This window comes from Corvus moneduloides, chromosome 26 (genome assembly GCF_009650955.1).
Source record: "Corvus moneduloides isolate bCorMon1 chromosome 26, bCorMon1.pri, whole genome shotgun sequence".
Classification (NCBI taxonomy): Eukaryota; Metazoa; Chordata; class Aves; order Passeriformes; family Corvidae; genus Corvus; species Corvus moneduloides.
In genome coordinates this window covers 5,304,669-5,861,559 of record NC_045501.1, presented here as the reverse complement: position 1 = coordinate 5,861,559, position 556,891 = coordinate 5,304,669, and the positions used below count along the sequence as shown (strand labels likewise).

At 53.6% G+C, this 556,891-nt stretch overlaps 2 protein-coding genes and 2 long non-coding RNA genes across 7 annotated transcripts; 2 read left to right on the top strand and 2 right to left on the bottom strand.

Annotated features, from left to right (window-relative positions):
* Positions 1 to 13,051: 13,051 nt before the first annotated feature.
* LOC116435378 lies at positions 13,052 to 17,760 on the top strand. The gene is made up of 2 exons (XR_004236767.1): positions 13,052 to 13,796; positions 16,795 to 17,760. It is a non-coding gene; the product is annotated as an uncharacterized LOC116435378 (long non-coding RNA).
* A 47,648-nt stretch (positions 17,761 to 65,408) lies between these two features.
* CRHR1 (corticotropin releasing hormone receptor 1) lies at positions 65,409 to 95,925 on the bottom strand. Of its 2 annotated transcripts, none has more exons than XM_032091659.1 (13): positions 95,603 to 95,925; positions 87,365 to 87,449; positions 78,280 to 78,399; positions 77,036 to 77,121; positions 75,947 to 76,053; positions 75,481 to 75,601; positions 74,853 to 75,006; positions 74,555 to 74,615; positions 73,116 to 73,188; positions 71,963 to 72,048; positions 70,059 to 70,194; positions 69,825 to 69,866; positions 65,409 to 69,170 (listed from the first exon to the last, which is right to left on the bottom strand). In XM_032091659.1, exons 1-13 carry the CDS (start codon positions 95,642 to 95,644, stop codon positions 69,030 to 69,032), a joined length of 1,254 nt encoding a protein of 417 aa, XP_031947550.1. In that variant the 5' UTR covers positions 95,645 to 95,925; the 3' UTR covers positions 65,409 to 69,029. The 2 variants fall into 2 exon arrangements, with proteins under 2 accessions (XP_031947550.1, XP_031947551.1); XM_032091660.1 differs by having other exon boundaries at positions 69,825 to 69,950; positions 95,603 to 95,920.
* A 52,439-nt stretch (positions 95,926 to 148,364) lies between these two features.
* Positions 148,365 to 545,336, top strand: LOC116455997 (acid-sensing ion channel 2). 3 transcript variants are annotated; one of them, XR_004244520.1, is made up of 11 exons: positions 148,365 to 149,137; positions 507,698 to 507,848; positions 526,609 to 526,736; positions 535,044 to 535,194; positions 536,116 to 536,172; positions 536,785 to 536,938; positions 537,797 to 537,888; positions 539,319 to 539,398; positions 542,111 to 542,179; positions 544,513 to 544,682; positions 545,245 to 545,336. XR_004244520.1 is itself a non-coding variant. In XM_032134430.1 (10 exons), the coding sequence occupies exons 1-10, from the start codon at positions 148,574 to 148,576 to the stop codon at positions 544,612 to 544,614; spliced, it is 1,548 nt and encodes a 515-aa protein (XP_031990321.1). In that variant the 5' UTR covers positions 148,366 to 148,573; the 3' UTR covers positions 544,615 to 544,753. The 3 variants fall into 3 exon arrangements, 2 of the variants coding, with proteins under 2 accessions (XP_031990321.1, XP_031990322.1); XM_032134430.1 differs by lacking the exon at positions 545,245 to 545,336 and having other exon boundaries at positions 148,366 to 149,137; positions 544,513 to 544,753; XM_032134431.1 differs by lacking the exons at positions 148,365 to 149,137; positions 545,245 to 545,336 and adding an exon at positions 473,042 to 473,642 and having other exon boundaries at positions 544,513 to 544,753.
* On the bottom strand, positions 325,396 to 332,329 carry LOC116455998. The gene is made up of 2 exons (XR_004244521.1): positions 330,626 to 332,329; positions 325,396 to 325,559 (listed from the first exon to the last, which is right to left on the bottom strand). It is a non-coding gene; the product is annotated as an uncharacterized LOC116455998 (long non-coding RNA).
* Positions 545,337 to 556,891: the final 11,555 nt, after the last annotated feature.

The window sequence follows — 556,891 nt, the reverse complement described above, 5'->3', positions numbered from 1 at the left end:
ATGGAAATTTCCTGTGTCTCCCTCCTGCCCTCCCAGCCATGGGCAAAAAGGCACTTCCACCTCCTCTCCCAAGCCATCCCCTCCAGCAAGTGTGTGAGGTCTGTTCAGCTGATACTCATATATAATTTTAATTCAATGCTGGCTAAAGCAGCAGCTTTGTGAGCCTGTTTTCTCCGGACGAAGCTGAGGCAGTGCGTGTTGGGTTCACTTAGCAGAGACATGGCTTGAAATCTGCAGTGCCATTACTCAGGGACATTGCTCCATAAATCCACCACTCTCAGCGTGGGTGTCTTGTATCGGCTGTGCAGGAGCCATTAGCCTCCAGATAAAGCCTCTGTTGTCCATTAGCTCTGCCAGAGAGGGACAAGTTGATGCCATCAGTCAGGGACTCAAGGGAGACCAAAGCCAAACAATGACAGAGTTCAGAGCCAGCTTTGCCGCGTTGGAGACTTTGCCTGCCAGTTTCTCTGTTTGAAAGGGAAATGTTTCCCTGTTTCTGGGTCTTCCAGCTGCTTTGCTGCTGAGGCTGCTAGTGGCATTTTGGTGTGTAGCTCCTCAGACTCCCTGCCCTGCCCTGTCCCCGTCCCTGAGCCTGACTGGAGATGCCAGCCTGGCACTGGGCTTGCTCTCAACTCAGGTGTGCAGAGCACCTGGTACCCACCAAAATGGGTACCTGTGTAACAAATGGGTACCAAAAACCTGGGGCAAAGAAAGCTGGTCACTTCCAAAAAAAGTGATTTGTCCCTTTTTGCCAAACCAGAGCTGTTTTGGGATTGTGTGAGTATTTAAAGCCATCCTTGGAATAAAACGGATCTTACAGCCCCATCTGTGCCAAGGAGATGGAGAACACCAGGAACATTTGTGGGCACAGAAACTTAACCGATGATACTGTTAATGTGGGGGAATGGTTCAAACCTGTGCTGACAACCTGACCTGAACAGTCCCTGGGCAGTGGCAAAATGACAGAGGTGAAAGACCACAGAGGACTCGGGAACGTTGCTCTGGGCTTTGCTGTCTGTGCACAGGGAGTGTCTCATTAGATTTTGCAAGTGTAGGTGCCTTTAAAGCAGTTGCTTGGCTTCCTGAATCTAACTTAGTGTTTTTAAGTATGAATGAGGGATTGGAAACCTCATTTAATTTTAGTCCGGAGAATATGTCTTTGTAAAACAGTGAGCACAGGGAAGAACAAAACCTCAACAGCCTTGACAAGGCCTGATCTGGGGTGTTGGATACAGCTTTGGCTTCACACTAGCTCTCCCATTAAGATGACTTAGCCAAGCATTTCCCCATCAGTCTGGCCAAATTTGTGCTCCTCTGATTTTAGAGACAGACAGTTTCTTGGACTTGTTTGTTCCATGAGCACGTGGTTATGGAAACTTGAGTTAAGAGAAAATCAGAACATTGCCAGCAATGAGTATGGTTTGGCACATCCCTGAAACTGTCACTGTCAACGTGCTGGGAAGTGGTGGAAGCACTGGCAACACTCAGAAACATAAACATGTATCTAAAGTGACTGTCTCCAATCTGAAAGATGCTGCTCATCTACATGTATTTCAGGTTGTAAGTGAAACACAAGTCTTGCTTCAGAGAGGCCTTTGCAGCTCTCTTCCCTGCCAGAAGCTCATTGGTGGGGATGACATTTTCATACCATTAATTTAAGGCAAGTTAATCAACAACAGAGCAAAAATGTCTTTCTGACAGATGGGTCTGCGTGGCAATCTTGGCTGTAGGTCACAGGTGCCTTCAAGGTGAAGGCAGCAGTTTTGTCACTCTTTGTCAGCCCACGGCATTCAGCTGGGACTGAGCATGGCAAAGTGTTCTCTGCTGGGGTGCAGTCAGGGACCAGATATTAAATCAAATTAATATCCTGGTTTTGAATTAATAAGACCTGCCTGAACATGTCTTCTCAGAGGAATGGGGCTCTCCTGCCCCAGTGACAGCCTTTGAAGACACCACCTCTGCAGCTGGATTTTCTCCTAGCAGGGAGCTATGAGACCAGAGGACTCAGAACCAGAATCCCTGGTTGGATCTGCCTTTTCCTTCTATGTGGACTCACTGCTGCTTATGAATTTCAGCAGTACCAGGCGTGCCAGCTGACATGTGCTTTCAGTGAATACCACTACTTCTGGTTTCTGGAGTGACTCTAGAGGGAAAGGAGACAAGATCCAGCCTTCCTGTGATGCCCCACTTCTTCTGACAGGATCCAATACTGCGAGGACATGAGTTACCACCTCCATCTAACTGTGGGTGTGACACTGGCAATTATGGGCAAGACAATAATCAAGAAAAGCAGAAGAAAAATAAACAAGGAGAAACATCTACCCCTGTGGCATGAGTGGCCTTTCTGGAAAAGGGGTTGGAATTGCAGAATCAAAACCCTCTTGTTCTCCATGAAAGAGGCAGTTTTGTTGCCTTGGTGTGTGTTGGTTTTGGAGGCTAGTACATGTGGGTGTGAGCGTGGATGCAGGTGCTTGTGCATCTTCCAGGAAAACAAGGTGTGCATGAAGCAAGCCCAGGGCATTGTTCCCTTTCCATGGCAGCTGCCTGGCTGGTGCTGGATGCTGGCTCTCTGCCCTGGCATGGCTGGAGCTGTCACACATGTAGGGTTAAATCCAGAGTCATCCTTTCTGGCACGCTCCACAAGTGTTCCCATCTTACAGGTTTCCAGGCAGCTGTGAGTGCTCCCCTCTTGCCTGCATCCCCAAATGCAGGTTTAATAGGACAAGACAGATGAAGAAGCAGTCAAAATGCAATTAGACTTTAATTAACTAAGTTCTTTCTCTCAGATAATTGAAAATCGGACTAATTGGTTGCAATGAATTCCCAGACCAGTCATCCATCCAGCTTGGTGTACGCTCTGCCAGCTGCCACGAGGACCAGCCTCGAAGTGGAGCGCTGCTCCCCACTGCCCTGCTGTGCTCTGCAGGGCCCAGCTCCTCAGCTCCAGAGAGGTGTTAAAGCCCCTAAACCTCACAGGCTGCAGCCAGGGAGGTTACTGACCCATGGACACAGCAAGGCTCATCCTGCCTCATCCCAGATTTCACAAACCAGGGAGCCAATGGGCCACTAAATCTCACACCCCCTGGCAGGACATGCCAACAGTCCTGCCTGACAGGACATATCCTTGGACATCTGCAGCAAGCCTGAGGATCACAGCTGGAAAGGAGAAGGGGTTTAATCTCCCCTTGCCCCTATCATGATCACAGTGTGCTGCAGCTGGCTGAGCTCAAAGTCTGGCTGTGTACAGTCAGTGCTGAACCAGCTGCTCATCCCTTCTGCTTCCTGTGCTGCTCACTCTGCTCAGCTGGGGGATGTTCCAGAAGCTCTGGTTCAAGGTCAGAGCTGCCCTGGACTGATGGAAACCTCTAGGCAAGCTGGAGTTGGCAGTGACACTTCTAGATCAGCCTTGGCAATGATTTCTGGTAGAAACCCACAGAATTGTTCAGACTGGAAAGAGCTCCAAGATCACCATGTTCAACCATCTACCAGTACCACCATCATGTTCACCACTAAACCATGTCCTCAAGTACCTCATCCACATGTTTTTTGAACACTTGCAGGCATAGTGACTCCACTGCGTTGGGCAGCCTGTTCCAATGCTTGGCAACCCTTTCCATGGAGAAATTTTCCCTAATCTCCAATATTTTCCCTAATTTTCCCCAATCTCCCTGCCACAACCTGGCTCTGATGGACCTCCCTTTTACATGAATGAAACTAAAGGTCTCCACCATAAATGTTGATTAGACAAAGTGAAGCAGTTTCTGGCTGAGGAGCTTCAGGAAATAGGTTGCTTTGCCCAGGTGCACACAATTTTTCTAGCAAGTCCCTTTGAGACTTCCACGTCCCTGTTTTGTGGAGCAAAGACTTGGTCTCTGGTACAGATGGCAATTCCCAGTGGCTGGGAATGGTTCAGGGAGGTTGCACAGGTAGGAAAAAACATCGTGATGTTCTTTTCATCGCAGCGCTTGCAAGATCATGCCTAGAAAAATGCTGGACTTGCTCTGCATCCTTGGCTCAAGTTTCCCTTCTCCCTTCCCTCTCAGCAGTGTGCTGTGTGCCAGGTGGCTGCATTTCATTACAGAGTTTATAAAGTTCCTGGGGAAACAAGGAATGGGGAGATGAAAAATCTGTACAGAAATGTGATGATCCCTGGGCTGGGCAAAGGTGCAGAAGGGAGGCACTGATCACATTTGCATTCCTGTAGCTCATGGCTTTTTTTTGCACACTTCCTTCTGTCTGGGCTGCATCACTAGGGATATTTCTTGTGATTTGGGGTTAAAACAGTTTCTAGTTTTATGTGCTTCCCAGACGACTGGGAAGGAAAAAGAAAGAAGGCAGCTCTGCCATGTCAGGGAGCTCTGGATATTTCTATTTTCAAGTCAAGACATGACACCTGATTTTTTCCTTGGGTTGCAAAGCAAGTTCAAAGCATTCCCCTGCACTGACCACATTTCACAGAGGTAGAGGTGGCTCTGCCCACTCCATCCTCATGTGTTTGAGGTGCTGATTTCAAAGCACTTTGCTCTGGAGCTGAAGTCTCCAGCATGGCTGGATGAGCCACAACAAAAAGTGTTTGTATCAAAGATAGTGTGGCAACAGGACCAGGGCACTGATTGTTCCCCTGTTCTGGGCACTGCTGAGGTCACACCTCAAGTTCTGTGTCCAGTTCTGGGCCCCTCACGGTGACAGAGACATTGAGGGGCTGTAGTGTGTTCAGGGAAGGGAACGGAGCTGGGAAGGGACTGAAGCAGCTGAGGGAGCTGGAAAGGGGCTCAGCCTGGAGCAGAGGAGGCTCAGGGGGGACCTTGTGGCTCTGCACAACTCCCTGACAGGAGGGGGCAGCCGGGGGGGTTGGGCTCTGCTCCCAGGGAACAACAGAACAAGAGGAAATGGCTTCCAAGGGGGGTTTAGGTTGGACATCTGCTGCGGTCTGGCTTGGCGGTGCTGGATGCTGAGGTGCCGTTACCTTCTGAAAACGTCTCCAAGACGAAGCCGCTCAGCAGAACCACCACACACTCACACATGTGTACACACACACACCACGGATAGCTCCTTAAAACGGGTTGACAACAAAGAGCCGAGAAGGGTCTTCGTATGGGGTTCCACGGGAGAGGTTTATTGCGGCCACTCATGTGAAGGGGTCCAGGGACGAAGACAAATAATATAGGAGGGTCCAGGGTTACATATGGGAGCTGAGGGACCGTCAGAGACCAATGATCAGAGGGCATGATGGTGGTACACAGGCAGGGCTAGGGTATGGGAGCCAGCAGGGAAACTCTGAGGGAGTGGCGATGGGGCAAGGGCCAACAGGGAAACAGGGAGTGGAGAACTTTCTAGGACACGGGACATACAAGCTACAAAGGGGAAGGGAGGCCAATGGGCCAACCGGGGAAGCAGAACTGGGGTATATTAACATAGTAGAACAGTACATCCTGGGGGGAAAGCCTTTTTGTCTCCATAACTTGAGGAGGATCTTTGGTACTAGGGGCTGTCCCACCAGTGGACTCTCTTTGTCCCTTGTACCACAGGCCCACCGGCCTCCACAGACATCAGGAAGAATTTTTTCATGGAAAGGGTGGCCAAGCTGTGGCAGGGGCTGCCCACGGAGGTTTGGAGCCCCCATCCCTAGAGGTGTCCCAGGAAGGTCTGGACGTGGCACTCAGTGCTCTGGTCCAGGTAACAAGGTGGGGATTGGGCACAGGTTGGACTCAATGAGTCTGGAGGTCTCTTCCAACCTGCATGTTTCTGCGATTCTCTGAAAGCCAGCTCCTTCTCCTCAGCTCAGCAAAGGCTCATGGGAGAGAGAAGTTAGTAAGAACCTCATCCGCATAGGAATTTCCACAGGCACACTTGCTTTAAGTGGCTCAGGCTCTGCCTGCAGGTGCCTTATTTCAGGGCTTTGGGATGACTAACAGCTCCAATTATTTCCTGCCAGGTATTTACTGGGTTACTCTTTAACAGACAGGAGGGAACAATGCCTGGCACCAAGACACAAAGAAACCCAGCCGGCCACTGCATGCAGTGGGCCAAAGGCCCTTTTATAGCTCCCTCCTCATGTGAGGAGGTTTGTGAGATGAAGAAATAGAAGAGCAGCGATACCAAAGCTCAGCCTCAGCACTGCCCTCCATGTTGTGATGGGAATGCCCAGCACTTACGGACATTTCTAGAAGAGGGGATAGTTTAGGACTGGGCTTTCACCTGCTAAAGCTCACGGCATGAACAGCTTAGAGCATCCCCAGCTTCCTGCATCCTTGCTGCCATCCTGGCAATCCCACACAAAGGGGAGCAATGCTGTGATTCAGATTAGGGAACCTGGAAAAAACCCAACATAGTAAACTAACACTAAACATCATTTCCATGTTGGTCAGGTCATTCCCTGGTTCACCAAGCAGCCCACAGGCATCACTACTGGCACAAGGAACAGGAACCTCTGGCCGCTTAGGGATTTGCCACACACACAGTTAATTTAAATGTCTCAGGCCTTCTGCCTGCTGTAGGGAAGAGGAAGGAAAGACTACAACCTTGTGAAAAGTATTTCTCAAGCTCCCCAAAAGACAGCTTTAGAAGAATTCTCCTTGAGGTTGGATCCACTAAAACCCCAGGACCATACCTGTGCCTAGCTCGCTGTTCCCCACCCACACTTCATGGAGCTGATGACCACGGCAGGTTTGCACAGCTCTGCCTTTGCTCCCAGAGAACGCCATTCCAGGGCTAATTCAGGGCCATTTCTGGGCTATTTCCCTGTTTTTCTGGTCTCCTTTCAAACTTTCATCCTGTCTCTCGTCTTGTCTTGCATTTCTCACACCTCTCCTCCCAGTGTGGGGGGTGTGCAAACATATTACACATCCTGGAGCAGATGAACCCCCTGTGGTCTCTCCCAACCTTACACAGTCTGTGATTTTGTGATTCTGCTCTCCTTTTCCCAAACCATCAAACTGTCCTTGTACAGAAGCCCCTTGAATTCTGGCAGCTTCTCCCTTGCTTTTCTTTTCTGGGTGCGATGAGGTGCTATTGGGAAGCACAGGCAGCATGGCACAAATCTGCCACCTTCAAGTCAAAAATGCCTTGCCCAAAGTACCTTCCATGGGACCTGTTGCTCCCTTACTCAAAGCCCAGTCTTCAGTGTAGCTCACCTCACTGCACTGGATCTGGGAAGTCTCACTCCCACTTTGAATTTGGATGACAATGCAGAGATGGTGGAAGGATGTGGCATTGGTTTCCTGCTGATGGGTTATTTTGGAGCTTGGGAAATAAACAGAAAGAGACAAAACATTAAATTCTCATGATAAAACTTGCCTTCCTTTGCCTTAGTCCAGCTGCCTACATGGTGTTGCCATTTCTCAGGCTTTTTCTTCTTTCTTTTAGTCCCCATTTGTTGCAATGTGACAAGAAAATAACTTTCTATTACAGAATTGGCCCTTGTCACTTTGTCCATGTCAAAATGCTCTTTTTCCCCTGACCTCATGTTTTTTCCCCATTTTCCTTCAAATTTACTCCTTTTGTCCCTGGGACAGTCTTCCTGTGAATCCAGACAACTTCAAGGGAATGATTCCACTTAAAAATATCCTAGAGGAACGAATTCTAAGCCTTTTTTGTCATAGATTGTTTTGTGTGGGTCTTCTGCAAGTTATTCCAAACTCAACAGAAAAGAATTACCTGTCTCATTCCCTGAGGAATAATTTCAGGCAGGTAATGAATTGCTTGGGAAATGACTCTGGAAGGTGCCGAAGGCCTCCAACAGAACAGCCTCCAGCTCTGTGCTATTAATGCTCCTCCTGAAATGTGTCAAAACTCTGCCAGCCCTCACTGTGTCTGCTCCGGGGACACTGCCTTGTGACCAGGAAAATGTGAAGGCATTGTGGAAAGACTGCCCAGATCAGGGCTCAAGGAAAACATCTCCCAAAGGCCAGGGAGCTCTGGCAGAGCTGCTGGGCTCACACAGGGAGCCCTCTGTGCTGTGCTGGGGTGACAGTGGCCCTCAGCACTTCAGGCTGTGTCTGTGGAACCCACCAGGCTGTGTGCCATAGTCCGTGGGGCAAAGACCCACTCAGCTGCATCAGCCCCTGTAGTGACTGTGGGCTCAGCCAGCTGGAATCCCAGAGTCATCCCCTGGAGTGATCCCTCTGAACTGGGCACTGCTGAGGCAACCCAAATCCTGTGGTCAGTTCTGGGCACCTTGTGACATTACAGACATTGAGGGGCTGGAGTGTGTCTGGGGAAGGGAACTGAGACGGAGAAGGGACTGGAGCCCCAGGAGCGGCTGAGGGAGCTGGAAAGGGGCTCAGCCTGGAGCAAAGGAGGCTCAGGGGGAACCTTGTGGCTCTGCACAACTCCCTGACAGGAGGGGGCAGCCGGGGGTGGGAATCAGGCTCTGCTCCCAGGGAACAGGGACAGGAGAAGTGGAAACAGCTTCAAGTTGCACCAGGGAGGTTTAGGTTGGATATTAGGGAAAATTTCTTCACCCAAAGGGTTGTCCTGGCACAGGCTGCCCAGGGCAGTGGTGGAATCACTGTCCCTGAAGTGTTCACAAAATATGTGGATGTGGCACTTGGGAGTATGGTTCAGGGGTGGATCTGGCAGTGCTGGCTTAATAGTGGGACTCATTAGTCTTAGAGGACCTTTCCAACCTGAACAATTCTGTGATTCATGATCCCACACTGGTGCAGGCAGTGGGTTTCCTTCTCCCATCCTCTCTCCTTTGTCCATCAATGAGGCAGATCTGGCTGAATAGTGAGGGTTTTTTTCTCCTTAGCTCTCTGGATCCGCTCCCTCCCTGACTCACAGAGAGGATCCACTTGCTGCCAGATCCATCACAGGGGAGACAAGTGGGAACATGGGATCCTCCTCTGGCAGTGCCCAGCATCTCCCTGCCCACAGCACCAAGATTATAGTCAAACCTTGAAAAACAAACCAGCTTTCCACCATGAGGGTCAGTGAGGCAGAAGAGGAGCCCTACAGCTGCAGGTGCTGAACATGGAGCAGCAGAATCCCAGAACCACAGAATTAGCTGAGTTGGAAGGGACCCACAAGGATCGTGTAGTCCAACTCCTGCTGGTGGGCACTGCAGCAGTGACTGAACCCCAGGGTGGCTTGAGGTGCATGGGGCACCTGCATCCTGTGTCCTGTCCCACTGATGAAGCTGGTGGTCCCAGTGCACTGAACAGCACCGTACTCTGTGGGATCTGCTCCTGCTGGATGCTGCTGAACCAAAATAACTCCCTGTTTTTCCCAGCCAGTGCTGAGCTGGGATGTATTTGGGAAGGCAGCAGAGACACTGTGACAGATGGCCAAGAAAGCAAATGCTGTTTTTTATGTCACCTCCATGTTTCCTCCTCTGCTGTCTCCTGTGCTGGAGGCGGTGTTTGGGGATGGGATGTGCTGCCAGCACACGCAGAAGGTGGAGCAAGGTGCTGGCCACCTCACACACATTTCTCCCCTAGGTTTCTGATGCTTTGTGACCTTCATCAAAGCCTTCACCTACAGAAATTCGTGCCAAAGAAGGGGCTCGGAAGTGGGCTGATGCTTGAGCGGAGTGTTTGCTCTTGCAGAGCTCCCTGGTTGTGAGCCCTGCTCAGAACCTCCTGCAGTGGCACTGGCCCAGGTTGTTTGCTCTGCTCCAAAGTGCTAGATAGGCCAGGAGAACTTGGCCCGGGGATCCTCCTGCCAGCTGGTGACCAGTCCTGGCTCTTCTCCTATGGGCTCAATGCCAGCTGCATGTAGAGGACCCTGAGCAAGCCAGAGCTTTGATAAAAGTCTGTTTCTGAAACAAGGCTGTGTTGGACAGGGCCTAGAGCAACCTGGTCTAGCGGAAGGTGACCCTACCGATGGCAGGGGCTGGAACTGGATGGCCTTTCAGGTGCCTTCCCACTCAAATCATCCCATGATTCCATGAAACTCTTCAATGTGCTGCAGCCTCTCCTCCCCCTTTGCACATGTCACTCAGGATCTTTGGGCAAGAGACCTCTCTCCTCCCCTCCTGGGGCACAAACATCATGGCAGTGTTATGGAGGGCTGGACTAGTGAGAGATGAAGCCCCGGATCCCTGACATCCAGTGAGAATTCAGCAGGAAGGGCACACTCAGCAAGAGAAGAGGAGCACAGGGAAGCTGGTGACTGTGAACTGCTGTCCCTTGGGTTGTACCTTGGAGGAAGCAGGAGCAGCCTTGCACAGGGACACAGGCATGAACCCACCAGACTGTGTGGGTGGCTGCTGCCCCACCCTTGGGCTCTGTTGCCCGGCAGGAGGAGACGCTTCTGCCGCCATCTCAGCTGTCAGGATCCAGCTCCTTTCTCAACCTGCCTGGTGCAGAAGGAGTGACTGACACTGCTGTTGGCACGGCCTCTATCTGCCTCCTGTTCTGCCATGTTGCATTTGGCAATTCTCCCCCTTCTCCCTCTGTTTTTCCACGAGGAGAGCTCACAGTCCTCTGCCTTGGCAGCAGGTAGACAGACAAGAAGGGCTGGACAGATACATGGTCTCAGAGGCTCTCCTGTCTCTCCCTGCCTGTGATGGACAGAGCCTCCCTGAGTTCAGGGATCCCTGAATTCAGATCCCTGAATTCAAGGTCATGGCATTGAGCAGCGGGGATCACTGGTGTTTGAGGCACTTTTCCTAAGATAAGAGAAACCAAATTCTGAGAGGCTGGTGAAAAATCAACAAAAAAAAAAAAAAAAATCAAAAGGTGACAGTTATGAACTGGTCTCATTTCCATTGTGTGCTGGGAGCCCTCGTAGACTTAGGGAGCCCCAAAGGGCTCAGCATAGCAGCTTCCATGTTCCCAGCCCTGAGGAGCAGGAGACCACAAGTGAAGGGTGAGCAGCTCTGCTTTGGACTGGTGTGCTGGGCTCTGCTCCCTGCCTCCTCAAAGCCCTCCAGGAGTAACTCAAGCCCCATTTAGAGATAGTTCAGGAGAGTAAAGCAATAGAGACAGCTGTGGGCGGATAGGGAGGTGACACAGGACAGAAGTAATGACAGGAAAATTCTGTGGAGAAGCCGCCCAAAGTAGGGAGAGGCAGAGAGGAGCTGGTCTGCACCCACACACCCAGGCCCAGTCTGGAGCAGGAGCATTGAAATGGAAATTACTTTCTATTTACAGTTCCAACATCCTCCCTGCTCCCCCCAGGAGCAAGACTGGGGCCTTCCCTGCCTGTCTTGGGTGACTCTGTGGAGGGAGCAGAAGGATGCTGGCACTCTGTGCCACAGACAGGTGTGTGGGGGGAACAGGGATGCTCTGAGGCTTTCGGGAGCACGCTCAGCTTTCTCATCCTCTCCAGACAGCACAGACCTGTAACAGTGAGCAGCCTGCTCATAGTTAAACACACACTCTGCCGTTGCCACCTCCCTGGGCCACTCCACAGTCATCCAGGGGCTCAGGAACAAGGACACATAGGGGTGGGCAGATCCACAGCTTCCTCCAAGTGGCACAAGAGGCCAGGAAGGTATTTCAGACCTCCCTAGAAAAGCCTGGTCATTATTCTGCAGCATTATTCTGCTGTGCAGGGAGACATATGTGGGAGTGCATAAAAGCAATGCCAACCCATGTCCAGGCTTCTTTTACCCACAGAGGCAGCACTGGCAGCAGAAAAGAAACTCATTCCTGTGTTGTACCTGCCTGGCCCCAGGGGAATAACTCAGTGCTATAAGAGCCAGGCCCCAGCATCTGCAGCAGGTGCCAGGGAGCAGGAGCTGAGGCTCTGTGCCAGGAGCCAAAACCCTCCCTTGAGCTGCTCAGTGGGCCCTGGAGCTCAGCCTCCTGGACACAGAGCATGGAGCAGTATCAGGGATCACAGGGATGTGCCCCCGGGTGATGGGTCCTTTGAGAGCAGGGCTGCGAGGACACAGAGCTTGGGGACAGCACCCAGATCTTCATCTTTCTCCATGCTGGCACACACAAAGGACAACAGCCCCAGTCCTGGAAGAGGTACATACCACTTGTGCTTCACTCTTCAAGGATGTCATGGTTTCGCATAGTTTGGGTTTTTAGTTAAAGAGGGCTCCATCAGCCATGGAAGTGATTCTCTTGCAAAGAGGTGCTTACAGATTCCTCTAGACCCAACAGAACCAATCAAGTGGCTGGTTTGAATATTGGCAACTTTGTTAAGCCACTTAAGAAGCTTGACACGCCTCTGTGATCCACATTCAAGAACGAACAAAACCCGGGAAAGCTCTCTTGTTTCTGGCTTTCAGATAGATAACTGGGGGCCCGCAGCGCGGCCCACAGGGCTGGGCTGGGCCCTGCTTGGCATGGCTTGGCTGAGATCTCAGCCGCTTCTGCTCGCTGGTGAATCGTGCCACAACCGGGCCAGGAGACACTTGAGAGACAGAGAAGTGGGTATTTGCTTTATTCGGTGCGCCGGCTGTGTGGGGATCGCTCCTCCAAACACACACACCTGGTGCTCTCTACAACACAGTATGATGGGCTAAATTATGAATATTCATCACATTCCTTGGGACAGGTGTGGTTATACAAATTATTTATCGGAAGTCATTAGCATATGGGCCACACATGCGCTGTGTGTCCTGGTGGTCGCGCTGAGGAAGACCTCTCCTCTTCCTCGGGGGTCTTCTCTGATGAAGGCCAGTAGTCATCCTCTCATGAACTTTTCACCTTTCTCCCTGGGCATGCGTAGTCCTTTGAGGAATGATTCAGCGGTCTCGGAGATGATCCTTGTCCCCTCTATCTTGACAAGATTAGGGTGAATTTGGCTTCTCAGGCGTTGTAATTAACATCTTCTGTCTGAAGTAACATTTTCTGTCTCCTAATAGTTAACTTGTGCTTCCATGAGTTAGTTACTGACTGCCCCTTCTTCAATCCCCCCTTTTCTTTGGTTATTTGTAATTCTTTACAAATCTTGCATGTCTTTAAAGTAAGAACCCATCTCTATTTTATTTCTAAGTTTATGCTTTTGTCATTGAGCATAAGCATCGCGATTCTAAGTACATAAGATCATACAACAGTAACTGCTAATACAAACAGTAAGTAAGAATGCAATAACACAAACAGCTATTACAAACAATTGTTTAAGCCAGGATAAGTTGGGTAACCATGATGTAAGTTTGTTTCATACCTCTTTAAGGCTTCAAGAAGTCTCATCTAAGGTGATTTGATGCAATGTTCACTTTGGATAAATAATTTTAACAGTTTTCTGGGTATGACTATGAGACCTTTTTATCTTAGCCCACCCATCTGTGCTCATTTTTTTTAAATTTTGTATCTAATTTAAATCATAATTAGAGTTAGGGCTTAGATCTGAACTCTACTGGCCACTGCCTTTGCTGTTTTGTCTGCCATAGCATTTCCCAGTTCAGGGATAGTGTTACCCTGGGAGTGTCCCTTACAATGCATTATAGCCACTTTGGAAGGTTTTACCACTGCTTCCAGTAACTGCATGATTGCAGTAGCATGCTTGATTTCTTTCTTCTGTGAGGTTCATAAATCTCTTTCTTTCCAGATAGCCCCATGAGCGTGTACCACCCCAAAAGCATACCTTGAATCAGTCCAAATGTTGATAGGTTTTCCTTTGGCTAATGCCAAGGCTCAAGTTAGGGCTGTTATTTCAGCCTTTTGAGCTGATGTCCCCACAGGTAACGGTTTTGCCTCAATGACAGCGTCTGAGGTTGTAACTGCATACCCAGCGAGCCGCTTACCATCCTTGACATAACTGCTTTCATCAGTGAACCAGTTGTCTACATTTTCTAGCCGAGAGTCCTTTAGGTCCAGGCGGCTGGAGTCAGCTGCCTCCATGGTTTCAATGCAGTCATGCTGTACAGGCTCCTCAGCAGCCTTGCCCTGGAGGTAGGCTGCTGGGTTTAAAACGTTGGCTACTTGGCTACTCACATCCTCAGATTCTGCTAGGACAGCTTGGTGTTTGAGGAAGCGAGATGGGCTTAACCAGTGATTTCCTTTCTGTGTGAGCACTGCTGACACTGTGTGAGAGACAAAAACAGTTCTCTGCTGGCCCAGTGTGAACTTGAGGGCTTCCTCTATGTTCAGGGTCCCAGCTGCCACTGCACGCAGGCAGGTGGGCTCTCCTTGGCTGACCACGTCCAGCTGCTTGGAGAAATAAGCCACTGGCCTTTTGTATGGTCCCAGCTTCTGTGCCAAAAGTTCCAGCACCAGTCCTTGTCTCTCATGTGAAAACAACAGAAAAGGTTTAGTGACATCTGGTATGCCCAATGCTGGAGCTTGCATTAACTCACGTTTCAGAGTTACAAATGCATTATTAGTCCCTGGTGTCCAGCATAGGTGAGTTCCCCCAGTCTCTTTTAGGAGTTGGTATAAAGGTTTCACAATTAGTCCATAGTTGTAAATCTAGAATCTACACCATCCTGTCATTCCCAGAAAGGTTCTAAGTTCTTTGGTTGTGGTTGGCCTGGGCATTTGACAAATTGCCTCTTTCCTGTTGTCTCCCGAGGCTCTCTCCCCTCTTGCTAGTTTATACCTTCGATATGTAACATTCTGGAGGACTAGCTGAGCCTTTTCAGGGGAGACTCTAGATCTACTTAGTCCCAGAAAATTTAAAAGACTTACAGTCTAGTTCTTGTAGTCTTCACGGGTCCTTGTTGCTATCAGCAGATCATCGACGTACTGCAGAAATGTACCTTCTCTAAGTGGCGGTGTCCAGGCTTCCAGTTCCTTGGCTAATTGATTTCCAAATATCATGGCTCTTGAATCCTTGTGGCAATACAGTCCATGTGAGCTGACTTTTTCTCCCTGTTCTGGGGTTTTTCCATTCAAAGGCAAAAAATTCCTGACTGCTTTCAGCTAATGGCAGACAAAAGAGAGCATCTTTTAAATCTAAAACTGAAAATCACACTCAGTCACTTTGTAATTTTGTGAGTAAAGTGTCCTCAGGTCCTGAACTAATCAATAACTTTCATTTGGCTTTTGTACTGGTAGAATTGGGGTATTGCAGGAAGATCTACACTTTCTCAACAACCTCTGATTAATAAATTTCGTAATTATTGGTTCTATTCTTACTCATGGTCCATGCCTTAGTGTATATTGTTTAATTGACACTGGTTGTGCCCCTTCCAGTAGTTCAATAATCACTGGGGGAGCCCGTTTTGATCTCTCTGGAATTTCAACATCTTCTACTAATGGGATCACTTGATTTGTTATTTTACTATCTATGGGTATTTCTCTTTCCTTTATCTAATCTTAGTGGTTTAACTTACACTTTTAAAGTCCTAGTCAGGTATCTTCAGGAGGCTTCTTTGGTTGTAGCTTCTTTCTACAGTTTTTGTTATAATAATATTCTTACTCTGCTGTATAATTCTATACAGTATGAAGGATTAGTTTTTATGATACAAAACTAACACACAAAACATTTTCATACAAAGTGTTCTCATGCAAACATATCTTTACATTAGGGCTATGCTCTGTTTTCCAGGAGACGGATTATAGCACTCTTGTCATTTAATCTTGACACAAATTACAAACTGTGGCTTTATTTTTCGGTGGGATTAAAAATGAAATGAATTCTCTTTCAAATGTAGGGGTTTTTTTTTTTGGTTTTTTTTTTTTTTTGGTGAATAAATTGCTTTCATTCCATTCTGCACCTACAACTGAGATTGCAGAATGTGCTATAAATAGGAGGGGTGAGGAAAAGTTAAAACATCTTCTTAAGACATATGGCATGAGATTGAACAGCACTTTAGTTTGAGAGCTGGTAGAAGGCTTTTCTATATCCCTCTTGGTTTAGGAAGGGAGATTCAATCATTTCTCATGTAGCATTTGCTTGTGATTTGTCAAGATTTTTTAATTCACTAATTAGAAAATCCAAAAAATTTAGCCAGATTATAATAATTTTGAAGCCTTCTGAGGCAGAACTGGGAAGGTTAGTCCATATTTGTAGGATTTCAAATATGTGTAAATTCTTATACCAACTCTGAGGATAATATTGGTTGAGACAAATTATACATCTATAAGACCTTAACCACACCATTTTTCAGTAAAAAAACAAAACAAGTTAGACAAAAATTAAACTCAAGAATATGTAGAATGCTTTAACTACTATTTGATCTTTCACTAAGTCACTTGCAATGAAAACACAAACAAATTACAAACATTAACCAACTGACAATGCGAGCAATTATGGTGACACTTTAAATTTCATTGGTTTTCACACAGCTCCATCTCATGTGTTGGTAGATGCCTAGAAAAGAAAAGTGAAAATTTGGCCCACTAGACTGATTATTAAGAAGTAAAACTTTTTGGGGCTAACACAAAGTGACAGTGAAGCAATGATCATCACACATTTAGGTGTGATTTTGCTGCTTGCAGTTTCCTTGCTCTCAAACTGCTTTCTTTATCTTTGATGTCGGGACATTTGACATTCCTAGAAAAAAGAAACAAACTTCCCCCCCCCCCCCCCCCCAAAAAAAAAGAAAAATATGTTTGAGTGAAACAAGAGTTTAATTGCATTAACTTATTCAAGTGGAGTTTTAGTTTTTATTCTATGAAGTGCTTGTGTCACCACTTTGATTGTCTCCCACAGGTTTTCAGTGGGGTTTCTTCCAATTGATTCTTCAGTGGAGGGAGTGAGACTGCTTTGAAAAGTTTTGCAAGAGTTGCAGTCGTGAATCAGGCATTTGGATTGCCTTTTTTTTTTTTTTTTTCTTTCTCCTCAGGGTTTTAGTAGGCTTCTGCTTTTCACCCTGGAGCAGTTGGCCTTATCAGTCTGCTCTTTTTGTTCTAGTGATTTTCCTTTTGGACAAGATCAAGTTCGGCAGCAAGCAATGCTACTGCCTAAAACCCCCTTCTCTCTCTCTTTTTTTTTTTCTTTCTTCAGGGTTTCTCTACAGCCCCTGCAGATGAGGCTGCATGACAAATACCTGGGCCTGCACAGGGACAACACTATCCCCACAAGGCTGCAGGATTAGAATCTGCCAATTCTAGTTCTCCACAATAATCCACAGACTGGTGGCGAGGCTCCCTACAAGCTAGGAGCTCGTCTCAGAACTGAAACCTGCCAATTTTGGCTTTTCACAACAAAACCTGCCAATGGCACAGGGGCACGGGTCCCCTCCAAACAGCAGCCTTTCAGCTCTGCACAAGCACCACATAACAGGAGCCTTACAGCTCCGCACAAAGTACCAAGCAGAAAAGGGAACTAAACACCCAAACCTATTCATCACAATGTCCACAATTCTTACAACTTCTGCCATCACCTTTGCCATTGCTTTCGCCTTTTCCTCATCTCTTCTTACATACACTTGCTGTACTTTTCTAACCAGTTCCTCTCAAATTTCTCACTATTCTCTGCCATTCTCCCCTTACTCTAACATTATCTGCACTTTCATTGCTCTTTCTAGTCTGATACCAAGCTCTCTCCTCTGGCAGCTTGGACACCACCCACTCCATCTAGTAGAAGTACAATACCACTTTCTAATACATGTACACAAATACAAGCTTCACAACTGTTTTCATACACTAAACACGGGATTTCAAAAGGGAAATCAGATGGAGCTACATTAGAAAGGTGTTGGGGGTCTGGATGTTTTCAATTCAATAGCTAACATTTTTTCTCCTCTAAAATCCACCCCACTTCGGACAGGAAGGTTGAATTCCAAAGCAACGCTTGATATGATTTATCCTCGTTCACTCTTTGCCAAACGCTTCGCTTTTCTCTGGCCAAGCCCGTGGCCGGGGTACGGAACCGCAGATAGAGCCCCTCACTCGCTCCGCACTTTGACAGCACGTCTCATCCACTCTCACTCACACAGCAGCAGAATAGCAACAGACAAAACACAAAGAGCCGTACAATAGCGCCTAACAGCAGGGTCCAACCCCTTAAAGGGGTCCAACCCCTTTAAAAGTCGGGGTCCAACCCCTTAAAAGTACTTTTCCTCTTGCCCAGGACTAATTTTGGGAGACCCAGTCTTCCTCGGGACTTTCAACCCACCCTCAGGGACTCGAACCCTGGACCTGCAGGTATTTTGTGTTTCAAAGGAACAGCAAATCCCTTAATTTGGTGCAGATGGTCCTTGTCTGCCCCCGCCGTGAGCCAAAGGACAGCTGAGCTCCCCCTGAAAATTCAGGGTCGCGACTGGGAGGTCCGCTTACCCCTGGATCCGGCAGCCGGGCAGAGAGGGTCCCATCTCAGGGTGCCAGATGAATCACACTGCAACCGGGCCAGGAGACACTAGAGAGACAGAGTCAGAGAAGTGGGTATTTGCTTTATTCGGCGCGCCGGCTGTGTGGGGATCGCTCCTCCAAACACACACACCTGGTGCTCTCTACAACACAGTATTATGGGCTAAATTATGAATATTCATCACATTCCTTGGGACAGGTGTGGTTATACAAATTATTTATCGGAAGTCATTAACATATGGGTCACGCATGTGCTATGTGTCTTGGTGGTCGCACAGGAGGAAGGCCTCTCCTCTTCCTCGGGGGTCTTCTCTGATGAAGGCCAGTAGTCATCCTCTCATGAACTTTTCACCTTTCTCCCTGGGCATGCGTAGTCCTTTGGGGAATGATTCAGCAGTCTCTGAGATGATCCTTCTCCCCTCTATCTTGACAAGATTAGGGTGAATTCGGCTTCTCAGGCTTTGTAATTAACATCTTCTGTCTGAACTAACATTTGCTGTCTCCTAATAGTTAACTTGTGCTTATATGAGTTAGTACTGACTGCCCCTTCTTCACTGGACACCCGGCGCAGCCCCCTCAGTGCGGGCTGGGCTGGCCGGGAGACAGCCACCCTGGAGCCGTGCAACCCTGTTCCATCTGCGGCCCTGCTCCATGCAGGTGGCCCCTGCAGCCCTGCTCTGTGCAGGCAGCTCTGCGGCGCGGCTTGGCCCAGCTGGCCCTTGCCTAGTGCGGCTGAAATTCATCTGAGGCCGCTGCCCAGCAAAGATTATGTGACCAACAGCGATAAGCGAATTCCAGCTGCAAGGCCCGGGTGAGATGTACCCTTTTAGTGCTGTAAGATTCCTCCAGAGCAGATGAAGCCTGCAGACATCAATCTTCTCCCAAGTCAGAGGAGAAGGAAAAGTGAGGACACGTAAAGAAAACACCATAGGGACACCGAAGTCAGTGAAGAAGGAAAAGCCAAAGCCCAGAGAGAGGAGAAAGAGGAGATGCTTTGAACCTAGAAGCTGAAACTCTTTTGTAAGGCTATGGTGATGGACTATGATACATCAGAGTACCTGTTGTAATTTCATGAAGCATAGCGGGGTGGAGCGTTCAAATTGCAATTGTGAGCAAAAGTACCTGTGCTGAAATGAGCAAATGTTGAAGTAGCTGTAATTTGATGAGAAGCTTGAACAGAGAGATATGAAAGTGATGAGGACCCTTGCTCCCAGGGAAGGAGAAAACCTCTGTTCCTAGAGATGAAGATGCTCCCAGAGATGGGTGAAGAGAACCTTTGCTTCTGAACAGCTCATCCTTAAAATGGTACCCCAGTAGCTCAAGACTGAACCCTCAAAAGCAGTTGTGGGGAAAGCTCTAAGTCAAGGGAAGTCGAAGTGCGAGCAGAGAACCAACCCGGGCGGCTGTCTTGCTGTAACATTGAAGCCATGAGAGAACTTTTTCTTGTGGAGATGTCTCCATAGCATGAGCAAGAGAGACTCCTCTCCCTAAGTGAGCTGAAGAAAGACTAGTATAGAGGTGGTAAACTGACTGGAAAAATCCCAAGTTTTGTCTCTTTACATTGTCAGTGGGAGAAGAGAAGAGAGGTGGGGGGAAGAGAAGTGTTCTGAAGGTTTAGTCTGATTTTTTTCTTTTAGTTCTGCTAATAAACTTCTTTATATTCTTTAAAGTTTTGTGCCTGCTTTGCTTTCTTTTAATTCTTACAGAAGGAAAGTAAGTAAGTAATGGATTTTGAACCAAACCACTACAAAGGACTAGAAAGGTGGAACTGAAAAGAGATGATGAATCAGCAGGTGTGACAGGGTCAGTACTTTTGCACTCTTCAGTATCTATGCCTCTTTGTGGAACCAAAGCCATTGACAGGCTCCATGTAGGGTGAGAAGCCCTCACTAAGATCTCCTCATCAGCATTTTTCAGCTGCAGAACAATCCCTGATCTGCTTTTCCTGCTGAAGGAACTTGTACAAGCAGAGCTGGGCCATCCATCTCTGCCCTGTTACTCACGTGCTTCAAGAAGCAGCAGTGCCACAGGCAGTGCCAAGCCCCAAACCCTTCAGTTGGACCCAGTGTGCCTGTTCTCACCCCTAGGTGCTCAGCCTTGTGGTGAGGAAGAAGAGGCAAATTCCACACCTGTCTGCCCACTTTGGTTGGTGCAGGGCAGGCTCTGTTGTATTTCAGGGCAAGATTTCCCTGAATAATTCTCCTTGTCTGCCAAAATAGAATTAAAATTTGCTGCCAACCATCATGAGTCCTCTCCCCCTTCTTCCTCCCTCTCCTCTGGTTTTTTTTGACAATTTTCTGTATTAAGATAAATGAGTGATAATATCAAATTGTGCATTAAACACTGGTCCTTGCAGTCTGTGAAACAAGGAGCATGAGGGGATAGAGATTCCAGCTGTTGCTAGTTCATTCACATTTGGGTAGGTCAGCTTTTAAAGAATCTTCTCAGAACAATTCTTTCAGATTTCCTAAGGAGCCTATAACATGGAATTTTGTCAGAAAGCACTATCACAGAATCACACTATCATAGGACGGTTTGGGTTGGAAGGGATCTTACAGATCATCCCATTTTACCCCCTGCCATGGTCAGGGACACCTTCCACTATCCCAGGCTGCTCCAAGCCCCATCCAACTTGGCCTTGGACACTTCCAGGGATCCAGGGGCAGCCACAGCTGCTCTTGGCAACTCTGCCAGGGCCTCACCACTCTTATGGTAAAAATTTCTTCCACATATCAGTCTAAACCTACCCTCCTTCAGCTTAAGGCCATTTCCCTGTGTCCTGTGTTCCAGGCCCTTGTCCAAAGTCCCTCTCCAGCTCTCCTGGGGGCCCTGTGCTGTGGAAGGGGCTGTAAGGCCTCTCCAGAGCAGGCTGAATTACCTGTGCCAGTGAGGTCAAATTTAGAAATATATCCTCTGAGAGAAGGCAGGTCACAATCACCCCTCCCCCACCAGGTTCAGGAAAAAATAAATTTTCCTCAAAGGAAAGTGAAAGAGATAAAAACTATTTATTTACCAAACACATGGGAAAAGGATAATAATGCTAAATAATAAAACCCCTCGCCCTGCTGAGAGAAACCTGGGAAAATTTCAGAGTCCTTCCGTAGATCTCTCTCCCCTTCCTCGGAGCTGGGTCGTGGTGAGCCCACCTCCAGGGCCAAGGCCTCAGTGGAAAGTCCTCCCTATGTATTCTGACGTTGAAACTGTCCAGCAGAGAGAAAAGGGGAAAAAAACGAAGTCCCAGGAAAACAAAAGTTCAACTCTCTGAAGGAAAAAGAGCTGAGGAAAAAAACTGCCGAAAGCTGTCTGGAAAGAAAAGCAAGCTGGGTGCTTCCCTTCCCTCCCGCTCTCCTGCTGCAGCTGAAAAAAAGTCTCTATATCTATGTGACCTTGTGTCTTGATTTGAAAGACAGGTGTCTGCTAAGGAAGGCAGGAGCCTCCCTTGGAATGGCAGATGCAACCCCCCTCCCTTCCGAGTTATTATAATTTTGAGATCAAGGGGCTTTCAGGCAAAGATGTGGGAAATAGGAATAACAGTTCTTTACTATATATATATATCTATATGTATATAACCAGTCCAACAAAACAGCAATAACTCTGGCAGTAACAGCAAACAATCACAAACCCAGTGCCAGCCTTCTCGGCTGTCAGGCCCTTTCCCCTCGGGTGCAGTTCCGCTCACAGCCGGCAGGGGCGCTGGCGGCTCCCGGTGAGCAGGGCAGGTGCGATGGTTCCCCCGCGGCTGCAGGGGGCGCTCCGGAGCGAGCTCGGGGAGCACGCGGCACTGGGGGCCTGGGATCCCGGGAAGGGATGGAACAAAGGCTTCACAAACCCCTGGGCAGCCGATCCCGGTGTCCGGCCGGACCCTCGGGAACAGCAGGCTGGAACGGCAGGGACGAGCACAAATCCCAGCTGGCAGACGAGATGTATCCAAACTCAGGAGCTGCGGTGGGAACCCCCAGGAGGTTTGGGCAGGCAGGGCATGAGGGGCTACAACGTAGCGAAGGCTCAAAGCAAGGGCAGGGGCAGGGCAGCCACAGCCTGGCTCTCAGTGGGGCAGGGAAGGCTGGCTTGGGATCCCGGGGTTTCTCTGGTAGGAGGAAAGCAGCTGAAGAAGCAGCCTCCCTCTCTGTCCAAACGCCGGGGACTGACTGTCCACACACCCAGGTGAAACAAAAGAGTAGCCAGATGCACCCCACCCTCAATGGCCAGGTCTTTTGTTTTTCTGAAGTACTCAGCAATTTTTCCCCCTAGCAACATGTATGGGGAAAATTCCTTTAACAGAAAAAAAACCCAGGAGAACTCCTAAAACCCCAACACCTTGAACAAGCTGCAAACTGCTTAAAAAAAGTTTTGCTCAGTTTTTCCTTCCTCCTCTCAGGCTCAGTTTAAAGGCATAGAAAGGTACAAAAATTAATTTCTGGGCATAGGGCAGCGATATGGGATACACATCATAAAGTCACCCCAAGACATTCCACCCCTTATCCCATATTGTTGGCTCAATGCCCAAACTAAGATATTCTAATTCTACATACACATTAATACATATACATATATATATACACAGCTATATACGGACAGTGACAATCAGCAAGCAGTGGTACCCAGGCATTCCACATTACAGTGGTTTTCACTCAACAATCAGATCTCCCTGCAGTACACAACGTGTTGTTCCATCTTTCTGCATTACCCACCATGTGCAACCAGGTCCCTGAGCAAAGACAACCCCACGGATGGGTTTGTCTGTACTCGAGGCAGAATTTATCCACACAGTCTTTCCTAACAGACCGCTGGCATGCACTACTGGGACCTTATCTCCATCTACTGTATGCAGGGATTCAGATTGGGCTGGACCAGCTCTTTTGGTGGAACTTCGGGTGTTAACTAACCAGGTGGCCTTTGCTAGATTCTGTTCCCAATTTTTGAAAGTTCCCCCACCCAGTGCCTTCAAAGTGGTTTTCAACAATCCACTGCCCCGTTCCACTTTGCCTGCAGCTGGTGCATGGTAAGGGATGTGGTACACCCACTCAGTGCCATGTTCCCTAGCCCAGGTGTTTACAAGGCTGTTTTTGAAATGAGTCCCATTGTCAGACTCGATTCTCTCAGGGGTGCCATGCCTCCAAAGGACTTGCTTTTCCAGGCCCAGGATGGTGTTCCGGGCAGTAGCGTGAGGCACAGGGTAGGTCTCCAGCCATCCTGTGGTGGCTTCTACCATTGTGAGCACATAGCGCTTGCCTTGGCGGGTTTGAGGCAGTGTGATGTAATCAATCTGCCAGGCCTCCCCATACTTGTATTTGGACCATCGCCCACCATACCACAGAGGCTTCACCCGCTTGGCCTGCTTGATCGCAGCGCATGTCTCACAATCATGGATAACCTGGGAGATACTGTCCATGGTTAGATCCACCCCTCGGTCTCGTGTCCACTTATAGGTGGCATCTCTGCCCTGATGGCCTGAGGCATCATGGGCCCATCGAGCTAGGAACAACTCTCCCTTGTGTTTCCAGTCCAAGTCTACCTGTGACACTTCTATCTTTGCAGCCTGATCTACCTGCTTGTTGGTGTTCCTCATCAGCCCTACTCTTGGGGACATGGGCATCTACGTGGCGGACTTTCACAACCAGCTTTCTTACTCGGGCAGTGATGTCTTTCCACTCTTCAGCAGCCGAGATTGGTTTTCCCCTACACTGCCAATTAGTTTTTTCCCACTTTTCCAGCCATCCCCATAGAGCACTGGCTACCATCTATGAATTAGTGCAGAGGTAGAGCTTTGGCCACTTCTCTCTTTCAGCAATGTCTAGGGCTAGTTGAACAGCTTTGAGTTCAACGAGTTGGCTTGATCCACCTTCTCCTTCAGTAGCTTCTGCAACCCGTCGTGTGGGGCTCCATACGGCTGCTTTCCACTTTCATTTCATCCCTACGATTTGACAAGAACCATCGGTGAAAAGAGCACAGCGTATGTCTTCTGATGGCAGCTGGTTGTATGGTGGAGCTTCTTCAGCACGTATCACTTGTTCTTGTTCTGCTCATCAGTGAGGCAAAAGTTTTCACCTTCAGGCCAATTTGTGATTATTTCTAAAATCCCAGGGTGATTCAGGTTTCCGATACGGGCGCACTGTGTGATGAGAGCAATCCATTTGCTCCATGTGGCATTGGTGGCATGGTGGGTAGAGGGAACCTTTCCTTTGAACATCTACCCCAGCACCGGTAGTCGGGGTGCCAGGAGGAGTTGTGCTTCAGTGCCGATTACCTCAGAGGCAGCTCGGATTCCTTCATAGGCTGCCAAGATTTCCTTCTCTGTTGGAGTGTAGTTGGCTTCAGACCCTCTGTAGCTTTGACTCCAAAATGACAGTGGTCGACCTCGAGTCTCACCAGGCACCTTCTGCCAAAGGCTCCAGGACAGACCATTGTTCCCGGCTGCAGAGTAGAGCACGTTCTTCACTTCGGGTCCTGTCCTGACTGGGCCAAGGGCTACGGCGTGAGCAATTTCCTGCTTGATCTGGGCAAAAGCTTGTTGCTGTTCAGGACCCCAATGGAAATCGTTTTTCTTGCGGGTAACCAGGTAGAGAGGGCTCACAATCTGGCTGTACACAGGAATATGCATCCTCCAAAAGCCTATGGCACCTAGGAAAGCTTGTGTCTCCTTCTTGTTGCTTGGTGGAGACATTACTGTGATCTTATTGATGACCTCAGTGGGAATCTGATGTCGTCCATCTTGCCACTTTACTCCCAGCAACTGGATCTCTTGGGCAGGTCCCTTGACTTTGCTCTTCTTGATGGTGAAACCAGCGTCCAGGAGAATCTGGATGATTTTCTCTCCTTTCTCAAACACTTCTGTTGCGGTGTTCCCCCACACAATGATGTCATCAATGTCCTGCAGATGTTCTGGAGCCTCACCCTTTTCTAGTGCAGCCTGGATCAGTCCATGACAGATGGTGGGACTGTGCTTCCACCCCTGGGGCAGTCGGTTCCAGGTGTACTGCACACCCCTCCAGGTGAAGGCAAACTGGGGCCTGCACTCTGCTGCCAAAGGAATGGAGAAAAATGCATTGGCAATGTCAATAGTGGCGTACCACTTTGCTGCTTTGGACTCCAACTCGTACTGGAGCTCCAACATGTCTGGCACGGCAGCGCTCAACGGTGGAGTCACTTCATTCAGGGCACGATAGTCCACAGTCAATCTCCATTCCCCGTCAGACTTGCGCACAGGCCAGATGGGGCTGTTGAAGGGTGAGTGGGTCTTGCTGACCACCCCTTGGCTCTCCAGCTCACGAATCATCTTGTGGATGGGAATCACAGCCTCGCGAGTTGTCCGGTACGGTCGGCGATGCACTGTCGAGGTAGCAATTGGTACTCTTTGTTCTTCCACCTTCAGAAGGCCGACTGCAGACGGGTTCTCTGATAGTCCAGGCAAAGTGTTCAATTGCTTAATGCCCTCTGTCTCCACAGCAGCTATTCCAAAAGCCCACTTGAGTCCCTTTGGGTCTCTGAAATACCCGCTTCAGAGGAAGTCTATGCCCAAAATGCACGGGGCCTCTGGACCAGTCACAATGAGATGTCTCTTCCACTCATTTCCAGTCAGGCTCACCTCAGCTTCCACCAAGGTCAAATTTTGTGATCCACCTGTTACACCAGCAATAGAAACAGATTCTACCCCCACGTGCTGCGATGGGATTATTGTACACTGCGCACCAGTGTCAACCAAGGCATCATATTTTTGTGGTTCTGATGTACCAGGCCAACGAATCCACACAGTCCAAAAAACACGGTTTTCCCTGACCTCTACCTGGCTAGAGGCAGGGCCCCTCTATGCCTGGTTATCCTTCTTTCCCTGGGCCTGTATCTTAGAGGTTCCTTCATGGGAATTGGACATGCCATCGTCTTTTCCATCATTTCCGGCAATTTGGCTACAGGCAACTGGAACTACTTCCTTTTTGGTAGAACTTCCTTTCTGAGACTTGCGCTCCTTCAATTCACGCACTCGTGCTGCCAGAGCATTCCCACCTCCACATGTTTTCCCCACTGTCACACAGGAAATCCCACAGCTCACTTCGTGGGATGTACTTTCTCTCTTGGGAATGTCCACGTTTGGTATCAGAATCTCTGATCTGTACTGCTGAGATTTGGAGAAGGCCCTCTTTGATCTCCTTCTTAATCTCCTGGAGATTCTTTTCTATCTTATCTTCCATTTTCTGCATACGTGTTTCCACAGCTGCGATTCTTGCATGTGTTGGGCCACGCACAGAACCTGCATATGCTCAGAGTTTCACTGCTATATCCTGCACAGTCTCATTAACACCGTAGTCTGGTTTCATTATTGCTAAAGCAGAAGCGTATTCTTGTGGCCCAAGCTGTATGAGTTTTCGCCACATATATAGAGTAACTCTGACCTGGTCTGGACTCCTCAATCCTGGGTCATCTGTGAAGACAACCTCTACCACCCCTAGTTCTCTCAGGCGCTGGATCCCTTGTTCTATGGTTTTCCTCTGGGTTTGCTGCGCACAGATATCTATCCCTTGCGCCATCCAAGACCCGCCTCCAAAGACTGGTAGAGTCAGCCTCCCTTATCATCGCTTGGTCGATAGCTGGATCACGTGACAGGGATCCCAAATGCCTCACTTCAGCACCGTCCAGCATCACATCATCACCTGCAGCATCCCAAATACGGACCATCCAACTTATTATGGATTCATCAGACTGTCGGGTATAGTCTTTTCTTAGGCTGTGAAGGTCCTTTATGGACAATGACTCAGTAATGGTTTCTGTGCCTGAGTCAGTTGGTGGTTTTGAGGTTCCTTCCCCTGCATCTTTTGAGGTTCCCTCCCCTGCATTATCCTCATCTTTCACTGGGTGATTGGTTTTGGTTGTGTGCTTTTTCCTCGTGACAGGAGCCACTGTCAGTGGCTTAGACTCTCCATTTGGTTTGGGCTTGCTGTCTGGTTTGGCTGCAGCCTGAGTGACTGGGGTGGCTGCAGGCTTTGCTGATTTATCTTCCTGCCCCTCTACCTTTACCTGCTGCAGTGTGCGATAGGCATATGCCAAAGCCCAACATATTACAAGGACCTTGTTCTCATTAAAATTGTCATTGTATTTCTCTTTCAGATCTTTCCCACCTCAGCTGGTTTCTGAATTTGTTTAGACAGGAAATCCCAAACTATCGGGTCAGAGAATTTCTTCAGGATTTGGCCCATATCCTCCCATTCCCCACCCCACTCAGGATTTTCCACCTCTGGGTCAGGTGTCTTGGCAGTCACCCTGGAAATCTGAGCTCTCATTCTACACAAGCTGTGAATCACATGGAGGAAGATTACCAGATTAAATACCAGGAGGATGGTATCTTTAACATCCAGGGGAAACTGAACATTCTCAAAAGATAACTTATCAAATTTAAAGGGAAGGGAAACCCCGTCTCCTCCTCCTCTAACAATCCGGTGGCAATTACTAATAAATTCCCAAAACAGGCTACTGAAGCTAGGACTGGGGTTAGGATGGAGGAACCATTTATCATACACACGTCGAACAGCTGCCTGTACCTCTGTCAACTTCTTATAAATCATTATCACCGAGCACAGCAAGATAGAAATCCTGATTCGTCTCCCTCCTCTGTAAAATTTACATATCAGGGACAAGATTGGAGCAAGTTGTGGATAGGCAAACACCCCTAGGGACCAAAGAAGCACCAGTACCTCAGTGAAGCCTAAGGACCAGAAAGACATGAGTACATTGAGCCAGAGAGACATTATGAACTCAAACAACATGGTGACTATCTTACCCCAACACAGAATAAGTAAATTCAAACCAAAATGTAATTAGCACAGGATTTTTCACTTTCCTTTGAGCCATGCAGTTGGGCGCCACTAAATTTGTGCCGGTGTGGTCAAATTTAGAAATATATCCTCTGAGAGAAAGCACAACCACCCCTCCCCCACCAGGTTCGGGAAAAATAAATTTTCCTCAAAGGAAAGTGAAGGAGATAAAAACTATTTACCAAACACATGGGAAAAGGATAATAATGCTAAATAATAAAACCCCTCGCCCTGCTGAGAGAAACCTGGGAAAATTTCAGAGTCCTTCCGTAGATCTCTCTCCCCTTCCTCGGAGCTGGGTCGTGGTGGGCCCACCTCCAGGGCCAAGGCCTCAGTGGAAAGTCCTCCCTATGTATTCTGACGTTGAAACTGTCCAGCAGAGAGAAAAGGGGAAAAAAACGAAGTCCCAGGAAAACAAAAGTTCAACTCTCTGAAGGAAAAAGAGCTGAAGAAAAAAAACTGCCAAAAGCTGTCTGGAAAAAAAAAGCAAGCCGGGTGCTTCCCTTCCCTCCCACTCTCCTGCTGCAGCTGAAAAAAAGTCTCTATATCTATGTGACCTTGAACAAGCTGCAAGCTGCTTTGAAAAAGTTTTGCTCAGTTTTTCCTTCTCCCTCTCAGGCTCAGTTTAAAGGCATAAAAAGGTACAAAAATTAATTTCTGGGCATAGGGCAGCGATATGGGATACACATCATAAAGTCACCCCAAGACATTACCCCAACTCTCTCAGCCTGCAAACTGTGAGCCCCAGACCCAGAGAAGTCCTGGAGGGCTTGGTGTTGATGCCTTTCGTGTGCAGGGGAGCAGGCTGGTTCTGGACTGGAAAAAGCTATGTGGGTGAGAGACCCCGAGCTCTACATGATGCTGTTAGGTTCCTGCAGTGGGATCACCAGTTTTAACCACCTTTAAGATGATCCCAGTCTGCTTTCCAAGGTAAAAGGTCCTACTTTTCTGTACCCATACCTGGCACTTCCTTCAGTGTGCTGGGTTGCCCAGGCAGAAAATTCCTGCAAAAAAAGTCTGGCATTTTATCTGACAGATTTTCCTGTTGCCTGGAAATCTACAGGAGTCCTGGGTGCAGTGACACAAATCTATTTCTTCTGCAACTAAGGTGTTCTACAGTCTTGGAAAAGTGAAAGGAATGGCTCAATGGGTGGCTGCCACTGAGGAATTAGTGTGGGCTTTCATCCAGCAGCCATATGCTCACAAAGCCAACAGTTCCCTCTTTCTCTCATGGAAGCAGCCACAGAGCAGATCAGCAGTGTGAAACTTGCCAGCAGCCGGGTTTGCTGAAGCTCAGACAACCCTTTGGTTCCCAGAGGCTCTGGGAGTAGCTGTGTGGATGAGTATCTGCAGAGCACAGGAGTGGTGGGAAGGGCCTCGATGAGGCACCAAGCGGGGGAAGAGACCCTGCTAAATGGCCCAGCCCCAGCACTCGTGTGCATCATGCACACCCAGCCCCAGTAGCCCTGCTGGGAGTGGCAGGCAGACCCATATCCATGGCTTTCATTTCCCATCACCTCCAGCTGGTCTATTCTAAGAAAGTCTGCCCAGGATTCATCCACCCAAAGCGTCACACTTCACAGCTCCCTTCCCACGCAGAGCTCGGTTCCTTGCTCTGAATAAACATCACTTCCCTGCCCGCCTCCCCACAGCCAGGCTGCTGTCTGCCTCCCCCTGTCCCCTAGGGAGGTGTGGCATGTCTAATCCACACCTTGGGAGCTGTGTCCTGCTTCCCTCAGTGCAGGAAAAAGGGATAGGGATAAAAGCTACACCAGTCTTCCCTCCTCGGTTTCCAACTCCAGCCAGGGCAGGCAGAGGCAGGTACTCCCAGATGGCAACACCAAAAGGTTCAGTGCTCAGAGATCTGACCCCAGGCAGGTTCCAATCCACTTCCCAGTGAGCAAATGCCAGTTTTGAGGACAGCAGAAGGTTTGTGGTTCCTGAAGAGTCCCCTCTCTTGGCACAGAAAGAGCTGGCAGTGCTCAAAAGCCCCTGAGTGATGTCCAGAGGATGGTTCCAGACTCTTTTTGGTGGTGCCCAGGGAGAGGAAAAGGAGCAATAGCCATGAACTAAAACACAAGTTCCTCCTCAACATGAGGAAGAACTTCTTTCCATGGGGGGTAGCAGAGCCCTGGAACAGCTGCCCAGGGAGGGTGTGGAGTCTCCCTCTCTGGAGACCTTCCAAACCCACCTGGACAAGCACCTGCTCCAGGTGACCCTGCCTGGGCAAGGGGTTGGACTGGGTGATCTTCAGAGGTCCCTTCCAGTCCTAATGATTCTGTGTTCTGTGATGTGGCTTTTGTCCCAATGATGTGCATTTTGTCCCAGTCCTTCCTACAACAGAAACAACTAATTTGTGTGAAAGCTCCCTGCCAGCTCCATCGCAGCACCGGTGTAAGAGACTCAGAGAACCTCCTGAGGCATCTAAGAGGTTACCACAGCCAGAAGCTAAGGGCAGGTTCAGAATCCTGCTTTTAGGGCTCAGGGTAATGCTCAGTAATGAAGAAACTGTACTGATCCCAAACATGGAACACCATCCGACTCTGGAAGGACACTTGAGTAAGCAAAGACTGTGACCATGGTTAATCTGTGACATATCTACAACAAGTTTCCCAGGAAAGAGATCAAGAACTCTTTCTGTGGGGACTGATGGGATGTGAAAATCCAAGGAAAAACAAAGAGAGATTTGGCCACCTGGGGAATGTACTCATGGAGAGCCCAGCAAGCCCAGATACAGGAGATGACAGACTGAGATGGATGAGAGGACTTAGTATTAAGCTACGCCAGGGAAAGTTCAGGCTGGACATCAGCAGGAATTTCTCCATGGAAAGGGTGGTCAGGCATTGGAAGGGGCTGCCCAGGGAGGTGGTGAAGTCCCCATCCCTGGAGGTGTCCGAGGAAGGACTGGACATGGCACTCAGTGCTCTGCTCCGGGTGACAAGGTAGGGATTGGGCACAGGTTGGACTCAGTGGGCTTGGAGGTCTTTTCCAACCTGGATGATTCTGTGGTATCACCACAACCAAAACCATTAAATAGTGAGACTGACAATTTCTACCCTATTCCAATCTCTCAAAGGGATAGTTGGCAATACATGAAAGCTCCAACAAGCCCCACGTTGCAGCCTCACAACTGCAATCATCCAACACACTGCATTCTCCCAGGACTTCAGTGATGAAAAATTCAGAGATAACTAAATTCACCATTTTACCACTTGCGGCGATCAGCTCAACGTCAGGCCAACACAGGGCAGGCAGTGGCTCATATCTCTATAAATCTGTGATTTTTATGTCATTTAAGCCCTGAAATTTTACCCCACTTTGGTCTGAGCAGACTTCAGTGTCCTCAGGCTGATACCTGAATAATCAACGGCAACTCTTTCTTCCTCTTGTCCATCAGCTTTGTCTACAAAGGACACTCTGCATTAAAAAAAAGCCCCAAAAAACAACCACCGTAGTCTGGTAGATGGTCTGGCCCAGAGCTTTTGGCAGGTGCTCCTTGAGGCAGCCATAATTGCTCATTTAAATCTCATTGATTTTTATTTTAGAAAGCTTCCTAACAACACAAAAGATTTCTTTCCTGCATCTCATTGGAATTGTGTGCACATTGCCATGGCAACCATGCCAGAGATTTTTTTTGTGGTCCAGGACCCATTTTATTGGTTATTAAATATCTGTGCAATAAAAAATAAATAAAAAAAAATATATATAGCTTTGTTCTCCCATCTGTTTGTTCCATCTGCTTATTTCCCAGTGAAATACAACCATTTGGCTCAGCCACAGCTTTCTCCCTTTCCTCATGGGACTGGCTGAAGGAAAGAGAGAAGCATCTACTGGTGGTCATGGAAGTGGTGGAGGGGAGGAAGAGGAATGGAAGACATTGATATGGACACCAACCTGACCATCACACACACAGAAAGGCTTTTAGCTGATGACGACACATTGCAGTCTGAATTCCTGCCCATTTGCAGTTATCTCCCAGGTGGGAAGGGGAGGAGAAGCTCAAGAAGATACTCTGGCCAACACATTCCCCATCTGTTGCTGGTGGAGCAGCAGTGTCCTGGCTGCAGCTCAACCACAGCAGGTTTGTTTCCTGCCACAGGGTCACTGGGGAAGTGGAGTCAAATGTTGTGTCACTGGTCAGCAACAGGAAACTCGTCACAACTCAGCTGCTTCCACTGAGAGTCCTTCTTACCTTCCCAAAAGGGAAGGACAAAAGTATCACTCCATCCCAGTACACACTGTTCTGTGGAACAGAAAAACACCAGTAACAAGATCTCTGTGTTGAACTGGTTGTGTTCCTCCCAGAAGTCCCTCTGTGCCAAACTGACCCCATTCTGTCTGACAGTCCCGTCTGCCACACTGACCGTGTTCCTCCTGACATTCCCCTCTGTGCCACACCGACCGTGCTCCTCCTGACAGCCCCCTCTGTGCTGAACTGACCCTGTTCCTCCAGCAGCCCCCTGTGTGCCAAAGTGACGGTGTTGCTCCCGAATTTCCTGCCCGGATCAGAACCTGTGCCAACAGCTGTTTGACATCCCCCCTCCCAGGCATGAATTCCTCCTGGCAGTGTTTGCCTTGCCTGCCCACCCCCACAGCTCTGCTGGGAGAGAGGATGTGTTCCCAGCCTCCCAGCTCCCTCTCATTATTTAAGCTGTCAGCTGTTAATTATAGTGCTGCATTTCAACTTGATGCTTCCCAGGGGGCCAAACCACGCTATCAGACCCAAATCGGTTCCCAATGGAATATTTTTGGAGACTCTGCTAGAAGCGAGCCTTTGCCTCTATTAGCCATGGTGAGACATTCCTGACTGCTCTCAGGAGACTGGAACTGCACTTGCTGCTTTAAGACCCACACCTGCACTTCTTGCCCTTCAGAGCCAACATTCCCACTCTCTAGATGGGAGGCATGGCTTTCTTAAGGATATGAATATAAGGATATATTGCTTTTAATGATATAAAGCTATTAGAAAGTGTCCAAAGGAGGACTATGAATATGGGGAAGGCTCTGGAGAGGCCACACGAGGAGCAGCTGAGGTCATTTGGCTTGTTCAGCTGGAGAAGAGGAGACTGAGGGGAGACTCACAGGGGTCTGCAGCTCCTCCCCAGGGGCAGCTCCGATCTCTGCTCCCTGTGACCAGGGATGGGACCCAGGGAATGGCTGGAGCTGGGCCAGGGAGGTTTAGGTTGGATATCAGGGAAAGATTCTTCCCCCAGAGAGTGCTGGGCACTGCCCAGGCTCCCCAGGGAATGGTCCCGGCCCCGAGGCTGCCAGAGCTGCAGGAGCGCTGGGACAGCGCTGCCAGGGATGCCCAGGGTGGGATTGTTGGGGTGTCTGGGCAGGGCCAGGAGCTGGACCTGATGATCCTGTGGGTCACTTCCAGCTCAGGATGTTCTGGGATTCTCTGAATCACACAACCATGACCACCAGGCTTCGAGGACCCACACATTCCTCTCGGTGAGGAGGGTGTTCCCATGCAGTTCCCCAGCGAGTGGTCAGGTCAAGTGAGAGCAAACATCTGAGAAATGGACATGATGCTGATACTCTCTAGCTTGTAGCAACATTACCCAGCCAAGTTGTCCCTTTGCCTCGTCTGACCACAGAAACATCTGCTTCAAATGCAGAAAAAAGTGAACAAGTGCAGTGATCAAACCATCAACCTGCTCAGGGCAAGAGCATGGGGGAAATAACGGAGTAGACTGTATCATGGGGAAAGGCTTGAGAATCTTGACAGAAAAGCACCCATCTCCCTTGACTGTGTTAAGTGAAACATTGCTTTGTGGGGATTTTTTTCCAGGAGAATCAGATGTGGTGGGTCAGATGTGCCAGAGGAAACTTAAGGGCTGGATGAAGAGTGCTGCAGAAAGGACCTGCTGCTGGCACCACTTGCCCATTGTGGTCACTCAAGGCCAGCTGAGCACCACAAAATACAGTCCAGCCCAGGGACAACAGCCAGGAGAGTTCAGCTGTGTCTCTGCCTCTCTCAGCTGGCTGGAAGCATTTTACTCAACATCTACAGAGAAATCACTGTAAGAGAGTTCACAGCATTCTTAGCAGGATGTAACTCATCCTAAAAACAACAAAAAGCAGAAAAGAGGCAATAAATGAAAAAGAACTAAAATAGAAATGTGAAAATTGTATTGCATTGAGCCATAATTATAGTTGAGAACAGCCTTTGCACCAGGAGATTCAGGGTGGCTGTTCAGCTTTGCCAAATTTGCATAAAAACACCTCAGCAATTATAATTTCATCTTGAATAGGTATTGTTTTAATTGTGACTGCTTTGCCTGCTCTGCACTAACTGCAGAAATCACAAAAGTGCAGCAGGAGGGCTGTGGATGACTTTGGCTTCTCCTTCCTCCAGCCACCTCAGTGCCCCATCAGATCCTCTGCCTGACCCCCCAAAGTCTGTGCAATGCAAAACAAACCCTGCAGTGCTGAAACAATCACAGCCTCTAATTACATCCCAGAGGGAGTGTGCAAAGAAACCCAGTACCTTCCTGCCCAGGACAATAAATCTCCAGCAAAGCTGCCTCAGAACGTGATGCCTAGCACAGACCCACTGGGGCACCTGGTGGTGAGGTCAGCAACTTGAGCTCCAAGTGGTTTCACTTAAAATCAACTCTTCCGACAAACCACTGGTTCTCTGAGAACTTAAACCCTCAGCAAACCCTCAGAGAAACCCTTTTCAGGTAGCACCCACCATCATCTAATTACGTTCAGTAACTTAATTCTCATTGCATGGTAGTCTAACATCCAGCCGAAAACCTTGGAGCAGCCTGGTCTAGTGGAAGGTGTGCTTGCCCATGCAGGGGGTTGGAACTAGACGGTTTTTAAGTTCCAACCCAACCCATTAATCTATGATTCTATAAATTATGCTGATGTGCTCACTTGTCTTTCAGTGTATGTGAACAGTCATTTATCAAACACTTTTTCTGGGACCGGTAACCCCTGCCCCCTTAACCTTTTCTGACCTGACCCAAACACACTTGACCCGCAGTTCTGTGGAGGGAGTGGTTCAGGCAGGGACCTCTCTAATTTGTCATCTTTTAAGGCATGATACTCAAAAAAAGACACTGTCCAGCTGAGAACTCCTCAGCAGTGAGCAAAGTGCATTAATTATCTCCTGCATCTTGCATATGACAGCAAGTGCTGTATCCTTGGAGCAGGAAGAGCAGACCAAGTGTTCATGGTCTTTTTGAGCTTGAAAGAAAAGATATGCAAAATTTACCAGGAACACTTTTAATTAATTGCTGCCTACTGACAGCAGCTGGCAAGACAGCCCTTTGCCCATCAGCATTCAGACAATTAGCTCTGTCCTCCACTCAAGATGGTGGAGCAGCTCTGTATTTATTCATATTTTGGGTGAGTTCAAAGTGAATAGCTTCTGTGATTTATTGTCTGCACAGAAAAATCTCTACATCTCATTTCTTCGAGAAGTGCTCTCTCCAGCTCAGGGACCAAAGCACTGCCAAAGAGACATTCTCCTCCGAGAAGGGTCAGGACTGAGTTTTCCACTTTGTTGGTACCTTTTGGCAGGAGCTGTCTGTGACACAGAACCTGTCCTTAGAGTCATAAAATGGTTTGGGTTGGAAAGGACCTTGAAGAGCATCTCATTTCACCTCCTGCCACCTTCTACTAGACCAAATTGCTTCAATGCCTCACCCTCTGGAATGTCTGTCCATTGCCATTGATGCCAGAGTGCTGAAGGCACTAAGTAGATTTTCCTTTGGAGCACCCCACCTGTGTGCCACCCCCAACTCATCCCACATGTCTTCAGGACAGGAATGCAGCCCTTTGGCTCCCTTAGACCCCCAGCAAGGGGGGCAGTCCCAGCAAGGGGGGCTCTGGTGCAGGAGGAGAGTTTGAGCCGTTCCAGAGAGCACAGAAAGGAGCGGTTGTCATGGATACCAACAAGCAACAGAGGGTCCGACTCTGCTCTGCTCTGCCTGTCCTCCCTTGGCCCATCGTGTGGATCTGTGGAGTACCCACTCCACAGCATGGAGGTAAAGAATATTGAAAACTAAAATCTGCATGGGAGCAAAAGTGCAGTATTTAAGGGCAGAGTCCCCAGCCTCTTCAAGCAGGACAGCTAATCCCAAATGCACAAAGCCAGGACACACTTCAGGTATACAGCTGCTGATGGTGGAAAAGGGCTTGGCAGCTTGGGGAGAAGATCTCAGTCCTGAACTTACTGAGGAGATAAACCTTTTCTGGGCTGGATTCAGGCCCCTGCAGAGCACTGGGAATCAGCTGTACTCGGCACTTTGCCCCTGGCTGTGTAGGACTGACTCTGTGACCTCCAGAACTTTTAGGAATTTCACCATGTTTTCATTTTCAAAGGAAAACCTCTCCCCAGCTATAAAGCTGACAGGTCTGATTATTTCATGCTGAAATGTTTTGTGTTTTCCATTTGAAACTAGTATTTCTATTTATCCAATACATTTTTGTTTGTTTTTCCTTCTGGCCAATCAAATTTTCCCATTGCCTTTTCCCCATAGAGTTCATCACAGTGTTCTGGTTGGATTTCAGGCATAAAATAAATTCTGGACCAAACTACTTTTTTTTTTTTAATGGCATTTATTGTGGGACCTAGGAAAGATGAAACTTTGGTTCCTGAATTACTTCTGAAAAGGTTCTATTATATGCACACACATGCACGGAATTACTCTAACAGAAGACCTTTTTGGATCCAGCAGGACTGAAATCTAACATAAATTAGAATATTTTCAAGATGATTGCTTGCAAACATAAGCATCAATTAGTTATCTCAGTCTGGTTAAGCAGCAGTGTGGGCAGATGACTACAAATAGTTGTGTTGCTGCCACTTACTGCCTTATCACTCCACACCAAAAATCCCTTTGGTTTTCCTAATGATCTTGGTCTTTTTCTTAGATCCCAGTGCAGGGAAGCATCTAAACCTACACTGACACAAACAACCCCAGATGCTGAAAATAACGTGGGTGCTTAAAATTAAATGTGGGCTTTTGAATTAAACCCAAGCAGGAGCAGCCTTTGTTCATCACGTTCATTAGGAACGGCAGCCCCGGGTAGGCAGGGGGGTTTAAACTCTCACACGGTGTAGGGAAGAACCAGGAACTCACAAAACATGATGAACTGAAAGAGGTTTTTAATGAACCCTGGGACAGAGCGTTCACAGATGTGTGTGCCAGACCCGGGCTTGTTTCAGCCCTGCTGGACAGCTGCCCATCTCCAGGCCACCACTCCTGCTCTGCTCAAACCTCTTCCATGGCCCAGTTCTTTGAACCCTCCAGGAGGAGACTGACTTGGGGACTGGGAATTTTACTGCCAGGCTTTTACTCAGCCCTGGATTGCAGGGATGAACCAGCTTGTATTGAGAGCCACCCACTCCTTCCCCATCAACTTTGACTCAGTGATCCTTGTGGGTCCCTTCCAACTTGGAATATTGTATGATCTGTGAACTCCCAGTCCAGCCCACCCAGCCAGGGACAGGCGACAGCCACAGTCCTTGCCCCCAGCCTCCAGGCCCTGCCACAGTCCTGCTAATTACACTTGTCTCAAGATTAGTCAGAAGGAATCTGTTCCCTGCAAGCTGAGCTGAGTTGGGCAGCAGCTGCCACTGCCTCCTCATGCCAGGGTGTGCCAAGCCAGCCTTGTCACACTCTGCTGGGTGCCTGGCACTGGCTCAGCCTCCTCAAGGCAGCAGAGAGGCATTAGCTGTGCCTCATTAGTGTGGTGGTGGTGGTTTGGTCATTCCAAAGGGGGTTTCATAGAATCCCAGAATACCCTGAGTATGAAAGGACCCAGAGGATCATCGAGTCCAACTCCTGGCCCTGCACAGACATCCCAACAATCCCACCCTGTGACTGAGAGCATTGTCCAAATGCTCCTGGAGCTCTGGCAGCTTCAGGGCCGTGCCCATTCCCTGGGGAGCCTGGGCAGTGCCCGACACCCTCTGTATTTGCAGCCCCCTTTAGGATTTTGCTGAGGGGAGAAGCTGGGAGTGGGTGACGAGGTTGAGCACATCCAGACACCACAGCAGAGAGGGAGCCTTAGTGCTTCTTGGTCCCTGTGTCTCAGGAAATGCACAAATTTCCTCTAGGGGCTTCAGCTCCAGCCCAGCAGAGAAACTTTAAGGGGATAGACCCAGAACTGACTCACCTGTTCCCCCATCTCCTTTCCTCAAGGTCTCCACTCTTCCTGCTTCAGAGATCCTGGAAGCTGGCACTCCCTTTTTCTACACCTTCAGCTTGCTGATGCCAAAGTTGTTTTTAATCCCCTGCTGCAGCCCCACAGACTGGAGAAGAGCTGTGAAGAGCAGTAGAACTGTGGAGCTTCATAGGAAACCACTGGCCCTCCTGCAACCTCCTTCCTGCAGCTCCCACCTGAAGGCTCACAGTCCCTGCTCTCACACACCACGCACTCGTGCGTTACTCCACCTCCACTCCACAGAATTGTTCAGGTTCAAAAGCCCTCCAAGATCACCGAGTCCAACTGTTCCCCAGCACTACCAAGCCCACCAAAACCCATGTCCACAAGTGCCACATCTGCAGGCTTTTTGAACAGTTCCAGGGATGTTGATTTCACCACTTCCCTGGGCAGCCTGTGGCAGGGCCTGCCCGCCCTCTCAGTGCAGGAAGGCTGGTCAAGCCTTGAAACACTTTGCTCCTCTCCCTCCTCTCAGCCCCAGGCAGTTCCTAGCATTCCTGCCCAGGATGCTGTGGATGAATAGCACTGGTTCTTTCTTGAATCTCAGCAAACAGCTGCCAGCCCAGACTTCCCGTGAAATTTCTTGGGACAGCTTCGTGCCCTGAAACTACTGAGCACAAGCCTGGAGCTAGGCCAGTGCCCCTGCCCTGAGTTTCGTTCTATGCTAAAAAGCAGAACAAGCCCCTCCTCCTCTTGCATTTTAAATCCAGAATGTGCTAGCTTCCTGCACAGTATTGCTGCCCTCTTCTGGGCTCTCCGGCAGCCACCGAGCTCAGCAAAATCCCAGCAACAGATGCCAATCCTCGAGGTCAAGAAAGTGGGAATCCTTCCCAAAGCCCTGCGTCCTCACATGGCAAGGCCCGGCTCTGAAAATGAATATATTTTAGGTTGTGCTTTCTCTTGCCCTGTCCTATGAACCCTGACCCCACTAAGTGCTCTGGCTTTAGCTCTTCCCTGGGGCTGCTTTTTCAGTCGTGTGTAAAAGGTCATATGGGAAGGAAACTGAGTGCAAGACTGACTGGGAATGTTGCTTTCTCTCACTTGGTTTAACCCGTATGATGGGTCTCCCTGTAACTCCCAAATCCCACTGTGTCTGGAGCAGCCAGTGTTGCAGAGATCAATTAGAAGCCAATCTTTAGTAGCAAAAAAAGTTGTTGTCAGAGCTATTTGGGAAGAATAATTCAGAGAGAAGGGTGTCCCTCTTTTCCCCTGCTGGATATTTCAGCCGGTGTGAGGTGGTTGGGGGCACAAACAAAATGGAGAGTGGTGGCTGGAGGGATGCTGGGTCTCATGAGATCCAAGTCTTTATGTGCCCTTCACCTGCTCCTTCCTTGGGGGGCTCTTTCCCCTCCTGCCCCTCTCTTCCCTCACGAGAGCAGAGCCCATCACAGCTGAGAGGAGCCAGGACCCCCTTGCCTTGCCCTGCCATGCCCAGCAGCAGGCAGGATCAGCCACCTCCATCCCAACAGGGCTTTGGCAGTGAGTCCGGGCTGCTCTCCCTGTGGATGAAGACATGGCCCAGGCCAGAGAGAGAGACAAATGCTGAGGACACATTTGAGGAATTTCAAGGCATTGCAAAGAGCAGGCCTGGAGCTGAGGGGAGAGGAGGGTTGGGAATTCACTGGGGAAAGCTGGGAACCTGTGTGGCATGTGGATGGACAAAGCCCCACCTGGAACCATCCTACAGGGAGACTTCAGGTTGTTTATGCACTTAGAGGAGAGAAAATGCCAGGAGCTGTTGAAGTAAGTGGCAGGAAGTGAGGCTGTGATGAGCAGAGCTGGGGAGACCAGAGTCAGACTGGGACTCCTCCACTCATGTTGGCTGTTGAAGGGTTTTGCAGCTTAGGGAAAGCTGAAGGGGGTTTTCCCCTCGCGTGCTGACAAAGGAAGCCCGGAGGTCAAAGCTACAACCCCTCTGGAAGGCGGCAATCCCCGCTGAGACACACAAAAGGAAGGGGCAGAGCTCCTCACCCAAGGGAGCTTTCCTCCTGTTGCTGGAATGAAGGCACGAAGGCAAAGAAGAAAGAGAAGGGACTCTCCGTATGTGTTCCACACAGGTTTATTCCTGCGAAGAGACAGGGACACAGAGCCGAATTTTTGACAGAGTCCAGGGATTTTATAGTGAGTATGGACTAGTTGGGGAAAGGGATCTCAGCCAATGGGGTAAAGGCAAGCAGGTGGGGTTGATAGCAAGGAAACCAATGGGGACAACACATAGGAGGGACTTAGGGAAAGATCCAATGGGGCGTCAAGGAACAAAGAACTTTCTAGAACTGATACATATTAAAGAAGGGATATGAATATACATAACTTCATGCATGAAAGAGGGAGGGGAAAACATTAACCAATCAGGGAAAAACGTGCAAACAGCAGAAGAAAGGAATTTATGGGTTCTCACCCTGACTGCAAAGTTACATGCTAAACTTGGGTTGCTGACCACCACAGCTGTTTGTCTGAGTTCTCCTCAGGAGACAGAGTGGTGGGAACCACCTACACCGCTGCAGGCTGTGACTGGGAAGCCACATCCTCTGCCCAGGTCACTGGCAGAATGGACGGAGAGGGGAGGTGTCACCAGCAGCTGGACACAGGCTGTACGTGGACAGCTCCAGGAAGGAGGGGCTGTGGGTAAGGGAGATCCAGCAGGAGAGCTCTGCAGGTCTCACCTCTTGGTGTTCCCAGCTGGGGATGGGAAGGTGCTGGCTGGCACAGTGGCTGGGAGGTCCCGATGCAAGCACAGTGGATCTCCAAGGGGGAAAGCAGAGGGCGGGTGCTCAGGCCCAGCTCAGGGGGTGCTCAGCTCACTCCAGTTCCTCTCCAAGGCACCAGTCAGTCTTCCAAGGAGTCAGAGTAGATTATATCCACCCCCACACTGATCTTTTACCTGAGCAATCCCAAAGCACCGGAGTCAGCATCCCCAGGGTCCCTAACACCTCGGGTCCCCTGGGGGCTGGGTAGACATGTAGAGCACAGGGCATCCTGCCCTGCTGGGCAGTGTGGAGCATGCTGTTACCATGGCAACAAGGAATCTGCTGCTTCTCCCTGTCACCGGAGTGATGCCTCACAGGCTGGGCAGCCTCATCTTCCTGCCCACCTTGCTAGTACTCACCAGGTCTGGCCTTTGTGGGAAACACGGCCCTGGGAGGAATCTGGGAAGAGGAAATACAGCTGGGGACCTCCTAGAAGGAGAGGATATTAGGAGAGATGATCAGAGGGATAGAGGTGTATGAGAGTACTATTCAAGGCTTTTTTTTGGTGGCAATCGTAGCAGAGCAAGAGGCAGGGGAAACCCAGCAATCCAGATTGAAGGTGAATTTGCTTTGCACTTCAAGAGGGAAACTCCGGGGTCTCCACCTGTGGAGGGTACCTAGAATTGGCTCTGGGAACAGCTGAAAAAATAAGAATATGTTGAAGAAAATAGGGAATTGTGGTTTTGATGGGAAATTATACTCACAAAAGTCTCAGGGTAAGAAAAGACAGAAGTTGCTAAGCAAAGATCAAGGTGTGGCCACACGCTAGGGAGGACTTCCTGCCAGCTTGGGTCATCCTGAAAAGCACAGCACCAGCTTCCAACAGGAAGTTTGGATTCAAGCCTGGGGTACTTTAGTCAATCTCTTGTTTGGAGTGGAATGTCTTTTAAGAAGGGTGTGTTTTCTTAATGTTGCTGTTTGTCCTGGCAATGAACTTTAGATTCCTATGATTGTCCATTCCTATGATTGAGAACTACAAGTGAGCAGTTTGAGTATATGGACAGCGAGAAGCTTGGGAAGAGGAAAGCTAAAAACCCTTTCTCACTTGTACAGGGTTTCTGGAGGTGGAATGTAGGGGGAAGGACAAGTGCTTTTAGGGTAAATATGTTCAGATCATACTGCTGGCTTGTGAAAAAAATGTGTCTGTAAGAAAACAGCACAAAGTAAAGAAAAAAAGAAGAGAAATATGAAAACACCCACCACTTCATTTAAGATCCAACAAAGTATGTACAACAGCTCAGAGACAGCAGAAGGCACCAGCAATTATTCTTGGGGAAAATCTTGCCAAGCTAAGGCAGCTCTCCCTCCCTTCTTCCCTCCCTCTCTCTCTCTGGCCTCCCAGAATGATGAAATAATGAGAAAATCCATGAAAAGCTTACACTTGCAAGGCCCATGGCTGGGAGGGGTGGGGAGCAGACACAGCAAGGGCAGCCTCACCCCTCATCCTGGCTGGAGCCAAAGGAAGGGGCAGGGCTGGGTTTGTTTCCAGGCTGTGCCTATGGAGAAAACTTCACCCTGGTGAACAATGGGATGAGCAAATCCTTAATGTTTCTTTAAAGAGAAAAAAAAAAATCACACTACACCCCAGATCTCAGTTTTTTTCTGACATTTTTAGCATAAATAAACCAAGTCTGGTCTGGAATCACTTGGGATAAAACCAAGCAGCAGAAGGAATGAAGATTTCTTGTGGTTTGTGGTGTGGGGCTGTGCATCCCTCCTGCCTGGTGTGGGCTGAACCATGGGGATCTCCCTGATCACCTTTTTTACTGAACATGCTGGAACTTGATAGTACCTTTGAGATCTCCATCAAATCTGAGTGAAACTCATGTTAACAAGTTATTACAAAGAAGGCAGGCAGCCAGGCCAGACTCTGAATGACTCTGTGGATCTCATTTCCTGAGGGAAGCAGGCTAAAAATAGAAACGATCTGAGGCAGGTGCAACATTTCTGAATTTCCCCGGTTTTGCATTTTAACTCATCAGCTCATTAAGGGCTTTGTTTGTGAGTTCTCAGATGAGTTTAGCAGTCACTGAACATGTGCTGTGGTGGCAGGAGGAGGGATACCCTTCCTACATAGCAAAGAGATTCCTGCTTGAAATGCAGAATTCGGGCTCACACGAAGCTGAACTTGGCTTATCCATAGGAAAATGCCCAGAACACAGATTCACTTTACCATCTTAGAGTGCTTCTTAGTCCTGTGCTTGTCTTGGAAAGAGCACAACCAGTGCCTCAGTAAGTACATGGAAAAACCATCCTGTGTTGTCCTGAGTAGGAATTAACCTCCCTTTCCCCGGAGGAGCAAAGTGAGTTACCCCTACATGGTAACTCCATTTATAAATAAGAATTGACACAGGTGTAGTTTCTGCACCCTCCATGGTTGGAAACGAGGGATCTGGGGTTGGTGGGCATTCTGCATCACCCCTGGGCTTGTTTTACCTTGTGAACGGCTAAGGGTTGTTAATAAAGGCAGGAGCTGCCCTGATACCACTTAGGGTTAACCCTGGTGGGGCCAGGCCCTTCTCTGAGACATGAGAAGGGCTTTCAGCGCTCAGCAGAGTCCAGCTCTCCCGTGGGCTGTTCCATATCTGTGAGCAATGCAGAGGGAGAAGCAGCATACAAACAGTGGCAGGAACAGGGGCATCAGCTGGGGAGCAGAAAGAACAGTGTGAAAGAGCAGGTTGGGGGTGGAGAGAAGCACAGCTCCTCTGTATTTTGGGTATTATCATATCTGGGAGATGGGTCTGGGTGGTCTGGGGGAGCAGAGGGTTGAGGGGGCAGCAGGTTCAGCCTGAAGGCACCTGGAGAGGCTCAGGGCAGGATTTGCAGGATGATGATGCCCGTGTGACAGGTGACACAGGGACTTAAAGGAGGAAGGAAAATCGCGGTGGCCTCTGCCAGAGGGAGGTGAGATAGCGGGAAAAGGACAGCAGAGGGTAGCAAATGCCTGGATTCCTCTCCTGGGCTCTTGTGAGCCGCAGGCTTGGCAGCGTGTGCAGCCTGGTGCAGATGCACAGTGCACATCTGGGCAGGTTTTGTTAAAAGATAAAAGGGGGAACAAGGCGTTTTGATGAGATAGATATGGTCTCACCACAAAGGCTTGTTCTGAAAGACATTTACTTTAGAAATTCCCTGCCAAGATATCCCCAGTGACCCCACTACCGCCAGGGAGAAGGCGAGGCAGAATGTGAGGCTTTGATTAGAATCAGAGGAGAAGATTTTGACCAAATGAAAAGAAACTTCTCTGTGTGGGGATTTCATTTCCCAGGAACAGCAGCAACGCTGGTTGCTATTTGGGCAGCTTCTTCCTAACTTTTAGGGTCTGGACTTTGTCTACCTGTGCTGGGGTGTTGTGCCTGTGGATTGCAAACATGGAGATTCTCACCCCTGGGTCCCCTCCACAGGCCACCCTGCTCCCACTTGTTCAGAGGGGGAGCAGGTTTCCTTACAGACATGCCCAGGTACAAACTGAGAGCCCAGTAAGGCTTTGCACTCGTATCTTAGGACCTGAAGCCATCCGTGGGCCTAAATCCCTCTCATAACCCTGGGCCTGCACAGCAGCCCAGCTGGTCCTGCTGAGGTTTCACCCCTGGCATGTCCAAGTTTCCTGCTGCTCTTTGCGTGCTGCATGTTCTCTTTATAATGCAGGGGATGGAGCAGGGGGATGGTTAAAAATGCTCTAAGTGTCATTAGCAGCCCAGGGTTGATCATTAGGCAGCCTCCTTCTCTCTCTCCCTGCAGATGTAGATTATCCATGTCAGGCCCAGTGCTTGTCTTTGACCCTAAAGCAGCTGGGAGATGTCCTCAGCTACTGGCTCATGTCATCACATCAAATAGGATCATTCATCTTCATGAGAGAGCTGGCTGAGCAGGCCCGTGTGTGCCAGGCCATTCCCTGCCTCTGGCTGGGGGGGACTAGGATTTTTAGGTGGTGGAGAAGGGCGCAGAGCCCTGGCAGGGAACAATTGCAGTGGTCAGTCCAGGGCAGAGTTAAGGCTGGTCCCTGCTCTTCACTAAAAATCTTTTCAATCCTCACTGAGTTATTTTTATGACTGTAGGTGCCTCTGCAAAGCATGAAGGAATGGAGCTTTTTCATTGAGGCATATTAAGTTTGATAAAATCAGTTTTCAGGATCATGCCATCTGCCAGAGAAGCTCTTGCAGAGACACAAGAGCAGCATCTTCTCTGCTGATAGGTGGCACTTCAGGTGATCCCCACTGCTCGTTTCTGTGATGAGTCTTCAGTTCAGTAAGTGGGTTACGTATGGGACAGGAGCAATTGGGAGGAAGTCTCTTACATGACTCTGCTTAAATTCACAGAGCCTGGCACATCAGGCACATAGAGCAGGAGAGAAATCACAAACTAGAGACCAAATGGGAGATGCATTTTTGGGCTTGTAGGGTCAATATTCCCTGTTTAGGCTTGAGTCTTACCATCCTGTCCTCCTGGCATGGAAATCTACAGCCAAACACAATCCCCTGGCCATGGGATATGGAAAAGTGGCAACTTAAAACATCACTTGATGCAGGAAGATACCAGTGTGCAGGTGATTTCAGAGCTGGTTTATCTGACTGTTTACTGATCAACACACCCCATTTTACACCCCTCTGTTGTGAACAACAGGACCAAGTATTAGCACTTAGAGACAATGATAGGGCTGAGACCAGGTACTCAGGAATATTTTCTCTGCAGTTTTTGCTCTGAATTCAACCTAATATTGCAGAGCTTTCAGTTCTGCTTTAAAGACAGATACATCTCTTTTTCCCTTTGAACAAAGGAAGAGATTTTCCCCTTGGTTTTGTATTTCTGAGTCATTCCACGTTATAGCAAATCTCTGGCAAAATTGCAGTTAAGGCTAAATGGTCACTTCAAATTTAAGTCTGCTTTCCAGCAGATTTATACCTTTTAAACACAACAATTGCTCTTCTGGGATGAAAATTTCTCCTCATTTGGTCTCACTCTGATGTCAAAATACTCTGGAATATGGGAAGAAAAATCAGCCTGAATCCCTGACATGGCTGAGAGCACCTCTTCCTTTCCAGCTGGTTTCCCCTGTGCTGATGGCTGAAGAAGCCATAGTTCCTCTAATTTTAGCTGTAATTAGGGGTAATTTAGCCTCTCTCTGAAAGTGAGAGCAAACAAAAATGCAGTGCTTGGCAAACAGGGTGGGATGTTGGGTCTGTGGAATGGGTTATTAGCTCAGGGCTGATAAGTAGGAATTTCCATGTCTGCTCTGCTTGAGATGATCTGGATGAATACATACGAGTCACTTTGCTGCATCTCACTGCCTCCTTCTATGGGAGAAAAAGATTCTGTCTTCTGCCAAAGCCAGGTACCAGATCCTAGCCCCGGTGCTGGTACTCCATGCAGCAGTCCCTAAGGAGCGTGGAGAGAGGAAAGCCTTTGCCCCAGAAGACCAGACAGGTGCAGGTGTCTGTGGCATCGAAGCCATCAGCTCTTAGATCTTCCTCTGTCCAAAAGAGGGCCATGAAGATGGGGAGGGGTCTGCAGGGGCCACACGAGGAGCAGCTGAGGGCACTCGGCCTGTCCAGCTGGAGCAGAGGAGGCTGAGGGCAGAGCTCAGTGGGGGCTGCAGCTCCTCCCCGGGGGCAGCTCCGATCTCTGCTCCCTGGGACAGGGACGGGACAAGGGAGCAGCTGGAGCTGTTCCAGGGGGTTTGGGATGGAGATCAGGGAAAGGTTCCTCCCCCAGACAGTGCTGGGCACTGCCCAGGCTCCCCAGGGAATGGTCCCGGCCCCGAGGCTGCCAGAGCTGCAGGAGCGCTGGGACAGCACTGCCAGGGATGCCCAGGGTGGGGTTGTTGGGGTGTCTGTGCAGGGCCAGGGTGGGATTGGGAGATTCTTTGGATTGATTCTTCCAACTCAGGATCTTCCCACACTGTACCCAGAAAGCAGCTCCCAAAATCCTGTCTCCAGCCACAGCAGCGAGGTGACACAGCTGTCCCAGATACAAGAGAACAGCTGGAAGGTGCAGAGAACAGGGTGCACAAGTTAGAGGTAGGAGGGAGTCACACCAAGGAGGCAGCAGGATGATACAGCACAGAAAGGGCCAACAACCTCTGCTTTTCACAGGAGAGTGGATCTGGGAGCAGTCCGACCTCTGCCAAACTCAGCAGTGGCAGTGAAGCTTTCTTCTCTCTGTTGCTTTTTCAGGAAAGAATCTGGGAGCCCAGCAAAGGGCACCTTCTCCTCTGCTGCTCACTGCAGACCCATCAGTCAGGAGCTAAGGCTCTCCTTTCCATCCCTTTGGAGACCTTTCCTCTACAAAGATTTTCCACATCTGGCAATGTCCAACCTTCGCCAGCCTCTCTGCTGCCCACCCCAGAATATGTTTCAGTCCTTGAGCTACTCAGGAAAAACCTTTGGGATTATTTTCTGCCTCCTGACAGGCATCTCGCAAGCTCCTCTGGGAACCTCTGGCTCTCCCTTTCCTTTCTGGCTCTTTTTTATCCATTCCCCAATAACCCAGTGGTGCCAGGGCAAGGGTGGTGACAGACAGCTTCTCCTGTCCTCAGGCAGTCAGTGTTGGAGCTGGCTGCGGCAGTGGCAGTGCTGGGAGGGCTGTGCCCCAGGAACACGAGAGGAGAGAAGCAGAGGCTGTGCCTCCAGTTCCTCTCTGTGCAGAGGTCACACATCCCCTGGGAATCAGTGCCCGCCTGCCTGGCAGGGCCTCTTGGCAGGGGGGTGTAGAAATTGCAGTTCTGATTGAGGGGAGACATTGGGGGACTGCTGGGGACAGGGATCTAATAATTTCCTTACTGACACCTGCATTTATGTGAGAAAATGCCGTGAAAAGCAGAGTGGGGGAGGCTGGAGAGCTCTGGATCCGCTGGTGCATGATTGCTCCCTGAGGGGAACTCACCCAGATGTTCTTTGGTGTAATTCTGAGCATCCCGAATGATGGAGTTTCTAACTCTTCCACTTGTACAGGCTGACGCTTCTTCTGACCGTTCAGCCTGCATCATCCTACCTCTGCTTTCACACAGGCAGCTCAGCCATACTCCCTTTGAACTCTCTTCCACCAGAAAATATTTCCATTCCTTCTTTGGCAGCAGCATCCCTTGATGCTTGGAGATTGAAATTATCTCCCTGAAGCTGAGTCATCACAACTCCAGCTGGATCTACTCCCTGTGCCTCGACGTGGCTCCAGCACAGAGATTTTCCCTCCTCTCATTTTTAAGCTCCATCCACCGTGTCAGTACCTGACACTTAAACTCTCGCAGTCCTGCAGCAGCACTGCTGGTTGTCCATCCATCGCCCTTAGGATGCAGGAATTTCATCACCTACAGTCATTCCTCCTCCATGTAACAATTGAGTAAGACACTGTAGGCGTAGTGGAAACTATTGTGCACTACAGCAATGGGATCATTCCAAGGCTGGATGGAAAATAGTCAGCCAGTTTGGATGTTTAAAATGTTTTAATGTTTCAAATGGGAAGGGAAAAATTTCTCAAATGGGAAAAACAAAACAATCAGGCCAAACTGTTCAGGGATTGATGATGTCGCATTTGCCTTGGACCATTTGCATCTAAATATTTATTTTACCAACATAAGTAATTAGACCCAAAGTATGTTTGAACCAGAAAACTGGCTTTTCACCTCAAAGTAGCCAAAATCAAAATCTAGGATGATTTTAAAGCTTTGCCAAACCTTTCCTTGAGGTGAGGAATACATGGAGGAGCCATCAGCTGCTGTGCAAAGCTTCAGTTTATAGGGAGAAACATCACTCTTGGGAAGAACAGAAAAGAACAGACACTGGAGGCAGTGGCTGACATGGTTCACATCCCTCCTGGCAGGAAGGGCTGGGGCCACAAACTGCTGCTGCCAGGCCACTTGGGAAGGATTTTGCTGCAGCTCTGAGATTACACCAGAGACATCCTTCAGCATCTCAGGAAGAAGAATACTCCAGGTAAAAAGAAGATGGAGAAGGGAGACATGGGGATCCATCCCAGTAGGTTCTGAACCCTGTGTGGGTGCCATGGCATTTCTCTGGGATGTACTGGCTCTGAGCTCCTGGCAGAAGTGCTGCTAATTTTCCTTGCTCTTTCATTGTTGACCAAAGATATACTTATTACAGACCCCCAGAAGGCATAAAGGGTGTGGTGAGCAAAGCTGCTGTTTGGAAAAGCCAGATGCTATTGTTCAGTGAGTCAAAGCCGAAAAGAGAAGAAAAACAAACCCAGACGCACCTTCCCGGGAAGTGGAAGTGTCCCTGCTTGTGGCAGGGCAGTGGGACAAGATGAGCTTACCAGATGTCCATCCACACATGCAGGGTTGCCCCGTGCCAGGTGCAGAATGGGCACTTTCCCTTATTGAACTTCACCTGATTGGTGATTGCCCATTTCTCTGGTTTGTCAAGGTCTCTCTGCAGGCCCTCTCTGGCCTCGACAGAGTCGACAGCTCCTCCCAATGCTGTTTCATCTGTGGACTTGTTTAGTATCCCTTCCAGTCCTGCATCCCAGTCATTTATGAAGACGTTGAAGAGCACAGGGCTGAGGATGGAGCCCTGCTGGGCCCCCCTAGTGACTGGTGCCAGTCTGATGTGGCCCCAGCCCCCTTTGGGCCTGACCTGTGAGCCCATTGCTCACCCACCACATGATGTGTTTTAGAGCCCAGCACCACACACACTCTGGGTGACAATTTTTCACTTGGCATCACCTTCACAGGTGCTTTAAAGCCCTTTCCTGCCACTGTGCAGCAGTTCCACAGCACAGCACAGCGAGACACCAGAAATCTCCCTCAGTTTTGTTTGTGGAGCCTTTATTTCAACCACTGCAGCTCGTGAGCACCTGTCAACCCCATCGCCAGGGGGTTAATTGTACACAGGGTATTTTTAGCTTGTACACACCCAAAGAATAGCAAAACTGGCAGCTGAGATGCTTCCAGTGGGATGGAGAGGCAAACTCCCTCAGGGATGTTTTCTCTGTGGAGAACAGTGGCAGAAAAAAAAAAAAAAATCCCCTCCTTGGAGGATTTGCTTGCTAAAAAAAAGTTTAAATAGCATTCAGCTCAGAGTTTGCACTGAAAATCATCCCCAAGCTGCAGTTGCTGGTGGTGGAGCAGCAGGACACCTGAGCTCTCTGCTGGGCTCCAATAACCAACTGGTCTCCAATGCCAGTAGTCAGTGAGGAAAAGAACACCTCTAATATCCTGCTTCTCATGTCTGTTGTTGGTGGGGTGAGGTGGAGGAGCAACTCCACCCCTCCATAAAGGCTGCTCCAAGTCACTGTCCTGGTTTAGCCCAGCAGAGCAGTTGTTGCTTGCCAAGGATCCTCAGAGTAACACCTCCTGCATCCCTGGCTGTGCTTGAGAAGCTCCTGGAAAGACAAAGAGATGCTGTGTGGCTCCGTGGGACATCATTACTCAGCTTTGCCAGCCCCACACTCACAGCCATCAGCCCTCTTTGCTTCTCAAGCTGTGGCTCACATCCAGCCAGGAGCTGAAGTTTTTAGAAGCTTGAGGGAAAAAACAGCTGAAAGCTTTCAGTAAAGTTTGTACTTATGTTTTTCCTGCGGAATCAATAAAGGCAGAGAAAGAGAGTCCTGTTATTGAAGAAAGCCTCACCTAATCTCAGGTCATTTTCAGTACATTTTTGTAACCTTTTTCAGTAAAGAATTGAATCGTCTTCAGTTTGAGAGGTAAGGAAAGGTTATCCTCAGGCAACCTCCTTGTGCTGCTGAACATCTGGATACATCCAGGTGATCCTGACAGCGGTATGAAGGGGAGAGGAGCATTCACACCACTCTGTTGCAAAAGGCACCAAATCCAGAACACAAATTTTGTAACACTACAACAGGAGCAGAGTCTGCCTTAAAATCCCTTTTGGGGGTGGGTGAAAGACAAGGACCCAGGCAATGACAAAGGATGGATGGCTGAAATCAGCACCAGCTCATTGCCAGCTTCTGAGCCACCTCCAATAGGGACACGTGGTCTTTGGCTGCTTTACTGGGGGCAGTTTCTGTCTCTCAGGCCAAGCTAAGCCATGAGGAAGAGGGTGTGAGACCAGATTCAGCCCCATCTAGGCCAACAGTGACAGGAAGTTATTGCCACCGGCCAGTGCCTTCTAACTTGCTCAAAATGGGTTTGTTGGAGCTCAGTGCCCTTTTAAATGAGTTCCTGGCCAGCACACAAAGAGCCACTGCAGCATTTGGCCTTGGACAGCATGGGGTGACAGCTAGTGGGGGTGATCTGGGGGTACGATCTGGGGGTACCAAGGTGTTCCCCATATATTGGGTACTCTGTGCTCAAACTTGCTCCACAACAGCTGGAAATCCATAGGCAACATCCCAGTCCCATTCCTGGCTCCATGGCTGAGCAGGGACCAGGTCTCAGCTGCCGCTCTCAGCCTTGCATCAGCTGCCCCCTCTCATGTTTGGTCTGTGATTCACGAACACCTCCTGCTCTCCTCCTCCCTGCTGCTTTGTCACCACCACCAAAATATTTCCATGCATATTTGATTGATGTCAAAGGCAGGCTCAGGATCTTTCTGTTCTGCTTCTCACCATTTCCAGCAAGAGACGAAAGATTGATCCTGTCTGTCTGAGTTATTACCTTGATGACTGAAGGCCTATTTACACCAGGACAAGGATGCTGCCCTCATCCCTGCGTCTCTACATCGCTGTCAGAGATGCTCCTGCACCACCTCCCTCCAGCAAACACAGGCTGGGGACTCCTGCAGCAACACAGCTCCAGCTTGGCCCGGGGATGGAGCTGAGCCACAAGCTCAGGTCCCCATGTTGCAGTCGTGGTCCTGCCCAGCATAGGAGCATCTTCATGGGTTACAGTGGAGCTTCCTCTCACACAGCACATCATCAGTGGCTGGAAAACAAGTGCTGGGGTAAGAGCAGAAGCACCCTGAGATGTATTCCTCGCCTCCAGCTATTTGTGGGAATTGGTGAGGCTGAGGTGGTTTCTCTGTGCAGGGACTCTGAATTTCTCTCCCACGTGGTTATCTGGTCCCCCTCATACTCCTGCAGATGCAGCTGGGTCTCCTTGAACAACCTCCTGGGGACACCAAGCACCTTCCTGACCTCCCCCACACCAACAGACTGCACGACACAGATTTTATTAGATAAGGCTGAGCTTAACTTCTGTGTGAGCCTTGGCTTTGGCCTCAGGGGCACCAGTTTCCTATTTGGGAATACTTGGATTTTCCATCAGAGGCAACGAGCAAAACCCTGGTCCCTCCTGGCCTCTCTGCTCCTGCCCCTTGGCAGCAGCCAAGCTGGATCGCTTTGCTGAACAGACAGCAGCAGGCTCAGGTCAATTAGCTGTAAGGCAATAACAGCAGGCAGGATCTGGGTTAGGTAAGGATTTAGCCAAGATTAGCTGTGTTAACAAAGTCTTTAATTCAGCCCTGCAGCAGATTCCCTGTGGCTTTGATGGCCAGAGGCAGCCAGCCCAACGTGGAGTGGGAGAGCGGCCGGCTGAGCCCCACACTGTTTTTTGGCCCTGCCTGGAACTTTGAGAGGCTTTTGAGCAAAGGTACCTCTCCCTTCAGTGCTGCTTCCTGCTGCTAATGCTGCTTTGGGAAGAGGAGAGCCGACCCACGGATCAGGCCTTAAGCAGGGTGACTCCGAGTTCCCATGCAGGGGAACAGGGGACTGGAAAGACCCGGGGGCACAGATAAGAGGGTGACTGCCAGGGCTGGGAGGTGATCCAACCTCCAAAGAGCACGTTCTTACTGCAGAGGGAAAGGCAGGTTTTCGGAAGCATTTGGTTGATTTTGGAGTTGAGCTCCGGGAACTGGATCCCTTCTCAGAGGCAAGTCCCAAAGCTTTGAAATAATTCCCACTGAAATTCACAGAATATTGGGAAATGAGCCAGGGAAGCTGTTTGGAGTCAAACACCTGCACATGTGACTCTTCTGCAGTAAGATATTTTGGTGCAATTATTTAAAAACAGCCCCTGCAAGCTCAGCCCTCTGTTCAGGTGTTGGGGGCCGATGCCTCATCCCATGGACCAGGGGAAGGCTCTGTGCCAGCACCCAAGGGTACAAACGCTGCCCTGTGGCAAAGACATCCCTGTGTCCTTTCCACCACTGCTTCTGTATGGATTTCAAATTAATTTCTTCTGAAGTTACACTGGTCCCACTTAAGGGCACAGGTAGCATGATTGGAGCTCTGTCTTCAAGCAGCAGCTTCCTCTGGAAACTCAACATGGAAAAATGGTGATTAAAGTGGGACAGCCCTGGACAACTTAATCTTGGAAGCATTACACCTCTTACGGAGCATCAGCATGGATGTGTACCCACGTGCTGTGAACTACTGGGCATTTACTGCTGCAGGATTCCATGACAGAGGAATTCCTTGAGGAAAAGGGAAAAAGGGGAGTAAAAAAATGGAACAGGAACAAAAGAGGAGGAAGACAGGGAGAAGTTGTTGGATTTGACAATCTTACGGTTCTTTTCCAACCTAAATAATTCTAAGATTCTGTGATTACACTTGTGGAATCAATTCCCGTTTAATCCAGTTTGTGAGCAGCTGGTGGACTCTTAGTGAAAAATAGGTAATAGGGCAAAAAATTAGGTAGGAGAAGTTATTGTAATTAAACACATAAAGTACAGCCAGGGAAGCACTCTCCTGACAGAGAAGAGGATAAAGGTAAATTAAATCTCTGCAACCTGCTGCTACTGCTCACCTGTTGAAAAAGGCACTGCATTAAACACATTTGGTGGTTGTAGCCGATAAAGATTTTTTCTGGGTTTATAACTGTGAACAAAGAATCAAAGGATAAAAAACTCTCATGGGAGCATGTGAGTCAAAAAATTTTCATGCTTGGGTCTAAATCCCATCCCTGGAAGTGTCCAAGGCCAGGCTGGATGGGGCTTGGAGCAACCTGGGATAGTGGAAGGTGTCCCTGCCCATGGCAGGGGTGGCACTGGAGGGGCTTTAAGGTCCCTCCCAACCTAAAGCATTCTGTGAATCGATAATGGTAAATCATTTCCATCCCAGGCAGGACAGGGGCAGCAGCCTTGGGAAGAGCATTACCCTGGTCATGCTGGGATGGCCCAGTGCTCCTGCTTCTTCTCCTTCCTGCATTAACATCTGCCTGAACAGTCTGGTTCAGCATGTTTTAGAGATAAACTTCATCTGTAAGGAATGAAGAATGGGGAATTGGAAATGACAGGGGTAGGAAGTTAATAAATTCAGTAATTACTAGAGGAAGCTAAAGGTAGCAGTAAAATGTCCTTAGGATCATGCTATGCATGCTGAGTCTGGCTTTCTGCTCCAGCTCCTATTTATCACCCGACTAAGAGGTGTTTAAATGCTCTGTCACATTCACCCATATCTCTCTGCAGGCCAAGAAATCTTCCACCCGTAAAACATAAATTCCCAAATGGCTTTAACAGGTTCTGCTTTCGAGCAATGGCATGGCTTGATTTGCAGATTCCTGCAATTTGTTGTGTTTAACCTGCTGTTAAAGACCCTGCAGCATCACTGGCCTTCTCCTGCCCCAAGGAAGGGAAAAGCCAACACAAACCACACTGACAGTAAACAATGTGCTGTCCCTGTGCAGACAAAGCCTCTGGCTGCAGCAGCAATTCCTCTCAGCTGTCAGCAAATTTGTCTCATATGAGGGAGGGGGTTGTCCTGCTTTGCCCTGGGTTGGGGCAGCCTTACCTCAAATCTGGAGGCAGTTTATGGCACCACAATATAAGAGATAAAAAGTTATTAGAGAATATCCAAAAGAGGGACATGAAGGGGTGAAGGGTCTGCAGGGGCCACACGAGGAGCAGCTGAGGGCACTCGGCCTGTCCAGCTGGAGCAGAGCAGGCTGAGGGCAGAGCTCAGCGGGGGCTGCAGCTCCTCCCCAGGGGCAGCTCCGATCTCTGCTCCCTGGGACAGGGACGGGACAAGGGAGCGGCTGGAGCTGTTCCAGGGGGTTTGGGATGGAGATCAGGAAAGGTTCCTCCCCCAGAGGGTGCTGGGCACTGCCCAGGCTCCCCAGGGAATGGTCCCGGCCCCGAGGCTGCCAGAGCTGCAGGAGCACTGGGACAGCGCTGCCAGGGATGCCCAGGGTGGGGTTGTTGGGGTGTCTGGGCAGGGCCAGGCTGGGACTGGCTGATCCCGGGGGTCCCTTCCAGCCCAGGATATTCTGTGATTCTATTCTGTGGTTGCCTTGTTGAAGCTCTTCTGGCAGAGCAACAAGGTAATGTCTCTCTACCTCTCCCTGCTGACAGCCTGCAGCCCAAGGCATCCCCAGCATCCTGGGAATGCAGGCTGGGGGATAAGGAAGGCTCCGTGTTTGGCACAGCCATGTTCACCAACAGCCTGGTTTGGACAGAGGGTTGAACACAGCACCTGTGGCTGCTCTGAGATGGGGGCATCACAGGGCTCTTCCCACAGCTTGCAGGGTTGTTGAGACAGCTTCAGCCTGGAAGTACCAAACCTGGAAGTACCAAACCACCTCTCCAAGCCCTGCTTTTTCTGTAGGTGGAGATGCTCTCAAATAACCTTGGCTTTTCCAGCTGACACCATGCCATGTGGCTGGTGTGGTAATGCTCCAGTTGCACTCCCCAGCCCAGCTCAAGGGAGCAGGCTGGGCTTCCTCAGGGCCACCATCTTCAGGGAGCCACCAGTGAGAGCAAAACAAGCGGCCTGAAGTGATGTGGAGCTCTTGCACTGAGCAGGGCTGGACGTGGGTGTGAGCATCTGATCCCCTCCCCAGCAGCCAGGATGCTGAATTAATGTGATGCCTTTAATTTCACAGGTGTGCAGGCAGGGCTCTCCCAGGAGCTTCCTGCCAAGCAGGTGACTTCATGGAGATTGTCTTTGCATCTTAACGAAGATAGAAAACCTGATTATTCCACACAGAGTTAATGGGTTACCCAAGATGCAGCAGGAGCTGCGTGAAAGTGCAGCTGGTCGTAATCCTAGGGGGAATTCCCATCTGATCCCACTCCAGCTCTCCTCCTTTCTGACTCCTTCTCAGCCCCTATGAAATTTCTGTCATCTCCAAGGTCCCACTGGCTTTGCTGCTGCCCCTCCTAAGTTTCCATCCCATGCCAGGCCTCTCTCCTTTGCTCCATGAGTCACCCAGGCATTCCCAAACATGGCATTATGAGGAAGGATGCTCCACACAGAGCACAGCTGGCTCAGACAGCAATAAATACCCCAGACATTCACTTCCATCAATGCATGCTCATCCTGCCTGCATGATGGAATTACAATGCAGGGAAAGCCTCCAGGACTGGTATTCTCCTTTATCTGTGCCCTTCTCTGCCCAAAACAGTGAGAGGAGCTGTCTGAGCTGCCTAAGCTCACCGAGACCTGTCAATGTATGAAGTGCTTTGAAAAACGAGCAGGTCCCCGGCTCCTCTGGCAGGAGCCCAGCTGTTGGTGTTTGGCCGCTGCGGGTCAGCAGCCAGCCTGGCCTCTTGTTTCTCATTTTGAGCCAGACACCAGTTTTGTGTCTCTCAGAGGCAGCCCTGGGGATAAAGGTGTCACAGTGCTGTGGTTTTGCTGTGTATCCATCTCCCTGAAGCTGTCACAGCCAGGAGAGCCTGGCAACACAGGCACTTCCACCCAGGATGAGCAGCTTTGGACTGGGAAGGTGTTTTCTCCTATTTATTCCTTTATCCTCGAGCAGTTGCCTTTACTGGTGCACATCGTCCCTGTGTTTTCCTGGCTGCTGCTCTTTCAGTGGGAGCTTTGTCTTGGAGCTGGGCCAGGGCAGGGTCAGGCTGGAGATCAGGAAAAGTTCCTCCCCCAGAGGGTGCTGGGCACTTCCCAGGCTCCCCAGGGAATGGTCCCGGCCCCGAGGCTGCCAGAGCTGCAGGAGCGCTGGGACAGCGCTGCCAGGGATGCCCAGGGTGGGGTTGTTGGGGTGTCTGGGCAGGGCCAGGGGTGGGATTGGGTGATCCTTGTGGGTTCCTTCCAACTCAGGATATTTCACGATTCTGTGACTTCTAGTGATGCTTCAGAATCATCCAGAAGCTCCAGGCTCCCGCCACTGCAGAGTGGAGCTGCTGCAGAGTGACACAGGACACAGCAGAGCTGCCAGTCTCTCGGGAAGCCCTCTTTTCAACAAGAGGTGCACTGGTGTGGCATGAAAATGCCCCAGAGAAGAGCATGGCATGCCTTGGGTCTCCCTCCAGCTTTTCCTCCATGGATAAGAGGCTTTGCCAGCAATTTTCCTTCAAGTGAGAGGAGCAGAAGGTAGTTTGCCACATGAATTAAACCCCCTAATTTTGTAAGAATTTTAGTGGGAAGTGAAAGCAATTAAATAGAGAAAAAGGGAGTGGGGTCACTCCTCCATGACTTTCCCAGCATTCAATATTTGCTGAGAAATTCCTTTCATGGAAAGCAACACAGTGAGAAGCCCCTTGCACACCCGTTTCCTCAAGGATCCATGTGAGCAAAGCTCACCTTGCCTCTCCTTTTTAGCTTTGAGTAAATGAGGAGAAAATCTCTCCAGCTCCAAAACACTGAGGTTCAGTCATTAATTTTCTGTTTGAAGGCAGTCAAGGTTCCCGGAGCTGCTGTGGCCCATTCTTCCATGCCATGCTGTCCGTGCTGTGCATGCCAAGCTTGGTGCCAACAGTGGTTTCTATCCTTTGCTTTCTTTTTGCAGGAGAAGGATTGGAGGGATGGGGAGGAGCAAGAGATGAGGGTGCTTAAATCAAGTAATTCTTCACAGGGAAATCAGCAACTCCACAGGTTAAATCCACTCTTGGGCAGTGAAAAGCGAAGAAAGAGAGAAAGAGGATCCAGATGTGGCCAGGAGCATCCAGGACTTCAAAACATCCTCAGGAGCCATGGGGGGTCCAGCTCTGCTGCAGGCAGAAGGCACTCGAGTCTCTGGATTTCTCTCTCCCCATTCAATTTTTATTTTTTTTTATTATTTTTCACTGCTGCTGTGGAGAGATGCCAAGTTAGGAAGCTGCCGCCACTTGTACATTGCTACTACCCAAAACAGATGCTTTGCCAATATGTCCCATCTTGGGATCCCTGCTTGGGCTTAGGGAATGTGAAAGCAGCTCAGAGCTCCAAATTAGCCCCTAAGTCACTGTGCAGGAGGAACTGGGACGTGGAGGAACATGCCAGGGATCCTCAGCTCTCACCCTGCCACAGCCATGAGAACACATGACCTGTAGACAGAGGTGATGAATGCACAGCTCCCTCCCAGACTACATCTGCTGCAGGGCTTCTAAAAAATAAATCTTAACTGAAAACCTAAAATACTGAGAAGAGTTTTGAGGTTTTAAAATGCTCCTTGGAAATACTTTCATGATTTTGGTTCCAGGCCAAAACATCTTAGATTTTCAACAACTGAAAGCTGAATGCTTTGCCAATAAAATATTGCTTGGGCTTTTGATCTTCCAGTGGGAAAAAAAACCAAGAAAGAAATACTTACTTTATTAAGGTAGAAAACAGTAGCCAGTCGCAAAACGCAAAGAAATATATATTTGACTGGGAGTTTTTGATGAGCCCTGACTAATTTTTTCCCTTTATTGTAGGAAAAAGATGATGGAGAAAAGAGAAGCACCATCAAGTTGGCCATGGCATCAAAGGATATGATTGTATACTGTTATATTGTACATGAATATTATTGAACTGCTGAAAAAAGCCACTCCCTTGGGTAAAGGAAGCAGTGGAGGTACTTTCAAAGTGCACCTCTGTGGAAACAGGATTGGCTATTGAGTGGAGCAGGGAGATCCCGCGGAGCAGGGGGTATTAGGGACAGACACAGAGAACATCAGCTCAACTCCAAAGTCCACATTAATAGAAGCTCATACATAAATACAGATGACAGGTATTGATTTTCCTTCGCAAGCTGAGTGCTTTCTCCTGGCTAATGAAATGCAGCCCCTTCCTTAGAGAGAGGTCACAGTGTGGTGTAGCCACGAAGGTTGAATGGGGTGGGAAAATAATGCTTCTCTGAGGGAAACTGCAGCTGATCTGCCCAGGTTGTACCTGCTGGAAAGTATCTGTCCCAGCCTGGAAAGATGAATTCAGACAAAAGCATTTTGTGTTAAGAGCAGTGCTGGCACACACTGAAGTATGTAGGGTTTCTGCTGGAATTTCTCAGTCTTCCTTAAAATCCAGAATGACTTTTTTTTTGTCTTTCAAGCTTGAAATATTTTGCTGTGATATTTCAAAATTGCATGATGTGGATCCCTCCCAGAAGACTGATTTGGGTGGAAATTTACTTTCAAAGCCTTTTTTTAGGTTATGTTTGTTTAGGGCTTTTTTGGACTCTCATCTACTCTCATCCACTGAGGAATTCCTAATCCAAGAACGGAGTCAATGGTGGGGAAGGGGGTGAAGAAACACTTTTGCTTGACTGAGAAATTTGGCCTTATGCAAGGTGTCCCTTCCCATGGCAGGGGTATGGAACTGGGTGGTCTTTGATGTCCCTTCCAACCCTGTACCATTCTGGTATTCTATGACTTCCTCTGCCACCATCTGAATCCCAGGTATGTTTTTGACTTTTGTGGCTGGGCGACTCTAGACTGTGGCTTCTGTGGCCAAATTTGCCAGATCAACGTGACACTGCACCATCCTCTTGCAGCAAAAACTGGGAAAGCGGTGTCGTCTCTCTCGTTTTTGGGAGCCCATGACACCGAGCATCACAATGAGGAAAGAGCCGCTGACTCTGCACCCTCCGTGCCCCGAGAGCGCTGCCCGCGCCCCCTCCTGCAGTGCCAGCCCTGTGCTGCCTGCGAGGGACTGCTGAGCTGCCTCCTGTGCCATTAAGATTCCTCTCACGCCGAGCCATCGCTCTCTCCGAGCGCGGGAGAGCCCAGCCGGGCTTTCCTCCGCCGCTGCTCTGCAGCTCTGCCCGCAGTGGTGCAGAGCTGCTGGCTCAGGCTCTGCTGGGGGAAGGCTGCAAAGAACAATGTGTGCCTCATTTCCAACGGCACGGAGGATTATCCACCTCTTGCTCATGGTTTGTTATGATACATCCCAACCTTTATTGTGCCACATGCCCTGGGGAGAGTTTTGTCCAGTCCCTCCGTCAATGCACCTTTGCGTCCAGAAGATTTTAGCCTACCTGCTAAACAGCTCTCCAATTATCTGAAAAATGTTACCTCTAAATCCAGTTTTTCCCTCCTTCCCGGACACATTTTACTTTCTCAAACACTTTGGTCCTGAACTGCGTCAGGGTCAGCGTTAAGGGTATTTCGAGAACTGCTCTGCTTTGATGGGCTGTAACAAGAGACAGACAGCCCTGAGTTACCTGTCCCTCGTTAGTGCAGTGCCGTGGCTGGGGAAACGGGTTTAAACTCATTCCAAACCCTGCGAGGGTGACTCAGCCGCCTGAGGCTGGATTTTGAAGCCGGGACACCTGGCTGCATCCGGCTCCTGCTCCGCTGCCCTCGCTGTGCCACTGCCGCTGTAGTTTGTCACACGAACAAGTCAAGAGGCATTAATTACCTTCCAGCAAGGGGCAGAAGGCCACAGAGCCTGCGGGGAAGGCGCCTGCATGTCCTCCCTGCTTAGCACCGAGCTGTGATACTCCTTGGGAAGAGGAGCTGCGGCTGAGGGGGTGTTGAGGCTCAGTTTCCATGTGCCAGAGGCAGCGAGCTGGGGGAGCCTGAGGGAGGGGTGTTAGCGAGTGGTTGTGAAGCGCAGGGAGCGTGGGGCCGGCCATCAGAAATAGGAACGCGGTGCAAAAACAGCCCCTGAGCAGGGTCAGTGCCTTCTCCAGCTCCTGCTTGCTCCTTCCAGGCAGGAATATCCCATTTCTTGCCAGGCATACTGGGTGTCCCTAGGGTGGACCCACAGCCTCTGGTCATACCCAGGGTGGCTCAGGAGAAGGGCAAGACCTCCCTGACGGACACTGGCAGACCCCTTCCCAATGGACGATCGGGATACACAGTCAGACCGCCCCTGCCACCTGAACACACCTCCCCGCCATACCAGAGGTTTAATTTGCCTCGGAAAGAGTCAGATGAATCTTGAAGGGGCTATTCCTGCTGAGGGTTAGGAGCAGACATGGCCCAGTGCCACTCTGTCCGACACCGCTCACGCGGGGCTGCGGCTCAGGCGCCCGGAGAGCCCCGGGGCTGCCAAGGGGACGCTCCCGGGAGCAGCTGGATGCTCCCAGGAGCAGCTGCTCTTCGCAGGGATGGACAGCTCTGCACGGAGCACGGTGTCACTGTAGAGCAATTAGCTCCCATTTATATCCGTTAGGTGTGTGATTAGTGTCCCATTAATGCAATTAGCGCGGTGGCATTAGCGAAAGTATGCAATTGGCACCGAGGCAGCTGCAGCTCAGCTGTTGAGCACCACACGGCACCAATCTGAGGGTGTTGGGGTTTATCTGAGCTCGGTGAAGGGGGGTGGCTGGTGGTCCCCTCCCCAGGCACTGGACAGACTGGTTTCTATGGGCAGCCCTGGCTGTGCACCCCTACTCGCTTCCTGCTTTCTTCAGCTGCAATAAAAAGCAATTTCCCACCCTCCGTCCTTGCTTCAAACTCCCAGAGCTGTTTCAGGGAGCTGTTTCAGCTGTGTCCCAGCTGCTTCCCAGAGCTGCAGGATAGGGAGCTGGGGAATGGAGCTTCTAGGATGTCAGAGGACCAAATCTGACCTTGGCTGGACACAGGTCCTTTTCTAAGCCTTTTATTCTCCTTGTGATGGTCCATGTGGTCACTGCCAGGGGGGTGAGGGTGGACAGGGGGAGGAATCACACGTCTGCCCACCCCCAGCCATACCCTGGCCCCATCCCACCTTGGCAGGATATCAGCCCATGTCACAGCTTGGCTTTTGGAGTCTGACAAACTCTATTTGCCTCCTTCCTCCCCACAGCACCAACACTGCTGGCCTTTCAGGATGTCAGGGAAGGAGAAGGGCTGTGTGGGATGGGGACAGGCTGCGGAGGGTCCATTTCCATCCAGCTCCACCAGAGATGTCACCTTCTCAACCACCAGTGTGAAATCCCTAGCCGTTTTCTGGAAAGACCAAGAAGCCGCTGGCCTCCTCTGACCAGCGCATTCGTGGGTAAGTATTGTCTTTAGAGTCCGGTGGTGGATGACCCGGTGTGGTGCGACCTTCCCAGAGAAAGCGTCCCACCAGGGACAGGTAAGGGCTGAGCAGAGGAAGCTGTGGAACAGCAAAGTTCCCTGCCAGCCCTCGCTCCAGTGAGGATGTCTGACTTTGGGAGAGCTTCTGACAATCTTGATTAACAACAGCCTCTTCATCTATTCACCCTGGTGATAAGCCATGGGAGCTCTGGGCCGTTGCACCCCTATAATAAAGATGGTTTGAAAGAAGCAATTTTCTCCTCCTGCAGCCCGGTTAATTCTCGTTTAATTGCTTCCCATTTTGCACAGATTTCCCTCGTTTGCCATGGCACTGGCTCCACACTTCCCCCTCTCCAGCGGTGCTTGACTTGCACCTTGTTTTGCCAGGTTGGGATTTGTGATGGTTTGGGCTATACCAGGGCCTTCAAAGCTCCCCATGCAGTTTAGGTGTAACATGCCTGAGTTGCAACTTTTAGACGAAAAAATCTCCAGGGTCTGGGCTGGGCTTTGTTCCTTGCTATCACATTCTGTGTGGGGGTGTGGTGGCCGGTGAACATACATTACAAGGGGGAGAGAGCTCTCAGTAGGACGGGTCCCTAGTGCCACAGGAGCCGCTTTGTATTGGGGTGGCCAAGGGGGCTTCTCCCGAGATGCTCGTTCTGTTCTGTTAACCTGTCCCAGTTTGGCTTCTCCGGTCGCTGTTGGCCTCTACCCCTCGTCCCTCCCCCAGAGCTCCCCACTGGTCCCCATTCCCTGGTCCCGCCTTTTCCCCGCCCCCGGACAAAACTGTGAACCTCAGGATCGTGATCGCCTTTGCCTCTGCACGCTTCGGCAGTGTGGGAGCAATAAATGCCCCTGCGGGAACGCACGCAAATGCCCCTCTCGCCTCTTTGCTACCGAGTGTGACACTGAGCCCGCCCGCGGGACCCACGGAGCCGGGCAGAGACAGAATTATGGGGGCATTGCTTTTGGGAAAAGAAATGGAAAAGCTTGGGAATTACACACAGGTAGGAGATTTAGTGGCAGGAAACTTACCTTCTGTGGAAAAAATAAACTCTACCAAGCAGAATTAATTGTTTAAGACAAAACTTTTACTCTGGGGGTCAAAAGAGATGGATGAAGCCTTTGTAAGCTGATCTGAATTAAAATATGTGGGGTTTATCCATTTTAGGGTTGGGTTTATATTCAAGGGCTAACAACAAGGAGAAAAGGAGCTAAAACTCTCCTGACCACAGAAATAGGGAAGCTGATGAAAAGTTTGATAAGGAGCTGGGGACCAGCATCCAGGTGGACTCAGCTGTTTCTGGAGCACCTGATCCTGGCTGGAAGCAGTGGGGCTGCTCCAGAAGGGGTGAGATGCACTTAGATCCAGTTTGTGATTTATGTGTCAAACCCCAATTCTGGCAGTGGGAAGCCATTCCCTCTTTTCCTGGTGCTCCAGGCCCTTGTCCAAAGTCCCTCTCCAGCTCTCTTGGACCCCCTTTAGGCACCTGAAGGGGCTCTAAGGTCTCCCTGGAGCCTTCTCCAGGCTGAACACCTCCAGGCTTCCTCTGAAATCACTGGAGAAGGTCCATGTCCTTTCTTTTTTGGGGTCTCCAGAGCTGGACACAGCACTTCTTGCATGGAAAGCTCTGTGGGACAGGACATTCCCCAGAGAAAAAAAAAGTTTACTTTATGTGCTTATTCAATGTGCAGCCTCTAAACACACCTTACCCACATTAATGCATTAAAATACAGCTCCCTTTAGTCACCCAAATAATTTTCATCAGAAACATGAGCATTTCTATTACTCTGGCTTTGGTTAGTGATGGAGTGTCAGTCAAACTCCAGTCAGGATGCAATCATTCTTGCCTATAATCCAAGGCTTTTCCTGAATATCTCATCCTATTGTCCTTTTGAGCTAGCTGGCACAACCACACTGCTTTTTCCTGACTTGTGCTAAGATCCTGCTTCTGTGCTTGCGTGTTTCATTTTCAGGCTGCAGTTTCCCCTGTTTGTGTTTCTCCAGGTCTCTGGCTCCTGCTGTGCCAACAATTGTTCCTCTGCTATTTGGATTGCTGGGAGTGCTTAACTCAGGGCTTCCCCTTTTGCCCCGTATTTCACATCCCCACAGGCTTCTTCAGAGCCACCAGCTCCTTGGGACTCTCCACCACTGCAGGAGGAGCCTCATCCAGCCTCCAGGACCTCACCTGGCAGCCCCAGAGCTGCAAGCACAGGTCAGGAGACCCTACTGGTTGCAACATCACTGGATCATCTGCTCTTCCAAAGGCTGGCTTCATCCCAAACAAAGCTTCCTTCTGGAAGCAGGGAGATGTTAATAGTCCCTGGCAGTCAGAGAAGATCCTTTGGGACCGAGCCAGAGGCTCTGACACCTTGTGTTTGGAGGTCAGCCACACTCAACACACAAACCCCGAAGACTTTGTGCTGGCTGGGCTTTGACAGCTGTGTCACCATCACCATGTGCTGGGAAGGGCAGGCGGGGACAGGTCCTTGGTGGTTTGCCTCCATGAAAAATGGGGAGGCAGAAAATGAAGCAGCCAAGGACCAGCAGAGGACATGGGCTTCTGGACCTCAAGCATCTGCATTGGACCCACTGGGTACTGGCCCTGTGGGCACAGTGCTGAGTGAGGGAAGTTGTGACCCTTCTCCTGCTGCACCCAAAATTAGGGTCTGGCAGGGCAGCTGGATACATCAGCCAGCTGGCTGGAAGTGGAAGCTGCTCAGAACAGACAGCAGTCGTGTTTGGTGGGGTTGGCTGGGTCAGGCTGGGGTGTGGGGGACATTTCTTTGGGGCAGAAGGAGGCTCTGGGCTGTTGAGGAGGGTCCCAAGCCCCCTTCACACTGATGTCTCCTGAAACAGGTCTCAGACCTGGATGGAGGATGCTCTGCAGCAGAGGTGTCTGTCAGGATGGTGCTCAGCTGGCAGAGCCCAATATTTCCCAAAATCCATAGCAAATCTCTGCCTCAGTTTCCACACCAGCAGGAGGCTCAGCAACAGATTTCAGCAGCCTAAAAGCAAGTTTCCCATGGAAAATTTTGCCTGACAGGGAGGAGGGCAGGGCCAGGGAGCTCGGCCATGGTGCTTGCAGGGGCTCTCCTGGTGTTGTGATGGGAGCAGTTGGTTGGAGACTGCAGCTGTTTCTAAACAAACCTGGAAAACCTGGACAGTCCTTGGTGCACATCCCCATGGATGAGGGCGCCAGCTGGGAGGGTGGACTCGGTTGTGGGTGAGCACATGAATTCCTGGTTGTGGGATTAACCCATCCCTGCTCTGTACAAGTGCCAATTCCAGCAGGCTGTGTGATCACACACCTCTGCTGCCTTCAGCCCAGCCCGGGGGCTCCTTGAGGATCCTTTTCTCCATGGCTGAGCACACAAGCTCTCCCATGGAGTCACTTTGTCTCTGATCTTTAGTTTTCCTCCAAACTGGAAAAATACGTCCCTTTGAAATTTTAGTGAGAGTGGCAGAGCTGCCTGTCTCCCAGCCCCACGTGTGTCTGAGAGCCATTTAACTGTGACTATGGTGACAAATGTCAGTGCAAGCCTTGCGCTGGAGAGAGCAGTGAAGGAAGGGGCATTGGAATTAAAGGATGAAATATTTATTTGGGAGTTTGACAGTGCTGGAAGGACAACACATCACAAACGAGAGGACTCTTGGGGTGGACAGTGCTGAAAGCCACAACTGAATCCATTGGGCTGTAAAACTGCCACAAGATTTCCTCTCCCTCCCCACCTCCCACTCTTTCCAGAGTCCTTCCCTGCCTGGGAAGGTACAGCAGGGCTCAACATCCAGGAATGGCCCAAAGCTGTGGACCACCAGACAGATAATTGTTTTCTGAGGAAGGGGAATGACAGTCCCGCTTTGCTTTAAATACCAGCCATAAACCCTCCGATTGATGTGCCATGGAACTGGGAGGTCCTGGCTCTGGCACTGGGGATGCTTGCACATGGCAGCCTCGTTGGAAGGTGGAATGAAGGCACAGATGCTCCACAGGGAATCAGGATCACGAGCTCCCCTCTGCCTCCATTCAGGCTCTGGCTGGCAGGTTTTCTCCATTGCTGGCCCTTGGTTTGCTGGGGATGTATCTCAGGGCACCCATACTTTGATCCTAGGTGGTGGGGCTGAGGGTGGGGAGTGACTCTGAGGCTGGAGACAACCTCCATGGTGGGTTTAATGTGTCAGCCAAATAAAGAAGCTAAATCAAAATCCATCTCTGTGTGGTGGAGAAGCTCCTGTGCCTCATTGCACTGGGATGTCCCATAGCACCACAAGATCCCATCCTTGGGGTCCCGCTTTGCTTTTCCCAACCCCAGAAGGTACCAGGATAAGATAAAGGGTTTACACAGGATGATCTCAAGAAGCTTCAGCCTTGTCAAGAGGACTGGATTGGCAGGACATTAATCTCACAATTACCTGATAACTTTAAATACAATCATGTAATCAGCAGGAACCTGTAATTATTATTTATGTGCATGGTGCTTACTAAATTGCAGTGCTCTCCAAGGCTCTGTGTGATGAACAAATTAATTCTGTATCAAAAGAGCTTGACCAGAACTCTGTTTGTGTCTGAATTTCACTTGTAAACATTGATGTATGAAATGAAATTCAAGTTTAATTGGCCCTCCCTCCTGCTATGAAACACATTACATTTTTATTCTGTGTTAGCTCAGCTGGCAAGGGGGAAAACGTGGAGGACTTTCTCCAGCTCTGATGGCTTGTCTGGAAAACCCATGTGGGATTCTCTTGGATGAAATGGTGTAGATACCTTCATGGAGAGCCACCTCCATGCTCTGGGCACGTGGATTTGAGGTAGAAAGGAGAGCAAAAAGCCGTTGGACCAGTGGGATGCTGAGCCCAGTGCAGTGTGAGGATGCGCCCATGGAAACTGGGGAGGGGCCATGCCAGTGTTGTCTTTTCCAAAAGATAAACAGGCCCTGCAAGTCCTTGTGAGAAGGATTGAAGTAATTTTAATCAAACAGGACGGAGAATACACACACTTCTCCAGCTACGGAACACAGAGTCACGCCAGGTGGGGCAGACCACCAAGAGGAGAAGAGAAAAACAGTGATGTGAACAGAGATGCTTGTTTGGGTTTCTTTCTTTGGTTTTCAATTTCCAGCTTCTTTCCACCAAAAGACCCTGCTTTAGAAAAATCCAAATTGAACACATAGCAAATAATTTTTTGGCAATGTCACGAGCAGGGATGACAAAAAAAGCTCTTTGGGGCATTTCCCCTTCTCCATTGCCAACAGATCTTTATTAACTCCTGCCAAAGTACCCAACAGAGAAACCAAGACACAGGAGAAGACACAAGTCTACTCCTTGTAGGGCAGCAGCAGAAGGTATCCATAGAGCTGGAAGCTGCCACTTTTCCCATTGCATAACTCCAGGGCTCTTTTTCACTCCCGTATTTTGGAGAAGGGGCAGTTTCTGGGACTGTTGGCAGTGGCTGAACTTGAACAAAGACTGAAACAGTCAGTGCAGGGTATGGTCTGTGTTGTGGTCACTGCATCATACCGGGAGCTGTTGCTATTCCCAGCAGGTTATTGGAGTCAATGGGATATTTTCAATGTGGCTGCACTGTAGCCATGCAGGTAGAAAACCAAAATGGGAAGGAAGTGGGGGGAATTTGCTCCAAACTACTGAATTTCACAAATGTTTGAAGAAAGAACTGAGAGGTTTTTCCCTATGCTTCCTTTTAAATTAAAAAAATGCAAGATTTTATTCTTTCTGTGGTATATCTGAAGAAATCACAGAGTACTGCAATGTCAAAGATGCTTAAATCTCCCCAGGGCAGGAAACACTTATGCCTATTCTTTATGGTGGGGAAACTGAGGCACAGAAGTGTGAGGGGGCTCACACTAGACCCTGTACGGCCCCAGTGGCAAAATCCCTGGGATGCAGAGGGCAGACAGCCCATAAACCTGCTGTGATCCAATCCCTGCCTGGGCATCCCCAGACCTTGAATGCGGCAAGGTAAAGGTGGCTCCAAAGAGGTCAAGGCAAACCCCTCTGCTTGCATGGACCTCTCTGCTCAGCTGCTTTCCGTGGCCCCATGGAAGAGGGCAGTGGGAGAGGGAGAACTGGGGACAATCTGGTGTCCCCAGCTTGGGTACAGAGATGGGAAGGGAGGGAAGGGAGGGAAGGAGGCTGCTGCTCCTCCAAGGCACTTAACCCCAGTGTGGGGATGGTTTGGTCCCATCCCCTGCACAAGAGTAAGGAGCAGCTTTGGGCTGGGCCCACCTGCCCAGGTAAAAGCAGGGCAGGGAGGAGGGGGCAGAGCCAGGGCCTGTCCCTATGGTAGCTGCCTTTGGGGACCTCAGCCACCGCTCCACTGCAAGGCTCCCTCACCTTTCCAGCCTCTGAGCAGGGACATGGAGTCAGCCTGACGTCCAGGGCTTTGCAGAGACCTGTGGATCCATCTGGGCTGGACCAGAGGATTGGACTAATTCCTGTGCTTCCCTCCAGATCAAGCCCATTCTCTGTGGCTGCTCAGAGCCCCTAGGACCCATCCCCATGGGAGGGGGGTTCCCTCCCCTCTCCCACCCCATTGCTTTACCCCATCCTTGGTGTCAAGATGAGAAATGACCTGGTCAGACCAAGCAGCAGTTACAGGACATCTGAAGACCCAGCAAGAGACACAGGAAGGACTCAGCCCCAGTGGTACAAAAACACAGTCACATGAAGCAACGTTTACAATCACCCCAGGGCTCTCCATCCATCCTATTCCAACACAGAGGTCTTTGGCTTCTCTAGAGGGTTCCCCCCTGCCAGCAGCATTCCAGCATGTGCTCACTGGAAGGCTGACCCAGCTTCCCAGGGAATTAGCCCCATAAGCTGCCCCAGCAATGTCCTGTCACCTCAAAGCAGACAAACTTGAAAACAGCAGTGACATGGGACATCATGCCCAGGATGGAGCCGGCGGAAGGCTGCTGCAACCTCTCCAGGCTCCTCTGGCTCCTTCTGCCACGCCAGAAGGTCATACAGCTGCCAGGGAGATGACAAAGCAGCGTCGCAGCTGTCCTGTCCTCCAGGCCTGCCCAGCACGTGCGGCAGGAGCTGTGCAGGTGTCCCATGACCGAGTGAGTTTGTGCTCTCCTTGCGGGCGGGGGCCACAGGCAGGACCTGGCTCTGTGCCGTGCCCCCTTCCCAGGGGTTCCCCACAGCGGGGATGTCGGCTCCCGGTGCGGCCGCTCGCTCCCGGCTCAGACAGCTGTGGATTGCTTGATGCTGTGGAAGCTGACGCGGGTCGGGGAGGTGGGGATGGACATGGCCCTCGCCACGCGGGCGCGGATGGAGTGCTTGTCCTGCCAGCGGTGCCACCGCTTCCGTACGGCCGATCGCACCTGCGCGGGATGAACGAGGGACCCCGAGTCATCACGCACAGGCTGTTCAGAGGCACCAGCCATCCTTCTCCTCGGTCCTCCAGCCAAAAAAGCACTAATAATGTCATTTGGTAACAAAACAGGTTAATGTGGGGTAAACTTTCCTGAGCCAGCAAAGGTGTGGGAGCATTTGGAGGAGGCAGAGGAAAAAGCTGCCCAAATATTTGGCCCCAGGATTCGCTTCTACTCTCAGCTCCTTTACTTTCTGTTGTTTGTGTTATGGGTAAGAGCCTGGGAGATGTTCTCAACCATGTGCAATCCACATGTGCACGGGGCTCACCCTGGGGAAGGATTTCCCCAGGATGGGGAGGACCCTGGTCTCTGCTGCACCAAATCACACAGGCGCACCTTGAGAGCATCTGTTTTCCGGGGTGGATCTTCCCCCTCCAGAGGAGGGGATGGACAGCAGCCATTCCTGTCTGGGCAAAATCTGGGGCTGCAGATGTACCTGGGGCTGGAGGTGAAGCAGCAACTCTGATCATCAAAGACCTTCAGATGGGGAATTAGGGACAAGCACCCTCCAAGCCCTGTGCAGCACTAGAGCCTCAGGCTGAACTTGTCTGCTTGCAAGGAAAGGTGTAGACCCCCACAAAAAACCCCAGCCCCTGTGCTCACCTCGCTGTTCAGGAAGCAGTAGAAGACAGAGACAAAGAAGCCCTGGAAGGAGACAAGCAGCAGAGTCATGGCCAACAGGTACCCCCAGGCCAGGAGCTTTGGAACAGCCCTGGGGTTTGGGGATGTCTGGTTTTGGGAGGACACAGAAGGGGATGAGGCATCAGCTAGGATGGGCTCCTCCACATGCCTTGGTGAGAGAGGACTGGGATAGAAGCCAGTGTGGAGGACCATTACCTGGAAGGACTCCAGAAAGGAGTTGAAGTAGATGAAGACTATCCTGGAGATCTCATCCTCCCCTGGATTGACAAAGAACAGCATGTAGGTGATTCCCAGCAAGGGCAGCAGCACCAGTGTGGCCTTGACTGCTTTCCTAGGGAGAAAACAGGGACCTGAGCTGCCACAGTGCAGCCCTGGGCACAAGGACTCTGCCCATCCCAGCACCAGCATGGCTTGGACTGGTCTGCTGCGACTTGAAAGCCAGCGACTGGGGGAGGACAGAGCCAAGTTGGGCTGTTTTCCAGTGCAATTCCCCCAGGGACTGGGCTGGTTTGAGCACTGGGCCCCTGCTCTGCTTCTCCACCCAGAAAAGGGAAGTGATGAGCAGAGGCCTGACCTTGAGTGGGCATGGAATGATTGCTTGGCTGATCTACAGCTCAATTAAAAAGGAATTAAAGAGGGTATAATAATTCACACCCTTCAACATGGGTTTATGAAAACCTTTTCTCAGGTAATTAATTTGATATCTTGATGAGATTACAAGTGCAGTTTGGGAAAAATCATAGTGCTGAAAAAGAGAGTGTGGGAAGGATTGGGGCCTGGCACCTCATTCCTTTGGATCAGGGGACAAGAACAATGCCAAGTCATCGTTTTTTGCTTAAAGATCCTGTTAATAGACAGATTCCAACAGTAGATGAACACAGGGAAGGTCATCCCTGGAGGGTCTGAGCTGGGCAGGGAGGGGGTCTGGAACCTGTTTTGCATCTCTGACCTGGAGGAGAGAACAGTCCCTGACACAAATGGGCTGATGACATGAAGGAGCTGGAGGGAACTGAGGACAGGAGCTGGAAAGCTACAGTACAGCACATTCCCTGGTGTGGCTTCTGCAGGGGAGAGTCATGGCAGCAGGGGACACATCAGCCTTTTACCATCTAAGGTGAGCAGGAGCCCTCCAGGGCTCTCTCTTGCCTGGTTTAAGCAGGAATGCACAGTCTGTAAGTACCAAGTTCTTCATGTCTTCCTGTCCCACAGAATACTTCTGGGAAATGAAAATGTTCTCCTGGCCAAAGGGGAAAAACCCCCCCCAAAATGAGGCAAATGCTGGAACCAAAGGTCTCTCAAAATTGCTGACTGGGGCCAACCAGCCTTTTCCCAGAACCTTTATCTTTGCTTACCTCAAGCTGAACCCCTCATCCCCGTTCAATACTCTGTGATGAGGAAAGCTGGCATTTCCCAATCATAGAACCAGAATTTTTCCATTTTCAGCTGAAAAAGCCACCCTCCACCTCAAAACAGCTTCACTTGACCCAGCACACAGAGAGATTCCCCAGTTCCTGCCCACAAAATGATCCAGACAGAGGCAATGATGATGAAGCCCAAAGTGTCTTCTGTTCCAGGTACTTCAGGGAGCTGCTCTGACCGTGCACCTCTACGTTGTCTGCAAAATATTCCCCAGCAGGCAAGGAAGGGTTAAATCTTCCTGCCTTGTGCTGTGGGAGTACTGTCTTCCTCTTTACAAGGAGCTGTTGAGTTGGCATCGATTCATCACTCCTTCCTCAGCCTTTGCTTTTCTGTCAAGCAGTGATTTAATTCTCACCTCCATGCCAGGATTTGCAGCTCCCAGCCCAGAGAGCTCATCAGGTCCCACCACAACAGGCTTTTGCAAAGAGACTCAAATCCCAAGGGTTCACTTCAAAGGCAGAAACAGCCATCCACACTCTACATCACAAGGCTCTCCCTGGCCAGGAGAACAATCCCAGATTTAACGACCGTGTGCCTCCAAAGAGCATTTGAGGTGCTCTTAGGTCTCTCCATGCTCCCATCCCCTTGCTGCCTGGCTAATGGGGCTGTTCCCATCCCCACTAATCATGGGGGAACCCAGTTCCTAGGCTGGCTTCCTGCAGGGTCGCTCATGCTCTTACCTGTACTGGATTGTCTCTGACGTGGTTGAAGCTCGAAGCTTTGTCATGAGGATTCGGACAATGTTGAATAGAAAAATGAAGTTGATCTGGGAGGAACAGGGTCCCTGGTTAGTGTCTGCTCCCCCAGCATTTCCTCCCATTTCCTCAGCAACGGGGGGGGGGAAATGGGGAAATGGGAATGTTTCCTCTTGAACCTGTTTTACTGCCCTCCATGCACTGTGAGAGCACGTCTGCCTTGGTTGTTTTTAGAACACTTGAACAATAAGGTTTAGGAGTTTAGTCAAGGGATCAGGGCAGCAGGGCATGCCAGGAGATTGCCAAGGAAGGACAAGCACTAGAGAAAGGGCTGAAGGTGAAAAAGTTGGAGGGAGAGGAAGAATGTAAGGTGCAGAGTGGCTGTCATCACAGCCAGGATCTGCCTGGCTGCTCTCCCGGCTGCCTAATTGCTAGTGAGGGAATGGAAAGGCATCCCTGGAGCTGAGCACAATTGAGAGGAATTATCAGTGGCCAGGCTGCCTGACGGGCTGGGAAATGGGAAGCAGGATCAATTATTCTGTCATGCTGGTGATTTTTACTCCCTTGAGTTTTCTCAGGAGGGAGGGAGGAGGAAGGAACAGTTCTGGGGCTTTGTGCATGGCTTTCACCTGCAAACAGGGGCTGGAGCCCCAGCTTGTGACCCGCCACCTCTGCTCTTCTTTGTCCCTCCCCAAAGGACAAAGCCCCATCAAACTGTGCTCCATGTGACCCTTGGTTCAAGCATTGCTGCTCAGCTGGGGGCCAGGAACAGAGAGGTGGAATCGGGATCGGGGAATGGAGTCAAGGATCCCAGGCTTCTGCAAATGCTTGGCAAAGCATCCACCCACACCCAAACAGTGCCAGGGCAGGGATGGAGTGACCTACTGATGCATGTGGGAGTCTGCTGATGGGACATCCCTGTCAGAGTGAGGTCTCCGGGCTCCTTCTGCAGCCCATCCCAAGCCCAAAATTGCTCAAGGGGCAGTCTGGGTGAGGGGCAGTGTTGCTGTGGGGCAGCAGAACCAGCCCCAGCAGAGTGAAGGTAAAGGAGGGGGCAAGACCCTGTACAGGAGCAGCTGTGTCCCACCTGCATACAGAAGGACTCTGTACTCAGCACATAAGGTCACTTTGCTCTTACCAGAAGCACCAGGATCATGGGGCCTTGGTAAATGTAGTCAGTGTAAACTCCTGCTCGCTTCCCAAACCAGCACCTGCAAGGCAAGGACAAGGGAGGTCAGGGACAAGGGGGGGGTCAGGGACAAGCCTGCCATGGGAGTGACCTGGATTGATTCCCGTCCTTGCACAGTCTCTGTAAAGTCCCTGTCTGTGAGGTGAAAGCACTAAAACTCAAACTGCTGCAGCCATTGTGGAATATCTTCCCTGGGAACTCAGGAAAAGGGGGTGCACGTGAGAGTGGTTTTGGGCCCCATATGGATGTGGGAAGCAGTTATTGCAGGACAAGCAGGGACACCCTCCTTGCAAAGGAGGTGACTGTCCTGCTCTGCTCTGCATGGGGGCAGCCTCACCTCACATCCTGGGGGCAGTTCTGGGCACAAGAATATAAGAAAGATCTAAAGCCATTAGAGACTATCCAAAGGAGGGACATGAAGATGGGGAAGGGTCTGGAGGGGCCATACAAGGAGCAGCTGAAGTCATTTGGCTTGTTCAGCTGGAGCAGAGGACACTGAGGTCAGACCTCACCAGGGTCTGCAGCTCCTCCCCAGGGGCAGCTCCGATCTCTGCTCCCTGGGACAGGGACAGGACCCAAGGAAATGGCCTGAAGTTGTGCCAAGGAGGTTTAGATTGGCTATCAGGAAAAGGCTCTTCCCCCAGAGGGTGCTGGGCACTGCCCAGGCTCCCCAGGGAATGGTCCCGGCCCCGAGGCTGCCAGAGCTGCAGGAGCGCTGGGACAGCGCTGCCAGGGATGCCCAGGGTGGGGTTGTTGGGGTGTCTGTGCAGGGCCAGGAGTCAGACTCGATGATCCTTGTGGGTTCCTTCGAGCTCAGGATGTTCTGGAATCCTCCAATCTCACACACGCCGGCCCAGGTCAGCTCTGTCCCCAGCAAACCCTGCAGGAGCTCACTCAGGTACATCCCTGTCCTGGGAGCACCGTGTCAGGGCTGTTCCATCAGTGCTTCTGAAGTCAGCAGGGAAAACTATCTCTGGCAAACAGAACGAGCTGCCCTTCATCTCAATGGGCTCCTTTCAGCTTCCCACTCTGGGATGAACTCTCAGGTACGTGTTAAGACCTTCATTAGCAGATGTCTGTGAAAATGGCTCAGGTGGGGGTAATTTAGACCTCTGCTGGTTAAATCCCAGCTCCCTTTAGCAAACATATTGTAGGAGATCTGGTTTAATCTCTTTTTCCCCTTAAAAATCGCATTTGCCTTTTGAGAAGAAGCAAGCAGGGGCAGGGCTGTAGGCAGGGCTCATGCTGCAGAGAGCTGAAAGGTGGGATAAAAGAGAGAATGGAAGAATATTATGCTTTTCTTCCTCCCTGACAGAGTCCCTGACACAGCTGATCCCTGAGGATTTGGGATAGAAAAAGGAATGGGGGATAAGAGCAATCAGGCTCACTTCTCGTTGTCATAGTAGAGCTTCCCGATGGCCCAGGCGATGATGATGGGAAAGGGGATACCTGCAGGGGAACACACAGGTGAGTCTCAGAGGTGCAAGGTTGCCACAAAACCACACCACAACGGGGTTTTCTCACACATAACCCCCCCAGTGAGATGATGTGTCCATGCATATCCCATCCTCCTGCTCCTGGCACCCTTTTTGCAGCTCTTTGTGTGCAAGAAGAACTGGAGCAGGGGATGGAGGGGGCATCACTAAACCTCGGGTACTGCAGGGTGAGGGGAAGCCTGGCACTCACACCAGCCAATGCAGATGAACATCCACTTGCGGAGCTTGTCTGTGGAGTAGGTGAGCACGATGGCCGTGTGCAGGTAGCAGCCCTCGCCAAACATCCAGAAAAAGTTGGTGACGTGGAAGTAATTGTAGGCAGCAGTAACCAAGCGGCACCAAACCTGCCAGGAGATGTGGAGCCTGTCAAGCTTTGTATCGCAGAGCAGTGATGCACAGAGCAGCACAGACCCTGGCAGAGCGACCAAACCCGTGTTTCTCATACACCTGGGTTGCCCACCAGCCAGCCTTATTTGCCCCCTGAAGTTGCTTTTGTAGCCACATCTTAGTGACTTCAAACTGAAAGAGAGTAGGTTTAGGGAAGAAATTTTCCCCTGTGAGGGTGGGGAGGCCCTGGCACAGGGTGCCCAGAGAAGCTGTGGCTGCCCCTGGATCCCTGGCAGTGTCCAAGGCCAGGCTGGATAGGGCTGGGAGCCACCTGGGATAGTGAAAGTGTCCCTGCCCATGGCAGGGGGGTTGGAACTAAATAATCCTTAAGGTCCTTTCAGACCCAAACCACTTTGTGGTTCTGTGATCTCCAGGGTACTCACACGCCCACCTGCTCAGGTGTGGACTCAGCCTGGCAGAGCTGCACCTACCACGTTGCTCTCGTGCACCTCTGGGTTCATGGTGAGCTGCACCACGAACCACGTGGCATTGCGTAGGATGAAGGCTGTGATCAGGTTCCAGTGGATGATGTTTCTCAGGCACCGGATGCTCCTGGAGAGGGGTGGAACAAGGCACCATCAGAGCAGGGGGACTGGGGACAGTGCTGTTTGTGGAGCTGAGTGTCTCTGTTGAGACCCCAAGGGTGACCTGCTGGGACTATGCCTTGGGTGAGGTGGACAGGAAGAAGACCAGGAGGTGGAAGGCACCAAGGAGGGCCTTCTGCCTCCATAACCAGGTGCTTTAAAAAGCAGCAAAAGAAAAACAACCCTGAGATAGGCAGGATCCCTCCAGCCTGGAGAGCAGTGGCTGTAGGGGAGGAGATGGCAAAGCACAGGGGCTGGGTCCACCCCGCCTGAGGTGACCTCAAAGGAACAGGGCAGCAGGTTTGTCACTCACCGCAGGCGCATGAAGAGGACAAAGGCCACGAGGAGGGCCCCCAGCGAAACACAGTGGCCCAGGTAGTTGATGATGATGGCGATGTGGTAGTGCAGCTTGCTCCTCCTCTGGCAGGGGGGACATAGGCAGAGGGTCAGCAGCGGCCCCAGTACCAGCACAAACCCACCTCTTCTACCACTTCACCTCCGGCAGCCGCACCTCAAATTTTGGGCCCTTTTTCAGGAAATTGGAGCCTGCCCGGGGACAGGCCAGTGGGAATGGAAGGAGATGGGACTAACGTGGGAAGGAGAAGCACTGGCCTGGTTTCACATCCCACTCATACCAGGGCAGCTCAGTGCTGGGACATCCCAACCCATCCTCTGGGGAAACCCTGCTACAGTTCAGCTGAGCTCACTGGAGTCTTACAGCTCAGTTCATCCCCCATTGCCCGCGGGTCGGCTGAGAGGCTGGGATGAATTTGGGCGGAGGGAAGGTGTGAGTGATAATTGAATTAATTGATCACTCCTGCTGTTAGGCACTCATCCAACCTGTGAATTAGCAATTAGGCGAGCGAGAAAACCATTCCTGGCAAGATATATCAGCATCTTAAATACCAGAGTTGATATTAACTGCAAATGAACAACTCATATGTCTTCTCCTCTGTTCAAGGGGTGGCTTGACCTACTCAGGGGCTTGTAATTCTTGTAAAAATCCCCATTTTTTTATCTCTTTCAGCTTCCTAAACATCTCCATTATTTCATTGCTGGCAGGGAAGGAAGGGGTTTTAACTGAGTGCTGTGTGAGGAGGGAGCTGCACAAGAGTGACAGGGCTGATCTGTACCCAGAGGCCCTGGGGAGCTCCCACTGACAACCCTCTTGGATTTTTAATGGAAACGGAAACAGGTGTGGCTTTATTTCTGATGAGGAATAAAAATGCAAATCCAGAAGGGGGTCATAATTGACACATGCAGCTTTATCACTGGCATGCTGCTGCATGCTCAGCTCTCAGCTCCCATGGGCCATTCCTGGCCTGGATGCTGTTGCCTTTCCAAACTCCATCATCTGTCCCTCACCCTCCTGCCAAGAGCCCAGGGACTCCCCAGCTCCTACCTCTTCACTGAGGATCTCCTGGCACTGGGAGTAGTTGACACGTGCTGCCCAGCTCCCATTAGCGAGGCATTCTCTGTAGCCATTATCTGAAAGAGAGGATGCCCATCCAAGGGTTAACACAGCATGGGGATGGGCACAGGCATGTGACCTGACTGTCACTAATGCAGGGCACTGGCATTAGGCCAGTGGCATTTTCTGCTTTGAAGACAGCTCAGCTACTGCCTTGGCCACAATCGAAGAACCAAAATCCTTGGAATATTTCAGACCCGCTCAAGAGCTTTGGGTCTGCACCAGCTCTGCCCTGGGCACTGGGGGACCCCAACACCTCCTCACCATGCACAGGGATGCAGCAGCAGCACCGCTAGTTAGACTCTTCTTCCCTTTCTCTCCGATGTTTGCTTGGGTGATCATGTGCCATCCCAGGATCTCTGCTGAGATGGCAGCATGAAGTTTCACTTCTCTCCCCGAATTAGGAGCTTTCTTGCCTCCCAGCGAGGACAGGCAAGGCTAATTGGGAAGGAATGGCCACGGCACCCCAGACACTCCGTGATTGGTGTCGGCAGCGGGATGATGCCAGCACTGGGGTGAGACTGGGCTTCCATTAACAGGAGACCGTGAACCTCGTCAGAGTGATGGGGTGGGAAGGGCTCACAGACAGGCTCAAGTCGCAATTAATGCAGAGAGGCTCCTACAGCCACACAGGAGGCACCACAAAGCAAGAGCTGTGTCCGTGCCATCCTCCACGGCTTCAAGAATGTGCAGGATGAAAACATTTATGTTTTTTGTGGGAAGCAAGGTGTTTCTTTCACCAAAACCAGCACTTGGGTGGTCAGAAACTCAACCTAATGCTATGAATGGCTGTGGGCACTTTTCATATGCTGTTGCTTCATCCTCTGCTCCCAGCATGTCACTGGCAGTGACAGTGCAGCCACCTGTGCTAGGAGGGGATGAGGTTCAAAGCCCCCCAGTCCTTGCTCAGCTGGGGGCTTCAGACCCCTGTGCCACCTCCAAGGGCAGGGCAAGATCACTCCTTTGCCTTTGTCCCCAAGATGGGGACATCAGCCCCCTCCTCCTCCCAGGAGGACCTGCTTATAAAGCTGCTTCTCTGAACCGATCCTCCCTGAAATCTGGAGTCTGAGGCGCTGTTTTCTCTTCGGTTGATGAGCTTTGTTCCCAGAGGTGTATTGTCACTTGTGTCCCAGAACCCTCGCCCGCCGTGTCCCCAGCAGTGCTGCCCCTCTTACTGGTGGTGTTGTACCGGACACCATAGAAGTACTCGGGGCAGGGCCGAGCCACCAGCTGTCCCACCGCGCTCCGGGGCCAGCACGTGCCGATCAGGTCCACTGAGGCATTGCACTGGGGACCTGCAGGGGTGAAGGGGACAGGGTTAGCAGAGGTCTGTAGATACAAAAATGCTGCTAGTGAGGATTTTCTTGCTATTTTCTAAGTCTGTGAGAGACTTTTCTCTCTCACAGAAGAGGTAGCAGAGTATGTAAACAACCAAACACCTGCAGCCTTGAGAAGTCTTGTTTATGGTATAGTAGAAAAATATTTTGACAATGGATGTTTTAGGATTTTAGCCAATAACCCCAAGGGGGGGCTGATCCTTGTCCAATTAGACTATGAAGAAAAAAGTCTATAAAAGAGTTTGTAAAATAATTAAATAAATCAATCTTTCTGCACAGTTCCTGCCTGCTGGATCTTCTCCTCCTCCTCCTCCCTACGGCTGCAGGACACGGTGAAATACCCTAGGGCCTAGGCCTGCAGTAATAGAGGTCTGTGGGCCACCATGGGCCACTTCCAGGCTGTTGAAAGGTCAGGATTTGCCTGGAGAGCTGGGGCTGCTGGATGAGCTGAGGGGTCACCACAAGCTCAGCCCCCAGAAAACCCTCATGGCAGACACCACATGGGGGCTGTGCAAGACTCGCAAGGGCTGGTTGAGCCATCCTGCTGGTCCTGTCTAAACTACAGGGCTAAGCCCAGTTCTGGCACAAACCTGGTTTTAGACCTGGCTTCCAAGTCCACTTGGGGTTCCCTGGATCTGGTCTCCCAGCCCTGCTCCTTCCTTCAGCCATCACTTTGGCGTCCAGCCCAAGAGCAGGCAATAAGCCAGACTTGCTCTTCCTCAGTGGTGTGTCCAGTCTGGTTCTAAGCCTCTCCGAACATCTCACACCTCCTGGCTGCAAAATCTCCTTCCCAGCCATTCCCGTTGGTCTCTTCCAGTCTTTCCCGGGTAGAAAACTCCAAAGCTGCTGCTTCTATTTCAGATTTCAAGGATTTGTGTGCTTTTCCCAGCTATACAAGTGTGCTAATGTAGGCATTAGGTAGGCCAGATTGCAGGCTTTTTTATGTATAATTTGTGTATATTTAGAACAACATGTACCGTAGCTAAATATGTCCCTGCTCCATCTCACAGTGAGGTCGGAAGCACAATGGCTGCAACATCCATATCCTACAATCCAAGACAAGCAGCAGATGGGTGAGCAGGAGATGCTGGAAGGGGCAGAGCTCAGTCCAAACCACTCCTGGGTACCAGAGATGTTTGTGCTGCTGGCACAGAGACAGAAATTGCCATTTCCTAAGACAAAACACCCCAATTCACAGCTCCTGGGTGTGAGAACACAGCGTTTCCCCTGCCCCTGGATTCGTGGTTGATATTTGAATGCCTTTCCCAAAAATTCCTGTGGATGGAGCTGACTAAAGAGTGGCCAAAGAAAAAAAGCAAAATACTATTGATGATGATGATGAATGTTCTTATGGAGGAATATTTTTTCACTGATTATCTGAAAATTTGGCTCCTTGTTATTTTGCAATGTTCTCAGAGAAAATTTTCAGGGCTTTCTGTGTCTTCTTCAAATATCTTAGCAAGGGAAAACAACTTCCAAGCATGTGAGCTGGGAAAGCATCAGAGCATGGTGAGTGTTACCTTCTGCCTCCCGTAGCTTGTAGGGAGAAATTAATTTTAACAGTGACCTTTGCTTTTAGCTTTGCTAATGTGTAGGGTTGCTGTGGCAACCTTCCCTTTAAGTTAACCGTTTTAAGCCTGTACTTTGTAGGAAACGAGGTGCCTTTAATCACGTGTGTCTGTGTCTTTCTGCATCCATTTGAATTTATAGAGCTCCTTCGTTGTTTTGACCCAAGTTTGACAGAGAAATAGAGGGTCACAGTTAAAAATTTTATGATAACATTCATCCATGTAAAGAAAAAACAACCAGTAATTACTTGAACTAAGGACAAAGTTAAATTGCAAGTGCTCTCTCTGTTAGCCAGCCAGGTGAGAAGCTGCGTGAATGTCTGGAACAGGAAAGGCTTCACTTGGCACAATGCAGCACAGGAAAATGGGCTTGCACAGTGCCAATGCCCACGGCAGCTCCTGCCACCCCTCCTGGGCACCCGTGGGGCTGAGCACAAACTCCATTTTCTCCACATCCTCTTGTGCTTCAGTTTCCCTGCTGCATTCCAGGGGCTGTTCTGGGGGACAGACAGAGATTGCTCAGGGAGGACAAACATGAAGAGTGAGGATGATGACTCTCCACCAGTAAAGCAAACCCACAGCAATGCCATTAATAACCAAACCCAAAAGAGACTTGTGGAAATAACGTGGCCAGACAGAGGTGCATCATTCTGTGATACGTCTATTCAAGGCTGGATTTAATATCTCCACCTTTCTCCAAGGCACTTGGTGTGATGCTGCTTGGCACTCCCAACAGAGTACGACAGGATCCCACCAGACACCAAACCCAGTAGGTCCCACCAGTCCCACCACAGGGAAGGTGCAGCAGCATCAGCAGGAGCTCAGCCCTCCTCGTCCCATGGGTCAGGGTGGTGCTGTGGAGTGACATTTGGGTCTGGGGCTGCAGTCAGATGAGGAAAGGCTCAGCCAGGCTGTCGGATGCTCCTGGACCTCTGCCTGTGCTTCACCCCTGTGCTGCCACTGGCAGCATTTGGAGCTCTCTCCCACCAGGTTTTAATCTAGTGGGGGGCTGTAATATTTTTCCTAGGCTCACACTGAGAAAGGCTTGATGAAGAAAAGCTGCAGAAAGCAGATGCTGCTCTTTCTACTCTCTCCAGCACACAGAAAACAGAAAAAAACCCCTCCTGATGGGGAAGGGATAAGTAAAGCAGTAAAGACAAAGAGTGTCATGAGGGCTGCAACATCCCCTTTGCCCAGCACAACCCTCTGCTGCAGCTCCTCCCCAGTGGCAGCTGGCATTTAGAGCAGTGTTTGGCATGGAAATGATATGTATCAGTATTAAATGCTTCCCTGCTCGGCGGCCCATCCGTGTTTGCAGGGGGATTATTCTCCAGGTTCTGCACACGTGTGCTCCAGCTTCTCAGCTCCACTGCTGCACAGGTTTGGTCTTTACAGACTTATAGCAAGAAAGGTCAATGAACTTCCTACCTGCACTCAATCCCCCTAGTGTGGCTTCTTCCCACACAGAAACATGGTGTTTGGAGGAGGAAGGAGCAGGCCCTGCTTTGAGACAGCGAATGTGGCACAGGGGAAGTCAGTCCAATCCCTTCTCACCCTATTGCCTTTGGGTTGTGCTGCTCTGAAGCAATATAAAGCATTTACTTTCCTCTGAAGAAAAAACTGTCTGTCCAGGGACTTACACTGAGACAACTCTATCACAATAACTGTCTCAGGGTAACTGTAGCAATCTCCCATCTGCTTCTATAAAACATCCTTCTCCAGCCTGCTTTCACCACTCGCAGAGGCCTCCCAGATGGCTCTGTGCTAAAGCCACAGAACTGTGCGAAACCCAGCAGGGTAGAGCTCTCCACTCCCAGCTAATCTGCCAAAAGATTTTGAGCAAATTTAAAGAGGATGGAGCATGTTTCTTCTGGTCCAGCAGTACCAGATGCGTGGCCACAGTGCTCTTGAGCTGGTGCCAGGAGGTCTGAAGTATTATCATACCATCAAGCCATTGCTGGGATGCTCTGAAGAGGAGTAAAGCAAAGGCTGTGCTGATTAACTGTGCTGGTAAGCACATCCTGCAGTACACTGAGCAGAACTGTGCACCAGCACAATGTCCCAGTTTGCTGCTGTGCACAGACACAACTCTGACCGGGGGAAGGGTGAAGCCTGTCTCCCCTTCTGCAATGCAAAGGGGCCAGGAAAGATGATGGAAATCTGAATTACAGGCTCATTCCTGTGGCTGGGAGTGATGGGGTTATTTATCTAAGGTGTCTCAAGAGGCTAACAGCAGAAAGTTGTTAACTCATATCTAACTCATTAACTCATAACATAACTACCTGTCCTGAGCTCTCATTCAACCACAGTTATCTCTATCCAGCCCTGATGTCCTCTGTGACCGCATTACTGCTGCTGCCTCGAGCCTCTGGCTCCCTGAGAGCGTCCCCTGTGTCTCTGCTGCAACATTTGCATTTGGCAATCAGAGCTTCATCTCCACATCTAATCAAAATACAACTCACTGTGATGCCTGATGCATCAACTGCAGCCAAAGCACAAAAAGCTCTTTGTCCCTCCCAGGCAGCTCCACCACAGTGGTGAAGCACAAGCAGCCATTTCACACCTTACTGCCCCAAAACAAGGGCCTTTGGGGGATGCTTGTACTTCCAGGTGCTGATGTGCCAGGGAGGGGTGGCTGGGTCCAGCTGTGGAGTCACTCGGATGTTAAATGCTTGAGTAGCACCTTGAAGCATTGAGGGAAATGGCACTGGGGGACAATTTATATTAAAGTGGGGTAGAAATTGGGGTGGTGGAGCTGTTTGCCTTCCCTCTGGGCAGGGGTGGGTGCTCAGGATGGCTGGGAGCAGATGCGGCTACCTCAAAGTAGATCCTTGCTCACACCCTACCTCCAGCACTGCTTTTGGCGGCATTGGGGGCTTCTATTTACCTTCGTAAGACTCCAGTCCTTAAAAAATCCCTAGAAATCTTCCCAAGCATTCAAGCTCCACGATCCTTGGTGTAAAATAATTACCCAGGCTATTTAAGCATTATGATAGCTATGAGTCTTTGTAATGAATTTTTGGCTTGTTGCTGTAAATAAAAGGCACCAAACCTGGCTTGTGCTGTTCATATCTGATGCATCTGCTCAATGTTGTCACTTAAGATGGTCCAGGTGCAGCTTTACAGCTTATATGTATATATGTATATATGTATATATGTACATGTATATATAATGTAGAGGGTTGTGTTTGGGACTTACCTTGTTCTCCTGACATGAACCACGGAGTGTTTGGAGTTGTGTTATAACCAAGGGTGGCAGGAAGTGGTTTATTCCCTGGGGTTGGCTGGGATTTGGTGGTGGGTGAGTGAAGCATCACAACCCCTCCCTGGCAGAGTTTTCCCAGCAGAGCCTTCTAGTTTGGCTACAGTTGAACAGAGCCTCTGGCAGCGACTTCACTGCTTCCAGTCCAAAGTACAGTTTAACTGCTGTAGCTGCTGCTCACACTGGGATGTGCCAGGACGTAGTTTCCTACTGGAAACCCTCATCATCTTCCCTCCTCCACTACAATAAAATCTATGAATATCAGTGAGGTGCTACTGACATCCCTGTTTCCCAGATGATGGAGCAGAATGGCTTTATCGACACCAGTATATATTTTAACCATTAGGATTTTCCATATAGATGAGAGTTTTGTTTCCCAAACCTTCCCAACACTGTGTATCTCCCTCAAGTCCCTGCCAAGACTCATTGCTGCATCTCTAACCCCTGCTCAGCTCCTTTATTAATATTTCTGCCTCGGTGGGAGAGATGCCAATGAGACTGAAAAGAGTGGCTGATGTTAATTTGACCTTTATGAATTTAAATTCCAGGCTCACCCCAGGGGAGTCAGTGAGTGAATGAAAGAGCAGTGGCACGGGGGCTGCTGGAGCAGCGTCAGCGCTTTGGGAGCTGAGCTGGAGTGGGTGGAAAGGCTCTTGGTCAAATTGTCACCCGCTGTGAAAGGTGTTACCAAACTTGTCTGATAGTGCCTGTGAAGGATATATTCTCATCACTCACTGCTCCTCAGCCACAGGATTTTGCTGTACCTGGAACAATTAGATTTGCCTTATTTGATGCAAAGCTAAGCCCCCTTTCCCCCTTGAAAAAACCTTCAGTTAAAAACCCCCAGACATTTCTTTTTTTCTGCTTTGCTTTGGTGCCACTTTTCTTTGCTTTAGGTGAACTGGCATTGGCATGAAACATTTCTTTCCTGACAAGGAATTTTCTGTGCTCTCCTCTCTCCTGAGCACACACATGAGATTGAGAATAAGAATTCATTGTGATAACAAGCTTAAAGGAGTGGATCGTGCAGCCAGGACCAGAGGGGGATGTGAGCAATTGGTTGGCAACTCCTTGGGCTGATCCAGGCTTGAGAGCTACAAATGGCAGAACAACCCCTTGAGAGTGCTCCAAGCTTGCTCCGTTAGAGTACTTTCTGCTGAGCTGCTTTGGAAAAGCCTCGTTATTAATTAGGAAGAGCCTTTCCCATCTGCTCAGATTTCCCCTTCCTTCCCCAGGGAAGTAGTCCTGCAGCTGCAGGGAATGCTTTGCCCTGGTGGATGAAACGACCTTGTCCCTCCCTGATGGACTTTGTGGCAGGGCGAGAAGCAGCTGCACACAGATCCTGGGGACTTGAAATCATCAGCCAGAGGAATCCATGGTCTGAGTCAATCCATGGGCTGGGAGCCCTTGGGACAGCACCTATCCACCCCAGACAAGGGATGCTGATCCTCATTGCATTCAATTTCAAGCCTGATCTGAGACTTGCTTGGTTGCAGATGCTTGGGGGTGCAGCTGACCCGGCTTCCTGAAGGCACCATGTTGACCTCAAGTCCAGCCTGATATTCCCTCTTCACTGCTACTGTGGGAGGAGCTTTCCGATGGAGCATCCAGCTGTGCCCCTGTGTCCCAGTCCCGCCCAAAATCAGGGGCTCACTGAGAGGAAGTTTTGATGGATACCTAAACTATGAAGTTGGAGCATCACACCTGTGCAAAGAGCCTGAATTCCTGGGGATATCACCCTGCACTGCGGACTTGAAGGAAGATGGGTAAATCCACGGTGATAAGATGGGTAAATCCACGGTGATAAGAGGGCAAGACAGGAGAGCTCTGTGAGGCTCAGCTGCTCCATGTCCTGGGATGAGAGTTTGCACCACCTGCACCCCTGAGCCTGGAAAGCATCACCCCAGTGTGCCTCCACCCCACTGCCACGGCAGAGACCTTTCCAGCTCAGTGCACATGCCCAGAGAGCGCTGGCACGCTGGTGACATCACTGTCGAGCCACACATCCTCCTTAAAACGGAGAGATTAAGGGACTGCTGACCAGGGAGAGCAGGAGAGCCCATGCTGGGCTGTGCTTCGGAGGAGGGAGGCTGCACACAGGCACAAGGCAGTGCCTGTCCATGCATCCAGCAGATCCCCTGCCGAGCCACGCGCTGGGGGACTGCTGGGCTCGTGTTATCAGCATGTGTTATCAGCATGTGTCATTTCCCAAGGGTTGAGAAGGCATTAACAAATTAAGTCTCAGGGCCCTGCTGCAATTCTAATTAGCATCATCCTAACAGCTCTTCATGTTAAATAGCCTCAAATCAAAGTTTCCAGTTTAGTAAATATCCCTCCGCAGGAATCACTGACTCCATCAGGCAGGGCCTAAATGGACTCCAAGGACCAGGGCTGGCGCTGAGTTCTGCTTCCCAAGCAGACATAAGACAATTAGTTTCACCTCTACCTTTTGTTCTAAGCCCCCTCCTCCAGCTGGAAGTGGCTCTCACGTGTGCCAGCCCCACCCAAATTAATGAGTTGCTCAGGAATTGCAGGTTGGATGTCTAGAGACAATGGACAATTTGCAAATCTGAAGCCTCATGTTCTCTCCTCTGCCGGGGAGATCGACAGTGAGGTGCACTAAATCCTGCTTGGATTCAGGCTGATAAATCCCCACCGAGCAGAGCCCAATCCTTGCAGAAAGCAGTGCTCGGTGCTTGAGGATGGTGGTGATTCCAGGGCAATCCATCAGCAAACCACAGCACAAATTCTCCCCCCTTTCTGACCTCTCCCGGGGGCTTGGGAGGGTCCAGCAGTGGGTGGAAAAGGCCATGAGCTGGGCAGGAGGATTGTCTGGGACCTGCATGCTGCCCTGGGTCAGAATTTATCACAGCTTAACACGGCCAAGGACAGGCCCTCACTGAGCAGAGTGATGAAACCTTCAGCGAGCAAAGCACATGAGTGAGGACCAAGTTTCTTGTCCGACCAGACATCGAGGCATTGCCATTCCACAGGCAGCTTTGCTGTCCCCCGGCTTTCTGCCTCCACCTCTTGGGCTTGGGATGCTTCTTGCAGGGCAATGGTAGCCTGGGTTTGGCCAGACACTGGATCAGCTGGTGCCAAGACGGGATTTGTTAAGAAAGAGCTGTTAATGCTGCTGTTAATGGGTGGTGGGCAGCCATCCCTCAGCTCTGGGTGCTCATGGCCATCCCTTAGTGCCCGGTCCCGCGGCCATTCCTCAGTGTCCAGTCCTATGGCCATCCATCACCCTGACAGTGAGTTCCTTGGTGCCCTCTCTGATTCTCATTCAGTCATGGAAAATCAACACTGCAGCATCCCAGAGCTGGGGAGGACTTTTCTCCTTGTCCCTGTGAGCTCCACTCCCTCTCACACTTCTCCTCCTCCAAAACTTGTCACTGAACCAGACCTGTCACTGCTGAGGTGACATCCAAATCACATTCTGAATATAGGCTAAAAGCCATTTTTGGCACAAGCCCTGACCTGATTGGATCGAACCCATGTACAATGCTGAGTAGGCATGGGCTGTCCGTGACCCTGCTGCTCCCACCCAGCAGGGCTGAGCCAGCCCTGGCCACAGCCATGTCCCCAGAAGCTCTTTGTGACTGGTGGCCTCCCAAAGTGCTCAATGGCACCTGTGTAGGAGTGCTGGGGGACAGAGGCTGGCTGAGCCCTGAGCCATGGTGGCCACACTGCACTGGTGATGTGGTCTCCACAAAAAGTCAAAACCCCCAGTCATCATCCCTGGGCAGGGGGATGGTAGAGGGGTGGACATAGGGGCCAAGGTCCTGGTGTCCCTGGGCATGGCAGAGAATAGGCAGCCAGCCCTGATGTCTCTTTGTCCATCTCCCTTCTACCCAACAGACATTTATTTTCTTTGTTTTCATCTCTTCTGAGATCTGCACTTTCTACCTGCCTCCACTGTCACCCTGCAAAGAGGCTGCAGCAGCACCAGCAGAGGCCTGTGATGCAGCCTCTGCACATCCCACCTCCCCAAAAATGATCCATGCAGCAGCAGATGAGCCCAGAGACACCCCTGACACCCTCTTCCACCCCAGGGGGTGGCTCGAGTGGGCTGGGGATGGGGGACACTCACCAGTGTGGTTGGTGACGGGCGGCAGGCTCTCACAGTACTGCTCCTGGATGGAGGCTGCCACCGGGCTATCCCAGAGGAGAAACGCCTGGATGGGGAGAGAGCAGGCAGGGGCAGGGTTATATGTGCAATATGCTGCTTCCCCCTCCCCAGATGCCTCCTTGGGTCAGAGCTGAGCTTGCCCATGTCTTGGTGGGTACTACCCCCAAAGCTGCACAATGGACACGTACCCATTTTCAGGATGGTTTCCCAGGGAAACTGTGCTGAGGAACTGCTCACCCGCTGATCCTCTCCTGCCTCAAACACCCCCCTCAGCAAACCCTCCTGCAGCCCTTGCTGAATCGTGGAACCTCTGCTATTTAGCATTTTAATCAACACTTTTGGGTTTTGCATCTTTGAATCCTGAGAGCAGACAGGGGAAATGATGAGCCTGACACCATGCTCTGATTTTCAATCCCTTATTGAAATCACAGCCTTGTAAGCTGTCAGTGGGAAGATGTTCATACACGTCCTTAAGGAGATCTGATCCACAGACAACCAGATCTGGCTCAAGCCTTTTTTTCAGGAGAATTGTCAGCAAACAGCAACATTCCCACTGAGTCAGAAAGCACTGATCAGGATCTACCCAGCTCTGCTAAAACTCTGCACGAGGAGCTATTTTGGAAAAATGATTATTGAATTATTGTGCCTTTGCAGGAGTTTGGGGAAACTAAAAGTGAGAAAGGCAATTGCCGGGATGAAGGCATTGCAAGGATGGCAGAGGGATAGTGCTGTTGGTCCCAGGGCACACCAGGGTGCCAGGTGAGGGAAGGAGGGGACCTGATATTTTGCAGAACACAGATTTCTGCACAAGCAGCTGCCCACTCTCTCCTCCAGCTCAGAGAAGGGTGACACAGGCTTATCCCCTCTGCTCCAGGCACCAGCACTAATGGTGTATAAGGCTCAACTCCACTTCTTTCACCTTCAACGACTGAGCAAACTCCCTGGAGACAAGTCACTGATTAAATGGCAGAGCTGCGCCCCAAAATACATCACATACAGATACATCACATACAGACCCCTTGGGAAGAGGCCCTGAGCCTGAAGGCAGGAATGGCTGCACCCTCCCCTGCTTGCAGGCAAGCTCCCAGCTCCTTGGGGAAACAAACTCTGCCTTCCCCATCAGCCAGGCTGATTCCTAGTGCCTGAACCCCCTTCCTGAGTGCCATTTACCTCCCAAACTGCTCTGAGCAGGCAGAAGATGTTCCTCCTCTTGCCCTTGAGCCGTAGAAACACTGTCTGCTTTGCTGGCACACCCAGCCATCCCCATGCCTTACCAAGGCATGAGCAGAATTTATTCACACACAGAGACAAGCTCAGCACCCACTTGCTCTTTTCCAAACAACTGTTTACTGCCTTGAGAAGCTGGTTTTGACAGCAAGAGAGATGTCAGGCAGACATATAAATGGAGCTGAGAATAGCTCCCTTGTTGTGACTGCTCCAGATGGCACAGGGGATCCGGCAGCTCAACCCTGCCCCAGCGCGGGCGCTGCTCGGAGCTCCTGGGTGCTGGTCCTGCAGGAGCCCAGCACCTCCTGAGTCTCCTTTCAGAAAGCTGAGATCCCCCAGCCTCCAGACAGGGAGGAATCAAGGTGTAGGGGGTCTGCTCCCCTCCGTGTTTATGCCTGCAGCTGGTGCCCACCGGACCTGGTGGCTCTTGGCATGGGCAGCTGGGACAGAAGGGTTCTGCCCAAAAGGGGCTGGGATGGTTCATCCACCTGAACAGGCTTTCAAGTGTTAATTGGATGTGTTTCTCCTAATCCCAGCCTGCTCCAGCCTGGCAGTGCCCATTCTCCTTCCAGACACAGGGAGAGGTCTTGGCGCTGAGCAGCACATGGACCAAGCCACGGCCAGAGAGGGGTGTGGATGGAGCAGTCACTGGCTCTTTGCAGGCTTTGTAAATGAGCTGAAACAGCTACAGGAGGAAGAAAGAAAGGAAAAAAAGGATCCCCAGAACAGAACTAATACTAAGAGCTTCTTTACCAGGCTCTGAGTCTTGTCTCACACTGCAGTGTGGCCAAAGCTCTTGACAGAGGCAGAGGTTTTGTCCCGCTCCTGTCAGCCTTTTGAGGGGAATAAACAGGGGGAGGGGGCAGCTGCAGGGGGATTTGTCCCAGTCAAAAACATTCTGATCTGGCACTTGCTGGTCACTCTCTCATCTGCTTTGCTCTTTGTGGGTTACTGCAACCCCTCCCCATGCTTTGCAGAGAGAACAGGTCAAAGCTCTGTCCTTGAAGAGCTTTGTGTGCCAGAGCATCGCTGCCGTAAGATGCCACATGGTGCCCAGCAGGGCCTGGCCTGGCCGGGCTGGAGCCAAGCTCACCTCAAGAGCCCTGACACGGCAGTGGGTCGTGCTCGGGCCAGAGAGGGGCCGTGTCCCTCTGCCCTCCCGGCCCTGCCTTCACACAGGCCATGGCAGATCCTGCTCTGCAGGCAAGAACACCTCTATGACCTCCCTCAGCCTGCCAAAATCCTGGGGAGCCTCAGCTGAGCACGCAGCTGCCCGGGAAGGAAGGCAATCTGCTCCTCTGGAAGCAGCCACTTCACACAGTGCTCCCAGTCAGCCCGGGGAGCTGCTCCCACAGGGATAGAGGATGGTTCTGCTGGGAGCTGCACAGGCCTCATGAGGGCCTGCACTCGCAGCAGCTTCTTCTCCATCAGGAGCCACCAGTGTCTCCCCTGCTGCTGCCTCAGCATCTGCCCAGCTCCCTTCCAGGCCCTGTTTTATACACAGGGATGGTTCTGGTTTAACCTTGGACCTCACAGAGCACTGGCTCCTTTCTTTCATCCCCACATTTTCTGTAGCAGGACCAGCCCCCCACCCCAGCCCCAGTCCTCACTGCACAGCTCAGACACCAAAACCTGACACTGCTCCCATGTTTCCTGCATCCCACACACAGCAAACATCTGCTGTGGTCAGTGTCCCACCACCCACCATGCCAGGGCTGTCCCAGAAGGGAAACTGAGGCATTGAGGACCACCTGCCTCAGGTCACTCAGGTTGTGGGGCACCGTGTGGGGCAGATCTCTGTGATCTGGACACACCAACCACATCCTGGTGCCACCAGGGCTCCAAGAAAAACACGGAGGTTTTTTGGAGCTGTACCTGTGCCTGTGAGGGGACAGGGTGGTAGGTGCTCTCAGCCAGGAGATGCAGCACAGTGACTGCGCCAGCGCCAGCTCATCAGCACTGGGGTCTGGCTGCTGCTGTGGGGGTGAGCAGCGCAGTCACACACACATGGCATCAGTCTTTGTGACCCGCCACTGACCTGGCAGAAAAATTCAATTAATAACAATTAGGAATTAATGTCCCCTTGCGGTGCTTTCGCTCTACAAAGTGATCCACGGATACTAATTAATACATTCACATCCAGCTGCAACATCACCCCCTGCACTGTGCTACCCAGAGACAGGCCTGTCCCCCCTGCCCTGCTATCGTATTGCCTCAAACAAGAGGGGATCTGCACGGCAGGAAGGGCTGACAGCTCTGAGCACGAGATAGATGGCTCATAGCCTAATTAGCAATCTCGGAGGTCCAGTGCCAAGGGGCTGTAATTGGAGAGCGGAGTGATTAGTGGGATTGAAGCCTGGGACAAAGCCGTGGGAGACAGGGGCTTTGCACAGAGCTGGGGAGGGCAGTGGGAGCAGTGGACAGTGATGGCCATGGTGACCTTCCTGGGAGGGGGGACAACACCGGCCGCCCTGGAGTTGTCCTTGCTGTAGGGACCTCTCTGACCCACCAGTGCTGCTCCCTGGCTTGGCTGGGCTTGCTGCCCACTACAACACTTGGCGTGGAAGAGGAAAGACCTCCTGGAACACACGGGCAGGGAAGGGCTGAGCAGCTGCTGCCCTGGACCTTTGCTGAGGTTCCCCGGGGCATTAGGCTGGGATGGAGCCTGTTCTTGGCTCTGAGCCTGCAGCAAAAGGTGCCAGACTTTGGGTGTTAAATACAATGAGTGTTAAAAGAGCTGGATGCCAACCTCGGATGGCAGAGCAGCAACAGTGGAGCGGGAAGGGAGCAGCACATCCTGCCAGGACCGCAGCTGGTGGCTGGAGGCGGCCTGCAACAGCCTGACTGAAAGGGCTGCCCCTCAAATGTGCTCGGAGGTGCCTCCAACCCACCGTGTCCCCTGCCTTCCCTGCAGGGCATCTCTTTGCCTTTGTCTCCTCTGACTTCCAGGCAGTTTTCTGCAGCTGGGCAGCTTCTTACGTGCTTCACCTTGAGGGCTTTCACTTGGAACAGTTTCATCCTCAGTTCAACCCACAAATGAAATCTCCAGGCAGTATCTGGTCCATGAAGGACCCTCTTTATGCCCCTGTCTCAGACGTGGCAGGAACCTGCTTTGCTGCCCATGATCTCAGGGTTCCTCCAAGCCCCTCTGCTGCCCTACCAAGCCCCCGTTGCTCCTTCATTGCTTTTCCGAAGCCCCATCCCAAGCCCTGTCAGCATCAAGGCATCAAGGCAAAGCTCAGGCAACGGAACAAGGCTCAAAGCAAGAGCCACGGGGGCATTTTCTGTGGCTGATGTTACTCAGGGGGAGAGCAGGCAGTGAGAACATCTCCATCTGGCATTAAAATCTGCAAGTTTATTAATTTATCCATATTAGAGGGCCAGTCCCTGTGGTGTGTAGACAGGAGCTTTGGTGAGAGTGTTTATTCTGTTTGGAGTATCTCTCTGAGTGTGCTGGATGCAGATCCTAACAAAAGAATATCAATCAGGGCTAAATGAATGCCCTGTAAAACCTGATTTATGAGAAGTTAAAGGTTTTCCTGGATTAAGCTCTGGTCTCCCTCCCTTGCCATAAATAATTCTGACTTCATTTATCTGTGAAGAGAGACATGGATTTTTGGGGGCTAGTGAATTACTAGTGGCATTTGGGTATTGGAAGCTAAAGGCACAAACAAGCTGGGGAAGGGGACACAATACAGGCAGCTCCTATGGGATCTGTGACAGGCAAAGGCTGCTGAGGAAGATTGGAGTGATGGATGCAAGCCTGGGGGAGGGCTGTTTTTCTAAGGCAATTGTATTAAACTCTCCTGCAGATTGTACATGTGGAACTCCTGTGCATTGACAGGTATTTTCATTTTGGGATTGGACATTTTTCCCTCCAGCTCTGTCCCAAAACCCACATCTTGACTGCTCCAAACCCCCTCCTTCACCCATCACCTTTTTAGGGTTGCGCCCTGGGATGAACATGCACAGTTTAGCTCCCCCATCATTTTTTTCCAGTTTATTTGCATTCACAACTCAGGAAAGCTTGGCCACACCAAAGCCGCATCTGCCACCGCCTTTCCAGGGTGGATAGTGCAGATTTCAGGGTGGATAGTGCAGATTTCAGGGTGGAAGAGGGACTGTGACATGCAAAATGCCAACCCCCTTTGCCCTTGGCCATCGGAATGGAGGCGACTGCTCCTGGGTGGGTGGCTGTGGACAAAGCAGGACACCCTGCAGAGAAGGAGGGTCTTTTTGACCAGCTCCGAACACAGTTAGGGAAAAAAGGAAAAACAACAGATTGGCCCCGGGTGCGTTATTCCATCTTCAGAAAGAGCCACCCTCGCCTGAGTGACAGCTCTGGGGTGTCGGACAGTGGCTCCTGGGCTCTGCTTGGTGAGGGAATCCCATGATTTGGGGGTTGATTTGTGCTTTCTTTGGGTTCAAAAATTGTTCTCACAGACAAAGCCATGGATGCCTCTCCAAACTGCAGACTCAATCGCAGCTTGAGCTTGTCACTTGCAACGAACTTCTGGGCCAGCCTTGTGCAGGATTTTGGGTGAGCAGAGATGGATTTCAGGGCAGGGTAGTGCAGGATACTCTCATTGTATTCCTACATATTCATCCTATGGTGATGGAGCAGCTATTCCGGGAACAGGCTGTGCCTTTTCCATTCACTTCTTTGCTGAAGATGCAAAACCACAGGGATGATTTCACACCCACTGAATCAACTCCAGCTTTTAAGGAAAGTGAGGACTGGAAGAGATCCCCAGGGTCAGCATGTCCTGCGACTGCAGCTCTGCATCTTATGCAAGGATTGGAGCATGGAAGGGGCAAGGGCTGGGTTTTGGGCTTATTGCTGCTGGAGGTGGTCAAGTGAGAGGGGAAATTATCCCACACCTGGCATCAATCTCTGATTTTTCATAAAACGCTTTTGCAGTTTTATCAGCCCCAGAAATATCACTGGTTCCTGACACAGCTGCAGGTAAGCTGGTTTATTTTAATCAGTTTTTTAGTTTGTTTAAATGACTTGCAGCATGCCAGGGAGCACTTGGCAGCAAGTCTGGCTGCCTGTCTCCTAGTCTGTCTATCTGACCCCCTGAGGGATGTCTATCCAGTAAAGCAACACGGGCAAACCGATGCTAAAGTGGAGATGCTGGCCAGGTGCATGGGGAACACCTAAACTGTGCCAGCCCAGTATCTGAGCTCTGTGCTAGAGCTGGGCTGCTGCAGGTCTCTGCACTCACAGGCTGGATGCTGCTGCAGGTCCACCTGGATGCAGGGATGCACTTACTTACAGCTGGGTTTCATGGCCCTTTAGCCCATGCTGTCCCCAGGAGAGGGTTGGGATTGTTCTGGAAAAGGGTCTGAGTTTTGAATATATGTATTTATATGGAAAAATAGACAGCTTGACTGCAAAGGGGGGGAGTGTTGTAGATTGGCTGTTTCCTTTTGGAGCCATCTGGGAGAGGCTTCTCTTTGCCTGGACTGGTTTTTGTGAGCCCCTCCCAGTCCCAGCCCCAGCACAGGGGTGGTTTTGTCTCAAACTCTGGAAGATTTTTGAGGACTTGTTGCTCCAGCTTCACGAGGAGAACATCCTTGGGGAGCATCTGGGGATGGCGAGGGAAACCCTGAGCCTAAGGAGCTTTGACAGACGATGGGAGCTGTGTCTCAGCCAGCACCTTTGGGCTTCTTTTGGACCACTTTTTGCTCACAGTGCTCAGGAGCTGTCACACTCACATGGCTGTCCCCACCAGAACCTGACCTTACTGCACTGGGTCTGTGCTGTCCCCACACACTGGCCAAGAAGGACCTGGGCTGGGGGAAAAGATCCTGCCCTGTCTCACCTTTGTTTCTTACATCAGAGCCAAACAAAATCTGAACCAGGGAATATAACAACAAAAGAGCTCCTATAAATCCTATCAATCAGGCTTCGTGGGCTGCAGCCATAGGAGAGAGCAGCTGCTCAAAAGAGGAGCTTTTAGAGGCAACATCAACTTGGCAGGGAGATCTCCTGCTGCACATCAGCTCTTCTCATCACTTAGGTGAGAACTTTCCTGGCACAGAGGTGCAGCTGATGGGCACCGTGAGGTGCACAGTGGGGTGAACAGTGGGGAGCACAGCCCGCGGGGTACGAGCCACAGTGGTGCCAGTGGGGAGGGCTGTTATAACTCTGCTGTCCCAGCTGGGCCACTGAGACACCATTCTGCAGCCAGCCAGGCAGATTTGCTCTTTTACCACTCCTGACACAGAGGTTTTATCAAAAACCTGATCATTTTGTTTAGCTGCCATTATAGACTTGTTCAAATAAAATTCAAGATTTCACTGGAAACCTCTTCGTCTCGTTTGTCCAGGGTTTGGGATTTAAACGCGCTTTGGGCTGTGAACTGTTCCCCCCTTGATGAGCCCTCAAGGAGGAGGAATATTGCTTCTGACAAAGCATTTGCATGTTTTGCAGAGCTGCAAAATTAGCAGTGGCTACAGTTCCACAGCGAGCAAATTAGAGAGGAAAAGTCTTGTGCTTTGCAGGTGCAGAGGGGAAAAGGAGAAGATCCCTTAGAAAATTAATTATGGGGGTACAGTTGGGCTCTGCATTCGTGTTGTCCACATCCATCACACCCCCGGAGTGGCCACCCTCTCCCAGCAGCCTGGGAAACTGGTGGCAGCTGGTTTCACTGGGAGGTACAAGGCTGGGAATCCTGGGCTGAGCTCAGGAGGACCTGGCTGCAATTCTCCCCCACTTTAATGATCCTTTCACTCACTTCAGCCCCCCTCCCCGACAGTTTTTGAGCATGACGAGCTCTTGCCAAGCCCAGTGCCTTGACTGTAGGAATTCTCCCGAGGGCCCTTTGTATTGCGGTTTCTCTTTTTACTTTTCCCTTCAAAGAAATTGAAAAGTCACTGCGGAGAAGGCGGGCGGCGCAGGGCGCAGGGGTGATGGGGAGGAGGCAGAAGGGCCCTTGTGGGAGAAGAGGACTTAAAGCATCTTACCTGCAGGAGGAGGAGGAGGGCAGGACGTAGGCTGGGCACCATCCTCAGCTGCCCCTGCGCCCAGCTCCCCGGGGCATGGCTGGCAGCGTCCCCGCTCCTGCTGGGCTGCTTCTGCCGTCGGGGAGAAAATCCTCGGCTTCCAGCGGAGGAGCGTGGCGGGTCCCCGCGGGGCTGCGCGGAGAATGCGCGTCCTTCTGCGTCCCGGTCCTGCCTTTTATAACCTCCCTGGAGCCGGTCCTCCGGCTGCCCACCTTCCAGCTGGCCTGGCGACGGGCTACATCCTTCCTCACCAGCCTCCCACTCCCCCTTCTCTCCCTCCTCCTCTTCCTCCTCCCCTTTTCCTTCCTCCACCTCCCTGGAGCCTTCCAACTCTATCTGATTTTTTTCCCCCTTTCTCCTTCCCTCCCTCAGCATCACCAGCAGAAACTTCCCACCGGCCCAGGGACCGCCCTCCCGGCTCTCCTTGGAGTGGGGTTTCTCCTCTCCACCCCTCGCACTCCCATGGTGCAGCCGCTGCGGGGTCTCTCCCGCGGAGCCTGGGGGTTTGCCTTGTGTCTGCAAAGGGTTTGGGGCTGCAGTTTGCCGGGGATGAGGGGGTGAGTGGGTGTTACGCATTTGGGCATTTCACTTCAGGGCTCTGGCAGAGGAACTGGGACAAGGCGAGGCTTCCCCCACCAGCCTTTGCAGCCACTGTGCAAAATGGATAGTGAACACGAAGGGAGGGCAGAGCCCCTTTTCTCGTCTACAGGGATGGGGGGAAGGCGTTTCAGCCCTGCCTTGTGAGGGAGATGCTCCTGAGAGAAGGAGGGGGATGTGGGGCAGGTGGATGCAGGTCTCCCACGCAGCGGGGCTGTGCAGCGCGGCTTCGATCAAAAGGGCGGTCCCGGAGGCGGTGGAGGAGCTGCTGGGACCGTGCTTGATGGGTGGTGGGAGGGGCAGAGGTGATGGGGCAGGAGCAGGGGGGTGCTTGAGCTGATAGAGAAGGGGGAGGACAAGTGTCCTGGAGAGGGTGGGGGACAGTGGTGTGGAAGAGCCGGGACGATGCTCCTGAGGTCTTGGATAACGACATTTCCCTTCTCCCCCAGCATAATCCTCAGGCTGTAAAGGGTCTCCTGTCATACCTCTGTGTCTCAGCTCCTGCCGTCCCCTGGTCTCCTGGGGAGGGATCCCCACACCCCTGCCTCTTGGGGATGCCATGGTCAGGACTGGGTCCATCCCTGAGCTGGATGAATTTCTGGCTGGGTTAAACCTGCTCCCCCAAGCCAGGGCAGTTTCAAGGCATGCCTTCTGTACCCACTGAGCTGTGGGTGCTGCGCCTATCCTGGGAGTGAGCCAGGCTCCATCAGCCCGAGGTGAGCTGGAGCAGACAGCCGGGCAGCACGCTGTGCTTCCTCCTTTCCTCGAGGAGATAAGGATCAATGAGGTGTGCTGCTGGGAGGGGGATGCTGGAAAACATTGCCATGGGGCCACTACCCAGGGGTGTGATATTTCCCTTGTCTGATGCTCGTGTGTCTGTGTGTCTCACGGGGCGCTGGATCACGCTCCCTACTGCAGCCTCTGCCTCTGGGAATGGCTCAGACCACAGTGGGTTGCAGACAGATCAATAGGAGGGCAGTGTCCCTTGATGAATTCCTGGCCACAGCCTCCATCCATCTTCACTGAGCTGCTCTTTGTCTCTGGAGTACCGGACAGGGCAGGAGAGAATCAAGGTCCTCCCTGATCTGTGGGACCAAGGCACAAGGACTGGCCAGAGCCGTGTCCCAGCATGTGGGGGTACCCAGTGACCCATCCCAGCCCCCAAAGGGTAAATGCTGCTGGCCCAGTAATTAAGGGGAATAAACACAGACATAAATCTTGTGGAATTACCTGGGTTTAATCAATTGTGTCATTGCTTTGACAAAGAAGTCTGAAAATATATAAAGCTCTTGTAAATTCAGGAAACCTTTTGTTTCTTAGGTCTCCTAACATTCCACCCTTGACAAGGATGGGATGAGACAGACTCCTGAGCCACCCCTGTGTTACCTTGCACTTCAATAAGCCCATGGAAAATGCAAAATTTTTTAAGAATGGCTTGAGGAAGCTCCCAATCACTTTGAGCAGCCTGGATTCAGCTGAGTGCATCGTAGGATCATGGAATGGTTTGAGTTGGAAGATCGTGTAGTTCCAACCCCCTGCCATGGGCAGGGACACCTTCCACCATTGCAGGTCTAGGGCATAGCTCCTGGTCACAAAACACACTCCGGTTTTGGGGGCTGCTCAGGGCTTTGTGCACCCCGGGGACAGAAGGGACCTTGCAACGGGAAGTGCCGGAGATCCCATTCCCACACCAAGACCAAGGATTGTCTTTCACCATCACAGCCTGCTCATGGCCACCAAGTGGGACATGTGGGATGGCCATGCTCTGCTCAGGTGCCCAAAGTGTGAGGTGATGCAGGGAAGGCAGAAGCGAACACTATTTTTAGTTAAGGAATTGGTTGCCAGGGACATGAAGATAATTTCTTCCCCATATATCAGGGAAAAGGCTGCAGTGCTGTTTGAAAGACCTAATTGAGGGGATTTATAGTAAAATGCAACTTGTCAGATGTGGCAAAGGAAAAATAAAACAGTCCCTGAGACAGGGAAATCAGTCCATTCGTCATGGTTAATCTCAAACTCCTCGGTGCGGCGCAGACACAAATGTGGGAGATGGGTATTAGGGATGGGGAGAATGAAGAGAAATATCGGATCTCCAGGAAGGAGGGAGAGGAGAGGTTTAGTCTGACTTATCTGCCTTTGGTATATTATAATTATTTTATGTAACTGCACGTGGTTTGACACTCCTGTGTCTGAGCAGCTCCACGACAGCTGCACTATGGGGCTGTTTGTGGGACCTACACCACTGCCCTGCTCCTCCCCTGTCCCTGCAGCCAACCCTCCCCTGGTCTGGGAAAACTCCATGTGTCCCTCCTGCACTGTAGGGATGAGACTGGGACTGGTCTGTGCACTGAAAGGGTGCAGGGGAATGTGTCCCTGCTTCCCACATGGCACACCAGTAGCAGGGCTCTGCTTCCAGCTGGGTCATCTGTAGGAAAAAATAATCCTTGGTGTCCTGGACATATAGGTCAGGTTGGTGGAAGGGTGGAGTTTGGCTTCTCAGCTGAAATCCCAGCTGAGATCAGCAGTGTGCCTCGGTTTCCCCACCTGTGTGTTGGGACTGTTTCTTTCCCAGGAGGTCAAGTGGAGCTGGGAATGCTCGGGGCACTGCTCAGGGGAGGACAGGCTGTCAGCACCTGGGGCTGTGTTAGCAACTGCAGACTGAAAAAAAATCCAACCCAACACATTAAGTTTCTCCCAGGAGACTTGTTTTTTGCCCTGCTTTTAAAATTAGTTCCCAGGTTTTCTGTCCTGTGTCCTTTTCCCTCCTCCTAGACCTGCAGTGAAGGGAACACGCTCTCAAACTCTGCCTGAAGAAAGGGGCTGCTGGCACCAGGTTTCCCTCGTTCCCGGTCACCACACAATATAACCATGCCTCAAATGTGGGTATCCCTGTTGTATTTGACCACTTTGTATCACCTGCTTCACCTCTGCAAGTCTCACAGCTGCTCTGAGAGGAAGAGCAGGAAAGCTGAAGCCACAGCCCTGCTGGAAACATTGCAGGGAAGGAAAACAAAGATTGTTACCAACCTCCTTTAGTGAGTATTACCTTAGAACTGGGCTGGCAGAAGATTTTCTTGGTCTTGAAGGCCTTGAGAAATGCTTGGGTGGCCTCTGGACACTTCAGACCCCTGTTCATCCCATCAAACTCTGCTGGAGATGCAGAAATTGTCCATGCAGGAAGACAAACCAGCAAGAAGGACAAACCAGAGAGAAGGAAAACTCACACATGGGGCTGGGTTTACCCTGACTCATTGCTCCATGCAGCAAGTGATTGATTCCTTCTTTTACATGAATAATCACTGTGTGCATGGATAGGAGATCCCACATTAACAAAAACATGGCAACTGCAAACTAAAACAAGCAAACTCAAGGAAACCCACGAAGATCTGGGATCTAACTGAATTTCTCATTTGCTTCCCAAGTTTCTCAAAAGTGCTTGCCATGTTTTTCAAATTGCTTTTGGGAGGATGTGTCAATTTTGAATAGAACAGAAACACAAAAGCTTTTGTTTTACAGCTAATTAAACCTCAAGGCAGAATGCTAAACTGATCATAATAAAAGTCATAATTATTATTTTTCTCATTCAAAGCTAAGTCGACTGAAATTTCCCAATCAGCAGTTGGCATTTCCCATCAAGATCACAGTGGTTTGTGGCCGGGAAAAACTCCACGGTTTTATTCTGGAAACTGAGCCCATCAATCCATCAGCCGAAAGTGGCTCTGTCTTCACACACTCTGTGACAGGGAGATGCACAACCCTGTCAGCTTTGAGCCTCTCTGTGGCTGTTTGGCAGCACAGGGACCCATCACGACTCTGCTGCATTGGACGTGGTGTTGTTGCACGGATGTGCATGAGTTCCATGGATGTACGTGGATGTACAGAGGCTCTTGCATGGATCATGGAATCATGAGATTGGAAAAGACTTCCCAGACCATCGAGTCCCACCTGTGCCCAATCCCCACCTTCTCACCAAGCCCAGAGCACTGAGTGGCATGTCCTGGTGTTCCTTGGGCACCTCCAGGGATGGGGACTCCAAACCTCCCTGGGCAGCCCCTTGCAGTGCTTAATAGCTCTTTCCATGAAGAAATTCCTCCTGATGCCCACCCTGAGCCTCCCCTGGCCCAGCCTGAGGCCGTTCCCTCTCCTCCTGTCCCTGTTCCCTGCCAGCAGAGCCCGACCCCCCCGGCTGCCCCCTCCTGTCAGGGACTTGTGCAGAGCCACAAGGTCCCCCCTGAGCCTCCTTTGCTCCAGGCTGGGCCCTCCTTCTGTCCCTGGGGATCTGCCAGAGGAATGGGCATATCCAGAGTGTTGCACTCACACCTTTGGGTATGACCACACAGCATCATGGACATGGAAATATCATGGGCGGTGGAAATGTCCTACAAAGATTGTGGCAGGGATTGTGATGTCATCAGAAATGGCTTGTGGTAAAAATACCTCCCCACTCTTCAGGTCTGCAAATGCCCATCAAGGCAGGAAAGGTTCTGGATGCCTTTCAAACCTGGTTATTTATTCCCTGTACATTTGATGAAATATTAATCTCCTCATCTCCAAAAGGCAATCAAATAAAACTGACAAGAGATGACGCACAGGGCCTCGACATAGACAACAAAAAGCAGAAAAATAAAATTGAAATAAAATTCCAAAGGTAATATAGAATTCTATAAAAGACATCTCTGTGCTGGCACAAAGGGCAGAGACGAAGTGACCTGGTGTCCTCAGGGTTTGGGAGGCCAAGCAGGACCATGCAGGGAAGGGGATGAAGAGGACTTGGATCAGGCAGTTGCTCGGGTGGGTCTGAAGCTTTTCTGTGAGAGCTGTTGGTGGGGTTTCTTTGAAGGTTTCCCCTTCCTTCTCTTCTTCTTCCTTGCCTTAATTAGAGGGTGGGCTGGTGCCAAGGCAGCAGCCAGCTTGAGCCGTTGTGCTGGGAATGGAGGGAGGGCAGACGGTGGGTGTGTTGGAGGTGGTGGCGGCTGGCACCGGGAGCTCGGCATGACGGAGACTGGCAGCCTGGTGGGGACAGAAGTCCAGAGGGGAAGTCTCCCCGCAGAGCTCCTGCAAGGCCCTGGCTCTGTCTGCTTTCAGGGTGATGCAGCCTCAAACTGCACTCAGCCACTGTCTGAGGAGAGACACTGCTCTGCCTTCCTGAGATGGCCCTTGGAAAACACTGACTGCTGCTCTGGATGGTGCTGGTACAAAAGGGTTTGCACACGCAGCCAAAAAGAGTCTGGCAAAGTCTTGTTCAGTTTGTGACCTCTCAGCCCATTTTCTTCATGTGTTTGGGTCACAGTGTTTCTGTACAATAATCTCACAGATAATCTCCTGATATTTGATGAGGCCAAAAACTTTCCAGCATCTGTTTCTCTGGCTGTTACCAGTGTGCAGGTGACGTGGGAAGTGGTGTGAGTATCTTGTTTACTAGTTGCAGTCATAAAATAATTTGACCACATAGGTAAAAATCCTCTTTCCAATATTTTTCTTCAGGCACATGTTTACTACGATCCTGTAGGTCCTCAGTGCTTCAGCTGGGGACAAAGGCCAGTCATTTATTTGGGATGTCTTTGGGTTTGCCCTCTTGTTCTATAAAGTCCCTCAGTCTATCAGAAACCCAGAGTTTATTTATATATATATAATGCTTCATCCCGGAGAGTTTAATGTCTTGGCAGTGTGCTAACTGTATTCCTCATGCATATTTTACTCCATCATTGCTCAGTCAGGATTCTTCCTTCTTTAGGAATAATTAACTCCTGAGTAAGGGTCAGCCAAAGGGATGCAGTTTATTACAGGAGAAAGAGGAAATTACAAAGCTGCTCTGCCAAAAGGGATCCGGTTTGCACAGGGGTCTATTTTCCCTTTCCTCATGTGTCCTTGGATGTGTTGTGGTAGCACCGTGTGTGAATGGGAAAGTTGTGTGTGGCAGCCCGTGGTCCCTGCAGGCACAGGGAGCATTGCTGTGGCAGTGCACAGGTGGCTGCTGTGGAGCAGCCAAGAACAGGGCACAGCTGCCCTCAGAGCAGGGCAGGTGCCTTTTGGGATGAAGAAGAAAAAATGAGAAAATAAGAGGAAGAAGGGAGAGGGGAGGGGAGGGGAGGGGAGGGGAGGGGAGGGGAGGGGAGGGGAGGGGAGGAGAGGAGAGGAGAGGAGAGGAGAGGAGAGGAGAGGAGAGGAGAGGAGAGGAGAGGAGAGGAGAGGAGAGGAGAGGAGAGGAGAGGAGAGGAGAGGAGAGGAGAGGAGAGGAGAGGAGAGGAGAGGAGAGGAGAGGAGAGGAGAAAAAATCCTGCTTTTCTTCCTTTCCCATCTCCCTGAACAGCAGCACCTCCCTCTTGCCAATCTCTCCTCCTTGCTGCCTGACTCCTCCAATTCCCCTGTGCAGGTCCCAAGTTCTCTGGGATGGGAAGCCAGAGGCATCTTCCTAATCCAGGCTTCTGTTTGACCTCAGGCTACCAGGGAATTCCTGCTGGCAGGAATGATTTTCACCAGGGAAAATGCAGCCTGGTCAGACTCCATGCATGCTGATGCAGGGCTGCAGGAAGGTCTGATTTCTCAGTTATCCAGGGCCAGCTCCAGACTGTGTGAGGTCACCAGTCCCTGCCATGCTTGGGATATGCACTGGGCAAGGACAGTCCTCACCATATCCCACTTGGCATCTGCTGTGCTGAACTGGAGATGGAGCACCATCCCTGAACCTCCCAGCACTGCAATTCCATGTGACAGCAGAGCCCTCACGGCTGCACTGACAGATGTCTGCTGCAGCTCATTCTTCCCTCCCATCCTTCTCCCCTGATTTTTCCTGCCTGCTGCACAGCTGACAGGCTCCAGGGTTTTGAACCCCTGGTGCAGGGCTGGGATATGCAGCTTCAGCCTCAGCATCTAATTCAGTCCCACAAGCAATCTTGCTGCTTGTGTTTTGCCAGTTATGCAGAGAAACAGCTCCGAGAGCAGCCACATGGACGATGGCAGGGGTACATCTTCTGTACAGGAAGGGAATGGGAAGCAGCTGGAGTCACCTCTGTTCCTGTGCCAGAGGAAGGGGCATTGGCAGCACTTTTACCTGAGAGCAGATGAAAGCCACACTCAGCTCTTCCAGGCTCAGTCTGTCAGCCCAGCTCAGGAGCTTTACAGACACAACTACATCCACATCTACAAGACTCCATGGCCTCATGGGTCTTTTCCTACTTGGATTTCGTTGCTGCACAGGATGACTCAACACAGCTAAAATCTCCACATTCCCATTAACTCGAGAATAAGCATCTAAATTAACTAATTTGACAAGGTTTGGCTCCAGCTTGGCACATCAGTGCTCTGGTCTGCCCAGAGCTGCCTCTGGCTGGAGGGTGTGCTCAGCAAAGGCACCGAGCAGAATTTGTCCATCTAAGGCTGAGTGAGCTGCTGCCTTTGGAAGCTTTGCTGCTGCTACGAGAGGTGTCACTGTGTCCGTGAATTCCCCTCACATGGGAAGGAACTGGCTTTATTTGCTTTCTAGGCATGGAGGTGTTTGTGCTGCTCGGGTTTACCCTGACTCCCAAAAGACTGGTCTGTGTTCACACTCCAGCTCCTGACCCTGCAGGAATGGCCACTGTCCATTCTCACAGGAAAGGCAGGAAATAAAAGCCCAAAGTGACCCAAAGACACCCAATTTAGGAGTGTAAAGACCCCAAAGTGGATTTTAAAAAATTATTATTATTTTTTAATAAACCACATGGAAATTTAGGCTTTTTAAAAACTGGGGCCTTCTAGCCAGTGGGGGTGACACATTCAGCATCAGGTGAGAGGCTCCCCTGAAGCTGAAGGTGCCAAAACAGGTTGAGTGAGGCACAGAAATGCCCTTTGAGAAGTTCTGGTCCAGGAGATATTTTCCTTGGCATTTCCCAGGGCAGACTGCAGGAGCTGTGGCTGCTTTGCGGGAAGCTGTCACTTCTGCCGTTCTCAAAAACTCCCAAATATTTCCCTCCAGGAAACCACTGGGAGCAACTCAGTTCTTACAGAGTGCCTGGAGCATTCCAGAGGCTTGTCAGCCGATAACAGGCCTTTAACCTAAAATTAGCTGTGTGGCCCAGGCAGGGGAGTGGCTGGGGAGGCAGCTCAGACTGGGAGTGCAGCGGCTCTCGGGACACTCGCTGTGGTCTCCAGGAACACCTTCTATGTTTCTCCTCTGTTCCTGGGGTTACTAGTGCTGGTTTATCTTTCTGGCAGCTAATCCAAGCCCAGATAGTGCCAGCTCTGATAGCACCACCTGCTCATTACCTTGTGCAGGTTCAGGTTTGAGTGAATTGTGGCTTTGCCCAGAGGTCTCTTTTCCTCCCATGGACAAGGTCAGGTCAGGGTGTCCTCCACAAGTGCATTTTGCTCCTCCGGACCCGGAGGATGCAAGGATGAGCATAAAAGCCACTCTGGGCAGCTGGGGTTTAAATGGGAGCTTGGTCCAGCTTTAGAGCAATGCTCTAAGGTCCTGGTGTCCTTAGGTGCTGGGTAAAGGATCTGAAATATGCCTTAGCAAAGTAAAATTTCTTGAAAGAGGAGGGCTGTGTCCTTGTCCTTGGATGAATTATGTCAGAATGGCTTCCACCAGGGCTGAATCCTCAGCTCCTCCACGTGCAAGGAGGTCAGGACAAAATGAGTCTCCAATCTGTCACTGCCTCCAGGTACGGACCGGACATTTATTATCTGGTGGGACAAGCTCAGGGAATGTGTGTCCCGCACTCCCTGCACGCGGAGCAGCACGGCAGGAGAAGCGATGATTTATGTCATGCCACCAACATGCTGAGCCAGCGCTGGGTCCTGCTGCCTCCTGCCCTTCGCAGGGCACTGAACTGCCTCCCCAGCCAAGCCCCCTGTGTGCTCCAGGCGCTGCAGGTCCAGAGAACATGCTGCTCTCCAGTGAAGGGATGTAGGTCAGGGAGCTGCTTCTCTGAAGCACCTCCATCCCTCCTTGCATGGGGGAGAGGACAAATTCCAGAGTTATTTCCAGGGCTCTGCAATCTAATCACACAATCACAGAATGGTTTTGGGTTGGAAGAGACCTTCAAAGGTCGTCTTGTCCAGCCCCCATGCTCAGAGGTTAAACCGTGACACTCTGTTAGCCAGGGACCAGGAGCACTTGGCTTCAGTGGTGGGAGAAGGGGTCCTGAGCACCTTGGTTATGATCAGCCCTTCTTCCCTGTGGTCCCATCAGATCTGGGTGCTGCTCTGGTCCCTTCAAGTTGCTTTTATTTCATGGCACTCTCCTTAAGCGACCGTGCCTTAGTTTTACTCTGCCATGAGCTTTCTAGGGCTGCAGCTCCCATCAGGGATTGGGAAGGGAAACTCTTCTGATGCAGACCAGGGTTTGCTTGTGGGATTCTGAGCAGTGGCTCAACCAGTTTCCATCCCTAAATCCATGTCTGAAAGCTGAAATCATCCCGTTTCCCAACAGCAGGACAAGTCCAGAGCCTGGCTCTCCCCCAGGGGAGATCTCTGGCCCAGGGGAGTCTCTGCTGTGCTTGTGCTGCTGTGATGAAGGTGAGGGGGGAGCCTAAGCCACCAAAGTAATCGTGGGGAAAGGAGTTTGTGTGATTAACCTCGTTATTCCAGCCAAAGGACCTGGAGCAGCCCCAGCCAGCCTAATGGCTGCTCTGTGGGTATTACCCAGCCCATCCATCTTCCATGTAATCACCAGGCTGTAGGGGTGAGACAGACTGATTTATGGATATCTGCTGCTGTTTAACCAGCCTGGAACTGGGAATATTTAACACAAAATGATTTGGAGGCTGGAAAACACCATTTGGTGGGAAATGGAATGGGTTCATGGTGGAAAAGGCCTAAAGGCATCTTGATACTGAGCGTGGGAGAGGTTTCTAAAGGCACTGATATATTTTGTAAAGTGAAACTACGTATTTCACCTTTTCCTTTCAGTTGATTTTGTTTTAACTTTTATATTGCTTGGTGGGAAAAGGTTGTAATTTTTCACTATGGAGGTCTCGTCACTAGGACTGGTCACCTTAAGCTTCTTCTTCCCACCCCAAACAAGACATGTGTGTTAGATCAGATAAATCAAACCCTCAGTGAGTTGAAGATAGAGGAGGGAAGAAAGTTATCAGATACAGGGAAAAAAATCAGCTCAAGGAATGGACCAAAACCAGAGAGTGAAGGACTGGCTGGGCTGTGAAAAAACTCTGCAGTGAAAGTCAGAGTTATTTGCTGGATAACACATATAAAAATTTCCTAAAACCTTCCTGGAAAACGAGATCTAGTTGAGCTGACGGAAGAGAATTATCCAGAGATACTCTGCTAATATGTTGTGACAAGGTTCCTGCTGCAATGTGTTAAGTCCCCACTTAAAAGCAGCGGCACAGAGAGAGCGTGAATGAGTGAAAGCTGGAGGGAGGTTCCTGTGCTCAGCTGTGAACCAGGACACCTCAGAGAGGGGGCAAAAAGCCAGCCAGTGGCACTGGCACTGGTCCGTAGCAGGAGATAGCCTGGCTGTGTCAACAAATACTTTGGATTATCATTGGCTCTGAATTTGGGGGTGGGTGGAAGTGTTGGGTTTCCAGCTTTGATGCTTCATGAGCATTGGAGATGAAGAAAACCAGTCAGGGATCAAACCCTGGTGTGGGGGATGCTGGGGAGCTACAGCACATCACTGGACTCTCCAGTATTACCTGGAGGCCAATAAATCTCAGTCAGATCCTACCAGCAAAAAAGGTGGTCCTAAAGAAGTAATTCTCTCTCTGTGCATCTCAGTGTGTAGGAACTTATTTCCCCATTTCTGCTGTGTCAATAGCAACTTTTCCCTGGGGGATTCTGGAGTAGGTACCAGCAGGAGAAAAGAGGCTCTCCCATGTGAACTGGGAACCAGCAGCTTTTGTTCCACGGTGATTTGTGGAGGTTTTCTGATTGTGGGGGTCTGCACAACCAAAGGGTGTTCACAGGGAAGATGCAACCAGCAGGTCATTTGGACGAACAGACCAAGGAGGGGGCATCCTTCACCCACCCATACTGGCTGGATTTGGATGAAATGAAGACATGGGCAACGCACCAGGGGGCCCAAGGAATAATAGAATCCCAGAATGGATCAGGTTGGAAGAGACCACAGTGCGTCATCTGGTCCAGCTCAAGCAAATTCATCCCAGAGCATGTGGTACAGGATTGGCACAGAGGGTTCTAGAATGTCTCTGGTGAGGGAGACTCCACACCCTCCCTGGGTGACTTGTTCCAGCCTCTGGTCACCCGCACAGCAAAGTTCTTCCTCAAGTTCAGGGTCAATGACTTTAGTTCAGTGGCTCAAGGCAGTTCTGCTCAGGACAGGGAGTATCTGAAATGCAGAGTCTGAGCCACCTCCTCAAAGCAGAGCTGGACACAGCTGAGTGTGTCCCCTCCTGCACCCCTGCATTGCAGAGCAGGTGAGGATGGGACAGGTGCCTAATGCTCCACCAAAATCCACAGCTGACTTTTCCAGGGACTGCACACAGCAGCTTTGGGTGTCTCACTGCAAACCAGCCACACCACTGGATGCCAAACACTGCCCTGATGGTGATGGGGCTGAGCTCCCACTCACAGGGCTGTTCCCCAGGGTGGGCTGGGATGGAGGGACTTCTCCCTGGCAGAGAGTGGAGACCCGTTTGCCTCAGCCGGGCTGCCGGCACAGCCCCACTGTAGAGGGAATTGCCAGAGGCAAAGAGCGAATCCAAAGGATCAGATGAGAATCTGAGCGGTGCTGGAGGAACAGGCAGAGCGGAGCGCCAGGTCCACCACAGAGCAGAGCCCTGAAGCTGGGACCAGCTGTGACAACCGCTCTGCTCCACGGGAGCTGCCTGCGGGACCTTTGCTGCATTAGAAAGGGCATTTCTGGCCCCAACTGAGTGGCCAAGAGCACTCGCTGCCGGAGGGCAGGAGGCGGTCCCAGGAGGAGGCTCACAAGTGCCATCGCTCTTGCCCTGCCCGCTGACAGCAATTTTCAGCCAAGCAACTCCTGATGCCCAAACCTGCGTGTCCAGGCAGCTCCCACATGCTTCCTTTCCAATGCTGTCCCTCTGAAAGGATGCGAGGGTCGTTTGGGAGACAGAGATAAACAAATTGTTGTCCCCCTCAGTTCTCCCCTCTACCTGCCCTTGTTCATGCTGTACCCTCCTCCTGCTCTCAGCTCCCTGGTCATCTGCCATGGGTGTGGGCAGATGCCAACACTTCTTTCTTTCCTTGACTCTCTCAGATGACGTTGGACATCCAAAGCCTTGCAGATGCCTCTCGTAGAGTGGGTAAATACCTATTTTATGTGTTCTAGACAGAGACTTGGCAACGATTCTACAGCCTCAGTAGAATCAGCACAATTTTATGCATGTTTCCAAGCTGAAACCAGTCAAATAAAGGAATGTTCTGCCTTCTGATTCCTCCAAAGTGTCACAACAAAGTCAGAACTGTGACTCCTTCCCATAGTAAGCTATTAAGTCCTAATATTATGAGCAATGTTCATTTAAAAATGTTCCTACTCAATATGCCACAAGTACATGGAGGGGGATGATCCAGCACAATTCCTAGGTTAGTGCCCCAGAAATATAGAACTATATTGGATTTTTTGTTTTCTGTGCCCTGTGCTGTGTGTGTGAGAGTAGCACTGCATGAGGGTGTTCCAAGGGGGTGGGGGAAGAAGCCATAAGCTTTATCAGAGAGATTGTAATTGAAATTAAATTGCATTTGTTGTACCATGCTTAGCAATTCCAGAGTGAATGTGAGACAGGCAAAGTGATAGTGCTCATGTGAAATGCCTTGTTCAATCACTTCTCCACATTATTAAAGCCATTTGGAAGCATCATTCCTTGCCATTGGCACTGATTTGCCTAATCCAGGAAATGTGAACTCTAGGTATGTCATTCATGGCCCAAAAAGCTGAAAGGGTGGGAAGTTCTTTGCTTTCTGAAGTGTGTGGTACATCCAGGGTTGCCCTGTCCAGCCTGGGGAAAGACAGGCTGGAGAGCAGCTGTGGGAAAGGGACCTGGCCCTCCTGGTCAACGGCAAGGTCATTGAGCCAGCAGTGCCCTGGAGCCAGAAGGGAAATCCGTGTCCTGGGAGGCATCAGGCCAGGCCAGGCCGGGCAATTGTCCTGCTCTGCTCTGGGCTGCGCTGGCCCCACCTTGAGCGCTGGGGGCAGTTCTAGGCACCACAATACAAAAAAGATAAAAAGTTATTAGAGAATATCGAAAAGAGGGACATGAAGGGGTGAAGAGTCTGGAGGGGACACACAAGGAGCAGCTGAGGGCACTCGGCCTGTCCAGCTGGAGCAGAGGAGGCTGAGGGCAGAGCTCAGGGGCAGCTCCGATCTCTGCTCCCTGGGACAGGGACAGGACCCAGGGAACAGCTGGAGCTGTTCCAGGGGGTTTGGGATGGAGATCAGGAAAGGTTCCTCCCCCAGAGGGTGCTGGGCACTGCCCAGGCTCCCCAGGGAATGGTCCCGGCCCCGAGGCTGCCAGAGCTGCAGGAGCGCTGGGACAGCGCTGCCAGGGATGCCCAGGGTGGGGTTGTTGGGGTGTCTGGGCAGGGCCAGGCTGGGACTGGCTGATCCTTGGGGAGCCCTTTCCACCCAGGATAGTCTATGATTCTAAGTTTAAGCCCATTTCTTGCTGTGGGTGTGGATCTTTTCCTGAACTGAAAGCTTCGCTCTGTGTGCTGGTGGGCCAATCCCTACCAAAATCATCACAAAAAAGAAAAGGGGAGGAATTTGAAACAGATTTTGAAAGACTGGGCTAGCAAGAAGTTTACCTATAAGTACAGATGCAGCTGAAGCCATAACTACAGAAGTTTCTTTCCCCATGGGTGAATCTGCTGCAGCTGAAGAGCCCTCAGGGGGACATCCCCCGCATCACTTGCATGGCACCAATGACACCATCACACAGCAGCAGCTGTGGCTGGACTCCAGACATCCAAACTCATCTTTCTGGGGGCTTCAGCCAGCCCTGACTGCTGTCAATATCCTACTGTGTCCAACTGCCACCTTCTAATTGCTGAAGGATAGCTGAAGAAGCAGAGGAGACCAACTTGGAGACCAACCTGATGGAGCAGTTTAGCAGAGGGTTTCCATGTTCAGTTGTGCAGATCCACCCTGCAAGTGCTCAAATCTGTCTCTGGTGGCCCAGAGACTTGTGATGCCACAGTTATCTTGCATGGTGGCAATGCCTAATTAAGCATCTTCTGCCTCCTCCTCACCCTGTTCATCACCCTCAGTCCCTTATGAGGCTCTTGGGTGTGCTGTATGATTTCTGGGTCTGCTTAGTCAAGCTGGCCAGGCTGGATGGGGTTCTGAGCACCCTGGGCTAGTGGAAGGTGTCCTTGCCCTTGGAAGGGGGCTGGAACTGGATGATCTTTAAGGTACCTTCCAAATCAAACCATTCTAGGATCCAACTGAACCTTTGAGTTTCTCCGTTCTCTCATTTTATTTCATGCACTTCTACCAGCACAAACACAGGAAAGGTGTCCCTAAAGGCTCTGCCTCACTGTTTTCCAGGACCAGGTGCAGGTTCCACTGAAGGAAGTTGTCTGAATGCAGAGCAACAACATTTCTGTGTTTGTTTATCATTCAAAGGAGGTTCCTCAGAGGCCAAAGGGTTTTCACCACACTGAACTTGCAGTAACGCAACAACAAAACAATAATTTTGAATTCTGAGAGAATGACTCTTAAATAATTCAGTCAGTGAGAAAAGTGATTCCAGGATGTTTATGAGATGGATGAAGGGTTTTTAATTAGTCAGCAAGACTTCATTTAAATGCACGGAACTCCGGAAGGGAGGTATCAGCTCCTTTGTGGAGTTTTATGCTGTTTTCAGCATGTATCTGACAAACTGGCTTTCATCAGAAGCAGAATGCAGCTTTTTTTAACCGTGATAAGAGCCCTCAGGATGGGGAGACACTGCTGGGAGGTCCCGGGTGTGCAGCAGGCAGTGCTGGGGAAGGGATGCTGGAGGAGAGTGAGGTTTTCCTCGGAACAGCAGGAAGCTGCTGCTGTCTGGCAGCCTGCCTGGGCAGAGACTGCAGGAATTTCTCCCTCATTGGAGATGCTACTTCAGAAAGGTGATGGGAAACACCCTGGGGAGCAGCCAAACCCACAGCTGCAGTCGCTGGAATGAGCTAGATCAGCATTTCAGAATGCTCTGTCCAGGGAGGGCTTCAACGTCCAGGCACTTCAGACCCGGCTGCTTTTACTTTTCATTAAGGATGGAAAAGGTAAAGTTTTGCCTGAGTTACATCACCCAGTGCTAGGGAAGGTGAATTCCTTTGCTGCCTTCGGCCCTGCAGACACTCCCCCTGTGAGTCATCCCCAGTGCCACTTGCTCCGTGCCTTCTCCCACTCAGGCTGAGTCACTCCCGGCTGCTGGGGTCCCCCCGGGATGGCACCAGCAGCAGGAGTTAACCTGGAGTCTGTGTTACGGGAGTGTAAATCCGGGAATCACCCCATGTTTCTGGGAGGAGGGAGCTAAAGGCAGGAGCTGGGCTTTGGTTCGAGTTTTTGGAGTAGGTGCAACATCTAGATCTAGTTCCCCGTTCCTGGACTGTTGCGCGCAGGTTCACGTGAGTGCTGCTCACCTGGAGGATGCAGTCCCACTGGAACCCGTAGGTAGGACTGCAGAGTCACTACTCAGTTTCCACACCACTGAGTTCTTGAGCCTGATCACTGCTGCTGGACACAGGCTGTTTGCTGGAACAGCCCTCAGCTTTGCTCTGGAAACAGCAGAAGGATGGCTAGTCCGTGTTGCATGGATTAGTCATGCTCATTGCAGAAAAACCTTGTGGCTCATTTCTAAAGCAAAGCTGCCCTGGTTCAGATCTTCACCACTGCTTCTGTCTCTGTGTTCAAGAGCACTCGAGTACCTTGTATTTTCTCTGCAGGGACACACTTATTGCCTGTGATCAAATCACCTCTCAAGCTACCTTCTTTATATTTTTAATTTTTTTCCCTTTTTGAGCAGCAAACCAGATTGAGCTCTGTAAGTCTCCCACAGTGTGGCATTTTCTGTAGCTCTCCAATCACACCTGGTCTCTGCTTTCAGTCCCCTCTGAATTTTCAGCTTCTTTTCAAGACCACGAATGTGGACAGCACCTGAGATGTCCATGTGGGCAGGGCCGGGGCAGCACATATTCATTAGTTGGGCATTTCTGGTTCTGTTGCCTCCAGCCCTTTCGGCAAGGCTGGTGTTTGGTGCTCATGTAGGTTCATTTTCTGAGCTGTCAAATTCCCCCCACAGGCAAGCCTGGCTTGTCCTTAACTGGTTTAGGAGAGATGACGGCAAGAAGGAGGCATAAAGAGATAGATCAGAACAGGCCTGTTGTATGGGAGACTTGTAATCACTGGCCTGTCTTCTCTTCTGTGCTATTCCCTAAATTACTGAGCTTTGCACATGACTTGGTTGCATGTGATTTTCCATCTGCTTCAACAGTGGTGATGAATCAGCAGAGAGGCATTTTCTAGTGGAAGGTGTCCACGGCAGGGGGTTGGAATAAGATGGTCTTTTAGGCCCCTCCCAGCCCATTCTGGGATTCCATGATTCCATGATCTGGTTGTGGTTCTGCAGCTCTCCACCAGAAACATCCTTCCCAAAGATGGCTCCTCTGGCAGTACTTACTAATCTGCTTCATCAGCACTGGCAAGCCTGGCTTTGCCAGGACAGGTGATATCTTTTCTCAGTCCAGCTGGGCAGATGAGGCCATTTTTGGCTCAGTGCTGATCTTTAAACTGGTGCTAAGCCAAAGGTCTTTCAGAAATCAAAATCTACCAACTATAAATTGAGTCTGAAAATCATCTTGACCAGAGACAGCCTCAGTCAAGGAATGGCACAACATTCCCAGCCTTCAGTTCCCAGTTTGCTAAATCCCAAGATCAACTTTCCCATTGTGTTGCCCTTGACTGGCAAGTGTTTAGTGAATGTGGTCTGGGACATGCTGCTTGTCTTCTCTGCACAAAGCTCCGTCAACTTCTGCAGTTCCCCAAAGGAAGGACTTCCCACCCATCAGTATTTAATCTCAGTGTGCTGGACAACTCTCTGACCATCTTTTTGAAGACTCAGGAATAAAAATTATGTAAAGTTATCAATTTGAAATGATATACACACAGTTTTGTTCCCATCTGGAGTTGCCTAACAACCTCCTTAGTTACTAATGGAGCAAAAAGTAGTTTAATTCTCTCATGCTGTACAAGCCTATTTTTCTGCTCCTTCACTAATATAAAATATAAATATTATTGGAGATCTTTTCAAGACTGCCAGCATCTGTTTCTCGGAGATGTACAGCAGAATGAAACCTTATGAAAGGACGAGTCTGGAAATAACCCAGTTAGTGTTCTCAGGGAAGAAAAATGACCGGTGTTTTGTGAGACAGGAAGCTATTTCTTAAAATACTTTGAAAGAAAAAGCAAAGGCAACCTCTGACTCTTGTTCTGGAAATGATACAGTTACACAAAGCACATTAAAGCCCCAAACAATCATTTATAGCACACAGTGCGAGAAACTGAAGCCTCCAGGAAAAGCTAAATGAAAAGGAAGAAGGAAAACAGAAGTAATGGACTAACTATCCCACTATTCCCTCATTTCTGTTGGGGGACATTGCACATTTCAGACACCCACTAGCCGCTCTCTGTCCCTCCCCAGCAAGGAAAGGAGTGTTGGAAGGACTGAGCCTTCCTCATACCTAAGGTTGCCAAAGAAATTCCTGTGCCCTGGGTAGTGAGACGCCTCATCCCTGAAACACATTTAATCAGAAAAGGTCTTTGAAATCAGAGTCTGAGTTTCTGCAGATATGTCAGAGGTTTCCTGGTGCCCCCACTGCTGACTGCAGGCACATTCAAGGGTTGAGGTTGTGAGTACAGCCACACTTCTGATGCTCCTGGACGTCTCAGTGTCCCCCAGTGGAAGTGCTTTGGTGAGGCCCAGCAGAGCTGTGCCAGTGGGAGCTGGGGCTCCTCTGCTGTAGTGGATATTCAGCTGATTTACTTGGAAAAAACCATTCTCTTTTCCTTCTATGGAGAGGGTCTTCATGGTCATCAAAACAGAATCTTCTAGGAGACAGTATAAACACAGGTCTTGCACTGTGGTCTCTCCCCTCCTCCCCCTTCTAATGTCTCTTCCCTGTGTTCTCCCCTCCTCACTCTCCCCACCGCTCCATCTGAGCCAACTCTTCTGTTGCAAGCCTTTACACAGAATCCCAGTGCACAGAAGGAGGGATGAAGGATTTGTGGAGTGGGACGGGAGCTGGGGGAGCACTTGCCCTGAGCATGGGTTAAGGTCCATGGAGCGGGCGCTGAGCATTCCCCGGGCTCTGAGGAGAGGAGCAGGGCAGGTACCTTGTCCTTTCCCAACAAACACACACACAGACCCAGCAATAAACCAGCTCCAAAATAAAATGGAATTTTGCCCCAGAAAAACCTGCACTGTGAAGTTTAGGAGCAGGATGACACAGCTGTCCCAATCCACCTCTGCAAGTTTAGACTGATTTCCAGCTTTGATGGAAAATGCCTTTCTCCATCCTTTCAGCTCCCTGCAGCCAGTGCCATGGGAAGCAAAATGCTCCTTAGAAACCCTGGTGTGGTGATGCGGTGTTTTTATTGTGTTTTTATATGGTCTTTGTATATTCTTCGTACCCCAGTGGTTCATCCCTACCTTCCCTACTTCCATTGCCAGTTGGTTTGTCCCGGATCCAAGCCGCTCCCCCGGTGTTCCCTACACGGTTGTTCTCCTCCCCTTGTTCCAGTCGGTTCTCCATCAATCACCCAAACCCCTCCCGTTATTCCCGAAAGTTCAGTGTCTATCACCTAAGCCCTCCCTGTTTATCCTAATATGGTCCCCGTCAATCCCCTGAGATCCTGCCCCTTCTGATACTGCCCCTCTGGAAATCCCCTAAACCTCGATGCCCCATTGGGGCATGTGACCCTTTCCCTCCACCCCTCGAGGCTATTGGTTTATGTGAGTGTCTATCCCTGTCCATATCCCTCCCCTAAAGATCCCTATTGGTCCCCTGTTAAGCCATCTCCATTGTAATGCCTCCCCTTATAAGGTGCTGCCCAAAGCTGCTCGGGGCTTGTTCTCTGTGGATAGCCTCCAATGAAGTTGGATTACCTCTCGTGGCAAGCCTCCTCGCTACTTTTTATCCTCTCCCTTATCCGGACTGCTGACAGCTACTGTGTCTGGGGCTTCTGTTCCCCTGGGCAGAGCTGAACTCCAGAGGAGCAGCTTTAAAGTCGAGAGCCTCCGGCTGCTCCCCACTGCTGCCGCACACCGCAGGGGCTAGCCGAGCAGAGGAGCGGGCGGTCAGTGCGACACCCTGGGAGCCCTGAGCCTCCAAGGCCTCCGTGCCATCGCTGTGTTCGTGCTGCTGCTCGGAGGGATCACATGGCAGCACTGGGAACAGGCACTAAACCCAAATCCGTGTGGCTTCTTTCCATGGCTCTCCATGGTCCCATCTAAACCCAACTGGGGATGGTGCTGGAAATCCAGTATGGATTGAAGCTGGGTGGGTGGGCGGGCTATAATTTGCACTTGAAATTTAGTTTGAAATCTTTACTAATCCCATCTTAGAAAATCAAGAAGCAGCTTGAAAAGACACCTGGAGCCGATTAGAATTTCTAAAATATTGTGACTTGAATCAGTCACCTCAATTTGATGGAGAGGGTGGAGAGGGGGAAGGATGAATCCTGATTTCCCAGTGTGGTGGGGGAAGGGGTTTAAGAAAACCAAAATAAGACGAGGAGGAGGTTGCATCTTCGTGAGGTGCCAAACTCAGCCAATCTCCGGGTGAGCTGCACACATACATAATCCTCATTACATATTCCACAAACAGCTTCCACTCTGCTTCCAGACAGCCACCCACCAGCCACTGATGTTCCTCGCATGACAACCACACAGTTTGGCAGCTCTGGAGTCATGGAGCACAAACCAAAAAGGGAACAGTGCCATCACCTCCTTCCCATGGCTTCACCTGGGGCCAGGGGATCACTGGAAAGTGAGGGCACAAGTCTGGAGCCAGGGCAGCAGGGTGATTCCCCACACCGTGTTCTGGGACTGAATCATAAACTCACACAATGGTTTGGGTTGGAAGGGGCCCTAAAGATCATCCAATGCCACAGCCTGCCATGGGCAGGGACACCTTCCACTGGACCAGGCTGCTCCAAGCCCCATCCAGCCTGGCCTTGGGAGGGTGCTGATGGAGAATTCACTGGCAGAAAATGGAAGTATTTCAGCAAACCCTCTGATAGTTTTGGGTCAGGAATTCTTCCTTGGTACCTCATGGATTCATCGACGCTGTCTAAAATTGACACATTGAGTTCAGTTGCCTGAACACACGTGGCTGTTGCTGTCGGAGGTGCTACAAGCTGTCCACGAGATCCCTGGGGCTGCAAAACAGGATGTACGACCAGTGGGAATACCACACCCTTCTAAAGAGACAGCCAAAGGCTGAGGAGCTCCTGTTGCATCCAATATGGAGAGAGACACCTCCAACTAGGCAACCACGAGAAGCCCCATGGCTGGTGAGCTGTCCCACTCCTCCTGTTCCATTCACTGCCTTCCTGCAGCTGAGGCTCAGACACCAGCCCCATGGCAGGGGTTGGAACAGGATAGTCTCTAGGGCCCCATCCAGCCCAAACCATCAGATGATTCCATGAACTGACACACCTCGTGCCATCCACGGATGCTGAACCTGCCATGATCACACCCTCTCAAGTGGGATTCCAGAGGAAAAAAAAACCCAGGAGTTCATAGGAGAAACGAGGGGACAAAGTCCCCCGGCTATCTGTGGCAGCCGAGACGAGGATGACTCAGCCCTCCCGGCTCCCAGGTGCCTGAATTTGTGACATGAGCAAATGCAGCAAAACACACTGGGATGCAGGTCCTACTCCTGAGAGCACTTACTGGTTTTATTGCAGTACATTGATGGGTCTGCTGTTGGGTCTGGCTGTGAATCCCATGGGAGCAGCTGGGCAGTGGTGGGTTATGAACAGAGGGATCTCCATGGTCTTCCAGTGTGAGACCAACTCAACTTACCCCCTCCAAGGGTCACATGAACAAAACAGAGATCTCCCTTTCCTTCCAGCTCCTGTGGGGCTCCAGTTTCACACTCTTCCTGTGGACTCAAATGCACATAAAGTCCAATTTGGCCACTGAATTTTGCATTATTCCACTGTAAGGGAAGAATTAATTTTGGGTTGTCAGAACAGCAAGCTCAGGTCAGACCAGGCTGGCCCAGCTCCCCTCCATGTCTTGGTTTGGAGCAGAGTCTCAGGCTGGACATTTAGTTCAGGATGGACCAGCACCTGGATTTTTGGCATTCAATATCCCAGGCTGGGAATCTCAGCAAGCTTTGTGACAAAGCCCAATCACGACTACCTTTTCCCTTCAGTTCTAAAACTGGTATTTTCCATTAAGTTCCCCCAAATTAACAACAACAAGAACAACTAATTATTTTTATGCTCATTGTAGCTTCCAGCACTGATCTAAACCCGGGTGAAAGATCACAGAGTTCATGTGAGCTCTAGTTCACTGAGATCTGAGCAAGAGAGCCCTTTGTGTCTTGGAGTGGGCAGAAGAAATAAAGCAAGGGCAACAAGTATTTGTTCTTTGCCTGCAAAGGAATTTCCCTGTAAGCTTCACCACTCTCCAAAAATACCTTGACATGTTATTTTCTCTTTTCTCCTGTTGATTCTTGCAGCTGTCACTATGACAGACAGTGGAAACTGCTCTGCAAACCCCCCCCTCAACAGGGAAAGCTTTCAGCTGCCTTTTAACTTTTTGTTTAATTTATATTCTCATACCTTCACTGTATTTTCTCTACCAATTCTTCAGTTCAGGAGGGGGGTCATTTGTTTCCAGCCTGACTAACAGACTATCTGATTTTCTCATTATTGTGTGTTTCATAATTCCTCCCTCATATAACTCTGGAAGCAAGTTTTCGATCTGAGAATTAGGTGCTGTAAGCTAATAATGGGGTGGTTAAAAATTAATTGTTTTGCTTTGTAAGGAAAATAAATAAATGAATAAAGATTAACAGCTGTGCTACTAAAGCAAAAAATACCAGTGTCTGTCTGAAAGCTGCTTGGTGAGAGATGTTTCTGTGAGCCACTGAAGTGCTCTGTGGAGGTAATTCCTCAGATGGATCTGCTCCAGAGGTCATTCTCACAACGAGCAGAGTGTATTTCCTGTACTTTAATTAACCATCTGAAATGGGTTGAATATCTTTATAAACCTATTTCAGATGCCTGAGTTTCAGTTCAGGCTTCATTCACAGACTGATTGTTTTTTTCTAATCTTTGGGCACAGAAAAGCTGCTTGATGCCTCTAAGTCTGGTTGACAGATACTACAAAGAGTTTTGGAGATGGTTCAGATCTTGGATGCTTCTCTTCATCCCAGGAGAGATCTCCACCAGAATGACAGGGCTGGGATGTGACACAAGGAGCAAGGCAAGGAGGAGGGATGAGCAGGGTGCTGGGGCTTGGCAGCACAACATGAGACAGATTTCTTGTCAAGGGATTTCTCCTTGGGCAGGACCTGGATAAATTCATGAGCAGGATGAATGAATATCAGAGGTGTTTTGCATGCCCTGGTTAAGAGCTTGTGTGTGGGCTTGATCCAATGTCTGCTACAAAAGAAAGTGATAGTGTGGGGAGAAGACGGAGCCTGAAATTTAATTTTTTACTACCCCAAAATATTGCAGTGTTGGCTGCTGTGTTGTGGGGACTGAAGGTGTGTCAAGGTGGATGTGGCAGGACCAGGAGATCATCTCTTAGTGGGGTCTTTCCTGTCCATAAGGTGCTCATGGACATTCCTGTGGGATCCAAACCTCTAACTGAGGATTTACTTTAGCATTTCTCTTTCCTTCACAGCAAGCTCAATATGCCTTATTTCTACAAGCACAATAAGGGGAAATTCTGAGGGACTGAAAAAAATAGTAACTTTGGAAATGTCAGAGTATTTTAACAGGTTTTGATTGACTCAGAGTTCTCTGCGTTGTCAAAAGGGAAATTATTCTTTTGTGTTCATTGCAAAACCATGAAATACCATTTCACCTCTGCTCAAGTGAGTAAAAAGTACAAGATGGCAGGTACAGAAGGGAACTGAGAGAAAGAAATGGCTTACTCCATGTGATTTGGAATCCCATGGAATGTGTGGGGAAACGCAGTGTGGGGTTGAATGTGTGGTGTAACTGTATAGGAGCCCTTCTGGGTCCTGCATCTCCACTGCATCCCTGCTCTGCTGAGACCCCCCTGCTCTGCTGCCTCCAGCTTGGAGATCCCAGCTCAGGACCTGGAGCTGCTGGAGAGAGCCCAGAGGAGGCTCCAGGATGATCCAAGGGATGGAGCAGCTCTGCTGGGAGGAGAGGCTGGGAGAGCTAGGATTGTTCAGCCTGGGGAGGAGACCAGGGGTGAGCTCACTGTGGCCTTGCAGGGCCTGAGGGAGCTGCAGGAAACATGGAGAGAGACTGGGGACAGGGGATGGAGGGACAGGACGGAGGGAAAAGGCTTCGACTGCCAGAAGAGAGGTTTAAATGGGGTATTGGGAAGGAATTGTTCCCTGGGACGGTGGGGAGGCCCTGGCACAGGTTCCCAGAGAAGCTGTGGCTGCCCCTGGATTCCTGGCAGTGTCCAGGCTGGACAGGGTTTGGAGCACCCTGGGGTAGTGAAGGTGTCCCTGCCCATGGCAGGGAGTGGGACTGGGTGGTCTTTAAGGTCCCTTCCAAAACAGCTCATTCTATAATTCAGTGATTTAGTGATTCAAAGGAACAAACCAAGCTCCCCTGGCAGCCAGAAGGAGGTTGGTTAATACAACATCCCCATTAGAAATGGCTCAGTCCTTTTCCAGGTGGGAGAGAAAGAGCTGATCTCCCTCTACCACCAAGGGTTGTGGGAAGTAAAAGACAAAACTTTCCAGTATCAGGCAAAGAAGCTCATTTCCAGGGCTCTCTCCCAAGAACTCAATTCACAGGTGCCAAACCACTTCCTCTGCAACCTTGGCTGGAGATAATTAGAGAGCATTTAAAGCAGAGCTTCCGACTTCCTCGATCTCACGTGGTGCTCCCACCCAGGATGGCAATTCTGCAATTTCCATAGGTAGATTTTTGCTGGGAGATTTAACGAAGTCACAGCAGAGAAACCGCAGGGCATTGAGTTACAGGGCTAAGGAAACAAATCTCACAGCATAATCCTGAGGTGCCTTTAATGCTCTAATTAAACCTATATATAGAAGCTGCAGGCAGGAAAAATTGTGTGAAAAGTTTCTCATCTGCTGAGTATTTTTCCATCCCTTCCCCCCCCAACCCCACCTCCCTTAACCCGGAGAGGGGCTGAAAAAGATCCTTCACATTGATTTTGATGGAGAAAGAGAAAGAAATGCCAGGCAGATAGAGATCAGCAACATTCCACTCCCTGTGCTCTTTGGAAAGACATGGCCCTGCCAACATCTGCGGATAAGGCTGACTTCTGGCCTAGTAAGGCCAGGCCAGCCCAAGTCACACAAGGGGTCGAGCAGCAGAAACCTCAGATTTTTCTCCTCTAATTGCAAGGCAGGGCTGGAGATGGGACAATAGATGTGAGGAGCTGGGAAATCAGAGAGACTGTCTGAGAGAATTAGTGTTCAGCAAAGGATGGCAGTGGGACAGGAGAACCTCACTGCCTTTCCGTTTAGGAAGAGCCACAGGAGACAGATGAGGAATGAGGGCGCATTGGCCAGGGAACTAAAAGAAGCCCGGAGGTCTGGCTGCACCCTCTGGTGTCTGGTGGCTTCCACCCAAAAGGGTTAGAGTGAGCTCCTCGCCCAAGTGAGCTGCTCCGGGGCTCTCTGTCAGGGGCGCAGGCAGAGGCGAAGAAGGAGAGAGGGGACTCCTCGTATGGAGTCCATGTGAACGTTTATTGATGTGAAGGGACAAGGGACGAAGAGCCGAAAATATCTGAGAGTCCAGGGATTTTATACTGAGGGTAAGAGAGGTGGGGATGAGGGTCACAGCCAACAGGATGGGGCAAAGGAGGAGGGGCTGAAGCTGAGGGAACCAATGGGAACAATACATCAGAGGGAACAAGGGAAGTGCCCAATGAGATGTTGAGGAGTACAGAACTTTCTAGAACTAATGCATAGTTAACTAAGGGAAATGAATATTTACAACTTCATACATAAAACAGGAAGGAGAAAACATTAACCAATCATCTTGAAATACACAAATCACTAAATGGGGGGATGATGGGGTCTCACCCCAACCGCGCAGTGTGTTGTTAAACCTTGGTGCCTGACCACCACATGGTGGTTTCTGTTGTACCTTCGGGGGTCAGGGTGGCTGCAGCCACATGCACCGCCACAGAGAAAAAAGGACAAAATCCTGCAGTGTCTTTTGCCACTTAGCAAAAACATCAAGGTGATGGATGATGAATCAAAGACTGAGAGAACTGTTTAGGTTGGAAAAAACCTCTAAGATCATTGAGTCCAACCACTTCCCCAAGCATTGCCAAGGCCACCACTGACCCATGTCCCCAAGTACCACATCCATATGGCTTTTAAATCCCTCCAGGGAGGGTGAGACAGTGACTCCACCACTGCCTTGGGCAGCCCGTTCCAGGGCTTGACAACCCTTTCAGTGAAGACATTTTTCCTAATGCTGAATCTAAACTTGCCCTCTTGTGGCTCGAGGCCATTTCATGTTTGTCCTAGTCAGGTCATGAGTTTGGGAGACAAAAGACCCCTTGAAGCAGATGAGGGTGTGGGGTGAGAGCTGCTGAGACAGCAAGGCCATCCCAGGATCCCAGTGGCTGCAAGGACATGGTGTTACAATTTTAAGTCTTGCACAAATGGTCCTTTACCCTACAATTTACCATCTGTGTTTTGAACTTTCCTCCCGCATGCAGTGGACACAGAAGTCTCATGGAAAAAGCACGGGAACATGCAGGGAGGTGGCACTTCCAGGCTCATGCAACACAGGGAGGCTGGATTACGTTAAAATGCAAATCCTGAAGAAAGGAATCCCAGTGTTAACAGAAACCTCTTCCAGCCATATCAGACATTACTCCAAACCAGGTTTTTGTCACTTGGAAGAAATGCACCTGCTTTGGCAGAGCTCTCACTATTTTTTAGTCACAACCCAGTTTGGGGTCCAGCTTCCCGCGGGAGCTCCCTGGGTTATCCATGCGGTGACAGACGCTGATCCTATTCAGTCACAGCAGGGCTGTCTGAGACCTCCTGCTCCTTTCTTTCATTTCCCTTCACAAGGTCCACTTGGAGCTGGCAGCCAGGGGTATCTTTATCCCTCTTTATCCCTCAAGCAGCAGAGGGAAGGGCTGAGCCTGCTGATGCGGAGGCGAACTGAGATGTTCATTACCACCCTCTCCGTGCCAAAGGAGCCCCTCCCACAGCAGGAATTAGTCTATAATTAGCTTACAGAGTAAAGCACTTTTAATTAAGGATTGAAATTCAGCAGGCCATCTGCCTGGTTTTATTTGCAAGGAATAGTCATCTTCTGCTGGCAGCACCATTTTTCCTGGTTCCTCTCTCTAAACCTCTCACTTGGGCTAGACCAGGACTGAGCGTGGGGGTGAAGCCAGGACATCACATCCACACTGTCCAAGACAATGCATTGCAATTTGTTGGTTGTTCCAGTGCAAAGCCTCTCTCAGAGACAGCCATGGAAGCTGGGATGGCATCTTGCTTTCCTTCCAGCATTCCCAGTACTGTGACAGCTGCAAGGATCCCACCCAGGAAATCTCAGCACGTGGTCGCCCTTAGGTCCTTTATGAGCCCTTTGCTTTGCTCTGCAAACACTCAGGGGGCTCAGAAAAGCCAGAAGCACAATTCCTGACACTTTCCTGCCTTGCACAGTTGTGGGAAACAGATGAGATATTGGGAAGGAATTGTTCCCTGGGAGGGTGGGCAGGCCCTGGCACAGGGTGCCCAGAGCAGCTGGGGCTGCCCCTGGATCCCTGGAAGTGTCCAAGGCCAGGCTCGAGAGCGCTTGGAATTTAAGGTCCCTTCCCACCCAAACCATTCTGGGACTCTATAATTCTAAAATTAGGAGAGAGCTTATGAACCACAGCCATGGCATTGTTTGGGAAGCCTGGGGAAAACAAACACAATTCTCAGTGTCCAAGAAACTTTCAGAGAACTTTGGTGTTTGAAGTTAAAACTAAATTATATCTTTTTTTACTCTTTTTTTGTTTTCAAGCTGCAAATGGATGAAGCCCCCCAGCCTTTCTGCAGTGCCCTGCTGTGAGACACGGGCTGGTGCTGCGCATATTGCCAAGGAACCTGAGGGTCTCCAGGGTTCCTTTTTACCTGGAGCTTTCCCGATTGCTGTCATCAAACCAGAGACCAGCAGGAGACACATGTGGGGCTGCTCCCTCCATCCTGGAGATGCTCTTAGAAAAGCTTTTTGTGGAGCAGCTGACTGCCACCCTCATGTCTTTTAGTCCCAACCATTTCCCATATACTCATATTAGCTGACAAAACTGCTGCTGCAGTTCTTTCTCCTCTGCCCCAGGATCATTGTTTTCTTTATTGTCATTATTACTAAGTGTGACACTGCAAGTGGCTGCAGCCACCCTGACCCCTGAGGATAAGACCGAGACCAACTTACGGTGGTCAGGCACCAAAGTTTAATAACTCACTCGGCAGTTAGGGTGAGAGCCCATAAGCCCCCAGTTCTGTGATCTACATGTTCTTTCATCATTGGTTAATGTTTTCCTCTCCCTATTTTATGGATAAAGCTGTAAATATTCATTTCCCTTAGTTAGTATGTATAAGTTCTAGAACCGTCTATGTTACTCGACACCCCATTGGTCCCTTCCCTAAGTCCCTCCTCTGTGTTAATCCCATTGGCTCCTTCAGTTCCAACCCCGCCTCCTTTGTCCTAGCCCATTGGCTGTACCCCTTATCCCCGCCTTTCCTATCCCCCCTATAAAATCCCTGGACACCCTCACATTTTTGACTGTTCATTCCTATCCCTTCATGTGACTAAAGCTCTGTGTGGACCTATAAGAGGAGTCCCCACCCTTCTTCTTTGCCTCTGCCTGTGTGCCTTTACATCCAGCTCAGGGACAGCTCCCTCTGGTGAGAAGCTCACCCCCTCTGTGTTCCTTTTTGTGTGTGAGCCACCTTGGACCAGAGGGTGCGGCCAGACCTCCGGGCTCCTCTTCAGCTAGCGCACAACCCCTCAACTGAGAGCACAATGTGATTTGTTTTCTGTAAAACAAGCTATGTTATAGTCAAGGCAGATCGAGAGGGCTGGGTTAGGAAGGGACATTAGAATACATTTTGTATGACAACGAAAGATCATAAGCAGTTTCTTGGCAGACTTAATGTCTTTCAGGGCTGTTCTTTGGGAATAGCAATTCCAGACAGGGACTCTGGAAAAAGTAGAGTGTGTTGATATAATGAGAAGCAGTATCAGAATGGATATGCATGAGCTGGGCAGATTAATATTTAATGAACAGTGAAGCCTGCTATCCCTAATCATGGAGGGCCTGGGATTTGCAAAGTGTCTAATTTTGAAGTATTTTGTATGGAATTATTCATGCGTTAAAAAGTACATGACTCCCTGGCAGTGAAACGGAATTAAACTCAATGAAATTTAGTCATCAAAATGTCCAGGTGTCGGGTCCAGCTAAGACAGCGGGACGAGGGCATCACTCTTACTGAAGGACATGGTGGAGCTGGAAATGTCAGGATTAGGGCACACAGCTTCCTGCAGGGAGGGATGGCCTCATCCCAGTGGGTTTTCTTGGGAACCCAGAGCAGACAGATCTTTTTTCAAAGCAAGGAAGAGCCAGGGGTGGAAACAGGACCAGCAAGAGCTCCAGAGCAGGAAAATCACGTGGATGGATGAAAACGCAGCACAAGGATTCAGGTGCTGGGGCAGGAGCAGGGCTGGGGCAGAACCAGTGACATCACTTGAGTGACATCTATGACATCGCTGTTGTAATCTTTATTTTTGTTTGTATTTTGCCTCAAATGATGTCTTCAAACTTCCCTGTTGATCCAGAGTTTAATGAGACTTTACTTTGGCTTGAACAAGTGTTTTTTGGACCTCAGCTCAGACAATTCTCCTGGCACTTCTTCATCTTTTCCTCAATGGTTTCTGATAAAAGGAGACTGTTCCAAAGAAAATGTCATTTTCACTTGGAAAATGGGGGTTTTTGTTGGGGGTGGGGAAGAAAGATTTTTTTCCCCGGCATCTTTTAAAGGTTTCCACTTTTTTCCTGACAGAAAACAGTTTGCTGAAGTTATTGTGTCTTCTTGAAAGCCATTGTTTGACCCAAACATGGGTTTTGTGAAAAAGTAGGAGGCAGAGGAGGCTGAGCCTTCCTTGCCACACAATCTGTGAACATAACAAGTTCATTGGAATACTGAGAGGAGATAAAAGAAACCAAGTAAAAGGCATTTACAGCTATTTGAGTGCTACTAACTTCACCAAAGAGTGTTCAGGAGGAGAGAGAAAAATGCGGCAATAAAGGTATGGGAAAGGCAGGGAGGGCGGGATGGGTGGGAGATGCGTTTCCTCCTTCTGTGCCTGCTCGGAGCTCGCACAAAGGCCGGTGTCAGCCACAGGCAGTGACGTCCGGCTCGCCGGGAAGGTGCTGTTGGCAAACACGGCCCCCAGGAACGAGAAAATTCACCTGCAGTCGAAGCTGTGGCCCTGGAAGTGAAATGAGTTTTGCTGACCAGGAGGCAGGAAAAGGAGGTGGGAGTGCACAGGATCGGCAGCCTCTCCCTGGGCTTGCGTGGAAGCAGTTGGAGCAGTTGTATTTTGTTATTTTTGGAACGGAATATTGACTCAGAAATCAGTTTATCCTTTCTCTGCCTAAATTAAAACAAAAGGTGAGCCTGAAAATGAGGAGAAAACGTTTCATATCAGCTTGAGAAAAACTCTTTAATCAACCCAAAGTAAACAGGTTGGAGTTTTTTTTTTTTTTGTTTTTATTTTTTCTTAGTTTAGTTTTGTTGTGGACTGTGCAAGGATTTAGCACTGGGCCTGTCCAAAGGTTGTTTGTTCTTCCCTCATCATTTTTTATTAGATCCCTGAAAAAGAAAGATCCATTATTTTCACAGCAGTTATTCTAAGTACAGCTAGAAAAAGCTATGTTAAGTCCTAATTTGAATATTAAACCTAATTAAAAGACTTTTCTACATTGTGAATTGTTCTCTTATCTGCCTGCCCATAAATGTCAGTGTATTAATGGTCACGATTTGTCTCAGAGGTAGGAAATAGCTTTTTCCTCCCACTGCCTTTTTTGAGCAATGGGGAATCAAGCCCAGCAGGTCATGCCCATACAACCAGGCAAAAAAGTTCCTGCTACAGTTTTGCTTCAGCTTCAATTAAAAATCCAATCCCTTCTGTCTAGCTGATTATTTCTGCTCTTGAATACACTCTTTAAACCAAGAAATGTTATCTAGAAGCAGAAACAGGCAGAGATATATTTAAAAAGTCTTTAATTTACTTAACTACAAGCCAGAAGAAAATTGGAGAAATTAATCACACTCCGAGTGTCATTAATATGAAGCTTTTTTTTTTAATGGCTGAAGAGACAAGGAATTGGAAACTTGATGCTTCCTAATGATGAAGAGAAAAGGTTCATCTGAGTTTGGGCACTGCCAGATTCTCACATTCTCGTGCTTGACCAAGGCTTTTGAAAACACCCACATCCCTGCCCATCAAGGCTCTCCAGCTCGGAGAACTCCTGCTTGCTGTGATAAATTTCCACGGACTCTGTGCATCTTTACCAGGCTAATGCCTTTAGTTATTTATTTCTTTGATTTGATAAAGTCCATTTCTTGGCAACTGCGTCTTTTAGAGATGCACAAAAGGATGGATCCACCACACGCTCCATGAAGTGTTGCACCTTAGGGAATTCCTTGGGAAAGTTGTCTCTAGAAGCTCAACACATGCATTGAGTACTGGAAATAAAGGTATTAAAGACCAAAAAAAAAAAAAGGTAAAGAGAAATAAAAACAAAAAGAAAGAATATGCAATTTTTCACTCCCTTGGCCAGTCCAAAATCTGGGTTAGGGACAATTGAAAATCATTGTCCTTGTGAAAAAAATGAGGCAAAATACATAAATGTTAGATGTGAGCATTGCTGTGAAGCAGGCAGGAAGCTGTGAAACCTGGCCATTTTTGTGGTGTGTGACATTTCTGAACTTGCCAGGTACACAGAGGGCAGCTTCCCCCTGCTTTCCAAGGGTGTTTCTTCTAATTTTCACCACTGGCTAGAAGTGCCTCACAGGTTCAGCTTTTCAGCTCCAAATAAGGATTTAAAGAAACAGAATGTGCCCCTGAAGGGACTGATTTTGTCAAGAGGAAGATTGAAGTGGAAATCGAAGCTTTTTCCTTCTGCTTTTATTGAATTCAGGTGGAGAACTGAACAGCTGTAGCTGGAAGGGGCCCTGCAGGCCACACCAGGCTGAAGCATTTCAAGGTTTGTCAGCACTTGTCACACTCTCCCAAGGCTTTATTCAGTGAGTGATTTCAACTTGTCCCCCGTGCCAGAGGACCCCAAGGTGTGTTCCGGGATGTGTGAGCCAGGAGCAGCAGGAAATGCAGCAGTTTGGGTGAGCAGAGCTTTGGCTGCTGCTGGGGGCCACGGGGACCCTCATGCCCACATCTGAATGTCCCTCCCAAGAAGGTGCTGCCAGCTCTTTCCTTGTCCCTGCTTTCTTCTGCATCCATAGTGCTTTCTCTGCTATCCCTTTCTGTATCCAGAAAAGGATGAAAACCCCATCCATGGATCTGTTGGGAACTTGCTGAGCACAACTCTGTGAAACCATCCCGAGTGTGAATGGGCCCAAGGTCTGTATTGTTGTTTTGAGGCCTTTGCTCCTCTTCCTCCTCCATCCCGTTGATCCTTCTGCTGCTCTGGAGAAAGGTGGGAGGGAGGTGTAACTTGTCCATGGCTGTGGAGGTCCAGCACAGGACACCTGGAACTCCCGGAACAGCCATGGGAGGCTGGAATTGTGAGGGGAAGAGGCCAGGGCAGAAATTCCTCTGCTAGCAGCTCAGTGTGGCTGGCACAGCCCAGACCCCCTCTTTCCTACCTGCCAGGGCTTTTCCCCAGGAAAACTCTTGGTTCTGCAGAGTCATTGTGCTGCAATTGGCCTGGCAGAGAGACAAAAGCACCAGGTTAATTAAAGACCCAAGAACATAATTGTGATTAAACCCAAACAAACTGCTGAATCAGAATAGAAAATTGCCCGGAGATGGAGGAAAGGCTGCTTTGCTTTGGCTTGTTTTTCTCAGAAAGGCTGAGGAGGTACAGACGGCCAAACAAATGGTGCAACAAGGACATGCCACTGGCAAAAGTGTTTAACTGCTGAATGAAAGATAAGGATAAGGATAAGGATAAGGATAAGGATAAGGATAAAGCCAGGACTGGGAGCAGCATGGTTGCTCAAGCCAATTTATGCTGGTTTCACTCTAGGAAAATCCCAGGAGACTCTATATGTCACGTGTCTTTCCAACTTGGCTGGAAGCCTTCCCCAACTGGGGCAGCCCCACTGATCCATCCCACTCCTAATTCCCTATCCCAGTGCTGCAGACCCATTCTGGAGTGGTCTGATGGCCAAAGCACCTCCTTGGGCTCCTTGGCCCTTACCAGAATCCATGCTAAGGATGTGTTCCCAAGGGATCTGCAGGAAGGATGTGGGATTTGCTCTGCAGTCTGCCTGATCTTCAAGGAAAATCTCATGGACAAATCAGGGACCACCAGTAAATGAACCTGTGGGGCATCTCTGTCCTGTGCCTGGCCAGCAGTGCCCCAAAGGGTGCACGGAGGCAGTTTTGGCACCCTCCCACCTCCACTACATGAATTCTGCAATCCTTGTCTGCAGCAGACCTGTCTATTCACTCATTCTAGGGCTGCTTTCTGTGGGGCTGCTCCAGTGCATCCCACTGAAGGCACAAAGGTGAGAGAAGCCAGTGAATTATAAGGTCCCTGGCAGCAGGACTCGGCTGCTGTTAATCTTCCCTTTGCTACTCAGTTTTTGTTCTGCCTGTAATAAATCCCTGTGCCCTTCGCCGTTCAAACTGCAGCCTCGCTACTGGAAAAAGAGGGGGGGAAATGCTGGAGATTGCTATGTGCAGAAATAAAATAAGGGATTCGTGTCTTGGGCTGGCCAATTCTTCTCCTTATTGAGGTCTGAGCCCTGGTGTGATCAACTGGTGTTAAAGGTAATGCCAGGGGAACTCAGGCTGAACCACAGCAGATTGGAAAAGCTGCTGGATTAATGCAGGAAATGGGGCAGACAGGGCTCTGTGTTTTCTTTGAGCAGGGTGGAATGGGCAGTTGAAGACATGATGTGATGTTGCTTCCAAATCTGGAGTAACAGCGAGCTGGAAATTTGTTAATGAAAGTCTTTTCCCTAAATGCCACCTCTGTGGATTTACAGCTACTTGTGGTAAAGATAATGTTCATAATAAAACTTAGAAAAAAGAAAATCTGAGAATATCTACTATTTGCTTTGATGTGAGCAAAATAATAATTACCATTTTGGTTCACAATTGCTTCCAATCTGGGGATTTGTATAAAGCAGAAGTTAAAACCATTGAAAAGTAGTGAGAGAACCCAGCACTCGGCAGCACTTGAATTTCTGCACTTCTATGCAGGTTCTTCATTTTGAAAAATTCTGGACTTTTGACCTGCACCTGAAACGGCGGAAAAAAAGGAAATTCGGAGAAAAATGGCTTGAGGGCTTTGCTGCAGAGAAGAAAAGCAGCAGATCTTCTGATGGTGAGAAAAGCTGTGTCTTGGTGACAATTCGGACTTCCCCATCATCCCTCCCAGTTCCCTGGTTCCTCTGCTCACACAGTGCTGGGATTCATTTCCTGTGGCTCAACAAATCCCTAATCCCAGAGCTGATTTCCTGGCCAGGGGGTTCTTTAATGGGCAGCCCTGATTGCTGTTGACAACAAGCTAACTTTATACTTTGCCAGGCTCGGGAGCACTGAAGAGGGGCAGAGCTCCGTGTGCTGCCTCGCAGGAGCTTGGTGAGATTGGCTTGGTATCACTGGGGGTCACATCCCTGTGGAGCTGTCATTGGAGCAGAGCTCGTGCCTGATGCCACAGAAGATGCAGCTGGGCATGGAGAGACCATAAACGTTGTGGCACAGGTGAAGTGCAGTCAGAGGGATAATGCACCAACAGAGCTGGAAAATGACACAGCCCCCACACCCTTCCCTCCTTCTTCAGGGCTATAAATGTTACTGGCTCTTTACAGCTGCACAAACAAACAGCTCTGGCTGTGCGGCCATAAAGGATCCTCCCTACAGGAATTAAAGGAGAAAAACGAATGCCAAGCCACCCCATCCACCAGAGCAGGGAATGAGGCTTTGATCGCCTGGGAAGGAACTGCAGTGGACTCCCCACATTTTAAAGACTCAAGACCTCACCAGCACGGCTCCCACCTGGGACACAGCCTTTCACTCCTCCCAGCATGGCGCCAGCAGTGGGACACAAGTATAGAATAGAATGGAATTGTTAAGGTTGGAAAAGACCTTCAGGATCATCAGCTCCAATCTCTGATTGAATAAACGACATCTCAACATGCCCTGTCTGCTTGCTTTTTGAGCACTCCAGGAGTGGGGACTCCACTCCTTTTCCAGGACTTGAACCCTCCCCATGAAGAAGTTTTCCATAATACCCCATCTGAACCTCCCTGGCACAGCTTGAGGCTTTTTCCTCTTGTTCTCTTGTTCCCTGGGAGCAGAGCCTGACCCACCCCACTGCCCCCTCCTGTCAGGGACTTGTGCAGAACCACAAGGTCCCCCCTGAGCCTCCTTTGCTCCAGGCTGAATCCCTTTCCCAGCTCCCTCAGCCGCTCCTGGGGCTCCAGCCCCTTCCCAGCTCCGTTCCCTGCCCCTGGACATGCTCCATCTCCCAAGGTCTTTCTTGATGTGAGGAGCCCAAAACTGGACCCAGGATCTGAGGTGCAGCCCCACCAGTACCGAGTTCACGCTGCCTGAGACTGATGGAATTGAAGGGTTGGACCTGTTGCGAGCCCCGTGGAAATGAGACCAAGCAGGATTAATCCTAGACTCTGGAACTCCTGGGCCTTGGTTTCTTCAAGCAGCACATGAATGGTTCCCACCTGGATCTTGAAAATTTCCATCGAAATTGGTAGGAAAGGAGGTTTTTAACACCACACTTCCTTTGACTATGGTGGGAAACACCAAGACCAACAGGCTTCTTCCCCCCATGTTCCCAGGATGGAACACCAAAGCATTTCCTTTGAGGACAGTTCTATTTTTTCCATAGCTCCAGTCTGAAAATGCTGTGGATTGGTTTAGAAATCCTCACGATGGGAAGAAACTTGAGCAGGTTCATTTTGACACAGCAGAACTTTTTTTGGCATGAAAAATAATTCCTTTTTTGAGCAATTCTCTTGTTTAATTTCCAGCAGATGAGGAGTCACAACGACGTAGCCTTGAGTAGGAGTTGAATATGAAAAACAGACTCTTGCAGAGGGAGGAAAGATGGGAACTTAATGAACTTACAGTCTCAATCATATAAAACTGAACAGGAAAGCAATGTCTTTTCTCAAGTGACAGTTGTGTTGCTGTTCCCAAATGTTATTTTTTATTCCAACTATGCTAGCTGGAGTAATAAAAGATATGACTTTGCTCCCTATACTTTTCCCACTTGATTTTTTGCAAATACCAAATCCTGTTTCATGTCCTCAGTAGATGCAAAATTACCCGGAGTTGCCCCCAATTGCAAGTGCAAATCTGTTAGAAATGGTTTATAGTAACAGACAGGCTTGGCTACCACAGCACGGGGAAAATGTTTAAAAAAATGGTGTAGACTCACTCCCACAGAATGAAAATCCTTGGTGTCCTTGTTCCATTTACATCTTACACTGTTACATTGATGCTGGTATTTTTGATACAATTTGTAGGATGTACTGAAAGGATTTTTAATATACTCAGATGTTGAAGAGCACTGAACGTATCACTTTTTTTTTTTTATTATTTACCCAAATCTTTAGACATTATTAAAGAAACCAGTGTGATATTTCTGAGGCAAATGCCAGGAATTTCAAAATTCCATAAATGTATTTTCAATTGATGGTGAAAAGCTGGAGCAGGGATTTGAGACTTCCACACCATCAGACCCTTCTGCTCTGATGTGACAATGGAAATTGCCCGTGGTTTCCTGTAAGGGCATTCCCGGTAGATCCGTTTGCTGCTCTGCCCAAAAGCAAACATGAGCCCTTTCCTCCATTTCTTCCAAATTGCTGCATCCCAGCAATTGGTTGTGGGTCCTTTGTGTAAAGAGGAGAGAAACCAGCTGGTTAAATCCCAGCATCACAGAATGGTCTGAGTTGGACGGGACATCAAATGGCATCAGTCCCACCCCTTGCCATGGGCAGGGACACCTGCCACTATCCCAGCTTGTCCAGCCTGGCCTCGAGGGTGAGGATGTGCATCCAAATCCTGATGGGGTGTGAACCCCACTCCCATCTCTGCCCTATCCCTGTGGGGAAGCACAGCTGGGCAAATGAAACAGAGTTAAATGAGCAGCTTGCAAAGAAAATCTCTATGTTTGCCTGTTTTTCCTTAATTTCTGCCCTCACCAGAGGTTCCAGGTCTACAGCTGATGACACAGAGTTAAGAAGTAGAAACTTCTTAACTGGGTTTTGGCCTTTATGAGGAAAAAAGATGGTAACTTTGGGGAGTGGTGGGGTTGGGGTGACATCCCTTTGTAGGGAAACACGTGGCAGAGCTGACATACTGTTTTCCAGGTGAATTATTGATGTTGACATAGGAAGGGATATTCCTTGGGAATTGGTTATTACTGAAATAACTCCTGTTTCTTCCCCCTCCCCACAGCTCTCAGACAGGGGTTTAGGCCAAGGGCAGCAATCTTTGGGACTCCAGGGCAAACAAGCTCAGAGGTTACAAGAGAATTTCTCCTTTCATTAACTCCCAACTCCAAAAGCTCTGGCTTTGCTGCTGCAGTCCAGCCACGCTGTGCCTTTGTGAGTCATGAGGAGTTCAGAGGGGTCACGCTGGGCTGTGGCAGCACTGACACCCCACGGCTGCAGCAGGGGATGGATGGATGGATGTGCCCAAGCCTCTGTAATTGGCTTTGGAGAAAACCAGCACTGCCCAGAGAGTGCCACCAACTAAAGCCAAATGAGTATTTCTGCCTGCAGCTTTGTCATCGTCTACAACTCATGGGACATGGGAGTTGCTCATTTCATTGCCAGGGAGGCAATCTGGGGAAAAAGTCCCTCTTAACCCCCACTGCATCTTCCTTGTTTACACAATGGAGCTCGGGCTGCTGGGATGTTCCCTGGAGCCCTGAGGATTTTACTTCTGGAAGGTGCACACTTTCACTCAGGGATGATTCTTTTTTGGTTGTTCATTGCTTTGGGTGAGGATTATTTTCTTACAAGGTCCCTTTTGCCTTCTCCTTACATACAGAGTTGGTTTCTGAATGCTGCTGATAGATTTGTCTGGAGTGATACAGGACTAGAACGGGGCAAATCCTGTCCCAGTGGGAGAACTTGCCTCTCTTCCAAATCTCCCCCTAGCTTTGGGGTGCCCCGTGCCCAGGATCCTGGAGAGAACCACTCCGGGCTTTTTCCTTTGCAGGCACCACCACCTAGTGCAGTGCACTGGAACTTCATGTTTTCCCCTTAGACTTTATCCCGCAATTGCAATCGATTGGTGAAGCTGGTGGAATAATGGTGCTTAATAAATTAGCCACTGCTCTGAGGTGTTTGTTTTTCTTAACCACTGCAAACAGTTCTCAAAGTGGGCACGATTTCCACAGCCAGGCAATGGGTTCATTGTCTCCAAAAGGGAATTTGCAAAGCGACTGCTCTGGCTGCTCTTAAAGGAGAGACTTTTCTTGGAATTTTGAAGTTGATTCAATCCCTGTCTAGGCAGGCAGGATAAAATCACAGAATCCCGGGCTGGTTTGAGTGTGAAGGGACCTTAAAGCCCACCCAGTGCCACCCCTGCCATGGGCAGGGACACCTCCCACTGTCCCAGGTTGCTCCTCATCCAACCTGGCTTTGGACACTTCCAGGGATCGGACAGGCACAATTTCTCTGAGAAACGTGTTCCAGTGTCTCACCACCCTCACTGGGAAGAATTTCTTCCTTTTATCTACTCTAAACCATGGGTTGCCATAAGCAAGAGCAAGGGAAAGGGAAAACCCTCCCCTCCTGGGAGGTTTGTATGTGAACCTCACACCAAGTGAGTCAAGGCTGGGGACGTTTCCCAGGGGAGCTGGAGAGAGGTGCACTGAGCAGAGCCTTCACACCGACATCCTTTTCCTCTGATGCTTCCCTGCCTGTTTACCTTCAAACTCTCCATGCTTCTCAGTCTGGCTCATTTGTCTCTTCATTTTTCACATCCTCCAAAGGGATGCGGCACTGGCCTGGTGAGCAGGAGCCCTCTGCTCCTGAGGCAGCACTGACTCCTGCTCCCAGAGCCCCAGTGCTGGATCAGTATAGAAAGTGGAAGGTGCAAACAGAGAGGTTCCTTGGCTTTTCCATAGCTGAGAAGTGTCTCAGAGTTTTTCTGGATCATGCCATGATTTTTACAACCTGCTTTTCCTTCCAAGGTGCTGGCATTTCCCCCAAAATTACAGAAAGAGGGAGCAATGTGACTGTTACCTCCAGGGTAGGCAGCTTTGCATTTTGGTTTGCCTTGAGGTACTCCTCCAGCACTGGTTTCGAACAAGGGCTGATTTTCCCAAATATGAGGACAGAGAGTCCCCCAGTTCCAGACTTTGTGAAGAATCGCCTGGTAAGGCACAATGTAAAGCCATGGCATGTGCCCTGTTTGTCCCCAAGCCAGGGCATCCTGTTTATGGTCACAGCCTGAGCATAGAATCACAGATCCATGCAATCATTTCAGTTGGAAATGGCCTTTAGGATCATCAGGCCCGATGGCCTGCCACGTTTTGTGGGAGTGAGCCATGGGCTGAGAGCTCCGGGTGGTGGTAGTGTGGCTCCTCAGCCACTCTCCATCCCCACCACTCGCTCAGTCAAGCAGAAGTTTTGAAGCAGTGGAAATAAAACAACGTTATTCCAGGCAGAGCTGATTTCATGAAAAATACATTGTCTTTCCACAGCTTCAGTGAAAATATATTGGTTTCTGCCAGATTAAATTAGAAGTCATCTATTCTCAGAACCTGCGAGGAGCTGGCATGAGAGGGGAGTGGATAGGAGAGACTTCAAGTCTCTTGCAGGGACTGATCTAGAAGGCTGCAACCCTTTGCCTGCAAAGGAAATGAAGTAATGCTTCCTCCTGCTAAACATGCACTGCAAAATAATCATATGAAAACACTAAAATATTCATTTATTTACAGTCTGAGCTCAGGAATTACCGGTTTGCTTTGCTTTTGTTTGACAGACATAGTTTTGTATTAAAAGGTGAACCAAATGAATATGAGGAAAACTATTACCCACCTTAAAGCCAGGAGTGATTGTAGGTGAAACAGGAAGTTGTATTCACCACCAACAACAAAATATTTCTGTTTAATTTAAAAGGCCTTAAAATTCTGGGTTTGTCTGGTTTTCCCAATATTGTACCGTGGCAGTTTCTGAGCTGAAAGCCTTGCAAAGAGAAATCAAGACACTTCACTTTGCAAGCGTCAAGACAAAGAATCTTTACTTTTCCAGTCTTTCTACCCATTTTCTTTTGAGCTGAACTCATCAAATCCTCAGGAATCTTTGGGGCTGTTGAAAAGGACTCAGTCTCTTTTTAAACATTTTCAAACTTTTAAAAGATGAATGAACCCCATTTGCTAAAAGGTGGTTGTTTTGATCAAAGACTCATTCTCTTGGCATTGTTTGCTACCAAACAGCCCCAAATACATCTTTCTGCAAAATAAATGGGCTCAGATTAACTCAGTTTGGATGCTCTTGAACTGCAGCAAAGTCTCCTTGTGGTTTACCCTCTGACGCTTAATTAACCTTCCCTTGAGCAAGGCATTTATATTCTGGAGTAAATGCACTCTCACACAGAGTTTTTCTGCACTTACATGAACTTACATTTGGTCTCAGTATAACAACAGCAAGTGTGGAGAGCACAGGGTGGGCAGAGGCTGAACAGCTCGAGCATCCCCTGCTGCCTGAAGGGCCAGGCTCCCTGTGATCACCTGCACTGCTTTCTGAGCTTGGTATTTGTGCAGTGAAAAGCAATCCTGGAATGCTGGAGTGGAAGCTCCTCTGGACCCAGGCCCAGAGGGAAGCCAAAGCACAGGGGTTGAATTAAAACCTTTGGACAAGCTGGGATACATGAGGTCACACCAAAGTGAAATAGAAATATAGATTTTTAACTTTTAGTAGAAATATATGCTAAGTGCCTTAAACATTGAAAAGCTGCAGCAGAGACCTTAAACACAGTTCTTGCTGCACCAGTGTTACCTTTTCACAGAATTCTTTACTTTAGACAAAATCTAGATAGAATTACACTGTTCACATTTTTTAGATAGAGCGTTCACATAAACAATAAGAGCTGATAGAAACGGCATCCACAAATCTGTGTAATAGCTGTGTAACACTGGTATAAGTCTTAACACCTGTTAGAATTAGACCAGGATAGGTTAAGGAAAGGAAAACTAGAATCGTATGTTAATCTTATTGGTCAATTAACAAATCTAATCCACACTTCTGTAAGAAAGAATTAGGAATTAGAATTAGAAGAAGCAGCTGTTTGCTACTTGCTGTTTGCCTGCTGCTGCTGTTGCTGCTTGCCTTTATCATGTAACCCCCTTCAAACTCTGCCTTCAAGACAGCTGTGAGACTGTGAAATAAAGAACTCAGCAGAACAGCAGCCTCCTCTGCTCTTTCACCCTTGTCCAAAAATGAAGGGTATCCCATCAAAAGCTCAACATGGGAATGAACAGCAACAAAAATGAGACCGCCCGAAGGATTTGCACCTCGGGAATCCCAGTGAAATCCTCATCAGGGATTTTACACCTGGTCTCTGCTGGAGGACAGTGCTTTAATGGAGGGGATGTGAGTCATCATCAAAAAGGTTTGCACATTCTCTGACTTTGCTTTCAAGTGGTTTCATGTCCATTCCTCTTAAACTGGTTGGAAACTGGGGAGAGGATGAAACCAGAGGATGTTTTCACAGCCTGAAAACATTCAAGGCTGGATTCAACTGGGCTTGGAACAACCTGGTCCAGTGGAAACTGTCCCTGCCCGTGGCAGGGAGTGGGACTGGATGAGCTTTAAGGTCTCTTCCAACCCAAACTATTTCATGATTCAGTGAAAGAGGATAAACAGAAATGTGCCATCGGACAGCTCATCCTGACAGCAGCTCCCAGTGCTTGAACCAGCCTGGTTTGGTAATACTTGGGCAGAGAATGGAACGTAGAAATGCTTCACCTTCCTAAATGCCTGAATTCCACCACCACGGAGCAGCTTCCTGTGGAAAGTCAACCAAAAAGCCAATGGCATGCTGACAGTGACTCCGCCAGGGCCTGGGGCCGTCCCATATCCCATCACTGAGTGCTGTGAATGAGGAGTAAATGTCAGTGACTGAGCCCTGGCACAGGCTGGGCTGCATTGCCTGCTTTTGATTTACAAGAGTCAGCCCTGCATCCATCCTGCAGCTCTCAGCAATTTCCCCAAGAGGAGGAAACAAAGCAGATTTTGGCAAGGTTTGCTAAAGCAAGCCACAATTTTCTCTTTAAGGGCTTTTACCACTTGCAAATTTGCTTCTCTTGTATTTACAGCTCCTCCCTGGCAGGACTCCGGGGTATGGGGGTGACCCACAGCTGAAATGATAATTGCAAGGGCACGATGCTGAAGGGTTGGAGTGATGCCACCACGGGAAAGACTTTCAGGAAGATGCTTTCAGAAAGATGCTTTTGGGACGTGCCTTCAGAAGGTGCTTTTGGAAGAGGTTTTCAGGAGGTGCTTTCAGGAAAATGCCTTTGGGAGATGGTTTCAGTAAGAGGTTTTTGGTAGATGCATTCAGGAAGATTCTTTCAGAAGATGTTTCAGCTCCACCATCTCTGCTGCTCTCTCCAGCTCAGCTGCAGTGACTGCACTGGGGATCCTTGCCCACTGCTGGGCTTTGCTCTGCTCATAGAATCCAGAATGCTTTGGGTGGGAAGGGACATAAAAGCCCCTCCAGTGCCAGCCCTGCCCTGGCAGGGACACCTCCCACTGTCCCAGGCTGCTCCCAGCCCCAATGTCCAGCCTGGCCTGGGACACTGCCAGGGATGCAGGGGCAGCCCCAGCTGCTCTGGGCACCCTGTGCCAGGGCCTGCCCACCCTCCCAGGGAACAATTCCTTCCTAATTGTCCTCTCAGCACCGACTCAGTGAAACCTTTCCTGGCCACTTTGTAAAAGTCAGAATCCTTGAAATGCTCTTCCATTCTTAGCAGCAGGAGCAGCAGCTCTGGCAATAATTGCTGTCATATCTGGCTTCCAAGTTCAGCTGAGTGATGGCCAATTTTTTGCTGGTTGAGAATTTGCTTCTGAAGTTCCCCAGCTGCCCTGGAGAGCTGCTCCCTCACTGCCCTGAGTAGCACCTGGGATTTGAGTCCCAGCTCATTTTCGGCTACCAGCAAACCTCCATCACATCCTGCCTGGCCAGAAACATGACCAGACACAGAGCTACAGCAGGGAAACAGGCAGTGCTTGCTTTGTTCTTTCATTAGAACTTGATTTGGTGCTGTATTTAAACATGAATAGATGAGAAGGCAAAGACAGGGCTCTGCTCCTCGCTGGCTGTTATTAAAACTCTCAATCAGGCTGCCTGCGGAGCCATCCCTGCTCCCTTTGCAAAATGAAAACAGGGAATTGGCCTCTTCTGTCTCCAAGAGAGGGTGCAGGCACTCTCAGCGATCCTAATACAGCACCTGGATTTTCCTGAACCTGCCAGTTTGCAGTTTGCAATGTTGTAAATCACCACAACAGGGCTGTAGAGGAAAAAGACTTGAAAATGCTCCTCCTAAAGGGCAGCTCTGCTGAAACTCAGACCAGCAGCTGCCCAGATCTTGTTCAGCTGTAAATTCAGTGATGGATTTCTTAGGGGTGGAGAGTCATACCCCAAAATCCCACATCTAGCCTAAAACTCCAACCCAGAAACATCCCCCTTGCTGGGGCATGGCTGGAAGGACTGCAGGGAACATGGTGGGAATCGTGGTTTAACCCCAGTGGCAACTCAACCCCACACATCCCGGGCTGAAGTGAGAAAACTTGTGGTTGAGGTAAACATTTTAATAGGTAAAGCAAAAACTGTGTGCAAGCAAGGCAAATCAAAGAATCCATTCACCACTTCCCATCACAGGCAGCCTTCCCAGGCAAGCGGGGCCTCATCACTGCCAGGGTGACTTGAGAAGACAAAACCCATCACTCGGAATATTCTCTCTCTCCCTTCTTTTTTCCCCAGCTAAGTTTGACTTCATATGGTCTGGGATGTCCCTGGGATCAGCTGGGATCAGCTGGGATTCTGGCTGTGCCTCCCCCAGCTTCTTGGGCACCCCCAGCCTCCCCTCTGGTGGGGTGAAGAGAAGCAAAGGCCCTGACTCTGTGTCAGCCCTGCCCAGCAAAAGCAAAACGTCCCTGGATTTCCTCCAGCACAAATCCCAACCACAGCCCCAGACAAGTTACTGTGAAGGAAATGAACTCTCTCCCACCCACGCCCAGTACGTGGTGGGATGGGGACACTAACCTATTATGTTTAGGCTGATATTACTGATTCTCTGTTTCAGAACACTCAAAAAAAATTCCAAAGTTTCGGTTTTGTTTGGATTTTTTGCTGTTATTACACAAGGTTTAGGTTCTTTTAAATTCATCTTCCAGGCAGCCTTTTCCTGCCCAGATATCACTGACCAGCTTCACCACAGAAAGCTCTGACTGACCTGAAAATGCACTTCCACTGCTCAGATAATTCATCTTCACTGCTGTCTGCCAAGTGAGAACCCTGAGTCACTCCCATCCCCACCAGCCTGGTCGCAGCCTCCCCCAGCCAGGCCAGCAAAGCTCTCACCCACAGAGAAGACTCAGCAGAGGGTTTTTTCCTGTCTGATGGGAAAACAGAACCTTCCTTCATCTTCTGGAATGAACTTTCTGCCCCTCTAGAGAGAGAGACCAGCAAAGACGCTGGGGTAGAGGACTGGAGATGCATTTCATACCATCCAAGAGTCCCAGACTGGGCTGGGTGGGAAGGGACCCTAAAGCCCCTCCAGTGCCACCCCTGCCCTGGCAGGGACACCTCCCACTGCCCCAGGCTGCTCCCAGCCCCAATGTCCAGCCTGGCCTGGGCACTGCCAGGGATCCAGGGGCAGCCCCAGCTGCTCTGGGCACCCTGTGCCAGGGCCAGCCCACCCTCCCAGGGAAGGATTTATTCATAGACAGAAATGAACTTGGATAAAAGATCTATTGAGCATAATTTGCAAATTTTTTCTCTCTGAAAGCAGGAAAAATTATTCTCTAACTTTTCTGGGCCTTTTCTCTCACCCACCAGCTCAGTTACCCTCTCAGAGAAGATGTGATGAGCCAAGGGCTCAGGGTAGGACCCTCTTCTTACACAAGTTGAAGGGACCTGTTAAGTTGGGGCAGGTCCATGGAGCAAAATGCCTGAGCTGCTCAGCTCTGCCAAGAGCAGCTGTGGGCAGTTATTATTGCACTGACTTCAATCACATCCAAAAGGAGCGCAGGCATTTCATGTGTTCTCCCCGCTCCGAAAGGGCAAGGATTTAAGATGAGTTTTGTTCTCTCAGTGCAGGAACAGCTCCTCTGGAATGGATGGAATCCTGCTGAGAGTAAATACCATAATCTGGTTGAGTTTCTGTCCCTGCTGCTTCTCAGCCCATTGAATAACCGTGGACTAACTCATCCAGCATTCCCGAGGGGGGAAAGGATCCGGCACATCCAGCACACTGGGGAGCACAAATTCAATTACATGTTCCAGCCAAAAGCCTCTTGTGTGGCCTCGAGCAAACTTCACTCCTTATCCAAGACTCTGATCTCCATGAAGTTCTGCTGGTGCCCCAGGATGCATCTCCAGTGTATCAGTCTGTCCCCACAGTGCCCTGTCCTTTCCATCGGCTCCCTTCATGTGTCTGCCTTTGGGAGGTCCCTTGGCACAGCTGCCCCCAGCTCAGGGCCCAGCACAGGAAGGACCTGGAGCTCTTGGAGCAGGTCCAGAGGAGGCCATAGAAATGCTCCAAGGGCTGGAGCCCCTCTGGAGCTGGGCTGGGAGAGCTGGGGGTGCTCACCTGGAGAGGAGAAGCTCCACGGAGAGCTCCGAGCCCCTTGCAGGGCCTAAAGGGGCTCCAGGAGAGCTGGAGAGGGACTGGGGCAAGGCCTGGAGGGACAGGACACAGGGAATGGATCCCAGTGCCAGAGGGCAGGGATGGATGGGATATTGGGCAGGAATTGTTCCCTGGGAGGGTGGGCAGGCCCTGGCACAGGGTGCCCAGAGCAGCTGGGGCTGCCCCTGCATCCCTGGCAGTGTCCAGGCCAGGTTGGATGCGGGTTGGAGCAGCCTGGGACAGTGGAAGCTGGGATTTGCTCTCAACACAAATGCAAACAAAAGTTTTTTACCCATTGGTCCTGCCCAGACACCCCAACAACCCCACCCTGGGCATCCCTGGCAGCGCTGTCCCAGCGCTCCTGCAGCTCTGGCAGCCTCGGGGCCGGGACCATTCCCTGGGGAGCCTGGGCAGTGCCCAGCACCCTCTGGGGGAGGAACCTTTCCTGATCTCCATCCCAAATCCCCTGGAACAGCTCCAGCTGCTCCCTTGTCCTGTCCCTGTCCCAGGGAGCAGAGATCAGAGCTGCCCCTGAGCTCTGCCCTCAGCCTGCTCTGCTCCAGCTGGACAGGCCGAGTGCCCTCAGCTGCTCCTCGTGTGGCCCCTGCAGACCCCTCCCCATCCTCGTGTCCCTCCTTCGGACACTTCCAACACCTCTGGATCTTTGGCACAGAGAGATCCCCCCTGGGGACCCCCAAGGACTGTCTGTCCTGTGTCACCTCCCAGCTCTGCTCCTTTGGCACCAAGATTGCAATTAGCATTGAGATTGTTTTTTCTTGTTTTCCCAGTTCAGCCACTTGAAGAAGGACAATCAGGGTTGCCATGGCAACGGAAGGATGACTTCTTAATTTGTGGGATTCTTTCTCTAATTATTCTGAGAATTGTAATCCCATGAAAACTGCCTCCTTTGGAGAAACTCAGTTAAGAGCTGCACTGGCACTGAAGGAGGAGTTAAAAAGAAAGGAAAGCTAATGAGGATGTTTTTTGGGCAAAAAAATGAAAAAAAAATTGGTGAATTTTCCTGGCTTGTTTCATGTGCCGACAAGAACAAATGTCTGGTTTTATCCTGAAACAAGGGCCTGGAATGGGTCCTAAAACTGAATTATTCATTAGTAATTCAAGGTGTTTTTACAGACTTTCTGGGGAACAAGAGTATCAGGCAGAACTAACACATATAACTGAAAATAAAACCATGTAAAACTTAATGGAGAACAAGTAGGATTTCAAGGGCTATTTAAATGGAGATGCACCAAAGGAAAATAGAATTTTTTAGTACATTTTTTCATCCCCAAATCTTAAAACTCAAGACCCAGGACAGAAGCAGCACTGCTTTCATTTTGTATAGGATGAAGAGACACCGTGGCTTGCTCAGGGTGGGCAGTGAAGGACAGGCACAGGAGAATGGAGCCAGAGTCCCTGGGATGTCCCAGCTGGCTTTGGAGCTGAGCAGGCGGCACACGAGTCACCTCTGACATGAACACCCTGGAACCCCGATGAACAGAGCCCTGGAGAGAGGCCTGGTGAACCTGTTACTGAAGAGAAGCTGGGAATGGCAGAGGGAGCAGAGCAGCCTCTGGGTGCTGAGAAACACCTCTGAAAATCCACTGGCTCCTCGCTGGGGCCCAGAACCTCCAGGGGACTATTGGTGTGCATTAATATTTCTGCAGGAAATGGAGGAGGAGGAGGGGGAGGAGGAGGGGGAGGAGGAGGAGGAGGAGGAGGAGGAAGGCACCTGCAGCATCCTCTCTGCTGCTGGGGAAGAAATCTTCCCCCCCCAAATCATTCTTCCACTGGAAAACGCTGGTTCAGCTCTCTGCCAATATGATGTTTTCATCATCACCTTTCTTTGGGGGGAAATGGGCATGGAAGTGGAGCATTTAATTGTCTTGCTTTCCAACAGCTTTGTTGCCCAGAGCAGGTGTGGCTGCCCTGGAAATCCTGGCAGTGTCCAAGGCCAGGCTGGATGGGGCTTGGAGCAGCCTGGGACAGTGAAAGGTGTCCCTGCCCATGGCAGGGAGTGTGACTGGATGATTTTAAGGTCCCTTCCATCCCAAACCAGTCTGAGATTCTATGACCTTCCTTTAGAAGGCATTTCCCAAAATGCAGCCATTTGAATATTTTTGTTTTCTTTCAAGGAGACTTCTTTTTCTTTTCAATTGCTTTCATTGCTTTCATTTTATACTCCATTATAAATCCAAGCACAATATTAAATGCTCTGAAATCTAATAGAAATTTCAATTTTCTTTATATATTAAAAAGCTGTTTAACTGAGCCAAAGCTACTTTGGAAGTTATCAGATTTAATTTCAGAGGAAACATCAACATTCAGCGTTATGTTCTTGTTTAGAAAGGTGGACTCCTTTAAGTAGCTAAGGCCTCTCTGCTCAGGGGAGCTCTGTGTCCCCACTTTGAAGGCACTCCCAGTACGCATTTAAGTGACAAGAGAGGCCAAATGATTGGGGAAAGCCGGAGAAATGGAGGGAGAGTTACAGATCACGATTAACTTGACCAAAGTCCTTCCAGGAGTCGTTGTAGTCGGCCCAATGCTCCCTGACTTCCCTTCCAAATGCTGTTGTCTTTTTTTTCTTCAAAGCCCATGGCAAAAGCAGCATCCTGTGAAACTGAAATCCCAGTGGGACATTGATGGGACATTGCCCTCGTGCTCAATGCAACCACAGAATGATCTGCAGCTGGGCCAGGGAAGGATCTGGAGCGGCTGAGGGAGCTGGAAAGGGGCTCAGGCTGGAGCAAAGGAGGCTCAGGGGGGACCTTGTGGCTCTGCACAAGTCCCTGACAGGAGGGGGCAGCCGGGGGGGTCGGGCTCTGCTGGCAGGGAACAGGGACAGGAGGAGAGGGAACGGCCTCAGGCTGGGCCAGGGGAGGGGCAGGGTGGGATATTGGGGAAAACTTCTTCATGGAAAAGGTTGTCCAGCCCTGGCACAGCTGCCTGGGACAAGAGTGGAGCCCCCATCCCTGGAGGGGCTTAAAAGCCACATGGATGTGGCACCTGGGGACATGGTCAGTGGTGGCGCTGACAGTGCTGGGTTAACTCAGTTGGACTCGGTGGGCCCAGAGGAGTTTTCCAGTGTAAAGGATTCTGTGATTTCAGACAAACCTCTTCCCTGGACTGCAGCCATCACTGCTTTTTCTTCTTCTTTTTTTTTTTTTAATCCTTTTTCTCTTCAAGCCCAGAGGGAAACATCAAAACAATGAACTGGCAGAAAACACAGCAATTTACAGGGCTAAGGAGAGGACTCTGGCCCAGGGCAGTGGGGGCCATGTGCTGAGCCACATGGGAGACCAAAGCACCCCCTTTTATCTGTAAAACATTGCACTGCTGAGTCTGTGAGGTCAGTCCTGCCTTTCTCATTGCAAACCCTTTACCTGGCCTGCGCTTCCGGGGGGGCTCAGGCGGGGCAGTGGAAGCAGAGGGGCTCACACAGGTCGAGACCCTTCTCCATGCCTTTTCTCCCTCGAGTAGAGCCGTTCCCGGTGTTGTGGGGTGGGATCACAAGCACTGCAGCAAGTGCTGGAGACACGAGAGGGCAGGCACAGGCTGTGCAAAGGAGGGAGGGCTCTGCTCCTGTGTCCCTCAGCCAGCCTGGCCCTTTCCACTTCCCTCCATCTCTGCAAAGGGGGGAAAAGGGGATTTTCCTCAGGGATCTGTCTTCTGGCCCTGCCTGGCTCATCGGCTGAAGCACATTTGAAGCAGCACGTTCTGCGAGGAACACCCGGGGGCTGAGGCTGGGCTATGAGCTCCCATAGCAGCTCCTCCACCTGCCAGGGATGCTCCGCATTCCCTGGGCATTCCCTAGTGCAGTGTCCTTAGCTGGGCTCTGCCACCTCAGGGGGTTTATGGGGCCAGCCAGGCTGCCTTGTTCTCCCTCTGTGTGTCCCCTTAGAGGGGTCGTTCACAGGGGTGGCCAGAGAGGCCATCAGCCCTTACCAGACCTTGTCCTGCACCCTTGCTGGTGTCACCCCACAGCCCATCCCCAGGCACTGCTGTCCTTGGCTCCCAAGACATCGTGGCTGATGGCAGCTCCTGGGCACAGCCTGAGCCAACCAGCCCTCACCAGAGTGAGGTGACAGTGCCCAGAGCAGCTGTGGCTGCCCCTGGATCCCTGGAAGTGCCCAAGGCCAGGCTGGACAGGGCTTGAAGCAGCCTGGGAGAGTGGAAGGTGTCCCTGTCCATGGCAGGGGGTGAGATGAGATGAGATGATCCCTTCCAACCCAAACCATTCCATGATTCCGTGATTTGTCTCCCTGGTTTGTGCCCATGCCCACAAGCAGCGGAGCACAGCCAGAGCCGGAGCCGGAGCCAGAGCCAGAGCCAGAGCCAGAGCCAGAGCCGGAGCCGGAGCTGGAGCCGGTGCCAGGCAGCTCTGCTGGGCACGGGGCTGTTTCCTCCAGGCTGCAGCCAAAGCTCCCTGCACAGCTCAACAGTAAAAGGCAGCAGATGGTTTATGGTGTGAATTACAGCAAACGGGATTGCAAAGGCAGCACGAACGGGGAGCAAATGAAAGCATTAACACACCGGGCCGGCCAGTGCAGGCGTGGGGAAGGGAGGGGGATTTGCAGATGGGCTGGGAATGGGTAGGAAAGGCAGCCCATTCTGGCCAGGAAATTTTTAGAGGGGAAGGGTCTTGTCCCTGACCATGCAGGGGTGATGAGCACAAGGGGAGACAGGCAGTGAGGTCTGAAAGCAGGGGCAAGGGTGCTGTGGCCATTCTGTCCTCAGCTGCTTTAATTCTGGGCCACAGCTTGTTTGGGTGTGCTCGGCTCTGTCTTTCCTGCCCTCCTGGAAAGGGCACCACAAGGTGCAGGAGGTTTGTGCATCTCTCCTTGGCTGAATTTCTGTGTAGAGCAGAAGGAACAAATCTCTGTTTAGCCACCAACGGACTGTATTGAGAGCCTGGCTTCACTCACAGGCACAGATGCAGGAGGAGGGACCATATTTTGCATTTCAGGGCTGATGTGGATTTGTACAGGAGGAAACCAGACTCTGGAGGCAGCTCCTGCTCCGTCTGCACCCAGCCATCCGTGAGAACACAGTGCTGGAGCCTTCTGGCTATGGAAGGAGAGTTCGGTTCCAGGGCAGCAACCTGCTGTGCTGAAAAGTCCTCCTGGGAAATCCAGCTCAGAGCTCCCTTTGTCTTCTCTTTGCCTCAGATTCCCTGGTGTAAAATGGAGAGAGTAGGGTTGTAGCAGGGTGGGATAAGTAGCTCAGACTGAGAGATATTCCCAAAGGAACATCCATGCTGGGGGGTGCCACAGCTGGGCTTGCCTTTGGCTGCCAAGGCCAAATGTGGAGACAGCGAAACTGAAATGATCTTATCTCTGGGTGAAAATCATCCGGGGTAGGACAGGGCGGCTCATGGCCTGGGGACAAGAGTCTTGGGGTTCATCAGTGAAGTCAAGCACCTGAAAGGTGAAGAGGCCAAATGGTGCAAAGGGTCTGCTGTCGTGGTAACAGCACTCAGGGTTATAAATCCAGAAACTGGGCTCATTTTATCCCATATAATCTTCTAAGGTGGCTGAGAGTCATGAGGCACTGCCCTGCAGACCGCGACAGGCTCTGCCTGTGCTTTAACCCTCTGCTCCCACCTCATCCCGGCTGGGAACGTCACCTCCTGGGTGCTTCATGCTCTGGGACCCTCCCCTGCTGTAGGGCTGGGTGCTGTACAGAGACAGAAATCCCAGGGTTTAATTCTGGATCTGAAAATAAGCAAGCAAACCCCTGCTGTTCATGGAGCCGATATGGAGGGGAGTTCCTCTGGCCCTGCTCAGACGCAGCACCTCACACCCCTGGTGCGGATCCGCCTCGTTCCCACTCGTGCAGCGGCACCACGGATGCTCTCCTGTACCGCGGCATCGTCACAGGATCTGCAGCATCTCTTGGGTAGGAAACCGTGCCCAGTTTTCCTCCCCTCCACCCCCTCCTCCGTCCCAGCCTCCCGGCTGAACGCACATCTGGGAGCGCCTTCCCCAAACACATCCGTCACAGCTGCCTTCCAGCGGCGAACAGAACATCTGGAGATCCGCCTTCGGAGCCTCCCGAGCCCCGGGGGGCTCAGGAGCTGCTGGGCACAGCCCCCCCGGGCCCGCCGAGGCACAGCCACGTCCAGACTCAGCCCAGGCTGGAGCTGGGGCTTTCGGCTCGCAGCCCCCTCTCGCTGCCCTGCCGCGGGGCTCCGGATCCGTGTGTGGCTCACGGCTCCCAGCGCTTCTCCCTGCAAGTCCTGCAGGGAAGGGAAGCTCTGAGACCGACAGAGGAGAGATGAGAGATGCTGCAGCCCCTCCGCTGCCGCTCCCCGGGTCTTGCCCTGCCTGGGTTTTGCTCGGAGCTGCCGTGTGAAAGAGAAGCGGGTTCATGCTGCTGCTTTCTGATCTGCGTGTGTGCGTGCACGGAACTGAGCAGAAATCCCCGCCTTTTCTTGTATTTTTCAGCCTTTCCTTTTATTTTTTAGCATTTCCTTTTCCTTCCCCCCTTTCCTCTCCTATTTCTCCCGCTGAATTAGCTGCCCACCTTTCCCTTGCAAATCGCACCGGCAGCACAGGCTGGGTTTTCGGGGTGGTGTTTTCTGCCCAAAATGGAGAGGTGGGGAGGAGGAGAGATGCCTAAATCCTGCAGTTGCGTCCCCGGAGCTCGGGGAACATCTCCCGGTCGGGCTGAAGACATCCGGGAAGCAGCATCCTCAGCTTTCCGCACTAGTTAACAGCCTGCGAGCTGCCTCCACTCGTTTTAGGCTCGCTCGCTTAATCTCAGCTCCTCTCGGCGCGTGTGTGCCTGTGTGTGTGTGCAGGGGGAGGACTTTATTGCCATTGGCTCAGCTTTCGCTGCCCACCCACATCTCTTCCACATCACCTTGGTGTCTCCCTAAATAAAACCAGCCCTCCTTATCGCACCGAGGAAATCAAGAGCGAGAGTTTGAATGGATTTTATATAAATATTTACCCCGACGAAGCTACTGCTGAGCTCGTGGGATAAATTCGCAGCAGCTGGTCTCACTCTGCTTCCCTCACCCTCCCCTAAAAGGGTTTAATTACTTTAGGGAGGAGAGGGGAGAGATCCAGATCCCAGTTCTGGCTCCACACTGACCCCAAAAACAGGACCAGGATTTAACTGCACCATGGATCTGAAGGACAGCACCAGCGAGGGCAGCATGGGCAGCCTGCAGCCTTCCAGCATCCAGATTTTTGCCAACACCACCACACTCCACGGGATCCGTCATGTCTTCGTCTACGGGCCGGTGACCATCCGGCGCCTGCTCTGGACCTTGGCCTTTGTGGGCTCACTGGGTCTCCTCCTGGTGGAGAGCTCGGACAGGGTGGCTTTTTACTTCTCCTACCAGCACGTGACCAAAGTGGACGAGGTGGTGGCGAACAGCCTGGTGTTTCCCGCTGTCACCATCTGTAACCTCAACGAGTTCCGCTTCTCCCGGCTCACCACCAACGACCTGTACCACGCTGGGGAGCTCCTGGCTCTGCTGGACGTCAACCTGCAGATCCCCAACCCTCACCTGGCTGACCCCACTGTCTTAGCCATCCTCCAAGAAAAGGCCAACTTTAAGCAGTATAAACCCAAAGTTTTCAGCATGCAGGAGTTCCTGGCACGCGTTGGCCACGACCTGAAGGATATGATGCTGTACTGCAAGTTCAGAGGCCAGGAATGCAACCACAAGGACTTCAAAACTGTGAGTATGAGCAGATGCTCTGCTTTTCTCTTCTCTGGGCATGTGGACTGTGGTGCTGCAGGACCAGGACAGCCCTGGTGGTCACTGGCCAAGCTGTGTGGGCCCGGTGTGAAAAGGCAGTGGCTGCCGGGCTCTGGCATGGCAGAGGAGGAGCAGGAGGAAGCCTGTTGAGCTGAAGTTTGTTTGTTGGAGTCCTAACGGGTTTTGTGCGGCCAGACCGGCAAGGGGCTTGTAGCAGGTCCAGCCTCCATCCTGCATAAGGCCCACGGCTCCCAGGTGGCTGCTCAGGGTCAGATGGGTCCTGCTGAGCATCACAGGGGGCCTGGGGGTCTCGTGCCATGGCCAGTGGATGTCAGCCAGCTGAGGGACGCAGAGAGGGCTGGACAGAGCCAGCAGGAAGGGCAGGTGCTCGGGGCTGGTCTGAGCAGGGTCCAGCTGTATTTCTCCAGGTATTTGCAGCTTTGCTGGAATTGCGGAAGGGAAATTTTTTCTGCTTGTTCCTGGCGTTCGTGGCTCATAAATCCTGGTTTGCTGTGGAGTGTGGGCAGCAGCTGGGTACCTGCCTGGTGCTGTGTTGGAGGAAAGGGGGGAAAAGAAAAGGAGAGGAAAAGCAACGAGGCTGAGCTCTGATCACGGTCTGCTCTGAGATGGAGTGAGCTGGGTACTTGAGCATCCTGAGGGAAGCAGCTGCTGCTCAGTTTCCAGCTTCTGGCTGGCACCCTGATGGCAGTGCAGGCTGGCCTGGATGCTGTGGTGCTAAATGTGTCAGCATAAAATAAAAATAATGAGGACGTTGTCTGGATGAAGTGATGCTCCTGTGTGCTGCTGGGGCAGGGGAGGGGGCTGGGCAAGGGGCTGCAGAGGTGGCTGAGCCCCATCCTGGCCGAGCTGGGGGGTGCTGGGGTCTGGGCTAAGTCCCACTGTGCTCTCAGGCCATGCTGGGCAGTGCCTTGGCTCTGTGATCCTGGAGTCAGGAATGGTACAGGTTTCAGGCGGTTGTTTCTTGGGAGTGCTGCTGCTTGTTCTGCTCAGGTGTGTCCTGTGGAGAGCAGGTCCTGGGCAGGGTTTGCGATCACCTGGTTCATCAGCAGGATCGTTGTCTGCCTTTGGGAGAAGGGAATATTTTCTGTCTCTGCTGCTTTAGATCTCCCAGCAAATGCGTCCAACTGTCTCCAGCTCCAAAGTCATTGCCATCCCCTGGACTGTGCTCTCTTTAAACCTCGGAGCAGGAACATAGAATTTTATGCCTCATTTATTGCCTGTGCATAACTCTGATGCTGAGCCTATTTCAAACTGGATATCCAGGCAAACCATTCCCTTGTTTCCACTCCCTGGGCAGGTCTGAGCAGGGGTTGGGTCATCCAAGTTGTAGGAAGGCATCAACCAAGTCCCACGGAGAGGAGCTTGCTAAAGAAAAGCTGTGTGTGAGCAAGTCTGGAGAATGGGGTAAAAAAGGAGAAACAGATGGAAAAGTCCAGGGGACAGAAGAGTTGGGGAGTGAGGTCAGATCCCAGGAGGATGGACAGACCTCCCTTGACTGTAGCAAAGTGTGGGGAGCAGGAGGTATTCTGCCTGTGGACTTGCCAAGAATGAATTAAGAACCAGCCAAAAGCAAAAACCTCAAAGCCAGGGAGCAACCAGCACTTTCAAAGCACCTGCAGGGCTTAAAAAAGGACTTTAAAAAGTAGGTGTTCTTAGGGAAGACAGGAGCTCTTGGCATCCCCCCTGGGACCCAGCAGGGTGTCACCCTGGCTATTGAGTTTTTGAGGTAATTGCTTCTGAAACAATGATTTTAATTTTTTTTTTCCCATGGGGGATACTGTAGTTTCCAGAAAGACAAACATTCCCTGTCTGCCAAATAAATGCTCTGCTAAAACAGATCAGGGCCAGCTAGAAAGAGACAGGATATTATGGACTGACAGCGCTTGTCCTTGTCCAAGTGAGAGATTGAGTGCAATACTTCAGCCCATTCTGCAAAGCAGCTCCTACCTGAGCCAGAAGACAACATTGTCTCTCTCAGAGGCAGGGCTTCAGTCTCACTGACTCCAGGTAATCCCCCAGGTTATGGAAATCCAGGAAGCAGCACTCAACAGGGACACAACAACCCTGTTTTCCTTCCAGATTTTACCTCTTGGAGATAAAGGCAGCAAAAAGTGTCTTTTTGAAGGATGAGTAGGTGTTTCCACAGGGAGAATGCTGTAAAGGTCTGTGAGCTGCCTCCAGGCTGAATCAGAACCTCATGTCCTGGATGAATTTTGCATTTAATCACCACCAACCTGTTGCAGCTGCACACGGGCTCAGTGACAGCACATCCATCCTGCTGCAGCGCCCGCTGGAGAAGAGCCATCACTGAAGCCTGATTTGCTTCTGAAGGGAAACAGGGTGTAAATCCCAGGGCAGTTCTGAAATACATCAGCAGGGTGAAGAACTACGAGGTTTTTATATACGCTCCCCAAATCCTGGCAGCTGGGAGCAGAGGCAGCGGGAGCTTTGCAGCAGGGGGCTGCGCCAAGCAGAACTCGGCACTAAGGTGCTGCTGGAGGAGTCAGGGCTGTGCTGCCTCCGGTCAGCTCTGCCTCCTGCTGCAGGGGGGTGTTGTGTGCAGCGTGTCCCTCAGTAAAGCCCACAGTGCTGCTGCTGCTGCACGGAGAGCAGGAGCTGCAATGGCAGCGTCTTGGCACTTTGAAAATGTGACTTTACCGTCTTCCTTCTGCACTGCCCTGTTTAAATCCTCTGCCACTGCTTTATTAACAGGATTTGAGCTGTGCTTTCCCTACACTTCCTGTTCCTTCTCCCCCCACTGCCTCTCAGGTAACATCTCCCGTATGAAGGGCTGCCACAGGAGTGAGTCCCCACAGCTTTTCTGCAGAGATACCCCAGAGGGAACAGCCAGGTCTCAGCAGGATGTGCTGATCCTGCGCTGGATTGCCACGCACAGAACAGCAGAGAAGATAATGCAGAGCTCTGCTGTAGGCAAAGCAGTGAAGAAGAGAAAATTGGCAGAACATCCTTTAGCAAAGCCATTCCCTTGGAGAACTTGGAGGAGGAAAGCCTGATAAGAGCAGCAGCCAAGGAAATCCCCTCCTTGTTTTCTGCATTGCTCCCCCCAGGCGGTCCTGGTTGAAAATGACCTCACAGATGGCATTTTCCTGGAGGAGCTGTGCTCCTGCTGCTCGATGTGACATCAAGGTCCTCCCATCCCACTGCTGCTGAGCCTGGCAAAGCTTGGGCTCATCAGCCCTCGCCACACCACTGTGATGTTCTGGGAGTCCCTGTGTGTGTGTGGAGCCTCTTTCCTGGGGCTGCTGGTGTGGCTCGTGGTCCTTCAGTGTTCCAGCCTGGGATGAGCTGGGCAGTGGCAGGGGAGCCTTGCAGGAGGATTTCATGTGTGGCCCAGAAAATGGGGGGGCGACAGGGAGAAAACCTCTGAAAACCCTTTCAGCCCATGGGGCAAACAGAGTGAGGGATGGGATGGGATGGCCTGGGAGTGGATACTGGGAATGCGAACAGCAGGGGAATGGGATCCCGCAGTCCCCCCTTGCTGAGAAATGCTCTCCAGCAGCACAGCCCGGCCCGGCACAGCCCGGCCACGGCTCTGGGGGTCGGTCCGGGTGTCTGTTCTGCGGGGCTGGGCTGGGAACGCGCTCCTCAGTCGGGTCGTTTGCCAAGTGCAGTGTTGGGCTGTGCTTCCTCACACATCCAATCATTCCAGCTAACACAAACTTTTCCCTTGTGCCTGCTGTGCCTCATCAGGTGTCTATTTATTGCCAGTGGCCGTGACAATTGAAGGATAGAACTCATTTATTTTCAATACACATTCTTCTGACAGACAGGGTCCACATAATGGAGCATATCTCATGTGAATATTGCTATTTTAAGACAGGAGTTTCTGTCAATCTATCTGGCTTTCTCTGTGCATATTTTCCCTGCCATTCTTTCTAGTGTATCTATCAGGCCAATGTCTAGTGAATAGTTTTGGCTTTTTAGACTAACTAATCCATTCTCATCTCCTGTTATACAACTTCCACTTTCTTCAAGAAAAAAAGTCAGGATACTGCATACTTGATTCAGAAAAAACATTACTTTTCTATTTAACAATTTTTTTGGAGAATCATGATTTTTTCCAAAGTTTGCTCCAGAATCTGAGATGCCATAATGAGATGTGCAATAATGAGGTGTGCAATTCAGTGATAACTTTTACACAAGCAGGCTGTTCTTCCAGTAGGAAATCAGGTCTCTGTGCAGCCTTCCCAGTCTGCACTGGAAAATCTCAATTTTTCAGGTGCTGTTGAGGGTCTGGGTGTGGGCACAGGCACAGAGGGAGTGCAGGGTTATCATTTTGCTGCTGGTGGCATCTTGTTGGGTGCCTAAAAGGAGGTGGACTGCTCCCGGCTCAGGTATCTGGCAAATCCTGCCCTTGGGAAATGCAGACCCTCATTCCACCCAGTGCTCTTCTGGATTAAATTTCTCTGTTCCGTAAGGATTTATGGGTGTGGCAGTTCCCTGTGACACTGATGGGGTTTGTGTTTCCTTTATTTATTAAAAACTTGTAGGATAATGCTTTAAATTTTGCAGGAAGTTCCATGGGTGGATTCCAGTTGGGATCAATGCTCATGAAAAACCATTCCTGGGTTGGAATGGTTAATAGAGTTAAAATCTAATGAAGGCTGTTGAACTTCAGTGAGGCCTTTCCATGGCAAACCCGGTTTTAAATGCTTTAATACTGATAATATTGTATGAACACTGGGTGAAACAACTCCAAAGGAGAGAAACTGCAGAAATGGGTTGTAGGTTGTTAACTTGGGACATTGGCGCTCCGCATTTGGGACACTGACCTGATTGCAGACCTGACCAGAACAGTGACAAAGTCCCCCTTAATGATCTTTGAAAAGGGTTGTGTTTGGATGTGATTTGAGCTGTTTCTTAGCCAGGCATGCTGCCCTCCTTCACTCGGGCTTTGGGATGGGGAGTAACTTAAACGAGTGGGAAATGTCAGGAACAGGCACAGCCAAAGTGTCAGAGCCAGCTGGAGAGCAGAGGGGATGAGTGAGGAGGGACACGAGGCACAGGGAGGGCCCTGGGAGAGGAGGAAGAACAAAGAATTTGTGTGGGTAAGAGCCAGCTGTGGGCTCAGCCTTCCCTCACTGGAGCAGCTGGCACTTGGTTTGGAGGAGAGCAAGAACCACTCCTCACTCCTGACTGATTCCCATTCATCAGAGTTATTCATCAGGAGGCCAAGTGAGAGCTCCTCTGTCCTCCACAGCCCACCTGGCCAGGGATTTGCACTCCAAACAGCAGCTGGAGCTGGAGCAAATCTGCCCTTGGGATGGGGAAGAACTGCTGAGCAAGGGTGGTGTCATTGGAGTTCCAAGGATAGAGGAGATGTTTGAGGGCTGCCAGGCTTTATCAGAATTGTCTTGGGAATTGCGTGAGGCTTTTCATAGTGTTGGAAATACCTCTGAGTGCAGCTTCTTGTGCCTCAGCTCCTCTTTCCCAGACAGGCACTGAGAACTGAAGTGCCCAAAGCTGTGGAGAGCCAAGGTTGTCACCAACAGAGAACAAATGTGATCAATGTCTGCCAGCCGCCATGTACGGTGCCTCCTTCACCCCTGGCTCTCTGTGACTAACACGGCTCCTGTCACAGGGGCTCCCTCACAACTGGCCCTGGATGAGTTCTCCTGGGGCAGTTTTCTGTCTGCAGTGGGTGGAGGGTGAAACCACAGGGATCTTTCAGATGTACTTGTGCCCTCTCTACAGCAATCAGACTTCATCTAGTCATGCCCAAAGCTAGAAGTAAAGGCCAGGAAAGACAAGGAATATATAAAAAACCCAGCCTGGTTTCCAGCTGGAGAGGTAAAGTAGAACAACACAGCTTGTCCTGACCTTCTTCCATACCCCCCGTGCAAGTGTCCCTTGGAATCTTCTTGGCAGGTAATAAACAACCTCCCAGATGTCCCCTCTTGAGGAATCTTTGTGCTTGTCTGACCGAGTGCAGTGATGCCCTGTGAAAAATCATGGTGTGGCTGTTGTGGGTTTAATCTAAACCCTCCCTGAGAGGTTCTGACTACCATGTCCATGATCCCCCCAGACAGAAATGGGTAAAAATCTAAACCAGTGGTCATGAAGTGAAACAGGAGAAATTTCCACCTGATTAAAGAAGAAAACAGGTCTGATTTCAGTGAGGGTCTCTGGCCTCTTGTGGTCCCTTCCAAGATGAATTATGATTCTATAACAAAAAGCAGGTGCAGACCTGCTGAGTCTTAAATCCTTTTGCTATTTTTGGAGCACCTAATTTTTTATAGAAACATAGAACCCTGGAATGGTTTGGGTGGGAAGGGACCCGAAAGCCCATCCAGTCCCACCCCCTGCCCTGGCAGGGACACCTCCCACTGTCCCAGGCTGCTCAAGCCCCATCCAGCCTGGCCTGGGCACTGCCAGGGATGCAGGGGCAGCCCCAGCTGCTCTGGGCACCCTGTGCCAGGGCCTGCCCACCCTCTGAGGGAAGCATGTTCTCCTAATACCTCATCCAAACCTATTCTCTTTCAGTTTAAAGCCATTCTCCCTCATCCTGTCCCTACAGGTCCTTGTCCAAAGTCTCTCTCCATCTCTCTTGGACCCCTCTGGGCACTGGAAGGGGCTCTAAAGGAGCTCAGTCTCCCTGGAGCTTCTCTTCTCCAGGCTGAACAGCCTTGCAGGACCTTGCACTTGGCCTTGATGGACTTCGTAAGGGTCACGCATTCCCACCTCTCCAACCTGTCCAGGTCCCTCTGGATCCCATCCCTTCCCTCCAGAGTGTCACACAGTTTGGTGTCATCAAGCTTGCTGAGGGTGCCCTCGATCCCATTGTTCATGTCACCAGCAGAGGTGGAAGCCACCGCTCTACCCTGAGGAGCTCTGCCTGTCTCTGAGCCGCTCTCGTGCTCAGCTCACCCTCAGCCTTCCAGAGAAATGAAAGCCACTTTGGGAAGATGATCCCCTTCCTCTCTGTGAACTCTGTGCATGAGTTCAAGTTTGCATTATTGACCTAAGGACAACAATTGCCCTAAAATGCAGAGTTGCTGACAGCTCCGTCTGCACTGAGCATCGAGCCATTCACAACTCTGATTCCATAATGAGTCCGCCACAGTTTCTCTGAGCAAACCCCTGTCTTTTCCCATTTCCTGAAACTATCCCTGTTTGCTTTAGAAGCAGACAGTGGAGATTCCCTGAAAAAACCCCCTCAAATCCATCACTCAGCTCCTGCTGACAGAAAATGTGCCTGGCAGCTCCCGAGGAGCGGCAGGACGGGGAGGTCACACGAAGCATCTCCATCTCCTCTGGCAGGGTCTGGAATCCCTTCTGTGCCTTCCCAAAGGCATTTGTCACAGGGATTTCTGCCCGGAGTGCCAGCCAGGCTCAGGTCGGCCATGCAGCAGAGTTCTGCATCCATTGGCGTGGTCAGGGTGAGGGCAATCAAGGTGATAAGGTATTGTGGTAAGGTGGGCATGAGCAGGGTGTCAGGTGATTGTGCTGCTGCCACAGCTACACCAGCTCTATATGGGACTCAAAAATACAAAAAGCCTTCTTCCTGCTGGGCTGATGAGACCCTGCAGTGTTCCACAGGAACAGCTCTTTGGGAAAACAGACCCATGGAAAACTTCCCTGCTTACAAAGTGATCACAGCTGTCAGAGCTGGGAGTTGGGAGGACTCAGATCTTCCTGAGGGAGGAAATCATGGTCTGTGGCTAAATTAGAAGGTTGTGAAACTCTATTTTGTCACCAGCATCTGCTGAGAGGTCGTGACGAAAAGCCTTAGATAGATAGACTTTATTGAGGGATGAGTGCAATTGAATGGTCCTCTAGAAGCTTGTTGGGACTTCCCGACCTGTGGAAATCCACGAGGAAACCTCTCAGGCACCAGAAGCTCAACAAGCTAAGAGGGAAAATGAGGTAGATGAGGTGGTCATGTCTGACTCCGTCTGCCATGGATTAATGTACTCAACCTGCACCAGGAAAACAAAATTGCCCGTGGAGGTAAAAGAGACTGCGAGTCATTCCAGCCGATTGACACCAGGGCGCTCTGGGCCACCAAGAACCAATTTCCACCCAGCCATGAATATTTACAACCAAGCACATGCCATTACTTGAAGAAAAGCGGAATTGTATTGATCATTTGTTGCTGTTGTGCCATGGAAGGAAGGATTTAGCCTGTGTGTTAGGGCAAGGAGCGTGAAGTGAAGGAGTGAAGAGTAATGGAAAATGCCCATGTATTTGCTCAGGGAGAGGCGGATGGAAGGAGGTTTAATCTGCGCTTGGATTCCACAGAGGAACCCATCCAAGGCAACGGGGCCATCAGGGATTTTCATGTGCAAGAGGAGCTGCTCAGTTGTCTGCTCCTGTCAGAAGAGCCAGTTCTGTTCTGTGATTTCCTCAGGGACTGAAATATGAAAAGAAAATCAGAAGTGAAAAAGTCTGAGTCAAATTCCATCTCCTCCTCAGGTGCTCCCCACATCGCTCTGACCTTGCGCAAGAAGGGGATTCCAGGTTCTTGGCTCATGCCAGGTCTGTAGGCTTCCCTTTCAGTCAGTCCAAAGGTTGTCCAGATCTCACTTCCAGTGTGAGTTTCTTGGGAATTGGAGTTTTTCCTGAGGGAAACCAATAGTTCTGAGTCTGTCCTCCCTGCCTATATGAAAAAAAATCCCAAACCAAAACCCTAAACCCCCAAACCAAACCACTGGAGGTCCAAAAATTTTAGAAATTTTAGTGGGACCAAGTTTTAGCTTCTCTATAAAATGGAGTTTTCATGATGCTGTTTCAATGGTGATGAAGACTGACATATAAAAGTAATATGAAGATGGGCATGAAATTAAAATAAATTAAAATTAGAAGTTATTAAAAGTTATTTTGCTTTTTTAAAGGTTTTGTCATTATTGGAAGAAAATCAAAGCAACCCATTTAAACATTTTTTGGTTTCTTGTTCCATCCGTATTTTCCAGGCTCTCTGAAATCCCATGCTCATGCAGCAGAGGAGTTGAGCAAGGACTTCCCTTTATGAAAGGGGCTGAATCCTGTAACAGTGGTTCAAACTGTTGGTTCACCTGAAGGTTTGAGGGACATTAATCTTAGGTCATCTTTTATTTATTCTTAGAAGAGAATAAATAAAGCCCAGCAAATGCTCTCTGGGGATTCAGCTGTGTTACTGTGAGAGGGGCAATTGAAGGGCTCCGTGACAGATTTCTCCCAGGTCAGGAACAAATGATGAGCTGGAGCTCTGGAACAGCAGCAGGAGAGGACAGGCCAGGATAGGACAGGCCAGGATTCACGGGGGCTTCCTCAATGACAGCCCAGCAAACATCGCTGCAGTTGCCATAGGCAGGACTAAATTAATTGCAGAGGAGAGTTAGTGAGCAGTGGGAGGAATTAACAGAAGCTTAACCCCTCATTATCTAAGCTTGCACCACCACACTCCACTGCTCCCTGGCACTGAAATGGACGGTGAATGCTGAGACATCCAGGAAAGTCTCTCCATCCCTTCCAGTGCCTCCTGCAAGCCTTTGGAAGAGCAGCTCGTGGCTCTGTCACGTGCGAAGTGGTGTCAGCAGAGCTGTGAACTCCTCAGCAGTTCTCCAGTGATGGAGGAACCTGTAAAAGCTGAACCAGGATGTCAGAGAGGCACCAGTTTGACCTTGAATGGGGGATGGAATTACAGTTTGGGAGATGGGAGGGACTCAGCCATCTGGAATGGGATGGTTTAGCTGAAGGGGACCTTGGATGGGAGCTGACACTCACCACCAAATTTCTTGGTGTTTCTGTGAACGTGTGAACCAGAATTCTGCTCAGAACTGCAGTTTCTGTTCATCATACTGGTATTTTTCTCTGGATATACTGGTAGGATTAGGGTTAGGGTTGGGGATCAGGATCTCACTAAACATAACATGTTGTGTCCTCTTCTGCTCAGGAGCTGCTGGTGGGGTACAGCAGTCACACAATCCTGATATATCCATTTTTATTTTGAAGCATTTACTGTTTGAGGATTCTTCCTTTTTTTTTTTGCTTTATTTGTTTTAATGAAAAGAGACAAGTTTTCCTAAAAGGCTTTGTGAAAACTGCTGCTGTGGTCATTTCTCAAACAACGTTCCCATCTAAACCAATCTTTATGTAAAAGATGGGAACAGTTTCCATGGATAGCATGATGAAGGTTGTGGAGATCATGCTGGGGAGAAGGAGCTGCTGTGCTGGATGTTAAGATTGATCTTTGTTGATTGAGCTGCATTTTTCATCCTCCACCCCGGCCTTGGATCCTGCAGCCACCACCCCTCCTACAGATGCTGCAGGATCACTCTAAATGGCCATTAACTAATGCCAAATGATGATGGAGCATCTCCTGAAACACGTGTGACACCCACGAGTAAGGAATGGATTTGTTTCTGTCAGGAATGACAGGGGTTTGCAGCTGAACTAACGCTGCTGCTCCACCTGGAATTCCAAGGACAGGCACGGAGAGAGGAGGTGCCGGGGTGTAGGTGGCAGTCAGGATGGGCTGTGGGAGGAGACAAGTTCCAGGCTGCCAAAGCAGTCCCGTGTCTATGGAACCCCAGTGGAGTTTGCCTCCTAAAGACATTAATGAGGGTGAGATCCCTCTGTCAGCCCCTACAGCTGCATCCATCCCTGCAACAATCATTCTCTCCTCATTATCTCTTGGTAGAACAAAAACACCCTCAGAGGTCAGTCTTATGATGTCTCTGTACCTCTGCATCTGTCCAGGGAAAAGAGGGAAAGGATTTTTCTATGGTATTTGTGCACGATACCAGAAAAATGTGCAAGTGTCTCCTGGGATGAGATTTCCCATGTGAAAAATGAAAGCTTTTTGTCTTAAAGCATTTCTCTTTTCCATGAAATTAATTAAAATAAAAATCTCACTGCAAAATAAAACATTGAAACCCTGGGATGCCTCATTAAATGGATGATCTGGTTCAGAATTAAGTGATGCAGAGCTGTGGAACTTTCCACCAGGTGCAGCCTCTACACCTTGCACTTGTAGGTCAGGTGCACCCAGACTCTATTTTATAGGGGTTTTGAGGCAAACCCTGGTGTCATCTGAGGTCAGTGAGGGGGAACCCTGAGTTGTATATTCATGTCTGGCTTTCCATGAATAGGGGGATTTAATTTACTGCTATCAAACGAGTCCCCTCTTTCAATGGGCAGTCAGGGCAAGATGCTTCTGACAGCCCAACCTCTGAGCTTTCTGGAGATGGTTTTGGGCTTATTTCCTGATAAGAGAAGGTTTCAGCAATTTTCCTCCATTTGAAAGAACAGGAGAAGTCTCAAAACCACTTGATTTCTACAAGTTTCACAAAAGCTGGCAGCTGGGAAAGACCCAAACTGGAGCCCAGGGACGAAAAGCAGGGTCAGCGCTTGTGTTTGCCATTGTGTCTGACAGGGAGCAGCTGGCCAACAAACACATGTGCCCCACTTTCTCCAGGAGCAGCCTGGCAGTAATGAGACAGCTCACACTGCCCTGGCAGCACAGACAGCACAAGTGAGACCAAACCAGGGTGCAGAGAGCTGTGCTCCCCGTGGGACACGGGGAACCATCCCAGGGGAGGTGGGTGTGTGAAGGCGGCTCCTGGGTGTGCGGGTCAGCTCCTCCTGGTTTGTTCTGATGGTGCTCTGGAGGTCCTAAGGAACCTGGGACAGAGCAGGGAGAGGTTAGAAGACAAACCCCTCAGGAACACAAGCTTCATTCGTTCTTCTGTTTCAAATTCTGAGTAATTCCCAGCACTGGGAGCAGGCCCACGGTGCTGCAGGACTCGGAATGCATGGAGTGACCTCAACTTTGCCTCCTACTCCTCAGGTCCCGGGTGGCAAATCCTGCCCAGCTCAGAGCCTCTACAACCCACAATCCAAGGCTCTCACTCCATGCTTTGGATTGGCAGTAAAACTGTCGGCTCCTCGGGGCAAGGGCTGTTTTCTTGGTTTATGTTTGCTATTAAACATTTATTATTAAAATTGATTAAACTTTAACTAAGGAAGGGGAATTGCTTTAACCTGCTGCAGAGAATGACATGGGCTGTGATTTTGTGCAGACATGAGAAAATCCATCATTGCTGTTTGGAAGGATTTGAAACCAAACAGATTTTTCTACAAATGTCTTCACTCAAAAAGCATTTTGAAAGCCTTTCTTCCTGCATTTGCAAATCAGGTACAGAGAGTACCTGAGCACCCCCAGCTGCTCCCAGCTCTGCAAACCCCAGATAGCTTCCGCAAGTGCCTGCAGGCTGAACAGCATCCTGAGGGAAAGCGTCCACCTCCCTTCCACTTTGGAATGTTGTGAAATGTTGACGCGTATTTCTGAGCCTTAATCACTCCTCCACTGGGTGTGCCCGTGGCTGTTTGTTGGAACAATTAACTGCAGCATATTTTCCTCCCGTGTTTCAAACCCCTCCAACACCGGGAGTTAAAGCACAGCTAGCACAGGTAAATTCATGTGACAAACTGTTTCTGGAGATCAAGCAAGGACAGCTCAGTCACCAGGAGCAGGGAAATATGTGCATTTATTTTGTTGTAAATCAGACAGTCCCCATTTGCAAAGTAACATTGAAACCTGGGGAGAGCTGTCAGTTGTTAACACAGTTATTGTGAGCCCTTTGTGTATTCTGGTCTTCCCATGTTTTTCTTTTTTTTTTTTGTCAGGAGGAGAAATAAGAGTCTGAGTCAAGTATGTTCTTGTAATCACACTTGTCTTTCAAAAAAGACACACTTTCATAAACCCAACAGAACCAGAAACCAGCATTGTGGTTTAAGTGCTGAGAAACCCTTTGGTTCACCCCTGCTCTGAGCTGAGCCCAAGCAGCTCCATCTCCCTGCAGTGCTTCTCACTTGGAATAATTCCTCTTCTCTTTCAGTCCGGGCACATCCAGGTGTGAGATATTCCAGCTTTCTGGTGTGCACCAGGGTTCTCCCATGGTCTCATCCCTGTGGTGTTTGTCAGTCAAGGTGTGGGCACCTGACTGTTAAAGGTGGTGATGATTCAAAGGTGCAAATGATGAGTTTGTGTCACTTACTGCACAGTGGTGCAGTAAAACCCAGTTTTAGGCATATGATCCTTGCTACTCACAGGGAATCTCACATTCCTGAAATACTGAGGGGAAGACATAAAACAGGATCAAGTAGCTCCAGGGGAGGTTTAGATTGGATATTAAGGAAAATTGGGGAAAATTTCTTCACAGAAAATGTTGTCAAGCATTGGATCTGAGGCAGGGCAGGGCACTCACCAACCATCCCTGAAGTGTTCAAAAAGTTATGGATGTGGCACTTGAGGACAGGGTTAACAGTGACCATGACGGTGGTGCTTTGGGTTGGACTTGGTGATCTCAGAGGTGTTTTCTAACCTTAACAGTTCCCTGGTTCTGAGATCCAGCTGGGCATCCCCAGAGCAGAGGTTTGGTGTCCTGCTCCTGAGCTGAGTGTCCAGAAACTGGGGGTTGGTTTCCGCTCTCCCAGTGTGGGCTTGGAGAGGGAGGAAGGGCCGGGGGAAGGGGAATGGTTGGGAGCAGTGCCTGGGCTGGTGGGACTGGGGAGGAGATGCAGGGAGGCAAAGGGGAGCAGCAGAGGATATTCCTAAGGGGCTACACTGGCACGTCCAGCCCATTCCTTGCAGGCACCAGGAGCGGCTGAGGGAGCTGGAAAGGGGCTCAGGCTGGAGCAAAGGAGGCTCAGGGGGGACCTTGTGGCTCTGCACAACTCCCTGACAGGAGGGGGCAGCCGGGGGGGGTCGGGCTGTGCTGGCAGGGAACAGGGACAGGAGGAGAGGGAACGGCCTCAGGCTGGGCCAGGGGAGGCTCAGGGTGGACAGCAGCAGGAATTTCCCCATGGAAAGGGTGCTCAGGCCTTGGCAGGGGCTGCCCAGGGAGGTTTGGAGTCCCTGGAGGTGTCCAGGGAAGGGCTGGAGGTGGCTCTGAGTGCTCTGGGCTGGGGAAAAGGTGGGCATCGGGCACAGGGTGGGCTCGATGATCCTGGAGGGATTTTCCAACCTCAGTGATTCTGGGACTCTATGATTGCAGGAAATAATGCTTCTCTCTATTCTTTCTCCACATTTTTCATGCCAAGCTGACATAAAAAAATACTTTAATGCTGAATTTCATACCTTTCCTCTCTCCCTTACTAGTAACACGGAATTATTTCCCCATTCCTTTAAAATTCTGAGGTTTAGCAAGCACATAAACGACACTTAAATCCCAGCCCCAACTGTAAAGCAAATATTCCTTTTCCTCTCAGGGAACCATTCCTTTGACTTGTTATTTTGAGCTCTGTCGTGGTTGTTGCTGTGCAAAGGCAACTTTGTGGAAAAGAAGGTTAAGTGCTAAGGTTAAAACAGGTTCAAGTATAATCCAGAGTGCCCTTGGCAAAGACAGAAGGGTTTTAGTGGGTCTCATTTATCATTGCCTGACTGCTTAAAGTGCTTGAGTGACTCATTATTGGTTTTATATGCCTTTAGAAGAGCTGCAAAAGAGCCAGTGAGAAAAGTATCACTGTTTTCCTCTTTTAACCCCCACTCAACAGGGAACAATAATATTTAAGACTTCAGAGTGTAAAAGATTTCCTCTTCAGAAACCAAATTCCCCAGCATGAGCCACGTGGAGCAGCTTGGGCTCAGCTCCAGAGGGGAGGTTTCTGTTGGTGTGGAGTTACATCCGTGGCAGAAGTTTAGAGCTGAGAGCTGGGAGCTGCTCCTGCCAGCTGGGCTTCCCAGGCCTTCCTGAAACCACTGCCTGACCTTCAGCCTTTTCTCCTCATCCATTCTGCCAAAGCTTTGTCCCCCTCCCGCAGGGGCCGTGGGCTCTGCAATGGAGGGAACGGTTGCACCATCCCTGGAAAGCAGGGAGGTACTGGAACAGTTTTCCCAGAGCAGCTGTGGCTGCCCCTGGATCCCTGGAAGTGCCCAAGGCCGGATTGGATGGGACTTGGAGCAACCTGGGATAGTGGAAGGTGTCCCTGCCCATGGCAGGGGGGGGATGGGATGAGCTTTAAAGTCCCTTCCAGCTCAAACCATGCCGTGATTCTGCGATCATGGAACACTAGAAAGAATATTTTGAAGAGCAGAGATCTGAAACATCAGTGAGCGAAGACCTGCTCCGTGCTGCATCCCTGCCTGTTTGTTCTGCACACGGATCCCGGGGGATCCAGGCAGTGCTCCCAGTGCTCCGCACCCGGGCATTTGTGTGCAGCTGTGTCAATCACCAGCATGACGTGGCAGAGGTCCTGACTAGTGGGGCTTTTAATGAAGTGGCTGCTTTAACTCGCAGTGCCTTGCCAAGGCTCTTTACAAAGCTCTTCTGGGGCTCAGGAGGTGTTAGTGCCACTGGAAAAGGCATCGGTTTCATCCCAAAGCAGCTAAATCCAGCCCGGAACAGGTACAGAGCGAGACTGGGAGGAGGATTAAGGAAAAGAGGCACCTGTTCTAGGAGGGGAGATCAGGAGAATTGAGCTTGTTTAAGTGAGCCAGGCAAAGGCTGTGTGAAGGACTGGGATAACTCTGGAGCAATCCATCAAGCGGATGAGGACTGAGGGGGAAATGGAGCTATTTCAGCCAAACCATGGTGCTGGCTTTGGAGCAAATGGTACAAATTGGCCATGGAAAACTCGATGCTGGAAGTTAGAAAGGTTTTTTTATTGTTATTATTTCTTGAAGAGATGAAATCCTGAAGTAATAGGGATAAAGACCCCAGCAGGGTTTTAAGCAGGATCATCCCTTGGAGGTGGGATTGTGTGAGGTGGCTGCCAGGAACAGAAGGCTGCATTCAAGGACCTCTCCAAGTCCATGGACTGAACCTTGTCCTGGACTGAAGGAATGGGTTGGCTGTACACCTGTGTCGTGGGAGTCAGGCACCTCTCACCCGCGTTCAGCAGCGTGGTGGGGTGCCTGGGAAACCTGGAAAATCACAGCCATGTCCTGGAAAGCTCTTTCCCCTCAGTTCCTGGGGTCATACAGTGTCAATTCTGTGTTTCTTGATCCTGGGAAGACTTTAATACCCAGCTTGTCAGTTCTGGGAATTTGATTAACTCAACCCCTATGTCTGCATGGAGACAGGAATATTGAGTCCAGCGGGGTATAAATCCTGTGGGTGCTTAACCCTGTCCAGGGCTGCATGAAGATCCCACATGGAGGCTGCAGCAGCTTCCCTTGAGGGTGTTCACATTGTCTGCAGTGAGAATCTGCCCGAAACATGCGTGCAAGACACCCCAGCTGCAGACACTCCCTGCTCTGAACCCCCCAAAATTACAGGTTAACGTTATTGTTGAGAACACCCATGAGTGTTACTGAATTTCTCCCCTGCAAGGGAGGGTAAGAACACCCTGGGATCCTGTTAATGGCCAATTTGACTGAAGCCAAGGCATTAGGAGTGGTTGGATTTTTGTTTGTCTATATTCATATCCCATCTGGGAGCCCCTGGGATGCTGTTGTATTAGACATCACACAAAAATGGAGCAGAAATGTGATATCTCCTCTCTGCTGTTTAAAAATAATATAATTTTCTCTCTGATTTATGGCATCTCTGAGCAGCAAGGGAGAAAGAGAAGGGACAGCATTGGCTCGGTTGATTCTGACCAGTACTCACAACACAGAGAGAAAGGGAAACCTTTCTTTAAAATATATTCATAAATTCCCTCTGCAGAAATGAGTTAGTTGGGCTCGATTTTACCCACCCAGGAACTCTGATTATTGTCAGAGTACCTGCTCTGCTATCCCATAAATAAGGGAGAGAAATGCATTGTGCGTTCATTCCAAAGCCTGGATCCCCCACAGGGCTGGGATGTGCTGCGGCAGAGGGAAGAGATTTGGAGGTTTGCCCTCTGGTTTCCTGGAGAGACTCGGCTGTGGGAGCAGCTAGAGGAACGTTCACTCTGCCCGCCGGGATTCCCCCCCATGGCTCAAAAGGGCTTGTTGCTGCTGGTAATGAGAGCTGTGTGGAAACATCCCCGGCAAAGCTGGAGCTGCAGCAAATGTGCCTGGCGGGGTTGTGGTCCAGGCTTCAACTGCAAATCAGCTCTCCTGGAAGATTTGGGATCTCTGAAGGGGGGGAGCGGGAGAGCCGGAGCTCTGGCACCAGTGCTGTGGGAATGCACAAACCAAGGTCCAGATGTGGACTAATTAAGACCCACTTTGTGTTGCCTTAGGAGGTATGCAGGTAACAAAGATGGGACTGGCAGCCCAGCTTTGTGCTGAATGTGTAGTTCAACCTCCTGTCTCTTGGATTTAGTGGCAGCACTGGGAGCTTGCTCTGAGTCCATCCTGTCCCTTTTGAATCCTAAATTGTGAGCTCAAAATCTCCACGGAACACAGGGCAGTGATGACCCTGCTAAGACTCATTTGTGCTGCAGGCAGAGCTGGTACTGCTGGCATCCCTGGGTGCTTTGCAAGGTTCACCTGTGCCCCATCCAGAGGGTTTATCCTGAAGTAAAGGATGGATCAGGCTGCTAGAGCTGGGCTGCTCCTGCTGCAGAAGGAGGAATGCTCTGCTTAGCCAATGCAGAGAGGCCAGGAGTAAATCCACGCTGGTTGTTTGGGATGAGGGGCAATAAAGCTGTTAGAGAGGGTGGGGGTGGCTTTGCTGGAGCTCCCTCAGACACTGAAATCCCTTCTGGTCAGCAGTACCAGGTTCATACTGTGAACACAGCCATGAGTGTGCAGGATGTGCATCACCCTGAGATCCGCATCAGACTGGGAAGTGAGAGCTTTCCATCTCCTGCTGCTGTGTTCTGGATCGTTTGCTGTGACTCTGGGCATATGTTGTCAATTCACCAGCACCTTTATGCAGTCAGTTATAATTCACATTTGCTGGTTTTTAATGAATGTTTGTTCACTGGAGCATTTGCCAGGGAGTGTGCGTGGTGCTCAGAGCCAGCCCACATCCCAGCAGCCTCCAACACGAGCTGAGGAATCAAGCTCAGGAACAAATCAGGGATATATTTTGTGACACGCACCGCCTGTGGTGTGAGACGGAGGGGACTCTGTGAATGGGAGTCTTGCAAGAGAGTCCCAGCAGCCACATGGATGGAATGCTTCCTGCCAATGCAATGGAAAATCCCAGAGATAATCAGGGCCCTGCTGAAATTCCCTTAAAATCCAAATATAGGCTCAGTCACAACCACCCTGTAGCACCTCACTGTCTGCTGCTCCCACTGCAAGGTTTGTTGTCCCAGTTGGTATTCCCATCATCCAGATGGGGAACGGAAACAAACCAGGATATATGGAATGCGTGGTGATGAGGGGCCTTTGAGAAACATCCCAGGAGCCCCAGATCCTCAGGAAGGCATTGAGAGACAGAAGGAGCACAGAGCTAAGGCTGAATGTGATTGTTCTAAAGATGCAGGACTCACCCAAAAAGGGAATGCAGGGACTGTGGAAACACTTGAGAGGGTGTTGGGAGCCCAGTGCACTTTGCTGGTAGAGAGAGCAATGCCAATTAATAATTACTGTAGCTGAACATGTGGAGTTAATTACTTCTGCCATTTGGTGGCTGTGTAAAAGATGTGGTGACAAACAGGGACTGCTTCCCTGTCCTTTGCTGGGAGAGCCAAGGCTGCAGCCTGTGCCGGGGAAAGACGTGTCAGGAAAACCAAGGAGCTGACAAAAGAGTGGCCTACAAAGTCGAGCAGCTCTGAGTCTTGCTGGGCAAAAACCTCTGACCGGGAAACGGGATTTCAGCAGCTTTTCCTTCCATCTCTTTGCCTTCAAATGCAGCTGCTGCTCGGACAAAATCAGCCTGGCTTCAAAGTAGGTCAGAGCTGAAGTCATCTCAGGATGCTCCTAGAAGAAGAAATACATGTCAGTGTGACACCAGTGTGGCTTTTAATAGAGTTGTTCTCCGCTGGCTGCTCTGTGGGACTGAGGCCCAGAAGAAAAGCTGCAGCCAGGTGGGACAAGCCATGGACCACAAATCCTACCCGAAGGGATGCTCTCCAGCAGAGACGAGGACAGCGCAAGGGGAATGTGGGAGTGGAGGTCTCAATTCTCAAGCTGCTTCCAAAAAAATGGACTTGGAGAAGCATCAGGGTCCTGAGCACCTTCTTAGCAGCTTTGGGGTCCCAAAACCCTAATTATCCACTCAGACTCTGGTGTCTTACTGAGTAATCCAAGGGGTTTTTTTGGACAGTCTGACAGCAATTCAGTCTGGGCTATTTTAATAGCATGAAGACATCCTGAGTACTCCTTTTAGGTCTCAGACACATAATTAGCAGTTCCAGGTCTGAGCAGCTCATTAGTGTTTGGGCAATCAGGAAGGGGATACCAATGAATTATGATTTCAAGCACCTGCTCAGCAGCTGTGAGTTTTGGATCCCTCCTCTTAGCAATTCCAGTGAGTTCCAAAACTGCTTTCAGGGAACCATTTTCATCAGGCTGGAGAGAAATTCGCGCTTTTTTCCCCGCTGCTGTCCAGCAGCCAAATTATTGTGCCTCGTTTTCCTGGGAGGAGCGGTCCCAGGCTGAGCTGCAGTTTGCCCTGTTTGCCTGGGCTCTAAAACCTGCGTTTAGCTGAACACATTAAGCCCATTTGCTTCCCAAATCCAGCTGCAATTCCAGCCCTCCGAGGCAGTTTGCAAGTGCTGCTGGTCTGACACGGCTCGGGCAGGAGACTTTTTGGGAGGGAGGAGGAGGAGCAAGATGTAAAAGCAGATCAGCACAGCACCTCGGAGCAGCTTTCCCTTCTCCCCGAGCCGCCCACCACTCCACAGACACACAAAAGAGAAGAGAAAAATAATATCTGCTGACTCTCTGAGGGATGCGAGGCTGGAGCGAGCTCCATGTGAGGGATCCATGCATTATTTATGGCTCTGGGCTGTGCTATCCCCTGCTGGATGAGCCCAGTGTTCTCGTTCGGAGAGCGGCTCCTACCAGGCAGTTTAACCCCCATCCCTCTCGTCTCCGCTGAGCTGAGACTGGAGGACACAAAGGCAAAGCTCAGCTCCTTGGTGTGCCCAGGTGAGCGCAGCCAGGAGGGTCTGAGCCGTGCCCGGGATGGGATCTGCGGAATGGGAATGCTGCCAGTGCCCCCAGCTCCAGCTGAGCCAGCAGCGATCAGCCCCTGCTCGCCATGGCCAGACTGGCCTGGAACGGCCGCAGCTCCTGAGCTGGCATCCTCCAGCTGCCGGGTTTGTTGCTCCCTGGGAAATGCTGCTGCGCTGGGGTGGCTTCCTGTCCTGCTGGAGCAGCGCCCAGGAAAAGCAGCTTTTTGGGACCAACCCACGTTTTCTTGCTCCGTGGTGCATGTAAAATCCATCAGAATAAAAATCGGAGCAACACGAAGGTGACACTGGCGTGGGCTTGTTTGCATTTTACTCCTTTATTACCATAAAATATGGAACTGCGTTATAACATGATTGGGTTTTATACTGTGTTACATTGGGCTTCATAGATTATAAAGAATTTGTAATAAATATGATGTTAAGTAGGTTTGCAAGCATATATATTAAGGGGATATTTAGTATATAATAGGTGGTTTTGTTATTATAAAATGCCATCAATATTTCAGTACAGCAACCTGTTAAAAATAAAATGGATTAAAGAGACAAGTTGGAACTGTCTGTTTGACCCAAGTAAAATACTTCAGCATTTTTGAAACTAAACAAGAAAACCCAAGTGATTCATTTGGACTTTTGATCTGAAGTGGATTTCACTAAATCAAATTGACATCTTGCTGTGAAATGTTAGAAACGAGATGAGACCACATTTTCCTCTCGACGGTTTTCTGATCTTCATGGAAAGGGTGGTCAGGGATTGGAAAGGGCTGCCCAGGGCAGGGGTGGAGTCCCCATCCCTGGAGGGGTTTAAAAGCCCCGTGGATGTGGCACCTGGGGACATGGTCAGTGGTGGCCTCGGCAGTGCTGGGGGATGGTTGGAATCAGTGATCTCAGAGGGCTTTTCCAACCTGAGCAAAGCTGTGATTCTGTGGTCATTTCCCACCACAGCCCCTGCCCATCCCAGCCTCGGGAATGAGCAGCCTCCAAGCCAGGGCTGGGGGGCTTTGCCAGGCTGGTGGCACAGCGGGAGCCACCAGAGCAAAGAGTCTGAGTGTGTGCAGAGGAAAGTGTTCAGTACCTTGGGAGAAATGGCCACATGTGGGATCATTCCTCTGTATCCTCTGCATCCTTGTCTCCTGGGCTTTCCATACTGTTGGCATTCCCCAGGCAGCAGCAGGAGAGCAGCAGGGCTGTGGGAGCTCTCATGGTGCACTGTGCATCCACAGGGAGTAGGGGAGGGTTCTCCAGGAGAGCAGAAATCCCAAAAGACCCTCCATGAGCTGGGAGCCGGCTGAACCCCCTGATACACAACATCCTGTGGACACACAGAGGGAAAACGTGCCAGAAACGCACAGACATTGATCCAAGCTCTGGGGTTTTGGTGACTAATGCCTTCCTTACTGGTATAAACCCATCTGAGTGACAGCCTGGGATGGGAGGATTTGTTTTGCTTTATTTTGTCTCTGGATGTTGGATTTCAGAAGAGCCTCAGGAAGTAGAGCAGAGAGAAACTCAGTGAGGCAAGAAGCTGGTTTGCCTCCCTGGAAAAGCCTCCAGAAGGCTCATCCAGCCCCATTCAGCCATAGGAAAACCCTCTGAGGCAGCTTTGGGCTGAGTTGGGGCTGCAGACACCAACTGGTGAGAGGTATCTGTGCCAGGGGAAGGCTGGAGCTGTAAGGAAAGCCCTGGCTCTGGGATCTGCAGGGATTTGCTGATGTCTCTGTTTATTGGACAACACAATTCCCAGCTTTGAGAGCACTGAACTTCAGCAGGGTAACTTTCCTTAGGGGAAGCTTAACGAAAAGTTAACAAGGAACAAGGAATGTGAGTGATGGGAGGCAGCAGGGACATCTCTGTGCCACAGCAGCTTCCAGCACGAGGAAGAGAAGGGAAGTTTGAGGGGCCACGAGGAATTTCCGAGGCAGATCCTGACAGGTTTGGGCTCAGACAGCTCAGCAGATCTTCTAAATATGTCCTTCAAGGGAGGCAGTGAAAAGGCCTTACAACTGGGCCAGCAGGTCTGAGTGCTTCAACGAAATGCTCAATTTTGAAGCTCCTCACCCTAAACTGGACCTTCCCCAAACAGAAGGGGAAGCTCTGAATCTTTATTGTCATTATTAAAACAGAAATAATATGAATGTGATTTCTTAATCAGTGGACCATAAACAGCCCTTCTTCCCAAGGGATGATTTCTCTTCTTTTTTTATCCTTGGGGGAAGTAGGAGAGAAGAGATTTCTTTTGGCTCTGCAACCCATCTGTGATAGAAAAAACTGTCCCCTGAGTCCCACCCTGATGGTTCAACCCCTGCAAAAGGCCCTGGTTATGGGCTGCCATGGGGGTGTGCAACCAAGGAGACCACCTTGGCTTCCAGCATGGGATGAACTCCTGGCAGAAGAGGAAATACAGGATATGAGGGGGTAGGAAGGTGTCAGAGCTTGGTCCAAGCACCCAGAAGGTTCCTCTCCTGACTGCTGGAGGATTTTCCCACCAGCCCTGTGGCTTTGGAGCCAGGAGGAATTGGTTTTCCCAGATGCATTTGTCAAGGGCTCCATGGCACCGTAATAAGAAGTGCTGCAGATCTGCCAGCATGGCCCCGGGAAGACATCTCTGAGGAAAACACTGTTGTTCCTCTCTCTTCAAGGGTCTTTCACTTTCATTCCTCCCGTACCCACACAAGGCAAAGGTCAGACTTGTGCTGAAGAAGAAACCCCTCATCCCTTCCAGAAGGCTCTCAGCCAAAGGGATGGGCTGTAAATCACCCTTGTTCCCACACGCAACTGTGGGTTTTATGTTCTGGGCTGAGGAGATAAACTCACTCCCTACTCACAACAGAGAGCATTTGTAGCATTTATTTCCAATCCTGTCCCCCCACACACCCACCCTGGCATGACAAATGAGAGGCTGTAATTCTCTGGGAGGCAAGTTTTATGGGAAGCAATGCATTTTTCTGTCCCAGCTGCTAAACTGTCTGTGCCTCTGCAGCTGATACCAGGTTTGGGCAATTTATTCTCTGGCAGACTTGCCTTGATTTTCCAAGTCACTGATATAACATGGGATGATTAAGAGAAGTCTTCCCTCCTTGCTACTGTAATTCTTCCCCTCCACCATGTAGTTGTTTCCCAATTTACTTTTGAACAAAGGGGGCTCTTCTGTCTCTATACAGGTCTGAGTTTTATGTTTTCATTCTGTCTTATGTGACCGTGTCCCACGGAGAAAGTTCATGGAGCAGCTTTGTGTGGGTGTCCCAGTCCTGTGGAAGTTCAGTGTTCTCAAAGCTGGGAATTGGGTGATATTTAAGGTCCCTTCCAACCCAGGCCATTTTAGGGTTTTATGAAACCTGGAGAGCTTCTGCTGTGACCTGTAACTCTTTAAAGCCATTAAAAGCACAAGCTCCCCAGGAGAGGGGGATATGCAGCAGATGACCCCCTCTCTGAGGCACAACTCTTGGCTGTGTTGAAGATGTTTGGCCTTGGATTGAGGTAAATCAGCTCCTGAGAGTGACCTGTGCTGTCACAAAGCGCTGTTTTATTTAAAACAGCCCCAGGTCCCACCGGCCCCAGGGCTCTGTCATTGTCAGCACTGTTTCAGTGGGATTTCTCAAAGTGTTTGGCTCTTTCTGGATCCTCATGCAATCTCTGCTGCTGATCCTGGCATTTAACTGGCCATCATCATTGTCTTGACACAACTGGAATGCAGTTCTGTGGTTAACAGGTGCAGCTCTTTGCAGGGCAAATACAGCCCTGTCCTTCCCCCTGGGAAGGTACAAAGGATCTATTAAAAAACATCTGCTGTAGTGAGGTGGAGTTGGGCTCTTCTCCCAGCTAACAAGTGACAGCGTGAGAGGAAATGGCCTAGAGCTTCACCAGGGTGAGTTTAGGTTGGATATTAGGAAAAAGTTCTTCATGGAAAGAGTTATCAAGCACTGGTACAGGTTGTCCAGGGCAGTGGTGGAGTCACCATCCCTGGAGGTGTTCCAAAAACGTGTGGATGTGGCACCTGGGGACACGGTCAATGGTGAACGTGGTGCTGGTGCTGGGCTGATGGCTGCACTTGAGGTTGTCCAACCTCAATGATTCTGTGATTCTATGAAAAGGGTTTGGGTTTTCTTCCTGATGGTAGAGAAAGAATTACAAATAAGGACATTTCACTTGTTAAAGGCAACTTTCTGCTTTTGTTTTGAAGCACAGCATAGATGCATCATTTAGGGGAATCTGGTACCTTGACTCTCCTGCATTGGCTGGAGGATGCAGAGTGCAGGGATCTGGAGGGCAGGCTGTGTACACACTGTGAATTGATGTGGTAGCACAGAGCCAGGGATAAACTCCCTCCTGTACTCCAGGAGGAGTGTGATAATCTTCAACACCAGAGGTAACAGCAGCTGCACAACAGCTGAGATACACCAGCACGTTCCCAGCCCAGCCTTGGTGGCTCCTGCTGCATCAGAAATAGCATCATCCTCTTTCGTATTTGCTGCCCGTGTTCGTGTTCATGTTGTTTCTGCTGTGGGATGAGAACACAGCAGGAAAAGAGAGTAGGGAGGGGCAGGGGTTATCACTGGCCTGGGGAAAAGTGGAGGACACCAGTTGGGACTGAGAGGGAAAAGGCAAAGGCAGATCAAGGCGAAGCATCTCAAATAGGGACACGAGAATATTAATGCCCTTGTACATGGAGAAATTCCAGTCACACAGACAAGGAACGGATTTCCCTCGACCTTCCGCAGGCTGCCCGTCCCTCTGGCAACACCCAGTCCTGGCAGCAGCCATAAATCTTCAGCAGTGACAACTCCAGAGCAGTGACCACAATGACCATGCCCTGGCAGGGGCTGTTTGTCCATGGATGGATCATGACTGACCCAGCAGCTCCTTCACACACAGCTGGGGGCTGTTGGGACAAACTGGCTGAAGCCAAAGGCTGTGGGAGGGAAATATTATCTTAAATGGGAAAGTGAGGAGAGCCCTTCAGCCTGTGGACCACCTGCAACCAGGCAGCTGTGTCCCTACAAAGTGGGTGGGATGAAAGCTGGACCTTGAGCAGGGCCTGGCAGTTGTCCATGCAGTGAATATCCATGACATCCTATTATCCAGTGATTTCTCTTCAAGGCTTAGCTAATACCAGAACAATTTATCTGTGCTACATTCTGTCCTTGCAAATGTAGGGTCATCTGCCCCTGTTAAAAGCATGAGAGTGGAGATGAAGTCTCTTAAGGCCTTAAATCTAGAGAGAAGCCAAAGTGTACCCCAGGTTCTCCCTCGAGAGCCCGGCCTTCCAGCAGTCATTAATTCAGTTTGGGCTCTTCCATGTGCTTGGCTCCAGGGATGCCAGTTGTACCTGTTTGCTGGATTTGGAGCTCTCCCTCCCTGCTGGCCCAGGCAGGATAATCACTTCCCATTATTTATTAGTGCACAGCATCCTTCTTCTCTCCAAAGGCATTTCCCCAGACTGCGGCTCCCTAATCAACGGGGTTTGTGATGGGAGATGATGGTTGGGCTGGAGTGCAGCACCACGGAGAAAGGCTCAATGTGTTTGTGCCACATTTACAGGCAGTTTTCCCACAGCTCAACCCCATGGGTCTTTGATTCCCAAATACAATCAAGTGTTTGGGTTTGCATCCCACAAAAGGGGTGGGGAGGTGCTTCTGCCCCATTTTGGGGTCATAACTTGAAAGATGACATATGTGGCACGAAGTGAACCAGTGTAGAGGAATCTGTTAGACTGGAAAGAAGGGATGGGTGTTTCTGATATCAGAGAATGTCCAACTTCCTCTGGAACAGGGATTGCTGCATTTTCCCCAATACCCTGACTGCAGAGCTGAGCAGCTCATTTCTGTGAACCAGAACCATGACAAAACAGAGCGCAGAGGACAAAAAGAAACAACAAACCACTAGTGTATGGTAAAGAAAAAAAAAGACTGGGAAAAGCGTCTTCTGCCCTTGGTGTGCCACGATGGCTGCACCATCCAACAGGATCCAGGAAGGGATGAGATAAAGACAGCACAAGAGATGAATGCCAGGCAAGACAGGCTCTGATTATTACGGGAATTTTAACCCAGCCTGAAGCTATGCACTGCAAAAATCTGAAAGCATAACCTCTCCCTGACCTTGGAAAAGATTTTCCCCTGTTTGAAAATAATATTCAGAAGTGAAGAAAGGAGGAAATTGGTAGAATAAGCACTGCAGCCTTTAAACAGAGACATTATTGAACACAGCCTGGGTAAAGCTTTCTCAATCCCTCAAGCACGTCCTTGTGAAAACCCTTCCCTGTTCCTCCGTCTCACCTGTATTTGGGAGTGGCTGACAGGGCAGCAGGGCACGAGACTGAGCACCAAGGTCTGCAGTCCTTGGAACAGGCAGAATGGAACGAAGGCCCGGGATGAGGGGCTGCGCTATTACCTGCCTGATTGGAATGCAGATCCATCCTCTGCATTTCTTGCCAACACCTCCAAGCTAAAAATAGAAACATTTCCTTCACAGTTGGCACGCAGGAAGAATCCGAGTCTGGGGAGTGGGGCAATTACAAAGTTTTATGGGAAAATCTCTCCTTTGCTGGGTTGGAGCAGCAATGGCAGAGCAGCAGCAGCGATGTCAGAGCATCACCAAGAAGAGTTGGCCCAGAGCCTACAGATCCTGCAAGATCTGAGAGCACAAACTGAACATCAGAGATGCTCCTGTGGGAGCAGAATATCAGGCAGGAAGCCCTTGGTCTCTGCATCCCACGGGAATGAAGCGGTTTAGCTCCCACCTCCATCCCTCCCTGAGTGACACGAGGTGCCCAGAGGAGCTGTGCCCCAGGGGTTTCTTTGCAGTTCAAACCTGGGGCAGGTCCCTGCAGCCTCCCAGCCTGGGGAGCTTCATGGTGGCTGTGGATGGTGCAGCTGGAGTGGCCAGAGCCCTCCTGTGTCAGTTCTGGGGACCAATCCCAGACACTGCTGAGTGCAGAATGAGCTTGAGAAGGTGTAAAAGTCCCACCCCTGGCATCGGTCATAACCAGATTTTGGGTCAGGGTGAGCTCCCGACAGGCTTGTCCAGAGAGAGCTTGGCTGGGGAGGGCAAAGGGATTCCTACCATGGTTACTAAAGGGAAGGGAAGGTGCAAACACACCACACTTAAACCAACTTCTGTACTTTATTCCATCACTGGTCCATTCTCTGGGAACAATTTGCCCACATCCAACTCATTAGCCCAGGATCCATCTGACTTGCCACCAATGCCATCCTTCCAGGTGAGCTGACGGATGGGCCATGATGTTCCTGAGACCACACTCAGCAAAGACAGCTCCTGATACTCTGCCAGCATTCCCTCCTCCTCCAGCCCACTGCCCACGGCCTTTTCAACACCTGGATTGCCGATTCCCAGCAGAGAAGGATGCCTGGGGGCTCTGGGCCTATTTGGGAATCTTTTACCCTCCTTGGGACCTCTGCCACAGAAGGACCAGTTGGATGATGTCGGCAGCCTGCCAGGAAGAACAGGGAGGCAGTTTCCATCCTCTGGAGCTGATGAGCTATAGGAAAACCTCAACACCTTTTCAGCCCTGCTTCAATTGCCCTCAAACCCTGATGATCCAAGAGGGTTCTCCCTTGCTCTCCCACTCCCTGGCACTGCAGTGGCCACAGTGCAGGCCCTGGGAACCCTGCAAGGGCTGTCACACTTGGGCTTTCCCAGCCTTTTGACAGGAACTGCACCTGTTGTGGTTGTTCAGAGAGGACAAGGGGACTCTGAGCTGGCAGGACCTTCTCATTTGAAGGAACCCAGTTTGGATTGTCCTCATTGTAGTACACACTGTTAGAGTGTCGCTACCTTGTCGTGTTCGTTTGGGGCAAAGAATTGATTGGGAGTAAGTTTTATCCCTTCGGGGTTTACGGCAGGTTTTTCCCTTCTTTCTGCGTGTGTTGGTGAGGAGTCCCCTCTGCTCAGTTCCATTCGTGAGCAGGGTGACCGTGCTGTGAAATGCCCATTTACAGCCACACTTGCTTTTTTTTTAACAGGTCCTTTTGCTCCTGGCAGGAACACCCAAACACCCCCTCAGCAAATGTTAGAGGCAGGAGGCAGCCAAGCTCTGCTCTCCCTTCGGGAGGCTCAGCCCTCCCATCAGTGTGGTCCTGCCGCCCACTGAGGAGCTGAGGGGTGTGTGTGGTAACGTGTGTCCCAGGAGGAGTAAGGTCCTGCTGTGTTTGCCACTCTCCCAGTGACATCTTGGGGATGTGGCACAGTCTGTCCCCCATTTGTTAGACCAGAACCCTGGCATGGTGTCAAAGCACCAACAGGATCAACCTGAACCTTTCGAATGTGGTTTGCTGTGGAGGGAAAGGGGAGGTGAGGTAGAGGAGATGGAAGGGAAGAGTGCAAAGCTCTTTATGCCAAAGGGAGAGGAGATCATGACCCTTTAACTTGCATACCCCTCCCCCAAACCAGGCAGATCGGGATGTTGGCATGGGAGGAGCAAGGATTCTATCAGTGTCATGTGTTTCCTTTCTCCACAGCTGCCACTGGATGGGAGTAACATGAAGCCCCAAACACCACAGGTGTATGGTGTGGCCATGCAGGGAGGAGGAGAAGCCTTGAACCTGATACTTGGCACCACCCCAAGCTCGGACCAGCCATCCCAGAGAGGGATGTCACTGTGGGTGTCTCCAGCATAGGCATTGCCCAGGAGGTGCCACCTGCTCAGGCACTGCTGTGAGAAGAGGACAGTGGTTCAGGAGTGACTGCAGGAGGAGCAGAGCACCCACTGCACTGAATCCCTCAGGCTCTTGTGAAGAACCAGTTCACAGTCTGTGCTTTGAGGAGAGATCATTAGACCCAAGTTTGGATTTCAGACAGCCTTTGGATGTCATCTTTCCCTGTTCCCTGAAAGGGCTGTCATCTCTAGGTTAAGAAATAACCAAAAAAATACAATGTCAAGAGCAAGGCCTCCTCCACCAGCTCCCAGAAGATCCAGCTGCTGCAGGACAGACTCACATCATCACTTGAAAACTTTTCCCCAACACAGCTCCTCTGCATCATTTTTTTCTGGCCCAGGTGGGCACCAAAGTGCAGACACTGAAATGCTCCTAATGCATCCCTTGGTTCCTTATTCCCGTGCTTGTGGTGGGATCTCTGATTTTATGTCAGGCTGATGGGAAGGCGCAGTGTGAGGTGCACTCAGGTGCAGCGTGAGGAGGAGGAACTGGTCTCCCGTGAGACATCTCCCTTGTGGCTCTAGGTGGAGATGTCTGGCTGATGGCTGCAAGATTTGAGTGATGGTTGCAGGCGGTTCTTGTTCAGGACAGCTCAGGCTGTCCCCCCCCTCTGTAGCACCACATTCCTGTCTGGGCTGAGCAGGATTAGGGAACTGACGGACAGGTGAAGGTGGCTGAGCCTCCTCTGGAGGGGGTCAGAGTGGCATCTGCTCCCAGTCCTGCTCTGACACTGGTGGAATGCGCTGAAAGGGAGAGATTTTCGTTCCCCCACTTCGGTACACAATGGGCTGGAAACAGAGTATTTATCCAGGTGTTTCACTAATGATACTGGCAGTGAATGAACACTGATGACAACTGCAAGGACTTCACTAAGAACTCTCCTGGGAGCACGGTGCCTCTGCAGGTCCAGGAGTCTGCCCTTCCTGAGTCTTTGGGAGTGTCTCTCCAACTGCCAGATGCAGAACGCGAGGAGGACAGGCACCAGAATGGGGGGGGGGGAGTGGGGAATGAGGATATTTGTTATTACCAGGTAATATTTTAGGAAGCTGTGGAAATCAGGAGTATGGTTCAGTTGCCCCATGATCATGGAATCATGGAATGGCCTGGGTTGGAAGGGATGTTAAAAACCACTCAGTGCCACCCCTGCCATGGGCAGGGACACCTCCCACTGTCCCAGGCTGCTCCCAGCCCCAATGTCCAGCCTGGCCTGGGACACTGCCAGGGATCCAGGGGCAGCCCCAGCTGCTCTGGGCACCCTGTGCCAGGGCCTGCCCACCCTCCCAGCCAGGAATTCCCAATTCCCAATATTTAATAATTCTGCTGCAGAAAACAGACATTTCCCAGCCCGCATCAGTGCAGGATTGGAGGAGTTGATGCAGCCCTTGAAGCCCATCGCAACCACCCCAGAAGATGCCGATCTCGGGGGACTGTTCTCCTTCTGGAGTTACTTCTTATGGATCCAGCCAGCCAGGCCAACCATCACATGGACCCAGGCTGAGGACTACACTTGCTGGAAGGTGCTGCAGAGATTTCATATTCCCAGAGAAAGGGAGGCGTCATCCAAGTGTTCTGTGCCTGGGTTTAGAAGAGAAAGATTGAAATGAATCTGCACAGAAAATGAATCTGCTTTACATCCTGATTATTTTAGAACTACATCAAGCTCCTGACAGAAAAGATGTCCTGCCATGGCTAATCCTGTCTTTGGATAAGCTGGACCAGAGCTGGGAATTGAGCCAAAAAGAGCCAGCAACTCCTGCTGCCACGTGCTGGCTCACAGTTTGGGAACACCACACACAGCTGTGCTTGGTGGGATGCTGGGCTGTCACTCAGCCCTTGGAATGCATTGCCCTGATCCCGGTTCCTTGGCAGACTTCCCAGGGAACGAGGTCAGTGGGATAACAGGGCCCATTAAGTGGGTTTGGAGGCTGCCCTGCTAAACCACGTTTGGCTGGGGCTTGAGGCAGTAAAGCTCCCAGGAGGGAGCAGATGGGAACATCCCACAGCACCACCAAACCCTGCCCATGCCCTCCTGCCAGGGACAGCATGGGACGGGCAAAGCTCGGGAATTAATTCCGTAGGGAAAACCAGCAGGCCTGGGACCTGGAGCTTCTTGTGTGCCAGCAGAGAAATCCACGAGCTGGCTGGGAGCTGGCTGGGCTCGGGGGCTGCCATCCTGCACAGCTCTCCTTGGCAAAGGCCCTCGGCTCCACCAGCACAGCTGGCTCAGGGGTTTCCAGCTCAGTTCGCTTTTGTCTGGTTCATTGGCATTTGGGGCTAAAGTGCAGAGTCTTGTTACTTTAGAAAGTAAATTTAGGGTTTATTGAGAAGAATATTCTGTTTGCCATTAGTACAGCAAAACCTGCATGGTTTTGGTTTGCTCTGATGTCAAATAAGCTTTTTTCTTTTTTTTTATAACCTCCTTTTTTATTTTATGCAAATCCCTACTCAGAATAAGTCATCTCAAACCAAAATATTCCATCTCAGAGAATTCCCTCTCCCTCTCCACATCCCCATTTTTGTTTCTCCCCACATCCCCATTTTTTTGCTGTTTTTGTCTTATTTTAATTTCCGTTTGGTTTTACTTTGTTCTACAAAGAGCGACTGGCAGAAAGCTGGGGTTTTCGGAGAGGGTTGTAAGGATTTTTTTAAGCCCATGCCTGGCAGTTCTCTGCAGGCTCAGGGAACTCAACCCCAGTTCATCTATTCCTCCTTTCCCAGGGGCTGAAATTCCCTCTCACTCCACACTTGCACTAAGCTGAGCAAAGGAGCAATTGGATGGTTGGCTGGTGACTTAAGGAAATGAGGGAAAAACATGATCCTCATATCATTAATGAATTGCAAAAATAATTTAAAAAACCCCTTAGAGATGAACTGGATAAATCTCTTACAATTCTGGCATTTCTTGAGCAATTTTCAGCTAATAAGTCCAATTGAAGGAGGTTTTGAAACGAAACATCACTTCAAATGAAAAATAATCAGAGCTTGTTTGTTCTCAAAGTGCCAGATTGACACAAACACTAAAAACCCCTAAAATGTTTATGTTCTTATTTTTTCCAATTAACAGCTTGAATTTGCAGCATGTATTAGTACCAAAGTCATTTAGTTTTTTTACACTGGAAAAATTGATTCCATCTCCCTTTCTCCAGACTGACAGAGCTTTACCTTCTCCCTGTTACAGTCTTGTTCTGCTGCCAGATTTCAAGCAAATCACAGACTTAGTGCTAAAAAGTAATCAAAAGGAAGGAGCACCCAATAAAGCTGTTTGCTCTGATGAAGTGAGGCAGTTGCTTTGCACATGAAAGTCAGCATTTTGAGTAAACTTGAAAATAGCCTTTTTTCCTGGGTCTTGCCTCTAAATCAATATTTCAGCTGAGGATGTGTCTCAGATGCTGAGCAGCACATGGGGCACTGACTGCCCCAAGCTCTCCAATGGCCCCTTCTCCACCCTCCCTTGGGTGCATGGGGCCTACAGAAATTCAGAGGTGTTTGGAAAGCAGCGCCCTGCACTTCCCTAATCCTGTCCTTCATTGAAAATTCCTGTGGTGGGGAAGTTCAAGATGACAGCACTGAAGGGATGGGATTGAGGGGTACCACAGGGAGGCCCTTTCAGGCCATTCCCATCTGGGAAACTCTGTGCCAGATACCACAGAGAGTGTCACGGGACCAGTTTAGACTCTGAACTTCTGGATATCTAAAACTAAGCAAGAAACCCCACCCTCAGCTCCTCTGCTCCCATCCTTTTTCTGGAGATAATGGCAATGCTCTGTTTTCCAGAGAGGTTGTAAAGATTAATGCAGTCTTCAAGTGCGGGAGAGAGAACAGAAAGGCAGAATGAGTTTTCCTGGTGCACGGGGGACAAGAGGAGGAATAACAGGCTTAAGCTGTAAGAAGAAATATTTAGGTTTGATGTGGAAAACCACCTAGCAAAGTTTGACAGACAATTTGATCCAGAGGAAGCAACACACAGACCATGGGATCCTCCTCTGGCACAGGCCTCTGCTCGCTCCACACACATTACATGGGGCACATGTGTAGGATACCACAGCTCCCTGGGAGCAGAACTGGCACCTCCCTGGGAGCAGCACAACACACCTTCCCAGGAGGAGGAGAACACACAGCTCCCTGGCAGTGAGGGTTTCTGGAGCACTCAGAGCTGTGCCAGACTCCAGCATCTGGCTGAATGTTCTCCTCTGGCAAATGACAGAGATGTTTCCAGCTCTCGAGGCGAACAGGAGCTGCTGTGCCTGAAAGGGACCTGTGTGGTCACCCAGGTGACACTTGTGACCAGGAGGTGCTGAGTGTAAGCAAGTGATGGCTCTGACAGGTGTGGAGCAATCCAGCCCTGAACGAGTTAAATGTTTCCTGCTGAAATCCTGGGCTGCTATATTTTATTTCTGTTTCCCTCCAGTGGAAAACCTGCTTCTGAAATAATTTATTGGACATGAACAGAACGTTTCTTTTCCTCCTTAACATGAAAAAATTTGGGAGGTAAGAATTAATCTCGCATGTAAGTCACAAGTTTGGCATGGAAGCCATCCAGCTAAGTTTGGGCTCAAAGTGCCTTTCTCAGCTTTAGTCCTTGAGCTGGAAAGCAGATTGCGGGCAGCAGTGCCAGTCTGGAGCACACACACAGGAAATCTCTCCAGGTCTGATCCCTCTTCCTCACTGCAGCAGGAACAGGCAGAGACAGCCTGGGCTGGTGCCTTTGGAAAGCTTGAAAGAGGAAGGACTGTTCAAGGAACTGACAAACGTGCTACCTCAGAGCTCTGCGCTTGTGGCCTTTGATGAACTTGCTCAGTCATCTCGCTGTGAAGGCGCTCAGAGAACACAGGCTTTGAAAAACCACCAAGCCCCAGCACAGGCAGGAGCTCCAGGGGTGCCTCTGCCCCATCCCACAGAGTCACCTCCTCAGCCGTGGGAGCCCCAGCCCACAGCAGGGCTGGAGCCTTTTGCAGCCTTTAATGGATTGAAGCTCATTAAAGCAGCCGCTCCCCAGGGCAGCAGAGCACGGACACCCCTTCAGGGCTGGGGCCACCAGGCCAGGAGAGGCCGTTCCCGAGCCGTGCTCACCTCAGTCAATGTCCCAGCAGCAGCCAGGCCCCTCGGCTGTGCTGAGCTACCGGCACAGCATCTCCCATCCCCAGGGAGCTGTGCCTCGCTGGGGCCCGAGGGCAGCTGGCGACTTCTTAACCCTGCGGTTTCTGAGCTGGGGATGTACCCTGAGGGCTCAGGGGCTTCTGGGCTCGGTGCGGCACCAGCGTGTCTGGGTGCAGGTGGACGTGTTTGGCTCTGCAGGGAAGGAGGACCCTCCCTCCCTGTGTTCCGCCAGCCCTCCCTGCATTGTCTGGGGTTTAGAGGGCACAGGGAATGCTCCCACACTGGGAATGCTCCCACACCCTGAGGGCACAGGGAATGCTCCCACACCGGGAATCCTCCCACACCCTGAGGGCACGGGGAATGCTCCCACACTGGGAATGCTCCCACACCCTGAGGACACACTGGGAATGCTCCCACACAGGGAATGCTCCCACACCCTGAGGGCACGGGGAATGCTCCCGCACAGGGAATGCTCCCACACCCTGAGGGCACGGGGAATGCTCCCACACAGGGAATGCTCCCACACAGGGAATGCTCCCACACGGGGAATGCTCCCACACCCCGCTCCGGGCCTGCCCTGCGGGGTGGGGGCCCAATCACACTCCCAGGGTGTCCAACCCCAGCTGGGATTTTGGCAGCTCTGTGCTGGCAGGGGGGTTTATACAGGGGGTTTTGCCTAAATAACCATTGGGTTTGCCTGAGCCAGGGAAGAGACAGAAAGAAAGGAGAGAGTTCCATCCCTTTTGAGAGACGGGAGGAAGAACAGGGGGTGTTTTCCCCTTCCTGAAGAGCTTCCTCAGCAGGACTCCGACAGCAGCCCTTTGGTGGCAGGATGGGAGTGCCTGGTTTGTCTGGTCGGGACCTTGATCCTGCCTCTTCCCAGTGTCCATGAGCCACAGGATGTCACCACAGAGCATCCAGAGGCAGGACAGAGACCCCAAAGCCCCTGAAAGCATGAGCTGGGGCAGATTCTCCTCCCAAACTCTCCACTCTAATCCAGGCTCAGCTTCCAGAAGCATTGCCTGGGTCAGGTCCCAGCTTTGGCTCCTCCACAGAAACACAATTTGCTCCTCACAGATACATCCTGCCAGCCAAGCCTGTTGCCTCGAGGATTATCCATGGCAGAGACAGAAAGACCTTCTCATTCCCAAGGGAAGCAAAAGGAAATACTTTCATTATCAGGCAAGCCCAACAAAGCAAATACATCCAGGTTAACGAGCATCCCAGTGGCACACACCTTATCTAAGCAGGTAGATATTTCCTCCCTAATTGAAAAGAAAAGCTGTTCACTAGGCAGAAGTTCTTTTAGGGACTTTTTTAATGCGATTAAACTGCTAATGAGGCTGCTTAGTCCTCCCTACTTTTCTTGCAGTACCTTCCCAATGAGGCACCCCCATGTTCCCAGGTACCAGTAGACAAGCAGGGGCAAGTTTCATTCCTTGGAGGCAGCTGATGGAGTTTGGAGGGCTCAAGGCTGGCAAGGAAGGGATGGCAGGACTCTTTCCCTCTGGGGATTGGGGCTCCAGCTGCAGGTTTGGATTTCTCTGCTCTCTCTTGTATCCATAATCCAGCTAGAGCTACTTGTGTCTGAACTCTTCCTTGGGGTGAACATCATTTTCTCCAGTGCCAGCTGTGTCTGTTTAACACACGGGTATTGTAGGTACCTGTACCCACTCCTTGGGAGCCTCCTTCCCACCTGAACTGCTGGGCAGTGCCTGCTTCTCTTTACTGCAGTGCTAAAGGAGATGGATACTGGGGCAGGGCCCTCTGCTCTCTAATCCCTTAAATGCTGCGAGCCACAGAGCATTCCTCCCTTTCCAGAGTGAAAACAAACCAATTTCCTTTAGCCTAAAACTCAGAACCAGGATTTCACGCCCACTCGCCCTGCAATGAGGCTCCTGCCTTTTCCAGAGGAGGGTCCTGGTCGGGTTTGGGGTTCAGCAGGAACCTTGCAGTGTAATTTTCTTATTCTGCCAAGCACCGAGGCTCCTGTGGATGTGACTGGGCTTGCAAGTGCTCCAACTCTTCAGGGAAATTGCTTGTCATCCTTGGCTGCTTTACAGCTGTAAACATCACAAAGACAAAGGCGTTGGAGTGCTGTACTCAGATTGTACCTGCTCCTGCTCATAGTTAACAGGAGATGGACTGCAGAAAAATAACAGCAGAATTCATTGTTTTCCTCTTCTTTTCCCCCCTGACTGGCAGTGAAATCTTTGCTATCTCCCACACCCACTGCTTTTATTATTTTACCAATGCTCAGCACTGCCACGAAAGTGATGGAAACACAGGATGGGCTTTATGAGCCACCACCAGGCATGGCTACAGATCTAATTATAGATTCCTGAAATTTGCATTGAAGTGTTTGGAAGCCCTGTGGAAGGGTTAGTGTTATTTAGTACATGGCTGTACTAAATAGGAACCACAGCAGCCTCTTGCCCAACGTTTTGCAGCTTAAGTAGAGAAGGCAAGAAAAAGATGGGGATTAATTAACTGGTACCAATTATGTGGTGCAGGAGGAGAACGGAGACAAGGGGAGTTCACGCTGAGTCTGTCCCATGGATCTGTGGTGCAGCCAAGAGGAGAGCCTGGCTGGAAGGCAAATGGGTTCATCTGTCTGGTCACTTGATGCCATGTTCTTCCCACTGTCCAGAATGCCAAGAGAAGGAATTTATTAAATATGGAATCTCAGAATGGTTTGGGTTGGAGGGACCTCAAAGCTCCTCCAGTGCCACCCCTGCCCTGGCAGGGACACCTCCCACTGTCCCAGGCTGCTCCCAGCCCCAATGTCCAGCCTGGCCTTGGACACTGCCAGGGATGCAGGGGCAGCCCCAGCTGCTCTGGGCACCCTGTGCCAGGGCCTCACCACCTTCACCATGTTCCCAATATCCCATTTAACCCTGCCCTCTGGCAGTGGGAAGCCACCACTCCTCCGTGCTTCCTGGCTTTCTCCAGAATCCAAAGAAAACCTGTGCACAGGTTCCAGAGCTCAGGGATATGTGGAAACAGGGAAACACACCTGAGAAAAGTGACGGCGGAGGCAGAGAAGGACAGAGAAGGGACAGAGGAGCCAGAGGCAGCTGCTGAGGGAGTCCCTCTGCTAAAAATCAGCAGATAATCAGCACATCTAATCGTGTGATGGGCTCCATCTCCTCGGCTCTTCAGAGCCAGCAAATCTCTGCACTGCTATTGATTTTCTGTCTGGCCCCTCAGGGATGGTGCTCACTGAAGATAAGGGCTTCCCCCTCGGGCTGCAGCTGAAGGAGGCAGGGAAGGCTCTCACTGCTGGAGCAGAAGCTCCTCCTGCTCAGAGCTTACTGCAGAAAGAGGAATCGTGTGCAAAAACCTGCTTGTCTGGGGAGTTTGTGTCTGCCCAGCAATGCAGCAGGAAAGACTGATCCTGCCCTGAGCATCTTGTCACAGGGACTGATGGCCCGGGGACTGGGGAGTCAGCTGGCTTGGGGTTGCAGATGCTGTCACTACATGCTGGATGTCACAGTTCCCTCGGGCTAAATAAAAAGTTACTCTGATTCAAAAGCAGGAAAGGGTCTGTTTCTTATTTATAGAGAAAAACATTGTTTGTTTCAATTTAATGGAAATCCTCCATGTCCTTATGATGTAAAAAAAGTTGACATTTTTCTAATGGGAAAAAACTTGTTGTCAAAAGAATTGCACTCATTTTACTCCACCTCAACGAGCCCTTGTCACTCCTTGTGAGTTTGTTTGACACTTGACAGGAGCAGGAGACCGAGGCACCAGCAGTGCTGGGCCACTGCCCTTCCCTGTCCCCTTCCCTGTCTCGGCTCTGCCCTGCTGGGGCAGGAATCCAGCTGTCCGGAGTCAGGGGACAAACCCCAGCCAGATCCCCGGGTTCATCCCCAGCGCTGCTCACACCACAGGCTTTGGGGTCCCTCTCCTCAGGTATCACTTCATGTAGTCCATGAACCAGCTTTTAACAGGCTAAGAGCCAAAACTGGGTTTGCTGCCTTTATTCCTGCCAAGAGGCCTGGAGTCACCTCACCAAAGCTGGGAGCTGGGAGGGAAGGCTCAGTGGGTGTTAACAGCTGCAGGGGGATTTTCCACTCCAAATGCTGCCTGGGGGGCTCTGGAGTGGGAAGATTTAGGAAAGGTGGCAGGAACAGCACACACCTGCCATCCCAGAGGCGAAGGGTGGAGAGAGTAAATCCCATGAGGAGCAGCTGAGGGAGCTGGAAAGGGGCTCAGCCTGGAGCAAAGGAGGCTCAGGGGGGACCTTGTGGCTCTGCACAAGTCCCTGACAGGAGGGGGCAGCCGGGGGGGTCGGGCTCTGCTGCCAGGGAACAGGGACAGGAGGAGAGGGAATGGCCTCAGGCTGGGCCAGGGGAGGTTTGGGTGGACATCAGCAGGAATTTCCCCATGGAAAGGGTGCTCAGGCCTTGGCAGGGGCTGCCCAGGGAGGTTTGGAGTCCCTGGAGGTGTCCAGGGAAGGGCTGGAGGTGGCACTGAGTGCTCTGGGCTGAGGACAATGTGGGGATTGGGGACAGCTTGGACTCCACAGGCTTGGAGATCTTTTCCAACATAATGATCCTGGGATTCTGGGATTCCCTGATCCAAATCACTCCCTTGTGCACCACAGGAATGCCCTGCTGTGGGATGTTGGCTCTGGGATACAAACCACATCCCTGGGATATTTGGAGAGGGAAGAGGCAGTTCCCTCTGTCTCCTCCAGCAAAATGTGAGAGAGCATCTGGAACAAGTGTGGGATTGGTAGAAATCACCTTCTCTTTAATCTTTTATGAGGGATGCCTCGGGGAGGCGCATATTAATGACATGTTAAAGCAATATAAAAAGGGCCATGCAACAGGTACTGCACTCCTGGGCTCCCTGGGATTCACTTTACCAGAAGTTATTTACAGCAGTGTCTTGTCCTGTTATGCAAACAGCCTTTTTGTCCCCATTTTGGAATGTGCAATGTTCCCGTGCTTGGCAGGAAGGCTGCCCTATGCTGAAAGAATCCGATAAAACATTGGGTGATATTTCTGGGCTATTTAAGTGGAAGGACTCCTCAGTGGAGTTGCTTTTCTCACAGCCCAAATGCATTTGCTCTTGCATGGTTGAAAGCACAAATTGTGTTTAATCCTACCCCCACAATTCCTCATATCTCTATGCCCTGAGCATGCCAGGAATAGCAAACTTGCACTCATCCCTTTGAATTCAGCTCCTTTTGGATTAGTGACTTGTTTGTGGATTCTCTCCTGAAGTACTTGAGTGTATTTGCTAAATAATCTGGACAAACTTCAGCTCTGGCAGGGAGTTATCGGCTCCCCAGCTGCCTTTGCCAGGAAGGGGGCTGGGAATGTACACTCCGGATTACACGGCCGCCAGCTCCACTGATTTCATTATGAATCTTGCAAAACTTCATGTTTTCCTAAAAGCCTCAGCTCCTCAGCTGAAATGTGAACCTGCCCACTGATGTCATTACAAAGCTCTGTGCTCCAAGCTGCAGAGGAGGGGCTGCAAGGGGGACTGAAAAGGCTGAAAATCCAGCCAGAAAATGAAAGTGACTCGTGGTCATTGAAATCTCCTTGCTTTAAAGGCAAATCTCATTATTTTGTGGATAACTGGCTGGCTTGGTTGGACTCGTGGAGGGTCAGGGAGCTGAGCCCCTCCCCAGGCAGGCACAGACACACACAGAGGTACAGACCAGCAAAGCCTGAGTGTGTTGAGCTGTCGCCAGGAGAGAGGGGTAGGGCTCATGTGCTGCTTTTCCACAAATCCCTTGGAGCTGCCGAATCCTCTGTTGCTCCTCCAGCCCCTGCTTGGGCTCTGACCACCCATCTGTTCCCTCCCTGAGCTCTGCAGTGCTCAGATCCATTCTCTGAGCAAGGTCTTCCTTGCAGGGTCTGGTTCCAGGTGTATGAACCTTTAAATGAGACAAAACTCCATGTTCATCCCTGCTGTCTTGGGGTTCTCTTTCCCTCTGTCCCCAACACGTGGAGAACCAGACAGAGCAAGTATTTGACAAAATACAGTGCGAACACCTACAAAGCCAGTGCCCAGCCTGTGCCAGGCACTGCAGCCCTGGCTAAACCAGCTCGGTGTGTTTAGAGAAAATCTGAGGGTGTGTGAGAAGATGGGTGGAGAAGTAACAACTGGTGCTTTAATGGCAGCTTGGTAATCACAGGATGTCTTCTGGATGTGCCTTGGATGGCAGCAGAGCAAGAATTCCTGCCCTGCACTTCCCAACTCCCTTCCCAACCTCTCAGTGGGAGCTCAGCAAGAGATGAAGTGTCCAAGCAGGGTGGTTGTGATGTGTCACATCCATCACCGCTCAGTCAGGAGGGACTGTGGAGATGCCCACAAGGGGTTTTGTCTGTGGAACTGTTTGGATTGATATAAAGCACTGGGATTTGTGCTTCCAGGATGCAGGGGTGCCTGGAAATGGTTGTTTTGGCAAACAGGGCAGGCAGCGGTGCCTGGCAGAGGGAGAGAATGTTGGGAAGAAAGTGGTTCCCTTCCTGATGCTGAATTCAGTGGAGTCAGGGGCTGGGAGAAGCCGGAGTGCTGCCTGTCCAGACTGCATCCCAAACTGGATACAGGTATTTTCTGGCAGGTTTTCACCCCAAAGAGGAGCAAAGATCCACCTGGGCCAGACCCCAAAGTCCTTCAGGCTTTGCCAAGTGACTCTGTGGTGAAGGAACCTGAGCTGCCCCATGGATGCAGGACTGGCCAGGATGAAGGATCTCCAGGCTGTGGCCTCAACAAGCACTGGAGGACTCTGGAAATAGCTCCTGGTTTTTGTCTTCTGAGAGCTGGGCCTCTTCATGGTCTGCGTTGTGTCCCAGCTTTTTCACCTGAGCTGCTGCTTTAACCTGGAACAAAACCTCTGCCAAGCCAGAGCGAGGGAGAGCCTGGGTGTGGAGGGACAACGAGCAAACAGCCATCCAAAGGGAGAACTGGTCAGGAGATCACTGAGTCTCTTCCACTGGAGGAAGGAGCAGATATTTTTAAAAGCAGTTGTGTTTCCATAGAAACCCCAGGAAAGGGTCCTGCAGTCCTGTGGGGGAAGGGTGGTTTTCATCCAGTCCAAACAGCTGCCAAGAAGTTCAGTGCTGGAGGAGATGCAAAACCCCTGTTCCACAGCTGAGCTGGAAGGGGGAGTTTCCTTTCCCTTTCCCTTTCCCTTTCCCTTTCCCTTTCCCTTTCCCTTTTTCCCTTTCCCTTTCCCTTTCCCTTTCCTTTTCCCTTTCCCTTTCCCTTTCCCTTTCCCTTTTTCCCTTTCCCTTTCCCTTTCCCTTTCCCTTTCTCTTTCTCTTTCCCTTTCCCTTTCCCTTTCCCTTTCCCTTTCCCTTTCTCTTTCCCTTTCCCTTTCCCTTTCTCTTTCCCTTTCCCTTTCCCTTTCCCTTTCCCTTTTTCTCAAAGCTTTTCCAGCTGCATTTCAGTAGCTGCCTTTTCCCTCCATGTTCCAGGTGATGCTGTGCCTTGCATGGTGTCCATGGCCTGGTTTTTGGGCAGAAATGAGCTCGATGTCTGTGGGGAAGCAATTCCAGCCTCCCCTGCTCCTCCTCTGACCGGGGTGTGGGTTAGGACTGGGATACATCCTACAGCTGCTGGGTTTTTTATTGTGGGTCTGCAAACATGTGCAGCAGCCTGGGGAAACTTCTGCTCTGCCGTGGTCTGGCCACAAACCAAGGGGAATTTTCTGAAAATTAAAAAGACGCAGTTTAACCCCGCCCTGTTCCTACCGTGTGTTCAGTGCCAGGATCAGGGGTGAGGGATTGGACTCAGAGCACTCATCAGGGTGAGATAATTCCCAACTTCCTGGAAATGCTTCAGCTGAAGCTCAGAGATAGTGAATGACGTGCCTGTAGAGAAACAGTGGGGGATGGGGAGCAGTGGGCAAAAATCTTATTTCTTCTCAAATCAGATGATGTCAGTTCTCTGCTCTTCGTGGGCAAGCAAGCAGTGCTGCTCTCCAGTCAGGCTGGATAATCCTTCCAGGCTTAAGTGGAAAATGTCAGCTCGCCGTATCAGCAACACCATCATCGCTTGAAATTGGTCACGAGGCCAATCCAATTTTGCTCTCACTGTTCAGCACCCCATAGCAGGGCAGGGATGATAATGAACTGCACTGCACTTGACCCTAATAATTCAATTTGCTGCCTTAGTGAAGCATAAGAGCCATATTTTGAAAAACTCATCATAGTCAGGGTTACCTTTGGCCCGGGAGTCCAGGATTAGAGACATGAAGTGAAACTGCCCTAGAGTGCTAAAACCATTGGCTCTCCATGACTGGTTATAGGACAGGAATGTTTTGCACATGAGATCCTTGCTGGATGTAAAAGCAGTTTTTGCTGGAGACATTAAATATTTTTCCCATTCAGGGCAGATGAGAACACATGAAAATTGACATTCTTGACAAAATTAAATTTCTCTTCATACACACTGAGACTTTCTGCTTACATCCCTGTGAAGCTTTCACTTCCAACTTGAAATGAAGAGAGAGGGGAGGATTTGATTCACACACCTTGACACCAAGAGCACCTTGATTTGGGTCTGAAATTATATTTCATTTTCCAAATGTTTCACAGAAAAGTCCTTTCAAGTCTAAAAAGAAACATTTTGACTTAAAAGGAGAATTGTAAATATTCCATCTTGGCAGTTTCCACTTCCCCGCTCTGTTTTCCGTATAAGTTCATGTATGAAAGGGATTTGGAGTTCTGCACTGGACCCTTTCTGACCAAGTGTTTCCCTGAACTCCCAGCCAGGCCTCCGGACCTGCTTTCCAAGGCAGGTGCATTTGCAGTACAGCAAATTGCACCGATTTGACACTGGCAATGGTGAACAAAATGCTTTATACACTTGTTAACTCTGGGAGAAGAAATGAGTTAAGCTCATTTGTTTCCTTCCCGAGATGAATTTTTCATTTTCTCCTCCAAGCCCATTGACGTTTGCGAAATGATTTTCTGGCGTTTGTTCAGTCAATAAAAGCTGCGGCTGGATTTGGAGCCAGCACAAAGACTTGCCTGGCACCAGCCCTGCACAGGGGGGTGTGCACTGGGTTATCACAAAATCCCTGATTCTTATCTCATTTGGATACACCTCGGGTATTGGCTTTTTGTGTCTGTGTCAGAGCTGTCATCGAGGCTGGGAGTGGCTGATGAATTCTCCCTGTCTCCACCTCTGGAAAACACAACAGACAACAGCTTTGGAGCTGTAAGGGAATCATCAGCAGCCTGACAAAAACCATCAAACTCCTCAGTTTAAACTCACAGCCACTAATTCACACCAAACTTACATTTCACACAGTCTGACACCCCAGCCTAAGGCTTCATGGCCTGGGAAGTCTTTGGGCTGAGTAAATCATTGAATCCTGGAATATCCTGAGCTGGAAGGGACCCCCGGGATCAGCCAGTCCCAGCCTGGCCCTGCCCAGACACCCCAACAACCCCACCCTGGGCATCCCTGGCAGCGCTGTCCCAGCGCTCCTGCAGCTCTGGCAGCCTCGGGGCCGGGACCATTCCCTGGGGAGCCTGGGCAGTGCCCAGCACCCTCTGGGGGATGAACCTTCCCCTGATCTCCAGCCTCACCCTCCCTGGCCCAGCTCCAGCCATTCCCTGGGTCCTGTCCTGCTCAAAGGGAGCGGAGATGTGGATCCAGAGAACTGGATCCAAAACTATTTTTCAAATTTCAAAGTTTAGTTGCCACTTTGTAAAAAGGGCCAAAAAAGTCTCCTGTGACATCTCAAGCACCCTGGGGAACAGAGAAGTAATTTCCATCTTCCCTGGCACATCTCCGAACCTGAGATGATAACTCTACTTTCCAGCAAACCTTGGACAGGACAGCCTGGTCTCACGGAAGGTGTTCCTGCCCTTGGCAGGGGGTTGGAATGAGAGGATCTTTAAGGTCTCTTTTGACCCAAACCATCCCATGAATCTGTGAGTCTTCGACTTTTCCTGCAAATTGAGTAAAGCAGTGATTTAACAAATAAATAAATAAAGCTTTCTCTTGGCTCACTCTGTCAAACGGGGATGAATTAAAAGGAAAACTGTTCCTTTAAACTTCACAGTGCTTACAAATTGTGGGATCTGCCTGCCTCTGTGCCCTTTGAACTGGAAAGTGGAGGAGGCAAGGGGGGAAATCGCCTAATGAGCTGCCAAAGACTGAAAGAATTAGTAAGTATGGATCATTCTTATTGGCCTGCCCCAGGGTGCCACAGGATTCATTGGGAGTCTCAGCACTGATTTCCAAGGATGCCAGGCTGAGGAGAAGAGGAATAGAAGAGGAATAGATTGGCTTTAGAAAGTCAGTGGGGATCTATCGACTTGTGCTGCTAAAAACCTGCCTGTCCTCACTGCGCCAGAGCACGGGGCTGGGAAGGGAGCAGCCTTTAATTAGGAGTGAGGCAGGCTCGAACTCCATACTCCTATCTCCCCCTAATTAATCCCGGGATTAATTTTAAAGCTTATTTTGTTCTTTCTGGAAGTTTTTATTCCAGAGGTGCGCTTTGCTGCAGCCAAGGAGAGCTGTACAACACTGCCTGCAAAGGACTGCTTGGGAAGGGGGGCAGGCAGCAAAGAGAGCTGAAATGCTCATTTTTTAAACCGCTAAATAGCTAAATAAGCTTTACTGCCACTTGCCAGCCTGTCAAGTGGTGTTTCAGTGTGTTTGTGGAGGTGTTCAGGTGTTTGGGGACAGATCTGTAATTAGAAGAAGTAAAATTTGCCATCTGGAGAGAAAATCTGCTTCCTCCTCGCTGTGGCTGAGGTCGCAGCAGCTCCACATGTGCTGCCAGCAGAGTTTGCTTCCTCAGACACCACCTGCTTGGTGATCTGTGTTTATCAGTGAGGGAGGGCTTCTTTTGGTCAACCTGATCTGGTTTGGGCGAGGGGTTGGCTTTACCTGCAGGGAAGGTCAGGCTGATTGAAAATAGTCTGAGCTATGGGTTCCAGGAGATACCCCAGGACAGCCCTTCCCTTGCTGGCTCTCCTGGTGTCACTGCCCTGAGATAATTAGTGACTCTTTGAGTTCTTTTGTGAATTGGTCAGAAATGCAGCCTTTTGCTCCAGCAGGGTTTTCCACTGACCTGGTTGCCAGGGCAAGCTCGAAACTGAGACCCAGGAACGATGGGAAAGTTGAAGTACCAGAAAACCAGTAAGAGAAGCCAAGATTTATTCACCAGTCTGGTGTCCTGGGAACACTCCTGTTGCTTGTTCCATTCCATGACCATCTCTTTGCCCCATGGCCCCGAGTTTTGGGAAGAAGGAGCTCTGCTGATCCCTCTTGGAGCACACGGCAGGGGAGGTCGTGTTTGCTGTGACTTGCATCAGGAGATTGCACATATGCAGCTCATCCCTCACTAGGGAACAAGGAATACAGGAGCTGAGGATGTTATTTTGGCCAGAAAAAGGTTTCACTGGGGAAAATAAACCCCTTTTTTAATGCTGTAGTAAGGAGGTTTCACACTCTGGTCTTGCAAGTGTAACAGAAGCTCTAATGGGATCTCCAGCTTCCTGCCAAGCCTCGGGATTTGGCATCACCCCCTGTCATCAATATGCAACCAATGACTCCAGCCATTAAATCATCACAGGGGCCTTTTCCTGCTGAGTACAAGGAAAAGACCTGTAATGGCTATTTTGGGGGTGTGAGTATGTTTGTCTGGAACGACTTGGCGCTTAGAGGGATTCATGTTCCCAAAGAAATTACACTGGAAATATTTTAGGTGAGTGGTTTCCTTCCCTGCAATTGTGTCCTTGTGGCATTGCTGAGGTGGCTCCCTGGTTGTCCTTCCCTGTCCGTCTCCTGCCCTTGTTGTCCTGCCCTGCCCTGCTGGAGCACAGCAGGACTTTGCTCTTGATGTCTTCAGGAACTACTGAAGATGTGAGAGATCCCCTGTATCTGCAATATGGGCGTGGGCAGCTCTCCTGACATCCCAGGATTTCTTGACAGAGACCCAAACACACCCAGGAATTGTCAAGGCTCTCCGGTGCCCTTTAACAAAGCAATGTGTTGACAGTGCAACAACAATTCCCGTATTTTTGTCAGCTGAGTCATCCAAGTGCTTTCCTTGACTCAGGGCTGGATTTCTTCTTCCCACCCTTGGGAAGCAGATGACACTCAGCATCTTTTCTTTCCCTGTTTTGATTCCAATGAATCACCTTTCAAATGAGCAGATTTGTCCTGGAGAGGTCCTGGCTGTGCTGAAGGTCTGATTTAAGGAGGATACCTGAGCACGAGGCTCCGTGCCTGTGCTGCTCGTTCCTTCCAGCTCTGCCCTCTGCCTTGAGGGGTTTATTCCCACAGTTTTCCCAGGGCTCTGGCCTTGGGAATGTGTTTTGTCTCCTCAGGGACACAGAGCTGGAATCAAGTGTCATTCAGGGTCTGCACGGGTTTAATACTGTTTTTTCACTCAGTGCAAGAGGCCAGAATTCAGAACTGATCCATGCATTTCCCAATTCATAACCTGAATTAACTCCTTTAGATGCTTCTGCTGCTGCTGGAAGAAAAGAACTTGTCCCATCTGCTTAAGGGATTATTTTGGTACAGAATTATACAAAAGATAAAGAAATGCTGCTTTAAAGGGCTTTTTTACAGAAAGCTTTAGGGTTTCAAAATCACTTTGGGAGTATCTACCCTGATCTGAAGGTAATCTTATCGTTTCATCTCTACCTCTAAATATCACTCTACACATGGTCAAAAATGTTTGTTATTTCTGTGTTTTCATTTGAAATGAAATGAGGTTCATTGAAATCTGCAGTGAACCTCAAAGTGTGTGGTCTCCAGTTCTGATCAATAGATGTTCAGAGAACAAGGAAAATATTATAAAGAATAAAATTCTTCAACTGCTTCCCTTGCGTCTCCAGCAATGGAGTTTGTGTTAATGCTGGGATTCTTGTCAAAGCCTCACCGGGAGACTCGTTTTCTCCCTGAGAATGCCTCTAATGGCTTTTTTAAGAAGCACCCAAATAGCTAAGGAATCATCCAGATCCTGCTGAAGCATTCCAAATGGGCTCTTTTGGAAACGGAGACAAGGATTTATGGCTGGGGAGTACTTGTTGCACTGAGCGTGGAGAACTGTGGCTCCAATAACAATGAGATTTATGGCTTCCAATCCATCAGAGCCTGAGCTGCACGAGAGCTTTTTATGACTGGAACTCTGTCAAGACAATGCAGGCACCTGGAGGTGAAGGCTCTATTTTCATGAGTAAAAGTTACAATTGAAAAGCTTCGTTGTCAGAAAAGATTCCTCAATCAGCTGTAGATTAAAGAGAAAACCAGCTCTCCCAGAGGGTTTATTGGGAGGGAAGTACAGGGAGGGCAGCAATGCTGGGGGATGTAATGGAATCAAAGGACGGTCTCAATTTGTGTTTGCAAAAGGTTCTCCTTTGGGTTTGACACCTCTTTTGGTGGCTGCCAAGCAGGTGCTGTGCTGGGTCATGGAATGATGGAATATCCTGAGCTGGAAGGGACCCCCAGGATCAGCCAGTCCCAGCCTGGCCCTGCCCAGACACCCCAACAGCCCCACCCTGGGCATCCCTGGCAGCGCTGTCCCAGCGCTCCTGCAGCTCTGGCAGCCTCGGGGCCGGCACCATTCCCTGGGGAGCCTGGGCAGTGCCCAGCACCCTCTGGGGGAGGAACTTTTCCTGATCTCCAGCCTGACCCTCCCTGGCCCAGCTCCAGGTCGTGCTTATTGGGGCCCAAGGCTCACTATGAGCACAGAAAAGCATCAAGGTGAGCCCATGTCAGGGGGTGGAACTGGAGGGTGTTTAAGGTCCCTTCCAGCCCAAACCATCCTGGGATTCTGTGATATATTGTCTATTAGTAAGAAAAAACAGCTGCCCTCAAATCCCTTTCCCACTGGAATCCTCGTGGCTGCTGTTGCATGTCGGGTGCCCTGTGCCCTCTGCCCCTCCCGAGCTCTGGTTATTCCTGCTGGAGCTCTTGGCTGCTCTGGATTTCCAGGTCACTGTTCCTGCCTACAGGAGCTTCCAAGCTGGTTGTGTTCAGGTCTTGTCTCTTCCCTGCTCACACTCTGCTGAGGGAGAGCATCACCTTCATCCCAACCCAAAAACACTTCCAAGAAGCGAGGTCAGCCTGCACTGCCCCAAATCCCACAGCTTCCCCTGTCCCAGGGTTTCCCAAGGCCCAGCTCAGTGTAGCTGGAAGCAGATTGTGCCCTGAGCCACTGCCTTCCTGCCGTGATCCTGCCTTGCCTTGCCTCCCATGACTTTTTTCCCTTGACTCCAGGGTTCCTCTCATCTTGATGCGGATATCCAGGTCTGAAGGACTCATTCTGGGTTTGCTTTGTAGTTCTTGAGGAGTGAGACGCTCCTAGAGGGAAATTCATCTTCCCTACCCTCCACCCACTTCCCAAGAGAGACATCTCTCACCCTTCAGGGCTGCTGCTTCTCTCTGATAATTACTGAGGTGCCACTCAGACCTGGATGGACTTTGTTTGGCTCAGCCAGAGCAGACAAATGTCCCCATCTGTAGAATTAACCAAAAAACCCCACCCCGGTTCTACCCAGGACATTGAGTAAAAGGACGGAAAATGTACAAATGAATTCCCAGAGGTGCAGTTTAAAAGTACACTCCGCTCCCCTTAAGTCTGAAGCTACCCTAAATAATTCCTCCTGGCAGTTTAATGGTGGGGATTTTGCTGTAATGCTTCCTCCCTGACATTTGCAATGACCCAGTTTACTGTTTTTACAAATAATAATTTGTCTTAATTTTCTCTTTGAAGTAGCGAGGAAAAGAATAAATGGGTGAAATCCAAACCTGGTAACCTTGCTGGATATTGTAGGTCAATAAATTATCTTCGTGCACAGCTTAGTGTTCCAGGTTTCCACTTGAGTGGATGAGGGCCCTTTAATGCTTGTTAAAATAGCCGAGATAAGTGATTGCAGTCTGAGGATGGAAAACATTGAATAATGCAAAGATCTGTGGATTTTGTGATTTTACTTGGCTGGGGGAGCAAAATCCTTTGATTCTTTCAGAGCTGGATAATAAAAGCTTTCTTTTAAATTCAGACTCTCCATGTTTTTGAGCCAAACATGGCTCTGAAAAAGTAATATTACATTCCTGATGAAATGTTCCAGTGCGGCTATGCCAGAGCTGGGCATTTCTGGCCTGGTTTTCAGTGTTAAAATCCAGCACAGGCTGAGGATTATTCCGTTCTGAAGCCAGGAAACCTTGTCAGAAGCACCATTTAGGGCTGCTAGTGCAGCTGAAGTTCTGGATGCAGGTTCTGGATGCTCTGGTGATCAAAGCTGGTGGCCAAAGGTGATTTACTCAATGGAGACCTGATTCTAAGAAGTCCTTCAAACCAACATCACTCAAAGCAGGATGAGGCTTCTCAAGGGAAACCCAGGAGTTTTAACGAGGCAGAAATGTTAATGGAATGAGCCTGACTTCCATAATTGTATTATTTTATCCAGACAAATAAAAATCTTCAAGGCCACAGACAACTTTTTCAAGATGTCAAAAAAATTTGGCAAGATACTAAAAATTTTTAATGAAAACCAAGTTTGCTGCTTTTTAAACTTCCATTTTTCTCTGCAGACTTTCTGATGAACTGGAAATCAGGTTCTCCAGGGCCCATTTCAGCCTCTCCAAACATCAGTTTCATTTCTCCTTCTGTACAGGAGGAATGAGACTCATTTACCCAGTTTCTGGGGCTCAGCTCTCACCACAGATGGCCCTCCCTGCACTCGTGCTGCCTCAGCTGCCACCTGGAAGCAATATCTGAAATGAGGTCCATCCTTTGGAATCCCAGTGCCCTCAGTCCTGGTCATGGACTCACATTTTCAGCACTTAAGACGTGCACAATTTTTTCCTTTCTGATAAACAAGCATCATATTCAACTTTTCTAATATTTTATTGCCTTGTCAACATGTGAGAAAATAATAATTACACCCTGCTCTGCAGGACTGGGAATTCTAATCAACACCAAAGCAGGATCTGTACATAATTAGAAGCTTGTTTTAGTTGCTTTTTTAGAATTTCTCTCTCAAGCAATTGTCAGTGTCAGCTACATGGCTTAAAGCAGCAAATCTAAAAGTGACACTTCATTGTTAGAGCTGCTCTTGCAGATAAAATCACCGATAGCTCCTAGACAATGAAGACCAAAAACTGCTGAAAAAAGTTCCCCAGATCAGTCAGAGGCACTGTCGGGTTGTGTGAAAGGTTTTGGGCTTTGAACCCAGAACCAGGGTTGCTGCTGTGAGATTTAGGGCTCTTGCTGTCCCCCCAGGTGTCAGGGAAAGGGCACTGCCGCTGCTTGAGGTTTGGAGCAGGAACAGACTGTGAAATCACATCCGCAGGAGCTGATCTGGGAGCCTCGGTCACAAAAGGGACATTTAGAAATGGAGTTGAAGAGTCCAAAGAACTTTCATTTCCCTTGAGCTAGTCCAGGGTTGGAACCCAAACTCACGAGGCCCTTTCAGCAGCTCCTCAGCCGTGGCTGCAGTTTGTTCTGTGAACCTGTGCGTGGTTCAGGCAGTGCTGGGCCCCATCACTTCCCACCTCTCTGCCTCAGTTCTCCCCTGGCTTCCAACTGTGCCACGCTCAGGTGTCCCTGTGGCATCAGGACAGACATGGACCTGTTGGAGCAGGTCCAGAGGAGGAGCAGCTCCGAGGGCTGGGGCCCCTCTGCTCTGCAGCCAGGCTGGGAGAGCTGGGGGTGCTCACCTGGAGAGGACGAGGCTCCAAGGAGACCTGAGAGCCCCTTGCAGGGCCTAAAGGGGCTCCAGGAGAGCTGGGACCAAACATTTTAGCAGGGCCTGTTGCAATAGGACAAAGAGTGATGGTTTTCAACTGAAAGAGGGCTGATTTAGACTGGATATAAGGAAAAAAATTAAATGAGGGTGGGGAGACCCTGGCACAGCAGCTGTGGCTGCCCCTGGATCCCTGGCAGTGTCCCAGGCCAGATTGGATGGGGCTGGGAGCAGCCTGGGACAGTGGGAGGTGTCCCTACCAGGGCAGGGCTGGCACTGGAGGGGCTTTAAGGTCCCTTTCCCACCCAAACCAGTCTGGGATTCTCTGATATGGCCATGTCTGAAGCTGGAACACTCCTGCTCTCCTCCAGCCTTAGGACAGGTACTCTTCCCAGAGCAGAGCTGGGCAAGCTGCCACAGCAGAACAATATTTCAGGCTGCAGGAGCTGTCTGTGCTAAAAGCAAGGGGAGCTCAAGCCTTGGTGTGCTCCTGTGTCTGTCTGCACTGCCAGAAGGCAGCTGGTGAGCTGAAATATCATCAGAGATCAAATGTTTGGGAGCTCACAGTGGGTGGAGGTGGAAAAGTGCCTGGGACAAACAATCTTGAGCAGTTTTATTCCCAGGCTGCGCAGAGGGTGCTGCCTGCAGCGTTCTGTCTGCTCTTCTCTGCCCAGGCCTCTCATTTATTCCCTCATTGACTTTCAGTCTTTAAGCTGCTGTTAATTTAAGAAGCTGCCTTGTTCACCTCCCTTACAGATTCAAGAGCTCTTCTGGCTGAGATGGATTTGGATTCCTGGAAGGGCAGTAAAATGCTGTGTATGGCAGTGTTTTACCCAGCTCCTCCAATCCCTTTCTCCTGCATCTTGCTCTGCAGTCGGATCCATGGATCCAGGCCCTGCAGTGCTGCTCCTGGGACTGCACTGCCTTCATTAAGTGCACACACGTACCAAATTCTCTTGATTTTTGCCTTTTTTTTTCCCAAGCACCTGAAAAGTCTGGGCAAATGTGGGAAGGCAGTGAAAGATCTTTTAAATGCCTTAGAAGTCCTATTTTAACTCAACTAATTATAGCTACAGTGTAATTAAAATATTGTGAAGGAAAAGAAAATAATCCTGCTGAACTGAAAGTGCATTAACACCTTGCATCTGCAGAGTTCTGAATCACTGCACCTTTGTGCCTGACAGCAAAATGCTCAACAGCCCCTTCTTCCAGAAACCCCAGACCTGCTGAGAATGGCCTTTCTGCCCCCTGGGACAGGGACAGCACCCCGGGAATCGCCTGAGGTGGTGTCACAGGGGGTTTTGGGATGGAGATCAGGGAAAGGCTCTTCCCCCAGAGGGTGCTGGGCACTGCCCAGGCTCCCCAGGGAATGGTCCCGGCCCCGAGGCTGCCAGAGCTGCAGGAGCGCTGGGACAGCGCTGCCAGGGATGCCCAGGGTGGGGTTGTTGGGGGGTCTGGGCAGGGCCAGGCTGGGACTGGCTGATCCCGGGGGTCCCTTCCAGCTCAGGATATTCCCTGATTCCATGATCTGTTGGCTCAGTGGTCCTGGTCAGAGGGGGAAACATCTCCTGCTGCTCCTGTAAACTCCCTCCTATTCCCTTTCCTAAAGGTGAGAATAAACACATTGAAATGTTGGCAGCTACAAATCAAAATCTCACACCAGAAGAAAAATCCTTGTTACATAAAATTTCTTCTTTTCTATTGATTAGAAAGTTCCAGCAGGGAAAATGAAAAATGTTGAACTTGATTTCATAAGCAGGGATTTTTTTTTCGGTTACAAGCAGCAGAACAAGGCATTGTGCCTGCAAAACAAACACAACTATTTCCTGACCAGCTCTACCTTAGTGATTTCAAGACCAATAAATTTGCTGGTGGAAAAATATTATTATACTGAATATTCATCAGTCACAGCAAAGTACCAGACATGTCAAAGATTGGGGGTAATACATCTGAGATAAATATCCTTATACAGGTCAATCAAATCCCTTCAATCCCAACGTGGGTGAATGACTTCGCTCGGTGCCGTGGCATATTCCTACGGGCAAGGATGGATGTTTCTCCATGGCTTTGAGTGAAGCAGCCCTTACGAGGTGCGGCACAGAGGGGATTTCCATGTCCCCTGTCCTGCTGGAGGTCAGGCAGGATGGGGATGACAGTATTTCCTTCTGGCCTCAGAGAAATGCATCTGTGAAAATACAATCAGAGCTTACGGGCCATTGGATCCCTGTGCTCAGGGATGATTTTTTTAGCACTAAAAATGACATTATCTGCAAGAACAAATAGGCTGCGTCTGCTGGAGTCAGCAGTCGAGCTTGGAGATGGGAAAAGTATGAGGAGAAAATCCCAACCTGCTTAATTGCCTCACAAATCAAAGCTATGGGCAATAACTCCTGTTTAGGGGAATTCAGATGAGAAATATGATTACTGCTCTCTGCAGGGGAAAGGCAGCACTTGGACAAAATGAGGGCTGGTTTTTTCCAAGTGATCCCAGTGCCAGGGCCTCACTTGCCAGAGCTCCTTGGGAAGGTCAAAGCTTTCCCCTGTTTCAGCAGTTTTCTGCAGGTCAGGGCGGATCAAGCTGATGCAGCTTCTCCATGGGGTGGGTTGATGCCCTTCCATGTGCACCAGGCAAAGCTCAGGGCACTCTGTGGGCCACTCCATGGACATTCAAATGTCTGTGGGAAAAACAAAGATATAAATCTTCATTTTCTTTCCAGGAAAACAGCTTGAGATTTTATTAATGGGGCAGCTGGTGAAGTGTTTGGATATAAATAACACCTAAGTGAGCACAGTGTTGGTGTTCACAAGCATTAAACTTCCAGAATGTTCTGTGCAGAGAACCACCTACCTTTTCAGTATGAGAAAAAGTTTGTTGTACTTGATCCGAGTTGTGCATAAATCCAGTGCCAATGACTCTGGCAGGTTCAGCCTGTGCTGGAGTGACACGAGGGCCAAGCTGGGATCTGGTGGTTGGGGCTTTCTAGAGAGGATCTTGAGGGGTGCAGGGGGGGTTGTGTTTCTTTGCACGAGCTCTGGGGTTTGGGTTTGGCCGTTCTCTGCCTGTTCCCGTGTCCGTTCGCATCCTTGTCTGTCAGATCACTCCATGCTGGAATTCCCAACTCTGCAACCTTTGTGGTTGTAGTTCTGTGCAGTCAGGGCAAGTGCCAGCCCTCAGCTCCCTCTGTTCCAGCTCAGGTCTCCTCTTTCCTCCCCATTCTGAGCCCCAGAGTGATTTCCCTTTCTCTGGAGCGGGAAAGCTGCTCCATGGGTGGCAGAAGGACTTGCCCAGGGGCAGGGGGGCTCAGTCCGAGCCATGGCCATGGCAGGGGATCCTCCAGCACCTCCATTCCTTACCCAGGGGATCTGCTCCAGGCAGAGGAGGAGCTGGCTTGGTGCAGCAGCTGGGAGGAGCTCAGGGAGAGGTTGGTGTGAAGGATGGAGTGAAATCCCCTCAGTATGGGGAGACTTGCAAGGGTGAAGCCACTTTCCTTTTTTTCTTGGCATTATTAGAGGGTTCAAGTGGAATTTAATTGGTGCTTTAGCCTTGAGCTGCCCTCAGCGTGGGAGCTGCAGAGCAGCCAGTGAGTGCAGAGCCAGGGAGCTCCAGCTCTCACCTTCCCTGTCCTCTCCAAACAAACAAACAAACAAACAAACACTCCAGTAATTAACTGCACACCCAGACTGCGAGGAGCAGTGCTGGGAAACATCGCCCAGGACAGGGCAGGAGAAAAACAAGGAGCCTGCAAAAAAATCCAGGAAAAGAATGAACTTCTCCTGTGGAGGAGGATGCAAAAGGAATCTGGGCACTAAATTCCTTCTTCTTTGAACTGTAGAATCAGAGATGTTTTTAGGTTGGAAAAGCCCTCAGAGATCCATCAAGTCCAGCTGTTCCCCCAGCACTGCCAAGGCTGCCACTGACCCATGTCCCCAGGTGCCACATCCACATGGATTTTAAATCTCTGCAGGGCTGGGGACTCCATGACTGACTCAACCATCCCTCTCCATCATCTGCCTGGAGCAGGTGGGAAGGTGGAGCTGCAGGAGGGAATCTTGCTCTGATTATCCATGTCAGGGCTTTCCTGCCCTGCTCTGGGCCCTCCCAACACCTGAACTGCTGAGTCACAATGGCAAGGAACAATCCTGGGCATAAGGACTCGAGGGCACCCTGTGGGAGATTTAGACCTGATCTGAAAACCAGCTTGGGTTTGGACCAGTCCCAAAGGGTTTTTCTTATAGGAATTCCTGCTGCAGTTCAAGGAGCAATTCCCATCCCACTATAGAGAGAAAGAGTTAAATTGGAGTGACCTGAGCAGCTCCCCATGACTGCCAGCAGTGCCCAAGGACAGTCTGGGACACAGCTTTGCCCATGTCAGGCACAGGGCACTGCAGAGTGACAGAGGAGCAGCATCGTGCTCCAGGCTGAGCCAAAGCAGGTCTGGGTCACGCTGCCGGAGCTGCACAGAAAGTTCCTTTTCCCTGTGCTTCCCTTCAGCTGAGTCATTGCTTTGGGAGAGGTCAGCAGCAGCTGCTCCGCAGGGAGAAAACGAGCGGGCACCAGGGCAACCCCTGTGTGTGCCACGTGCTGGATCCGGTGCCCCGTTTGCTCCGTCTGTGGAATGGAGATCAGTTCCTGTGTAGCTTCCTGGGACGTGCAGCCATGGCTGCGTTAGGTGGGATGGCTGTTCCAGGTCAGGCACAGATTGGGCTGGGGGGCTGTCCCAGCTCCCTGCTCCCAGGATTCCAACCCTCCGAGAGCAAACCAGGAAAGCTCTTCCAGCAGATGTCCACAAACTCCTTTGTTGGCTGATCTGTGCCCTGCAGGGCTGGTCCTGGCAGAGCACTCCAGGTCCTCCCAGCACAGGCACTTTCCACTATCCCAGGGTATTCCAAGGACAGTCCAGCCTGGCCTTGGGCACTGCCAGGGATCCAGGGGCAGCCACAGCTGCTCTGGGTACCCTGTGCCAGGGCCTGCCCACCCTGATAAAGAATTCCTGAGCTCATGGAGGGTCTCCTGAGTAAAGTCCTGGGTGTGGATCTGTGTGTGACGGCTGCTGCAATTGGAGAAAGCAGCAGAACACCTTTTCCAAATGTGTATTCCTTTCAGACAGTCCTTGAGCTTCTTCAAGTATTCCCTGTAAAAATGTGCCATGTCCAAAACACTCTGAGTCCAGTCTAGATCCACTCTGTTGATATGAGCTGTAAATGTGCCCCAACAGAAAATGTCCAAACAAGAACCATCACAACAGGAGGTAAAGCTGTCAAACCTGAAGGTTGGGAGGTTCACAAGGTTCTGTTTCACATCCCACTGAGTGATTCTGCAGAGGACTCATCCCCAAGGCAAACCTGGAAATCACTGATAGTTCCCCTGGGAGCAATGGAGAAATGGAATTGACCTGGGAGCAGCCAAGAAAGTGGCATGGCTGAAACCTGGTCCTGGTCCTGAAGGGCAGAAAACCCCAAGATTCCCTCTCGTCTGGCTGCATCTGTGCTGTGTCCAGCAGTTCATCTTTAGGGGACAGACAGAGGCTCCAAATTCATCTCCTTGTCCTCCCCAGAGTGTGGGAAAGCCTGAGGAGTTCCCAGGATGGTGTTTAGATGGCCCACATGGGAGGTGATGCCTCCAGCACAGGGAAACCTCATCCAGGGTTGATCAAGAGAAGTCCATTGTGCTGTGGAGTTCATAAAGAGCCCTGGATACAGTGCAGTAGTTGTGCCAAGGCAGCAATAAACTCCTGCAAAATGCATTTTATTGGGCTCTTGTGAGTGCTCATGGGGAATTGTGCTGCAGGAGCTCGGGGGGAATTGTTTCCATCTGGCTCAAATGGGCTCTGGGAGCTGTTGGTGCTTCGAGTGTGGCGTTATCCTGGAGTTCATCCACTGCACCCCGGCCAGGTACCACTGCACGAACCTCCCTGACATTTCCATCGTCATCTCCAGCAGCCTTTGCTGGCAGCAGCCCCTCGGATTCCCTCCCACTTCACTTTTAAAAACTTTGGCAGAAAACCTTATTCAAAAAAATCTTTGTGCAAACTAATTTGATCTTTTGCTGCCCAAGAAAACACAATCTGGCAGAAGCATCACTGAAATAATGGATACAACCAAATCCCAAGGACTTGGGCTGTTCCAGCCATGGCAGGAAGTTGGAACGACATGATCTGTAAATTCCCTTCCAACCCAAACCATTCTGGGATTACAGGATTATTTGTTTTTCTCAACTGGAAGCTCCTGCAGATGGAAGACAACCAAAGAAGGGATGGAAAGTGGGTTGGAAGAGGCCTTTACTATTTCTGTGTCTCCCCTTCAATGGTTGCTCACCAGAGTTGTGGGAAGGGTCCGGGAACCTCCGTGGAAGCTGCTGGAACAGAGAGAAATGGGTCTGTTGAGCAACAGCTTCCACACCCTGGTTTGTACCACTGCTAACTGGGATTTCCTGGAAATTCAGCCCTATTTCTCCAATCCTGCCTCCAACTTACTGAATTTCCCCTCCGTACAAAGGAAGAGCACAAGGGCAGCTGGCTTTGGCTCCTGTCTGATCTCCTGCACAGCACAGGGCATTTCCAGCCTGCTGTGTCTGAGCCCCACATCCCCCTTGCAGTGCAGGGAACTGTGGCCTCTGGGGCCTGTTTTTCTCCATTAACTGTCAAGAGAATCCAGATAACTCACTCAGATGGAGATGTCAACACTGAGGACGTTCACGTTTGGACAAAGAGCACCAGCCCAGAGTGTCTGAGCACAGAGATACATCTCATCACGCTTTAGGTGTCCAGAGAGGGGATGGCAACAGCACAGCCAAAGCAGCCTTTTCCTTCCCCAGCACAGATAATTCAGTCTCAGATACTGGAAAGAAGGATGACAAACCTCCCCTTTGGCTAGGAAAGGAGTCAGTGTGGCTAGCTGGATGTCAATACAGATTTTGTGGATGACTCCGAGTGGGATTGAGCCCAAGTGCCTCACACAGTCACGGAGCAAAGGCTGAGTCTGTGGTCACACATCATCATTTGTCAGAGCTCACCCTGATGGTTTAGGGAAAAATATCCCTGGGCCCAGTCCTGCTGAATGTGCTGACTGAAATTCCCCAGACTCCAGCAGCAGTAAAGCCAAAGCCGTGACTCTGCTGTCCTGTCACAACAGCTTAGCAGCAGACAGATCCCTCGCAGTGGGCAGCTGCAGCTGAGCACACAGAAAGCTCACCCAGAGAGAAGCGGCCTCGGTGGCTGCTGGGGAGGGCTGAGGATGCAGAGGTGATGCTGCCTGTTACCTTGGCAACCATCCCCATCTGGGAGGAATCTGAGGCAGGCGCTCTGACCCCTGGCAAAAAATGTTTGAACATTTAATGACTTAAATAAGGGAATAGTTCTTGGCTGTTGGGAAAGGGGGAAGTGTTGTAGCCCCAGCTGAACACCCCTTGGAACCACAATGGGGAAACTCAACACGGGCTGGTTCCAGGGGTTTGGACTTCAGCAAAGGAGGTACCACCAACACCCGTTCAAGAGACTGTTGGAAAGGAATAGGGCCTGATTTTCCACTTATTTCCATTCTGTTATTCCAAAGCCATGGAGAATTTCCTTCTAAAAGGAGACAAGGTGGTTGAGGTTACTGGGAGTAACCAGGACATGGGTCAGTGGTGGCCTTGGCAGTGCTGGGGAACTATTGGACTCCATAATCTCTGAGGGCTTTTCCAACCTAAAAACATCTCTGATTCTACAGTTCAAAGAAGAAGGAATTTAGTGCCCAGATTCCTTTTGCATCCTCCTCCACAGGAGAAGTTCATTCTTTTCCTGGATTTTTTTGCAGGCTCCTTGTTTTTCTCCTGCCCTGTCCTGGGCGATGTTTCCCAGCACTGCTCCTCGCAGTCTGGGTGTGCAGTTAATTACTGGAGTGTTTGTTTGTTTGTTTGTTTGTTTGGAGAGGACAGGGAAGGTGAGAGCTGGAGCTCCCTGGCTCTGCACTCAGTGCCTGGGGAATTGCACCTGCACAGCTCTGGCCTGAAGTGTAGAACCTCACAATGGAATCCTGGCATGGGTTGGGTTGGAAGGGACCTCAAAGCCCCTCCAGTGCCACCTCTGCCATGGGCAGGGACACCTCCCACTGTCCCAGGCTGCTCCCAGCCCCAATGTCCAGCCTGGCCTGGGACACTGCCAGGGATCCAGGGGCAGCCCCAGCTGCTCTGGGCACCCTGAACTGCTCAGTTCTGAATTACTCCTCTCATGTTATTCACAGAATTTTCAGTTTTTGACCCCAGAGCAGTAGGAAAACACCCACACAAGTCTCATTCTCTCATGTAATTCAGATTTTGAGCTTCAGTTTAAGGTTATCTCTGAATTGTCTGTTAGTATTTATATAACAGAGAACAATCAGATAAAAAACTAGATACCTGGAAGATCCTGAGACATGAAAAACCTTTGTAAAAAACGTGGAGCTCCAGTTTTGTTTTTTCAAGCAGGAACTCAGGCTGCATTCAGTACAGTCTTCATATTTATCCAAAGATCATAAAATTGAGATTTCTGTGCAGCAAGCAAACAGAGGAGTGTGTGGGGATGGATACAAAGGCAAATGTGAGCTGAAGAGAGAGAAGTCAACTAAAAGCCTGGATCCTGCGTGTCTACAGAGAAAGCTCTGTTAATTGAAATGAAAACCTTCCCTGGATCATTTCTCTTCACTAAATTTGTTCTTGGAAACAGTTTGTGGTCAACTCTTCCTGTGCCTGAATCATCAGTGTTGTAGCACAGAATCACGGAATCGCTGAGTTTGGAAAAGACCTCTGAGATCAAGCCCAGCCTCTGACCAAACATCACATGGGGCATGAGGCCAGGAGGGGACAGCACCGTGTCCAGAGCACTCAGAGTTCCAAGGACTCTGTTTTCTCTCTGCATCCAGAGAAGGACGAAAAGCGGAGTCTCCCACATCCCACGGCGCACTCCAGAGCTCAGGCTGTTCATCATTCCAGGATGGATTGGTCTTTTCCTGCCGTAGTGGTTTGGTCCAAAATACTCATTACTGTTTATCTGCTGTGAGATAAGAATTAGGAGAAATGCAAAGCAGGCACCAAACTTGAAAGAATATAAAGAAGTTTATTAACAGACCTAAAAGAGGAAAGAAAAAAAATTATACCACCTTCAGAACTCTCCTCCTCCCCCCACCTTCCTCCCTTCTCCCACTGACAATGTGAAAAGACAACCCTTAAGATGTTCAGTCTGTTTACCACTTCCATAATAACCTTGTTCAGTCCATTTAGAAAGAGAAGTCTCTTCTTGCTTGTGCTATGAAAACATTATCACAACGAGACAGCCGCCCACTTCCAAATATTGTTCAGTCTATTTAGGAAGAGGAGTCTCTCTGCTCGCATGTGAGTCCCTTCCCCCAACTTGCAGCTTGTTCAAGGTCCCACACAGATTGGTTTTCCCGCGTTTGAGGGTCCACTCTTGAAGTTTTTTGGGGTACAATTTTAAGGTTGAGCCATTCAGAAACAAAAACAGAGGCCCTTCTCCTTCCCTGGGAGCAAAGGGTCTTCATCATCTTCATTGTTAGGACTATCTCTGGGAGCATCTCTAGGGACTGAGGTTTTCTCCTTTCCCATTTGGAGCAAAAGTCCTCATCTGGTTCATCTCTAGGGACTGAGGTTTTCTCCTTTCCCATTTGGAGCAAAAGTCCTCATCTGGTTCATCTCTCCCTGTCCAAACTTCTCATGAAATTACAGCTGCGTCAGCATCTGCCTATCTCGGCACAGGTGCTTTTGCTCACGAGTTGAACACTCCACCCCCCAGATCTTCATGAAATTACCACAGGATACTCTGATATATCATAGCTTCACAACAGAATTTCAGCTTTAAGCATCTCCTCTCTCTCTTCCCTAGGGTTTTCAGCTCTTCACAGCAGTAAAAGGGTTAATCTCACCTCAGCCTTGCAGCTTTGCAGCTGGAATGTTGAATTTTTCTTATCACAGTGGAGAGGGGGGAGAGCCGAGCCGCTCCGGCTGCCCACGGCAAGGCAGTGGGGGGGGGGGGGTTCCATGGCTGGAACAGGTCCATCGACCCAGGATGGCCGTGGCCCAGCCTGGCCTGGCCCAAGCAGGGCCTGGCCGGGCCCGCTGGCCCCCACTCGGGGCCCGCAGCCACCTGTCCCAGCGCCGGAAACGAGAGAGAGCTGGGAGGGGGAGTGTGCCTATTCTTAAATGTGGATAACAGAGGTGATCACAACTTTAAGTGGCTTAGAGAATTGTCCATATTCAAACGGGCCAGCTGATAGGTTCTATCAGTTCCCAGAGGAAACTGTAAGCACCCCTTAGCAAGGACATCCCTTCCGGGACTATGCTTGCTAACCTGTGGCACCTGCTTTTAATGAAACTTTTCAAAAGCTTCTGATTGTTCTGATGCAAAATGAAAACAAATGTGCAAACGTCCAAGAGTTTCACAGTTCATTTTCTCCAGCCATGCCAGATTCCTGGAGCATGCCATGAATCTTCCCAGTGGGATTGCTGGGTTTCTCACTAGGGGTCTGCTCCTTGCTCACTTTGGATCCGTGTGTGCCTTCCCCCCACTCTCTACAGACAGATGAGAGTGCACAGCCTGTGCCTGTGACCCAGCCCCTGCTCCTGCTGCTGCTGTTCCAGTCCTGCCCTGCTCCTGCTGGATCAGCCTTTGTCCTGTGATGTTTAAGGATGGCAGCTGTGACATCCCTCCCTGAATTTCACCACTCACATGTTTTTGCAGCCCTGATCCTTCAGGATCTCTGGATGTGCCTTTCTGACTAAGGAAGGGTCTCCATTCTCCGTGGGACGCTGTTCCCTGCTGGTCCATCCTGCCTTAGGAAAGGCTCACATGCTCCAGTGAGCAGAGTGCTCCAGGAGCAGAGACATCCCTCCACATCTGCTGTTGCTACAAGAGCAGACAAAACTCCAGGTGGAAATGAAAAGCAGCGTGAGTTGGAGCCCCTGGCAGAGCTGTGCTCTTTGTCCAAGGGGAGTAGGAAGATGTGGCCAGAACAGAAATTCAATGCATCAGTCTGGCTCTGTGGTTACTAAGAAACAGAGGGATGCTGCTACACTGGAGTTATTTCATTCCCAAATGAGACACGGATGCTCAAGCTGAAATAGAAATTTATTTCTTTGAAATGACTCTGTTTCTCTAAGACAGGAGCCAGCACCCCAATTTAATCTGCACTGCCAGTGGATGCTCCTGGTTGCTCTGCTCTCTGTCCTTCAGCAGAAGGGGATGGGCACCTTTGTGTGCTTAATTAGTTTTTCTCTTTTTTTGCATTAATCCACGTTGCCTTCAGCAGGTCAGGTTTTATCCTCAGTAGGTAAAAATAATGGAATTGCTCCAGATGAAGGAAAAGTTCCCACCCATTTTTCAACTGAGTTTCAGGAAATCAGCAGGACAAGGCAGAGACAGCAACAAAGGTGAGGGTCAGGTTTGGCAAAAACAGGTTTATGCTTAAAAGGGGTGAGGATTTTTCCACAGAATCCCAAAATCATTGAGGTTGGAAAAGAGCTCCAAGACCATCTGGTCCAAGCTGTGCCCCATCCCCACCTTGTCCCCAGCCCAGAGCACTCAGAGCCACCTCCAGCCCTTCCCTGGACACCTCCAGGGACTCCAAACCTCCCTGGGCAGCCCCTGCCAAGGCCTGAGCACCCTTTCCATGGGGAAATTCCTGCTGCTGTCCACCCTGAGCCTCCCCTGGCCCAGCCTGAGGCCGTTCCCTCTCCTCCTGTCCCTGTTCCCTGCCAGCAGAGCCCGACCCCCCCGGCTGCCCCCTCCTGTCAGGGACTTGTGCAGAGCCACAAGGTCCCCCCTGAGCCTCCTTTGCTCCAGCCTGAGCCCCTTCCAGCTGCTCTGTGCTCAGTCACCTCTCCCTGCAGGGAACTCCAGACTCACAAGGCAGCCGAGAAACACCAATGCCTCCCCCTCCTCCTCCTCCTTCTGTCCCTTGATTTCCCTCATCAGCTCCTTGGGGAACATCCCCACTCCCTCAAAGCAGCCCAGGGAAGGATGGCACCAGGATAAGCAGCCAAAAGCTTCCCTGGGGTAAGGCTTTCCCATCACAAACCCAATCCCATCCCTGCGGGCTCCTCCTGCCTCTGTGACTCATCCCTGCCCACCCTGGTTGTCATCCCATCCTTCCTCACAGAGGCACTGCTTCCCCTGAGCTCTGGCAGGGAATTCCATCCCACTCAGCTGATTTATTCCTCCTCTGGTGGAGTGAGCACTGCTTAAGTTCATTCCAGCAACAATCGAAACACTGAAGGGCTGCGTTGGTCCCAACAGTCCGATGCCATGGGTGGGCACCAGAGCTCATCCACTGCTTGCTGCTGCTGCTGGCGAGGTCAGAGCGTGGCTTTGGGGGGAATTTTAGGTGCTGCATTTCAAACTTGGCTTAAAAATCTTAAATAGTGACTGCCCTGGAGGAGAACAGAGGTTTGCAAGGCCTGGCAGGAGTGTGGGGACTGCCAGTCCTGAAATATATCAGCTATGGAAAATCACGGCTAGAGATGGGAGTTGGGATTTCACTGGGCTCCTTTCATCCCTCGAGAGCGCTGACAGCTCCCTGCTGCTTTGTGCTCTGCTTCAGATCGGCACCAGAAAGTTTGGGATCATTTCAGCTCACTGGGAGTCTTGTGTTTCTCATGGAAAACTGTGGTCTTTTACTTTGCTTTTCCCTTTTAAACCTATCCAATTTATTTCCATTAAAATTATCAATAAATTCACAGCTTGTGGGATGTTTGTATTTTTACTGCAATGTGAACTCTAACCTTTCATTCCCCTCTTGCTGCTGGTTCCCTATGACAATCTAAAAGGTTTTACTTTCACCTTTTCTAAAGCAACTTCCATTCTGTTAAAACCTGGATGTTGCTCTTGGTGCTGGATGCTGCAAAGCCCCTGTCAGCATTTATGACATAAAGCAACACCAAGAGCTGTAAATGCTGCCATGAAACTTTCCCAATTTAAACAAAGTTTAAACTGAAACAAAAATATTTACATAGTTCGCACCTGTTTCACAGAAAATGAGAAATATTGACTTCCTGAAGGTTGCTTTCATCCCAAGTTGCAGCACAGATCAATTACTCCTGAAAATGTTATTGTTTCTGATCATCCTGGTTATCTTCCCTTAAATCAGGAAGCTTGGAGAAGAGAAGGCTCCAAAGTGACCCAACTGCAGCCTTCCAGGGCCTGAAGGGAGCCCACGGGAGAGCTGGAGAGGGACTGGGGACAAGGCATGGAGGGACAGGACACAGGGAATGGATCCCAGTGCCAGAGGGCAGGGCTGGATGGGATATTGGGAAGGAATTCCTCCCTGGGAGGGTGGGGAGGGGCTGGGATGAAATTCCCAGAGCAGCTGGGGCTGCCCCTGGATCCCTGGCAGTGCCCAGGCCAGGCTGGACATTGGGGCTGGGAGCAGCCTGGGACAGTGAGAGGTGTCCCTACCAGGGCAGGGCTGGCACTGGAGGGGCTTTGAGGTCCCTTCCAACCCAAACCATTCCATGACAATAAACTTCCACATTTTCTCACTCTGCGTTCCCCTGGTTTCCCATTTGTTCACTTTGTGGGATTACCTGGAACAGCCCAAACAGGGGCAGCTTGCAGGGCTCAGATTTCCAGCAGCACCTTTCCCATCCTGCCCGGGGTGGGGTTCTCTGCAGAACAGAGATCACCGCTTGTCTCCTCTGCTCCTTGAACAGTGAAACAACTCCACAAGCCCCTGGTTTGGTAACGGGTGAGGGTTTGGAACCCAATAAAGGGCTTTGCTTGTGTTGGATATGACATAGACATATTAGAACTGTTGTTTTATTCCCTGTAAGTGCAATTACCCCGTCAGGAGAGCAGCTGCAGTGCTCACAGGAGTTGCTCTGGAATTAAAACCCTTGCAGGGCTCTGAAGTACCTTACATGGTCTGGGAAATAAAATCTACTTGAAAACTGCATTGTGTTACAAAGTCAAGAGCAAAACCAGGAGGCAGGGACACTTATTCATAAAAGATTTCAGTGGGATTTGCCTTCTGATTCTTTCATGGGCCTGGTCTCTGCTGTTCCTTCCCCTCCCTGGGATCTGGGCCTTTCTCGTTGCTCCCAGGTCAGCATCACTTCGCCCAGGACTGGGAGATGCATCAGGTGATGAAGGGAAGTGAGAGCAGCACGGACCCTCCCGCCACAGAAACACCTCTGGTGACCCCAGCAAGGCGCAGCTCTGCAGCTCAGCACAACCTCCCAGTCAGAGCCACGGAATCCTGGGCTGGTTTGGGTGGGAAGGACCTTAAAAGCCCCTCCAGTGCCAGCCCTGCCCTGCCAGGGACACCTCCCACTGCCCCAGGCTGCTCCCAGCCCCAATGTCCAGCCTGGCCTGGGCACTGCCAGGGATCCAGGGGCAGCCCCAGCTGCTCTGGGCACCCTGTGCCAGGGCCTGCCCACCCTCCCAGGGAACAATTCCTGCCCAAAATCCCATCCATCCCTCTGGCAGCTTAAGGCCATTCCCCCTTGTCCTTTCACTCCACGTCCTTGTCCAAAGTCCTTCTCCTTCCTACGAGCCCCTTTTACCTCCTGGAAGGCTGCAATTCCTCTGTGCATTCCCACACTGCCTCCACCCCAGTCCTGACCCCAGAGATGGGAGTCACTCCTTGTACCCACCTCTGCCTTGGAGTTTTGTCCTGGTCTAAATTCATTCCTCAAATCCAAAATTCATTAGAACAGAATATTAGAGAGAAGAAAAGGAAAAGTTGAGTCCCTTTGTTCTTGCAAATGTCTTTTGATATTTCCATTCTCCTTGAACGCTTGGCAGAAATTCCTTTCAGGCGTTCTGAACGTGCCCAGCAGTTCCCGAAGCAGGGCAGGGGTCGTTGCCTCCCGAATGGATCTGCCTGCTCTCCTTCTCCTTCCTGGGGAATCCAGGGAGTGCAGGGCTGGCAGGGACTCAGGAATGGCTGATGAGCCTCTCGTAGGGGGTGCTTGGACATCCCAGTGGGTGTTGTTGAAACACTCCCACCCTTGCTGGAGTCCTGTCTGCAGCTCCAGGGCACAGAGCAGCTGCTCATCCTCACTGCTTTGAGCCCTTTACGTCAGTTGGCGATGGCTGCTCTCGACACCTCAGCAATCCTCTAAGAATGCCCGGCGAGACAAGAAAACTCTCATGGAACAGCACAGCACCGGGAATCTCACCCTCAGGGTCCTGGTTTTCGCTTAATAATTAATAATTAATAATTGGTATCCATTTCTTGGTGCCTGAGCTCACCCACGTGAGCATGGATGTGTTCCTGACAAGACGAGGCGATAGCTCAGTTACGGAGCCTTGCACAGCCGGAACTGTGGCCGATGTTTTCCTTTGGGATTTCCCGGCTGGCTGAGAACCGGCAGAGCCGATGGGATCAATCCTATCAACACTTCTTAATTTTTATCTCATTGCAGGAGGTGTGGTGCCTTCAAATTGTGGGTTTGGGATTTTTTCTGAGCACTTAACATCTGAGGGGCACTGAAATAACCAACTAAAATCCAGAAGGCACAGCTGCGATGTTACAGCAGCTCATCCCCGGTCGTTAATGAAGTCCAGCTGAAGTTCTGCCAGCCCAGTTAAGAGCCCCGGGCACTCCCAGTGCTCACCCTGCATTTCCTCTCCTCCTCTCCCTTCCCATCCAGTGCCTGCCAGCACCCACAGGCACGAGGGAGAGCCGCTGCTCGTCCCCGGCGCTCATCCCCAGTTCCCTGAGTAGCCCCAGCGAGCAGAGGGGCTCCCCGTGTGCCCCTGGCTGCCGGGGGTCCCAGTGCTGAGCAGGGACATCACCCTGGTGGGCAGTGGGAGCTGAGGCGGGGGTCTCAGCAGCCCTCGCACGCTGCCAGCGATTCTGGCTGCCCAAGGAAAGCCGCGGTCGCCATGGACACCAAAGCGGGGAGGATCCATCGGGAAACAGCGGCAGGGTGAAATGGCAGAGACTGGCGGGGAAATGCGGTGGGGGTCTTTAGCGGGGGGATCAGCCCTTAGAGAGGGACCTGAGCTCTGACTGAGGGGAAGCTCTGGCTCCAGGGAAACCCGGGGGGAATTTGCGTTTTCATTCCCGTGAACAGCAGCGTCCCAGCGTCCCGGGTGTTTGGGTGCTGCGGGAAGAATCCCGGTGTCAGGTCCCAGGAGTTTGCTGTGTGTGACACCAGGCACAGCCAGAGCTGCGGCTCAGGAAGGGCCACGTCCCCAGAGATGTCCTGCTGGGGACCTGCAGTGACAGGGCAGGGGTGAAGTTATTACTGCAGTGCAGAGCCCTGACGTTCCCTGGAGAGTTCAGACACAGAATTGCAGGGCCACAGAGGGTTGGAAAAGCCCTCTAAGATCAAGTCCAACCATTACCCCAGGACTGGCGAGTCCATCACTGACCATGTCCCCAAGTGCCACATGGCTTTTATTCCCTCCTGGGACAGGGACTCCGCTCCTGCCCTGGAGAGAGTGACAGGAGGAAGGGCAGACCCCATCCTATGCCCATGGAGGGGAGACCTCATCGGGAATTAGGAAACAACGACTTCCTTAAAAATTAAAAAAACCCCTTTTTTATTCTTTCCTTATATTTCTCCAGTCTCCGAGTCCAAGAAGTTCTATTCTCATCCTGGGACCTTCTGAAAAGGGACTTCCTGATTACCTCCCAAGTGCTTGTTTGCTTTCTCCTTGTTAAGAAATCCTGTCACTGTGGTGTTCTCAGGATTTTACATTTCCTGGAGTACCAATCTAAAAACCTCTACCTCAGAAATAGGTTTTTCCTTGTTTCTCACGCCTGACATGTGGAGACAGCATCAGGCTGTACCTGCAGCTTTAATCACCATGATGAAGACACCTCTCGAAGTTCCCCCATCTCTCATGACAAGTTAAGCCCCTTTAATCTCTCGGATCCTGGCTCAGCTCAGTCAGGTCCCCTGGCACAGGAAAGCCCATTCCAGGGCACTTTTCCTGAACATTACAGAGACAGATCTCAGTGTGACACAGACAATGTAGGATTTTTAAAAACTGAGACCATTTAAATGTTCTGAGAGCAGCAGAAACAAAATAAAGTCTCTTTGCAAAGTACCTGTTCAGGTCTGGCAGAAATACAACCAAAAATTGCATTAGTGGTGAATTATTTGCATTCCTTTTCCCTGCTCCAGTTCCTCCAAGCACTAAACTTGGCTCTGTTGAAGTTGTCCTTTCCATTTGAGAGCTCCTTTAGTCCCCTGACTCTGTAATCAGATCCATTCAGAGAACTCCAGAACACAAAGGAACTGCAATTCCAGCCCAGCCTCTGGATGCAGCCTTGGAAATTATAGAGCAAAACTCAGGAGAAAATCAGTGGCTGATTAGCTCTGGGATTTGAGGAGGTTCTGATTTGAAAACTGATGAGAAAATTCCCCTCTGGAATGACAAATGGGCTGACTCGTAAGGGCTTTGTTAGTTTTGGGGAGAGCAGACTGCACGAAGCACCTTCCCAAATCCCAGCTACCCCACAGCAGTGGTTAAGGGCTGGAACACCTTGTCCACAGCAGGGAACGGAGCTGGGAAGGGGCTGGAGCCCCAGGAGTGGCTGAGGGAGCTGGAAAGGGGCTCAGGCTGGAGCAAAGGAGGCTCAGGGGGGACCTTGTGGTTCTGCACAACTCCCTGACAGGAGGGGGCAGCCGGGGGGGTCGGGCTCTGCTGCCAGGGAACAGGGACAGGAGGAGAGGGAACGGCCTCAGGCTGGGCCAGGGGAGGCTCAGGGTGGACAGCAGCAGGAATTTCCCCATGGAAAGGGTGCTCAGGCCTTGGCAGGGGCTGCCCAGGGAGGTTTGGAGTCCCTGGAGGTGTCCAGGGAAGGGCTGGAGGTGGCTCTGAGTGCTCTGGGCTGGGGACAAGGCGGGCATCGGGCACAGCTTGGACCAGATGGTCTTGGAGCTCTTTTCCAACCTCAATGATTCCATGATTCCATGTGGAATTCTATGTACAATCACAGAATCACAGGGGAGGGAAAAGACCTCTGAGATCCCAGAGTCCAACCTTTGACTCCCTGCATGCCCAATAAAGCCCATCACGAAGCGCCACGTCTGCCCCAGGGGACGCAGGGGACGCAGGGGACGCAGGCAGCCTGGCAGGCACACAGGGCAGAACAAAGGCAGTTGTTTTCCTCGGAACACGGCTTTAGTAACTCCCCAGTGCTCATGGGGGAGCAGAGTGGTGGCAGAAGTGCTGTTCAGGCAGCTCTGAGCTGGGATTTCCAGTTCGTGTTAACGCTGTTAATGCTCCAATCCTGACCTTTTGGTTGTGCAATCTTACTGAAAAAGGCTTTTTCCCCTTTAGTTTCAGGGGATTTTCAGATTGGTGTTTCAGGTATTTAATGCATGTATGAAACCAGCCCTGGTCATTCTGCCCCCAGGCAGCCTCTGAGGGATCCCGAACCTCTGGATGGTTTTGTGCTGTTACTGCTGGGTGTTCTGGTGATTATTCTTAAAAATAAACAAAGCAGGGAGAAGGAAGTCGGTTTGCACTGTGTTATAATTAATGCAGAACAAATCTGAGTGCAATCAGGATGTTTTGATTGCGGCCTAGTGGGGTTTCTGGGTGTCCTTTTTAGCCATGACATCATGTAAATTGGATTTTGGCACCATTAGAAGGGAGGAATTGAGGAGAAACTGAGGATGCTGGAAGTACTCAGGTACAGCTCAGCCTAGGGGAGACCAAACCCACTTACTCCATTCCTGCTCACAGGCAGAGGAGAAAATTCAGGGGACAGATTTCCAGTCTCTAATCCCCACTTAAGGAATTTACATCTAGAGCCATGATGAATTTGCCCTATCAGCGTTTCCAACACAAAATTCTAGGAGGTTCAGTGTCAGAAAATTTGAAAGGTTGTGTAGAATGAGCCAAACCATCCTTTGCAGCCTTAAAACCTCCTCTTGGAAACCTGGAGAGATTGCTTTGGGATACTGCTCATGGTCCTCATTATCAGTTTTAACTGTTGCAAAGGAATGAAAGGTCCAAATTATCAGCAAAACTGGCTTGGAAGTGATTCAGGTTTGACATAAAAAGGCAGGTTAATTAATCAGTGCAGTGACAAGAAAGATATGGTTTGGTTTTCATGGAAAAATATAGCTGAATATAAATCCAGGCAGTTTCTTCAGGCCTTGTCTTCAATAATCTCTCCTTTTTCATCCTAAAAATGTCTGTGGCTTCTCCAAGCCCTTGTTGCCGGAGGCTCCCAAAGGACTTTTCCCCTGACAGCCACAAACAGCCCATGGAACATGGACTCCTGCTCCTCTAAACAAGAGCTCCTGGCAGCTTTAGTGCACCAGCCCAGCTTTTCCCAGTGCATCAAAGAGCAGGATGGGGATGGAGGAGAAATCCGTGGTGGAGGCACAGATTTGTTCCTGAGGGATGGAGCACAACAGCATTGGGATCATTTTCAATGCAAAAGATTTTCTAGCAGTCAAACACAATTGTTCCATCAGCAGTGGTGGCAGGAGCCCAGCTCCTCAAACCCAGCCGAGCTGGAAGCAGCTGAGCATTTTCCTTGTTTCCTATTCCTTTTTTTAACTGAATTCTGTCTGGGGCTGGATGGAAGTGGGCAGAAGCTGAGCAGGACTTTCTGCTGAAGTGTTTGGAGACAAGGACACCACAACTTGCCTTGGTGGTAAGAGGAGAATAATTATATCATCCTTAGCGAATCCTGGAATGAATTGGCTTAGAAGGGACCCTAAGGATCATCCAGTGCACCTCTGCCATGGGTAGGGACACCTTCCCCCAGCCCAGGGTGCTCCAAGCCCCGTCCAGCCTGGCCTTGGACACCTCCTCTGTGGTGCTGGGGAGGGAAGTGGCAGCTGGGCCTTGGGGAATGGCCCCGTCCTTCTCAGGGTGAGGATTCCTTCTCAAAGTGTTGCTGAGCTCCCTTAGTCCCCACTCCCTCCTTGGATCACAGATCTCATTCTCTGAGCTGGAAGTGGAGGTGCAGGAGTCCGTCCCTGTGTGTCACTGCTGCTCCAGCAATGCCTGAGTGTGGTGCTGGGGTTCCATGGGCCGTGCAAACATTGTGAGCCTGTTTTGTTACCATTGGTGAGCCAGCACCCCCAGCCTGCTCCCTGCAAGCAAAGCGGGAACCTGGCAAATTCCCACGGCACAGAGTCCCCGATATCTGCACCAAAACCTGCTGGGCCCTGTTGGTCCTTCTCTGCTGTCTGAGCAAGACATTTTCCACAGGGTTAGAAAATCAGGATCACATCTCGCCTTCTTCATCAGTGCTTCCAATTCCTTGGTGGTTTTTGTTTAGCCTTTGAAAGAGAAGGACTGCTGTGCTGACAGGGAATTCTTCCTTTTTCCTGTGGCATTGGAGCATAAATGAGATATGACAGAACATCTTCAGGTTGCCTTTGGCACAGTTGTGTGTTAAATGCTGCTTTAAATTGAAGGGTTTCTGCATGGCAGTGTCAGGACATACCAGGTTTAGTCTCCTTTTCTGTGTAGAGAATTTTCCCTTTTTTCCAATTTGGGTTGGATTTGTTTCTAGGACTCTCTTGTCCTATTTTCTGCTGAAGTACAAAGGTAAATAAATGGTATTTAGGTGATTGGAATCCCTCAGTGCCCATTTCAGGCATCTCACAAAGCCATTAAGGGTGGAAAAGAGCTGATTTGGGTTCTGGGGAGGTCCTTGTGCTCCAGCCTCAGGCTTTGATGGCTTTGTTTGGTGTCAATGCTCAGATGAGTTTGCTCATGTTCCTTGCCCAAAGGCCATGGGATGGATCCACCTCCACTGTCCTGGGCCAAGATTGCTTATCAGGGAAAATTCCTGGTACCCTATGGCTCCAGGAGAAAAGGGAATTTGGCCTCCAACCCCGCCATCAGACCCAGCACAGACAATTCTCAGTGACAGCATTTTCTTTCATGCCTGAGAACTTTGACATCAGGATTTTTAGGGTGTAGTCACTGAGAGCATTAAAAATGCTGCACAAACCTCCCATCATTTACAAAAGCTCTTGCTTGGAGTACAAAGCCTCTATTGCAACTCAAAGAAAAGCATTGAGGCCAGAGCTAAGAGAGAGATCTGCAACTTCATAGCAATTACCAAAGACAATTACATTCCTATAATGAAGAGATTAAAAACCCCACCAAAACTCTGTGATTCTAATTATAATCAGGCAGTGAGAGATACTCTCGAAGGACTCTGGAGTGAATTTAACACTTGCAGTAACATTTCTTGAATGCTTATGAACAAAAGTGTGCGAATTTCTGTCCCCAGATAATGACATAATTAAATTTCTTTGACTGATTCAGTCACTTCTTTGTTGTAAAACGACCTAGAAGTTCAGGTGGAAATCAGACCCTTTAAGATTTAAAAAGAGTTTCTGATTCAACCCCATGCTGGAGAATATGTTTGCATTTGATACGTGGGAGGTGGCTTTTGATGAATCTTAAACTCAGCTTGCAGCACAGCTGACGGGTTTAACCCTGGGGGTGACACGAAGCTGCCTGTGCCCAGCAACTGCTTTGCTCTGAACCCTGAACTGGGCACTTGGCCTCAGAAAAGCCCTGCAAGGCAAAAACTCTTTCCTGGTGGATCAGGGAGTGGCAGGAGTCAGAGTCAGGGGTTTATTCCTTCTGTTTGCCTTCACTTGCTGTAATAAAGTGCAGCAATATCGGGGCTTTCAGCAATACCAGAAACTGATGAAAGGGGCCCTTTATTAAACCTGTCCTCACATTTGGGTTTTGCCATAGAAAATGAAGAGAAGCAGCTCCTGAGCCACCTTCTGCAATCTCCCAGCCCTCCAAGCAGTTCAGCTCTTTGTCTCCAACAAAAGACTGATTTCCCTCTGCCAGGCTGCTCTGGGCCAAGGCCAAGTGACCCTGGCTGAGGGCAGGAGAAATGAGGAAAGCCTGAAAGGCTGAAATCCTGAGCTTCAGAGGAAAACAAAGCCAGGGTGTGCATGAAACTGCAGGGTGAAGGTGTTGGATTGACCTTTCCTATCTCTCCTTTGTGCTGGCAGATGGAGTAGGAAGCCACTTCACCCAAAGGATCACCAGGAGATTCAGAAATGTGTTAGGCAAGCGCTTTCCAGCTCCCCTTTGTTCTGGGGGTGGAGGTGTTTGAGGGAAAACAGGGAAAAATAGAGAAAGAACCAAGAAAAAAAAGGGTGAATCTCTACCTGATGCTTGAGATCATCCACACGGGCACAGACAGACCTCAGGATTTCACAGGAATTTCCTTTCTTGTGTTCCCAAATAAATCCCACTGTGCCTGGAGATACGAACCCTGATGCCCACCAGATGTTGATACCCACCAGATGTTGATACCCACCAGATGTTGATAGCCCCCGGATGTTTTTCAGCCCAGCACATTCAAACACTCATACCCAGCCCCGTTTTTTGTCCCCAGCCTTACTCCATGGTACCAAAGCTGTGGCCTCGCCCTGATCCTCCCCTCCCTGAAACCTTCGGAAAGCTTTGCCCTGAATGATTCCTGAGCCATGGGAAAGAACAGCTGATAAAGTGCACTTTTCCTGAGGCCAGCATTCAGACTGTCCTGATGGTGCTGAACTTTCCTGCTGCTTTGTCAACTGTCTCTGGGGTGGAATCTTGCTCTGGTCATGACTTCGTGGTTGCAGTGTGCCAGGAGTGAGGCAGGCTCTAAGCTGGACAGTCTGTCTGGCTTCCTGCTCTCCCTGCTACCACAGTACCTGGCCCCCACAGCCAACGCTTTGCTCTTTTCCCACACTGTGACCAGGGAACAGGTCCCAGGCCGTGGGAGGCTCCATGAGGAGGACTCACAGAAAGCTGCTGACTGTCCTTGTCCCTCTGGTAACCCAGACCTTTCCCTGTTTTTTTCTATATTTCTTAATTTAAGACTCATGGCCACACGGATTTCTGGGCTTGTTTTCAGTGTCACCAAAAGTGGTTGGTGCTCAGCAGATTGAGTGCCCAAAGAACAGCAACAGGTGAGAACCCCAACTTCCCTGCTCCAGGCCCTTCAGCTTCTGCTGTTCTCGTATGTGATTTAATTTAATTTAATTTAATTTAATTTAAATTCTGTACAACTCTCCCCAGAAGCTCTCAGTACCATCATGACCGTGAACCAGCTGTGTGCAGGGATGGCCACCCCAAACCTGCAGCTCAGAACTCTGCATCAAGAGGAAGCCTGCACTGTAGGGTGTAATTTGGGGTGTTACTGGAATTCCTCCCTGTTCCCACGTGCTCGGCAGCAGGACCCCTCCATGTCTCTGGGGAGCGAGTGGTCAAAGGCACCCTCGTGGCACTTGGGTGGGGCCCCGGGGTCTGAGGGGTGAATGTGAATGAGGAAACGCTGAACTCTGTGAGCCAACATTGAACCCCGTGTGCCACCACTGAATCCCATGTGCCACCACTGTGTGCCACCACTGAACTCTGTGTGCCACCACTGAATCCCATGTGCCACCACTGTGTGCCACCACTGAACTCTGTGTGCCAACACTGAACCCCCTGTGCCACCACTGAACCCTGTGTGCCACCACTGAACTCTGTGTGCCAACACTGAACCCCCTGTGCCACCACTGAACTCTGTGTGCCACCACTGAACCCCGTGTGCCACCACTGAACTCTGTGTGCCAACATTGAACCCCGTGTGCCACCACTGAACTGTGTGTCACCACTGAACTCTGTGTGCCACCACTGAACCCTGTGTGCCACCACTGAACCCTGTGTGCCAACATTGAACCCTGTGTGCCAACACTGAACTCTGTGTGCCACCACTGAACCCCGTGTGCCAACACTGAACCCCCTGTGCCACCACTGAACCCCGTGTGCCACCACTGAACTGTGTGTGCCAACACTGAACTCTGTGTGCCAACACTGAACCCCCTGTGCCACCACTGAACCCCGTGTGCCAACACTGAACCCTGTGTGCCAACACTGCTGCTCTTCAGGGCCTTTCTCACCCCACACTCAGAACCTCTCATTTGGCAGCTCTTAAGACGCCGTCATCTCTTTTGTTGCACTTTTATAGTAAAGCTTTATTAGAAACCATCTCCAGCTGATTTTTCTGATGGAAATGCAGGGTCTATCCCAGATAAAAATCCTGCTGCAATGCAATCAGTTGGGAATTGCACATGTAATAGGTGTGGAATTGAATTTTTATTAACACACTTTGCTTGCACTCTTAATTGCTTTGTACAAAATGTGGGGCTGTATTTTTCTCTCCAAGAACTCCAGGCCTTGTTTCCCAGGCAGTTATTGTCACCCTTCCACTAGGAAAAGTTAAAATGTAAAATTTCACAACTCTCTAATTAACTTTCCTGCGCTCTGTAGTTAAAAGGTAGTTAAACCCGTAAGCATTCATTCAACTTTAATGAGGATGGGGAAGTAATTGCATATGTATTTCTTTATAATTATGACTTAATTGCATTACCAGTAGATTTATCTCTTGCTTATTTAGCCAAGCTCAGTAAAGAATGTATTAAGGCTGAGTTGATGGTTGTTTGGGCTGTTCCAAGAACAACGCAATCAGGAGCAGAGAGCTTTGCACACCAGTTCATACAGCAGGCAGCAGGGAAAGATTTTTTCAAAGGTTTAGCAAAGACTTCTCCTTAAGACCTGCTTTAAATGCTCCCTCAGCTGTGGGGGTGGTGAAGCTCTTCAAAGACCAGCAGGAAGCCAAGATATCCATCTTTCCACTGTCCATTTTCTGGCTGCGTTTGAAGAGCTCAGCTCTGAAAAAGGATCTTGATGCCTAATTGTCTCTTCTGACATGATTCAGGCATCAAGGAAATCAGTTTTGCTGGTCCAAGGAAAGCCCTTTGTGCTGAAGGAGCTGTGACGTGTTGGAAGCTTCATCCTCTCCCTTTGGGCTCCAGCGTCGCCGTGGTCTCGTCCTGCTGTGGAACACAGGGATGTTCCCTAAGGGCTGGGAAGACAATTTTCCTGGCAATTAACATGCAAATCTGGAATTCAGGGAAATGGGAAAGGCTGTGCTTTCCAAATGAATTTCCATAGCACAGTTATTAGTAGGTGAAGAGAAGAAGTGGTTTCAGGGTGACGTTTCAAGGGGCAGTAAAAGCTACAGTCCAAGAGCATCAGGCTGTGTCTGTCCTGGTGAGCTCCAGGTGCTCCTAGGTTGTTGTTAACCTCATGTAACAGGCTCTGGAGTAAATTTGTTCCATAGTAACTGGAGCTCTCTATCTCTTGTGTGCCTTTCTGGTAATGATATTGATATTTCCTAATGCTGCTCATTACAGTTCCCAGCTTTGGCTGGCTGGGAATGTGTCTGAGTCTGTGTTTCAGGGAGGAATTCTCATGCTGTGTGTCTACCTCACTTTTTTTTCTCTTCTTCCAGCAAGATCTGTGCAGGATTTTTTTCACCAAGAAACAGAACAGAGGCAATGTTAGCAAATCCTTCATAATGGCAAACACAAAATGAAATTCCACTGGATCGCATTTATCTTGTGAGATACTCAGACCCCTATGGATTAAAGTCCAGTACAGACCAAGTGCCCTGGACTATTGTTCAAAACAATAGAAATCAAAAATCATTCAGAATGAGAAGTTGATCTAAAATATACAGAATGTATGCTAACAAACACATGTGATGTGTATATTCAATATTCTTTCCAATCCCTTTTTTGATACTGGTTTCATTCCAGGCAGAAAGGACACAATCACTTCCCAGAGATTCCCATTCCTCTGTGAATGGCTCTTCCATTCTCCACACAGCTGAAATATTTGTAACGTTTTCTGGAAAAGGCTCTCCTTACTCAGAACTTTGTTTCTGTTTCTGCCCTCAGAGAAATAATAATGAAAAGTTCAGCTCAATCCATCTCCCCATTGCCACGGTTACGGAAAATTCAGGTTTTCATTAAAACCCAAATATTTCTCAATAGCTGTCACCTCAAAAGACCAACTCTGCAAAGCACTGAAATGCTTAATTGTCATTGATTTTTAGCATTACTTAGATATTTCTTCTTTTGGATCTAGGCCGGAGTGTTTGGGCCTTGAGAAAGGGTCACCTCTGAGTTCATGGCAGCAGAATCCTGCCTGGTGTTCCTTGGGAGAAGCCAGAAGTTAAAAAGCCAGGACCATGTGGGAAGGTCAGCCCTGCTCACGGCCCATCCCTGGGAGGGCAGCTGCAGAAAGGAGGGACGGGGAGTCCAGGAGAGCAGGAGGATGGAATCGGTGTCTGCCGGAATTCTCTGAGGGAGCTGGAAAAGGAGCCGGGCTGAGGGGGAACGGTGCCTTGTGCCACACGGAGAGAGAGCAGTCATGGCCTGGTACCTGCAGGGCTGCTACAGAAACCACCCCCAGCACTCCAGCTGCTCTGGAAGGAGCAGGAATGTGGTGGGAATTGGTTGAGATGGTCAGAGTCGGGTCCCTGCAAGGGTTTGGGTCTGGCCACGGGCTCTGATGGCCAGGGATGGAATCAGAGTTCTGGATCCTGCTTCCTCACCTGCTGCCCTGGGACATCTGAGCCAGGAAAAGGAGGGGGCTCTGGCTTTCAGAAGGACAGATACATTTTCTATTTCCTTCTCCCCCAATAACTATAAATAAAGGAGAAAAAATTGGGGGGAGGAGGAAAGTTGTGCAGATTTTCTTTGGAAAAGTTCTTTTATTTTCTCTCCAGTTGTCAGCCCTTCTCGGCACATTTGGGTGATATTTTCCTACTTCCTTTGCAATACAAAGCCACAAATACACTTCCAAGTGCAAACTGAGATTCTCACGAAGTTTCCTGATTCCAGGAGCTGAGGCTGAAAAAACTCCCAACACTCCAAACAAGGCAATTCTTATTTGAAAAGTGAGGAGTGCTAAAGACACCAAAAGAGCTGAAATGTGAATCAGCTCTGCAAAGTATTTATAGAGGGAAAAAGTATTGAGAAAACAAAGCTGAATTCCAAATGCTTTCAAAGAAAGGTGCAGTTAGCACTTGGATTACTCCCAAGGAAAATAATAAAGAAATAACTTGTATTTGAGATTAAAAAGAAAAGATGTAAAAATCTCTGTAATGAATGTTGTACCTGGGCTCTGAGAGAGCCAACACCGGGCCTGTGCAGCCCAGAATCCTCACATTGGGGGTGGTGGAGATCTCACAGCTCTGGAGACACATCCCGGGGAGATGGATTTCAATCTCGTGGAGCAGATGACTCCTGGCATCCTTTTCTTGTGAAATCTAACAATTTTCCCGATTGTGGTGATCAGCCACCTCTTTTTGCTGAAAATGGCCCTGCAGTGTGGCAGGATGGACCAGCCCAGCTGAATCATTGCTCACTCCCAGCTCTCTCTAAATACAGAATAATTTCCAGCACACATTGGTTAAGAATTCAAGGACAGATGAATAATGAATATCAATGGACACTGCTGCATTAAAATTCAATGGTAGCAGCGGAAAATGGAAGCAGGACATTTTCCAGGATCCAGCAGGACAATTACAAGCACTGTTACTCCTCCCTAGAACAGACTCACACCCCTGAGTCACAGGGATTTCCCTGAGCACTCCTCAAACATGAGGGGAAGGCAGCCCCTGAGCAGGGAAAGGTGCAGAGTGCTGGGGCAAAGCTGCCTTTTCCTCAGGAGCTTCCTGAGCGGAAGGGGGAAGGAGGCACTTTTGGGGAATTACCCATTTACAGGCTAGAAGTGACAAGTCAGGAGTAACACAGGCAGCCAATGCCACCCCCTGCTCTCCTAGGCCACAGAGCCTTGAGAAATTAATTTAATCCTGATTTCAAGAATTCCCACAGGAACAGGCTGTGAGGCCAGGAGGGATCAGCTGGTACTGGCTCTGAAAATCAGGGCTCAGTTTAAACAGGAATTAATTAAAGGAATGCCTTTTCCCTGGGAAAATGCCCACGGGTCCACCCAGCAGTGTGACTTCCCAGATAACTTGACACAATCTTTGCTGTCCTCAATAGCTTGCCGAGGCTCTCCCTGGGGTAGCTGGAGGTTCACAGGAGTCTCCTGGAAACACAGACATCTCTAGATGCAAATATAGCAATACAAGCAGTAGGAAGCTTTCCAAGCAGATGCAGCACTAGGGGGGTCTCATCCCCAGCAGTGAGAGGGAAGGAGTCAAATTTTGGGATTAAACATCGTAAAATGTTGAGCCGGAGTCATGGTAACTCCAGGCTGTTCTGCAAAAGCTCGAGTCAGGAGTGTGACAGGAGACAGTTTAATTCCCGTTCCAGCTCCTCTCTGCTGCCTGGCAGAGCGGCGGGGAGCCAGCTGTTCCAGCAGCACGGAACGCTTGGAGAATCACATTTTCCCATTTACACCCCTCTCCTCCTCCTCCTACTCCTCCTCCTCCCACTCCTCCTCCTCCTCCTCGGTGCCTAAGCCCGATTCCGGCTGCCACTCCAGGCGTTCCCACATTCCGCTGCGGATCCGGAGGAGCCGGGATGCGCCGTAACTCCAGCGGCTGTTGAGTAGGGAGCGGATCAAGGCAAAGCAGCAGCTGATTGAGGCTGGTTTGAACGACAATGCCGAAAGCTCCTGTGTACAGCAGCTCCTTGCGTCCCCTTTTGTTTTGGCCGCTGTTGGCTGTAGTCACTCACGGGGGAGGTGTGAGCCGTGACCTGTGCGCAGGGTCAGAGGGACACAGGGGATGATTTGTGTTTGGACACACTCTGGATTCAGGATATTCGACTTTATCCTTGGCTTCTCCCTTCCCTGCCTCTTCCTGACACTGTGCCAGCAGTGCCTGTGGCTCACAGGTGAGGGGTACATTTCCTGCACATGGAGAAGACAAAATTCTTCATGGGAATTTATTTTTGATGAAAAAAGTTGTAAGCATTGGCACAGGCTGCCAGGGCAGGGGTGGGGTCACCCTGCTTGGAAGTGTCCAACAAAACGTGTGGATGTGGCACCTGGGGACATGGTTTCGGGTGAATATGATGGTGGTGCTGGGTGATGGCTGAACTCGATGGCCTTAAAGGTGTTCTCCAACCTTAAGGAGTCAGATTCTAAGGTCAGGTCCCAAGAACCTCATCAAGTGTTGGAAAGGTCCCAGTCTGGGTTTTGATGAATGAATTCAGAGGAATATGATCCTGCTGTCAGTTTATCCCTTGGAGATTTCCACCCCTACTGCAAGGGAAGCTGATCTTGGGAGACAGACACTGAACCCACAAGTTCAGCTCAGTGTTAAGGGTTTTTTTCTTCAATGTTCTGGATTAGGCAGCTCAGCTGTGAAGTGGGAGCCAGAACTAGGAATGGATTTAGTCCAGCAGGAGGTGGAAGTGGGTGCCTGGGGAGGTGGTGTTTGCAAAGGTTCAGCTGGAGATGGGCTCTACAGCCTTCTGGGGAGAGCTCGTTCTGCTCAGGAGTCACTGGGTGAAGTCAGTGAGATTCTGTATTCTTTCCCTTTTTTCCTTTTAGTTTCTCCAGTGTGGCAAAAGGAAAAGGCACCACACTGAAGGTTTGGTTTGGCTGAAGTCCTTGGGTGCTTGTGAGCTCTGGCAGCACTCTCTTGGTTTGTCCCCACCTGTGTCAGCTTCCCGGGCTGCCCAATTCCCAGACTGCTGTGTCCGTGGGGCAGCCGGAGCCAGGGGTGCAAAGATGAAGCTCTGCAGAGGCAGGGCAGCCTGGCAGCGTTTACCAGAGGCTGCAGCAGCACAGGAGCCCTCTCACCTCCAAGGAGGGATGCAGAGCTGAGCTGTGCCAGGAGTGAGGGATGTGAGACACCAATGGGCTCCGTGGCAATGTACAGAAAATCAGGATTCTGAGCCCCACTGTGACTCCTGCAGCATCCCCTCCACATCCACAGGCTGATACAGAAACCTGAGGGGGAAAAGCCCTGCTTGAACTCAGCAGGGACTTGTTTTGCCAGCAAAATCTTTTCAAGTGACTGTGGCTGCCAATGAAAAGTTGGATTGGGAGGGGGAGAAGGGGGAAAACGAAGTGATTCAGCAATTCCACACATGGAACCTGGGAGTGACTGGATGTGCTGCAGCCCCATCCAGCTGCCTCCCTGAGCTGGGTTCAGCTCCAGCCTGGCTGGGATGCAGGAGGCGTTTCTGCAGCCAGGTTGAATGAGCAGCTGGTGATGACAGCAGACGTCATGGAAATGTCAGAATTAGCATGTGCTGAACGAGGGCTGGGTGGCCCCAGCTCGGTCCAGAGGCTCGGGAGCAGCAAGGAAAGGGAAGGCTGAGGAAGGGAGAAGGGCTCCCACCTGGCCCCTGCAGAGCTGTCGCGGCACCACGTGGACAGTTCCTGCCAGGGCCCTGCTTTTCCAGGGGTTGGAACATCAGGAAGACCAAAGGCCGGCTCATCGAGGCGGTGTCCCCTTCCCCAGGAAGTGGTGGGGAGCAACGTCTCCTCAGCCAAGGGGAGGTTTGACCTTAAGGAAAGAGCTCCCCACACTCATTTCCAGAGCTCCTGGGTCCCCCAAGGCAGGGAAAGCTCCTTTGTGTTCGGTCTCACTGTTTCCCACAAGCTGATGACTTCCCATTTCCATTTTCCCCATCCCCTGTTGTGTTTAGAATAAAATGAACAAAACAACCCCAGCTGGAACAGAGGAGGTGTTTGTAAACTCCAGACCTGCTCGGGGAGTCCTTACAAACCTCGGGGGGGAGGGGGTTACTGTTTGTGCCAAATCCTGTTCTGTAGAGACCTTGTGGAATTGTTCCAGCCCAGCTCGGTGGCTGAGGAAATGAGGGATGAACTCAGATGGATACACAGCCTTCCTGGCAGGATCACAGCTTTGGGTCTCCTGGGGTCTGAGTGTCCTCAGCATGGTGGGAATGTTTGGAAGCTGTCCCTTGTTTGACTGAGACAAGGAAGAAGAGAAGTGCAGCCTGTGCTTCCTTTCTTGAGTTCTCCCTCACTCAGAAACGCTTCTGGAAAAGGAATCAGAGAGTCACAGACTCTCTGAGGTTGGAAAAGATCTCCAAGATCCAACCTTTGACTGAATCCCACTAAAGCACATCACCAAGTGCCACTTCTACTCATTTTCTGAACACTTCCAGGCACGGTGACTCCACCACTTCCCTGGGCAGCCCCTTCCAAAGCCTGACCACTCTTCCAGTGAAGAATTTTCTCCTGTTATCCAATCTGAACCTCCCCTGGTACAACCAGAGCTCCCCTGGAGCTGTTTCTCTGCTGTCTGGACAAGGGCACCAGCCCAGGGTGGTTCAAACCAGCTCAGGGAGCTGTGGAGCACCAGCGTGGAGCCAAAGCCATCCTGCAGAGCCTGGTTCCTCTCTGCGCAGAGGGGCAGCTCCCGCCTGTGATCCCTGCATCGCTCCGAGATCGTTTCCTGGCCACTGGAAACGCAGAGGGAGACAAAGCCCTTTTCCTCAGGCAGTGACAAGCGTGGCTCACAGGAGCTGCAGTGATCAGCTGCAAGCGAAGCAGGGGCCACCGCGTGCAGATGCATTTATTGCTGTCTGCATTTATTGCTGTCTGCATTTATTGCTTTCATTGCAGGCTGGACCTGCTGCTGTGGGCTCAGCTCAGCACAGGGCACCGGATTGTCCCTGCAGGAGAGGGACCAGCAGGCTCGGAGCTGACTCTGGCTCGTGTCCCAAACACAACTGCCTTGGTGTTTCTGGGCTCTCCCACCTCTTGTTAAGGTATTGGGCCACAGGAACTGCAGAAGGAACATTTGTGCCATTTATCAGGAGGAAATGCTCGGCTCAGCCAATGTGAATCCAAGGCTGAAGCAGAAGAGGGATAAGCAGGAGACGAAGTTAATTTGCTGGTGGAACTAAAGGGATGAAAGGGCCCTTTTTTCCCTGTTCCTTTCCCCCCTCTCCTGGAATCTGGATTAACATCATTAATTTCTTCCCACAGCTCCATTTGCCGCATGCAGCTAAAACAGGAGTGGAGTTCTCCTCCTCCATGGCTCGCTAAGGAGGGGCTGGGAAATTAATTCCTGCATGGTACAGATTTGGAGCCTTGCTGGAGGCAGGGAAGGAAAAAGGACAAAGAGAGATTACTCTTCTTGGGAGCCCAGCATGAGGATCTGCTCCTTGATGTTATTAGGGAAGTCACCAAGCATTTCTTAATAAGATTTTTTAACAAACTAATCAGCAATATTGGATTTTCAAGGATTTCAGAGGGAATTCTTGCTAATTGAGGTGTTTTTTTCCATTAGCAGCTCCCAGCAGGAGCCTTGCACACAGGTGGAAGAGCAGAACATATCTTGTAAAATCTTGTAAAATAGTGCAGCCAATTGAAAAAAAAGCGCAATTAGTGTGGCTGATCCAAATTAGAATTGCAAATTCCTAATGGATCCAGATGTCAGGGCTAGGCAAGGCTGGAGGAGTCTGGTGTGCTTAAATTCAGGGAAAAGATTGGCACAGCCTCTGCAGTGATGTGAATTCCCACTCCCTTCCCCACAGCAAAGCAGCTCCATGTTCCCTGGGATTGTCACTCATGCTCCCGGATTCCAGGAGGGTTTAACGACAGCCCACTGCCCATCAAACACCTCTCTCTCCCACCGAGGAAGGGAATGGTCAAGCGTGGGTTTGTGTCCTTCCTGGAGCCCAATAAAATGATAATTTCCAGCTGAGAATCCAGTCCCGTGGTGTTTGTACCCCACTCTGAGCTCCAGGGGCGCTGCCCTGCCCCACCTTGGTGTGATGAGATCAGACTTGATCCCTCTGGAGGACGGGGTCTGTGGGCTGGGATTTCTGCAGGGAAGAAGGGTGAGAACGGGGCAGAATCGAGTCTGCTGAGTCTGTGAGAACCCTTTGGCTACAAGTTCTTTCACGCCTGGTCAGGCAACACAGGTGCATTTGGAGCACAAATTCAGGAAATTCAGAAAATAAATTCAGAAATGTTTCACTGTGGAAAGAATCCCCGGGCACAGGGAGGAGCAGTGAGAGGAGTCTGAGTAGTGCGGAGGAGCACAGGAGGCAGGAAGAGTCGTGCAGGGAGTGTGTTCATTCTCCAAGTCTCTTGTTGGCCTGAGAATCCTCCTTGCAGAGAATCAGGGAATCCTGGAATGTTTGGGGTTGGAGGGACGTTAAAGCCCCTCCAGTGCCAGCCCTGCCCTGGCAGGGACACCTCCCACTGTCCCAGGCTGCTCCCAGCCCCAATGTCCAGCCTGGCCTGGGACACTGCCAGGGATCCAGGGGCAGCCCCAGCTGCTCTGGGCACCCTGTGCCAGGGCCTGCCCACCCTCCCAGGGAACAATTCCTTCCCGAAATCCCATCCATCCCTGCCCTGCTTCAGGCTAAGGCCATTCACACTTGTCCTATCACAACATGTCAGAGACATCCTTGTAATCTGATTTCCTGTTCCTCTCATAAATTCCTGTTTACAAAATATATCCTAAACAATCATTTTTGACCGGCCAATCTGAGACATTGCCTGAACCAGACAAGAGAATCCTCTCTATTGTGCAGCTGCCTCAGAAAAGCTTTCAACACAAAGCTGCACATCAGGAAATTCTCGCAGTAACCATTGCTAAGAATGTGCCGGTGATCCCGGGGCTGTGCCCTCGAGCAGCAAAAGAAATGATCCAGGATTGCAGCAAATATCTGCTCCTGCGTGTGAGCTCGCACTGCTTGCTCCGGGAGCTTCTGATGTCCCTGAGAGGGGCAGTGCAGGGGCAACCCTTTGGTGAGGGGGGAGGGGGTCAGTCCCGCACAGAGTGACCGCAGGCCACGCTCCCCTGGCTCTGCAGCTGTGCTCTTGTGCATGACAAAGATTCCATTGCTCTGCATTCCGAGGCTTTGGGGCATTCCTCTTTGAAAGCTTCTTTTGCATCACGTATTTACTGGAGACTTCTGGCACTCGGGGCTCCAGATTGCTGCAGACAGATCTACTCCTCCGTGCCTTGGGCTTTATGCAAATGCTGCAAATGAAGAAGGAAATTTTCCATAAATACAGACCCACACTCACTGTTTCCCATTCTTTTCACACATGCTGATTTTCAGCTTTTTGCTGCTGGATTTAATTGCATTCCCAAGCTGCCTCCCCTCTTCCCTTCTCACTAAAGTAAAACACAACACCTGGGCCCTTGCTCTGGTGTTATCCCTCACTGTCTTCTTTTGTTAGCCCTGCACACAGAAAGGAAACGTCAAAAAGTGCATTGTAGAATCTTTATTTCCAGCTTGCCATGGAACACAAACCAGCTGATGGAGCCGGCTCAGGTTACAAGAGTTTTTCTGCCTCTCTTTGTTTAAAGAGGAATGGCTGAGGTTCTACAAAATCTACTTAAAGAAACTGTTCTTGGGGTTTTAAAGGAACTGAAAACATCCTTTTATTTCCTTTTTTTTTTTTTTTCTGGGGTTGTTGGGGTGTCTGTGCAGGGCCAGGCTGGGACTGGGTGATCCTGGGGGACCTTCCCAGCTCAGGGTATTCCAGGATTCCAGAGCTGCGTGTGCAGGGAGGAGAGGATTGGATACCTCAGTGGGATTCTGGGTTTGGCTGGTGTAACTCCATTAGCTAAGGAATGTTAAAACAATTAAAACCCCAACCTGCTGATGCCAGCAGAACTCCCAGCGAGGATGGGGCTCTTCTGCCAACACCCCACTGCTGCCAGCTCAGCTCGTGGCACCTGGGGACACTTTATATTGAAGTTGGCAAGTGCCACACAGTGAACCTGGCGGGGTGGTTGTGCCAGAGAGGATCTCTGCCATTCCAGCCCGGTCCCCAGCCACTCCCTGCTTCCCAAGGCTCTTCTGGTCTCACAGCCTCTGATCAGGATCAGCTGATCCCCAGGAGTGGATTATCCCCCTTGAGCCCAGCGTGCTTCAGGCCATGGAGAATTTGGCCTCTGGTTTCCTCTGCAGCTGCGGGAGCAGCACAAGGCAGAAGAGTTTGGATCTCACCCTCTGCAAATCCACCCCAGGAGTGGTGTCAGCCCAAAGCAGCACGTTCGTGCCAGAGGGCACCTGTGTGCCCCAAGATGTGGCTTTTCCAGGCTGTGGAGACACTCCTTGGAGCTGCACCCAGGTCAGACTGAATGGAAAGGGCCAAGGCTCTGTTTGGCTTCTGGCTGACCTCAGTGCTGGCAAATACCTGGAGGGAGCATTCCCAGGAGTGGCCAGCACTGTGTGCAGGCTCTTGGAAAAGTCTCCTCTGTGCTCCCTGGGAATTCAGAACTCCTGCCACCAGCATCAGTTCTTCCCATCCCAGCTGCAGGAGGCAGTGACAAACTCCAGTCTGTTCTCTCTGAGGAGCCCGAGAAGAGACTTTCTCACACTGCAGCTCCCCCTGTCCTGTCCCTCCACCCCTTGTCCAAAGAAGTCTCTTCAGCTCTCTTGGAGCCCATTTACACACTGGAAGGGGCTCTAAGCTCTCCCGGAGCTCTCCAAGCTGACCAGCCCTGGGTGCTGGTGTTTCTCCTCCTGGGCACCCTCCTCCTTTGTGACCCCTCTTGTTGCTGAGTGAAAGTGCAGCTCCAGGCTGAGTCTGGTCTTGGAGTTGTAAAACACCTCTCAAAGGCTAAAAATGCTTTTTCAGCCACTGTAAAACCACTGTGGGCAGAAAGGGACCCTGGGCCTTGCCTGGCTCCTGGGAGGTGTTCCTATCATCCTTACATGAGGATTTTTCAGCTAATTGGCATCACCATGTGGACATTTGCTGTTGCTCAGCAGCACTTCCCTGCCACCAAATAATGTCTCCTAGAAAATGTGGTTCTCATTTTCCTCCAGCTTCACAAGAGACAATTCCCAGTACCCACTGCAAGGGCTTGGTCTGTTTAAATGCTGGGATCCTCCAGGGAGTACCCGAGGCCTCCGAGCAGGAGCAAACCTGCAGCTCTGCGGAGGAGCTGCCGGCTCGGAGCAGATGGAGGGCCCGGCTGGGAATGAGGTGTCGGTGTTTGAAGCCCACTTTGGCTTTGTGTCTTTCCCTACAGCTGTCCCACAGAGCTAATGAGAATTGTAATGAACTTTGGCCAGGCCTACTTTCTAATATCCTTAATTTATTGGCCTGGTGTAGTGGCCAGGACACCGCAGAGCTCCTGAGGTGTTCAGAGGTGTTTGAGTGTTTCAGTGTGCTGGTTTCTCTGTTCCCAGTGAGCTGGGCAGTCCTGCTGGACACTTGGTGTTGTAGAATGTGGGACAGCTTTAAGGTGAAACCTTTCAGGATTGGGAGCAGGCTGCAGGAGCAAGGAGGAGCTCTGTGGATGTGCAGCTTCCAGACTGAACGTGACCACCTGGAAAACCCCAGAAAAAAACATTACACACCATAACTGGTACAAAATTACAGCAAACAAATGGAAAGGAGCCTGAGTATCCCACTGCAGTCTGCCCTGGAGCTGTGCCCTGGATACACAGGGCTCTGCAGGAAAACAGGCTCCCTCCCAGCCGGAGCTGTTTGCACCTCACCGCTGGAGAAACCCCGAGAAGCTCTGGGGCCATGTTCTCCCTCTGTCTCTCCCAGGATTTGGGGTCCTTGGATTCTCTTGCTGGAGGAACCGTGGCTGTTTAACAGGCAAATTTTCTCATGGACATTTTCCACCCCGTTTTCTCAAACACGCTCAAAGGCTGAGCTGATCCCCTGCATATTTAAAGTGCTCAGCGGTGATTCAAGAGGGCAGCAATTACACCACACGTCCTTCTGAAGGCTAAATGGCTCAAGAGGCTGGGCTTAAGGCTAATCCAGACTGCATCATTCCACAGCAAGAGCAGTAGAGGCAGCTTTGACGGCCAGCAGCTGCAGGAGGTGCCTCAGGAGCAGCTGGAGCTCAGGCTGTGTCACAGCTCAGGCTGGGTCTGGCCCCTGGCTGTTCTGAGGGCTTGGAGCTGGCAGGGATGGCTGGATTATTGGGAAGTATTCAGCGTGTGGAGGGGGAGTGAGGGACCAGTCCTGCTGTGGAGCTTTCCTGGGGCACTCCTGTCCCCAGGTATCGTTTGCACCGTCAGGGGATCGTGGTTCCCCAGCTCCTGCCCACACCTGGGCAGTCCCACGGGAGAGCTGCTGTGGGGCTCGGGGGATTGGCATTGCGAGAGGCAATTATGTTAAAGCTTCAGGAGAGGCCTCCAAACAGCACAGCTGCTCTGGCAAATCCACTCAGGCGATGAAAGAACACTTGAAGTCTGACAACTCCATTTTCCTCTACAAACACAAGTACCAGAGGAAAATACCAGCTGGGCAAGCTGGATAACCGAGGAGTGGGAAGGGTTTCTGAAAGGAGAGCGGTGTCTGGAGACTGAAGCACCGGTAGTTCTGGTGATTTATTTGTACTGGGTGTCTGTGCAAAGTCTCTGCGTGAGCTTTGATAAATGATTTGGGATCCCAAGTGCCTGACGCCTCTGGGAAATGAGTTACAAAGTGCTGAAATCCTGATCTCCCTCTACTCCTGTGGCCAATGCAGAGATCAGCTGTTTCCAACACGGAAGCCAAACTGTCCATGTTCAGAGAAGGGCTCTAAGCTCTCCTGGGTGGCAACAGCAATAAATTATGGTCATGAACTCCACATTCCTCTCGCTACTGGCAGAGCAAGAGCCACACAGATCTCTAAAATGCATCCAAGGGTGCCTTTTTTCTTTAAATTTGCAGATGAGGAAAAAAAACCCCTTAAATTTAGTGGTATGGCTTTAATCAGCTGAGTGAATAATGCACTCAGGGTGAAAGCTTTATCTGGGAAGGGAATAACCTGATGTTCAGCTGGGAATCTTTAGGAGTTCTTGCATATGGATTTGGTGCCCACTTTGGAAATAACTCCATTATAACCATGATCCTCCACTTTAGGAAATCTCCTGCTGTGGTTATAGAGAAATTCCTCATGCACAGGCCTTTAACTCACACTCTGCAGGTGAGCACAAGCCCTGCCAGTTGACCAAATGACCAGCAGTTCCTGCTTCCCACTGAACCCTCCCAGCAGCTCACATGTCAGAGCTGTTACATTTTCCAGGCTTTATCTGACCTTTGGATAAACCCCAGCTCCTCACGTGGCATCTCTTCGCTGCTCCTGCACATCACGCAAGGTTGGGGGTTCTGGAATCTCCCTGTGGAGTGCTGAAACCCAGGGCAGCTTAATCCCCCTCTCACACTCATTTCAGAACCACCGAGCTCTGAACAATAAGCCTGTGGTGGAACTAATCCTTCCAAAGTCTTTCTTCTTGGAAAAGGGGAAAGCACAGAGTGGAAAACCAGTGTCTCAGACAGATCGCTCCCCAGCGAGCCTTGCAGTGGGCCTAGAGTGAAAATGGAGGCACGAGGGAGCTCTTCACTAATAGGAGCAGAAATGCTTTTAGGTGAAGGTTAGATCTCTCTCACCTCTCCCAAAACAGCACCTGAGGAGGCTGGAGATGGCCCAAAGCAGCACCCAGAGCCCCAGCTCTGCTCTGGCGGTGTTGGGAATATTCCCATCTCCTGCTGCTTTGCACATGGATCACTCTGCTTTCCCTTCCCTTTTACCCTGGCTGTGCTGTGGGATCCTCACGCTTCAGGGTCAGATGGAGCAGAGCCAGCACGTTCTTTCCTCACTCTGCCTGCTCTAATTACTCTGCTAATTACTAGTTGCTCATCGTCAGCCCATTGCTCCTCTGTAATTCCTTTGAAGACCTGTCTCCATGTGCCAGGTACATCACCTGGGGAGCAGCAGCAAAAGCTCTGGGGGTGGAATTTCTCTTCCTGGGGCTGGGAATACCTGGGTCAGTTCTCGAGGGTATCTTCCAGAGCTATTTTGGACATCTGGGGTTTCTATTTTGGACATCTCAGTTGCCATTGAAATCTTTTTTGTCAAACTGGGCTCCCCTGCCAAAACCCAGAGTCCAGCAATTGTTTAGACAACACTCTCAGGCACAGAATGGAATTGTTGGGGGAAGCCTGTACAGGGCCAGGAGCTGGACTTGGTGATTCTTCTGAGCCCATTCCAGCTCAGGATATTCCATGATTCTATGCCCACGATCCCAGGGAAATCAGTGCTGTTCTGGGTATAACCAGGATAACAAAAGCAATTCCCCTTCATGGGTCTGCAATAGGTGCTAAGCCTGGATTCTGCCTGGTCCTTCCAGTCAACTCCAGGCTCCAGAGGGGATTCTGGATGTTTGAATGTGATCCACGACAATTCCAGCTGAAACCCTAATTCCAAATTCTCGGTGACCAGGCCTGGAATCCTCCCATCTGAGGATGGGGAGAGGCTGGCACAGGGTGCCCAGAGCAGCTGGGGCTGCCCCTGGATCCCTGGCAGTGTCCCAGGCCAGGCTGGACATTGGGGCTGGGAGCAGCCTGGGACAGTGGGAGGTGTCCCTGTCAGGGCAGGAGTGACACTGGAGGGGCTTTAAGGTTCCTCCCAACCCAAGCCATCCTCCAATTCCATGATTCTAAGTTTGGAGATGTCCATGAACATCCCAGAACCACAAGGGGAGGACAGAGCCCGACTGATCCGATCAGCAGGCAATCACCAGGGTTCCAGAGGAGAGGAAAAGCGGAGTTGTCACCCCATTGTGCTCCCTCCAAAGCCATCTGTGTTTGCAGCCCTTCCCAGGACTGCTTGGGAGGGAACCATCTGTGTTTTCCTTGGGAGAGACAGCTTGTGGGGAAATAGACGGGTTGTTAACGAGACAGGCAGATGGCAAATCCAGCCGACGTCGATGACTGCACTTCACAGGGATAATCAATAATCAGGCAATTAGGCTCAGCTTGGCTCAGGAGGAGACTGGAGACATTCAGGAAGATGAGTTTTCCAAGCGTCCTTTGGCGATTCAGGGCTGGAGCTTCTGCAGCAGCAGAGTTCCACAGGAACCTCCTGCAGATCACTGAGCACAGACCCTTAATCACGGCTGATTGTTCACCAAGCAGCTGATCGGCAATATGGGAATATTCTATGGACTATAACTTTATTTTGTTTCAAACTGAATGTCTCATCTTCCTCCATGATTTCTCTCCTCTTATTTTCTTCTTTTTTTTTCCTTAATTTTCAGAGTTCTTTTGGGGAATTTATTTAAACTTTATTTACTTATATTAAAATTTCTGTCTTCACGATATAATTTGAAGATAAGAGTCAAAAGCTTGTATGAAAAGAAAAAATCTTGTCCTTAACATAAAACACTTCTCTGGTAGATTTTTTTTAATGTGGATTTCAAAGAGTTTAAAATGACTGAAAATGTTTTGGTGTGCTGACTTTCACTTTAATGAAGGAGTTCGTTGAAACAAATATGGGTTCACTCTAACCAAATAGTTCATTAGTCTAGGAGTCTAATTAACTTCCTGCACAACACAGAAAAAAAGATGCCGAGGGGAGGTTGAAATTGTTAAAATGTGGATGTTTTTTACTGGCCAGGCCTGATTTTTCCTTTTTGAAGTCAGTGTTCAAATTTAATTTTTTTTTCTACATGAAATACAGTTGAATATGAAAGTCCTAAATTATTAACATTAAATATTTACACTGAACCAGACCAGTAAGAGAAGGAAAAGTTGGACTGTGGGTATGGATGGATTGGGAGCATCTTCTCTCCCCCCAGAAAAACCCAAACAAAGCCCAAAACAAAACACCTCTTGCAAAACGAGTTGTTAAAAGCCTTGGGAATTGGAGCCATCCGTGCAAACCGAGGAGGAAGAGCAGCCAGGGCTGGAAGGCTCGGAGAGTCCAAATGTTTCATTTGCCGGAGTCCTCAGCCTGCCTCAGCCTGAGTGAGGAGACCGAGCGGGGACCTCAAACCAGACAAATTCAGCTTGCAAGTAAAGCATAAATGTTTAACAGAGGTTAACCCAGCTCCGGAACAATTCACAACAGGCACTGTTGGATTCTCAAGCTCCAGCAATATTTAAGTAAAACAATCCCTTTTTTCTTTCCCGCAGAAAGCTCTTTTCCAGCTGAGATAGAGTAACTCAGACACAACCAGTGACTGGGATTATGCAGAAAAGCAGATCTCGTGTTTAATCCTTTTTGCCCTGAAGTCTGACTTGTTTTGGCAGACCTTGGACCGTGTTTCCCTGCCAGCTGTTACCTACGAGAGCTGGAATTGTTATTTCTCTCCTGCTGAGATCGGCTGCTTCTGCACTAAAAGCGTGTTTTCCACGAGCTGTTTCTGGAAATCCCTTTAGGAGTTCATCGTGCACTCAGTGCATGTTGGGACTTCAGGCCAGAGGAGAAAATGTCCAATTTGTGAAATTTGGGGCACCTGGTTTTTGAAGAGTCTCCCAGAAGCAATCATTTCAGGCAGAGAAGACAAATCATTGCTGGACTCATCCAGAATGTGACACTTAAATCAGACAAACCTGAGATGCCCCTTTTATGCAGATAAACATGTCCACACAAACACTGTTGTTATACCCAGATGCTGGGACTAAACCTAATTGTCAGAGTCTGAGCTTTTGACAGAGCAGATGCTTTTTATTTTATATTTTCTAGCTCTAAACTAATTCATCTCTCACCTACATCAGCATTTTTGGCCATGGTCTCTCTGCACCTTTGCCTCTAGGCTGATGTGTTGAATGACGTTAGTCTGGGCATTGATGAATTCATGGAATCATGGAGTGGTTTGGGCTGGAAGGGACCTTAAGGATCATCCAGTGCCACCCCTGCCACGGGAAGGGACACTTCCCACCATCCCAGGGTGCTCCCATCCCCGTCCAGCCTGGCCTTGGACTCTGCCAGGAATTCAACCAAATATTCCCACAAATTCAGCAGAGAAGATCCATAACTGCTCGCCTTGTTCTGGGATCAGGCTCCTCTGATCCCTCCCCACCGATGGGGGTTTTGCTCCATAGCCACACATTCCACAAGAAGCACGTTTTGGTTGAACACCCTGGGCCACCTTGAACCGAGTTCAGCTCCCACTCACTTTATGAAGAGCCTCCTAAAATCCATCCTCCTCCTGCCCCAGCTCCGGACACAGCGGGTGCACCGTCGGCAGAGCAAACGATGGAGAGTTTGCCTCTGCTTTGGGGACGCAACTTCGCTCCAGGCTGGTCCATATTCCTCGTGGATAATGAGCTCCCCACCGGGAGAGGCGCTGGAACAAGCCCAGCCCAGCTCCACAGGCAGAGCAGGTGTTGGTCTTCAGCCTCCTCAGCGATTCAAAGAGGGCTTCACCCCAGGCTGGGAGCTCTGAGCTCAGCAAAGCTGCACCCCCGGCTGCACAGAGCGCTGAGGAACCTCAGCAGGGAGAGGCGGCTCAGGGCCCCGCAGCACCGCAGGCAGAGCTGCTGCTCTGGCTCCCAGGGATAAAGCACAATCTCTTCTCACCAGAGCCAACTCACTCTTTTATGGGACAGCTTCTGCCTTTTACTGGAAATGTGTTTGGAGGGGAGGAGTGACTGTGCTTGGAAATTGAGATCCTGAACACCAAAATCCTTATTCCAGATGTTTCAGTTTTTAACTTGCATTTTTATTTCAAAACTTCTGAATTTCATCTTTCCAAGTCCTTAAGGATGTGCTGAAATGCGGGAAAAATGTGCAAGTCTGTAAAAGAACACGCCATGAAATATATCTAAACTTTCCATTTAATCTAGTTTTAAAATGTTATTTATTTTTGGAGTACTGAAAAGTTCTGTTCTTGATTCAGTGATTTTCTTTTGCAAAAATTGCCAGTGATTTTTCTCCTCTATTTGCTGCATTAGGTTGGTATCTTTGGAAGCAGGGAAAGATAAAGCTGCCTTTTTTAGACAGGATATGCAGGGCTGTGTTTTGTGGAGTCCCAACTGGTTTTGGTTGGCAGGGACCTTAAAGCCCCTCCAGTGCCACCCCTGCCCTGGCAGGGACACCTCCCACTGCCCCAGGCTGCTCCCAGCCCCAATGTCCAGCCTGGCCTGGGACACTGCCAGGGATCCAGGGGCAGCCCCAGCTGCTCTGGGCACCCTGTGCCAGGGCCTGCCCACCCTCCCAGGGAACAATTCCCAGTTCCCAAAATCCCATCTCATCCTGCCCTCCTTCAGCTTATGGCCATTCCCCCCAGTCCTAACACCACATTGTGACGTTGTCCTAACACTTCCTCAAGCAAAGTCCCTCTCCAGATCTACAAGGAAATATTTATATTCCTATAAACTCGTTCTGACATTGTTTAACTTTCTAGCATTTATATTGTGCATTTTTCCCGTTTGTATTGGACATCAGCAGGAATTTCTCCACATGGAAAGGGTGGCCAGGCATTGGAACTGCCCGGGGAGTGGGGGAGTCCTCACCCCTGGAGGTGTCCAGGGAAGGCCTGGATGTGGCACTGAGCGCTCTGGGCTGGGGACAAGGTGGGGATTGGGCACAGCTTGGACTCGATGGGCTGGGAGGGCTTTTCTTTAATGTTCCTACAATTCTCTATTATTTTGTATTTCATTGTTTGTCATAATTGACCTCAACAGATACTGCTATCAATGAATAATCAACAAAACTCTTTTAAAAGTGTCTAAGGCTTCAGAGAAATGCAGCATTTCCTTAGCACTGATTGAAAATCCAATCTTTTCCACATCCAAATATCCTGTTTATATTGGAAAGTGTTTGATTACAGCAAACTGCAGACATTTTCCTCTAGAAAGAGATGAGACATTTCAATCAGTGCTGAACAGCAGTGGAACTTAATGATGTGAAAAAAACCCCTAAAAGCCAGACTACATTAACTCTTATATGATAACACATTATCTGTGCTAGAGGGAGCAGCGTGTTCATGGAATAATGGGGAAATAATAAAACAAATATACACTGGACCAGAATTCCTTTTCTGAAACCAGGGAATATTTTTAGAAAGCTAGTATCTCTCAGAATTCCTGTTTAATGAAGTATTATATCACAGAAATGAATTGTCAGAAGTTATTTTCTGCTGAAAGAGGAATTCTGAACTTGGGAAGGCTCTTTTCAGGTTCTCCAGCCCAGTTTTCTAAGGAAATGAGGCTGCTGGGCTGGGGCTGCCTGTGCACAGGTTTCTATCTGTGTTCGAACCTGGGGACCAAGTTCAAGGGAATTTGGGGAGGAATTAGAGGTGTCAAAGGTCAGACAGGTCCTGTGAACTCTGGGAAAATCAGAAGCCGTATAAATGCAAGAGATCCCATAAATTGGGAATGGATCAGACACCGTGAAGCCCCAGATCTCCGGGGTGTGAAGGTCACTGCAGGAGCACTGGGTCAGCCCAGGAACAGCAGCAATTCCTGGACCCACGGGAATGCCCTGAATTCCTGAGTGCAGTCCCTGGAGGCTGGAGACATCAGTGTGGGATGTACCAACCCCTCAGGGAAGGATCTGCATCCCTGCAGTGGGACAGGGGGACAGGTGGCCCTTGGCGAGCTGCAGTCCCTGTCCTGGGGAGGGACACGGGAGGTGTTGGCACAGACCCACACATGGAGCTCCTCGGTGCCTCGTCCTTCCCAAAAGTAATTTTTGCATTCGGCCACCGGAGAAGCTCCGTGCCCCAGCAGGGCTTCGAGGGTCATTTCCTGAGAATATCTCCGGCATCTGTGAGCGGGGCTGATGCTAATTCCGAGTGACAGCAGCGTCTTCTAGCCCAGGGCCTCGTCAGCAGGGCCGTGTGCTCAGAGATGACAGCCCGGCTCCCTCAGCACTCTCGGAGCCGTCACTGTCACTCTGCTGAGCCCGTCAGGACTCTGCTGAACCCATTTCAGGGAGAGCACAACAACGGCAGCAGTGCCCAGGGAAGGCAGGGTGGGCTTGGAAACACTCCGAGGTGTGGAGGGGACGAGGCAGGGAGGGATGAGGGGATTCGGGAGGGGATTCAGGAGGCTTGTCAGCCCGAAGAGGCTGGAATGCTGGCTCAGGACATGGAGCTAACTCAGCTGGAGCCAGGGATGATGGTTACAGGATTGGGATGCTGCCTGGAAGTCCTGTTGGAGAAAGAGTCCTGTCCTGCTCCGGCTGGGATAGGGCTCATTTATTGCTGGCAGCTGCTGCAGGGCTGAGCTTTGGGATCATTGTGGGAACAGCGCTGGCAGCGCACGGAGCCTGAGCTGTGGCTGAGCAGGGCTCACTCTGAGTCAAGGAGGTTTCAGTGTCCTTGCTCTGCCAGAGAGGAGCTGCACAAGGAGCCAGGAGGGAGCAGGTCCAGGACAGCTGAACTGGACCTGGCCAGAGGGACATTCCAGACTGGGAAACATCGTGCTCAGAATATGAACTGTACCAAGTTGTATAAAAGGGGCCATCTCGTGTCTCTGGGAAAGGAAATAGGGAAGATCCATCCCTGTGATGGGAGGTGTGGACTTTACATCTTGGCTAGAGAAGGGGCCCATGTTCTTTGATCCCAGACTGGGTTGGGAAGGGAGGACCTCAAAGCCCCTCCAGTGCCAGCCCTGCCCTGGCAGGGACACCTCCCACTGTCCCAGGCTGCTCCCAGCCCCAATGTCCAGCCTGGCCTTGGGCACTGCCAGGGATGCAGGGGCAGCCCCAGCTGCTCTGGGCACCCTGTGCCAGGGCCTGCCCACCCTCTGAGGAAAAAATTCCTTCCTAATCAGGGGCCACTTTCCTTCTGGAGAACATTTCCACAAGAAAAGGGCTGGGTATGAAACTGAGCTCGTTCCCCCAAGCTTAGATCATCCCCGGGAAAGCACAGAAGGATGTGAACTTCTCCCAGAGCTGGGATGGTGCCTACAGGGTTATACAAATGTCCAAGGAGCCATGAACAGGATATGGGGAGGGAGAGAAATCTCTTGGATGTGCCCTTTTAATGCACAGGGAGCAGCTGTTCCCTGTTTGTTTCAGCGCCCCTCCTTCCCAACACTCGAAACAACGCTGTTTGTATTGAGATATTGAATAATAAATACCTTTAATCTCCAGTGGTCAGAGGGGGACTTGGGGTGACAATCTGGGGTCAGTGCTGTGCAGTCAGTGCAGCTCGGGGCAGAGCTGAGCTCTCACAGGGTGGGGGTCTGGCACAGGGGCCCCACTGCAGACAGCCCTGGCTGCTGGATCCCTCCTCACTGGGATTCCCACGGCAGCAGCCTCTGAGGGGAGCACGCTGACCTCTCTTCCCTTGGTGTTCGAGTTCCTACACCCAGCGTTTTGGGAGGTAAAATATCCAGGGTAGTGCAAAGCCCCAGGAACAGAACAGGAGAGCGTGCGAAGCTCTGGGCTGGAAGCTCTGCAGAGGTCCAGGGAAATCTGCTGGGATCAGTTTTCACATCTTTCAGATAGCTGGGAATTCTTCATTTGGCTTGAGAGAACCACCTCTTTTGTGCTCCTGCTAAGAGGGAGTGTTGGGCTCCTCGGGAATTGCTCAGTTCCTGGTTTAATGCAGGATTTCCAATCAAGTCTCAGAAAGCTGCCAAGACCTGAGTGAGACAGGTGCCTTCACTCCACCTCCCACCTTGACCCAAAGAGCAGGAAAGCTCCAGTGGGTCCAACAGTGGCCCGAGGTGTCAGGGGAATTCATCTGTACTGGGAATATTGACACTTTCACTCCTCAAATTTACCTGTCCCACTGAGAGCTGGGCTGGAGCTGATTAATTAGTCCTTGGCCAACCACTTTGAGATTCTCAGATGAAAGGCAGCCTGGAAGTCCAAAGGATGTAGAGCATTTATTACCAGCTGAGAGAGACATGAAGAGCTGCAGAGTGTTGAAAGGAGTCCTGCCAATTAATTTACACTTAAACAGAAGTGTTGGGGTTGTTTTGCTGAAAGTTTTGTTTTTCTGAAAATTGAAAAATAAGAAGTCAAACCAAAATCAAAAAGTAAACGTGGAAAGGGTCGAGACTCGTTGGATAATGTGATGCCTTCCATGTTCAGCTTTGCTGATGAAAGCTTTAACACCTGAAAATTCAGTGATTCTCTGATTCTCAACAATAACACACAGGAAATATGTAAAGGCTTGTTTATTGCTGTGAAAGCAGGTAAAATAAAGCTGCTGAGAAAGTGAGGGTGCTGTGGCGAACCAGCCTGTCCCCAGGGAAGGAAAAATGGTTTGGCTGCTTTCTCCTTCGAGCTGAAATACAAGATGCAGCCAGAGCACTTAACCCAGGAATAAATCACTGGAGTTTCGAAGATGTGTTAATGAGGTGAAAATTAAAGGTGGGGAAGGAGGAGGGAGGGGTAGAGCAGAGACAGGAGGAAGGATCTGTTCTGCAGAGCTGCCCCAGCCCTGGGGCCCAGCACAGGAGGGACCTGGAGCTGCTGGAGAGAGCCCAGAGGAGGCTCCAGGATGATCCAAGGGATGGAGCAGCTCTGCTGGGAGGAGAGGCTGGGAGAGCTGGGATTGTTCAGCCTGGGGAGGAGACCAGGGGTGAGCTCACTGTGGCCTCGCAGGGCCTGAGGGAGCTGCAGGAAACATGGAGAGAGACTGGGGACAGGGGATGGAGGAACAGGACACAGGGAATGGATCCCAGTGCCAGAGGGCAGGGATGGATGGGATATTGGGAATTGGGAATTGTTCCCTGGGAGGGTGGGCAGGCCCTGGCACAGGGTGCCCAGAGCAGCTGGGGCTGCCCCTGGATCCCTGGCAGTGTCCCAGGCCAGGCTGGACATTGGGGCTTGGAGCAGCCTGGGACAGTGGAAGGTGTCCCTGCCAGGGCAGGGGTGGCACTGGGTGGGCTTTGAGGTCCTCCCAACCCAAGCCACTGTGGGATTCTATGATTGAAGTTTTGTTTTAAAATCAGTGGAACTCCTGAATGAGGGGTGATTTTATTACCTCCTCCTGAATTTTGAACAAAGTTAAAGTTACACCCCTTGGCTCCAGAGAGCTGCTGGTGGCAGACCCGGGGAGGGACATGGCTCTGCTGTGGAAGTTCCATCAGCAGCTCCTTATTTTAGGATCACGTCTGTAGTGTTCTGTAACACTGTGGTACCCTACAGAGGGGCTGGAGGGGGCTCTTCCCCTCTTCCAGCAGCTCCTGGGCACCAGTTCTGGGAGCAGCAGAAGTGCCTTGCCTCCTCCAGAGCCCCAGGAGAAACAACCATGGGGTGCCTCCAGTGCAGGGCAGGGAGGGCAGAGCTGTGGGTGCCCACAGGGGCAACAAACAAGAGATGAGGCAGACCCTGAGCAGCCCAGTGGAGATCGAGGGGTCCATGAGCACTTGAACACCATCATTTGGACTCTGCAACTAAAAATACAGACGAAGCTTGGGGCAATTACCCAGAGCACTGCTGTCAGTCCTCACCAAGGCCCAGTGAGACAAGGACCCAATCTGTGCTCAGATCAAAGCCCCTCTTTTGGAAATACAGGACCCAAGTCATCCCTCGCTCTCCACAGAGATCACAGAGCTCTCGATTGCCGTTCTTGCAGTGCAAAGTCCGCAAAATCTACAAGTATAATAAAATTATGTGTTTGGGGAGAGGAGGGGAAGAAATGTAAATCTCTGTTTTGATGATTTATCTTGGAAAACGACACAAAAAAAATCTCATCTGAAGCCTCTGGATAATGAGACCTGTTGATTCCACCCAGATTGTGCCTTTGCTTGGATGCTTTTAAGAAAGTGGATTGTATTTGTCAGTAAATATCCACTCCAGCAATATGGGGGATATGGCTTCTTCATGGAATCCCAGAATGGTTTGGGTTGGGAGAGACCTTAAAGCTCATCCAGTTCCACCCCCTGCTCTGCAGGGACACCTTCCACCAGCCCAGGGTGCTCAGAGCCCCTTCCCAAGGTTTTGTATCCTCTGTTCGACCCACGTTCTAAAGCTGAACGACTCATGGATGCTCTCAAATGGCCTTTGGTGTATTTTGGGACAGATAAAGGAGATGGTCCCAAGGCGGTCACTTCTCATGGATTTTTATTTTGCTGGTTGACCCTGGCCTCAGTAAATCTTTTATTTCTACGAAAACCACAGGATAGAAACAAAGGGTTTGTCGTTTCTTTATGCATTAACTTGACCTTGGTGGGTTTTCAGGACAGGTTTAACCTTTGCCTGCTGCTGGTACCAACTGGGACATGTGAAGAGCTCAAAGGATGGGCTGGGAGTGTGGGGAAGGCTGGGAAATAGGCAGGGAGACCTTAAGATAAAGCAGCAAACAGATGGGGGGAACAGTTTTAAAACGAGCAATGCACAGCTGTGTCAGTTTGGCTCAGCTTGGGTTTTGGGAGCTGGGGGGCCACAGAGGCAGCTCCTGTGAGAAGCTGCTGGAAGCTCCCACCGTGTCCGGCAGAGCCAGTCCCTGGTGGCTCTGAAGATGGACACGGCACTGGCCAAGGCCGGGCATGTGGAGAGGCTGGGAACGCCTCTGTGGTGACAGATTTCAGAAGAAAATCAAAACAAAGTGGGACATGTGAGTTTTTTTCTATCCAGAGAAGAGGAGGAAGGGAGGACAGGTGAGGGAAACAACAGGGAGACACCCAGGGCAGTGGAGAAGGAGGGGGAGGAGGTGCTCCAGGAGCCAGAGCCGAGATTCCTCTGCAGGCCATGGTGAGACCATGGGGGAGCAGCTGTGCCCCTGCAGCCCCTGGGGATCCATGGGGGATGCAGAGATCCACCCGCAGCCCCTGGGGATCCCCGGGGATGCAGAGATCCACCCGCAGCCCCCGGGGATCCCCGGGGATGCAGAGATCCACCCGCAGCCCCCGGGGATCCACCCGCAGCCCCTGGGGATCCATGGGGGATGCAGAGATCCACCCGCGGCCCCTGGGCATCCACGGGGGATGCAGAGATCCACCCGCAGCCCCTGGGGATCCACGGGGGATGCAGAGATCCACCCACAGCCCCTGGGGATCCACCCACAGCCCCTGGGGATCCCCGGGGATGCAGAGATCCACCCGCAGCCCCTGGGGATCCATGGGGATGCAGAGATCCACCCGCAGCCCCTGGGGATCCCCGGGGATGCAGAGATCCACCCGCAGCCCCTGGGGATCCACCCGCAGCCCCTGGGGATCCCCGGGGGATGCAGAGATCCACCCGCAGCCCGTGGAGGAGCCCCACAGCGGAGCAGGGGATGCCCGGAGGAGGCTGTGATCCTGCGGGAAACCCGTGGAGAGGGCCCTGCTCCCGGCCGGAGCAGCCTGGCCCCGCAGCACTGACCCGGGGCAGGGTGACCCCGGCGCAGCGGCTTTGGGGGCTCTGTGCCCGCGGAGGGGCTCCCGCTGCAGCGGGGCCCTGTGGCTGCTGCCCGCCGGAGGGGCCCACGCCGGGGAAGCTCACGGAGAACTCTCCCGTGGGACGGAGCCCACGGGGCAGCCGGGGAAGGACTCCTCTCCCGGAGCAGCGGAAGGAAATCCCGGTGACCAAGTGACCGAACCCCCGTGCCCCGTCCCGGCACTGTCGGGGGGAAGGAGGGAGGGGCTGGGGGAAGAAAAGGTGTTTCAGAGGCTTCTTCTCATTATCTTCCTCTGACTCTGTTAGTAATAAATGCACTTTGTACTTCTAAGCAGAGCCTGTTTTGCCCTTGGAGTGTTTCTCCCAGTCCTCAGCTCAGGAACCCTTCATTAATGTCTCTCTGCTCTGCCCGGCTGTGGCAGGGGAGGGTGAGGGAGCGGCTCTTGTGGGTGTTGGGCCAGTGTCAAGCCATGACAGCAGCGCATCCCATTGCCCAGATCAGCCAAGGGAAGTGTCCTGTGTCCTCTGGGACTCAGAGTGGCAGAAAACCCCGTCTGGAAACTCTCTAAGTCCTTTTACCCTGAATTCAGATGTTCAGACTTTCACATCAGTTGATAATCCCAGCACAGGGCTCTCATGTGATGATGGAATTCTGCTCTGAGGGAGCCCTGCCCCAGCTCCCTTGTGCCCAGGGGAAGATCTGAGTTACAATTCTGCTCCTAGAAACCTCTCCCTGAACCACCTGTCTCCTCTGTAGGGCAGCTCCTGGAGCTGGGGTGCAGCTGATGTGATGGGCAGTGACATTTTCCACCTGGTTTCCCAGGAATGTCTACGAAGTATCCATACATCAGCTCTGACCCGAAGTCTGATAGCGATCAGTCCTTGAAAAAATGAAAACAAAATGTCCTTGCTCTGAAGCTTTCTTGTAAACCAGGAAGGGAGGGAAGGAAAAGCACCTCTGCCTCTCCAGGAGCAAAGTGCTGCTCCCAAAAGAGATTTGAGTGACCTGACAGGAGGGATGCAGGCGATGGCTGCTTTGGTGGCACTGCAGGAGGGCAGAAATCATTCCCCAAAGTAAGGCCTAATTCTGCTCTGTATTTCAGACAGTCTCTGATGCTCTTGGTGCAACTCCCGTGTCAGGTGTGGTTTTCAAAGCAGAAGGGCTCCCACTGGAGCAGTATTTTGGCTTTGGACAGCTCAGCACAGTTCTCTGGGCTGGCCTTAGTCAGATACAAAATCGAAACAGATAATGCCCAATATCTGCTCTGTTTCCCCACGGCTGCCTGGCACAGGAGGGGCCAGCTGCAGGAACAGCTCATTTGCCAACAGCACCACAAGCCCCAGTGACCCTCCAGTGCTTCCATGGTTCTGTGGATCACCTCCAGCACTTCAACAACCCTCCTGGTTTGCACCAAGGGAAACAAAGATGGGGTAGGACTTGCTAAATATGGCAGGAATTGTGATGTCCTTCAACGAATGAGAAGAGTTTAGACTGAATCATGGAATCCCAGCAGGGTTTGGGTTGGAAGGGACCTTAAAGACCATCTCATTCCATCCCCCTGCCATGGGCAGGGACACCTTCCACTCTCCCAGGTTGCTCCAAGCCCTGCCCAGCCTGGTCTTGGACACTTCTGGGGAAGCCACAACCCCATCCCAACCTTTAATTTCAAACGCCTCTCCTACACTCCACCACTCTCTTACTTTTTTTGAGCAGTGCACTCCCACACACAAAGGATGCAAGGCTGCTCCACCTGTGTCCTTCCTTGAACCTTACCAGTCTATTTTAGACCCAAATTAACTTGTGGATCCTCTGAGGCAGAAATAAAGCACCTGCCATGGCTGCAGAGCTCCCATCAGCTGTGGCAATAATTGTTAATCATGAGTAGCTGTGTGATTTGCCAACCCTTCTGCAGACAGACTCCTGCTGTGGGGTGTGTGTGCACCAAGGTCCCAGAGGCCACCTGAGGCCCTCAGACAGTTGTATGTACTCAGTCAATTTTATACACTCAGCCAACTTTACACACTCTGCAATTTCCCATCCTCCACCTTAGTGCTGGGAAAAGCCTGCTCAGGCAGGCAATGCCTTCCCCTCTCCAAGGCACGCAAGCCTTGGCTCTGGAAGGATTTTCTCCATCCTGACACCCTTTCTACAGGGAATTCTCCTCTGGACTGGCTCTTGCCTCTGTTGCCTCAGAGGTACAGGCAGAGCACCTGTGGAGCTCCTCTAAGCTCTTCCTGCTGGCCCTGTGAGAGGTTTTATCCTCAGCCACCTGCAGATCGCCTGTGCTGGAGGAGCAGCTCCTGTCCTTTGCACCCAGCGCTGGGGAACTTGTGAGCTCAGGTCCTGTGCTGCTGGACCATCTCCAGACAGCTCCATCCTGACCTTCCTGGGCATTCCTGACAGCCTCACACATGAGGTGACCCCAGCAGATGCTGTGGGACAATGAACTCAGCCTGGAGAAGATTTGGGATGACTTTATTGGGACCTTCCAGGACCCAAAGGGGCTACAAGAAACATGGAGAGGGACTTTGGACAAGGGTCTGGGGTGACAGGGAATGGATCCCAGTGCCAGAGGGCAGGGATGGATGGGATACTGGGCAGGAATTGTTCCCTGGGAGGGTGGGCAGGCCCTGGCACAGGGTGCCCAGAGCAGCTGGGGCTGCCCCTGGGTCCCTGGCAGTGTCCCAGGCCAGGCTGGACATTGGGGCTGGGAGCAGCCTGGGGCAGTGGGAGGTGTCCCTGCCAGGGCAGGGGTGGGGCTGGGTGGGCTTTGAGGTCCTTCCCAACCCAAACCACTGTGGGATTCTGTTCTGAAGCAGAAGGGACAGCGAGTGTCACACATGGCACGTGCAGGGAAATGTGGAGCTGGTTCTTAACCCATTTAGCAAACTCCTCACAAACTCTGGTGAAGGAATCATGGATATGGAGCAAGTAAAGGAAATCTCTGGAGAACATTAATATTTTGAATGTTCTGCCATATCTTACAGACAACACTGTGTGGTCCAGCTGCTGCTCCCCCCATGGCCCCGGGGCAGGGCCAGGAGTTTTCTCCATGTGCCCAGAACTGCTGCACCCTGAGAGTGGCACTGAAAGGCTCTTGGAGCTCATGGGCTGAAGCAGGATTTGCCAACACAAGTTTGATTGACTTTAAGGCTGGGAAAAGTGCTTTAGAGAGTATTAATTGTTTTCTAATTTGTTTTTTTGGTGGGCCCCGTTTTCTTCTCTCCAACTTCACTTAAGCAAATCCACGGATTTGTTTCCCCAAGGCTTTATTTAAAACATTCTCGTTCCAAAATCTTTTCTCTGTAGATACCTTTTGTATTTGTGCTTTTTAATGGAACAACTTTATGATTCACTCTGTTCAGTTGTGAATCTGAACTGTCCACCTGGGATTTGTGTTAAAAAGAGGTGAGTTGGTTATGGGCTGGCAGTTCCTTCTTAGGCACTTCCACTTAATCAGTATTTTCAATTAAAATGGTGGCTATTTTAATATCTTCTTTTCCATCTGGTGTGGGTGAGGATTCAGGACTTTATGGCAGCGATACTCAGCTAGAAAGCCTAGGACAGCTGGAATCATGGAATTATGGAATCATGGAATGGTTTGGGTTGGAGGGACATTAAAGCCCACCCAGTGCCACCCCTGCCCTGGCAGGGACACCTCCCACTGTCCCAGGCTGCTCCCAGCCCCAATGTCCAGCCTGGCCTTGGGCACTTCCAGGGATGATTTTCAGTCCAGCAGCTCCTGTAACCTCCTCCCTTTGAATTTATTATTCTGCCTCCTGCCTTTCCCCTGCTTTACAAACATCCTGTGCTGAGCTGTGACAGAGCCTGGGCAGGTTTAACCCCAGAGCTCAGGCAGGTGCTGCCACAGGCCGAACCAGAGGGGAACAAAGCAGATCCTGCTTTTCCATTCTGTCTGGGCTACAGAATCTGGAATAGCAGAGCACCTCCGTGCTCCACCTCATAGCACTGATCCATCCCCGAGGCAGATGAAGAACACCTATTTAATGCAGTAATAATGAATGTATCTGTTATAACATAGCATGGAGAAGGGAGGCTTGGGGACAGCTCATTGTGGCCTTTCAGTACCTAGGGGAGGCTGCTGCAAAAGTGGTAGTGACAGGACAAGGGACAATGGGTTCCCACTGCCAGAGGGCAGGGATGGATGGGAGATTGGGAAGGAATTCCTGGCTGGGAGGGTGGGCAGGCCCTGGCACAGGGTGCCCAGAGCAGCTGGGGCTGCCCCTGGAGCCCTGAGCACCTTCCTGCAAATCTCTGCAAAACCCAACTCTGCCTTTAAAGCAAAGCTCTCCCTGTGTGTGTTCCACGGCCCTCCAGGCCTGCTCAGAACCCCGTGCTGGGCTGCAGAGTCCCCGAATTTTCACCTCCCTCTGTCCGGTCTGAAATCTCCCCAAGCTGTAAAATTGCAAAGGAAAATTCTGATGCTTTGAAGAGCGATGACATCAGACTGTTCTGCTTTTGCTTTCTGTGCATGCAGAGTCTGTTGTCCAGATGGTGGATCCACCCTCCGTATTCAGTAGTGAGAGCCTGTTCTTCTTACAGAGAATTTGTGCTAATTAAAAAATAGCATTTTACTGAAAATAGAATAAAAATATTTGGAAGTTCTGGAGCATTTTGGAAGCAAATAAAAATACAGGAAAGAAGGACAGCAGTTCTGCCTCCCAGAAAAAGCAAGGGGTTTTTTGCCTTAATTTCTTAGGAAAGTTGGGATAAAATGTTTGAAGGAGATGCAGGATGAGGTTTTCCTTTTTAAGCTGCAGAATCTGCCTGGTACTGAGTGGTGAGAATGGGAGAAATTGCACTCACAGTGCCTGGGGACTGCTCCAGCTCAGGGCAGAGGCAAAGTCCGTGTGAGTAAGGAGGGGAGGGAGAAACAAATCCCTGTCCCTTCCTGCACAGAAAGGGAAGCTCCTGCCCTCACTTCTCCCGTCGAGGTGGGGAGACACTGGCAAAGGTTGTGGCTGCCCCTGGATCCCTGGCAGTGTCCCAGGCCAGGCTGGACATTGGGGCTGGGAGCAGCCTGGGACAGTGGGAGGTGTCCCTGCCAGGGCAGGGGGGGATCCTTAAAGTCCATCCCAGCCCAAACAACTCTGGGATTCTGTAATTCCATGATTTCTTGTTGTTTATGCCATGAGCTGATCTGGTTCATGGTCCTGGAAATGGTGCCAGTTCTGTGGCAAGACTGGAGCCAGGAAAAAGAGGGAATGGGGAGAAAAAGGGCCCTGAGCCCGGCTGAGTCCACGTCTCTGTGAAGGCTGAAAAGCATCCAAGTCTGGCAGATGTGAATTCCTCTCTCTCGCTGATGTTTCTCCAGGTTTTCCCAGTGGAAAACCAGTCAGAAAGGGTGGTCTGAAATCAAGTCAGGGACTCACTTGTCACCACTCAGTGCTGTGCTCCAGAGGACCAAAAAACTGCAAAGAAGGCCAGAAAAATATGGGGGAGAGCAAATTCTTCTGCTGTGGAACTGAATTCATTCTGCCAAGCAGGATTTGTGTTTTTGGGAGAGGTTTTCTTTTTCTCAGCATCTGATTGGGATCTTTTATTTTTCTCTCTTTTTTCCCACTGAATTCCTTCAAACACTTCCTTGATTTTCACCAGAGTGTCATGGGGAGCCCATCCCCTGGCTCAGAGAAAACATTAAATAGGGATTTGCAGATAAAATCAGCAAATTGCACAAGTTAACAGCAAAAGCCCTCGACATGGACACGTCCTCTTAATAACGAATCATTGCCAAGCATCAGATGCTGAAGGAGAGATCTCCTCAATGAACCAGCTCCTAAATCTTTCCTTTCACATTGAAGGAAGAGGCCAATGCAATTTTCCAGTGAATATTCCTGGTCACAGGAAAACAGGCTGTTAGCAGGCAACATCCAATGGAATAAAAGCAGGTAAATGAAAGGATTTAAGTTTCAAGGCTAAGCCTGCATTCCGAGGAAGAACTGAAGCTTACATGCATAAATAGAAATAAATACCAATAGAAATGTAATAAAATGGTTTAAGTGTTGAGAAAGGTCAGGGTGGTGCCACAGCGAAGCAGCCAAGTGAGGGCCCTGGAACCTCAGCGTTACTGCCCTGGAAAAGCCATGGGTTTGGGAGGGATAGCATGCAGGGAAATGTGAGCCTGTTTCCTTACAGAAGTTTGGTCCTATTCACACTCAAAACTTCCCTTGGAGCACCCAGGCCCTGGTGGGTTGGCCCTGCCTGGATTCCAGGTGCTCCCAAAGCTGCTCTGTCCCTGCCCTTCCCAAGTGGACAGGTGTCTTGGGGTGACTTTATGATGTGTATCCCATGTCCCTGCCTATGCCCAGAAATTAACTTTGTGCCTTTCTATGCCTCTAAACTGAGCCTGAGAGGGGGAAGGAAAAAAACTGAGCAAAACTTTTTCAAAGCAGTTTGCAGCTTTTTCAAGGTCACACACAGATAGCAATTTTTTCCAGCTGCAGCAGGGGAGGGAGGAAGCACCCGGCTTGCTGTTTTCCAGTCAGCTTTTGGCCAATTTCAGCTTCTTTTTCTCCAGAGAGAGACTGAGAGTTGAATTTTTTTTTCCCTTCCCTGGAATTTCGGATTTTCTCCCTTTTCCACTGGACTGTTTCAATATCCGAGCACATCGGGAGGACTTCCCACTGAGCGCAGAGGGCCTGGCCCTGCGCCAAGCCCCAGCTCCGAGGAGACCAAAGGGAGGACTCTAACACTTTCCCAGGTTTTTCCTCCACAGCGAGAGATTTTATTATCTAGCATCATTTTCCTTTCCCGTGTGTTTGTTAAATAAATAGTTTTATCTCCTTCACTTTCCTTCGAGGAAAATTTATTTTTCCCAAACATGGTGGGGGAGGGGTGGTTGTGCCTTCCCTCAGAGGATATACTTCTAAATTTGGCCAAACCGGAACAACAGGGCAGAGGAAATGGGATGAAAGGCTCTCGGTCAGGTGAAGGACAAGGAGAGATCACTCAACAGTCACTGCCTTGGGCAAAACAGACCCAGCTCGGGGAACTGAGTTTAATCTACTGCCAATAAATCAGAGTAACATCATGAGACATAAACTGAATCTTAGAACCCCTCGTGTGGTGCTCCCAGGACCCGGGTGGACCTTCCAAAGGAAGAGCCTCTTTTCCCGTGTGTTTGTTCCCACTGAAAGACATTTTCCAGCAGAGGGGGAGTGGTGGTTTTGTTCTCAGTTCTTGGCACGTCCCTGATGAACTTCTGCCCTGCAAGTGAATGAAATCAGTATTTTATTCCCTGCTGACAAGATGCTGCTGCTTTGGAGGCTGGACTGTAACGAACTTGCTGTTTATTACAATTAACAAATAAATCCCCGCACCTGTAAATTAGACCATAAATCTCTCTGTGCAATTCAATACTGCAGTAATGATGTTCTCCTTCCCCGAAGAAATTCTCCAATGATAGGAGCCAGGCAACTTCTCTTCCAAATAATGCGACCCCGAGGACATTCCCTGTGACACATTTGGCCTTTCTGTGAGTGGTTTCCTTCCCTTAGAATCATCTGAGATGTGGTTTGACCACAGCTCTGCCAGCTGGTGAATGATCCCAGCTCATGCTGCAGAGAAGAATAGTTTCTGGAGGTTTTCCACGGGAGTCTGGGTGTGGCACTTGGGAATGCAGTGGTTTATTGGGATTATGGTGCTGCTGGGCTGATGGGACCAGATGAACTTGAAGGTCTCTTCCAAGGGTGATGATTCTGTGATCTAAAGGATTGAACTTGACCTCCACACCTGGAGCTCGTGGATCCTCCCCCTCTCCTTTCAGACACAGCTCAGATGCTGCTGCTCGGGAGGATTTTCCTGCCCTTCCCCATCTCTGGTTCATCCTCCTACTTTCCCCAACACCAGTGTTGCCTCTGCCTCCTCCTGTGATGTTTGGCAAAATATTCACTCAAGGCTCTTCTTGCTGAGGGTTGGTGCCACTTGAAGCTCCCAGTAATCAAAACTGCTAATTAGGTGCAATGCAATTAAATCACTGCCTTTCAGCAAATCAAAGACACAATCCCAATTAACAATAATAATTCAAAACAATTAAGCAGCTATTGCTGGACTTATTTTCATCCAGCTTGCAGTAAATGAGCCTTCTCTCCAGCAGGCCTTTAGCTTCCAGGTAAACAAAGTAAATAACAACAACTCTATAAAGGGAAAAATCAATAAAAGATCATTTGCAACTTGTAAAAGGTTTGCAAATCTGAGCAGGAAGAGAAAATTGCATTTAATAAAGCATCAATAAATTGTGTTTACAAGGTGCAATTTGAAACAACAAAGATTGAGATTTCCAGAGCAGTCTACAGGGATGGAGATTAGAACGAGCTGAACGTGTAAAGCACAGGGTTCTCTCTCTCCCTCTCCCTCTCTCTCTCTCTCACATTGGCAGAAATTCCCAATGGATTCATTTCAGCAGAAGTTACAGTTTTGCTTTTGAATTTACAGACACTTTTACAGGTGCACAAGTTTTTGTGGTTTCATTGTAAGATCAGAGTTTTTCTGGTGAAAAAACAGAGACAGACTTGGCCCAGGAGGGTGCAGGCCCTATTTCCACTGTCTGGAATTCTGCTTTACCCCCAGCGCTCCCAGCTAAGGAAGATCCTTTAGGATGTGCCAGGTTTGCTCTGAACCAAGGCAATTCTTCCTCTTTACTCACCCCAGAAGCAGCTGAGCAAGGCTTGGTAGGAGGGACCAATCTGCACTTCCTTGTGTTTATGTTTTTCCTGGATTTAGATTTGAGATACGAGTGCTGGAGAAGCTGGAGGCACCAGCCTTGTCCCTGGGGTTGGTCATTCTGGTTGAACAGGTTTATTAAAGCACCTTTTCTGGAAATTGGTTCAAGATGGTGGATTTTGGTCACTGCAAACAGGTGCCTTTGCTATTTGCAAGAATAAGCCCAGAGGAAAACCTGCCCTGGGACCTACTCCAAGGGCTAAGGAGACCTGGAGAGTTCCTAGGACTGCGGGGGTACTGACGTTTTCCTTTGGCTGGGGAATTTGTTTGGCTGTGAAATGTCACAGCTGTTAAACTTTAAGTCCTCGCCCTTCTGTTTTATGCAGAAGCCCTTTAAGATTTAATGGAGGAGTCACCAGAGTGCGGCAGGTGAAGGTGTGAGGGCCGTGGCAGAGCACTGTGTCCTGCACCGTCCTTCCCACACAATTCCTGCAAACTGGAAACTGCAGAGATCCCTCTGGCTCCGCAGGGAAGGGCACTGAAATGTCTCAGCTGGGAAAGCTGTTTGTCCCTAGCTGGAGCCATCACAAAACCTGGCATGCACCACTTCCCTTGGTCCCTACTGAGAATCATGGACTGGTTTGGGTGGGAAGGGACCTCAAAGCCCATCCAGTGCCACCCCTGCCCTGGCAGGGACACCTCCCACTGTCCCAGGCTGCTCCCAGCCCCAATGTCCAGCCTGGCCTTGGGCACTGCCAGGGATGTGGAGTCCCCAACCTCTCTTGGCAAGAGCCACCTCTCCAGGTTTTTATTATTATATTTTATTAATATCTTGGTCTTCTTTCACCCTACAAATTTTCTGGCTTTCATCTCAATTCAGTGGGTCTTCCCTTTCCAGCCATTTTATGGCCCCAGCACTGTGTGAGCCATCCCACATCAGTTCTGTTGGATCTCTTTTTCATGGCTGAAGCAGCCTGACAGAGGCAGCACTTGGCTGGAGGAATCTTCTGCCCAGCTCCCTGCCTGCTTTGCTTTGGTTTTTGGCACCTGCCTGTCCTCCTTTAATGCTGTTGATGCAGAGCTGTTCCAGGGCTGCTCAGGGGCCTCCAGGCTGTGACCTGGCAGTTGGACAATCCCATCCCAGCAGCTGAAGCTGGGCCTGGAGTGTGTGTGATCCTTGAGAAGCCTTGATATTGTAACATGGGCTATGGACCTACCCTGAGGTTCCGTGATCCTGAGGGGGTCATTGCAACCAACCCTGGCATGTGCCAAGCCCTCAGCACCCCCTGGCACCGGTGTGCCCCTGGCTGGGTTATCGGGGTGCGTCGCAGTGGGGGCCGGGTCGCTCTGGCACTGCCACAGGAGCTGAGCCTGGTGCTGTGCTCCCAGTCCAGGTGAAACTGCACCTGCTCCCCAAGAAGTTCCTGCAGTGAAATTGCTCCATAATGAATATCCTGATTAATCCGAGAGCCTGTGCTAATGAGAGCACTGCAAAGTCATCTGGAATCCCAGAGGCTCTGCCATTCCCCTCCAATATGTACCACTTGATATTAGGGAAGGGAAGATCTTGCTAAGAGAGGGAAGCATGAATAATGTATTGCTGGATAATGGTAAACAGTGATTATTATTCCTCCTTTCCCTTGGATGTACCAGCATTGTGTTAAAGACAGGCTTTGTTCAGTGGAAAAGGATAATTGGAAACAGGGAGGTGATGCAGTGTCTGGCAAATTACAGTCATGTGAGCGTGGCAGATGGTGCCACCGTGTCTGACAATTGCTGCGACACCAAATTACTTCCTCGAGCCAAGAAGGCCAACTTTTGCTGGATTTGTCTGTGTTTGCAAGGGATAAACAAACCTGTTTGCATGGAAATGTGGGAGGGAGCCTGGAGAGAGCCCCGCTTCGGACCCCCTCTGTCTGAAGTGCTGAGGGAGCTTTTAAGGTACAGAGCTCTGGGCACACCTCTGTTATCCCCAGGCAGCCGCAGAGATCTGTTGCTCATCCACGCAAAAGCTTGACTCCCACTGGGACCAACACTGGGCTAAACTGGGGCTGGTGGAGGGGCTGCAGGAGCTGCTGCAGGAGCACAGAAATTCCTGTCTGTGAGGCAGAGTCTGCACTGGCACAGCCATGCTCAAGGCAGAGCCAAAATGAATTTATCCAAGCCCAGCAATGCCACGGCAAGGTCACTGCTGTGACCACACCTGGTGGACCAGAGGTGTCCAACAGCTGGCCAGAGTGGAGGGTGTTGTTAGTGAGAAGTCCCTGGAGGATTTGTGGATAGTCCTGCGCTGCTTTAACTTTCCACTGACTGGAAATGTGTCCACAGCTGAGGTGAGATTGGCACCTACATAAAAAATTTGTCCCCACTTTTGATTAATGCACAGCCAGAAATCTGCTCCTTAAAGCCTCTGTGCTCCAGGGCCCCACCTACACACAGGGAATTATGTCCTCACCCATTTGCTCCTGCGTAGGCTCAGGATATCCTTAACTGGGTTATTCCTCTCATTACAGCTGAGCTCTCTATCATCACAGTGGTGGGAACAGCTGGGCTGCTCCAGGAGCACCACATCAGGCTGGTGGTTGGGCTCGATGATCTTAAAGGTCTTTTCCAGTCTTAACAATTCTCTGATTCCGTGGTTCTGTGAACACCCAGATGCAGGTCCCTGGGCAGGGCTGGGCTGGGGCTGCGGCAGCGTTTGCTGCTCTGCCTGAACTCTTGTGTGGTATCACTGAAACATTGAATTATCCAGCCCCATGAGCCAGGGTGAATCATCACCAGAATGCTGCTGTCACCCTGATAATGCTCGAGCGGTGTTTGTGGCACAGTTCAGTGCCCTGTCACTGCCCCTGCTCCTGGGCCCCATCCTGGTCCCCGGGGGCTCACGCGGGCACAGCTTGGGGAACACAGTGAGGTGTGACCTGGAGTGATTCCCTCAGACCCCTCTGGCCTGCTCTGCACTCAGTCCAGGCCCTGTGGTGGAACAGCTTTGCGGCCACCTGGGCACCCAGGGCTGGCCCAGTCCTGCCGGGCCCCCCCAGCTCCCCAGGGAAAAGGTGCAGCTCTGTGTCCTGCTCCACCTGCCCACGGCCCTGTCCCTGCCAGGGGCCAGCCCTGCTCCTGCTGTGACAGCTGGAATTGCTCCCTAGCCCAGTTCTATCAAAATGATCTGGATTAGCTTAAAACATTGCTAATAGTAGGGTTTTGTTTGTTGAATTTTTTAAAGCTGTTCTGACAGAACCAGGTTAGACGGCAAGGATCTGATCAGTGGTGCCAGCTGATGGCAGAGCTGGGAAGCTCCTTCCCCACCTCAGCTGAACCCAGAGCAGCTTCTGCCATGACAGCCCAGAGCCTTTTGTCTCTCTGCAGCTCTGGTGGCAACTGGGACCTGTTTGAAGCCAGTGTGGCACGGAGGCGGCAGATGTGGTAGCCCTGGGTGACATCCTGCAGGATCCTGCTGGGGAGCTGCCTTTGCAGGAGGAGCAGGTTCATGGAGAAAGAGCAATCTGGAGAATTCAGGCCGGATTTGGGCTGGGGTTGCAGCTCTGGCATTGTCACAGCCTGTTTTGCTTTGTTCATGCAGGATTTGGCTCCTCTGTTTGCCCTCTTGGGCCAGGCAGGATGTCCCTGTCCCTGTCCCTGTCCCTGTCCCTGTCCTGCCCACACAGAATAATGGGAGAAGGGAAAGGGACACGAGCCAGCGCTGTGAACTCCCAGCCCAGGAGCCAAAATCCCTGGGCTACATCCAAAGGGAGTGGGAACAGATTGAGGGAGGGGATTGTCCCCCTGTGCCCTCGTGAGACCCCAGCAGCAGAGCTGGCTCCCGGTCTGGGACCCTCAGCACAGGCAGGACATGGAGCTGTTGGAACAGGTCCAGAGGAGGCCACGGAGCTGATCCCAGGGCTGGGAGAGCTGGGGGTGCTCACCTGGAGAAGGGAAGGATCCAGGGAGAGCTCAGAGCCCCTTGCAGGGCCTAAAGGGGCTCCAGGAGAGCTGGAGAGGGACTGGGGACAAGGCATGGAGGGACAGGACACAGGGAATGGATCCCAGTGCCAGAGGGCAGGGCTGGATGGGAGATTGGGAATTGGGAATTGTTCCCTGGGAGGGTGGGCAGGCCCTGGCACAGGGTGCCCAGAGCAGCTGGGGCTGCCCCTGGATCCCTGGCAGTGTCCCAGGCCAGGCTGGACATTGGGGCTGGGAGCAGCCTGGGACAGTGGGAGGTGTCCCTGCCAGGGCAGGGCTGGCACTGGAGGGGCTTTAAGGTCCCTTCCCACTCAAACCAGTCAGATTCCATTTTCTGATTCCATCCTCGGTGCCATGGAGATGTGCAGGGCCTTTAAGGCTGGCAGGAGCCTCTGCATTCTGCCGGAGGACATTCCAAAGGCTGGGCTGAGGTGCCTTTTTCAGCTGTGTTTTTCTGCTCAGGAAATCAGCCTGGTAGAAGAGGGGCCCTCACAAGGGAGGGGCTGGGTGTGGGACAAAACATCCCTTGGAAGAGCTGAATTCCTCCTAAAAGGTCATGGAATGAGTGTTTGGTGAAATCCTGCTGCAATGGAGTGGGAACAGGAGGAAATCTGGGTATTTGTGGAGGGGAATTTGATCCATGAAATACTTGAGGAAACTTCAGAAAAAGAAATCCCCACCCTCCAGGATGTCTCTTATCGAACAATTTGGTCTTCAAGGCACCCAACCTTCAGAGTCATGATCCAAAGCAGATTTTAGTTATTAAATTCCTACTTTTAGGCATGTTGTGAGTTCCTTCAGTTATTGGATTCCCAGCCTCAGGCACTCAGGGGTTGGATTCTCACCAATAAAGTTTAGAGCTCTGAAGGACTTGGTTCAAGAATTTTAAAGATGAGAACCAAGGGACAGATTTTGTTGCTGAACAACTTTTCCTCCCTGATTTTTAAGTTGTAGGGAGCTCTGGCAGTGGATGTAGAGCTCAGCATGGGCTTGCACTGAGGCTGGAGCTCAGGAATCCTCCAGGATTTCTGCCCCCAGGGCTGAAAAGCTGCACCTTCCAACACTTCAGCTTTGGACACACCAAGTCACGGACAAAGGCCTGGTTTCCCAGTCTTCAGCCCATTCCTGGAGGTTTACACTCAAAGTTTCCAGCTCCAGTGAATCTCTGAAGTTTCTTCCCCTTTGTTTTGTTGCAACATTTCTTAGGGAATTTTCTCCCCTCTGCCCCTTTGCTCTGGGGCCTGGATTTGGTGTTGTGGGGAACATTACAGGGCTGGGAAGGTGGGACAATAAATAAATAACGGCACCAAGCTGTTTCCCCTGACCTGGGGAGCACTTTGTAACCCTTGCTAAGGAAGCTGAGCCAAGTCCAAGACCAAGCACAGAGAAACCAACTCCTCTGGCTCGTTTAATCACATTCACCATCCAACTGCAGCTCCCAAATCTCTGATGCAGAGTTTCCAGAGCACGAGGAACACAGCCAGTATCAAACAGCTCAAAAGGGAGAGAAAAAAGGGGCATGGTGCAAAATGCAGAGCAACAAAGTCGAATCTCCTCTCCGGAGCTGTTCAGCTGCATTTTGGAGATTACTTTGAAGCTGGCGGATCTGAAATTCCTCATTAGGAGCCAATGGCAGATACAGGACCTGCGCTTCTAATCTGGGTATGAGGAGATCATTCCAGCCCTGACCTCCCTCTCTCCACTTGATACAACATTTGCTTCAATCAAAGAGGTAATTAAACTCCTGAGATGAGAAATCCCCACAGTTCATGTCCTGAATACGGTGCAGCAAAAGTTCTTCAGTAATGAAACAGCACAACCTGCAGTTACTGCTGGAGCCAGACAATGCCTGGGGCACAAAGCACCGAATAACTTCTGTCAAGGATGCTCTGCTTGCCCTGAAGTGCCCCACGGGAGCCCAGGCAGGTTCCGCTGCAGCACTCCAATCAGGGCTCTGTGAAACGGAGCTGATTAATGGTAGGGAAACCATGGACATGGGTGATCCAACATCCTAGGGCTGCACAGAGGGGAAACCGGAGCAGCTCCTTCCCCTCAAACCAGTTCAAATGCCTACCCAAACCCAGTGCTGGCCCTGCTCCAGGTGAGGATGGAGGAGACAGGAGGAAAACTGCCAATAGTGGAGTTTATCTTTAGAAGCTCCATTTTGTTGAAATAAAAGCTGTTCAGGAGAACTCGGCAATAGAGATGTGGCTCAGTAATCGTGTGTTTTGTCTGATCCCAAGGAAATGGTTGGGATGGGATCAGTGCACCGAGCTGAAAATGGAGCTGTGGCATGAGCAGGGGAGTGGCAGCATCACTCAGAGCACCGGAAGAAAACAAAATGCTGAGTTTGAGATCAAAGCAGAGCTTACAGGACTGGCATTTCCTGCCAAATGGAAGCCTGGGTTCTGATGAGTTTAAGGAGTGTCTTGAGAGGGGAAAGCCTGTGTCTGCCTGGGGAACCCAGGAACTTAAACAGAAGTCAAGGCAAACTGAGGCTGCTCATCACTGCTGGGCCATAAAATCCTTCCCTGGCTTTTTAGAAAGGTTTTTGTCTGTCCCTGACCTGGAAGGAAGGAGGCAGTGAAATATCCACCATAAAGCACCTCTGGAATGGCTGTGGCAGTCTGCAGAGAGTGCTGCTGGAATAGGCAGCAATTCCAGGGGTAAACACAGGCTGCTCCCAGCCCCAATGTCCAGCCTGGCCTGGGACACTGCCAGGGATCCAGGGGCAGCCCCAGCTGCTCTGGGCACCCTGTGCCAGGGCCTGCCCACCCTCCCAGCCAGGAATTCCAAATTCCTTCTTTCTCCCTGCTCTTGCTCCCACCAGTAAACCCCAGGATTTTTGTGAGATTCCCAGTACGTCTCTCCCTGGAGCTCTCACCTCATGAACTTCCGTCTTGCCACAGGTAAAGCAAATTGCTTTTAAGTGGGTCTGTCCAACACATTTCTCATTTGATGTTTTTTTCTGGAGCACCCAGGCAGGAATGAACAGCTGGGTCCCCAGCCCGGTGCTGCTCCACATTCCAGAGCAGTTTTCTCAGGTTTGCCACGTCAGGAAACGTCACCGGCTGTGTCTGGGGCTGCTGGGACTGTGAGACTCCTGTCACAGCTCCCGTTTCCCTGCCTAATGACGCCATGTGAGCCACCAGGAGCAATGGGAGCTCTTTGCAAACCATCTGCTGATCAGCTCCTGCCTGGAGCAGAGAAATTGGGTGCCCTGGTAATTACACTCTGCCTGAGAGCTGGAAATGCCTCATCCTTTCTGAGGCTGCACAGATCTGTTCTTTGTTTCCTTCTCCTTCACCCCAAGGCAAAGAATGTGACAGTGCTCTGGAGGTTGCCCAGGATCTCCTGGATGTTGAATCAGGGTCATGGTTCAGATCACAGGGTTGCAGTTTCTGCTGTTCATGGTTAACTGGACATTTGTCTTTCCCCAGGCAAACATGGTCTGAAAGGGACGGGCTGGGAAGGCTCCTGAGCTCCTTCAGTAAATTCAGTTGCTCTGTATGAAAATCTGCAGAGCTGCACGTTCCCTCTTTCCACTCTTCCTCCTCCCCCAGGCAGTGCCAGGTGTGGGAAAGACATGGAGGTGGTGCCATGTTCAGTCTTGTTCCTTTCACCTGGATCAGGAGGGGATTTGTGCACAAAGCACCCCATGGTTCCCATCAGCATAGGGGGATCTTAAAGCATCCTAAGAGTAGTGACAGGGACAGGGAATGGCTTCCCAGTGCCAGAGGGCAGGGATGGATTATTGGGAAGGAATTCCTCCCTGGGAGGGTGGGCAGGCCCTGGCACAGGGTGCCCAGAGCAGCTGGGGCTGCCCCTGGATCCCTGGCAGTGCCCAGGCCAGGCTGGACATTGGGGCTGGGAGCAGCCTGGGACAGTGGGAGGTGTCCCTGCCAGGGCAGGGCTGGCACTGGAGGGGCTTTGAGGTCCTTTCCACCCAAACCATTCCAGGATTCTGTGATCCTATGTCCCTATGATTCTATGGACACCTTGCCCAGGCCATGGGCAGGGACACCTCCCACTGTCCCAGGCTGCTCCCAGCCCCGCCCAGCCTGGCCTTGGACACTGCCAGGGATCCAGGGGCAGCCCCAGCTGCTCACCTCAGTCTCCCAAGACCAAACTTCCCTGTTTTGGGACAAAGCAGGACAGCCCTGGCCCCTGAGGTGCTGAATTCACTCACCTGCCTGCAGCAGAGCCTGTGCTCTCCTTGCTGCCCTGGGTACTTGGCCAAGCTCCTCAGGCATTTCTGGTGGGTTTGGAGGCTGCTCCTGACAGGGCTTTTGAAGTGGATGGGGACTCCAGGGTCATTTCAAAGATGCATTCTGCCTCCACAAGCCACAAACCAGCAACGCTGTTCAAAGCATTTGTATAAAACCCAAGAATTATTCCTAAGACAGAGAAACTGAAGGCCGCAATAGGAATCTGCATGTCTGATGAGCTGGAGTCTCCAAGGATGGCCTTGGTTATCTTTGATATGTGCAGTGCTTGGCCTATGCACAGGACCACATTATCACAGGAAAGTTCAGGAAAGGATTTGCTTTGGGAAGTAAAATCCTTGGTTTCATCAATTTTCATGCACTTTTCTTTCTAATTCCAAGCTGAAACAAGTTCTGATCCTCACAAAGGTAACACAAGGAAGGCCTGTTCTTACAAGTGCAGGCCCCACCACAGCAAGTGAAAAATTAAATGGGATTAATTTAACCAGATTATATCCTTGTAACAAATACTGCCGGCCCAGAACCAGAATCACATTACCTCTGCCTCAAATTAATTGCCTGTCAGCTGAGCCGGGTGGCTGTGGGCAGCACTCACCTGTGGGCAGCAGAGATGAGGTCGTACAATGCAATTTAATCCCTTTTCATTGCAAATGAAGCTAAATTGCTCCATCTCGACTTCCTTGTGCTGTTGAGAAGGCTCAGGACTGCTAAAGGAGCAGATTAACATCTCAGGCTTCCCTGAAGGGCTGAAGTGGCCTTGATTTGCTTTATCTTAATTTGCTTTAGATAAACTCAGTCACTTCAAGAAGTTCATTGCAAGGAATTGTCGGGAGGGTTTTGGTGAACACAAGCCCATGGTGGATTCAATTTCCTTTTCTCTCTACGAACACTTTTTTCTGCTTGGGACCAACAGAGAGCTGCCTCTGCAGAAGGTGGGAGCAGAACCAACACAAGCTCAGTTCAAAGCCTCTCCTAATTCATTTCCCCAGCTTTGCTCCTGACATCAGCCGGGCTCCAGGAGCTGTTTACATTTAGCTCCAATAACTTCAGATAATGTACTATTAGCTGCTGAACTAATGATCCCAGACTTAGCATTTCCATCAGGACCTTGCCCCATTGAGCTGACACTCCAGATCATTTTCTCTCTCATTAAAGTAATTAAAGTAAACGTCGTTGGAAAGACCTTCAGGCAATCAGAGACAGAGCTGATAATAAGCAAAGCACATCCAGGATTGTGGTTCTTTTGATCTGGAGTTTAATTGCTGGAAGTTGGGCACGGATCTGTATTTTCTGTGTGTGAGGGTGCCCGGCTCCAAGGGACCCTGAGGGGCACCTGGGCCTGTCCCCTCCCGGTGGCATTTCTGACTGACAGGGCAATGAACATTCCCAGCTATCCCATTTCCCTGGGCCCCCTGGGCCCTGCGCTGCACTGGCCAAGAGCTTCTGGGTGGTTTTCCTCCAGTGTAGGAGTTCGTGGAGAAGAGGCAGAAACATAAGAGGGGATGGAGATCCTTTCGTGTGTTTGTGCTGCAGAGGAATTCAGTGAACACATCTCCCCTGGGATCCAGGGCTGTGCAGTGATGAGGGGAAGAGCTTTGGGAAACTTCAGCCCAACCTAAATTTGACCTTGCCCACACGTCCCCATTTGTGAAGAGCATTTCAGAGGAGTTTTGCCGTTCCATTCCCCACAGACAATAACCCCATGTTATTGTCAAACATGGTCTGGATCTGCTTCATTTCTTCTCAGGAGGAATTTCCCCATGGAAAGGGTGCTCAGGCCTTGGCAGGAGCTGCCCAGGGAGGTTTGGAGTGCCCATCCCTGGAGGTGTCGAAGGAACAGCTGGGGTGGCATTCAGAGCTCTGGGCTGGGGACAAGGTGGGGCTCAGGCACAGGGGGGGCTCGATGGCCTTGGAGGGCTTTTCCATCCTCAATTATTCTTGGATTCTATGATTAAGTCTCCCATGCTCCATAAAAATAAAAATAATTTTTGAGGACTACAGTTGCAGCTGTTGAGCAGTGGCCTCATGGCTTCCATGGGGGATCTGGCTCCTGGTGTCCTTTCAGGGCCTTGTCCCACCTGTCCCTGCAGCCTCTGGCCCAGGAGGAGCCATTTCAGGAGCACCTGGGCTGAGATCAGGGCTCATTCCTGTGGAATGGGATGTTCGTCCTTCCCTGGGGCCAGTTCTGGGGGTGCCCAGTAAGGGTCCCATGGGTCAGTTCAGCCAGGCCAGGACTGTGGGTGACCTGGTGGGGTGCATGTGCTCAGGTTTGGGGCTGGTTTGGGGCAAGGGAGGGAGGAACAGTCTGGGAGCAAGGGGAGAAGGGGAAGCAGAGGCTGCTGTTGGGAGCTGTTGGATCAGCTCATCCCAGCTGCTGGAAGCAGAGTTCTCAGAGCCTTTCAGCGCTGCAATGCTCCAACTTCCCCCTGGTCTGAGAAACTGGGCTGGTTCTGCTGCTTGTGGAGCTCTTCTCTCTGCTCTCTCCTGTGCTGCCTTCCCTGTGGAATCATCAGCACAGCCTCACCTTTCACTTCCAACACCTCGGCCCTGACTCAGGGAAATGGTGCAGGGTGTGCTGGGGGAATTTAAAACCAGCTGATGTCTCTGTGCAGGTCTGAGCGACTTCACCATGAGCTAGAGACAGGGGGAAGGGGCTGGAGCCCCAGGAGCAGCTGAGGGAGCTGGAAAGGGGCTCAGCCTGGAGCAAAGGAGGCTCAGGGGGGACCTTGTGGCTCTGCACAAGTCCCTGACAGGAGGGGGCAGCCGGGGGGGTCGGGCTCTGCTGCCAGGGAACAGGGACAGGAGGAGAGGGAACGGCCTCAGGCTGGGCCAGGGGAGGTTTGGTTGGATCAGGAAAATTTCTTCATGGAAAGGGTTGCAAAGCGTTGGAATGCCCAGGGCAGGGGTGGAGTCCCCACCGCTGGAAGTGCTCAGCAAACCTGGGGGTGGCACTTGGGGATATGGGTCAGTGGTGAGGGTGATGGTTGGACTCGAGGACCTTAAAGGTCTTTTCCAAACTGAACGATCCCGTGATTCTGTGGTTCTGAGTAAGAGCCAGGACAAAGCCAGAGGAAGCAGCAGCATGAAGGATACTTGGAAATCGCTTATAAGCCTTGCAAGGGTTTTTGTGTGGGTTCTTAACTGGCACGGACAGGGATTATGAAAGTCGGTGTTATTTCCTTGGCTCAGAGCTTGGGAAGTGTCCAGGCTTTGAGAGGAGCTGTGTCCTTTGGTCTGTCTTCAGTTGATCACCTTTCTACTGATCCCAAAGCCCAGGAGAAGCTCAGGTAATTATTTTCAATTGTTTTTTGGGGAAAGCTGATGAAAAGTGACTGAGGCCCTAATGAAAGCTGACCAGCTTTCCAAACTCAAGATGAAAACCCTTTGGCTTCATTCCCCTGGGATAGAGAGGGAATATTGAAATTAAAGGTACGGGAAGAGAGGGAAACAATTAGCAAAATTCCTCCAGAGGGGCAATTATGAAAATAAAGCAGCCTTACAGTAGAAATTCGGTTTTGTGGAGCAGTTCCCTCAGCAGAGCCTGGTGCGGTTCATTCTCTTGTCCTGTAAATTAGTATCGTTTTAGGATTTTGAAGAACAGATCATCTCCTTTTGCTGTTGCTCTAAAAGCAGCTACTGCAGTCAAAGCACTGTTCCAGGGCTGTTCTCAGTGGATGCTGCCAATTTATCCTGGGAGAATACAAGTGACAGCTCTGCAGCTTCGTGACAAAGGTTTAATTCAGCTTTACACAGCCCTGATTTCAATTTACACGGAGAAATCCTGCTCCAGTCACTCGGTGGTTCTTATCAGGGCAGATTCCACCGTGGCTGAATAACTTGTTCTGATCTCCTGCAGCTGCCTCAGCCGTGGCTCAGTCTGCTGCCTCCCATCAAACCACAACCAACTTGGTGATGTTTCTGATAAACATCTCCCCACCTTCTGAGCACTCAGCTCCTTACCACTCATGTGCAGCTGGCTTCTTCTGCAGCGATGTGGAGGAGAAACAGCCCCAGATCCTGCATGGAAGGGGAATCAGAGAAAATGGGTTGTGGCCCACCTGGCTTCAGGAATTTGAGGAAAAAGAAAAGAACAACACTTTGGGCTTGAATGTTTGGTCTGGGAATCCTGGAATGGTTTGGGTTGGGAGGGACCTCAAAGCCCACCCAGTGCCACCCCTGCCATGGCAGGGACACCTCCCACTGCCCCAGGCTGCTCCCAGCCCCAATGTCCAGCCTGGCCTGGGCACTGCCAGGGATCCAGGGGCAGCCCCAGCTGCTCTGGGCACCCTGGGCCAGGAACTCCCTTGTGAACCCTTCCTTTGCTGCTGTTGCTGTGTTGGGTTCTTTGACCTGCCCCAAAAGCAGCACTTGGGTGATGGGACCTGAGGGCACAGCAGCACCCCCAGGGCAGCTCCTGCTCTCCCTGGGAAGTGGAGCCCATTGCTGGTGAATTCCCACAACAGGCGTTCCTTCCCTTTCTTGTTCTGGTTGCCCCACAGAATCCCTTCCCAGCCCCACAGAGCTCCTTCCCAGCTCCCCAGAGCTCCTTCCCAGCCCCACAGAGCTCCTTCCCAGCCCCACAGAATCCCTTCCCAGCCCCACAGAATCCCTTCCCAGCCAGGCTGGATGGGGCTGGGAGCAGCCTGGGGCAGTGGGAGCTGTCCCTGCCCATGGCAGGGGTGGCACTGGGTGGGCTTTGAGGTCTCTCCAAACCCAAACCGTTCCATGATTCTGTGGCTCAGAATTGGGATCCCTGTGCTCCCCCTGTGCCCGAATGGGACGATTGCTGACACGTTCAGTGCTCCAGTTCACACCAGTGGATTGGTGACCCCCGTGGGAGTTCCCTGCTGCAGGAGGAGTTGGGGGATATTTGAGACACTTTGTGCCCCACCGTGACACTCGATTTGCACTCACTGGAGTTTCAGTTATCGCTCTCCAGACCCTCCTGGGCTGAAATTGTGTTTGTGCCTGTTCCCATCCCAGCTCTTCTGAGCAGTTCCTGTCAGCTGTGAGAAGGAGACCTGGAACAAATACATCATTAAATAGCTGGAGAGGAAAGGGCGGCCACAGTGACCTCAGCGCTGGCATTTATCAACTTCCAACCTTCTCCTTTGGAATATTAATGGTTCCTTAATGTACAGTTTAGAGGGGAATTGCCTCTGTATGCTGAATGCTTTGCAGAACACACCATAAACACTCCACAGAACAGAATGGATTCATGGAGTGCAGTATTTGACTCTGAAGGGGCAAACCTTACCCAAGTATCACTAAGTGGTCACTCCACGGCTTTTCACAGCCTCTCACTCTTATCCTTTATGTGATGGTTTTATTTTGGGAGGAAGGGTATTTTACACTTTCTGTAAAGAAAATGATGAACAGCTCGGCCCCTGTGGGACCGAAGGGGGGATGTAAGTGCTCGATTACAGGTTGTAAGGGAGCTGTGGGTGACTGCAAACAGTTTTTCACTGAGCAAAGTCAGGCTCTCCTTAAGGGAAGAATAAATCTTGTTCATTGGAACAGAACACGATTGTTCCATCGAACGGGTGCTGCAGTGCTTTAAACAGCGAAGGGGGAAGGAGAGGTTTCTATCCAGCCACACATTCCCACCAGGATGTGGCAGGGGAGGGGAAAAACCAGCAGAGAGGGAGATCTGTGAGGGAGGAGAGCTGCTGAGCTTCTGCATCTTGTGGTACAAGCAAAAAAAAAGGCTTTTAAAAGGTTTGTGGTGCCCAGGGTGTTCTGTTTTGATGAGCAGCCAGGAAAAACAAGGAGAGGCGGTCCCAGCCCTGCCTGAGGAAGGTGTGTTGCTTCTTGGGGAAAGCTTGGCCAGTGCTGGGTGCAGAGTTATGATGTGCAGAGACTGCAGAGGTGCCATTTGTCACCTCAGGGGCTCTCTGGGGTAGGGATTTGTCTGTTCAGGGCTTGCTGTACTTCCTTCAGTCCCTCATAAACCAGCCGCTCTCCTGTGATGATGTTACCAGTGCTGAGCTCTCAACATGGATGCTAAGCTCAATTAATTTGTTAAGTGCTTTGCTCTTTGGATGAAAGCTGAATTTTAAGTATTGCTCTGTTAAATTCCATCTTCTCAGTCCTGCAGCTGAGGGTATCCAGATGAATTTCAGGCTGATGGATTTTCAGCCTGTCCCTCTGTTCTGTTCTGCTCTGTGCGGAGTAGTTTTACAGCCTCTTAATTCCAGCACTCCATGTGCTCCTTATGCAGAATAACTGCAAAGCTGTGCAGACTGAGAGGGGATTCCTTGGGTAAATGCTGGCCTTAATTAAAGTGCCAGAGTTTCCTTTGGTTTATGCAGGAATTTGGAAGTCGAGGAGGATCGGAGTGGGAGGGGAAGAGCTCAAGGGGATGTGGTGTGAGGGGCTGGCTCAGGTCCTCCCTGTGGCACTGCTCAGTCCCAACAAGTCACACCCTGGGCCCGAAGTGCTCCTCACACCGAGGGAACGTCCCAGGGCTTGTTCAGGTGATGAAAAGCTGTCAATAAACACCCAGTGTTTGCTATTAACATGGAATTACTTCTGTCTGGCATTACTTTACGAAGAGGAATAACTCTGCTGGCTTTGTTGAGGACCTGGGGGCTGGGATTGCTCCAAGGCTCACAGGTAGGGAGCTGCACAGGGATCACCCATGCCAGGGCCTCCTGTGCCAGCTCCTGGTGCTTCACCTGGTTCTGGTGATCATGCTGTGGGATGTCTGAGACTGAGGCCTCTTCTAATGGCAATGGAGAGAAACAGAACCATGGAATCACGGAACAGTTGAGGTTGGAAGGGACCTCAAAGCCCCTCCAGTGCCACCCCTGCCCTGGCAGGGACACCTCCCACTGCCCCAGGCTGCTCCCAGCCCCAATGTCCAGCCTGGCCTGGGCACTGCCAGGGATCCAGGGGCAGCCCCAGCTGCTCTGGGCACCCTGTGCCAGGGCCTGCCCAACCTCCCAGGGAACAATTCCTTCCCAATATCCCATCCAGCCCTGTCCTCCTGCAGCTGCAGCCATCAGGACGCTGAGCATTGTCACAGTTCTCAAAAGACAAATCTAGTCAGACTCTTTCCTCATGGGGACCTTCCTCCCCCTCTGGCTGGAAGAAACATCCAGGGAAGTCTGCCCGGAGACGGAGCCATTCCAAGGGAGCCCCGGTGGGGAACGCAGAACAGTCCGTGGTCTCTAATGGGTCTGTCAGCCTGGGGACAGCTCCCACCAGCCACAGCCCCTGTCCCTGTGGGTACCGGCTCTGTCCCACAAACACCGCACAATCCAGGCACGGCTCCCACTGGGATCTGCACGCAGCCTTGGGATGTTGGGATTGCCATGGAAAGGAACGGGAATCACTCTGCAGCTCCCCTGAGCTAAGCTGCTCCCCGGGCAGTTTCCCTTCCCTCACTCAGGATCTCTGTGGATGCAGAAAAACGGGATCAGCCCTGCCCTGAGGGCAGCAAGGAACCATTCCCTGACATCTTCCATATCCTCTCCTGTCCCCAGCAGCAATTTATAACCACGGCTCTAATTTGCTCACTGCTAAACGTCTGCACTGATACCAGAAACTGTGTGTGAAAAATCTCCTCCTTTGGGACTCTGCTGCTTCGTGCATTTGAAGAGATGCAAACAATGGAAATCAGGAGTAGAGATGGAGATATCAGAATGACAGTGCAGTTATTAAAGACCTGAATCCTGCCAGGGGTCTGTTCTCTGGCTGGAAATTAAGATGATCACAGAACACTGAGTTAAATAGAACAGTCATGAATGAAACCTCACAAAAGGCAGACATTCGTTCCTGCACCTCCACAGAGAGGAAAGAATTCTGAGAGTGGATAATCAGCCATCCTTATTTCTGTATTGTTTCCATCACACCATTCCCCTGCTTCAGCTGAGTGTCCCCAGGGAACACGGGATAAATAGTGTCTTTGGGACAGCAGATGCTGCCAGGGCAGTGCTGAGGTCTGGAACAGGTGCCCTGGGTGACCCAGGGAGATGAGGTGTGAAAGGTGCAAAGGGAGGCAGCAAATGAAGCATTTCTGGGCACAGCAAGGCTGCTCAGTTGTCTGCAGCAGTGAGAAAACCATCTGGAAACCTCTCCCAGGAAAGTGTCTCTCCCATTCCCACTGGAAGGAGGTGTGGCACAGCTCCAGCAGCTCAGGATCCAGGCTCCGTGTCATTCATCCGACATCTCCTTTGGCCTAACAAGCTGTACATGCAGGGCTTTGTGTTCGCTGTACCCCCAGGGCCTGGGTCAGCAGCTTCCTGCTGGAGGGACACCCTGGTACTGGATTCACTGCTCTGTGTGTGCTGTGAAAATGTCAAAAGGCACAGAAAATATTTATTACTAAGTGCTAAAAAATTTACTTGGCTTTAGGAGAAATGAAGGCAGTGCCTGAGCAGAGCAGGTCAACAGGTGATGATGGAAGAGGAGAGAGCAGGTGCTAGGAATTCAAACAAGGAATTCAGGACCTCAGGGAACAGCTGGAGCTGGGCCAGGGAGGGTGAGGCTGGAGATCAGGGAAAGGTTCCTCCCCCAGAGGGTGCTGGGCACTGCCCAGGCTCCCCAGGGAATGGTCCCGGCCCCGAGGCTGCCAGAGCTGCAGGAGCGCTGGGACAGCGCTGCCAGGGATGCCCAGGGTGGGGTTGTTGGGGGGTCTGGGCAGGGCCAGGCTGGGACTTGGGTGAGCCTTGGGGTCCTTCTCAGCTCAGGATATTCTGTGATTCCATGTGTGGAGGAGATGTAACAATTCATGGAAAGTGCTTAGTTCATAATTACACCATAAAGGGACAAGAAAATCCCTGTTTTTCATGTGTCTGTGTTCAAGAGCAGAGCACGAGCAGGAAACAAACTCCTCTGGTACCTCTGCTTTCCTGGGTCCATGAGTGGCACAGCTGGATGCCCCTCTGCACTCCCTTTGATGGATCACAAATCCAGGGAATTAATTTCCCATCCTCTGTGCAGGGAGACAGATATAAGGAGCAGGTCGGTAGGAGCAGGTGGGAACGGGACACAAAGGACATTTTCCATTGTGTGGAACTGGGATGAAGCAGCTCTGGGAGCTGCTCAGGCTCTGGACCCCCAGCAGGTGAGTCTGGTCAAAGGAGCGAAGCAGTGCCTGGACCTTCCCTGGAACGGATGGGTTTCTCCAGCAGGGCTGCTCAATCCCTTGGGAAGGAAGGGTTGGGATGGCTGCTGTGGGTGTTGGTTCTCCCAGTGCTCCCGTACTAGTTTGAAAACAAACTAGTGGGAGACACCAAGTCAGAATAACAATTTAATAGGGAAATAAAAGGAGGGGAAAAAAAAAAAAAGGCGGATAACACTGGGTGAAACTGACAGAGTCAGGATACAACCTGGCACCCTGTTAGCAGTGGTAGCAGTCTGGTAGAATGGTGGCTGCAGTCCTCTGAAGCGGTGATCCTGTAGAAAGAAAGGGTCTGCTCTTCCTCAGAAGGCCCAGTGGTGGCTGTGTAGCTCCTGTCCTCTGGAAATCCAGTGGCAAGGCATTGTCTCTGGTGTTCAGCCTCAGCTTATATCCACGATGGGATGCTTGGTTCCTCCCTCTGGGTGGAGCATCTCACAATGGGGTAATGAGTCATGAGGCCAAGTGTTGATTAGGCTCATTAACAGAAGATAGTCCGGAGGGAGTTATCTATGAGTCATGCGGCAGGACAATGATGGGCCATTAACAGCAAGATAGTCTGGGGGGAGGAGGCAAGGAAACACTGCCCCACCTGATTTCAACACCTCATGAGGATGGGAATAGGATACACCGCAACCCAGGACAGCTCCCAGTGCTCCCAGCGCTCCCAGCACATGAGGACTCCTGGGAACAGCGTCGGGAGCGACTGCTCCCTGCGGAGAGGAGCCTGCCTGGGGCAGGGACACGCAGGGAGGGGGGAGGCAGCAGAGCAGCTCCTGGGCACTGGTTTAGCTGCACTTGGGGGCCTGGCCGAGGCTCCTGTGAGGGAGGATGAGCTTCAGGAGCACAAAAATGGGGGGAAATGTTCGGGGAAGCTTTTGAAATGTCAGATATGGTGAGGCTGATTTCTAAATGAAATCACAACCATCTCTGATCTTTAAACTTTGTGACTGTGGCCCCGTTTCTTCCTTTTTACCTTTGTCATGTCAAGCAGTTCTTTTGACAGCATCATCTCCACATTAGCTTTGTTACCTGATGTTTGCCTTTGTTATCTGGTATCTGAAGCGAAAATCCCATTATACTATTTGGGAAGAGTTCTCAGGAGTTCAGACTATTTAAAGCTACAAAGCTTCCAGGAGAACTGAGTTTCTCAGCTCAAGTGTAAGTCAGTCACTGAGTTCTTATTGCAAATATCCTCTCCTGCAATGTTGGTGGAGTGAGACATTAAACCCCTTAAACTCCTGGCGCTGAGCTTTTATTTCTCATCCTAAATTGGCCTCGGCATATTGAGAGGATGGGGGATGTGCAGTTCTGAATGTGAGGTTGTCATCTAAATTATTGTTTTCAAGTACAAAAAAAAAGCAGAGATTGAAGTTGTTTTCTTTGGTTCAATGGAGCAAAAGCAACAAATGCTTGATTCTGATTTCCATCACTGGAAATTAATTCTGAAGGTCAGAAGATGAGTAAATAGTAGAGCTGAAAAGATTATTTTTCTAGTTAAAAATCTTTGAATTATAAATAGTAATTCACTGGCAAGAAAACAACAGAGGAGGAGGTTAAAGGATAAGGGGAAAAAACAGATCCTGAAAACTTCTTCACTGATAAGCTCGTGAGCATTTGCCATGTTTTCATCTCAGTCTTTTACTTCCTCCTCTTTTTTTTAGACTCCTCCTTTTGCTAGAGGAAATGAAAGATGGGCAGAAAATAAAGTGTAAAAACGTACAAAATGTAAATTCCATATTTTATGGAAATGGTAGGAGGAAAAAAAGCCATCCAAATTTCTATTTATAACCCGGAGCTGCTCGTCAAAGACCCTCCAAGCTGCTTTCTGTCAGCCACACATCCCCACGAGCCGCTGCAGCGACGGGAGCATCAAAAGGGCCGTGAAAGCTCCGCTCCTCTCGCCGCCCTTGCCGGTCCCTCGCTGTCCCCAGCAGCGTTTGTCCCATGCCGGGGTGGTGAATCCCACCCTGGTGGCAGCTCCCCCGTGGCTCCGGGGACCAGCCGGGCTCCAGCATCAGCATCAGCCGGGAACTGCCAGGGAAATGGCCCGGACCTGGCCTGTCCCCTCTGCGGCCCTGCCGGTGCCAGGCAGAACACACGGACCCGCCTCAGGTGTGAGGAATTTCTGCTGGGATTCTGCTCCCCCTGCCCAGCTCCCGGACTGAGCTTTGTCAGGAGGCACAGCTCAGAATAAACACGGAAAAAGGACACGGATTGCCCAGAGAGGCTGTGGAGCCCCCCTCACTGGGGATGTTCCAGGACCATCTGGACACAATCCCGGGCCGTGTGCTCTGGGAGGGCCCTGCTGGAGCAGGAGCTGGGAGCAGAGGAGCCACGGTGGTCCCTTCTGGCCCAGCCCATGCTGGGATTCAGTGACACCCCACAGTAAAATTTTCCCATTGTTTAAAGGGCAAATGCTGCCTCTGCTCTCCCAGGGAAGGACGTTCACTGGAGTTTTGGGGGTATGAACCTCCCCCTTGGCACAGGAACTCTGTCCTGACATTCCCTCCTGTTTGATGTTGGATATTGGGAAGGAATTCCTGGCTGGGAGAGGGGGCAGGCCCTGGCACAGGGTGCCCAGAGCAGCTGGGGCTGCCCCTGGATCCCTGGCAGTGCCCAAGGCCAGGCTGGACACTGGGGCTTGGGGCACCCTGGGGCAGTGGGAGGTGTCCCTGCCCATGGCAGGGGTGGCACTGGAGGGGCTTTAAGTCTGCGTTCCTGTGATTTTTGGTTGGTTTTCACCAGCAGTTTACTCCTCCTCACTTTGCTGGGTTTATTTCATTGCCTCTAGGATGGATAAGTCCCTGCAGATTCCCCTGGCACCGGGGGAACAGACCCATCCTGATGATTGTGCTCTGCCAGCTGATGAGGGCACAGAGGATCACAGAATCATTGAGGTTGGAAAAGACATTTAGGGTCATCAAGTCCAACCATGAGCCAGCACCAGAACTATGGTCACCACCAACCCCTGTCCCCAGGTGCCACATCCAGGTGATTTTGCCACATCCCCTGTCCTGGACAGCCTGTTCCAGGGGCTTTACAACCCTTCCCATGAAAATTTTTCCCTATTATCAAATCTAGGCCTCCCCTGGTGCAACTTGAGGCCATTAAATATAAAGGCCATGTAACAAAATAAACACAGCAGAACCACAAGGTAGGGAAATCTTCCTGTGCCTCAGGGCCCTGGGAATGCTGGAACCTGGCTGGGATCCAGGGACAGGAGCAGGGTTATCCCTCCTGGCATGGACAGAAGCTCCATGGCTCAGGGCCACCTCCTGAGGAGGTCGCTGCCTCGCCAGCCACAGCCGCAGGAGCCACGGGCACCCTCCCAGTGTCCCTCAGTTGCAGAGGGAAGAAGGGAGAATTTCCAGGCACGTCCCTCTTTCCCTCTGTTCCCCGAGTTCTGGCCCGGTGCTGCTCCACTCCCAGCTCTTCATCAGGAAATTTAGCAGAACATGTAATGGTGTAACAAATGCAATGTTTACATGGTTAATTGAAAGCACTTTTCCCTGGAGGCTTATTACACTGTGAGCCATTAAATCACAATTAAGATTTGTTTGAATATCCAAGCGATTATGAATGTCCTTCCTGGAAAAGGAGAAGTGCAGCAGTCCTGGCTGGGCCAGACAGATTCCTGGATTTCAGTTTTTGCAGGAGTGCAGACCCTGAGCCCTTTTATCTGCTGGTGACCTGTCCAGCAAACCAAACTCCCCCAGCCTGGCTGACCCCTGAACCCTCTGAGGAACTCGATTTACCCCCTGGTAGATCTCACACCTCCCTAAATCCTGGGGTAAGGGCACCAGTGGGAACTACAGATTCTGTTGTTTGCTGGAACCAGGTTGTGCTTCCAAGTCTAAACCTTTTAGGAAACCATTTCTGACCCTCCAGAGGATTTTGATGCTCCCCGGGCTCACAGCCTTGTGTCACTCTTGGAGTGACTGGGCACTGGAGAGGGAATTCTATCCCTGAGCCCATGGCACTGCAGCATGGGGGTGTTTTGTTTGTCCAGTTAAACCGTGGCCTGACATAAAAGTGCGCTGAAAAAGAGGAGCTGGGCTTTAAGGTCCCTTCCAACCCAACCCATTCTGTGCTCAGATGCCATTTCCCTTCCCACATGTGGGGAGTGTGCCCCAGGGAAAAGGCAGGGGGGCAGATTGCCCACCCTGAGCTGGGAATGTGTCCCTGGGTGTTGGGAGGGAAGCCCTGAGAGGATTCACCCATCAGACAGTTCCCAGGGATCCAGGAGCCAGGCCAAGGCAGGAGGGAGCAATCACCCTGCTGGCCTGGCTGTCACCTGCACAGGAGGGGGGAACTCTCCTGGAGCTTTCTAGAAAAGACAGCTGAAGACTTGCAAGTTTTGGAAGCTTTATTTCAGCTCCAACCTTCCATTCTATCTGTGCTCGGTGGTGACGACTGTAATTCTCCTTTCTTCTCGTTCTGTGAAGGGATAATTTGATGGTTGAGTAGAGAAAGCTACAAGTGACATGTGAGGCATTAAACAGCCAAGGTGAGGCTGTCGTGAGGGATTCTGCAGGAGCTGGTGGTGCTGGGCTTCAATGCAGGAAACTGCGGCAGGGATGTGCTGAGCGTGTAGATATTGATATTATTTTTCTGAAGAAAAGCTCTAAGTCTGATGAGAAAGAGCTGAGGGAGCTGGAAAGGGGCTCAGGCTGGAGCAAAGGAGGCTCAGGGGGGACCTTGTGGCTCTGCACAAGTCCCTGACAGGAGGGGGCAGCCGGGGGGGTCGGGCTCTGCTGGCAGGGAACAGGGACAGGGGGAGAGGGAACGGCCTCAGGCTGGGCCAGGGGAGGCTCAGGGGGATATTGGGGGAAATTTCTTCATTCCCATTTCTGCTGGAGGCCAGTCCATGGTGGGGTCATCAGGAGCTGCTCTGCAGCACTGGAAGGTTCTGGGGAGGTTCCTCAGGCTCATCTCCCTGGTGCTGCAGGTTGGCAGCTCAGGACAAGAACCACTTGTGCTTTTGGGGGACACAGAAAGCAAATCCTGTGTGTGAACTCAGCTGAATTTCCTGAATGTGCTCCCAGTGAGTGTGGAATTAGGGTTTAATTTCCCCGGAGTAGCTCACAACTCTGCTCCAGCACTGTCATTGCTATCAGCCAGGTAATTACAGACCCATCATGGAAAAACAACATCTCAAATCCAGTTTAATATTAATCTGTGTCAAATTCCCAGTGACAGCAGGGAATATCGATGTCATTACCCCCTTGCAGCATTACAGAGCTGGAAAGCAACAGGCAGAAGTTGTCTTTAGAGGAAAAAAAGTGTAACCAGCTCTATAAAATGTCCAGTCTTGCACATCAGCAGGAATTTCCCCATGGAAAGGGTGCTCAGGCCTTGGCAGGGGCTGCCCAGGGAGGTTTGGGAGTGCCCATCCCTGGAGGTGTCCCAGGAAGGGCTGGAGGTGGCACTGAGTGCTCTGGGCTGGGGACGAGGTGGGCATCGGGCACAGCTTGGACTCGATGGGCTGGGAGGGCTTTTCCAACCTTAAAGATTCCAGGACTCTGGGATTCTGTTGCCACCGCTATTTTCATAGATTTTCTCTAAACCTGCTGCCTGCTGGCTGTCACATTCCCTTTGTCACATTTCCTTTCACTGACAGAGGTTCAGATTGGAGAAGGAAATTTAGAGGAATGAACCAAACTTTGAGGGAGATGCTTTAAATGCTGGGATTTGAGGGAAATAATTCCCAGTTCTTGTCTGAGCAAAAGGAAGGAGCTGGAGTGGAAGGAGCTGCCCTGTTTCCCCCTCCCAAAATCTTCTGTCTTAGCTGACCCCCAGCCCCTTTGGCCAAAGGGGAGTCTGGGGTGTGGGCTCAGCTGAAGGCAGCTCCTCTGCCCATCATCTCTCCATCCGTCCCTCCCTCCCTCCCTCATCCCTCCCCCATCCATCCATCCATCCATCCCTCCATCCATCCATCCATCCCTCCATCCATCCATCCATGGATCCCTCCATCCATCCATCCATCCATCCATCCATCCCTCCATCCATCCATCCATCCCTCCATCCATCCCTCCATCCATCCCTCCATCCATCCCTCCATCCCTCCCTCCATCCATCCCTCCATCCATCCATCCATCCATCCATCCATCCCTCCATCCATCCATCCATGGATCCCTCCATCCATCCATCCATCCCTCCATCCATCCCTCCATCCATCCCTCCATCCATCCCTCCATCCATCCCTCCATCCATCCCTCCATCCCTCCCTCCATCCATCCCTCCATCCATCCATCCATCCCTCCATCCATCCATCCATCCATCCATCCATCCATCCATCCCTCCATCCCTCCATCCATCCCTCCATCCATCCCTCCATCCCTCCATCCATCCCTCCATCCATCCCTCCATCCATCCATCCATCCATCCATCCATCCATCCATCCATCCATCCATCCATCCCTCCATCCATCCCTCCATCCCTCCATCCATCCCTCCATCCCTCCATCCCTCCATCCATCCCTCCATCCATCCCTCCATCCCTCCATCCATCCCTCCATCCATCCATCCATCCATCCATCCATCCATCCATCCATCCATCCATCCCTCCATCCATCCCTCCATCCATCCATCCATCCATCCATCCCTCCATCCATCTATCCATCCATCCATCCATCCCTCCATCCATCTATCCATCCATCCATCCATCCATCCATCCCTCCATCCCTCCATCCATCCATCCATCCGTCCATCCATGGATCCATCCATCCATCCATCCCTCCATCCATCCATCCATCCATCCCTCCATCCATCCCTCCATCCATGGATCCATCCATCCATCCATCCATCCCTCCATCCATCAGAGCTGTTTCCTACAAAATGAGATTTTGATGTGGGGAAACCCCAGCCCAGCCCAGATGGACAAAGAAAAGCAGCTTTAGTTTTCCTGCCGGGGAACACTCCAGGAAATTGCTCTGTGTGGATTGGGCTCCAGTCTGGGCCCAAACTGTCTCATGCTGCAGGGGAGTTGCTGGGGTTGGATTTTGTTCCTTCTGATCATTTTATTTTTTAAAAACCCCACATTTTGGATAAAATTCCAGTACCAAAAGTGATTTCCCATCCTACCTGTGGCCATGAGGGTCCATGCTGCAGTTTAGGCACCAGAAAGCCTCGTGATGAATTAAACAAATCCAAGGGGTTCTGCTGCTGGGTTTGGCAAGGGAAGAGCGGGAGCCACCAGAGCCAACAGGCACAGCACGAACAGGGGTTCTGTTCCAAGCTTTCAGGAGTTTTTGCATTTGAAAGCATTAAAATACCACCGTTCTTCCCACAGGAGGGGTTTTGCTCATCAGTTTACAGCTGCCTTCGTGCTGGTTTGCTCAGACCCTCCCAGCTCCTGGTGGAAGGAACACAGCAGCACTGAGATGGTTCCGCAGCCGTGGGAAATCAGAATTGCGCTGAGATTTTGGGGAGAGGGCAACGAGACAAGGACAGTTACCACTGCCCAGCACAAGGTGTGACTGCACCAGGAGAAGGATGAGAGAATCCTGGAATTCCAGAATGGGTTTTGTTGGAAGGGAACTCAAAGCCCACCCAGTGCCACCCCTGCCCTGGCAGGGACACCTCCCACTGTCCCAGGCTGCTCCCAGCCCCAATGTCCAGCCTGGCCTGGGCACTGCCAGGGATCCAGGGGCAGCCCCAGCTGCTCTGCACAACCAAATCTTCCACCTTATCTCCCCTTAGCAGGTTCTGTCACTGATGTTCATCTTCCTAGATCCTCTTTACAGACAAAATCCTTTATAAATGTGGGAAGAAGCAGGAGAGGGCAGAGACAAAGCTCTTCACTGAGCACTTGTATAGAAAATGTCTGAAAATGTTCACAGGAACAAAAGCGTTCATTTCTCTCCATTTGCACTGGGAAGTCTGAATGTCAAATTCTCCTCTGTTTCCTGCCACTCGTGGGAGAATGGGATAAAGGGATAATGGGCTAATGGAGCCCCAAGCAAAGAGCAGTGGGAATCCCTCCCTGTGCCGCTGTCCAGGATGATCTCCAGGATTTGCCCAGGGAACCAAAGCTGCAGTGCTTTGGGACCCTGATTGCCTTTGCCTGGACTGAGAATTCTGTCTCGGTTTGTAAAATCCAACTCAATAACAGCAGTCTCTGATCACCTCAACAAGCACTGGGAACATTTTTTCTGCCTTTATTCGTTCATAGAGGACCTTTCTTGGTTCTTTAAAATGATTAAAGCTCAATTATTCTTCAGTCACAATGTGTTCAGTGTTGATCTTGTATTGGAACCATGACCTCATCAATATTCACCACTTCCCAGACTGCTGCATTTGTTGATTAAGTAGCAATTATCGGAGATTTGGAGATGTCTGATGAGAGAACTATTTATTATCATCACAGAATCCCAGAATGGTTTGGTTTGGAAGGGACCTTAAGGACCAGATCCATGGGCAGAGACACCTTCCCCTGATGTTGGGGGGCAGAACCACCTCCATAAGGACCTCAAGGATAATAAAAATAGGATAAAATAGGTTCCCACGGTATCGTCCCTCTGTGATTTGGAAGGATCCTTCCCATTCTGGCTGTTGAAAATGGGCTGATGTGCCCAGGATGCCAAAGGGAACTGGATTTTCCCACCTTTCCCTACCACGAAATGATTTTGCTGCCAAGCAAATAACTTTTATTCCCCTCTCCATGGGCCTGCTTTAGGCCTTGCTGAAACAGGATCCTTGGGGAACCCACAAACATTTCTGGTTTCAGGTTCCAAGGTCCCAGGGGCAGTTCCTGCTTCTGAAATCCGGGCACAGGCCATTTCTGCCATTCCATGCCAGGAAAAGCTCAGCAATCCACCAAAAATCTCCAGCGGTCCCAGTTATCGCACCCAGGGCAGGTTTGGGGGTTTTCTCCACTTCCCTGCCCCACACCTGGATGTGCTCAGCTCCTGCTGGGATCCCTGCCTGGTTCTGGGATTTACCTTTCCATACCAAACCCTCCTAGCAACGGGAATGGCTAAAGGACCTCCAAAATCGGGTTACTGCCTCCAGAAGGACACAGCCCCTCCAGCCCTGCCCCCTGTGCTGCCTCAGAACCAGCATTCCTCGGAACCCTCTTTCTGCTTCGTGTTCCTATTGATCCCATGAATAAATGATCGGCTCCTCGTGATGGGAAAGTGGTAACTGGAGTTTCCTTAAGGGCACGAGTGCCAAGCTAAATATTTCAAGCCCCCATAAATAATTGAAGCTTCTCTTCAGCAGAAGGAGATTGGGGTTGTAATTCCTTTTCTCCATGAGTGATCTCCGGCCTTCTCGGTGGAGGGAACTCACCTGGGAAGCACAAATAATTCAGCACCTGTGCTGCTGGGTTTATTTCTGTGCCCCAAAGAGGGTCTGTTCCTTCTGCAGCTGCAGTTTCACACCTCCCTGACACAGGGCTGGGCTCCAAGCAGGGAGCTCCCTGCTGAGGTTCAGGCAAATCCTTCAGGCTCTCAATTCCCATCTGGGATTTGGATTTCTTTGTGGATTTTGTGAAAGATGGGGACATTGCGGCCTTAAAGAGTCACATCTTCATGGTAGCAAAAAGTTTCTTTAAATATTCATTAATAATTCTTGTCAAAATGAAAGGAATATCAAGAAGGGAGATGACATCACTGGGAAGACCTGGGAGAAGGCAGAGGCTGGGAAGACACAGGAGCGACTAAACTCATTTTTTCCACCAGCAAAGGCTGATTTTGGCTTTGAGGAAGGGATTAACACAACAGCAGAGTTCAGGAGAAGGCAGGAGGTGGAGGAGGACAAGCTGGGCCCCAGGTTTAGAGGTACAGCCCATGTAGGCCTGACTTCCATAAGCCAGGAGTGGGCAGGGAGCTCAGGCAGGGGGGTTCCCTCTCTCCTCCTGCTCTTATCCCTGTTACCTCTGGCAGGAGCAGCAGCACTTTTGGCAGGAGACCAACCCTGAAGAGTGTCCCCAGCCCAGGTGAGTCCAGCTCTTCCTCTGAGCCCATAATCCCCTCGTTCCAAAGGCCAGGCCCTGGAGGGGTGCTGTTCTTTTAATTTTGCTTATTAGGTGGGCTCATTAAAGCAGCTGGGGTTGTTTCTGGCTCCTCAGCATTTTCTGGCTGGACACTGGGTTCTCAGTAGTTCACAGAAAGCTCCAGAAACTTTTTGTGCCATAAACTGCTGGATTTTCTTGGAGGTCTTGTGAGGAGAGTTTTCCTCAGGTGGTTGCTAAGGAGCCTTCCACAGGTGCAGTCCCAGCAGAGGATAAATTCCCTCATTGCTAAGGACAGTGAGGAGTTTGATGCCGTGCTGTAACAGAGAGAGAAACCTGTGACCCTGCTGAGCTGCTTGCCTTGAACTTGTACCAACCCTGCAAGGGGAACGCGAGAGTTGGGCCAGTGGCGTCAGTCAGGGCAGGAAAGTGATTTATTCATATCAATATTCATATTTAAATATGAATATTGATATGATATCAATATCCAACTGAGACGGACAAAAACTCTCTAACAGTTTAGAGTTAGAAAGTGCATGTTTTATTTGGTGCCAGGCTCTGCGTGGGATAGCTCCCTAAGATGCAGGGCCCCGATCCAAGCAAACATGATACCTTTTATTTCCAAATATTATGAATATCCAAAATAAAAATGCATATTCATAACATTAACACCTCCCATTCTCCACTTCGTATGGAAATGAGCTTAAATGTCATTAAGCATGCATAGTGTGTGTCCTGAATGGAGTCAGTGGTCTTGAATTGGGTCAGTGGTCCTAAGGAAGACGAAGTAAGTCATCTTCCTCACTTTGACCTTTTTGCTTCTCTGGACTTTAACAATCCTAATTACTTTAGTGACTTCTAAGTTTCCTCTTGCGTGACTTTTGGATGGGCTCCCACAAAGGGAGGAAATTGGTAATTGTCTTTATTCTCTACACCAACTTATCAATGTTTCTGTTCCTTATTCTAAGCACAACTAAGCAAACATGCAAATGACAGATCATCAGTTATTTGGTAATCAGTTACTAACATCTAAAACTCTATTTCAGGTCCAGCTCTCCTAACTATTTTGATTAACCCTCACTGGGCCCAAGCCTACAACTGAAATCCCAAGCCTATGACTAAAATCTTTATGTTTCCTCTAAATCTATGTTTCAAAAGCTGCGGGAGCCGCTGTGGCAGAGGGCGGGGGCTCCGGCTCACAAAGCTCTTGACTGCGGGAGACAATTCTGCCCAAGGCTGAAGGAGACAGGAGCAGTTTGGGGCCTGGGAGTGCCCCTGGCAGCGTTGGGGAAGGCCAGCTGTGTATTCCAAATTGCCCGAGTCGGTGTTTGCAGTGAGTTCCTCTGGAGCGGGCTTTGGCAGATCCAGGGAAATGCAGCGCTCTGGTCCGGATATTCCAGGTCCAGGTCTGGGATTTGGTGCTGCTGGAGCCCTGCCCTGCTCCCAGCACAGCTCCGAGAGGTGCAGCTCCTTCAGAGTTTGTCACTCCTGGACTCGCTGAACGCTTCTCAGCTTTTCTGCTGAGCTGGGTGACATTTGTTCTGTGTCCCACGCTGGAATCCTCAGGTGCTGCTCCCTCTGCTCTGGTTCCCTGCTGTTACTCCATGGCTCGGTGCTGGTGCTCTGGGGCGCTCGATCCTCGCAGCCCGTGGAGCCAAGGCTCTTTGCTGCTCTGATTGCACGATGGGCTGCTTGCTCGGCTTTGATAAGAGGCTCCACAATTTGTTTTCCATGAATCATCTCGGGATGCCTTGAGGCCTTTTATTTTTGATGAGGATTTCACAGCTCATGTTTGCTCAGTGTTTGGGATGAATGCTCATTAAGCTCATCCCCATCCTCAGGCAGCTCATGAGACACCTCCAGCACGTGCCTGTTTTGCAGCACGAGTGATTCCAGTGGTTCCCAGGGAATTTCCTACTCAAATCTTTAAAGATAGACACAACCACGTGTGATGTGCTCAGCTGGGGGCTTTGTTCTTTATAGAGCAGCTCTAAAATAACAAATTGCAGCGTTGGCATCGTCTGGGGAGTGGTTTCTTGGTGTGTTGTTGGGGATTGGGCAGGTTCAGGCCCTGAGAAATCACATTTCCCTACCACTCATGGCACATCCAGGACTGTTTTAAAAGATAAACTGCTGGAATATTTCTTTCTGTTTGCTTAAGGGTTGTGTTTCCTTCAAAATGACAAGTATAAAACCGAAGTACTTAAAGTGAAGGAAGGAAGACTTCATTTAACTTTATTTAACTTCTCCAGTCTGGCAGCCAGGGTATTAAAAAAACCCCAGACTGGGATTCTCAAAAGAGACAATGTCCAGGTCCCAACTCCAGAGGGGTTTAGGAATTGGCAGGGAAACATTGCACTGTCAAAAAATCAACTTCTCCCCAAAGCATCCCCGTTTTAGTGAAAGATTTTCCATTCAGAGAAGTGTTTAAGTCAGGGGTAATGTTTGACTACATCCAAGCTGTGTTTTAGGTAAAGGTATTGAGACCAAACTTGGCAAACCTTCAGACTGATGAATCTCAGAATCGTGGGTTTAAATGGGATATTGGGAAGGAATCTTTCCGTGGGAGGGTGGGGGGGGGGGGGGCTGGCACAGAATTCCCAGAGCAGCTGGGGCTGCCCCTGGATCCCTGGCAGTGTCCCAGGCCAGGCTGGACATTGGGGCTGGGAGCAGCCTGGGACAGTGGGAGGTGTCCCTGCCAGGGGTGGGGCTGGGTGGGTTTAAGGTCCCTTTGAACCCAAACTCATTTCTTTTAATGGTGAAAGACACTCACTGAGCCCAAAATAGAGGAAGGTTCTCTGAGACATGGGAAATAAACACCAGAAATGCAGGATTTGAACAACTCTTCTGCAGGTGCCTTTCCAATGATTTCCACTCCCGCTGCTGACACAAATCCACAGCAGGCAGTGGCAGGATTTGCCTGGGGCTCTCTCCTGGAGCAGTCGGTGCCCTGTCAGGGGCTGTGGGCTGGCTCTGGGTTTGTGCTGAGGGTGATCACTGAGCCAAATGCTTTAGAGGAGAATTGAACCTTCCTGGTTTGGGGGGCTTGGTGGCTTTTTATTTCTTTCACTTCCATAGGTAGATACTGATTTTTTTACCTTCTTGTGTGATTTCCAAAGGCTGTTGGTTTTATATTTGCAGTGGAGGAACAAGAAAGGAGGAAAACCAAGGGAATTGCAAACACAGAGTGATTTCTGTGATGGAGCTGTAAAGACAAACAAGAGGAAAGGTGTGGGTAAGGGATCGTCAGTGAACTGACACCAAGTGGTTATCAAGGGAAACACCCTTATCAGAGCCGTGTTCAGCACAAATCCTCTTGTCTTGGCCTGTGCAGGGATGGAGGATTTAGAGCAACCACAGCAGAACAGCAGGAATAAAAAATCCCCAAACCACCCCCCAGCCACTCCAGAAACAAAGGGCTGGGGACTCCCAGCATGGCTGAGATGTTCCCACTGACTGCACACAAAACCTGTCCCTGGTGCTGGTGCCACAACGTCTGTGGGGTCACTGGGCATTGCCAGGGATCCTCCCAGCACAATTCACCTGTCCTGCTCCACCCCTTCCCAAATGAAACAAAGCCTCCCGGGAAGGGATCAGGAGAAGGCTCCACGGTTAGAATTGTGCTTGGAGCTAATGAGGTTAATTAGGCACCAGCTGATTGCAATCCCTGCACATTTACAGGAGCCAGCTGCAGCTGCTGAGCTGCAGCCTGGAGTCACCAACTGGACCCAGGACCAGTCTCCCAATTCTGATGATTTATTTGATTTAATTGCATTGCATTTAGATTTAAGCTAATAAGAATGTGGTGCTTTCCCTCTGGCATTGTATGGTTCCTGGGATTATAAAATCATGGAATGTCAAGACTTGGGATGGACCCCCGAGATCAGCCAGTCCCAGCCTGGCCCTGCACAGACACCCCAACAACCCCACCCTGGGCATCCCTGGCAGCGCTGTCCCAGCGCTCCTGCAGCTCTGGCAGCCTCAGGGCTGGGACTGTTCTCAGCAACACTGAAATGCTGGGATTTAGGAAGGCAGAGATCAGTGGGAATTTCCCAACAGAATCATCTCCAGGCCCACTTGCATTCCTGTAGAATTGGAATTCAGCTGTGGGGGTGTTGGAGAGTGGGGAAGCCGTGGCTGTGGGTTGGGCAAGGCTCTGTCCCTGTTCACTGCTGTTTCCCTGCAAGGCTTTCCCCAGCCTCCAGCAAGGAGGAGTCCTGAGGGGCCGGCTGGAAGCTGCTGGAATAAAGCAGTGGGAGGAATCCTGAGCTGCTTCCCAGGGAGGAGAGGGAATTGGGTGCTGGGGTCCTGTGTTCCTGTGCACAGGGAGTCTCCGGGGCTTTCAGCGCCTTCATCCCTGTTTTGCTGCAGGGGTTTCCTTGCCTTTCCGTGTTCTCTCCACCCCTGGAATGCCCACCAGGAGCTCTCCATGGCTGTGTCTCCCTGGATCCCCTCCGGGCTGGCACCTGCGTGCCCTGGAGCTGTGCAGGGGCTGGAACAGGAGGAGCAGCTTCCCGGGAGATGAGGAGTGTGGGGGAAGCTGGGAATTGTGGCTGTGGGCTAAAACTGAGCCTCTTTCTCCAGCCTTGCTCTCAGGCCCTGGGGTGAAGATGCTTTGAGAAAGGTGACAGGTTATTTTCTTGTTAAAAAAACCTTTTCCTGGAAGTTTTCCCTGTTTATCAGGCAGAGCCTGAGTCCCCCTCAGCTGCTGCAGTCTTGGGATTTTCCCAGTCCCAGCTCCAGGGCAGATCCACCTTCCCTCCAAATGTTACATGTGAAATATCCCCGACTGAATGGAGCCTTTGGATTCTCTCGCTGCTTTTCTGCCTTGTTAAACCCAGACCATCGATTAAGCAACAGTGGCAGGTAGGAAAAGGCAAAATGACTTGGAAGTAATTGGCGTGTCTGGGATCTGGGAGGAGGGAGCCCCAGTCCTGCCTGGCAGGGAGACATCCCTGTGTCTGTCTGGGCACCTGTGAGCCAGGGAACACCCAGCTGCTCCCAGCTCAGGGCCTTTCATTGCTCCATCCTCTCCACTGAGAGGAGCAGAAATATTCCAGAATGGCTCCTTGGCTGACAAAAAATGTTGCTAAGTTACAGAGGGGAAATTTGGAACAACAGAGTCCCTTTCTGAGGGAATATTGTCCTTGTTTGTCCAGGCAGAGCCGATTTCCCCAGGATAACCATGGGAAGAGTGTCCCCTGCAGAGCTGGGGTCTGGGCGGTTTGGGCCCCGTTGCTCAGCTGGGGATGGGATGGGACATCTCCTTGGAAGAGCTGAATTCTTCCTGAAAGGTCATGGAATGAGACAGAGAGGTAGGGCCAGATTAGGGCCAGGGAAGCTGGAAAATGGCCTGGAAGTGTCACGAGGAGGAGGACAGGGAAAAATGTAAAATCTCAGATGTTTCAGGGAGAAAAGAAAAATTGAAAAGAAAAATGATTATGGGAGTTCAATGGTTCCTACATCTCATCAAACAACCTGGGAATGCCAGCCCCACACGTGGCTGTGCAGACTCAGCCCTGAGACTGATCTGAGAGATCTTGGATCATGGAATGGTTTGGGAGGGACCTCAAAGCCCACCCAGTGCCAGCCCTGCCCTGGCAGGGACACCTCCCACTGTCCCAGGCTGCTCCCAGCCCCAGTGTCCAGCCTGGCCTGGGACACTGCCAGGGATGCAGGGGCAGCCCCAGCTGCTCTGGGCACCCTGTGGGGTGGGGTGGTTGGGGTCACTGGTTGGACTCTGGGCACTGGAATCCATCAGGGAACATGTCCCTGTGGGAATGGCCCCTCTGGGGCTGGGGGCCCTGACCCCAGTGAGATCCAGGTCCAAACCCCCTCCCAGACCCTCGGGGTGGGTGGACACCACTGGGACCTGTGAAAAAGGGGTCCTGGTGCTGCTGGAGCACCTGGTGCTGCCGAGAGCAGAGAAATGAACAATCCCAAAGCCGAGAACACAAAAAGTGATGGATTTTCTGGATCCGAGAGGGAAGGCAGGCAGGGAGAGGCTGAAGAAACAGAGCAGTGATGTGGAGAGGGGGGTAAGGAGGGCCTGAGCTGTGGGCACCGACAGAACAAATGAAAATGCAGGGGAGAGGAGAAGGAGCTGCTTTGGAGAGAGATGGAATCAGTCCCTGCAGGAGCTGAGGGAGGATGCCTGGAGCCACTTCCCTGCACTGGCTCTTGGACAGGGCTGGGCTGGGCTGAGCAGATGCCTTGGAGGAAAAGTGGCTGCATTCCACAAAAAAACCCTTTTGGTTTTCCATCTGAAAACCAAACATTTCACAAAAATCTTTTAATGCTGGAGATTCTGCCAAGAAAGGTCGCAGCTACTTTTCCTGGCAACCAAAGGCAAAACATCTTTTGCTGGTTTTTTACTCTTTTCTAAATGATTTTCTATGAGAGTTGGGACCAGCGCTGAGTCTCAGTGAGCAGGATGAGCAAGGGCACCCTGCACAAGGAGTGGCCTTCACTGTGATCATGGGCTGGAAGAGGAGCAGAACGGGGTATTTGTGGAATAAATAAAAAAAAATAAAAGCTGCAGCCACCCCAGAGCTCCAGCTCAGCTGCTCCCTGTCAAACAGAGACCCAGGTGTGAGGAGCCTGAAGGGTTCCTGTGCACTTGGACAGGGTAGCTCCTCCTAGCTCAGAGCAGGAGAAAATAAAGCCAATCCAAATACAACCCTGCGTGGGTTTCTTGGCATCTCCTGGGATGTGAAGCCTGTGGAGTGGCACAGGTGGGAAGGGAAGGTGCCAGGGACCCCAGGAAAGCTTCTGCTCCCTCCTCCTGGTGGCTCAGTGCTGCATTCCCACCAGGCTGCTGGGGCTGGCTCCAGCTGGGTCCCAGGATCCTCCAAGGAGCAAGGGAGGATGGAATCAGTGCAGTGCCAGGGCTGCTCCCTTCCAGCCACGAGAGCCCGCACAGGAACAGAGCGTTCATCGTGTCAGGGGCTCTCTGGGGGCTGTTTGAGTCTCCCTAGAAAACATCCCCAGGCAATTTTACTGAGGCAAATAATAATAAAAATGCTGGGGGTTAAAGCCACGTCCTTTTAAAAAAAAATAATTTAAGAGGAGCTTGGGTGTGATCCAGAGCAGGCTGGACAGGCAGGACAAGCCAGCAGGAGCAGGAGCTATTAAAAAAGGAAAAACTCAGCCTGTGGGGTGATCCTCTGGAGCACAACGAAGCTGGAGAAGATTCCCTTATCCAGCAGAGGGAGATTCCTGCCAAGATTCACAAAAGCCTGTTCAGCTTTAGCTGCCAAAGACTGAGTTTGTGGCAGCTGAAGGTGAATGAGGACCAGCTCTGCAAGAGCTGCAACCTCCCAGCTCTGCCTGGCCACCTTCCCGGGGCAGCAGGGAGTGAAACCCGGCCTGTGCTCAGAGCCAGGCCCTGTTCCAGGCAGTCCTGGGCACAGCAGGACATTACGGACAGCTGGGAGCACATCACGGGAGGTTTGGGAGCACATCCCCCTCTGAGCAGCTCTGCAATTCCCACCCAGATCAGTTCCATTCACACAGCAAAACGTTTCCTAACCAGCAGCCAGGAAAGCTCATCCAGAGATCAGGAAAACCAGAACAGCAGCTCTGAGCCCTTAGACGGGGCTTTGGAGCCCGCCCAGGCCGCAGCTACTGCCCCCAGCTGTGCTGCTGCTCCTGCCCCGTTCCCAGCAGGAAACGCTCCCGGACTGGAATGTGCTGACACCTGGGTGCTCAGGGTGCCCGAGGCTCAGGGATGGCGGCACCGGAGCTCTGCTGCTTTTATGGTGCTGACAGGGGTAAAAAAGGATCCCCATGTCAGCAGAGATGATCAGCCCACGAGCAAGGCTCATCCTTCCCTTCCCTTCCCTTCCCTTCCCTTCCCTTCCCTTCCCTTCCCTTCCCTTCCCTTCCCTTCCCTTCCCTTCCCTTCCCTTCCCTTCCCTTCCCTTCCCTTCCCTTCCCTTCCCTTCCCTCTGGGAAATCTGTGGGGCTGTTACAGCCCCAGCTCCATCCATAGGAAGCAGAAGTCCTGGATGAAGTTCCAGCCCCTAGGCTCTGTTCCCTCAGCGAGGTTGGGATAAGCAGGGAAAAGCTCTGAGGGGTTTAAGCTCAGTTCCAACAGGAATCAGCAGAGTTTGGCCGTTTTGGGGTGCTGTGGGTGTTGTCCCATTACTTCTGAGGCTCTGCATTGCCTTGAACATCTCTTCCCATCCTCTTCCCCTCCCCTTCCCATCCTCTCCCACAGAACTGCCCTGCTGCAATGCACAGGGACAAGCACTAAACATCTTTATTGCTGGATCAATCCCAGGGATTTGGGAGGGCAGGAAGCTGCTTCCAGAGCTTCCCTCAAACCCTCCAAAATCCTGGGGCACAGCCCAGGGTAGAGAATGAAAAGGCAGAGCTGACCTGGAAATCCCTCTTTAATCCCATTAACTGGAGTGCTTTGAGGCTGGAAGGCCTGGCTGGATTCACAGCCGGGATACAGAACAGCTGGGAATGGGGCACGGTCTGGATGCTGCTCAAGGGACACAATCTTTGGATCTGCCTCTTTCCCTCTGCTCCATTGTTCACTCCTCCAACTGCTGGAACAGAGAAACAGCAGTGCCAGGGCAGTGCCCTGCACCTCCCACAGCTCTGGGCTGCTCCTGGCACAGATGAAGGAGCACAAATACCCCAGAAGGGGCAAAAATCCCTCTAGAAACCCTCCAGTCCTGATTCCAGGCTCTCTCCAGGAACTGCAATCCCCTGCAGGATTTACCTGTGTGGGAAGAAGCCTCACCTGGCTGGGCAGGTCCCACCCAGGGCTCCTCCTGCTCGGCTGAAAGGCTCCCAGGCCGCCCTTTGCGATTAACGGGTGAAGGAAAGCAGGGGAATCCCTGCTCAGGTCATTCAGTGCCGTGCCCTGGGGTCCGGCGGCGGCTGCAGCCACGCGCGCCTCAACTGGAGCAGGAGAAGTGGGAAGGAAGGAAGGAATGAAGGAAGGAATCGCATTTCCCGGGGGGAGGGAGGCAGCACCCGGCTGCTGTGGCTGGATGGCTGGGAATGAAACCTCTGAGCTGTGGGCCCAGGGGAGGAGAGCGCGGCAATTCCTCTGTCCGGGTGCTCCGTGGCGGCAGCTCAAGGGAGCCCGGTCTGGGTTAGTGGAGTCAAGGACTGCTCGGAGACTTTCCCAATGACCGGCACCTTCACCTGCACCCCACTGCCCGCTGACCCCACTGACCCCACTGCCCACTGCCTGCTGACCCCACTGCCCACTGACCCCACTGCCCACTGACCCCGTTGACCTCCTCTGGGCTCAGATCCTGCCCCAAAGCAGACACTGAAGTTTGAGGCGCCTGTACCAGTGCAGGTAAAAGGGTGCAGATAAACCCAATAGTGCAGAACACAAAGAGCAGGTTTTTAGGGGTCCTTGTGGTGCCCCTCGGGGACAGGGGACAGTGACCAGCCTGAGATCAAAACAAGACAGAGCCATTCTCAAACCTCGCGTTTCTCATTATTTCAGTTCAGAAGAGCTTTTCCCTCTAAAGTTTATTCCATCTTAATTAGGCAATAATTAGCTTAAAAAACAAACAAAAACACATTTTCAAGGGAATTCAGGTTTTGTTGAGACTGAAAAGGATTTTTTTATTTCCAGTTTTCAAAAACAAACAAAAAAAATCCTAAAACACGGAAATAATTATTTTCACGTTGCACAGAAAAAACACACCAGGTCTCTTTCCTCTCTCTGTGTCTCCATTTTGGATCCAATTAATGAACTAAAATTCCCGCTGCTCACACAGCTCCATCCTCCCCCTGCACAAGGGGCAGATGGAGAATGTGGATGGAGAGGAGCCTTTGGGGAGCACAGGCGGCTGAGGACAGCGGGGACCTGACCCAGGATCTGTCACCGGGGCTCCTCTGCTCCCTGGCCCCACACTGCCCACGGCAGGGGCTGAGTCCCCAGCCCTGGAAAGCTTCCAAAGGCCAAGGTATGGCCCTGAGGACGTGGTTTGCGGTGACCATGGGGCTGGGGCTGGGCTGGTGCTTGGACTTGATGGTGTCACCCCTGGATCCCTGGCAGTGTCCAAGGCCAGGCTGGACACTGGGGCTGGGAGCAGCCTGGGGCAGTGGGAGGTGTCCCTGCCAGGGCAGGGCTGGCACTGGGTGGGCTCTGAGGTCCCTTCCCACCCAAACCATGCTGGGATTGTGGGATTTTAAAGGTCTTTTCCAAGCAGAACCATTCCCTGACTCCCCCAGGTGTCCCTCTTGGGCTCTCCAGGCTCTGGGGCTCTCTTTCCCAGCCCCTGCAGTTTCCTCTGCCCCGTGCCCAGGCAGAGGCAGCCCCGGGGCAGTGCCCAATGTTCTCCACGGTCTGGTGCTCCTTGCTGTTCCCTGCCCTCCCTGGCAGTGGGAATGTGCTGGCACAGCTGGTGCCAGGGCTGGGAGCACCGAGGTGGCAGCGCAGCAGAATTCCTGGGATCCAGGGGCTGCAGCCCTGGGACACTCCGGGCAGGGCATGGAACCTGCTGTGACAGAGACTCCGAAGCCTGGCTTCTTCCAGAGCAGAGGGAGCAGGGATTTCTCCGAGGGATTTGGGGCCAAGTGCAGGATGTCACCAAAGCTCCTGCACTGTGGGCACACCTGGCAGGGGCTGGTGGTGTCCAGCTGTGCCCGGGTGTCACTCCTGCAGGTGCCAGCTGCAAATGCCAGGGCCCTTTGGAGGGGTGGGGGGTCTGTTCCTCTGGAGCGTCTGTGCAGGGACAGCTGAGCTTGAGTTCAGCCCCACCCTAACCCAAAAATGAGAATTTTGGTTTGCTGAAGCCCTGCAGCTCAGCCCAGGAGGAGCCTGAGCTTGGATTTTGCCCTTATTGATCCCAGCTGGATTGATTGTCTCCAAAGGCTTTGATCAGGACACGAAGTTCGCAGCACTTGCTGTGCCTCGAGGCCTGACTTGCTGAGAGAGCTGCATGAGCTGCAAGAGTTCGGAATTCCTTTTCCTCTATTTGCTTTAAGATTTGAAGCCAAGGTTTCTCCGGCTGAACACACTCAGCTGTACCCATCAGCTGCCTTGATGCTGGGCATTTCTTGAGAAGTTTCCTCCCAAGATTTGGGATTTGATACTTAGGGGCTCAAACATCCCAGCCCAAAAGCTTCCAAACAACTGCAAATAAAGCATTTTGTTACTCCTGCAGCCCTCTGAGTACAAGAGAGATTTGGGAAAGAAACCTGAGCAAAAAGCCTCTCCTAGCAAAATTCAGGGTTAAACTCTTCCTTGCTGAGCTGCAGAGGTGGCATCGGAGCTGTGACATCGGAGCTGTGAACTCTGTGTGGGACCGACCTGTCCCTGCCAGGGCCTGCCCAGGGCTCCTCTCACCCTTCAGGGTGGAATTTCCCCCCTTTCCCTGTGGACCAGCACCTTTTCCTGCCAGGTTTGCTCCTGACCCCTCCTGACCCTCCATTGTCTGCAGGGCCTTTAAATGCCGCAGACAAATATTCCAGGTGCTCCTGGAGGACACCTTCCCTCCCTCCCTCCCTCCCCCTGCTCCAGGCCCGCTCATTGCACGGGTGCATTGCAAAGCACATACATTTCATTTGTCTGGGAATTGTTCACATCCACACAAGAAATATCCTTCAGTGTGGGTATTTCCCTCTTTAGATTTATCCTTCTCCTTTGGAAGTAAATTGAAACAGCTTTACAACTCTATCCCATAGCACAGAAATGTTATTGGCTTTATAAGACCTTGTAATTCACCAGCTGAAGGTGTTTGATGGCACAAAAGCTGTGTCCCAGGGTTTTCCGGAGCCTGGGAATACACAAGTGCCTGACTTTGCTTGTTTTCATCGTTAGTTTTCAGCTGGGGAACTCAAGAAATCAGTTTTAATATTTTGCCCTTCCACCAAAGTGAAAACACTGGATTTTATCATGGAATCAGCTGATATTTGCCTGTTTGGGGAAGTTCTTTCTGTGGAACATCTAAACCTGGATTGTTGTGTTTTACTGGAAATTAATTTATTCTAAAGGTCAGCATTTCCCCGGGAATATAAATGAAATGATCCAGTGGACTCAGGTCTTTTTGTTTCTTCTGAAAGTAAGAGAAATCTGCTAGGAAATGTTTGACCCAAAATACTGGAAACGTTCTCTTGATAACCTGAACAAATTTCAATTCCCAGTTAAAAGGTTGACATTAACCTTTGCTTTTCTTCAACGCCCGCTGCTGACCAAGTGTTCTTCCCTCCTATGCAAACCCATCAATGTCTTCTTTACCCACTAAACCTGAATTTTCCTCTAGAAAAGAGAACAGGTGCCTATTTCAGTTCAGGCTTTGAGCTGGTTTTAAGCTCCAGAAGAGAGCTGGGCCTGGGTAAGCCATTAGCTAATCCTGATGTGAGAGCCGGAAATGGGAATAAATCCACACCTGGGACCAAACAACCTCCTGAGGAGCAAATTCCTCAGGAGCTGAATTAAAAGATGAGGTTACAGATCGCAGGGCTGGATGGGAGAGCAGCCTGGGATAACAGTGCCCAGGTGTGGATCCCCCACCCCTGGCAGTGCCCAAGGCCAGCCTGCACAGGGCTCAGAGCACCCTGGGACAGTGGGAGATGTCCTGGGGTGGGACTGGAGGGGCTTTAAGGTCCCTTCCAACCCCAAGCATTCCAGGATTCCATGATCCTGTGACAATATTTAACCTCATTACCGGGCATTGCACATAAAAATCCGAAGGCGGTTTGGGGACAGAAGGGTGGCTGTGGGACACGGAGGCTCCTCCCAAGGCCTGCCCGTTCCCTGCCAGTGCAGGGAGAGGGGCCCAGGAGGGACAAGGCCAAGGCTGAGCCAGGCAGGGATTGGCTCTGGAGGCCGAGGCACCTGTGCAGGGCAGGGATCCCTCTGGCAGGTGGGGACACCTGGAAAACAAACCTTGGCATGCTCCTGCAGCTTCCCCAGCGGGGGGAAGTTCACTCAGCTGTGCCCTTCACAGGACCCTGCGGGGCCATCCTGGGCACCGTCCCAGTGCCAGCCCCGTCGGGTCCTGCTGCTCTTGTCACTGCCCAGATTTTCCTTCTCCTCCTCGGAAACATTTGCTGCGAGCGCAGAAGGGAAGTCCTGGACAGAGAGTGGAAGCAGCACTGATTTGAAATATTTGGGTTAGCTTGAGAAATGAATGTGCAGTGACCTTCCACGACCCCGAGCCGGAGCGCGGAGCTGCGGCAGGGCCGGGCAGGGTTTGTGGAAGTGGCAGCACCTCCAGCCCCAGTCTGGGAGCAGAAACCCTCCATTAACGTTCCCGGCCTCGTTCCTCCTGATTCCCTCCTGCTCTCCCCTGCCCCTGCCGGGTTGCACAGGACAGTGAGGAGGGGAGGAATGGGATTTTTAGCTGCATAAATGGAAGGAAAAGAGGAGAGATCTGATAAAGAATGAGTTCGCAGAGATGGGAACGCAGGAGGAAGCTGGATTCTCTTGCACAGAACTGGTGGAGGTGGAGCTGGAGGACACTGGGGTGAGGGTGAGCATGGCTGGGAGAGAGAGAGGGCAAGAACAGTGGGAAAATGGTCACTTCAATGACCGCAGAAGCAGGAGATGAGATCTCATGGGAAGCAGATCCAGGGAGGAAGAAACTACAATGCTTGGCATTGTTCCTGTGACAGCAACTGTGAACACAAACCATCCCAGTTTCCAGGGAGAATGGAAGGTTCCAGAACAGGCACCTCGACAAAACAGAACCTTCCCATTGACTCCTTGTGCCTTTACTGTGTCTGCAGAAAATGGGCAGTGGGGTAGCAGGCAAAAGCTGAACTCCAGAACTGTTGGTGTGTGCAGGGACCTGCTCAGCATGGGTAGCACCAAATAACACCCAGGAAGGGAGAGAACTGCTGGGATAAATGGGATCAATGAGCACCAGGAAAACCCTCCCCAGATGAGCCCCAGATGTTGTGTGAGAGGAAGAGTTGGTGTCAGTCCCACAGCAGCAGAGCCCAGCCCTAGGAGGGGTCAGAGGGAAGCGATTTGTGTCAAATCTGAGGAAATGCTCCTGAGGAAATCCATCCAGGGAGGAGGAGGAGGAGGGAGTTAATTCCTGCAGGATGGGGACAGCTGGAGAACTCAAAGGGATCTATCCACCCGACACCAGCTTTCCTGCATGGACAACGCCAGTTCAGAGCTCCCACCCTGGCCCAGCGGGACTGGGAACATCTGGGAATGACAGCAGGATGGGAACACCTGCAGTGACAGGAGGGTGGGAACATCTGGAAGTGAGTGGGAACACCTGGAAATGCCTGGGAACACCTGGCAGTCACAGCAGCTCAGGCAGTTACTGGGTTGTACTTTAACCCAACCTCAAGTCACAGGGCAGAGCCGTCCAACACCTCGGGACAGAGATTCCTGACACCAGGAGAAGCTGTGGCAGAGGAGCAGCACCCCTGGGTAGGAATTCATGCTGGGAGTGTTGGTTACAGCTGCAGAAGTGCCAGATTAACCAGAAATCCTCCAGCCTCAGGCACTGCTTCCCAGCCTTCCAGCCCCTGGATCCTGGAGTTCATGGGAACCAAGCTGGTCTGTGTGGAAAGCTCCGTTCCCAGCAGTGCCTTGCATAAATCCTTCCTGATTTTCCTTGGATGCAGTTCCTGGTGAACATCAGGGCCTAATGAATCTAAAGGGATTTTTATGGAACTGTAGAATCCCAGGATGGTTTGGGTGGGAAGGGACCTTACAGCCCATCCAGTCAAGGACAGGGACACCTCCCACTGTCCCAGGCTGTTCCCAGCCCCAGTGTCCAGCCTGGCCTTGGGCACTGCCAGGGATCCAGGGGCAGCCACAGCTTCTCCAGTCCTTTTGTGTTCTTCAAAGGAAAAATCCCCTTTTCCTGCGCCTGCTGCCCTGGACAATCTGCAATTGCAGCAGGATTCACTCCAGACACCAGTGAGACCTTTCCGAGCTCTGGGCTGTGGTCCCTGGGATGATCCTGACGAGTTTTCTCCTCATTAGCACAGCAAATTGCTTTGCCCTGGTGCCTCCTGCAGACACAGCAGCTGCTCCGGGTGCAGCTCGGGGCTGTCAGGAGCTGGGAACTCATTTTGCTCCAGAGACACCCAGATCCTCTGGAAACTGCTCCTGGGCCTTGTTTCCATCTGTTTTTGCACAAGTTAAGAGAGTCTATTGTTTGCATAGCAGAGCAATTATGTTAATAATACTGCAGCGCTGGGCTTTATTTTCCTATTGATTTTAGTGACTTGGATCCGGCAGGAATTTCAGTGTCTGGATGACTGAAAAAGGCAAAATGTTTATAGGGGAACATAAACCTCATTTCATGCACTCCATTTTACAAGTAGCTCGAAATGGGTTTTTAATAACCATTTAAAGTGATGTATTCCCATCAATAGAAGTTGTCAGGTCTCATCTGAGGAAAAGTGATTTTAAATAGCTCTTGAAATTAACGATTTATTTATTATTAGTCAATTATTTACAGCGGTTTGTCATGGGCAGGTTTGGTGTGTGAGAGTCTGCCCAGTGCTCCTGAGGGGGCTGGGGCTGTGCTGGGGCTGGAGCTGCTGGAGAAGGACCCTGCATTCAGCTCCTGCTCTTCCTTCCATGGAATCACAGGGTCACTGAGGTTGGAAAAGATCTCCAAGGTCATCAACCTTTGCCCAAATCCCTCCATTCCCACTAAACCATACCAGGAGGTGCCACACCCACACATTTTCTGAACACCTCCAGGGATGGGGACTCCAAACCTCCCTGGGCAGCCCCTGCCAAGGCCTGAGCACCCTTTCCATGGGGAAATTCCTGCTGCTGTCCACCCTGAGCCTCCCCTGGCCCAGCCTGAGGCCGTTCCCTCTCCTCCTGTCCCTGTTCCCTGCGAGCAGAGCCCGACCCCCCCGGCTGCCCCCTCCTGTCAGGGAGTTGTGCAGAGCCACAAGGTCCCCCCTGAGCCTCCTTTGCTCCAGCCTGAGCCCTTTTCCAGCTCCCTCAGCCTCTCCTGGGGCTCCAGCCCCTTCCCAGCTCCGTTCCCTGCCCTGGACACGCCCCAGCCCCTCCAGGTCCTTCTTCAGTCCTCGCAGCCCTGACCCCAGAATTCGAGGTGGGGCCTCATCTTCTCTTTGGCAAAGGCAAGCAGGGCTTTGGTTGGAGCGGAGTCCTTGGGCTGTGGGCCCGGCCTGGCCGTGCTGCTGTGGGGGATCCTTATTTCAGAAAGGCCTAAAAACGATGACACTTCCCAAACCTTGCACCAGGTTCCTTCTCTGGTCGGCCCAGAGCAGGTTGAGATCCGTGGATTTAATTCAGACCATCAGGTGGCTGCTGCCATCAGCTTAAACCCAGGTCTGCGAGGGATCTCCAGAGGTCCTTTAATCTCATCTGGTTTGCTCCCAATTCAGATTTATGGCAGCAGTTAAAGAAATTAATTGATATTTAGTCTTTTAAAAGATCTTAAAATAGAGACTGAATGGCTGACTGCATTCTCAGGCAGGGGATGGTTTTAGCAGCAGTCCCCTCCTGACCTGCAGAGAACAAATCCCTGAGGGATCCAAACAGGAGGAGCTGGAGCAGGGACTGACTTTCCAGCCCTGTCTCCACTGGGAAGGGGAAGGAATTCTCTGTGTGTTTTGTAGTCACAAAAGAAGCACAATAAGCATGAGGGAGATGTGGGGAGGATGGAAAGCTCCTCAAACAGGGAGCTTTGGCTGCTTCCAATGCTCCCGTTCCCAGGACTCTTTGTTGTGCTTCGAGCATTTGCTCGATGGGCTCGACCGATTGATTTCTGAAATGTTCCCAGAGGTACAACAGAAACCCCTAACGAGGAGTATCTGCGGGGGCCTGAGGGCCGGGTCACTCCCACAGCTCAGACCTTGGCGAAGATGGGAATTCCATCCCATGGCAGATCAGGGGAAGGAAGGAGCTGAGCTGCACATCCCCGGGATCGGGGCAGATCCTCAGCAGCCGCTCCAGCAGCACGGTAACACCGGCAGCTCCCGTGCCCTGTCCCACAGCACGGTGACACCGGCAGCTCCCGTGCCCTGCCCTGTCCCACAGCACGGTAACACCGGCAGCTCCCCTGCCCTGTCCCACAGCACGGTAACACCGGCAGCTCCCCTGCCCTGCCCTGTCCCACAGCACGGTAACACCGGCAGCTCCCCTGCCCTGCCCTGTCCCACAGCACGGTAACACCGGCAGCTCCCCTGCCCTGCCCTGTCCCACAGCACGGTAACACCGGCAGCTCCCCTGCCCTGCCCTGTCCCACAGCACGGTAACACCGGCAGCTCCCGTGCCCTGTCCTGTCCCACAGCACGGTAACACCGGCAGCTCCCCTGTCCCACAGCACGGTGACACCGGCAGCTCCCCTGCCCTGTCCCACAGCACGGTAACACCGGCAGCTCCCGTGCCCTGCCCTGTCCCACAGCACGGTAACACCGGCAGCTCTCCTGTCCTGTCCCACAGCACGGTAACACCGGCAGCTCTCCTGTCCTGTCCCACAGCACGGTAACACCGGCAGCTCCCGTGTCCTGTCCTGTCCCACAGCACGGTAACACCGGCAGCTCCCCTGTCCCACAGCACGGTGACACCGGCAGCTCCCCTGCCCTGCCCTGTCCCACAGCACGGTAACACCGGCAGCTCCCCTGTCCCACAGCACGGTAACACCGGCAGCTCTCCTGTCCTGTCCCACAGCACGGTGACACCGGCAGCTCCCCTGTCCCACAGCACGGTGACACCGGCAGCTCCCCTGCCCTGCAATTCCGCATCCCACGTTGCCAGCAGGGGCGGGCAGGGAAGGCACACAGGGAGTACCGGAGCTCTGGAACCTGGAGTGCGTTGGCTGAGGTGTTCTCAGCATCAGCTCCTCTCCCACCTCCCTGACTTGCCAGGAATCCTTGGAATTCCAATCTCGGCGCTCTGCTGAGGCTCTCCGAGCGAATGGCACCCTCTAGGGTTAGAGAGGAGCTGCAGGACGGGAGCTCTGCAGCTGCTGCAGGGACAGCAGGAAAGCAGAGCAAAGGAACCTGCCCGGCAACGAAAATGCTGGAAACGGAACAACTGGAGCTTCGGGCAGTTGTTTGGGGTTTCAAGGCAAAGGAGCTGCGAGTGCTGGGGCAAACTGGTAGTCAGGGCCGTGGGTAACTGGGCACACCCTGGGCCCTGCAGTGACTGCACTGAGGGGATGCAGCGTTCCCTGTCCTGCTCCCGCAGCCTCTCCTTGGGGATTTCCACCCTCAGCGTTTCCCTGGAAGCACCAACCCAGCCTTGGGTTCCACAGCATTTGATGCAAACCTGAGCCTCTTCTGCTGAGAGCAGAGTCCCTTCTGGCCCTAATCCCTCATTCCCTCTCCTTCAGACGCTGCAGAGGAGCAGGGAATGGATCTGCAGGTGCTGGGTGAGAGCTCAGAGCTGTTTGAGCGAGGGTTTGGGGTTAATCAGAGAATTCCCCACTGGAGCAGCTCCTGTCTCGCTGGCAGGAGGCTCCAAGCCCCAGGCCAGGGTGATGGGAACTGATCTGAGCAGAGCTGGCAGGGACCAAGTCCCGCTGGGACACAGCCCAGCCATCCCCAGTGGCAGCCAGGGGGAAATGGAAGCCCACGGCACCGAGGTGACAGGGCTGAACTACCCCGGAGAGAGGTCAGACACAGAGAGAGCCAGATCATGGAATCCTGGAATACCCCGAGCTGGAAGGGACCCCCGGGATCAGCCAGTCCCAGCCTGGCCCTGCACAGACACCCCAACAGCCCCACCCTGGGCATCCCTGGCAGCGCTGTCCCAGCGCTCCTGCAGCTCTGGCAGCCTCGGGGCCGGCACCATTCCCTGGGGAGCCTGGGCAGTGCCCAGCACCCTCTGGGGGAGGAACCTTTCCTGATCTCCATCCCAAACCCCCTGGAACAGCTCCAGCCATTCCCATGGAACTCCTGCCATGGGAATTCCCGGGTAAATCTCTGCAGAGGGCATTTGATCAGAAGGTCCCCAGAATAATCCCCAAACCTGGGAAGCAGCTGGGAAAAGGGAACAGAGCCTGGTTTATGCTCAGATGTACCAGGAGGGTCATTCCTTCCAATCCATGAGATCTCACTCCTGCAGTTCCTTATCAAAATGCCACGGAAAAGCAAGGAAGGGACTGTTCCTGGCACAGCTTTCCATGGCAGCTTTAAAGCATCCCCTGGGATATTCCCAGCTTGGAGATGTCCCTTCAGAGGATGGATGGATGGATGGATGGATGGATGGATGGAGAGGAATGGAAAACAGAGCCCTTTGCTCTGCTCAGCTGCTGAACACACGGGAGCAATGATCCATTCCAGAACTCCACACTCAGTTCCTGGGAAAACCGAGAAGCATTCTTTCCTTCCAACCTGGGCTCAGTTATTCCCTGGACTGAAAGAAGACCCTCCCAGCTGAGTCTGTGAGCTCCAAGTTTAGTGAGAGCACAAACCTCTCTCTCCTGCTGTGCAGCACTGCAGAGAGCTGATTAACACCCAGCACTAATCACAGGAGGCTGCAGGAACTGGCTGGAACTGGAAGTTTTATACCCTGGAGGTGTTCACAAAATGAGCAGATGTGGTTTGGTGGCAATGGTGGGATTTGGTCAGAGGTTGGACTTGATGATCCTGGAGGTCTTTTCCAACCTAAATGATGCTATGATTCCATGGAGCCAGGAGCTGCATGGCAGTGCCCACCTGCCACAGCCCCTGTGCTGCTCAGCAGTAGCACGAGAGGCACTGCCTGGGCTGCATTTTAAGGATATTCATCTCTTTTCCCCACTTTTCCCTGTGCTGTCCCCTCTGTGCCACCTGTGCTGCCAGCTGGCTGACTGCAGGTGCCTGCAGGAGGGAGGCCGAGGCTGCCTGGACTCCTGCAGCTGCAGGAATCAGTGCTGGAGCAGGGCTGGAGCCCTTGAGTGCTGCAGGTGTGGGAAGAGCTCTGTGCTTGTTCCCTGTGGCAGAGCAGGGGCTGAGCCCTCCCAGCTCAGCAAACTGGGGGAGAAAGCTCCAATCCCAGCTCCCTCTGGCTGCTAACAGAACCAGAGGATCAGGCAGCAGTGGGAACCAGGCCTGGCAGTTTTCCAATAGAATATTCCATGCTGTAAAGCCGATCTTTTCACACAAGGAAGAGAGGCCATTCTGCTGTGAACTCGGTGTTCTGGGAGGAGAAATGGAAAATGCTCCTTCTGTGGGCCTGGAGTTCAAAGTCAGCACTGCTCAGAGGGAACATGGAGAAGCAAACGAAGCCTTTCTGATCACCTGGAGTTGTCTCTTGGAAATCATGGAATGGGTTGGGTTGGAGGGACCTCAAAGCCCACCCAGTGCCACCCCTGCCATGGCAGGGACACTTCCCACTGCTGCTCCCAGCCCCAATGTCCCAGGCTGCTCCCAGCCCCAATGTCCAGCCTGGCCTTGGGTGCTGCCAGGGATGCAGGGGCAGCCCCAGCTGCTCTGGGCATCCTGTGCCAGGAGCCATCCAGAGGTTCCTGTACCCAAACTGGAGCACTGTCAGCTGAGCCTGTGCTGAGCCCTGTTCACTGCTCTGCCACCTATTTCACACTAAAGCTGGGTGAATATGCTCCCTCCTCAGCTGCTTTCTGACATGAAATGGAGATGTGATTCCGTTTCTGTCTGTTTGCCATAGAATTTTAAAATGTGTATTTTTCATGTGAACACTGCACAATTTCCAATTATCCCTGGCTCGGTGCCTGGGTTTGTGTCCTGTGTCTGCCCAATGTCCCCACACCCTGCCCTGCTGCCTCCTGCCCTGGACTCTGTCCCATCAATACCTGGGGCCAAGGACAATGCCAGGAGCCCAGGAGGGACATGGTCTGAGCAGAAGTGCAGCCTGTGGGCGCTGATTCATCCACTCCCTGTTTCCTACTGTGGGTCAGAAATCCCCTCAGGATCCAAGGAGCAAGAACAGCTTTGCTATCAATACACGGAATTTTTCTGGTGAAGAAACAAAACAAACAAACAAAAACTCAAACCAAAACCCCACCTCCTGCCCAAGGCAGGAAGGGCAGCAGTGAGGAGCAAGTGAGGGAGTCGGGGCTGACTCATCCTGGGCTTACTCACCCCAAAACTCAGCTGCACTTTGAGTGCTGCACAGAGAACCAGAGATGCTAAGCAGACCTTTGAATATGTCACTGTATCTCCCGTGGAAAGACTTCCATTAGCTCTGTCACATCCTGGATCAGTGAACAATAACTCTGATAGATCTGGAGATTGGAGCTCCTGAGCTGCTACCCAAATAAGCAATTAGTCAATTAAGATTCAAGTCAGGAAATTAAAAGCAAAACTTAGAAGTGTGTGCGCAAAGGTTGGAAATTCTGTTTAAAATTGATTTTTGAATCACAGAAAGGAGCCAGGATAAAACAGGAGTGAAGTCACAGGTGGGGGTCGGGCTCTGCTCCCAGGGAACAAGGGACAGGATGAGAGGAAACAGCCTCAGGCTGTGCCAGGAGAGGTTTGGGTTGGATTTAGGGAAAAATTCTCCACAGAAAGAGTTGTCAGGCACTGGAATAGGCTGCCCAGGGCCTCTGACTGAGAATTCCATGATTTTAGCTTTCATTTCTGGCTGCGAGCTGGATCAGCCCCCAAAATCCCAACATTGCAGTGGCATTCAGGAAAGTGTTGATTTGGAAACAGCAACCTGAAAATCCCTGTCTGTTCTGAGCAAAACACAAACCTCCTTTCAAAGCAACGTCAGCTCCTGACAGATTGAAATCTCAAAGTGTTGATTCAGAAGCTTCGCTTTGGAGTCTCCCCAAAGGGAATGCCCATTTCGACAAGATCTGTGTTTTGTCACATGTGAGCTTGTCAGCAGGTTCCCGTGGGATCTCCTGTCTCCCCCGGGGTGTTCCCGGCTGTGCAGCTCTCCATGGACAGCATCACTCACAGAACAAGCTCACAAAAGGACTTGGAAAGGCTCTGGCTCCCTGTTTGTCCTGGACAGAGCCAGGATTTGGGATGTAGCCATGGAAAATCTGGGTTTGATGGGTTTGCAAGGCACTCAAAGAGCGGGAAATCAAAGGGAAAATGGGATTGGGAGGTAAAAGCGGCAGCTGGAGGTTCCGTGTCCTGGCCTTGGATGGGTTTCTGTGGGAGCTGATACCTGGTGGGGGGGTTCCCTCTGCCTCAGCTCCCAACTCTGCCCCAGTCCCAACTATTTCTGTTCTCCTCCCTCTGCCTGGGGAAGTGGAAGGTTCCCTGCCTGTGGTGGGGGTTGGAGCTGGGTGATTTTAAGGTCCCTTCCAACCCAGAGCATTCCAGGACTCTGGGGTTGGATGATTTGCTGACCTGTGGTGAAGTCTCCTGGAGATCTGATCCTCCCTTGTGGGGCATTTTCAGTCTGAGCACTGAAGTTCCAGACTGCTCAGGGACTCAGTTTAGGGCTAAAAACTGCTCTGGGATTGGGGCTTTCCACAGGATTTCCCGATGAAATCAATCCCAGAATCATGGGTGGGAAGGGACCCCAGTGCCAGCCCTGCCCTGGCAGGGACACCTCCCACTGCCCCAGGCTGCTCCCAGCCCCAATGTCCAGCCTGGCCTGGGCACTGCCAGGGATCCAGGGGCAGCCCCAGCTGCTCTGGGCACCCTGGGCCAGGGCCTGCCCACCCTCCCAGCCAGGAATTCTTTCCCAATATCCCATCCAGCCCTGACCTCCTTCAGTTTAGGGTCACTCCCCCTTGTCCTGTCCCTCCAGGCCTTTGTCCAAATTCCCTCCCCAGCACCCTTGTAGGCCCCCAAATGCACCCACTCGCTTCCAAAACTTTTTTCACCCTCATATTTTACTTCCAATCTTTATTTCCTTTTATTTTCTTCAGTTTTCTGCTTTTCTCCCTGCAAATCCACAATAAACCCTGGACATTTTCCTTTTCCCCTCAGTTTCCATCCCCAGCCCCCCAGCCCAAGATAATTTTCTGTTCCCACAACCTGAGGGTGTTTTTCTCTTGACCTTCCCCAGCTGTGTTTAACGAGGGGAGCAGGAATGTTGCTCTCAGGTGAGACAGCACCACCTGGGATCCTCTCAGCAAGCACCTCGTGCTGATGTTTTACCCAAATCTCCCACTAGATGGTAGGAGGGGATTGGGAAGGGAATTCACTCCAAAATGGAAAGGAAATTCAGTCCAAACCCCCCGCCCCAACCCCCAGCCTCTGAAATATTGGAGTAACAGCCAAGGATGGCAGAAATAAGAGGAGGTGCTGGCCAGTGAAGGTCAGGACAGTGGCTGGTCCTGTGCCATGCTCACCAAAGGTCACCAAAGGCGTTGGATGCACTCCAGGAATCCCCAGCTCCAGAGGTTATTTCAGGGTAAACAGGAGGTTTTCCTACAGTTTTAACTCTCTTGAAAAATCAAACATCTGCTCTGTAAATTCTCCCACAAAGCCAGGCTGGGAGAGCTGGGAATGTTCACCTGGAGAGGAGAAAATCCAGGGAGAGCTCAGAGCCCCTTGCAGGGCCTAAAGGGGCTCCAGGAGAGCTGGAGAGGGACTGGGGACAAGGCCTGGAGGGACAGGACAAGGGGTTAATCCCACTGGGGACGGATCCAGAAAAGAAGAAAAGAAAAAATAAGTGATCTGAGAAAAAAGAGCAAATTCTCCCTGTGACTCGCCGTGGAAAGGTGTGGGAGCATCAATCAGCCCCAGCTCCTCTCACTCATTCCTGTTCCCCTCAAGAAAGGAGGAGAAAGTGGAACCACACGAGGTGGGGGCAGGGACAGTTCAAAGGAAAACAAATGAAGAAAGGAAAAGGAGTGGGATTTCAAAATGAAGTGTTTGATTGTGAAATACTCAAAGAGCAGAGCGAAACCTGAAGTGAGAGAATTCCGTTTCTTCCCACTGAACACGTTCGCAGAGCCGGTGCCCAGGGCAGGGAGAGCTCCCTGTGCCACACCCGCAGCGCAGCCTCAGCACGTCCCGTGTCACCCCCAGTGCCACATCCCCGGCACGTCCCGAGCCGCGCCGCTACAAAGCGTTTGTGAAGTCAGGAATTTGTCGCATCCCCGCGGGGCCCCGGGGCCATCTGGTGACCGAGCTGCTCCAAGCCTGCGGCTCCTCCCGGCTGCCGAGCCGGAGGGCACCCGGCTGTGTTTGCCCCACGGCAGGGTGGGTGCTGGTCCTGCACAGCCGGAGCAAGGCCACGGATCGTCCTCCCCCGTCCTGCTGCTCCGCACAGCCCCGGGACGCTGCCAGGACGCGGCTGTGCCCTTCCCTGCGGGCACAGAGGTTCCAGTGGCACTGACTGAGCCTTTCACTCCCTCACACCCTCCTCGTCCTCCCTGAAAGCCTCCTCTGCAGGAGGGAAAGCACCTGTTCACGGGAAATTCAGGAAATTGCCTCGGGAAGCTGGACTCTGTCATAGAGGGAGCAGCTGGAGCTGTTCCAGGGGGTTTTGGGATGGAGATCAGGAAAGGTTCCTCCCCCAGAGGGTGCTGGGCACTGCCCAGGCTCCCCAGGGAATGGGCACGGCCCCGAGGCTGCCAGAGCTGCAGGAGCGCTGGGACAGCGCTGCCAGGGATGCCCAGGGTGGGGTTGTTGGGGTGTCTGGGCAGGGCCAGGAGCTGGGGTGATCCCTGGGGGTCCCTTCCAGCCCAGGATATTCTGTGATCCCGGACTAATGCGTGGTGTTACCAAAAACCCATAAAAACAAAACTCCTTCCCGCCCATGCAGCATTGAGAGGCAGAAATCCTTTACTGAGCCGGAGGCACCAGGGGATCTCTTCTCCAGAATATCCTGTCTGCTGGGTACAGAGACAGCTCCTGGTTTACGTTACATTTTACATAGATATCCATTGATTTTCCTGGAATAAACATCCATATGATAATCATTTCCCCCAAATCATTTCCATATCTTCCCTCTGCGCAGGCGCTCTGCAGTCCTGGGGTCTCTTTGTGGTCCCTGGTGGTTGATGACCCCAAAGTCACACCTGGTCCCCTGGTGAGCTGGTTAAGCTGGGCACAGCTGGGCTGGGTTTTGCTTTCCAGTTCTTCTACAGAATGGGTGTTGTGGGTTCCATGGGCCCGTGGGTTTGCATAATGAGCATTGTAGGAACCCATTGGGGGCAAACAATTCCTCATCTGGCACCAGTGGGGCCGTGAGTCCCTTCCCCTGCAGGGTCAGAGCCCTCCACAGGCACAGAATCCAGAACCTTTGGGAATTTTCTCCAGGCAAATGCCCACCCAGCAGCCGACTCCTCTCTGCCTGAGCCCTCTGCTCCCAGGTAAATAAACCCAGTGATTGTTTTCTCTCTCACAGAGAGGTCTCACTCCAAGAAACCCCACTGAAAACCTCTCCTGGTGGTGGCTGCAGGGGAGGAGGGAGCTCTGCTCCCCAGGGCTGCAGCGACATCAATCACCAGAGGTGCCTGGGGGGAAAACCCCATAAAGAGAATTTGTTCAGTGTTCAGAGCAGGCCAGAGCTGCACGGTGCCAGTTCTCCTCTGTCTGCTGGCTTTCCTGTCTGTCTGGGGTTGCCTCCCTTTGATCCTTTGTGGGAGTTACTACGAAACGAGAATTTGGGAGAGAGAGCTGGCGCTGCTTCCCTCGGAACCTGCCCAGGGAGATCACGGAGCCAGGATTAGACACATTCCCTGCGGGAGCAGGCACGGCTTAAATAAAGGTTTCTCGTGGCCCTTGACATTCCTGCAGCTTTGAGGCACTGATGTCGTCTCACAAAAAAAAGGAAAGGAAAAAGAAGGGAATGAAAAATCCATCTCCACCAGAGACACTCAGTGCCTGCCTCTGTGTGAAGATTAATTCCAATTAAGTTGATTTAAAGATTAAATAAAATGCTACAGGACCGTATTTCCGGGCTTGGATGACTGACATTAACTCAAGACTATGTCTGGACAATTAATAACGCATCCACCTGAATTTGCCTTTTGATCGATAACTCCCTCCCTTCTCTCTCCTTTTTCTGCACAAAATTCATGGAAATTTGTGACAGTTTTTGTTACTTTTGTGCATTTGTTGTCACATTTCCTCACTGGTGGCAGCAGGACTCACCCTGAGGCTGCTTGGACTCGGGACAGGTAAAACACCTCGCGAGAGTCCCCAAACCTGCAAGGCCCAACTCAAACTGCCCAAGTGCCCTTGATTCCTGGAGAGAAGGAATCAATGGACACATTTTTCAGGTTTATTTTCTCCAGATAAAAGGTGTTATTTATACCCTGCTTTTATGAGACTTCCCTGAGTTTAAAATTCATGGGAAAAGTTTCGATCAGTCCTTCACAGTTACAAGTTACAATTTGATTATTGTTATCAATCTTTTACCATGGAAAGGGTGCTTGGTTTGTTGGTTTTCCACTCTGTATCTTTTAATTCCAGGATTCAGGGGGATTCTCCCCTTCCCCACATTTCCAAATGCCAGTGGAGACAACTGGAAATATAAACCCTCCAAAGAGCCAGGAATCAGACTGGAGCCTAAAATGGGTTTTTAAAAATCCCCTGAGCCCTGGGGATTTTCCAGAGGTGTCCTGATTGCTGGGCAGGCCGGGATTCTGTGTTTACCTTTGGTTCTTAAACCCAGCCACAACAACTCCCAGGCATCATTTAGTCTCCATCTCCAGGTACTTATCTCGTTTTCCTCTGAATTCTCGGCGTGTTTTTGCTCCTCAGGATGGGTAATTGCCCTTTAGAGCCCAGGAACAGCTTTTCCAGCTCTCTCCTCCTGCAATTTGCGATGCCCAGCTGGGGAAAGAGCTGAAATCGATGAGATCCATTTGTGGCTCCTGCCGGGAGCTCAGGCAGGGCCAGCGCGGGGCAGTGCCCGGTGGCCAGGCTGCAGCAGGAACCCTGGCATCTGTCAGTGGCACCACTGTCAGGAGCAGACACCAAACACAGCGCTCGTTCGATGGATAATTCTGTGGAGCAGGGAACAGACAAATAAAGGTGGATCCCAGAGCAGGAGAGCCAGCGCTATCCATCACTGCTGACATGAACATCCCTTATCTCCGGGGTGGGAGCCCTGCCAGCGAGCCAGCAGCTCTGGGGCCTGCAACAGCACCTGAGCATTGATGGGAACTGGGGGGGGAAATCGTATCTGAGCAGAGTGCCGTGCCAGCCTGGAAAGTGGTCTGGGAACGGGAGGAGGGGGATCTCTGAGCAGGGAGCTAGACTGGAGACTGCAGGCCCTGAGCTGCCCCGGAGCCTGGAGCTCCAGGAAGGACTGAACCCACAGGCAGGGACTGACACCCTGCTCCTGCCAGGGGTGGCTGTGGTCCCTCGGGGTGCCCCAGGCACTCCAACCTGCCGGGAACAGCTGAGCCCCTTCCCCTGAGCACGGCCCAGGCAGGGACACGGGAGGGACAGGGCTGCACTGGTGGCGCTGGGAAGCCCCGAGGCACGGAGGGGTTGGGATTTATCCCCACGCTGGTGCTGTCTGGCCGTGCCGAGGGCTGCATTCCCTGCACAGCCCGGGCAGCAAAGCCGAGGAGCCGCGGGGGGCTCAGCCCAGCCCGGCTGGACCGGGGCCGGGGACGGGAGGGGACCGGGGTGAGTTTAAACCCCGCAGCTGGTGAATGGTCTGAGAATTGTCTGAGAATGGTGAACTGGGTGGGAAGTGGCTGGTGACGTGGCTGGGAGGGTTTGTGTGAATGGAAAAGGGGGAATTTGCCTCTTCCCCGGGCCCTGCAGGGCTGTGTGACAGTGCCCAGGGAGGGTGGCACTGAATCCAAGGGCGCTGACGGAGCTGGGGATTCAGCCAGCACTGATTGTCTGGATTTGTTTGAAAGCTGAAGGAAACAGGCACGACTTTGTTCTTCTCCTGGGATCAGGATTGAAATGTGGGAAGCAGATCAGGCTTTGGAGCTGCCTGTCTGTTCCAGACGCTGCAGATAATGAGCTCAGAAGGGAACATTGCCAGTTCTGGACCACCACACTGATGAGTGAAGGATCCCACTTGAACCAGCTCTGAGGACACTTCTTGAGCTTGATTTTGTCATGAGTGATTTGACATTTTTTCCTAAGCAGATGAATAAATACCTCAAATATGTCACACATTTTAACAGTGACCATAGAATCGGAGAATCCCAGACTAGTTTGGGTTGGGAGGGACCTTAAAGCTCATCCAGCAGCACCCCTGCCATGGTCAGGGACACTTCCACAGCCCAGGTGAGTTCATCTGTTGTTTAAACCTGGCTGTGCACCCATAGGCCTGCATTAAATTAAATGTAAGCAACAGTGAGGGAGGGTCATTTATCAGCATGAAAAATGTAACTGAAACGTTTCAGTCCAGCAGGCCAAAGCTGCATTTCACAAATGAAGTCAAACAATTCTGCACCGGGATGATGGATCGGCCTGGGCTATAAACAGCAAAGCTCCCAGTTCTGATGGCAAAGGGGTCTCTTTCCTCTTCCCAGTCTGTTCTGGAACTTGTGGAACATCTGGAACATGAGCCTGGAGAAGGCTCCAGGGAGAGCTCAGAGCCCCTTGCAGGGCCTAAAGGGGCTCCAGGAGAGCTGGAGAGGGACTGGGGACAAGGCATGGAGGGACAGGACACAGGGAATGGATCCCAGTGCCAGAGGGCAGGGCTGGATGGGAGATTGGGAATTGGGAATTGTTCCCTGGGAGGGTGGGCAGGCCCTGGCACAGGGTGCCCAGAGCAGCTGGGGCTGCCCCTGGATCCCTGGCAGTGCCCAGGCCAGGCTGGACATTGGGGCTGGGAGCAGCCTGGGACAGTGGGAGGTGTTCCTGCCAGGGCAGGGGTGGCACTGGAGGGGCTTTGAGGTCCCTTCCAACCCAAACCATGCTGGAATTCCATAATTCTGTCTCTGTCACCATTTTACTTCTGTCTCCTGTTCCCATTGTGGATCCAATAAAAACCTCAGCCGAGATCCTGTCACAGTCTGGCACAAACTTTCCCTGCTTCCCCACTTCCCCCGAGGCTCTGAGCAGAACGGCCCCAGGACTTTCCCTCCCAGCCCATTCCAGGGCCAGCCCTGGAGGATGGGAGCTGCTCCCAGCCCTGAGCACCGGCTCGGGGAGGAGGGGGCACGCTGGGGGCTGGGGCACCTCTCACCATCTCCTGCCAATAAAACTCCTGGAGTGTTCACCAGCCTTGTTCTTCCTGTCAGTTCTGCTCTCTCCCTCATCACTCCTGGACCATGGAGAGGCCAAAATATTAACGAGGACATTGATGAATCTGAGGCTGAATTCCTTTAATTCGTTCCTGGCTGAGTTCCCACTTGCATCCACAACTCCACTCCAGTTAATTCAGAGAATTGATGGCTTCAGCCCTGTCAGGTGCTTTGTAAAATCTCTATTGGTGGCTCATTAATGGGAGATTTTCCCCTTTTGGAATTCTATCAGCTAAGGAGGATTTTAAAATAGGGAAATATAAATATCTATGAGTAGAGGAAAGAATAGGAGCCCTCAGTGCCTCCCTCCAGCCTCTGTCAGTGGTGGCTCAGAACAGAAACCTCCTGCAAGCCCAGGGGGACTGAGGCAGTGTGACAATGTCCTGCCAGCCCTGGCACGTGACTCTGTGTCACTCAGGGCGAGCAGGGGACATTTTTAGAGCCACCTCCACTCCTTCAGAGAGGTTGATCTGAACAAGCCTTGTTCCTTTAATCTCCCCTTCCTCCTGTGCTCAGGGATGGGGGATTTGTGCTCCCAGCTCTGTCAGGGTCTCTGCCACTACCTTTGGCTCCTTATCTGTGTTGGATAGAACCCTACATCTTCTTTATTTCATCACTTAGCATTTATTTCTCTTTATCTATTCCTTTATTCCTTTTTTTTATGTCTACCTCTTTCTTTCCTTCTTTCTGGTCTGGAGCCCCAGGAGAGGCTGAGGGAGCTGGAAAGGGGCTCAGCCTGGAGCAAAGGAGGCTCAGGGGGGACCTTGTGGCTCTGCACAAGTCCCTGACAGGAGGGGGCAGCCGGGGGGGTCGGGCTCTGCTGGCAGGGAACAGGGACAGGAGGAGAGGGAACGGCCTCAGGCTGGGCCAGGGGAGGCTCAGGGTGGATATTGGGGTAATTTCTTTCTGGAAAGGGCTGCCAGTCTCTGGCACAGCTGTCCAGGGCAGGGGTGGAGTCCCCATCCCTGGAAGTGCTCAGAAAACAAGCAGAGGTGGCACTTTGTGCTGTTGGTTATTGGGGATGGGGGAATTCAGTCAAAAGTTGGATTTGATGATCCTGGAGGTCTTTCCCAACCTTAACGATGCTGTGATTGCCCCAGCTGCGTCTGTGGTGTCTCTGCTGTCCCGCTCCAGGGCAGGGGTGGCTGAGACCAGGCAGGGCTAGGTCGCTCTGCTCAAACTGCTCCAGCTCCTTTCACACCAGGAGCTCCTTTCCACAGGAAACCCCAAAGGAAAAGGAGCTGGGCCCTGGGCCAGCACTGCTGGGATGAGCAGCTGTCTCCTCTCTGAGGGGAAAGTGGAGAGACAGGAGAAAGGTTCCCAGGTCCTGTAGCTGAGGACAGATTATTGGCCAGAAACTCCAGCCAGGGAAGAAGAGAATCTCACATCCAAGGTCCTTCCTTGTGGCACCACCTTGTCACTGGAAATGTTCCATTTTACGTTTTATTTTTTTTTAATAGGAGACGTGCCTGTGCTGAGGGTTGGGGCTTTGGAAGCAAAGGAGAGGAGAAAGAAAACTATAAAAAAAGCATGTGGGAAGCAGACTCTGTTTGTGAAGGTTTTCTTTAAACACTTCCAAACAAATATTTCCAGGCACACTGAAAAAGAAGTTGGGAAAAAATAGAACTGCTTGAAAAACAAAAGAGAGAATTTCCTGCATTATTTGAATCCAAAGCAATTGGGAATCTCTGCTCCCTCTGAGCAGCTCTGGGGAGGTTCATTTTCATTTTCAGGTGCAAATCCCCCAGATTCTGTATCCGTGTTTTCCAGCCTCCTCTGTGGAAAATCAGGGAGTTGATCCCCCCCATCTCTGGGCTCTGCTGAGGCACCTCAGTCCTGGGGTCAGTTCTGGGCACCTCATGGCAAGAAGGACCTGGAGGGGCTGGAGCGTGTCCAGGGCAGGGAACGGAGCTGGGAAGGGGCTGGAGCCCCAGGAGCAGCTGAGGGAGCTGGAAAGGGGCTCAGGCTGGAGCAAAGGAGGCTCAGGGGGGTCCCTGACAGGAGGGGGCAGCCGGGGGGGTCGGGCTCTGCTCACAGGGAACAGGGACAGGAGAGGGAACGGCCTCAGGCTGGGCCAGGGGAGGTTTGGGTGGATATTGGAAACGTTCCTTCCCTGGCCCAGGCTGCCCAGGGCAGGGGTGGAGTCCCCATCCCTGGAAGTGCCGATAAAACCTGTGGATGTGGCCCTTGGGGACAGGGGTTAGTGGTGAAGGTGCTGGTGCTGGTTCATGGTTGGGCTCGATGACCTTAAAGGTCTTTTCCAACCTGAACAATTCCATGGTTCTGTGATTCTTTGTATGAACACCCCCCAAATTCTGTGTCTGTGTTTTCCAACCTCCTCCATGGTAAGATCTGATTTCTCTGAAGGGAATGTGTCCTGTTATCCCTGGCTCCTGCCTGGAGCTGAGGGGTCTGGCTGCTGTCACCCACCAGTGACTGGGGACTTGTCCTTACTGGGCTGGCACAGACTGAGCTCAGCTAGGAATTGGCTCCAGCCTGTCCTGGATATTCCATTTCCCAGAGGGAATCTGCGAGCCCTGTGTTATGATCCAGTTTTAAGGTTCTTAGAAATGCCTCTGCCCGAATCAAGGTGCAAACGAGGCCATATGCCAGTGACAATAGTAAGGGTTTTATTTGGTAGTAAATGTGAGAGAGAGAGAGAGAAAGAAAGAAGTAGAAAATAGGTGGGGGGGACAGAAAGAGTGACAGGGACAGAATAAAGAAAACATCAGCGCTCTGTCGATCCCAACGATGTCCCATTGATCCTCTGCAGCTGGTCTCTCGGTGGTAAAGGTCCCCCAGAAGGCACAGAGTCCCACGGGTGAATATGCTCAGGCTAGGTAGGCATGTCCGGCCATGTCCCCCTGGGGTGGGGGTCAGTCTCTCACAGCAGGCTCTGGGTCTGTTCCATCACGTGCAGTCCTGTGGGGCCAAGCCTCTCACATGAAAGTCCCGTGGATGTGGCCGTGGGGCTGGGGGTTCCACAGCTGGGCCGGTTTGTGTAACGGAGGATGGGTGTTCATTGCCTCTCACCAGAGGTTACACCATGCACTCAAAAACCTCCTCCTCCCGCCCCAGTTGGGGGGAGTCTGTGTAAACATGGCTTCTGGGAGCCGTGCTCTCCCCACTCCCACCTCAAACTCAGCTGGAGGCTTTGGCTTATTGTGGGTGCACACCTTTCCCTCAGCCTGAGGTGCCTGAACAATGGGTTTCCTTTTATCTAATCAGCAGTTCGATTTACAGTTCAAGTCCCACTCTTCAGAGAGGCTTCTTCGGTTGCAGCCTCTTTGTCATGAACAAAACTTTCAATATTTGAGGCATGAACTATTTTCAGTCTCTGACACCCAGCAATCCCGCATCATTCCAGGAGCCTGGAGCTGCAGGAGTGAGTCAGCTCTGGGAAACCTGATGGAGACAAAGGAATCAACAGCAAGGAGAGAAAGACAAACCCAGATCAGCTCATCGCAGCCTCCCTTCCCTCCCGGGAATGAGCCTTCCCCAGGAGCCGTGGGAGGGAGCTGGGCAAGGCCTGGCTCTCAGCAGAAGTGTCCTTAGAGAGATTTTTCCTTGTTCCTGATGACTGGCTGGGTCACTAAAATGGGAAATTCTGGTTTGATTCCTGTCAAAACAAAAAGTTCCTCCTTGATTTGGCTTTGTTTATTTATTTATTTATGCCCCTCCTTCTCTGCTCCTTAGAAATCCAGTGGATCACACAGGGAGGGGGAGTTTAATGGACAGACAAGGGACCAATTTCTTCATTAAGAAGATTGAAATTGAAATCCCTGTGACTGGGAGGGGAGAGGGAGACAAAATTTCACTTCCTTCAAAATGTGGTGTCAGAAAAAATCTGGCTTTTCCTCCCAGCTGATTCTGACTCCAGAAACTGATGGGGAAAATCTGTTTGGGATGTAACTGGGGTTTTTGTCAGGGCAGAAATCGCACAGAGCTGGGGCTGTCCCCAAACCTGCTCAGTCCCAGTAGCCCCTGGCTCTTGGTGGGATGAGGGTGGGTCGCATGCTGGGACCTGCAAGGAGAGCTTTTATTTCGTTTTATTTAAGCACTTCCAGCTACACAGAAATTCTGTAATTTCCCCTCCCAATTCCTGAAGAGGCCTCCTGAATTCCATGCTGGAAAACTCCAAGGGCAGTAGCAGTTCTGGGCCATGACACCACCAGTTTAATGTTCATTAAGCAGTGGGAGTTCCTATTTGAAATCCACACCCCGCTGCCAGGCCCTGCTGCTCCACCCCGGCTGAAATCCACCCTGAGCAGAACACGGCCAGAGCATCATTTCAGCTCCATTGAACCCCGGGAAAAACAACTCCCCCAGTTGTGAGCACATCAATTTCATCTCCATGGAAGATAAAAGCCTGACAAATGGGAACAGGGCTCCCATCAGCATCAATCCCCTCCCATATTAGAGGCTGCTTTGTGCAGCTCTGCTGACACCAGCCTGGAAATGGATGGTGAATGGGACAGAAACAGGAAAATAAATAAATGCCGAGGGATCCATATAGGGAGAGCACTGAAGTCTTGATTCCATGGAATCACAGAGTGGTTTGGGTTTGGAGAGAAAGCCCATCCAAATCCACCCCCTGCCTTGGGCAGGGACACCTTCAGCTGTCCTGAGGTGCTTAGAGGTGACAGACACAGGTTTGTGGGTGACAGGAGCTCTGAGAGGAGTTCCGTGACATTGTCCCTGTTTTATTGCAGAGATGGGAAACAGGAAAGCACTGAGACTTCCTCAAAGTCACGTGGGAATGCAGTGACTTGGATCCACAGCACCATTCCAGCCCCGGGAGGGACAGGACACAGGGAATGGATCCCAGTGCCAGAGGGCAGGGCTGGATGGGAGATTGGGAATTGGGAATTGTTCCCTGGGAGGGTGGGCAGGCCCTGGCACAGGGTGCCCAGAGCAGCTGGGGCTGCCCCTGGATCCCTGGCAGTGTCCCAGGCCAGGCTGGACATTGGGGCTGGGAGCAGCCTGGGACAGTGGGAGGTGTCCCTGCCATGGCAGGGCTGGCACTGGAGGGGTTTTGAGGTCCCTTCCCACCCATCCATTCTGGGATTCTGATTCCAGGGTCTCTCCACTGTCTCTGCTGCCAGGGAGCTCCCCAGGGATTTAGAAAAGCACTCAATTCCCTGCTCCCTCTCATTAATAAAGGGAAGCAGGGCCAGGGCTGTGAGTGAACGCATCTGAATTCACCAGAGTGAGCTGAGGCCTGCAGGACACAACAGAGGACGGAGCCAGAGACGTGGAAATCCCTGGAAACCCTGTAACAGACACAGAGCCCAGTGCGGGGATTTGACAGCTTCGATTTTGTAGTTGAAGCCTCGCTTGTGCTGAGGCCGTGAGGGAGCTGTCGATGCTTTCCCAGCTGAATTCCTTGTCCCTGCCCCCAGCCACTGGGAGAAAGAGCCTCCTGGACTGGTTTGGAGTGGGAGCCTCATTCAGGAGCTGAGAATGTTCATCCAGGGGGGTCAGGCTCTCATTAACGACAGGAGGAATTAGGGAAATGACCCCTGGCATGACCATGGAGGGGTGGGCTGAGCTCTGCCACGGCTCGAGGGAGGAGCAGCAGGAGCAGGAGCAGGAGTGGGAGTAGGAGTGGGAGTAGGAGTGGGAGCGGGAGTGGGAGCAGGAGCGGGAGCAGGAACAGGAGCAGGAGCAGGAGCAGGAGCAGGAACGGGAGCGGGAACAGGAATGGGAGCAGGAGCGGGAGCGGGAACGGGAGCAGAAACAGGAGCGGGAGCAGGAACAGGAGCAGGAGCGGGAACAGGAACGGGAGCGGGAGCAGGAGCAGGAACAGGAACGGGAGCGGGAACAGGAGCGGGAGCAGGAGCGGGAGCGGGAACGGGAGCAGGAGCGGGAGCAGGAACAGGAGCAGGAGCGGGAACGGGAGCAGGAGCGGGAGCAGGAACGGGAGCGGGAACAGGAGCAGGAGCAGGAGCGGGAGCAGGAACGGGAGCGGGAACAGGAGCAGGAGCGGGAGCAGGAACGGGAGCGGGAACAGGAACGGGAGCAGGAGCGGGAGCAGGAACAGGAGCGGGAACAGGAACGGGAGTAGGAGCGGGAGCAGGAGCGGGAGCAGGAGCGGGAGCAGGAGCAGGAGCAGGAACAGGAGCGGGAGCAGGAGCGGGAGCGGGAGCAGGAGCAGGAACAGGAGCGGGAGCGGGAGCAGGAACAGGAGCAGGAACAGGAGCGGGAGCGGGAGCGGGAGCAGGAGCAGGAGCAGGAGCGGGAACAGGAACAGGAGCGGGAGCAGGAGCGGGAGCGGGAGCAGGAGCAGGAACAGGAGCGGGAGCGGGAGCAGGAGCAGGAACAGGAGCGGGAGCGGGAGCAGGAACAGGAGCAGGAACAGGAGCGGGAGCGGGAGCGGGAGCAGGAACAGGAGCAGGAGCGGGAACAGGAACGGGAGCAGGAGCAGGAGCGGGAACAGGAGCGGGAGCGGGAGCGGGAGCAGGAACAGGAGCAGGAACAGGAGCGGGAGCGGGAGCAGGAGCAGGAACAGGAGCGGGAGCGGGAGCGGGAGCAGGAACAGGAGCAGGAACAGGAGCGGGAGCAGGAGCAGGAGCAGGAACGGGAGCGGGAACAGGAACGGGAGCAGGAGCAGGAGCGGGAACAGGAACGGGAGCGGGAGCAGGAGCAGGAACAGGAGCAGGAGCGGGAGCGGGAACAGGAACAGGAGCGGGAGCGGGAGCAGGAGCAGGAACAGGAGCGGGAACAGGAACAGGAGCAGCGGGAGCAGCAGCAGGAGCAGGAGCGGGAACAGGAGCGGGAGCGGGAGCAGGAGCGGGAGCAGGAGCAGGAACAGGAACGGGAGCGGGAGCGGGAGCAGGAGCGGGAGCGGGAGCAGGAGCGGGAGCAGGAGCGGGAGCAGGAACAGGAACAGGAGCGGGAGCGGGAGCAGGAGCGGGAGCAGGAGCGGGAGCGGGAGCGGGAACAGGAACAGGAGCGGGAGCAGGAACAGGAGCGGGAACAGGAACAGGAGCAGCGGGAGCAGCAGCAGGAGCAGGAGCGGGAGCAGGAGCGGGAGCGGGAGCAGGAGCAGGAGCGGGAGCGGGAGCGGGAACGGGAGCGGGAGCAGGAGCAGGAACAGGAGCAGGAGCGGGAGCAGGAGCAGGAGCGGGAGCAGGAACAGCTCTCCAGAACCAAGGGATTGTTTTCCAAGGGTCTTTGTGCCATGCAGGCTTCCCAGACTGACCCACCCAGATTTGTCTCTCTGCCCATGGGCAGAACAAGGAACTGAGGGGTCACAGAGCAGCACCTTTCCCCCCTTGGCTCCTTCCTTGTCAGATAATGCTCTGATATTACTTCTATCAGCAGCAGAAATGCACCCTGTGGTTAGAAAGACCAATCTTTAGTCATAAATTTGAATTAGTCCCTTTCTCAGGCTAATTTTAGAATCCAATTATGATCAAGAAAAGATCGTGAAAGAAAAATAACAGGAAAAATTCACTCCAGATCTCTCACCGTGATAGAGCCTGAGCAGCCTGCACCAGCCTTGGCTTAATTGGGAAAAAGCCCTGAGTTTATCTTGATTGGTCTTACGTGAGGACTGGGGGAGAAGGATGAAGAAACTTCAGTTCTTGTTCAAGATCTAACAACTCTGACAAGTACATGGAAAACAGATCAGAGGGAAGATCTTCCTGTGCCCAGATGGAACAGGAGGGGAATTAGCAAATGGCACATTACCATATTTCTGATGGCATTCCAGCCTTCCTGAGAAAGGAGAGGTTTGGAGGGATTCATTAATTAATTTGTGGAGTTTACAAGACACCTCCTTCTTGCTTGGAGCCGGAGACAATGGAGAAGTGCTGCATCTGAACCAGGATCCTGTCAAAAAAAGGACGGAGCCCTTCCCCTTTCGGGGAGTCAGCGCCTGAGTTTCAGGCTGGTGTTTGAGTCCTGTCTGTGGCCTCTAGAGAAAACTTCCCAGGAACTGGGTGGGAAGCGCCTTCCACAGTCTGACCAAGTCCCACGGAACAGTTCATGCCCCCTACAAAGTGCACAGGCAAAGACGCCCCTGCTGAGCTGATCTGGGGCACTCACAGGGAAAAGGGCAGTGGGACCTTGAAGCTGCAGCTCTGAATCCTGGGCTGGGGAGGAGCCGCAGCCCAGGAGGCTCCAGTTCCAAGAGGCTTTTAGCCAAAGAGCTCCCTGGAGCTGAGGGAGACCCGAGGGCCCTGCCTGGGTGCAGAATTAATTGGTCTCAGCCCATCCTGGAGAGCTGTTCCCACCCCTCTCTATAAACCCCAAAGCATCAGGAGAATTTTGAGATCAGACAAACACACTCAGACAGGACCAGTCTGGTGTGAACAAACTGAACGTTTTTATTGCCTGTTCAAAGCTCTGCCTATTTGGAATTTTAACCAAGAAACCCACAGAGTGCTTGGGAAACATTCTCCCAGAAAAAGGAGTCTGTGCAAAGCTCAGTTTTGCCATGACGGCTTCTCTTAAAAAAAGCCCTGTTTTTAAAGTGTATCAGAAATACTTAAAGAATTCTGAGAGAGAGGGTCCCCCTCTGAGCCTCCTTTTCTCCAGCTGAGCCCCCCCAGCTCCCTCAGCTGCTCCTCATCCCACTTGTGCTCCAAAATAATCCATACCTGCTTCCAGAGCCCTCAGTTCCACAAATATCTATGAGTAGCTGGCTTGGGGCAGTAGAGAAAGATGGACTTGAAGTACAATTGTTGAAACTGAGGTCAGTTTTCTGAACTATTCCAGGGATTTACAACCCTTAATAATCCAAGGAATACGAGCAGCATCCTCACGGAGCAGCAGGGACAGAACCTCCTGGCACAGGGAACTCAACTGGGAGTTTGCTCCAAAGGAGACGGAATCATCCCTGAATTAAAGGTTCACATTTCCTCCTCTTGGATTGCAGGTGGAGTTTGTCTCTGGGGGATAAACCGAATGAAAACCCAACAAAAGTGCTGCTTCCCAGAAATCCAGGCTGCTGGGAAATGGGATGAGCTGGAGGAGGATCCTTGGACCTGAGAGGGCTCCGATGTGGCTTTTGAAGCCACCCCAGGGCACAGAAGATGCTGATTGCTAAAATCACCTTTTGTTCCACCTGGCTCTGCCCGGACCAGGCTTTGCTCAGCTCCTGCTCCTGCCTGTGCCCAGTATTTTTATTTTTGCAGTGCTGAACTTTCAGGTCAGTGAAAGAGAAATGAGTTGTTCCTTTGCTGGATTTGATGTGTCAGAGGATGAACCGTGCCCTGCTCAGCTCGGGGTGTGATGTCCTCATTAACCCTTAACAGGAGCAAAGTCCTGGCACAATTAAATCCCACAGCCCCAAATCTGGGGCTGATTGACCTGCCCAGAGCACACCAAGGGAGAGGCACCTGGGCTGCCCTGGAGCCTCTCGGAGAGAACTGGAAACAAAAGAGCACCATAATTAGTGCCTTTCACAGGAAAAGGTCATTTGTCTCTGGTGAGAAAGGAAAGAAGTATTAAAAAATCGACAGAGTTCTCCAAACAAAGGGCAGCTCCTCCATGCCAAAGGGCTTTTGCTCAGACGTGGCTGTTACATGAACAGGCAAAGCTTTTCAGAATGCAAACAGGGAAATGGAGCTCTTCAAAATCATGGGTATAAAATATTTCATTTATGCCTGGGTAATATTTGGCTATTTCAGAGAGACACTTCAGTTTCCCCAGTGATTCTGTGAATTCTTCACTTTTCCTTTCTGTTTTGAAGGAGGACTTATATTTTCCTTTTAATCTTGACACATTTTTTTCCATGAAATTAAAAAACCCCAAACTTAATTTTGAGCAGCATCTTCCTCATCTTTCATAATTTTTGAGTGAGGATTGCAAGAAATCCAATAAAGTAAAAAAAAAACCTGATAAAGTTTTAATCTCTGGTTTCATGGCAGCAGACTCAGTGCTGGGGTAGGTGGCTGCTTCCAGAGCCTGAGTGCAGCACACGCGCCTGCCAGGACCTTCAAACTGCGTGAATGTGTTAAAAATCCAGCAGTCGGAGCTGGAATGGGGCACCCACAGCAGGAGTGAACTGCTCCTGCCGATTTTGTACCTTCATTTTACAGTTCCTTTCTCAATGTCTTTGTGCATTCGCTGGATCACTCCAATTACTGCTTGATTGGCTGCCTGCAGTGAAGCATCGAGGTCCCCGTGTCACCACAGGTCACTGGTGGTGGCAGTGCCCAGCTGCAGGGGACAGGCTCCTCCTTGTGCCCATCCCTGCGTGCCCTGGCAGGACCACCTCCAGCCATTCCCTGCGGGATGCGGCAGCAGCTCCCAACACCATCAGTGTTGGTGTTTCCCTCCGTCCTTAGTGACTTTCTCCAGGGCCCTTGCAGTGCAGGCCACCTTGGATAATCCTGCCCTGTGCAAAGCCTCACTTTGTTAATTCCACGTTTAACTCAAACTTCAGGACTAACCTCCCTGAACACCCCACTCTGGCCTTGGCAGGGGGGTTGGAAGGGTGGAAACAGGAGAGGCCTGGCACAGGTGCCCAAAGAGGCTGTGGGATCCCAGACCCTGGCAGTGCCCAGGGCCAGACTGGACGGGGCTGGGAGCAGCCTGGGACAGTGGGAGGTGTCCCTGCCCATGGCAGGGGTGGCACTGGATGGCTTTGAGGGCCCTGTGAACTCAAACTCATTTGTTTTTCTTTCAGTGGTGACAGTAACTCACTGGGCCTTCCTCCCAGAGGAAGTTTCTCTGAGACGTGGAAAGTAAAACCACCCCGAAATGGGGGATTTGAGCAACGCTTGGTCCCTGCAGGGGCAGGTTTTGGTCAGTGGTGCCTTTTCTGTCTCAGGCAGAGTCCAGCCCTTCCTGAACCTGATCGGGTGATGGAGGGGAGGAGGGGACAGACACAAAAAGTGACAAAAAGTCACAAAGGCAGAAGGGCTGAAGCAGCATCGCTCCAGGAGAGCCAAACACCTCCTGATCAGGGCACTCCCTCAGGAGACCAAAATCCTAGCTTTAAAGCTGCCTTAAGCCCGACTCAGACATCCTGATAACCGTTTCTCCACAGCTGTGGGAAGTTCTGGAACGTTCCGTAATCCTCCTCCATGCAGATGATGTGGAGCTTCAGGGTTAAACTGTTTGACTTGAGGAGCTGATGTTTAACAAGCTCTTTAATTCTATTGAATTCCGTCTGTGCAATCAAACATTGCTTTGGGACACTGCAACGCAAAGGATTTAATTATCCTTGTAGGATATGGAGGCATCATCCAAATTATTTCCAACTACAGAGCTGAAATATTTATTAACTTCTGCTTGTTCTGCGTTGCTGGGCTGGTTTTCCATCCTGGCTGGTCCTGGAGTCACTGGAACTGATTCAGCCTGGAATTTTTAGGATAAAGTTAATGTGCTCTCAGCAGCAAAACAAATGATTTTGATCTGTGTGCTTCCTTCCCTAGGAAGAAAATCAGTTTAGGAAACCCCCAGGACTCCCCCCGTGGGTATCTTTTATCATTTTACTGCAAACCTGAGGGCGCGCTAGCCAGGAAAACGAGAAGTCTGGAGGTCTGGCTGCACCCTCTATAACCACAGCTCTCCACACAAAAGGAGGGGAGAGTGAGCTCCTCACCCAAAGGAGCCTGTCCTGGGCAAGCTGTTGGGGTGTGCAGGCAGAGAGTGAAGGAGGGGGGTCTCTCTGTGTCAGTTCCACGAGCAGATCTATAGCAGCGAAAGGACCAGGGCCAACGAGCCCATTTTTGGAGAGGGCCCAGGGATTTTATACTCAGGGCAGGAAAGGCGGGGACAAGGGATCCAGCCAATAGGGCAGGGTGAAGGAGGCGGGATTGACAATGGGGTAACCAACGGGGACAACTCAGAGGAGCGATTACAGGGGACAGCCAATGGGGGACCGAGTAACGCAGAAACTTCTAGAGCTGATACATATTTAACCAAGGAAAATGAATATTTACAAACTCATACATAAAACAGGGCGGGGAGAACAAGAACCAGTCAGCACAAGGTTGGCAAATAACTGCCACAAGGGGTGATGGGTCCTCACCCTGACCAGAGACAGTCTTTAAACATTGGTGCGTGGCCACCAGACAGTGGGTTCTGGTGTTTCACCTGAGGTTAGGGTGGCTGCAGCCACCTCCACCACCACAAAAACCTTCTGCTCTAAATTCATGTGTTTTCTCAGAGGGAGTCTGGAGGGAGAAGTTTGAGGAGCTTTTATCAAACTAAATAAAGTGAATTTAACAAACACCCTCTTGAGAGTGCTTGGAGGGAAGCGTGAGGGACCTGGGGGAGGGAAGGCAGGCAGGCAGGCTATGGTTCTTCCCTAAAAGGACGTTTCTGCAGGAGGGGAGATGTTTAAAGGGAGATATTTAACCCAGCCTTAAGCAGAAGTTCCCTCCCATAGCAGACATGGAGGATCCCCTTTGAACAGAGCACTCCAAGAGCCACTTCTGTGATTTCCTTCTGAACCTGCTCTGCATGTGCCAAGCACGTCATTCCCATTAAAATGATGGGAGAGGAGAGGAGAGTCATTCCAGCCGTTGGCTGTTGGTGTGAGAGGGTTTTAGGGGAAGAGTGAGGCCGTGTGTGTGTGATCCTGCTGTTCCCTGAGGACTTTGGCTCCCGTTTGCCTGAAAAAAAGAACCATTCCCACATTTCACTCTGAAAATCACCAACTGCTTTGGGATGGCTTTGCCTCCTCCTTTAACAGTTGATTTTCCTACTCATTGCTTCAGCCTGGCCCCTCTCCCCCTCTCCAGAATGGGAAGAGACAAACAAACATTTGTGTGTTTGTTTGGTGCCTGGGCGACGCTCATTCCATGGCGGCTGGGAGCTGTCAGAGCCACGACGCAAATGAGCAGCGAGTTTCCCTGGAAGGGTAATTACAGGCCTGGTAACAGTGATTGTGCTGCTGAGCCGGGCTTTGAAGTGTCAATGTGCAGTTAAATCAAAGTTTCTGAGGCAACAGGACAGAGACAGGTGCCCAAATGCTCAGTGGGACAGTCCTGCAGTCCTGGTGGGCAATGAGCTGGACACGGATCAGCACAGGGTCATGGAATGGTTTGGGTGGGAAGGGACCTCAAAGCCCACCCAGTGCCAGCCCTGCCATGGCAGGGACACCTCCCACTGCCCCAGGCTGCTCCCAGCCCCAGTGTCCAGCCTGGCCTTGGGCACTGCCAGGGATCCAGGGGCAGCCCCAGCTGCTCTGGGCACCCTGTGCCAGGGCCTGCCCACCCTCCCAGGGAACAATTCCTGCCCAATCTCCCATCCAGCCCTGCCCTCTGGCACTGGGATCCATTCCCTGTGTCCTGTCCCTCCAGGCCTTGTCCCCAGTCCCTCTCCAGCTCTCCTGGAGCCCCTTTAGGCCCTGCAAGGGGCTCTGAGCTCTCCCTGGAGCTTCTCCTCTCCAGGTGAACATTCCCAGCTCTCCCAGCCTGGCTCCAAGGGAAGGTTTGGATGTGACACTGAAGCTTTGTGCTTTTCTCACTGAATGCAGAAATTCCTGGTTTGCCTTGAGCTGCAGTTTTCCCAAGGCCTGGGATGAAATCCATCTCACCAGGGTCACAGCACAGAAGGTGAATGGTCAAACAGTCCCACAAACATACTCCCCACATCCTCCCCTAAGAGGGCTCGGGCAGCCCTGGGGGGGTTATCCAGCACAGAGGGAATGCTGTGGGTGAGGTGTAAAGAGAGGGAGAAGGCGGTGGGGAAATGCAGGTGTTTGGCTGAAAGGAGAATTATTGCCTCAGTCTGGCTCTGAATTTGCATTTCTGCTGGGCAAGGTCCTGCCCCTGGCAGGAATCTGCACCTGCAGCTGGCTCCTGGCATGGGGGACGCTGTGAACATCAAACCCTCTTCTCTAAATGCTGCTCCATTATTTAAAAGCCTTTTACTTCAGGTAATTGTTTCAGTCAGATGCTTTTTAAAGCCTTTTCCTAGGAGGAACAAGTCCCCAGTTGGAAGCAGTCCCCAGCTAATAAGTGACTGCTGCAGGGCCCGGATCGAAGGAGCTGCTCTGGGTTCAGGGTGCTCCTGGCCCAGCCCGTTCCTCTGGCCACTGCTGCCATCCCGACAGATCCCGCCCACAGCGCCATCCGCTCGCCCTTCCTGCTGCCAGCCTGGGAGCACGGGGCTCTGTCCCTGCTGTCTCCCTGGGCCCACACTCCCTGCCCCTTCTTTTAATTAGTGTTCAGGGTAATTAATAACCAGAGGAACTGCTGGGCAAGGAACGATGCTTGTGAGGGGCACTCAGACACTCCAGGAGTGCTCGATGAGGGATTGGGAGTTATCCCACTGTCGTTATGGGCTGGTGCAGCTCCAGTGGCACCAGAAACAGCACTGGGGCTACACTGGGAGAGCTCCCACAGGAACTCGGTGCGTTTGGCCCGTGCAGAGGTTGGGAGGCTGGCTTGGAACTGAGCCCAGGGTGATTTGGGCATGGATTGTCCCTGTCCTGAGCTCACCTGGGGTGCTGGGTCCACCTCGGGGTTGGGACAGCAGAGCTCGAGCACCTTGAGCACAAATGCTGTCCCCAGCGAGGTCGGGGTGGAGCTGTGGGGGTTTGCAGCCAAACACAGCAATTCTGTCTTTCCAAAAGTGGCCCAAAGTGTCTCTGATCGACTGCAGGGGTGGCTTTGGCCCAGGGAGTGCTTGGAAACGAAACATTTAATCCCGGGTTTGATAAAAATGGAATGACAAAGTGTCAGCAGGGACAGGGGGTGCGTGTGGGGCTGTGGGCGCTTTCCTTCCCTCTCTCATCAACAGCTGAGGCTGGAAATCCATCACCCATTCCAGGAGCAGGTGCAGGAGACACCTGAGGCTCTGTGACAGCAGAGCCCTGAACCTGCAGTCACAGATTGCTGTTCTCCTCCTGCTGAAGCTGCTCAGAGCAGGTGACAGGAGGCACAGACAGCTCCCGGCTGCAGCCTCTGATCCCACAGAGGGGAACTGTCACCACACAGCACCAGGAGGTGTTCCAGGACCACCAGGAGGCTCCTCAGGAGCACCAGGAGGTGTTCCAGGAGCACCAGGCGTGGAGAACATCTCTGGCACCCTGCCATCCTTGCGAGGCTCCGTCAGGGTGATCCCTTTGCTGCTCCCAACAGCCCTGTGGGGCTGAGCCAGGCTGGCAGTGCCACACCGGGGCAGGACCGAGGAGCCTGAGCCGCTTCAAACTCCTTTTGGCCCCCTGTGCTGAACGTGCAGATTCCCAGTCTGGGAGGGGCTCCAGGCACGGGGCTGCAATGGGAGAGCTGGGAAGTGTCAGTACCCCGAGTGTCACCAGGGAGCTCCCCCCGAGGGCAGCACTGAGGGCAGGGTTTGAGGAGGGAGGTTCCACCCTGGCAGCTCTGCCCCTGTGTCCCAGGTGCCACCTGCCCAGGGCAGGATGTGCCCTGCAGGGACAGCATGTTCCCTGAGGGATCCAGGGCTCTGTCCTGTCCCGCTCCTCCAGCAGCCCAGCCAGCCTCGCCTCCGGCCGGAGCAGAGACTTCAGGAGGTAAAGCTGAGCAGGTACGCAGGAAGAGCTCCTTGCCACCCCTCAGGAGCACATGAAGCCCTCTGTCCCCACAGAAACTGGGCAGGTTTCTCCTCTCCCTTCTCCTTTCCATCTGGAATTTCCACAGCAAGGGCATGAGCTAGCCCTCCCCTGGCCCCGGCAGGGCAGACGATCACCTGGCTCTTCGGGAGCTGTCTCCTTGCATCAGCTGAGGCTCTGCCCCGTGGGCAGCACACGAATCCATCCCTGGGTCTGTCTGCACAGAGCATAACAAACATTCCTGTGCCATCAGTGTCAGTGTGACTGCACGGGGTGTCCAGGAACCCCACTGCCACTTTGAAGCCCCTCACAGGATTTCTGAGCACTGGATGTTGCCCCTGTAGGATATTGCCATAGCTACTAATTATTAATAACAGCCTGTAGTGAAGGCTGACAGTTGTCTCCAGAGGGAGGGAATGTTCTGTAGCTTTGGGACCCATCCATGCTCTTATTTAGCAGCACATTCGAGGTCTCTTGATGAGCCCCTTTCAGCCTGGAGTAAAGCAGGGATATCGGAGAATCCCAGGAGGGTTTGGGGTAAAAGGGAATTTAAAGCCCACCCAGTGCCAGCCCTGCCATGGCAGGGACACCTCCCACTGTCCCAGGCTGCTCCAACCTGGCCTTGGACTCCAACCTGTGCTTCCAGGGATCCAGGGGCAGCCCCAGCTGCTCTGGGCACCCTGTGCCAGGTTCTCCCCACCCTCGCAGGGAAGGATTTTTTCCCAGTATCCCATCTAAACCCACTCCCCTCAGGAGGGTTCAGGAGTGTCACCACTTCTTTGTTCTCCTTCCCCACTGGCTTTCCAGGAAGGGCTTGAGGCAGTGCCCTAAAATGCCTTCAGTGTCAGAGGCCCTTCCCTGTGACACCGTGACATGTCCAGTTTGCTCTGTCACTCACCTGGGCACAAGGATCCTTAAAAAAGAATTCCATCCTTGAAGCCTCTGGTGATGCAGAGGTGGTGGAGGGCTGGGAGGGATCCTGTTCCCCACTGACCAGTGCAGGGAACCTGTTCCTTGGGCTCCTGATGGTCAGGGTGAGAGCCAGAGATGCTTTTGGAAGGTGTAAGGATCCAACAGGATTTGGTGCTGAGCTGTGGCAAGCAGTGCCCAGGGCTGGAAGGAAACCCCTCTGGGGAGGGTGATCAAGGTGCTGCTGATCCAAGGTGCTGGGTTTAACTCCACTCCTAACCCCCGTCCTCTCCCTTTCCCCCCGAAGCACATCCAGGCTTCCCTGGCTGCAGGAGCTGAGCCTGTCCTGTCACAGCGAGCCCGTGATGTGACACAGGGGAACAGGAGGTGACAGGGCAGGGACAGCCTGATGGGCTGGAGGCTGAAACAGAGGTGGAGGGAGTTATTTTGGGATGGGATGCCAGGAATTCACAGGGGATGTAAAGCAGAGCTGACAGATGAAAGGGCCAAGCTGCTGCTCCCAGCCTTGGCAGAGGAACCTGGTGACCTTTAAAGCTGCTTTGGCTCGTCCCCAGAGCTGGGTCACAGGCAGCCGGCACTGAAGGGGTCCATGGCCCTGGGGGAGTGCCGGTGTTGGGACACAGTGCTGGGGAAATGGGTCCCAGCTGGGGGGGCTGTGCCTGGGACAGCCCAGGAGCAGCTCTAGGCTGGAGCCCCCTGAGCCCCAGCGCTGGGGGATGTCCCAGGCAATCATCCAGCTGCTCTCCCTGAGGAGAGGCAGCGCTGGCGTGGGGAACAGCCCATCCCAGACAGACCCCTGAGACAGCTGGGGAGGAGCTGGGGCTGGGCTCCCCCTGCAGCCTCCACGGTGGGCCTGGGTGGGAACAGGTGACCTGCAGAGAGGTCCTGTTCTGGGGGAGGTGACTCCCACCCTTTGTGTCCCTGCATGTCACCCCAAAAGGGGTGAATAAACTCTTCTGGTGTAATTTGTGGTGAAAACCCTGTAAAACCTGCACTGTTGTGGTGGAGCTGGCGGGGGAAGGGTCATGGTCAGGCACAAGTAGGACATGGAGATCACAGGGATGGCTGGGGGGGGTTCATTGATAAATAAAGTGTAAATATTCCCAGTGCAGTATCCCAGTAACAACTCCATCACCTGTTCCAATGGATTATTGGATCATCCTGCCCATCCCGTGGGATCAGGGGTGTCAGTGAGACCCCTTTGCTGACTCAACTTCCCTGAGAAGAACTTGGTCCACTCAGTCTCAGATCTGGTCTCAGTCTGGGTCTAAAGGATCACAAATGAGCAGCTTTGGGCAGGTTCATGGCCTTTGGCTGTGCAGGATCTGCAATTCCAAAGCAACGAAGCACCTGTGGAGCAGCTTTAGGATTTGATCTCAGAATTACAGCACAGCTCGGCACTTCCCACTCACCTGTCCCACAGGGAGTCACCTCTGTGCCCACTCAGCTGTCCCACAAATTCCAAGGGTCGGGAAGTGCAGGTGTTCCCGGCGGGCCTGGTGTGACCAGGCTGCTCCTCCTCAGTGAGATCCCGTCCTTCCCTCTGCTCTGCAAATGCCCAGCACTGCCCGGCTGTGTCCTGCACATCCCAAATCCCAGCGCATTCCCAGGCTTGGAGGAAGCAGGGTGTGCCCAGAGTGTGGCTGAGCAGCTCTGCAGGACTGGGAATGCTGCTGGCAGGAGGGAGCTGCCAGTGGGGTTTGCACATTCTTAGATGAACCTTTAGGGTGGTGCAAAGTGATGGGGGAAAAGAGGAGGAGTTTCAGCAGAGGCTTCTGTGCATCCCCAAATCCCAGAAGATTCCATGGCAGGAAAGGAGCAGGGTGTGCCCAGAGTGCTGCAGAGGGCAAGGGAATGGAGAACGGATTTAGGGGCAGCTCTGGCTGCGAGCTCTCCTGGTGACCATGGACAGCAGGAGGGAAGTTCTGCCTTGCAGTGAGCTGGAGCAGAAAGCCCCGGAACAGAGGCCCTTGGGAAGGATCCTGTTTCATGCCCAGCCAACAAATCCCATTTCCAGTTCCTCAGTGATGCGAGACTTGCAGAACTGGTGCTGCATTGTCAGAACAGAGCCAGGGAAGTGTCACCGGCCCCAGCCCCTCCCTCTCCCTCTGAAGGTGACAAGAACCTTTCAGCGCAAGAGTTTCCTCCTCACACTTCATTTCCAATTTCGTTTCCATGCAGGGAAGAACAAGTGGGAAGTGACTTTGCAGCTGCAGCAGCTCCTGCACAGGGGTGGGGAAGGTCCCTGTGCTGGCACAGCGAGCTGGAAACCTCAGCCCAGAGTGTGGGGCTGAAACAAAGGCAGAACACTCCCTGGAGAGCACAAGTACATATAATATTTATTATAATACCTACAAATACCATTTTATCCCAGATTTTTTTTTCTTGTGTTACACTTTCTTTGTTTACATTATCCTTGAAAGTTAAATGAGTGGAAAAAAACCCCAACCTTATATTTTTTTTTCCAAATTCTCTTTTTTTCTTGCCTTATTTCCAAAGCTCCATGAATATAAGCAGTGGGTTTCACTGTTTCATTTTGCAGTGAGAGAGCAAAGCAATTGCACTTGATTTAAAGGGAGCAGAGCTGGGGTAACGATTGCAGAAAGAGGCTGGAATTACTCAATGAGTAAAGTGGAACATCTCATCCCTTCCACTTCCATCAGATTAGGGGCACTTTGGGAATGACTTTCCAGGGATAACATGAGTTAGAGGAGCCTGGAGTGGAGCATCCTCATCATGGCTCTGGCAGAGCTCCTGCCACAATCCTGAGTCTGTGGGGAGGTTCTCCAGGACTTTATTCCAGCAAAATCATTCTGCTCCCAGGTGAAATACGCTGGAACCAAATTAACTCCACTCCCCCCTGCAGCTGGCACGAGCAAACAAAATTGTGTCTGGTTCCTTGTTTGCAGTCCCAGGGCTCAGGTGGAAGGGTCTGTGGGAGAGATGAGTGCCCTGAGCTGTGCAGGGTGGTGGGAACTCGGGATTAGGAACCAGGACACCTGGAGTTCCCTGGGAGCCCCTCTCTGCTCCCACGCCCGATGGAGACAGTTCCTGGGGCTGGGGAAGGGGTGGCTCAGGAATGTTCTGGCACACCTGGGTTCAATGGGGTTTTTTTGTTTTTTGGGGTCTGTTTTCCTCAATTCCAAACTCTGGCCAGGGATGGGAGTGGCCCCTGCCCAGGGGGATCCTGCTCCAGCTGTGCTGCTCCAGGACAGAAATTCCAGAGGGATTTGTGACAGGCTGAGCTGGGGTTTCTTTACCTTTTTGTTCCCAGGTAATTTGCTCAGATTTAATTTCCTACACAGCTCTGTCTCTCTCTTGAGAAGTTTTGGCCCCATTTCTGTGATCTCTGAGATGAATTCCTGGAACAATTTGGACATTTTTGTTCAGACACAGCAACGCTGACATTGTTCCAGCCCTTCCAGTGGTCAAACAACAGCTCTGGAGAGCTCAGCCAAGGCATTTCCCAGCTCCTGCCAAATGTGCTCCTCACAAATCTGTTCCTCCCTCCCTCCTGCACCTGGGATGCTGCTGGGGGTGGAAGGAAATGATTTTAACTCCTGTGTCTCACTGCAGGTAAATTCACCAGGAATACAGGGATAGTTCCATGGTTTGAGAGGCACAAGGGCTCCAATTCAGTGGCTGCTAGAATTCCTGCTGGTCCCCTCGCTGTGGATGCAAGGACTGGGATCACCTGGGAGCACTGGGCTCTAAGCCGGGCTCCCACACGCCTGGGGACAGCTTCTTTGTGCTTGTGCAGTCCTACAAAATCAGCAGCATTTAAGAGTTGGTCTGAAGGAACTTTTGTCCCCCCAAAACCCCTGGAAGTTCACTTTTATAAACAATTCACCCTAAAGTCCTTGTTTGGAACAGATACAGTTGTATGGAAAGTTCCAGGAGGAGTCCTGGCCAACACCCAGGCTCTGTGGGGAAGGTGAGCCATTAATCACAGCTTTAATCCTTCTGTCTCCCCCAGTCCTGCCCAGCAGAGCTGTGACCCCGGCTTAGGGAGGGCTGCTTCCTAAACCCCAGAGCCGTGGGATGGTGTGGGAAGTGTGGCAGGGTTTGGCAGCACCGTGTGGGATCTCTCCCCACCGAAAGTGGCTCACGGGGAGGCCCAGCAGCCTCAGGTGAGGCTGAGGGCCAGCGTGACCTGGAATATGCAATTTACCTCCTGGAGAGGCCTGATCCAGGGTTTGTCTGCCTGGGGGAATGAAAGTGTTTCATGTTTGCTGACCCTGGCTCCTAAAAATGTTTGTGAGCTCTGGGGCTATTTGGGCATCCAGGGCTCAGGAGGGAGCCAAAGCTGCCAGGTGTGAGAGCACAGGTGGGTGAGGTGTGAGATCAGGTGGGTGGGCTCAGGTGGGTGAGGTGGGAACACAGGTGGGTGAGGTGGGAGCTCAGGTGGGTGGGCTCAAGTGTGTTCACCATCAGGCAGGAGCAGCAGCTCTGTAATTATCCCCACCCCACCTGTGCCCACATCATCCCTTCCCTGTTTCCATGGGGAGGAGAGAAAACTCCCAGAAAAGAGGAGAGAAAACTCCCAGCCCCCCTGAGGAAGCTGCTTATTCTCCCCGGGAGAAACCCCTGGAATTTCTTTGTTTCCCTAATTTTGCCCAGTCCCTGCAGTGCCTCCCCGTGCCTCCCCTTGAGAACACGGCCAGGGAGGGCTCAGGACTGGGGTCCAAAGGGAGACCCAGGAGCAGGATCCCGGCGCTGGCTGGGAAGAAGGTGCCCGCTCTCCCTCCCTGGTGGTCCCAGCTCCCCCCAGCCCTGCTGGGGACCCTGTGTTTTATCTTCACCCTCAGGCAGCTGAGAACAAAGCTCAAAACATTTGGTTTGAGGCCTTCAGGTGCAGGGGTTTGGCCTTGAGTTAATTCATAAGCAATTAACTCCAGCTCATTAAAAACAGAGCTGTGAATGTTGGCTGGAGCACAACCCTCCCCAAATCCCGCTCCAGGCCGGGCACAGCCCAGTCAGTGCAGGGCAGAGGGCTCCCGTTTCCATCCTGCTCTGAACGTGCAGGGAGTGCCCAGATTTGGGAGTTAATTGGCAATTAATTAACTGCAGCTTAGGAAAAGACCAAGCATTAGGAGAACCCTTTCCTGGGCGGTTCGGTCTCCGCCTCAGTGAGTCCTGCAGTCCCTGGGAGCTCTTCTGGGAGAGACAAAGCACTGTGGGTGATGGACCCCGGGCTGTGGAATTCCAGCGATCCTGGTGGATCCAACCACAAAACCAGAGCCCTGAGCTGCTGTTCCAGGGCCACCCAGCTCCGAGGCCACCTTTTCACAAACTCAGTGAACTGGCAAAAATTGTGATTTTTAATTTTTCCCTACCTTCTAGTGAAGGAACTCTGGGATGACAAACAGGAGAGCCCAGGGGATCTGCTCAGGTGAGGCCCCACCTGCAGAGCTGCCCCAGCCCTGGGGCCCAGCACAGGAGGGACCTGGAGCTGCTGGAGAGAGCCCAGAGGAGGCTCCAGGATGATCCAAGGGATGGAGCAGCTCTGCTGGGAGGAGAGGCTGGGAGAGCTGGGATTGTTCAGCCTGGGGAGGAGACCAGGGGTGAGCTCACTGTGGCCTCGCAGGGCCTGAGGGAGCTGCAGGAAACATGGAGAGGGACTGGGGACAGGGGATGGAGGGACAGGACACAGGGAATGGATCCCAGTGCCAGAGGGCAGGGATGGATGGGATATTGGGAATTGGGAATTGTTCCCTGGGAGGGTGGGCAGGCCCTGGCACAGGGTGCCCAGAGCAGCTGGGGCTGCCCCTGGATCCCTGGCAGTGCCCAGGCCAGGCTGGACATTGGGGCTGGGAGCAGCCTGGGGCAGTGGGAGGTGTCCCTGCCATGGCAGGGCTGGCACTGGGTGGGCTTTGAGGTTCTTTCAACCCAAACCATTCTGGAATTCTGTGATCCTCTGAGGCTCCTGAGAAGAGTCAGGAGCTGATCCCAGCTATCAGCAGGGGAATCCCAGGCAGGTCCCAGCCGTGGGAATGTTGGGGCTGAGTCTGTGCCTCCCTCGCTGCTGAGCTCGGCTCAGCTCAGGGGCTGAGGCAGCTCAGCCCAAACCCCTTTGATCAGGACTTGCCTGAAGCCTCCTCACAGCGGGAGAACTTGCTCAGCTCCGCGGGGTTCCTGTGGCTGTCGCTGGGAGCAGTCAGGGCCCAGCTCTGCCGCCCGTGTCCCTGCAGCCAGGACAGCCTTGGAGGGCACAGACACCAGGCTGAGCCTGCCTTCCTTCCTGCCTTCCTTCCTGCCTTCCTTCCTGCCTTCCTTCTTGCCTTCCTTCCTTCCTGCCTTCCTTCCTTCCTGCCTTCCTTCCTTCCTTCCTGCCTGCCTTCCTGCCTGCCTTCCTTCCTGCCTTCCTTCCTGCCTTCCTTCCTGCCTTCCTTCTTGCCTTCCTTCCTTCCTGCCTTCCTTCCTTCCTGCCTTCCTTCCTGCCTGCCTTCCTTCCTGCCTGCCTTCCTTCCTGCCTTCCTTCCTGCCTGCCTTCCTGCCTGCCTTCCTTCCTGCCTTCCTTCCTGCCTTCCTTCCTGCCTGCCTTCCTGCCTGCCTTCCTTCCTGCCTTCCTTCCTGCCTTCCTTCCTGCCTTCCTTCCTGCCTGCCTTCCTGCCTTCCTTCCTGCCTTCCTTCCTTCCTGCCTTCCTTCCTTCCTGCCTTCCTTCCTGCCTTCCTGCCTTCCTGCCTGCCTTCCTTCCTGCCTGCCTTCCTTCCTGCCTTCCTGCCTTCCTGCCTTCCTGCCTGCCTTCCTTCCTGCCTTCCTTCCTTCCTGCCTTCCTGCCTGCCTTCCTTCCTTCCTGCCTGCCTTCCTTCCTTCCTTCCTTCCTGCCTGCCTTCCTGCCTTCCTTCCTGCCTTCCTTCCTTCCTGCCTTCCTTCCTTCCTGCCTTCCTTCCTGCCTTCCTTCCTTCCTGCCTTCCTTCCTGCCTTCCTGCCTTCCTTCCTGCCTTCCTGCCTTCCTTCCTGCCTGCCTTCCTTCCTGCCTGCCTTCCTTCCTGCCTTCCTTCCTACCTTCCTTCCTGCCTGCCTTCCTTCCTGCCTTCCTTCCTGCCTTCCTTCCTACCTTCCTTCCTGCCTGCCTTCCTTCCTGCCTTCCTTCCTGCCTTCCTTCCTGCCTGCCTTCCTGCCTTCCTTCCTTCCTGCCTGCCTTCCTGCCTTCCTTCCTGCCTTCCTTCCTGCCTTCCTTCCTGCCTGCCTTCCTTCCTTCCTTCCTTCCTGCCTTCCTTCCTGCCTTCCTTCCTGCCTTCCTTCCTTCCTGCCTTCCTGCCTTCCTGCCTTCCTTCCTGCCTTCCTGCCTTCCTTCCTTCCTTCCTTCCTGCCTTCCTTCCTCCTCTCTCCCTCCCAGCTCATCCCACAGGGATGGACACGGCCCCAGAGCCAGATCCTCACTCCAGACAGGTCCCAGGAGAGGCAGGCACGGCCCAAGGGTGAGGCAGGAGCGCTGCCAGGGCACGGCCTCAGCCCAATGTGAGCCCAGAACCAGCTGTGGGAGCAAACTGGGCACGGGAGCAGTGGCACACAGGGAGGGGTCACAGGGCAGGCTCAGAGCAGTCCTGGCTGTCCCCAGTGTCACCTGCCTGCTGAGGAGCACCTGCCCCTCCAGGAGTCAGCTGCTAAATCCAGCACTGGAGTTTGTGCACAGAACTGTTCCTGTGTCTCTGAACTCCCATTTCCAGCTCATTCCCTGGGTCGATGGACAAGGGTTTATCTTTAGCCTGAATTTCTGCTGGCTCTGTAGTTTGTTTTCTGTTACCCTCCCTCTGCTCCTGCTGAGGGGATGGAAATATGGAAATGGTGGGAAAATCAGCTTTGGGTACCAAATTATTCCTCCCTTTCCAGAGCAATGAGGAAAGGTGACAGAATCCAGAATTTTTTAAGGGGTGACTTTATTAATATATTTGGTCTGCATTCAGCCCTCTTTTAAGTGAGGGTACAGCTGGAGCTGCGCCAGGGAGGACCAGGCTGGATTTTAGGGAAAGACTCTTCCCCAGAGGGTGCTGGGCACTGCCCAGGCTCCCCAGGGAATGGTCCCGGCCCCGAGGCTGCCAGAGCTGCAGGAGCGCTGGGACAGCGCTGCCAGGGATGCCCAGGGTGGGGTTGTTGGGGTGTCTGGGCAGGGCCAGGCTGGGACTGGCTGATCCTGGGGGTCCCTTCCAGCCCAGGATATTCCACAACTTTGTGAATTCAGACCAAGAAGTGAAGAGCCACAGCCCTCCAGCACCTGCCTCCTCTCTTAAACCTCTGCAGAGCGACTCCAGCAGTTCCCAGTTGGATGAGATTATTGACTCCATAAATACAGTCCTTGGCATCCCCCAGTGGGGCAGAAAAATCCTCTCCTTACAGGCCAGACTTGGCATAAAAAGCCCCAACCTGACTGGAAAATGAGGAGAAGGCTGTGGAACAGTGACCCAGCCACAGGGATTAAGGAATATCTCTAATTTTAAAATGAATTTCAGATTCATAAAATGGTGGTAATGGTCCTGAGTGGGCTGGAATGTCCTTCCCAGTGCTACACAAATCATCTTTTGTGCTCTTCTGGGACTGAGGGGCCCTGGAACAGGTGCTTTAGTTTGATTTTTGATTGAACTGGAATTATGGCTGAGTCTGGAGAAGTCCAGGCTCTGAGCCAAGGAGGAGTCCACAGGGCTGGGCACCTCCCACCCCACTTAAGGCTCCTTCAGTTCCCATTCCTGAGGGAAAAGCCTGGGACAGCCAGGGAGCAATAAATCCCTGGAGCAGCCAGGGATGGAGGGTGGCTCCCTGCGCCCAGGCCGAAATCCCTCGGGAAGCACCTCCCTCCCTGCTGCCTCTGACTTGAAATCTAAGCAGGGCTCCTAATTAAATACTCCAGTTAATGGTCTGGAGCTCTGCAGGATGCACTGAGATCAAAATCCCCTTCATCCTCAGCTGGAGCATCCATGTGGTGGTTCCTCTGTGCCTTTTCCCAGCTCTTGTGGCAACGGGTTCCCTTCAAAGCACCTTTAATTCCCTCCACTCTCGTTCTGTGGCTGGGTTTAAAGCTCTCCCCACATGCCCTGTTCCAGCCTCAGAAGTTTTCCAGAAGGTTCATGAGCTCAATCTGTTGCTGCAGCCTCATTTGCATGTGTTTTGCACTTTGCCTGGGGTGTTTGAAGCCCCCAGCTCGTTAGCAGGACTAATTGGGGCTGGCTGTGTCAGGTTTTAATGCAGTGCTGGCACCCTGGGCCTGGCAGGCTGGAAAATCCCTGTCCAGGGAAGGGACACCCTGCAGGTACCATGGGCATGGGAGAGCAGAGTGGATGGAGAGCGCTTAGAGAGGCTCAGCACAAGGTTTGGGAAATTGGGAATGTTCAGGGCTTTCCAGGGATCCCAGAGAGCTTTTGGAGTCCTTTTGCCACTGCAGGCAGGGTTTCCTGGGCTCAGTCACTGTGTTTGTGGCTTGGAAGGAGCCTCGGCACCCCCCTGGAACCTGCAGAGCTCCCTGGGGATCTCATCGAGGGATTTTAACATCGCACCTGTTCTTGCCAGCTGTGACTCTGGACAGTGGCCAGGCAGAAAGGGACCTGGGGCACGGATGGGCAGCAGGCTGGACATGAGGCAGCAGTGTGCCCACGTGGCCAAGAAGGCCAATGGCTCCTGGCCTGGATCAGGAATGGAGTGGCAGCAGGAGCAGGGCAGGGATTCTTCCCCTGGACTGGGCACTGGTGAGGCCGCACCTCGAGTGCTGTGTCCAGTTCTGGGCCCCCAGTTTAGGAAGGACATTGAGGGGCTGGAGCGTGTCCAGAGAAGGGCAACAAGGCTGGTGAGGGGTCTGGAACACAAACTTTGTGAGGAGCAGCTGAGGGAGCTGGGGTTGTTTAGCCTGGAGAAAAGGAGGCTCAGAGGTGAGCTCATCACTCTCTACAACTCCCTGAAAGGTGCCTGCAGCCAGGGGGGGCTCGGGCTCTGCTCCCAGGGAACCACTGACAGCACAAGAGGACACGGTCTGGAGCTGGGAAATACAGGTTGGATATTAGGAAAAAGTTTTCCATGGAAAGAGTGGTGAAGTACTGGAATCGTCTGCCCGGGGAGGTGGTGGAGTCACCATCCCTGGATGTGTTTAGAAAAAGATGGGATGTGGCACTCGGCGCCATGGTTTAGTTGAGGTGTTGTTAGGGCATGGGTTGTACTCGGTGATCTTCGGGGTCTCTTCCAGCCTGGCGATTCTGGGACTCCTTGCCCTGGGCACGGAGCACACTCTGTCCCTCTGCAGCAGCTCCCTGTGTGTTTGCAGATTGTCCTCCTCTCTGTCCTTCTCTTCCCCATATCCCATCCAATCCCACTCTCTGGCAAAGAGTGGGAAGCCTTTTCCCCATGTCCTGTCCCTCCATCCCTTGTCCCAAGTCCCTCTCTGTGTTTCTTGGAGCCCCTTCAGGCCCTGCAAGGCCACAGTTAGGTCACAAAGCTTCTTTTCCCCAGGCCCTGCTTGATTTTCTCCACAGTGTTTTCCGGAGCTGCCTTGTGCCATCTGGGAAAGCATTGCAGGAATTAGTTCTGGGAAGTGTTCTTATGCAGGGGTTTGGGGAGCAAAGCTGTGCTGTCCATGAGGGACATGATCCCAGGGTCAAATAATTGAGAAAAGTTGTGAGGGTTGGGGCATTTTCCTCCATTCATTGATGGCCCAACTCCCTGGAAGTGTGGAATGCTCTGAGACAATGGGGTCACATCAGCAGAGAAACTCCAGATGGAGGTGGGAAATGGGGTTCCATGAGCAATTCCCAAAGTGCTGGGGCCGTCCCTTTGAAAAGAAATAGTGAAAAGTTCCCTTAGGGTGCAGAAGTTGAAATGATGCTGCTGCTTCTTTCCTTCTCCCTTGTGCTCTGTTCCAAATGAGTTCAGTCCCATAAAATGAAGGCGCTGATGGAATCCCAGCAGCTGCTGAGAGCTGAGCTGGCCAGTCCTGCCGAAGGCCCTGGCAGTAATTATTACCCTGTTACTGCTCCAAAGCAGGAGAAGAATCTTGATGTACTGTGAGAAGCAGCTTAAATCAATGGGCCTCCAATCCCTTCAGGCAGCATCAGCTCAAACTTTTGATTTGAACACAGAAAAAGTCTCAAAAGTTAAAGAAATACTACAAAAAAGCAGGTTTGTGGCCTGGGAAGTGTCACAGGGCTCTGCTGGCATCTTTGCTCCAAGAGCTTCCCCTTCCCTGCCAGCCCTGGCTCATAAACCCTTGGCTCTAAATCAGCTGAACAGAACAAATTAAATGGCAATTAAAAATGGCAATATTGGCCCAGTGCTCACTGTGCCCCCGTGCCAGCCACAGCCGCTGCCAGGGAGCCCTCCCAGGGACATGGGAGCTGAGGGTCACTTCAGCTGCACCTCGGACAATCGGGTGGCACCGGAGGGACGGGATCTTCTCTCACAGGAGCTGCCCAAACCTTCATTTCTGACAGAGGTGAGGCAGCAGGAAACATCTGGAATGAACATAAAATAATTGTGTTTGTAAGAAGGGGCCAGGTGGGCTCAGGATGTCCTGAGGCCTCACAGTCCAAGGGAACAGCTCTGTGGGGACATGGCTGTGGAAAACCAGGGTGGTCCTAACAAAACCAGGTGCAAAACCAGGGTGATCCCAACAAAACCAGGTGTAAAACCAGGGTGATCCCAACAAAACCAGGGGTAAAACCAGGGTGATCCTAACAAAACCAGGGGTAAAACCAGGGTGATCCTAACAAAACCAGGTGCAAAACCAGGGTGATCCCAACAAAACCAGGGGTAAAACCAGGGTGATCCCAACAAAACCAGGGTGTAAAACCAGGGTGATCCCAACAAAACCAGGGTGATCCTAACAAAACCAGGGGTAAAACCAGGGTGATCCCAAGTCCCAGCAACCTCACAGAGATCAGCTTTCACTCCTTCAAACACCCCCAACATGCAAAATTCCTCATGAAACGTTTGCTTGGAATGTTCCCCAAGTTCAGGGTGATTCTGACTTTTCCTTCCAATGTCTGAAGCAGACTGGGATCTTTATTAATTAGTCAGGCACCCCCTCAGCCCAAGGCCAGCATTTCCACAGGGTGCCTCTGTCCCAGAGTGCTGATGGAACTCAGCTGGGGGTGGCCCCGGGTGCTGCAGCCGAGGGGACACTGAGCAGCTCTGGCTCCTGCTCACCTGTGGGGCCAGGCCGGGATCCAGGTGAGCTCTCTGAAAAAAGCCACACCTGAAGGGTTCCTGCTTCAGCCAGGGCACGACAGGCAGAGAACAGAGGCTCTGTGGGAATGGAGAGCCCCAAATCCATGGAATATTTTGTCTGAGCACGAGAACAGAGGCTCTGTGGAAAAGCAGAACCCCAGTGCAGGGAATATTCTGTTTGAGCACTGCTGAACACGAGAAGGGAGAACAAAGGAAGGAGCCGTGACAAGGCTCCCCAGAAGCAGAAGTTAAATATAGCCCCTGGATTTTCTCATTATTAGAATTGGGAGCTGAGCTAAAGACAATCAAATCTCATGCTCGGATGCAGGAGCTGCTGCAGGCAGCTGGAATGGGCCTCTCCCTCTTTTGTGGCTCCGCACAATCCATCAGAAATGTTGGAACACCATTAGTAAAACTATTAGTAACCAGTAACTATCCCTGATAATTAAATTCAGGACACTCGGCTTCAGTCCCTGGGCCATGGCTGATCCTGTCTGGCCACAGGCAGCTTCTCCTACTGCATTCCTGAATTTCTCCCTCTTAGGACAGGAGACAGAGGAACTTGTCTCGGAAGCAGCATCAGGAGCTGAGGGCTGGCAAGGTGCTCATAGTAAGGGATTACGAGGCTTTAGGATTTGCTTCCTGGGAAGTCTGTCAAGCCCTGCAGGGCCTTGGAGCAGTGCAGGGGCCTGGCACTGTGAGATCCAAATTCATGGAAGGAGGAATGCACCTGGAGCAGCTTCTCCTCCACAGCTCTGCCACAGCCTCCGTGCCCGGAACCAAATCCATCGAACCACAGTGGTGTAAACTGGGAAGAGGGAGAGAAGCCGGGAGGGAGTGGATCGCAGTGGTTCGGTGCAGGGCTGATCCTCTGATCCTTCCAGGGAAGGCTGGCACTGAGGTTTGCCCGCTCCAGCTCCAGTGCCACCACTGTGAGCCCTCTCTCGGTGCTCCTCTCTCCGCCCCTGCCACAAGCGGTGCCTGCTGTGACGGCAGCATCAGGCCAGAGCCCGGGCTGGGGACAGCAATTTGCTCCTCATTAGGGCTGAAAGTGCAAATTCCTTCCCGCAGTTCGCCCCGGGAGCTGTCAGGTGCCATTACTGCATTTCCAAAGGGAATTAACGCAATCAGCTTCGGCTGGAATGCTCAAGGCGAGGGCACTGGGAGGCGAGAGCCCTCTGCAGCTCCTGCCTGGAGGTGGCTGCAATAAAGGGATGTTGGTGTTTGTCTGATCCGGCTCTGGGAGCGCCGGAGGGAGCAGTCCTGGATCCCGGAGCTGGATCAGAGATCCCCACAGCAGGCTGTGTTTAGGGACACAGCAGAGACCACAGGGAGTGGTTATCCCTGGACAGCAAACTCCTCTGGACGTCTGCCCCCTCCTGCTCCCCCTGGCACTGCTTGGATGGGTTCCTGGGGAATCCCTGTCCCTCGGAGCTGTGCTGGGATTGGGATCTCTCAGTGCTGCCTGCAAGGTGCCACTGAAGGCAGCAGGGATCCAGGGCTTCCTGGAGTCCCTGGGAATCCTTCTCGAGGGATCTGAGCACCAGAAGCGCCCAGAATTCCTTTAATCCCTGTGCTTTAATGGGAGTTTGGCTGTGGGGCTCCCAATCGCCCTCCTGCAGAAAGGAATGAGCAGGGACAGGCAGGGATTGGGATCCACAGCTGGCATGAGGGAGGGAATCAAGTTCGGAGGATCTTTCTCCAGAGGTCAGAGATTCATTACAGAGAATCCTCTGGGAGCAGTTGGAAGTGGCTGATGGAGCTGGAAGGAAGCTGCTGGCCCGGCACGGGGCATGTGGGAACAACAGGCTCATTATGTTCCACGGGCACCCCTCGTGTTCCAGGGGCGATCCAGGAGGGCAGAGGGCTGGGGGAGGCACTGGCTGAAGTGGGACAAGACACGTGAAGAGGAGAAGCTTTGCAGAGTGTGAGTGCAGGGAAAATAACTCCCCTGGCAGAGGAATTCCCCCGTCAGGCTGGCAGGGAAAAGGCAGGGGCTGGGCAGCTCCACTCGGAGCTCTGTGGTCCCACCCTGCACAGCCGGGCAAGGACTGTCCCTCCTGCCATTCCCCTGGGAAAGCCCTAAGCAGAAGAAGTTAATTCATTTACAAATTGCATTATTCCATCATTGCTTTGCCCAGCCATGGCTCCATGGTGGGGATTGTGGCAGAGTGGGTGCAGTGGGTGCTGGCCACGCTCAGGGGGAGCAGCATTCACATCAACATCACCAAAACAGGCAGAGCTCTGGGCTCTGGGGGCTCCAGGCCTTTGGAGCTGCTCCCGTTTATCAGCAGGATTCTGGATCCAAAGAGGATCAGTGCACTGAGAGCTTCCAGAGCACCCCAAGGGACACAAGAGGGGCACCAGGTTCCTCATCCAGGTTTCCCAGCCTGGTTCTCCTCTTGCACCCCCCCGCACCACCAGCACTGGCGTTTGCCTCTGGCATAAGGACATTTCCCCGCAGCTGGGAGCCCCAGGGACAATGGGGCAGTTTGAAATCCTTTCTCCCCTTGCTGAGAGCTTTCCCCAGGACTTTCCTGACTTCCCACTTCCCCTGTTGCTGTTTCTGTGCCCATTTTTAGCTCTGTGCCTCTTTGACTGAGGATGAGCAGAGTCCCAGAGCCCTCTGGTGTCTGGGCCCTGGATCCTCCTGTCAGCTCCAGTGTGGAGCAGATGCTGGATTTCCAGATGCTGGGCAAGCACAGAGACCCGAGCAGCTCTCACAGCTCCCTGGCTTCTGCTTTGGGATTGACTGAGCCAAATTCAGCAGAATCCAGACGTCTTTGGGCACTGGGAAGCGGCAGCAGCTCAGAGTAGATCAGCTCTGCCTGAGCTGTGCTGAGTTTTGATCTGAGCAACTCCTCCAGGTCTGAGGGCTCCGGTGAAAGCCCTGGGAGCACAAAGCTGTGAACTCCTCAGAGCAGGAAATGCTGCTCCCCTTCAGTGGCCACCCAGGCAAATCCCATTGCCCAGTGGATTTTCACAGGAACACACGCCCTGAGCCCACAGGGACAACCAGAATTCCCCTTAGGAAGGGCTTGATTTTCTCCAGCCAGACCAGGCTTGAGGCAGCAGCGTTATCCTTTATTAGATCGAGGGGAGTTGGGAAGAGCAGAGGAGCTTTCAGGCGCACTTGCCATTATTCAGGAATAGAAGCATCAGATTTGAGAGCTGAATGCGAGCCGGGGATGATTGCTCAGAGTTTAATTAGGGATGTATCAGTTGGTTCATCTCCCAAGGAAGGCGGAGGTGGCAGGGATGCAGGGAGAGGATGTTGGTTGTAGGGAGAGATGTGATCACACGTTCAGCTCCCGGGAGAAGAATGGATTCAGTCAGTTTGGAGCCTGAGTAGCACAGGGAGCTCCTGCTGGAATCACTATTTCCATGGGATCCATGTTTAGTCAAGTCCCTGCTGCTGGTGGAGGCAAGAGATCGGATTCCTGTTCTCTGGGGCAAGGAGAACCCCAGTGCTGCCCCGGCCCCTCCCGTGCTGGGCCCTGTGTGCTTTGCAGGGAAGGATTTCACCGCTGTCTCCGGGCTGCCGAAATCCCCTTTTATCCCTGCACACTTTCACAGCCTCGCCCCTGCCTTTCTCAGCTTTCCAGGGAAGACAATGCCCTTCCCACTGCCTGTGCCGGGTATTTTGGGAATGCGGAGCAGGAAATGATGGACTGCCTGGAGAAAGAGTGACATTTCCTTAAATCCTCCCGAATGTTTCATAAGAATTCCCAAATGTTCTGTTCAAACCAGCAGAGGCTGATTGTTGTTAATATTCCACACACATTTATCTGTGTGTGCATTATGGGACTCCTGTAGGAAGTTTTTCCAGAGGAGGAGAAGGTGACACAGGTCACCGAAAATCCAGTTTTCAATTTAAAAGAATTAAATTCAGTCTGAGCTTTGAGCAGGACCAGCTGGGGCAGCAGCAGGGCTGGCCTGCCCTGAGATGGTCGGGTGATGTTTCCCTGGGCTCTCGTCCTGAGACTGCTTTGGGCACATTCCCAGTCCCCTTCAAATCCCAGCCCAAACCCTCGGATTCCCAGGAGTAGTAATGAGGAAAGAGCTCCGGGGGCACTCGAAGCCAGACTCTTCCTTGTAAAGAATTCTGGTTGGAACAAGGCCCCGCATGTCCTGGCCATTGGCTGTTTCCCTCAGCTCTGCTTTTCTTCCTCATTTTCCCACGAAGCTTCAGGATCTGCTGTGAAAAATCAAAGGATTCTGATGCATTTTTTAGCACCATTTCGAATCTCATGCTAAATTAGAAGTGCCTGTGGGGTTGCTGCCTTCCCTCCTGCCTGGCACATTGGAACAATAACCTGCATTTTGTTAATGTTTGCTTATTCCTCATTTTGTCCCTGGTTTTTAGCAGCTGCCTCACCTGTTGTTCCCTGATTTCTCTCCCATCACCTCTCCAGCAGATAATCGACCTCCTTGGGAGCTACCCTCCCTGATGAATCTTTCTCTTCATCACTCCCTGAACCCAAAATCCCAGTCTGGGTTTGTCCCTGGAAGACAAAGCCCAGCTCCAGCAGCTCCTCATCAGGGAGGGTTCTGGGCAAATGTCTCATGTGTAGTTTTGATTTTGTTCTCCTTCTTTCATTACCTTAAGAGCACTTTCCCAGCTTGACGCCCTGTAACTTGGCTGCTCAGAATATTCCTGGTGTTTAACTTCAGCTCAGAGCAGAGCAGCTTTTCTTCTCTTCTGCATCTTCTTATTTTTCCTCCCAGCCTTGTCCTGAGCTGGGACTTGCTGTGAATCTTCGGGGTCAGACCCCACATCGGAGGGACCCGTGCTCCAAGTCCGCCCTCCAGGAGCTGTGGGGCGATGCCAGGTGTCCATCCTGGGCGGATTTCCAGCTCCTCGGCGTTTCAGTGCTGTCACAGAGTCCTTCCCCAGCCTCCTGTGGCCCTGTGGAGTCCACCCCGGATTCCCATTCCCTGCTGCCTGCTCGGGTGTTGGCTCTCATTCTGCTGTGGAAGGAAATGGCCGAGGTTCAGTGGGATCGTGCAGGGCCAGGGATCCTGAGGGCTCTTCCAGCCAGGAGCTTTGGGAACATCTGAGATCATGTGCTTCCTTCCATGTTGGCTATTCCAGGCTGACGTGGTCATGGAATCACAGAATCCTGGAATGGGTTGGGTTCAAGGGCCCTTAAAGCCCACCCAGTGCCACCCCTGCCCTGGGCAGGGACGGCTCTCACCGGGAGGAAGGACTGGGTGGTTTTGGTGGAGCCCCAAGGTAACGGCTCAGGGTTGCAGAGGTATCCCAGTGAAATCCTCAGGAGGGGGAGCACAGAGCAGCTCCCTGGCAGCGCAGCAATCCATCAATCAGCTCAATCAATCCATCAATCAACTTCATCCAACACATATGGTCAGGATATAAAAATTTCCAAGCCTGTGTGCAGGAGCTGAGATTCCTGGAGAGTTAAGCAGGGATAAATAACAGCCAAAAAAAAAAAAGAGAAATTAAAACCTGAGTAAGTGGTGGTCCAGCTTTCTCCATGATTTAATCCCAGCCTTTTCTCCTGGCCTCAGCCTGTGCCTGAAACATTTACCAGGGCTCGATGGTGGCTTGCAGTTTTCATTTGTGCTTTATTTCCCCCAGGAGAGCTCAGCTGTGAGCCTGGCACGGGGCTCCAGAGGGGGCTGGGGGCGGTTTCCAGCTGGGCTCACAAACAGATGAGAAGGGAAAGGTTTTGTTTAAGGTCACCCAGTGAACCAGGGCCCTTCATGGGGACACAGCTCAGAGGGCCTTGGCTGGGGGATGTGATTTCATCCCGCAAGGCAAAGCTTTGCCAGGCTCCAGTTCCCTGCCTGCCTGCTGGGAATCGGGGAGATGGCGACTGGAGGCCAAAGGAATGGGATGGACTTGGTCATAAATCTGCTCTGAATGGGGTCACGCTTGAGAGCACAGGGGAAATGGCCCCATCAAGGACTGCACTGCCATTAACGCCACACTCGCTTGGCGCTGCAGTCAAGCAGTCAAAATTCACCCTCTAAAGGATTCCAGGGAATCCCAGAACTTCCTGAGCTGGGAGGGACCTGCAGGGATCATCAGCTGCAGCTCCTGGCCCTGCACAGACACCCCAAATCCCCCCCGTCCCTGAGGGCTTTGTCCAAACTCTTCCTGCCCCCGGCAGCCCTGGGGCCGTGCCCCAGGACAGGAATGAACAGGACAAAGCAGGCACAGGGCGGGTCAGTATTCCAAGGAAACGCAGGGAATTCCTGCACTGAGAGGATGCCCCGAGCTCACTGAGATCAGCCTGAAGATGCTGCTGGTGGGACCATCATTTCTCTGCTTGGCTGAGGCAGATTTGGGGCTGAAGGAATGATTTTGGAGCAGATTTATCCAATTTTATCACTCCTCCAGGCAGCTCAGTGCATCCTGAGGTGAAACCCTTCATGTAGGAATATAAATAATTATGGAATTTAACAGAGCTCAGCCAAAAGTGAAGGCAAAGAACAAAGAAAAAAGTGTAACTGGAGTGTTTTGTTTTGTAACAATTACAGAATTGAAATGATTTATTGCATTTCCACATTCATGTTCAATTCATTTGATTATTGCTGCAGAAAGGAAACTTGAAACTTCCCATTTCAGCCTTTTCTAAACAATATTTTGAGTGGGTGTCCAAGATCCTCCCATTCACACACGAGGAAACAAAAAGCAAAGCAGGAAGCTGCAATTTGAAAGCTAAATGAAATGATTCCTTGCAGACAGTACAGAACATTTCACTTGACCTGAAAGGAATGTTGTTGGAGAGTTTATCCTGCCAGGAAGGAAAAAGAGAAAGGAAGAAATAAAAAAGAACCTTTTCTTCACCATTTGGGTGGTTTTCAGTGACCTGAAACAGGAGTTATTTCTGCAGCTCTGATCACAGAATTCCAGACGGCTCCTGGCCTCCAGCCCAGGGATTCACTCCTGCTCCCTGGTGCTGTTCCTCCCGTGGATGGAGGAGTGATCCCTTGAGCAGCCCAGAGTCGGGCAGATGTGGGTAACTCCTGATGCCAGCTGGGAATGCTGAGACCCCTCCCAGAGGGAGCAGTGCCTACTCTCCCTGGAAAACCCAGGATCATTGGGGTTGGATTTGCTGTTCCTGTTATTGCCCAGTTCCTGCAACCCCAGCTCTGCTTGGAAAGGTCATCCCTGTCCTTTGTTTCAGCTCCAGGGGGGCTGGAGAGGGTTTTCCCACAGGGAATCGGGTCCCTGTCCTGCTCACTGCTCAGGACCCAGCTCCTGGCCCCTCCAGCTGGGCTGGGCCTGGGAAGGCCTCGCTCTGCTCCTGCACTGCCTCAGGGATGGAACCGGGAATAAAGGCTCCCAGAGCTGCTGGAATTGGGGCCTCCGGGATGGATCCGGGAATAAAGGCTCCCAGAGCAGCTGGAATTGGGGTCTCCGGGATGGAACCGGGAATAAAGGCTCCCAGAGCAGCTGGAATTGGGGTCTCTGGGATGGAACCGGGAATAAAGGCTCCCAGAGCAGCTGGAATTGGGGCCTCCGGGATGGAACCGGGAATAAAGGCTCCCAGAGCAGCTGGAACTGGGGCAGGTCAGGGAGCAGAGCCAAATCGCTGCTTTCCTCCCTTTCCTGGGCCCAGCAAATCCCCCCGAGCGGCCGCCAGGGGAACTCAGCGGAGTTCTGGGAGCTCATGGGGTGGTTTGGGTCGGAAAAGACCTTTGGGATCACCGAGTGCAGGTGTTAGGTTGGGCTTAAGTGCTCTGCGGAGCTCAGCGCGGCAGCAGGGGAGGGCAGGGGCTGTCCCAGCACAGCCACACCGGGTGATGCTCCGGGATTTGCCACTGGAGCCGGTGCTCCCTGAGCCCCGCCGGTGCCTCGAGTGTCCCGGGCTGAACCAGGCTGGGCCTGGGGTCCTGGAGGTCTGTTCCAGCCCCTCTGATCCCATGGCCCTGGTGCACAAGGAGCCGGGCTGGCCCCAGCTGTGCTGCTGCGGGCAGGGGGTGAGGAAGAGAGGCAGAGCTGGGGTTGTTTTGCAGGCTCTGGGTGATGAGCTCCTGGAAAAGCAGCCCCGGGCCAAGGCCCAGCCCTGACTTCTGACCCCCCATCCCACCCCTGGAGCTGGGCTTGACAGACCTCACACAGTCTGGGTGTGCTGCCTGCTCTGAAATGATTCAGCTGAAACCTTGCAGCGCTCACAGGGTTGTGCATTTATCTCCTAAAAGACCCAGCAAAAACCTCCATAACTCACAGAACTCATCGGCTTTGGCAGCTGAGAGAAAGGCTCTGCAGCAGGGGAAGGAGGGGGAAATCACTCAGAAATGATTGCAGCAATGTGGCTCTTTAGAGGAGTTGACAATAATATGGGTTTGATTATTTCTGAAGGAGCTTAACTGACCTTTACAGCCAGATTCCATTCAAAATGAATAATTTTCCATTTAAAAACATATTTTTCCCTGCAGTGAGTAGGAAATGTAACCAGACAACTTTGTATCCTTAAAAAAAAAAAAAGTGTTATCCATCTAATCTTCGGGGGGAATTAAAGAAAGGAACCAATCTCTTGGCAGCAGTGAAATTTCAAAGCCTCATTTTACTGCGACGCTTTAAAATAAAGAGACGATTTCATTGCTGTGCTGCAGCAGCCTTGCTTGCTCCTCACTCCAGCTCAGGAGCTTCTGAACGGCTCTGGGAATAACGATCCTGCTCTGTGGGGCCCCAGGAATCGCGCTGGGATGACAAAGAGCAGCGGAGGGGGATCCCAGAGCTCAGCTCTTGGCAGTGGAGCCTCCCTCAGGGGCTGCTCGGCCACCTCCTGCTCCTTCCTCCTCCACCTCGTGTGTTCTGCCCCTCGCGAGGGGCCAGAGCTGGCTGAGGATCCTGCAGGGAGGAGGATTTCCCAGCAAGGCAAAGGGAAACCCTCTGTGCTCTAGGATCCCTCGGGAATGGCAGGAAGGGAGCTGCAGGGCTGAGTGCTCTGGGACAGAACAGCCCGGGTGAGCCCAGACTGAACCCAGACTGAGCCCAGGTGAGCCCAGGGTGAGCCCAGACTGAGCCCAGGTGAGGCCAGGTGAGGCCAGGCTGAGCCCAGCTGAGTTCAGCCTCCAGCCCCAGCACTCCCCAGCTCCCACAGAAAGGGCTCAGCAGCAGAAAAAATCACATTAAAACAAAATACAGAAAGCAGGAAAATCGCCCCTATTTCCATGAAATGTTTATTCCCTGCTGTTTAAGGAGGAGGAATCCATATTTTGTGGGCTTTGTTTGTTATTTATATCAGTTAATATGGGAGGTATCAGGAACATCAGAAACTGGGAAGGAATTCCTGGCTGGGAGGGTGGGCAGGCCCTGGCACAGGGTGCCCAGAGCAGCTGGGGCTGCCCCTGGATCCCTGGCAGTGCTCAGGGTTGGACGGGCTGGGAGCAGCCTGCCGCTGTCCCTGCCAGGGCAGGGGTGGCACTGGGTGGGCTTTGAGTTCCCTTCACCCAAACCATTCTGGGATTCTGGGATTTTATTCCTGTCTGACCAGTACCAAAGAGTAATTTTTTAACCGGGGGCGTATCAGCCAACAGCGCTGTTCTCTCCACAGATTCCAGGGAAACTGATTTCTCCCTGTTTTCTCTGGCACAGGGGAGGCAGGAACCGATCTGGTGAAATCCCCTACAGCTGATCCTGACCCGCAGGGGCGCACCAAGGTCAGAGACAAACACGGGATGAGATCAGTCACCCTTGGGTGCTGCCAGGGATCCAGGGGCAGCCCCAGCTGCTCTGGGCACCCTGTGCCACGGCCTGCCCACCCTCCCAGGGAACAATTCCCAATTCCCAATCTCCCATCCAGCCCTGCCCTCTGGCACTGGGATCCATTCCCTGTGTCCTGTCCCTCCATGCCCTGTCCCCAGTCCCTTTCCAGCTCTCCTGGAGCCCCTTTAGGCCCTGCAAGGGGCTCTGAGCTCTCCCTGGAGCTTCTCCTCTCCAGCTGGACACCCCCAGTGCTCCCAGCCTGGCTCCAGAAGGGCTCCAGCCCTGGAGCAGCTCCAGGATCTCCCCTGGAAGCCGCTCCAGCAGCTCCAGGTCCTTCCCATGCTGGGACCCCAGTGCTGGATGCAGTTGCAGGAAATCCAGGAGAAGGTTTTGAATCAGAGCCCTAAGGGCTATGTGGGGCCGGGTTTGAGAGCAGTGGCCCTAGAATCTCCCACCCAGAGCTCCAGCTGGATTTGGGCTCTGAGGAGCTCCTGCCCAGTGACTCAGAGCAGAGATAACATTTCAGTGTCTTCTCTTTCCGCTGCAATCACTGAGTTTAGTTCAGGTCTGTTCTCCCCAGTTCAGAGCAGCAATTTGCTTTTAGGCCTTTCATGTCCTGCTCCATCCACAGAGTTATTGGAAAAACCTTGAGGACAAAACCCTCACATCTTTGGGCTGCTCTGCCCGGGGTTCCTCCTCCTCACCTGCAGAATTTTGGCCTCACACCTGTTCGTTCTGGGCCTCCTTTTACAGAGTCCAGCCAGGCACAAACCCCTTCGAGCCAGAGCAGCTCAGCTCCAGCTGGAATTTGACTCACACAAAGAATTTAATCAGTAATCCCAAGGAATGAGAAACCTCCGTGAGGGCAGAGCTGAACACGGATCAAGCAGAGGCTGTAAAAGCTTTACATGGGCAGACTGCAGGACTATTGATAAGTCTGTGGTGTTCTGCTGATACCCTGAGACCCCTCCCAGCCTGGAACGGTCCCGCTCCGAGCTGCAGCTCCGGGCCCTGGTTTGGGTTTGTTTGCCGCTCTTTCAGCCCCACAAGGAGCTCATTAGCGGAGACTGGGCAGGGACTCGGAGCCGTGTCTGGCTCGCATTTTGAGCTGCTGCTCCTCGGGGCTGGGTTTGTTCATCGCCGCCCTGGAAAGGCCTTTTGGTTTGCCAGACGAGGGGGGAAGGCTGTGCGGGATTGAGCTCCGCGGCTCGCCGCATCCCCACGCCTTTGTGTGGGAGCGGGGTGGGATCAAAGCTTCCTCCACGCCTTGGCTGCAGGTTTGGCTGCCCCACTGCTGGCACATCCCTGGCTTCAAATCCCGGGGGGTTTTGTGGCCTCTGCCAGCCTTGGACGGCCCTAGAGGGGCTGAAGGCTCATCCCTCTGTGCAGTCCATGCCCGGGTGAGCGCTGAATGAGCAGGGAGCGCTCCTGGTGCCCTCCTGGTGCCCTCCCGGTGCCCCGGGAGCAGACTGACCATGGCAGGCGCTTGTGCTGCGTCTTTTCCTGAACGGGAAAATTGCTGAGCTGGAAAAGCTCCATTCAAGCACTTCCCGGTGTCCTTAGTGACATCTCTGCCGTGATATTCCTGTCCTTGTCCCTTTGTCACCTTTGCTTTCCTGCTGCCCTTTCACAGCTGCCTCACCCGAGGCTGCTCCTTCCAGCGCTGCCACCTCCCAAGCAGCTGTTTCGGAGTTAAACCTGTCCCGGAGGGTGAAATCCTCGGGCACCCGGCATCAGCAGGGCCATCAGGACAATTCTGACACCAAACTGCAGCTCCTTTGTCCCCCAAGGGCAGCTCAGCCTGGGCTGCTCCCCAGCTCCGGAGCAGCTGGGGCACAATTAATGGCAGTTGGAATACAATTAATGGCAATCGGGACACAATTAATGGCAGCTCCAGCAGGAACAGCCTGACTGGGCTCATATTTAACATTCCAAGTCTCCTCTGCTTCTTTGTGGAGACGTGACTGAACTGATTCTTTTCCTTTTGTCTGGAACGGATCAATCTGGATCTTTGGGGCTGATTTATGCCTCGTGCTCCCCAAGGCAATTAGGAAATCTCGGTGAGGGGGAATGGGCAGGGCTGAGGCTGCTCTTGCTGAGCTGCCAACTGAGATTCCATCGTGGGGTTGATCCTTTCCATCCCTGAATTCACAAGGGATGGGATTCACCTCGGGGACTGAGGGTATCCACAGCAGTGAGTTGTCCTGAGCTCCTGGTGGTCCCTGGACTTAGGCCCTGGATGACAGAGCACAATCCATCCATGGAAGAACAGGTGTGATTTTTGGGAATCCTGTGTGTGCATCTCCTGGGAATTTACTGTGCTGCCCCCACCCCTAAACCTGGGTGAGGAGAGTTGAAACTTCCCCTTTCTGCTTTTGTATTTCCTTTTGGAAACTTGTTGGGAAGAGACAGGATCAGCCCCTGAAGAGGACAGCAAAATGTGTTGGCCAAGGGCCAGGTGGGAGGGACATCGTCCCTGGCAGTGTCCCAGGGCAGGGGGACTGGGAGCAGCCTGGGGCAGCGGGAGGTGTCCCTGCCACGGCAGGGGTGGCACTGGGTGGGCTTTGAGGTCCCTTCCCACCCACCCATTCCAGGATTCCCTGATCTGGCTGTCAGTCGTGCCCCAAAGCTGGAGGACACCCAGAGGGATGTTGGGAATCAGGAGTGGCCATTCCCAAGGGGACGCTCAGGCCCAGCAGTGCAGCCAGGCCTCTCCCTCCCTTGCATCCATTGGCATCCGAGTGTTCCAATCTCCAGCGCATCCCAAACGCTCCCAGGCTTTTGTGGACATTCAGGGCGTGGTGGCCCTGAGCTGTGCTCAGTGACAGGGACACGTAGGGGGTGGTGCTGCGATACCAGTGATAAATCCCAGTTAACCACTGGAAAACTGGAACGGAGGGTCCGGGTTCCAGCCCAGCCAGGGCAGGGTGATGCCGTTTCTCTTGGAATCTCTATTCCTGCCAAGAGAACATGGTGGAAAGTTGGGAAGATCCTTTGGATGTGATTGGTCTGTAAGTTTTGGCTGCGTTTTTCTCCCTGTTCTGATCACCTTTGCTCTGATGGACATTTGAAGGTTCTGTTGTTGTTGGGGTTTTTTGTGTTTTTTTCCCTCTGTTATGGTTTATTCACTGAAATATCGATGCCTCATCAAAAATTCATCAGTATTTTGGCCCTAACCCTCCACTTTCCAGACAAGAAATGGCTTTTTTGCCTCAGAAAAAACCTTTCTGCTTAGGTACAACTCACATTTGGTGAACTTGTCTTTTCTCCTGAAAAACCCCCACCTGCCTGCAACCAACGGTTCCTTTTTGATGGATCGTCTTTGTCCAGTCCCACTGGGAACATCAACCCTGCACTGTGTAAACTCTTCTGGCTACTTTTTATCTGGGGGGAGGGATTTTTGGAAACACCATTTCTCCTTCTTCCAGCCTGGGTGAGAGCGTGGTGGAGGCACAGCTGGAGCCGGCAGAGCCTGTCCTTGTCAGACACCAACATCTCAATCTCTGTCTCTTCAAAAGCTTTTAGGGCCTCCAGCTTTGGAAGAGCTGTGAATTCCCACCTGGCTTTCTCCACTTGTTCCTCCCAGAGAGAAAAGTGTCCCCCATTCCCAGTTTATAGAGAAAGGAACTGGGAAATGGGGGAATGAAGTAAAAGCAGTGGTGGACACAAGGCACCCCCAGACCAGGCCCTGCTTTATCTCACTCTATCCTTGTAGGATGGATCCCGATGATCTTTAGGTCCCTTTTAGGGATCCTTTCCAGGATTCCCTGGGAATGGGGCTCTGTCACACTCTGGTCCCCTGCCAGCCCTGCTGTCAGCCTTTGGGCTCAGACTCACACGAGCTGCCTGCTGCAGCCAGACTGAGCCCGGGACTGAAGATTGCCATTAACAGTCAGGGAAAGAGAGAGGAATTCCAGGAGCTCTGTTCCCACCCGGTGCAGCTCAACCAAGGAGCCTCTGACTGAAGAGACTTTCGTGTTTAATGATATTTTAAGGTTTCTTTTGTGTTTTGCTCCCAGCTTTACCAGAGCCTTGGTCTGGAGCTGTAAGATTTCAGCTTCTGGTTTGTTTAATGCTCCCTGAGACTTTCCCAGGGCTGAGGAACTGAGGTTTAATATCCCTGCATTCCTTAGGAGACAGTGGGAGCCTGCAGAGCTGGGAGCTGGCTGAGACCTGGCCTGGGCTTTCTGCTGCTTTTTGCCTTCCTCCCAACACGGGCCTTTGTTCTTCTGCTTCCCTGCACTCCCGAGCCTCTCCCAGGGCCTCTCTGTCCCTGAGCTTTGTCTGACCCAAAGATGCAAAACCCCAGAAATGAAATGTTCCGAGCCTCAGGCCGAGGTTCTGCTGCCCCCCGGCTTTGGATCCGGCCTGGAAGGTGGGGGATGAAGCCAAAACGACAGAGATCCAGCCCAGCCCAGGAGAGCGGGAGGGTTTGTGCCTCCCTCATTAACAGGAGCCGCTCGCAGGGTCATTAGCGAGTCTCTAATTGTTTGATTACCCCGAGCCGGCTGCGCTAAGGAAACAAAGCAGGAGGAAATGGGCCCGCGGGGGCTCTGGGGTCTGTCACTCGTGTGTTGTGTTTAGCGGGAGTTTAAAAGCAGCCAGGTGGGAATGCAGCGGCAGGGCTGGGTCCAGCAGCATGGAATTCACGTGTCCGTGGCAGAGAGTGGGATAACACGGGGCGGGATAACTGGGGATAACCGGGAATAGAGGGGGTGGAAGGAAAAGCTGCTCAGTTCTTCCTCTCCTCCTGTGGGGTGCTGTGGATGTGTCTGCCGGGAGGCACTGCAGCTCCGGTCGGGAACCCTGTGCTGTTGTTCGGATTTGAATCCCTCCTTTGGCAAACCTGTCCCTCCCAGAGCAGCCCCGTCTGAGCATCCCGCCTCTGCTCAGCCTGGATTCCTGCTCTTCCCTCCACCCCTTCCATTTTTCAGCTCTGGGATGATCCAAGACCAGCAGAACTCCAACCCAGCCCCTGCCCAGATGTTCCTGCCTGAGGAGAGCCAGCGTGACTGATTCAGGTGATGGATGTCAGACGTCAGGAATAAAATAAAATCAAGCAAAAATCAAATTTTCAATTAGGCTGGGTCACTGGGAGCCATGAGCACTCACACTCTGCCACGGTGCCTGGAGCAATAAAACCCCGGGTTCTCCCAAGGCGGGCAGCCCGGGTTAGCCTGGATGTGGACAGGGCCATTGTGAGGGGTCAGCTGGGCGTTAACAGCAGAATCAGGGTTTTGTTTTGCTGCTCTACACGAGCTCCATTATCCCTTCGTACAGGAACTGAGTTTAATCACATCTGGCAGACCTGCTGCCTGTAATGTGTCCCAATATCCCATTACATTTTCAATTTACATGTATTACCTTTCCCTGGAAAAGTTCCCTGCACTTCTGGCTGCGGAATTAAATGGCCATTATGAAAACAGAGTAGGACATTTCAGCGATCTGTGTGTTTGATCTCACCCTGAGAGGCAATTAGTGCTAATAAGTCCTGTACCCAGTGTCTGCCTCTGATCTGACTCAAAAATAGAGCAGCTAAAAGGCCTCAAGTGGGACGGCAATTCCAGAGGGTGATTCCCTTCCCACAAAACAGCCGATAATGGAGAACAGAGGAGCCGTGTCTGGGCAGGGGAGATCAGAGCCAAGTCTGTGTCTTTTAGACCAGAACATGTCTGCAGTGACTCCCAGGAAAGGAAGGAGCAGCATCCCAAATCAGGGGTGGGTTAGGCTGAGCCTAAGCACAAACACACACCCGGGAGCCAGTGGCGGTGCTGAGACAGGGAATTAACGCAGGAGGGGTTTAAAGTGGGGTTAAAGGCTCAGCAAAGGAGAGGGAACACATTCCAGAGCAGCTTTGAAGGGGATGAGGGTTTGATGCCCATAATCCCCATAGCTCCGGGCATTTCCAGCCCGCTCCTCCTGTCAGAGAAGGGAAAAGGAGAGAGGCATTGATCACACGGAGTCATTAATCTCAGAGTCATTAGTCACAGTGTTAATCACCTGGAGCTGTGCCTGAGGGTCCCTCAATCCCCCCAGACCCCTCTGCAGGAGCACAGCCTGCCTGGCCAAGGGACGTTCCAGGAGGGGTTTCACAGGCAGGAGCAGCAGCCTTTGGGAGTTACCAGCTGCATTTAACAGATAAAAAAATTCCCACATTTTTAGTTTATAAACACATCTGTCCCAGTGGTTGATTCCTCACCTGCAGCTTTTACCAACTTGGCAGCTCCTGGATGCGTTGGGACCCCGGGGCCAGGAGCAGTGAAGGCCTTGTTCAATGCAAGTATGGGCAGCGAGGAGAACAGCAATAGTGAGGAAGAAAAATCAAAGGAATGGGTGAATATTCCCCAGTGCGCCATTGCCCCGAGCTCCCTGCAGGATCTTGGTGGGATTTAGAGTTTGGGAGAGCAAGAAATGAGAGACAGAACATGGCTGTGCCTGGAGCTTTATCCCCAAATGCAGGAGCTGGAGCCCAGAGCTGTAACAGCCTAGAGAAGCTGGTTTAGGGTTCCAGGTCCTCAAGGAGCAGGAGAGGTGGGTGTGGGGTAGGAGTCAGGACATTTTCCAGGACTGGTTTGAGGATGTTCACTGGTTTTTGTAAAGATTCCTTCAGGAAACCTTGAGATCCATTTTTAATGTGCTGGAAAATCCCCAAGATTTGGCTTTGGGAGCATTTCAAATGGAATTAGGATTCATTAAAGCAGGGGGCAGTTCAAAGGTGACAGAAGGAGCTGAGGTGGAACAGAACTTCAGGAGCAGTAACAGCGCATTCAGAACAAGGAAAAGGGGGAGACTCGGGGGATACCGGGGGGAGACCGGAGGGAGTGAGCCCCCTCCTCACTTCCCCTACAAACTCCACCCAGCCCCTGCTCTCAGGACAGGCTCCCGGCCCCTCTCCAGCCTTTCAGCACCTCACAGACGCTGCAGGAATTTAAGGATTCAGCAGTTCTGGGGCTGCGGATGGAAGTTAAAGGCAGCACAGGGAGAGCTTTCCTGGGACAGTGGAAGTGATCCCCCCTTCCCCTTCTGTGGGGGGGAGGGAATTCTTCTGGAAGCAGGAGAAAGCAAAGGGATGATAACAGACCAGGAGCCCTGGAGACAGAGGCGTGCAGCTTCCTCCAGTTACAGACCTGGATCATGGAATCCCAGACTGGTTTGGGATGGAAGAGATCTTAAAGCCACCCCTGCCATGGCAGAGACACCTCCCACTGTCCCAGGGTGCTCCAGCCTGACCTTGGGCACTGCCAGGGATCCAGGGGCAGCCCCAGCTGCTCTGGGAATCCCATCCCAGCCCCTCCCCACCCTCCCAGGGAACAATTCCTTCCCAGTATCCCATCTATCCCTGCCCTCTGGCACTGGGATCCAGTCCCTGTGTCCTGTCCCTCCATCCTGTGCAAACATCCCTCTCCATGCTAACCCCTCCTTTCCCAAAATCCCTGCCCTGGCCCCTGTGGACTCGCCTGTCAGGAGCCATTGCCCAGCAGAGCCAGCAGTGCCTCGGAGCAGCTCCTCTCCAGCTGTTGGAGCAAAGGCTTCCCACATTCCCATCCCTCCTCGGTGTTTTGTACCACGCCAGGCACAGCTGGCTCAGAGACTCCCAGCCCTTGATCCCGAAATAACGAGCAGCTGGAGCACAACACCCGCAGCTCCAGCCACGAGCTGCTTTTCCTGGAAAGCTCTGGCACTCCCTGCCTGCCCTGGGCTGCCTCAGCCCCGCGCCGCCATCGATCCCAAGCCTCTGCCCCATCGGATTTCTCTCAGGCACAGGAGGAATGAGATTCTCCATCAAAGCAGCAGAGCCCGGCAGCAATCAGAGAATATCTGGGCACAGATCTCCCTCCTTTGTTGTGCAGGCAGTGAACAGAACTGGGAATCTTTTGTGCTTATTTAAAGACAAAAGTGCTGGATTTGTTTGGGGAATTGTGGCCCTGATTTCCATCGTGTCCCAGATGGCCCCCAGTGAGGGGACAAAGCTGTGCTCCTGTCACACAGGTGGCACCGGGGGCAGGCAGGGCAGCTCCTCCTCTGGGCTGGCTCCTCTCCCACTCCCAAAGCTCCCAGTCACTCACTGGTTTCACACCACGGGCGCGCTCCCAGAAATTCCACAAGCTGGGAAACTGGGGCCCGGTGAGTGGGGGATGAGGCCCTGGCCCAGTGCAGGGGTGGAAACTCCAGCTCATCCCGAGGCACTCCTGGAAGGGTTTGGGACAGGGATGGAGGAGCTGGGGATGGTTCTGCTCCAGAACAGGGAAGAGGGAAACGACCAATGTGGGACATCTGGGGACACGGGCAGGGAATGTGCAGCTCCAGCCTGGAATAACACTGACCTGAGCAATGATGGAAGGGGAAGGAAGGAAGGAAGGAAGGATGGCTGGCCTTCTTTGGCTGCCTGGGTCTCCCGGCAGAAGCGTTTGGAGGAATGCTTTCAGCTCCAACATTCCCTCCAGCAAAAGGAAAAGCAGCCCTGGAGCTCAGGGAATCAGGGAATATTTTCATCTCTGCAAAATGAGCTCAAATGAGTCCAGCAGCCCCAGCCTCCCAGTTCCACTGATGGATACAAGTCTGAAGTCCAGCCTGGAAGGGAGATTTCAGTCCAAATTCCAGTGGAATGAGGAGCAGAGATCCTGGGATCCCCCCCACCCTCAAGCTGCCAGGCTCAGTCTGTGGCTGTGGCTCATCCTCTCAGTTTGTCTTTCCCAACACTGAGGTTCCTTTTTCCCCCACCAGTGAGGACATTTCAAGAGGAAGCAGAATTTCCTGTGCAGCCTTTTCCCGATGAAAAGATTCCCACTGAACTCTGGGACACCAAAGGCTTCCTCTCCCACCCAGGCAGAGGGGGAGGTTCCAAAACCCCCAGACTGAGCCTCTGCAATTTGATTTTTGCTGCGCTTTTCCCACTGTCAGATATCAAAAATCCCTCACTGTCCACTGAAGTGTCAAATCCCCTTCTCCTACACAGAAAAGTCACCCAAAATGACATTTTAAGGCCACGGGCTTTGGTGGGAGCCCTGTGAGTTCTCCCCGAGTTCCTTCTCAGGGAGTTTGGCTCAAGAGAATTTGGCGTCTTCCCACAGAGCCTGGGAAAGGCGTTTATTGTCCCAAAAGGGGAGGTGACAGCAGCAGGAGCCAGGAAGGCTCCATCCTCTGTTCCAGGCAGGGGCAGTGAGCTCCTCAGGGTCAGTCACCGCCTGGGCGTGAGGAGAATCCCCTGCTCCAGGTCACTGAGTGGGGCAGAACCGCTGGGAGAGAAGCGGGATGTGATGAGGATAAATCCTAAAAGCCCCGGCTGGGCGTCTCTGACAACGATTGTGGCAAACCTGCGGCCAGGGCTCTGCTGTGAGGGTGCAACTGGGCCGTGAGGCTCCTTGGGTTTGTTGTTGGTAATATTTGATGGTCCCCTGTTCCCTATCAGAAGGGGGCTGAGCTCTCCGGGATCGGCTGAATCTCCCCTTCTCTGAGGGACGGGATCATTCCCTGCGTGCCGGATCTGCAGGAGAGTGGCCTGATTGAAGGGAAAACAGGAAACAGAAGATGTCACAGGATCCCAGACTGGACTGGGTTGGGAGGGACTCAAAGCCCACCCAGTGCCAGCCCCACCCCTGGCAGGGACACCTCCTGCTGCCCCAGGCTGCTCCCAGCCCCAATGTCCAGCCTGGCCTGGGACACTGCCAGGGATCCAGGGGCAGCCCCAGCTGCTCTGGGCACCCTGTGCCAGGGCCTGCCCACCCTCCCAGGGAACAATTCCCAATTCCCAATCTCCCATCCAGCCCTGCCCTCTGGCGCTGGGATCCATTCCCTGTGTCCTGTCCCTCCATGCCTTGTCCCCAGTCCCTCTCCAGCTCTCCTGGAGCCCCTTTAGGCCCTGCAAGGGGCTCTGAGCTCTCCCTGGAGCTTCTCCTCCCCAGGTGAGCACCCCCAGCTCTCCCAGGCTCTCAGGCTCCATGTCCTGTTCCTGCTGCCAGGAGCCATTGAGCAGGAACTTGGAAGTGTCCCAGACATTGCCCTGGGTGGCCTTTCCCCAGTCCCTGGGCTGCCTGCTCAAGATCCCTGGGGTTGCAGGGAGGGAGCTGCAGTTGGGAAAGGGGGAATGTCCCAGGCAGGAGAGATTCCCGTTCCCCGGGCACAGCGCTCGGCTGATCCTCGGGAAAGGCTCCGTCTCCCTGGCCATGCTCTTTGGAAAATACAAAGTGCTGTGGAGCAGGGATGTCTCCCAGGCAATGCCCTTTGGAGGGAAAAGCTTGGCAACAAAGGAATTTGGAGCATGAGGGAGGGATGGCAACGCTCACCCTGAGCACCGGGACAACATCGGTGTCACCCGAGGCCCCCGAGACTCCCGGCCCTGCTCAGCTCCTCCAGGGCTTGTGGAAAACACTGAGCAGGAAAAGCCTGACCCGGAGATCCTGAATGTCCCTGAATGTCCCTGAATGTCCCTGGGGAAACCCAACCCCACAGGCAGGAGGTGTAAATCCACTGGAAATGGGAGCCAGAGGGAGCAGAGCACAAAGCAGGAATGGGAATTCCCAAGAGGTGAAGGTTCCCTGCCCATGGCAGGGGGGTGGAATGAGATGGTCCCGAAGGTCCCTTCCCACCAAAGCCATTCCATGGATCTGTGACTCCATCCTGTGCTCCCACTGCTCCCAGCACTGCCAGGGCCACCCCCGACCCTGTCCCCAAGTGCCACATCCACAGGGCTTTAAATCCTCCCCGGGATGGGGACTCCAGCCCCGCCCTGGGCACTTCCAAGGCCTGAGCACCCTTCCCATGGGGAAATTCCTGCTGATGTCCACCCAAATCTCCCCTGGCCCAGCCTGAGGCCGTTCCCTCTCCTCCTGTCCCTGTTCCCTGGCAGCAGAGCCCGACCCCCCCCGGCTGCCCCCTCCTGTCAGGGAGTTGTGCAGAGCCACAAGGTCCCCCCTGAGCCTCCTTTGCTCCAGCCTGAGCCCCTTTCCAGCTCCCTCAGCCTCTCCTGGGGCTCCAGCCCCTTCCCAGCTCCGTTCCCTGCCCTGGCCACGCTCCAGCCCCTCCGGGTCTTGTTTGGGCCCAAACTGACCCCAGGGTTTGAGGTGGGGCCCCACCACTGTCCTTTGCCTCTCCTCCTTCTTCAGCAGCTCTGAAATTCCTGGGAAACCTCTTCCTGCAAAGACACAGAGTTGGAAATGAAGGATTTGGTCCTGCTGGTCAGGCAGGTCCCCCAGCAGGAATCCTGGAGACCCCTGTTCTCCAGTGGATTCCCTCGGGATGATCCTAATTCTCTGCTTTTGGTGCTTTGCGTTGCCCTAACCCAAAATCCAGGTGGAATCTGGGCTGCCTGGGAAAGGCCTTTTCATCCTGAAAGAATCTTTCAATATTTTTCCTGTTTGGATTCAAAGAAAGCCTCCAAAATCTAAATTTTTTTGTCACTGAGGAAGAAAAACTTGAACAAGTCAAAAAACCAGGTCTTGAAGCTGTTTGTTTCCATTTGACCTTTAAAACCCATTTGTGGTATAAACCCAGTGACATCCCTGAGCTCCAAGTTATTCCAAACAAAACCCATTTTGTTGGAAATGACAAAATGGGCTTTCAGCAATTTCTCAACATTTTTCTTCCTCCAGCAGGAGATTTATCAAATTGATCCTTTCCCTGGGGTGTTTTTGGCTTCAACAAATTGACATTGCCTGGAAAAGGGAGATTTTGTCAGTGGGAAAGCGGCACCGGGAGATTTAGGAACAACCCAGTCGGGCAGGGATGGAGGAGTTGGGAGCGTGGCCTCTGCCTCACCCCTCGGCGGGCTGGGCAGGGAGCGCTGGGTGATGCCAGTTCGATGTTATCTCTTATCAGCAGGTCACTGATGGCCCCAGCCCCTCCCCAGTGCCCCCTGGAGCCGTGCCCGTGCTGGAACTCGCCCGGCGGCCACGTCCCTGCTCAGCCCTGGCCCTGCAGCTCCATCGTTAATCAGGAGCTTTCATAAAACATGAGCGGAATCCTAATTCCCACCCTGGCCTCCTTCCAGTCTCTGCTGCTTCTCTCCCACTTTTGCTTGGCAGCTCCTGGTTCTGCTTTGGGGTTTTTGGGGCTCTCAGCCTGGGCAGGTTTGCTGCAGGGGGTCCCAGGGACCCTGCCCAGGTTAGGGGGTAACTCACAGCTCATCAGAGCTGCCACTCTCATTCCCGTTCCCACTTTTGAGGCTGAATTTTCATGGAATTATCCCATGGGTGGGGTGGGACCTCCAGGACCCTCTCATTCCCGTCCCTGGCCATGGGCAGAGGCTCCTCCCACCAGAGCAGGGTCTCACTGTCTGATTTCTGAAGCAGCTCCTGCTGACCCCGTGTTTTGGCTCTCTGCTCTGCCCTTGTCTCTTCCCAGCTCTGTTTTCCCTGGCTGCTTCCAGACTCCGTGCATGTGCCTGGATTTTGGCACTACGGGGAATTTTCTGTTATTTTCCTGTGTTTAATTCACCACCCGGTTCCTGGCATGCTCCCAACCATTTGCAGGAGCTGCTGCTCTGGGATTTGAGGCAGAGTGGGGGGGATTGGTGCAGGGAGAGCAGGAGAGCAGCTCAGTCCCTGGGAACCTGTGTTGGGTCCAAGCGGCCCTTGCCCAGCAGGGCTGGGGGCAGGAATCCCACTCCCAAGGCCAGGGCTGTATCCCAAAGCCGGGTGTATCCTGAGGGACAGCCCTGGGATGCAGCACAGCCACCCGGGATGGGGACAGCGGGGACGGAGCTGGGAGGGGGCCGAGGGGAGGCAGGGATTTATTTGTGGCTGCGATGAGGGAGCTCCGGGTCCAGCCCTGGAAATCCCAAATTCCAGCCTGACAAAGGTGCCCAGAGCCCTTCCAGGCCTTTGCTTTACTGCTGCCTTCAGTTATTTGGGACAAATCATCGGGATCTGCCATTTCCCTCCTGCTTTATTCCAGACACCTGTTGGTTCCCAGCCCATCCACATGGATTTGCACCCCTAAACACACTCAGGTGGAGAAATACATGGGAATAAACAGACTTGGAGCAGGATTTGGGAGCAGGCTGAGAGCCAGTGGGGTCTCACAGCCCTTAATTTCCATTTCCTGCTCAGTGCTCAGTAATCCAGCAGGTCCAGGTTGTGCAGAGGCCGAGGGGCAGGGATTTACTCCGGAATTGTTGCAGCTGGGAGCAGAGGAAGGCCCAGCTCAGAGTGATACCCTGACAGGTTTAGGATGTGCAGCAGTGGATAATTGGGAGTGAGGGTGCTCAGCCTTCATCACACAAACCCTGCCTGGATCACACAACCCCCCTGGAGCAGCAGAACATCATCCCTGAGCCGCTGGCCGTTCTGTCCCTGCCTCTTCCCAGGGCTGGGATGGGTTTTGCTCCCTCCCTGTTTCATCCTGACTGTTCTGCCCACAAACCCGGTCCCCATCCAGGGTGAGCCCGGCGCTGGGGTGGGATGGATGTGTCAGGTCCCAGCAGGGAAGGTGTGAGGGGCAGCTGGAGCACGGGAGCCTCTGGAATAGCTGAGATCAGCCTGGTGGGGAGGATCCTGGTGCTCAGGAGAGGAGGCTGTGCTGCCAGGAGCCAAGCTGCCAGTGGAGCCTGTCCCTGCCCCCAGGACTGTCCCAGCTGTCCCAGCTGTCCCACCCTATCCCACCCTATCCCACCCTGTCCCACCTCTCCCACCCTGTCCCACCCTGTCCCACACTGTCCCAGCTGTCCCTGGTGACACTGACACGGGCAGGGCAAGGGGGGCAGAGGTGCCAGCAGAGCCTCCCCTGTCCCGCCCCTGCTCCTGGTGTGGCGCTGAGGTTCTCAGGCTCCTGCCGGCCAGGATGGGCTTCCCAAGGGAAAATGGGCTCTTGTCCGCTGTGGGCCCGGAGGCTGCTCCTGCTGCAAGAACAGGGAGCTTGGAGAGGGCTGCCAGCACTGGGAGCTCAGCTGGGGAGCAGGAGCAGCAGGGAACAGCAGCAGGAGCTGAGGGGAAGGGAGGGAGAAGCCTGGAGCTTGCTCAGAGGCGCGGGAAGGCAGAGCAAAGGCACATCCAGGGTAACAAACTCGAGCCTGTCTGTACAGACACAGCTCTGGGGCTGGAAGGCAGCTGGGGAAGGATGTCTTGGGGATGGACAGGGGGGCAGGATGGGCTCCGGGGGGCTGATCCCGAGGCCACGGAGCTGTTCAGGGCAGAGGAGCTGGCTCTCAGCGCACCTCCGGCAGCGGAGCCCTGTCCCAGCAGCGGCAGCACCGGCCAGAAGCACCCGGAGCACAGAGCCCAGCTCCTGGAAGTGCCGGGGAGCTGGGAGGGCTCCAGCAGCACCTCCGTGCTGAGGGAAGGAGCTGGGCCTCAGAAGAGCCCCGAGGGGAGCCTCGCGTCGCTGCCGGCGCTGCGGCTCCGCGGGCGTGTGAACCGCTGGCAGCGCTGAAAGGGCTCCTGCCTCCCTCCCTGCCAGTGCCGGGCGCCAGCCAAAGGCAGGAGCCTGCATTGTGCCCCTGAACGCCCACCCAGCTCAGCTCCCTGCCCAGCCGGGCGGGGAGGGTGAAGTACAAAGTCCCACTGCAAGGCTTGGATGAGTCCCACGCTCCTCCAGAAGCAGAGCCCAGCTCCGGGAGGGTTCTCAGGGAGTGCAGTCCCTGCTCTCCATCTGTCCCTGCCAACAATTACAAGTTTCCCAATAAAGCTGGGGATCAGTGCCGGTGATTTAGGGGAGACGTTGTCATCAGGATCCTTCTGAGGGCTGAAAAATGGCCCGGGCAGCGTTTAGAGAAAGGGAGGAGAGTCCATCAGGGGAACTTTGCCTCCTCTTCCTTTGCCTCGGCTTGCAGGAGCTGGGCTGTGCCTGGCAGGGAGAGCCTGTGGAGCCAAGGGGACCAATTTTCCCTGTTTGTCATCCCCTGGCTCTGCCACCTCCCTGGCACAGTCACAGGGCTGAGTTTGCAGCTCAGCACAGCCTCGGCACCCTGGATTCCCGTCCTGATTCCCATCCCCGGCACTGCCCACCAGTGCCAACCAGCAGGAATTCCATCCGCCTCTGGCCTTTCCCATCCCCTTTGCTCACCCCCAGGCACCCCTTGAGGGGCATCATTGGCCTTGCACGGGCTTTATTGGAGGCTCTGCTCCCTGGCGTCACCTCCAGGGGTTTATCACCTCCAGGGCTGCAGGGGTTTATCACCTCCAGGGCTGCAGGGGTTTATCACCTCCAGGGGCTGCAGGGGTTTATCACCTCCAGGGGCTGCAGGGGTTTATCACCTCCAGGGCTGCAGGGGTTTATCACCTCCAGGGGCTGCAGGGGTTTGTCACCTCCAGGGCTGCGGGGGTTTATCACCTCCAGGGCTGCAGGGGTTTGTCACCTCCAGGGGCTGCAGGGGTTTATCACCTCCAGGGCTGCAGGGGTTTGTCACCTCCAGGGCTGCAGGGGTTTGTCACCTCCAGGGGCTGCAGGGGTTTATCACCTCCAGGGCTGCGGGGGTTTATCACCTCCAGGGCTGCAGGGGTTTATCACCTCCAGGGCTGCAGGGGTTTATCACCTCCAGGGCTGCGGGGGTTTATCACCTCCAGGGCTGCAGGGGTTTGTCACCTCCAGGGCTGCAGGGGTTTATCACCTCCCGGGGCTGCAGGGGTTTGTCACCTCCAGGGGCTGCAGGGGTTTGTCACCTCCAGGGGCTGCAGGGGTTTGTCACCTCCCGGGGCTGCAGGGGGTTTGTCACCTCCCGGGAGCTGCAAGTCTGTCCCAGTTCCATCCTTATCTTCCAGCCCCCAAAATTTCCTTTTTCCTTCCTTTTCCCGGGCTTCTGTCCTGTTTTCCTGCAGTCAGCACAAAGCTGCAGCTGCTTCCAGTCCATTTGAAATTCCACTGGTATTTTGGGGCGCATAAATGATCTGCCTTCGGAATTTCCCCCGGCTCTGGAGTGGAGATGTGCACAAACGGAATGCCAGGGAAAATCAGGAATGTCACATTGGATTTATCAGAAAACCCAGCACAGCCTCTCCGGCCTGGATTGGGCTGGGAATATCCAGCAGCACCAGGGCCAGCAGGAAGAGCCAAAGGGATCCTTCACTCCCTCACCCAAACATTTTTAATTCTTCTCTTGAAGCCAGAAGATGTCGGTGGCTGCCGGGGGTTTTGTGCTCAGGGGCCTGGGGTTGGTGCATGTGCAGAAGGAAGGGACAGGAGGGTGGCCCAGGGCACCTGAGAGGGGAAATGCTGCCCGAGCTGCTGCATTTCGGACACTGGGGTGCCACGGGATGAGACCCAAAGGTGTTGGGGAGGGTCCAAAGGAGAGACACGAGGATGGGGAGCAGCTGAGGGCACTCGGAATGCCCAGAGGAGGCTGAGGGGAGACCTCAGTGAGCCCCTCAATGTCCTCAGGAGGGGACAGGAGGGGACAGGAGGGGCAGCTCCGATCTCTGCTCCCTGGGACAGGGACAGCACCCAGGGAACGGCTGGAGCTGTTCCAGGGGGTTTGGGATGGAGATCAGGGAAAGGCTCTTCCCCCAGAGGGTGCTGGCACTGCCCAGGCTCCCCAGGGAATGGTGCCGGCCCCGAGGCTGCCAGAGCTGCAGGAGCGCTGGGACAGCGCTGCCAGGGATGCCCAGGGTGGGGTTGTTGGGGTGTCTGGGCAGGGCCAGGCTGGGACTGGCTGATCCCGGGGGTCCCTTCCAGCTCAGGATATTCCAGGATTCCAAGAAACAAATCAGCACCATTAACGAGGAATTATTTGCTAAAAGCCTCTCGAAAGAGCCGGGAGCTCCTCAGCCCCACCTGCAGCGCTCACTGCCAGGCCTGCCTCAGTTTCCCGGTAATTAAGTGGGAAAGGGAAGCTGATGCAGGCGGGAGCCACGGGGCTCGTTAGTAAGGCTCATCCAGGAGTGATCGGAACATCAGACCCAGGGCATGAATTATTTATCCGCGTTAACATTCCCAGCACAATGAGGAAAATGAGCTGGAAGTACCACGGTGACTCCGGGGCTCTGCCCAGCACCTCCCAGGGCCTTTCCTTCCCCTCCGAAGGAACCCGGGAGCAGCGGATGTTTTGTCTGGCTGGGGGATTTCGCAGGATGTGACCGGTGCCCTGGGAGAGACCCGTGACTGAATCTCGGCATGAGATTTATTGGAGCTGGAAAGAAAACCAAATTGACAACCTTTTGCAATCCCCCTCCAAGATGACTCTGAAATATTCTTAGTGCAGGGAAGGCTGGATGCAAAATGCAATGAGAAAGTAAAAAAATGCTGGGGGATGCTCAGGAATGGTTCGAGCTGCCGCACAACCCCCCAGGCAAGCCCGAGCTCGGCTGGATTTACAGGAAAGCTCCAACATGAGAGGATGAAAATAAAATTTCACATCTGCCCCGGCCTCACTGCTGCCCTTGCAAACATAGCAGCCTCCAGCTCTCTGTGTCTGTCCCCTCGGTGCAGTCACATCCATATTTCCATGGATTTGGGAATCTGGTCCCACACAGTGAGAGAGGAAAATACTGGCAGATGAGCACAGAGCCAGGAACACAGGGAGCTCCCGGTGCCCAGGTCAGGAGTTGCACTTTAATGGAGGTATTTGTTCAGCACCACTGCTTTGGAGCTACGAATTAAGGGATTTTTATTGTCTTTTTTTGCCATGAACGTTTCTTTCCATGGGAAAAGGTTTAACATGCAGAGCGGGTGGGAATCTGCTTTGCTGGGTTTACTTGTCACTAATTGGAATCAGTGCAAAAATCTGCGCTATCAGTTACAGACTGGGGCCTTCTAGAGAGAATAACGAGGAGCAAACTCCCAGCTGGAGCAGCGCCGGGAGCTGGGAATGTGCTGGGAATGCGCTGGGAATGCGCTGGGAGGTGGATGCTGCTGCTAAGAGCAAACCTCGGTGTCGGTGCCAGGACGGGCTCAGCTGAGGCGGGGCCGTGCCCGGCCCCCGGGCAGGCTCAGCCCCTCCAATGGCACCAGGAGAGCCCCAGAGTGGTGCCGGAACAGCCCCAGCTCCCTGCGATCCCTCAGCACCTGCGGGAAGGTCCCGCGCTGCAGGTGGGGCTGGCTTTGGGGCAGGGCTGGTGCTGAGTGTGGGGTTTGGGGGATGTGGTTGTGGGATGGGGCTGAACACGCTGGGGAGGGGCCGTGGGTTCTCCTCGTTCCCCTCTGGATGCGCTGCCCAATTTTGGTAAATTTAAAAGTGGCTAAAAATCCAAAGCTCGACCAGGGACAGGACAAGGGAGCAGCTGGAGCTGTTCCAGGGGGTTTGGGATGGAGATCAGGAAAGGTTCTTCCCCAGAGGGTGCTGGGCACTGCCCAGGCTCCCCAGGGAATGGTCCCGGCCCCGAGGCTGCCAGAGCTGCAGGAGCGCTGGGACAGCGCTGCCAGGGATGCCCAGGGTGGGGTTGTTGGGGTGTCTGGGCAGGGCCAGGCTGGGACTGGCTGATCCCGGGGGTCCCTTCCAGCCCAGGATATTCCAGGGTTGGCAATCCCAGGAGCTCCCAGGAGCATCACCCGGTGTGGCTGTGCTGGGACAGCCCCTGCCCTCCCCTGCTGCCGCGCTGAGCTCCGCAGAGCACTTAAGCCCAACCTAACACCTGCGCTCGGTGATCCCAAAGGTCTTTTCCGACCCAAACCACCCCATGAGCTCCCAGAACTCCGCTGAGTTCCCCTGGCGGCCGCTCGGGGGGATTTGCTGGGCCCAGGAAAGGGAGGAAAGCAGCGATTTGGCTCTGCTCCCTGACCTGCCCCAGTTCCAGCTGCTCTGGGAGCCTTTATTCCCGGTTCCATCCCTGAGGCAGTGCAGGAGCAGAGCGAGGCCTTCCCAGGCCCAGCCCAGCTGGAGGGGCCAGGAGCTGGGTCCTGAGCAGTGAGCAGGACAGGGACCCGATTCCCTGTGGGAAAACCCTCTCCAGCCCCCCTGGAGCTGAAACAAAGGACAGGGATGACCTTTCCAAGCAGAGCTGGGGTTGCAGGAACTGGGCAATAACAGGAACAGCAAATCCAACCCCAATGATCCTGGGTTTTTATGATTCTGTTATGGTTTGGTGGAAAAACCACTCAAGAAGATGGGTTGGTTTCTCCAGTGGGGGAAGAATAAAATCCTCAGCTCATCTCCTCATAGAGTCCAGCCCAGGAGCAGGTCTGGAACCCAGGCAGTCTCCTGCTGTGCCAGGCAGGATTTGCTCTCTAATCCCAGTCCAGGTCCACTTTTTAAAGCTGAGTCTCACCCAAGGCCTGAGGAGTTTTGCAGCTTCCCAGAAACCACTGGCACAGCAATAAAAATCACCTGCTTATACTGAGAGTTGTATTTTTAGCCTGAGATTGGAGTGCTCTGCTCCAGAAGCAGCCGCTCCTGCAGGGAGGGAGGGTTGGTACCCTCAGCACTAAAGCTGGAGAATAAAATCCAGAGAAAATCCTTGCTCAGGGTATTTCTCCACCCAAAACTCCTGTGGAAGGACTGGCCAAACATTTTGTGCTTCACGTTTTAGATAAAAATTGAGGGAAGTGGCTGCTTGCCCCCCAAATGCTCTGATTTTCTTCATGGGAACAAAGCCACAATATTTCTTCTACACACGAACCTCCCATTTCTCCTTTCTGTTGTTTTTTTTTTAAGGCTTTCATTTCCAATATTGGATTTCAGCCAAAAAATATTGGTCCTCAATTACTGAAAATCAATTTATTCTCTTTCTGAGCACTTGGCTTAATCCAGTGCAGAAAGGTCCATTAATGAACTCTCTGCGAGATGAAAACAGAGGCAAAGCTTTGCATTTCATCAGCTCTTAGGAGAAGCTGAGCAAGTTAAGCAGGGCCAGCAGTATTTTAATTAAGCCTTGCTGAGATTGTCTCCTGCTACAAGAGCCCCTTTTAATTACATTTGTTAAAACATCCCAGAGTGGATTGAATCCCTGCTCAGAGGGGCTTCTCCACGCTGGGAATGCCAATAAATCCCTTGGCACCGCAGCCCCAGGTGAGCCCTGGCTCCAAACTGGGAGTGCCCGCGGGGCAGCTTTAACTCACTGCCATCCCACTGATGCCAGGCGTTCCCTGGGCTGTCCAGCAGGGAATTCTGCTCGCGGCCCTGGGTAAAACCCGCCTGGGAGACCGACGGGAGGGGCAGCATCAGTCCTGCCCAGCCCTCTCCTTCCCCATGGGACAACCGTCATTCCCAGGATCCCTGTCCTGGGATGTGCCAGCACTGGGAGCCCTGCACAGAGTGTGGGAAAGCATCTCCCTCAGGCAGGGAACATGTCACCTCTGGCTGGGGCAAAGGAGCACCTTTGGACCAGGAAAAACGTGGGGAATGTGTCCAGAGTGGGGGGAAATGTAGGGAATGCGGCCAAACCTCTTCCCCACACGACCACAGTCCCTCGGGTGTGAGTCCCGAGGCTCTCAGCAGCTGTTGCCAGGCTCTGTCTGGACACACAGTGCTGCCCTGTGACACCAAGGTACCAAAGGAAGCTGCAACAGTTGGATCTGGGGTTTTTAAGCTGCTGCTGGAGCTGTTTCAGGGGAATTCTGTGGCCGCTGTTCGTAGAACGAGGCGGTTGGAGGGGAGATGGGGCTCACACAGAGCTCGGAGCAGGGTCTGTGCCTGAGGGGGTTGGAAATAGAACCTCTTACTGTCAGGAGCTCGTGGGCCAGGAATTTCCTCTAAGCAAAGGAAATATTGTGAGGGATGTGAGGGTAGGGAAAATGTTGCCTAATGACCACAAAATCAATGGCTCAGGGAAGCCCATGGAACAGGCACAGAAAGCAGCACAATTTAATTAACTCTAAATAGCACTTGGAGTGGGGAATACAGAGTCCACCGATGGGCTGAACCCTCCAGGGAGGGTTGGATTAGAAGCTCTGCCAGATTCCCTGGGTGCTCCAGCAAAAATTAAGGAAGAGATCCTTTCCAAACCCTGTTCCCCTCAAGGCTGGAGGCTGCCAGGTTCATTTCCAAACAAGGTTTTCCATTCAGGGCTTAATTGGTCCCTGCTCCTCCCAGAGACTTGAATATTTACTGAGGCTTGAGCCGAGTTCCTGTTCCCTTCACCAAGGTGTAAATCAGGAGTGCCAGCACTGGAAAAGGGATCAGGGCCCTGGAGCCACAGGCCTGGGCTGGGAGAGACAATTCCTGGGAGCCAGGACAAGGGGGAATGGCTTCAAACTGACAGAGAGGAGGTTCAGGTGGATACTGGGAAGGAATTCCTGGCTGGGAGGGTGGGCAGGCCCTGGCACAGGGTGCCCAGAGCAGCTGGGGCTGCCCCTGGATCCCTGGCAGTGCCCAGGCCAGGCTGGACATTGGGGCTGGGAGCAGCCTGGGACAGTGGGAGGTGTCCCTGCCAGGGCAGGGCTGGCACTGGGTGATTTTTAAGGTCCCTTCCAACCCAACCCATTCTGGGATTCCATGATCTTCACAGGAGTCTCACTTTGATTCAAATCCACTGCTGGATTCCCACCACACCCGTGGGGGCTCCGTGCCCCATCCTGCGCCACAAACCCTCCTGGCAAACCCTGACCAGGACACATCGATGCCCTAATTAACAACAACCCCTTCAGGGGTGGTGGAGGCAGCCCTGGAGCTCAGATTCTCCTCAGTTATCCCCACCTGGGTCTGCAGTAGCTCCACGGGGTCGGTTCTACTCCGGGGTTACACAGCTGTGAGCTGTGACCCCACTGGTGTGTCGCAGCTGTGTCACTGCAGCTCCCAGAGAGCACAGGGCTGTGCCCAGCCCCGGGGGCTCAGGGCCACTGGGAGCTGCCAGAGCTGCTCAGCCCTGGTGCCACCCAGCTGCCAAATCCTGGTGCCACCCACCTGCCAAATCCTGGTGCCACCCACCTGGAAAATCCTGGTGCCACCCAGCTGCCAAATCCTGGTGCCACCCACCTGCCCAGTCCTGGTGCCACCCAGCTGCCAAATCCTAGTGCCATCCACCTGCCCAGTTCTGCTGTCACCCACCTGCCTCCCCTTTGCACAAAGGATTTTGTCCCCTCCTGGCATTTCCGAAGCCCTGACCACATGGGATCCCAGGTTAGCAGATTCCAGCAGAAATCCCAAAGCTCCTGAAGGAGTTCTTTGCCAGGATTAGGGCAGGAGAAGCTGCCACCCTCCGAAGGAGCTGTGGCAGCAGGGGCAGGGCCTGGGCCTGGTGCATCCCCTCAGCCCCTGCCCGGGGCTGTCCTCTGGGCCCTCTGCTCTTCTCCCATTCCCACAGGAATGTGGGGCTGGAGGGGTGGGGAACTGGACTGGATAAAATCTGCTGCGGGCCCAAGAGGAGAAACAAGAGCCAGGTGTGAGTGTGGGAGCTCCGGGGTCTATCTGTCCTGGCTGGGCTCACACTCAGCATCTGCTCCGTGCCAGAGAGAAACTTGGGAATCTCTGAGGCTGCAGCCTCCAGCCTTCCCTAACTCCATCCACCCGCAGGGAGTCTGCAGCCTTGGGGAGGGAACATCCCAGCCGAGGGCCAGGAGACAGCCGGGGTGAGCTGGGCTCTGTTGCAGCGTAACCAGAGAGGGAGGGGACGGTGAAATCACACCGAACATCTGTGGAGTCACACTGAGTGTTTTAAGCTCATATGGAATATTTGTGACGCCACATTGAGTACTCGTTCGTTGTGACCCCAAACACCTTCCCAGGACCCAAGGGAAGCAGCACCTTCCCCAGCCAGGGAATGGTACAGTGGGAAAATTCCCCAGGTGCCAGAGGACGTTTATCTGAACTTCCAGGAGATTCCACCCCGGAACATGAGAAGTGTCAAATTAGGTCAGGCCTAAGATCCATCTTAGACCGACGCTGCAGCTCAGAGAGGCCTCACTTCCCCATCCAATCCAGGGGGAAATGTCCTGCTTCCCACACAGTCCCTCAGCGCTGGGGAGCCGGCCCTGCCCATGGCAGGGGGTGGAGCTGGATGGTTGTTCCAACCCAAACCATCCCGTGATTCTCCGGAGTTATTTTGACTTCTGCTCTCCTGCTGACCATTAACCATTAAATTCAGGTTATTCTCACTGTTTGGGTAAAGCTCCGTCCCTCTCTGGCCTCACACAGCTTCCCAAGGCAGTGGATCCAGTGCCCAGTCCCTGTTCCACACTCCCCAGGATGGGGACAGGATGTGCTGGGAGTTGTGTGGGATGGTTCTTGCGCTGATTTTGGGATCCTTTCCTCCTTGCAGACGCTGAGGCCACAGCAACACGGGCTGCAAATCCTTCCCTGGTCAGGGAGAGCGGATCCTCCCTGGCTCGTAGCTCGCTGGCAGTGGGTATGAAGGGATGCTGGGAGTGCATCCCATGTTTTAGGGTTCTTGGGAGTTTGGGGCTTGTACTTTTTAACAGAACCACAATTTTCCTTCCTGCAAGCTAAGCAAGAGTTCCTTGAGCTGAGCGTGGGTCTGGAGAGGAGGGAGCAACTTGGAAATAAAAAATGCTAGGAATTAAACGTGATCTAAAGTTGCTGTCACATTAAAATGCAGTTTCCAGGTCCGGTATCTCCTGTTCTGCGGGATTTGGACACGGACTGCAGGCACCACTGCAGAGGGAGAGCTCACCCCGATGCCAGGCACATAAAGCACCGGCTCTGCCTGGGAAGGGCTTCCCAGACCCACCAGTAAATAAGAATAATGGAACCTTAACCACGTCCCTAAGCAGGGCTGGGAAATGCCTCCATAAACTGCGGGGCAGGGCAGGGCTCCCTCGGGGGGAGCAAGGCAGGAGAGTTCCGTGGTTTGTCTGGGAAAGAACAAAGGAAAACCCATCCGAGGGGCCTGGGGCTGTGGGGGGCGGCCAGCGGGAGGTGCCCCTTCCCCAGCCGGAGCCCAAGGCCGAGTGCAGGGGAGGGGACAGCGCCGGGCTCGGGCTTGGCGGTACCGCGGTGGCAACGCGGGAAGCACCGGGACCGGAGAGCTCGGGAAGAGGAGCCGAACTCCAGCTCTGCCTTTGGGGTCGGTCCCTGCTCGATCCATTCCCTCTCCCAGGCAGGGTTTGACAACCAAGGGGAGGCGGCTGCCCCCGCTCACTCAGCGATGGTCGCCCTGCAGCCCAGGAGCTTCTGCCAGCAGATTTCAGAGGGGATTCCATGGATTTTCCCTTCCTGCCCAGACTCCTCCGTGCTCCGCGTGAGCCCGGGGCTGCTTTGCATTCCAGACAGGCTCGTGCTGCAGGAGCCAGCCTCGGAAAATTCATCCAGCACAGTTTGGGAATGCTCTGGGTTAAGCCTGGCTGGGTTAAGCCTGACTTGCCTTTCATTGACAGGGACAATGGGCAGAGTCCTGGGTGTCAGCTCATGCAGGGAAAAAGGGACAACGAGGCCGTGTGTGCCTGGCAGAAGGATGATTACTGACACGTGTTTGGGGTTTATTCTGCCAGATCCCACTGAAGGAGAATTCTGGAGCTCTTGCTGAGGGCTGGGGAGCATCCCCTGCGTGTGCTGTGTGCTAGCGTTTGGCGCTGCTGGGAGCTGCCTGAGGAGCTGCTGGCGTTCGGGAAGCTCAGGCTGGCTCTGTGCAGACACTGTGGGTGTGGCACATGAGGGGGGCAAGGGGGGCAGTGCCAGAGGGAGGAAGGTGAAGGAGCTGGGAAGGGAACCTTGGAGGATTCCCTGGAGGGAGGAACCAGGAAAGCCCCATTGCCCCCAGGAAATGCAGCCTCTGCCTGTGGCCGCCTCTATTCCACAGCCATCCCAAAATACTCCCTGCAGCTCACCCCACCTCTCCTTCCTCCTCTCCTGTCTCCTCTCTGAGGTGATTTAATTGTGACCTTCCAGGGCCTGAAGGGGCTCCAGGAGAGCTGCAGAGGGACTGGGGACAAGGCCTGGAGGGACAGGACACAGGGAATGGATCCCAGTGCCAGAGGGCAGGGATGGATGGGATATTGGGAATTGTTCCCTGGGAGGGTGGGCAGGCCGTGGCACAGGGTGCCCAGAGCAGCTGGGGCTGCCCCTGCATCCCTGGCAGTGCCCAGGCCAGGCTGGACATTGGGGCTGGGAGCAGCCTGGGACAGTGGGAGGTGTCCCTGCCAGGGCAGGGGTGGGAATTGATGGGCTTTGAGGTCCCTTCCAAACCAATCCACTCTGGAATTCTGGGATTCTTGATGATCCCTGCTGAGCCCTCAAGCCCTGTCCCTGCAAATTCCCCCTGGTTCCAACCCCTGCTGGGTTCCCTCACTCCCTCACTCCTGGTTTCCGTCCCCGGGTTTTTCCTCACAAAGCTGTGCTGAGGCTCCAGGAGGTCCCAGGACCTTCCTGGGAACCTGCAGAGTACAGAACACTCTGAGACCCTGGGGACTCCGACCCCAAAGTCTTTATCTGGTACCACGTCCTGGTGGATTGTGCATCTGGAGATGTGAGGGGAAGGGATTTGTCTGAGACTGAGTCAGTGGGGAAAGCCCAGAGCCCTGGCTGAGCTGAGCTTAACCCCAGGGCAGGGAAATCGCTGGGATGGTGCCACAGGTGCCTCGGGAATTCCTCAGCTGGGAGCAGTCCCTGGATGCACTCGGATTGTGCTGGGAAGCAGCTCCAGAGCCAGGGGGGTTGGAATGGACCAAAGTGCTACAAAAGCCTGGAATGTTTCATTGTGCCTGTGGCAAACGAGCCCCAGCTGCTTCCCCACCCTCCCTCCCTGACATTTCCTTGGAGTTCTTGCTGAAATCCAGTATTTTCCCAAAACAGACAGAAGGAATCGGTGGGGTTGGAAATGAGTGATTGTGCTGAGAAGTCAATTTTGCAAAGGAAGGAGATGCCCACTGCTCAGGAGGAAGCCCAGCACACTCTGTCAGGTGTTTGGGGCTTTCTTTAACTCTGCCAGCCCCATTCCCCTCAAGCCAGTGTGGAGCTCTCCCTGTCTCCTGCTAGAGCAGGTTTGTTCTGGGAGGTGAGCTCTGGGCAGGCTCAGGGTGTGCCAGGGTGGGGGTGTATTACCGCAGGCCTGGTTCCTACGGTATATCACCGTGTCCCGCAGCTATAGGGAGGAGGAGGAGAAGAAGATCCAGCAGGCAGGAATTGTGCAGCCAGATTGATTTATTTAATTATTTTACAAACTCTTTTACAGACTTTTTTCTTCATAGTCTAATTGGACAAAGGATCAGCCACCCCTTGGGGGTGATTGGCCAAAATCCTAAAACATCCATTGTCAAAATATTCTCTACTATACCATAAACAAGACTTTCCAAGGTTGCAGGTGGCTTGGTTGTTTACATTCCCTGCTACCTCTTCTGTGAGAGAGAAAAGTCTCTCACGGACTTAGAAAAATAACAAGAAGATCCTCACTAACAGCATTTTTGTACCTACAGGGGTGCAGCTGTGATACAGATGTTTGCTCTGCACTGCTGCCCCACGTGTCCCTGTGCCCTCGTTCCCGACACTGAACCCCTTTCCTTGCAATAACTCAACTGGGACGTGCCAAAAAGCACCAGGGAAAGGCAAATATTCCAGCTGCAGTGTGTGGCAGCCAGGCTGCACCGGGAGCTGAGCACCAGGAGTGATCCAGAAGTTGTTTTCTCCCTGTAGAGTGAGGTGGCTCTGAAGCAGAGCCCTCCCTGAATCCCTCCTGCCGTGCTCCTGCTGAACGACTCTCCTTGTTCCTGAGCGCTCCCAAGCTGCTGCTGGCCCAAGGATGGCTGCGGGCAAGGGACTCCAGGCTGTGGATTTGCTCACGATTTCTCTCCCTGCTCATCTCCCCAGCGCTCCCAGAGTGGATTGATCTCCTCAGTGCAGGTGATGCTGTCTGTCCTTGGTGCCTGGCTTACAGAACCACAGAATCAACAGTCTGGAGAATCAGAGAATCCCAGACTGCTCTGGGTTATAAAGGACATTAAAGCCCCTCCAGTGCCACCCCTGCCGTGGGCAGGGACACCTCCCACTGTCCCAGGCTGCTCCCAGCCCTGGCCAGCCGTTCTTTGGACAATGTCCACCCCGGGAAGATGAAAGGCCAGATACTGACCAAGGGAAAGCAGGGATTTTGATCTGAGCCATGATTTTCTCTATTTCAGTAATTTCTCCATTGAAGGTCCATGTTTCTTTACAAGTTTCCTGCTTTTTATGTCCATTTTTTTCAGCTGAAAATGGCCACCATGCAAGTGTTGGGCAGGCAGCTGGACCCGAGGGCATTCCCTGCTCAGAGGCTCTGCCCACACACCGATATTCCACACGGGAAGTGCTGCTCACATCCCTGGGGTCACCAGCTCATGCCTTGGACTCACAAATGGTTCAGAACCTTCCTCTGACTTCCATTCTCCCCTCCCAGGCCTGGGCGTGCAGAGAAATGGGAGCTTCCAAGTCATGCTCTGCCCCATTCCCGGGTGAGTGTGAATGGGGAAAGCTGGGAATGAGCTTGAGCCCATTCCCTGAGGCTTTACAGGATTCATTTCTTTTTAGTTGAACCCTGAGCCTTGAAGAACCCCTTGAAGACCCCTCAGAGTCAGGGACACAACCTCAACCCCAAAGCTGTTCCCTCTCCCCACCCAATGTCCAGAGGGGTTGAGTCCCTTCTCTGGAGTCTCCCTGACTGCCTGGAGCTGGAGGGAGGCTCTTCCTTGCAGCCAGGCCTTGGATCAGAGCCAGCCCAGCCACTCTGAACTCCTGTAATTAGTCAGAATCTGAGGGTGAATTATTGTCTGACAGAAGATGTGGGCAGGCAGGAGCTTTAAGGCTCCATTAGCCCCGGCAGTGGCAGGGTCAGTCCCCTCAGCTCGGCGGCCTGAGCTGTGCGGGACAGCAGCTCCTGTCCCGGAGAATGAACGAGCGCTCCCTGATCGGCCAGACTGGGAGAACATTTCAGTGTGTGCCCCAGCAGCAGCGCCGATGGACGCTGCGGGGCTGCCCCTGCTGAGCCCGGGGCCATCGGGGGCCGGGGGGGCCCTGGTGTCCGGCTCTGCCCCGGGGGGCCGGGCTGTGGGTGGCTCAAAGCCCCAGGGCTGATAACGCCGGGGCACTTCCCAGGAGGGACCGGCTGCGAATCCCCGTGAGCCGGGATCCTGCTCGGGCTCGCTCCGTGCCTCCGTTGATCCCTCTCCCGGAGGGTGAGGTGCACCCAGGTGCACCCAGGCACTGACCAGGAATGGGCCCGGCCCCGAGGCTGCCAGAGCTCCAGGAGGGATGCCCAGGGCGGGGTTGTTGGGGTGTCTGTGCAGGGCCAGGGGTGGCACTGGCTGGTCCGGGGGGTCCCTTCCCGCCCGGGATTTTCCATGATCCCGTGTGTGCAATGGAATCCCCGATGCTGTCCCTCCATGGCAAAGGGGACTCCCAGCCCGAGATGCAGACTGAGCTCCCGTCATCCAAAGGCTCCCAGACCTGGCTGCAGCTCCCCCTGAATTCCCTGCGATCCCCTTGTCCATGAAAAGCTCACTCCGTGTGAGCCCAGCCACGCTCCCCGCCTGCCCCAGGGATCAAACCAGAACCGACTCCTCTCACCCTACATCCGCAAACCCCAGCACAGAACCCCCGATGGCCTTTTCCTCGTGCTTAACTCACCGCTCCTGGGAGCCTGGCAGGGCTCCCCGGCTGCCGGGGGAGCTGAGCCACTATTCCCGCAGAAATGGGAACCTCAACACCCTCTGGAATAATCTCTGTCACAGCCGTCAGCGAGTCCCGAGTCCGCCCCAGCAGTGCCTTTGTGCTCTTCAGGAAGGTGAATGGGCCCAGGAATGATCGGGATGGTCCCGTAATGACCCCGGCACAGCAGGGAGGCTCCCAGGGACGGCTCTCCCTGCTCATCCCTCCCAGAGGGTGACAGCAGCGCCGGTCTCTGCCTTCACCCCGGGATGAGCCCGGGGCGCCTCGGGAATCGGGTGGGAACAGCGAGCGATGGGGACACTTCAGGGTGAGCTGGGAGGTGCCACCCGGGGCGTTCCGGGGAGCAGAGAGCTGGCACCTCCTCAGACACGAGCGTCCGGAGGGGCAGCGCTGCTCTGCTGCTCCGGGGGTGCTTCCAGAGGGAAAAGGGAAAATCAGTGACTGCGCCGTGGGGAAGGTTTGGGGTTTGAGGTGCTGCTCTGAGGTGCAGAACTCCAAGGGGATTTTCCCTGCTCAGGAATGAACTCACGGGGTCACCTCGGGCTGATCCCCGGCTCACACAGCGTGGGTAGAACGGGATCAGGATGGGGCCATGCCAGGAGGGGAGGGAAATCCCTGCTTTTGGTTTAGCCAACCAAACTGCATCCCAAATGTCCCCAAATCCATCCCAAATGTCCCCAACTCCTGTAAGTGTGATAGGTAAAGCTCTTCCAGCCCCTCCTTGCTGCCTGCATGACCCACGGGAGCTGAAAAGCTGCCCCCACACTTTGGATGCACAAAGGTTATGGAAAAAGAGAAGAGACGATTTTATTCTCCTTTTGCCTCCAGAAATCACAAAATCATAGTGGAACCATAAAAGCCCAGACTGGTTTGGGTTGGGAGGGGCCTCAAAGCCCACCCGGTGCCACCCCTGCCATGGGCAGGGACACCTCCCACTATCCCAGGCTGCCCAGAGCCACATCCAGCCTGGCTTTGGACACTTCCAGGGGTGCAGCTTCAACAAAATCCTCCTCTTTTCTTGCTTGGGAGGTCACCCAGGAGGACACTGGTGGCCAATGGTCACAGTCCCAGCTGCTGTCCCGGGGCCACGGGGGTTTCCCAGCACAGGGGTGGCCTCAGTTCCAGCCCGTTTGCTTTAAGGCTGGCAGGATTTTCCCTCCTCACCCTGATGATGTTCCATGAGGGCCCCTGGCTGATGCCACGGATCCATCGAGGTCCAGGTGAAGGATTCCCCACCCCTCAGGTGAGTCAGTGCCTGTCACAGCTCAGGGAGCATCCTCAGGGAAGGAGCATCCTCAGGGAAACGTTCCCTGCCAGAGCATCCTGCAGGAGGCTTCCGAAGCTCTGGAGCTTTTGGGGCTCGTTGGAACTTTTCACCAGCCCTTTTATTTCAAACAGCGCTACAAGGTGCTTCAATGGGTGCGAGTGGTTTTTAGAAGAGAAATAAGGTTTTTTCAGTGAAGTTTTTGGGATGTGGATCAACTTGTGGGACGGTTGCTGTGGATTTACCCTGCAATGGGACGGTTGCTGTGGATTTACCCTGCAAGGGTCAGGGCACGGCCGAGCAGTGCTGGAGGTGTTTGTCAAAGATGTGCTGGGCAGGGCAGGGACCCGAAGTGAGGCTTTTGTGAGTCCTGGTGGGAGGATCCAGTGCAGGGCCTCTCCTCTGGCAGGGAGCAGCTCCTTCGCTGGAGCTTTTTGCTCAGAGGCCGGAAGGGTCCTGTTTTCACCTCAGCAGGGAGTGAAAATGGACCTGGAGAACCTCCCTGCACTTGCAGAAGCAATTCCTGTTTCGCAGCCATTCCTGCTGCGTGGATCAGGGGCTGTTCCCACGGCGAGGAGAAAAAAGGGATTTCTGTGCCTGTGGGCAGGGCTGGGGTTGGGATCCTGTTGGGATCTTGGCAGGGAATGAGGGACAGCAGCATTGCCCCCAGCTTTGGCAGGAAAGGAGAAAATGGGAATAGATATTTGGGATAAATCCTTCCCTGGGAGGGTGGGCAGGCCCTGGCACAGGGTGCCCAGAGCAGCTGGGGCTGCCCCTGGATCCCTGGCAGTGCCCAGGCCAGGCTGGACACTGGGGCTGGGAGCAGCCTGGGGCAGTGGGAGGTGTCCCTGCCAGGGCAGGGGTGGCGCTGGGTGGGTTTAAGGTCCCTCCAACCCAACCCATTTGGGATTCCCTGAAGGTGTGGGGTGAGGGGGGACATCCCTGCCAAGGGTTACCCCACCGCCCTGAGAAGGGAATAAACTGGAATAAATCTCCATGCCAAGGGAGCAGCTGCTCCTCCTGGAAAGAGAAGCTCTGTGAAGACTCTGGCTAAGGACGAAGCTGCTTTGGAAAACCAGGACAGTTCAGTGGAACTGTAATTCCTCACCACTAATTTTCTGACCCCCTCTTGGAAAAGAAATGTTTGAGACATCACATTGAGAAGTAAAAATGATGCCACAAGAGATGGATGAGGAATTCTAGGGAAAATGAACGATCAGTAAACAACTGAAGAGCACCTCGGTGTGTCCTGGTTAGCAGGTCTGAGTAATGAGGAAACTGGTAGAAATTAAACTGTGGGTTGTTTGTGCCACAATGATTAAAAAAAGGAAAGTCAAACAGTTGGTGAATTTCTATGCAATGAATAAATGAATCGGTTCTATTTTCTCCAGAGGAATGCAAGCAAGCAGGAGCAGGGCTCTGTATCCGTGCACACAGCATTGTTTTCAAACCTCAGCTGTTACAAAGCAGAAAATATTTGCAATGGGGAGAACGATTTGAGAAATTAAATCGGTGTGGGAGGGGGAGTTTGCAGTTCTGCCGCTCTCCTGGTATCAGCAGAGCCCATCAGGGTTTTGTCTTGGTGTGGGGAGCAGGAGGAAATGAGAATGTCAGGGGAGGACAGCACCTGGAGGAGGAATTATTGCTTCATTGTCTCCTGCCATGCCTCTGATGGATCCTCTGGGCACGGGAGCCGCAGAAGCAGCCCCCAGCACAGGGAGGGGCTTCTTGCCGGGCCACGGCAGCCCCGCGCTCTGCGGCTGCTGCTGGAGCCGTGCCCTGCAGCTGGGGCCACCCAGGGCAGTTCCAGCCCGCAGGGGCTCGGCTCAGGGGCAGCAGTTGCGGAGGAGATGCCACGTTTGCAAAAGCTTTCGTGCCCCTGGTACCTTCCAGCGTGGGGGTCCTTGGGATAATGGGAGTGTTTGGGCTTGAGACCCTGCCCTGACACCGTCCCCACCACCTGAAATCAGGTGTTCAGCTCCCAGTTAAAACCAGTTTTAGACTGGAGTCCAGCCTGGGCTCCCCACATTGCACCTGGGCAGGCTGGGCTTTTTGGGAATCGCTGTTTTATCCTCCACGGCGCATTGACCTCAGTCCCAGCACAAGGAATATCCTCCGGGCACAAGGTCTGTGATAGAGCAGACCCACCCTGTGGCCCCTCGTGGTGCTCTGGGCCAAAGCCCTGAGGCACAGGCTGGTCCCAGATCCCACAGGTGATCCCAGGGCCCACAGGAGATCCCAGGCCCCACAGGCTGATCCCAGATCCTACAGGTGATCCCAGGGTCCACAGGCTGATCCCAGTTCCCATAGGCTGATCCCAGGGTCCACAGGCTGATCCCAGATCCCACAGGAGATTCCAGATCCCACAAGTGATCCCAGATCCCACAGGAGATCCCAGGGCCCACAGGCTGATCCCAGATCCCACAGGAGATCCCAGATCCCACAGGTGATCCCAGATCCTTGAGCTGGCACAAAGCTGTCTGGGGACATGTGAGCATCCCTTGTTCCTTCCATGAACAGCGTTTGCCGTGAAGGAAACCCTCCACCACCAGCACCACCAGCACCACCAGCAGCACATTCCCCCATCCCGTTGACAGGCTGCTCCCTGCTCCTTCCCAGCGCCTGCCCCATCAGCACCGGGACTCTGGAGCTGTTCCCAGTTTTCTCCTCTCTGTGCTGTCCAGCCTGGCAAACCCTTCCCTCTCCGTGCTCTGTTTGCTGTGAAGCAGGAACAGATTGTGATGGCAGCAGACAGCAGAGCTGACAGCTCGCAGCTTTCTCAGCTCCCCCAGCTCCCTCTCCTCTCCCAGCTCTCCCAGCCTTGTTGATGAACTAAAATCATTCTTCCCACCCCGAAGTGCCATCCCAGGAATGCTCTGGAGCTGCTCAGCTCCTCTGCTCCTTCACAGCAGCACCCGAATCCTTCATGTCCCGACATGGAGCTCCCAGTTTCTTCATTTCACAGAATCCTGGAATGGGTTGGGTCAGAAGGACCTTAAAGCCCCTCCAGTGCCACCCCTGCCATGGCAGGGACACCTCCCACTGCCCCAGGCTGCTCCCAGCCCCAATGTCCAGCCTGGCCTGGGCACTGCCAGGGATCCAGGGGCAGCCCCAGCTGCTCTGGGAATCTGCTGCATTCCCTGCATCCCCTCCCTGCAGGTGGAAGCTCTGACTCTCCATGGCACAGGAATTCCCCTCTCTTTTTCTCTTTTTAGGCTGCTTTGCCCATTCCCCACATTCCCATCCCTCCTGGGCAGGGTCAGGGATAAGGGGCGGGATGGGCTGAGGGGATGGGAGAGGCGGGAGGAGTCAGGAACGTTCCAGAGCCCCAGCACAGGAGATGCTCCAAGCATGCAAAAATGAAGCCTAATTAAAATGAATGAGAATTATTTTTATCTCCTTAAACAATTGTACGATCACATTTTAATTAAAATAATGTTAAAACATTTCTTTTTGCCGGATTTTGCTAATGTTGATGCTCATGGCCTTATCACAAATAGACAAAGAGCCTGGAAGGACTTCTCTTTTTCCTAAGAGCTTTTAGTGGCAGTAAATTAAGATCTATGGATATGTGTGAGGAGAATGGGCATGAAGACAGCACCGACTCAAATCTGTGTCTGGCTGAGGTTTTATTTCCTCTCCCCACCTTTGAGCTGGATTTTGATGTTGTGAAGTTGTTCCTGCACATGGAGCTCTTTGCTCAGAGAAACCTTGACTGAGAGAGAGTTGATGCCCTAAGGGCAGCGCTGCCTTCCTTGGATGCTCCTTGTGCCCATCCCAGCTCTTTTTAGGGAGGTTCTGTGCCCATGCAGACCAAATCCCCACTGGGATTCCTGCTCTGTTCCTCAGGAAGGTGCAGGTCCCTGTGGGAGATCAGGAGCTGGGCTGGAAGGAGAGGTCCGGGAAGGACGAGTGGAGTGGGGACAAAAGGGGAATCCTGGGGAAATAAGAGTGCAGGAAAACAGATTTCTGTGGATAAAGGATCCTGTTTGTTAAGAGTGAGGAGAATCATGGAATCGTTAAGGATGGAAGAACCTCCGAGTTCATCAAGTCCAACTTTGGACTGAATCCCACCATTCCCACTAAACCAAGTGCCACTTCTGTTGAGTTTTGGACACTTCCAGACACTGAGGACTCCACCACTGCCCTGGGCAGCCTGTTCAGGATTTAACCACTCTTCCAGTGAAGAAATTTTCCCAAAATCCAACCTGAAGTCCACCGGCACCACCCCCCCCCCAGGTGATTCCCTTGTCCTGTTACCTGTCCATGGGCTCCAGGGTTGGGAACTTCACCTGGGCAGGTCCCAGCTGAACAAACCCACCCTGCAATTCCCATCCTGGGGGTGATGGTGCTTTTAGAGATCCCAAGGAATATTTGGCAATGTCAGCTGGCACATGCAAGGCTCAGCACCTGCACGCAGAGCTTGGCACAGCTCGTTTGCTCGTTAACGTTCAATTAAATGGGCTTGGAACGAGGCTGCCTGAGGAGCAGAACCCGGCTGAGAGCGCCGGGGCTGCTCAGCCTGGAGAAGGAAAGGGTGTCTGGGGTCCTCATGGCAAAATCCCAGGGTCTGGAGGGATCACAGGGGAACTGGGAATGGAATCTGCCCTGGGAACCGGAGTGCCAGGACAGGGGCAATGGGTTCAGACTGAGAGAGAGGAAATTTAGGATGGATATTGGGAAGGAATTCCTGGCTGGGAGGGTGGGCAGGCCCTGGCACAGATTCCCCAGAGCAGCTGGGGCTGCTCCTGGCTCCCTGGCAGTGCCCAAGGCCAGGCTGGATGGGGCTGGGAGCAGCCTGGGGCAGTGGGAGGTGTCCCTGGCAGGGGATGGAACAAGATCATCTTTAAATTCCCTGTCTGGGAATTTAGAATAAAAACCTGTCTGGGACTCTGGGATTCTGTGCACCAAAAGCCCTGAGAGGGAGCGCAATGGAGCTGCCTTTACGATGAGAGGATTTAGAAATCCACAAGTTTTGTGCTGAAAAGGAAATAGAAGTTTAATCAAGAAACACCTGAAGTGGTTTGAAGCAGAAAATTCCAGCCTCCGGATTTTTGAAGGCTGGAATAAAACCTCTCAGATTTACTGATTGTTTTATTTATTTCTGGAGGGTTTTTGCTAAAAAGTAGAAACGTTTCCTTCCCACACATCCCATTCCCAGGGAAGGAGGAGATCTGAGCCCTGCCTCAGCTAAAGGGCAAAGGCACAGCTTTACCAAGCCTTGCTTATCAATTAAACCCATTTTTCCAACCCCAAAATGCCATCCTAGGAACCCTCTGGGGCTGCTCAGCTCCTTTGCTCCTTCACAGCCACACCCAGTTCCTTTTTCCTGCCCCAGAGGAAACCCTGAGGGTGAGATCAGATGGTTTCTGTAAATGAAGCTCAGGAGCGGAGCCGGTGCCCGCCGTGCCAGCAGGGATTAGCTCAGAGCAGGCAGAATTGCAGTGAGGTCTCTGCAGGAAGGACAGGCACCAAACTTTCCTCATCCCCTGCCTGCTCCCCGCGGCGCTCCAGGAGGACACAAACCCATCTGCCTGCCTGGGACACCCTCCTGGCTGTCCCTGCGGCAGCTCCAGAGCCACGTGGGTGACGAGGGGATGGAAGCCGAAACAATCGGCAGCGGGACAAGTGAACAGGAGGGGAACTACTGGGGGGGGGGATGATGCCTCAGTGGGGCTACGTAAACCAGAGGCCAGCGGAATTTGGAGGATAAAAAGCGGGTGTATTTCCTGAAGGGCCTTTGGGTGCACCTGGGGCAGTCAGAGCCCCAGGGGCTTCACCCAAAACGGAGCCGGGCTCACGCGTCTCACACTTCTATAGGTTTGGTCCATTTGCACATCGGGGTCAATGCTCCAATTACAGCTTCAGGTAATGAAGTCATTACCCCCAGCTTGCTCCTCCCGACCCGCTTTGCTCACGTCTCGGGGCCTGAGGCAGTGAGGTGTCCTTGAAGTTCAGGCCTAGAGAGGAACTGTTCTGCCTGACCAGAGTGGGAGAACAGCAGCCAACACTGCAGGCGGAGTTTAGAGTTACACACCAAAGAACTGCAGGACGTGAAAAACATAAAAGCTAAAATCCTGAGGCATCAGGGGCACTTCCAGACCCAAGGAGTCAGGATCAAAGGGGCTGGAGCTGGTTGGAGGCAAGAACATCCAAAATGTTTGAGAGTTTTAAGGCTGATTCCAGGCTGACTGGGGAGGGGGGTGAATGAGGTCTGTACCAGAACTGGTTTCTCCCTTGCTGAGAATGTCTGTTCTTCTTAAAAATATGTCTCAACTAGAGAAATGGTGCACCTGAAAGTGGAGGTGGTTTGGTTTGGCTGATTTATCACCAAAAATGTTGATGCTTTTGGGGTCCTTGCTGAGGATGGGGCTCCTGGAGCCCCACTGATGGTCAGGAAAGATCTTTCCTGGGAGAGCAGCTCCCCTCCTTGGACACTCCCCCGGGGGCCCGTCAGTGACACAGAGCCTGTACAACTTCCCCTTTATCATCCCGTGCTGGAGAAATCGGCCCGTGGGCAGGGAGAGGAGGGTGAGAGCCCCGGCAGCGCTCAGCATCTCCCAGAGCCACAGGGCCCTGCTGGAGCTCATCCCCGACGCGCTCCTCTGCCACACCCCCTCAGCCCTGGCCCCTCCGCTCCCTCGGGGGATGCTGTTCCCGTCTCCCAGTCTGCATTCACAGGACATCCGAACAAAAGCTCCTCAAACCCACCCTGAGCTCTGAGAGCGTGGCCCAGGGCAGAGTTTGTGCTCCCTGAGACGTCAGAAACCCCCCAGACTCTGAAATTCCTCTGAGGGGCAGGAATCTCTCCTAAGCTGCTGCTGTGGGAACACCTGGAAAAGGTGGATCCTGCTCAGCATTCCCTGGCTCATCACCCTGAGGATTACAGGAGAAATCACAGAATCCTGAAACGGTTTGGGTTGGGAAGGACCTCAAAGCCCACCCAGTGCCAGCCCCACCCCTGGCAGGGACACCTCCCGCTGCCCCAGGCTGCTCCCAGCCCCAATGTCCAGCCTGGCCTGGGACACTGCCAGGGATCCAGGGGCAGCCCCAGCTGCTCTGGGCACCCTGTGCCAGGGCCTGCCCACCCTCCCAGGGAACAATTCCTGCCCAATATCCCATCCAGCCCTGCCCTCTGGCACTGGGATCCATTCCCTGTGTCCTGTCCCTCCATGCCTTGTCCCTAGTCCCTTTCCAGCTCTCCTGGAGCCCCTTTAGGCCCTGGAGGGGGCTCGGAGCTCTCCCTGGAGCCTTCTCCTCTCCAGGTGGACACCCCCAGCTGTCCCAGCCTGGCTTCATGGCAGGAGTTTCCCACCCTTGGATCATCTTCCTGTGCTTGGCCATGCTCAGCAGCATCACAGCTCCTGTTCCCTGTGTCCGTCTCCATTCCTGCATTATCTGGGCCGTGGGGCCACGGATCCCATCCCTGCCTGGCGTTCAGGGCCACGGATCCCATCCCTGCCTGGCGTTCTTCCAGCTGGAAGATGAATGCCTGGCTCCTCCGTGCAGACAGAGTACGAGGGATCAGCTCCATCATAAAATAAGAGCGGAATTACTGCGTGTCCAGGGCCCCGCTGCTTTCCTGGGAAGAGCTGAAGCTTCCCTGTATTTCCTGGCCGGAGCCGTGGCCATCACTCCTGGCCGGAGCGAACCTGCTGGAACCTGAGCCGCGGAGGAGCGATGGTGCCCTCCCCTCAGGGCATTGATTAGCGCCGAGTTCATTAAGGAGTGGAGGAGAGCGGAGCGAGCGATCTCACCCGGCCCGGCAGCAGCCGAGGGCTCCAAAGCACAGCGGCCAATCCATGGATTCGCTGCCTCCTCCCCGGCCTCTCCCTGTGCTGGGCAGCCGCCGCCGAGCTCCGGGAAGGGCCGGGGCCGCGCTGCCGGAGCAGCGGCACAGCCCGGCCCCCGCGGGCTCACCGGAGCAGGAGCCGAGCGCTTCCCGGCCTCCAGCCCCCGGGCCCGGGCTCCGCGGCGGCTGCGCCGCAGCAGCGAATTCCCGGGAATCGGCTGAGCCCAGCACCAGGTCTGGTGTTTCCCTCACAAGTCCCACCACCCAGCTGGAGTGCGGCACCTGAGAGCACCAACAACGGGAGGCAGGGCAGGGGAGGGAGGTGGGAATTGCGGGGGGGGCCGGGATGCTGCTCCTCCTGTTGCTCCTGGAGCTGCAGCAGCTGCGGGCTTTAATTACAGAGATGAACGGGAAAAAAGCCCTCGACAAGTGAGACATGAAGCAGAGAACTGGCCTCGTGCCTGGGAAACCATCTGAGCTGGGCTGCACCGGGAACGGGCACGGGAATGACACAGGCAGGATCCTCCTGAGGGACACCGGGGGGGCAACGGCGCTTCAGCAAAGAAAGGAAGCAAAGACAGGGGACAATCGAGTCCTGAGGGGAGGAGAGGCTGAGCCCAGCTCCGGCTGATCCCAGCCCCCCCTGCTGCCCCCGGCCTGCGAGCTGCAGTGGGGAAAGGCTGCAGGAAGCGGCTGGGAAAGCCTCGGGACCATGGATTTGTCTGGCTGGAGTCCCCCGTCTGCTCCTCACCAGCAATTAGAGCCGCTAACGAAGAGCTCATTTACGGGGATTTAACAGAGCCCTTTGTCCCCAGCGCTGCTGCTCAGCTCCCCCGTCCCCTCCCCTGACCTGCCAGGACTGTCCGGGCAGTGCCGGGGCTGGACAGAGCTCCCAGCACAGCCCCAGCTCCAGACAGGGCAGTGCCGGGGCTGGACAGAGCTCCCAGCACAGCTCCCACCCCGGCCAGGAGCGTTTCTCACGCTGTGGGAAGACAGAGAGCACAAAAAGGAATCAATTTGTCAGAGAGCTCGTAATGAGCTGCTGCAGAGCTCAGCCAGGTGCTGGTGACCTCCCGGGTTAATTAACCGGCAGCAGCAGCCGGTGTCTCCACTCTCCTTGGCTGATTTTGGTCCCTCACAGCCTGGCTGAGGAGCTGCTCCTCGTGTGACACCTCCAGGGGCTCTCCTGCCTCCCCTGCTCCGCTGCCAGCACTGGGCAGCAGTGCCAGGAGCCGACCTCGCTCCCAGCAAAGCTTCAGCCCTCATCTGTTGCTGCTCTGTGATCGCAGCTGGCAGGAGCTCTCCGGCCCCCAGCCCGCTGCCATCCCTGCTCCAGAGATATCCCCACTCCCGGGAATAACCCAGCTCTGGAGACATCCCGGCTCCCAGGGACATCCCGGCTCCCAGGCACATCCCGACTCCCAGGCACATCCCGACTCCCAGGGACATCCTGGCTCCAGGGACATCCCGGCTCCCAGGGACATCCCGGCTCCAGGGACATCCCGACTCCCAGGGACATCCTGGCTCCTGGGACATCCCGGCTCCAGGGACATCCCAGTCCCTGACTGCCAGGAAAGGGTCTCGGGGCCAGGCAGGGCAGTGTGGGATGGGGGGAGAAGGGGGCACACAGGGCCTGGGATGGGAGAGCTGATGCCATGACGAGGAGGAACTCCTGGAATGGGAACACCTTGGAGTTCTGGTGGCATTTCAGCTCCCTGTGGGCAGAGGAGCAGGGGCTCAAACACTGAACCTGCAGGTGGAGCTTCCCTGTTATGGATGGATTATGGATCTTCCCTGTCATGGGAATATTTAGGTCCTTTTCACCTCTAAGAAAGCAGGAACGGGACCAGAGGGGAGAGCCCTGGAATTGGGAAAGGACGGGAAGGAAGTCCTGAGGCTCTCCAGAGCATCCTCCAGCTCAGGTGACATTCCCACAGGGAGAGGCTTTGGAGCTGAGTGACTGCAGCTCCCGAGGGTGGCACCTCCCTGCCGGGGCCGGGGACTCCGCTATTTTTGAGCTGGAGGTGTGAGTGGGAATGGGGAGGGAGCTGCACTGGGAGAGGAGCAGAGTGGCACCAACCACTCCCCGCTGACAATTTCAGTCTCAGCTCCCTCCTCCGCCTCCATGGCCGGGAATTCCTGCTCCTCCCTGCCCGGGGATGTGCTCCAGCTCGTGCTTTGTTTGCACGGATACCCCGAGCAGAAGCAGCTCCTTGTTTTTCCCTTTCCCAGTGGGGAAGCAAGGACGAGTTCAGTGGTCACAAACAAGGTGGGGGAATCGTTGGGAGCAGGTGCCACATCCTCTTGTCTCCTGTGACAGTCACAGCCGTGGATCTGTCAGCTAAAGGATGTGGACAGGTGGGAAAAGGAGGTCCAGGTGATAAAAGGACATGGCCAGGCAGTGAAATGGGAGCAGCCCAATTGCCAGGGATGAGGCTGTGGACACTTCATCCGGACAGGGTCCACAGGCTGTGAGTGCAGCCGTGAGCCGGAGTTTGGGAATGGGTTACTGCATCCCTGCTGAGCCAGGCTTTGGGGATGGGTTACTGCATCCCTGCTGAGCCAGGCTTTGGGGATGGGTTACTGCATCCCTGCTGAGCCAGGCTTTGGGAATGGGTTACTGCATCCCTGCTGAGCCAGGCTTTGGGAATGGGTTACTGCATCCCTGCTGAGCCAGGCTTTGGGGATGGGTTACTGCATCCCTGCTGAGCCAGGCTTTGGGAATGGGTTACTGCATCCCTGCTGAGCCAGGCTTTGGGAATGGGTTACTGCATCCCTGCTGAGCCGGGCTTTGGGGATGGGTTACTGCATCCCTGCTGAGCCAGGCTTTGGGGATGGGTTACTGCATCCCTGCTGAGCTGGGCTTTGGAAATGGGTTACTGCATCCCTGCTGAGCCAGGCTTTGGGGATGGGTTACTGCATCCCTGCTGAGCCAGGCTTTGGGGATGGGCTGTTCCAGCCCTGGAGGGCTCCGTGGCACGGCAGGGATGGAAGGGGCAGAGCTCAGCCCCTGCTCACCCCCAGCAGCTGCAGGAGCGGAGTTTTCCAGCGCAGGGGCTCAAGGCTGCTCCGGAGCTGCTGGAGCAGCTGGGCCAGGCCATTCCTTAGGGAACAGCTGGGCCAGGCCATTCCTTAGGGAACAGCTGGGCCAGGCCATTCCCTTTGGGAACAGCTGGGCCAGGCCATTCCCTCTGGGAGCAGCTGGGCCAGGCCATTCCCTCTGGATACCAATGGAGAAAGGAGCTCCAGCCTTGGCCTCTCCCTGCCCTCCCGGTGCCCTGGGGTGCTGCTCTCCCAGCTGGCACCCCCAGCTCCCCTCCCTGCTGCCCTCACTGTGGGATGTGTGATTTTAAGAGCTCAGGGTTTGTTAAACCTGCCCAGCTCCATCACATCCCATGGATTGCCGGGGTTTTCCTTCCAGTCAGGACAACGGGATTGTTGGGCAGACCGAGGGGCCGGTGGAGTTTTCTCCTGCAGGATGTCAGGCTGCCCCAGTTCCACTCAGAACCTGCCAGGGCCGTGTCTGGATGCAAAGTCAGGGCTTGAAAATCCCAGAAAGGTTTGTGCAGCTCAGAAAGCTCAGTGCTGGAAGTGGGAGCTGGAATTTGCTTTCAGCTTAAAACAACAACAAAAAAAAACATCTAAAAGAGGCTCTGGGTGAAAAATGAACAACCCCAAAATGTTCTTGACATGATAAAAAAGCCATCAGTAAAACCAAGAGACAGCAATGACAGGAGCCATCAATAACCCATCGATCAGGGAATTGCTTGGGACTGCATTGGAGCATTTATTTGTCATTAGCAAGCAGATATTAATGTTATTAACAACATTGGTAATGTTATTGACAACATTGGTAATGTTATTGACGTTTTGCTTGGATAAAAGGATGCGACTGGATGGGCTTTAAAGTCCTTTCCAGCGTAAACCAGTCTGGGATTCTGGGATTCTGCGGTTCCTCCAGGACCCCTCCCGGCCTTCTGATATTGAAGGGCTGGACCTGGAATCTCTCAGCTTCCCTCCTGAAGATCTCCTGGGGGTTTTGACTCCATTCTCCAACAAAGGGAATCAGAGGAGCTGCTGAAGCCCCAGGGGTGGGGAAGGGCCTGGCCAAGCTGAAGGAATCAGGGATGGAATAAAATCCCTTTTCCAGCCGTGTTACCAAGTCCAAATGTCCAGAACTTCTCATTCAGCTCTGCCTCCATCACCCAACTCCTTCCCAGGATCGTCACCCTCCACCAGCCCTGACTCCTGGGAAAATTTTCCTCCTCTGCTGCTCAGAAAAAGAGAGTGAAATTCCCTCCCCGAGAGCCACCTGGGAGGTTCTGCATTCCCCAAAACTTCAGAGCCACTTTTCCAAGATCTGGAGCTTGCCTTTGGAAGCATCTGCCTTTTAAAATGGAAAATTTGTCAGATTCTCCTTTTTAAACTGATTTGGGGAGCTGGGGAGCTGGAGGGGAGGAGTTATTTTTAAGTTTTATCAGCAGAGCTGAAGTTACTGAGCTGGAAGCTGAATCTTATCACATGCCTTGGAGTCTTGAAACTTCCATAAAAATAGAGCTCAGCTCCCAGTGCCACCTGCAAGGTGAGCTCTGACTGCAGCAACTGGCTCAGGAAGCCTCCTCCTAAATTCCTAAAAGTTTTTTTTCTGCCAGCTTTAAGCGTCCCTGGGTACCAGAGAGGCTCAGTTAACATCGAGCTCTCGGTGTTGTTTGTTGGTCATCGAATCCGTTCTTTTCCAAGGAATACGAGGCGGGTAAGGAGTGTGACACAGCCTCGGGGTGCTGGCACTGTCCCTCTCTGGCGGTGAGAACGTGTGACCCATCCATGTCCTGGGCTGCTCCCGTGACCCCTGCACTGATGAGAGGAGGGGAGGCCTGGCCTGAGCCCCATCCCGGGGATCTGGAGCTCTCCTGGGCTTTCTGGTTCGGGAAACCCTCCCTCTCCAGGCTGGAACTGGACCTTGTCTGTGTTTTTTGGCTCTCAGTGCTGAGCCGAGCCCCTGAGGAGCTGGGGGGAGGCAGAGCAGGCCCTCGGTGGGGAGAAGGGCAGCCCTGGGTGTCACCCCCGGGGTCCCTGAGGGCTGCGGGGCCAGCCCTGCCCTGCTCGGGGCCTGCCGTGGCCTCTGCAGCTCCGGGCTGGCCCCGTGCCACCTCTGCCAGCCCTGTCCCCTGGCACACGGCACAGCTGGGACCGTGAGGCTGCTCCCAGGTCCTCGGGAGCTCAGGGGAAAGGAGGGCACAGAACACCAGGAAAAGCAGAAGGAGAGAAGATGAAAGCTGGCACTTCTCTCTCGAGGCAAGGCAAGAAATAAACCCAAGCCCTCCTCCTTCCCTACCCCCCTTTTTTTATGAATTACCATATTTGTTTCCTTTCTTGGCCTAGGAGATGGGTTTGTGCCCAAAATGGATCATGTGCTCCTTCCTTTCTGGCTGACAGCTCCTGAAGGGAGCAGGGAGCTTTTCCTTTCTGCTCCAGCACTTCCATCATTGCTGCCTGGCTGGAACTGAAGGCCAGGCTCCAGCAGGGCTCCTGCACCGAGCCCCAGGAATTTCATGGAGCTGCTTCAGGCACTTCAAAACAAGGCTGGGGAAAAGGCAGTGGTGACTTTAGTGGGGGCATTTAGGAGAACTGGGTTTATCCGGGTCCTAAACACCGGACTGGGAGTTATTTCTGAAAAGGGGATGGTGCTGCCTGCTTTTCTCAGGTGTCTGAGGAAGAGTTGTGGCAAAAAGGATGTGGGGCTGCTGGAGTGACTCCAGGGGAGCCACAGAGCTGCTCCGGGGCTGGAGCCCTTCTGGAGCCAGGCTGGGAGAGCTGGGGATGTTCACAGGGAGAGGAGAAGCTCCAGGGAGAGCTCAGAGCCCCTTGCAGGGCCTAAAGGGGCTCCAGGAGAGCTGGAGAGGGACTGGGGACAAGGCATGGAGGGACAGGACACAGGGAATGGATCCCAGTGCCAGAGGGCAGGGATGGATGGGATATTGGGAATTGGGAATTGTTCCCTGGGAGGATGGGCAGGCCCTGGCACAGGGTGCCCAGAGCAGCTGTAGCTGCCCCTGGATCCCTGGCAGTGTCCCAGGCCAGGCTGGACACTGGGGCTGGGAGCAGCCTGGGACAGTGGGAGGTGTCCCTGCCAGGGCAGGGCTGGCACTGGAGGGGCTTTAAGGTCCTTCTGACCCAACCCATTCCAGGATTCTGTGAAAGTTCTGTCTGAACCACCTGGGAGAGTTCAGAACTCTGCCAGTGACCGACTGCCCAGGCCAGCCCTGAGAGTGACAGAGTTTGTTCCTTGTGTTTAATTCTGTGCCCACACCCCACCTCACCTGCATCAGTGGCTCTCAGCTTGTCTCCAGTTGGCTGGAGAACAAGGAGAGCTTCAGGAAACCAGGATGGAATGGAGGAAAAGCAACAGGATCTTGGAGAGAAACTGCTCTGAAGGGAGCAGCTGCTGGAGCTTGAGCAGCTCCTGAAGTGCCTCTTTGATGTCCTGACCACAAATTCAGCCTCTTAAAGTTTAGAGTTCCCATTTCTTTTGTTGACTGGAAATAAAAGTGAGCTCCTGCTTTGGGATGCTGGGGCCGAGATTCCCAGAGCCAGGAGTCAGGAAGAACGTGCAGAGCAGGACGTTTCCTCCACGGACTATTCCAAGTGGAAGTGTCCTGGACCCTCTGAAATCCCGTCCATCCCTGGAGCTTCTTCTGCCAGGGCTGGTCCAGCTGGCTCCGTCCATTCCCTGGCAGCAAACTCCCAGCTCTGGGACTAAAAATAGCGGAGCCTTGGAGCCTCTTCCCAGAGAAGGCAGGGAAAAAATAAACAAGGAGATGGAATGAGTGAAGGGCTGAGCATTCCCAAAAGTCTCTGCTTCCCATGTTATGAAACAGAGACAACATTTGTGAGCCTGATCCCAATATTGATGTGTGCAGAGACATTTGTTCAGTGAACACCTTCCAATCGATGCAAGGAAATGCAGCTGGGGCTTGGTTGTGCTCGGGGTTTATATTTGGAGAAGAATTAGAATTTTCTCTTTTATTCCTCGCCTCAGAAAGTTTAAGAGAGCGAATCTTGAAGGGAGCACAGCGGGGGCAGTGAAGGATGAGACAAAGGCAGAAACCATCGTTGGCAAAGGTTTTATTGCACATCCTGGGATTTTTATTTTTCCTGCTCTCCCCCCAAAATTGTTTCCACAGACCAAGAGAGTTAAACCCATAATAGGGAAAATACAGGTTGGGAATTGAGAATTATTGAGAGAAAAATGGGAAAATCCCTGAGCTTGGCTGAAAGAAACCTGCATGAGGTGGTCCCACTCCTCCAAGCTCTGGTTCCATGGGTATTCCCTGACTCAGCTCAGGGAATGGGCAGGAAACCAACCCTAAAATAAAATAAAATAAAATAATAAATACAACCATGGGAATATAAAGATAAACCCACGGAGTCCCAGCCTGGTTTGGGTTGGAAGGGATCTCAAAGATCACCCAGTTCCAGCTCTGGTGGCAGGGGCTGGGAACAGTCCTGGCTTATCTGGATGCTCTGGCTTAACCTTGGAGCTGAGCCTTGGTTTCACAGTGACAGCAGCAGCGGTGCCGCCCATTCCTGGTGCAAATCCGCTCCAAAGGCACCTCTGGCATTTCTGATCAGGGCTCAGGGTGGTTGCCTGAAAAATTCCAGACCTTTATATTAATTCCGTGTGTTTGCACCAGCTCAGCCGTGAGCTCCCGCCTCTGGAGCTCTCCAAAGCCCAGCTGCTGCTGCTCCTGGGCTGGAATTCCTGCCCTTGGGAATGGTGCTGGAGGGAGCCCAAGGGGGAGCTTGGGCAGAGGAGGGGAAATAAAACTCTGCCTCTCTCCCCAAGTGGCAGCACAGCCTCCCCAGGGCGTTGGCCAGGCCGACAGGGCCTCATTTCTCAAACTCTCCCTGGAAAAGCCCTGGAGTTAAAGCTGGACTTTGTTGCGGACTCAGCAAAAAGCTGAGCCTGGTCCTGCTGACTTTGGGATGGGCTCTCCGAGAGCCGCGCTTCACGTTCGGCCTGCTCTAATCAGTTCTTCAGCTCCGTTCTAAGCTGGGATTTAAGCTGTGCTAAGAGGAGGGGATGGCTGAGCCCAGCCTGAGCTCAGCCTCACCCCAGTCCGTTCATCATCCGGGCAGGGAGACTTCGGTGCCAGGGAGCCCTGGAATGGGAGTGGGATCCAGGTGTTTTATATGCAGCTCTCGTTTGCCAAAACCTGCTTTTCCATGCCCAGAATGAGATAAGGAAAGGTCACCACAGCCCCAGTGTCCCTTCCTTGGCCTGAGCCTGGCTCCCATCTGGGGCAGACAGAGCTGGGAATGGCACAGCCGGGACCAGGGGATTTGGGATCCATCCCCGGGGGCACAGCCGGGACCAGGGGATTTGGGATCCATCCCCGGGGGCACAGCCGGGATCAGGGGATTTGGGATCCATCCCCGGGGGCAGAGCCAGGATCAGGGGATTTGGGATCCATCCCGGGGGCACAGCCGGGATCAGGGGATTTGGGATCCATCCCCGGGGGCACAGCCGGGATCAGGGGATTTGGGATCCATCCCCGGGGGCACAGCCGGGACCAGGGGATTTGGGATCCATCCCCGGGGGCAGAGCCAGGACCAGGGGATTTGGGATCCATCCCCGGGGGCACAGCCAGGACCAGGGGATTTGGGATCCACCCCTGGGGACTGAGAGCACAGGAAAGCAGCAGTGCTTGCACAGCCGTTGTACTCCCTTGGTAATGGAGATGTGACGGTGGAAGAAGATCCGCAGGTTTCAGCGCCAGAGCTTTCCAGCAGTTCCAACCTTTGGGTTTATGATGCCAGGATGAATCAGATGCCTGAGCCCGGCTGCTCCCTTTGTCTGGCACTTTCAGTGTCTGACACCGTCAGCCTTGGGAAGGGCCTGGCTTTGGGATGGCAGAAGAAAGGGGCTGGGAAGGGCCCTTTGAGCCCCACTCGGAGCAGTGGGAGCTGCTCGGCTCCTCCTGGCAGGGGACCCCAGCTTTGCTTTTCATTTCCCTTTTCCCTGGGTGCAGAGAGCCCCTTTCTGCATCCCCTGGGCTGGCCTGGGCTGGGCTGGGGCAGGGGATGCTGAGCAGGCCTCAGAGCAGCCCCAGGTCCCTTCCCCACAGCCCAGCCCAGGCTCCTGCATTCCCACTGCCCCTTCCCTCCTCCCAGGGCTCCCAGCCCGGCCTGAGGAGCCCCTCAGCTGCTGCCGAGCCTCTGCTGTGCCCTGAGGCCTCCGGGCAGCCTCAGCTCGGACCTCCTGCTCCAGCACGTCCATGGGTTTTTAGGAGCGGGAAGGATCCCAGGGATCATCCCGGAGCTCTTCTGTTGGGGCAGCCAGAGCTCTCCCTCTCTGCTGTTCGCAGCCTCGTAGCCATAGAAACAACGGGAATTTATAGGCACCACACGGCGCCTTCGGCTGAATCTCCGCGGGAGCAGCAGTGCCAGGGCCCCCACACGTGCCCGTCCCCGCAGGGTGGCACAGGCCCGTCCCCAGGCTCTGCTGCCCTTCTCGGGAGTCGGGCCTGGGGACAGCGGCAGCTCCCGGGGGAGTTCAGCAGCCTGGATTTGGGGCTCTTTGGGGGTGGGGTGTGCTCCCCGCTGGAGCCGAGGGGGCACCGCGGTGACACGCAGAAGCTGGCACAGCTGGCACAGCACAGCGGTCTCTGATGGACTGGCGCCGTCGCTGCTGGGGCAGGAACACCTGCTGCTCACCACGTGGCCCTGGCAGAGACGGGACAGGGTTTGGAGCATCCTGGCCCAGTGGGAAATGTCCCTTCCCATGGCATGGGTGGGCTTTGAGGTCCCTTGCCACCCAAACCATCCCGGGATTCTGTGATTCCATGGAAATCGACTCAATTTGGGGCCTCAGTCGGTTTGTACAACACCCCATCCAAGGCCTGGTTCCAAATATCTCCACAGGCAAATGGGCTCTCTGTGATCCAGTTGGAATCTTCCTTCTGGAGAAGGAACAGGGATTTGGAACCAATTTATAGCATAAGACTCTAAAATTAAACTTGTCTGTAAAGTGAGTGGAGTTCAAAGCCAGGACAGACCAAAAAACCCCGAGTGAACCTGAAACTTTGGAAATAGAAAATCAGCTTTGGATTTTCCCATGTCTTTCCAGGAAGGCACCAGCTCCTCCTGGGTTCTTCAGTCTCTGTAAAAAAACCTTGAAGTCAAAACCCAAATAACTCTGAACAAAAAGACAAAACTGCACTGTGAGAGAAGGGTGGGAGGGAACATTTCACCAGCAGCTCTGCTCAAAACAAAGAGGGTTTTCAGCTCCTTGATCACACGGAGGATGTGAATAAAGGAATTAAAGCTGTGGATATTTTCTGTGATCACACAGCTCCAGGAGAGCTGATGAAGTTCTTGGGAAATGCAGAAAGCAGCTGAGAAATGTCAAAGCAATGAAGGCATTTCGGGAGTGGCTGTTCCAAGGAAGTGACAGCAAAGGCTCAGTCCAGAAACGCCGACTCTGTGCTGAGATGGATGAGGAGTGACAAGGAAAGGGGAAATTAAAAGATAATAACGAATCAACTGCTTCCTCCCGTGGCTGGGAATCGTTTGGCATCGTTGGGGTCACAGTGCTGGAGCCAAACCTGAGCCCGTGTTCGCTGCCAGGCAGGAATCCCTCGGGAGCGACCTCAGAGCCCCTCCAGTGCCACCCCTGCCATGGCAGGGACACCTCCCACTGCCCCAGGGAGCTCCAAACCCTGTCCAGCCTGGCCTGGGACACTGCCACGGATGTGCCAGCAGAATCCCAGGAGGAGCAGAGTCTGAGTGCAGGCTTTGGGCAGTTCCCGAGCTGTTCCTCACTAAGCTGGGGAGAAGGGGATGATCCCTGGTTATTTATCCTTGGTTTATTCCTTTATTTTCATTAAAAACAAAAACAATCCTAAAAGGTGTGGTCACATCCCATCTCCAGCTCATTTTCCTGGGACTTTCTGTCCCTGAGCCGCTGCTGCCCCTCAGTCCCCCCACACCAGTTCCACCCCTCAAGCACGAATCCCCTCACCCTAAAGCAGACAATTACCTTGGAGAGCGTGACCTTGAAAGGGACTTTTTTTCTGGATAAAGAGTTTCTCCACATCCTCAAATCCCAACCCAGTCCTGACACAGAGCTGGGATGGGGAGGGATCCCTGCACTCATTTACCCAAGAGCAGAGGCTGCTGTGATCAGTGCAAAGCTGGGTTCAGGCCTTTCCCGAGGGAATTGCTTTTCCCTTTGGGACCCAGCTGTGTCCCATTGCACCCCCTGGTTTTTGGGATCAGCTCTCAGTGTTCCGGGCTTTGCTTCCTGCTCAGGGACAGGAGCGGGGATTGAACTTTGTTTGGGGATAACAAAGCAGGCAGGAGAGCAGGGATGGGGTTTGAGGAGCAGGGATGGGGTTTGGGGAGCGGGGATGGGTTTGGGGAACAGGGATGGGGTTTGGGGAGTGAGGATGGGTTTGGGGAGTGGAGATGGGGTTTGGAGAGTAAGGATGGGGTTTGGGGAGCGGGGATGGGTTTGGAGAGTGGGGATGGGGTTTGGGGAGCAGGGATGGGGTTTGGAGAATGGCGATGGGGTTTGGAGAATGGCGATGGGGTTTGGAGAGCTCAGCCACTGGAGGCCACTTCACTTCTCCAAATTTTGCATCTCAGGGCTGAAATCTGGGTTTTGACGCCTGAATGTCAGTCTGGGCTCTGGGGAGGGCAGCAGCTCAGGAAGGGATGTGTTTGCCAGCGGCTCAGCGCTTCCAGGAGAGGCTGGAAACAGCCAGGGCAGTCTGGCACTCACAGCTGCCGTGGATGCCCGGTACTCTTGTGCTTGTCCCGCAGTATCTGCTCGGAGCATGGCCGGCTCTGCTCGTCCATGGGATGCCGTGGGCAGCAGGCTCAGAGGTGATGCTGCCCCTCTGCCCCCTCTGGGTCCCACTTGGGCTCCTCCGGACTCCTCAGAACAGGAAGGACATGGAGCTGTGGGAGAGAGCCCAGAGGAGGCCCCAGGATGATCCAAGGATGGAGCAGCTCTGCTGGGGGAAGAGGCTGGGAATGGTCACCTGGAGAAGGGAAGGATCCAGGGAGAGCTCAGAGCCCCTTGCAGGGCCTAAAGGGGCTCCAGGAGAGCTGCAGAGGGACTGGGGACAAGGCATGGAGGGACAGGACACAGGGAATGGATCCCAGTGCCAGAGGGCAGGGCTGGATGGGAGATTGGGAATTGGGAATTGTTCCCTGGGAGGGTGGGCAGGCCCTGGCACAGGGTGCCCAGAGCAGCTGGGGCTGCCCCTGGATCCCTGGCAGTGCCCAGGCCAGGCTGGACATTGGGGCTGGGAGCAGCTTGGGACAGTGGGAGGTGTCCCTGCCAGGGCAGGGGTGGCACCGGAGGGGCTTTGAGTCCCTTCCCACCCAAAGCATTCCCTGATTCCATGACAGGAGCTCTGCTGTTCTTTCCACGCTTCCTTGCTCAGACCCTGCCACAGAAGCTTTTCCAAGCTATTAAAAAATCAAGGTCAGTCCCTTACAGGCCATGCTGACGTCGGATCCGCAGGTTCCCAGTCCTTGGGGATCCCTTTTCCTCAGTCACCATTGGGCCATGGCTGAGCCCAGATGTTCAGCAATCTCCAAATTCCTCAGCTCATTAACTGGCACCAGATCTGACCTGGGAATTTCTGCTGCAACCTCATCTCTGTGCCCCAGGATCAGGGACAGGCTCTTGGAAACCACCAAGGTTCTTCTTGCAGTGCTTGAGTGTGAATTATTACTATTGTTATTATTATTATTATTATTATCATCATCATCATCAGTGCAGTGCTGGGGGACGAACCTCCCGAGGCTGTGGAGCAGACTGTGGAGCATCCCTGTGCAAAGGAGAGGGGGCAGGAGGGATTTTAGCAAAACCGTGAAGAAGGGAATTGTGCTGCTTGGTGGGTTTGCCAAGAACATCCAGGGAGGAGGGCAGGGACTGGGACTGAGATTTTCCTGAATTTAGGGAAGCAGGACATGGGAACAGACACAGATCTGCAGAATAAATTGTACAGACAGAGCACAAATGTGAAGTTTGTGGTGCTCTGCTCCACAGGGAAAGGCTGGATGTGGCTCTGGGAAGCCTGGCTCAGCCAGGCCTGGCCTGGTGTTGGGAAATCAGGGGCAGGGTGAGGGATAAAGGACATCCCTGGGTATCAGATCCCGATAAAGGACATCCCCACTGGTTTGTCACACCAGGCAGTAAAGTAACACAAATCCTGGCTGGGAGGGGTCCCAGGCCTCTGCTTTGCCAGGGAAAGGCTCACCCAGGTTGCTCCTTCCTGAGGGATGCTCATCCCGATCCATCCTGCACAGCTCCAGGGATGTTACTGCTGCCCCATTCCCAGGCAATTTTTTCCAGTGTTTCACCGGCCCCATCACAGGAGTTTTCCCCAATGCCCAACCAGGATCTCCCGTGTTCGGAGTGAATCCAGCTGCTCCTGGTTTAATCCAAAGGCTCATCTGGGAGGATGTGCCACAAGGTGGAAAGGCAATTCCCGGGAGCAGGAGCTCTCTGTGCAGCTCCTTTTGCTTCAGCTGTGAACACAGCAGGGGTGGAATCCCGAGGCATTCCTGGAACAGCTGGGATGAAGATCGGGGTAACAGCTTCCTTCTGTTGCCTTCTCTGGTGGGAATAACTCAGGGCAGGGGAAGGGAAAGGTTTGGTAGCTCCAGGAGGAGCCAGGTGCCCGCTGGGGTGACTCGGAGGCAGCCACAATGAGCAGCAGATTTTGGGGCTCAGAAATGAGGAAATGTCCCTTTTTCAATCAAGGAAAATCACAGCAAATGCCCTCAAGCAGCTCCTGCCCCCAGGCATGAAAAGAGGGATTGTTTTCTCTTCCTGCACCTTTCCTGGGAGTCTGAACAGCTGAAATCCCAAATCCATGACTGACTTATTCTCCCTTTCTTCGTGTTCCTCATTGCTTGCCAAGCTTTGGGATACAAAGGGAAATCCATGAATACAAAACACTCCAAAATCCCACAAAACACCCAGCAAATGGATAAACACAAATGAGCTCTCCCTTCCAGCAGGATTGGGATCTCCATTAGCTCCTGGCTGCCGGGGGCTGTTCCCATTATTCCCATTCCCAGTAAACAGCACATCCATTTCCTGCCCCGTTGTGTTTTCTGGGTTTTCTCCCAGCTCCACTAATTCAGTTCGGTGCCTGTGGAAAGACAGGAATCAAAGATTTGCCTGGGGTAAGTCAGGATAAAGGAATGATTTACAGAAAGTGTTCCTTTCTGAAATCCTGAGCTGGGTTTCATGGAACCCAGAGAGCAATTCCTGCAAACAGATGTGAAATTCCAGCCATGGAAATAACCTGGAATTCAGCAATCCCATCTATTGCAGAGCAATTGTAAAGCCTCTTGGAGCAGCCTGAGTCACAGCCCAGCCACTGCATCCCACATCCAGCTCATTCCTGGTGGTTTTTCCACATAAACAGATCCAGAAGAGGAATTCCTGTGTCCCAGGGACTGCTGACAGCTCTGGCTCCGGATGAGGAGAGCAGGGAAAGGACAGGGGAAGAGGCAGCAGAGCAAAGGAGCCTGAGGGAGCTGGGATCCTTTGGGATGGGGTTCAGGCAGGGAATGGGCTCTGTGCAGACCCATCCCCAATCCCTGATCCCTCATGGGGTGAGGTTGGAATGGGCTCTGTGCGGACCCATCGCCATGGCCCTGGTCACTCAGGGGATAAGGTGGCAGCTCCTGTGACCCCCCAGCCACAAAGCCGTGGCACTTCTGCATTTTTGGGGTGCAGGATTTCCCTTCCTCGGTGCTCCAAACCCCAAACTCCCCCAGGCTGCCAAGCAGGACCAGCCTGGCCGTGGCGTGAACAGGAGGTGACCCCAGGAAGGTCCAGTCTGGCCGTGGTGTGAGCAGGAGGTGACCCCAGGAAGGTCCAGCCTGGCCGTGGTGTGAGCAGGAGGTGACCCCTGGGCATGGCTGAGCAGGAGGTGACCCCGGGCAGGTCCAGTCCAGCTGAGCGCCCCCGGCCCCCGCAGAGGGTTGGGAAGGGGAGGATGCCCTGCCCTGCCCTGCCCTGCCCTGCCCCGCCCTGCCCTGCCCCGCCCTGCCCCACCCTGCCCTGCCCCGCCCTGCCCTGCCCCGCCCCGCCCTGCCCTGCCCCGCCCTGCCCCGCCCTGCCCCGCCCCGCCCTGCCCCGCCCTGCCCTGCCCTGCCCCGCCCTGCCCTGCCCCGCCCTGCCCCACCCTGCCCTGCCCTGCCCCGCCCTGCCCTGCCCTGCCCTGCCCTGCCCCACTCTGCCCTGCCCCGCCCCGGGGTGCCAGCCTGGCCCCGCTCCCGGCAGAGGGTGGCAGCGCTCCGTGAGCAGCCAGAGGTTCCAATCCCATCCCGATCCCATCCCGATCCCAGCAGCAGCAGGAGAAGTCAGCGCTGTCCCCATTGTCCCCTGCTCGCCCAGCCCCAAGTGCCGCTGGAATCCTGGCGCGAGCCTGGCCAGGCATGGATCGGAGAGCCAGGATGGACACCTGGAGACCCACTGGAGGGTGGGAATGAGCATCCCAGAGGCACCCAGGCTGCCCTTCCCACAGAAATCCATGGAATTCAGTGCAAACATCCCCCACGGCTCCGGGGTATCCCTCCAAAGTTCTCCTCCAAGCCTTGCCCATGCCTCCCCCGGAGCCCGTGGCAAAGGGCAGAGGCACAAAGGGAGAGGCAAAACGCAATTCCCGTCCTTTGGGAGCCGCAGCCTCTCGGAATTCATTTTCCTTCCACATCAGAATGAACAGAGAAACTTCCCCGAGCAGAAATTTCATTTTGGAAATGTCAGAACCCCCTCCTGGAAATGCTTCGCTCTCCAACACTGAAGCAGGAGGATTTGAAAAAGCAAATGGAATCTATAAATATGAAAACACCCCTAAAATATGGATCCCATTCCATGCTATTGAAATTCCTGTTACACCTCACTGTGTTCCACTAAAACAATGACACAAACCCTGAGCTAAATCCAACAAAAGCTGGAATTTAAGTGCCCCATTTTGAGCACAGATAATTTCCACTTCCAAGCATGACTCTTCCCTCATTAGAGATTCCCATTTTGGAAAAACAAGGATTTTTTTCCCTGAAATCCTGTTCCATTACGGGTGGTAGCGATAGCACCAGTTCCTCTCAGTCCTCTCAGCAAGAGCCTCGGGAATGTTCTCCCAGGGTGGGAGGGTTGGTGATGTGGATGAGGGGGGATGAAGGATAATTTGGATAATTTGGATGAAGGAAAGGAGGAGAGGAGCAGAGGGGTCGGTCTCTCCTAAATTCCCTTTTAGACTCCCTTGCCTGCAGACCCCCCATGGGCCCCACACCCTCCAGGCTGAGGCCTTCCCCAAACCCAGAAGCCCAAGGATTGCTGTCCAAAGGGGGCACAAAACCACAATCAAGGGACAAATCAAGGGGACAAACTCTGCCTGGAAAGGCCCCAGGCCGAGGGTTCTGTGCTGCTGTATTGCGGTGTCCCGCAGTGGTGGGGAGGAGAGGAGAGATCCAGCAGGCAGGAATTGTGCAGCAAGATCGATTTATTTAATTATTTACAACTCTTTTATAGACTTTTTTCTTCATAGTCTAGTTGGACAAAGGATCAGCCCCCCTTGGGGTGACTGGCTAAAATCCTGAAGCATCCATTGTCAAAATATTTTCCTACTGTGCCATAAACAAAGCTCAGCAAGGTCACAGGTGTTCGTGGTTTATAGAACTCTGCTGATCTCTTCCATGAGAGAAAAAAGCATCTCACGGGACTGGAAAGAGCAAGAGAAATTCTTGCTAGCAGCAATATTTGTATCCAGTGCTGAATGAGGGATTTGCTCTGTTTGGAAAGGCCAGGCTGGACGGGGCTGGGAGCAGCCCGGGACAGTGGGAGGTGTCCCGGCCCAGGGCACTGGGTGGGCTTTGGGGTCCCTGCCAACCCAAACCATTCCGTGAATCCATGAAAGGCATTCCTGCGGCTCAGTGCCCGGGAAAACTCCCCAGCTGGGTGGGAGAATCCCGCAGGATCCCCCTCCAGGAGTTCATCAGAGCCCAGCCGGGCCCGTAAAAGCTCAGCGAGGGATTAAACACCCCCGGCCAATCCATGTGTGGGGTCTGAGAGGGAAACTGAGCCTGGTTTTGCTGACTCAGCTGCCAGATCCCCCAGGAGCCGAGTTCCCCTGGCCCTGCCCAGGCTTTCGGGGCAGTCTGGCTGAGGGAAAGGAGCATCGCTCACTTGTCAATCCCAAAACGGTGCCTCAGCTCTGGCCCGGAGAGGCGCTTACACCTGTTCCAACCAGAGTTTGGGTTGTGGTTAAGTGCAGAACACGGGAACAATTGCAATGGAACGGCCTCGGTGTTCCCGAGCTCGTTCCTGCTCGCTGGGCCGAGGTCTCTGTGCCTTGAGGCCCCGAAACCCCCCCGGGCTCCCGCGTTCACCTCCCTCCTCCAGCAGCGCTCCTTTAGGGCAGCCCGAGGCCCGGAATGGGAGATTAATTTTTACAGTGATGCCTCAACCCAGTTTTGTGTTCCTGCTGCGTGTGCTGCAGAATTCCAGCTCCACACAGAAAAACCCCAGCTCGGGATCGCTGCCAGTGCTCGGGATTGTCACAGAGAGCCCCAGCATCCCCAGGCCGGGCTGCAGCTCCCAGGGAGCACCAGCAGCACCTCGGCTTGGAGCAGGCATTTGGGGAAGGGGGAAGCAGGGAAGTGCTCAGAACTCCTTTAATCCACGTTTAGCCCTTCTTTAACCATTTCCTTGCCAGTGATTTCCCCCTGGCACCGCCTGGCTGGGATGTGGGATGGAATAAATCAGGCACCGTCTGGAAATGAAGGCTACGGCCACCAGGAATTTTTCAGTGAATTTTCCTTTTGTTATTTTTGGCATTGTTTGGAATTGTTTGGAATTGTTTATTCCAGCTTGTGACCCCCACAAGAGGCAGAGCTGAAGCCATGCTTGGCTCAAAATTTGTTTCAATAAAAAAGTTACCACAGTCCAAATATTTAAGATTTTACAATAAGGTTCTCTGGGCACTGAATCAGGGGCTCGCTGGCCAAAAAATTGAGATTATTTAGATTAAGAAAAAGAAATGAGGAAGCTGAAACCAAAGCCAAGTGCAGCCTTTGGACTGATCCCTGCTCGGATCCCTCGCCGGCACCACGGGAGCAGGAATTGTGTTGGGTTCATGGAATTCAGGTTTTGCCCCAGCTGCCGGTGGCAGAGCTGTCCCTGGGACAGAGCTCGGCTTCTCCCTGGGCTCCATCCCAGCTCTGCAGGGAGGGTCGGGAGGGGCTCAGGAGCCTCAGGAACGGGGCCAGTCAAACACAGGTTATTGTGGCCCCTGTGACCTGCAGAGGTTTTGGGATTTGGGATGGAGATCAGGGAAAGGCTCTTCCCCCAGAGGGTGCTGGGCACTGCCCAGGCTCCCCAGGGAATGGTCCCGGCCCCGAGGCTGCCAGAGCTGCAGGAGCGCTGGGACAGCGCTGCCAGGGATGCCCAGGCTGGGGTTGTTGGGGGGTCTGGGCAGGGCCAGGCTGGGACTGGCTGATCCCGGGGTCTCTTCCAGCCCAGGATATTCCCTGATTCCCCAGCAGCCTTTCAGTGCCACTCACAGCCTCTCCCACCCCCATCCTCAGGGAAGCTGAAGTGGTTTCTCAGGAGCAGCTGCAAACCCGGGGGAGTTTCTGCTCAGGGATAAATTTAAAAAGGTGCTGCTGGTTTCAGTCCAATTTGGACCAAGACCAACAAGCAAAAGGAAAAAAAAAAGAGGAATTTCTTACAAATTTGCTTTTTGGCCGCCTCCAGCTCCTCAGGAATGGGATGAGTTTGGGGATGCTGCTTTTCAATTTCTGCCAGAGCACAGTTCTTGAAGCCAAGAAAAACCTGCATGGAAAGGATGTGAAACCTTTGCTCTTCTGTGAGTGGTTTGTCCCCTCAGGATCCTGCCTGGATGGGCTCTCACTAATCCCTGGGGCTGCTGCCTTTTCCTGGGCAGAGCCAAGGTGTGACCCTGACCCTGTCCCTGACCCTGACCCTGACCCTGACCCTGTCCCTTCTCTGGGGCACAAGGACCAAGGTGGGAGCTGTTGGGGGTCTCTGGCAGCATCCAAAGCCTGGATGGGAAGAGCCCCGAGGCCATGGAGAGCCCAGGCCAGTGCTGTTTGTCCCCAAGGCAATATTTTACTGTCCCCAGGGGAGCACCTGGCTGTCCCCAAGGGTTTTAGGGCCGGGAAGTCACCCCTGAGACACAACTGGGCTGGTTTGGGAGCTCCAAGCCGTAGGATGAGCTGTGTTCCCAGGAGCTGGGACAAGCAGGGAGCGTGGAGAGCCCTGTGCTGGGCAGCAGGGGGGATCTGATCCCTGTGTATCCATCAGGACACGGAGTGGGAGAGGCAATCTGCTGCATGGCAGAGAAGTGAATTAATTTCAAGCTCTGTTGAGAACATAGAGGGAAAGGAAAGAGGGGATCGATTCCTGCCAGAGGAATAAAATCCAGCAGCAGGAACATCTCATTTCCCAGTCACTCAGGGTGTTCAGGAGGCACCTGAGGCTGATCCAGAGGCTCCCTGTGTGAGCTGAATGGCCGGAGGCAGCTGGGAAAAATGGGAGTTTCTATAGGAAAGCAAGGATTTAGAGTAGGGATGAGCTGAGAGCTGCGGGCTGGGAGGGGTCCAGGTGGAGCCAGTGGAGTCAGAGCCCAGGGATGTGGAGAGGCTGCAGCTGTGGGATGCTTTCCTGGGAGATGGGAAGACTCAGAGCAGGGAGCAGGATCTGCAGTGGAGCTGCCTTAAGCTCCAAGTTTCCATCAAAGACGTTTTTCCCTCAGTATCCAAATGAAAATGAGCAACACACAGGAAAATTAATATTTGGTTTAGGGAGTCTTAAATTCCCCAAGAAATTCATCAACATCAATACAGGCTTTGTGGAGCAGGTGGAAATTTTATTTACACTCTGTTTTCCAGCAGAAGAAAAGGATTGTGAACATTCCCCGGCAGGTTTGGTCCTTAGGGACGGGGGGTGCTGGAAACAAGGATTCAGCTCCGTGCCCTGCCCGCTCCCTGCGCAGTGACAGACCCAGGGGGCCACCCAGGTCGCTGCCCACATTGCCACCGCGTTTGCCTCCCTGCCCCGGCTCGGCCGCGGCGAATGCAGGGACTGAGGGAGGTCACTCCCGCCGCCACGCGCTGCGGATCTGCCTTGCCACAGCTTTTGATCCCAACTCTGCAATCTCTCTCTATCTCTTTACGTTAAGAATGAACTCCTTTCTCCCCATCTCTGAAAACAAAACCTGCCAGATAAAAGCGAACCACTCAGGCCATTATTTCCCCATCCATTCGGCGCAGAAAGGACATTTATAACGGAGGAAGCAGGGGAGAACTGCCTGCCACAGCTCAAAAATATCTCCTCCATTTCAAACATGACTTTATTGTTTCTTTTCTTGTTGTTTCTTTCTTTTTTTCCCCCTAATGCAAGAGAATCCTGCAGGCAGCAGCCTCGGCCTGCCCAGGGCAGCTCCATCCTGAGCTCTGAGTCAGAGAGCACGGGGCAAAAATAGCCCTGATGATGTAATTAATGAGTATTTCGGGAGCAGGGACAAAGGGCTGAGATGAAGTCACCGGGCCTGATGGCACTTCCTGGCTCCTGCTTTGCCTAATGTGGGGTTTGGGTTTAATTCAGGGTTTTGTGCTGCTGGAAATTCAGAATCTCTGCTGTTCTTCCCTTCCCGAAGTTGGGGTTGCTCAGCTGCAGGGAGAGCTCCGAGCAGGGACTCTTGAACGGCTCTGAAGTATTGAAAAGGCTTTGCCAGAGCAAGGAATCATCCTGGCAGGGAAAGAAAGGAGCGGAGCAGAGCTGAGGGAGCTGGGAAGGGGCTGGAGCCCCAGGAGCGGCTGAGGGAGCTGGAAAGGGGCTCAGCCTGGAGCAAAGGAGGCTCAGGGGGGACCTTGTGGCTCTGCACAAGTCCCTGACAGGAGGGGGCAGCTGGGGGGGTCGGGCTCTGCTGCCAGGGAACAGGGACAGGAGGAGAGGGAACGGCCTCAGGCTGGGCCAGGGGAGGTTTAGGTGGATATTGGGGAAATTTCTTCACTGAAAGGGTGTCCAGCCCTGGCCCAGCTGCCCAGGGCAGGGGTGGAGTCCCCATCTCTGGGGGGATTTAGAGCCCTGTGGATGTGGCACCTGGGGACAGGGTCGGGGTGGCCCTGGCAGCGCTGGGGGGTGTTGACTCCATGCCCGTAAAGGTCTTTTCCAACCTGAACAGTTCCAGGACTCCATGGTTTTATCAATGGCATTTTTGGAGCTCTGGTGGCTCAGACACAAAGTTCAAGGACTCTGGGCTGGAGCTCAGTGCCAGAAGCCACCCTGGCTGTTACCAAAGAGCTGCTGGTTAACAACTGGGGACACTTACCCCAAAATGCCCCAAGAGCCCCTTTCCTGGGCTGGATCCTGACAATAGAAAGCTCCTCCCTCCTTCCTGAGCCAGGCCCAGCCAGAGCAGATAATTCCCCATCAGCCCCAGCCAGCTGGGGGAAGTTTCTCTGGGAGCAAATGTCCAGCCTGCTCTGAGTGACACTGGGACGCTGCTCTGGGGGGGCTTTGCTGAGGGAGGCAAAAACCCCATTTCGGGCTGGCAGTGGAGCTTCTTCATCTGATCCAAAGCCTCCTTCAGGGGCGAATTTTCTGCTGCCAATCCCTACAAAGAGTTCTGCAATCGTTCCCGGTGGGCAAAGCACTTTTCATGTCTAAAAGGAGCCAGTTTGATCCTCTCACTGCCTCACTCAGCATTTTGGGGATTCTCTGGGAGACTTCTCAGCGCTGGCTGTAAAATCCCCCCAGGCTGGAGAGGCTCCTGTGTCCTGTCCCTCAAACCTGGCACCAGCAGCCAAAGCAGCAGCAGAGGTTTGATGGGCACAGGAGAAACTTGCACTGCACAATTCCGCTGTTTGGAGCAGCTTTTAGGGAATCTCTGGAGGGAATCCAGGTGGTTTCTTCCCTCAGGACATCCCACCCCAGCCCCTGCCCTGGCCCCTGGCTTGGCACCTCACTTCCTCACCTCTGCAGGGGATGCCTTTCTTTTCGATGTTCACTTCTTGAGTTTCCAGAATGTTTCAGATTTTTTCCTGATTAAACTGATCCCATGAGATTGGTTCACCTGGAAGGCCCTGATGGGAAATCTGAGCTCAACGTCCGATTTAAGAGAGCATTTTGTGGGAGCAGCGAACTCAGAGCAGCCTGAGCAGGGCCCAGCAAGGGGAGCAGGGCCTCCCTCAGCTGCAGCTGAGCCCAAAGGCACGCGGGGGGAAGTCTGAACTGATTTCATGGAATCCTGGAATGGCTTGGGTTGGGAGGGACCTTAAACCCACTCAGTGCCACCCCCTGCCCTGGCAGGGACACCTCCCACTGTCCCAGGCTGCTCCCAGCCCCAATGTCCAGCCTGGCCTGGGCACTGCCAGGGATCCAGGGGCAGCCCCAGCTGCTCTGGGCACCCTGTGCCAGGGCCTGCCCACCCTCCCAGCCAGGAATTCCCAATTCCCAATCTCCCATCCATCCCTGCCCTCTGGCACTGGGATCCATTCCCTGGGTCCTGTCCCTCCATCCCCTGTCCCCAGTCCCTCTCTATGTTTCCTGCAGCTCCCTCAGGCCCTGCGAGGCCACAGTGAGCTCACCCCTGGTCTCCTCCCCAGGCTGAACAATCCCAGCTCTCCCAGCCTCTCCTCCCAGCAGAGCTGCTCCATCCCTTGGATCATCCTGGAGCCTCCTCTGGGCTCTCTCCAGCAGCTCCAGGTCCCTCCTGTGCTGGGCCATCCCTGCAGGTGGGGCCTCACCTGAGCACAGGGCAGAGGGGACAATCCCTGCTGGGGCTGTGGCACAGGGGACAGAGAGAGCACGGAGCAAAGCTCTCCAGGTGTTCCCCTGATGTGATGTCCCACAGCGGTGGGGAGGAGGAGAGGAGAGATCCAGCAGGCAGGAATTGTGCCGCAAGATCAATTTATTTAATTATTTTACTACTCTTTTATAGACTTTTTTCTTCATAGTCTAGTTGGACAAAGGATCAGCCCCCCCGGGGTGATTGGCTAAAATCCTAAAACATCCATTGTCAAAATATTTTCCTACTGTGCCATAAACAAAGCTCAGCAAGGTCGCAGGTGTTCGTGGTTTATAGAACTCTGCTGATCTCTTCCGTGAGAGAGAAAAGCATCCCACGGGACTGGAAAGAGCAAGAGAAATTCTTGCTAGCAGCAATATTTGTATCCACATTCCCCCCTTGATCCGTTGTCCCTCACAGAAAGGCCAGAGCAGGGTTTGGACACACCCTGGGTTTGTCCCCAGCTGCTCCTCAGCCCCGAGGCCGCCAGCCAGGGCCCAGCAGCTCCAGGCAGCAGCGCATCCATCCCTGCTCCAGCATCTGCCCGAGCTCCTCCGGCTCTCCCAGCTCCCGCAGCCAGCTGGGAATGAAGGGTGAACTCACCCCACGGTGCTGCCAGGGAAGGCTTCCCACAAAACTGGGGAGCTCCTCAGCCCAGCTCAGACAGATCCTCTGCTCAAAAGAAGAATTCAATGAATTCCCTCATGTCCTTGTGAGAGATCTGGAATTGCCTCTGGAATTGCCTCTGGAATTGCCGCTGTGGCCACAGCCCGCGAGAAGCCGCTTTCCACGCAAAGCTTCATTAAACTGCCCCTAACTGGCCAAGTAAACAAAAGCAAATTCGTCCTGGCTTGGGCTGAATTCCTTCAAGGAATCTGTTGAGGACACGGAGAGGACTCAGTGCTTGCGACAGAGGCTGCACAATGAGCAGGAAATCCTCCAGGTCAAAAATGCTCCTGCACTTACCGAGAATGATCAACAGCTGCTGTCCTGGCATGCCCAGAAATATTAACAAATAGTGCCTTCATTTGTATGAGGGCATTTTTCTCTCCTTCCCTCTGTTAATGATGATTGGGAGTGAATTAAGTGCTGGGGCTGCTCATTTTTCATCCTTTGTGCTCTCAGTTGCCTCTGAGAATAGAACAGCGCAGGGGGGGAGGTTCCAAATGTGCACACACAGGAGGTGCTGAGGGCTGGAAACCCTCAAAATCCTGGGAAAAGGGGAAGCAACAGCATCATCCTCCATCCAGGGTTAAATTCCATGCGGTGGCTTCTGGCCAAGCCCCAAAGCGGCTTTTGCAAGCGGCTGTTTGGATGATCACGGCCACAGGTGGCTCCCGAGGGAAAAGGGAGCCACAAATCCAAGTGGCCACGAGCTCTCTGTTGAACCTCAGGTTGGACTCTGTCCCCTCCAAGGGTCACAGTCACCTCCGAGTGCCCCCTGCAGCCGTGTCAGCTGCTCTCAGCTGCTCAGGGGCCTCTGGAGGGGCTGGAATTCGGGGTGGGAACCACCTGCTCTGGGCTGAGCTGAATCCCAGCCGAGCCAGCACCTCCCACAGCCCTGCTCAGGCAGGCCCCGGCCCCTCCAAACGCTTCCCAGCGCCATCAGAGCCTCCTCCTCCCGTCCTTGCCCACTTTTGGAGGACAGAACGCCCGAGAAATGGATTCTCCCGGGGTCAGGGTGTACGGGCAGGGGCGGGTGAGTGTCTGCGGCTGACAGCAGGGGCTCTGTCTGATAAGCGTTATCTCTCTGGCCTCGCTGCCTCCCTCATCCCTTATCCCCAGATGCCCCTGGAATGACAAAATCCCAGTGACTCCAGCAGGGCTGGGATCCTGCCCCCGCAGTCCCTAAAAGCTTCCCTGACAGCTGCTGAGGTTTGCTGGGCAAGGGTTAAAGCTGTGCTCGGCTTTGGAGCCAGGGAATAAAATGTTTACATCTTGGATCATCAGCTCTTCCCTGGCTGAGTGCATGGCAGGGAATTCAAGGGCAATATTTATCAGAGGACAAAAAGGATTGGAGGGACTGGATTTGTCTCCTTGTTCATTGAAGCTCCCCCAAATCCCAGCTCCCGAGTCCCCCGCGAGCCCCTCCCTGCGCAGGGGCACCAGGCACTGACCCTGCGGGGCTGCTGCGACCCAGCTCCCCAGCACGCCTGCTCTGGCACTTGGGAATCCCAGCTGGAACTGGTATTTTCTCCTTATTACTGTTCCCTAAACATGCAGGAAAGGCAATAAAGAAAATCTGGGGAAAATGGGGCTGTTCCCAGCACGTCCCAGTTCTCCAGCACTGGGATCCTGCTCCTCCTGCTGCTGCTCCATCTCCTCCAGCCTGAGAATGTCAAAAGCTCTCCTGCTCAGTGCTAGGATTTGAGCCAAGAGGGAGGTGGGAAAACATCCTCTGGATTCCAGTAGGAGATTCAGCAGGAGCTGCACGGAGCAGGGGATGCTCCTGGATTGGGTTCTGCAGGAATTCACAGCAAAAAGGGCTCTGGGAAAAGGTCTCTGTCCCTTCAGCTTGGGTTTCCTGCCAAAAAGGGCTGAAGGGAGCTCAGAATTAGGACTGGTAACACAGGGATGTGGTTCCTGAGGGTGCCCTGGTGGATCTCTTCCAGCTCAGGGTATTCCCTGTTTCCATGGGACACAGCCGGAGATGCCCAGGGAGCAGCAGGGGCTGACCCCGGCCGAATTCCACTGAGCTGCTCCCCAGCCCCTCCACCCCAAATCCCGACCCCAAAGGCTCCCAGCCCAGCAGGAGCCACGCCTGGGGCTTGGTGTTGGATCGGGACCGCGCTGAGGCGAGGAAGGGCACCAGGATTTGGGGAAATGATGTTTTTATGAGCATCGCTGAACCCTTCAGAGCCCAGCCGGGGGAGCGGGCAGCGGCGGGGGCTGCCCCTGCCCATCACTGCTTTATCTCCTCGCTATCAACACCGGGCTGCAGATTCCCATCAATTATCTCAAATCCCAGGCTGGAATGGCTATCAAAACCCCGGAATTCCCCCAGCACTGCCACAGGGTCGGGGTTTAATGGCCCGGGGCTGCTCAGCGCTCCCGGTGGGGTTTGTGGGAACGTGGGATGGGAGCAGGAGGAGGAGTGGGAGAGCAGGAGGGAGGCAGGGTTTAAACTCCCTCATTGCCCCCAGACTTTCCAGGGAGAGAAAATACCCCGAGAAAACAGGCAGGAACAGCTTGGGAAGTGCCCCAGTGAAAGGGCCGCAGATGCCTCTGTTTTTCCAAGTAGGAGGGAAAAAAAATCCAACAAAATATCTGAGAGTTTATTTGGAAGGGCTCTGAAAGCTCCGGGTAAAGCTGAGACTGCCGGGATCTAAAATAAATATTTGATTGCTGTTTCATTCTCCCTCTGCAAGAAAAGGTGAAAAATATTAAGGATGACCTCGTGCTCCAACTGCATTGGAGTGTTGACTCAAAAGATTCAGAATAAATAAATCCAAAGTGCTGGGAACAGCTCTTTTTATGGAAAAGAGGCCCCTCACGGGGGGAAAACACCAAATCCCAGAGAGGAAAAGTGTAAAAAACCCACCCCAAACACTCCCCTGGCACAAACAAACCACAAACAACCCCCAGCTCAGCCCTGGAGCTGGAAACCGAGGAATGGACAAAGCAGGAGATCGCGGCATCGAGCACAAGTGCCCGGCCCAGGCGGCACCGCAGGGGCACAGCTCGGGCCCCGCTGCCGCCGGGAGTTCCCGGGCTGAATCCCCTCCGCAGCCCCGCCAGAGCCCGGGGAAGGGCCCCCATCTGCTTGGGCTGGAAGCACAAGCAAAGGAATCACAACCAAAATGTGTCCGAGGGAATCGCAGCCAGGAGAGGGGAGGGAACGGGGCCAGCCCTGGCTTGGTGCTCCCAGGGCTCTGCTGGCCACGGATCGTTCCTGACAGGCTCTCGGGATGGGCTGTGCTGCAGAAAATGTGGGAGATGCAGAAATTCCCCTTTTTCACAGGATAAAAAACCAGGAAAGCACATTTTCAGCTCTACTGCAACAAAGAAATGCCATCACTGGGCCTGGAAAAAACAGAATTCCCCTGGAGTTCTCCTGGGATGAGCCCAGGAGAGCCCTGGCTGCAGCTCCTGGCCTGGAGGCTCCTCTCCCTCGGGGTCCGTTGTTATACCTGTGTCTGAGAAGAAGGGAAAATCTGTCAGCCTTGGCAAATCTGTGTTTGGGGGAAAGCTGCTAAAACATTTTAAGTGCATCCAGGCATTCCCAGTGCTCCTCCTCGTTGGACATTTCTGCTGCCAAACGGAGCCCGCAGAGGCTCCGGGCCCTGGGGATGCAGCCCTGGACGGTTCTGCTGGGCTCAGGCTCCTCCTGAGCTGGGTATGGACGGGACGTTGGGGTTAAACCCCCTGCAGGGGTTTTAAATCCTGGAACCGGGGATTTAGGGAATGGTTTGGGTTGGGAAGGGACCTTAAAGTCCACCCAGTGCCACCCCTGCCCTGGCAGGGACACCTCCCACTGTCCCAGACTGCTCCCAGCCCCAGTGTCCAGCCTGGCCTGGGACACTGCCAGGGATCCAGGGGCAGCCCCAGCTGCTCTGGGCACCCTGTGCCAGGGCCTGCCCACCCTCCCAGGGAACAATTCCTGCCCAATATCCCATCCAGCGCTGCCCTCTGGCACTGGGATCCATTCCCTGTGTCCTGTCCCTCCATGCCTTGTCCCCAGTCCCTCTCCAGCTCTCCTGGAGCCCCTTTAGGCCCTGGAGGGGGCTCTGAGCTCTCCCTGGATCTTTCCCTTCTCCAGGTGAGCACCCCCAGCTCTCCCAGCCCTTTTTTGGGGGTGCCCTGGGATCCCAGCTGGGTTTCCCAGCCCAGGACTGATCATTTGGAGTTGCACAGGAGCTTCTCCTGCACCATTCCCGCCCCAGGAAACCTTGGCAGCAGCAGGTGAAGCCCTTGAGCACCCTGGGATGTGGAACCAGGCTCTGAGGATTCGTTTCGTTCCAGCTGGAGCTGCTCTGGCTCCTGGGTGGGAGCACAGAGCGGGATTTGTTCCCCTTCCCCGAGCTCCCTTTGCAGGGCGGCTGGGGGAGCTCGGCTGCAGTGGGATGGAAAACCCCTGGGGCTGGGAAAGGGAAGGATCCAGCTCTGCCCAGGGATCCGTGCCCTGCACAGACACAGCCACAACTCCTCGTGCCAGGAGAGGAAGGCTCTGCTGGAAGCTGCCGTGCAGGAGCAGGGGTTTCATTCCCAGCCGTCCATCCGAGGCTGCAGGAGCGTGTTCCAGCTGGATCCGAGCGTGTTCCAGCTGGATCCAAGCCTGTCCCGCGTGGCAGAGCCGGGCTGGGCACCCTGCCAGCCCCAGCAGATCCAGAATCTTCCCTGCCACCCCTGCCCCACGCAGCTGCTCCCAGACATGGCCCTGGCTCTGCTCGGGACAGCGCAGCAAACACGAGCAGCTTTTCTCCATCCCCTGGATTTTTCCAGCTCTTCCTCTCTTGCCTCCAGCAGTCCCTGACTGGAGGCTTTGGGCCGGATTTTCGAAGCCTCGTGGAGCTGGAATGGCTTTGAAAGTCGGGTTGGAAGGTTGGGAAGGGAGATGTTCCCCCCCAAAGGATGCAGAGGCAGGAAAGGAGCCCCAAACAGAGGCAGAGAGGGTGCAAATGTCACTGCTTTCATCTCCGGCGCAGCGGCAGGGGCTGTGCCCCTCGTGCTTGGGCACAAGGAGGGAATCAAATCCCTTCTCCAGCCTCTGCCTCCTGCTTCCCATTCCCTCTGCAGCCCGGGACACGGCCCTGGGCAGCTGCCTGCTCCTCTCCTGGAAAACGCTCCTGAAAGTGGCTGTGTCTCAGCAGGAATTCACTGCAAACCTTCCACAGGCTCTGCAGGTCCAGGAAATCCCCAAATCCAGGTCCCAAAATCCACCCCCTGCAGAGCCCTGCACTGCAAACCTGATTATCTAAAGAACAGAGAAATTTATTTCCAGCTGGATCCGGGGATTTCTTTGTGTTTGGAGGCTCGGAGAGAAGAGGGAGAAACATTTCCCGAGTTTTGAGCTGATCTGTGGAAATAATAACCTGGTTTTGCAGCTGCAGGGCCCAAACCCTGTCTCATTCCCACTGGGATATGAATTCCTGCCCACTCCGGGTGTCCCGGGGCCACCTTGGAGCTGTCACTCAGGTGCCACGTCCCTGCCTCCTCCTCCTCTGCCGGCCAGGATCAGCCCCTGGGCCCCCTGAGCCCCCCCAGCCTCACCCCCTCCCCATTTCCTGCCCCCCAGCATTCCAGAGGTTCCCACTATCCTGACTCTTTTTCCAAGCCTGTCCTTTTCTACCCCCCTAAATTCCTCCTTTCCCTGGCATTTGCACCGTGCCGGCTCTGGGCCTGGTTGTGCTGGGAAGGGGAGCAGCCTCCCCTGCTCCTGCTTGGAGCTGACTCCAAAGAAATCATTGGAGCTGCAGGAATAGCAAAAGACTGGGATTAAAAGGTGTCCAGTTCCCCATAAAAGCCTCCGTGGTACAACTGAATGGGGCTAAAGAGGCAATCGAAGGGATCCGGCTGCAGGGAAGCCGCAGTGCCGCTCCCAGGCCTGGCAGTGCCAGGGCTTAGTCGGGGCCTGGCTGGGCTGGGCCTGGGGAGGATTTATCCTAAACCCGACTCTGGGAGGTGCCAGTCTGAGCAAGGACTCACGGGGCCCTTCTGCTCCCGATCGCAGCTGCTGCTCCGGGGAGTCCCTGGAGCAGGGCAAGCCCTGGATGCCGGGAGCGGCCCAGGGAGCGCAGCCAGGGCCCTGCGGCTGCGGCGGGAGCGGGAGCGGGAGCGGGAACGGGAACGGGCGGGAACGGGAGCGGGAACGGGAGCGGGAGCGGGAGTGGGAGCAGGAACGGGAGCGGGAACGGGAGCGGGAACGGGAGCGGGAACGGGAGCGGGAACGGGAGCGGGAGCGGGAGCGGGAACGGGAGCGGGAGCGGGAACGGGAGCGGGAACGGGAGCGGGAGCGGGAACGGGAGCGGGAGCGGGAACGGGAGCGGGAACGGGAGCGGGAACGGGAGCGGGAGCCGGAGCGGGAGCGGGAACGGGGAGCGGGAACGGGGAGCGGGAACGGGGAGCGGGAACGGGAACGGGAGCGGGAGCGGGAACGGGAGCGGGAGCGGGAGCAGGAACAGGAGCGGGAGCAGGAACAGGAGCGGGAACGGGAGCGGGAACAGGAGCGGGAACGGGAGCGGGAGCGGGAGCGGGAGCGGGAACGGGAGCAGGAACAGGAGCGGGAGCGGGAACGGGAGCGGGAGCCGGAGCGGGAGCGGGAACGGGGAGCGGGAACGGGAGCGGGAACGGGACTGGGAGCGGGAACGGGAACGGGAGCGGGAGCGGGAACGGGGGCGGGAACGGGAGCGGGAACGGGAGCGGGAACGGGAGCGGGAACGGGAGCAGGAGCGGAAGAGGGCTCAGGAGCGGGAGCAGCAGCAGCAGCAGGAGCTGCCCTGCCCAGCCCCAGGATTGGATCCAGAGCCAGGGGAGCTCCCGGTAGATGTGAGGCTCCCTCTGGAGCTGTCGGTGCTACCCAAAGCCCTGGAATTCCATCCCACCGGCTCTGGACTGATGTGAGATCTCAGGGATATTTATCATTCCCCATCTCCAAACCCCCCCGGCTACACAACCATCGGTGTTATCCCGTTCCTTGTGCTCTGGGAAGGATAAGGAGGGTCTTTAGGGCAGAGCCAGGAGGGAACAGGGGGGATCTGGGACTTGTTCTGATGCCATGGTGATTTTTTGCCTTTTCTTTTATTCCCCCTTTTTACCTTTTTACAACTCCTGCATTCTCGGTGCTTTTCCCCTGCGTTCTTGGCCGTGTTTGTCGAGCTGGGACACCCAAACATCTCCGAGGCCGCAGAGCCCAGGGTCCCCTCCAGAACGCTCTGCACACGGAGCTGGAACCACCAGGGGAAGGTTCCTCGGCGAGGGGGCTCCCTGAGCCTCTCACCGGGGAATCTTTGCCCGATGTGCTAATTAGCAACACCCATCAAGTGATCCCGATCTGGCGGGGGGCGCGGCGGGTGCGTTCCGGCGCATCCCACCTGGACCTGCGCACCTGAGGATCCTTAAAATAAACACCGAGGTAAAAGCCCTTTTTCTCTTCGAACCGCGTTTGAGTCTTGATTTTAAAACCAGGAAAAGGCATCGGTTCCAGCCACGGAAGCCCCCAGATCCCCCCCAAGTCCCCCCAAATCCCCATGTGGGGCTGTGAGCAGAGCAGGGCCCCAGTGCCTGCTGGCACCCGCAGCTCCATGACCAGGGAACGGTGGGAATCCATGATTTATTCCAGGAGAGCCCTCTTTGCACAGGGATCTTTCCCTGCTCCCTGAGCCCCCCTGGGTGTCACTCCACAGCCGGTGCTGCTGTCACGGAAGGATTTTTGCAGGGAGCGCCGACCTCTGGTTTTTCCCTCTGGTTTTTCCTTTGTCTCTCACCCACTGAGACATTTCTTGGCGTCTGCAGGCTAAAATTAAATTTTCCTTGAGGGTTCTTGGCCCTGAGTGATCACAGAGGGGAGGCTCCAAAGCCTGGTTTGGAGCTGGGAATCCCTGCAGGGACTTGGAGGAGAATGAGAGTTGGGCAGGAACAGCTCCAGGAGGGGCTGGAGACGGGATGAGGCCAAATCCAAGGACACCAATTCCTTCCCTGGCAAGGAAGAAGCCACTGTCACTGGGCAGGAGGAACTTGGAAACGTTTAGGGTTAGAGGAACCGGCCTCAGGTTGCACCGGGGGGGTTTAGGTTGAATATCGGGAAAATCCCTTCCTGGGGCAGCGGCAGAATGGCCAAAATGCAGAATTCCAGCACCAGCGTGACGGGAACAGCTCAGCCTTGGTCAGAGCTGAGCCTCAGGGAGGGGCTGAATTCCTGATGGGAATGTGGAGCTGGGAAGGGGTCGGGCTCTGCTGGCAGGGAACAGGGACAGGAGGAGAGGGAACGGCCTCAGGCTGGGCCAGGGGAGGCTCAGGGTGGACAGCAGCAGGAATTTCCCCATGGAAAGGGTGCTCAGGCCTTGGCAGGGGCTGCCCAGGGAGGTTTGGAGTCCCTGGAGGTGTCCAGGGAAGGGCTGGAGGTGGCTCTGAGTGCTCTGGGCTGGGGACAGGGTGGGGACTGGGGACAGGCTGATGGTCCTGGGGGGATTTTCCAGTCTCAGGGATCCCGGGATTCTGTGAGCGTGTGCAGTGCCGGGGGTTGTGTGGACGGGGGAGGCAGGCAAGGCTCTGTCATTGTCTGGAGAGGATTTTTGGGGATTTTTCCCAGACAAATCCTGCTCCCTTCAGACCCAAAGCTGCAGGTCCAGCTCTCCAAACCCAGCGCCAGGGTAAAACCCTTCCCCACCTTCCCCCCAGCGGTTCAGGAGCTCTGCCCCAGCTGATTCCACAATCCATCTCCAGAAGCTCTGGAATTGCCGACGGCTGCAAACCCAAATTCCCACTCAGTTTTAATGGACTCCAGGGTAAATTTGCTCAGGCCCAGCCTCCTGTAAAGCAAATTTGCCCAGCCCTGAGCAGGTGTGAGCAGAGCTGCCAGCCCGGCTGCATCCGTCAGCACCCTGCAGACTGCTCAAACACAACCCTCACGTGGGGAAAGGGGAAAGAAGGGAATTTATTTAACATTTCTATCTTCTCTTTATTGCAGCAAATGCATTTTATGTCCCAGGGATGAAATACGGAGCTCCAGGCCCATTCCCTGCCTGGTTCCATCCATGAGGAACTCAGCCCCAGTTTTGTTTAGTAAATCATTTGCTGATGGCTTTGGAGAGGATCCATAAATCTTTCCTGAATTGCTCCCTTCAGATCCTCAGCTTTTGCGGGAATCCTCATCTTCACATTCAGACACTGGTTAGTTCAACAGGGGAAAAATTCCCAAAATTCCACTCTCTGGGAGGCTGTTCTGGGCACCCAGGGATATGAATTCCTGCCAGCTCCAGGTGCCCCGGAGCCACCCTGTCACGCAGGTGTCACATCTCTGCCTCCTCCTCCTCCTCTGCAAGCCAGGATCAGCCCCTGGACTCTCCAACATCCACCAAAGGGCCCCAGCTTTGGGCCTCCGTGGAATATTCAGAAAATATTCCCTAACTTTTAGTTAAAGCCAGGGTTTTGAGGGAATTCTCTTCACTTGCACAGCAGCAATCAAATGGAATTGTGAGAAAAGGTGGAGGTGGAAGGGGCAGCAAAATTCCCTTAGACTGGTTTTGGAGTGGTTTGGAGGGAATCCACAAAGATCTCTGGGTTCACTGGGTTCGTTTCCCAAAATCCCACCCTGGGGTGACTTTGGGGATGGCCAGGCTGGACGGGGCTGGAGCAGTCTGGCACAGTGGGGGGATCCCTGCCCATGGCAGGGGTGGCACTGGGTGGGCTTTGACGTCCCTTTGGCCCAAACCATTCCAGAATTCCATATTTTATTTTAACTTTTCCCATCAGGGACTGTTTGATGTCTCTGTGGATTCGTCACAAAGTTGGATTCTCCCATTCCTGGAGACATCAGATGGGAAAGGGATCAGGTGGGAACAGGGAGATGGGGCTGGTTGAAATCCGGTGACCACTGGCACAGCTTTTCATGGGACTGAGGGGACAAAACCTCACAAAGCCACAAAAACTTCCCCAGCTTTAATCCAAATGAGATTGGCCGGGATGGAAAAGTTCATTTCCATAAGTTTTGCAAAATGGAAAAGTTCTGTTTGGAAGGCACGGGCGCCTTGGTTTGATTTCTTGTCAGGGAGAGTGACACCAGTTATCCCAAAGATTGGGAAAAAGTTCTGGCGTTCAGTTCCTGAGGATTTGGGATCTGGTTTTGGAGGGTTTGGGATCCAAGAGCTGCTCCCAGAAAGAAAAAGCTCTGGGAAGGAGGGGCAGGTCAGTGGGGAGTGACTCCAAACCGCTGGGAGATGGATCATGGCAAAAATCCCAGTGGGATTCCCATCCCCGATCCAGGGGAGAGAGGGGACAGCCCTGATTCCCAGAGAACTGTCCCAATCCTGATTCCAGAGCTCTGTCCCAATCCTGATTTCCAGAACACTGTCCCATCCTTGATTCCAGGGCTCTGTCCCAATCCTGATTCCAGAGCTCTGCCCCATCCCTCATTCCCAGAGCTCTGTCCCAATCCTGATTCCCAGAGCTCTGCCCCATCCCTCATTCCCAGAGCTCTGTCCCAATCCTGATTCCCAGAGCTCTGCCCCATCCCTGATTCCCAGAGCTCTGTCCCAATCCTGATTCCCGAGCTCTGTCCCATCCCTGATTCCCAGAGCTCTGCCCCATCCCTGATTCCCAGAGCTCTGCCCCATCCCTCATTCCCAGAGCTCTGTCCCAATCCTGATTCCCAGAGCTCTGCCCCATCCCTGATTCCCAGAGCTCTGTCCCAATCCTGATTCCCGAGCTCTGTCCCATCCCTCATTCCCAGTTCTCTGTCCCATCCCTCATTCCCAGAGCTCTGCCCCATTCCCCCTTCCAGGCTCTATCCCAGCCCTCAGCTCGTGGAGTTTTGCCTTTGGAGGTGAGCAAAGGCCTCCAGGAAGGGCTGAGCCTGCGGCGATTCCCGCAGTGCCAGAGGGAAGGAGCATCCCGGGGCAGCCCGGGCGCGGGGAGGGAAACCCCGGGCAGAGCAATCACTGAAGGAAGGCTGGATCCCGGGTGGAGCAATCACTGAAGGGAGGTTGGATCCCGGGTGGAGCAATCACTGAAGGAAGGTTGGATCCCGGGCAGGGATGGATGGAAGCGGCTCACGGGATGAGGTCAGGGCATGAGGAAAAGCAGGAGAAGGGGCCCGGGATGTGTTTCCTCAGCTGGAATTACAACAGGATCCTCGGATCCTGTGCCTCGGGAGAAGGGCAACATGGAGAGGGCAGGAAGAACCAATTTTTTGGTTCACTGCCTCTTCTGGATGGGAAAGAAAAACCAAAAGTCATTTCAGGCTGAATGAGGAGCTGTGTTTCCCTGGAATGAAACAATTCCTGTGAGTGGCCAGGGGGGATTTTGTGTTCCCAAATAAATAAAACAGGAGGAGATTGTGAATTAATTTTTTCTTTCCACATCCTGAAGTTAAAGAGGGATTTGAGGTCAGGAAATGATCAGGAGACTCCTGGGCTGTGGCAGCTCCTTCCAGGGGGTTCCTGAGCCCAGGTCCCAACTGCCCCAGCCCATGATGATGAGGGAGCTGCCCTGGGAGCAGGGAAGGATGGGCTCCAAAAATCAGGATACAACACAAACATTTCCCAGTAGGACAAACCAGAGCCTCCCACGAACACCTGGGACAGGTCACAGCACTCAAAGGCACAACCACAGCTTGAATTCCCTTGAATCCGGGGGATTCATTGGGATGGAGGGGATTTGGGGAACATCGCTGTGGTTCCCAGCTCTTCCCTGGCTCGTTTTTCCATCAGCTGCTCGGGGTCACCCGAGGAGTGGGACCTGTGAGCACTTCCAGCATTTCTGCCTCATCCCAGGCCCCAGCTCTGCCCCACACTGTGGAGAGGAAATGTTTCTTAAAAATGTTTATTTTAAGTGTTTATTAAAAGTATTTACTTACAATGTTTATTAAAAATGTTGTGCCCAATTTAGGAGCTTTTAATGAATCTGTCCCAGTGGAACAGAGCCAGCCCCAGGGAGGGGAACACACATTTTATGCTCATTTAATTCTTGCTTAGGATTTTCAAATTGAACTTCTGGCAGGCTCGAGGGTTGTTGAGATTCAGGGATTCCTGCCCGTTTGGGTGATTCCAAGGATTAAATCATTCAGCTCAGCGAGGGTGGGAGAAAACGGCAGAGTTGGATGCTCCTGTCAGGTTTGGGTTTGCCTCGATGCGAATTTTGTACAAATCCACTCGGAGTGGGGTCAGGATGTGCTCGGGCACCCTTTGGGAATCTCAGCAGCTGGGATGAGGCTGGGGTTGTTCACTGTCGTGGTTTGGCACTGGCCAAACATCAGGCACCCACCCAAGCCGCTCGCTCACCCTCCCCTGCTACAGCCCGGCAGAGGAGAGGGGAAAAGAAAAATAAACGAGGGGCTCATGAGTTGAGATAAGGACAGGGAGAAACACTCCAAGGGCAAAACAGGTTCAGATTTAAAGGTATAAGGTAAATTTATTACTAACAGAGTTGCAGGAGGATAATGAGAAGTAAAAGAAGCCTCTGAAACACCTTTTCTTCCCCCAGCCCCTCCCTCCTTCCCCCCGACAGTGCCGGGACGGGGCACGGGGGTTCGGTCACTTGGTCACCGGGATTTCCTTCCGCTGCTCCGGGAGAGGAGTCCTTCCCCGGCTGCCCCGTGGGCTCCGTCCCACGGGAGAGTTCTCCGTGAGCTTCCCCGGCGTGGGCCCCTCCGGCGGGCAGCAGCCACAGGGCCCCGCTGCAGCGGGAGCCCCTCCGCGGGCACAGAGCCCCCAAAGCCGCTGCGCCGGGGTCACCCTGCCCCGGGTCAGTGCTGCGGGGCCAGGCTGCTCCGGCCGGGAGCAGGGCCCTCTCCACGGGTTTCCCGCAGGATCACAGCCTCCTCCGGGCATCCCCTGCTCCGCTGTGGGGCTCCTCCACGGGCTGCGGGTGGATCTCTGCATCCCCCGGGGATCCCCAGGGGCTGCGGGTGGATCCCCAGGGGCTGCGGGTGGATCTCTGCATCCCCATGGATCCCCAGGGGCTGCGGGTGGATCTCTGCATCCCCGTGGATCCTCAGAGGCTGCGGGTGGATCTCTGCATCCCCATGGATCCCCAGGGGCTGCGGGTGGATCCCCAGGGGCTGCGGGTGGATCTCTGCATCCCCCGTGGATCCCCAGGGGCTGCGGGTGGATCTCTGCATCCCCCGTGGATCCCCAGGGGCTGCGGGTGGATCTCTGCATCCCCCGTGGATCCCCAGGGGCTGCGGGTGGATCCCCAGGGGCTGCGGGTGGATCTCTGCATCCCCATGGATCCCCAGGGGCTGCGGGTGGATCTCTGCATCCCCGTGGATCCTCAGAGGCTGCGGGTGGATCTCTGCATCCCCATGGATCCCCAGGGGCTGCGGGTGGATCTCTGCATCCCCATGGATCCCCAGGGGCTGCGGGTGGATCCCCAGGGGCTGCGGGTGGATCTCTGCATCCCCACGGATCCCCAGGGGCTGCGGGTGGATCTCTGCATCCCCCATGGATCCCCAGGGGCTGCAGGGGCACAGCTGCTCCCCCATGGTCTCACCATGGCCTGCAGAGGAATCTCGGCTCTGGCTCCTGGAGCAGCTCCTCCCCCTCCTTCTCCACTGCCCTGGGTGTCTCCCTGTTGTTTCCCTCACCTGTCCTCCCTTCCTCCTCTTCTCTGGATAGAAAAAAACTCACATGTCCCACTTTGTTTTGATTTTCTTCTGAAATCTGTCACCACAGAGGCGTTCCCAGCCTCTCCACATGCCCGGCCTTGGCCAGTGCCGTGTCCATCTTCAGAGCCACCAGGGACTGGCTCTGCCGGACACGGTGGGAGCTTCCAGCAGCTTCTCACAAGAGCTGCCTCTGTGGCCCCCCAGCTCCCAAAACCCAGGCTGAGCCAAACCAACACATTGACCACGGCCAATTCCAGCTTCGTGGGAAGAGCCTCAATCAGGACATGTTGGGAACACCCTCAGGAAGGACTAAATCCATGGAAAACCAGAGATTCACTTTGAGGAATTCTTTTCCCATGGATAAATTCCTCCCTTCGTTCCTCTCCTCCTGCCTGGTGCCTCAGATCCTGTTTTTTCCTGGTCCAGGCAGGCCCAGGGAGAGCCAAGCCCAGGCTGTGGGGATGGAATGTCCTCCCCAGGAGCTGCCCTGGCAAAGCTTCAATCCAGCGGCTCTGGAGTTCAGCCCAGAGACCCCGAGCGCCCTTTTTCAGGGAACTTCCAAGGGCACTGGAGCTCAGAAATGGGAGCTTTTATTGGGATTCCTGCCCCTGTGAGACGTGGAGGGTTTTTCTGGATGGCTGAGCCTTTCCAGGCTCTGGAGAAAGCAGCACTCCCACTGCAGGAGGTCTTCGCTGTTCCCAGAAGCCTGGACGGATCGTTGGCCAGAGGGAGGTGTTGGTTACCTGCCGAGCTTCCCAGAAATTAGGCCAGGATTTGTGTTTTCCCCCATTGCTGCAGGTGCAAGGAAAGCAGCCATTGTTTATTTCTGTCCCTGTGACTTCCCTATGGAGCTTTTCCCGCCCCTTTTCCATGTGCAGATGGACGAGGCCTCCAGTTAATCCCTAACTGAGCCATTGACACAAGGAATGGGGCCATCAAATAAGAATTAAGGATATGCTCGCTACCTTCGGGGGAGTTCGGGATAGATTGCCTCATTTCTAATCTCCTTCCCTGCAATGTTCTCTCCTCAATCCCTTTCCCTGCATCTCAATTGAGTTTGGGATGACTCATAAAATTAATCCTTCCTGAGCAGCAAATCCCTTCCCTTCCAAGCTGGAATGTGAGGAGCTGTTCCCACATTCCTGCCTCAGTCCGGGGTGTTCCTGGAGCAGGAGCCTGTGTCCCAGAGCCCCCCGGTGCCGTGGGGACAGATCCCATTCCCTGGGCACCCCGAGCTGCCAGGCAGGGCTTTGATTGCTCATTTTAGTTTGTTTTGTTGGGGGAAGAAGTCAGGAATGGGGTCACTGTCATGAGGGACGTCACTGCCGGTTCTTGGGGTGACGCTTCCCGTGATCCAGAAGGACCTGGAGCTGCTGGGATGAGTCCAGAGGAGGCCACGGAGCTGCTCCAGGGCTGGAGCCCCTCTGGAGCCAGGCTGGGAGAGCTGGGGGTGCTCACCTGGAGAGGAGAAGCTCCAGGGAGAGCTCAGAGCCCCTTGCAGGGCCTAAAGGGGCTCCAGGAGAGCTGGAGAGGGACTGGGGACAAGGCATGGAGGGACAGGACACAGGGAATGGATCCCAGTGCCAGAGGGCAGGGCTGGATGGGATATTGGGAATTGGGCAGGAATTGTTCCCTGGGAGGGTGGGCAGGCCCTGGCACAGGGTGCCCAGAGCAGCTGGGGCTGCCCCTGGATCCCTGGCAGTGTCCCAGGCCAGGCTGGACATTGGGGCTGGGAGCAGCCTGGGACAGTGGGAGGTGTCCCTGCCAGGGCAGGGCTGGCACTGGAGGAGCTTTCAGGCCCTTTGCAACCCAAACCATTCCATGATTCCATGATTATTTTTCCAGATGGGTTTAGGACAGGCCAGAGGGAAGATGCACCCTGGCTGTGAATTTCCATCTGTGCTGGAAAAATCTGTCCTAAAAATGAGCTGAAATGGAGAAAAGCAGGAACCTCTCTGTGGACGTTTCCCTTCCAAATAACATTTCCCTTGGGAAAAAAAAAAATTCTTCATCCCAAGGAAAAAAAAGCTTGAACAGACTTTTTAAACCCATCCTGGATGTGAGATTAAAACATGAGGGAGGGAAATTTCTGCAGCTAAAAATTCCCAGTTTTGGAAGCTGGAAAGCTCCTGGGAAGGGTTTGATCCCTCCCCTGGAGCAGGGGAAAAGCAGCGGAGGTGACACTGCAGGATGGGAAGTCAGGATTTGTCCCAAATCCAGATGAAAAAAAGTTGATTTAATAATTCCTCTCTGTGCACCTCAGTGACAGTTCCATCTGAAACCTTCAGGAATAACTCCTTGAATGCCATTCTAAGCCCCAGGAAGCCTCTCCGAAGCCTTTTCCAAGGAAGCTCTTCTGGCATTTTTCCAGGCAGCCACAGCTTCCCTGGGCTGGAGCAGCCCTGGCATGAAAGAGTCTCCCCGAGCCCGTGGAAAGGAGCAGGAGGGAGGGAAGAAATGAATCTCACTGGAGGGAATCTCATGCTTGCAGTGCTAACGGGGCACGTCCGTGCAGCGCTCCCAGCCAAGGCTGTGGGGCGGAATAGGAATGATCCTCGTCCTGTGCTGGGAATGATCCTCGTCCTGTACTGGGAATGATCCTCGTCCTGTGCTGGGAATGGTCCTCATCCTGTGCTGGGAATGATCCTCGTCCTGTGCTGGGAATGATCCTCATCCTGTACTGGGAATGATCCTCGTCCTGTACTGGGAATGATCCTTGTCCCGTGCTGGGAATGATCCTCGTCCTGTACTGGGAATGGTCCTCATCCTGTACTGGGAATGATCCTCGTCCTGTGCTGGGAATGATCCTTGTCCCGTGCTGGGAATGATCCTCGTCCTGTGCTGGGAATGATCCTCATCCTGTGCTGGGAATGATCCTCGTCCCATGCTGGGAATGATCCTCGTCCTGTGCTGGGAATGATCCTCGTCCTGTACTGGGAATGATCCTCGTCCTGTGCTGGGAATGATCCTCGTCCTGTGCTGGGAATGATCCTTGTCCCGTGCTGGGAATGATCCTCGTCCTGTACTGGGAATGATCCTCGTCCTGTGCTGGGAATGATCCTTGTCCCGTGCTGGGAATGATCCTCGTCCTGTGCTGGGAATGATCCTCATCCTGTGCTGGGAATGATCCTCGTCCCATGCTGGGAATGATCCTCGTCCTGTGCTGGGAATGATCCTCGTCCTGTACTGGGAATGATCCTCGTCCTGTGCTGGGAATGGTCCTCGTCCTGTGCTGGGAATGATCCTCGTCCTGTACTGGGAATGATCCTTGTCCCGTGCTGGGAATGATCCTCGTCCTGTACTGGGAATGGTCCTCATCCTGTACTGGGAATGATCCTCGTCCTGTGCTGGGAATGATCCTTGTCCCGTGCTGGGAATGATCCTCGTCCTGTACTGGGAATGGTCCTCATCCTGTACTGGGAATGATCCTCGTCCTGTGCTGGGAATGATCCTTGTCCCGTGCTGGGAATGATCCTCGTCCTGTGCTGGGAATGATCCTCGTCCTGTGCTGGGAATGATCCTTGTCCCGTGCTGGGAATGATCCTCGTCCTGTGCTGGGAATGATCCTCGTCCTGTACTGGGAATGATCCTCATCCTGTACTGGGAATGATCCTCATCCTGTGCTGGGAATGATCCTCATCCTGTACTGGGAGTGATCCTCGTCCTGTGCTGGGTGTGATCCTTGTCCTGTGCTGGGAATGATCCTTGTCCCGTGCTGGGAATGATCCTCGTCCTGTACTGGGAATGATCCTCATCCTGTGCTGGGCGTGATCCTTGTCCCGTGCTGGGTGTGATCCTTGTTCTGTGCTGGGAATGATCCTCATCCTGTGCTGGGAATGATCCTCATCCTGTACTGGGAATGATCCTCATCCTGTGCTGGGTGTGATCCTTGTCCTGTGCTGGGAATGATCCTCATCCCGTGCTGGGAATGATCTTCATCCTGTGCTGGGCGTGATCCTCGTCCTGTACTGGGAATGATCCTCGTCCTGTACTGGGCGTGATCCTCGTCCTGTGCTGGGAATGATCCTCATCCTGTGCTGGGAATGATCCTCATCCTGTGCTGGGAACGATCCTCATCCTGTACTGGGAATGATCCTCATCCTGTGCTGGGCGTGATCCTCGTCCTGTGCTGGGAATGATCCTCATCCTGTGCTGGGAATGATCCTCATCCTGTGCTGGGTGTGATCCTTGTTCTGTGCTGGGAATGATCCTCGTCCTGTACTGGGAATGATCCTCATCCTGTACTGGGAATGATCCTCATCCTGTGCTGGGAACGATCCTCATCCTGTGCTGGGCGTGATCCTTGTCCCGTGCTGGGAATGATCCTTGTCCCATGCTGGGAATGATCCTCATCCTGTACTGGGAATGATCCTCATCCTGTGCTGGGAATGATCCTCATCCTGTGCTGGGAATGATCCTCGTCCTGTGCTGGGAATGATCCTCGTCCTGTGCTGGGCAGGTTCCGTTCGCTGTACATCCCTTCCCCACTTCCCAAGGAGCCTTTGCAAGAGCTGTGGGAGCAAAGGCTGTTCCAACACCCCTCATTCCAGAGGGAGCTGCGAACAGAGGGAATCTGGGGTTGGATACGGCCACAGCCACAGGACTGATTTCATTGGGATTTCATCAGGATTTCTTTGGCAAAGCTCTGGAGACAAGGAACATCCCGGGTTTGTTTCTACATTTGTTTCCTTTATTTCCTTGTCTTCCATCTTTGTATAAAATCATTCCTTGGTTTATTGGGAATTTCTGTCCCAGGGAGTCCCTGGGGACCGAACCCCTTTTCATCACCGGTTTGGTACCGGAGTTGTTCCGTTCCCTTCCATGGAATTCTCTCTGACCCCAGTCAGGCTGATCGGGATGAGGCTCCTCCTGATGTGTGAGAGATTCCTGGGAGTGGCAGATGGCTCTGGAGAGGAGCAGCAGCTGCCTCTGGAGCGATTCCTCCCAGGAGGACGCGTGTCCGGAGCCAAGGTCACCAACATCCAAGTCCTGCCCTAACGAGCCCAGGTTTTCCAAACCTTCCCATCCTGACCCCCCCCCACCACTGCTCCTCCCTGGACCTGACGGGGAGTTTTCCAAGGCTTTCCCAATTCTGGATGGTGTCCCTAGGGGCCCACAATGGGGGGATCACCCACAGGATTTCTGCAGCCTCAGGAACCTTTCCCTGCTGGGATCCTGCATGGACAGGAAACATTCCTGCCAGTAATTCCTGAACTGGCTGGGAAAAATCTTCTCATGAGCACCTCATTCATTAGTGACCGACTCCCTTCAAATGCAACAGAAGTCAAGAATGGGAGAGCTGGGATTGTTCAGCTGGAAAAGCTCCAGGGAGAGCTCAGAGCCCCTTGCAGGGCCTAAAGGGGCTCCAGGAGAGCTGCAGAGGGACTGGGGACAAGGCATGGAGGGACAGGACACAGGGAATGGATCCCAGTGCCAGAGGGCAGGGCTGGATGGGAGATTGGGAATTGGGAATTATTCCCTGGGAGGGTGGGCAGGCCCTGGCACAGGGTGCCCAGAGCAGCTGGGGCTGCCCCTGGATCCCTGGCAGTGTCCAAGGCCAGGCTGGACATTGGGGCTGGGAGCAGCCTGGGACAGTGGGAGGTGTCCCTGCCAGGGCAGGGCTGGCACTGGAGGGGCTTTGAGGTCCCTCCCAACCCTCCCATGTTTCTATGAACTGATCTCTTTTTTTGTATCTCTGGACTTGGTCTTCCCCCAAAGGTTTTAGGTTTGTTATAAACACTCAGAGGTGTTTGTGGCTGAGGGACTCCCAGGATCAATCTCTGTTGTTCCTGTGCTTGAATGAAGCTGGGGATGCCAAAGGTCCCTCCCAGCTCCTCATTCCTCTACAAAATGTGATGCTGTCCCATCTCCCAGTGAATCAGATCAGCTCCTGCTTCCTGGTGCTCCTGGAAGGGGCTGGAGCCTCAGGAGGGGCTGAGGGAGCTGGGAAAGGGGCTCAGGCTGGAGCAAAGGAGGCTCAGGGGGGACCTTGTGGCTCTGCACAAGTCCCTGACAGGAGGGGGCAGCCGGGGGGGTCGGGCTCTGCTGCCAAGGAGCAGGGACAGGAGGAGAGGGAACGGCCTCAGGCTGGGCCAGGGGAGGCTCAGGGGGATATTGGGAACATTTCCCTCTGGAAAGGGCTGCCAGGCTGGCCAGCGTGGATGCTAAAAAGCAGGAGCAGACAGATTTTCCAGCTGCTGAAGCATTTTGTGACGTTTTCCTTTCTCATGCTTTACACGGTTCTGTAAATAACTCTCGATCTTGCACCTGCCCGGTCTTGTTTTGGTTTAGGCCTCGTAGCATTCAGCCGGTCACTCTGGGACGTGTAGGGTCAAGCAGCCAATATTGCGAACCAAGTTATATAAACGAGGTGATAATTAATTAAATATTCCCATTTAATCCTGGAATTCCGCGTTGTGATTCTTGCTGTCCCTGGAGACAACAGCGACAGGCCAGGGCAGGGGTGGAGTCCCCATCCCTGCAGGGGTTTAAAGCCCTGTGGATGTGGCACTTGGGGCCAGGGGTCAGTGTGGCCTTGGCAGTGCTGGGGAGCGTTGAAGTCCATGATCCTGGAGCTCTTTGCCATCCTGAACAATTCCAAGGCTCTGGAACTCACACTCAGCTCAGGTAACCAGGATGCAGCAGCCAAAGTCTCGAGGCTGCAATTTCTCCTCAACCCAAAATAGTCAAACATATGCAGGGAGAAAGAGCTCCAAATAAACAAACCCACAATCTGCTCCTCCAGAAATATCTTGGAATGTGCACAACAGACTGGGATCCCTCAGGGCCTTCCCAGCACTGCTCAGGGTTCCAGTGGTAACGGCTCTGAGCTGGGACAGATTTGCAGCCCTAAAAAACCTGGAGTTGTAGTAATTACTGACTCTGTGCTTTAAGTGGGAATATCTTGGCATGGAATTCTGTTTTCCGTTATTTCCAAATGACAGCAGACACGGTGACAGCTCCAGCTGTTTATTTTGGGAAGACAGGAGATTTTAAAGGTGGCTGGAGGAGCAGGGATGCTGGGATGGGGGAAGGCAGCTTCACCTCTGTGTGAAACCAAACCAAAGCACTCCCTGCTCTGTAACTTCCAAGGACATCCAACCAGGGCTGTGAAATCCTTGGAATTAACCCCCAGGATGTCCCCCTGGAAGTGCTGTTTGCAGGATCAGGGAGGCTCCACCTTCCAGCTCTGAAAACCACTGTCAGGGCTTGAGGCTGGCCAAGCACCAGGCACCCACAAAAAACTATTCACTTGTTTTCCTCTGCCATAACTGAGCAGAGGAGGGGAAATTAAAACTTCATTTTCATGAGCTAAGGATTATTGAAAAAAAAACCCACTGTAAGGCAAAACAGGTTCAAAACTTAAAACAGTGTAAAGATTTATTATTGACAGAACTGAAAGTAAAAAGGGCAATGAGAACCAAAGCAAACCTCCAGAACACCTTTCCTTCCCAGTCCCTCCCTCTTTCCACCGACCGAGCAAGGAAACAAAACCTGGGGTCTGGACAGTATTTCACTTCTTAAAAATCTTCCTTCAGAATGCTTAAGGAAAAGAGTTTCTTCTGCTGTGCTGTGGGATCCCTCCCACGGGAAATGGTTCTGTGCGAACTTTTCCAGCGTGGTTTGAACTCCACAGGCAGCAGCAGTCCCGCCCGAACCTGCTGCAACGTGAGTCCCTCCCACGGGCTGAGCAGTCTTCCCACAACTGCCCAGCGTGGGTCATTCCAGCTCCTGGGGTTCAGTCTCTTAAGGATGAGCTGTTCCAGTTTGGAAGCGAAGGCTCTGTTCCTGTGTCTCCAAAAGCAAGGTCCTGTCTCTGTTCGAGTTCCTCGCTACATGACAGCTCTCAGCACCCACGCGCTCCAGCGTGAGCACTGCTCCCCACGGGCTGCGCGTGGATCTCTGCCCCCCTGCACCCCAGCAATTACAGGGACACACTTTGGTGTTTATAGTCCTCACCACGGCTCGCAGGAGAAGCTCAGCTCCGGCGCTTCGAGCACCTCCTCCCTCTCCTTCTTTTCACTGACCTCGGTGCCGCCGCGTTGCTTCTCCTCACGTGTCCTCACTGTTCCTTTTCCTCTGACTTGGAAGAAAGTTGGTGTCTGTAAATTGTAGCTGAGAGGTTGATCTCGTCCGGGCTCTGCATCGGGGAATCGCTCGCGGTGTCTGTGCCGGCCGCGTGGGCCCTGCCAGCCCCGCACGGGCGGCTCCTGCCTCGGGAATGGCTCCGGCCTCGGGAATGGCCCGGCCTCGGGAATGGCCCGGCCTCGGGGAGAGCCCGGCCTCGGGAATGGCCCGGCCTCGGGAATGGCTCCGGCCTCGGGAATGGCTCCGGCCTCGGGAATGGCTCCGGCCTCGGGAAGGGCCCCGGCCTCGGGAATGGCCCGGCCTCGGGAATGGCCCGGCCTCGGGGAGAGCCCGGCCTCGGGAATGGCTCCGGCCTCGGGAATGGCCCGGCCTCGGGGAGAGCCCGGCCTCGGGGAGAGCCCGGCCTCGGGAATGGCCCGGCCTCGGGAATGGCCTCGGCCTCCGGAATGGCCCGGCCTCGGGAATGGCTCCGGCCTCGGGAAGGGCTCCGGCCTCGGGAAGGGCCCCGGCCTCGGGGAGGGCCCGGCCTCGGGAATGGCCCGGCCTCGGGAATGGCTCCGGCCTCGGGAATGGCTCCGGCCTCAGGAATGGCCCCGGCGTCGGGGAGAGCCCGGCCTCGGGAATGGCTCCGGCCTCGGGAATGGCTCCGGCCTCGGGAATGGCCCGGCCTCGGGGAGAGCCCGGCCTCGGGAATGGCTCCGGCCTCGGGAATGGCCCGGCCTCGGGAATGGCCCGGCCTCGGGGAGAGCCCGGCCTCGGGAATGGCTCCGGCCTCGGGAATGGCCCGGCCTCGGGGAGAGCCCGGCCTCGGGGACAGCCCGGCCTCGGGAATGGCCCGGCCTCGGGAATGGCCTCGGCCTCGGGGAGAGCCCGGCCTCTGGAATGGCCCGGCCTCGGGAATGGCCTCGGCCTCGGGAATGGCCCGGCCTCGGGAATGGCTCCGGCCTCGGGAAGGGCCCCGGCCTCGGGGACAGCCCGGCCTCGGGAATGGCTCCGGCCTCGGGAATGGCCCCGGCGTCGGGAATGGCCCGGCCTCGGGGAGAGCCCGGCCTCGGGAATGGCTCCGGCCTCGGGAATGGCCCCGGCGTCGGGAATGGCCCGGCCTCGGGAATGGCCCGGCCTCGGGGAGAGCCCGGCCTCGGGAATGGCCTCGGCCTCGGGAAGGGCCCCGGCCTCGGGAGAGCCCCGGCCGTGCTGCCCTGGCCTCGGGAATGGCCTCGGCCTCGGGAATGGCCCCGGCCTCGGGAAGGGCCCCGGCCTCGGGGACAGCCCGGCCTCGGGAATGGCTCCGGCCTCGGGAGAGTCCCGGCCTCGGGAAGGGTCCCGGCCTCGGGAATGGCTCCGGCCTCGGGAATGGCTCCGGCCTCGGGAGAGTCCCGGCCTCGGGAATGGCTCCGGCCTCGGGAGAGTCCCGGCCTCGGGAAGGGCCCCGGCCGTGCTGCCCTGGCCTCGGGAATGGCCCCGGTCTCGGGAAGGGCCCCGACCTTGGGAATGGCCCGGCCTCGGGAATGGCCCCGGTCTCGGGAAGGTCCCGGTCTCGGGGAGGGCCCGGCCTCGGGAATGGCTCCGGCCTCGGGAATGGCCCGGCCTCGGGAATGGCCCGGCCTCGGGGAGAGCCCGGCCTCGGGAATGGCTCCGGCCTCGGGAATGGCCTCGGCCTCGGGAATGGCCCGGCCTCGGGGAGAGCCCGGCCTCGGGAATGGCTCCGGCCTCGGGAATGGCTCCGGCCTCGGGAAGGGCTCCGGCCTCGGGAAGGGCCCCGGCCTCGGGGAGGGCCCGGCCTCGGGAATGGCCCGGCCTCGGGAAGGGCCCCGGTCTCGGGAAGGGCCCCGGCCTCGGGGACAGCCCGGCCTCGGGAATGGCTCCGGCCTCGGGAGAGTCCCGGCCTCGGGAAGGGCCCCGGCCGTGCTGCCCTGGCCTCGGGAATGGCCCCGGTCTCGGGAAGGGCCCCGACCTCGGGAAGGGCCCCGACCTCGGGAATGGCCCGGCCTCGGGAATGGCCCCGGTCTCGGGAAGGTCCCGGCCTCGGGAATGGCCCCGGCCTCGGGAATGGCCCCGTCCGTGCGGCCGCGGCCCCAGGAAGGCTCCAGCCGCACAGCCCCCGGCGGCCCCTGCTGGGATGGACCCCGGCACCCGCCTCAGCACCCCTCGGGAGAAGAAAGAGAGCTTCCCGCAGTGTTTCCTCTCTTAATTCTGGTATCACAGAGGCGTTAGCAGCTTGTCTAATTGCGCTGGTAAGCTGGCCATCGGCAGAGCCCGCAGCGATCGCCTCTGTGCAGCCGGACACTGAAGCTTCGAGCAGTGTTTCTCCAGGCAGTGTTAAACCAGCACAACCACGGGGCGGGTTGGAGTGACTGGAACAAACCCAGCAGAGGAACAGAGCCTGGGGCTCCAGGGCCGCGTCCAGGGAGGAGCAGATTCCACCGGGGATTTATCGGTGGCTGTGCAAAGCGTGCGAGGGTGAAGGGGAGCTCACCCAGGCCTCTATCCAGGGATAAGGCGATAATCCGGGAAAGGAGTGACACCGAGCCCAGGGAGGATTGCTGCCTCTGAGCTGTGCTTCCTGAAATTCATTTCTCCCAGGAAAGTGCAGCAGCTCCACGGCTTGAGGTGCTGAGGAGCCAATTCCAAGGCCAGGAATGTGCACCCATCTAATTCCAAGGCCAGGAATGTGCTCCCAGAGATTGCTGCCCTGGCTGGGGGGCTCAGACCATTCCTTCTCCATCAGGAAATGCTGATTTACCAAATGCACAACTTTTGACTTGAAGTTGGGTTTGCTAAATGATACCCTCAAGTCCTGCACGTGGTGTGGAGAGGAAATCTCCGAGCAGGAATGCGCTCTGGGGCTGGGGTTTGTGCTGGGAATGCCACGGTCCGAGCCCCCGGGCATGGATTTGGAGTCCCCCTCTGGATTCAAGGCTTGGTAACAGCAGCACCAACCTCGCAATGTTCCTTTTCCCACCATGGCTGCGGGTTCAGGGGGCGGGAGAAGCGTCTTCATCCTCTTTCAGCCCTGGCTGTTCAAACCCAGCAGGGACCCCTGAGCTCCCTCCCCAGATCCTTCCTGCCTCCCTCAGGTTTTCATCTCCAGGTTTTTAGGAGAAGAGAAGGGCTACATTCCGATAATGCGTTCAAGGTGTCTCCATTCCCATTTTTTATTTTGCAAGCTGAAGCTGCTGTCAGGGTAAGGAGTGAGGGAATATGAAGAAATCACTTTTCCCTGGCAGGAATTTGATTCCTTTTCCTCTCCCCCGGCTGCCCAGAGCAGCGGGAAGAGGCTCTGGGAATTAGCAGGCTCAGAACACTCCTGGAGCCTCGGGAGGAGCAGGGTCAGGCAGGGAACATCACTAATTCCTGCTGGAAATGACAACCACTTCAGGCTGGGTTTTATTTCTGGAGATTTTTGCCAGGTGTGAGGAGCTCTGAGGAGGTAGAAGGGAATTCAGGGCTGAGTTTCCAAGAGTTTTCCTCAGCTTTGGGGATCAGGACAGGCCCAGGGCCCTCAGGATCCTGTGGTGCCTTTGGCTGAGCCTTTTCCAGCCTCCAAAAAGGACATCAGCAGCAACATAGACCATAAAACCAGGGAATTCTGGAATGGTTTGGGTGGGAAGGGACCTCAAAGCCCCTCCAGTGCCAGCCCTGCCCTGGCAGGGACACCTCCCACTGCCCCAGGCTGCTCCCAGCCCCAATGTCCAGCCTGGCCTGGGACACTGCCAGGGATCCAGCCCAGCCCCTCGCCACCCTCTGAGCCAAGAATTCCTTCCCAGTATCCCAGGTAACCCTACTCCCTTTCGGTTTAAATCCTGACCCTTGCCTGGGGCCTGGAGCAGTTCCTGAGGCTGGGCATGGACTGATCCCCAAATCAACCCTCACGTGGAAAAATGAATAAACAAATCCAGCTCTTCCCAAGCCCAATCCCTTCCTGATGTTTTCCAAAGCAGCGAGGAGGCAATCAGAGGTGCAGAGAAGGGAGGTGCTCCTTCAACCTCTCCCAGGGACACAAATTCCAGCAGGGAAGGAGCAGCCCCCGAGCCTGGGAAGGGTCATTTGCCAGAGGAATCCTGGTTGGGATGCTGGGAAGTCGGAACCTGGCAAGGAGGACAGAGGGGGTTTGGGGGTTTTCTGGGAAAGCCCAGGGACAGATGGAGCCAAGGCGGGAGGAGGAGGTGTGGAGGAGGGAAAGCTGCAGCTGGGAGTGGGTGAGCAGGGGAGGCAGGGCCGTGGCTCACAGCCCCTTTAGCTGGCCAGGGCTGCACAACCCCCACTGCAATTCCCGGGATTTCACTGTTCCTTGGCTCCGTGGGTTTGCTTCCTTCCCTGAAATTCCCATTTCCCGGGATTCATGACGTGCCAGCCTGTCCAACCCGGGAGCTGTCAGTGACCTGCTCCACACTGGGCAGATCCTTTCTTTACTGGAGAGCTGAGAATTTCCCAGCTCGTTTTCTGTCAGGAATTGCTGTTTTGTAGAACTGGGCTGAGGTTTGGGATGGTTGGAAATGAAGATTTTCAGGAAGAAGTCTTCAAAGTGCCAAAGCTTCCCATTTCCCACTTCTGGAGGAAAGGATGGCTCTGCCAAGGAGCCACTTCTCTTTTAGGGAAGAGTTTTCTGGAAGGGAAATGGGAACGCCAGCATTTCATCCTGCCAGAGCCAGGCTCAGGCTGGGCCTGGGCCGGGGTTTAACTGCTCCCAGAACTGGATTTCAGGATAAATGTCCTTTGCTGATTCAGGCTGTCCCAGGGATGGCGGCACTTGGATCCCAGGCTGTTCCCAGAATCCCAGGCTGGTTTGGGGTGGAAGGGACCTTAAAGGCCACCCAGTCCCAGCCCAGGACACCTCCCAGTGTCCCGGGGTGCTCCAAGGCCCAGCCTGGCCTCGGGCTGTGCTCACTGATCTGCCCAGAGATCCTGGTCCAGCCATGGGTCTGTCCCGGGATTCTGCAGCTTGGATCCCAATCCCAGAGCAAGGCTCCTCCTGCAGGGAGCAGCTGGAGGGGAGAACCCCGGGGCTCTGCTGGGGATCCATCCTGGGGGATCCATCCTGGGGGATCCATCCTGGGGGATCCCATCCGGAGCTGTCCCAGGGACCGGGATCTGAACTCTGGGAACAGCTGCTCAGTCCATGGATCAGAGGGATCACCCTGGGCTGTCTCCTCTGACCTGAGCAGAAATCCATCAGAAGGGAAGGAACCCCGAGCCCCCAGAGCCAGTTCAGGCAGTGTTTGATCGCTGAGCTCGGAGTCACGGCTGGATGGGAGCAGGGATTAATTACAGGATTTCTTTTCCCTGGCACTTCCTCATTAACATTTACAGCAGGATCCTGGTCCATGACCACTCTCCAACCGCTGGAAAAATACCTGTGGTTATTAAAACTGAGCCTAACTGTGCTGGAGCCACCCTTGTGACTGCCCAGCTGCTGCTGAAGCTGAGCAAGGATCCTCCTCCTGCAGCAGCTTTGCTGGGAGCACGCACAAAATGGGAATTTTCCCAATTCCAAGCCCACAACAACTTTTTATGAGATTTCAGCCGTGGTTGCAGCTCTGAGCAACCCCAGGTGCTGACCCTGAGCTGCTCTGGGGCCGTCAGGCACCTGCAAAGCCGAGACTAAACCAGGTTTAAATCACAGAGCTCCAGTTGTTCCCAGTTCAGGGAGCAGACCGCTGGATACTGGATAAACCGTTGGGTACTGGGCAGACCTCGGGATACAGCTGATTGCTGATTGCACAATTACCTTAATGATGGTGATGATGAAAGTGTTTTCCTCCTCGATGTGCTCATTATCCACACACACAGAGTTTGTCCCTAAATCTTTGTCCTGAATTCCTTGCCTGGGGCTCTGTGAGAGCCCAGAGGGGCTGTGAGTGCTGGGATTTGTCCTGAGCATAAAACCCTGGAATGGTTTGGTCTGGATGGGCCTTAAGGATGAGCCAGGCCCACGCTGCCATGGGCAGGGACACCTCCCACTCTCCCAGGTTCCCAGGAATCATCCAAGGCTCTGGAATGTAGAAAAGTCTGGATTTTCCCTCTAGATTTTGTGCTCATTCCTGGATTCCAATCCCAAGGCTGTTGTGTGTGTGAGGGGCAGCACCTCAGATGTTCCCCATCACTCCTGCAGAGTTCCATGGTTTGTTCTCTCACCTGCAGCTGCTTCCTTCAGCTGCAGCAAAGGCTGCTCAGGCTTGGAAGGGAAAACCTGGCATTAAAAACCAGGAAAACCCCGGGCTTTCCCTTGAAAACTGCTGTAAAAATGTCACTTCCTGGATTTGGGGCGGAGTAAGCAAACCTGGAATGCTGCAGATGGGCAGAATTCCTTCCAAAGGGTGCTGAGGGCTGAGCAGCGTGGGATCCCACTGGGGTCCCCTCATTGCTGCTTTTCCTCTGGAATATCAATCCCTCCCCGCCGGGAACCCAGGCCTCAGTTGCCCCAGCGTGCTGGGAAAAGCTGGGGTGAGGCCAGGCTGTGCAGGGAGCTGTGAGTGATGGCTCTGGGCTTTGAGGGCTGAAATGCTCTCTGCAGGATGCGTTTGTTGTTCTTCGGAGCTGAATGGAGATGGGTTTGATCCGGAGGGTTCTTCCCACAAAGCAAACAAAACACAGAATTTCAGCTGAAATTCAAAGGTGTTGGAGTTTTGTCTGGAGCTTTACAAAGCCAAAAACGCCTCCCCTGGGGTGTCGGTGCCAAGCTCTGTCTGGAAGGGATAAAGGAGAGGTTTGATCCTTTGTAATCCCTGCTTGGGAGGAGGAGGAGGAGGAGGAGGAGGGGGAATCCCCTTTGGGGACAGCGGGAGAGACAGAAGCCACAAAAGGCCCTCGCAGGGCTGGGTTTGGATCCCTGGTGCCAAAATCCCGGCAAGGACTGAGCAGTTTGACCCCAAGTGCAGATCAGCCTCTCCCTTCCAGCCCTGTGGGGAGGAGGCAGGAGGATCCTGGGCATCCCAATCCAAAGGGAAACAGAACCCCTGAGGGGAAAAAAGGAACTTTCCCAGTGTTTGGGCAGAAATGAATCCCTGAGGTGTTGGCTCACCTTGGAGCTCCCTGAGCAGCTTTTCCCTTTTCCTCATCGCTGGCTCTGCTCAGTCAGGGGAGACTGAACCTCATTAGGCTGGGCTGGAAAATCTAATTAGGAGTTTTCTGAGCACCTGGAATGGGAATTGTGCATCCAAATGTGTGGGTTAATGGATCATGGAATGGTTGGGGTTAGAAAGGATCTTAAAGCCCCTCCAGTGCCACCCCTGGGACACCTCCCACTGTCCCGGGCTGCTCCCAGCCCCAGTGTCCAGCCTGGCCTGGGCACTGCCAGGGACAGCCACAGCTGCTCTGGGAATTCCATCCCAGCCCCTCCCCACCCTCCCATGAAGGATTTTTCCATCTATCCAACCAAAATTTCCCCTCTGTCAGTGGGATCCCGTTCCCCCTTGCCCTGTCACTTCAGTTCCCAATCCACAGTCCCTCTCCAGCTTTTGGAGCTCAGGACAGGCCCAGGGCCCTCAGGATCCTGCGGTGCCTTTGGCTGAGCCTTTTCCAGCCTCCAAAAAGGACATCAGCAGCAACACAGACCATAAAACCAGGGAATCCCGGAATGGTTTGGGTTGGAAAGGACCTCAAAGCCCCTCCAGTGCCACCCCTGCCCTGGCAGGAACCTCCCACTGTTCCAGCCCCAATGTCCAGCCTGGCCTGAGCACTGCCAGGGATCCAGGGGCAGCCCTGGGATGGGGCAGGGTCTCATCCCCTCCAGGCCGGGAGCAATCCCAGGGACTGGAGCCGCGCTCCAGCTCCAGCGGGTCCCGGGCCGCTCTGAGCCTCTTCCCGTCGCCGCTGAGCCCCGGTGGGATGCGCAGGACCGGGAGCCGCTGGAGCAGAACAGAACGCTCTGGTGGGAAGGGAAACGCCACTCGTGAGTGAAGCGCCGTTAATTACTGTATGCAAATGAGCCCCGCCCGGGCTGCTCCGCGCCCGCCTCATTTGGAAGCAGCTCAGGAGGTAAAAGTGAACTCTGAGCTTCTCCTCGTGCAATCAGGGCTGTGTGAGACGCTCATTAATCAGCGCAATTAGCGGGGCTGCTGCCGCCCGGGGATCAAAGCGGTTTGGGGGGGACTGCGCCGCTCAGGAGCGTTGGAGGAGGGATCTCCAAAGCTTTGCTGCGATCTCGCATCCCGAGATCCCATGGAATGCCACAAGGGGAGCATTTAGAGCGTTTTCACCCGGCAGCTGCTCCCTCCCCTCGCGATCCGCCGCTCCTGCTGCTCCCGCTGCTCGTCCCTCCGGGAAGGGTCACATCGGGGGAGCCGGGCCCGATGTGGCAGCTCCGCCAGGGAATGTGGGAATGTTGTTCCTCAGGAACACGCGGCCGGCCGGCGCTCTGGGATTTGGGATTAAATCCATCAGGGGCTCTTTGCAAAGCCTCGAACAGCAGCAGCAGCAGCCCGGTTCCCTTGGCATCAGAAATGCAGGGAATGAGTTGGAAATCAGCACAATGGCTACGAAACACATCCCGGAAATAGGGGGAGCGGGAAGATCAGGACGATGTCTACAAAATCCTTTCTCCCCCAAAACCTGAGTCACAGAGGTTACAGAGATCACGAGGATCTGGGAATTACCCTCACATCTCCAGCACTGTTGGAGGAAATCTCCCAATCCAGCTCCTTCAGGAGTCCTTCGGTGACGCTGAAGCTGCACAAAATCTCAGTATTGCTCTCTCAGGCCTTTCCTGCAGCAGCAAAAGCTTTCCTATGACTTTGTCCTGCTTTATCCGTAAAGAACTCCTGGCCTGGCACCGTGCGCGGGGCGGGGTCACCGCTCTGCACCCCAGCCCGAGGGGTGAGGGGTGAAGGGGATTTGGGAACAGCAGAGAAAAGCTCCTTGCAGAGCTTCATCCGAGGGAAATATTTTACCAAATCTCCTTGTCTCGATTCTTTTGGTCTCCAAAACAAAATAGAGATTTAACAGCAGCAAATTCTACCCGCATGAATTCCAGCCTTGCACACGCAGACAAAACATCGGGGGGGGGAAATGTAACAAATAAATCGATCTTTGGGTGGGAAACTCCGCCAGCTGTAGTTACACTGTGGTTGCAGAAGCACTTGGCATGAAAATGGGATATTTCGTATCAGGGCAAATAAAACGTTCCCCTGAACCCAAAGTGGGGTTTTGCACATTCTGATTGAGGGGAAAAAAAAAAAATCAAGGATTTGAATTTCAAGTTTACCTGAAACAATTTCTTGTTTGTTTGCTTGCTTCTCTGAGGTTGTCAGTGAGGCAAAAAAATCCATTATTTCCAGAGTTCTACCTGGGCTGTGCCTGCCCAGGGGATGGGATGAACCACCTGCCTGGGAATGGGAAAGCTGCTCCAGGTGGGAATCTCGGGGCAGTTACAAATGGAGCTGCTCAGGATGGGCCTCATCTGGAAGTCACCATTCCCTGGTTCAGAGAATCCTGGAATATCCTGGGCTGGAAGGGAACCCCGGGATCAGCCAGTCCCAGCCTGGCCCTGCCCAGACCCCCCAACAACCCCACCCTGGGCATCCCTGGCAGCGCTGTCCCAGCGCTCCTGCAGCTCTGGCAGCCTCGGGGCCGGGACCATTCCCTGGGGAGCCTGGGCAGTGCCCAGCACCCTCTGGGGGAGGAACCTTTCCCACATCCCTCCTGTATCCATCCCCCATCCATCCCTCATCCATCCTGTATCCATCCCTCCTCCATCCCCCATCCATCCCATATCCATCCCCCATCCATCCCTCCTCCATCCTGTATCCATCCCTCATCCATCCCCCATCCATCCCATATCCATCCCCCATCCATCCCTCCTCCATCCCTCCTCCATCCCTCTCCCATCCCCGCTGTCTGCAGGCCCAGCCCAAGGCCCAGACTCGTTAGGACTGGACTGACCAATCCTTCCCCCTGGCCCGGGGCCATCCCTTGGGACATTTCCTGTCCCACATTCCCATTCCTGGCAGCTGCAGCAGGGCCTGCAGGAGCTGGGATTCCCTGGCCCTTTATTTCCATGGCCCCTCGGAGCTACGAGAGGATTGAAATCCATCCCTCTCTTCCCTCCCCAGATGTCCCATCCTCGGCTCGCACGCGTGGGGCGGCCGTGACCTCCCTGCTCCAGCTCTCCAGGGAAAGCGGACACGGGCTGGAAGGGTCAGCCCAGGGCTGGAACTGCCGAGCGCAGCCCACGCTGGGAGAGCTGGGGCTGGGGGGACGGAGAATTCATTCCTGGAATCCCAAAGCTGCCGGAGCCATCAGTGGGGTGTGGGAGGGGATCCCATAACATGGAGCTGCAGGGCAGGGGTTGGAGTGGGAAGGGCAGGACCCCTCTCCTCTGGATACCTCTGGGATACCTCTGGATACCCCTGGGACACCTCTGGATACCCCTGGGACACCCCTGAGAAGCCCCGAGACCCCTCAGGCTGGTGGGGCCACACCAACAGGGCCGGGCTGGGATTTCAGCCTCCCCCCGGAGCTCCCCACTCCCCCTGCCCAGAGATCTCCCAGTGCCGCAGGAATTGTGCCGGGGGAGCAGGAATTGTGCAGGGAGGGAGCGGAAATTGTGCCGGGAGGGAACGGGAATTGTGCACTTGGAGCGGGAATTGTGCATGGGGAGCGGGAATTGTGCACTGGGAGCGGGAATTGTGGCGGGAGGGAGCAGGAATTGTGCCAGGGGAGTGGGAATTGTGCCGGGGAGCGGGAATTGTGCAGGGAGGGAGCGGGAATTGTGCACTGGGAGTGGGAATTGTGCGCTGGGAGCAGGAATTGTGCCGGGAGGGAGCAGGAATTGTGCCGGGGAGCAGCTCCCGCTGCTGCTGCAGGACTTGCAGGAGAGCCGAGGCAGCTTTGATCATCTGCAGGACCCAAAGCAGGAGCAGCCCCAGGAGCTGCGAGGAGCGGAGGAGCAGCAGTGGAGGCATCCCCAGAAACCTCCGTCATTCCCTCTCTGGAATGCTGTCGGCTCCATCCATCCCTCCCTGGAGCCCTGGTGGGACAGCACCTCCTGCTTTCCCCTCCTGCCCTGAGCTCCTGACCCCCAGCGTTGTGCAGAGGTGACCTCAGAGCTCCTTCAGGGCTCAGGAATGGACAGGAATTGGAGCTTTGCCCGTATTTCTTCCCACCTGAGGGTGGTTCTGTCGCGTTTGGCTGCTGCCCAGGGCAGAGCGAGCTGATTCCTGGTGTTGTCAGTGGGAGAATCCCAGAATCCCAGATGAGGCTGGGCTGGAAGGGCTCCAGAAGGCTCCTGGAGTGCAGCCCTGCAGCGACCGGCCCACGCTGGGAGCTGGTGCTTGGCTCCACCACACCGGGGTCCTCTGCAGATGTTTGGGTGTGGGGGTTATCCCTAACTGAGCGTTCCTCACCTCGTCCTTAAATGACCATCTTCCCATTCCCTGCTGCTCCCGAACTCCCAGCTATGGATGAGCTCCAGTTTTCCCTGGAGATGTTTCGCTCCTGCTCTTCCAAACCGACCCCGTTTCTGCTTCCCAAGGACCCCTTCTCCCTCCACTGCAGCCCCCTCCCTTTCCCTCTCTTGCTGTTCCATGTGGGGACGCTCAGCCTGTCCCTGATCCCTGGAATTCAGAGTCCAGGGGTTCTGTCCTGCTGAGGCTGACCCGGAACTGCCCATGGCCACCCATGGGCAGGAGTAGCCAGCAGGGAATCCTGTCCCTTGGGAAGGAGAAGGGGGTGGGATGGAGACATCCCGGAGTGTGATTCCATGTTTCCCTGCACATGGTAGCAGCAGTGGGATCCAGCATTTGGGATGGGCCCCTGTGGGATCCAGCAGCATCTTCCAGGCATTTCCCTGGCTCTGGAGAGGTCCCCGGTGCCTGAAGGTCTCCACGGGCTGCTCAGAGCCATGTGTTGGACTGGAATTCCAGGTCCTTTCCCACCTAAAAGATCCAAAGCTTCTCTGTCTCAGGGCAGTGCTGCTGTTCAAACACACCCTGGAAATTCCCATTCCTGCCCCTTTGGAGGCTGTTCTGTTTTTCCAGGAGCTCAGCTCTCCCTGAAGGAGCTGCTGGTGCAACTCCTGCCTGGCGCTGGGACAAAAAACTTCTCCCACGAGGAACAACCTCTCCTGCTGGGATTCCTCAGCCCCCCTTTCCCACGTGGAATGGGGTCGGGGCCCTGGAGCATGGGGGAAGCTCAGCTGCCCCTCAGCAGCCTCCAGAAATCCCATTTCCTGCCAAGGCCTGAGCTAAACCCTTCCCGTAAACACTCAGCATTTATTGATGGATAAATCATGGATTAGGGATGAGGGAGGGGACCAAGAGCTGAGTGTGGGGTGGGATTGTGCCCCTGGGGAATCCCTGGAGAAGGAAGCTGCCCCCGCTGCACCCCCTCCACTCCCGGGCCAAGGGAAGGGATAACGGGAGCCCAGGGAAGATTTGGGCTCTGGTGATGGAGTGGCGCCTTCTCCTTCCAGCCCTCAGGGAATGGTGAAGGATAAGAGACAGAAATTCCCACAGAAATATTCCTTTTCCCTCTTTCTCATTTTGAGCTTAAGAAGTCTGGCTTCAGCCCTCAGACGAGCAGGGGAGTCCCAGCAGCTCCTCCTGAGCTTCCAGCAGGAAACCGAGGCTGATCCCTTCCCTGCCGGAATCAGGGCTTGCTCTGGCTGCATCCCAATTACCAGGAGCCAAAACCTCCTGGATTTTATTCCACCACTGGCTTTATTCCCTACCTTTATTCCAGGGCTGTGTCCAGCTCCTGCCCCTGGAGCTCCGTCTGTCCTGAGTGGGAATTTCACCAAAGATTCCCACAGCTTTGATCTGGCAGAAAAAAAATGTGAGGGCCAAAGGACAAGAGGGAATGGCCTTGAGCTGAAGGAGGGACAGACTGGATGGGATATTGGGAAGGAATTCCTCCCTGGGAGGGTGGGCAGGCCCTGGAATAGAATTCCCAGAGCAGCTGGGGCTGCCCCTGGATCCCTGGCAGTGCCCAGGCCAGGCTGGACACTGGGGCTGGGAGCAGCCTGGGGCAGTGGGAGGTGTCCCTGCCAGGGCAGGGCTGGCACTGGATCATCCCTAAGGTCCTTCCCAACCCAAACCACTCTGGAATTCAGGAGCAATTAAACATCTCATGCTCAACAAATTGGCTTCTCCTCTGAGCAATTCCAGTGCTAATTCCGGGCTGGAAATGTTCCAGGATGAGCCATGGAGACCCTGCCTGCTGGGTAAGGGCAGTGGCAACAGTTTTGGGGATGTTCAAATTCCTTTGTCAGAAGAGCTGGAGGATGGAATTCCAGAACGGATCCGTGTCCAGACAAAGCAAATCCGTCTGACACGAGAAATGAATTTTTGCAGGAATTTCCGGGCCCTCTTCTCCCCATCCTGGTGTGGGAACGCCCCTGCTCTACCTGCCAGGACACCCAGCAGCGCTCAGAGCCCTGCGGTTGATTTTTATTTGATTTATTATTAACATTTTCTTTGGGGTTGTGCATGCAGGGCCGCAGCAGCTGCAGCCTCCCATGCTGCTTTTACAGGGAACAGCCATTTCTGCGGGGCCCCGGTTCCCTCCTCCCGTGTCCGTGGGCTGTGGATGTGCTCCGAGGCTCCTCGGAATCTCCATTCATTATTCACTGCTTTGTGTTTCTGGCTCTGATCTTTGCAGCTCCTTTCGTTCTCAGCGTTGGCAGTAAAGGCCCTCCAGAGCAATCCCTTCCTCCTCCTCCTCCCCCATCCCGGGCTGTGTAACCCTCCCTGCAGGCTCTGCTCCCAGGGCTGCTTTGGGAATCGCATTTCCCTATGGATCAGAGAGAGATTGGAGGGAAAGCAGGAATTCTCCCTGTGAGCCTGGGGGAGATTCCCTTCTCCTGGCTCATTCCTGGGAGGTCTTGGTGCTCCGTGGGCAGTCAGGAGCCCTCGCTGCGCTGTGGGATTCCATCCTGGGTGTCCAGGGAATATTTCAGACCCAGCCTGGCCTCCAGCCCCTGCAGCTCCTGCGTGTGGCAGGACAGGGATTTGGGGCAAAGAACCTCAAAAGGTTGGATTTTAGCAGATTGTGCTGGCCCAGGGGAGCTCCAGGGGAGCTCAGAATGCCCAGACTGATCCCACGGGAGAGGCTCCAAACGCTCCCCTTGCTCCTGGAGCCGTGGCTGGGAGGGCACTGCCACCGAGGGCCCAGGGGCCGGGCAGGGGCATTCACTGCCCTGAAGGTCTCGGGGCAATCTCCGGGTGCCAGAATTGTCCCAGAGGGGCTGGAGATGCTCCTTGGCACTGTCCAGACCGTGCCAGAGGATTTGGCTCCCTGGGGAGTTGCCGGCTGCTCACAGGGCCCATTTTGGGATGTCCGTGTGTCCCCGAGGTGAGAGCAGCCCTGGCAGCGATCCAGGCAGCTCAGATTCCTCCCAGGCACGAGGGCAGGAGCAGGAAAAGGTGATTCCTGTGCCCTTTGTGCTGCAGCTGGGATTTCAGCCTCGGGAAAGGCTGGCTGGAAGTGAGCCCTTGTTTGACTCAGCCCGCGCTGAGCTCCTGCACCCAGCAGTGACGCAGGGCCCGCCGTGCCCATCCCTCCGTGCCCATCCTGCTGTGCCCATCCCGCCGTGCCCATCCTGCTGTGCCCATCCTGCTGTGCCCATCCCTCCGTGCCCATCCTGCTGTGCCCATCTCTCCGTGCCCATCCTGCTGTGCCCATCCTGCTGTGCCCATCTCTCCGTGCCCATCCTGCTGTGCCCATCCTGCTGTGCCCATCCCTCCGTGCCCATCCTGCTGTGCCCATCTCTCCGTGCCCATCCTGCTGTGCCCATCCTGCTGTGCCCATCTCTCCGTGCCCATCCTGCTGTGCCCATCCTGCTGTGCCCATCCCTCCGTGCCCATCCTGCTGTGCCCATCCCTCCGTGCCCATCCCGCCGTGCCCATCACTCCGTGCCCATCCTGCTGTGCCCATCCTGCTGTGGCCATCCCTCCGTGCCCATCCTGCTGTGCCCATCCTGCTGTGCCCATCCCTCCGTGCCCATCCTGCTGTGCCCATCCCTCCGTGCCCATCCTGCTGTGCCCATCCTGCTGTGCCCATCTCTCCGTGCCCATCCTGCTGTGCCCATCCCTCCGTGCCCATCCCGCCGTGCCCATCCCGCCGTGCCCATCCCTCCGTGCCCATCATTCCGTGCCCATCCCTCCGTACCCATCCCTCCGTGCCCATCCCTCCGTGCCCATCCCGCCGTGCCCATCCCTCCGTGCCCATCATTCCGTGCCCATCCCTCCGTGCCCATCTCTCCGTGCCCATCATTCCGTGCCCATCCCTCCGTGCCCATCCCGCCGTACCCATCCCTCCGTGCCCATCCCTCCGTGCCCATCCCGCCGTGCCCATCCCTCCGTGCCCATCATTCCGTGCCCATCCCTCCGTGCCCATCTCTCCGTGCCCATCATTCCGTGCCCATCCCTCCGTGCCCATCCCTCCGTGCCCATCTCTCCGTGCCCATCATTCCGTGCCCATCCCTCCGTGCCCATCCCGCCGTGCCCATCACTCCGTGCCCATCTCTCCGTACCCATCCCTCCGTACCCATCCCTCCGTGCCCATCTCTCCGTACCCATCCCTCCGTGCCCATCCCACCGTGCCCATCTCTCCGTGCCCATCACTCCGTGCCCATCCCTCCGTGCCCATCATTCCGTGCCCATCCCTCCGTGCCCATCCTTCCGTGCCCATCATTCCGTACCCATCCCTCCGTGCCCATCCCGCCGTGCCCATCCCTCCGTGCCCATCCCTCCGTGCCCATCTCTCCGTACCCATCCCTCCGTGCCCATCCCGCCGTGCCCATCATTCCGTACCCATCCCTCCGTGCCCATCCCTCCGTGCCCATCTCTCCGTACCCATCCCTCCGTGCCCATCCCGCCGTGCCCATCATTCCGTACCCATCCCTCCGTACCCATCCCTCCGTGCCCATCCCGCCGTGCCCATCTCTCCGTACCCATCCCTCCGTGCCCATCCCGCCGTGCCCATCCCGCCGTGCCCATCTCTCCGTGCCCATCCCTCCGTGCCCATCCCTCCGTGCCCATCTCTCCGTACCCATCCCTCCGTGCCCATCCTTCCGTGCCCATCATTCCGTACCCATCCCTCCGTGCCCATCCTTCCGTGCCCATCATTCCGTACCCATCCCGCCGTGCCCATCCTGCCGTGCCCATCCCGCCGTGCCCATCCCGCTGTCTCCCCCCTTTCTGAGGAGTCCTTTGTCCTTTCTCTCGGCCTCAAACCTCACCCCTTCCTCCTGGAGAGCTTCTCCGAGGAGCAGCTCAGAGCCGAACTGGGACTGGAGAGCCCCAGAGCCGTTCCCGTTCTCCTGGCAGAGCCTCCAGGCGGGATCCTGCAAACCCGGCTGGGATCAGCCCCTGCCAAGGAATCCCGCGAAGGATCGCACAGAGCAAAGCAAAGGCCCCCGTGCCCTGCATGACCCGGAGGGCGAGGACGAGAGGGAGGGACCTTTCCCAAATTGTTCCTTCTTGGAGATCTGAATTTATCCCTTTGCCAAGGCCTCATCTTCCCTCAATCCTTTTGTGTTCCTGCTTCATCTGCAAATAAATCAACATCGTTTAAGCCTTGGGCACTCCGTGGTTTTAGATTTCATATTTTATTTTTTATTTTTTATTTTATTTTATATTTTACATTTAACTTTATATTTTTATTTCTTTTGTATTTTATATTTTATTTTTATTTTTTATTTATTTTGTAACTTCTATTTATTAGCAGCCAGAGCTGCCTCTCTGTTTCTTCGGCACCTCTGTCCTTACCTGGCTGTGGGAGCTGGTTTAGGTCTGTCCCTGCACATCCAGGGCTCAGGATTCCCCCATTCCCAGCCTGGAGCCTCCGTCCTGTGGGAAATGTGGGATCCCAGCTCCAGCGCTGGCTTTCACTGGCATTTTGAAGAACCCAGGTACCACAGCCCGGCCCTGAGAGCAGAGAGAGCAGAATTTGTCACCACTTCTCTGGCACAGACGCTCCAAAGGGAGGTGGGGATTCCCTGGAACAGAAGTTTTGCAGGATGTGCCGGATTCCAGCAGCATTTTCCATGAAATCCTCACCACCCTGAATTCCAAATGCACTGAAACACCTGGGGGTGACCAAAGCAGGGCTGGAGCTCTGGAAAAATCCAATATTCCATCCGATTCATGGACAGCTTTGGGAAAAATCCGGTGAAGGGATTTTGGAAGGATTCTGTGGTGGCCGTAAGGTCCTGGTTGGTCTCAGAGGAACCAGAGCCCACCAGGGTTTTGCCTGACGTGTGGAAAAGGCCAAAACTTCCTCATGAAAGTGAGGCCTTTTCCTTTGGGGTGTGGAATTGGCTGTGGGGGTCACTGGGGCTTCCTGCGTTCCCTGGGGCTGCGGGGGCCGGTCCCTGTCCTGCCCCAAAGGCCACCCCGCCATCGGTGCCCAGCTGGGGACGGGGCCACGGGGAGCCAGCGCCTCTGCTGACACCCCCAGGAAAGGGCCCTGGCTCCGGGAAGGGTCTGAGATCTGGATTCTGGGGGAAAAGCCTCAGATTGGCACCGTTTTGGTGAAATCCTTTCCCGAGGGAACGCTCAGCCAAAGGTGAGACACAAAAGGGGCGACAACCCAGCCTGAACCTCAGAGCTCTGGCAAACGGGGTTCCAGAAATCCTTCTCCCGGAATATTGGCAAGAACAGCGGACCAGGAATGGAAAAGCTTCCCAGGGAGGCTTGGGGAGCATTCCCTGCCCTGGGAATCCATTGGAGGGTGGGGTTTTCTCCCGCCGACACCTCAGGACCAGCTGCTCTTCCGACTCCATCCCGGAGCCATGGAATGGGTCAGGCTGGAAAGGGCCTTAAGGATCACCCAGTGCCATCCGTGGGCACGGGCACCTCCCGCTGCTCCAGGCTGGCCTTGGACACTGCCAGGGATCCAGGGGCAGCCCCAGCTGCTCTGGGAATCCCATCCCAGCCCCTCCCCACCCTCCCAGGGAGGAATTCCCAATTCCCAAGATCCCATCCAGCCCTGCCCTCCGGCACTGGGATCCATTCCCTCCATCCCTTGCCAAAAGCCCCTCTGCAGAGACTTTCTGTGGCTGTTTCTGGGACAGCAGCACCGAACACAAAACCTGTGAAAACAAGCCTGGTGTTAAAGGAGTCTGGAGCCCCTGGTAATTAATTTAAGATTAATGGGAACAACTGAGTTAAAACTCGGTGACGATAATTAGCAAGCGAATTACAACAAAGGAGAAGGCAACAACCAAAAGTAATTACAGTGTGCAGCCTCTGAATCCTGCTCCGCCTGGAAATCCCCCGAGGGCAGCGGGAGAGCGGCACTGCCTGGAGCTGGGGGGAGCAGCACAGCCACGACGGCCTGGAGTGCCCTGGGAGCCTGCTGGGATCCTGGGAGCCTGCTGGGATCCTGGGATCCTGCTGGGAGCCTGCTGGGATCCTGCTGGGAGCCTGCTGGGATCCTGCTGGGATCCTGGGAGCTCTGCTGGGATCCTGCTGGGATCCTGCTGGGATCCTGCTGGGATCCTGGGACCCTGCTGGGACCCTGCTGGGATCCTGCTGGGATCCTGGGAGCTCTGCTGGGATCCTGCTGGGACCCTGCTGGGATCCTGGGAGCTCTGCTGGGATCCTGCTGGGAGCTCTGCTGGGATCCTGGGACCCTGCTGGGATCCTGCTGGGATCCTGCTGGGAGCCTGTTGGGATCCTGCTGGGATCCTGGGAGCTCTGCTGGGATCCTGCTGGGATCCTGGGACCCTGCTGGGACCCTGCTGGGATCCTGGGATCCTGCTGGGACCCTGCTGGGATCCTGGGATCCTGCTGGGACCCTGCTGGGACCCTGCTGGGATCCTGCTGGGATCCTGCTGGGATCCTGGGACCCTGCTGGGATCCTGCTGGGATCCTGGGACCCTGCTGGGATCCTGCTGGGAGCCTGCTGGGATCCTGGGACCCTGCTGGGATCCTGCTGGGATCCTGCTGGGATCCTGCTGGGAGCCTGCTGGGAGCCTGCTGGGATCCTGCTGGGATCCTGGGACCCTGCTGGGATCCTGCTGGGATCCTGCTGGGATCCTGCTGGGATCCTGGGACCCTGCTGGGATCCTGCTGGGATCCTGCTGGGATCCTGGGAGCTCTGCTGGGATCCTGCTGGGACCCTGCTGGGATCCTGCTGGGATCCTGGGACCCTGCTGGGATCCTGCTGGGATCCTGGGACCCTGCTGGGATCCTGCTGGGACCCTGCTGGGATCCTGCTGGGACCCTGCTGGGATCCTGCTGGGATCCTGGGACCCTGCTGGGATCCTGCTGGGACCCTGCTGGGACCCTGCTGGGATCCTGCTGGGACCCTGCTGGGATCCTGCTGGGACCCTGCTGGGATCCTGCTGGGATCCTGGGACCCTGCTGGGATCCTGCTGCTGCTCCCCAACACAAACCTGGGCAGGGCTCCTGTGCAGAGCTAAAGAAAACCCAGGGAATTCCCTGGAAGCTGCCAAGGGAATGCTCTGGGCACAGGGAAGAGGAGGTTGGCTTTGGGTGTCCATCCCTCACTTGCACCCCTCAGCCCTCGGCAGTTCTGGTGGGGTTTGCTGGGGTTTCAGGGATTTCAGGAGCCCCGCGGTGCCGGCTGGGCACAGCCACAGCTCAGGGAAGGGGAGGATTCGCTGCCTGGGCTCTGCTCTTCCTCAGGGTTGGTTCTCAGGCCTTGGGTGTTTGGTCGAGGGAAAAGCCCGGACAGTTCTTGTGGAAATCAGGAATTCCCGTTGCTGTCCTAAGGAATTTCTGCTTTTTAATGCCCCAAACTGTGCCAGGGAGTTTCTCTCTGGCTGATTTCAGCATCCCTCTTCTCCCGAGTTTTTCCTACAGCTCTCGCAGGGGTTGTGTCCAGCATTTCACACCCGTGAGGAAATTGCCCGTGACGAGGTGAACAGGAGCACCCTGGGACAGTGGGAAGTGGCCCTGCCATGGCGGGGGTGGCCCTGGATGGGCTCTGAGGTCCCTTCCCACTCACACCATTCCATGATTCCCTGATTCTCTCATCTCCCATTATCCACTACAAAGAATCCTGGAATATCCTGGGCTGGAAGGGACCCCGGGATCAGCCAGTCCCAGCCTGGCCCTGCACAGATCCCCCAACAACCCCACCCTGGGCATCCCTGGCAGCGCTGTCCCAGCGCTCCTGCAGCTCTGGCAGCCTCGGGGCCGGGACCATTCCCTGGGGAGCCTGGGCAGTGCCCAGCACCCTCTGGGGGAAGAGCCTTTCCCTGATCTCCATCCCAAACCCCCCTGGAACAGCTCCAGCCACTCCCTGCTCCAAGCCCCATCCAGCCGGAGTTTTTCCTCCCTGTGAGGGGTATTTTCCATCTGTTTTGCATCCCAGCATCCCAAATTCCTGATTCATCCCCTCAGAGCACTCGAGGAGCAGAGAACAGCCAGAGCTGCCCCAGGAGCGGCCTCATCCCAGGGGTTAATCCAGAAATGCATCCGGAGCGTCTGATCCAGGATCCAACGGCATCCAAGTGGAAATGCTGGGAGTGGGGAAGGCAGAGAACAGAAATCCTCGCTCACTGCTCTAGCCACCAAGGAATTCCACTGGGAATACAAGTGGCAAACTTGCCTGGAGTCACATTCCTGGGATTAGCATGAGAGAGAGAGGAAATGAAGGGGCTGTGCCGAGTTTTCCCTGCTCCAGAGCCTTGGGAGGTGCAGGTGGAGCCTCCAGGTCTCCATCTCCCACAGGCTTTGCCACCCAAAGGTTGGGAGGTTTCTCCCACATCCCTGCTGCCCCTCCCTCCCAGGCCCTTGCCAGCTGCTGTCCTTGGAATCTTGGAAACGTGGAATGGTTTGGGTGGGAAGGGACCTCAGAGCCCCTCCGGTGCCAGCCCTGCCCTGGCAGGGACACCTCCCACTGTCCCAGGCTGCTCCCAGCCCCAGTGTCCAGCCTGGCCTGGGCACTGCCAGGGATCCAGGGGCAGCCCCAGCTGCTCTGGGAAGCTGTTCCAAGGTTGCCAAAAGATGCCCTTGAGCTTGGGAAAAGGATTTGGGATCAGTCACTGTGGATCAGGACGGTGCTGAGTGCCTGGGAAGGGAGGAACTGCCCAGGAAGTGCCTGACAGGGACGGTCCCAGCAGCTCCTGTGGGATCTGGGGTGTCAGGAGCCGATTCCTCCTCTCCGGGGGGATCCCTGAGCTCCAGCTCAGGTCCCTGTTCCTGCTGTGTCCCCTCGGGATCAGTGCCGAGGGGTGGGACCCGGAGTGGTGGATGGAGAGTTGGGAGGAGCCCCCACACCCAGGCCCTGCCCGCTGAGCTGTCCCCCTGAAATGTCACTGTCACCCCCCAGCCCCAGCTGGGAGCATCAGCAAATCCCAGTCCCAGCCCTGCACTGCTGGAGCAGGATTTGGGATGGCTCCGTGAACTCCCTGCTGGATTTTAGCTCGGCAGGCCCAGCCCAGGGGCTTTGTGTGGCCGGATTTACCTGATAATGTCAGGTTTTGGTCAATCCAGGCAGAAATAAACTCACCCCACCCCATCCCAGAGCCCCCATCCCATCCCCAGGATCCCATCCCATGGATCCCATCCCATGGATCCCATCCCATCCCCATCCCATCCCCATCCCATGGATCCCATCCCATGGATCCCATTCCATCCCCATCCCATCCCCATCCCATGGATCCCATCCCATGGATCCCATCCCATCCCACCCCATCCCATCCATTCCATTCCATCCCATCCCATCCCATCCCATCCCGTCCCACCCCATCCCATCCCATCCCATCCCATGGATCCCATCCAATGGATCCCATCCCACCCCATCCCATCCCTGAGCCCTTCTCCTGGGGCTGGCTGGGATGAGGTGCTGGGAGCCCCAGGAGTGCCAGGTGGCACCTCCAGCCGTGCCTGCCCTCACTGCACACCCGCACCCCATTTCTGCTCCTCAGCCCAAATCCTGAGGGAGGGACCCCCCAGGCCGGGCCACTGGAAAAGCCCTCCTGGAACACAGAATTTCCACAGTAGAAGTGAGCTTTGGCAATGGAATTCCAGCCCCTGCCAACGGAGGATGTTTGAATTCAGCTTTCCCACTAAAAATGTCATTTATCTGCCTGGAGTGGCTCGGGGGGAAGGGCCGGACTGACAGCTCCCCTCCCCAGCAGCTGCTGCAGGGAGAGCAGAGGCAGCTCTGCAGCTCGCAGGTGGTTCAGAGCCCCATTCCCCACTTCCAGAGCACAAAGTTCCAGCTGAAGGACCGAATTTTATCAGTTTTATTTCATTTAAATGAACTCGGTGACTGCTCAGGAAGGAAAAAAGGGGAAATTTCAAAATGGAAACCAAACAGAGCAATATTATCAAAATGTGGGGGTGGGGTTGGTGGGAGCTGGGCTCAGCTGCCTCCTGAGTTGGGTTTTGGGCTCAGTTTCATCTAAAATAGCTCAGCTTGGATGAACTTTAGCAAATAGCAGCAGCCTGGGGATGCCACAGGTCAAAATTCAGGTGAAAAACTCCCCCTGGCCCAGAGCTTCAGCTGTGCCTGAGCTCCCCTGGCCCTCCCTGTCCTGCCAGGGGTGTCCCAGGGCCACCTGCCCACACCCCGACCCCCAAATCCCTCCTTTGGCTCGGGAGATTTATGTTTATTAAGAACAATTATTAATTATTATATGATTTCATTCTGTTCCAAGGACTGACCCTCAGGAGTTTGCTGCTGCCAGGGGCCTGTGCTGGATCCCTGCCCTCCCCTGTCCAGAGAAAATCCAGGAGGCAGCTGAAGTTTCCAAGGAGTTTAAGGTTTTAGAGGAATTTAAACCTTAAAGCGAGTCCTGAGCTGTTGTTGCTCTCTCTCGCAGCTCCCAGTGAATTACCCAGTAACTCCTCAGGGCACTTCCTCCCACTCCAGCTCCCATCCCCATTCCTGCACCCCGAGGTGCTGCCCCGGAGTTTTCCCGGTGCCGGCCACCCCCGGCGAGCCCAGAGCCCTCTGTGCTGGCGTTTGGGAGCAGTTCCTGCTCTGTGAACAACCCCTGCTCAGCCCGGCCCGGCCTCCTTGTGCAGCCCAGGAGCAGAGAATGGGGAGGAAATCCTGATTTTAATGAGGCCCAGAAACGCTGAATTGGAGCACTGAGCACTGAATTAAACCCATCTGGGTGCAGCGCAGGGGCTGCAGCTGCTCTGCCGCTGCCTTTTCTCTGCGAAGTTTCGCTGTGCCCGCACGGCCTGGCTGCAGCCCCTCGCCCTCTGCCCTGGAGCCCAGAACATCCTCAGGTGACTGGGGCTGGAAAGAACCAGAGCTGCCCTAAAAGCCCAGCTCATGCTGGTAAAAGATGGGTTTGGAGAGAAACTCCTCTGTGGGAGCCTCCCCACTGCTCCGTTTTGACCCAAACTGGTTTTGGTGGCTGGGCCAGGCCAGCTCTGGGCACACCAAGGCCGGGCAGCTCCGTGTGTTGATGGCCATGGCTGCTTTTCCTGCCTGAGGGCCTTTCCCAGAGCCAAGGAAACTTCATCCCTGCAGGAATTGCCAGGTGCTAACCCAGGGAACAGCTGGAGCTGTTCCAGGGGGTTTGGGATGGAGATCAGGAAAGGCTCTTCCCCCAGAGGGTGCTGGGCACTGCCCAGGCTCCCCAGGGAATGGTCCCGGCCCCGAGGCTGCCAGAGCTGCAGGAGCGCTGGGACAGCGCTGCCAGGGATGCCCAGGGTGGGGTTGTTGGGGGGTCTGGGCAGGGCCAGGCTGGGACTGGCTGATCCTGGGAGTCCTTTTCCACTCAGGATATTCCAGGATTCCATGACCCCCAGCCGGACCCCGCCTGCCCCGTGGGTTGGGATGCTCTGCCTCCCCCCCAGCTCCTGCTCTCTGCTGGGCCCTGGAGAAGCTGATCCCAAACAAATCTGGGAACACAGGTGGCACCTGAGAGCCCAGTGAGCCCAGTCCGGGCTCTGCCTGTCCCACAGCCTGGGGGACACAGCCCCTTGTGCCACTCCTGCCCAGGTCCTGGTTCGTGGTGACTTCTCCAGGGAGCCCAAACCGCTCTGGGGTTCCAATTCCTCCAGCCAGGGAGAGGCTGCTCAGCTCCCCCTTCTCTTCCCTTCCCTTCCCTTCCCTTCCCGTCCCTTCCCGTCCCTTCCCGCAAGGAAAGGCTGAGAGAGTTGGGATTGTTCTGCCTGGAGAAGAGACCGGGGGTGATCTCATTGTGACCTTCCAGGACCTGACGAGAACCTACAGGAAAGATGGGAGAGGGACTGGGGACAAGGCATGGAGGGACAGGACACAAGGAATGGCTTCCCAGTGCCAGAGGGCAGGGCTGGGTGGGATATTGGGAAGGAATTCCTGGCTGGGAGGGTGGGAAGGGGCTGGGCTGGAATTCCCAGAGCAGCTGTAGCTGCCCCTGGATCCCTGGCAGGACATTGGGGCTGGGAGCAGCCTGGGACAGTGGGAGGTGTCCCTGCCAGGGCAGGGGTGGGATGAGAGAGGTTTTAAACATCCCTTCCAACCCAGCCCGTTCTGGGAGTCTGGGATGAGGAGGAAGGTGAAAAATGCTCACCCCGCGAGCAGGGAAACGCTGCTGCCTCTGGGAGTGACCCCAAAGCCTCGGGTGCTCCCTGCTCCTGCACCCCTGACCCCGGGCACTGCCGGGGGTGGCTCTTAATTTAGCCCTAATTTCAACCTCCAAGGCTCAGCCCCTTTTCCAGGGAGCTCCGGCTGCTCCAGGCAGGGAGGGAATCCCACAGAGCCTTTCCGAGGGCTCCAATCCCTGCCCCCCCTCCCCACCGACCCCAGGGCCAAAGCAGCTCCGGCTCTGCCAGTGTCACCCTGTCCGGGAGGGGCTTTATCAGCCCGGAGCGCTCAGCAATCACTCCCAGATGGTGAAATATTCCGGAGTTTGATCTTGCCCCTGGATGTCCCCGTGCCAGAGCAGCCCCTTCTCCCTCGGTGCGCTGGGAACTCCTGATGCAGCCCCGCTCCTCGGCAGGGATGCCCCGGGAAGCGGCCTGAACGCGGATGGAGCAGGCTCGGGTAGGAGCCGTGCCTGGGGACGCTCGCAGCTCTTTGTTCAGGATGTTTGAGCTGCAGGGAACTGCGGCTCATGGTTATTTCTGAGCCGTGTCACACCTGCCGCGGGTGCTGAGGGGCTCTATCCAAACACGGGGGGCGTCGGGCAAAGCAGAGCGGCTGGAAGCGACGGGAATCTGGGATTTTGATCCTTCAAAGCAGCTCTCGAAAGCATCCGAGGGCATCCCCCAGCTCTGATCGGCTGTGTGAGGAGCGGCTCGGGAGGAGATTCCCCGACCCCGGGAGCCTCCCAAGGGCTGAGCCCAAATTCCAGCCCCTCCTCCCCCAGAGCTCTTGGGTCTGCTCTGTGGATGGGCTGGAAAAGCCCCGGGATTCCCCCAAATGCTCCGTTCGGGTAAGGCAAGGTGGAATTAGGAATTCCCCTCCTGGGGAATCGAGAGATCAGTGATGGGGAGCCCGGCCCATGCAGGGCCCTCAGCAATCCCTGCAGAGCCGGGGCCAGGCATCCCGAGAATCTGGGAATCCTGGAATGGTTTGGGCAGGAAGGGACCTTAAAGCTCATCCCATCCCAGCCCTGCCCTGGGCAGGGACACCTCCCACTGCCCCAGGCTGCTCCCAGCCCCAATGTCCAGCCTGGCCTTGGGCACTGCCAGGGATCCAGGGGCAGCCCCAGCTGCTCTGGGAATTCCATCCCAGCCTCTCCCCACCCTCTGAGCCAGGAATTCCTTCCCAGATCCCAACAGCTGCAGCCTGTGGCACACAAACACACAGCGGGATCGCTCCCAGGTGTCCCCAAGGCCCGGAGCAGCGCAGGGCCCTTGCCCAGGTGACCCAAACCCACTCCAGCTGGGATCGGGTGAGGCAGGAGCTGCATTCCCAGCACGGGAAGTGATTCCAGCCCCAGAGCTGCACAAGCCCTCGTGGAGAACAATTCCAGCTGTCCCAGGAAAAGCTTCCCATGCCCCATTCCCCTCAGCTTGGCTCCAAGAGCAGCATCTGGAATTCTTCCTCCCATGTCCCAGGTCGGCATCAGGTGTTCCCAGTTATCCCCCAGGAGCACCACGTGACTGCGTACGGAAAAGCAGAGGGAAATAAATGGGAATTCCCGATTATTTGTGCTGGGCAATGACCCTGGGAACAGCTCCGGGGGGGGGAGCGGTGCACAAGGGGATGGGAATGAGGACAGGAACCCCATTGTCATGGAAAACACCCCAGCGAGGAAGGGACTGAGGGATTTTTCGTGTCCCTGTGGAAATGTCTCATCCCAGTCCCTTCCCCTCCATCCCAGAGCTGTGACAAACCCACGGTGTCCCCACTTCCAAGGATAAATGGGAAGGCAGGAGATGCTGCATGGAAACCGAGGGGGAGCCACAGGGAAAATAAACGCTCCTGCTTCGTGTGGGAGGATTGAGGGGGAGCTTTGGGGCTGATCCCTGACCTGGCAGATTCCCAGCTCTGATTCCCGCTTATCTGGAGTCTCCTGACTCCCATCAGCTCCTGGCACCGGGGAATTGATGGTGGCAAAGGGAAGAAGGAAGATGGGAACGTGTTCATTCCCAGATTTTACAGCTGGCACCTGGGCACGGGAACAAATCCTTCCTTGTTCCCAAAATTAAGGACTAAATTTAAAAAAAAAATGGAGAAGTTGCTAAAATCCTCAAATTCCTGCAGGAGGGAGCTGCCCAAGAGGACGGAGCAGGGATCAGGAAGGGTTTGATGGGGGCGTTTCCAGTCAAGCTTTCCCATTCTCCAGGGAGCTTTTACATCTCCAGGGAAATTGTTTTAAAATATCAACTCCAGAGAGGAAATAGCCCTGGGAAGGGAAAAAACTCGGAGAAAATCGTGGAGAATCATCCAGCCCATTACCCACGGCTCAGGGAGGCTCCATGTGCTCATCCAGCCACATCCAAGGCTGCAAAAGGAGGAGAGAGGGGAATTCTGAATAGAAATGTATCCGGTATTTTGGGGGAGATACAGAGAGGAAACAAAAAAGACCAGGAATGTCGTCCTTGTGCCTTTTACACCCGGAGCAAACCCCTTTTCCTCAGAGGGGGAAGAGAATGGATTCAAACATTCCCAGAAACACTGGGGATATTCCTTCAGGGAATGTCTCTTCAGGAAAATAAATCCTGACAAGATCCTCACACCAAGGCAGAGCTAGTCCTGGAAGGGGGAACCTTTTCCTACTGCGGTTTCATCCCTCCAGGGCTTTTCCATCCAGGAGCTCCCTTCCTTTTGCCTTCCCATGGGATTCCATGAAAGAAAAAAGCAGGGATTTTGAATAATAAAACAATTCCTTGTCAGCCACCGGAGGAGCCAGAGGCTGGAGAACACAGGGAGGCATTAAAGGAGAGGGTAAAAAAAGGCGGATTTGGATGGGATATTGGGAAGGAATTCTCTCCTGGGAGAGTGGGAAGGGTTATCCCATGGCTGCCCCTGGATCCCTGGCAGTGCCCAGGCCAGGCTGGACATTGGGGCTGGGAGCAGCCTGGACAGTGGGAGGTGTCCCTGCCAGGGCAGGGGTGGGGCTGGAGGGGCATTGAGGTCCCTTCCCACCCAAACCATTCCATGATTCCATGAAAAAGTCCTGAAGGCTGGAATGGGAGAGGGAACAGCTTCCAGGGGCTGGATCCTGGCAGGAGAGAGGCCAGGACTGACCTGAGCCAGTCCTGGATCTTGTCTCAGCCTGGGCCTGGAATCCTGCTGCTGTATCCAGAGAAACTGAGGCACTCTGAGGGCTCCGTTCCCATCTTTTCCCAATGTCCTGTCCCTGTGTCCCAGGGTCAGAATCCAGGGACTGAGCAGAGCCCTGGGAGCCCAGGGGGCTGGGGGTGATCCTGGATGAGCTGGGAATGGGAATCTCCTGCTGCTCCTCCAGGTGCCAGCCAGGATCACCGGGGCTGGAAAAGACCTCCAAGGTCACCGAGTCCAAGCCTTGGACCAACTCCCAGCATTCCCACTAAAAACTCACCCCTGGTTTTAACCTTGGCCCCCAGCTCTGGATCCATGGGATGGGAGCCAGGAATCCCCAAAGCTCCTCAGGTGCCAGAGGCACCTGGAGAGGTCACAGGTCATGGAATCACTCAGGCTGGAAAAGCCCTTGGAGTCCGCTCCAGGTGCAATCCCGATCCGTGCTGATGCTGATTTTCAAGGAACAGCCCGTACAGGGAATTCTGGCTGGATACAAACCCGGACAATCCCTGGCTGTGCCAGCTCAGCCCCTTCTCCCCTCCCTGCACAGCTCCAGTGGCATTCCAAGGCTATTGAGAGCCAAATCCTGCTTCTCATCCCTGAAAATCAGCCTGAAACTGCCCTGAAATCCAAGAAAACCCCGAATTCCCTCCTCTGGCAGCAGGAGCAGAATCCAGCCCAAAACATTCCAAGTTTCCCGGTGTTGTTTGCGGGTTTTTATAAAAATCAATGTCGTTGACAATTACATAACTGCGAAAAAGCAGCTGAAAAACTTCGGGATGGAGCTTCTATTTTATCCAACCTTTTCTCCATTAATCTTCCCACACAACTGCTGTCACCGTCAGGCTGCCAAAGGAAAATTCTCTGGATCCCTTCAGTTTGGCAGCTCCGCAGGTGGCACTTACCTGCCTCTGCTTCCAGCCTGCCCCACTTCCCCGGATCCCCACGGATACTCCCTGTGCCAAAATAACGGGGATGTCAGTGGGACAGAGCTTCCGCACCCACCCTGGGGCCTCCAGTCCTGGAAATCCACAGGAAGGAGGTGAAAATTCCCAAATTCTCCTGCAGCAGCCGCTGGTGCACGGAGAGGTCGCAGTCACCTGGGATTTCCACGCTGGAAATTGCCTGAATGAAGCCGTGCTGGAATCGCTGGAATGGCTGGCAGCATTCCCACGGAATCTGCGAGGAACTGGAGCAGCTTTGGGGCTGTCAGATTTGATCCTTTGAAGGGATTTTTGACAGGAATTGAAGCTTTTTTTGATGCAGAGGGGGAGGCTTTGCCGCGTGCAGAAAGGGGCTGCTTCCCTCGGGAAGGAGCACGGAATTCTCCCGGATTTCTGCAAAGTCTGGGAGTCTCCCAAGCCTTCCCAGGGAGCAGGGTCAGGTCAGAGCTGTTTGTGCTTCCAGGCCCATCCCTCAGGTGCTCCGGGGGTTTTTACAATAATTGCATTTATTGATTCCTCCAAGGTGACCCCGGCGCTCGGCCGGAGCCTCCGGAGCGGGAGCAGGGATGAGCCGGAACGGGAACGTGGCACAGGGACCATCCCAAACCTCTCCTGTTCCCAAAGCCCCCAGCTCTGGTGACCTTCCTGCTGTCGCCTCTGGAATCATCCCCACCCCCTGCTCTTCCATCCCTGGCAGTGTCCCAGGCCAAGGACGGGGCTTGGAGCAGCCTGGGACAGTGGGAGGTGCAGCTGGAACAGGGATGAGGTTCAAGGTCCCTCCCAGCCCAAACCATTCCATGATTCCCCACTCGGAGCCAATTACTCCAACCCCGAAATGGGAATTTTTGCAGCAGCAAATTTCCCTGCAGTTCCTGTGCCCCAAATCCCAGGAACAAATGGATTTGGGAATGGGGAGGTTTCAGTGCCAGCTCCAGGGGCTGATCCAGGGACCACTCCAGGGCTGTTCAATCCCAAAAATTCCAGCCCAAACCTCCATGGGGAGACTCCAGAGTGGCCCAGGCAGTTCCATATTTGTTTTCCAGCCAATTCAGGGAATAAAGGAACCTCCAGACATGGTCCTGGCGCTGTGGGATCGGAGGCTGATGTGGAGGTGACCCCTTTTATCCTTCAGGATTCAAAACCTCATTTCCCCACGTCCCTCCTGCTGCCATAAAAACAGGGATGTGGCAGCCCCTTGGACTTGAAACATCGCCAGGTCTGAGGAGAAAAGGCTTTTTTCCCTTTTCCCACCTGGCTGCCAGGAGAGCCTTCAAAGTCCTTGGAAAGACAAGGAATAAATCTTAACTCAAGGAATTGCTTCCCGAACTTGGTTTGGAAGCCAAACTCCCTGGGAGAGAAGAGTTTTCCATCCTCTCCAGCATCCAAACACGGAGCAGTTTTCCTCTGGATTTGCAAGGTCCAGTGAATTTAACGGGAGGGAAAAGGGCTCAGGAAGGGGGGAATTAGCAGGGAATTGTCTCTCCAGGCACAGGGGGGACATGGAGTGTCCAGCAGGACCCTCCCAGCTGTCCCAGGGTGACCCACAGGCTCCTGTCCCCTGGGAAGCTCCAGGCTCTGCTTTTCCAGGTGCTGTTCCTCTTGGAAACGGGAGCTTTGGGGTCAGGGCAGGTGCAGAGGAGCCTCCAGCCCACTCCAGGCTTCTTCCCATGGGGTTTCCAGAATGATCCCCCAAGACAGGGAGGCTGGGAGCTCCCTCCTGCATTCCCACGGGCACATCCCACTGCCAGATCCAGAGGTGATGCCTAATCCTAAATACGGGTGTAGGTCCTGAATAATCCCAAAGGAAGCTGTAGGAGATGCCCAATCCTAAAGGAAGGTGATGCCCAATCCCACATGGATCAGCTCCCATCCACATCTCGGGACCAAAGCCCTGAACGAGCCAGGTCTGAAGAGCAAAATGAGCTCAGGAGGATTTTCCTGCCCGAGATTCCCTCTGAGTGAAGGCAGGACATCTCCGGGGTGCCGCACACGGAGCAGGGAGAGCCTCGGAGCGGGACTGAAATCCCAAGGGAAGCAGGAGCAGCCAAACCACGGCTCCCCCGGGCAGCAGCTCCCAGCCAATTCCAGCCCTTCAGGAACTGGGAAAAAAGGAAAAGGAAAATGAACAGGAGCAGAGAAGCCCTAAAGCCCTGAAGTTCAGAGGTTCAGGGAGAAAATTGGGATGATCTGCGTGTCTGAGAGCCAGAAAATGGATGATATTCAATATTCAATAGTCGATATTTGATATTTAATATTTAGTATTTGTTATTCAACATTCAATATTCAACATTCAATATTCGATATTCAATATTCGATATTCGATATTCAATATTCGATATTTGATATTCAATATTCAATACTCAATATTCAACATTCAATATTCAATTTTCAACATTCAATATCCAATATCTGATATCTAACATTCAATATCCAATATCCAATATTCCAATCTTCTTTGTCCTCCTGAGGATGGAATCATTCCCCAGCCCCTGGATGTGTCCCATGGATTCCCTGTCCCTGCACATTCAGGGCTCCTTTCAAAGCTGCTCTTTCCCCTTTTTCCTGCTGTGCTTCCCCAGGGGCTGCCTGGATCCAGGATAATTCCAGCAGGGAATGGGAGCAGTGCCCCAAAGCTCAGGGACCGTCTGTGTCCCTTCATTGTCACACGGGCTGGAGGGACAGGACACGGGAATGGATCCCAGTGCCAGAGGGCAGGGCTGGATGGGATATTGGGAATTGGGAATTCCTGGCTGGGAGGATGGGGAGGGGCTGGGCTGGAATTCCCAGAGCAGCTGGGGCTGCCCCTGGATCCCTGGCAGTGCCCAGGCCAGGCTGGACATTGGGGCTGGGAGCAGCCTGGGACAGTGGGAGGTGTCCCTGCCCAGGGCAGGGCTGGCACTGGGTGGGTTTAAGGTCCCTTCCCACCCAAACCATTCCATGACTTTTTTATAACCCCTGGACAAAGCTTTGGGGCCCCCCAGGGATGGAGGGGACGCTCCTGGCCAGCCCTGGGGCCTCCAAAATCCACGGAGAGCACTGGAGCGGGAGCTGGGCTGTGCCCAGTTCCTGGGAATTGGCAGGCCCAGGATGCCCATTCCTGAGGGCATCGAAGGAATTCGATACGAGGAGGCCACGAGAACTTTGCTGTTTAATTTGCTCCAAAGAATTCCTGTTCAAATCCATCCTTCCCAAATCCAGAGGTTTTTCATTTGTTTCATTCCCTCCCCTCTTTTCTTCGGCAGGGAAATGGAAAACAGGGGGGAAAGGAGATAATTGGGAGGATGCCAGCTGGGAGATTAAAATAGATCCAAATCCTTCCTCCTCCCTACCTGCAGAAGGAAAAGAAGCAGATATTTAAATATCCGTCTCTATAAACACATTTATTCGTGCATTAGCATTTTATTCCTTTAAGGAAGGCTGGGAATAATGGCTCTGCCAGGAAATACCAATTAAAGCAGACCTCGCTAATTAAGGGCCACGTGACAGCCCTGCCATGTGTGGCACGAACAGAGCCTTACATCCACAGCTGATCCCCAAATTCCGCCCCTGGATCAGCCACGTGTCCCCTCCAAAAACCGGGATGAAGGAGGATTAAATCCTTTGGGATGTGCAGGGATCCCCCACGGGCAGGGTCCCCAGCCCAGCCAGGATCTGGCTCCTCCTGAAATCTTCCCAAATAATCCCTCTGTGCAACCCTGGAAAATCCCACCTCATTTCCCGGTGCAATTCCCAAAGGAGCAGCAGCACCTCGGCTCCCTTGGGTGTCTGTTTGATCTCTCCAGGGCTTTTTCCTTTAAACACACACAAGGCCCTGGAAATGAGATATCCAACGTTTCCCTATTTTTTTGTTTTGGAGCAGGGTTATGAAATCCAAACGTTTTTACTCCTCTGGTGCTGCCGGGCAGAAGTGGCAGATCCAGGAATCCTGGCATTATTTATGTGCTCCCAATGTGTTTGGTGTGGATGGAATATTTCACCTCCTGCATTCAAAACAAATGGCCCCAAACCACTGCAGCCCCCGAAATCCCCTCAGGTCCTTGGGAGGAATTCCCAGCGGGAAGCCCAAGCATTTATTTCGTTTATTTGCATGGGAAATAAAACGACCCCAAGGAAAACAACCTCAACCCCTTGGGATGTTTCGGGGGTTCCCCAAAGCTCTGCGGCCCCGGGCTCGCTCTGGGTGGGGTTGTCACATCCTCTGGGATCTGAGGCACAGGGCTGGAATTAGGGCTGGAATTAGGGCCGAGTGGTGGCTTCCATGGAAACCCCAATTTCCAGGCGTTCCGTGGCTTTCTGGCTCCAGCAGGAATTGTTCCTGCAGGGCTTGGGTAGAGCAGGGAATTTTTCCGGAAGGTTTGGGGGGTGCAGAACACGTTCTTGGCTCATTTCACCCCGACCCCAGGAGCTGTGGGGTCACACCCGTCCCCAGGAGCTGTGGGGTCACACCCGTCCCTGGGGACTCTGGGGTCACACCCATCCCCAGGAGCTGTGGGGTCACACCCATCCCAGGAGCTGTGGGGTCACACCCATCCCAGGGAGCTGTGGGGTCACACCCATCCCTGGGGGCTGTGGGGTCACACCCATCCCAGGAGCTGTGGGGTCACACCCATCCCAGGGAGCTGTGGGGTCACACCCGTCCCTGGGGGCTGTGGGGTCACACCCATCCCAGGAGCTGTGGGGTCACACCGGTCCCCGGGGGCTGTGGGGTCACACCCATCCCAGGAGCTGTGGGGTCACACCCATCCCAGGGGCTGTGGGGTCACACCCGTCCCTGGGGACTGTGGGGTCACACCCATCCCTGGGGGCTGTGGGGTCACACCCATCCCAGGAGCTGTGGGGTCACACCCATCCCAGGAGCTGTGGGGTCACACCCGTCCCTGGGGGCTGTGGGGTCACACCCATCCCAGGAGCTGTGGGGTCACACCCATCCCTGGGGGCTGTGGGGTCACACCCATCCCAGGAGCTGTGGGGTCACACCCATCCCTGGGGGCTGTGGGGTCACACCCGTCCCCAGGAGCTGTGGGGTCACACCGGTCCCCAGGAGCTGTGGGGTCACACCCATCCCAGGAGCTGTGGGGTCACACCCATCCCTGGGGGCTGTGGGGTCACACCCATCCCCAGGAGCTGTGGGGTCACACCCATCCCCGGGAGCTGTGGGGTCACACCCATCCCTGGGGGCTGTGGGGTCACACCCATCCCAGGAGCTGTGGGGTCACACCCATCCCAGGGGCTGTGGGGTCACACCCATCCCTGGGGGCTGTGGGGTCACACCATCCCCAGGAGCTGTGGGGTCACACCGGTCCCCGGGGGCTGTGGGGTCACACCCATCCCCAGGAGCTGTGGGGTCACACCCATCCCCGGGAGCTGTGGGGTCACACCCATCCCAGGAGCTGTGGGGTCACACCCATCCCTGGGGGCTGTGGGGTCACACCCATCCCAGGAGCTGTGGGGTCACACCCATCCCTGGGGGCTGTGGGGTCACACCCATCCCAGGAGCTGTGGGGTCACACCATCCCCAGGAGCTGTGGGGTCACACCCATCCCTGGGGGCTGTGGGGTCACACCCGTCCCAGGAGCTGTGGGGTCACACCCATCCCCAGGAGCTGTGGGGTCACACCCATCCCAGGGGCTGTGGGGTCACACCCGTCCCTGGGGGCTGTGGGGTCACACCCATCCCAGGGGCTGTGGGGTCACACCCGTCCCTGGGGGCTCCCTGCGTCCCCAAGCTCGGCCCAGCCCCGGCAGGGCCCTGCAGGATGGGTGCACCCAGCTGTGCCCAGCTGTGCCCAGCGGTGCCAGGCTCCTGCTCCTGGAGGTGTTCCTGTGCTGGAAAAGGGATCCCATTCCCAGCCCACGGGGCCTGAGCCCTGCCTGGGGACCACGTGGCCTCTCAGTATCTGCCCCTTGTTCTCCTGGAGCTCCTGAGAGCTGAAAATCCCCACCCTCGTATTCCAGGGGCTCTGGCAGCACAAAACCCGACACTGGAAGGTTGGTCCTGGAACCCTGGAATGGCTGGGGTTGGAAGGGACCTTAAACCCACCCAGTGCCACCCCCAGGGACACCTCCCACTGTCCCAGGCTGCTCCAGCCTGGCCTTGGGCACTGCTGGGCATCCAGGGCAGCCCCAGCTGCTCTGGGAATTCCATCCCAGCCCCTCCCCACCCTCCCAGCCAGGAATTCTTTCCCAAAGTCCAAGCCCCATCCTGCCCCATTTGATGCCATCCCTGTGATTGCTCCCCCTGCTTTAGGTCCCCAAAAGCTCAGCAGAGCAGGTGATGTCCCAGAGCTGCTCCATGTCCGGGGCCGATCCCAGGGGCACCAAACGGGGATAAATCTGCTGCCCACTCACCCGGCAGGAATTGCTCGGGAGAGCAATGGGATAAATCCCATAAATCCCCCGGGATGCTCCGATGGACATGGGGGGAGTGTGGCCAGGGAAGGGGGGTTCCAGTCACCCTGTGAGAGTCTGGAAGAGGAGTTTGGGGTTGGATCCTCCCTCCTTTTGCTCCCTTCCAGGATGAAATAATAATGATGATGATGATGATAATAATAATAATAATAATAATAGTATCCAGCAGAACAAAGTTTCATGATTCCCTTCCAGGGGGTTTCAAGCTTTTCTTTATCCTTTTTGTCTTCACCTGAGTCGATGTTTGAGGTGGAAATGAAGTTTCAAAAGAAGCCAAAGCTTTTGGTTGGAACAACTTCCGAATCTTCGTCTTCCTGTCCCCTCTTGGCGCACACAGGGGAGGTCTTGGGGGCAGTGCCGGAATTCTCCCACAATGATTCCCTGAAGTTGTCAAGGATTCCAAACTACGGAACCCCAAATCCATTCTCCACCAGAAGCAGGAGACTCACCCAGCCCAAGGGATAATGTTCAAGCAACTTGTTGGTTAATTAGCAATATTTATTGATCAGCTCTATTATTTCTTATTGGGCTTAATTAGGCCCAATGAGCTTTTGAGCTGCTCTGGCTGCATGAGGAATTACCCAGGGCTCGGCTGCAGGGAAGGAGGGAATGAGCAGCTTTCCCAAACAACTGAAAACACGGAGAGAACTTCCAAAGGCTGGGGAGGTGTCCCACGGGTGATACCTTGGAATGTCACGGTCAGGTCTGGTTTGGCTTTGGAATGTTTTCATGGGGAATCTTTGGGATTGCAGCTCCAGTGGCCTCGGCTGTCCCACTGCCTCTGCCATCAGCTGAAGTTCTTCCCTGTAAGAGATCGGGAGATCTGAGCGGATCTCTTGGAGTGGATTTAAGGAAAAAGCCGCTGCCCGTGCAAACCGGCTGCTCGTTCCTTCCCAGGCCCCTTCTGCCAGGCTGGCCCTGCCCGAAAAGCAGAGTGAAAAACCTTTGGGAGAAGGGGAAGAGGGGAAACCGAGGAAGAGGCCACAGTGCAGGGCTGGGCTGGGTTCTGGCAGCCGGGCACCGCCAGGGAGCCCGGCCCGGCTGTGCCAGGGTTGGGACGCGCTTGGACAGGGATGTTTATGGTTGGGCACCTTTTATTTCCTTGGGTTTGTGGCAATAAATCATGGATAAAAGAGCCCCAGCCCGCCTGGTGGGGAAGCACTTGGGATGCTGATTATCCTGAGAGGGAGCCAAGGGGAAAAACTCCCACTGCCTTCAACAGGCGGCGGGGAGAAACGAGCCGGGATCCGCTGGAAAACGGCAGGAGAGGCTCCCTGGAGCTGCCGGAGATCCCGCTGCGATGGATACGGAACCGCTGGCCTTTTCCCACTCGGTTAGGAAAGGTCACGGCCCATGCTGGGGGTTGGGAAGGATTTGCTGCTTCTGAGCAGCGCTAAAAATCGGGAAAATGCTCCCGAGCACGGACACGAGCTCTGGAAAAACCACCCGAGTTATCTGAGGGCACCGAGCGGAGCCCACCCAGTGTTTGTGCTGCTGCCGCCGCCCCGGGCCTGCAGGGCACAGGCTCAGCCCCTCGATCCCATTCCCCCCGGGTTTCCAGGATTCTGGGCCGGCTGCCCCCCGAGCCGCGGCTGCTGCACGTTCGCGGCTTTGCCACGATAAAAAAGCAACTCTTGGGGAGAGGCTGGAGAGAACCAGGCTGTAACGACTCCATCTATTGGGTAAAAATATACGGCTCCAAATGCACAGGGAAAATTAATTCCGAGAGAAAAAAAAATATCAGAGGGGATTCGGAGCAGTTACCGGCACTTACAGCTTAATTGGACACAATTAGGGGGATGTTTCTCCGTACTGTTTGAAAGCAAAATGAAGGTAACGGCAGCCGCTTCCAGAGATCCGAGCTCAGCAATCCCGAGGATGCCAATCCGCACCCCGAGTTACTCCCGTCGCGCAGGGTGCTGGGGGAAAGGGGCTTTTTCGGTGTCCGACGCGGGGCAGGAGGAGCCCCCGAACCCAAAGGGCTCTGCAGGCTCGGGGTGAGGGGCACAGGGGCAGCGAGGGGCGGGGGCGATGCTGCCATGAGCGCGGTTCTCCCTTTCCCACTCGTTCCCTGGGAGCGGGGAGCAGCTTCGGCACGGAGAGCAGAAAGCCCCGAGCCCCCTCCAAAGCCGTTCCCCCCTCCCCGGAAGGCAGCGGCCGCACGGAGCCCGCTTCAAGCCTCGCCCGCCTTTCCCCAGGCTTTGCTTGGTATTATGTTCTCCCCCGGGGCTGCTGAAAAGCAGAAAAACAAACTCCTGCCGGAGGAGGGAGGAGGCAGCGGGGGGAGCCGGGGCCGGCGGCAGCCGGGGGATAATGGGGGGGCGGAGGAGGAGGAGGAGGAGGAGGAGGAGGAGGAGGAGGAGGAGGGGGCTACTCCGGGGAGGCAGCGGCGCGATCGGCGCCGAGCATCGCTCCCTCCGCCTCCCGAGCGCCGAGCGGCCGGGACTGGCACCTCGGGAAGCTTCGCCCCGCTCTTCCTCCTCCTCAGCCTCCTCCTCCTGCTGCTGCTGCTGCTGCCGCCGCCGCCGCTCGCTGCCCGCGGCCAGGGCGCGCCCGGCGGAGCGCTCGGCGATGGCAGCGCGGGGCGGGCGCGGCGCGGGGCGGGCGGGCGCGGGCCGGGGGTAGCGCGGGGGTCCCGCAGCGCTCTCCCCCCCGGGGGTCCCGGGGGCCTCGGGGTCGGAGCCGGGCAAGGTCGCGGCGGGGCTCGTTCGGGGCCGGTGTCGGGCGGGGCGCGGTACCGCGGGATGTGAGCGGCGCGGCCGGGCAGGGACAGGGGCAGGGACAGGGGCAGGGACAGGGACAGGGGCGGGCGGCGCCGGTGGCCCCGGTGGCCCCGGGCCCGGCATGCCGCGCTGCCGGAACTGCCGCCCGCCGCGCAGCTCGGGGCCGCGGGCCGCCCGCGGGCGCTGCCCCCGCCGCTCGGGGCCGCAGCCGGCGGGGGGCCCGGGGATGGCGCGGCGCTGCTCGCCCTGAGCCCGGCCCGCAGGAGGACGAGCGGCGGCGGGAGGAGCGGGAGGAGGAGGGGAGCGCCCATGGCGCGGGGGCGCCGGGCGCCGGCGCTGCGCACTCGGCTGCACGGGCTGCGCCTCATGTGCTCGGCGCGGGCGGCGCCGGCGCGCCGGGCGCTCTGGGTGCTCGCCTTCTGCACGGCGCTGGGGCTGCTGCTGGCCTGGTCCTCCGACCGCCTGCTGCACTGGCTCGCCTTCCCCTCGCACACCCGCGTGCGCACCGAGTGGAGCCGCCAGCTGCCCTTCCCCGCCGTCACGCTGTGCAACAACAACCCGCTGCGCTTCCCTCGCCTCTCCAAGGGCGACCTGTACTACGCGGGGCACTGGCTGGGGCTGCTGCTGCCCAACCGCACCGCGCGGCCGCTGCTCACCGAGCTGCTGCGCGCCGACGAGGCGCGGCTGCGCTGGTTCGCCAAACTGGCCGATTTCCGCCTCTTTCTGCCTCCCCGCCACTACGAGGGCATCAGCGCCGACTTCATGGACCGCCTGGGCCACCAGCTGGAGGACATGCTGCTGTCCTGCAAGTACCGCGGCGAGCTCTGCGGCCCGCACAACTTCTCCGCGGTGAGTGCGCACCGGGAGCCCCGGCTGCTCTCGGCTCCGGCCCGCGGTTGCCCGGGTCGTGTCGGTTCTGGTCCGTGTCCCCGGGTCGTGTCGGTTCTGATCCGTATCCCCGGCTCCTCTCGGTCCGAGGGACCCCCGGGTCGTGTTGGTCCCGGTCCGTATCCCCGGTTCGTATCCCCGGTTCGTGTCGGTCCGGGGACCCCCGGCTGATTTCGGTCCAGGTGACCTCCGTGTCCGTGTAGTTCTGGTCCGTGTCCCCGTCTCCTCTCGGTCCGAGGGACCCTCGGTTCTTGTCGGTTCTGGTCCGTGTACCTGGTTCGTGTCGGTCCAAGGGACCTCCGGGTCCTGTCGATCCGGGAAGCCCCGGCTCGCATCGGTCCCGGTCCGTGTCCCCCTCCCCGCTCCGGTCCCGGCCCCGCCGCCGCTCGCTGCGCGTTTTCCCACGGTGCCCGGAGCGCTCCGGGGTCGCGGCGGTCCGGAGGGTCCGGCGGGTCCCGGTGAGTCCGGCGGGTCCGCATGGCCGGCAGGGCCCCCCCGGCCCGGGAGCCCCTCGGGAGCCCCCCGCGAGTCGCTGCCCACGGAGCGCTTTCCCTCTCGCCGGTTTCTCCGCCGGCCCGCATCGATGCTCTCTGGTCTAGGGGTGACTCTCTCTGGCATGTGAGAGGCTGGCTGCTGCCTTGGGCTTTAATTAGAAATAATTAAATTAATGTTGCACCATCCTCGCCGCTTCTGTCCCACGTTCCCTTTTGCTCCCCGCGTAGTCGCACCCGCATTTTTCCCCTGTCCAAGCCGAGCTGCCCCAGGTGCGCTGTGGCTGCAGCGCGGGTCCGACCCAGCCCTGCCCATCCCGCTGGGCTTTGCCGTGTCCGGGCCCCCCGCGCTCCGTCCGGACTCCTTGGGCTCCCTGAGTATTCCCGGGAGCCCCTGGAACTGCTGCTGTGGGGCTGTGCCGCCTGGGGTGCTTTGGGATGCGGAGCTTTGCTGATCGGAGCTGATCCGGGAGGTGTTTGAGCCCCGATGAACCAGCGGGGTTTAGGATCAGCCCAGAACTCAGGGCAGAGCTTTACAAACCACTGGGAGTGGGATCCCTGCTAGGGATATCCCGGTGGGACTGCTGGGATGTGCTGGGAGGAGACTGAGTGAGAGCTGGAACCAGAGGCACGGGAAGGACCCGGCGGTGCTGCCCTGGGAGCAGCGGGATGTTGCTGGTGCTGGAATATTCTGCTGCTCTGATCCTGCAGATACCGGGAGGGGCGGCTGTGATTGAACACCCTGCGAGGAGCGGGGCCGGGGTCTGTGGGGAGCGATCAAACTCTGTGTGGGAGCTGCGAGCGCCGGAGAGGAGCTGAATTCCCGGCTCTGCCTGGGATGCAGCCTGGAAATCAGCCGGAATTGTCCCTTTGGACCTGTCACGTCAGCTGCTAAACCGTGCAGGGGAGGAGGGAGGGACTCCCTGCGGGATGGAGGGAGCTGCCCGGGCTGTGCAGGCGGCAGCTGCTGCTGCAAACAGGAGCAGGAGTGGCACAGCTGGAGGGAAAATCCTAAATAAAATGGGATATTGAGACAGGCCCCTTCCAGCAGGACAATCCGCTGCCGCGGCATGAGGAAATTCGGGAACCACAGCAGGAACAGGCAGTGCGCGGTGGGGAAAAGCTGCCTCCCCCTGCCAGACGCCAGGTCAGGATCTGGTGGCGTTTGGCTGGGGCCGGGAGGGGCTGAGTGCAGCCTTCACTGAACTCCTGCTTCTTCCGAGGTGCGGCAAACCCGGCACAGGTTCCCATTGTCCCGGGAAAAAGAAATCCCGGAGCGCTGCTCTGGCTGCCCTGGGAGGGCTGCAGGACTTGCTCGGGGACGGAATTGGGCATTCCCGGCGCTGCAGCTGCTGCTGGTGCCAGCACGGGGGCTGAGAGCGGGGTCTCCTCCAGCCATCCCGGAAAGGTCCCAGAAGCTGCTTCCCGAGGCTGCGAGGGAGGGAGGGAATCAGGGGCTGTGATCCCTGAGATTCTCCCCGGGAGCTCACAGCACTGAGGGAATTGTTCAGCTGAGGAAATAGGGAAAATATCCTTCCCATGCCAAAGGTTCCGTGCCCCGGAGGGGCTGGAGGGAGAGGGGAATCCCTGTGCCAGGAACCAGCTGGATCTGCTCTCCCTGCCCCGGCTCTGCCCGCAGCAGGTGCGGGGCCTTGGTGCCACCTCCCCGTGTCCCAGCACGTCCCTCCTGTCTGAAGGAACAGGGGAGTGACCTCTGCGCTGTCCTTGAGGGGAGGCTGAGGAGCTTTTCCACCTGTGAGTCCCTGGTGAAGGAGGTGTTCCTTGGGGAGTTCTGGGAACAACTTCCCGGCGGTCTGGAGTGTCAGAGAGCTCAGGACCGGGGCACTTCCCGCCCTGGATGGGTGTTCAGGATGGAGGTGCCACGGCCAGGAGCTGGGGTTGCCTGCGGGGGCTGAGCCCGGGGCAGCCCCTGCGGTCTGGGGCACTTGGAGCTTCTGCTTCTCCTCTGGATGGGGAGGGAAAACCCCAGGGAGAGGCAGGAAAACCGTGTGGATTGAGCGGGGCACGGACATGAGGCAGGACAGGATGTGTGAAAAGATGAATGCAAATGGAATAAACGGGGGTGTAAAGAGAATTGTGCAGGTTTTACAGCTGCTCAGGAGCTCCAAGAGCCTTTCCTGTGCCAGAGCAGCGGGGGGAGGTGAGGTCAGAACCCCGAAAGCCCAAACCGGAGGTGGTTTGGAGCAAACGAGTCCTGGCTGAGATGTGGAGCAGAGCAAAGGAGCTGGGGGGGGAGCTGCTCTCCTGTGACTCCTTCCAGCTTTGTCCTGCAGCTCCCACAGGACATTCCTGCCCCTTCCAGCCCCTCTCCCACAGGACATTCCTGCCCCTTCCAGCCCCTCTCCCACAGGACATTCCTGCCCCTTCCAGCCCCTCAGACCACAGGGGGAGTTGGGTTTCGTGGGTAGCATGGAAAAGCAAAGGGACACTGGAGAGCGAGCCCAACAATCCCAACGTGTGTGGGAAGCGTTGCTTTTATTCCCTAATAAATGGAAATCTGGGATTGCACTGACCTGTGGAGCTCGGGGCTGCCGGGCTGGGATGATCCAGTTGGATTTATCCCATTTTGGAGGGCTCAGGTCTGGATTATTTCCCAGCCTGCTCCAGGAGGGGTTTGTTGTCCCTGTCCATGTTTTCCAGAAGGATGAGGATTTGTTGATGGATCAGATGGAGTCTCCTGCCCTCAGTCAATGTGTGACTTTACTTATTTTAGGCTGGACCTAAAACTGGGCTGTCGGGATGGTTATCCAAGAATCCTGGAGTGCTTTGGGTTGGGAGGAACCTTAAAGCCCAGTTCCATGGGCAGGGACACCTCCCACTATCCCAGGGGGCTCCAAGCCCCTCCAGCCTGGCCTTGGACACTTCCAGGGGCAAAACCATCCAGAAATGCTCGGAGCTGGATAAATCCAACCTTCCCCAATGCCCACGTGCTGATTCCAAGGGAAGGACCCATCCAGCAGCTCCTGTCTTTCAAAACTTCTCCCAAATTCCAAATCCAGCTGCCAGAACTGGGCAGTTCCATGATTCAGGATCGGCTTTCCCTGGAATGGCCCCGTCCAGGAGGAGCTGAGGCTCAGGATTAAGTGGATGTTGCTCTGCTCTGCGGTCCCTGGATTTGGGGTTGATTGATTCCTCCGAGCCCTTTGTCGCTGGAATGTTTCTCTCGGTTGCTGTGCTCATTGATTTCCTCCTTCCTATGATTTTTCATCCTGAGAAATTCGTGAACGGATCCAACACCTTGGGGGCTGCTCGTGGGGTGGGGTTTAGGGTTAATGATCTCCTCATTTAATAATTCCCCAATCAAATCATCACCTGTGGCTCTGCCTGGGGCAGAGGGGATGCCGGGGCTGTGCTGGGAGGGGTGGCAGGGTTTGGTCCCCATCCTTGGGGAAATCCTTGGATTTCTGGGGTGTCCCGAAGGCTCTGCAGCCAATGCTCGCCCATGCTTTGGTTTGCTCCGTTATTTTTGGTTAAACTGTTTTATTTATCCCCAGAGCAGGGACTTTATGGGGTGGCAGCTGCGCAGAGACCTCAATGCTGCTTTTAAAAACACTCCTGAATATTTGCCTGAAAGTCTGAGGAATATTCCTAAAATAGCCCTCAGGTGGGGGCTGTGATGGTGCTGCTTCCTCAGCAGAGAATCCCCCGTGGCCGGGGTGAAGCTGAGCCTTATCCCACTGAATTAATGGGATATTTCAGCCGTGGGTTTGGTGCGAGGGCAGACAGGAATTCTGTGTCAGCAGCTTGGAAAACCCAAAGCTTGGAATAGCTGCCAGCACCTTAATTAGCACCACCACAATTAACTGCACAGGAATTTCGGGATGTGGGGTTGTTTATTTGGGGATTTTCCTCACTCACCCACAACCTGTTTTACCCAATTCCCTTTTCCACCTTTATTCTCTCGTATTTTTATTTTACTTCTTTGGTTTCGGCTTCTCTTCTGAACAGAGCTCTGGCGTGGGGGTGGGGTTGCCTTTGGAAGGGGCGTGGGTGGGGCCGAATGGTGCCGATGTGGGGCTGCAGCCTCAGATGTGCCCCCGGATTGTCCCAGTGCCGCTCCAGGGAAGTGCCCGGAGCCAGCTGGACTCAGCCTGGGATCCCTGCGGAGCTGAGGCCGGGTTATCCCGAGGGAATCCCGCTCTCTTTGGGTTCCTGGTGGGAGAACCCAAGGAGGAGTCAGGGCTGGGCTGTGCCAGGTGCTGCCCGTGTTCACTGCGAGAGCTGGGCTGAAGGGTTTGGGGTGATTTCTGTGGGTTTGGGCTCAGCTGGGCCCGGCACTGAGGGTGGAGATTCCTGATCTCCTTCAGAGTTGGGCGTTGAGGGGATTTGGAGTCCACTTGGGCTGGGGAATGAAAACAGGGCTGAGTTTGGCACTGAACTGGTGGATCCTGAGAGGGGCCAGAAGCTGTGGGAGAAGAAGGACAAAGCCCAGGGATTGCAGTGCTGCCCTTCCCTGCCAGAGCTGCTCGGCTCCGGAGAGCTGGAGGGATCCCAGAGGAATCCCAGAGGAGCAAGGGAAGCTGGGCAGCAGCAGGGCCTGGGCTGCTTCTCTGCCCCCAGTGCCACCCCTGCCCTGGCAGGGACACCTCCCACTGTCCCAGGCTGCTCCCAGCTCCAATGTCCAGCCTGGCCTGGGACACTGCCAGGGATCCAGGGGCAGCCCCAGCTGCTCTGGGCACCCTGTGCCAGGGCCTGCCCACCCTCCCAGGGAACAATTCCTGCCCAATCTCCCATCCATCCCTGCCCTCTGGCGCTGGGATCCATTCCCTGTGTCCTGTCCCTCCATGCCCTGTCCCCAGTCCCTCTGCAGCTCTTCTGGAGCCCCTTCAGGCCCTGCAAGGGGCTCTGAGCTCTCCCTGGATTTTCTCCTCTCCAGGTGGACACCCCCAGCTCTCCCAGCCCAGCTCCAGAGGGGCTCCAGCCCTGGAGCAGCTCCGTGGCCTCCTCTGGACTGGCTCCAGCAGCCCCACGCCCTTGGAAGGCTCAGTGACTGCCTGGGAGGCTCCATTCCCTCCACGTGTGGCAGCAGCAGGAGAACCCGGCCTTGCCGGCCCGGGGCAGGACAGGTGTGCTGGGGATGTGTGGCTGTGCAGGGAGCCGGGAGTGCAAATCCCCGGAATTTGGGAAGAACGGGGCTGGGCTGGGCTCCTTTGCATCCCCCACCTTGTATCCCACTGCCCCGGGTCCCGCTGCAGATCCAGGCGCAGATCCAGGCGCAGATCCAGGCGCAGATCCCGGTGCAGATCCCGGTGCAGATCCCAGTGCAGCTCCAGGTGCAGATCCAGGTGCAGATCCCAGTGCAGATCCCGGTGCAGATCCAGGTGCAGATCCCAGTGCAGATCCCAGTGCAGATCCCGGTGCAGCTCCAGGTGCAGATCCCGGTGCAGCTCCAGGTGCAGATCCCGGTGCAGATCCCGGTGCAGATCCAGGTGCAGATCCCGGTGCAGATCCCGGTGCAGATCCCGGTGCAGATCCCAGTGCAGCTCCAGGTGCAGATCCAGGTGCAGATCCCAGTGCAGATCCTGGTGCAGATCCAGGTGTAGATCCAGGTGTAGATCCCAGTGCAGATCCCAGTGCAGATCCCGGTGCAGATCCCGGTGCAGATCCCAGTGCAGATCCAGGTGCAGATCCCGGTGCAGATCCCGGTGCAGATCCCGGTGCAGATCCAGGTGCAGATCCCGGTGCAGATCCCGGCGCAGATCCCAGTGCAGATCCTGGCGCAGATCCAGGTGCAGATCCCGGTGCAGCTCCAGGTGCAGCTCCAGGTGCAGCTCCAGGTGCAGATCCCAGTGCAGCTCCAGGTGCAGATCCAGGTGCAGATCCCAGTGCAGATCCAGGTGCAGATCCAGGTGCAGATCCTGCTGCAGATCCAGGTGCAGATCCCAGTGCAGATCCTGCTGCAGATCCAGGTGCAGATCCAGGTGCAGATCCCAGTGCAGTTCCAGGCACAGATCCCAGTGCAGTTCCAGGCGCAGATCCCAGTGCAGATCCTGCTGCAGATCCAGGTGCAGATCCCAGTGCAGTTCCAGGCACAGATCCCAGTGCAGTTCCAGGCACAGATCCCAGTGCAGATCCAGGTGCAGATCCCAGTGCAGTTCCAGGCGCAGATCCCAGTGCAGTTCCAGGCGCAGATCCCAGTGCAGTTCCAGGCGCAGATCCCAGTGCAGATCCAGGTGCAGATCTCGGTGCAGATCCCAGTGCAGTTCCAGGCGCAGATCCCAGTGCAGATCCAGGTGCAGATCTCGGTGCAGATCCCAGTGCAGTTCCAGGCGCAGATCCCGGTGCAGATCCCAGTGCAGATCCAGGTGCAGATCCCAGTGCAGATCTCAGTGCAGATCCAGGTGCAGATCCCAGTGCAGATCTCAGTGCAGATCCAGGTGCAGATCCCAGTGCAGATCCCAGTGCAGATCCAGGTGCAGATCCCAGTGCAGATCTCAGTGCAGATCCAGGTGCAGGCAGCTGTTGGAATCCTGCACCACTGGTGGTTTTACCAACATCTGGGCAAGATTTTGGGATGAGAACTCCCCTGGACTGACCGACTGTGCAGGGTTGGAAGGGATCCACAGGGATCCATGAATCCAACTCCTGACCCTGCTCCTGGAATATGGGAACTTTTATTTCTGGCAGGGCAGGAAAAGCCTCAATTCCATGAGGAAAGGATTCCATGGAGTTCAGCCACTTCCCCCAGGAGCTGCTCCCAGTTTTGGCCTGGGTTGGAGCCCGGACCAAACCCCTTTCCTTGTGCAGGGATTTCTGTGGAGAGGAGGGATGGGAGTGTTTGGGAATTGAGGGATGGGAGTGTTTGGGAATTGAGCGATGGGAGTGTTTGGGAACTGAGGGATGGGAGTGTTTGGGAATTGAGGGGTTTTGAGCAGAACTTTCCTGTGCTTTTTTCCCTGCCTGCTGTTTTTTCCCTTTTCCATCGATTGCATCCATCCATCCGTCAGGAAAGGGGATTCCAGGTCCTGCAGTCATCACCATGAGTTTGTTTGAGTTAGGGATAGATTCCCAGTAATTACTGCCCCCCCCAGCAGAATTCATGGAATTAAAGCCCTAATCCCAGTCCCCACCCACTCCGGGTTTCTGCCAGGCCTTAATTAACATTTGCTAATTGCTCCAAGATCTGCCTGGGACCAGCTCCCAGCAGTGCACAAAGAGTGGGAATTCCTGGAATGGAGGTGCCAGGGGCCCCTGGTGTGGGGGGGGGGAAGGAAATCCAGGGGTGCAGGGTGGGAATCAGTGGGAATTGGGCTTTGTTCCCTTGGGAGCCTGGGGCTGCTGGGTTTGCCCTTCCCTCTGCTCCAGCTCAGGGTAATTCCATTTATCCTGAAATCCCTGGAGTCTGTTCCCACTGGGAGCGTTGATGGTGCCATGAGCAATCCAGACTGCCTCCAGAATCCATTCCTTTTCCCACTGGGATGGCTGAAATTGGAGCTGGGATGAGCTTTTATTCTTTTGGCCATGTTGTTCCCATCCTGTCATTTATCCTGAGTTCCCTGGGCCTCTGGAGTCTGTTCCCTCCCTCTGGGCTCAGGGCACGGTGCCGTGAGGGCCTTGCAGCATCCCAGGCTGGCTCCGGAATCAGCCCCTTTTCCCACTGGGATGGAGAAAACTGGAACTGGGACGAGCTTTTGCTTTTGGGTTTGCTTCTTCCATCCTGGCTGTGGGTGTTCCGGGAGCTGGGATGGAGGGAAGCTGCTGGATTATCCTCGGGAGCAGGGACGGGCTGCTGCAGGGATCCCTCTGGATTGTCCATCCCTGGGAAGGGCTCGGCCTCCCTGGGGAGCTGCTGCTTGTCCAGATGTTTGCAGCTGGATCATCCAAGGGCTGATTCCCATTGCTTGGCCATGCAGGAGGCCAGGCTGGAACTGGCTGGGATGCAGGGATGCCTTTTGGGATGCCCTTTGGGATCCTGGGATGCCCTTTGGGATGCCCATGGGATGCCCTTTGGGATGCAGGGATGCCCGTGGGATGCCCATGGGATGCCCATGGGATGCCCATGGGATGCTGGGATCCCTTCTGTCCGGTTGCAGGGATTCCCGTGGGGCAGGAAGTGGTTGGGAAGCTCCTGCCTAACTGCCAGGCTTCAGAAATGAACCCTGAGCTCCAAAGGTGGGAATTGTCCCCCCAGCCCAGCCCAGCCCGGCCCAGGCGGGCTCAGGGTTTCCCTCAGGGCTGCTCGATGGTGGAATTCCCATCTTTCCTGCATTTCTGCTCCATGTCCCCTTCCCGGCCCTTCCTGGGTTCCCTTTCCCAGTCCGTGTCCCTGGCAGGTCCCCGATCCATCCTGACCTGCTTTGGAATGAGGGCTCTGCCCTCCTCCCCTGCTGGAACCCGGGGATCCCGATACTCCAAACCCCTGGGATAGCACACCTCACTCGCTTCCCTCCAGCACTTCTGGGAATTCTCATCCTTCTTTTTCCTTTCCCCCCTGTAATTTCAGGCAGTGGGAGCAGGAATTTTTAATTTTTTCATGGATTGCTCCATTCCTCTCTTCCCAATTTTATCATTTTCTCCTGGAATAAAACAGATTCCAGGAAAACTTCCTCACCAAAGCCCTGGAGCTTGGAGGTTTTTCAGTATTGAAGTGAGAACACGGATGAGGACCTGGAGCTGTTCCCAGGCCTAGGAGCGCACTGCTGCCATCCCGAGCTCGGCTTTATTCAATCAGGAGGAATGGCCCATTATAATCCAATTAACTGTGATTCCCAGGCAGGAATTCCTGGCTCCAGGGTGGGGGAAAAGTTGGATAAAATGATTGGGAAAGGCTTCAGACTTCCATGGGATTTTTCCCCTGTTCCCTTTAAAATCCCTTCAGCAGCTGGAGCCAGGGTGAAGCCATGGGGGGGAATCGGCTCCTGGGTTTGTAATAAATTCATGGAATGATCCCAAGTGATTCCCTGTGGGCATGGAGATCCTGCTGGGCTCCCAGCACATGTTCCTGCCAGGAATAATCCCATCTTTTTCTTGGGATTCACGGCTCAGTGCTCCCAGCACTCGGGTGGAAGGGAGGGCCCCAGTCTGGGCAGGGACAGAAGGATCAGCAGCTTGTCCATGGAATTCTGTTCCTGCAGCTCCCAACAAACCTGGCACAGCCTGGAGCGATCTGGGGGGTTTGGAGGCAGGTGGAGAAATGGGATCATGGAATGGTTGGGGTTGGAAAGGACCTTAAAGGACCTTAAGGGACACCTCCCACTGTCCCAGGCTGCTCCCAGCCCCAATGTCCAGCCTGGCCTGGGCACTGCCAGGGATCCAGGGGCAGCCACAGCTGCTCTGGGAATTCCAGCCCAGCCCCTCCCCACCCTCCCAGGGAAAATTCCATCTCTCTCTCTCTCTCTCTCTTGCTTTGCTAAATTTTGTAGCAGTTCCCAAATGCCTCCAAAACTGTGGGAAATGGGTGGTGCAGCAGGAAAAGAGCCGGGGAGATTCCCTGGAATACAACATCACATTCCCACAGGTGGAGGGGACTTTATAACAAATACTTCGGAATAGCAATGGATTCTCCGAGGGGGGAATGATCCTCCCCCTCCGTGTCCTTCCTCCGTGCCTGGGATTAGGGGTGGGAAGGTTGGGATCAGCTGCTCCCAGCATTCCAGTTCAGCTTTCCAGCATCTCCTGCTCTCCAGACTCCGCTGAATGCCGGGATCTCCTCCTTCAGGGAGTGCTGCAGCAGGCGGCCCTGCCCTGCCGGAGTCATTCCTGGGAAACAGTCCTGAAACCCTGACTGAAGGTGGCAGATCCCGGCGCTGTTCCCACAGTCCCAGCTTCCCACACCATCCTAAACCCCTTGGGATGTCAGAGCCATCCATCCCTGTGTTCCTGGTGACGCCTGCAGCCGGATCTGCCCCTCTGGGAGCCTCCTTCAGGTCCTGGGTGATTTGTGGGACCGAGGGCTCTGGCTGGATCCTGCTCCCGGTGTTTTATGGACACTCACCGCCACATTCCAGTGAGGATCCAGCCAGGGATCCTCCCAAGCTCCCTGTTTTCCTCTGCAGAGTCCGTTTTACCCTCACGAGCTTTGTCCCTTTTCTTTCTCCCTTCATTGAACAAAGCTTTCATTCTGCTCAGCCCTTCCCTCCCTGTGGGTTTTTCCTGGAGGTGGGAGTCATCCATCCCTCCATCCATCCCTCCATCCATCCCTCCCTCCATCCCTCCCTCCATCCATCCCCCATCCCTCCATCCATCCCTCCCTCCATCCATCCCTCCATCCATCCCTCCCTCCATCCATCCCTCCATCCATCCCCCCCTCCCTCCATCCATCCATCCATCCCTCCCTCCATCCCTCCCTCCATCCATCCCCCATCCCTCCATCCATCCCTCCATCCATCCCTCCATCCCTCCCTCCATCCCTCCATCCATCCTTCCATCCATCCTTCCATCCATCCATCCCTCCATCCATCCATCCATCCATGGATCCCTCCATCCATCCATCCATCCCTCCATCCCTCCATCCATCCCTCCATCCCTCCATCCCTCCATCCCTCCATCCATCCATCCCTCCATCCATCCCTCCATCCATCCCTCCATCCCTCCCTCCATCCCTCCATCCATCCCTCCATCCATCCCTCCATCCATCCCTCCATCCATCCCTCCATCCATCCCTCCATCCCTCCCTCCATCCCTCCCTCCATCCCTCCCTCCCTCCCTCCATCCATCCCTCCCTCCATCCCTCCCTCCCTCCCTCCATCCATCCCTCCCTCCATCCCTCCCTCCATCCCTCCCTCCATCCATCCATCCCTCCCTCCATCCCTCCATCCATCCATCCATCCCTCCATCCCTCCATCCATCCCTCCATCCCTCCCTCCATCCCTCCCTCCCTCCCTCCCTCCATCCCTCCATCCATCCCTCCATCCATCCATCCCTCCCTCCCTCCATCCATCCCTCCCTCCATCCCTCCATCCATCCCTCCATCCATCCCTCCATCCATCCATCCATCCATCCATCCATCCATCCCTCCATCCCTCCATCCATCCCTCTCTCCCTCCCTGCTCCCTGTGCCCTCTTTGCCGGATTTGGGCTCTCCTCTCCCCGTGGTGGCCGCAGTGCCAGGGGGAGCTGTGCTTGCAGGGGCTGTGTCAGGCTCGTGCTCGCTGCTCTGTCCTCAGACACCCGAATCCAATTCCCAGGCAGTAAATGTGGGATCTTCCTGACCCCGATCCTGTTTTCCTGGCCCCGATCCCGTTTTCCTGACCCTGCAGGGCCGAGGCTTCCCTGCGGCTTCTGTGCCACCGAAGGAGTGAGGGGAGGGATGGGGCCCATGGGTGCTGCTGGCTGGGATGGGATTTCCTGGTGTGGGGGAGCTCCCAGCTGCTCCCAGCTCCAGGAAAACCCATCCCAGCCAGCAGCTGGATTTGACGGTTGTTGGAGGTCCCTTCCACCTGAAATTGCTTTTCCCTTTCCCTTCCCCAGAATCTCCTGTGCCTTGGATTTTTCCAAGCTCTGGACACTTCTTACCCTTTCCTGCTCATGCCCATTTATCTGGCTTTGCTTTTTCTGTGCCCAATTCGTTGTGTTAAAACCATTCCAATGGATCCAAGGCCCTTGGAGAGAGGAGCTGCTGGGGGCAGGTGGAAACAAAGCTCCTGCCTGGGCAGGGAGATCCCCAAATTCCTCAGTGTCCTGTGGCAGCTGCTGGGACAGGACCCATCGCAGCTCCCGGTGCGTCCCTGTTTGGGGGATTTCGGGCTGTGGGATGAGCCGGGGTTCGAACCCTCGTGTTTCCGTACTCACATCAATATTCCTGCTTTTCCAAAGGCCTTTCCCTCATGGAGTCAGCGTTCAGCTTTCACTGCACGGGGGGGAATTTCTGCTCGCCAGAATCTGATCCCCCCAAATGAAACCATCACGAGCAGTTAATGAGTGACGGGGGAAATTCCAGCTCCCTTTTCCCTGCCCCATCTCCCCTTCCCAGGGCTGGGGAGGTTTCATTTGGAATGACTCCCGGATTTGCGATCTGCCGCATCCTGCAGAGGATAATCCGGGGGGGAGGGAGATGCCTCGACATCGGCGGCAGCTTTTGGGGCTTTCCACAGGCTGGGATTTGGTGTGGGATCAGCTGCGTGTGGGATCAGCTGCGTGTGGGATCAGCTCTGTGTGGGATCAGCTCCGTGTGGGATCAGCTGCATGTGGGATCAGCTCCGTGTGGGATCAGCTCCGTGTGGGATCAGCTCCGTGTGGGATCAGCTCCGTGCCTCGGGAGAGGGGAGCGTTACACCGAGGGTTCGGCAGCCCCAGGTCCCGCGGATTGGCCCCATTTGAAGATGGTTGAGGATTTTTTTCACTGTTTGTGTTTTGCCTCCGGCCTGGGCCCTGCTTCAGATGAAGTTTCCAAGCTGTCCTTGATGGTTTGAAGGATTAAAAGGAGATCAGAGATTTTCACACATCCTTAGTGCTGGCTTTAAACATCCAGCACTGGGGGATCCCAGAGCCTGGGGAGGGAATGAAATCCCGGGATAATCTGGTGATGGCCCCACCTCGAACCTTGGTTCAGTTCTAGGCACCTCATGGCAAGAAGGACCTGGAGGGGCTGGAGCGTGTCCAGGGCAGGGAACGGAGCTGGGAAGGGGCTGGAGCCCCAGGAGAGGCTGAGGGAGCTGGAAAGGGGCTCAGGCTGGAGCAAAGGAGGCTCAGGGGGGTCCCTGACAGGAGGGGGCAGCCGGGGGGGGTCGGGCTCTGCTGCCAGGGAACAGGGACAGGAGAGAGGGAACGGCCTCAGGCTGGGCCAGGAGAAGCTCAGGGTGGACATCAGCAGGAATTTCCCCATGGAAAGGGTGCTCAGGCCTTGGCAGGGGCTGCCCAGGGAGGTTTGGAGTCCCTGGAGGTGTCCAGGGAAGGGCTGGAGGTGGCACTGAGTGCTCTGGGCTGGGGACAGGGTGGGCATCGGGCACAGGTTGACCTCGATGATCCTGGAGGGATTTTCCAACCTCAGAGATCCTGGGATTCTGAGCTGGGAAATGGAGTTAGTAGGGAGGGGAAGCCGTGTGGGTTTGAAGAGCTTGGGCACTGCCAGGGATCCAGGGGCAGCCCCAGCTGCTCTGGGCACCCTGTGCCAGGGCCTGCCCACCCTCCCAGGGAACAATTCCTTCCCAATATCCCATCCATCCCTGCCCTCTGGCACTGGGATCCATTCCCTGGGTCCTGCCCCTCCATCCCTTGTCCCCAGTCCCTCTGCAGCTCTCCTGGAGCCCCTTTAGGCCCTGCAAGGGGCTCGGAGCTCTCCCTGGATCCTTCCCTTCTCCAGGTGAACATTCCCAGCTCTCCCAGCCTGGCTCCAGCCCCTCTGATCCTTTGTTATCCCAGGCACAGGAGCCTGAGCCACTTCCCATGGAAAATCCCGCAGTTTGTTTTGCTTCCTGTCCACTTTTTGAAGCGATTTTGGTCCTTTGGCCTCCATCCCCTCCCTGCCTTGGGAAAGGGGAGCTCCAGTGGGGATGAAGGGGATGCCAAGGCCTCAGTGCTGCCCCTGGGAGCTCCCTGTGCCCACGGCGGTGCTGAACGGGACCGGGCATTTCTGGGGTTTCAAAGGCCGGTGCTGAACGGGACCGGGCATTTCTGGGGTTTCAAAGGCCGGCGCTGACTGCGGGGGCAGCGCCGTGGTTGGGTCCTCACCTCTCGTTTTGCCATCGGGAGGATCAGAGCGTTGCCCTCCGGATGGACTTACCCCGGGGCTTTGGCTCGTCCGGGAACGAGGGCTGAGCCAGAGGCTGCGAGTGCCTCAAACCCGCGGAGCAGGGAAAATCCCGAGGAATCCTCGATGTGCGGCAGCCGCCCGTTAGTGGTGCTGACACTGGAGCTTCATCCTCCTTTCTCTGGGCTGCTCTGACACAGCCATGGGGGTCCAGCCCCCAAAGTCCCTCTGCCACGGCCAGGGAAGGACAGGAGACAGAAACCATCCAAGGAACCCACCCAAACCTCACCCAAACTGCACCCAAACCCATCCAACCCCACCCAAACTGCACCCAGACTGCACCCAAACCCATCCAACCCCCCTGAACTGCACCCAAATCCATCCAACCCCACCCAAACTGCACCCAAACCCCACCCAAACCCATCCAACCCCACCCAAACTGCACCCAAACCCATCCAACCCCACCGGAACTGCACCCAAATCCATCCAACCCCATCCAACCCCACCCAAACTGCACCCAAACCCCATCCAAACCCCACCCAAACCCCATCCAAACCCCACCCAACCCCCTTTGGATCCCACCAAATCCCGGCTCCTGTTGGCCTGTGGGAATCCCAGTGGAGCAGGGGATGGGATCCGGCCCTCCTGGGGCAAACCGCCGTTCCAGCCGGGGCTCGTTTGCCAGTTCCTGGTTCCTGACGAATCAAACCCAAACAGCAGCAGGGGAGCCATGGGAGCAGGGAAGCAGGGATCCAGGAACTTGGAAAACCAAATTGCTCAGGGTGTGATGGAGCAGGGGAAGGGCTTTTGTGGGCTCCAGTGCTGGCTCAGCAGAGTCCCTTGGGGTGGAGCAGGGGAAGGGATCCTGCAGAGGCCTCAGCCCTGCTTGGGGTGGCCAGGTCTGGATTTGCTGGTGGGGTTTTTGTTATCTCTGCCTGGATTGGGACCTTGGGATGGAGGAGCTGGACTTGGGCTCCTCCTGTGTGAGCCTGGCTCAAAGTGCCGCTCCCCAGGGGCGGGGCGGCAGCAGGGACAGAGCGGGTGGGCAGCTGCTCCGGGGGCCTTCCCGAGGGTGGAGGGACCAGGCTGGGGTTTGGGTGCAGTTTGGGTGGGGTTAGATGGGTTTGGGTGCAGTTTGGGTGGGGTTTGAGTGGGGCTGGATGGATTTGGGTGCAGTTTGGGTGGGGTTGGATGGGTTTGGGTGGGGTTTGAGTGGGGCTGGATGGATTTGGGTGCAGTTTGGGTGGGGTTGGATGGGTTTGGGTGGGGTTTGAGTGGGGCTGGATGGATTTGGGTGCAGTTTGGGTGCAGTTTTGGGTGGGTTCCTTGGATGGTTTCTGTCTCCTCTCCCTCCCTGGCCATGGCAGAGGGACTTGGGGACGGGCTGGACCCCCCTGGCTGTGTCAGAGCAAAACAAGAGCAGGGACCGAGCGAGGGAATTTGCAGAAAGAAAGAAAACTGCAGAACCTTTAAGGCTGAAAGAGATTTCCAAGATCAAGTCCAGCCTTCATCCCGTTCCTCAGATTTCTGGGATGGCTTTGCTGGGATAACAGGGCTCCAAAGGAGCAGCTGGCACCAGTGAATCCCAGTCCCTCGTCGAGGTGACCTTGCCCCCATCCCTTTTTCCTCCTCCTGTTCTTCCTTCTCCCTTCCTGCTGGGCTCAGCTCCTGAATCTCCACCTCCCCGTGAGCACAACTGGGAAACAGCTGGAAATCCACCAAGTGCTGATGGATTTGGAGGAGTGGATATTCGATCTGGGAGGGAAAATGGCTTTTTTTTCATCGCTGGAGGGATTTTTTGCTCCAGTTTAATGGGATTAGTGCTGGAGGTTTGGGGCCAGCTGTTCCCTCTGCAGACAGGCAGGAAAACATTCCAGCGTTCCACTCCTGCTGCTTTCATCTGGTAATGAGCTTGTCAGCAATTAGCAGCTCTTGGAACGGGCGCGAGTGACAACAGCGGGAGCTCAGCGCCCAAACGCTGCGTTTTTAATGGGAATTGGGTGGGAAAAGGGCTGGAATGGGCGCGGGTTCAGGACTGACGGGCGGGAAGTGCCAGCGCTCTGCTCGCGGCGTTTCCCGGTGCTCTCTGGAGGGTTTGGCTGCGTTTGGGGTCATCATACACAGGGATAATCCTTTGGGGTTCACAGGGATAATCCTTTGGGGTTTCATAGGGACAGCCTTCGGGGTTCACAGGGATAATCCTTTGGGGTTTCATAGGGATATCCTTTGGGGTTCACAGGGATAATCCTTTGGGGTTCACAGGGATGGGCTTTGGGGTTCACAGGGATAATCCTTTGGGGTTCACAGGGACAGCCTTCGGGGTTCACAGGAATATCCTTTGGGGGTTCACAGGAATATCCTTTGGGGATTTTTTAAAATGTTGAACATTTCTAGCCTTGAATTTTCCCTTCTCCCAGGCAGGAGGGGAGTTCATTGAAGATCTCAGAGTCTTTTTCCAGCCCAACCTAAGGGAACATGGATGGCATAGCAGGTCCTGGGAGAACGGGATGTGCAGGGCGAGCAGAGCTGGGGGGATTTTCTGGGCAGAAAAGAGGGGTTTTGTCCTGGTTGTTGGTTCAGAGCCTGGATTTTTCCCAGTTCTTTCCAGGTGTAAATAAATCCGGATAGGTTTGAGAGCCCTGAGCAGATGTGGGGAAAGGCTGACCTGGAATCTTGGAGTTTGTGCTGCTCTTCAGCCCTGGAGAAGACTTGCAGTGCGTTGTTGTTGTTGTTGTTGTTGTTTTTGAAGGCATCAGGCAGAGGAGATTCCTGAGCCTCTCCAGAGCCGTGGCTCCTGCCCTGGATTTTGTCGCTGGATTATTAAAGCTGAGCTGGAGGTCAGGGCTTGGGCTGGGATTTGAGGGATTTGTCTCTCCAAGGTTTGGTTGTGGAAGTGTTCATGGTCCTCCCAACCCTTCCCGTGGGATTTGCTCTCCTGCCTGAGGCTGGTCAGGATTGGAATATTGGAATATTCCAGGAATATTCTGGAATCGTGGAATTGCTCAGGTTGGAGAAGCCCTCTGAGACCCTGGAACCCAACCATCGCCAGCAGTGCCCCGGCCAGCCCTGACCGTGTTCCCAAGGGCCACATCCCCATGGATTTTAATCCGGGGATGGGGATTCCACCTTTGGACAGCACTTTCAGGGAACAGATTTTCCTGGATACCCAACCTGAACCCTGGACGGGGCTGTTTGCCCTGGCCCAGCCTGAGGCCGTTCCCTCTCCTCCTGTCCCTGTTCCCTGGCAGCAGAGCCCGACCCCCCCGGCTGCCCCCTCCTGTCAGGGACTTGTGCAGAGCCACAAGGTCCCCCCTGAGCCTCCTTTGCTCCAGCCTGAGCCCCTTTCCAGCTCCCTCAGGAATTCTCCAGCCCCTTCCCAGCTCCATTCCCTGCCCTGGAAGGCCACAAACGTTCCCATTCCTGGGACACTTCCATCCCACGTGGAGCGGCTCCGTGTGTGCCCTGCCAGGGCTTTGGGGTGCCGGGGACAGGGACAGAGCGGACATCGCTGCCCCCGGGCCCCAGGCGGGGCCTGGCTGAGCTCATCCAGCCTCTCCTCGCTCTCCTCAGCACCCTGAGCACGAATCCTGCTGCAGATTCCTCAAGGCTCAAACCCCCGGCTCAGCCGAAACCTGAGGGAATTCGGGATGTGGTGCCAGGCTGAGCTGTCCCCCCTGCCAGGAGCCTTTGTGGAAAGAGCCCCTTCCTTAAAAATCCAAAGGAAAGCGGAGCTGGAGATGGGATCGTGGCTCTTGCCCAGAGCTCCTGTCGCTCCCTGCTCCTGTGGAATTTCATCCATCTTCCCTTCCCAAACCCATCCAACTGCAATGCCTGCGACCCTCCGAGCCAATTAATCCTTGGGAAGGCAAAAAAAAAATTAAAAATCAGTTGAAAAATGTGTCCAGCGGGAATGTCCTGAGGGAAGAATAAATCCAGGGATAAATGAGGCTGAGGTTTGGCAGCTGCTGGAATTTCTCCTTGGTGACCTCGGATGTGGCTGCTGAGGGGACACCGAGGCTCTGCAGATGCCACTCCGTGGTGTCCAAGTTCTGTGCCCTTATCCCTGGTTTTGGCAGGAATTCTGCTCCTTCCCTGTCCCCCTGGAAGCTGATGAGCGTTAATTGATGCTCGGGCTGATAACGCTGCAACCCCTGAGGTTCGCTCGCGTCGCATCCCCAAATTCTGGCATTTGGACAGGGAAGTGTTTTCCAAGGGCTCTGCTCCTCTGGAGCTGCAGCCAGGGGTGGGTGAGGGGGAGCATTCCCTGTCTGGGTCTCGCTCGGTGCCCCGGGCGCTCCCAGAGTCACACAATTCCCATGACGAGCCCGGGGCCAGCGCTGCCCGAGCCCTGGCAGGCACAGGGAGCGTCAGGAAGGAGCTGCTGGCTCGGCCTTCCCGACAGGATCGCTGGAGCTTTGCTGCCAGATCCCCGCAGCGCTCCCCCGGCCCTGTCCCAGCTGCAGGGAATTCTGTGAGGGGGATCTCTGCTCCCTCCCTGTCCCAGGGGGAAAATCCCCCCCAGGCTCCCCTGGATCCCTGAATTCCTCCAGGGATGGAGCAGCCACAGCTTCTCTGGGAAAGCTGTGCCAGCCCCTCCCCACCCTCAGGAATTTTTAATCCAAATTCTTACTGAGTTTCCCCCCAAAAAAACCAAAAAAAACCCCACTCCTTTCTTCTTGGGTCACCGTCTCCTTGGATTTTGTCCAAACCATCAGAAAAAAAAGTGTGGAATTGGAGAAAAATCCTCTTTGAAGCCTTGGATTCCAATTCCGGGATTCCTGGGATGCTCCCCAGGCTGTGGAGCTGGAGATGGGGCTCTGTAGGAAAAGCTCTGGAACTGGGAGGGCGAGGAAAGCTTTTCCCTCTGTTTTCCTGTTGCTGGTGTGGATTTCCAGGCGGGATGGCTCGCCCGGGGGGTGGAGATGGAGTGTGGATCCAAGAAAAACAACTCCGGGGTGGGAGAGGGAAGAGCTGCCCTTCACTGGGATTTTCCTTCTGGGGGATCAGGGATGTGTGGTGATGGGAGCAGGGATGGCCCTGGAGGTGCCTCCCTGTCCCTCTCCTCCAAGGGAGGAGAAAAAAAAAGGGAAATCCATGGGAAATCCATGGGAAATCCCTGGTTTTCAGTGCTGTTCTCAGCTTCAGTGCTGGGCCTGGGGAGTCTCCGTCTCCTGTAGGATCCAGGGGGTTTTGTGGAATAAGGAGGAAAATTCCTTTGCTCCAGCCAGAGCTTCTCTGAAGTATCCCGTGCTTTTCTCTCCAGCTGCCCGGGACAGCAGCGATTCCCAGGGGAAAATTCCCTCCCCCCAGGCATTCCCAGCATCTCCTGCTGTCATCCCCTGCTCCCGGGGGAGGCTCTTCCTCTCCTGCTGTCTTTTGGTGGAGCTTTGATTCCCCCTCCCCTCCCCAATCCATCTTTTTTGACTCCCTCGTGGCAAAATCCGTCACCTTTTTTCCCTCCCCTGCTTTTGTCGGGTGCTTTTCCATCGTCCCGGAGATCCCTGGCTCCGGCACTGGGAATATTCCCACTCCCCACCTGAGCCTGGGTTTAAGCAGCTCGGGCCGAGCTCCCCCCTCCATCCCCAAATCCAGTTTGTTCCCAGTTTATGGCTGTGCCCTTCGGGGTGATGGAGAGGGGACTTTGTGGGCTCAATCCCAGCTTTGTCCTCCTCGGGGGACATTCCCCACGCACCGGGAATGAGCCGGGAATGCTCCCAGGATCCAGCCCTGGAAGTGAGTCCTTTTGGAGCTGGGTTTTGCTGGGATCAGGTTTGGCTGGAATTACCTCGTCCATGCCGTGATTCCGCACGGAGCACACGGAGAAATCCATGGAAACTTCGCTCTGGAAACTCCGCGGTGCCTGGGCTGGATTAAACCTTATTAAACTTGATCCTGGCATTTCTGGCCAGCTGCTTTTGCTGCTGGAAAAGCCAGTGCAGCATCCAGGAGAGCTCTCCCTGCCCTTATGGAGCAGCTCTTGGAGAGGCTGGGAATGCTGACATGGAATGTTCTGCTCCTGCCCTCGTGGATCCCCAGCTCCTGGCTCAGCAACTGCATTTCCCAATGGTTTCCCTGGTTTTAAACTGGGATTAAACCCAGGGATGGCTCCACAGTGACCTGGATAAAGGAGGAGCCCAGGGATGCCCTGGAGCAGCCTCATTCCTTGTGGGAATTTTTCAGGGCCTGGTGACAACAACAACAACAACAACAACATTATATTATTATTATTATCATCATTATTATTATTATTATTATTATTGTTCCATTTTCAGCTCCGATTCTCTCCCCACCCACAGCCAATCCCGTGCTTTATTTTGATCCCAGTGTTTTAGTTCCTGCCGGGAGTGGGGAGCGCTGTCAGGGTTCCCAGGAGCTCCTCAGAGCCCATTAAAGGCTCCCTGGAGTTGGAGCTTTCTCCTTGTTCCATGAGAATTCCAGGCTGAGCGTGGCCACGGCAGCCCTGCAGGGGAGGGTTCACTCCCAGGTTAATGCACTTTATCCATCACTCCAAATTCCCGGCGTTTTTTCCGGCTGAGGCACCGAGTTCATCCAGGCAGGGGCTCAGGGAAAAACCAGGGAGCTGCTCCTGAAAGCGCCCCTGGAGCAGGAGGGGAATGCACATCTTGGGATCTTCTGGGCAAAAAGTTGGGCAGAAGAAGTGGGATTTTTCCTGAAAATCCTGGCTGTTCATCCTGGAATGGGATTGGAAGTTCCTTGGGGAGTTCAGTGCTGAGCCCATCATGCAGCATCCTTGACTCCCCCATCCCAGGGAATGTCTCGGGCTCTGTCACTTCTCATTTTCCAGCTATTCCCAGCTCAGATTTGGCTTTTGGGATGCTGGAGCTTTTCCTTGTTGTTCTTTGGCATCATCCAGCCCTGCCTGATCCATGATCCCATTCCCTGTCCTGCCCCATCCTGATCCATGATCGCTTTCCCACGCTGCATCAGGACCTCAGAGCAGCCACGAGCCCGGGGTCCTTCCATCCCATCCAACCCTTCCCACCCTCTCCTTTTCCTCCAGGGAGGGCAGGGATGGATTTAGTCCCTACAAACCTTCCCTGGCTGTGGGGGGTGGTCACTCCCTGGAGTCTGGTCCAGGCTGGGACCCGGGAAGGAGCAGCATCCCAAACATCGCTGCTGTGTGGGAACAGCTCAGGCAGGGCTGAGGGCTGAGCTATTTTTACATCCCTTGAGAAGGGATTTGGGATTTGAGCTTTTGATGGGAATGGGAAGCTCTGAGGCGCAGCCGGAGCTGGGTGATCCCGGGATTTGCTGCTCTGGTGGGGACAGAGGGACATCCCCAAGGTCCTGGAGGAGTCTGGGGCAGAGGGTGGAGATGAATGGGAATTTTGGGGCTTTAGGCTCACGTTGGATATTTCAGGGGGACACGAAAGGGGTTTTGTCAGTGGGATCCAACTCCTCAGAGGAGATTCGGGGGAGGCTCCTCCAGTTCCGATCTCTGCTCCCGGTGAGCGGGGTCAGGAGCCAGGGAGCGGCTGGAGCTGTTCCAGGGGGGTTTGGGATGGAGATCAGGAAAGGTTCTTCCCCCAGAGGGTGCTGGGCACTGCCCAGGCTCCCCAGGGAATGGTCCCGGCCCCGAGGCTGCCAGAGCTGCAGGAGCGCTGGGACAGCGCTGCCAGGGATGCCCAGGGTGGGGTTGTTGGGGTGTCTGTGCAGGGCCAGGCTGGGACTGGCTGATCCCGGGGGTCCCTTCCAGCCCAGGATATCCCAGGATTCTGCTTTTTCCAGAGACTGAAATTCTGCTCGAGGCCCCTGCTCCAGGTGGGAGCTGCCTCAGGGAAAAAAAGGAAAAAGGGGAGGGGTTTTTTGCCCGGTGGGAAGGACAGGATTGGAGTCTGCAATGAGTGTCTGGCATCTGGCCAGGGAAACATCCCTGGAAATCCTGGAGAAGGCCCTGCGTGTGTGGGGACTGCGGTACCTGGGCTCAGGACGGTCTTGGAGGTGTTTTATGGAGTCAGGGGGGGAAACAGGGAAAACTGCTCATCCCAGGCGTTGATCCCAGCAGCAGCAGCGGGATCTGTTTGTCCCTTGGCTGAGCAGGGCGAGGTTTGTGTGCTCAGCACTGGGACAGCAGCTGGCACCGGGAATTTGGGAGCTTGAACTTGGAGTTACTCACAAGGCCTGCAGGGAAATCAGCTCCAGAGCCCTTCGGGAATCGGAACTGTGGAATTACTGAGTTGGGAGCGATCCTAAAGCCCCTCCAGCCCCACCCCTGCCATGGGCAGGGACACCTCCCACTGTCCCAGGCTGCTCCCAGCCCCAATGTCCAGCCTGGCCTGGGCACTGCCAGGGATCCAGGGGCAGCCCCAGCTGCTCTGGGCACCTCATCCCAGCCTTCCCCACCCTCCCAGGGAAGGATTTGTTCCCGATATCCAGGAGCTGTGGCGATGCTGGACAGGCCGTGGAGCAGAGGCAGAACTGTTTCAGGTCTTGCCTCGTTTCTTCTTCCTGAGCCCCAGGAGCAGTTTGGGATTTCACAGAGCTCTGCCCTGGGCCTGGCTGGCTCCAGGCGGGATTTTCCTGCCTCCCAGGGCACCTCTGCATCCCAGAAATGGCAATTCCCCGCACAGAATTCCCTGCACTCCGCAGCCAGAACAACCTGGGCGGTTTTTCCGTGCTCGGTGTTGCTGCTGAGGTGATCCCATGATCAGGATCTGCAGAAATCCCTCCCCGAGCAAACAGCCATGGATGCACCGGGATCCAGGGGTGGTGCTGGGAATTCCCTGGACTCTTCCCAGTTCCTGGGCAGGGCGGGGTCACACGGAATGTGGGGTACATTCCCAGGGCTCCCAAAAAACGAGGCAGAGGAAAAAGCTGGAGGAGCTGAGGCTCCATCGTTCCCACAGCTCTGGGAAGGGATCCGGGCACAGGGATTGGAGCATCCCGGGCACCAAAGGGAGCCCCAAATTCCGGCTGCTTCCTCAGGGAAGTCTCAGCATCCCCCAGGGAATTTCGTGGGGGTTTTGTCGGTTTTTTTAAACTAAAATCTGCAAAATCTGCTCAAAGCCAAGCGCTGCTCCCGGGGCATTCCAGGAGGGAATCTCAGAGCCACAGGTTTTCCTTGGAATTAGGGAAGAGCCGCAGACCCCTGAGGGAGTTCATTTGGGAGTTTTAACTTGGAGTGGGTGCAGCTCCGGAACTGGGGTGAATCCAGCTCCTCCCGAGGTGCAGGACGAAGGGAATTCTGTGTCCCTGCAGCGGCTGTGGGAGCTGGCAGTATTAATTGGGATTAATCGTTCTGCCTGATTAACCCCCTCATCAGGAGAGTTATAAACACCTGGAAACCTTCTCCGGGGGGATTTTCCATGTTTTTCTTCCTTCTAATCCTTGTTTTGGATAAAGGAGTTGGTTTTTATGGCCACCAAACGCAGGGAAGAGCCACAGGGAGGTCCCAGACTAGGGGGAAGTGCAGGGAACCGAGCTGTGTCTTGGCCATAAAAAAATGAACTTTTGGATCCCATGGGTGCAGATTCCCTGGATTTACCTGAGGATTCGGAAAACACTTCTTAAACCTGCGGGTCCTCAAGCCCTAATCTGCTTTCCCCAGGATGAGCGGGATCAGGAGAGTGGGATTGGGACAGTGGGGTCAGGAGAGCGGGATCGGGAGAGTGGAATTGGGACAGTGGGGTCAGGGAGCCCTTAAAGCCGAGGAGCTCCGGGGATGATCAGGGCTCGGAAATGTCCTGGAATGATGGGAATGTGAAAGGGACAGAGAGGAGGAGCAGAGGGAAGGGGAGGTGCCAGGGAGGTGCCAGTGGCACCACCGCAGGCTCTGCCTGGCACTGGGAGCTCCAGGGATTAACCTGGAACTCAAATAAAACCCTGGGGACTGAAAGGCTCCAAAGGAAGGAGCTTCTCCCAGATCTCCGAGGCTGGAGGCTCCCAGGGAACAATTCCTTCCCAATCTCCCATCCAGCCCTGCCCTCTGGCACTGGGATCCATTCCCTGTGTCCTGTCCCTCCAGGCCTTGTCCCCAGTCCCTCTCCAGCTCTCCTGGAGCCCCTTTGGGCCCTGCCAGGGGCTCGGAGCTCTCCCTGGATCCTTTCCTTCTCCAGATGGACATTCCCAGCTCTCCAGGTGAACATTCCCTGGCTCCAGAGAGGCTCCAGCCCTTGGATCAGCTCCACATGGACTCTCCCCGCCTTGGTTTTCAGGGGTGTTAGGATCACCAACCTGCAATTCCAAATGTTGGGATCTCCTGGGAAGGTTTTGGCTTGGATAAAGAGTTCAGGGATAAAAACTCCTCCCTTTCGATTTCACCGGTGGCCTCCCCACCCTCCCAGCCAGGAATTCCTTCCCAATATCCCATCCAGCCCTGCCCTCTGGCCGTGGGAAGCCATTCCCTGTGTCCATCCCTCCATCCCCCATCCCAAGGCACACACTCCACATCCGCGGGATCCTTCCCCCTCCACCCTTTGGCTGCTCGGAGCCATCCCAGGGATGTCCCGGTGCTCTCCAGGGCAGGGAATTCCAGCCAGAGCTGTCCCCACAGAGTTCCTGGGTGGAGCCTCCGCTCTCCAGGCTCCTCTGGATGTGTGTGGGGCACGGGAGCGGAGCTGCCCCGTTTGGCACCTCCTGGGAGAGATCCCGGCAGGGATCCGCTCCATGGAACCGTGTGAGCCCTCCTGCTCTGCCAGGGAGTGCCTGGAAGTGCTGGAATGTGCTGGAATGCCGAGGAGCGGGGACATCCCTGCCGGGAATGCGGCGAAGGAATTCCACACTCCATCTGTGCCAGCACGGGATGGGCTCCAAGGGTCCGCTCACGATTCCATCCCTGGGAATGGCCGGGCTGGACAGGGCTGGAGCAGCCTGGGCAGCGGGAGGTGTCCCTGCCCGTGGAATGGGTGCAGTGGGAGGAGCTTTAAGGTCCCTCCAAGCCGAACCATTCCGTGGTTCCCTGGTTCCTTGCGGCCTCTCCGAAGTTCCCTCTTCCAAATGCCGGAGCCATCACAGGAGAATCCAAAAGAATTCCCTGTGCTTGAGCAGCTCCCATGAAAGCGTCTGGAAGGGCGCTTTTTAATGGGAATATCTTTTATGTGATGGGAATTCCTTTTGTATGATGGGACTGTCTTTTCTACTGTGGGAATATCTTTCATAGGATGGGAATGTCTTTTACATGATGGAAATATGATTTAAATTATGGGAATATCTTTTTCAATGGACTGCAGAGGGAATTGAAGAGCCTGGAAGGAGATCCCGGAGTTCTGGCTGGGTTATTCCAACAAATCCCTTGGAAAGAGCACGGAACCATCACTGACCACGTGGCCGTGGTCACTCAGAGTGACCCTGGGGGCCCGGCTGGCCGTGGGCTGGGCTTTCCCTGATTCCCAAATATTTCCCTCCAAGCAGGAGCTGTGGCACTCAGGGATGTGAGCAGGGAAAGCTCCCCGGGCAGGGAAGGGATGTTCCAGTGGGGGTTTGCAGTGGGTCTGGATCTTTTCACTCCGTGATTTCCGTGGCTGTGGCTGTTTCCTGTGGGTATTTCCCATGGCTGTGGCTGTTTCCTGTGGGTATTTCCCATGGCTGTGGCTGTTTCCTGTGGGTATTTCCCATGGCTGTGGCTGTTTCCTGTGGGTATTTCCCATGGCTGTGGCTGTTTCCTGTGGGTATTTCCCATGGCTGTGGCTGTTTCCTGTGGGTATTTCCCATGGATGTGGCTGTTTCCTGTGGGTATTTCCCATGGATGTGGCTGTTTCCAGTGGGTATTTCCCATGGATGTGGCTGTTTCCTGTGGGTATTTCCCATGGATGTGGCTGTTTCCTGTGGGTATTTCCCGTGGATGTGGCTGTTTCCTGTGGGTATTTCCCATGGATGTGGCTGTTTCCTGTGGATATTTCCCATGGATGTGGCTGTTTCCAGTGGGTATTTCCCGTGGATGTGGCTGTTTCCTGTGGGTATTTCCCATGGCTGTGGCTGTTTCCTGTGGGTATTTCCCATGGATGTGGCTGTTTCCTGTGGATATTTCCCGTGGATGTGGCTGTTTCCTGTGGATATTTCCCGTGGATGTGGCTGTTTCCTGTGGATATTTCCCGTGGATGTGGCTGTTTCCTGTGGATATTTTCCATGGATGTGGCTGTTTCCAATCCATGTTTTCAGTCCATGTTTCCAGTGGGTCTTCAGTGCTTCTCTCCCTGCCAGAGGATGAGGGAGCTGCTTTTCCTCTGTGGGAGGCAGGAGCTGGAATCATCCCACTGGGAATATCTGGAGCTGTTTGTCCTTCCCTCCTCCTGCGCCTGTGGAAGGGCCGGGAATTCCAGGGAATGGCCTCAGAACTCCAACCATGGAAATGATTTTATAGCAGGGAGCAAACTGCTGGAGCCTCCCGCAGTGCCCGAAGGCTGTGGAGGGGCCGGGATCTGCGGCTGAGGAGCCGGGATGGCCAGGACAGCCCAGCCCCCGAGCGTTTCCCAACCCCTTTCGATTTGGGATGCTGCTGGATGGGTTTAAGAGGCACGGAAGATGCTCCGTCGCTGTTTTCTGGAGCATTCCCGCGGTGCAGGATGTCCCTGTGCAGCCGGAGGGTTTGGGATTGATGCGGATCTTCCAGCTCCGGGTGTTTCATCCCCTGTTTTCCTGAGGCTCCGCGGCACTGCAGAGCCTCTCCGCGGGGCCGGGCACTGAGGGGACGCGGGGCTCTTCTGGGACACTCGGGAGGAGTTTTGGGATGCTGGAATGCTGTCAGTGCCGGAGCAGAGGGAACGGGCAGGAATTCATTAACGGGATCAGCGGGGATGGAGCAGGAGCACAGATTGTAATTAGGACCCAAACGATTCCCAGCCCCGGAGCCGTTCCTGGCTCCTGTCCCAAGGCTCCGGGGCTGGGCTGAGCCTCGGTGGCCTCGGAGCCGGGATGGAACCCCCGTCACCCTCCCTGGCTCCTTTCCCGCTCCATCTGCTGCTTCCCGAGGGCCTCCTCCAGGTGCTCGTGGCCTCAGGTGACCTCGGCCAGCCCCGGCTGGGGCCATCAGCTCGAGGTGGCCCAGGCCAGGGAGCTCAGGTCACCTCTTCACACATCTGGGTGACCTCAGGTTTATGCTGGGCCGTGGATTTTTATGGATCTTTATGGATCTTTATGGATTTTTTTATTGATTCTTACGGATTTTTAATGGATTTTTGTGGATTTTTAATGGATTTTAATGGATTTTTAATGGATTTTTATGGATTTTTAATGGATTTTTGTGGATTTTTAATGGATTTTTATGGATTTTTTAATTGATTCTTACGGATTTTGAATGGATTTTTATGGGTTTTTAACGGATTTTTATAGATTTTAAATTGATTTTTAATTGATTTTAGTGGATTTTTATAAGATGAGAATTTTTTGTTTAAAAGAAGCCCCACTCTTCCACCAAAATCTTCCCAAATCCCAGAAAACCAGAGGATGTGTCCTCTGCAGTGATCCCCGATGGTGTCCCCTGGTGCCAGGTTGGACTCGGTGACCTTGGAAGGCTTTTCCAACCTCAGTAATTCCATGTTCTGCCAAACAGCGCCTCGGGAACTGGAGTTTCTGGGTTCCCATGGGAGGTGGGAATATCCAGGTGTTGTTCCCGACCACCCGTGAATTCCCGTGAGCCCCGGCTCCTGCCCTGCATCCCTTGGGAACCAGGGATTGATGGGATCAGGCAGCACTTCCCGTGGTTTATGGACCAACATCATTCCCAAATCTTCGGAGCTTCTCCACTGGAGTTGATCCCTTTGCTGCCGGAGTTTCGGGGCTGAGCTTCCCCTCAAACACCCACCCAGCGGAGCTGAACTGGAGGACGAGGGGATTTTTCTGGATTTATGGCAGCTCTGAGGAGTCCTCCCCATTCCCTCAAATCCTGGCACCAAGGGGCCGTTCCAGGGAGGGGCTGATGGCACAAATCAGGAGAAAATCCCTCAGGGAATTAAACCCGGAGCCGAGTTCTCTTCTGCCAGTGCTGCCAGAGTTCAGCTGGAGCTGAGGGTGGGACAAAAGGCTGGGAATTGTGAGCCACTGGGAATGTTTGATGCCATCCCAGAAAATAGATTGGAGAGAGTTGGGCGTGTCCAGTGGCGAGAGCCGGATGGGAAGGGAGGGATGGATGCGTTGGGAGCGATGGATGCCTTGGGAATGTCGTGTGTTCGGAGCAGCTGTGGCAGCGCCAGGTTGTTGGATCTGGGCTCCTGGTTTGGGAGGAAAATTCCCATTAATGCTGGGAACAGGATTCACCTGCCCTCAGGTGGTGCCTGGGACGGGATCAGTCGGGATTGGGAGCAGCAGGCGCCAGGGAAGAGGAAAGGCTCAGGCAGCGCCGGAGCTGCTGCAGAGAAAGCTCTCCTGCCTTCCCTGGCAGCGCTGCCTGACAAATCCCAGTGGGAATCTCAGCCTTGGAAAACCCTCTCCGTGTAAACACGGCCCTGACAGCGTCCCTGGCTCTGCTTCCCGCGGCTCCAGCCCCAGCCCTGGCTCCGTGGGGACGTCGGAGCTGGCGCTGGCAGGGAGGGATGAGGCTTTCCGCGTCTGCCATCGGCTGCGCCACGTTCCCGACAGCACAAACCAACAGGGATCTATCCGGGATGGATCCACCATCCTTGGACAGGGAGCGGATGCCAAAGCTCCTCCTCTCCAGGGGTTTCCCCTCCCAGATTCTGTTCATTTTTGGGAGACTTTTGCCTTACGGTCAGGTGGGGGTGACCCAAATCCCCTTTGGAACCCACGGCTCTGGGATCGGTGCATTGTCCCGGTGGTTTTGTAGGATTGGGATGTGGATAATGCGTGAAGAGGATGCTCCAAAAGCTGGGCTCGCATCCCCCTCTGCTGGGACTGGGATTTGATCCCTTCCCTCTGCCCTTTGTTGGGAAAGGACATCCAATCCTGTCTGCCCATCCCTGGAGCTCCCGCCTTTCCGAGGGTCAGTCCCCCTGGAGAGGGATTCCTTTGGGGATCAGTCAGACCCCTGGGGGCATCCAGTGGGATTCTCTTCCCATCTTCCATCCTAAAGAATGTCCCAGTGCGTTGGGATGCCCTGGGATGAGCCTGGGATGGAGCTGGGATGGAGCCTGGGATGGAGCTGGGATGGAGCTGAGATGGAGCTGGGATGAGCCTGGGATGGAGCCAGGATGGAGCAGGGATGGAGCTGGGATGGAGCTGGGATGGATCTTGGGATAAGCCTGGGATGGAGCCTGGGATGGAGCTGGGATGGAGCTGAGATGGAGCTGGGATGAGCCTGGGATGGAGCCAGGATGGAGCAGGGATGGAGCTGGGATGGAGCCTGGGATGGAGCTGGGATGGAGCTGGGATGGAGCTGGGATGGAGCTGGGATGGAGCCTGGGATGGAGCTGGGATGGAGCCTGGGATGGAGCTGGGATGGAGCTGGGATGGAGCCTGGGATGGAGCTGGGATGGAGCTGGGATGGATCTTGGGATAAGCCTGGGATGGAGCCGGGGTGGAGCCATTCCTCACCTCCAGGGAAATCAGGACAGGGCTCGGTGCCCCCTCGGCTCAGTGGGAGTGCTGGGAGCCCTGGGAATGGATCTCTCCAGCAAAACCTTGGGAATGAAGCCGTCTCTCCTCCTAAATGGGATCTTTTCCCCATCCTCCCATGGATGTTCTTGCCCAAACCCGTCCCAGTTTTTCAGCTCCACGTTCCCCTTCTGGACCCGTCTTGAAAATCCGTTTGTTTTCCTTTTTCCCATTATCCATGATTCCCTTGGATGTGGCTTGCTGGGAAATGTCTCTCGGAGCCTTGTGCCCCACAGCTGTGGGGAGATGACTGCACAGGATTCCAATTCCCTCTTTTTCCATGGTTTTACCTCCAATTCCCTCTTTTCCCATGGTTTCACCTCCAATTCCCTCTTTTTCCATGGTTTTACCTCCATCTGACAACTCCTGCCTCGCCAGCGCTCCCTCACCTTCATCTCCGTCTGCATTTGGAAAAGTCATTCCCAGGCTTCCCGTGAGTTCCTTTTCCCTTCACTTTTCCCTGGATTGAGGGGATAACTGCTCAGCAGAAAGGTTTTTCCTGGGTATCCTGGGAGGAACTGGAATGCCTTTTTCTCCGTGACTCTGGGCAGGCCTCTGGAACATCAGTGCTGGGCCTGGTGGATACACAGGCAGCGGGATTTGGTTATCCAGGGATGTCCTGGAGCTTTTGGTGGTGTCTGATTTGTGCCTGGGATCTGTTTGGGATACCCCTGGTCGGAGCTTTAACTTCCCCAAATAAACGTTTTCCTTGGGCTTCCCTTGCCTGAGGAAGGGCTCTGAAGTCACTCCGGGGTAGTTCATGGATTGGGCTCCATCGTCTTAAAGGCTTTTCCCAACCTCAACAATTCCAGCAAATCCCGTTCCACAGGTTTAGAATTATTTCCCTTTATGCCCAAACTGGGATTTTCCAAGGAGCTGACAAAGCCCCTGTGCTCCATCAGAGGGAACAAATTGGAATTTTTATGGATATTCTTGGGGAACGGGGCTGGAGTTTTGTTCCTGGCCCTTTTTATTGGCAGTTAAAGCATTTCCGAGAGCCGGGGGGGTTTTCCCCCCTCACACAAGCTGAGCTTAAATCATCCTGCTCTGCTCGAGCTCCTGTCTCCAGTGAATCCCAGCCCTTCCCAACAGCTCCAGGTTTGATCCCGATGATCTGAAAATGCTCCGAGTCCTTTCCTGTTGTCAGGGAGCCTGAAAACAAGAGGAGACTCTGGAAAAACAATGTTGTGTTTTCCCAAATAATCGCTCCCAGCAGAGGTGAGCGGGGGAGGAACATCCTCAGGAGGAGCTGAGGGAACGGGAGAGGGGCAGGACACACGGAGTGGCTTCCAGAGGGCAGGGCTGGAGATTGGGAATATTGGGAATTCCTGGCTCAGAGGGTGGGGAGAGGCTGGGATGGGATTCCCAGAGCAGCTGGGGCTGCCCCTGGATCCCTGGCAGTGCCCAGGGCCAGGCTGGACACTGGGGCTGGGACAGTGGGAGGTGTCCCCGGACATGGCAGGGGATGATCCTTAAGGTCCAAATCCAAACCATTCCATGATTCCATTGATCCTGTAACGCCACAATCCCGTTTAGTGGGAGCTGGAATGGATGCTCGTGGATTTGTGAACTTGGAAAGATTTTGGAAGAGTTTCTTGTATCTCCTTTGGGGAAGATGGGAATCACTGGAATCCTTGTGGCTGAGCGGTCCCGTGGTTGTCCTTTCCCAGTCCCCACAATCCCTGGGATTGTGATCCCGGCTGTGCAGCTGCCCCCGCCAGCTTCCATCTTTTCCTTGGATAAACACATCCTGACGGGAGCTTTTACAGGGAATTTTTACAGCCGTATAAAAGCCCCACAAATGGCCTGGATTTATTTGCCTGCAGACTGTGCCAAGCACGGCAGCTCCAGAACCCTCATTCCCTGCGCTGCTGTTCCCATTCCAGCCTCGTCGTTTCCCCCTGATTTTCTCCACTGCAGTTTTTTCTCCTCGCTGGATTTTAAACTCCCCTCGTTAGGAATTTTTGACTTCTGCCTTCAGAGCCTGCCTGGGAAAACCCATCCATGGGGCTGCTTCCAGAGGCTCAGCTTCCCTTTCCAGCCTGAGTGCGTTCATCAGTCAGGAAAGCATGGAAATGGAAATGGCATTTTTTGATTTGGATAGCAAATCTTTTTTAAAGGTTGCCAATTTTTTCCCCCCCTCACAAACGCTTCCCATTTGAATTTAAATGTGATTTCCTTTCTCTCCATCCCACCTGCTTCCCCGGCGCTGGGATTAGTCGGGATGTGTCAATATTTGAGGGAATAAATCGCTGCTGCCTCCAGCTGCTGTTTGGGTTTCTGACTCATCTTGGGGTCAAATGAGCTCAGCAAATGTGGGAGGGACTCCGGAGGGACCGGAGCTGCTCCGTGCTGGCTCCCCGTGCTCTGAGCGCTCCTTGCTGGGGTTTGCTGGTTGTTACTGGTTTCCAGACTGGGCTTTCTGGAGTCTTTATCCCGGGAAGCAGCTCTGGGTGTCTCCAGGCTGTCAGTGCAGGGATTGGTTGGGGTTAAAGGTGGGATTTCTGGGAGTTTTCCCGCTCGGGGGGGAAGGCGAGCAGCAGAGATGTGCCGTCCCTGCTGCCCCAGCAGGAGCGCTGGGATCCCACTGGGAAATCTGTGTTTACTCACTTGGAAGCGCGTGTCCATCCCGTTTGGAAACCTGTGTCCCCTCTTGGTGTCCATCCCGTTTGGAAACCTGTGTCCCCTCTTGGTGTCCATCCCCTTTGGAAACCTGTGTCCCCTCTTGGAAATCCATGTTCCTCTTGGAAACTCATCTCCACCCCACTGGAAAACCCGTGTCCCCTACACGTCCCTCCCACTTGGAAACTCTTGTCCATCCCACCTGGAAATCCGTGATTCCCCACTGGGAGAGCCGTGTTCGCTCCCTTGGAATGTCCTGTGTCCTGCACTTGGAGCCCTGTGTCCATCCCACTGGGAATCCTGTGTCCATCCCACTGGGAATCCCGTGTTCTCCCACTGGGAATCCCGTGTCCATCCCACTGGGAATCCGTGTCCATCCCACTGGGAATCTGTGTCCATCCCACTGGGAATCCCATGTTCTCCCACTGGGAATCCATGTCCATCCCACTGGGAATCCCGTGTCCATCCCACTGGGAATCCTGTGTTCTCCCACTGGGAATCCATGTTCTCCCACTGGGAATCCCGTGTTCTCCCACTGGGAATCGGTGTCCATCCCACTGGGAATCCCATGTTCTCCCACTGGGAATCCATGTCCATCCCACTGGGAATCCCGTGTCCATCCCACTGGGAATCCTGTGTTCTCCCACTGGGAATCCATGTTCTCCCACTGGGAATCCCGTGTTCTCCCACTGGGAATCGGTGTCCATCCCACTGGGAATCCCGTGTTCCCCGCGTGTCCCTCCCTTTGGAGCCCCATGTCCATCCCCGCTGGACACCGGTGTCCCCCTGCTTTGCAGCGCTGGTGGTGCCTGGAAGTTCCACCTGGGCTTTGCCAGGAATTCCTTTCGGGAATCAGCCCAAAACGAGGCCGAAGAGGAGCAGAATGATGGCGGAAATCTCCCCTCATTTCCCGAGTGTTTTTAACCCTCCCTATTTTCCAAGCAGTGGCACAGGGAGGAATTTTGGGGATATGGGATGTTGAATGTCGGGACAGCATTCCCATGGCGTGGCTGGGCTGAGACTCCGGCCAGAACCAGGGAATGGCGGGAATTTCAGCAGGAGCTCAAGGCCGGTGTGTGTCTGCCAGAGGGACTTGGGGCTCCGGAGCTTTCCCTGTGCCCGGCTTTTCCTCCCTCTCTTCCCAAACGATTGAACAAATGGTGAAAGCTGGAGGGATTCCTGGGGGTGTTTCAGGGATATTGGTGAGGATATTGGTGAGGATATTTCCGGGGATATTTATTTGGATATTTCCAGGGATATTTGTGTCGATATTTGCGTGGATATTTCCATGGATATTTCCGGGGATATTTATTTGGATATTTCCAGGGATGTTTGTGTGGATATTTCTGTGGATATTTATTTGGATATTTCCAGGGATATTTATTTGGATATTTCCGGGGATATTTGTGTGGATATTTCCGTGGATATTTCTGTGGATATTTATTTGGATATTTCCAGGGATATTTGTGTGGATATTTCCATGGATATTTCTGGGGATATTTATTTGGATATTTCCGGGGATATTTGTGTGGATATTTCCATGGATATTTCTGGGGATACTTATTTGGATATTTCCGGGGATATTTGTGTGGATATTTCCGTGGATATTTATTTGGATATTTCCGGAGATATTTGTGTGGGTATTTCCCCCAGACCTGCAGCTCGTGGCTGTTTCCCATCCCTCTGCCTGCTGGGAATGGCCGTTGATTCTGTGGGAAATATTCCCTAATTCCTCTCTTTTTTCCCCACAGGTGTTTACAAAATATGGGAAATGCTACATGTTTAACTCAGGAGAGGAGGGGCGGCCTCTCCTCACCACGGTGAAGGGGGGCACAGGGAATGGCCTGGAAATCATGCTGGACATCCAGCAGGACGAGTATCTGCCCATCTGGGGAGAAACAGGTAAGAGCTTCCTTTTCCTCGGGTGATTTCCTCGGAAAAACCATCCCATCCCATCCCATGGATCCCATCCCACCCCATCCCATCCCATGGATCCCATCTCATCCCACCCCATCCCACCCCATCCCATCCCATCCCACCCCATCCCATCCCAATCCCATCCCATCCCATCCCATCCCATGGATCCCATCTCATCCCACCCCATCCCATCCCATCCCATGGATCCCATCTCATCCCACCCCATCCCACCCCATCCCATCCCAATCCCACCCCATCCCATCCCATCCCATCCCATCCCATCCCATGGATCCCATCCCATCCCACCCCATCCCATCCCATGGATCCCATCTCATCCCGCCCCATCCCACCCCATCCCATCCCATCCCACCCCATCCCATCCCAATCCCATCCCATCCCATCCCATCCCATCCCATGGATCCCATCTCATCCCACCCCATCCCATCCCATCCCATGGATCCCATCTCATCCCACCCCATCCCACCCCATCCCATCCCAATCCCACCCCATCCCATCCCATCCCATCCCATCCCATCCCATGGATCCCATCCCATCCCACCCCATCCCATCCCATCCCATGGATCCCATCTCATCCCATCCCATCCCACCCCATCCCATCCCATCCCAATCCCATCCCATCCCATCCCATCCCACCCCATCCCATCCTTCCCAGACTGTGCCTGAGCCAGCTCCGTGAGCGAGAGCCTGGCCAGCCCAGGTGGCCCAAGGGTGGCACGTGTGGGTGGCAGGAGTGTGGGACCCCTTCCGAGGCTCCGGCACATCCCGCTCCCCTGGAGAGGCGTTTTTGGGAGGCCGTGTCCAAGGTGGACTCCAGCTGCTCTCTGCGTTTTCCTTCTCCTTGGAATTTGGGGATGTTTGCTGCCCTGAGTTGTGTTTGCTGGCTTGGTGCTGTCTGGGTGTGCCAAGGACTGGATTCCTTGGAGCTGGAGCATTTGGGGTGGATGGAATCTGTCCAGGAGCGCACCCAGCGGGGCTGAGCACCTCCTGAGGAGCTGGAGCGCTCTGGCTGTGGAGCAGGAGGTGCTGACCGGGCGCGCTGGGCTGTGGGGTGTCCCCAGGCCCCGTGGATTGGGATGGCAGCTCCTGGAGCGGATGTGGAGCTGTGGGAACACTGGTGCCAGATCCTGTAATGAGCCTGCTGCACAAAGGACGGGCAGGAGGGCTGGGGGACAGGATGGGGCCACCAGGGCCACCAGGGCCACCCGGTCACAGGTGCCCTTAGCGGCTGCAGCTGCCCTGAGCCCACGGTGGCGTTTGAAACGAAGCCAAGAGAAGCGCTGGGAACCTGCCAGGAGCTCTTTGTGTGGCAGAGCCCCGGCGGACCCACCCGGGAGCAGCTGTGGCTGTTCTGGGGCTCAGGGAAGGGACAAGAGGAGGTCTCACTCCAGGTCGGTGTCGCCGTGGCTCTGTCACCCCCTCCAGCGTCTCTCAAGCTCCTGCTCGGAGCAGAGCGGGGATTTGGCTCCATTTGCTCCCAATTCCCTTTCGTTTGTGTGGTGTTTGACCCTGCCGAGCGCGGCCCTGCCGTGCCATCGATCAGTCGGGCTCCTAGAGGAGCTTTGCTCCCGCATTTTGGCTCCTGCTCCAAACCAGTCAGGCCAGCCGAGGTGAGGGGGAGGAGGCAGAGATCTGGGATCATCATTCCCTTGGGAATTGCTTTGAGGCCTTGTGCCTTTAAAGGGAAAACAGCTCGAGGTGGGGCTGGGAACGTGAGGAGCAACTTCCCCCTCAGGGTTCATCTCCTACAGGGAGAGATCCCCCACGGGGGACAAATCCCTGGGGGACCTTGTGGGGACAGGAACCACCCCAGGGAGGGCCTGGGGACATCCCAGAGCTGATGAACACCTGGAGCTTTGTGTTCAGCCCTGCTGGAGTCTCATCAGGGAATCCCAGGAGGATTTGGGCTGGAAGGGACCTTAAAAATTATCCCATCCCACCCCTGCCCTGGCAGGGACACCTCCCACTGCCCCAGGCTGCTCCCAGCCCCAATGTCCAGCCTGGCCTGGGACACTGCCAGGGATCCAGGGGCAGCTACAGCTGCTCTGGGAATTCCATCCCAGCCCCTTCCCACCCTCCCAGCCAGGAATTGCCAATTCCCAATATCCCATCCATCCCTGCCCTCTGGCACTGGGAAGCCATTCCCTTGCTCCTGTCCCTCCATGCCTTGTCCCCAGTCCCTCTCCAGCTCTCCTGGAGCCCCTTTAGACCCTGCAAGGGGCTCTGAGCTCTCCCTGGAGCTTCTCCAGGTGACCATTCCCAGCTCTCCCAGCCTTCTCTCACAGGGCAGGACCCCTGTGAGGTTCTCCAGGAACACCCAGCCCTGGTGTCCCACCATTCCCACTTTGCTGCCTGTTTGAAGCTGCCCTTGGAGAATCTTTTGGAGGAACACCTGGGAATGTGCTGGGCTTTTCCATCCCCGTGGTTCTGGGAAAGCTGGATCAGCCTCAGGGGGTGAATCAGCCTCGCACTGCACCGGAGGCAAAAAAAAAGGGGATAATAAATAAGTGAGGATAAAAATCGGGAGGGAAAGCGCTGAGGGAGGAGTTCTCCAGTCTGGTCCCTCCCCATCCATTGGCACCGGGGCCGTCCCGAGGGGTTGGGGGTTGGCAGCTGCTGCTCTGCTCCCTCCTTTAACACCCTCCAAGCCCTGAGCGTGCCAGAGGTACTGGGGACCTGTCCTGGCCATGGCCTCGAGCCTGAGGGAGAGAAAACCACCCCAAGTGTTCTTTTGTCAAAGCTCCTGGGGCTTGCGGTGCCCTCGGAGCCCGGAGCCGGCTTTGTGCCAGGGCCCGGGGATGTTCAACACCCGCCGGTGCCATCCTGCCCCCGAGCCCGACCCCGTCTGTGCCCATCCCACCCAGCCTGAGCTGGAAGTCACACTCAGCTCAAGGTCAGAGGCTCGAGGAGGAAGTGTCCTGTCCCGGGGCCTGGGTTAGGGCTGGATTCTCCTGTCCCGGGGCCTGGGTTAGGGCTGGATTCTCCTGTCCCGGGGCCTGGGTTAGGGCTGGATTCTCCTGTCCCAGCGTCTGGGTTAGGGCTGGATTCTCCTGTCCCAGCGTCTGGGTTAGGGCTGGATTCTCCTGTCCCGGGGCCTGGGTTAGGGCTGGATTCTCCTGTCCCAGGATCTGGATTAGGGCTGGATTCTCCTGTCCCAGGGTCTGGGTTAGGGCTGGATTCTCCTGTCCCAGCGTCTGGGTTAGGGCTGGATTCTCCTGTCCCGGGGTCTGGGTTAGGGCTGGATTCTCCTGTCCCGGGGTCTGGGTTAGGGCTGGATTCTCCTGTCCCGGGGCCTGGGTTAGGGCTGGATTCTCCTGTCCCAGGATCTGGATTAGGGCTGGATTCTCCTGTCCCAGGGTCTGGGTTAGGGCTGGATTCTCAAATCCTGGGACTTGGGTTATGTTGGATTCTCCTGTCCCTGGGCTGATTTTGGACTCTCCTGTCCTTGGCTCTGGGTTAGTTTGGGTTCTCATATTCCTAGACCAGTGTTGACATTGGATTCTCCTGTCCTGGACCTGGGTTAGTGTTGGACTCTCATGTCCCTGACCCTGGGCTGATTTTGGATTCTCGTATCCCTGGACCTGGGTTGACATCCTGGTCTTGGATTGCGCTGGCAGTGACCGAGAATTAAACCTGGAATTGTGCAGGATTCACGGAAAAGCTCCACCCACGGGGCTTTGATGTGCTCAGGTGGTGCAGGAGGAGCTCTTGGGCCCATGCCCAGCCCTGGGAGGACCTGCTTGCCCTGGAGCTGACCTTGGCCTTCTCCTGGACAGACCATCCTGGATCCTCTGGAGCTCCCTGGACACCTCCAGAATCCCAAATGGGAACGCTGGTGGTTGAGAGTGGCTGTTGCCATGGCAACGCCTCCTTCAGCTCCTCTGAGGGGAGGGCGGCACTTGATTATTTCCAAATATTTGCATAATAATTCCAGTGTGTTTGGAATTCAATCCCCAGCTTCGCCCAGCCGGGCTCTCCAAGGGAATTCCAGCCCTGGAGGTGGATGCAGGGCAGGATCCAGGTGTTCCAGAGCCAGAGGAATGTGGGCACGGGGAGATCCATGGGATGGAAGGGGCTGAGTTCTTCCTTCCCACGGCGTTCCTGTCTCCACTGTCGCTGGGAGGTTTCCTGGGAGGCTGAGATCCCCTGGATCCCGGGATCCAGGCTGGGCTGGACGGGGCTGGAGCAGCCTGGGACAGTGGGAGGTGTCGCTGCCAGGGCAGGGGTGGGAATGGAGCATCCTTCCAGTCCCTTCCAATCCCCAAGACCTGGGATTCTCCAGCAGGAGCCAGGAATGGGAGCAGTTTCCCAGCCATGTCGAGGGGCCTGGCTGCTGGGAAAGCAGGAGATGAAATTCCTGCGACAAACAACCCTCAGGATTCCTGGGGTTTTATCATTTTTTGTTTAAATGCTCAAACGAGACCCCGAGGATTCTCCAAGAGGTGCTGAGAGCACCAGCATGGGCTGAAGGTTCCTCAGAGCAGCTCCCGGCCGGGCCTCAGCTTCGGCTCATCCTGGACAGCAGAGGGACTGATGGACACAACACGGGAATGTTTTCCATGGCTTCCCTCCCTGCCTGCTGAGGAGACCCCTCGTGGGGAACTTCAGGCTCCTGCTCCCTCCCAGCTGCTTTTGGGGGCTGAAACATCCCCTCTTTCGGGCTCAGAAATCCCGGAGCGGCCAGAAACAAACATTCCCCTGTTTATTAAACCCAAACCACCTTTGGGTTTCAAGGAAAATATCCCTTGGGGCAATCCAGGCCTGGAGCAGCTCCTACAAACCCCCGGGCGCGTGGAAGCAGCAGCTCCTGCTCCATCTCAGCAGAGCAAAAATCACTTTCCAAGCCCTGCCTTGGCTCTCCTCAGCTCCAGGAGAATTCCAGAGGGCCTGGAGAGCAATTCCCGAACCCGGGAGTTCGTGGGGTTTGCGACAACCTCGAGGACCCAAACCCTGAGGAGCCTTTGAGCCGCGCCCGGGGGGTTTTGGTGCTGCTCAGGAGGAAACGATTCAGCTTCTGGGGCAGAGGAAACGGCGCTGCGGGAGGAGGAAACGTGGATCTGCTCTCGCTGGGAATCCCGGCTAATCCAGGGAATTCTGGCTAATTCGGGGAATCCTGGGTAATCCAGGGAATCCCGGCTAATCCAGGGAATTCTGGATAATCAAGGGAATCCTGGCTAACTCAGGGAATCCTGGCTGATTCAGGGAATCCTGGCTAACTCAGGGAATTCTGGATAATTTGGGGAATCCTGGCTAACTCAGGGAATCCTGGGTAACTCAGGGCGTTCCGGCTAATCCAGGGAATCCTGGGTAACGCAGGGAATTCTGGATAATTCGGGGAATCCTGGATAATCCAGGGAATCCTGGCTAACTCAGGGAATTCCGTCTGATTCAGGGAATTCTGGATAATCCGGGGAATTCTGGCTGACCCAGGGAATTCCGGCTCTCACCAGGACAAGGGCCAGGACCCAGCACGTTCCAGGTGACACGGAGCAGCCTCCCGAAGGTGCCCCTGCCTGGGATGGGCTGACCCAAGAGCAGATTTCCCTATTCCAGAAATCCAACGGCTTCTCCTGGCCTGAGCCCCTCTGGGTTATTCCAGGCCCCTTTTCCTTTCCCATTCATTCCCCTTTCCAGAGGGATGAACAGCCCTGAGCCGCTGGGTTTGGGGGGATTGTCCCGGTTATCGCTCCTGGGAATTCCCAGCCTCTCCAGGAATCAGGATCTTCCCAGTGCAGCCCCAGGTGGGGCTCCTGGGCGTGGCTTTTCCCGGGGGATTTTTAAGCAAAACAACTCTGGGAATTCCAGCCCAGCCCCTCCCCACCCTCCCAGCCAGGAATTGCCAATTCCCAATATCCCACCCATCCCTGCCCTCTGGCACTGGGATCCATTCCCTGTGTCCTGTCCCTCCAGGCCTTGTCCCCAGTCCCTCTCCAGCTCTCCTGGAGCCCCTTTAGGCCCTGGAAGTTTCCCTGAAATTTCTCCTCCCTGGAATTTTCCCAGAATTTTGTTCAACCAAAAGCTGCGACCCCAAACCCAACCCAGGAAAATCCTTCCAGGGCTGAGGCTGCTCCCAAAGGCTCCTTTAAAAAGGAAAACAAAAAAGCCCGAAATTCAGGGAAATGTTCATTGAAGGCGAAACTGAGGGAATCTGAACTCTGGGAATCTGGGAAAGCCGAGATAAGGCCCTGAAAACCAAGGGATTGCAATGAAATCTGCATGTCCAGCTTTCCTCGGAGCCTTTGCTGCTGCCAAATGCCCACAGCTGAAATAGGAGCCCTTGGAACAGCAGGAATATTTGGGAATCTGTGGGAAAACATGGGAAAAGCTTTGGGATTTGGGATGGTGCCACCAAGGTGACGAAGTTGGGGGCTGTTCCCTGTGCCAGGAGCTCCAAAGGTGTTTGCAAAGACTGGATTTTTATTCCTGTTTTTTCCAAGCGCTGGGAGCGAGGTCCCAGGGCCTCACGTGAGGTTTGGGGTGCTCTGGTTTCCCTTGGGAATGATCCAGGCCATTCCCAGGCTCTCTGATCCCGACCCTTCCCTGTGTGGCTCCGTTGCCTTCCTGGAAGAGCTCGGAGCGTTTCACTCGACCCCAGGGAGACGCCAGGAGAGCTCAGGGCTGCAAAAAGCTTTGGAGATAAAATTCCAAGGGCTAATTAAATTCCATTGGATTAATCCCTCTGGCTCAGGGATCATCCTTTGCTCCCACTTTGTCTGGCTGGTGCTTCCCGAGGGCAATTCCTGAATTCCTGTGCTGGTGTGGGAAGGGTTTTCTGCTCCCGGGAAGAGGTTTCTCCTCCTGGGAAGGGTTTTCCCCTCCTGGGGAAGGGTTTTCCCTGCTGGAGAGGCTCTGGAAGTGTTTTCATTGTGCCGAGCAGCAGCAGGAGCTGGGAATGTTCTCTTAAACCAGCATTGCTTGGGGCAGCTCTGGAGGGAAAAAATCATCTGCTCTGGAATTGGAAATCATCTGCTCTGGAATATGAAATCATCTGCTCTGGAATGGGAAATAATCTCCTCTGGAATATGAAATCATCTGGTCTGGAATGGGAAATATTCTCCTCTGGAATATGAAATCATCTGGTCTGGAGGAGCAAAGAATCTGCTCCGAAAGAGTGAAAAATCTGCTCTGAAAGGCCAAAAACTCTGCTCTGGAATATGAAATAATCATCTCAGGAGGAGCCAAGAATCTGCTCTGGAGGAGAAAAATAATCTGTTCTGGAGGAATAAATAATTTGCCCTGGAGGGACAAAGAATCTGCTCTGGAATATCAAACAATCTGCTCTGGAGGAATAAATAAACAGCTCGGAAAGAGCAAAGAATCTGCTCTGGAGGAGGAAAGAATCTGCTCTGGAGGACAAATAACTGCTCTGGAGGAATAAATAATCTGCTCTGAAAGAGTGGAAATCGTTTTGTCGGAAGGAATAAATCATCTGCTGTGGAATATGAAATAATCCACGCTGGAGAAGGGAAGAATTTGCTCTGGAGGGACAAAGAATCTGCTCTGGAGGATGAAATAATTTGGTCTGGAGTATTAAATGATCTGCTCTAGAGGGGAAAATAATCTGGTCTGGAGTATTAAATGATCTGCTCTGGAGGAATCAATAATCCCCTCTGAAGGAGTAAATTTCACTGAAGCAGTAAATCATCTGCTCTGGAATATGAAATAATCCACGCTGGAGGAGCGAAGAATTCGCTCTGGAGGGACAAAAAATCTGCTCTGGAGGACAAAATAATCTGGTGTGGAATGTTAAAGAATCTGCCCTGGAGGAATCAATAATCAGCTTTGGAGGAGCAAACCAACAGCTCCGAAGGAATAAAGAATCTGCTCCGGAATAATCAATAATCTGCTCCGAAGAGACGAATGCCCAGCTCTGGGCCAGTAAAAACCCGCTCGGAGGGAGCTCCCAAGGCTCCTGCTGGGCTTCCCTGGGGCAGGCGGATCTGGGAAGGAGCCGCTGGCTCTGGAGGGGGTGGAGGGGACAAAATGAATCTGCAGGTGCGGGGAGGAGGCAGCTGGGGACAGAGAGGGACAGTCCAGGGGGGCAGGGGAGGAGGATGGCGCTGGGTGTGCCAACGGCACCCAAATCCATGGATTCGGCCCTTTTCCCTTCTGCTGTCCCCTCATGGAGTGAGGGAAGCTCGTCCTCCCTGTGCTTTAGGGACAGCTGGGGACGGGGGGGGCTGTGGGCACGGCTCCCCTGGCACCTGGGGACACTGACGGGAGCCACGGGGCACCTGCCGGCCACACTCCCATCCCCCCTCGTGTTCCGGCACAGCAGGGACAGGGCTGGGACAGGGCTGGGACAGGGCTGGGACAGGGATAGGGACAGGGCTGGGACAGGGCTGGGACAGGGCTGGGACGGGGACAGGACAGGGACAGGACAGGGCTGGGACAGGGCTGGGACAGGGACAGGGACAGGGACAGGGACAGGGATGGTCCTGGCAGGGACAGGGACAGGGACGGTCCTGGCAGGGACAGGGACAGGGACAGGGACGGTCCTGGCAGGGACAGCCGCACCGGAGCTGGGGCGGAGCAGAGTCTTCAGTCCCTGGGCACAAACGAGGCTGGCTGGGATGGGTTTGGAATTCTGCCACCGCCAGGGAAAGCCGGGAGCCCTGGGAAGGGGCTGTGCCCGTGTGGAGCGGAGCCATTGGAATATCTGTGGTGTGGGTTTGCTTTGCCACTGCTCCGGGAAAAGAGGGAAGAGCCGCGAAGAGCCGAGAAGAGCCGGGAAAAGCCGGGAAGAGCCGTCTGCGGGGTTTGGCCGAGTGACAGAGGATCCCACTCGAGGAGCTGCTCGGATGTTTTGGAGCGGGAGCAGCGGGAAGGGAAGGATGGATGGAAAAGGCTCCTTTCTGTCCCTGGAAGCTCTGGAAGGAGAAGGGGGGTGGGAGAGAGGGATTTGGTGTTAAATGTGCCGGGCAGGGGAGGCAGAATTCCTGGTCTCTATGGGGAAAGATGTCTTGGAACCCAGAGTTATGGAATTGTTCAGGCTGGAAAAGCCCTCTGAGATGAGTCCAGCACCCCCCAGCACTGCCCAGGCCACCACTGGCTCCTGTGCCCAAGTGCCACATCGACGGGGACTGGAATCCCTGCGGGAACGGGGACTCCACCACGGGACCCTTTCCATGACGGAACTTTCCAACCTCAGCCTCCCCTGGCACAGCCTGAGGCCGTTTCCTCTTGCATGGAATTCACACCTGGAGAAAAGGGCTCTGAGCCAGCTCAGCTTTTCCTTGGGATCTGCTCACCCTGGGTCCACCCAGGGGACCTCCGGCTCTCTTGGAAGCGTCACCTCCAGGGCGGGACCACGTTTTCCCCCAGTTCTGTCCTCATCCAGCATCTCCCCGAAGCCAAAGTCTGGATCCAGTCCCAGTCTGGTCCCACTGAGGAGCAGAGGATCCCCAGTTTGCTCCTCCAGCCCCCTGAGTGTTCCCCTCGGGGCTTCTTTCCATCATTTTTCCAACCTTTTCCTCCAGCTCCTGCAGCTCATGGAGACTCCCTGTAATTCCGGGCTGGAGCAGCTCACAGCCCGCATCTCAAGGGATGTCAGAGCTGATCTGAGGGGAAAATGTCCAAGCCCCTCTCTGTTGCCACCTGTCCCCTCAGCTGGGGCTGGGACCCGGCTGCGGCATCCCCGGATAACGGGGCTGGGGTCGCAGTCCCGGGAAAACCCGTTCCAGTCCCGATCCTTTGTTTTCCCCACTGTTTTTCCTGCCGGTGGAAATGTTCTGCTCCCGTCTGGTGTTTGCCTGGGAATATTTATAGAGAGGATCCGGAGCCTTCCCCTCGCCAGACACAACCCAAGCTGTGCTGGGCTCCTCCCAAATCCCGCCTTTGCCGCTCCTCTCCCGTCCCAGGCGCTCCTGGGCTGCTCCATTCCCTGTCCCCATCCACCCCCCCGGTGAGCAGAGCTAGGGGTGCCACTTCCACTTCAGGGCTGCTGGAGTCCCCTGCCGTGGGGCGTGGGCACCTGGGAGGGCGGGTCTGGGAGAGGAACGGGATGAGATCCGGGCTGGAGCCACCCACGCTCCGCAACTCCTTAAAAAGGGATTTTCCATCTCAATAAGTCAAGGGATGGGGGGATGGATGGATGGATGGATCGCTGGGGTTGATGGGCAGCTCGGAAGATGAGGAATGAGCATTCTCTGGTTTGTCTCTCCTGGAGAATCCATCAGGGGTCAGCTCTGCCTCGTTCTTATCCCATTCCTGGATTTCATTTCCTGCTGTTTCCTCCCCATTCCTTGAAAACCTCCCCGTGCCAGCCCCATTCCCTCCCCGCATCTCCAGGCTGATATTTTGGTCTCTTTTCCCTCTCTCCGGCCCAATTCCAGCAGGAGGAGCTGCCTGGAGTTTTCCCGGCTTGGTTGGGAAATCTCAGCCCTCCTGCTGCCCCCGGAGCTGGGAATGCCCCGGGGGTGCCACTGGAACTCAGGGCAAATGTTTTCTATTTCCATTTATTTACCCATAAAATCCTCCGGAGGGGGGTGGGGGTGGCAGGAGGGGACAGGGCTGGGGGGACAAAGGGAGGGAGAAGCTGCAAGGCTTTGGGATGCCTTGGGATACAGAGAGGGAAAATCCTTTCCTGGAGAAGGGAAGGCTCCAGGGAGAGCTCAGAGCCCCTTGCAGGGCCCGAAGGGGCTCCAGGAGAGCTGGAGAGGGACTGGGGACAAGGCATGGAGGGACAGGACACAGGGAATGGATCCCAGTGCCAGAGGGCAGCGCTGGATGGGATACTGGGAATTGGGAATTGTTCCCTGGGAGGGTGGGCAGGCCCTGGCACAGGGTGCCCAGAGCAGCTGGGGCTGCCCCTGGATCCCTGGCAGTGCCCAGGCCAGGCTGGACATTGGGGCTGGGAGCAGCCTGGGACAGTGGGAGGTGTTCCTGCCAGGGCAGGGCTGGCACTGGAGGGGCTTTGAGGTCCCTTCCAACCAAATCATTCCAGGATTCCCTGATCTCCCTTTCATCCTGGCTGGACCCTTGGACATCCCATCCATCCATCCCTCCATCCCAAAGGAGCAGCAGCAGTGCCAGGACCCCTCCTCATCCCTGGGAATTCTGCTTCCCTCCGGCTCCTCCACCAGCCGCAATCAGCAGCAGCTTTTCCCTGTTTCATTTCTCAGGATGTTCCAGGGGCAGCAGCGAAGCTCCTGGCGGGGGAGGGATGAGCGGGATCTGCTCCTGTGCCTTTCCGACCTGTTTTCCCTTATTTTGAGTTATTTGGGATCATCCCTGTGATGTCTTTTCCTGGTCTTAAAATCAAGAGGCATACACGGTTAGAAGGGGAAAAGGGATTTTACCTTGGTATTTATTCTTAAGGATCCTTAGGTGCACACGTCCAGGTCATATGCATCGAGATGCACCCCACCGAGTCTTTCCCTGTGTCTCTGTGTCTCTCTCCTTCCCGTATATCCCCCCCAACATTGGGTATAACATTATAGGTGTTACTAATTAGCAGATCTATCAAAGATTCCCCAATGAGAGGCTCGAGTGAGCCCCCCTCCCCAAGGAACCTTCCCCTGGATGGTTCTGTCTTGGTTTACAGAATGTGTTCTGGAGAGGACCTTGGGCTCTGGGGCACACTGATCCCCGGCTACGGAGCTTCTAAAATGTTGAGTCTCTTAGCTTGACAAACAAGTCCAAGAATGTAGGCAAAAAGCGCTGGGAATACAGAAGCTGTAAAGAGGTATAACAGGGGTATAAAAGAAAAGGCAAAAATCTTCATGGCATCACCTGTCCCTGGGGCAGCAGCCGAACCAAGCTGGCAGCGGGTGCCGCCCCCGGCCCTGGATGCTGGGAACATCCATCCATCCCTCCCTCCCTCCCCTCCAGGGAATCTCGGCTCCCTCCCCGCTCTGGCTCCCGCAGCAGCTCCTGCCCCTTCGCTGCCCCACGGGATTCCCAAGGGGTGCTCAGGTGCGAAGGGGATTTGTATTCCTTCCCCAGCACGGAGGGATCGTGGAAGCAGCATCCCAGGAGCCTCCCTGCCTGCCAGGATGATCCCAGCGGGAGAGCGGGGTATGGGACACTCGTTCCCTCCTTTTAATGATTAAAAACGAGCGAGGAGCTGGAATATTGAACCCCTGGCTCCTGCTCATCCAGCAGAACCTTTCCCAGCCCTGCCTGGAATCCTGGAGCTTCCTGCTGCTCCTGGATGCTGTAAGGAGCTCTCTAATGATACCCACGGAGCTCCGGAGGTTTTGGCTCTCCTGCCTCCTCCTTTCACTGCCACACGGGATTCCCAAGGGATGCCGAGGTGGGAAGGGGATTTGTATTCCTTGATCGTGGAAGCTGCATCAGCTGGCAGGAGCATCCCTGCCTGCCCTGGGATGACCCCCGCAAGTGCAGTTCCCAGACATTTGTTCCCTCTTTTTAACAATTCATAGGAGCAAGGAGCTGGAATATTGAATCCCCGGCTGCTGCTTATCCAGCAGAACCTTTCCCAGCCCTGGGCTGGAATCCTGGCGCTTCCTGCTGCTCCTGGATTATGTAAGGAGCTCCTTAATGATATCCACGGAGCCATCTGGCCCCAGCTTTGGGATGCAAATGCAATATGTTCCCTAAAAATAGCACAGCGGCTCCGTGGGGTTGTACAACACCTCCTGCTCCTCGGGAAGGAGGGAGCTGGGAAAGGAGGGAGCAGGGAAAATCCTCTCCAGGCTGGGGAGGAGCTGGACGAGCTCTGGAGCTGCGGCTTCTTCCCCTCTCCATGGCCCAGGGATGGGGTGGGAGGCACCCAAGAAAGGAAAATGGGAGATAAATCAGGAATTTCTGTCAGGAAGCTCTGGGTCCCAGCCCAGGGTAGGTGGGATCTGGGATTTATCCAGGATATTTTTCCCACTCGGTGCTGTAGGAATTCCAGAATCATGGAATGCTTTGGGCTGGGAGGGACTTCAAAGCCCATCCCATGGGCAGGGACACCTCCCCCTATCCCAGCCTGGCCTCGGACACTTCCAGGGTAGAATTCCAGAGGTGCCAGAGGGAAGCATTGGCTCCGTGCCCTCATCCCTTGGGATCAGATCCCGCTGCTTCTTTCCCAGCCTTTGCTCCATCCCAAATTCCCTGAGTGTCCCTCTTTTGCTGGCAAAGCCGATTTTCCTCTCTCTCCCGTTCCTGCCGTTCCCTTCCCCCTGAAGCAAATGGAAACGGCAGCGGAGGTGTCTCCACCGGGATGGCTCCAGACCTCCCTGGGCAGCCCCTCCCAGGGCCTGACCGCGCTTTCCAAGGGGAAATTTTCCCTAAATCCACCCTGAGCCTCCCCTGGCCCAGCCTGAGGCCGTTCCCTCTCCTCCTGTCCCTGTTCCCTGGGAGCAGAGCCCGACCCCCCCGGCTGCCCCCTCCTGTCAGGGACTTGTGCAGAGCCACAAGGTCCCCCCTGAGCCTCCTTTGCTCCGGGATAAATTTATTCCCTGAAATCCAGCGGGGCTGGGCTCGCTCTGCCCCCACGCAGCCCCCGGGATGTCATTCCTGCCGTATCCCAGCGGAAACAGCCCCTTTTCCCGGTGGATGTGGCAGACGTCTCCGTTTTATCCATGAGGAAATTCCTTATCCCCAGTTGCTCCCGGAGCTCAGCCCACGGCAAAAACACCCCCAGGACAAATCTGGTTTTCCCTGGAAAAGCTGCGTGGCCTCAGCTGGGATCAGCCCTCGGGTTCCAGCTTCACCTCCCCGTTCCCAGGCAGCTTCCAGGGAACTAAAGCCCCAATTCCGTGGAAACCAGAGCACACTCGGGCCAGCCAAACCGGCGGAACTGGTGCCTTCACAAGTCCAGGTTTTTCCAGGGTGGGATTGCAGCTCCTGCTTCCTTGGAGCCGCGTTTCCATGGCAATTGGATATTTTGTTTTAATCTGTAAATCTTTGTTTGGGAAAAATGCGAGCGTTGGGAGTTGGATCAAGGTTCCTGCCTGGATACAGAGGGGTTGGAGGGGCAGGAGATTCCCTGGAAGCACAGGGAACATCCCGGGATCCCTGGCTGGGATGAGCCTGCGGTGCCCAGCAGGGCCTGGAGCGACCTGAGGACACAAATCCCAGTCCTGCGCACTTCCTGGAATAACGAGAGGGATCTGGGTGGATTTCGGGAATCTCGGGGTTGGTGGGAACAGGGAGCACACCCAGAGCAGCTCGGGGGGCTCGATCCCAGTGCTGGGAATTCCTGCCCTTCCCAGGGGTCACACCGGAGGTGGGGCGGCTCCTGGGAAGTGGGGGATCCCTGGAAGGTGGGAGATCCCTGGAAGGTGGGAATCCCCTGGAATTGGGAGTCCCTGGAAGGTTGGGGATCCCTGGGAAGGTTGGGGATCTCTGGGAAGTGGGAATCCCCGGGAATTGGGAGTCCCTGCAAGGCTGGGGATCCCTGGGAAGGTTGGGGATCCCTGGAAGGTTGGGGATCTCTGGGAAGTGGGAATCCCCGGGAATTGGGAGTCCCTGGAAGGTGGGGCAGCCCTGGCTCATCGTCCCCATGGTGACACCAAGCAAAGGATGCTGGAAAACCTTGGGATGAACTCAACATCCCACGGCATCTCCGGGGTGTGTCTGGCCCGGATCCAGGTCCTTCCTTCCCAAGGAACACCCGGAATCCCTCCAGGATGCCCAGGAGGCACATCTGGGTCCCTGCCAGATGTGGCTCCCGGTGCTCCCGGGGCCACTGGCCCCCCCTCCCAAGCCCCTCCTGGGCTTTGGGGGCTCCTGGGGGTGGGAAGAGCTCCTGGAGACGCTTCCAGCCCAAGGAATTCCTTGGGAGGTTGTTCCCATTCTGCTGAAGGGAAACTGAGGCCAAGGACAGCGAAAATCTGGGAGAATCCAAACCTTTCCCAGCTCTGTTCCCTCTGCCCTGTGCAGGAGGAGATTGATGGGAATTGACTGAGGAATTCCCAGGTGGAGCCGTGTGGGACCTGCTCTGGCTTTCTCCAAGCAGGAGTATCCCCCACGGAGCTGCTGGCTGGGATAACAATTCCAGAGGATAACAATTCCAGGGCTGGGGATAACAATTCCAGGGCTGGGGATAACAGTTCCAACCAGAAACCCCTCCTGGCTCCGGCTGTATCCTGATTTCCCGATAAATCAGTGCTGGCATCGGCTCCAGCTGTTCATTCCCGGCACAGGGGACAGGGAAGCTCCCAGCTTTCGGCAGCACTTGGAATTTTAAATCCTGAATTTTCAGGGATGAGCTTGGTCCCAGCCGAGCTCTGCTGGAGCTCCTTGCCAAGTTTTCCAGGGATGCTCTTCCCAGAAAAGTCATGGCAAGGCAACAACAGGAGCAGGAAGCTGAGCTTCCCTCTGCAGCCAGCTGGGAGCAGATCCTGAATTAATCCCAGATTTAATTAAAGCTCCTTTAATCCTGCAGGGAAAAGAGCAGCTTGGGATTTGTTGGGAGCAGGAATGGGTTTAATGTAGGATAATGCAGTTCTCTGAGGAATTTTGGATTATTCCCAACCCAGGATGGGCTAAAAACTGAATTTCTGGGCTCTGAGAGCGGGGCTGGAGATGAAGGAAGTGATCCCAACATCCCAAAGGAGGTTAAAAACTGGGAGGGACAGCCCAGCTCCCAAGGCATTGGGACTGATTTGAGTTTCCCTGAGCCAATCCCAGGATTTCAGGGTTGTTTCCCCCACACTGATGGGTGATTCCAAAAAATGGGCTGAGGATTTGTTGGGAGACTCTGCTGGGTGCAGGAATGGGAAAATGCCATTTCTGAGGAAGTTTTGAGTATTCCTAACCTGGAATGGGCTAAAAACTGAATTTCCAGGCTCTGGGATAAATGAAGTGATCCCAACATCCCAAAGGAGGTTAAAAACTGGGAGGGACAGCCCAGCTCCCAAGGGATTGGGATTGATTTGAGTTTCCCTGAGCCAATCCCAGGATTTCAGGGTTGTTTTCCCCACATTGACGGGTGATTATAAAAACTGGGAAGGGAAGAGCAGCGGCTCAGCCCCAGAGCTCCAGGAGGTTTTCCCAGAAAAAGCCATTCCAAGTGCTGTTAAAATTGGAAAAAATTGGGGAAAAAAAGTTTCAAATTGGAAAAAAAATTCCTAAAATTGGAAATATGAATAAAATCATGGATGGGATTTTTCCTTGGGATGTTCAGAGTCCACAGAGCCCTTTGGGATTTGCTGTGTCCAGGGAAAATTCCTTCAGAAATGAATGACCCCAATCCCAGGTTTTTGGTGCTGCTGGTCCCTCCCTTTTCCCTCAATTCCAGGAAAAGTTTCATCCCCACTAAAGCTCCTGAATCCCAGCATGGACTGGGAATATTTAGGATGCAGTTAATGAGTTCTGATCCAGGCGTTTCCATCCAAGCTGGGCTTTTAACTTCCCTCTCTCCTGGCAGCAAGTAGAAATTTTGGAAGGAATAGACTTTTTAGGGGAAGGGACAATTTTTCCGAGCCAATTCCATGTTTATGGTTTCATCCCGGTGCAGGAGAAACAAGGAAAGCTGTCTGGGCTTGGCAGCTCCTCTAAAAAAAGTCCCGTTTATTTTGTTCTCCTGGTTATCATCACTGATGGAATTCTGTAACTGTGGGGCTTTTTTCCAACGTTTTTTTCCATGGTGTGGCCTTTCCCTCCCTTTCCATGGGCGCCACTGGCTTCATTCCAGGATTTCCCCTTTAAAATTCCAAATCCTGCTGGTTTTGAGGTTATTTTGGATACCTGCAGGCTGGATCTTGGTGTGGATGGACAGGGATTTACCCATGGATACACCTGGGCATGGCCCCTGGGCATGGGAAATCCGTGGAATTCAAGCTGGGGCAGGTGCAGAAATGGGCAGAGCGATTCTGGATGGAAAATATTTTGGGAAAACAATTCCTGTTGCCCAACAAATTAAACGAAACAGGAATTTTTTCATCGGAGGTGTCAGGGAATTACTGAGGGAAGCAGATGGAATCTCCTCCGGAGTGCTGGAAGGGGATCAACACCCGGCAGAGCCGTGGGGGTGGGTGGGATCGGCAGGAGTGGGAACAGCGGGAGCTGGAGGAGTTGGGGGAGCTTGGGAAGAGTTTGAGCCCAGCTTGGTCTGGGATTTGGGCAGCTGGGGCAGATCCCGGGATGCTGTGGGGCTGTGGAGATGGGATGGGATTGGGATGGGACTGGGATGGGATTGGGATGGGACTGGGACTGGGATGTTCTCCATCGTCAAAGGCATTTGGGAAGAGCTGGCGGGGGTTGTTCCCCAAACTGCAGGAATGTGCGGATCCAGAGCAACTCCTGGCTGTGGCTTTGCTGAGCTGGGAGGTGACGCCTCGGAGGGGCTGGAAGGGGCAGGATCGGAGCACTGGGATGCTCCCGTTTATCCCGGCAAATCCCAGCCTAAACCCATCCCCACCTTTGCTTTGTTTGCCTTTGGAAGCTCCTGGGTGGGCAGGGTCAGTTTAGGTGGGATTTGGGGAAGGAATTCCTGCCTGGGAGGGTGGGACGGAATTCCCAGAGCAGCTGGGGCTGCCCCTGGATCCCTGGCAGTGCCCAGGCCAGGCTGGACATTGGGGCTGGGAGCAGCCTGGGACAGTGGGAGGTGTCCCTGCCAGGGCAGGGCTGGCACTGTGGCCTTAAGGCCCTTTCCAACCCAAACCATTCCATGATTCCATGATTCTGTGAGGAAAATCCTCTTGGGAGAGGGCGGCAGATCCCTTTGCCAGAGTTAAATCCGGAATCCCTGAGATCCACAGAACCTCATCCAGTGTCCCCTGATTGTCCCCTTGTCCCCTGCCCGTGTCCTCCCAGCCCTCTCTGCAGCCCCTGGAGAAGCAGCTCCTGGCTGGGAATGGTTGGGATTCCCGGCTCCCGGGATTCTCCAGGAGCTGTCAGAAATTGAAATGCACAATGAAATAGTGGGGAAATCCTGCGGAATAGTGGGAAGCTGAGGAATGATTCATCCTCCTCCAGAAACTCCTGGGATGTGGAGGTGGCTCTGCTGGCCACCAGCGTGGATCCAGATCCGGGAATGTTCCAGGTTTAGGGCAAATGGGGCCTCGTTAACAACTTCCTCGTCAATGCTGGGTCCCAGATGGAATCCCGGCTTTGTTGGGATGTGAGAGCAGCAGGAATCCCGAGGAGAGGAGGTGACAGCCTGCGGGGCTGATCTGATCCCATCAATTCCACTCCTGAAGTCACTTTGGGACTTCTTCCCACTCCTTTGAGTGGAAAGGAGGGACTGACCTCGAGTTACTCCACGTGGATTCGGGATGTGGGAACCTCCCATCACCCGAGCTCTGATGTGTCCGAGCCCAAAAGGCTTTTCCAGCTTGGAGCAGCTGCCAAACCCAAAATTCCTTGGAATTTAGGACATTTTTGATGTCATTTCATGACCAACATTCCCAAGTGGCCTCGGGCTGTGTCAGGGATGGGACAGCAGAGGGGCATCCATGAATCCATGAATCCTCAGCACTGGAGACCTCAAGGAGCGTGGGAAGGGCTCGGGTTGGGGACGGAGGAGCTGGTTTGGTTTGGCGATGTGGGAACGTCCCCAAAGTGTCCTGGGACTGAATTCCAGCGGGAAAAGGGAGGTCCCCTCCTGGTTTCTCTTCCTTGGAAGTTCAGCCCAGGCTGGAGCCGCTGGGATCAGGAGCCGGGGTGCTCCTGGTGCCGATGGGAAGTGATTTGGGATGAGGCCCGGGAGTGGGCTGCTCCCAGCAAATCCTGCTGCTGGATTTCCTCCCTCAGATCCCAGGGATCCGATCATCCAGGTGGGAACATTCCAGCTGTTCTGGAGCTCCTTAACCTCCCCCTTCTCTTCCAGAGGAGACGACGTTCGAGGCCGGAGTCAAAGTGCAGATCCACAGCCAGTCCGAGCCTCCCTTTGTCCAGGAGCTGGGATTTGGGGTGGCCCCCGGATTCCAGACCTTTGTGGCCACCCAGGAGCAGAGGGTAAGTCCCAAATTCCCGTTCCAGCCCAGGATCCCTCCGGGGCTCCGTGGGAAAGGTTCCTTCTCCATGATTGATGCCCCTTGGATGCATCCCCGTCGTTGACAGGTTTTTGATGCCTTGCTTCAAACTTCCTGGGATGGGGGCAGCTTTTCCGGGTTATTTCCCATGCGGTCCCGCAGTCCTGCATTCCCGCAGTTCCCCAAAGTCCCACAGTAATTCCAGCTCCAGGAGGGATTTCATCCCTGGTGACTTCCCTGCTTTGCTCTTCCATGGTTGGAGTTGAGCCGCAGCAGCTCTGAGTGTTGGGTCCTGTCCAACCCGCTGGGGTTTTCCCAGGAAAACACATTCCAAGGGTAGAGAAAGAGGCAGGAGGAGAGAGTTACCTGATGGAGAACAGTGGGAATCTTCCAGATGACACCAAAATATCCATGGGATTTATGAGAAACTCTGCTGGGATACCTGGGAATCACCGGCTTCCCTGGAAACCAGCAGAGACACATCCACAGGGAGGGATGGAGGGAGGGATGGAGGGATGGAGGGATGTAGGGATGGAGGGATGGATGAGGGGATTGACCCCAGATCCTCCTCAGGCACATGGAAAAAAGCCAGTGGAATAATTCTTCCCCCCAGCTGGACAGGGATGGATGGCCAGGGATGGGCAGGGATGGATGGGCAGAGATGGATGGGCAGGGATGGGAAGGGCAGGGATGGGAAGGGCCGGACAGGGCATTGTGTGGTGCCTGATGCTCAAAGATTTTGGGAACAGCTCCTGGAGCTGGCCCCACCTGGCAGCTCCAGCAGTGATGGAGATTTGTCTTCCTTAAAAATCCCATCCTGGCAAAGATTTGGGAGCTGGAGCCTGCGGAGGGGATCTCCAGGACTTTGGGTTAAATTGGGGCAATTCCGGGGCTTTGCTGCAGCTGCTGGAAACCTTCCCCATCCCAGAGTTTCCATTGAAAACGGAGAATTCCAGTCGGGAGAACATCCCTCCCCAAAGCCCCACATGCCCCTTCCACATGGGAGGGGCTGAGGACAGAACAGATTTTGGGACTTGCAGCTCCAGGGTTTCCCTTTTTCCGTGGATTTTGTCAGAGTTTTGCTGCTGGGAGAGGGAAGGGCTCATTCCTGGGATTTTCTGACTGGTTTGAAATCCTCTGAGGGCTCCAAAGCCTTTTCCCAGGAGAGCTGGAGGGATCTCCGGCATTCAGCTCCCACCCCAATCCCTGTTCCCAGAAAGTCATTTTTAACCTAATTACAGCCATTAACAACCTCCTCTAATTAATTATCCCTCGGGGACCTTCTGGGCTTCCCCCACCTTCCCGATGTGCAGCTTTTATCCCAATCCCTGGTTCAGTCTGGCTTCCTCCAGCTAAAGCTCTCCATCTGTGCTGCTCCTTTAATAAACCAGAGCCAAAGGTGGAAAAGCTCCAGGAAAATCCACCAGGGACTGAGCCCAGGCAGTTATTGGGGTCCTGACCCCGGAGTTTTACACCCTGGGCCATAAAAGAAATGATCCTGCAGCCAGAAAAAAACAGGGATAAAGAGGAGCTCGTTTCCCATCCCCCAGCTCAGAGCAGCCTCCAGGATTTAAAAGCTCTTTTTGCAGGGATAAAAAGTGTGGAGTCAGGAAGATTTGGGATGGGGGGAGCTGTGGATCCTCTGTAGGACAGAATTCGGGGTGTTGGGGGGTTCATTCCTGGCTCTGGAATTCCTGGAATTCCATTCCCTGTGACCCAGCTCAAAGCCCTCCCTCCCTTCCCCATCCCACTCTGGAAATCTGAGCATTCCCTGGGTTTTGCTGCCTGAATTCCTGCTTTTCCATAGGGGAACCTGCTCGGCCCCAGTGAGGATTCACATCTTGGGACCGGGGGATAAATCCTGGTTTTTCAGAGCCTCCCCAAATCCCCCTGTCCAGGCCAGCTCTGGCTCCATGGCTGGGATCTCATTAAATCTCCCTTCACAGGGAGCTCTCGGGCTGGAAAAACGGGAATTAATGGGAATTAAATCAGCTTTTCCTCCTCCTCCTGCAGTGGCTGAGCTCACGGGTCCTGCGGGGAGACCCTTTTGGGATGCATTTCCCACTTTGGGAGTTGATTCAGGAGTGACCTCGGAGGGACCTGGCAGGGTTGGGGTTGGAAATGCTGAGTCAGCAACAAAAACCCCTCCAAAAGCAATTCCAGCCAGAGATTTGTCCATGAAAAGTGGTGGAGAGGTCAAAGAGGCCAAGCTGCCCCTGGACTCATGGCCAAGGGAGATTTTCCTGGCTAAAAAAAGCGGGATTGTCGAGCCTGGAGGGGACACCGAGGGTGACTAGACTGTGATCTTCCAGGACCTGAAAGAACTGCAGGAAAAATGGAGAGGGAACATTTCCAAAGGCTGGAGGGACAGGGAATGGCTTCCCACTGCCAGAGGGCAGGGCTGGATGGGATCTTGGGAATAGGGAATTCCTGGCTGGGAGGGTGGGGAGGGGCTGGGCTGGAATTCCCAGAGCAGCTGGGGCTGCCCCTGGATCCCTGGCAGTGCCCAAGGCCAGGCTGGACATTGGGGCTGGGAGCACCCGGGACAGTGGGAGGTGTCCCAGGGGTTGGAGCTGGATGGGTTTAAGGTCCTGCCCAGCCCAAACCATTCCAGGATTCCATGAGATCTCAGACTGGAGCGATCCCTGAAGTTCCCCAAGGAAAGCAGGGGCAGCACCCGGTGGATGATTGGAATCAAAACAGGAGACTCCGGAGGGAGGAGGCTGGAAAATCCCCCTGGATGCCGCTCCGGGCCCGAGTGCAGAGGGAAAGGAGCTGGAATGGTTCCCATGGATCCGGGGGCCCGGAGCTGCTGCCGTGGGCTCTCACCCCATTTCCCGTGGGATGACCCCCCACGGTCCCATCCCAGCCGTGGCTCCCACAGGGATGCTCAGGGATCTCCGGGAGCATTTCCATGGCAATTCCTGAGTGGATGGATGGGGTTTGTGTGCTCGTGGATGGGAGCTGGGCAGGAGCTGGCACAGGGGAGGATCCAGCACCTCCAGAGGGATCCCAAGGGAGGCCAGGACCCCCTGGAATTGGGAATTTCCTTTCAGCTCCCAGCGCTCCTGGATTTGGATGGATTCCCTTCCATTTTTCCCCTTTCCTGGCACTTTCAGGTGAGCCTGGTGTTGGGATCTGCCCCTCCAGACCTTGGGAAGCTGCGCTATCCCTGCGCTCTTCCCCTTTTCCCTGACTGTGACACCAAGGCTTGGATGGACACACCAAAATCCACATTTTTAAGGGCTGATCCCGTGGAAAAAGAAATTCCTCCTTCCTTCCCCTTTTCTTGGCTGGTTTTTGCAGCATCCCAGCATCACCCAAACCTCTTCTGTCAGGAATGGGATTGGACTTCCCAGCAGAGCTGCACAGGGCATTCGGGGGGATGGAAAACACCAGGAAAAGGGCAATTCCTGCCAGCTTGGCCACAAAGATTCCAGAGGCTGCAGTGAAGCCCTGGGTCCGAGCTGGAGCGATGCTGTGTGTGGAAGTTTTATGGGATAGAGAGCAGCAGGAGCTGCAGATCCAGAGTGGGATTTGAGAGGCAGGAAAATGGGATTGGGAGCTGGCAGTGATGACGTGGAAACCCCAATTCCCAGTCAGGGGGGAGCACTGGGATTTGGGAACTGGGAGGAATCAAAGAACATTTCCCATGTTCGAGGTGGCATTTTACACAGGCTGGAGGGACAGGACACAGGGAATGGATCCCAGTGCCAGAGGGCAGGGCTGGATGGGAGATTGGGCAGGAATTGTTCCCTGGGAGGGTGGGCAGGCCCTGGCACAGGGTGCCCAGAGCAGCTGGGGCTGCCCCTGGATCCCTGGCAGTGCCCAGGCCAGGCTGGACATTGGGGTTGGAGCAGCCTGGGACAGTGGGAGGTGTCCCAGGGGTTGGAGCTGGATGAGCTTTAATGTCCCTCCCAACCCAAACCATCCCATAATTCCATGGATTTGTGCTTCCCAACCCTTGCTCCGAGCATTTTCTCCCACCCATGGTCTGACCTCTCCTGGAAAAACATTCACCCCCTGATTTCTCTGTTTCCCTCCATCCCACAAACTCTCCCCGTGGATTCCCTCCCGTTTATCCTGAAATTCTAGATTAATTCCAGCAGGAGATCCCATGAAACCAACCCCACAAAGCCTTCGTTGCACAGGAGCAGCTGGAACAGGAGGTGGAAGAAAACCTTGGATTCGTAGGGCAGGGGAGGGGTTTTGGTTGGAAAACAGAGTTGGGAAGGAATTGGGAACGGATGCAAAGGAAAAGGGGTTTGGAGGGAAGGGATGGGATGAGGCAGAGATCAGGAAGGGAGGTCGGGAAGAACCGTGGGATCCGAGGATGAGGGAATGGTTTGGGTTTCCAGCTCCCCCTGTGCCCTCCGGGAAAGAGGATTTTATAAAAAGGTGGGAAAGTGAGGACAGGGAAACCTCAGAGTCCAACCACCCCCAAACCGGGCACCTCCGCAGGGTTTGGGAATTGGGTCCAACAAATCCAGCCAGAACTGCCCGGGAGAATGGGGGGAAGGGCCTGGCTCCCTCTGGATGCGCCCAGGGAATGAGCGGAGGGAGAGGCAGAGGTTGTTGGAGCAGGGCAGTGGGAATCCCCATCCCGGGGGGATTTAACCGGGGTGGATGCGACCTTTGGGGTCGTGGGGCAGTGGTGCCAGGGAACAGCCGGACTCGATCTCAGAGGGCTTTTCCAACCTTTATAATTCCCTCATTCCATGTCATTGGGAATTTGAGGCTGAGTTCGCACCGGAGCCACCGGCCCGGCTCATCCAGGGGGAGCAGGAGTGGGAGCAAAGCTGGGATGAGGCTCCGGAGGGGCTCCCTGGACTCCTCATGGATCTCCAGGAGGTTTCAGTGCTGCCGTTCCTGCTGGATTTGCAAAGCAGGATCCTGGAGCTCCCAAATCCCACGTTTCCCTGGGCACTCGTGAGCTCTGTAACAGCCCCGAGTTCTGCTCTGGGGGAGCTCCCTGGGGCTGGAAGGGTTAAATTCATCCCTTAAAACCAATTTCTCAGGAAGGGAGCACATGGGAAGGAACAGCCGGGATGGGAAAGGGGCTGGATGTGGGAACAGACAATTCTGTTAACTGGACACTGTTAACCAGGAGATGGGATCAGCCAGCTGTGGCTGCTCAGGGTTTCCAGCATTCCACAAGAGCTGGAGCTGCCTGGGATGGGAATTCCATGGATTTGCTGCTGTTTGGGTTCTCGTCAAGGAACAGAGGGTTCTGGGATGGGAATTCCATGGATTTGCTGCTGTTCGGGTTCTCGTCAAGGAACAGAGGGTTCTGGGATGGGAATTCCATGGATTTGCTGCTGTTTAGGGTCTCGTTAAGGAACAGAGGGTTCTGGGATGGGAATTCCATGGATTTGCTGCTGTTTGGGTTCTCATCAAGGAACAGAGAGCTCTGGGATGGGAATTCCATGGATTTGCTGCTGTTCGGGTTCTCGTCAAGGAACAGAGGGTTCTGGGATGGGAATTCCATGGATTTGCTGCTGTTTAGGGTCTCGTTAAGGAACAGAGGGTTCTGGGATGGGAATTCCATGGATTTGCTGCTGTTTGGGTTCTCATCAAGGAACAGAGGGCTCTGGGATGGGAATTCCATGGATTTGCTGCTGTTTGGGTTCTCGTCAAGGAACAGAGGGTTCTGGGATGGGAATTCCATGGATTTGCTGCTGTTTAGGGTCTCGTTAAGGAACAGAGGGTTCTGGGATGGGAATTCCATGGATTTGCTGCTGTTTAGGGTCTCATTAAGGAACGGAGGGTTCTGGGATGGGAATTCCATGGATTTGCTGCTGTTTAGGGTCTCGTTAAGGAACAGAGGGTTCTGGGATGGGAATTCCATGGATTTGCTGCTGTTTAGGGTCTCGTTAAGGAACGGAGGGTTCCGGTTGTGGTTTCATTGGGAACAAAGAAAACCCAGCCCGGGTGGGGTTGAGATGTTCAGGGAGGGGTTGGATCCTTCCTTGGGATTGCTGGAGCTTGGTGGCATCAGCCACGTGTGGGGGAGGCAGGAATCGGTGCCAGATCCATCCCAGAGCCAGAGGGACATGGGGCAGGAACAGGTTCTGGCACTGCCCAGGCTCCCCAGGGAATGGGGACATTCCCGAGGGTGCCAGAGCTCCGGGAGCATTTGGGCACCGCTGCCAGGGATGCCCAGGGTGGGGTTGTCGGGATCCTGGGCAGAGCCGGGGTGGGACTCCATCCTTGCAGGATCCTCCCAGCTCAGGATATTCCAGGAGTTTATGAAGCTGTCCCAGGATGTGCCAGGATCATCCCCAGCACATTTCCCTGGCTGAGAAGATGGAACAGCGTACGAGTGTGAAAACAAACCAGTGGGAGGCACCAAGTCAGAATTACAATTTAATGGGGAAATTAAAGAAAAAATTAAAAGAAAACACTGGTTCAAACTGACAGAGTCAAGATACAACCTGAGTCCCTGTTAGGCAGGGTGGTGGTAGCTGTGTGGTAGAATGGTGGCTGCAGTCCTCTGAAGCGGTGATCCTGCAGAAAGAAAGGGTCTGCTCTTCCTCAGAAGGCCCAGTGGTGGCTGTGTAGCTCCTGTCCTCTGGAAATCCAGTGGCAAGGCATTGTCTCTGGTGTTCAGCCTCAGCTTATATCCACCCTGGGATGCTTGGTTCCTCCCTCTGGGTGGAGCATCTCACAATGGGGTAATGAGTCATGAGGCCAAGTGTTGATTGGGCTCATTAACAGAAGATAGTTCGGAGGGAGTTATCTCTGAGTCATGCGGCAGGACAATGATGGGCCATTAACAGCAAGATAGTCTGGGGGGAGGAGGCAAGGAAACACTGACCCACCTGATTTCAACAGCTCATGAGGATGGGAATAGGATACACCGCAACCCAGGACACACAGCGGGGAAATCAGGGATAGCACTTCCCATTAATGTAGGGAATGACCTCTGTGGCTGCAGGCCGATGCTGGCAGCTCCCGGCAGGCTCTGGAAAGGCAGGAATGTGGAAAAGGCTGTGGCAGAGCCGATCCTGCCCGGCCCCTGGCATCTCTTCCCTCCGGGTTTTCCAAGCTCATCCCCTCTTCTCCGGGCGTTTGGAACAAGCAGGATCCATCCAGCTTCCAAGGAGTCACATTGATTTTCTTTCCTTCCCCTTTTAGCACCTGCCAGCTGGGAAGTGATCCCGGTAATCCCAGAGAAAGCCGGGATCAGGAGGGTTGGGAAAGCGTTTAATTCATTAATTAATAATTAGCGACTGCAAAAGGGCCAGGCCGGGAGTTTGTCGCCCTCAATTAGAGGCTGGATTTGGATTTCTCCAAGCAGGAGCGGGAGGAGGAGCCCTTGGGAAGCTGCCAGGGAGCAGAATTCCTGCGGGATCCGAGGGCAGGGATGTTCCTGCTGCCTTTTTCTGCTTTTCCTGCTGCTTTGCTGGGGTTTGTTCCCGCCCTGGGGGGCAGCTCCACATCCGGGGGTCCCTCCCGCCGACCCCAAACTGGGATCATCTGGGAGAAAGGACAGGGATCCCCTCAGGATTCCCCTAGGAGGAGGATCTGGAGGGGCTGCAGGCACAGGGATCAAACCCAACTCAGCCTCTCCCGTTAATTCTTTCCATGGCTGAGGGCTGGGATTGCTCCATCCATCCCGCTCCTGGCTCCTCGGGGTGCCTCTCCCATATTCCAGCAGCTCCAGTGCCACGGAGAGCAGGAATTCAGGTGTCTGAACTGAGCTCAGCAGTTCCATGGGATCAAGGCTCTGGATGGAGAGGCTTTTCCCAAGGTTTCAGTCCCAGTTTGTCCCAGGAAGGGATTCCCAGGAGCTCTCAGGGATGGATTCCCTTGGATTAACCCCAGGGATTCTCGTGCCGAGCTGGGAGCAGCCGCTGGGAGAACACTCCACAAATTTCCAGGGAATGGGAGAAGATTTTCCTGCTTGGGGAGGGTTTGGTGGAGCTTTTCCCGTTTGTAAAGTGGAGTCCAGGCAGAAATTCCCGCTGCTCCTTCCACAGCTGCTCCCACACCAAGACCTTCAGTGTCACCCGGGAGGGCCAGCCCCGTGGCACCGGGATAACGCCTCAGGGACAGCTTGTCCCGAGTCAATTATCCCAGGGATCGGGGAGCTCCTGGGAGGGGGGGGATGCCCTGAGGGGTTGCAGTGGCTGCCCCCGACAGAGGAGCTCCCGTGATGTCCTGCAACAGCCCCTGTCCTGTCCCTGCCCTGTCCCTGTCCCTGTCCCTGTCCCGTCCCTGTCCCACCCCTGTCCCCAGCTGATGTCCCTGTCCCCAGCTGACTCTCCTGTCCCATTCCTGTCCCCAGCTGACGTACCTGCCCCCGCCGTGGGGCGAGTGCCGCTCCCCGGAGCTGGGGCTGGCCTTTTTCCCGGTGTACAGCGTCACGGCCTGCAGGATCGACTGCGAGACTCGGTACATCGTGGAGAACTGCAACTGCAGGATGGTGCACATGCCAGGTGGGGATGGCACAGTGGGGACACCTGGGGACGGCTGGGGCTGGGCTGGAGGCGCAGGGGGCCTGAGGGAAGCAGGGTGCTCCCGGTGATTGGGACAGGCCGGACCTGAGGCAGCAGCGCCCTGGGGCCGGCAGGGCCATCCCTTTGCTGGGGACAGCAGGGACAGCGGAGGGGAGGGAGGGAGGGAGGGATTGTCCCTGCTCTGGGCTGGGGTGGCCTCTCCTCGAGTGCTGGGGCAGTTTTGGGCACCGCAAAATCAAAGAGAGATCAAAGAACCAGGGAGGGTCCAAAGGAGGGACACGAGGATGGAGAGCAGCTGAGGGCACTCGGAATGTCCAGAGGAGGCTGAGGGGAGACCTCAGTGAGCTCCTCAATGTCCTCAGGAGGGGACAGGAGGGGCAGCCCCGATCTCTGCTCCATGGGACAGGGACAGCACCCAGGGAATGGCTGGAGCTGTTCCAGGGGGGTTTGGGATGGAGATCAGGAAAGGCTCTTCCCCCAGAGGGTGCTGGCACTGCCCAGGCTCCCCAGGGAATGGTCCCGGCCCCGAGGCTGCCAGAGCTGCAGGAGCGCTGGGACAGCGCTGCCAGGGATGCCCAGGGTGGGGTTGTTGGGGGGTCTGGGCAGGGCCAGGCTGGGACTGGCTGATCCCGGGGGTCCCTTCCAGCCCAGGGTATTCCAGGATTCCCTGTGAAATAGGGACAAGCCATGGAAGAGAGTCCTGGGCCCTCCAGAATCATCAAATCCCACCTCTTTTAGCCCCGGTGCCACCCCGGGTGCTGTTCCCAGCAGCTCCCACGGGAACAGGCCCCTGTGGCAGGCAGAGGTGGGGACAGCGGGGGCACCCGGCTGCAGGGAGGTCCCTGGGTCCCCGTGGAGAGCCCGGTGTCCCCCTGTGATGGCTTTGTCCTGTCCCTGCAGGGGACGCTCCCTTCTGCACCCCGGAGCAGTACAAGGAATGCGCAGAGCCCGCGCTCAGTGAGTACCGGAGGATCCCTGGATCCAGGGGAATTCCAGGGGATCTGCAGCCTGGAGAGGGGCTGGGATTAGACCCTGGGTGCTGGGAAGTGCTGGATGTACCCTGGGGTGAAGTTTCTGCTGGTTCTCCATCAGGCACAGAAACCCTCGGGATCAGCGGAGCCCCGGGAGCCCCTCTGGGGCTGGGGTTGGGTTTGGGATTGGGATGGAGGGACCATTCCAGGTCTGGATTTAGGACACTCAGTCATGAGTTCCCCAAGCTGCTGTTGGTAGCAGAGGGTGGCCTCCAGCAAGAGGCCTGTCCAGGGTGGTGAGAACTGGGATGAACTGGGAGAGGAACGGCCAGGAGTGGCCCCCTGGCGCCTTTCTGGGAGGGAAAATCTCTGCTCCCGCCCTGCTCCATGTCCCTGATCCATGAGCTCTATCCCTGGTCCCTTATCCGTGGGATTCCACCCTTCTCCGTGTCCCTGCTCCATGGGATCCCTCCCTGCCCCGTGTCCCTGCTCCATGGGATCCCTCCCTGATCCCTGGGATTTCACCTTGCCCCGTGTCCCTGTCCCGTGTCCCTGTCCCGTGTCCCCGCTCCGTGAGCTCCATGGCTGCCCCCCGCAGGTCTCCTGGCGGAGAAGGACAGCAGTTACTGCATCTGCAGGACCCCCTGTAACCTCACCAGGTACAACAAGGAGCTCTCCATGGTCAAGATCCCCAGCAAGACCTCGGCCAAGTACCTGGAGAAGAAGTTCAACAAGTCAGAAAAATACATCTCGTGAGTGGGGGAGGAGCTGAATTCCTTTGGGTTTTGGGGGGAATGTCTGGGAAACGCCGGGTCCTGGCTGATCCATCCCCAGCACAGGGAGGTCCTCCAGGGAAGAGCAGAGTGAACACCTGGAAGAGATGAGGCTGTTTCCTTCTCAGCAGAACAACCTGAGTCCCTTCCCAAGGATTGGCCTCATGGGAATCCTCCATTCCCACCAAAAAAGTGCAGAAATTCCCAGATTTGCTGGTCCTGCTGGAGATTTGTGTCTCTGGACTGTGGTCCTCAGGCAGCCACGGCCTTGGAGCTCTCCTGGCCCTGGGCATGTGGTTGCCACGTGTGGGAAGGGAGAGCTGCTCCAGATCCTTTGGATTCTGCTTCATGGAATCGCGGAATCCTGGAATGGTTTGGGTTGGGAGGGACCTCAGAGCCCCTCCAGTGCCACCCCTGCCCTGGCAGGGACACCTCCCACTGCCCCAGGCTGCTCCCAGCCCCAATGTCCAGCCTGGCCTGGGCACTGCCAGGGATCCAGGGGCAGCCCCAGCTGCTCTGGGCACCCTGTGCCAGGGCCTGCCCACCCTCCCAGTCGGGAATCACCATCCAAGAGAAGAATTCCCATCCAAGTTAGATCCAAGATCCTGAGGAATCCTGAGGAAACCTTTTCCAGCTGCTCCAAAGGCTCCCAGAGCCCTCAGGGTGCCCTGAGCTCCTGCTCTGCACCAGCTCCAGGTTCTGTGGGTTCTGAGGACCCCAGGGAGAGGAACAATCTGGACAAAGAGGGGAATAAAGCCCCAAAATCCCGTTTTTCCCTTATCCTGAAGGATTGAGGCACCAGTGGCTCCTGGCCTGACGCTTTTCCCGTTCCCACAGAGAGAACATTCTCGTGCTGGACATTTTTTTTGAAGCACTCAACTACGAGACCATTGAGCAGAAGAAAGCCTATGAAGTGGCAGCCTTACTTGGTGAGGGGGCACTGGGACCAGTTTGGGGTCTCTACTGGTCTGGGAGGGGTCCACAGCCTTGAAACCCCCAGCAAGGCCCCGTCTGCACTTCCCTCACCCCACCACGGCATCCCAGGAATGTCCCCGTGGATACTCCGTGTGTTTGTGGAAGGTTCTGGAGCTGCTCCATCCCTGCCTGCTCCCAGCACCCCAATTTTTGGGGATTTTGGGGCTGGGTGGGTGCTGGGTGCTCTCTGTGGTGCAGGGTGCGGGGGACATCCCAAAACCATCTCCCATCACCTCGTCCCTGCTCCAAATCCGTCCTTTCCAACCGGGCCTGAGCTCTTGGCCTTTGGAAGCCTCATGGAGGAGCCACAGGAGACCCAGAACTGCTCAGCCCTGAAGCAGCTCCAGCTTTGGGGTCCCAGCTCCAGCTTTGGGGTCCCAGCTGCAGATCTGGGGTCCCAGCTGCAGATTTGGGGTTGGCCCCGCTGGGTTTGGGGTGGGCGTGAGTCCCCGCCAGCCCTGCAGCCTCCCTGAGCTGCCCCAAATCCCTGGATGCCTCTGGAATGCGGGGAGTGCTCAGCACCTTGGGAAGCTGGAGCTGGGTCACCCCTGGGGCTGGAGGTGTCCCCGTGTCACCCCACGTGGGTGGCCCTGCCAAATGCCCCCTCAGGAGCCCTTCTGCACCTCCTGGGGCTTTTCCAGGAATTCCGAGGAGGAAGAGGAGGCTGCTGGAGCCTCTCTGACCCAAACCCCATTTGCCCCTCGTAGGACCCTCATTCCCAAGGCTCTGGAGCTTCGGGAAGAGCCTCATCCCAGAATCTTTTGCCCAGGCTCAAAGCCTCCAGGTGATTCCGTGTGGTGTAAATCCAGCACATCCCTGGGATCATTCCAGGTTCTCACTTTGCTCCCAAACTTTTTCCCTTTCCTCTCTCTGTGTCTCATGGACACCCCTGGAAAAGGCCCCTTCCCCACCCCACCCCCCCATGGGTGCCTTTGCTCTGGGGGTCAATCCAGGGCTGTTTTCCAGCAAAATCCATGCGATTTGCCTTCCCTGAGCACCACATCCCAGTTACCTTCCCAGCAGATTCCTGGGAATCTCCTCTCCTCAGGTTTCACCCCAGGACACTCAAGCAGAAGCCAGGAGATGCTTCCCAAAAACCCCAGCGCATCTCCCTTCCCGCTGTTCCCAGACCGGGGTTTTCCTTGGCTCCAGGCACGTTCATCCCTCCCAGCACCTTCCCCACACTGGGAACTGGCATTCCTGGGACGAGCCTGGAGCGCTCGGGGCTCGTCAGCAGCAAAACCATTTCTGTGGCCAAGCCCATTCCCGGGATGCCGCCGGTGCCGTTGGAGACGCTGCTGCTCTGGGGGGAGTTTTTCCCAGTTTTTTTGGGATGGCAGCTGCCGGCGGTGCCCGGGAGCCCTGACGGCGCTGTCCCCTGCAGGTGACATCGGTGGCCAGATGGGGCTGTTCATCGGGGCCAGCATCCTCACCATCCTCGAGCTCTTCGATTACCTGTACGAGGTAAGGCCTGCCCCGCCTCATCCCGGGATGTCCCATCCGGGAGCCCCTTATCCCCAGATTTCCCATCCTGGAGCCCCTTATCCTGGGATTTCCCGTCCTGGAGCCCCTCATCCCAGGATTTCCCGTCCTGGAGCCCCTCATTCCGGGATTTCCCATCCTAGAGCCCCTCATCCCAAGATTTCCCATCCTGGAGCCCTCATCCCAGGATTTCCCATCCTGGAGTCCCTTATCCCGAGATTTCCCATCCTGGAGCCCCTTATCCCGAGATTTCCCATCCTGGAGCCCCTTATCCCGGGATTTCCCATCCTGGAGCCCCTCATCTCGAGATTTCCCATCCTGGAGCCCCTTATCCCGGGATTTCCCATCCTGGAGCCCTCATCCCAGGATTTCCCACTCCTGGAGCCCCTCATCCCAAGATTTCCCATCCTGCAGCCCCTCAGGCCAGGATTTCCCATCCTAGAGTCCCTTATCCCGAGATTTCCCATCCTGGAGCCCTCATCCCAGGATTTCCCACTCCTGGAGCCCCTTATCCTGGGATTTCCCATACTGAAGCCTCTTATCCCAAGATTTCCCATCCTGGAGCCCTCATCCCGGGATTTCCCATCCTGGAGCCCCTCATCCCGGGATTTCCCACTCCTGGAGCCCCTCATCCCAGGATTTCCCATCCTGGAGCCCCTTATCCCGGGATTTCCCATCCTGGAGCCCCTCATCCCCAGATTTCCCATCCGGGAGCCCCTTATCCCGGGATTTCCCATCCTGGAGCCCCTCAGTCCTGCTTTTGCCACTCTTGATGCCCCCTCATCCCTGGATTTCCCCCTCATCCCTGGATTTCCCCCTCATCCCTGGATTTCTGATGTCTCTCACGCCTGGATTTGCCCTTCCTGCCCCTCATCCCTGGATTTCCCACTCCTGGAACCCCCAATCCCTGGATTTTCTGTTCCCTGGCAATCCCAGAGCCCCTCCCCAATCCCATATTTCCAACCCGCCCCATCCAGCTCTCCCACAGCCCCATCCCGGGATGGGAACAGGGATTTTATTCCCGTGGGATGTGAGAGTTGGCCATGGCTGTTGATTTGACGTGTCCCGTTCCAGGCAAGGGTCACATCCCAAAATCCCAGCTCGGAACTCGCTTCAGATCCCCTCATGCTCATTTTTTTTGGGATGCTGACTTCATATTTTCCTATTTTCAGACAATTTCCCCCATCTCAATCCCAATCCCATCCCAATCCCATCCCAATCCCAATCCCTCCTGGGCAGCTCCAGCGTTGGTGCCATCAACCAGGAATAAAAACTACGGGAAAATTCCTAAAATTCCTAAAGCTCAGAGAGCAACAAAAGCTGAGCCTGAATTTAGAGCTCGGCCTGGATACGCAAATTTTTCATTAAATTCGCCTTTTCCTGGATTTCTTGGGGATTTTTCCTAAGTAGGCCATAAAAAACCTCACTAATTTGGGATTTCCCTCTCTGTTTTCCTCCTTTCTTCGGCATCTGCTGATAAAATCTGTCCAATGTGGGGGATTTTTGCTGTTATTTTTAGGTTTTACTTCTTATTTGGGCTTAAAAGTCATTTTGTACCCTCAGAGAAGCTCCCTGGGGATGTCCCAGCAGGGGGATGTTCACATTCCCGGATATTTAACCCCCACCAGCCAGGAGAAAAGGAATAAAACATCTTCAAACTTCCCCAAAATCCCCACGGTTTTTCCCCTCTGCTCGGGGTTTCACAAAGGGGGGGCAGCACCTCAAAAATGTGAGTTTTCAAAGTATCTGGAGATTCTGGGAATGACAGCAACCAGATCCAATTTTTATTCATGGATTGGCCAAATCTGGGGGAAATATTGACCCTGAAGAGGCTTTTTTGGGATCTTCTGCTGAGCTCCAGCTTCCTCGTGGTCCCAAATTCCTGCCGCACTTCCCTGCTCCAGCCAGGATCCACATTCCATAGGAACTGACCCCATTTTTTGGGATTTCAGGATTTCAGCTTTCTTCTTGTTGGTTTTATTTCTCTTTTCTCCCAGTGGAAGTTTTCCAGTAAAATGCTTCCCAAGTTTTCTGGGATTTCCCTGGAAGCCAAATCCTGCAGCAGCAGGAAAATGAGGGGGCTGGGAAGGGAAATGGAGCCAGGAGCTTTTCCTGAACCCCAAAAGTGTCCCAAAAATGAAATTTTTGCAGGTTTCATTCCTCGTAAGAGAATCCTGGAATGGTTTGCGTTGGGAAGGGACCTTAAGGATCATCCATTCCCACCCCTGCCCTGGCAGGGACACCTCCCACTGTCCCAGGCTGCTCCAAGCCCCAATGTCCAGCCTGGCCTGGGCACTGCCAGGGATCCAGGGGCAGCCCCAGCTGCTCTGGGCACCCTGTGCCAGGGCCTGCCCACCCTCCCAGGGAACAATTCCCAATTCCCAATCTCCCATCCATCCCTGCCCTCTGGCACTGGGATCCATTCCCTGTGTCCTGTCCCTCCAGGCCTTGCCCCAGTCCCTCTCCAGCTCTCCTGGAGCCCCTTTAGGCCCTGCAAGGGGCTCGGAGCTCTCCCTGTGTCCTTCCCTTCTCCAGGTGACCATTCCCAGCTCTCCCAGCCTTTCCATGGCTCAGCCCTTGGAGCATCCTCCTCCCCCCAACCCTTTGGAATGCACCCCAAACCCAGCGCATCCCAGTGCTCCCTATCCCACTGCAGCCTCTTCCCGCCTTAACTCCAGCTCCCTCCTTTTGCAGCTGATCAAGGAAAAATTATTGGACCTTCTTGGAAAAGAGGAAGAGGACGGGAGCCATGATGAGAACGTGGTGAGGGGAGAGGGGGGAATTCCCTGGGGATGCTGGAGCTCTTCCCAGGGCTCTGGAGCTTCGGGAAGAGCCTCATCCCAGAATCTTTTCCCAGGAAAAGATTGTCAGGATCCCATTATTAAAATATAATAAAATTATATATGAAAATTTGGCCCCTGCCGGAATTAAGGTGCAAACGAGCCCCAGTGCTGGTGACAATAGTGTGGGGTTTATTGGATAGGAAATGTGGGAGAGAGAGAGACCAGAGAGAAAAAGCAAGGGAAAGAAATAGAGAAGAGGTGGGGGGGAACAGAAAGAGAGTGACAGGGACAGAATAAGGAAAAGATCCCCATCCATGGATCCCAGGGATGCTCCGTTGATCCTCTCCAGCTGCTCTTGGTGGTGAAGGTCCCCCCCAAAGCACAGAATCCGAAGGGTGAATGTGGCTCAGGCCAGGTGGGAAATCCCAGGTACCTCCCTGACGGGAGTTGGCCACGGTCCCTTACAACAGACTCTGGCCCTGGGGGTCTGGGACGGATTCTGCCACCCCCTCAGCTGCCTCCTACGGGAATATCCCAGGGATGTGGCCCTGGGGGCTGGGGGTTCCCCAGCTGGGCCGGTTTGTGTCAGGGAGGACGGGGCTTCCGTGTCCCTGAGCAGAGCCCCGGACGCAGCAGAGGCTCTGCCCGGGCTGGTTTGGGGTAGGGAGAGCAGAGCCCAGCGAGGCCGGGTCTGCACAGCCTCAGCCCAAAGCAGCCGGGGAAGGGCCGGCAGGGAGAGCAGCACCCAGGGCGTGGGGAGAGCCCGGAGAGGCCACGGCTGGGGCTGCTTTCCCCATCATTGTCCAAGGGAATGGCCTGGCCCAGCTGCTCCCAGAGGGAATGGCCTGGCCCAGCTGTTCCCTAAGGAATGGCCTGGCCCAGCTGCTCCCAGAGGGAATGGCCTGGCCCAGCTGTTCCCTAAGGAATGGCCTGGCCCAGCTGCTCCCAGAGGGAATGGCCTGGCCCAGCTGCTCCAAAGGGAATGGCCTGGCCCAGCTGCTCCCAGAGGGAATGGCCTGGCCCAGCTGTTCCCTAAGGAATGGCCTGGCCCAGCTGTTCCCTAAGGAATGGCCTGGCCCAGCTGCTCCCAGAGGGAATGGCCTGGCCCAGCTGCTCCAAAGGGAATGGCCTGGCCCAGCTGTTCCCTAAGGAATGGCCTGGCCCAGCTGCTCCAGCAGCTCCGGAGCAGCCTTGAGCCCCTGCGCTGGAAAACTCCGCTCCTGCAGCTGCTGGGGGTGAGCAGGGGCTGAGCTCTGCCCCTTCCATCCCTGCCGTGCCACGGAGCCCTCCAGGGCTGGAACAGCCCATCCCCAAAGCCTGGCTCAGCAGGGATGCAGTAACCCATCCCCAAAGCCTGGCTCAGCAGGGATGCAGTAACCCATCCCCAAAGCCTGGCTCAGCAGGGATGCAGTAACCCATCCCCAAAGCCTGGCTCAGCAGGGATGCAGTAACCCATCCCCAAAGCCTGGCTCAGCAGGGATGCAGTAACCCATTCCCAAGCTCCGGCTCAGGGCTGCACTCACAGCCCAGGGGCCTGGCTGCTTTCAGGGTGAGGCTGTGCAGACCCGGCCTCGCTGGGCTCTGCTCTCCCCCACCCCAAACCAGCCCGGGCAGAGCCTCTGCTGTGTCCGGGGCGCTGGCGGATGCATTCCTCTGCCTCATCCTTGTTGGTCTGAGGTGAGCACACGCCCCGGGAAGAGCAGCTGAGGGAGCTGGGGCTGCTCAGCCTGGAGGAAAGGAGGCTCAGGGGAGACCTCATGGCTCTCTCACACCCCCTGAAAGGTGCCTGCAGCCGGGGGGGTCGGGCTCTGCTCCCAGGGAACCCCTGACTGAACGAGAGGACACAGCCTTGAGCTGCGCCAGGGGAAGTTCAGAGTGGACATCAGGAAACATTCCTCGCTGGAAGAGTGCCTGGGCGCTGGACTGGCCTGCCCGGGGCTGGGGGCAGTCGCCGTCCCTGGGGGGTTCAGCGAAGCCTGGACGCGGCACTCGGGGCCGTGGTTTGGTCGGTGAGGAGGTGTTGGGTCACAGGTTGGACTTGATGATCTCAAAGGTCTTTCCCAACCCGGTTCCTCCTGGGATTCTGTGGCTGAAGGATGGGTGTCCCTTATCCAATCCCAGCAGTTTGACTCCCAGTCCAACATTTTTCAAGGAGATTTCTGTGGTTGCAGCTCCTTTACGCAGATTTTGTTGTAATGAGCAAACCTGACATCCGTGTTTGAGGCATGAACCATTTCGGGCTCTGACAAGGTGGGAGGGCCGGGAGCATCCAGCGGCTCCGGGATAACGCATCCCGCGGTTTTCCATCGGCAGAGCACCTGTGATCCAGTGCCAAACCACTCGGAGAGCCTGAGCCACACTGTGACCGTGCCCCTGCAGGCCGCGCTGGGGACGCTGGAGGAAATCGCCTGCTGACCCCTCTCCACCACAGTGCCCATCCCGAGGAAGGAAAACTGCACAGGGAAAACAGGGACCCAGCTCAGGTTTGCACCGGGGGGAAGAAAAAACAAAAAAAAAAGATGGGAAAAAAAAATACTGGGAAAGAATACTGGGGGAAAAAAAATACTGGAAAAAAATGATGGGAAAAAATTATTAAAAAAATCTATTAAAAAAGAAAAAAAAAAAGAAGAAGAAACTCGCTATGCATTAAAATAATATAAAAATAATATAAAAATATAAATTCTAAATATACTCTGCCCAGAGTGAGAGGCGCCTTGGACCTGACTCCTGTTGTCCTTTCCTCCCGGGGGGGTTTGGCTCCAGCCTGGGAAGCAGCTGCCTGGCTGGGAGAGCTGGGAATGTTCTCCTGGAAAAGGGAAGGCCAAGAGAAACCTCAGAGCCCCTTGCAGGGCCTAAAGGGGCTCCAGGAGAGCTGCAGAGGGACTTGCACAAGGGATGGAGGGCCAGGACACTTTTTGGGATTGTCCAAGCCCCGAGCAGCAGCAGCAGCAAATCCCAAAGGAAGCATCCCAAACATCCCGAGCGCTGCCCGCCAGGGCTTTTCCTGGCGCCGGGGTTCCCTCTCAGCTCTGTTCCTCTTTGCAGTCCTGGGTTTCAGTGGCAGAAGGAGCATCCCAGAACTCTCCATCCCCACCGCCGTAGGCCGAGAGTTTTAGAATAAAAGAGACCCCAAAGTCGCCGCTCTCGGATTCTTCTCCCGGTCGGTCGCGTCCTCTGGGCGGGGTTGGGATGAATCCCGAGCTCAGCCCGAGGTGAGCATCCCTGGGGGCTCCCTGTGGATCATCCCAGTCCCGCTGCTCCTCCTGCAGTGCCTGAAGAGTCCGGGAGCGGCGCTGCCCGGGGGGTGGGGGTTGGGCTCGTTCCTTTTTTAAGTTTTGGGGGAATTTTTGGAATTTCCTTCTTGTCCCGTCCATGGATTCTCTGCTTTCTCCTCGTTCTCCTGACTGACATTAAAGCTGGTCTTGTGGAAATGGCCAGGCTGTGTCATTCCTGCCTTGCCCTCATCCCGAGGGGGAGGGCAGATCCCAGGAAAAGCCCATCCCGGGAGCTTCCCAGGGCTCTCCCTCATCCCTTATCCCTCCTCTTCCTCTCCCACCACGTTCTCACACAGCTCCGGGTGGGGTGGGAGCCGTGCCATGGCCGTGCTCAGCTGCATCCCTGTCTTCTCTGGGATGTGCCAGGATCTCCGGGATGTGCCAGGATCTCCGGGATGTTGTGGAATCTCTTTGCTGACAGAGGTGTTGGAAACCTCTCCAGGAGGTTTTGGGATTGTTCAACTGGAAGAGGAGAAGCTTGGGGTGACCCCATTGAGGCCTGAAGGGAGCCTGGAAAAAATATGGAGAGGGACTGGGGACAGGGGATGGAGGGACAGGACACAGGGAATGGATCCCAGTGCCAGAGGGCAGGGCTGGGTGGGAGATTGGGAATTGGGAATTGTTCCCTGGGAGGGTGGGCAGGCCCTGGCACAGGGTGCCCAGAGCAGCTGGGGCTGCCCCTGGATCCCTGGCAGTGTCCCAGGCCAGGCTGGACATTGGGGCTGGGAGCAGCCTGGGACAGTGGGAGGTGTCCCTGCCAGGGCAGGGGTGGGAATTCGATGATCTTTCGGCTCCTTCCAACCCAAACCCATCTGGGATTCTGGGATTACAACTTTTCCTTCACTGATCCACTTTACCTGGCTCCGAGGCGTAACAAGAAAATCCATTTCCATCCAAGTGCATCCCAAAATGTGTTGGCAGCAGCTTCATCCCTGGATCCAGGCCCTGAGGGGCTGCTCTGCCCCTTCTCCAGCCCTGGGAGAGACCTGGGAATTCCGAGAAACACCCTCAGGAAGGGATGAGGGTTTGGTGTGCCTGGAAAAGGCCCTGAGCCCTGATGGAGAGGGATGGGAGGAGATTTCACCTCCAATTGCAAACCTCATCGGGATGAAGGGATACTTTTCCAGAAAAAAAGGAGAATGATCAAAGATGAGGAAAAGCTGGGAGGATGATTTGGGAATTCAGAGAAAAACCGAAGTTCAGACCCCAGCACAGCCCCAGCTCTGCTCCAGTGCCGCGGGATTTTCCAGGGAAAAGGGAAGCTCCATTGTTTGCTGTAATTAACCCCACAATGGCTGGGAGCACATTCCAAGGAAAGGAGAAAGGAGTGGAAAAGGAACCGGCAGGTCCCTAACACCCTGTTCGGTGTTGGATGGATCTGGGCAGTGCCCAGGGATGGAGCAGGGATGGAGCAGGGATGGGAACAGGGATTGGAGCAGGGATGGGAGCAGGGATGGGAGCAGGGATGGAGCAGGGATGGAGCAGGGATGGGAGCAGGGATGGAGCAGGGATGGAGCAGGGATGGGAACAGGGATGGAGCAGGGATGGGAGCAGGGATGGGAACAGGGATGGAGCAGGGATGGGAGCAGGGATGGGAACAGGGATGGGAGCAGGGATGGAGCAGGGATGGGAGCAGGGATGGGAGCAGGGATGGGAGCAGGGATGGGAACAGGGATGGGAACAGGGATGGAGCAGGGATGGAGCAGGGATGGGAGCAGGGATGGGAGCAGGGATGGAGCAGGGACAGGAGCAGGGATGGGAGCAGGGATGGGAGCAGGGATGGGAGCAGGGATGGAGCAGGGATGGAGCAGGGATGGGAGCAGGGATGGGAGCAGGGATGGAGCAGGGATGGGAGCAGGGATGGGAGCAGGGATGGAGCAGGGATGGAGCAGGGATGGAGCAGGGATGGGAGCAGGGATGGAGCAGGGATGGGAGCAGGGACGGGAGCAGGGATGGGAGCAGGGATGGAGCAGGGATGGGAGCAGGGATGGGAGCAGGGATGGAGCAGGGATGGAGCAGGGATGGGAGCAGGGATGGGAGCAGGGATGGGAGCAGGGATGGAGCAGGGATGGAGCAGGGATGGGAGCAGGGATTGGAACAGGGATGGAGCAGGGATGAGAACAGGGATGGAGCAGGGATGGGAGCAGGGATGGGAGCAGGGATGGAGCAGGGATGGGAGCAGGGATGGAGCAGGGATGGGAGCAGGGATGGGAGCAGGGATGGGAGCAGGGATGGGAGCAGGGATGGGAGCAGGGATGGAGCAGGGATGGGAGCAGGGAATGAAGCAGGGATGGGAACAGGGATGGGAGCAGGGATGGGAGCAGGGATGGGAGCAGGGATGGAGCAGGGATGGGAGCAGGGATGGAGCAGGGATGGGAGCAGGGATGGGAGCAGGGATGGGAACAGGGATGGGAGCAGGGATGGGAGCAGGGATGGGAGCAGGGATGGGAACAGGGATGGAGCAGGGATGGAGCAGGGATGGAGCAGGGATGGGAGCAGGGATGGGAGCAGGGATGGAGCAGGGATGGAGCAGGGATGGGAACAGGGATGGAGCAGGGATGGGAACAGGGATGGAGCAGGGATGGGAACAGGGATGGAGCAGGGATGGAGCAGGGATGGGAACAGGGATGGAGCAGGGATGGGAGCAGGGATGGAGCAGGGATGGGAGCAGGGATGGAGCAGGGATGGAGCAGGGATGGGAACAGGGATGGAGCAGGGATGGAGCAGGGATGGAGCAGGGATGGGAGCTGGGATGGGAGCTGGGATGGAGCAGGGATGGAGCAGGGATGGGAGCTGGGATGGGAGCTGGGATGGAGCAGGGATGGGAACAGGGATGGAGCAGGGATGGGAGCAGGGACAGGAGCAGGGATGGAGCAGGGATGGGAGCAGGGATGGGAGCAGGGATGGGAGCAGGGATGGGAACAGGGATGGAGCAGGGATGGGAGCAGGGATGGAGCAGGGACAGGAGCAGGGACAGGAGCAGGGATGGAGCAGGGATGGGAGCAGGGATGGGAGCAGGGATGGGAGCAGGGATGGGAGCAGGGATGGAGCAGGGACGGGAGCAGGGATGGGAGCAGGGATGGGAGCAGGGATGGAGCAGGGATGGGAGCAGGGATGGAGCAGGGATGGGAGCAGGGATGGGAGCAGGGATGGGAGCAGGGATGGGAGCAGGGATGGAGCAGGGATGGGAGCAGGGATTGGAACAGGGATGGGAGCAGGGATGGGAGCAGGGATGGGAACAGGGATGGGAGCAGGGATGGAGCAGGGATGGGAGCAGGGATTGGAACAGGGATGGAGCAGGGATGGGAGCAGGGATGGGAACAGGGATGGGAGCAGGGATGGGAGCAGGGATGGAGCAGGGATGGAGCAGGGATGGAGCAGGGATGGAGCAGGGACAGGAGCAGGGAATGAAGCAGGGATGGGAACAGGGATGGGAGCAGGGATGGAGCAGGGATGGGAACAGGGATGGGAGCAGGGATGGGAGCAGGGATTGGAGCAGGGATGGAGCAGGGATGAGAACAGGGATGGAGCAGGGATGGGAGCAGGGATGGGAGCAGGGATTGGAACAGGGATGGAGCAGGGATGGGAGCAGGGATGGGAACAGGGATGGGAGCAGGGATGGGAGCAGGGATGGAGCAGGGATGGAGCAGGGATGGAGCAGGGATGGGAGCAGGGATGGGAGCAGGGATGGGAGCAGGGATGGAGCAGGGATGGGAGCAGGGATTGGAACAGGGATGGGAGCAGGGATGGGAGCAGGGATGGGAGCAGGGATGGAGCAGGGACAGGAGCAGGGATGGGAGCAGGGATGGGAGCAGGGATGGAGCAGGGATGGGAGCAGGGATGGGAATAGGGATGGGAGCAGGGATGGGAGCAGGGATGGAGCAGGGATGGAGCAGGGATGGAGCAGGGATGGAGCAGGGACAGGAGCAGGGAATGAAGCAGGGATGGGAACAGGGATGGGAGCAGGGATGGAGCAGGGATGGGAACAGGGATGGGAGCAGGGATGGAGCAGGGATGGAGCAGGGACAGGAGCAGGGAATGAAGCAGGGATGGGAACAGGGATGGGAGCAGGGATGGAGCAGGGATGGGAACAGGGATGGGAGCAGGGATGGGAGCAGGGATGGGAGCAGGGATTGGAACAGGGATGGAGCAGGGATGGGAACAGGGATGGGAGCAGGGATGGGAGCAGGGATTGGAGCAGGGATGGAGCAGGGATGGGAACAGGGATTGGGGCAGAGGGGATGCTCCCTGCACAGGAGCCTTTTCCCAACCATCAGCTCCCAAAAACCCCAAAATCCTGCTGGAAAAAAATATAAAAGAACCCCTGTGGGAGATGAAAATCCCAAAATCCCATGGACAAGGTGGGAAAATCCAGAGTGGGACCGATGGGGGCTGTGGCTCAGCCGGAGCTCAGGAAATCCATCCTCAACCCCAGATCCATGGAACAAGGCTGGAATTGCCATCCGAAGGGATGATCCCCACAGGGCACGGAGCGCTGGAGGCCGGGACAGTGAGGAACATCCCTGGGAATGCTTCGGGAGGAAAACAGGACAGAACCGGCTCTGAGGAGGAATTTCTGAAGTGCAGCCGCGTTTTTGGGGAATGGGAAGGCTCAGCTTGGCATGGAGAGGGCAGAGCACATTCCAGGGATTTATGGCCCAGCCACCACATCCCTGAGCAGCTCCCACAGCTGTGTTCCCACAGGGACCGGGAAAACACCAGGAACTGCTCCTGGAGTCACCTGCACTCGCTCAAGGTCACCCCAGCACCTCTCCCTGCTCCTCCTTCATTCCCGGCATTCAGGAGGCTCCTGCATCCCACGGGATGCTCCAAGCACCAGCACTTCATCATTCCCGGGAATCACCAACTGTGAAGGACATTCCATGGTCCTCCCCCTGAGCCAGCAATTAGAGGCAATTAACAGGAATTCTTAGCAGGAAAATTGTCCTTGGCTTGTGTCAGTTTGAGCGGGAAAAGCCCAATCCCAATCCCAATCCCAAACCCAATCCCAATCTCAATCTCAGTCCCAATCCCAATGCCATCCTGATGGGAATTCTTGTGATGGTTCCTCTCCCATGCCTTGGTGGTTTCTGAAGGTTTTGTTGCCTTCTCCACTCCAAGAGCTCAATGCTGATCCATTAGCTCCTGGAATTCCTGGGAGCTGCAATTCCTGCAATTCCTGGGAGCTGCAGTTGCTGTGTCCTTGGCTGTGTCTGAGCCCATCCCTATTAACGTGCTCCGGGTCTGACTCCAGTTTAAGCTCTCGGAAGTTTTCCCTCCCCTCCTCCCTGTGTTTCCCAGCCTCTCCATCGGTATTCCAGGCAGGAATATTCCCCACCTCCTTACAGGAATCATCTGCGCACTCCGCAGGGCTCCTGCTCTTCCTGAGCTCGGAGCACACCCAGGGCCATGGATCAGGACAATCCAGGGTTTCATCCGGGAAAACTGTGGAGTAGGGAGATCAGGAGTAGGAATAGGAATAGGAATAGGCTGATCCCAGCTGCATTCCTGGAAGGATCGGAGCATTGGAATCCTCAGTGACATCCCTGGGATTTCCGTGGAGCTCCGGGGTGCTGGTGGGGTGGGACCATTCCGAGGTCACTGATTTGGGGAATTCCTGCTCCCAGCTTTGCATTTTTCCCTCTCTCGGCCTCTCCAGCCCCTCCCAGAATTCCCTTTTTCCTTAGATTTGTGTCCCTCCTGCAGCCTGGCTGGGATTTGGGGCTCCCGAGGCTCCCTCTGTGCCCCCAGCAAAACCATTCCCGTCACTTCAAGAATTCCTTCATTTCTCCCTCCGGGATTCCCGAGGCCCCGGCGCTGCTCCTGGCACGGCTGTGCCTGACCAGCCAGAGCCGCTGGAATCTGGGATCGCTCCAGGGCAGCTCCAGGGGCTGCTCCAGGCTCTGGGTCCTGCTCAGGGCCACCCAAACCTGGCCCCGCAGCGGGACAGCGGGTCCCACATTCCCGAGCCATCCAGGCTGCTCCTGCCCCATTCCTGAGCCATCCCGGCTGCTCCTGCCCCATTCCCGTCCCATCCCAGCTGTTCCCACATTTCCCCACTCCGGACACCCCCAGGAGTGCCCCGCTGGATTGTGGAGCTGTTCCCGAGGGAAGGGCAGGGCTGGCTCCCTGCAGGGATGGGATGTTGGCTCCACAGCAGCTCCCGGCTTTTCCAGCGTCGGCTTCATCCTCCCTTTTCCTCAGCCTGGCTGAAATTCCCACTGGTCCCCTCCAGGATCCACATCCTTCCCTGGAGACTCCCGGTGCTGGTGGGAGGGACTCGGCAAAGAGCCGGAAAACCTCGGGCAGAGCCGGGAAGTCTGCAGAGCACAAATCCCATTTTCCCACTGATCTCCTCCAGGAAAGCGGGATGGGAGAGGAGCAAAGCAGAGCAGGACCGGGGGGGAGATCCCACCTTTGGCTCTTCTTGGAAATATCCCAGTGGTTTTCCCAGGTCCAGGTTTGTCCTGATTTCCCACATTCCATGGAGGACATTGGTCATCCAGAGGCTCCCTGGGGGGATTTTGATCTTTGGGGTCGTTAACAGCTGTGATTCCTGAATTCCCAGCTGGGAATTTCACCTCCGACCCCAAACCATTGCTCCCAGAGCAGGAGCACCGTGGGCAGGATCTGCAGGAATAACCCTGGCAGGGTTTGGGGCTGGCACGGGAATGTCCGGAAGAAGGGAAGCAGCCACTGGGGAAATCCCAGCAAGCTGATCCCAAAATAAACGTGGGATGAAGGAGTCTGGAGAGGAGCCCTCCAGGGAATGCTTTGGGGCATCGCTCTGCTCTTACCTCCCCTCTGGGCTGGCCCTGTGGATCCCACCTCTCCCAGATCCCCGAATCCCCAGGAACAGCTCCAAGCCCCTCCAGGGCACTGGGATTTCAGGCTCCATCGGATTTTCCCAGTTAAATCCATGGCTGGGATTCTGGGGAGCTGCTTTCGTTTGGATAACCCAGAAGTGCAATTCCAACAGAAATTATTTTCACTGGACCAGCCCGAATTCCCTTTTCCATCACCTTTCCCATCCCCCTCCTTGGCAAGGGGCTTCCCAAGCCCCCCGGAGCCTTTTTCCATCAGGATTCCCCTAAATAAGGGAAGGGAGCACCGGAATTTGTCACGTTGGAGCGCATTCATAAATTCCCACCCAAACCCCAACCTCGGGGACACCGGGAGTGCCCAATTCCCATTCCCATTCCCATTCCCATGGCAGTGACAGGAATGTGGCAGCACCCTGGGGAGCCTTGGCTGGACAGAGCTGAGCCGGGAGCCCTCAGAGCAGGAAAAATCCCCAAAGATCCAAGTCCAGGAGCAGCCCCAGGCCAGGGTCGGAGGCAGAGACCAGGAACGGTGGGAACAGGATTTGGGAGAAGGGCGGAGCCTTGGGAACACCTTCGGCCCGCATGGATTCTCCAGCTGCAGCCGTGGAAAACCATCCCTGGCACCATCGAGCAGCAGCCGGGGGAGGCGGGAGCTGCTCCAGGGGCTGGGAGGATCCGGGGGGAAGCATCCCTGTGAATTCCCGGCGTGTTGGCGGAGAACAGGAGCCGGCTTTTCAATTATGGATGAGAAAAGAAGGGATAACGGATGGGTTTACAAGCAGCACTTTGTCATGTGGGGCACCCCTGAAAAATTCAGGAGCTCGGGAAGTGCCTTTTTCCCTGCACAGAATTCCCAGCCCTCCCCTCACGGCCAGGCTGGAAAACGCTCTGCCAGGACCCGGAAAAATCATTCCAGAGGGGCTCCCAGTTTGTAGCTAAACTGTAATTTAAATATTCCAGATTTGTGCCTGGTTCCCTGTGGGAGAGAATTCCCACATCGGGCTGGGAAGGGGGGCTGGGAGCTGGGAATTGTGTGCAGGGATCCAGAGGGGAAGGGGACAGGGATCAAACACCGGGAAGGGGACAGGGATCAAACACCGGGAAAGGGGCGAGGGATCAAACACCGGGAAAGGGGCGAGGATCGGACACTGGGAAAGGGGACAGGGATTAAAAACTGGGAAAGGACGAGGATTAAAAACTGGGAAAGGGACAAGGATCGGATGCTGGGAAAGGGACAAGGATCGGATGCTGGGAAAGGCAACAGGGATCGAAAACTGGGAAAGGGACAGGGATTAAAAACTGGGAAAGGGGACAGGGATTAAAAACTGGGACAGGGACAGGGATTAAAAACTGAGAGAGGACAGGGATCAGACACCAGGAAGGGGACAGGGATCAGGCACTGGGAAGGGGACAGGGATCAGACAGATCCCAAAGGCTGGAGGGGCAGAGAGCCACCAAAGCAGGGGCTGGGAAGAAGACTGGGATCCTTTCCCAATGTTCCAGCCCCCCCCCACCAGGCCTGGGAGCCTCCAAACACGGAGCGGGGCTGTGGGAGAAGCATCCCAGGCTCCTCGTCTCTCCCACTGGCAGGAGCTTTGAGATCCCCAACCAGGGATCAGCAACACTTGGAGCAGAGGAATCCAGCCTGGATCCCCAAAATGTGGGATCAGACTAATGAAACGGGGAATGAATCCCAAGGGAAAATCCTGGATCCCCAAACCTTCAGGAGATCAGCCCTGTAGGAAGGGGGGAATGAACCCCAGGGGAAGAGCCTGGATCCCCAAAATGTGAGGAGATCAGCTCTGTGAAAAGGGGAAAATGAATCCCAAGGGAAAATCCTGGATCCCCACAACGTGAGGAGCTCAGCCCTTCTACACTCAGGGCAAGGATGGCCCCACGCCCCTCCGGGGGGACAGGGACATCCCAAATCCTGAGCCACCTCCCAATCCCGCGCATCCAGGCCAGAGCAACTGTGTTGGAGCAGCAAGGCCGGGATTCAGGGACACAGATCCAGGGAAAAGCCCCAAAGGCAGCAGGAGCAGCAGCTGGACACCACCTGGATGTGCCAGCCACAGCCCTGTCCCCATCCCGCGGCGGCACCGCGGAGCCGAGCGCAGGAATTTGCCGGATCCGTGGAAAACGAGGCTCCTGATTTGTTTTTAATGGCATTGTTTACTGGCAGGGAAATCTCCCGGAGCCAGAACTTGTCTCTCCTAATAAAAAACAAGAAAATAACAACGGGAGCAAGGAGGGAGAACGTTTGGAAGCCATTGGGGTTTGATTTGATTGATCCTGGTAATAAAGCAGGAACTGTTAGGCTGGAACTGAGGTTGTGGATCCCCATCCATAATTTCAGAGGGAATGAGAGCTGTGAATGTGCAACCGCCTCAAAGCCCAGGGTGGAAAATTCAGGAAGGGTTGCAGAAAAAACTGGGAAGAGGATTGGGGGTCCCAGTGCTGGATGCTGCAGGATCCCAGTCCCAGTCCCTGTCCCAGACCCAGTCCCAATCCCTGTCCCAGTCCCCATCCCCATCCCTGTCCCAGTCCCTGTCCCAGTCCCTGTCAACCCAGTCCCAATCCCTGTCCCAGTTCCAGTCCCAGTCCCAGTCCCAGTCCCAATCCCAGTCCCAGTCCCAGTCCCAGTCCCTGTCCCAGTCCCAGTCCATCCCAATCCCAGTCCCAGTCCCAGTCCCAGTCCCAGACCCCATCCCAGTCCCATTCCCAATCCCAGTCCCATTCCCAGTCCCAGTCCCAGTCCCAGTCCCAGTCCCAATCCCAGTCCCAGTCCCAGACCCCATCCCAGTCCCAGTCCCAATCCCAGTCCCAGTCCCAGTCCCCATCCCAGTCCCATTCCCAATCCCAGTCCCATTCCCAGACCCAGTCCCAGTCCCAGTCCCAATCCCAGTCCCAGTCCCAGTCCCAGTCCCAGTCCCCTTCCCAGACCCCATCCCAGTCCCAGTCCCAGTCCCAGACCCAGTCCCAGTCCCAGTCCCAGTCCCAGTCCCAGTCCCAGTCCCCTTCCCAATCCCAATCCCAATCCCAATCCCAGTCCCAGACCCAGTTAGGAGTTTGTGGAAACAGGACGGGGGAGGTGGGAGAGGGACACGGGGAGAGGGATGAGGGGGAAGGAGGGCGCGGGAAAGGGGAGGAGGAGCTGGGCAGGGAGGGGCGGGCTCCGAGCGCTGTCCCTGAGCAGCAGCAGCAGCAGCGGGAACCCCGAGGGGAGAACGCGCCTGAGCCCATTCCCGGCCCCCCGCGCTGCCGGAGGGAGGAGGGAGAGTCTGGGAAGGAGGGAGAGCCTGGGAAGGAGGGAGAGTCTGGGAAGGAGGGAGAGTCTGGGAAGGAGGGAGAGTCTGGGAAGGAGGGAGAGTCTGGGAAGGAGGGAGAGTCTGGGAAGGAGGGAGAGCCCGGGAAGGAGGGAGAGTCTGGGAAGGAGGGAGAGCCTGGGAAGGAGGGAGAGCCCGGGAAGGAGGGAGAGTCTGGGAAGGAGGGAGAGCCTGGGAAGGAGGGAGAGCCTGGGAAGGAGGGAGAGTCTGGGAAGGAGGGAGAGTCTGGGAAGGAGGGAGAGCCCGGGAAGGAGGGAGAGCCTGGGAAGGAGGGAGAGCCCGGGAAGGAGGGAGGGCGGCAGGAAGGTGGTGCTGAGATTTCTTTTGCTTCTCTTTTTCCTGCCCTGGTTTTGTTGGGAATAAATTCAATTAATATCCCCAAGTTCCGTCTGTTGTGTCTGTGATGGGGTCGGGGCGGGATCTCTCCCTCTCTTCCTCTCAACTCCTGAATCCTTCCTTTTATTCCCTGTCCCTGTCCTGCAGAGGGGACTGAGAGGCTTTGGTGGCATCCAGCCAAGGTCACCCCAACACCCCCCGAGCCCCCAGCCCAGCCCGGTCACAGCCCCCATCCCTGGGGTGCCGCTTCCCGAGGGTGCTCAGGGCGGGAGCGAAAGGTCAGGAACACAGAGTGATGCCATGGTGATTTTTTGCCTTTTCTTTTATTCCCCCTTTTTACCTTTTTACAACTCCTGCATTCTCGGTGCTTTTCCCCTGCGTTCTTGGCCGTGTTTGTCGAGCTGGGACACCCAAACATCTCCGAGGCCGCAGAGCCCAGGGTCCCCTCCAGAACGCTCTGCACACGGAGCTGGAACCACCAGGGGAAGGTTCCTCGGCGAGGGGGCTCCCTGAGCCTCTCACCGGGGAATCTTTGCCCGATGTGCTAATTAGCAACACCCATCAAGTGATCCCGATCTGGCGGGGGGCGCGGCGGGTGCGTTCCGGCGCATCCCACCTGGACCTGCGCACCTGAGGATCCTTAAAATAAACACCGAGGTAAAAGCCCTTTTTCCCTTCGAACCACGTTTGAGTCTTGATTTTAAAACCAGGAAAAGGCATCAGGAGAATCCCATCCTCAAAGATCCCAGAATCCCAGAACCAAGGAATCCCAGGACAGGTGGGGTTGGAGGGGACATTTAGAGGACACCTGGTCCAACCCCACCTCAAGGAGCAACAACACAAGGAGGGACAGCACAAAGAGACCCTTAAAAATCCATTTTGGGGCTCCCGCCTTGGCTCCCCACATGCCAAGGACACATCCATGGACACA

Excerpts from the sequence above, each read along its gene's own strand:
- CRHR1 (XM_032091660.1), bottom strand. The coding sequence starts at position 95,644 with ATGGTGCCCAGCCTACGTCCTGCCCTCCTCCTCCTCCTGCAG. Across the intron at positions 78,400-87,364 it reads GCCCGTCACCAACCACACTG|GTCCCCAGTGCAATGCCTCA; the intron begins GTGAGTGTCCCC and ends TCACCCCTGCAG. Across the intron at positions 73,189-74,554 it reads CTCTACTATGACAACGAGAA|GTGCTGGTTTGGGAAGCGAG; the intron begins GTGAGCCTGATT and ends CTTGCCTTGCAG.
- LOC116455997 (XM_032134430.1), top strand. The coding sequence starts at position 148,574 with ATGGATCTGAAGGACAGCACCAGCGAGGGCAGCATGGGCAGCCTGCAG. Across the intron at positions 536,939-537,796 it reads AAGTCAGAAAAATACATCTC|AGAGAACATTCTCGTGCTGG; the intron begins GTGAGTGGGGGA and ends CCGTTCCCACAG. Across the intron at positions 537,889-539,318 it reads TGAAGTGGCAGCCTTACTTG|GTGACATCGGTGGCCAGATG; the intron begins GTGAGGGGGCAC and ends TGTCCCCTGCAG.